At 46.3% G+C, this 576716-nt stretch overlaps 5 protein-coding genes, 2 long non-coding RNA genes and 2 pseudogenes across 15 annotated transcripts; 2 read left to right on the top strand and 7 right to left on the bottom strand.

Moving 5' to 3' along the window:
• Nucleotides 1–42691: 42691 nt before the first annotated feature.
• On the bottom strand, nt 42692–49468 carry LOC136398589 (synaptonemal complex protein 3 pseudogene; annotated as a pseudogene).
• Nucleotides 49469–152552: 103084 nt separating this feature from the next.
• On the bottom strand, nt 152553–154539 carry LOC136398588 (claudin domain-containing protein 1-like; annotated as a pseudogene).
• A 1994-nt stretch (nt 154540–156533) lies between these two features.
• TRIB1 (tribbles pseudokinase 1) lies at nt 156534–164777 on the bottom strand. Its single transcript, XM_066379475.1, has 3 exons — nt 163628–164777; nt 161343–161635; nt 156534–158968 (listed from the first exon to the last, which is right to left on the bottom strand). The coding sequence occupies exons 1-3, from the start codon at nt 163985–163987 to the stop codon at nt 158503–158505; spliced, it is 1119 nt and encodes a 372-aa protein (XP_066235572.1). The 5' UTR covers nt 163988–164777; the 3' UTR covers nt 156534–158502.
• An 8818-nt stretch (nt 164778–173595) lies between these two features.
• Nucleotides 173596–177101, bottom strand: LOC136398081 (uncharacterized). Its single transcript, XR_010749981.1, has 3 exons — nt 176974–177101; nt 176239–176837; nt 173596–174837 (listed from the first exon to the last, which is right to left on the bottom strand). It is a non-coding gene; the product is annotated as an uncharacterized lncRNA (long non-coding RNA).
• A 30599-nt stretch (nt 177102–207700) lies between these two features.
• Nucleotides 207701–440962, bottom strand: NSMCE2 (NSE2 (MMS21) homolog, SMC5-SMC6 complex SUMO ligase). Of its 8 annotated transcripts, XM_066379484.1 has the most exons (7): nt 440839–440962; nt 429253–429423; nt 377561–377667; nt 347244–347397; nt 215846–215943; nt 215304–215410; nt 207701–208043 (listed from the first exon to the last, which is right to left on the bottom strand). In XM_066379484.1, exons 2-7 carry the CDS (start codon nt 429407–429409, stop codon nt 207929–207931), a joined length of 738 nt encoding a protein of 245 aa, XP_066235581.1. In that variant the 5' UTR covers nt 429410–429423; nt 440839–440962; the 3' UTR covers nt 207701–207928. The 8 variants fall into 8 exon arrangements, 7 of the variants coding, with proteins under 7 accessions (XP_066235581.1, XP_066235582.1, XP_066235583.1 ...); XM_066379485.1 differs by lacking the exons at nt 429253–429423; nt 440839–440962 and adding an exon at nt 400992–401344; XM_066379486.1 differs by lacking the exons at nt 429253–429423; nt 440839–440962 and adding an exon at nt 400778–400885.
• On the top strand, nt 389507–416954 carry LOC136401367 (uncharacterized). The gene is made up of 3 exons (XR_010750504.1): nt 389507–389609; nt 415914–416084; nt 416828–416954. It is a non-coding gene; the product is annotated as an uncharacterized lncRNA (long non-coding RNA).
• A 59-nt stretch (nt 440963–441021) lies between the features above and the next one.
• Nucleotides 441022–506465, top strand: WASHC5 (WASH complex subunit 5). The gene is made up of 29 exons (XM_066379476.1): nt 441022–441179; nt 446395–446709; nt 447170–447315; nt 447969–448053; nt 449038–449138; nt 451903–452095; nt 455358–455510; nt 458960–459073; nt 460498–460669; nt 465842–465969; nt 468600–468729; nt 472078–472190; nt 475106–475272; nt 475347–475422; nt 476463–476573; nt 478552–478692; nt 479712–479792; nt 483650–483751; nt 486111–486290; nt 487794–487918; nt 490735–490897; nt 491503–491605; nt 491694–491773; nt 494832–494935; nt 496215–496344; nt 498004–498100; nt 499405–499558; nt 502972–503059; nt 506068–506465. The coding sequence occupies exons 2-29, from the start codon at nt 446524–446526 to the stop codon at nt 506122–506124; spliced, it is 3480 nt and encodes a 1159-aa protein (XP_066235573.1). The 5' UTR covers nt 441022–441179; nt 446395–446523; the 3' UTR covers nt 506125–506465.
• Nucleotides 506466–507431: 966 nt separating this feature from the next.
• Nucleotides 507432–522645, bottom strand: SQLE (squalene epoxidase). Its single transcript, XM_066379474.1, has 12 exons — nt 522442–522645; nt 521498–522179; nt 518131–518383; nt 517256–517436; nt 515539–515635; nt 514514–514627; nt 514260–514431; nt 512378–512473; nt 511231–511373; nt 510701–510797; nt 509229–509316; nt 507432–507944 (listed from the first exon to the last, which is right to left on the bottom strand). Exons 2-12 carry the CDS (start codon nt 521786–521788, stop codon nt 507752–507754), a joined length of 1725 nt encoding a protein of 574 aa, XP_066235571.1. The 5' UTR covers nt 521789–522179; nt 522442–522645; the 3' UTR covers nt 507432–507751.
• Nucleotides 522646–552961: 30316 nt separating this feature from the next.
• On the bottom strand, nt 552962–560332 carry ZNF572 (zinc finger protein 572). 2 transcript variants are annotated; one of them, XM_066379471.1, is made up of 3 exons: nt 559962–560332; nt 557857–557970; nt 552962–556825 (listed from the first exon to the last, which is right to left on the bottom strand). In XM_066379471.1, exons 2-3 carry the CDS (start codon nt 557933–557935, stop codon nt 555378–555380), a joined length of 1527 nt encoding a protein of 508 aa, XP_066235568.1. In that variant the 5' UTR covers nt 557936–557970; nt 559962–560332; the 3' UTR covers nt 552962–555377. The 2 variants fall into 2 exon arrangements, with proteins under 2 accessions (XP_066235568.1, XP_066235570.1); XM_066379473.1 differs by having other exon boundaries at nt 560238–560323.
• Nucleotides 560333–576716: the final 16384 nt, after the last annotated feature.

Below are 576716 nucleotides of genomic sequence, written 5' to 3'. Positions count from 1 at the left end.
TGTCCCAGGCAAAAGGACCAGCAAGTTCAAAGACACAACCCATCCCGTCCAACCCCCACCCCGCCCCTTACAGAAGGATCCGCATCCCGAAGCCCTGACCCCTGAGCGCCGTCCTCCTTGTTCACACCTGTACAGCAGGTGTCCTCTGCCCATGTTATACATTGTATGGGCCCGGTCATGTCTCTCAGAGGACCAGAAGAGCACTTCATTCATCTCTGTCTCCCCAAAGCCAGGCGAACCAATGCCTTACAGAATAAATGAGCCAATGAAAGTGCCACATCGGCATTCGTTCGGCCTCTCTGGTCACCTCTATATGTAGGCATCCGGTTCACTGCTGCCCGTCTTTGCATAGCTGTGACTTGGTACTCGCTGGGTGCTCAGTAAGTGCTTATTCTGTGGGAAGTGAATTGCCTTGCTTGAGCCCCTGCTCTGTGCGAGGGGCTGCAGGGAGCCCTGGAGATGCAAAGATGCATGGGAACCCCCAGGGGTACTTCTGTGGCATGTACGTCCCTCTCGTGGCCAGGTACTCTGTGTGTGGTCTTTTACTTAACCCTCCCGAAAACCCTGCGGCATAGGTGCCACCACCGTTTCTCAGACGGGGAAACTGAGGCTCGGCGGGGATACCTGCACATGGAGGAGGCAGAGCCAGGCTGAGAGTCAGGCGTCTGGCACTAAAGCCCTGGCCATTCACCGCTTTGTCACGAGCACACACACGTGTGTGTATAAATAACCCAGGTGTGTGTTCAGTGTAGGAGAGCTGGGGGGGCAGTGGGGGGGTTCGCAGAGGAGTCTGGGGGGGCAGCGGGGGGGGTTCGCAGAGGAGTCTGGGGGGGCAGCGGGGGGGGGTTCGCAGAGGAGTCTCAGTGTGCGATGGACCGTGGAGGACAGAGGACTTTTCCCATGGGGTCATGGTGGCAGTGGGGAAGGAGCAGAGAGAGGGGAGGAACATTCCAGACAGGGGGGAGGGAAGAGGTCCAGCAGCCTGCAGGGACAGTGACAATGAGGGGGTGGCACAGAGCCGTCTGGGGGACACAGGCTGCTGCACCTCTGGAAGGTCAAGTGCTCGGTCCAGGGCAGACCAACTCAGGAAAGGACACACCAGACAGGAGACTCGAAGACATTGTTTTAGAGATAACTTTAACCGATAAAAAACTTCTAACGTCTTTAGTAGCTGATCTGTGTGACTTGCCTACTTTTAGTCTGGGCAATCAAACCACACAAAGACCCCAAACTCTTATTCAACATTCACTGAACACCAACTCTGTGCCAGGTACTCCTCACTGGACACCTGTTCTGCTATGGAACAGCTGAGGTTTGAACCTCCCCTGGTTTGAATCTCAAGTTGCCAGGGACAGGTAACCTTGCACAAATGATTCTCCCCTCTGTGCCTCAGTTTCCTCATCTGTCAGATGAAAAGGCTGAAAGTATCTATTAAGTAAGACCATGGTATTGAGTGTGTTAACTCATGGAAACACTTTACCACAGGCTGGGTGATAGTAAGCACTCAGTCACTGTCGGACACTGAGCGGGGGTGCCGCTCTTGAGTGTACATCCTTTACTAGACACCTACTAAGTGCAGGCACGGGGCTAAAGCAGAAGGGTTAGTGATGTGTAGGACTGGGGCCCTGCTCTCTAGTAAGAATGAGGCTTATAAAAAAAAGTGACTATAACAGAGGAAAATAAATGCTATATTAATAATAATAATGGAGTGAGCAAAAAAGGACCAAAAGAAAAAAACCACTCATGGACACAGACACAGTGTGGTGATTACAGGGGAGGTGGAGGAGGGTGTGGGGGCATAAGTGGTGATGGACAAGGACTTGATTTGGGGGTGAACACACAGCACGGTGCACAGAGATGTGCTGTAGAATTGGGCACTGAAATCCGCATAATTATGTTAACCGAGTCACCCCAATGCATTCAGCTAAAATCTACTACTAATAATAAAGGAGTGGCATCGCTGGTGTGTTTCACAGATGCAGGCACTGTATAAAGCTGGGGCACACTCTATCCTCCTCACACAGTTTGAGGGGACACCATTACTGTCCCCCATGCTACCTGAGGAGACACAAGGTCCCAGCCAGGGGTGGAGCTGGGGTCTGGATTCAGAGTGGAGGACGGGTTCCCAGGTAGGATGCATGGAGCCATGGGGGCCCCGGGAAGGCACAAGCTCACCCCCCAGTGGGTGAGAGGGGAGGCCACACAGAGGAGGTTACTTGTGAGCTGTGACTTACAGGATGCCGAGAGAGAGGGTCCTAGGTAGGGCAGAGGGCCCAAGCTGCAGACATCTGGAGGTGGGAACGGTGCAGGGAACAGCAGAAAGCCACGCCTGGAGCAGAGAGCCGGGGTGGGCACCGTGTGTGGAAGAGCCCCGGACGCTGAGTTATGGAGTTTTGACTGTTCCAAGAGAAGACAGGGGTTCCCTGCAGGCTTCTACAGGAGGATGCTGAGCAAAAGGAAGAAGCCCCCTCCACTCCCCTTTACCCTCCTCACCCCCCCCCCAGTCCCCAGGAATCTGGGCCAAGGCAGGACCGTCAGGCTTCTAATTAATGCGCCCTGTCAGGGAGCATCCAGCTTCCATATGGCGCGTAAATAATTTACAGTGACGGAGCGTGTTTATGTGGGATGGCAGCCAGCCGCCTGGCTCCTTCGGCCTCAGTGCTTCCTCTCGCTCGGCCGGCCAGCGAGGTCCCCGCGGGTAAGCAGTCCGAGGCTCAGGAGTACCCAGACTCCCTCCAGCACAGATGTCCCCGGGGAGGCAGGGATTTCACAGTCCAGCAGGCTGCAGGGCCCCTCGGGCCTGGTTCCCAGGGAAGTCTCCTCCCCTTCCAACCCTGGGAAGGCCTGGTGGGGCCTTTCCTATGCTCAGTCCTTTCTTCAGAAACAAGCCAGGAAGGTTTCACGTGACCCAGGGGGTGGGGCCCAAGGCTGGGCCCAGACTAAGGAGCAGGGTGGTGAAGGCCTGTCAGCAGGGCCCCCAGCTTTGGCCCGCAGGGGCTCAGGCCTAGCCAGCCATGACCTGGCTGCCTCGGTTTTCCTGCCCACAGATCGAGGTCCCAAAGGAAATCTGCTCACGTCTATGTACCACCTTTCCCTCCAAGGCAAAAAGTAAATCAGTCTACCAAATGCAGAAGAAATACATATTTGGTCTTTATCCCCAGTTTGGCACCAAGCTTTCAGAGATTCTTTTTATTTTATTTATTTATTTATTTGGTATTTTTCCCAAGTTAGAAGAGGGGAGGCAGTCAGACAGACTCCTGCATGCACTCGACCAGGATCCACCCGGCATGCTCACCAGGGGGCAGTGTTCTGCCCATCTTGTGCCGTTGCTCCGCTGTGGACAGAGCCATTCTAGTGCCAGAGGTGGAGGCCATGGAGCCATCCTAAGCGCCCGGGCAAATTCTGCTCCAATGGAGCCTTTGCTACGGGAGGGGAAGAGAGAGACAGAGAGGAAGGAGAAGGGGAGGGTGGAGAAGCAGATGGGCACGTCTCCTGTGTGCTCTGACCGATGCTCCTCCACAGGCCTGGCCGATGCTCTACCACTGAGCCAACCGGCCAGGGCCCTTTTGGAGATTCTTAAGTGATGAGAGCAATTAAGGTGTCTTTTGTTCTATTAATGAGGTAATTTTTGGAAAACTCCTGTCACCTGAAGAAAGGGGCTGGTTGCCAGGGGAACCAACAGTGTGATAAGAAGATTCAAACTTTTATCCCCACCCTCAGACCTCAAGGAGGGGAATGGGGCTAGAGGTGTGATCTTCACCAAGCATGTCTGTGTGATGACGCTTCCGTTCCCCTCCTCCTCCCAATAAAGGACTTCCAGAGCTCTTCTGGGTTGGTGAATCAGGCCCCAAACTCTGTGGGGTCAGAAGCTCCTACGTTCAGAACCTTACCTTTTGTATCTCTTCATCGGACTGTTGATTTGTATCTTTTAAAATCCTTTGAAATAAATCGGTAATCTAGTGAGTAAACTGGTTTTTCTGAGTTCTGTGAGCCAGTCCAGCAAATTAATCAAACCGGAGGAGTGGGTCGTAGGAACCTCCGATTTCCCGACTCATTGTCAGAAGTACAGGTAACAACCTGGGTTTGTCATTGTCATCTCAAGTGCTGGCAGTCTCGAGAGACAGAGCCCTCAGCCTGTGGGATCTGAAGCTATCTCCAGGTAGAAAATGTCAGAATTTGGTTAAACTGTAGAACACTCACACACACACACACACACACACACACACACACACACACACACACACATCAGAATTGGAGTCAGAATCCTAATGGCAAAGCCAAAATCATCCCCAATTTGAAATTGTGCTGTGATCGGTATTGAAGCCTCATTCGGCTCCGTTGTGACACTAATGTCTGTTCCATGCAGATTTGTATTTAAACCAAGTTGCTGATATATTGTCAATTCAAAGTGGGCCTGGACGCTCAGGAAAATTTCAGGACGAGCAGAGAGAAGAGTTTTGCTCAAATCTAGGCAGAAAATGGGATCACAAAATTGCCACCAGTTAGGCTGAGTAAGAAAGCTTCCAAAGTTTACCTAGATGTTTGGATTTCATAAAACTGTTGCTGCAATTGTGAATTATCTTGTTAAATATACTAATGTATAATGCTGAGCAAGAGAAATATTCAGCAGTAACCTAATGATAGACACACACACGCACGCACGCCAATTCTCATCATCCCTGGTAATTATGTTTTCCTAAGTTGCCATGAATGGTGAATTAGCGGATGGTGCACCCTTGCTCCTAGGGGAAAGAGAAGGCTAGGTTCCTATGAGCCTCTGGTTGCTAAACTAAAAATTAAACAACCTTTCAAAGGGAGAGGCAACAAGCCTTTATTTGAGATCCATAAGAATAACTATTCAGAAATTATTAATTCAGGAAGAAGTCCAAACAGTGTTTCGATTAGGAGACCAAGGCAAAGGTTATGTATGAGAAAAGGAAGAGGAGCAATTACATTGACAGAAGAAAGGCGTTTCCATCGGGGCGGATAAACTAACACAGTGACGCTAATCCTAAAGCATGTTTCTAATTTTCAGTCGGGCAGTCACAACATCTGCTTTCTTGTTATACCTGCAAACAGTTCTTTGGGGCACAACGTTGCCTTAAGCCCAGTCCAAGGGTTATTTTGCCCTGTTTTGCATTCCAAGGTTTTAGGCAGGTCCTCTGAGGAGACAACACCAGCTCCATTTGGAAGTGGCTCCATTTATTAACTTTTTTTTGACATTTTCATCAACCAATCAATGCATAGCCTTGTTTCATGTGCATTTTTGCTTTAAAACACCTTATTTTATTTATCTTTATATTGTTGATTGATTGCCACTGAGCTCACAGCTCACAGCACTGTAACTCACGCTTGCACAGAGCTGGGCTAACACCTGTTTTCCCCACGAGGCACATCTCAGTAGTCCGAGCTTAGGAATTGGACAGTACCGGGGCATTACTCTTGGAGGCAATTTTAAACAACTAAATTATCCTCTCCTTCCCCCAAAAAACACACAAAAATCCTCAAAGCACCACACTAATAGACCACAAAAAGGACTCTTATTTACAGTACAAGAAGAAGAGAGAGCATTGTTTGGCTCTTGGGAACGTGAGTACTGGGTGAGTCGAAATTCTTCACTGCTCTGCCCAGGTCGTGAATGACTATGAAGGGGCCATAAGTATTGATTTGAGGGTTACATGCAAATATTAACAATCAGGCAAATTCCCGAATACGGGATCCCCAAGTAATGAGGATCAACTCTGTGTGTGTGTACACAGGTACATATTGTCTGTGCATACGATATATTTATAGACATCTATGTATATACATGGTCCCCAGGGATGTTCCGTCAGGAGGTCACTCTGCATTAACACCAGACCTTATGCACGAGCACGCAGGCGAAGCTTTCTCTGTGGACCATTCAAAACAGCTTGCACTGCCCTCTGCCCAGAAGTTTTCCCCTATAATTTCCACCTGGTTAGTGACGAGGTAAACACTGAGGATCACCCAGCACTTTCCTTAAAGCCCTACCTGACCCCCCACAGGCCACGGACCGCTCCCACCTCTGCATGTCCCTTTTGGACAGTGTGTGATCGTGGGATTGCGTGTCCTGTCTGTTCCTCACCTACACTGCTAGACCCAAAGCGCGGAAACCATATCTTGTTTGCATTCCCCACACTCGGCACACCTCTCTATGACCCGATGACCAGCAGCTGTAGAGGTTTTTTTTTTAATCATGGAACAGCAGAAATGGCGAGGGCCATTCAAGATCACCCAGCCTGAGGATACTCAAAGTGGGATCAGTGACCAATGGGCAGTAGCAGCCTCTTCTGGGAGTTCATGACAAATGCAGATTCCCTGGCCTCTCCCCAGGCCTTCTGAATAAGAGTTTCTGGAGCGGGGCCCAGCAATCTGCATTGTAACGGGTTCTCCAGAACCTTTGTGTGCCTACTGAGTTTTATAGAAGCTCAGTGTATTCGTCCCCTTCACCCCCATGCCTGAACGGGTGGAAAGTGGAGACTTGGGGAAGGGACCTGTTTCCCCAAAGTCGCCCGTCCAGCTGAGGGCAGAGATAAAGTGACAACTCGCCTCCTAGCTTCTGATCTTATGCTCTCCTGAGCCTCCCCCAACCCTCCTCCTGCACCCACCCCGACCCCGCACGGCCAGCCCTTCCCAGGACAAGCTTCTCCATAAGACAAGCACGGTTCTCCTTCCTGGGACTTCTCTTCTTCCTCCTTCCTTCTTCCTCCTTCCTTCTCTTTTCTGCTCTCTCTTCTTGTTTCTCTCTCCTTCCCTCCTTACTTCCCTACTCGCCCCTCCACTTGGGGGAAATAGCCTAAGCCCTCTAGCTACCGTTGTTCTTTTGCACGACACCAGAAATAATCTTGCCCACCTGGTCATCTCAGGTTAATCCAAGAACACGTTTTCTCCAAGGTGCCACCCAAGACGCCCCCAGGTCTGAATCTGACTCCTGCACTTTCTGGCTTCCCAAGGGCTGTACTCATGATGGGCTGACTGGGAACATTCAGGAGAAAGGACTTGCCAAATTAAAACAGTTGACTCACAGGGCAGGAGCTGCCATTAAACTCTTCCCCCATCAAATCATCCCTACTCCCCCCACCTGCCTTGACTGCCCCCACCAGCCCCTCCCTCGGCTGTGCCAATAGGGGTTGTTTTTCTCTGCAGTGGGCTCGGGGTCGTACACACAGGCAACGAGGTGAACGTTCTGTGAGGTCGTTAGGGTTTCTCAGAATGAGTCATTTTTTCAAAAATAACAAAGCCTCTCGACATCACTTGATTTCAGCATTCTCGGCAGGCTCTTGTAACCTCTTTTGCAATTGCATTCCTTCTTTCTCAGGCCCGATGGCACGCCCCCCCCTCCCAGCAGGGCTTTGCTGATAGACAGAGACAGCAAGCCCGGGCTCTGCAGGGCCTGGTCCAGAAAATACTTAGGTTTCAGACGATGGCAGGGAGGTGTTGGGAGGCTCGCTCGGGAGGGCAGCAGGTGAGAGGTGTCCAAGGTCGCAGAGGCTGCTCTGGCTGCTGGCCGGCGGTTCCTCGCTGGGCTGGGACACACCACCCTGCTGCACTGCCTTCTCTGTCCCCACTGGGCTGCCTGAGAGCCCTAAGAACAATGACTGACATTCGCTTGGCACAGTTCCACAGAGTGCATTTCAGTTCCACCACCTCGTGTGCAGATGAGAACATTTGAAGCCCCTGGGGCCGGCGGAGTGGAGTGTCCTGCCCAGGTCCTTAGAGTTGACGACGATGACCGTCCTGCTCCTCGAGCCGGGCGCTTCACCAAAGGTATCTCTTCACTCACCAATACCGAGAGGGAGGTCGTTATTCTCCCCATTTTGTAGATAGAGAAACTGAGGCTCAGAGTGGTTAGGTAACCTGTCCAAGGTCACACAATGAGGGGCAAAACTGGAATTGACACCCAGGGGTGCCTGCCTTCAAAGCCTGTGTCTTCCCCAAAGCATCACATGCAAACACTGCTCTCTAAGCACTTTGCATGTGACCCTACGGGCACTTGGCATCATGGATGTCAGTTGGCATTTTACATCTCTTTGTCCTATGAGTGCGTTAAATTTAAAGCGAGGAGTGGGTTGATCTCTGTGTCCTGAGCACACAGATCACTAGGTGACACAGACACACAGCAGCCATTGCTGCGTGGAGTCGGAAACGGGCTTGACAGCTGGCCCTGAGGCTGCAGACCCGGGCATGCCCCCTGTACGCACGGCCACTCCCATTGGAGAGCCCTCAGAGCCTGCGGCACCCAGGGGCACCCCAGAGTCAAAGCTGACCGCCCTGCCTCCCGGCCTCGGGGAAGACAGCTTGCCTCTCTGGGTTCCAGCTCCCCTCTAAAGTGGGACAGGGGACACTCCGAGGACCCTCATAGTGTGTTGACTTTTCTCAAGAGGTCTGGGCCTGGCTCATTTGTCAGTTGAATATTTTTGTCTATCAAAAGGTTGGAGGAAAACTCATTAGCAGAGTTTGTAACATTGGTCCAATAGTATTCTTTGTATTTACTCCTTTTTATTGGTTTTTTAATTAAAGTATAGCTGGCATACAATATTTTATTAGTTGCATGTGTACAATATAGTAATTTAACAGTTATGTATCTTACAATGTGATCACCCTGATAAGTCAACTAATCATCTGTCACCATGCAAAGTTATCACACTATTATTGACTACATTCCCCTTTGCTTTTTTCACCTATCTCCTGGCAACCATCAATTTGTTTTTTCTTCTATGAATCTGCTGTTGTTTGGTTTGGTTTGTTCATTTGTTTTGATTTTGATATTTTTTTTGAGAGAGAGACAGGAACATCCAGATGCTCCTGTGTGTGCCCTGACTGGGGATCGAACCAGCAACCTCCGCACTCCGACATGATGCTCTCATCAACCGAGCTATCTGGCCAGGGCTTAATTTTTATTAATCTTTAGAGAGACAGAGAGAGAGAGAAAGGGAGAGAGTAGGGAAGAAGGAAAGGAAGCATTTATTGTTCCATTCAGTCATGCATTTTTTTTTATTTTTTTTTTGGTTGTTTCCCGTCAGCGCCCTGACCAGGGATTGATCCTGCAACCTAGTTGTTTTAGAGCAATGCTCTTAACCAACTGAGGTAACTGGCCAGGGCCTTGTTTTGAAATTTTTTAAACTCCACATATAAGTGAAATAATGCAGTATTTGTCTTTTTCTCTCTAATTTATTTCATTTAGCATAATACCCTCTAGGTCCATTTATGTTGTCACACATGGCAAAATTTTATTCTTTTTTATGGCTGAGTAATATGCCACTGTGTGTTTGTATACGTGTGTGTGTGTGTGTGTGTGTGTGTGTGTGTGTGTGTGTGTGTACCACATCTTCCTTACTTCTTTATCTAGTCATCACTGGACACCTAGATTGCACCCATACCTTGGCTATTGTAAATAACGTTGTATTGAACATAAAAGTGCATATATCCTTTGAATTAGTGTTTTTGTTTTCTTCAGAGAAATACACAGAAGTGCCATTTACTTTTGTCTCTGTAAGACCCTGGCACAAAAGAGGAAGTGGAACCTCAGAAGCCTTAAGTCTGTGTGACTCAAATCCTGTGTGAATGAAATACACATGCACCTAGTATCACTATTGTTTTTTGCTTCCGCTTTAAGAATCCTGCTAGATGTCACTTTCCTACCACCTCCACCCCCTTCCTGCCACCTCCTCCTCAACCCGGGTTAGCTGACCCTCCGCCATGCTTACCCCAGGGCACACATTGCTTTCACCGTGAAACCGCCTACGCTTTTATCTGCCTCCCAGGAGACTGGGCACCCAGGTTTGTTTATCTATTTCCTACTATGCTCTGTGCCCGGTGGCTCTTTGTATCTCTAGCACTTAGCCAGAGCGCAGCCCGGAGCTGCCATTCAAGAAATGTTTGACGATTGCGCAACTTCGCCCAATCCCTTCCTCCTGCAGATGCTTTGTTCTTCTCGGGCATGTTCCCGCCTCCTCCACACACACAGCCCGGAGACCTGGGTAGCCCTTCTCGCTTTCTGCCCATGGTGAAGACGCCGCAGCTCAGAATGCTGACTGATTCAACCAGCACCACCCAGCCTCAGGAAGGGGTGTAGTTCCCACACTCGGATGACAAGATCGCAGTCTAGGAGATGTGAGGGAGCCTCCAGGTCCCCCTAAAACAAAGCTCCTCAAACCTGTTTCAGCAAAGGAATCTCTGTTCATTCGTTTGTTTTCTCTGATGAAGTCTTACTCAGAATCACAATAGAAAAAGGTTGGAGGAGGACCTGCTTTGATGTTCAATAGAAAAATTGAACACCCTCCGCCTGCCCTCAGAAGGGGGAAGAAGGGCCCAGCACCCCACTGGGAAACCACTGATCCCAATAAACGCGCTAGAACACTTAGGAGCATGTGTGTTTTTATGGTTATCGTAACTTTTAAAATTTTCTTTTTAATTATAGTCCACATACATTATCATATTCGTTTCATATGTACAACACATAATTCCACACTTATATACCTTACAAAGTGCTCATCACAGAAGTATATAACCATCGGTCACCGTGCAGAGCGGTGACGGTATTATTGACTCTATTTCCCACTGCTGTACTTGACAGCCCCGTGGTGTATTTCTCTATCTATGTTCTCCTTCAGCTGTAGCCCCCCAATTCCCCGAGGTTGTCTTTCTCATTCAGAAACTCCCTCCTGCTCACCTCTGTGTCGAGCACCATACCACATGCTTTTGAGGATACCGAGTATGTTGGGCCTGGCGTCCACAGGTCCACTTTGGCCCCCAACCCGACCATTTCCGGTCTCGAAACCTTGGGAAGGCTGCTCCCTGTCTCTGTGAGCCTTGAGTGTCTCATGTGCAAAATGGCCCCAAGGTTTGGCTTGAACCAAAGTCGATGGCCTCACACAGGTAACACAGTGGACAGGACGCGTCTGAACGGTCGTGGCGTCTACTGTTTCCCGGCTCTCCAAAATGCCACACAGAAACCACTGGAAAGACCTGAAATCAATTCTGGGAGCACACACTTTTTTACTATAATAATTAAATATTTAGATTTGCAGCAACGCGTCTTGTAAGTGAGTTTGGGCTTACATTTGTGACAGCGATGTTATTGTTAAATATATTGATATAAGAAGCTTGACCGGGCAGTGGCACAGTGGATAGAGTGTTGAACTGGGATGCAGAGGACCCAGGTTTGAAACCCCAAGGTCACTGGCTTAAGCGCAGTCTCACCAGCTTGAGCCCAAAGTTGCTGGCTTGAGCAAGGGATCACCCACCACCCACTCTGCTGTAGCCCCCCCCCCCCCCCCCCCCCCCCCCCCGTCAAGGCACATATGAGAAAGCAATCAATGAATAAGAAGACTAAAGGAGCCGCAATGAAGAATTGATGCTTCTCATCACTCTCCCTTCCTGTCTGTCCATATCTGTCCCTCTCTCTGTCCCTCTCTCTGTCTCTGTCACACACACAAAAAAGATATTGATATAAGAATGGCCAACACCAAGAAGCATTGTTTCAGATGGGAAACAATATGGCCACAGAACGGCCCAGCCCCTGAATGGCAGGGACTTGGGACACTCAGAAGCAGAGTCAGAGAGAGTGAAGGGGGAGGAGGAATACAGGGAAGGGCAGGAGTGGCAGAGAGCATCCCTCCGCGTGAGGCCGGTGGCCCCACCCACCTGCCGCCTCTCTGGAGGTGAAGACAGCTGCGTGTGGAGCAGGACAAATTACTCCGCCAGGTAGCAGCGCCTAAGCTGGATGCCTCCCAGATGCCCTGCAGGTCTCGGAGGGAAGGAGAGGAAGTGGTCTCAGGAAGAAGCCTCCAGGAGCCACGTTCTCTCTCCCTGCCTCTGTATCTCCCTCTCAATCTGAGAGGCGACAGCTTGCTGGCAGCAGCTGGGCTCTGCAGGAGCCTCTGGCTGTCACCTGTGGAGCCTTCTATCGTTTTCAACAACAACAATAATCCTCTAACATGTGGATTGTGGGGCCCCTCCTTTCATGACATGGTTCCACTGCCTTTTACATCCCCGTGGCCCAGGGATAAAGAAGGCTGGGAAGGGGCCATCGGCCCTCCTTTGCGGATGAGGAAACTGAGGCTTGCCGTGGCTGGGGTCACAGAGCGCGGTGGGAGCAAGACCTGGACAGGAACCTCGAGATCTTCGCTCCTACTCCAGTCCTCCTTCTAGAACCCTTTTCTTCCAGAAACACCCAGTAACCTGAGCCCCATAAGGGCGGTGGTGGAGAACAGAGATGCACTGCCCCCTGCCTCACAGACTCCCCTGGTCAGCCACGGGCTCCGGCACGTGTGCAGCCTCATTGCATGATGGCATTGCCAAGGGCGTCAGAATAGCTACGCTTGGCCAGTGGCACCCTTGCAAATTCTTGGCCTAGCGCTCTGGGCTGTTGCCAGCATGCCCAGGTCTCTCGTCTTCCTTCTGTGGTTGGGTCACAGAAGGCAGACTCCCCTGGGGCATTCATTACCTTTCCTGTTCCCTCAGCCCTGGAGCCTGCACGCCGAGGTCAAGTTCAGAGGGCTCAGGGACAGAGGGGAAGGTACATGGCGGTATGTTTTCAAAGTGATGGGAGGCTAGGATTTAAACAGTGTCTCTATCTGGATACAAACAAACAAACAAAAAATCACATAACTAAAGAAGTCTTGGCAGCCATCTTGCAGCCAAAAAATAAATAAAAAAAGGAGCTAGCTTTACATATAATTGACACCATTGAAGGCAGAGTGAAGACATAAAAAAAAAAAGAAAGAAAAGAAAGAAAAAGAAAAACCTGGTCCTCTGAGGATTCTTTGAACTGCCGGATCAAGCCTCACCTGAAGCCCATGCTCTGGACTTTTTACTTACATAAGACAATAAAGTTTCTTAGTTATATAGGTCAGCGTGAACTGGGTTTTGTTACTTGTAATCAAAATATTCCTGATGCTGGCCCTCTAGCTTTAAAACATAATATAATAGTTGAGGTTTTTGTAATAAACATGGTATATTTGAACGCCATCACAAGCAGTGTTTCAGATGTGAGGTCAGCGAGGTAAGGTCAATACAAAATAGAAATGAGACTCACCCCGCCCTCTCAGACCTCTAGGATTTGTGGTTCCTTCTTCAGCTAGGAATGCCCTTCCCTCTGTCTTCTCCATTGAACACAAGTCTGTCCATCTTTCAAACCCTAGTGCAAAGCCATACCTTTCATGAAGCCTTCCGTTTTCCCAGTTAAACATAATCACTTCCTTTTCTTCACTTCTGTAGTGCCCACACTGGGAGATGTCTTTATTTCTAAGATACATATAATAAGTCTTATTTTAAAGGGTGGCTGAGAGAGTCAAAGGAAACAATTTGTGAGAAAACTCTTAGAAAAATGTACAGACTTCATCAGCTTGAACTTGTGACAGTTTTCCCCTCCAGGAGAGCAAACTGAATTCTGGCTGATGTTGTGGTTTGCTGTGTACTTCCCTCCTCTCCTTGTGTCAATTAGGGTGTTTGGGGTTGTATAAAGAAACTCCCTATTTTTTAAAAAAAATGCAATGAGATATACAGATTGCATATCAGTTAAGAGGCACATTTGGCTGCAAGTAACAGAATGCCCAAATACAATGGTTTAAAAGAGAAAAGAGTTCTAAGAACCCCAAAGGGGAGTTGTTGCCTGATATCACCAAGTAGGGCTGGGCAATCTTCTTAACCATTTCCTCATACTCAGAAGATATCTGCCACAGCTCCGGCCGTCATGCCCACATCCCAGTAGGAAGCAGGAGAGAAGGGAGAGACACCCCTAGCAGCTGTACACGTGCATCTCATTGGCTAAGTCGTGGGGCCCTCCCTCGCTGCAGGGAAGTCTGGGAAAGTTAGCTTCGAGCCTTCCACTTTCCAGAGTAGAGAAAACATAGCTTCAGGGAAGTTGGAATGTGTGCTGAGGGAATTAGCCTATAGTATGCGCCACAAGAAAGGTCCAAGAAAGAAGAAAAAGCCGAGTAGTCCGACCACAGAAATGAATGGGCAGCTATTTTCCAGGGGCTGCTAACATAGCCAATCAGCTCTAGTCATTCTTAGTTCATGGGTCATAATATACTTTCCCATCGTCTAATTTTCCAGTTTGGGACAAATGCCAACCCCTTGGCCAGCAGAGTGCAGGGCTGGCAAGACTCCAGGGTGGCATGCAATGAAAGAAGGGGAGACCAGCAAAAGAAAATGAGGGATACAGGCAGTTGACAAACAAGGAAGTCTTTACACCTCCCTTATTAGGACGGGAGCTCCCCAGAGACAAAATTCCTGACTTTCTCATCGGTGAATCTGCTGCTCCACCCAGCAAAGTGCCGCACTCAACAGATCCACTGTGACTGAACGATTTCATTCTTCATGTTTCCCCATTTGGATTGGCATCCATTGTCATTTTTATCCTCCTAGAGAGAACATGTGTCTTTGAAGTCAGGCAGACGAAAGGTGAAATTCCAGTTGCATGAACTTTCTCTCTGTGGCTTTGGTCAAGATACTTTATATCTCTACGCCTCAGTTTTTCAATCTGCAAAATTGGAAGCGTTGAACCAATCTCACGAGGTTGCTGTCAGAATTAAGCAATACACTGCCTATGAAGCACCCGGCCCCAGGCCTGGCACATAGTAGGCACTTTATCATCAATGGTCTTATTATTAACTTATGTGGGGATTTTAAGCAATGACAGTGCCGTGAATCATTCCCTACATTCACTCCTCTAACCATTCCTGTTTGGGTTCCTGCAAATGGCAGGTTCGATAGCCAAGGAGAGAGTAAAGTTCTAATCTTTCTAGTGCGTCCTAAAAATAGTTAGCTCATCTCTGTACATTGTCAGCTCAGCAAATCCCGTCTGGGGAACTGGGATTGTGAAAGGCGATCTTTCTAAACAGGGGTCAAATGTTCTTCCTACCCCAGAGTAACTCACAGAAGATGCGCATGAAGCCAGGCCGGTGGCCCCATGCTGGGAGCTCTTCCCTCTGGGCTGGGGGCTGGAGCTGCAAATATAAGAGGCACCTGGCACGTCCGAGGTCCTAGGGAGAGAAGGGGTATTTTCCTCATCTTTATGAATGCAATCATTCAAGTCACCTGAGAAACAGTTACTGAAAATTACCGGCTCAGAAACTGGTACGTGGGAAAGTGCCTGTGGACCTCACGGTCAAGCTATTTCCTGAAGTGGACCAGCATTCCATCAGTGTCGTCATTGACACAGGTGTTGAGCATTATAGGTGCCACCTGCAGTTCGCAAGCTTTCCGTACATCACTCACTCTTCATCTTTACCTTAACCTCACCAGTGCTCGATGCCCAGTGTGCTGATGGAGACTCCAGGGTCCCTAGAGGCTGAGTCACTTAGGGGGGCTCTTCAGAAGCTTCCTACCTGGAAGGCTTGCCATTGTTTCCCCAATGTGGGGAACTTTTAACGTAGGAAAAAGCCCCTCGTCGTCATAGAAACAGCATCAGAATTTAAACCTAGTGCCACTTTGCTGCTGAGAGGCTAATAACACCCTCGCACCCTCTGGACTTTCTCAATCCTTTTTCTTTGCTCTGGCTGTTCCCTCTCCCTGGGAGGTCTTTCCCACCAACCTCTCAGTGTAGCGACACTCTGCGCATCTTTCAAAGCCCAGCTCCCCCACCGCCACCCAGGCATAACCTCTCCAACCTCTGTTTGTCCGTCTCTGTTTGCCCTTACATTCTGCCAAAAGCTATGATCTGCTGTGCATCCGGCTCAGTGGTCTCTATTAAATAGAAGTTCTCCAAACCAGAAAGCATCCTTCAGTTCACTCTCCCGCTCCAGGGCCTGGCATGTATGTGTGGATTAAGTGGGCACTCAAGTCACAGTGCCTGGTTCACAGCAAGCCCGTGGTGGGTGCGTGGTAACCGTGTACAGGATGGGGTTGGATGTGGAAACTGACAGAATGAAACAACGCGAGGAGGAACTCATGCTTCCTGGAGTTAAAGCGTGCTGCGCTGTCAGCAGGTGCTGTGAGCAAGAAAGGCCGGCAGGTGAGACCACCAAGACTTTCTCGGCTCTGACAATTAGACCGCCCTCCAACTTAACCAACCCTGCCCCCTCAAGCAAGCTGCTGAATTTCCCAGTGGCCACCCAGAGGGGATGAAAAGCAGAAGTTGTATTATTATTTTTTGCAACTTTTGGGAAACACCACAGCATCTGGTCCTATGGCTCCCACACCCTCTTCTGCCATTCCCTCCCCATCTAACTTTCTCCTCCCATCCACAGGAGAAAATCTGGATTAAAAGCTTAGTTCGTGAAGTCCAGATTTAGGGAAAATATAGATCAGGTAGTCATAATGATTTGCTGTAAAAAAGAAGAAGAAGGAGGAGGAGGAAGAGGAGGAGGAGGAGGAGGAGGAGGAGGGAGGAGGAAGAGAAGAAGGAGAAGGAGAAAGAGAAGGAGAAAAAGGAGGAAGAGGAGAAAGAGGAGGAGGAGGAGGAGGAGGAGGAGAAAGAAGAAGAGGAGGGGGAGCAAGGAAAAAGTTTCTTTAAATGGCTAATTACCAACCTGGTGCACTAAAAGTGCTCCTTAATTTTCAGAGACTCAATATATTTATATGTTTGTTTTTTCATAAGCACATAGCAGGTGCACCGAGGGTCAGCAGAGTCAGAGGTAGAGTGATGGGGGAATCTTTGGGGGAGAGCTAGAACAGGGGGTGGGGTGGGGACTAGTGAGAATCTGGAATTTGCCTCCTCCCCCTGAAAGACTTCTCACCCACAAGTGACTCTACAGTTGATTTTCACAAAATATGTGCCTTGAGCCAATGCTTCAGATGTAAAGAGTCCCCACCATCAAATGAGTTTAACGAGTGTGCCAGCTCTGTCCCACTGTTAAAGATCCTGATCGCCATCTGGTTATTCAGAACTCTGAGGAATGCAAAAGGAAAGCAGCCTGTTTTCCTGTTTAACCCTCCTTTTAGAAGCCTCATGGACCACCACAGGACCCTTTCACTACAGAATTTCTAAAACCATTCCACAGAATTTCTTTGCAGAGGAGGCTATCTTGAGGAAGACAGGAAAATGAAGTGGCTCAGAGCCTGGTGTCTGTGGCCAGACAGCCTGGTTTGAGTCCCGGCATTGTCACTCACTCCCAGTGTGACACAGGCACGCTACTCTACCCATGCTCTGTGCTTTCGTTTCCTTGTCTGCAATGTGTGATGACAGGAAGACCTACCTCATCAGGCAGCCTGGATACAAGAGTTCAAAGGATTCCAGCACATCAAGTTCTTAGAATGGATCCTGCATACAGTAAGTGTTCGGTAAACATCAGCTTACATTTAATAAGAGGGCTCACATGTCATCTGACAACATCAAGGCAGAAGTATTAAACATCTCGATACAATTTCAGCTCAGCCCCAAATTTCTGGGAAACAGTAAAGTGTGTAATGTGACAACACCAGGAAAAGAAAGAGTTAAATCCAAGAACTGATGGGTGTGAGAAAGACACAACCAGCTCTTGGTGGTGACTCGTGATCACCCCCAAACAATGGAGAAGAGAGGTGTTCCAAGGTTCTTGGCCTGTGGAGGACAACTGCTGTGGGTAAAGCTTTGTCACGCTGCATGTATGCTGTGTGATCTGAGGCAAGAAACCTAACCTCTCTGTGCCTAGGAGTAAGAATAGCACTGACCTTTTAAAATTATTGTGAGGGTTAAATGAGTAATCAATGAACAGTGTCTGGCTCCTAAGAAGTAAAGGTAGCCCTGATTATCTGAGTCTGAAAGTGGTTATGTCATTGTTTTTGTTCTTAGTTTTGGTTTTGTCTTTTCCTTGGAAACATATAGACTTAGAGACTCTCCAACCAAGAAAGGATCTAAATGGCTATCCAATGCAACATCTTTATTTTGCTGACCAAAAAAACAACAACAAAAAAAACCAAGGCCCAGAAAGAGAAAGCCATTTCCACAGGTTGCGTGGCGAGTGAGAGGTGAAGAGAAGGAACAACCCTCCTTGGGTGACACACACCAGAAGTGGGCGGCCTTTCCTGGGGAGGAAGTGGGTCTTTAGAGAGACAGGAGAATGGCAGGTGGTGGGTGTGCATTCCAGGAGAGCCGAGGACAGCTTTCTAGAAGGGTGGTCCAGAATCAAAGGGTGTTCTAGTGGGCCATGTCGCCGCAGCAGTGCCAGCGTGCCTGACCATGACCGTGGGCAGAATAGCCGTGACTCGGCGTGTACCCTCCGTGCAGCCTCTGAAGAACGCTCGCAATGTGCACGTCACTTACTGTTGTTCTCCTAGCAAACTCCACGGTAGGGGTGTTACCTTTACTCTCTTAGATGTTCGGAGAAGTGAATGACCAGCTGGTAACCCGCTCGGGGAAGGGTTCAAACCCCCGCTGCCACGAGCCGCACTTGAACCTGGAGCCGTCCACCCACGCAGGTGGGATGGTGAACCTAATACTGGGATTTAACATAAACTTCGATTTCTTACAGTCACAAAATAATTCTCCCGTGATGAGAATTATTCTCGTAGCTCCAGTCCCACCTTCTTTTCTCTAACCAGCCCAATCCAACAAGCCCTCCCCTCTCCTCTTAACACCTCCAGGGCTTGCTGTCTATACCCTGATGGACCCTTGTCAATCACGGCATGGTTTTAAAGGAGAAAGGCTCAACCTCTTATTATTCCGATCCAAATTGCTCACAGTCCCTTTGCACCTACAATGTGCCAGGCTCCGTGTCAGAGAACATTCACTCCCAACCTTATGTGAGTCTTACAACCACCCAAGAATGCCCGTCTGGTCACCGTTACACCCTCATTGCTCAGACCAGGGCCGAGCCCCTAGTAGGGTCTCTGTGCACATCTGTTGCACAGGAGAATGAACTATTAGGCTCCTCTGGCATCCTGGGCAGGAGAAGGAAGACCTGCAGGAAGCAGAGGGCTGAGCAAAGGGCAGCGGGGGGCGGGGTGGAGTGGAGTGGGGATGGCAGCTCGGAAGGAGGAACTTCAGGCTGTCCAGCTGGGTGCAGATGCTGATCTTCCCTCTCCTGCTCCCCAAAGAGGGCACCCCACAACCACTCAGAGCTTAGCCTTGCCCCCGACCAGGCAGAGAACTGAAAACCAAACCCAGAACCTTCTGAGGTGAAGCAAACCTCGGAGTCTCCAGTCTGCTGATCCTCTGCTGTTTTTGAGACAAAGATGAAATAAAGGAGGGGGCTGGTAGATCTTCCTAAGAGAAGGAAACGCAAGCCTAATGGAGCACCGATAGTAACGAGAACGGTGAATAGATCTGTAAGGGTTCCAGCAGAAAACAAGACTTACTTCGGATGGTGCAAAAACAGAGCATTTCATGAAGGGAGCGTTTCCGACGTGGGCTGGAGTGGAGGCTCCGGGGCTGGCAGCAGGGTGAAGCCACGGCACCCCGAAGGAGCAGGGGGAGAAGGCGGGCTTCCAGGGGCTTGAAAGAGGGCCATGGAAACTGCCAGGGCGGAGGGACACAGCTGCCGCCAACAATGCGAACCTCTCTCTCCTCTGCCCTCTGGTCTGCTGCCAGGGCCCTGCATGGCCAAACTCAACCAGAGGACAGGGCACAGGAGAGCTGGGGTATCCAGCTGTCAGGGACAGCCTCCAGAGCACAGAACAGAGCAGGGGTCAGATCAGGATGGACCGCAGATGAGAACTGTCAGAGGGACTGTGTAATAACCACTCAGAGCTCCCCCACTGGTACAGAGCCCGGCACAGTCGGGACCCTCAGTGCTGAGTGACTGGATAAAAGATTGCCGGGCACCCCTAAGCACCAACTCCAGTGTCCCCTGCAAACCCTTTTCTCTACAGTACTCAGCAGGAGCTCCAAATGTACATAAAAGCTTTCATACACACACTGTCATTTACTTCCTATGAGGTCAGCTTTGGTGTGTCTATTATTCAGATGTGGAAATTGAGGCTCAAAAAGATTACTAGCTTTTCCAAGGTGACTCAGCTGCGAGGGGCGGGGCCAGGGCTCATCCAGGTGAGCGGAACTCAGAGGCTCATGCCCTCGGCCACCACGTTACAATCCCTGAGCCTGGAACAGGGCCCGCTAGGTGATGGGGTGGGTTAGCGAACCGTGGTCAAAGGGAACCCTCCCTCCAGTCTCCCAGTGGGTGGGAGAGGGTGAGCCCAGTCATCACATCGGCTGTCCGCGGCTGCAAAACGCAATTACTGTTGGCTGGTCTGAGATGGTCCCCACATGTCTGCTTGCGGACAGAAGGATGGAACCCAGGCCTTCCAAGGTCCTGGGTCACTCTGACAGCCGGACAACCAGGCAAGTGCTTGCCTCCTTCCTCAGTCCCTACAAAGCAATCATTGAGGACCCGTCCATGCCGGATGGGGGCCTGCAGAAGCCAATCAGCTGCAAGTCCCAACTACTGTGTGTGGCTAGAGTATCGGGGAAGGGGAGCTGGCGAGTGGGGGTGCAGGCCGAACGCTGCCTGTGGGGAAGGGGAGCTGGCGATTGGGGGTGCAGGCCGAATGCTGCCTGTGGGGAAGGGGAGCTGGCGAGTGGGGGTGCAGGCCGAACGCTGCCTCTGTAGAAACAGCCTACTCAGGACTCAGAAGATGAACCCAGAAAGGACTGTGTTGATGGTGCAACTCTTGTTTGCCTACCACTTGACTTCTCGCAGGAAGTATTTTTAAAGGGTATTTTTCTCCCTTGCTGGCCAGTTCCTCATTGAGAAATTTTCTTTGGTGGCACTGGGACCTCTCAGCTCCCAAAGTGATGATGGGAGTTGTTTTTTTTTTCTTTTTTCGATTTCCACTTCCAGGTTTGGGTTCACTTCTTCATTCATCTGGAAGAGCAGAAAGGATTTCCAAATGCTTACCAAACATCTCCTCCGTGCTGAGAGCCGGCCTCGTCCCAGACCCCGACTGTCGCCTCTGGAAACCAGGCCGCCTGGGACGGGATGCGTCTGCCCCGCTCCCGTCCTCTGCCCGGTCCCCAACTCACACTCTCGGCAGTTTGTCCTCCGCCGGCCTTGTCCCAGACCCCGACTGTCGCCTCTGGAAACCAGGCCGCCCGGGACGGGATGCGTCTGCCCCACTCCCGTCCTCTGCCCGGTCCCGGCTCACACTCTCGGCAGTTGTCATCAGCGCCCTCCATGTCCCACCAGACGTTATGAAGCAACGTGATAAGAGCTGTTAGGTTTGGTAAGAAAAAGAATGTAACCTGATGGTGAAACCAGCATGGGCTCCAGAGCTGATGGGCCCATGAAATTTCCTTACTTCTTGCCCTTCTGGGGGGGGGGGGCCAAGGATACAGAAACGGTCAGCCGCTCTGGTGGCCTGTGGACGGGGTCCCTCAGGTCCCTTACCCACTTTATCACCCGCCTGCCAGGCCTCTCTGGGTCCAGTCCTTGTGGGAACGATGGTTGTGAGCTCCTTCCCGCTCGGGTGGCCTCTCCTTACTTTTCCTCACTCAGACTCCACCCTGGCTACCCCGGGCTCCTGCCAGGCTCTGACAGCTGTGTTATTCATCACTCTGCCATGGCTCAGGCTGGTCCCTCTGCCTGGGAGGCTTTTCCTCCTCGGCCATCCTCCGGCAAGCTCATACTCACACTGAAACACTCAGCTCAGACTCACCTGAGCATCATCTCCTGAACCCCGAGCTACGGCTACACCCCACCTCAACACCCACCGCCATGTGTTGACAATGTCAGCTTTCTGGTCTACCAGCCACAGTGGACCCCGAGTTCTGGGGAAGCTGTTTCCGGCTCCTCCCTGATTCCCGGAGCCCAGCACAGGGCCTGATACACAGTGTGTGCTTGGAGGAGCACTTTCTGGAATCTGGCTCAACACCCTTCACTTGCCCTGACCTTCTAAGCGGGCATGTGTATTGGCTCAGCCCCTGCCCGGAGAAACAGGAAGTTAGAGACCAGCACGAAATGACTGAACCCCCCGCCCACAGGCTCTGCCAGCATTTGTGGTGGGTTGTGAAACAGAGAGTGGGAATCCCAGCGCTGGGGCCCCAGGAAGCTGTTGGTGGTGAGGATCCCCAGGGGGAGATGATTCCATCAGAGAAGCAAATGGCCCCCTGAAGTCTCATGGGTTCAGAGCCATCCATCCCACCAGAAATCTCAGCAGGAGAGCAACATCTCTTCAGCTGAAATCCCTCGCCCTGGTTGAAATGGAACATCCCAGGGCAAGGACTTGTAAGCTGTCTTTCTCTCTACGGCTGTGTTATAGTCATCAGGTGATAGACCAGAACCTATGCCAGCATCTCATTTAATTTCATACCAACTGTGCAAGATCAGCATTGTTTTCCCCATCTTATGGAAGAGCAAACTAAGGGGCAGAGACATTAAGTCGCCCACAATCACACATCTCAGAAATGGTAGCACTGAAATCCAAACACAGCTCGGTCTTGCCTCATGATCCTCTTACCCAAAAAAAAAGGATAAATTGCCTACTTGAACAAGGGGAACGTCCCTAAACAGGAACCAGGAGACCTACCACGTGACTCTGGACTGGTCACAATCATTCCGACCCTTAATTTTCCTCATCATTTCCCTCTGGACCCAAGGCCACACTTGGGTCAACACACATGTAGCATCACTTCCTCTACAGAGTCCCTCCGCACTATTCCATGTCACAGTCGGAGGAGAATTCATCAAACCTTCTTTTGGCTCCCACTGGCCCCTTTGTTCTAGCACCAATGTAGTAGAGTCGTTAGTTATCTCTGTGACAGATCACTCCCAAACTCAATGGCTTCAAACCAGAGTGAGAAAATATTTTCTTTTTTTTTTTTTTTTTAAGTCAGAGGACGAAAGATAGAGAAACAGACTCCCACATGTGCCCCAACTGGGATCCACTTGGCAAATCCCATCTGGAGCCAATGCTCGAATCAACTGAGCTATCCTCAGCACCTGGGGCTGACACACAAAGCAATTGAGCCACTGCTGCAAGAAAGGGAGAGAGAGAGAAGGGGGAGAGGGAGAAGAAGAAAAACAGATGGTTGCTTCTCATGTGTGCCCTGACTGGGGATCAAACCCAAGATGTCCACAAGCTGGGCTGACATTCTATCCACTGAGCCAGCTGACTAGGGCCAACATTTTCTTAAAAGATCAGATTGCAAGTATTTTAAGTTTTGCAAACCATACAGTCTCTATCGCAAGTACTCACCTCTGGCTTGTAGCTCAAAAGCTATTGTTTATAAACAATACCTAAATAAATGGGCACAACTGTATTCTAATAAAACTTTACTCATACAAGAAGGCAACTTGCTAGCCCACAGGACATAGTCTGCCAATCTCTGCTTTGAACAGTAAGCATTTATCGCTGCTCAGGAGTCTATGAGTTGGCTGAACCTATTGCTCATCTGGGCCGGGCTCTGCTGATCTTGGCTGACTCACTCATGCATCTGTGGTCAGCTGGCCAGATGCCTGAGGGATAGCTGGTCTAAGATGCTTCTTTGCATATTTGGTAGTTGTCGTGCTATCAGAGAAGGTGACATAGATTACTGGGCCATGTGTCTCTCGTCATCAAGGCGGTTTGCCTTTGTTCTACTAGAAGTTCTGTAAGGTTCCTAGAGGTGGTGGTAACACACAAAGCCAGTCAAAGTCTAGGTTCAAAGCTAGCACACCGTCACTTCCATCACATTTTATTGACAAAGCACATCACGAGACCAGCCCAAGGGGTATGAAAGTAGCCTGGTCTCTGGACAGAGGAGCTGAGATGTCACATCCTCAGCACAGGCCAGAGACCTGTAACCATCTCCACTCATTCTACCACTGTTTGTGAATATTTGTTACACGCATGCCTCCCTCTTTTCAGACTGTAAGCCCCTTGCAGGTGGGTTTTGATGTGTTGTCCATCTTTGTCTCTCCAGTACCTAACAGTAATGGGACAGTCTATTCGACCTCCTCAGGGCCCTCAGGTCCGTCCATCCCCATCACTGCCACCTCCACCCTGGTCCAAGGAATTGTCAGCTCTCACCTGGCCCTCCACTGTAGTCTCCCGGATGCTGAGGGGGTGGTTAATATGGTAAACAAGTTCACATCCATTGAGGCAGGAGTACAGGCTAGAGCAGAGAAACACTGAGCTCGTGGGAGGGGACGTCGGAGGCTTCTGCCAACATAGAGACTTGGGCAGAAAGGGAAGTCTGGAGACGCTGGTACCTGGTTCTGATTCTGCTCTGTGGCAGCCCTGGTGCAGGTCCTAATAAGGCAGCGGGGTCAACAAGGCAGGGAAGTCCAAGCACTCTGGTCTGGTGAACCAACGGGGCAGGCCAGGGGCGACGGAGGCTTAGCACCGAAAGCCCCGGAGCAGTCCCCAGCTGTGTCTTTACAAATAACCTCTCAACCCTGGCCGGTTGGCTCAGTGGTAGAGCGTCGGCCTGGCGTGCAGAAGTCCCGGGTTCTGCCAGGGCACAGATTCCCGGCCAGGGCACACATGAGAAGCACCCATCTGCTTCTCCACCCCTCCCCCTCTCCTTCCTCTCTGTCTCTCTCTTCTCCTCCCGCAGCGAGGCTCCATTGGAGCAAGGATGGCCCGGGCGCTGGGATTGGTTCCTTGGCCTCTGCCCCAGGCGAGCGACGCCCCGGAGGGGCAGAGCATCGCCCCCTGGTGGGCAGAGCATCGCCCCCTGGTGGGCAGAACGTCGCCCCCTGGTGGGTGTGCCGGGTGGATCCCGGTCAGGCTCATGCGGGAGTCTGTCTGACTGTCTCTCCCCGTTTCCAGCTTCAGAAAAATAAATAAATAAATAAATAAAAAATAAAAAACAAAAAAAACAAATAACCTCTCTGTGCCCGATTTCATCATCTGTAAAATGGAAATAAAAATAAATACCATATTTTTCACTCCATAAGACGCACTTTTTCTCCTCCAAAAGTGGAGGGGAAAGTGCCCATGCGTCTATGGAGCGAAAAATACGGCATTTTATTAAATATTTTAACACACCATTTGGTTCAGAATATTTTTTTTTCCTTATTTTCCTCCTTAAAACCCTAGGTGTGTCTTATGGTCAGGTGCATCTTACGGAGCAAAAAATATGTAACCCCTTCTCATCATAAAGCCCACAATGAAAGAGTTTAGGTTGGAGGATGTGGTAATACGAGCTAACAATGGCAATGGGCCAGGCGCAGCTGTTAACACTGCGCACACCGAGCTCATTTCACGGGTCAGGAAGTAGAAGCTCAGAAATGGTGAGTGACTCGCCCAGGGTCACACTGCTAATAGGATTCAGTGGGTCTGGATTTCAGTTCACGCTCTTCTGTTTCACATTCAACAAGCTCCAGGTGACATCACTGTCAAGGCTCCCTGTCCCCTTCAGGGTCAGACACGACTTCCTCTTTTCTTCCTCTCTGTACTAAGTGGGCCAAGTGGCAAAAAAAATTAATAATAATTAAAAAAAAAAAATGTCTGTGTCCTACACTTGCTTATGTGAGTTCTTCATCCCCTGACCTTGAGCAAGTGAGGTCACCTTTCTGAAATTCGGTGTTACCATGTCCGTACAATGGACCTAATGATCCGTGTCACCCCGGGAGGGTCACCACGAGGAATAACTGAGGCCAGAGGACAGCACATTGCATGTTACCCAGCAAGGCCTGAATTGAAGGGGGCACTTCAGAAAAGGGCACTTTCAGACCAGAAATCTGTAACCACCAAAAGGCCCAAATCCCAACTTAGGAGTGGCTCTCACAGAGCAGGCCGCCTCCGCCCAGCGGTCACCTTGAACAAAGTGACCGGCTGATGCTGAAATCCCGGAGGCCGCCACTGCCCTCAGAACAGGCCCACACTCTGTTTGCCTGTTGGCATCATTGGTTTCAGGTTGCCTTTTTTCTTTAAAAAAAAATAATCATCGTTTTTGGCAAGGGATATTGCCCCAAATTTTTCACGTGATTTGGTTTTCTTTCTTTTCCTGACTTTTTTCTTTGATTGCATGGAGTTCAAACAATGGCGTCGTTTATGGGCCCAGGCGGCCGCCTGCCACCACGGGGCCCAAGCTGAGCTCTGCTATTTAAGTCGTTGGCTGCTGTCACTCTGACCTGAAACCGCAGTTCTCCTTAGAGGTCGGGTCACGTGGCATCTGCAGGTTCCAGAACCTCGGAATTGGCCTGCAGGCTATGCAGGATTCTGATTTCTTATTTTAAACTCATCCGTTGTGATTCAGTGTCCAGTGCTACATTTTTCTCTCTCCTCCCAAAGCGTCTGTCCCCAAGGTCCTCAATATTAAGCTGCTTGGGTCTAACCCTCCCAATCCTTCTTTTCTTTTAATTGATTCTAGAGAGAGAAGAAAGGAGAGAGAACAAAAACATTGATTTGTTGTCCCACTTTTCCATGCACTCATTGGTTGACTTGTCTATACCCTGACCAGGGATCAAACCCACAGCCTTGGCATAGTTCTAACCGACTGAACTAACTAGGGAAGGCTAACCCTCCCAGTCTTGAATCTTCACTACGGGAGACTCAGTCTGCTGCACTCAGGTGTGCACAGCACGTATAACACGGGCTGTCTGCCCTCCTGGATTCCTAGAATCAGGACACTTCATGTTAAGACAGTAATTTTGTTGAAGAGGCACATGAAACCCCAATAGTCATTAACACTAGAGTATGAATTGGCCCTTTAGGAGACCTGAAAGCCATTGTTAGTTGGAGAAGGTAGAGAAGATAAGATCTCTGGGACTTATAAACAGAATGAGATACCACACAGGGTGAGAAGGGGGTGGCGGCAGAGGATTGGCACGTGCTGAAAATGAACTTTACTCCTGTCATGAATTGGCCTTCCAGTGGGATCATGCCAAATCTTTGCTCCAAGAGGAGGTTGTCATCCAAGAGACCTCCCCATTGTCTATGAGACTTATTCTTTATTTACTGTGTTTAACAAATTTTACACAGGATATCTATGTGTTGGGGGTTGTTCAAAGCTCTTTACCAACATAAACTGATCTCATCTTTACAGCAACCTCTCTAGAGCAGTATGACTATGTAGTGTCTCCATCTTATTGATGAGGAAACCGGGGCAAATAAAAATTAAGCAATTTGCCAGACATGACATCGTTTCTGAGAGGCAGAGCTGGAATTAAACCCAAGCTGTCTGGCTCTGAAGTCCATGTTCTTAACCTCTATGCTGTAAAAGCAAAAGAAACACAAAGACACCGGTTTTATCCTTTTGGGACAGTAAATAAATAAATGCTTGTGATGAGCAAGTCATTTCAACATTGAACTTTAAAGGCATCAAGATGGTCAGAACTAGTCATCAAAGACTGACTTCCGCATTTAATGATGACATTCATTAATTCACATTTTGACTCATTCAGCAAGTGCTACCCACCACCCTCTCTGCCTCTGGCCACTGAGCAGATGATCATTAATAAGACCTTTACTGCTCAGAGCTGCCAGTCTGGACAGCAGTCAGGGAGTCAGCTGGTAGTTGCAGTATAGATAGCAGGTGACAGGTGGCATACGTGGGCCAACTCATTGTGGGAATCCCAGGATGAGATGGGGCGGTTTTAGAGAAGTGACATCTAGACTGAGTCCTCACAAAAAAGTAGAAGTTGGCCAGATGACAAGGTAGGGCACAATGAACCAAGAAGTGGAAAGAGCACGTGCAAAGGCCCAGTGGTGACGGAGAGCTTGGCAGTTAGGAAAACAGAAAGTTGAGTGAGGCTGGTTGAAGGGTCAGGGGGAAAAGAAGGTGAGGGTGGGAGCTGAAGGTGGACAGGCAGCAGGGCCAGATGCCACAGAGCTATGTGGACCCTGATGCAGAGTGGGGTTTACCCTGAGGTCAGAGGGAGTGGACCAGAACAGGTTCTGAGAGGCTGTTACGCCAGGGAGGGCCGGGTAGAGATTTAAACAGGAGCAGATCTGGAGGCAGTGGTGGCTTGCACGGACTAGAGGGTGCAAAGGACACACCTCCTCCCCCCCCAAAGGGCCTCTAGATCTGTGGGTTGATTGAAGGAGACTGAGCCTGATTCCCTCGAGTGAAATGTAGCAGTTTGCCCCAGATGTCCAGGCCCACTTCTCCTTGAAACAACACAGGCTTGGCAGAGAAAAAAAATAATCCCTGTTGACAAAGGAAGCCAAACTCAGGGTCTTTAAAGTTACAGGCTAAAGATATTTGATTCTGGTTGACTTTCATTTCCCCCAGCCCCATCAGTGCCGAACAGAATGAAGACACAGGAGGACACGTAACAGACACTACGTAGCTAGTGCCTGTGGCTCGTCCCACCCCCGCCAGGGCTGTGCTGAAACCTCGGCCTCTGCTTGCAGATTCAAGGAGGCCCTGGGGTGTCTCCCGTGCACAAGGCTGCGCTTCCTTTAATCCAGTGACAACCACTCACCTTCGCCTGGCCGCTCACCCCGTGCTTCCTGTCCCTTCCCTGGTGGCGTGGTCATTCATGAAGGCCACTCGCCCTGCTGCTATTTCCCATGCTCGTGGCTCCTGACCATGCCATCTGTCACCTGGGAACCCCTTTGGTGAGGCCACAACGCCGAGCAAAAGCGCCGTCTTAGATCCTTGGAAAACTCTGGGCACGGCTCCTTCATTCCCCAACAGATTTACTCTGAGTGTTTGCCAAATGCCAGGCTCCGGGGACACAAAGATGAATAAAAGCCAGTCCCTGCCCTTGAAGAGGAGGAAAGGACTCTTACACTGGGCTAGCCCACTTGGAGGCATCGTAAAGCCTGACATCCAACTCGGGCACACAGGGAATGTCACCAGGTGGCGGGGGTCGGGGGGAGGCATCCAGGAAGAGAGCACATGCTAGGTTCATTCTCAGCCTCCCTGCCTTGAGGGCAGGTCTCCCCCTTCGACGCTGAAGACAGTGCTGGCATCCTGCTTTTCCTTGAGCTGAGAGACGGCAACAAGGACAGCAAGAACAGCAGGAATTTACCATGCTCTAGACCAGCGCTAAGAGCACTTTCTGCAATGAGGCAGAAGTCCCATATCTGTGTTGTCCAATATAGTAGCCACTGGCCCGTGTGACTACTGCACACTGGAGGCACTGGCACTACGACCAGTACAATCCATGAACTGAGTTTCTTGTTTCAGTTCATGTCAATAGCCACATGTGACCCGTGGCCACTGTATTAGCACAGCACGCGATATTATGCTAAGTGCTTTATGGATAGTGTATGGATAGTAACAGCAATGAGAAAAGCACGATTAGCATCCACATTTGACAGATGTAGAAACTGAGGCCCAACGAGGGTAAATCATTTGTCCAAGGCACTCCGTTTGTGAGTGTGGAGCCGAGATTCAAACCCCAGCAGACTGAGCCCAGAGAGCAGAAGTGGTCCCTTTGTCATTCACTGTAGAGTCGCACAGTCACTGTACCCATGGTGGGTCAAGCACTAAGCTATGGATGGAGTCACAGACATACGTGAAATGGGGTCTCTGGCCTCGGGGAGCAGACAACACATAGAGTGAGACAGACAAACTGAGGGAGACTCAGCACCACATGACAACTGCTATATTCAAGGTCAGGTCGCGGTGTTTGGGAGGCCTCATCTGGGGCCATTATCCAGCATGTTGGAGGGTGTTGGGGGAGTCCTCCTATGATGAGGAATGCCTGAGAGGCAGTCGCAGGGAGGGGGACTAAGTCACCTCTCTGCCATGCAGCTCATGGGACACTAAACAACTTGAAACCTCCCCCGACATGCCCTCAACTGTCCAACTTGACCATCGGCAAACCATTCAGACTGCGGCTTCCGGAACTTTCCAAGATTTGCACCACGAGAGCCTAACCTAGCACTCAGCTCATAGCAGGCCTTCAGCAGAGCTGCGGAGCTTTAGCGTCAGCTAGACCACAGTTCAAGTCCCAGCTCCACCACGCAGTGGTCCTGTGACCTTAAGAAAGCTCTTTTAACCTTTCTGAGCCTCGGTTTCCCCATCTAAAAGATTGGGGAAATCATATTTACTTTCAGTGTTGCTATGAGGATTATAGGGATGTGGAGCAGGTGAAAGCCAATCCAATGGCCGCCCTTTGGGCGTCGACAGGCCGGATTACAGTACTTCTCGGGGCCACCCCCCGCCCCGCCCTGATCACGAACGAGGATGCTGCCCCCAGGAGCCTGCAGCCCAGTGCCCCTCCACCCTGCTGCCCTCTTTGCCTGTTTCTGAGAAAACACGTCTTTCAGGTCCCTTTTTCGGTTCCTCCCCCCGTGTGTGTGTCACAAACCTATGAGGCCGCCGAGGGTGCCCATCGAGGGCCGGGCCTCCTGGAGCCTGCAGGCTGCATTCTGGCAAGTTCTCCTTGCGTTTCCAGGAGCCCCTCGGCCCTTCTCAGTTCCCGGTTCCAGTGTGTGACGAGTGATTTCCTACACCGGCCTCACCCTCCACGGCGCCAAGCGGAAAGGGCTGTGAAATCATCGTTTCCGCCCCAATGTGCGAGGGCAGGTAGGTGTGCAATGAGGCTGCGCTGGCAGCCGGGCAGTCGAGAGCCATCCACACGCCAGGCACCCACCGTTCAGGTCGTGACGTCAGTGTTCGATCTACTTAATCTTCACAGCAACCCTATCGGGCAAGTACGATTGCCCTCGTTTTCCTCCAAGAGAACACTGGGCTTCCAAGAGGTTGAGTAACCTGCCCAGGGGCCACCCAGATAGCAAGGAGCAATGCTGAGATGCAGGTGGTCCAGCTCCCGAGGCCCATGCTTATAAGCTGCATTCCCTCTGGTGCTGGAACGCATGGTCAGCCTCCTCCTAACCATCCACAGACTCCCCAGCCCAGCCAGGGTAAAGTCCAACCTCCCCAGAGGGGCCTGTCTGACCCAGCCCAGCCCTGCTTTCTAGCATCCTATGTCGTTCTTCTCCTGGAATTTCATGTGTGCCTCTGTGCCTTTGCACATGTTGATCCTTCTGTCTGAGATGCTTTTCCCTCCACTCTCAGATTGGTAGGCATCTTCTCTGTGACATCATCCTGGACTTCCTGGGTCTGCATGGTCTATCTGTTTCATCACTGCAGGGGCTCCCATTGGGCGAGCATGAGCTCCTTGTATGTATGTCTCCTCATGAGATTAGAAGCTTTCGGAGGGCAGGCCTGGGGCTCACTCCTACAGCCCTGACCACACAGCAGGCTCAACACACATCCAAGATGACCTAAAATGACTCCTGTCCTACCTGAACTCCCTTCCTGTTTAGTTTAACTTGACCTCATGGGGACCAAGGTATCACAGCTGGGGACCCTGCCACTGGGTCAGCCAGGGATGCCACCCTGTACCAGGTTGCTGGTGCTGTCACAGCTCAGGACTACAGACTGGGTTACATAAACAAGTCACACAATTCTGAAGGCTGGAAATCCAAGATCAAGGTATCAGCAGGTCGATTTCTTCTGAGACTTCTCTCCTTGGCTCGTAGTGTCTTTTGGTGTCTTCTTATGTTCATCCCTTTGTGTGTGTGGCTGTGTCCTAACCTCCTCTTCTTATGGTAGATTGGATGATGGCCTACCCCCAGGACCTCATTTATCTTTAAATACCTCTGCAAAGACCCTGTCTCCAAATACAGCCACATTCTGAGATATGGGGGGGGGGGGCTAAGACTTCAAACGTATGAATTTAGGGGGGCACAATTTACAATTCAGGCCATAACATACCCCAAACCCCCTCCTTCCTTTTGCTCCCCAGGGGAACCCAAATGTATTAGAATCATTAAAGATCAGGCTAGGGGGCTCATCATGAGCATCCAGCCCAGCTTTTGCATTTCACAAATGGAGAAACTGAGGCCCGTAGATGAGAAATAAATCATCACCAAAATCACCCAGCAAATTAAGTCACAGTTCCCAACTGCTAGTCCAAGGTTCTTCCTGTGGTCACCTCCCCCACCCCCATCCATTAGGGAACATCATCTTTGCTATTCTGAGCACCCACCCTCCTCCCTCCCTGAGGCAGAGCAGAAGGGAGGCTGGTGGAGCCAGGAGCAGATCTCCTGCCAGGATGTCTCCCCCCCCTCTCTGCTCAGTGATGGCAGGACCGACACCCGTGCTCACCCAAAGCCCAGGCCTCGAGAGCTGTTCCCAGCCACCTGCAGGGTTCCTGCAAGCTGCCTTGTCACCAGGTCTCAGTCTTGGAGTTCCCAGGAGAAGTAGATTGAAATACCAAGCATTTAACCATGGCTTTTCCAGTCCAGAGTGTCAATAAGAAAGGATCCCCTCGCTCTGCCCATGCTCTGCCTCGGTTGGTCAAAGGCCTTCCAGGAGCCGAGAGTCCTGGGGACCTGAGGAACAGCCCTCACATCCCCTGGTCCATCACCCCCACAGTCCAGTCCTCTCTAGAACCCCCCTCGTTCTGTCCACACTGCCAGAACTCAGAGCTCTTCTGTGGCTCCCCAAGCCTGCAGATGGAAATGCGTCTTCCTCAGCACAACAGCCAAAGCCGTTGCTGTTCTAGACAGAAGCGCACAGTCAAGAGGAAAGAAAGCCAGCTAGTTAGATGATTCAAGTGTGGTGTGAAATGAGAACGAGACCCTGGACAAGGGGCAGCTCCAGCTAAACTTGGGGGCGGGGGGGAAAGGGAGGGCTTCTCAGAAGAGGGGACATGTGAGCAGAACGGTATAAAGCGCCTGAGTCTTTGCCATGGGGGAAGGTGAGGGGTGTTCCGGTCTGTGAGAAGCCACCAGAGCGTGAAACTGCTGATGGCATGTCGCGGCTGGAGCAAAAGGCCCATGGGGCCAAGAGGTGAGGGGCACAGGGGTGCGAGGGAGAATGTGGCCAGAGCCTGCGGGGCCACGTGGGCAAGGGAATGGTATCATCATCCAGGGGGGTCACAGGCTCGAGAGATGGACTGGGGGAAGGGCAGGGAGGGCATAGAGCTCCATGTCAGACGCTGTGGGCTCCCCCAGCAGCAGAGCCTGAGACGAGAACAGAAAGGGAGGGGGCTTCCTTGTGAGGTGACCCCAGGAAACAGCAGGGACAGAGCAAGCCGAGTGAGCTGGGGGTTGGGGGAAAGACAACAGGGGTGTGCTGTTGAGCTGGTCACCACTGTGGGCAGCTAGACCGCAGTCTTGCTGGGGGACCCTTTAAGTCACTATTAAGGAACTTCATGTGGTCACCACTGGTCAGTTCCCATAGCCTGAGGGTTTCATTCAGGACCCGTTAACTGTAGCCCTTCCCATCGCTCCTCCAGATTGTGCCTGGGCAGGGACTTCCCGTCTGCTACGGCCTTGCAGGTTTAAAATAGGACACTCGCAGCGTGCATGAAACTGTCCTCAGTTTGTCTGAGGGAGGTGTGTGGGGCACAAAAACATCTGCGACAATCCCCCTGGGTCCAAGGTGCAGTGATGAGAGTTGTGTTCCGTTATAAATAAAAGAAAAACAAAAATAATAGTGACTTCCTCAAGTCAGACTCGTTTCACCATTGCATTGAAGAAGTCCAGGAATAGTGATTTATGGCTTCACTTTGTCAAGGACATTCTCTACTGGGCAAATGGACCAAGGTGACTGTTGCAGCTTCAGCCATCATATTCATGGTCCAGGGGGCAGAACAGAGCAGCAGAAAGAAGCGTGCACCCCCTTCATTGTAAGGAAACTTTCCAACACTTCCATGTGACACTTCCGCTGACAACTTCTTGGCCAGAATTTAGGCATGTGGTCATTAGCCACAAGAGAGATGGACAAATTGTCATTTAGATCCCTGGCTATGTACCTAATTAAAAAATGGGATTCTTTAACTGAGAGGGAAAAGAGAATGGACCTTAAGAGGCAACTAGCAGCTCCTGCAACAAAGATGTGGGATGGGAACCAGAAAGTTAATTAGGAAGCAAATTCCGCAATCCGGGAAGAGGTGAGAAGGACCGAAGCAAAGGGAGAGGAGCGGATGGCAAAGGGCCGTGTCCCTCAGATACCTGGGTATGGATTTGGCAGGACTTGGTGAGGGAGGGGCAAGGAGGGGCAGATGCAGGAATGCCCCTCACACAGCCAGGAAATGTGAACGATCACCAGTTCGGAGGAAGGCCATGACTCCCACTCCAGACATGCTGCGTTTGAGGACAGTCAGAGACACCCACTAAGCAGATAATTGGGGGTTCATGTGGTCAGGAAAGAAGTCTCAGCCCAAGAAAGCATTTTGGGGTGTCAGGAATTGGAACAGAGGAGAGTCCTGGTTGTGGGAGCATAGGGGAAGGGAGCAGGGGGCTCAGACAGAGCAGCGGGCCAACACCAGTGTCACTGGCATGGGAGCTGACCTTTGTGAAGTTCAGCTGAGGGCAGGGCACGGTCAGGGGTATTTATGCCCCTGGTTGGCTGTATCCCTCTGTTGAAGCAGCTAACAGGAAGTTCCCTTTTATAGCCTATGCTCTGGGTTTCAATAACCACTGGACCTTCAAGCCTAGGCTGATAGTGACTTTTGGAGATTATTTATGTTAAAGCAATGTGCTATTTCTTGTTGGATTCCCTTAATCCTTCACACTTTCACAAATGGTGCCTTCATGAAACTCTCCTTAATTTCAAAGATGAAAGATAGATGATAGATAGGTAGGGAGTTAGATGGATAGATAGATGATAGATAGATAGATAGATAGATAGATAGATGATAGATAGATAGATAGATAGATAGATAGATAGATAGATAGATAGATAGATAGATAGATAGAATAAATAGATGACTGGGAGGGTGGATGGATGGATGGATGGATGGATGGATGGATGGATGGATGGATGGATGATGGTGATGGATGGGTGGATGGATGGATGATGGGTGGATGGATGGATGGATGGAAGATATATAGGTAGCAGGGAAAGATGAGATCACGAGGGAAATTGAGAAGGGACAGTGAGGGGGAGAACTAGGAATCAGGGAGAAGTGAACTCAGTGTCGGATATGACCCCTAATTAGTTAAAGGGAAGGCAGTGACGCATTTATTGAATCTGCCACAAGAAGGTCGCCGATGACCTCAGTGCGAGCAGTTCCATGTGGTGGGAGAAGCCAGATTGCTGTGGGTGGAGGTGCAGAAGCGAGTGGGAGATGAAGAAGTGGGGACCGCTGCTTTCTCCCTCGTCTCCACCTAAACAGCCTGGCTCATATGTCACCTCCTCTGCAGACTTTCTCCGGGGCGCTTCTCTTCCTCTGTGCTCCCCGAGCACCCGTCGGCCACCTGCCACAAACCAAGGCCGAGCTTCCAGAGCAGGGGCCACGCCCTGGATCTACTCGATGTCACAGAAAGAACGCTGGACTTGGAATCTGGAAACATGGGCTCAGACCCTGAAAAATCATTCAGTCCACCCTTCCCAGTTCCTGCAAAGGAAGCACCTCTTGTCTGACGTGGCCAGGGACAGGCACTGGGCCCTGTGCAGTGCCCACTGTCCCACACCATGGAAGGGGCCCCTCCAGCTGCCATCCAACTGGGGCCTCCTCATTGGTCAGCATCCAGGAAAGCTCCGCAGCCCACCCTGCTACTGCCCTCATCTGCTTCCTTAGCCGTGAAAAGATGTAGGAGTACGTGATGGTGATGGACATCCTCTTTGTCCACCATCTCCATGACTGGTCAAGGCCAAAGGCAGTCGCTGGTACCTGTGGGTCCATCAAGAAGAAGATAGTGACAACTTTTACCTACAATATTTTACTACCCCTTCTGGATTGAACCCTTGAAACCAGAGAACCAGGGACTTTTGTACCATTTTATATTCAATCATCTGTTGCATTTGACAACAAGGAAGACCCGCAACATTAGAAGAGCTGGGGAGTTGTTTTAAAAGACAGATGGCCCCACCCCAGACCCCTGGGCTCAGAATTTCCCAGGGGGGTTCCAGGCATGTCTGTTCCTCAGAAGGGTGGTTCTGATGTGGAGCCAGAGCTGGGAATCACCAAATCTAAAATTAATCACAGGAAATGAAAACTGAGCGAGATCGACGCGGTGCCAAGCAGTGTCGCTGTGGTTAACCTCGCCACAACCCGCCAGCAGGAGTTTTCTTGGCTCTACTCTGTGATGAGGAAGGGGAATCTCTGAAGAGGTCAAGGGGCTTCCCGGGCCACCCAGCTATAAGGGCAGAACCAGGCTTGGAATCTGGGTCTTTCTCATTTCAACACCCAGCCTTGTCTGTTCGCCATTATGTGTACCCTTCTGGGTGACAGTCCTGGGCGAACAGACCTCAAGGACATGGGATGAGTCCAACTCATGCCCGGTCTAGGAGCTGACACCCGGATAAGGGTGGCTAACACGTGAGCAGTTAACTCTAACCAAAGCTTCCTGAGGGTAAACTGAGGCTCCGAGGACTGTGAGAGGCCAGCAGCAGTGTGGCAGGGGCACTGGGAGAAACAAAGAAAGCTTCTGAGAAGAGGTGATGTTTCAGTGATAACGTGGCACAAATTGTGCTCTGCCGTGCAACATGCCAAGCACTGTGCTTGGCCCAGGGGATAGACAGATGACCAGGACATGGTCCCTGCCCTCAGGGTACTGAGAGTCTAGCGTTCTGCCTTCTCTGCACCTCCCCTGTCTCTGTTCCTTCTCCTCCTCCTCCTTCTCCTCCTTCCCCTCCTTCTCCTCCTTCTTCTTCCCCTTCTTCCCCTGCTCCCATCCCTCTGCTTCCTGCGGTGCCTTGGCACCCTCATAGTGAGCCAGGCTTCTTAGTCACCCAGAAAATGAGGTGCTCCAGGTCCCGCGCTCAGGGAGGAGAGATGCACATGGGCCCCACCCAGGCTTGGGGGGGGGGGGGGACCGGGAGGCGCGCACCAGAGCGCAGAGTGAGTCATGGCATACAGACACCTGAGAAATGGGTGTAATAAGACTCGCTTCCCTGGGAAGCTGGGGAGAGAGATGAGATAGGAAGAGAAAGTGCTTTGAGCTCCTCAGAAGAAAGAGATCGTAAACAGAGCCGGGGTGTTATTACCACGGTCATTACCGCCTCAATTACAGGGACACCATCTGACTGCGGGAGGAATCCGTAAGTGGTCCTGCAGCCCACACATGGTTGCATTTTTAATATAATTTCATTTTTATGATTAACAGCTAAGCCCATGAAATATTCCTCAAGTCATCCCGGCGTGTTACTACTCCCCTTCAGACTGGGCGGGGTCTCCTCCCTCTCCTCCCTCCCACGGGGCTAGGAGAGGCTCCAGCCCAGGGAAGAGAGCCTGACCCCCCACCCCCACCCCCCGCCATGACAACTCAGCTCTCCAGCCCCGAGTCGTCGGCACAGAGGTCTGCCAGCATCTCTTGGCCCCTGATCCTATTGTCCAAATGTCCTGTTTCCTTGGCCCTTCATACCTGGCCCTGCTTCCTGTCTCTGCCTACACCTGCCTTATCTATCCTTCAATCAAGGGCGAGGAGAATTGCGTGAACTCCGTCTGGGTGCCAGACACCGGGGAACAAAGCTGAGCCAGACAGTCTTTGCCTTCGAGCAGATAGATGAGCGCGCCAGGCTGTTTCCCTCATTCATCCAGCTAGCTCTGCGCACTGCGCCACCACGTTCTTCTGGGCGCTGTGCTGAGCGCTCCGGGTGGGGAGGTGAATAGCACACAGTCCCGCCCACAGGAAGCACATCTGTGAGGGGAGGCTGCCCCCAGCGACCAAAGGAAAACACACTAACACTAACGTGCGTTATAGTAAAGCAATGCTCTCCCAGTGCTGGGGAGAGAGAAGGAAGGATTCGGTCTGCCTTCGAGTCCGGCTGGCCAGGAGCGTGAGGTCAACCGCGGAGGAAGGTTCCCGGCGTCACCAAGACCTGAGCTGGGCCTCAGGCTGCTGGGGGAAGGAAAGGCATTGCCGGCAGAGGGAACAGCATGAGTGAAGTGTTGAGAAGAAAGAAACGGGCGTGCTCCAGGCTTCGGGAGGCATCTGGGGAGATGGCAAGTTGGGAGGAGAGATAGAAATGAGGCTGGTAAGGAGTGTGGGGTGGGTGGCCAAGGGCTGTGTGGGCCGTGATGATAGTAACAGGCAGCCACGTTTACAGAGCGCCATGGGCCTGGGCGCGCTGAAGACACCCAGCTGCCCAGCTGGGAAGAGGACAAGCTGGCTCTTGATGCAAAAATAAGGGCGTTAAAAAAAAATGGCGTTGATGGAGGGCTGGAGTGGGGGGTTTAGGCAGAGGGAAAGGGAGTGGCAGGCTCCTTGGGATAACTGGGGGTCTACCCAGTTGGGCAGGGTAAAGAAGGGCACGGGCTACTGGCAGGGGGCCCTAGGGGAAAGGGGGTACAGTTGGTGAGTGGAGGGCCTCAGGAAGCTGGCAGGGTTCGTGGGGACAGCTTGGCCTCCGGCACGAGCACAAGCCCCGGGGTCAGCACAGAGTGCAGTCACCAAGGGGCAGAGCTGGAATGAACCATACAGAATATCTCGGGTGAGCAGGACGTCCCCTTTCTGAATAATTCATCAAGCTGCCTCGTTTTTACCCCACATAACCTGCACCTTAATTCAAGTCAATAGCATCTCTTGCTTAGACTATTTACATGAAGTCCAAAATCCTTACCATGGCCCAGAAGGTTCTGTGCGGACTCTTCCTGGCTCATCCCCCCCCCATCTCGTTCACTGCGCCCCACCCCCACCTTGCTCCCCCACCCTGGACTTCCTACCCTCCGCCACCCAGGACTCCTTCAAGTGTCTTGCAAAAGCCAGGCTCTTTCTGTCCCCGGAACTTCACACTTGAAACACTTCCTGTCATTCCTTCCGTCCTCCCCCGTCCCGTTTCCAGGCTGATCCCTTGTCCTCCAGGGTCCAGGCTTCACTGCCCCTCGTCCCACCCTCCCCCGTCTGTCCCTCACGCCCATGACACTCCGTTCTTGTGGGGCTCGCGCTCTCGTGCTGTGTTCATTATCTGGCTTCCATACAGCTTTATAAACCAGACTCTTTCACGGCTCTGCTCCCCACGGCTGGACAGGGCCTGGCTCAGAGCAAGGTCCGTGGGGTCTTTTTGGGGTGAATGAATGAGTAAACAAGAGGGACAAAATGAAGACATGCACGCATGCGCCAGCCCTGAGCTGGTCTTCAGCTGGCGCCATTCTTCCTGCCTGGGGCAGCCCTCGCTCTCCTCTCTCCCAAGCCCTGCTTCGTCTCACCTGCTCCAAGAAGCCTCCCTCTACCAGAAGGGGACACGATCTGGAACACAAGGGGACACTGCTCTCAACAGCCGCCACAGGCTGTGTTGTCTGAACATCACAACACTCCAGTAAACCCACTACAGCCCGGGGTGACCCCCTGCAGTGTGCCTGTAAACTTTGCCTCCTCGGCTAGAAGACAGCTTGTCAAGGCAACCCCGTCAGACACAAAAAGGGGCCCCAGATGAGGGCAGTGGGGGGGGTCACATACCTGAAAGTGAGCTCAGCCACCAGAAGGGCTGAGTCACTGTGAAGAGTTTTGAACATGACCCAGCATCCTATAAATGCAGCCTAGCCTCCCCTCCTTCCCTGCCCTGAAGGCACCTCTCTGCCCTGCCCGTAGGAGTCTGAGTTAGGTGACACAGGAGAGGGAAACTGAGCTTCAGCCCTGGTGCCTGCGTGCTCAGGGTTTTCAGTCTAGTTACAACGTGAGACCTGATCATAAGTAATCACCAGGTAAGACTATCAGCCAAGCACCCCAGAGAACCCCGCCTTTGGAATTCCATTTCTTTATCGTTAAACAATCCCAAAGTCTGGCCCACGCCCTTGAGGCACCTGGGTGCTGGGCTCCCTTTCTCATTGGGTGGTGTTCTCTTTCACAGGGCCACGCCGACTCGGTCTCCTATTTCCAGCTTCCCATTTCATCTTCTCCAGTGGGGTGTGCGTGCGCGCGCGCGCGCGCGCGTGTGTGTGTGTGTGTGTGTGTGTGTGTGCGCGCGTGTGTGTGTGTTACAGTGAGTGCCCCCAGGAAAAGCACATATTGCTAAAACCGTTCCTGGGCTGCCTGCACAACATGCTGTCCCCTAGGACAGCTATTGCTGGTGAATCGTTTAATGAGGCTTGGACTCAACAGCCTGCCTCCGGCAAACTCACCCAATTGGGCAACACGGCCATATGGTCACGGAGAGTACTAGTGCCAGAACCCGGACTCCAAAGGCTCCGAGGGATCCCCAAGCACACCTATGAGGGCATTTCGAGGCAAAGGGGTTTTGGAGATATATATAGAGAGAGAGAGAGAGATTGCTGGTACCGTAGGAAAATAGGTGAGTTGGGCAAGGTGACTCTCTTGGCACTTTTCTGGGATTGAGACACGGGAGTTGCCAGTTTCTCAAATTCTGCCACCCCACCTTCAGCTGCCTGGGTGATGAAATATTCTGAAGAGTTTGAATTTCCCACACTGATGAGCTGAGCTAAAGCCCAGTACCCCAGCCGACCTCCCGAGCGATCGCTGAGGATGAGTCAGATGCCCGATGCCCACCCCCCAACAACACTCTACAGACTGGAGCACAGTGCCCTCCTTGAATGCCACCAGCCATCAGGAGGAGTTAGCTCACTTATTAGCTGGCAAATGAGATGCCAGGTGGAAGCAAAGTGTTGAAACAAAAGTAGAGGCACCCCCACCCCCAGGCGTGATGAAACACTTGGAAGAGGCCTTCGCAGGCATTTGGCACACGTAGGAGAGAGCAGGAGAGATGGGATCTGGGCTCGGGGACACCCAGCTGCAAGGTCTTGACTTGAATTTGAGCATGCCACCCCTGCTGGCAGACAGGCAGAGGGCTGGTGGGAAGGGAATTTCAGGGGATTCAGGCAGCTGCATGGGAGAAAGCTTGATCGAGGTAGAATTTAGCACGTAGGGTCAGCCTTTGGTACCTGAGAGAGAGAGAATCTTTGCTTTCTGGCTGGGTCTTCCCACCTGAGCCCAGTAGTCCTCATAATTCTCCAAGACTTAGTGACTTAAAAAAGCAGGAAGAGAGGGCTGGTCACCAAATGGAGAGAGAGAGGGAGAGAAAAAAAAAGGAAGAGAGGAGGGAAGGGGAGAGGGAGAAAAGGAAACAAAAAGAATGACATCTTTGTGATAGTATCTGTAATATTACTGAACTGAAATAGAGATTCCAGCTGTTTGAAAAACTAACCACCAATGAATGGAATGTTGTATGCTAATTCATGTGCAATTATATATGTATCTGTGTTTGTGCACTCAAATTGTGTGTGAGTGCATGAGCGAGAACGTGTGCATTGCACCAGGGGTGAGTATGTATGCAGAATGGTGCATGTGAGTGTGGATGCATTTGTGTGTTTGTACATTTGTGTGCATATTTGTGCATCTGTGTCTGTGCAGCATCCTGGAAAGAAACAACTCTGAAATCAGCCTCAGGAAAGGTGGGATCCGATCTTGATCGGCCACGTACCAGCTGTGTGACCTTGAGCAAGTCGTGGCACCACGCTGGGTCTCAGTTTTCTCCTATGTTCTAGATCCTTGAGCAGCGATTTTTCAACCGGTGCGCCGCAAGAATTTTCAAAACATGCAGTACCTGATTATTTAGTCTAGGGCACTGACCTCTTTTCCCTTGGACTGTCAAATAAAAAATGACAACAGCCACACAATAATAGACGTCTGTTGTGAATGAATCAAAATTATACCTATTTTTTGTGTGTGTCAGACTGGCAAGAAACATATTTTTTGGTGTGTGGCAGAATTTTAGTAATTAGTGTGTGTGTCTCATGATGAAAAAGGTTGAAAATTGCTGTCCTGCTTGACCTGTGGTGATGCAGTGGATAAAGTGTCGACCTGGAATGCTGAGGTCACTGGTTCAAAACCCCGGGCTTGCCCGGTCAAGGCCCATATGAGAAGCAACTATGAGTTGATGATTCCTGCTCCCCCCACTTCCTCTCTTCTCTCTCTATCAATAAGTAAAATCTTTAAAAAAGAAAGAAAATTGCTGTCCTAGAGCAATGCGTAGAACATAATGATTGCTCAATAAATATTTATGAAATGAGTGATTGTTATTTGAGGAAAACACTGCCTTCTTCTTAGGGTTGAAGAGATGACAAAATGAGAATTATTTTTATGACTGGCACATAATAGAAACTCAATAATTGTTAGCTCTTTCTCTCCCTAATTTCTGTTTCCCACCCCCTTCCCTCCACCCCACCTCCCCTGCAGCAAGAGGTCAATGTAGGAAATGGTGCATAAGGTCACGTGCCCCCTGCAGCCCCCTTCCCCGGGCGGAGTGCTACGGACCATATTCCTGAGCCCACTGCCAGGGGTTCCCAGGTCTCCATGATGTTATACATTAGCCAGGCCTCTTCTTCCTGCTTTCAAAGACTGAGAGTAATTCATTTGCAAGAATTAAATGCAAGATTGAATTTTAATGACTCAGAAATCTGAGGTCAGCTTTGCTGTCGGTAACCTTTGGGGCAGGAAGCCTGGTGAGTGAGCTGGTACCCTGACCTTTCCTCTGGTGGTCTCTTTGTGGGTCGCAATTTTACAAGATAGGAATTATTACCCTCATTGTGCAGTTGAAGGAATGAGAGCCGGGAGAGGTCACATCACCGACCCGAGGCCACACCATTCACTCCAGGACACCAGAGTGGCCTCCAAGTCCAACAAGTGATAGTCAGAAGCTGCAGAAAGGTTAAAAAAAAAAAAATCTCTTCACTTGGACAGACAGAAATGAGGTCTCTTAAATTCTGAATCCACAAACATCTCAAGATCTCCGACCAGCCAGCCCCGGCGGAGCACTGGCAGATAGAGCAGGGCTGTGTGGCAATCAGAAAACTGGTCAGGTGGGACTGGAACGGTGCCTCTGAGGCATTTCACAAACACGGGGAACAAACACGTTCGGTGTCGCAATCCGGCCACCGGGAGCTGCCGCGTTGGCTGTTTTCTGAGAACGGACTGCGGATAAGGAGATGGAGGGCCGGTGGGCGGCCCTCCTGGAGACCGGGTGGGCCCTGGGGAGACACGGCTCTTTCGGCCCCCGAGGCCCTCCCAGTCATGGCGGCTCGACGCGCTCCTCCCAGGGTGCCAGGAGCGAGCCCAGACCCCCGAGAGAGGCACCCAAGGCCTCCGTGGTCCCGGGGGAGCCCGTTCTCAGGTCTTCGCCCGCTGCCGCCTTGGGCAGACTCTGTGACCCAGGCAGCCAGCCTTCTGCCTGGATCCCAAACACACCGTGCCCTCCACACCTCCACGCCCAGGAAGCAGGCTGTCCTCTGCCTCCCAAGAACGAGTCATCCCGGGATCCTAAACACAAAACTTAATCCGGACCGAATCTCTCTCAGCGTTTCACAATGCCCTCTGGGGTAATGTGTCCAGCGAGTGAGCGCTGCTCCAGGACTCAGAGCGCGAACACGGCCACGTTCCACTTCTTCTTCCCAATGACTCTCCTGAGCACGCGTCTACACGAGGAGCAGAAAGCCCCGCATCTCTCTGGAGGTCTCCTCCCTTCCCAGCAGACTCTCCCAAAGCCCCCGGGATGGGCCAAGGAAAAGCAGAATGAGTCCTCAAACACACCAGGTACAGAGGACCTGGAGTGTGCTCAGCCTACGACTAACTGCCTTGGAGCCTCTCGGCCACAGTCCTTACTGCCACAGAACGCCACTGCTAATGCGCGGGCGCACGGAGAACAGGCTGCCAGCTGTCACAGGGACGGCTTGGAGGGCTGGAGGAAGAGGTGAAGGGATAAAGCAAAGAAACAAAGAACCTCATAGACAGGAACAGTATGGGGATTACTACCAGAGGGACGGGAGGATGGTAGGGGGAGAGAGAAGAGGGCAAAGGGGTTTAGATGGTGATGGACGGAGACGTGACTTGACATGGTGAACACACGGTACAATATACAGATGCTGTATTAAAGGATTGTACACCTGAAACCGATATAATTTTATTAACCAGTGTCACCCCAATCAATTCAATAAAATGTTTGAAGACAGAAATAGGCCTAGGCAATTGCTTGGATACAGACCAATGCCAAAACCAAGCCCCTGACCCACAGCCAGGCCCCCTGCAGAGCTCTTAAAGTATCCTTTTCCTAACTCACTTCCTCGCACTCAGCTCTTTCCCAGGCTGTGAGAAAACAGCCGGAACACGCTTCTTCAGAACTGATTCTCCTTTCTGACCTCACAAATCCTTCTTTTCCTGCCCTGTGAGCACTGCAGGGGACATCTCTTCTCTCTTAAATACCCAGAAAGAGGGACATTTTTTTATATCCTTCTCTCAGGAGCCTGAGGGCTCTTTGCAGCTGCACTTCTCGGGGAGGTGCCCCCGGCGCCTGTCCCCTGGCATAGCTGGCACCTTCCTCACTGAGGGTGAGAACAAAAACCCAGGTGCAATTTGCAGCAGGGCACCTCCTGTTAGGATACCTGCCACATTTGCAGGACATTTCAGGGCCCCAAAGCTGTTCCCAGGCACGGGCAGAAAACAGTAATTATATTTGGGAAGGACGGCCTGTCTGCCAAGCACTTTGACATATATGCTCCTGTTTAACCCCAAAGACACTGAGAGCCGCAGGGTAAGATGCACAGCTTGGGGGGGGGGGGGTCAGAGCGCTGAGGGGCGAGAGCTACAGGACTCTGAGCTGCCTGTGCTCGTCCTCCCGCCCCCACCCCCAAGAGCTGCTACAAGTGAGGTGGAACTGAAAGAGAGAACGCAATTTCTGAGCAGCCTGGGAGAGCTAAAGGAGTCACCACGGGGCAGCCTGAAGGGTTGTGTGGAGCGAAGGAGGGGCTGTTACCTTGGAGGATGAGGAAGGAATGGGCTCATGTTGACCCCTCACACTTAGCCTAGCACATAGTAGGTGCTCTCTTAATATATGTATATATTACTAATATATGCGATAGTTGCAATGATTGTAAGGATGCCTGCCCTGCGCACCGCTTAAGTGCCTACTCTGTGCCCAGACCTGGGGTACACCAATGGAGCACAAGGGCTGATCCAGCACAAAACTGCATCTTCGAGCTTACCGTCAAGGAGAAGACTCACCTCTCAATTATTCTCATTCAGTTAGAAGAGAAACATGATATCAAAAAAACTAGAGAAGGGGTAAGAAGGAAGCCCAGGGGAAGAAAATGCCAACTTCCCTCTAGAGAAGCTCAGGAAGGCTTCCTGGAGGAGGAGCATTGTAGCTGGGCCTGGAATATGCATAATAGTAACAACAACTGTCCCTAGCTGGTTGGCTCAGTGGTAGAGTGTCGGCCCTGTGTGTGGAAGTCCCAGGTTTGATTCCCAGCCTGGGCACACAGGAGAAGCACCCATCTGCTTCTCCACCCCTCCCCCTCTTTTCTCTCTATCTTTCTCTTCCACTCCCACAGCCAAGGCTCCATTGGAGCAAAGTTGGCCCGGATGCTGAGTATGACTCCATGGCCTCCCCCTCAGGTGCTAGAATGGCTCTGGCTGTACCAAGAAATGCCCCAGATGGGAAGAACATCACTCCCTAGTGGGCATGCCGGGTGGATTCCGGTCGGGTACATGCGGGAGTCTGTCTGACTGCCTCCCCGCTTCTAACTTCAGAAAAATACAATAAATATAAATAAATAAATAAAATTATAAAATAATAATAATAATAACAACAACTATAACCCACTAACCCCTGGTGACTCACTATGTGCCAGGCACTATCTCATATACATCACTTCATTTCATTCTTCCAATAAGTCCATGAGGTAGGTACTGTTATTTTCGTGATACAGATGAGATAGATCACTGAGATACACTAATGGCAGACCAGTAATGGTCAAAGAAGGGATTGAATTCCAGGTGTTCTTGGAACTTATCTACTTAGTCAAAGGCAAGGCTGGGACAGTGAGGGAGAAAGAGGTACGCCCCCTCTGGTGGGAGGACTCCTTTGCAGTGGACTTACCACATAGAAGCAGGAAGTCAGTGCATGCAGGGAGGGGAGGAGGCCAAAGCCTGTTTGTGTCTGAGAGGCTCAGTCTCCCTGCCCCCTAGTAACCAGCCAACTCTGACGAGTGAGATGAGACACTCGTTGCTTGCAGAAGAACAATTAAAGAGAGAAATTGGGATTGCACGCTCCAAACTTCCCCAAATATGAGCATGTAAAACAAGCACCTTCCCACCCAGGATAGCCTTCACTTCCGATATATAAGGCATGTGCTAGGCTTTTGCAAACATTATCTCATTTTAATTTTCAAAGAAACACTGTACTGAGTATAGATAATATCGATGGGTTGTGAATTATGTTCCAGGTATTGTTCTAGATGCTTCTGTAACTTTAAACTCATTGGATCTTCACAACAATGCTAAACAATATTATTATTATTATCCCCTCTTTACAGGGGAGGAATCTGAGGCATGAGGCAATTAAATATTTATCCCAAGATAATACAGGTGGTAAAAGGAAGAACCGGGATTTGAACTCAGGTAGCCTAGCTCCAGAAAGCCTGCTTGTTAACCACTACATAGTCTGCCCTAGAAAGGAGGCATTAACTATCAGCGTTAAAGAAGTGAGGAAGTAGAGGTCAAGCAAGTTTATGCGACTTGTCCAGATTTTTTGGTGGCAAAGCCAACGTTTGAACCCAAAAGTCACTTGGAAACAGCAGCGCTCATCCTGACACTGACTTGTCACTTCTCTTTATTCCCCATTTCATCACCTGGAAGAGAAGAAAACACTTGATCGTTTCCAGGAGCCTGGTCCGTCAGACCTCCCAGGTCAGGGTGGAGAGCTTTCACACCCCAGGCTATCTTTCCGGCAGGCAAACCACAGCCTCACCCTTAACAGCCGCTCATTTACATGAGGATATTTGGGGGTTCCTGCCACCACTTCCAGCTTACCCCTGGGTAGAGTCTTCACTATGGCCGCCAACAGTTTCTCCCATTTCTGTACCTCCTGTGTTCTGCGCCTCACAGCAAGAGGTGGAATCTATTCTCCTTCCCCTTGAATCTGGTCTGGCCTTGTGATTTGCTTTGCACAACCAAATGTGGTAAAAATGACGGCCTGGGACCCCTGAGGCTGGCCTTAAGAGTTTGGAGAGCTCTGTCCCCCGCTTCTCACAAGCTAGCTCGGCAATGAATGATGGCGAGCCACATGGAGACGAGAGGGCCCAAGGATGAGAAGCCGTTGGATGCCAGAGCTCCAGAGAGGTCCCGGGTGAGTACAGACTCTTGACTAACCACACAGAGCAGAAACCTGGCCAACTATTGGGAGAAATAATAAATCGTTGTTGTTTTAAGCCAAACATTTTGGAATGGCTTATTATACAGTAACTAAAAGACTCCCATTTTTTCCACTTTATCTTTTTCACTGTAAAAGATTACTCCAGGCACTGGCTGGTTGGCTCAGTGATAGAGCATTGGCCTGGCATGTGGATGTCTTGGGTTCAATTCCCGGTCAGGACACACAGGAGAAGTGACCATCTGCTTCTCAGCCCCTGCCCCTTTTCTATCTCTCTCTCTCTCTCTCTCTCTCTCTCTCTCTCTTTCTTTCTCTCTCTCTCTCTTACTCTCCCACAGTCATGGCTTGATTGCTTTGAGTGCATCAGCCCCGGGAGCTGAGGATGGCTCCATGGCGCCTCTGACTCAGATACTAAAAATAGCTAGGTTGTGAGCATGGCCCCAGATGGGCAGAGCATCAGCCCCAGATAGGGTTGCCTGGTGGTTCCCAGTTGAGATGCATGTGGGAGTCTGTCTCTCTATTTTCCCTTCTCTCAACTTGGTAAAGAAGGGGGAAAAAAAGATTACTCCATAGCTCACAGGTGTCAATGTCCATTGCCTTATGACAGTTAACTGTGCTCGTGCCTTCATGACTAACAGGTGACTTCCGACCTCAGACAAAGGGCAGTAATGTGACTTCATTCACTCAGTATGAGCACCTGTCTGCTCCAGGAATGGAGATCCAGAGATAAAGAAGCCATGGCCTGTGCCTTCAGAAAGCCACGTGTGGGGAGGAACCGGGTCCCTCTCATCACAACACAGAGGGATGGGGTGAACTCACTCATTCATTCATTCGACGTTGATTAAGTGCCTGCGACATGTCAGAAGCTCTCTTACTCACTTGTGCAAGTAATCAATGACCAAAGAACATGCGCAAGCCCTCATCAGCTGCATTTTAAAGGGATTTCATTCCAATAATCACCAAGGTACAAGTGAGGCTCTGTGGGACTAAATCCTGGTATGGGCAGGGTGACAAGTTTTATGCCCATTTTACAGCTGACTAAGCTGAGACCCCAGAGAGCTCAGACTTACTCCACCACTGACTAACTGTATGATCTTGGGACGTCACTTGACATTTCTGTCCTTCACTTTCCTCAGTCATAAAATGAGTTTAAAAATTATACCTACATCATGGGAAATTATAGAAATGAAATGCATTAATATTTGTCAAGCACATAAAATAGTTCATTACACTTATTTAAACACTAGATTCATCTTTGGGTTTTTATTTTAATTAAGTCATCTTTATTGCTACGTTAGTTGACAAGTGTTAGAGAAAAAAATTCACAACTACTATTTAAACAGCAGAAAGCTTGCTACATACAAATTAAGAATGACTGCTACTCCCATAACTATTTAGATTTTATTTGGAGGTTAACAGAAAGAGGAGGCTTGTATGTAAGCTAATGATTAACACGATGTAATGTTTTAATTAGAATTTTTTTTTAGCAGGAGAAACAGAGACAGAGAGAGACAGAGGAAGGGACAAATAGGAACAGACAGACAGGAAGGGAGAGAGATGAGAAGCATCAATTCTTCATTGCAGCACCTTAGTTGTTCATTGATTGCTTTCTCATATGTGCCTTGATGGCAGGGGGCGGGGGGGGGGGGGGAGCTACAGCCAAGTCAGTGACTCCTTGCTCAAGCCAGCGACCTTGGGCTTCAAGCCAGTGATCTTTGGGCTCAAGCCAGCAACCATGGAGTCATTTCTACCCATGCTCAAGCCAGCAACCCTGCACTCAAGCTGGTGAGCCCATGCTCAAGCCGGATGAGCCTACACTCAAGCCGGCAACCTCAGGGTTTTGAGGATGCTGGGTCCTCAGCATCCCAGGCCAATGCTCTATCTACTGTGCCACCACCTGGTTAGGCAGCTAGAATTTTTAAACCATTCTAAAGACACATGCCTCTTAGCTAATGTTGTAATTGTATCATATTTCTTAGGTTCAAGTTCTTCCTTCACGGAGTCATCAGAATGCCTGGATTGGAGAGACTTTCCAATACTTGCCATCTCCTGCTGCTGAGTGTCCACCATAATTGGCTTTAGCAACATCGCTGTTCCTTTTGCAAGTTCATTTTGTGCGCCAGCCAGTGGAGTGTCATAACTCTTCTCCACGTCCATCCTCTTTGGGAGCTGCTCACATAACTGTTTAATTGTTTTCAGCCTCTGGCTCAGAGCAACTCCAGATTGTTGTTGCTGTCAAAACAAACCAGCTCATTTCTCTTCTTGTCCTTGGGCTTTCTGCACATCTATCTCCCACTGCTGAAACAAGGTCAGAAACTGCTGAGGATATTCTGGGTCCAGCTTCTGCCTTTGATCTCGTCGGGTTTTCCAAATATGCCCAATCTTCTGGCTAAGGTTTTGAGAGAAGCCTTGAGAGTCTTGTTCTCTTTGCAAGCAGAGTGTTGTCAATGTCCCCTCCCAATGTTTCCAGCATATTCTGTGCCTCAGCACCCCCCATATGTTCAACTGTTCCTGCGGAAGCCCTTTCCTTCCCAAGTGGATCAATCCCTGGAGCCTTCGCATCGGTAACACCCTCCTCTGATCCACTCCATCTTTCTCATCTTCTTTCTCATAGAGACAGACTCTTACCACCTGACCCTCCATCAATGTCTTCCTAGACATCCCCCTGTGCTTTCTTGCAGGGGGCTCCATATTTAGATGCACCCCACTTTGCTGCCCGACACTCCTCTCAATATTTGCTCAATGAATTCTAGAAACAAAACAAAATAAAATGAGGGGATCAGCTCAAGTTCACAGAGCTGGGTGGGCGTCCGTGGCACTGACCCCCGATTCTGTGCTCTTTCACACACTCCTCGGTTCTGCTTCTCAACTAAATGAGTGCTTCCATTTTCAGAGTGAGATTGAACTCCTCTGTGTGCTCCCTTTTATTACAGACACACACAGCACAGGGAGACCACGGCGGGCCCCCTATCGAAGGATCCAGCAGAAAGGACTCCTGAGGTTCAACTCTCAGGTTCCCTGGGGATCGTGGGCAGGGTGGGGATTGCTGAGATGACTCAAGTCCAGACTGATGTTCAAGTGCGTGTGCCAGAAATCATGCTTACACCCTAGGAGTGCTGAGTAGGTCTTAAAGGGTGGAAGTGCACCATCCCAAAGAGAGAGACAGCCTCCGACTGTGAATTCTTCACAAGGAGTCACTCCTTCTCGTCTCTGGCCATCCTACGGTCTACCCTCATGACCGTCATCTGGTGAAAGTTGGTCCAGCCCAGGCAGATAGTGCCCAGCCCTATCTCTTTTGCAGCTGGCATTGGAAAATGGCCTTGCCTCCCACCAGAGTGGAAAGCAAACTTGATGGGGAGACTGTGGTCTCACTTACAGCCTGGCTGCCTGCCACATACGCACAATGACACAGCTCCCTGCTCCGACCAGCGCTCTCCAATCTGCACCGAGATCTGCTGGATGAGGAGCTAGTTTCCATCCCAGCTGCGCACAGGCGCCGTGGGTGGGGACATGCATGTTGCTCCCTTCCACGCTGCGACCTGGGAAGACAGAACACATCTCCCCACCAGCCAGAGGCCCAGCCCAGCACAACAGGGCTGCTGCGAGGGGCCACGAGGAACCGGAGGAAATACGGCCCAACGATCAGGACCGCGGAAGCCACAGTAGTCAGAGCATGCTCGTCTGTCCCACTAATGGAATTGTCCCAAAAGGAAAGCTTTAACTTGTTTTAGGAACTAGTCACAGCCTGGCTTGGGCATGCTGCCCGTGTATTACGAGAACAGTCTCTGGGAAATGTGGAATAGAGTTATTGGCAAGCAGACCGTAGCCCTGGAGTGTGGTATTCAGTGGCCCCTGGTACCCAGCCAGCCCCTAATTCCTCAGGACCCTCCTGACCAGTGCCAATGCCAGACGAGCTGACCCGTGGTTCTCAGTCACTCAGCGTGCGCTGAGTCCCTATTACAGTCAGAAGCTGGAGCAAGAGGTACAATGACAAAGCCTCTGCCCTCGAGGACTCTCCGTCTGGAACCCACAAGTAATTACAACACCATATGACAGATGCCGCAACGCGTACCCGTTCCGTGAGCCCAGGGGGAGGAGTGGATCCTGAGTCCTGTCTGGGCAATCCCAGGAGGATTCAGAAGAGGCGAACCCCACGCCAGGCCTTGAAGGTGAGCTCCGCTCAGCCAGAGTTTGGGAAACACCTCCTCGGTGCCAGGCCGAATGCCAAGACTGGCCAGGAGGAGTGAGCCGGATGTAGGGGCTTCTGACAGAGCTCCGTTCCCGCCCTCTTCAGCAAACCCCGCCAGCCTTCCTTTCAGATGCCAGTTCAGAGGTTATCTCCTCAGCAAGAGTCATTTTCTGGTTTCAGCCAACCTCTACCTCACCATCCCTTCTCAGCCCATGAACTTGAAGGCTCTTTATGAACCAACCTGAAGACACTGACAGAGCCTATAGTAGCTGAGAGTAGCTCAGAGTCCTAAAAGACATCCCAGCTTCTGCTAGTCTCTAAGATGAGGACCAGTGTTTCTGTCCTCAACTGGGTGACAGATTGGATGGTCATATTCAGAAGTTCACTGAAAATTAGGGATAAACTAGGGGTGAAGAAAGCATTTGTTCTCCTTGAGAAAATGCTCTTGGACTATCTCAAGTGTGAGCAAGTGTTTGAACCCAGGGAAGCTCTAAGCCCCTTGAGAATAGCAGTTCGTGTTTTCTGTGTCTGGGTAGCCATGCCTCCCCACCCTCATACTTCCCTTCTTGGCAAGGACATCTGTAGTTTTAGTGCAGAATGTCCTTGCTATGGTCTGAATGTTTGTGTTCCCCCCAAACTTCATATGTTGAGCTCCTATCTCCCAGAGATAATGGTATTGGGAGGTGGGCGTTTGGAAGTGCTTAGGTCATGTGGGTGGAGCGCTCGTGAATGGGATTAGTGCCCTTATGAAGGAAGCTCCGGAGAGATCCCTAGCCCCTTCCCCCATGTGAGGACACAGTGAGCAGGTGCTTTCCATAAACCAGGAATAGAGCCTTCAACAGCCAGCCCTCTCATCAAATCTGCTGGCTCTGTGACCTTGGATTTCCCAGCCTCCAGAACTGTGAGAAATAAATTTCTTTTGTTAGTAAGCTACCCAATCTGTGGTGTTTTCTTATAGCAGACCGAACAGATTACGACAGTATTCAAACAAGCCACTCTGAACAGGAAAGTTAGACCCTCAGCTGCACTTCTCCTGGCCAGCGCAGGAGGTCCCCATGCTGGACCTGGGAGGCTCCTGAGTAATTGGAATCAGGAGGCTGAATGTGTATCTGCAGAAGCAGAAAGGAATCAGGCAAGCAAGGAAAGCAGGAAGGAAGGAAGGAAGGAGGGAGGGAGGGAGGGAGGGAGGGAGGAGGGAAGGAGGGAGGGAGGGAGGGAGGGAAGGAAGGAGGGAGGGAGGGAGGGAGGGAGGGAAGGAAGGAGGGAGGGAGGGAGGGAGGGAGGAGGGAAGGAGGGAGGGAGGGAGGGAAGGAAGGAAGGAAGGAGGGAGGGAGGGAGGGAGGGGAAAGGCAAAGTGGTTATTTTTTGAGCACCCACTGTGTGCCTGGCTCCAGGCTAAGTACTTTACATGCATTAGTCAATATTGTTATATTTTATTTCTGCTTCCAAACAACCCGTAAGAAAGGTTTCGACGGCTCTACTTTACCAATAAGAAACTGAGGCTCAGAGAATTTAAGTACCTTGCCAAAGGTCAAAGCCCTTGTAAACAGGGATTCAATCCAATATCCGAAGACTCGAAAGCCAGTGCTTTTTCTAGATGGCCTGGATAAAAATAACTGCCCTTTATCAAGAACTCGCTGCTCACCAAGTCCTCGGGGCACCCTCGACACACGCTGACTCTCCAGGCGCGCAGCCCCTGCCCCGTGTGTCCCCTGAGCAGGGGGCGGGGCACCCTCGACACACGACCTCTCCCTGGGCAGACTCTCTAGACGCTGCAGCCCCTGCCCCGCGCGTCTCCTGAGCAGGGGGCGGGGCACCCTCGACACACGCAGACTCTCCAGGCGCGCAGCCCCTGCCCCACGCGTCTCCTGAGCAGGGGGCGGTACCAGGGGACTGTGCCCGTTAGCACCCAAACCAGAGCAGTTTCGAGTACAACAGCACACTCTCCTGTGGTCACCCTAGTCGTAACCCGCCTGCCAGCCATCCTGCCATCCCCCTGAGCCATCCCCCTGAGCGAGTATGTTTGAAGGAGGCCTCCATCCAGTGCTCCTGTGTGACCCTTGAGTCTTCCTGACTGCCTCCAACAAGGGGTCATCTAGCCATTCTGTGGCTTTGGGAGCACTGACCACACAGTCCACCAAGGAACAGAAAAGAAACGAAAGCAATGTGCTTTACTACTTAGCATAGCTATACCATACTTTTCGCTCCATAAGACACACTTTTTTCCCCGAAAAATGGAGGGGAAAATGCCCGTGCATCTTATGGAGCGAAAAATATGGTATTTTATTAAATATTTTAACACACCATTTGGTTCAGAATATTTTGTTTCTTATTTTCCTCCTTAAAACCCTAGGTGTGTCTTATGGTCAGGTGCGTCTTATGGAGCGAAAAATATGGTAGCTTTTATATCTATAGCTTTTATATATGTATATATACAACTAATAGTGCCCCATTCAATGATTTATCGTGCACCTTGAGACACACTCTTTCTTGCTTTCTTGAGGTTTAAAAATATTCTGTCTTTGCATCCCATGGTGGTCATAACAAATTGTAGTTTGGTTTTTAATGCCTTCAATGGACAAAATTCAGAGTTAATTTTATATCAGTTTGCTTGTTTTAAATTCTTTTTTGCCATTTTTATGTGTCCAGTTCAGTGGCAGATAAGTACATTCACATTGCTCTGCCACCATCGCCGTCATCATTCTCCAGAACCTTCTCTTCCTCCCACACTGAAACTCTGAACCCGTTTCACTCCCATTCCACATTCGCCCCTCCCCCCAGCCCCTGGCAACCTCTGTTCTCCTTCCTGTCACAGTGCGTTTGCCTATTTCAGGTACCCGCTCTAACTGGACTCATACAGTATCTGTCCTTTTCTACCTGACTTATTTCACGTGGTGTCGTTCTCTCAAGAGTCGTTCATGTGGTAGCATGATGTCGAGTTTCCTTCCTTTTTAAGGCTGAGTAATATTTCACTAGGTGCATACATCACGTTTTGGTTATTATCCATTCATCCATGGTGAGGGGTTGAATATTCAAGTCAGCATAACCCCAAGGCCGGGGAACCAGTGACCCAGTCTGGGTGACGTGACAGGACACTTGCTCCCCACGCTACCCGGGACTTCTATTTGCGGTTGATATTTAAACCTGGATGAAGGGAAGCAACCTAACTGAGGAGGGAGAATGGCATCCCGGCTTCACAAGCCTCTCTACCCTTCAGGAGTCTATGGGCCTAGAGGCTCATTGTTCGGCTTCCCCAGAAAGGCTCAGACCCTAGAAAACGGGCTCCCGCCACCTTCATCTACAGCCACCTCACTCCCTGAGATGTGCCCTGAACTCAGGTACTCAGGCCAAAAACTAAGTAAATGAGGTCATGTGATTTTTCTAAAGTACAGCAGAAACTTGCCAGTTTAGCACAATAAAAATAATAAAGTCTTTTCAAAAGCATATTCCTTAATGAATGGTTAAGCTAGCAAAACAAAAATCTCCAAAAGATCAGATACAATTTTTTTTTAAAGCTTGAATCCATAGAGGTGACATGTGCCCAGAGTGCATGCGATTCCCCAAGAGCAAAGAGACGAGGTCTTAGTGGATCTTGCGCATTGAGGCAGAAAGGACTTGGGCAGGAAGCAGGAGACAAGACCTGGGGCCCTCGCAAGGGGCTTAGTCAGACTGAAAGTTCGCATAAAAAGTCAGAACCCCACAAAATGTCAGCCTCCCAGAATGAAACTTATCTGTCTAGTTTTGGCTGTTGGTGAAACAGAAACCAAGGAAAACTATTCCCTTGAGAATTCCTGAGCACAAGCACAAGTTCAGTGTTTGGGGCCATTATTCATGTCTCCGATATAGTCCATGCCAACCCAAGTAGACCTGCATAGCGAGCAGACACACATCACCAATAGTCCCCGGAGGTGTACACTTTAAAGCTCAGCCTCAGAGAACCACCACAGATATCGGCCCAAGGAACACAAGCTCACAGTCAGGAATCAGAAGCACACAAATAAATAAACCCACATAAGTGAGAGTCAGCAGAATCAAATTATGGCATCAGCCCCATAAAGACTACAGATGTTGCAATGAATAGATACACTGTATAAAGCAATCATGTAGATAATGAAATACAAGTGAGGACTGAGCACATAATGAGGGAATAAGAAAAAAAAAAAAAAACAAGCATGTTTGAAAAACAAATAAACAGAACTTCTAGAAATGAAAAAGTGTAATAATTAAAATTAGAAACCCAATGGATTTCTGCAACAATATATTAATACATCTGAAGAGAAAATTAGTAAAAAACAAACCTAAAAAATTATCTGCACTGCACTGCAGAGAGAAAAAAAAAAATACATGGTGGGTAGAATAAGAGGGTCTAACATATGTCTAATGGGAAGTCAGAAAAAGATACAGGAGATCATTTGAATTTAATGTGTTAATTCCTTGCTCAGTCTCCACTAGCTTCCCTCAGTCTTGGGGGAAATTTCAAAGTCCCTGTCATGGCCTACAGGGTCAAAGTCTGGCTTTGACCTACTTCTCCATCCTGGCTGTCTGTTCTGCAACGTGTCAAACACACTCCTACACCAGGGCTTCTTCCAGGAGACTTCTTCCCCTAGAGCCCAGCATGTCTTACTGTCCTTCTTCATTCAGATTTCTGCTTCAGCGTCTCCTCCAAAAGTCCGCCCTTGACCACCCAACTGAACATTGCCTCTCACCCCTACCCTTGCCCTGCTTTATTTTGCTTCTTAGCATGTGTCACTATCTAACATTATCTTATTCTTCTGTTTGTTTATTTCGCATTGTTTCTCTTCCCAACTAGACATATGCCTGCCCTGAGTAGGTATTCACTCTGTAATTTTTTTAAAAGATTGTTATAAAGAAGTAATGTTTGAATGAAACAGACACACGCCTACTGTGTGATCAGCACTTCTCGGGATAGAGAGGGGCAAGGCAGAGACTCTGGGTTGCCTGCCATTTTCCACCCTCGTTTTCTCCCTTAATAATACAGTTCTGATTTTGAAGGGAAAGCAATGGCACCAGCTGAAAACCACTATTCCCCAGGCACCCTTGTAGAGAAATGAGACCATTTGCTACATTTTGACCGAGGCATCCTTCGTTGTCTGGTGCTTCCTGGAAAACTCCTAAACAGAATGAGTAGACTCAGCTGGGGGACCTTATAGTTCTTCCTCCCTCCTCTTTCTTGCTACCTGAAATATGGACGTAAGGGCTGGGACTGCTGTGTCATTTTACAGCTGGAAGTCCGCCGTAAGGATGGAAGCCATGGGACCGAGGATGGTGAAGCAGACGGATTAAAGGAACCTGGGATATCAATGATGTCACGCAGCTGGCCTGTCCCCTTAACCCAAACATCTTTCAGAGGAAAGAAAAATAAACCCCTCTTTAATCAGTTACTACCAGCTGAAGATTCTTCTCAGCTAATACTATCAGATTCAGTCCCTGACTTCAGGAACTTACAACCAAACGGGACTCAGACGCGTTCGGTGACCCCACCCACACCCCACCCCAGGGCAGCGCTGGCTAGGAACGCAGCAGAGTCCAGTGTGTTGGCCAGCATGGGACTTGGTGGGCAGAAGGAGAGCACGGGCATCTCCCCAAGGAAGGATTGGGTCATCAGTTTAGCCTTTCACACTCCCAAATTGTTGGGTTAGGCAAGGACTGCCAGTGTGAGGGGTCAAACCACAGCAATTGCTGCTCCTCCTGGAGTGACCCAGTGGGGGAAATGTCACATAAGCTCATGAAGTGTCACAGGTCAATCGGCCAGCATTACCTCAGCACCATGTCTGTGCCTAGCATTGTGCTAGTGCTGTGGGAGAAGCATAGGGAAGAGAAAAGGGGGCCCCTTTCCCCGGTGAACTTACAGCCATGAGTACTAACGAACGCTTATGTCTGCGAAGAACCTTGGTGGGAACCTTGGTCTCCTGGCCTCACATTTCCACGTGGAGGGACCTTATCCAAGGTAACACTTCCTGCCTCGTTTTCCACTAGGCTCACTCGTCATGATTGATGAAGCCATTTATTTATCTGATCAATGAGTTTGAGAGAAGCAAGAGATAAGCCGTTCTGGGTTCTTTCTCTTTAGGATCTGCCAGTAGGATCATGTCCATGTGGGGGAAGCATGGCATGTCCTGAGTTTCCACTGATAGGGTGGACAGCTCTGTCTAACTGTAGGTGGTGGCGTCATGAAGCTCATTCACTGCAATGACACACTCATGCCACATCCTTCAGCCCAACTTTTCTCAGTTAAAGAGTCGATATTGTTCTCTCCATCTGTCTTTTTGGTTCTGACCTCAGGAAGGAATGGTTGTTAATTTTGTGTAATTAACACTGACAGCTGTTAGAAACAACCTCCAAATCTCCTCGTCTTAACACTCTGAAAGTTTTACTTCTGCCATTATCCACCCTCCCTTTCCACCGGGAAGCATCGACTCAGCACCGTCTCTGTGCTGAACTGAGGTGTATTTAGTCTCACAGCATCCCGTGCTGATGTTGCTGGTCTAGAGGCCCTGCTGTGAAAGGGATCCAGTTTGCCATCCTACTGTGTCTCCACCGTTATATGGCTTCCAAGTCAACCTGGAATCACACAGCCATGAGAGATGGTGAAAGCCTAGAAGACCAATCAGGCTCCTGGATAGTTTCTAGTACAAAACAGCCAGGAATAGAAATGTCACAGATCACTTGCACCTACACTCCTCTGGGCAAAGCAAGTCACGTGGCACCACTTAGATGCAAAGGATGCTGGGAAATGGGGCTTATTCATGTTCCCAGAGACAGAGGAGACTGGAGGGTGGTGAACTTGAGTATTCTCTTCTCCTTTTGTCATGAAAATTTGATTTTGAGAATCAAAGATGTAAACAAGTTGCCCAAAACACATGGCCATTTATCTACAGAGCTGAGAGGAAAACTGGACATCATAGAAACCAAATATTGACGGGATAGGGTGTAGGGGTTAAAGCGAAGGGCCTTGAACCCAGGGGAGGCATCTACCTTGCCTCAAACGGTGGTGAGTTTCCTGTCACTGAGAGAAGACAAAGAGAAGCTGAGCCCTTGGTGGAGATGTTCAGAGTCAAGCTTTCCACCAGATGACTAGCCTACCCCAGCAATTCCCACGCTTTTCACTCTCAAGGGGCCCTTTCATAATTGTTCCCTTTGGACTTCATGTTTTGAAAGATTTTTGTCTAACAAACAAATGACACTTATTGAGTAAGAACAAATACATTTCCTCACTTCTTACTAATCAAGGTTGCGTGTGTGTGTGTGTGCTTATGTGTGTGTGCACGTGTGTGTGTGTGTGTGTGTGTGTGACCCACAACCAGACATGTGCACCTTGGGCAGCATGTCTATCACGGTTTTGATCTGCTAATCATGTTTCCAAAGTTTCTAGAATGTCAACAACAGCCAATCAAAGGTTCTGACCAGCATGCAACTCTGAATCGATGATTTAATTCCAACCAAAGCAAAGAAACTAAGATGTTAATTACCTCTATCATAAGATAAGTGAACAATTTTAAGAGATTATTGAACAGCACTCTCAGACCCACAGCACTATGTAGAACTCTAGACAACTCACTTGTTTCTTCACTACGACCCCCACATCCTCCCCAACAGACTGTGTTGAGCTGCATTTCATTTTCCCACTGACTAGGAATCTTCCAGAAAACAGGGGCTCTGTCTCTGTATCCCCAGTGCCTCCCTGGGCACCGGGCGGTTGTTCAATAATTGTCAAAGAAAAATGACTTCTATGAAGAAATATGATGAACTCCATTTTTTTGCTTTAACATAAAGCTAACAGATCAGGGAGGGAAAAAAAAGCAGGCCCTCTGAACTTGACATTTGCCATGAGCAGAAAGGCCAAGTCAAGGGTGGGATATCTGGGTAGGGTCTTCCACCCCTCAGCAAAAGTCCTGACTGCATACACCACTAAACTGGACACCAGCTCTCTTTCATGCTCCGTTGTACAGTGCCCGCTGCCTAGACCCTGGATAAGAGGCCCTCTCTGCCAGGGATCAGCTTCTTTCTCCACGCCCACCTCGTTCTGCATCCCCTCCCTCCTTGACTTCCTGCCAGCGCTGCCACCCAACCCCGTGCTTATATCCAGGGCTGGCACAAATTCTCGGAACTGCCCTGCAGACGGAGTAACTGATTAAAGACATGCCTGTAATCACAGTCACTTTGGAGCGCACAAAATTCCCGAACTGGAGCTTAAAAATAGCTTTCTGGCAATGTGTCCTTGAATGTGTGTGCTGGATGAATTCTGTATGTTTTTTTATACCCGCCTTGTTCCACCCCAAGACTCCCAGTGGGGGGTAGTGTGAGCCGCCCCCCACCCACCCCCGGCCCTCTTCTGGGCTGGTGCGCAGGGTCTCGGCAGCAGTAAGTGGTCCCCACCCACAGAGCTTGGAGCGCAGGAACTGTTCAACGGAAGCGGCCCACGAAAGCGCAAGTGAATGATGACCGGAACTCCGCTCAGTCCCGAGGGATAACTTAGACCCTTTCCCCCTTTGCTCCAGGGAAGCTCATGATGCACTGGGCTAAATATCCTACCGGACGTGAAGAGACCCAGGCTTTATGGTCCAGCTAGGCCTTGTCGTGTGACCATGGGCAGGTCACCACCCTCAGCAAGCCACCCTTCCTCCCATGTACAAGAAAAGGGGTGAAGTAGGTTAGTAATTTGCAAACTGTACTTTCCAGAACCCCCAGGGTTCGAAGGCACCTTCCGAAACCCACTGCCCAGAGAAAGGAAGGCCAAGTGGGTGGAATTCAGGCCCCAAAAGCTGTGCTTTGTCCAGGAGCCAGCGATGAAGCTGGGGTTTGAACAACCCAGGTAGTCTGCCTTCGACACCCCAGCTAGTAACCACACAGTTCTGTGCAGCAGCAACAGAACCCAGAGGAAGGCATAATTCCAAGGCATCTCAGATAATACTTGGGATAAGGCAGCTGTAAAACAACTAATCTGTGTGCTGAATGAATGAAGTTAGGAATGAATGGTTCTGGTGGAAGTACAGGAAGGCTTCATGGAGGAGGTGATGATATTTAAAATAAGTGCAGAAAGGTGGTAGGAGCTCCCCTGGATGGAAAAATGGGCCCACCATTCCAGGCAAGGTCAAAACAAAGTCAGGAAAGGCTCCGTTGGAGCAAGGATGGCCCGGGCGCTGGGGATGGCTCCTTGGCCTCTGCCCCAGGCGCTAGAGTGGTTCTGGTCACAGGGGAGCGACGCCCCGGAGGGGCAGAGCATGGCCCCCTGGTGGGCAGAGCTTCGCCCCTGGTGGGCGTGCCGGGTGGATCCCGGTCGGGCGCATGCGGGAGTCTGTCTGGCTGTCTCTCCCCGTTTCCAGCTTCAGAAAAATACAAAAAAAAAAAAAAACCCACAAAGGCAGGAACTGGGAGGTCCAGGGAAGTCAGAGGGGTGCTGATTGGCTGGAGAAGAGTCTTCTCAGGATCCCATCTCCCTGAGAGTCACTTCTAAACATCCCTGCATCTTTATTCCACAACCCTCAGACCCTAAGCCCCCGAGTCCAACAGCTGCATCGTCGAGAGGTAGGGAGGGAGTACCAGCCCCTTCATCTTTTCTAGCTGGCCTGGCTCCCACCAAGCACCACATGACCCTTAAAATTTGAAAGTGGTTCAGACACAGGACAGCTGAAAGACCACACGTCCTCTGCCAAGGAGAAGTGGGAGAGTGAGCAATGGGGCTCAGCGTCAGCCCTCAGTGCTTTTCTGTTCCTCTGCCACCTTTGTATGGAGTTTTGTTCTCATTAAAAATAAATTTTAAAAAACATGAACTACTCCACTTCTAAGAATTTATCCCAGATGAATATAAAAGCAAAATTGAACACCCAAGAATGTTCACTGCAGCAAACATTGTAATAAAATCAACAAAAAAGTGACAAACAAAAAGCCCGTTTATAAAGGTCAACTGAACTAAATATGGTACAATTTCTACAGCTGAACCCTGTGGGCCCTTTTAAAAAGTAGACCAGTTCCATTGACGTGGAAACGCAGCCATGATAAATTAGAAGCAAAAGTCAAGGGCAGAACAATGTGACAGCATGCTACCGTTTGTGGTATTTTTAAGAAATGACCTATGTGTGGGTTGTAGATATAAAAAATTATAGTAATGACATAAAAACTGCTGAGGGTAACTACCCCTGGGAAGTAGAATTAGGGGTCTCAAATGGGAAAAAATATTTTTTCATTAGTATACCCTTTGCTTTTAAATGTTTACTATTCATATATCCATAATAAAAATTAGCTTACAGGTTTGTTCACCTATAAATTAGCTCTATTAATTGATTTTTTAATAGAAAACATGCCATGGATATAAAAGTTATTTATGATTTCATTCAATTTGCATTAAATAAGAGTTCATTTTACCCCAAGCAAGTGATAAGAGCTGAGATTATACATACATATATATATATATATATATATATATATATATATATATATATATATAGATCCACAAAGGAAAGTTAAATATAGACCCTGCCTTCTGGTAGCTCATTGTCAAGGGCAGAGGGAGTCAGCTAAATAAACATGTATAGCAGGGAGATCGCAGAGTCAATGCTGAGAAAATCCTGGAAACTGGGGGATCGTGACGGATGGCAGCTAAATACATGACAGACTGAAGAAGTCTTTCCTGATGAACAGAAATTAACTACAAAGAAAGGGAGGGGGGCGTATTTCAGGCAAAAAAGAACAAAATTCATCCAGCACAAGGGACAGTATGGAGAGGTCAGTCGTTTTAATCACAGCAAACACACACTTTGAATGTTTAAGATGTAGAAGTACTCTCGTAACGGAATACTATGCAACCACCAAAAAGGAAGAGGTTGCTCTACTGGAACCAAGAGTCAGTTGGACAAAGGGGTCAGGAACGTGGGCTTCGGAGCTAATTATTACATCTGGGTCAATATCGGGCTGCCGCACTTACTAGCTGGGTCTTGTTCCTTAACTTCTCTCTGCCTAATTTCCTCCCCGTAAAATGCAAATGGTGAAAGTACCTTCTTCCTAGGATGCCAGTGAGTATTAGAATGAAATCATGTGTCATGTGCCTATCCCAAAATAAGCATTCAATACCTGATATTTATACTCCCGTGGCTGATGGAGTAAGTGCGGAGGCGGGGAAGCAAATTTCTTTTTCCCTTGACGATATTATCTCATTTTAGCAGGGACTTTGCTATTTTGCTCTCTAATATGTACCCCTCAGTACAGAGGTGGCATCCACTAATTAACTCTCAAATAAATTGATTCTTGTAAAAGAAAATAATGTGTGTATAACTGGCTAATACCCACATAACGATATATACTAACTAACCTGTTAATAGGTGTTGGCCCAGGAATGGCAAGATTATGAAGTATTCAGCCTTCTTAAATCACATTTTCTGCTAACAGATATTTTAGGAAGAGTTTGACTGACATCTTAAAAATCAGCAAAAAGCAATAAAATTCAAAGTAAAACAAGAAGGAAAGGTAAACATTTTAATTGCTTATTTGTACCATCAGTCAATTTTTTTTTTTTTTTTTAGAATTTGTCCCCATTCTTCTGATAGAGAAAATAGAGTCCCTAACAATGTAACTAGATCTTTTCTTAGTTAATAATAGTGTGGAAGGTGGACCTCAGTCATCGCCCCCAAGTTGTTCAGCGCTCCTTGGATCTATGCCCTTTGGAAGTACTCCCTGAACACTGTCTCTGGACTCGGCCCTGTGACCTGTTTTGGTCAGTGGAAAAGTAGCAAACATTGCCGCCGGTGAAGAAGTCCAGGGCCAGACTGCTGAATGATACCACCCAGGCGGTTCGCTCCTACCAGCAGCCCACCGCCACCCACCCCCAGCCACGTGAGCCAGCCCCTCGGAGAGCAGACAGCCTTGTCAACCACAGACACAGGAGCCAGGGCAGCCAAGACCAGCCAAGCCCAAGCGAGGCCAGAGGGCCACCTGGCAGAATCACGAGCTAAAACAAAAGCTGTTATTTCAGGCCTCAGACTTAGGTCTTAGGATGGTTGGTGGTTTGTCACGCTAGGATAGATAACCGACGCACATGACTTTCGTCACATGGCTCCTAAGCAGAGCGCCCAGAGGTGTGTGATTGTTCAAGTGGAATTTTTGTTTTGAAAAGGAAAGATCCTCCAGCAAAGTCACCACTAACTATTTTAAAAGGCCTTTTTCTTTTTTAATGAAAGTATATCAAATTGAGGACTACTTTTTGAGAAAGACAATAGACCCAAGACTATTCTATTTTATATATTATGTAATGTTATACATGAACATAGTCTATCATAGTCATATACATTATTTTTATTTACTAGCTTTCTGACCACAGGAATAGACTACAGCTCAATAGCCACTGGACCCTGTCACCCTGGCAACAGCCGTCCTCTGTCCTCTGCAGTCCCCTCCACACTCATTGGGTATCCCAGGCACTGACCCCACCCTGTTGGACTCGTGTCTGCACTTGACTGGACATTGCATTTACTCCAGTGTGGGACCAGGCTCCACGGCCTCACCCTGATGCACCCAGGTTGAGCTCCTGCACCTCCGAATCCCCTGCGGCTCTGGAAGGTACCCCCAACACTCCTCCGAAGTTCTGGGAGCGAGCCCCAACAGCAGAATGTTTCAAAACTCCTCACGTACCAGTGTGCAGCCAAGTTTACACATTTCTCAAAACTTCCACGTGTGTGTGAGTCACCCGTTGGTCTTGTTAAAAGGCGGGTTCTAGTTCAGTGGGAGGGGCCTGAACTAGAAGGGGCCTGGGAGTCTGCATTTTTAACACGCTCCAAGGTGATGTTGAGGCTGCCTTGCTAGGGACCACACACAGGGAGGCAAGGGACCAAAAGACAGGGCCTCGCTAGCATGTGCTTCCCTACTGAGCCGGCTGGGCTCCACTGCGCCTGTCCCATCCGCGCTGTCAGCGGTGCAGGCCCAGAGAAGGGCACTGAGCAGCCCGCAGCCACACAGAGCTGCACAGGCACCCAGGTCTCTGCTGTGACCCACCACTCAGCGTTTCGCCCATCCGTCCAAATCACAGCACCTTCTAGCTCACTTTGCAAGGAGAAGCTAGGGAGAAATTTCCCAGGGAGGCATCAGCTCTTACAGAATCTGCTTCTGGACGGGGGATGGGTGGCAGTCCTCTGTGGAAAGGGGTCCCAGAGGCGTGCTGAGCACCCAACATGCATGTAGCATTGCCAGCAGATGGCCGGGGAGAGGCATGTAGCATTGCCAGCAGATGGCCAGGGAGAGGCATGTAGCATTGCCAGCAGATGGCCGGGGAGAGGCCGGCCGCGGGATGGAGGTTGAAGGGCCCAGGAAAGTCTTCTCTCTTGCCCCTGATGAGGACACCCCACTGAGTCAGACAGCCTGTGAGCTCAGCCCCAGGCCGCTGGGCAGGGAGGGTGACTCAGAGGGCGTGGAGTGAAGTGAACTTCTCCCTGCCCAAATATGGGCTCGGCTTTGCTCCGTCTTGCCATTCAGGCTGCTAGGGCCCAAAGGTTGTGTCTGCTTCTTGGGTCAGCAAGGTCCCAGGGGAGACGGGGAACTACTCCTTACGCGCTGATCCCTCTCCTCCTCCTAGCCAGGGAATGGCACTTGGCTTCACACTCTCCGAGTGACTTGTAAACTCCTGCATTGCACATCCGCCCTCCCCCCTCCCCACTGTACGTAGCACCAAATGGAGAAGTGACAACATATTCTGAAACAGTGGTTTTGTCATGACAGGGTCCTCCTTCCTTGTCATACGCCCACGGAACTGTAGGAAAGCTTTTCCCCTTATACCCCTCAGGGCCACACACAAAGCCTGGGGCAGAGCAGATAGGATTAACTATTTGTTAAATAGATGAATTACAGTGTGCATTTCGTGTGTGTGTGTGTGTGTGTGTGTGTCATTCTCTGCCACTAGACTTTTAATTCCTTGAGGAAACAATAATTTACATAGCACTCCCTATGTGCCAAGCATGGCTCTCAAAATCCTCTCCTATTAACTCATTTAATATGAGGATTAACTCATTTAATCCTCACAACAACCCTATGAGGAAAGTTCTATTATTATCTTCATTTTATAGATAGGAGCCTGAGGCCCAGAGAGGTTAAGTCATTTGCCAGATGCCAGCCAGCAGGCAAGTGATAGAATCAGAATCCTAACCCCAACAATGCAGCCTCAAACCCCATGCTTTATAGGGCATTTGATTCGTTTCTGTATCTCTGGTGCCCAGCACAGTGCCTGGCACACGGTAGGTAGTAATAATTCTGTGTTGACTACAAGAATAAAATAATTGCCCTGGCCGGTTGGCTCAGCGGTAGAGCATCGGCCTAGCGTGCGGAGGACCCGGGTTCGATTCCCGGCCAGGGCACATAGGAGAAGCGTCCATTTGCTTCTCCATCCCTCCGCCGCGCTTTCCTCTCTGTCTCTCTCTTCCCCTCCCGCAGCCAAGGCTCCATTGGAGCAAAGATGGCCCGGGCGCTGGGCATGGTTCTGTGGCCTCTGCCTCAGGCGCTCGAGTGGCTCTGGTCGCAATATGGCGACACCCAGGATGGGCAGAGCATCGCCCCCTGGGGGGCAGAGCACCGCCCCTGGTGGGCGTGCCGGGTGGATCCCGGTCGGGCGCATGCGGGAGTCTGTCTGACTGTCTCTCCCTGTTTCCAGCTTCAGAAAAATGAAAAAAAAGAAAAAAAAAGAAAAAAAAAAAAAAGAATAAAATAATTAAGCTATTAATCATTGTGTGTGTACATGTATCTTTGTCGCACAAGACGTTCGTTGACTTCCTCGGAGAAAGTATTGGTCTTATCAATGTCTCTGACTGCATTTAACAAATGATTTAAGAGAGAATCCATTAAAAACTGGGTGTTGTTCCCTGAGGCCTACATGTTTGGTGTGTGGTACCTGGACCGCTGATGGAGGTTTTCTGAGTTTATTCGGATGTCCAGGAAGGGACAGTCATGGCCAGCTGCATGGCTGGGTGACCTGTGCAGCTGCACACGGTTCCATGCTCAGAATGCAACCCCCACCCCACCTGTTCTACCACGGCCATCTTGAAATTCTTCGTAATTTTTGAACAGGAGAATTTCTGTTTGTTTTTTTCTCTTACACTGCGCCCCAGAAGTGATGTGGTCCGTCCTGCCAAGAGAGAATACGAGCCCTTGAAGACGCCTACAGGAAGGAGAGGGGAGAAGAAGGGCCCCAGCGACACTGTGTTCATGGCCTCCAGGATCAAAGTCCCGGGCCTGGCGACCATGCAGACTACGAGTCCCAGGCCCAGCAGTTCCAGCCCGAGTGTGACTCCTGAAGGTCCTTTGGGTCTCATGAGCCATCCTCAAGCACTGCCCCAGGGACACCCCAGTCCCCAGACTCTGACACCTTCAAATGACACCCAGGCTGGCTCCCCCCCCCCCCATTTCAAACACTACAGCACTGATGCCTGCAGGAGGGGGAACTCGGACCGCAGGCTGAGCTCCAGGCTGAGCGATCCCTTCCATTCATTTGACACAACCTCACTTTGTAAGAGCGCTGTCATCGGCCTCATCTTAGGCACCTGCGTATCCAAGTGGAGGAGACGCAAAATCAAAGGCGAATAAATGATCCCGAGAGCATGATTTTTAACTAATGGCTCCCACTGCCCCCTCCTCGTTTCAGGTCGGCCCTCGTTGTCTCTGCCTAGAACGCCCTCTCCCCCCTTCCCAAATCCTGCCTTCTCCCCCGACCTCTCCTCCGGTCGTGCAGCTGGGAAGCGGTGGAACTAGGATTCCAACCCGAGCAGTCGGCCGCGGATTACGGCTCTCACTCTCGCTTGACATGTCTGTTCTCCTTGCTGGGGCCGGGCTTGGCCGTCTTAACTCACAGCAACACGGACCTGGAAGGAGCTCGGCTTCTCTGTCTATGAAGTGAGAGCAATAAACAGACCCACATCACAGGCTTGCCTGGATTAAACGTAATGACAGATGTCAAAGTGCTTTTTAACAATCCACAGGTCTAAGCAGTTATTTCTGTTAATTATCGGTAGTGAAACTAAGGCTTGTTAAACCAGGTGCCAAGAAAACAAAGGGCATTAGCCCCCACCCCCTTCACTTTGGCTGAGGCCAGCCACACCCTGGCCAGTCACCGGTCAGTAAAGAATTGCACAAGATGAATCACCGGGACTTCTCCTGCAGGGACTTCACATCCTGATTCTGCCCCTTTGTAGCTGTGCCACTTCGGGCAAATCACTATGCCTCTCTGGGTGCTGGGCTTCTCTTCTGTGGGGTTGTTGGCGACAGTTGTGATGCATTGTGGTTGTAGGGTGCCTAGCACAGAAGCGATGAAGTGGTGGTTGGTGTTTTTAGAAAAACACACACGTACACGATTCCCTCTAAAGCAACAAGCCTGACCAGTCTTTTTATTTGTCAGCTTGCCCGGGCTCAGGGATGGCCACAGAGCTGGGCAAACCATTATTCTGGGTGTGTCTGTGTTTCTCGGATTAGCATTTAACTCTGTAGAAGGAGCAAAGACCACCCTCCCGAGTGCATGCGGGCATCATTGAGTGTGCTGAGGGCCCACCCAGAACAGGAAGGCAGAGGAAAGGTGAGTTTGCACCCTCTGTCTGAGCGGGGACCTCCATCTGCTGCCCTCGGACATCAGAGCTCCTGGTCCTCAAGCCTTCAGACTCAGCCCGTGACTGACACCACGGCTCCCCTGGTCCTCAGGCCTTCGAGCGAGCGAGCGAGCTCCAGCACCAGCTCTCCTCGGTCTCTAGCTTGCAGATCATGGGACTTCTCGGTCTCCTAATCACCTGAGCCAATCTCTCATAATAAATCTCTTCCTGTGTATCTACAAATGCCTTATCGGCTCCGGTTTCTGGAGAACCCCGACTGATACCTGGGCAGAGCATCTTCTGTCCGTGTTCTGTTCCCACCGAAGATGTTACCACATTCCCAGAACATGGGTGGGTACTCTACTGCTAAGTCCTAAACACGCCAGCTTTCTCTGTCTCTCAGCTGGCCCCAGTGTTGGTGAACCTGAGACATCCGCAATGACTCTTCTAATGTCCTGCTCTCCATCTGCCTCCCCTTCCCACGGGGCTGGCTAGCCCTTCCTGGGTGGAACAATGGGCTCTGCTCCAGCCCTGCCCCCACAGCCCTCACCCACACAGCCACGTTGGAACGTTCTCTTCTGGCTTTTTAACCTCTGCAGGAGATGAGGCAGAGACAGAGTGCAATGGGAGTCGCAGGATGTGGTGGAGAGTCCGTGTAGAGGCGGAGATTTCCTGTTCTTTGCCCTACTCTCTCCCCCAACCACATTTTTCAAAGGAAGAGAAAATTGTACCCATCAGAAACACACATACCAGTTCCACACGTGCTAACTCTGTGACCTTGGACAAGGTACAACCTAACGTCTCTAAACCCCAGCTAACTGGGGACAAAGTGCCCACTATTAGTTGGTCGATAGTGGGAACTAAATGAGATAATCCAAGCAAAGACATTAGTATAGAAACTGGCATTAGTAAATACCCAATAAATGTAACTATTTTATTATTGTTGTTGTTGTTGTTATGTAAAATTAGTTCTGAATTGTGAAATGTACATTTGTGTATGATCCATGAAGGTACTAACCTAATTTTTCATCACCATAGCAAATAAAGTCCAAGAGCGTATTCATACAAGTCAACTGACGGTGACATTTCAACAGGCAGAGGTGTTGTCCTGCCCACTGTCTCATCTGCTGCTTCTTCATTCCTGCCAGCACTCTGCAGTTCTAAGCAAAAATCTTTTAAAATTCATAAACTTAGCCCTAGAGATCCTTGATATTTTGGATGCGGTGAACTCTGGTTTCTTCCCCACCGCCTGTCATTATTTAAAAGCCTGTGTGATCATTCTTTGCAAAACTCGCTAGTCAAATGGGAGGGCAGATAACAGCAGCGCTGAGTAACATCAAATTTCATCACCACAGACAATGCATCGGGGGACATCTGGGACCAACATGGAGGCAGGACCCAGCGCTCTCTCAGGCGGAGATCCTGCACATGATTTGAAATGTATTATATAAGAAGCAGCTGCATCCTCTCAACCAAAATGTGCCTTCAAAGGACAGAGAGCTCCGGGCTAATTACAAAGTGCGAAGATTCCGGAGAACAGACTGGTGAAGGCTGGAGTTCAGTCACTTTCTGGTCCTCAGATTGATTGTGCGGCCAGGGAAATTTAGCAGTAGGAAAGGGAGCTTGCTATTTCTATTGGGGGAGCAGGGGATAAAAAATTTCAGAAAACATGTAAGAAATAATATTGCAATTACAGAGTGGGTATTGATTTGTGGTGAAACCATGGGAGGAGAGGGGGATATCACTTGCTCAACCCAAATAAGTTGAAGTGAAGGGAAAAGGTTTTTAAGAATTAGTGGTTTAAAACAATTGAAACCCAATCATGACCCATAGGTCAAATCTAGCCCTCCACCCGTGTTTGTAAATAAAACTTTATTGTCACACAACCACACTCAGTCATTTACATACCATTTCTAGTTGCCTTTGTGCTCTACTGACAGAGATGAATACTGGTGATAGAGCCTTTGTGTCCCACGAAGCCTAACATACTTACTCTCTGTCACGTTACAGAAAAACTGTGCCAACCCCTGGTTGAAAACATGAATCTATGTATCCGGAAAGAAAAACAATGTTTAGGAGCACATTTGAAATCAAAGTGAATCATGAAAGAAAAACTTCATTCCACAGATATTTACTAAGTACCTACTATGTACTAAATATGTCTAGCCATGAAAAAGAAAAACAGACAAAAGTCCTTGCCCTCATAGAACTTACCTGGACCGAGGTGTTTACTAGTTGATCTCTATAAAAGTACACTTTTTTTTTTTTATTTAGAAAATTAAATTTAACAGGGTGACATTGATCAACAAGTTGCACATACATTTCAGGTAAACATCACTACATCATTTGAATAGTCGATTATGTTGTATACCCATCACCCAACATCAAATAATTTTCCATCACCTTATATTTGTCCCTCTCTACACCTTTCCCCCACCCCATCCCCTCTCTCCCTCCCTCACATCTCCCTCCCCCTGGGAACCACTGCACTCTTATCTATGTCCATGAGTCTCAGTTTTATATCCCACCTATATGTGAGATCATATCATTTTTAGCTTTTTCTGAGAGCATTAGACTGAATGACATAAGTACACACATATTTTTTTAATGAACTCTTTAAAAGAGCAATGAAGCATGAAATGTTTCAGGGCATTAAGAATGAGATTAATGTTTCCTCGGCTTAGTTAATAGTACCTGCAGTGAAGGAACACTCCTCAACTGTGCCCAGAGACCCGGGGAGACCTCAAAGCCCAGCATGAACAAAGAGAGGCTGCCGTGCGCTCCCCCGGGTTGGAGGAACACAGGGACAAATGTGCACAGGGTTTGCAGCCTAGAGTGCATCAGAATAAAATTCTCGGCCAGGCTTACCATCACGTTGCTCACGGGAGCAGAGGAGTGAGTGGATTCGTAGCAACGCTGATGAAAAGAAAGCTAAGCATTTCCTACACACATGGTTATGCCGAGGTTGGGGGTTCGGCGCTATACGTTTTGATGTGTGAGCGAAGAAATAAAGGAGCTCCGCTTGATACTGCAAACCCACGCATCTGAGGGAAGGCTGATGACTTTTCCAAGCAGTGCCATGCGGAGCGAAGTCGCAGCATGCAGGAGGCCGTGTCACTCCTTGGACTTGTCTCTGGGCTACCCATTACGGTAGGCTGTGTTCGCTTGAGTTTAACTTCCTTTAAGAGATTATGAAATTTAGGAAACGGTCTAAAATGATTTTTCAAAGATCAAGGGTCTGATAAAATGAGCAGGGTACTGGGAATCATTTCCAACTCTCTGAATGTATCGTTGGTTTGAAATAGATCACATATTAAGTGTTTCAGGAATTCTTTCAAAGGATTGCAAAATGCAGTTATCTAAGATCCCTCCTTTTTTTTTTCTTTCTTCATTTATTTATCATCTGAGTCAAGCAATAAACATTTCGAAACTATTTAGGATGGAGTAGAGGACTCCTGCCAAAAAATAATCACAGAAGATTTCATAGTTAATAAATCATTCTTTCAAATGAGTACAAAAAAATCCTGGAAGGAAAGAGTTATTGGACTTTAGATTGACCTTTTGTGCTTCAGAAAATAATAGATAGTTTGTGATGTTTATTACTAACGGTTGGATTCTTAGTTATAAGTTTAAATGTGCATTATAAGAACTAGAAAACAAAAATATTTTAGCGATTTTGTATATGTATCTACATGGCTTTGTACATACAGGCAAAAGAGGTTTACCGTTGTGAGTACGTGGAACCTAGAGTTTGTTCTTGTATTATTATTTATTAATTATGATATTATTTTCCATACAAACAACTGTAAACCTACTTTCACCCACCCTGTGAGCAAAAATAAACCCTGTGGTTTATTGGAATAAACCACTAAATGGGACAAGAAGCAAAATTTTACAAGAATATAGATGCCTGTGTGATGTCCACATGGTTCCCTAACTTCATTTTCTTATGCAGGACGCGAAGTTTAGTCTCCCTTACCCCTGCTCGCTGTAGCCTGTACAGGTGGTCCACATGGCCTTCCCAGCAATGTCTCTGAGGCCTCGAGCCAGTGCATTTTGCTTCAATTCCTCCAATTGCTCCAGCAGGCAGGAATGCTTGTCCTTATCACTCTGTGTCTTAAAACCTCCCGTGAAGTGCACTGCCCTTGATGGTTAGAAAGAATGACTTGGTAACTCAGCTGATGGACTCGAGAGAAAGGAACCGGTGGTATCTGGAGAAGCTGACCACGCCAGAGAAGAGGACCTTGGCGTCTTACTGATTCATTCTCACCCATCAGACTCACCCACTCCAGTCGGATGATAGTCATGGTTAACATCCAATTTTGAACTCAAAAGTTTTAAGGCATGCTACCCTGGTAACAACCAGACACTGTTCCCGGGAGAAGATGGTGACATAATAGAACCAGTCGGGTTGCTTTTATTAGAATACGCAAAGATCTTTGAAAACCCCGTTGGAAAGCCCTTGCTGTAAAACCTGCCGCTTGGTGAGTGAGGATCCCCTCATCAGGAGAGCTGTTGAAAGCTAGGAGGCTGGGTCCCCCACAAACACCTTGCCAGGTACCACCCTGGCTGGGATTATTACAGAACCCCAGTTCAGAGATGATGAAACCAAAGTTTGGAAAGACGAAGTCGCTGCATCCTTGGTTTCTCAAGTCACCCTAAAGGAATGGCCTCGGTGGGTACCTTTGTCACTCAATGTGCAGGATTTATGCTGCAAGGGTGTGTTCATTCACACACAGGCCATTGACCCTCTGAGCGGCCCGTGTATGACTGGCACAGGGATGGGCACTGCAGCCTTGGGAACCCAGGGTACCACCAGCCAGAGGGAGATGCGATCAGCTCCTCTCAAACCATGGCCCTTGTCCATCTTCTCGCCCACCCCGGAGTCTCCCCACCTCCCTTCCAGCCGTAATGAGTTCCTCGTCGTCTTTCCGGCAGGCCGTACTTTCTATTACCAGCGTCTCCTTCTGGTTCTGTTCCCTGGTCTGGCACTTGCCCCCGACCTCTCTTCGGCCTCAGTGCCCCCACTCATTCTTCAGGCCTCCACATACGTTTCTTCCAGGAAGTCCTCTGCCTTCCCCCACCAGCTGGATTGGGGAGCTCTTCGTGGCGCTCTTGCAGCATTCTGTGTGGTCATCCTGCATGAAATAAACAAATGGCTTGGCTGTATGAACAGCAGGTGGTAGGACACAGTGGTTAAACACCTGGGCTCCGGGCCGGCGGCCTAGGTTTCAATCTTGACTCTGCCTCTTACTAGCCCTAGAACCTTGAGCAAGTCACTTAATCTCTCTTTCCAACCCCCACCCCCACCCCATCTCTTCCTCCAGAAAAGAAGAGTAATGAGCCAACCAGCCTGTTAGGAAGATTCTAAGAGTTAAAACTTGCAAGGCACTTTAAACAGTGCCTGGCAATCGGCGAGCTTTCCTTATTTATCGTTAGAGTAACTACTGCTTTGTGGTTCTTCCCTTCACTAGACTGAGTGTTTGTACCGTAGACACGGTGTTTTCATTATCTCTTAGCAGCGCCTCTGGGACATAGTAGGTACTCAGTAAATACTTGTGGAATGAGTAAGTGAGCAATGGAGGCCACGGGCTCTACCTGGCTGGCTTTCTCTAGTGCCCACCTTGGTCTCCACAGGCTGGGGCCCCCGTGGCTGAGCTGATGTGCTAAGAGGAGACAGTGGGGAGGCAGAGGAGCCCTGCCCGGTGCTGGGCGACCCCTCCAAACACAGCTGCTTCTCCCTTGAAGGTTGAGCAGCTCCTCGTGATGCAGCTTTGCAATGACCGCTCCTTATCTGCCTGGGGTGTAGACCTGTTTTCGGGTCATTGAGCTTTCCCCGCCGGGAGGTCCCAGGGGCTCAGACTTAGCCAACAGCCTCGCTGGCCGCTCTCCGAGCAGCTCAGCCTCCCCTCACCGCAGCTCTGGCTATGTTCCGAGGCCGGGAGCTGTCTGCGCCTGCTCTCCGCCTGCTGCGGGCCAGCTCTGCCCCGGTCTCAGCGCCTGCTCTCCGCCTGCTGCGGGCCAGCTCTGCCCCGGTCTCAGCGCCTGCTCTCCGCCTGCTGCGGGCCAGCTCTGCCCCGGTCTCAGCGCCTGCTCTCCGCCCGCTGCGGGCCAGCTCTGTCCCAGTCTCAGCGCCTGCTCTCCGCCCGCTGCGGGCCAGCTCTGTCCCGGTCTCAGCGCCTGCTCTCCGCCCGCTGCGGGCCAGCTCTGCCCCGGTCTCAGCGCCTGCTCTCCGCCCGCTGCGGGCCAGCTCTGCCCCGGTCTCAGCGCCTGCTCTCCGCCCGCTGCGGGCCAGCTCTGCCCCGGTCTCAGCGCCTGCTCTCCGCCCGCTGCGGGCCAGCTCTGCCCCGGTCTCAGCGCCTGCTCTCCGCCCGCTGCGGGCCAGCTCTGCCCCGGTCTCAGCGCCTGCTCTCCGCCCGCTGCGGGCCAGCTCTGCCCCGGTCTCAGCGCCTGCTCTCCGCCTGCTGCGGGCCAGCTCTGCCCCGGTCTCAGCGCCTGCTCTCCGCCCGCTGCGGGCCAGCTCTGCCCCGGTCTCAGCGCCTGCTCTCCGCCTGCTGCGGGCCAGCTCTGCCCCGGTCTCAGCGCCTGCTCTCCGCCCGCTGCGGGCCAGCTCTGCCCCGGTCTCAGCGCCTGCTCTCCGCCCGCTGCGGGCCAGCTCTGCCCCGGTCTCAGCGCCTGCTCTCCGCCCGCTGCGGGCCAGCTCTGCCCCGGTCTCAGCGCCTGCTCTCCGCCCGCTGCGGGCCAGCTCTGTCCCAGTCTCAGCGCCTGCTCTCTGCCCGCTGCGGGCCAGCTCTGCCCCGGTCTCAGCGCCTGCTCTCCGCCTGCTGCGGGCCAGCTCTGCCCCGGTCTCCGGTCTCAGCGCCTGCTCTCCGCCCGCTGCGGGCCAGCTCTGCCCCGGTCTCAGCGCCTGCTCTCTGCCCGCTGCGGGCCAGCTCTGCCCCGGTCTCCGGTCTCAGCGCCTGCTCTCCGCCTGCTGCGGGCCAGCTCTGCCCCGGTCTCAGCGCCTGCTCTCCGCCTGCTGCGGGCCAGCTCTGCCCCGGTCTCAGCGCCTGCTCTCCGCCCGCTGCGGGCCAGCTCTGTCCCAGTCTCAGCGCCTGCTCTCTGCCCGCTGCGGGCCAGCTCTGTCCCAGTCTCAGCGCCTGCTCTCTGCCCGCTGCGGGCCAGCTCTGCCCCGGTCTCCGGTCTCAGCGCCTGCTCTCCGCCTGCTGCGGGCCAGCTCTGCCCCGGTCTCCGGTCTCAGCGCCTGCTCTCCGCCCGCTGCGGGCCAGCTCTGCCCCGGTCTCAGCGCCTGCTCTCCGCCTGCTGCGGGCCAGCTCTGCCCCGGTCTCAGCGCCTGCTCTCCGCCCGCTGCGGGCCAGCTCTGCCCCGGTCTCAGCGCCTGCTCTCCGCCCGCTGCGGGCCAGCTCTGCCCCGGTCTCAGCGCCTGCTCTCCGCCCGCTGCGGGCCAGCTCTGCCCCGGTCTCAGCGCCTGCTCTCCGCCTGCTGCGGGCCAGCTCTGTCCCGGTCTCAGCGCCTGCTCTCTGCCTGCTGCGGGCCAGCTCTGTCCCGGTCTCAGCGCCTGCTCTCCGCCCGCTGCGGGCCAGCTCTGCCCCGGTCTCAGCGCCTGCTCTCCGCCCGCTGCGGGCCAGCTCTGCCCCGGTCTCAGCGCCTGCTCTCCGCCCGCTGCGGGCCAGCTCTGTCCCGGTCTCAGCGCCTGCTCTCTGCCCGCTGCGGGCCAGCTCTGCCCCGGTCTCAGCGCCTGCTCTCCGCCCGCTGCGGGCCAGCTCTGCCCCGGTCTCAGCGCCTGCTCTCCGCCCGCTGCGGGCCAGCTCTGCCCCGGGTCTCAGCGCCTGCTCTCCGCCCGCTGCGGGCCAGCTCTGTCCCGGTCTCAGCGCCTGCTCTCTGCCTGCTGCCGGCCAGCTCTGCCCCGGTCTCAGCGCCCAGAGGTCATCGCCTCCCAGACCACCGTTAAATGGAAATCCCTTCTCCCCCCTGCGAGCTCCCCTAGTCCTCTGTCCACACGTACTTGCTTCTTCGCCTCTTGGAGTCTCAGCTTCACTATCTGTAAAATAGATAACAATACCTACTTCAAAGGGAGGCTGTAAAGATCAAGTGACTCAAAAAAGAAAAATGTTTCATTTTGTAGGAATTTGCTTATTTACTACCTTGGAAGTTTCTCAAAGCCAGGGACCCTCTGTTTTATTACGATGTGCCCCTTATTCTTAGCACAACAACTGACTCATTCTGGGTAATCAATGTTTGCTCAATAGATGGATCAATCAGAAAGCCAATCCAGAAATACCTAAATCATAGCCATGTGGCCACATCCTAGAATGGTAACACAGAAAGGAATTACTTTTATGGGATTTCCTTTCTTTCTTCCTTCCTTTTCATTTCTTTTCTCTTCTATTGTTTTCAAATTAAAAATGGCCAAACTAGATCAACTATTCCTTTCCTGAGAGGTGAGTTCACAGTGAATGCTATGTTCAAAATAGCATTCATTAGGCAGAGAAGTCGGACTTGGGAGTAAAAGCGCAAACATATGTACTCACACCCTGGGAATGATTTTCGGAAAGGAGTGGGTGTTCATAACCCTCCCCCACGCACAATGTGGGCATTGGCTGCAGGCAGCCCCTCATTCACCCTCTTACCCCGTCCAGGCCCTTCCCTCCTTGACACCACGTTATCACCTGTACCTAATATCACCAAACTGAGTGATCGGCACCTACTCTTCTTGACAAATAACAATTCTTCTCCCCCACAGAACTCTCTGGAAACCAAACAGGAAAGCCTATTGCATTTCATGTTCGGGAGTGGGAAGCAGGGGTCGCTAATTGACTTCCTGTAAGCCCTGAGCACATGACAACAAGAAGACACCCCTACTTCTAAGACTGTGTCCCTCTTTTTTTTTTTTTTTTTTTTTTTTTGTATTTTTCTGAAGCTGGAAACGGGGAGAGACAGTCAGAGAGACTCCCGCATGCGCCCGACCGGGATCCACCCGGCATGCCCACCAGGGGGCGATGCTCTGCCCACCAGGGGGCGATGCTCTGCCCACCAGGGGCGTCGCTCTGTCGCTACCAGAGCCACTCTAGCGCCTGGGGCAGAGGCCAAGGAGCCATCCCCAGCGCCCGGGCCATCTTTGCTCCAGTGGAGCCTCAGCTGTGGGAGGGGAAGAGAGAGACAGAGAGGAAGGAGAGGGGGAGGGGTAGAGAAGCAAATGGGTACTTCTCCTGTGTGCCCTGGCCAGGAATCGAACCCGGGACCTCTGCACGCCAGGCCGACGCTCTACCACTGAGCCAACCAGCCAGGGCGACTGTGTCCCTCTTTCCTCTCTCTCTCTCTCTCTCTCTCTCTCTCTCTCTCTGATTACACAGAGGCCTGTCACTTTCACTGGCTACACATCCCCGCCCTGCTTTCCCTTGCCCCTGCCCCGAGCCCTGGAGGGAAAGCCCAGATTCCCTGCAAGGTGGTGCAGGCCAGAAATTGCCCCATCCTCCTTATCAGACCTACTTGCCTGCCCGACCCGACCTGTCCCTTGTGCAGTCACGGGACAGGCTTATCTCAGGCAGTCACAACTTGCTCAGGGGAAGCGAACGGACTTGCCTGCAAGCTGACAGCGAGCCAAGGCCAAGCAACCAGAGAGGAGCAGGTCAGTCTGGCAGCAAGAGGTTCGGCGGGAGAATAGGGAGACTGGGTTGCCCTGGCAACGCCCCAGTCCCAAGGAAGAACCATGGCCAGCCCCAGGCGGGACCTCAGCATCTGTTCCTCACCCTCCCACCTGGGACTCTCACACCTCAGCACTTGCTACAGCGGCTGGCTGCTCAGACCACACCGACCGGCACGTGCCACGACGCCTTCACCCAGGATGCCGGTGACCGTCAGAGGCACCAATATTTTATGTACCTCTAAGAAGGAAAGGAAAAATGCTACCTATCAAATTATGACACCACAGATCTTTTATGATTCCAAATGTAGCTTTTAGACTGACTGGAAGCTTTTTCGGGTTGATGCAAGATGAGCTTGTACTCTGTGGCCACCTCCCACAGGCACGGACAGCGAGCTATCAATGAAGCAAGCTGCTTACGGTCGCCTCAAAACTCGGACACGTTCAGAGGCCACGTCCTCTGAATCACCCTTCGAGGCACAGTCGTGTACGGCCACGGTCGTCTCCCCAATGTCACCCTCCACGCCATCTGGAACAGAGGAATAATCACAGGGACGGTGCAGCGTCTCTTCAGGGAGTGCCCCGCTATTGTCTCCTGGGGGCAATTCCAAGCTGCTGACACCACCCTGCAAAACTTAAAGTTCAGGCAATAAAAACTATGCCACAAATGCCTCCCTCCTCAAAGTGACTGACAGATGCATTCCATTTCCAGAGATGATAGAAAGAGAAAGAATGTGCACTTAAGTTGACAAAATATACGGTAATAATGACAATCAGCAGGCAGGTAGTGAACAGCTAGGGCATCCCAGCATGCACCTTACCTATGTTATCTCGTTCTCTTTGCTCTCCAAGGAAGGTAATAATATAAGCTAACCTTACATAGTGCTGACTGAGTGCCCGGCTCCACGCAAGTGCCTGAAATAGATCCCCTCGCTCAGTCCTCCCAGCAACCCCACGAGGGAAAGACTATTATTATCGCTACTTTGAAGATGAGGATAACAGATGACACAGCTTGTAAGCGGTATGACTGGGACGTGAATTCCGAAGTCCAGTTCTGGAGTCTACGCTGAACCACTCCACGAAATGCGGTTCTCTTAGCGTGACCGTAGAGCAGATAAGGGAACTAGGGTGACACGAACCCCTCGCCCACAGATGCACCATGCAAGGGCCGAAAGTCACACCCACCACACCCACCTCGAGAGCTTGTGCTGTTCATCATTTTGTGCAGGGAAGACAAAAGGGCAAAGGGCAAAACCACACACTGAAATCCCATCTTGTAATTCAGAATTCCATGAGGTGTCGCTTTGAGAAAATTTCCTTTGCTTCCCTTTCTCTCAAAAACATGGGCAAGACCATTTATCTGAAGTGATCGGAAGGGGGTCTCATTCATCCATTTGTTCCTTCACTAAATAATTATTTTTATAAACTGTCCATTATGGACAAGGCACTGAGCCAGGTGCTCCGAGGAGCTTGTAACGCAGCAAGAATAACAGACTTAGGACAAGCAAGTGTGCATGTGGCCACGAGAGGGGAAATACCGGGGACAACTGGAAGCGACAGGAACCTCACTGGCCACTGAGGAAGCAGAAATAGAGAAAGTGAGGGAGGATGGCTGTGGCCAGACCAGTTGGTGGGCAAAGAATCTGAAAGAACGGTGATGGCTAATTAACTGACAACTAATATATTTGCCTTCTCATTGTATAACTCTCTCCATCTCCGAAAATTTGGGGGAAAGTTTATTATGCATGCAAAGGACTTGGATGATGGCTTTTAGTGGGAATTGGGACAGGAAGTAGGGTTCCCCACTTTGAGTGAGTTTGGGGGACAGGGAAGACCATAGAAGAGAAGAACCAAACTTAATTTGGGGGTAGGGGGGTGAGCAGGAAACCTGCTACATCAGCACAAACACTCAAACTTCGCTGGCCTCTGACTCTTGCTTGTCACGCTTCTGAATTCCAAGAATGCGGACACCCTGTCTGTCCAGATGTAAAAGCCAGAACCATGAAGAACACAGACCACATCATAGTTGCTCGGTAAATATTTTTTCATTGAATGGCAAGAGAAAAGACCTGGGCAGCCCTTTAAAATCTCTCCCAGGTGTGTTTCCCCCCTTCCTGTTGCCTGATGTACTCTCGGGGCCCAGCACAGAGCTAGGGCTCAATAAAGAGTCCCTGACTGGCCACGCCTCCCGCCATGGTTTGGGTAATCCGCTCGCACTGTCTTCCAGGGACATTACTGGATCAAAGAGGGTGGAGCCAAGGAAGGCCTTGGATACACCGTACAAGCTCCTCTCCAAAAGAAGTGCAGAGTTTGGTCTGGTCAGAAGAGCCTGAGACGATTTTCAACACCTTCGCACCTGCCCTTCACAGAGAGATGAGGCGGCTAAGCCCCATCTCACCTCCAGCTCCCCTCTGAGGACAACACCTTGTTGTCGCCATCTCACCTGGACCTCTGCAAGGACCTCCAGGATGACCTCCCTGCATCCACTTCTGAGCCCCCCAAATGCATCCTCTCTTAGCATCCAAAGGTCTTTGTTTCTCCAATTTAAAGTTTTTCAATGGCTGTTTTCCCCTTCCCAAACCTCTCCCGTCAGCAGGCCTGGCGGTGGGTTGAGTGTGCCTCTGATTCATTCATTGCCTCTTCCCAGTTCATTCTACCATCCCCCTCCCCAATCAGCCCCCCACCGCACGCCTCGCTCTAATACTTCTAGCTCTGTCCTCCCCCAAAACCTACTGGCTACTAACCAACGGGAATAAACACTCTGTGCCCCATAAATTAAATCCTGGTTATGAGTTCCTGGATTAGTTTTATTGGACTACCATAGTGTCCTGGAGTTCCAGAATTCAGATGCCACAGATATTTTTCGAGCACACACTATGTGCCAGGCGTTGGCTGGACTAGTCACTTTCACATATTGTGACATTGACTCCTCACCACAACCCCGCAAGGCTGATAACAGCACAGAGGCTCAAAGGAGTAAAACAGGAGAAATGGCCCCAACGGGAATGGATGGCGGAGAAGGGCTTTTGACCCAGGTCTCCAGACCCCTAGTCCTCTGAGTTCCGTACACATTCAGTGAACACCTGTACACAGTGATGTTGCACCACTGACACAGGATAAAAGGCAGCTGCTCTATCTCCCTTTGACTTTATGGCATTGATGCTGGGAAGTTCTTCCAGGCGTCTCATCTAAATTCCTTTTGCCGCAACTCAATCCCATTCCCACCCCCTACCTCGCCCCCATCTCCAGATAAATACAAAAACAGTTGCTGATGAGATCACCAAGCTCCTCCCCCGTCCTAGCTTCTGGCTCCCGTTGCCACACAGGCCTGAGATAAGCCTCAGGAAGCTTCGTGTCTCTCCCTGCCGTTGCCATCACCTCCACCCTGCTAGTCACTCCTGAGCCCCGCCCCCAAGTCAGGGCAGGCCGAGAAAGAGCTGCAGGGCCGTCTCCTCTGAGAAAGGTGGAGAGACAGAAAGCTAGAAGCTGACAGCTTCTCCCAGCCGATCGCTTCTCAGGAGGTGGCAACAGGTGACCCTCGGCAAGAAGACAGCTGTCTTCACCGAGAGGCTCCGCAGCTTAGGAAACAATGCTGGCAGGCTGTCCTGGGCCCCCACAGCTCCCGGGGGCTCCCACCAGAGAGCTGCCTCCCGGTGGTATTCCTCTTCACCGGCTTCTTCTCAAAGGAGACAGGACAGCCGCGGCCTTCCTTCGGCACCTGTCAATTACTGTGTGTGGGGCCCCGGAACACAAAACAGAGCGAATAAGTGTTTGGTGACTAAATGATTAAAAAAAAGAAAAAAAAGAAGAATGGATATGAGAGGGAGTGAGTGAGTGAAATAAATTAGCATGTCTTTAAATGAATCAATGAAGGGAAAGAGAGAATAGAAGAATGAATCATAAAGAATAAATGAGTGAATAAAAGAATAAGCAATTGGAGAGGAAAGAGTAACAAAATAAAGGATTACATGATTAAGCATGTGAAGAAATGAATGCATAAATGTGTGAGTCAACTGAATGAATACATGGGTGACGGCTGGACAGATGGACGGGGGTAGGAGTAGATTGGTAATAAATCAGTGAGTAGATAAATCCACAACTTCTTAGAGAAAAAGTAGGGAGCTAAATTATGGAGTCCATGAGGCCAATGACCAGGCCTGTTTTAGTCCTTGCATTATTTAGACTCTTACAGTGTCCCACAGATCCTAAGAATTATAATAAGCACTTATTGAATGGATAAACAGGTGGGTAATTAGATATCCTCCAGCCTGCAACTCATGGTACTAAAATCTGCACCTGGTGGAGATCTTCAAATATCAAGTTTCTTCATGTGAAAAGAACTGTGACTCTTAAGCTAGATGGGTCTGGTCTTAAATCCCAGCTCTGCCTTTCCTAAAGCTGTCTAGCCAATCGAAAGGCACTTAAACTCTTGGGCCTTCAGTTTCTTCTTCTAGAAAGTGGAGACAATCATACCTATTTGATAGTGCTGTCATGGAGATTGGAGACTGTGTGTCCAAGCACCCATGAACGCGCCCGGCACATAGAGGATTCCTGATGAGTGAAAAGCTCTTTCTTTCTCTCCCAAGGCCATCTCCATCCCTCTGTCCATCCAAAGGCCACCAGCACCAGGGCCCTTTGAGGCCCTGGCCTCTGTGAGTCTTCAAGGGGACAGATACAGAGGACGGAACTCCACCAGGAAGTGGAATGACCAAAGGGGTCAGCTGGACTTCCTGAAATGGCCACAATTCAGCTCCTTGTGACCTCAAAAGCCAGCAAGCGAACACGTTTCAACTACAGTACCTAGAACTATGTGGGAAGATGAAGAAGGAGCAAAGGGTTTGTCTTGGGGGAGATCAGGGAGTGTCAGAGCTGAGAGGAATCTTCAAGGTCATCTGATCCACCCCCCTCATTTCTTAGAGAGGAAAAAGCTCTCTAAGAAATGAGGAGCGGAGTCCCGAAGAGGAGAAGCACCCGCTTGTCAATCACAGCAGAGCCAGCAGCCATGCAGCTGCTGGCAAGCGGACACGAGTTCGAATCCAGATCTCCCCGTGCAGTGCTGTGTGACTGCTGGACCGGCCTCACCTCTCCCGTCAGGAGCTTGCTCATCAGTAAGAGGAGAGCAAGGGATAGACACCACCTTCCTCTTGAAGGTCTTGTACGGGGCGGGGGGAGGGGAGCGGGACAAGACTGAGGACTTCAAGTGCTCCCCTTGCAACCTTACCCTGCTCTCGTTGCCAACAGAGTGAGCAGGAGGAGGCCAACCGACCTGGGCATCACCGCACGGTGGAAGTCACCTACTGAGCAGGCTCTCAGAGGAAAGGATGCCGTATCTGGCAGACCCCCGCCAGGGGTCCAGAGGCAGCTTCCACCTCTCAGAGCCAATCAGAGAGGATAGCCCATTCTCACCTCTACCTCGCTTCCTCCCCCTCCCCCCGCAAGTCTCCTTCCTTCACGGCAGTCCCGCCACCAATGGGCTGGGACTTCTGGGCTCACAAGGAAGGAAGACGGGTCCAGGCACAGAGCGCCAGGCCCTCTTCTCAGTGTTTTACAAGCACCATTCATTCAATCCTCATCCCACCTGGACCAGTGAGGGTAACACCTCCATATAACTGTGAGAACTGAGAGAGAGTTCTAGAAACCTGATCGAAATCGCAAAGTGAGGTGGTCGTGTAGCCGCAACATCTGTCCAGAGCCCCTAGGAAGAGGGGAACAGAGAGGGGTGAGGAGCTGCCCCATCTATACCTGGACCTTATGACCTTGGGCACGTTTTCTCAACTCCTAAACCTGATTTTCTCACATGTGAAAATGACATCAGTAACACGAGCCCTGCCTGGTGGGTAAAGAATCTTCACAGAATTCTCATACGAAAGGACCTGGCGCCTAGCAGGCATTGTCAGGAAATGACCGTTCCTCTTCCCTTCCCTCAGGGGTCACCCCACCCCCTCCCCACCTCCCAGCTCCTCTCATGTTTGTTGACACCATATCCGGGCCTGCATAGTGTTGTCACCCCACATTACGCCACCACACTTCACCAGTGACGTAACCCCCTCCACCCACCCAGGCCGTTGGAGCCCAGGCCCTGCTGACAAATCCTCAGTGAAATGCAAAACCAGACGTTGTGTGTTTGCTGGTCTTCGGAAGAGCAAAGCCAAGCTCAATCCCTTTCCTTCTATGCTTTTGCTCTCTCCTGGCCTCAAGGCCTGGGGAGGCTGAGTGGGCACTCATGGTAACAGAGCCAGGCCCAGCCCGGCCGGCACGTCTCCTCGGTTCCTGAGGCCAGGTGGCATGCACCACGGTGCAGCAACGTGGCAGCATGAGGACATGGGCCTGCCTGTGGAAACCCATTTCTCAGTGATGACAGACAGAGAGAGAGGAGAAGTAGAGAGGAGAGAGACAGAGCCAGCCTGAGTTCCCAGGAGCATGTCTCCACTCTCTCAGCCATTCAAAGGTCTTTTTTTTATTATTTATTCATTTTAGAGAGGAGAGGGAGAGACAGAGAGAAATAAGGGGGGGGAGGAGCTGGAAGCATCAACTCCCATATGTGCCTTGACCAGGCAAGCCCAGGGTTTCGAACCGGCGACCTCAGCATTTCCAGGTCAACACTTTATCCACTGCGCCACCACAGGTCAGGCCCAAAGATCATTTTTGAGCATTAGCTAGGGTCATTCGCTGAGGACGCTGTCATGAGGAAGGCCAGATCAGAGGTGCCAGTCTCACAGAGCTGTGCATCCCATTGGACGGCACAAACGGTAGCCAAGTGAATACATAATAGAACAAAACAAGAGAGCTTCCAACTGTGAAAAGTGCCTGCAAGGAAGCAGATGGGCTGGTGCAGCAGTAACTGAGTCAAGGCAGTGAGGACTAATGTAGTGGGGTGACTTGGGAAGGCTTCTCTGACCCAGAAGATGAGAAGGACTTAGTCATGCAAGGAGCTAGGGTGGAATGTTCCAGGAGAGGGAATCGGACATGCAAAGGGAATTGGGGAAATGGGAAAGGCTGGCTTGCTCAAAGACTAGGAAGGGACAGAGTGACAGGAGCAGGCAGGCTGCAGAGGGCGAGGTCTAAGGAGTCTCTGGACGCCAGGTCATAAGGGCGGGACTGCCTCAGCCGTGAGAGGAGATTTTAAACCCCCTGGAATTAGAGGGGAGATTTTAAACAGCCTGGAAGACTCTTCCACTCCTGAGGACTTGGGTCCTGAATGCCTGGGGGACCAACACAACTCCTCCTGCTCACGGGGACTTTGAGTTACGTGCAAGGAATCTCTCACCTGTCCTGATCAACGCTCTCCCACTCAGTGGATGTGGGGACAGCCCCGAGACAGGAAGGGATGTACCCAACATCACACCGTGTGGCCGTGGAGGAGAAGAGACTAGAACCCAGGGCAGCGGAAGGGAACGTAGAGCTCAGCATTTTATCACTACTATGTGTGACTTCCTTTCCCTTTTTACATCAACCCCGTCCTTTTACAGATAAGAAAGAAAAAGTGGGCCTCCCAGGGTTGCACCCTCAGAGGAGTTAGGGGGTCAGGCTCCGAACCCAGGTCCTCTTGATGTCAGCACTCACAGCCTTTCCACTGGGCTGTTTGGAATGTACGTCAGTGTTTCTAGACACCCAGGCTGCCAGAGCCCGGGTACTTCCTGAAAGCTGAGGGAACTTTGGGGAACACTTCAGCGCCCAGGCGGGTGAAACCAACCACTTGAAACCAACGAGCCAGTTGCCCTCATGCATCAGTCCACTGAGAAACACACAAACACATCCTTAAAAATAGATCAAGGACGTCGTGCATAAAGAGACACCACTATACACACACTTCCCACCCATCCAGTGGGCCTTTCCACGTGGAGGTTGGAACTGACCTCGAGCAGAAGGAATTTCCCCCACAGATGAGCCGCCAGCTCTCAGTCCTTCTAGTCCTGTGGAGCCTGAACTTCCGCGGCCTCAAGCCAACCGAGAAGGTTTGGGAAGACACGGGCTGCAGGATGTTATACCCAGAGTTTCCGAGTCAGCAGATATTGGGAGTGGCCTGGGGTCTCGTATTCTAACACGTTCCCAAGGGATGCTGATGCTGCCGGTTGAGGGACCCCACTATGAGAACCGCCGCTGATGTCTCTGGACGCTGTGGTCTCTGCCCATATCATCCTTTCAGACAGAGGCCCTCACTCTCCCGGGGGCTGTCCCTCCCCAGGAGTGGCTCTCCCCCAGAGTTCTCTCCCCTGGCTGTGAACAGCCCCACGACTGGTCAGCGCAGAAGTTCAGCTTTGGAGCACCCTGTGGGACCGCCTGAGGCTTCTGTTGTGACTGCGTCAGAGGTCACCTTCCGCCTCTGCCCAGTCCTACATTGCTTTCTTCCCTTGCAGGGGCCGTTCCCAAAAGTACTTCCCATTAAACAACTTGCATTCAGATTCTGCCCCGGAAACTATTCCCCAGCATGTCTGACTTTAATGAGTTGGTGCCCAAAGAGGGGTTGACTAAGGATGTGAATTGGAATGGGATTTTGGAGCTGGGTCACCCGTTTGCTGGCTGGGGACAATGACTGAGTACTCCTGCACTTAGGGGCCGGGGAGCAAGGGGACGCCTGGCGTACACATGGCCCAGGGATAGTATAGATGTGTGAATGTAGCCTTTTACTGGTGGCAAACTGGGATGGCTTTACCATGGGAGGGAATAGAATGGTGGGTGCAGCATCTCGGGCTCTTGAGAGGTATAAGATGTGGTACTATTTTTAATGTCACTAAAAGTGGCTGGCTCTCGCTGAATGCCATGAACGGACTGGAGAAAGATCAAGAAAATTGCCGCTTTGGGGCCCAGGGTCCAAGTCCAAAGGCGAAACCTCCTCGGCCATGGCAGGAGATTTTAAACCCCCTGGAATTTGAAGGGACTTCCTCGGAAGCGATCAGTCAGAGGATGGAGAGGCTGAGACTCAGGCCCAGGGCTCCATCAGAAGGGCAACAGAGCACCAAGAAAATGCCCAACACTGGCCATTCTGTGATGCCAAAGTCAGAGCGTTAATTGGGAAAATGGGGCCCCGAGTCTTGGCTCGGGACCTCGGTGTAGATGCACCCGAGAGCCTGGAAGCCCCCACACTTTGTGGGACCATCAGAGCCTGCAGAGGTAGCCCAGGACCCCTGGTAAATACTAGCACCCTCTCCTGGATTCACCGTGATGCAGGAAGTTATCTCCCCTCCTCCATGTGGCAAGGAAACATGCGCTCCATCCCACGCTCGGTTTATGCCCCCACCTCGTTGCCTGACGGCCAAACTCCTGACTAAAGCCAAGTGATCACATTTTTCCTTCCAGAAAATGCTGGGTCCCCTCAGCTTCCCTGATGGAAGTGGGAATGATGGCATCCCAGATGGCATGTGACCACCAGAAGCAAGATGAACGCAAATATCGTCATGAGCAGCCCAGTCACCAAGGCGGCTGGGGGCCCGACCCACAGACAGCCACAAAGATGGTTAATAGAACTCGACATTCCTAAAGGCGAGGTTGACAGGCAGCCAGCGGGGAAATTGCTCAATCCACACAATCAGAATAAATCAAGGATCGGGACCTCTCGCCAAGTTTTCAGACCTGAGCTCTTCCTCAGACATAGAGCCCATTGTCTGAAGAAAAGACCAAGCATCTTCGAGAAGAAAAACCCCCTTACCACCATGTCAAAGTGACCTGAAGGGTTTCATTCAGGAAAAGAAAATACCCAGAAATTTGGTGGACTAGTGCTTGGACAGAGTCTGAGTAGGTACCTGGGACCCAAACTATTATCTTGTCTCCTCTCAGTCTGAGGCTGTCGGGGGCCAGGTCATCAACGGAGTCCGGGCTGAGGCCTAGCTCACACCCTGCATGCAACACCGGAGAGAATGCAACTCCCTCCTCGGCAGTTTCCATGTTGTTTGCTCAGCTGGTGAGGTAAGAACTGTCATTGTGGAGAAAGGCAAGTAGAAACTTTGCAAACTGCCTCCACCCACCCCCACCCCCCTCCACAAGCTAAGATAGTAAATCAAAATCCACATTGCATCACAAGAGAGATTACTGACACCCTTAAAGATCTAAAAGATATAGGAATGGTAGTTCCACCCTATCTCCATTTAACTTGCCAATCTGGCCACTAAAAAAAAAAAAAGTCTGGAACGATCTAGAGGCTGACGCTGATGTCATGATGTCAACACAACCAAGTCATGGATTCAATGGGAACTGCCGTGCTGTGTGTGTGGCTTCCCTACGGGGCAAGTTAACACAGCCCGGGGTGGGACATGCCCACGGAGCGGTTGAAGCACACCTCTCTCAGGACAGAGGACCAGAAGCAGCTCATGTCCATGTGGCATGGACAACACTGTACATTTCCAGCCTACCGCCAGGGCTGGAGTGACTCTTCTATACCTTGTCATAATAGAGATGTGGCCCATCTGGACATTCCACGGAGCATCACATTGGTCAACTACATGAACGACTTCCTATTAACTGGTAAGTCTGAGTGCGAAGTGACAGGTGCCTCGGAGGGCTTGGAAAGGCACAGGGACAAATCATTGCAGCTCACCCCACAAAGACGAGAGCATACTCCTGGAAAGCCTCTCGGGTTCTGAGTGGAGCGTCGTCCACACGTGAGGATAATGCTCCAAGCCAAATGCCCAAGGGACCCAGAAGGTGACCTGCTTTGAATGGAGCCCCCGCCGCAGGTCCTGGTCTTGGTACAAACAGCCCCAGCTCTTGAGCCTTAAGCCCTGCGGACTCTATGGTATTAGAGGCACCTCTGAAGCGGAAAAGATAGTGCATGGGGTTTAGAGCAAGCCTTCGTAGGAGAACCGCCCTGTATATTCCTGCGGCCGATCTGTCCCAGTGCAGGGGGAATGGGAACCCCTTAGGTGCCACGGAACACAGTTTGGGAATCACTGAGTGAGATGTTCACAGTGTTCCCTCCACTCAGACACTCTGTGAATCCTACTTCCCCTGGGTTTCCTCAAGCCCAAGTCTACACGGTCTTGGTTATTTGGGGGCCAGTTTTGCCTGTGACTTATCCCTGCGCCTTGCCAACAGCTGCCTAGGAAAAAGCTCCCTGCCGTTCTCCCCCGTGGAGTCCTGGCTCGGGATGGGCTGTTTGAGAGTGCCAGCCAGAGGCGCTGCCAAAGTGTTTCTAGTCAGAATAAGATCTGGGGCTCTTTGCGGTGACTCTGCCCTTTGCTTCGGCTGCAAACGCCTAACTTGCTTTAGTCTGGAACGGCTGGTATTGTTCCTTCCTGCGTGGGGATATGGGGAGCATGCGTCCAGACTGCAGCGTAGAGCCCTGGTCTGGACCTTGCCTCCCCGGGGTGCGGGGCGAGGGGGGAAGGACGGAGAGATTCCGCCTGGGTCAGTCCTGGTGCGTGAGGAACGCCTGGTGTGAAGTCACCTTTAGTAGACAGCTCAACAGCCAGTGTGCCCGTCACTTGCCAACAGGACCCAGCTGCAGAGAATAACTTGTCTCGGCCCTCTTTGCCCCTCCTTTTCCCTCTCCTCCCCCACCTCTGTCTTCTCTGTTACAACCACCTGCCCCGCATCCAATTTTGAAAAACATGTCACTGTGTTTGTACTTCACATGTTAAAATAATGAGAGGCACCTGGGCCTCGAGAATGAAGCAATCTCCCAGCTAAGCAGGTGTGAAAGGAGGGTGGCCCCAACCCCAAGCGGCTCAGTGGTGTGTCCCCGTCACACAGCATCTGGCTATGGTGCACAGAGAGGGCTGTCGGGACAGGACATGTTCTGGAGAGGCAGCACTTTGAACTCAGCCCAATAATTTCTGCTGCCACCTCACTGGGAGCTGATGAGGCAGGTCCCTTACCACAGGCTGGGTCAGGGACAGCCAGGGATACCACCTCACTGGGGTGGGGAGGACAGCCCAGAAGGGCAGGGGCTTGTCTGTCAGAGTGACTTGGATTCCTCTCTGGAGAAAGAATGATTCACACTTTCAAGAGTAATTCCCGCCTGACCAGGCGGTGGCGCAGTGGATAGAGCGCCAGACTGGGACGCGGAAGGACCCAGGTTCGAGACCTCAAGGTCGCCAGCTTAAGCACAGGCTCATCTGGTTTGAGCAAAAAAAAAGCTCACCAGCTTGGACCCAAGGTCCAAGGTCACTGGATTGAGCAAGGTGTTACTCAGTCTGCTGAAGGCCCACGGTCAAGGCACATATGAGAAAGCAATCAATAAACAACGAAGGAGTCCCAATGAAAAAACCGATAATTGATTCTTCTCATGTCTCTCTGATCCTATCTTTCTGCCCCTATCTGTCCCTCTCTCTGACTCTCTCTCTGTCCCTGTTAAAAAAAAAAAAAGAGTAATTCCCAGCACATAATAGGTGCTCAATAAACTGTTATTATTATTGTTGTGTTTGGGGCAATACAGCCTACAGCAGTGGTCTTCAGATATTTTTAACCAAGAAATGCATGTTACATCATGACACAGAACACTTACCTCTGTGTGTGTGCGTGTGTGTGTGTGTGTGTGTGTATCTGAAACAAAATATTTAGAAACCAATTCTTAAGACTTACTAGAAGCAATATACTTATGGTTTCTCTTCTATTCCCTTTTTAAATACTAATCACAATCCACTAAATCAATTCCAAACCCTACTAATAGTTAATAATATTCAGTTTGAAAAAGACAGGCACAGAAATTCACCTGTTTTTAAGTTCATTTACAGCTACTTCCAAGCTGAGTGCCTCGGAGCAAAGCACTAGTACGCCCAACTTCTGACTCCCAGTCTACACCCTGAAAGTCTGAATATCACCTCCTGAAGAAGGTGGGTGTGAGGATTCAATGTATATACACAGCCCAAAGCGCCGTGTTGGGGTGTAGTGAACACGCAGTAAGTGGCAGGTGTCATTAGGACGTCACAGGAGGAACTGAGACTCTCAGCGGGAGGAATGACCACAGTCCTCCCACCCCCAATGTGACAGTGACCGGGAACTCACTACCTCACAAAGGCAGCTGGGGCAGGCGCTGAGCCACGTGCTTTAGGAGAGACATTCGCAGATCTGGGCACTAATCCTGCCCTAAAGGAGCTTAGATTCCAGAGATGAGTCACGAATCCTGTTATTACACTGAGGGGTGGTGTCTTACGCGGTCAAGACAACAGGCCCGGAGTTCAGGATGATAGCTGTTTCTTCCAAATAGGGAGATCAGAATGGCACCCCTGGGTGGGGTCCATGTGTACTTTGCTCAACAAGGGAGTCCCAGACCCCAGTGCAGCTCTTGGTGTGTAAGGAGTGCCTTATAAACATTTAATGTATTGAATTATTGAATGCATTTAAAGGAAGATGGCCCGGGGAGGATCCAGACATGCAGGGGTGGACAGAGAGAGGACCCTGAAGGCAAAGGGTTCCATGAGATCCAGACGCATCCCAGTGAAACTAGAACCAACCACCCTACCCATGCCCCGTAGCCCTGTGTTGGCCCAGAAAAATGAAGTCTGAGGGGAAGAGTCCAGAGGTGAGAAACTGGGTCCCAGTCCAGGGTCTCGCACACGTGATCCTGGTGACCCAGGCAAGTCACTTTCCCTGGCCTCTCAAATGAAGGTATTAGACAAGATAACCTCTAAAACTCATTTCCAAGTCTAGAAGCTCTTTCTTCTATAAACCCCTATTTGGTTTCTTCCCCTCTCTCCCTCTCCACTACTCTGGGGCAGCCGTTGTGTGCTGCTGTGGAGACTTTTCTGGACATGTGGCCCATAGACATGCAGCAGGTGGGAAAAGAAGATTAGAGTGTGTATGTTGAATGCTGCTGGGTTCTGTGGCCCACCGAGGCCCTGTATTCGGAGTAGATATCATCGAACGAAAAATCCACCTCTGGAAATACACATCCGGAAATACATCTGAGGTGACCGATTTCTAATTTCTCTCTAAACCTGCGCATGGTTTTAGCACGCGGTTGTCAGACGGATCAGCTACCCAGATTTGAGCTGAGCCGGATGAGACGGCACCATCTCCATCAGCAAGCCTCTGAATGAGCGTCTACCGTCATCGAGCAGCGTGAGCACCTGTTACCCAGTATTAGACGACGAACCCCAGTTGGTTACACCAAGTCCAAAGAAACCAGTTAGGACTGAACCTAATAAAATAGCAAGAGCCGGTGGAGGGCTGGGAGGGGGTGGGCGGTCAACAAAATGAAGAGATGTGATGTGTGCGGTGGGGACGAACCAGAGGGGACCGTGTCCTGCCCCACTCGCTCTCTTCCCGGGGGTTCAGAACTTCCTTCCTCCTTCTGGAAGAGTCTATCCCCACGTATCCTTATGATGGCTCCTCCACTTCATTCAGGGCTCTGCACGCGTCACCTTCTCTGACCGCCCGTCACGCCCACACCTTCCCTGACTTGTTGTTCCCTTCGCCACCTGTGAACATTCTCTCTTCATTGACTAATGGCCTGTCTTCCCCTTCTAATTCCAGGAGAGCAGGGACTCTGTCTTTTCCTGCTACCTGCCGCTGCCGGCGGCTCCTAGACCAGTATTCGGCGCCCGACTGGCCTTCAGTACGTGCTTTTTGAAAGATCGAATCTGAAAACCAATCAGTTACCTTGAGATGTATCCAAATAGAATGGGTCACAATAAAAAGAAGTGGAGTGAGGTGGGATGGGGCGGAGGAAGGGCAGGTAGTTCTTGATGAAAGGGAGGAGAAAAGAAAAGAATTCAGTGGCACAGTGGATAGAGCGTCAGACTGGGATGTGGAAGACCCAGGTTCGAGACCCCGAGGTTGCCACCTTGAGCGCGGGCTCAGGTTCAAGACCCCGAGGTTGGAGCTTGAGCACGGCTCATCTGGTTTGAGCAAAGCTCGCCAGCCTGGACCCAAGGTCGCTGGCTCGAGCATGGGGTTACTCGGTCTGCTAAACAAGGCCCGCAGTCAAGGCACGTATGAGAAAGCAATCAATGAACAACTAAGCTGTCGCAACGAAAAACAGATGATTGATGCTTCTCATCTCTCTCCGTTCCTGTCTGTCTGTCCCTATCTATCCCTCTCTCTGACTCTCACTGTCTCTGTAAAAAAAAAAAAAAAAAAAAAAGAACGGAATTCAGAGCGCAGGGTAGACAGCCCACCGTGGCTTTTCGCCCTTCCGCGCACACTAGGACCATCTGGGGAGATATCAAATCCCACACAGCCTGGTCGGCCTCTGGACATTCAAATTCAATTACTCTGGGGTGCGGCCCAAGCAGCATAATTTTTCAAGGCTTTCCATGTGATTCAAATGCACAGCCAGAGGGGAGAACCGCTCTATGAAGACAGCTGCTTCCTGAAAGTGGGTTAACCTCAAGCCCAGCTGTGAGGCTCATGCACAAAGAGCTGCCAGCTAGCCTCGCGAACCCCACGAACAGCCGGGCTGGAAGGAACCTCGTTCACCGGCACCAGCAGCCACAGAAAGGCACTCCAGTTTTCAGCTGTTGCCCAACCGAGCACATCGTTCTGACAAACATGAAAGGAAACTCTCACGTCAACCTCAGCAGCCCAGCTCTGCCACAAGGCCGGGTGGTCTGCTTCGTCAGGTGTGGGTTATTCCCGTCTGCGGTCATCAGTCTTCACAGAGAGCGGAACAGGGTCACCCTGGAGCTCCGGTCCTCGCCAAGGCAGCTGTGCCCCTTGTCTTTCTACTGGCCAACAAATCAGTCTCCTTCTGCTTTGGACCCAACAGCAGAATCACAAAGGAGGCCCAGCGTCTGGCTTCCACCGTCTTCATGACTTCAGATTCTGTTTTTCTTCTTCAGTGGGCCCTCAGGCCTCAGCTTTTATCCAGATACACTCCAGCTCTCCAAATAATAACAACAATGATGCTGAAGATGAGAACCATCCTTTCTTGAGCTCTGATTATAATGAATCTGTGATAACTAGCTATGATATTCACTTTTTAGGACCATAGCAAGCATTTATTGAGAATGCATTCTATACCGGAAGTCTGCCTTTCAATTTGACATATATTAGCCTCTTTATCAACTCCATGAGGAAGATGCCATTACAGCATCTCCATTTACAGACGAGGAAACTGGAACACAGAACAGTTAAGTGACCTGCTTAAGGACACACAGCTAACAAGTAGCCGAGCAAGACCTACACCCCGGCTGTAGAGTCTGTCATTGGCCTTGCTGACTCGGGCAGTCCTCGCGTGTCCTTACTGACGGCCTCAGCAGGCCGATCTCATTTCCTGCTTTTGCAGATGAGAGCTCTGAGGGTCAGCTGCATCCAGCCCTTTGATCCAAGACGCCTTATTGACTTTGGTCTCAAACCCAGTGTTGTCTAATTCCTAAGTCCGAGGGCTCCCGGCCACCTCTTGGCTGGTACATCTTAAGCTTGGAAGAGTAGAAAGACTGTGAAAGTCAGACTTTGGGCTTCCTTTGTGATTCTGCTGTTTGGTCCAAAGTAGAAGGAGACTTTGTCATTAGCTAGACAGTGGGAAGACAAGGGGGACAGTCTGCCTTAGGGGGGTTTGGGGTTCCAGGGGGACCCTATTTGTTTCTCTGTGAAGACTGAGGACCACAGATTACCCAATAATCCACGTCTTACGAAGACAACCCTGGACTCCCTAACAGAAGTGGTGTGAGCCTTGTCTTCCTGGTCAGGAAGTTCTCGCGTGGGCCACCCAGTCAAGGGGAGGCCTCTGCGCTTCCGGATTCGAGCCTATGTATCCCCATCAAGCAGCTCTACTGGGCCGCACCTCCTCAGACTTCCTTCAGTCAAGTCTCTGTTATGTGACCAGAGTCAAGTGTCCCCAAGGTTCCAGGTGGCTGGCCCAGGTGGGTGAGGGAGGCCCTTTGAGTCACTGAGGAAACCAAAGAGGTGGGTTCCTGCAGCCCCCGCTCCCAGAGCCCGGAGGCCGCAGCCCAATACCTTGGAAATGTGTAATTCGCACCCTCACCCTCCTCCCACGGGCCTGGGGCTCTGCCGCTGCTGATTCATCTTGAGAGACTCCACTTTCCACAGCAGCATGAGGAAGGATGGTCCCCCACAGGAGCCATGTGCGCTCACTATGATTCATCACATTGTCTGCAATCGCTTCAAAAATAGCCCTTACGCAATCCAGGAGCCACTAGGAGCCTCTCGGCCCGGGGGCTTCCCCTCTTAGTCACCCTCTGGGTCTCGGTCCACGTCCACGCAGCCACGGGAACGCGGAGGGACAGGCATATGCCCGAAAGAGGAACTTGAGAAATTAGCAGGCGGGGGTGAAGGTCACCTCTCACTGTTGGCAACGCGATGAGGCAAGATCGCAGCTGCGCAGCCCATGTAGAAGTGAATTGTGCACCGTAAACAAAACCTCCCAGAGCCACGGGGGCACTGCCCTGGGCCCTCTGGGCCTGGGGTCTGGGGACGGGAAGGGACAGGACTCATGCGCTCTTCCTGCAGAGTCCAGCGTGTGGTGGGGAGGCCGGCTGCTGGCCTCGGCCAAAGCTGGCTGAGATGTTCCTGTCAGAAAACCCTCCTCTGGCCCTGATGTCCTGCTGGTCCAGGGTACTTTGGATTCAGACTGCTCACAGAATCACCTGGGGTGGAGGGGCAGGTGATAAACATGGAGGCTCGGGCCTCCTGTCTAGAGATTCTGATTCAGTGGGCCGGGCATTGGTGCTTTGTGAAAGCAGACATTTTACAGCTGGAACCACTTGCCTAGCCCCACCCTTCGCTTTGCATATAAACAGAAGGGACATAGTCAAAGTAGCACCGCAGGTAGAGGCAAAGATGGACTTAAACTGTACCTTGGCCTACAAAGCCGGGCAGGATCTAGTCTCCCCATCGCCTCATTGGTTCCTGAATTCTCTGACTTCACTTCTTCTCTTTCTTTCCCTCTCTTTCTCTCTCTCCTCTCTCACCTCAGGGCCTTTGCACTGACTCTTACTTTGCCTTTACCCAAATCCCTCATGATTCCCTCTCTCGTGGCTGGCCAGTCTCTACTCTAATGTCAACTCCTCAAACCATCTTCCTTGGCCATTTTTTCTAAGACAGCAGCACTCTGTGACTCTCCATTTCCGCACCTGGCTATATTTTATTTATTTGTTGTTTTCACGACACAACTTGACCATACATCTGTATTTCTTTATCCTCTTTATTCCCCACTAGAACGTGGTCTCAGAAGAGCCAGGGCTTCCTGCTGCACCCCCGGCATTTACACAGTGACTGATACACAGCAGCTGCTCAGTAAATATTTGTCACATAGATGGAAGACCCCGGCACGGCACTCATACCAACACCAGCGCCCTGCACCTGCACCCACAGGGCCAGTTCATCAACTGCCTGCCAAGCCATGGGGTCGCGTGCTTCTCCTCACAGCCTAGCTCATGACTGCCCACAGAACAAGTTCACAAAGCAGAACATCTGTACAAACAGTATCTCAGGGATGCCCGTGGAGGCCCAAGGGTGCTTTGTGACCAGCTTCCCAGGGTGACCACAGCCAGAAAGCAGTTCTCTCTGCCCAATAGCCTTTTGGTGAGGTCCTTCTATAGATGCTCCCACGATCAGCTGTGCTCGACTCCCATGGGGAACGGCCCTCTCAGTGGACTGGCTCCCAACTCTTTACTTGGCAACTGCCATCTTGTTTTCAACCCATCATAACTCACATGTGTGTGTCTAGTTATTTATAATCACAGGTGATTTCACAAATACTCTCAAATCCTCTTGGCAAACCTGGGAGCAGAGTGCTGCTGTCCTGCATCTCACAAAGAAGTCCCTGGGGCAGGAAGAAGACCACACGGGCAAGGGCACAATCAAGCTCGGACTGCAGCCGAGTTTTGGCAAAGGCCAGCCCTCCACGTGGGTCCCACCCCGGCCGCCATTCCCCACGGAGTGGGATTTATCACCCACCCCACACCAGGCTTTGCTCTGGATCATGTTTGGCTCTTGCCAGAAATCACTCCCTTCTGGAAGACAAAAAGCTTGCTCTGTTTGAAAAGATGCGAAAGGTCAGGCCTCTGCTTCTGAAAGTTGGCCCTGAAAAGGGATTGATGATATCGTAAAGGATACCACCAATTTCGGCCTATGTTCCCCAAAAAGCAGAGCCTAAGACAAGGACTAGGGTTCACACAGTTTGCTAGGACATGACCCCAAGAAGCAGTAATGCACGGTGAGGGGAATGACTCAGAGAAGGGAGAAAAGTCAATATAATTGCTTGTTTTTGAAGTCACCCTAAAGGCACCCACCAGGCATAAGAGCCAGATTCCGTGGGGACCTCCGACTTCGGAGCTGCCCCTAAACAAAGCTGAGTGGACTCCCGCAATGAGGCCTGAGACAGAAAATCAGAGAGTCCTGCGCCCAGTGCCCGAGGTGGGAAGCTACAGCAGGAACTGCTCCACGTGAAACCATCCAGCCCCCTCAGGTGCAGCTAAAACCGGAGACAGCCTATGGGATGTGCCCGGAGCACCAAAGCATCTTCTGCAACGAATTTGTTGGAATATGTACACAGTCTTTCCTGGTGATGACTTTGAAAGTAGTCAAAGTGTTTATTTGAAAGAAAAAAACTGGTCAGGCCTCCCATCCAGTTCTGACCAGAGAAAATTAATGATTATATATGTCAACAATTTCTCAACAACTTCTTAGGCCAGCAATTTTCAACCGCTGTGCCACAAGAATTTTTAAAGCATGCAGTACCTGACTATTTAATCAGGGGCACTGACCTCTTTCCCCTCAGATTGTCAAATGAAAAAATGACAACAGCCAACACAACAATAGCCATCCAGTGTGAATGCCCTGTCTTGAACCATAAGTATCAATATATAGGTCATATAACAGAGTTTCATCTAAATGGTCATGTCACGTAATAAGGTTGCATCTGATTGGTTAATTCTTGGTACGGAAGTCCTTATATACAAGTATAGGCACCTGATTTTTTTTTAAGATTTTATTTATTGATTTTACAAAGGGGTGGGGAATGAGAAGTATCAACTCATAGTTGCTTCACTTTAGTTGTTCGTTGATTACTTGTTATATGTGCCTTGACCAGGCAAGCCCAGGGTTTTGAACCAGTGACCTCAGCATTCCAAGGTTGACATTCTATCCACTGCACCTCTGCCCATGAAGCTAGGCACCCAATTTTTTAAAAGGTCACTGGAAGCAAAAATGGTAGGTAATCGTTTTTGTTTTTGTTTTTGTCAGTCAATCAAAATTATATTTTTGTCAGATCAGCAAAAAATATAATACATTTTTTCATGTGCCATGGAATTTTAGTAATTAGTTTATGTGTGCCATGAGATGAAAAGGTTGAAAATCTCTGGTCTAGACTAACAGCTGGAGAAGTAGTAGCCTCTGCCACCACCACCACCACACTCACCACCACCACACCCATCACCATCAGTCTGCAGCAGCCCAGAGAACTCCTGTGCTCCCGTTCTTGGGTCTCTAGTACCTGTCAATCACTCTAAACCTCCACCAGGTACCAAGTCTCCCCAGGTTGAGCCCCAGGTTCTGTCTCCTTCCACATACTTCTGCCCACAAAAGAGGTCCTCACCAAGCTTGTGGTCCAGGCGCCATGAATACGATGTCAGTGAGACCTGGCCATTTCACCCAGGCTAATGGTGCAGATGGGGACCCTGAGCAAAAGTGACTTGTCCAAGGCCCTCTGCAAGTCTGAGGCATCTGGTCCCATGGCCTTTTGCACAGACACTCAGGACTAGCCACGTGATTTTCAGGATTCACTGTAAAATGAAAATGTAGGACTCCTTGTTCAAAAATTATTAAGAATTTAAAAGTAGTGACAGCAGAGCTAATTAAACCAATGGTGAGGTCCCCCTGAGTGAGGGCCCTGTGCATTTGCACAGGTCACATACTCATGGAGTTGACCCTGTATAAATCCCATCTCTCCCGAAGGAATTTGAGGAGTCAGGGTGGGTTACTTTCAAAAGAACAGCTTTGCAGCCAAATGAGCCTGGGTTGAAATCCCAACTTTGCTTCTCATCTGCTGTGCAGCTGTGATATGAGTTACATCACCCCTCTGGGTCTTATTTTCTTCATTGTAGAGTGAAAATGAGACGGCAATCTACATAAAAAGTATGTGTCACACAAATGGTGCTAAGCAAATGTGAGTCCTTTGTCCTTCTTCCCATCTCCCTTCTTTGTGTCAGTTTCTTCTCTTTTAGGTTAGAAGAACCAGGATACACACATCACCTCTACCACCACCATCACCACCATCACCACCATCACCACCACCATCACCATCACCACCATCACCACCATCACCACCACCATCACCATCACCACCATCACCATCACCACTACCACCACCATCACTATCATCACCATCACCATCATTATCACCATCACCACCATTATCACCATCACCACCACCATCATCATCATCACCACCACCACCATCACCACCACCACCATCACCATCATCATCACCATCACCACCACCACCATCACCATCACCACCACCATCATCATCATCACCATCACCATCACCACCACCACCATCACTATCATCATCACCATCACCACCACCACCATCACCATCACCACCACCACCACCACCATCACCATCATCACCATCATCACCACCACCATCATCACCATCACCACCACCACCACCACCATCACCATCTCCATCACCACCACCACCACCATCACCATCACCATCATCACCATCACCACCACCACCATCACCATCATCACCATCATCACCACCACCATCATCACCATCACCACCACCACCACCACCATCACCACCACCATCACCACCACCATCACCATCACCATCACCACCATCACCACCACCATCACCATCACCATCACCACCATCACCACCACCATCACCATCACCATCACCATCATCACCATCACCACCACCACCACCACCATCACCACCACCATCACCACCACCACCATCATCACCATCACCACCACCACCACCACCATCACCACCACCATCACCACCACCATCACCACCACCACCACCACCACCACCACCATCACCATCACCATCATCACCATCACCACCACCACCATCACCATCATCACCATCATCACCACCACCATCATCACCACCACCACCACCACCACCACCACCACCACCACCATCACCACCACCATCACCACCACCATCACCATCACCATCACCACCATCACCACCACCATCATATCACCATCACCACCATCACCACCACCACTACTACCATGGTGGTCTTAGCCTCAAAATAACAGCTGAAGAAAGTTGAGGGACAGTGTCCCAGTAACGCCACCTGGGGCTGGTAGCCAGAGAGGAAGGGAACTCTGGATTCCCCTGTCCTCCTTGGCTCCAGCCCTATCCAGGCAGGTTCTGCTAGGCTAGACCCCCAGGTATGGTGGTCCACCTTCCCTCTCCCAGGAAAGGCCAGCAGTTCTCAGGAGTTCAATTCTCCTTTCCCATCCTCTTCTTCTCAGGAGGGAAGGAGAACAGAGGGAGAGGAAGGCTGCATTGAGCCTCCCCTGACTCATCCTGGTGCCGTGGGCAGGTCAGCAATGATAATCCTGGCCTCGGCTTTCCCATCCCTCAAATGGGGCTAATGATGCTGCCCGGCCTCGGCGACAGGCTGTTTGGAGAGCAATCATTACGGCTGTGTGGCTACTGTCATTGCGCTCCAGCTAATAACACACTGCCCTGGTGCGGCCCCAGCGGCCTGGGAGCTTGAGGAAAACACCCTCTTACCCATCTTCAAAGTATCCCTGAGAAGCAGGTGGGAGGCGAGCTTCGGGTTATGGGGAGAGAGGAACACTGCAGTCCCCACTGGCCAGCGCCCTTGAGGCAGGAGAGGGGCAGTGAACACCTGGGGCCCCCAGTGGGGCTGGGCAGTGGAAGGTGTTACACCATAAGTGACAGACACACCTGGCTTCAAGTCTCTCCTCTGCTGAACAGAAGTTAGACAGCCCTAGGCGAGGCCACCTCTGCACGCTTTCTCACGGCCGAGCGGAGGGCCAGCTTTTTATGAAGTGCCTGCTCAGTCCTCCAGCACTGTGTGAACCCCTCGCACAGCTGCTCAGTCCTCCAGCACCATGTGAACACCTCACAGACCTGCTCAGCCCTCCGGCACCGTGTGAACACCTCTCAGAGCTGCTCAGTCCTCCGGCACTGTGTGAACACCTCACAGACCTGCTCAGTCCTCCGGCACCGTGTGAACACCTCACAGACCTGCTCAGCCCTCCGGCACTGTGTGAACACTTCACAGAGCTGCTCAGCCCTCCCGCACCATGTGACCACCTCTCAGAGCTGCTCAGCCCTCCCGCACCGTGTGAACACCCCACGGAGCTGCTCAGCCCTCCGGCACCGTGTGAACCCCTCACGGAGCCGCTCAGTCCTCCGGCACCGTGTGAACCCCTCACGGAGCCGCTCAGTCCTCCGGCACCGTGTGAACACCTCACGGAGCTGCTCAGCCCTCCCGCACCGTGTGAACACCCCACGGAGCCGCTCAGCCCTCCGGCACCGTGTGAACCCCTCACGGAGCCGCTCAGTCCTCCGGCACCGTGTGAACACCCCACGGAGCTGCTCAGCCCTCCGGCACCGTGTGAACACCTCACGGAGCTGCTCAGTCCTCCGGCACCGTGTGAACACCTCGCCGCTCAGCCCTCCGGCACCGTGTGAACCCCTCTCGGAGCCGCTCAGCCCTCCGGCACCGTGTGAACACCTCTCACAGAGCTGCTCAGTCCTCCGGCACCGTGTGAACACCTCACGGAGCTGCTCAGCCCTCCGGCACTGTGTGAACACCTCTCAGAGCTGCTCAGCCCTCCGGCACCGTGTGAACACCTTCCAGAGCTGCTCAGTCCTCCGGCACCGTGTGAACCCCTCTCGGAGCTGCTCAGTCCTCCGGCACCATGTGAACACCTCTCACAGAGCTGCTCAGTCCTCCGGCACCGTGTGAACACCTCTCACAGAGCTGCTCAGCCCTCCGGCACCGTGTGAACACCTCACGGAGCTGCTCAGCCCTCTGGCACCGTGTGAACACCTCACGGAGCTGCTCAGTCCTCCGGCACCGTGTGAACACCTCACGGAGCCGCTCAGTCCTCCGGCACCGTGTGAACACCTCACGGAGCCGCTCAGCCCTCCGGCACCATGTGAACACCTCTCACAGAGCCGCTCAGTCCTCCGGCACTGTGTGAACACCTCACGGAGCTGCTCAGCCCTCCGGCACCGTGTGAACACCTCTCAGAGCCGCTCAGCCCTCCGGCAACGTGTGAACACCTCTCAGAGCTGCTCAGTCCTCCGGCACCGTGTGAACCCCTCTCGGAGCTGCTCAGTCCTCCGGCACCGTGTGAACACCTCTCACAGAGCTGCTCAGTCCTCCGGCACCGTGTGAACACCTCACAGAGCTGCTCAGTCCTCCGGCAACGTGTGAACACCTCTCAGAGCTGCTCAGCCCTCCGGCCCCGTGTGAACACCCCACAGAGCTGCTCAGTCCTCCGGCACCGTGTGAACCCCTCTCGGAGCTGCTCAGCCCTCCGGCCCCGTGTGAACACCCCACAGAGCTGCTCAGTCCTCCGGCACCGTGTGAACCCCTCTCGGAGCTGCTCAGCCCTCCGGCACCGTGTGAACACCTCACAGAGGTGCTCAGTCCTCCGGCACCATGTGAACACCTCTCACAGAGCTGCTCAGCCCTCCGGCACCGTGTGAACACCTCTCAGAGCCGCTCAGCCCTCCGGCAACGTGTGAACACCTCTCAGAGCTGCTCAGTCCTCCGGCACCGTGTGAACCCCTCTCGGAGCTGCTCAGTCCTCCGGCACCGTGTGAACACCTCTCACAGAGCTGCTCAGTCCTCCGGCACCGTGTGAACACCTCACAGAGCTGCTCAGTCCTCCGGCAACGTGTGAACACCTCTCAGAGCTGCTCAGCCCTCCGGCCCCGTGTGAACACCCCACAGAGCTGCTCAGTCCTCCGGCACCGTGTGAACCCCTCTCGGAGCTGCTCAGCCCTCCGGCCCCGTGTGAACACCCCACAGAGCTGCTCAGTCCTCCGGCACCGTGTGAACCCCTCTCGGAGCTGCTCAGCCCTCCGGCACCGTGTGAACACCTCACAGAGGTGCTCAGTCCTCCGGCACCATGTGAACACCTCTCACAGAGCTGCTCAGCCCTCCGGCACCGTGTGAACCCCTCTCGGAGCCGCTCAGCCCTCCGGCACCGTGTGAACACCTCTCACAGAGCTGCTCAGTCCTCCGGCACCGTGTGAACACCTCTCACAGAGCTGCTCAGCCCTCCGGCACCATGTGAACACCTCTCAGAGCTGCTCAGCCCTCCGGCACCGTGTGAACCCCTCTCGGAGCTGCTCAGTCCTCCGGCACCATGTGAACACCTCACAGAGCTGCTCAGTCCTCCGGCACCGTGTGAACACCTCACGGAGCTGCTCAGCCCTCCGGCACCGTGTGAACACCTCACGGAGCTGCTCAGTCCTCCGGCACGTTGTGAACACCTCACAGAGCTGCTCAGTCCTCCGGCACCGTGTGAACACCTCACGGAGCTGCTCAGTCCTCCGGCACCGTGTGAACCCCTCTCGGAGCTGCTCAGTCCTCCGGCACCGTGTGAACACCTCTCAGAGCTGCTCAGTCCTCCGGCACCGTGTGAACCCCTCTCGGAGCTGCTCAGTCCTCCGGCACCATGTGAACACCTCTCACAGAGCTGCTCAGTCCTCCGGCACCATGTGAACACCTCTCACAGAGCTGCTCAGTCCTCCGGCACCGTGTGAACACCTCACAGAGCTGCTCAGTCCTCCGGCACCGTGTGAACACCTCACGGAGCTGCTCAGTCCTCCGGCACCGTGTGAACACCTCACTGAGCTGCTCAGTCCTCCGGCACCGTGTGAACACCTCACGGAGCTGCTCAGCCCTCCGGCACCGTGTGAACACCTCTCAGAGCCGCTCAGCCCTCCGGCACCGTGTGAACACCCCACAGAGCTGCTCAGTCCTCCGGCACCGTGTGAACCCCTCTCGGAGCTGCTCAGTCCTCCGGCACCGTGTGAACACCTCTCACAGAGCTGCTCAGTCCTCCGGCACCGTGTGAACACCTCACAGAGCTGCTCAGCCCTCCGGCACCATGTGAACACCTCACGGAGGCGCTCAGTCCTCCGGCACCGTGTGAACACCTCTCACAGAGCTGCTCAGCCCTCCGGCACCGTGTGAACACCTCACGGAGCCGCTCAGCCCTCCGGCACCGTGTGAACCCCTCTCGGAGCCGCTCAGCCCTCTGGCACCGTGTGAACACCTCTTACAGAGCTGCTCAGTCCTCCGGCACCGTGTGAACACCTCTCACAGAGCTGCTCAGCCCTCCGGCACCGTGTGAACACCTCACAGAGCTGCTCAGTCCTCCGGCACCGTGTGAACACCTCTTACAGAGCTGCTCAGTCCTCCGGCACCATGTGAACACCTCTCACAGAGCTGCTCAGCCCTCCGGCACCGTGTGAACACCTCACAGAGCTGCTCAGTCCTCCGGCACCGTGTGAACACCTCTCACAGAGCCGCTCAGCCCTCCGGCACCGTGTGAACACCCCACGGAGCTGCTCAGTCCTCCGGCACCATGTGAACACCCCACAGAGCTGCTCAGCCCTCCGGCACCGTGTGAACACCTCTCGGAGCCGCTCAGTCCTCTGGCACCGTGTGAACACCTCTCGGAGCTGCTCAGTCCTCTGGCACCGTGTGAACCCCTCTCACAGAGCTGCTCAGTCCTCCGGCACCGTGTGAACACCTCACAGAGCTGCTCAGTCCTCCAGCACCGTGTGAACAACTCTCGGAGCTGCTCAGTCCTCCGGCACCGTGTGAACACCCCTCACGGAGCCGCTCAGCCCTCCGGCACCGTGTGAACACCCCTCTCGGAGCCACTCAGCCCTCCGGCACCATGTGAACCCCTCTCGGAGCTGCTCAGCCCTCCGGCACCATGTGAACACCTCTCGGAGCTGCTCAGTCCTCCAGCACCGTGTGAACACCCCACAGAGTTGCTCAGTCCTCCGGCACCGTGTGAACACCCCTCACGGAGCCGCCCAGCCCTCCGGCACCGTGTGAACACCTCTCGGAGCTGCTCAGTCCTCCGGCACCGTGTGAACACCTCTCGGAGCTGCTCAGTCCTCCAGCACCGTGTGAACACCCCACAGAGCTGCTCAGCCCTCCGGCACTGTGTGAACACCCCTCACGGAGCCGCTCAGCCCTCCGGCACCGTGTGAACACCTCTCGGAGCCGCTCAGTCCTCCAGCACCGTGTGAACACCTCACAGAGCTGCTCAGTCCTCCGGCACCGTGTGAACACCTCACAGAGCTGCTCAGTCCTCCAGCACCGTGTGAACCCCTCACAGAGCAGCTCATTGACTCCTCTCCATGGTGCGTAAAGATTTCTCCATTGCTCGCATGAGAAATGGTGGCCTGGAGCAGGGAAGCGACCTGCCCGAGGTTACAGCAATACTTACAAGCCGAGCCAGAATCCAGACGTGGCTTTGGTGTCCCACAAGCCCATTACAACGTGTGGCCCCCAAGGCCAGAAACTCAGCTCGACTTGGCAACATGTCCATCTTGCCCAATCTCTCAGCTTGAGGCTGAAGAAACAGGTGCTCAGAGACGTCAGGGGAGCAGCTTGAAGCGGCAGGGATCAGGTCGGGGCCTGTGCCTGGCCTTGCTCTGGGTGGCCTGGGGGAGTGAGGGGGCGGGGCCTGGGGAGTGAGGGGGCGGGGCCTGGGGAGTGGAGGGGGCGGGGCCTGGGGGAGTGAGGGGGCGGGGGCCTGGGGGACACTGAGCACAGGCACACGGGCCGGGCTCAGGGACTGGGAATCCCATGAGTGTGAGCAGGGCCCGGAATGGCTTCAGTTGGTCACCACGCAACTAATCACCTAGTACGCACCCAGCCTGGGGGCACAGACTAAAACAACACAGGACTGTGCCCTTCGGTGGGTGGGTGACATTATCCACCCAGCCAGAGAAACAGAGACTCAAGGAGGCTACATATCCTCAGCTGTATTCTGCCTGGTGGCAGAGCTGGGACAAGAACCAAGGGCTAAGCCAGCATTCTTTCCTTTCCACAGGCTGCCATTGGCCGCAGGGAGAGAGACTCAGGCAACGAAGACAGTGGCTGTGTCTTTGTCCAAACCAGGACACTTCTGAGAGTGAAACAGATGTTGTTAATAATTGTACTAGGACGGCAAGCTCAAACAAGACTGTCACCCGCAACACAGAACACATGGTCTCCTGAACCGTGAGCCTGTGACATACCATCCACAGTAAGAGCGGCTTTCCATACCATGGACTGGTCATATCAACACTGAAAAGTGGCCAGACCAGGCCGTGGTGCAGTGGATAAAGTGTTGAACTGGGACGCAGAGGACCCAGGTTCAAAACCCCGAGGTCGCCGGCTTGAGTGCAGGCTCACCAGCTTGAGCATGGGACCTCTGGCTTGCGTGTGGGATCATAGACATGACCCCATGGTCGCTGACTTGAGCTCAGAGGTCACTGGCTTGAGCTCAAGGTCACTGGCTTGAGCAAAGGGTCACTTGCTCTGCTGCAGTCCCCTGGTCAAGGCACATATGAGAAAGCAATCAATGAACAACTAAGAAGCCACAACAAAGAATTGATGCTTCTCATCTCTCTCCCTTCCTATCTGTCTGTCCCTCTCTCTGTCTCTCTGTCTCTGTCTCTCTCTCTCTCTCTCTCTCTCTCTCTCTCTCTCTGTTCCTGTCAAAAAAAAAAAAAATCACTGAAAAGTGGATGTTAGAATTATACGTCCATTTGACAGGTTCCGAAACTGAGGCCGAGTCAGCTCAAGACCCCAGAGCCAACAGGCTACTCAGAAGAAGAATGAGTGGAGAGAATTTGGGTCCTGAGGGGAAGAAAAGCAAACGAGGCCTTGTCAGCTGGCCTGGTCACCTTGGGAAGGGCTGTGGCGAGTGCCTGTCCCCTGTGAGTAGGCAATGCTATGGCGAGCTGGTTATTACCTACGTTTACTATCCCCCCAGGGAGAGGAGCCGTGGGGGGCCCGCAGGGATGAGGATGGGGCAGGAAAGGGGTCCTGCAAAGCCAGCAAGGTTCCTCGTTCCTGGAGCGACAGGGGACCTAGAAGGAGCCACCGCATGTGGCCAAGCCTCCCTGGGCGGTGGCAGCTCTGAGAGGGAAACCCTCAGTTTCCTTCCTTTTTTTTTCTTTTTCTTTTTTTTTTTTTTAAGCAGATTTAAAAGCAGCCAGTCTGGGGTCTAAGAGCCAGGAGGGCGCTGAGAAGAACTGTGCTCTCAGTTAAGGTGGAAAGAGGACAGTGCCCCACACTGGACGGGGGCAGGGGAGGGACAGGTGAGAGGTCTGCAGGCCAGGCGGAGCAAAGCCAGCCACGGGGGCTCGTGCCAGGCCCTCCGCCTAGGAGACCGAGGAGGGCGAGGCCCCCACAGTCCCTTCGGTGTGGGCCCCAGGACACGGCACCCCACAGCCCCACCCCCAGCCCTCTGCTTTCTAACAGGAAGCGCCTTCCTCTTTCTATGTTTCCCCCCTTGGCCCGGACCCAGCTATCCCCAGCCCGGAGTCAGGGTGACTTTCAGGAAACTGTCGTTGTGAAAAACCCAAACCAAACCACTCCCAACTGGCTGCCTCTAACCACCTGGGGCGAGGTGCCTGTGATCGGAGCAGGCAGGCCACGAGCTGTCAGCATGGGCCCTGACCAGGGAGGAAGGAGAACCCAGGGTCATGATGGCCACCTCCCCACCCCCACCACACACACACACACACACACACACACACACACACACACACACACTACTGGAGAACGGAAGGAAGAAGGAAGACACACCAATGTGAGAGAGTTGAGTACCAATGACAGCTATCACTTATATACCTGTTGAGACTTGAGCCTAGACTAGAACTGGGACAAATAGGCAAAAGGAGCTGAGGGACCAGGAGAACGGATGCCAAGTCCCTGCTGCTTAGACCTAAAGATCTGAGCTCCATCATCCTGGGCCAGGAGAGGTCCTGGTACCCGGGGGGGGGGGGGTCCCCAAGGGGCCATAGAGGTTGGAAACTCACTAGGGTCCATGACATTCAAAACTTCTCTGTCCTCAGTCCTGTGGCCCCAAAGCCTTGCTTTCTGCTATCAAATAAATGAGGCCACCGTGAGGCATCGGCGGCCAGTGAGAAGTGGTTCTGGTGCTTAGACTTTGGAAGAGTTTTCTGGTAAACAAGAACCCTATCCCAAAGAAGAAATCTCATCTGGTAGAAATTTGGTACCAGGACAGGCCGACGAATAGGCCTCCAGCTGCCCAGGAGGGCATATGTGGGGGTGAAGCCCCACCTCCGCTGCCCTGGTCAAGACTAATGCCTGGTTCCCCCCTTGGCAGCTGGAGCCTCGGCGGGGCTCTGGACCTCTCCACAGCCAGTCCCAGGCCTCTGTGCCCAGCAGACAGGGCTGCCACCTCCCCGGAGGGACCCCAGCCAGGCCCAGCTCAGCTGCACTCTGAGAAGGCCTCTCTGTCCATTAAAAAAAAGAAGGGGAGAAGAACTGTAAGCAGATTTTACAAAACTTAAAAGGTTACAATCAAAATAATCAAAGGCAAAACAGGTTGCCTCCAATTCCCCTTTGAAGCGATTTCACAAACTGAATTCCTTTCCTTTGACCAACTTTCCCAATCCTCACATATTTACCTTGCGGAGGAGGCTGGTAACCCCCTCCCTGCTTCCTCTTGGCAATGTTCCACTCAACACCTCCCCCTTGAAGCCACCCCAGCTGCTCTCCAGAACCAGCAACACCCCCAACAGAACCTGGGTTCCAGCAAGTGAGCTGAGATTCTCACAGTCCCCCTACGAAGGGGTCATTAAAATCCCATTTTACAGATGTGAAAACTGAGGTTCAGAAAAGTTACAGAGTCTTACCTCAGGTTCACAACCAGCTAATCAAGGCTCGCTGGCCCACCACATCCGCAGTTCTCAAATTTTGGTCTCAGGTGCTCTTTAAGCTCTTAAAAAAGTATTGAGGGCCCCAGTGAGCTTTTATTCTTGTGTGTTATATCTATTGATATTTGCGGTATTAGAAAATAAAAATCAGAAAAATTTTATCTTCATGAATTCACTTAAAAAATACAAACCCACTACATATGTATTAAGATAATATGTTTTCGTGAAAAATAACCTTATTTTCCAAAACAAAACAAAGTTCGTGAGAAGGGAGACACTGTTTTACATTTTGCAAACCTTGTTAATCTTGAGTTTACAAGAAGAGAGCTGGGGCTCTGGTCAGGTAGCTCAGTAGGTTAGAGCATCATCCCAACTCCGAGGTTGCAGGTTCGATCCCTGGTCAGGGCACATATGGAAAGTGACCAATGAACGCACAACTAAGTGAAACAACAAATGAATGATTCCCTCTCTCTCTCCCTTCCTCTCTCTGTCTCTCTAAAAAACAATGAGTAAAAGAGAGAGAGAGAGAAGAAAGCTGTATATCTGTACTTGCTGCTGCATTCAATATGGTGCAATGTGCTGTTTGGGTTAGAGTACATGAAGAAAATTCTAGAATCTCACAGAGCCTCAGGACAGGCTCCTGAGCCAGACTTTGAGAATCACTGCATTATATCGTACTGCCTCATTTCTGATGCTCCCAACTCAAGTATTCAAAGTGTAGCTTGCACAACATTAGTACTTAATAGGTGTGTTGAGTGAGTCAATAAGCAAGCCCAGGGCAAAGCTAGGCGGAAACAAAAGCTGACTCTTGGGGGGAAAGTTGACTCCGTGGGCTCCCACAACCAGGCCCTGCCTTCCCATGGAGTGGAGGAGGAAAAAGAGGGTGAGCTATGTTTTCGAAGTTGGGGCTACCGTGAATGGCTGTACAGGTTGTGGACCCTACGAGGTCATCTGAGATGGTCCATGGAGGCAGAAATCCGGGTCTTGTTCTGCTCACCAAGCTTGGAGCCCTGGAACACGGCCGAGAAAGGGGTGCATTTTTCAAATTGGTGCAACACCACCAAGTGTACCAACAGCGGCCAAGGCCACACTCTATAGGTGTGAGTCCCCCAAACCCACCTGGGTGTAGCGAGGAACAGGTAAGCCTGAAATTCAGGGAGAGGGTGCAGGAGACGCTGTAACCGCCCCTGGGCTAAGCCAGGCAGGTAGGACTGCAAAGACTGGACAAGAATCCTCATCTCAGCGCTTCTTACACACCCTGGGCTACACCTGGCCCAGCACAAGCCCACACAGCCAGGGGCCCTGCAGGCAACCGCTCGGCCTGGCGCCTACGGTGTCTGCAGCCCTGACACTGGAAAAGGACACCCAAGACCGGGCAGTGCTTCTCAGCGCTGGTATTTATTTGCCGAGACCGGCAGTGCTTCTCAGCGCTGGCTATTTATGTGCCGAGACTTTTGTTGTCACAACACAGGGAGGGATGCTGCTGGACATCCTACAAGGCACAGGACAGCCCTCCGCCCAGCAAAGGATATTCAGCCCAAACCATGAACAGTACTGAGACAGGGAGCCCTGTCGCAATAAAGAGGATACAGTCTTCCAGCTCAGAGGAACCAGGTTCGGATCCCAGCCCTGCCACTGTCTAATTCTGTACCGATGGCAGATGGCTGGACCAGCTTCCTAGGGAACAGTACCTACCCTGCAAGATTGTTGAGGGGACCAAAGCGGGGGTGGGGGAGCACCTGCACTTGCCAGATGAAGGCAGTGGTCCCTCCGCACAGCTGAGCGAGCAGGTGTAGTGATGGCAACAGTGACCCTCGCAGCCGTGCCCACTGCTGGCTGGCAGTCTGCGGGCCGCCTGGGGAATGGCATCTCTGCTGCCGTCCGGGAAGCTCAGAGCTCAGTGGCCAAGTCCGAGTTCCCTGACTGCAGCTATTTAAGTCGCCACGCATGTGAACAGAGACTGGAATGTTCAAAAATAAGAGGGTTTATGGGTAGGAAGAATTTTTTTTTCCTCTTTTTTCCAAAAAAAGAAACCTTTAATGTTATTTTTATGTTGTTTTTCCTGTCAAAAGGAGAAAGGGGAGGAGGAGAGTGAATTCAACTTGTTTTAAAAAAAACAAAAACCATAGAAATGATTGAATACAAACACAAGGGCCCTTCGTCTCAGGCCTTAATGAGGGTCTGGGCATAAATCTAATTTCCACCCATCGGAACATTTTCTAGTGCGTGGTTGTCATTGTACAGAGGCAGGTGCTGGACCTTTCGTAGAGTGAGACTCTGTCCCTTTCCTGCACCTGCCCTGATCATCTGCACTGTAGCAATGGACCCACCTGCATAAGCCCTCTAAGGTTGGGCAGCGGCTGGGTGTGGTGAGTGGAGTCAATCAGGGAAGGCTTCCTGAAGGGGGAAGGCCTGTGCCACATTTGTGAAGCAGGTCTCAGTGGGGAGAAGGGAAGGCCAGCTGAGGGGCGGGATAAGACGTGCGAAAGCTCAGGGACAACATCCCCAAAGAGCCAGCCCCGGGGAGGCCGTGGAAAGACACTCTGAGTAGCCCCCACCCCCCAGGGCTGGAGCTTCAGGTGGAAAAGCCAGTGGGCCAGGTAGAAATGCGTCACAGAGATTTCATCACCCCAGGGCCCTTCAGGCTCCACAGGGCCCCATTACTGAGAAGCTGGGAGCCCTCCTCACACTCACACTCACACTCACACTCACACTCACATCACCCACGCTCACCCACACCAGGAGGCCCCAGCCCTGGCGGAGTCTCCGTCCCCAAGTCCCCAAGCCCAGCACGCCCGGGCTCTCCTCTTCCCTCCAGCACCCCACCTCTTTGCCCCAAGCTGGGGCATCCTGGGCAGCTAACTACCCCTCTCTCAGATCCTGTTCTCTGGTGCTTACGACGGGGTTGACGACGTTCACCTTCTAGGGTTGTTGGGAGGAACCCTGAGAAAAGTGCAGGACACCCGCTCCCTGAGGAAGGGTGCATACAGCCTCCCACCCCCACGCCTCAGCCCCCTCCAGCGGGCTCCCCCACGCTCAGCTGGGCCCCTGGCAGTGGCAACTACCTCTTCACTCACCCTCCCCGCGCCCCAAGTTCTGGAAACTGCCTCCACCACCTGCAGTTATTTTGGCGAGAGAACTGAATTTTCTCCAAGGCCAATGAGAGTTCAGTCAGAGCGAGGACAGCTTTCTCTATCTACCTGGGATCACGCACCCCTCCCGTGGAGCAGAATTCTGCTCTGTGAAAAACAAAACAAAGCAAAACAAAACCTTTTGCCTTCTCTTTAAGAACTTTATTTCAAAACACTGGACCATGTTGATCTTTTGACAAACATGGTGTTGGGCAATGCCTCCAGGGGCCAACAGAGACACCCAGGGAACATCCCTCAAAGCAGGGGTGAGCAATAACCCACATACGCAGGGCCCGGGAGGGGTGGAGCCTGGCTGGCGCGCTTTGATGGGGCGCAGAGGAACACCACAAAGAGGAGGAAGGGTCCAGACACGCGGACACAGCAGCCTGCTCTCTGAGGCCACCACACCCTGCAGGGAGCAGAAGCTGCTGCCACCATTGGGGCAAAAGGCGTGGTGCCAGCCCCGCCTGACCACGGGGTCTCACCATCACATACCCCGTCTTTTCGGACCCAGATCCCGAACCTCTACCCAACTACTGAGCAATCTTGTTACCCCACCTGCAGCGTTGCCTGCTGATGGAAAACTGGCCCTTGGACCCAGACTCAAGCCAGGAAGCCCTGAAGAGGGGGACGGAGACCAGACAGAACCGGGCCACCATCCCAGGGCTGTCGCCTCCGAGATGTGTGATCTTGAGCAACTTACTAACTTTTCTTTTCTCTGTGGTGTCTTTTACAAAACCCAGATGATGATAGTATCTACCTCATAAAGCTATTCTGAAAATTCAGTGAGATCATATAAAACACTGACAAGTCACCCGGTACATATAGGCATATAGGCAGTGACAGGGGACAGGCATTCCGCCCAGAAAGGTGTCACCTCCCCAGGAGACATCTGCCTTCACCCTCCTAAAAGCTGAGATAAGCAATTTGCTTTGGGCTTGGTGGTTCCAAGTCAAAACCTCTTGCCTTTTATCACCTGAATCCAGGGATTAAATACAGACAAGGTGTATTAAGAGTTACCACAAGATCTGGAAACAGCCCAAGTGTCCGTCAGTGGACGAGTGGATTAAAAAGCAATGGTACATATATACAATGGAATACTATGGGGCCATGAAAAAGAAGGAAATCTTCCCTTTTGCGACAACATGGATGGACCTGGAAACTATTATGTTGAGTGAAATAAGCCAGGCAGAGAAAGAAAAATATCATATGACCTCACTCGTTTAAGGAATCCAATGAACAATGTGAACTGAGGAACGGAATAGAGACAGAGGAGGGAACAAAGGGACCAGAGGAAAAGAGGACAGAGGGAAAGGGGATGATAGGATGGGATAAACCTGAAGGGAAGGGGAGAGGGCGCTGTAGGAAGGGGGGCAAGGGAGATGTTGAGGGGAATATGGGGGAGGGGGGATGCATTCGGGGAACACTAGAATCTATGTAAACACAATAAATTAAAATCAATAAAAAAATAAATTAAAAAAAAAGAGTTACCACAAGAAAAAAATAAGAAAGGGTTGCCACCAAGATTTCACCGAAGAAGAGACTGCTTTTGTTTAGCGTAAGGGGAGAAGGGGAATCATAATACCTCAGTGGGTACCTGGGAGGCAGGGTGAGACAGAGAGGGGGCGTGGGAGGGAGTCTCTGTCTCAAGAAAGGAAGAGACTTGGAAAGCGCAGAGGTGGGGGAGCAGCAGCGGTAGGGGGAGGAGCAGGGGTGGGAGGAGGAGCAGCAGTGGGGGGAGCAGCAGCAGTGGGGGGAGGAGCAACGGTGGGGGAGCAGCAGCAGTGGGGGGAGGAGGAGCAGTGGGAGGAGCAGCAGGGTTGGAAAGAGGAGGAACAGTGGGGGGAGCAGCAGCGGTGGGGGGAGCAGCAGTGGTAGGGGGAGGAGCAACAGTGGGGGAGGAGTAGCGGTGGGGGGAGGAGGAGCGGTAGGGGGAGCAGCAGGGTTGGAAAGAGGAGGAACGGTGGGGGGAGCAATCAGCGGTGGGGAGAGCAGCAGCGGTAGGGGGAGGAGCAACGGTGGGGGAGGAGCAGCGGTGGGAGGAGGAGCAGCGGTGGGGGGAGCAGCAGAGGTGGGGGGAGGAGCAATGGTGGGGGAGGAGCAGCAGTGGGAGGAGCAGCAGCGGTAGGGGGAGGAGCAATGGTGGGGGAGGAGCAGCAGTGGGAGGAGCAGCAGCGGTAGGGGGAGGAGCAATGGTGGGGGAGGAGCAGCAGTGGGAGGAGGAGCAGCGGTGGGGGAGCAGCAGCAGTGGGAGGAGGAGCAATGGTGGGGGAGGAGCAGCAGTGGGAGGACCAGCAGCGGTAGGGGGAGGAGCAATGGTGGGGGAGGAGCAGCAGTGGGAGGAGGAGCAGCCGTGGGGGAGCAGCAGCGGTGGGGGGAGCAGCAGCGGTGAGGGAGGAGCAACGGTGGGGGAGCAGCAGCAGTGGGGGGAGGAGGAGCAGTGGGAGGAGCAGCAGGGTTGGAAAGAGGAGGAACAGTGGGGGGAGCAGCAGCAGTGGGGGGAGGAGCAGCGATGGGGGAGGAGCAGCGGTGGGAGGAGGAGCAGCGGTGGGGGGAGCAGCAGAGGTGGGGGGAGGAGCAATGGTGGGGGAGGAGCAGTGGTAGGAGGAGCAGCAGCGGTAGGGGGAGGAGCAATGGTGGGGGAGGAGCAGCGGTGGGAGGAGCAGCAGCGGTAGGGGGAGGAGCAATGGTGGGGGAGGAGCAGCGGTGGGAGGAGCAGCAGCGGTGGGAGGAGCAGCAGCGGTGGGGGGAGGAGCAGCGGTGGGGGAGCAGCAGCGGTGGGGGAGGAGCAGCGGTGGGGGGAGGAGCAGCGGTGGGAGAGCAGCAGCGGTGGGGGAAGGAGGAGCGGTGGGGGGAGCAGCAGCGGTGGGGGGAGGAGCAGTGGTGGGGGGAGCAGCAGTGGTGGGGGGAGCAGCAGCGGTAGGAGGAGGAGCAGCGGTGGGGGGAGCAGCAGCAATGTAGGATAAGACGAGCCCCCACCATGAGCCCCAGAAGACCTCAGGAGCTTAGGGATTCGGGGTGGACAGAACAAAGGAAAGGCTAGCACTCACTCTGAGAGTGATGTGGTGCAGGACCAAGGCTCTGCCTGGAAGTAATCGAAGTCCTGAGGGAGCTTGGTACCCCCACCAGCAAAGGAAATGGCCATTTGTGAACCGAAAGACCAACAAAGTGGGGAACGCTGGTTGGCCCTGAGGAAAGGAAACAGCATTTGGAAGTTGGAGACATGGAGGCAGAATCCAAAATGAATGGGGAGATGATGGGGTTGGGTCGGGGCCATAAGGACCTCTTGTCGGCGGCTGTCAAACTTTGCTTAACACAGCCCGTGGTCTGAAGTACTTCTCACATGGTGACCCGGCATCCACAGGTAGAAAGTGATCTGTGTACACACGCACGTGCACACAGGGGGAAATGGAGATGGCTTTGGGAGTGTCCACGGCCATTTCATCCAGCTCTCAAGGGGCAGGACGGCCCAGTGACATCTGGTGCAAGGACACACTCAGCAGAGCCCATCCCCCACCCCCATCTCCTTCCACTGCCCTCGATGTCCCCGTGTTTGTCTTCGTCCCTGCGTGTCATGTCTCTGTGTCTGGGAGGCTGCGGTGCTCGTGTCTGTGTGTCTGCTTGTCGCTCTGTCGGTGGGTGTGTCACTGCGTGCCCCGGCAGGCCACGGCGGGAGACACCCAGCTGCCGGTGTGGTTTCAGAGCCATTCCCCCAGAGACCCTCTGGGTCGTGGGTCTAAGAGAAGCCAGGCGGGCATCTGGCTTCATTCTAGAATCAAAAAGCCTCAGAGCTGGAAAAGGCCTTGGTGTAAGCACCTCCTGTTAGAAAGGGGGGAACGGGTGCCCATCGTGAGGGTGGGGCGGAGAAGTGGGGGTGGGGGGAGAGGAGAAACAGCACAGGGTTGGAAGGTCCAGAATCGTGCCATTTGTACAACAGCTGCTGGTCGTGCGGCCTAGTAAGCACCGGACATGTAACGAGTCCAAGTTGAGAGGTGCTGCAAGTATAAAATACACCCAGGTTTCAAAGACTCCATAGAAAAAGAAAAGAATATAAAATGGCACAGTCATCTTCATATAGATTGTTTGTTGAAATGATTATGCTTTGGATACAGTGAATTAAACATGTTAAAGTTAATGGGACCTGTTTATGTCTTACTTTTCTTTAGTGAGATTACCAGGATCAGATTACGGTGCAGCTCCCATCTCTGACCCACTTTATATCTCTGTGGGGCACACTGACTTAGAACATGGCACCAGACATTTCACTTCCCTGAGCCTCAGTTTCCCCAGCTGTAAAATGGGTGTGATGATACCTATATCTCGGGGTTATTGTGAAGAGTAATTGGGAGCATGTGAAAGTGCCTTTAAATTTGGAAGAGCTGTTCAGATGAGGGTGGCCGTGGTGGCGGTGGTTGGAGGTCCGATTCAGCTAAGAGGAAAGGGCTAGAAAAAAGGAAGGATTTAAGTCTGGCCTGAAGGCAGACACCCCTAAGGGCATCACCAGGGTTTTGGTGCTAAAGAAAGAGTGTCACCCCCAACCCCCTAGACTCATCACTCAGACCAGTTCTTTCAAAAGCCCAAGTCACAGCGTTCTCGCTCGGCAACCAGCCTTTGAATCAAACCACGTCATCCTCACCGTCCATGAGTCCCAGCAACCCCGCCAGCCTCTTCTGATAGGGGGCTGGGTCCTCCCGGGACAGCATACGGCTTTCTTCCCCTGGACACCCATCCTTTAAAACCACTTGGTCCACAGCAAGGCTTTTTCTCTGCTTTTTGTAGAGAAAAAAAGAGACTCAGAGTCCCAAGGGTTCAAAAGAAGGAGAGGGCCCCAAATTCAGCCTGGGGGCAACAGCCCCTTCCTGGGACCATCACCCAGGGCAATCCCTGTTGCAATGGTGGTCTCGTAACAATCGCTTACAAACCCAGTTAAGCAAGCTGCTTTTGCGTGATGGGGCTATCTTGAGTAAACAGCATCCTATGTCCCCTGCCGGCCACTTGCTCAAGACATTGCTGGACATTGCATTAGAGTCACTGACACACGGGGTTTTGAAAATGAAAACAGGCCCTCTGGCTTATGATCAGATAGCATTTAACTCATTCATGATTGCACCAGGTTTTCCAAGGCCCCAGGGCCACACGGCCAATATTGCCACAGTCCTGACAGAGGATTTCAGGGACAGTTGGAGCCTCAGGCTTCCTATAGATGAGGCTTCCAAAGGTAAACAGGCCAGCTGGGGTCTGCCTTGGTCTCAGTGGTACTTGATCCCACATGGGCCTCTGGGGCTGTTTAGCTTATTGAGCCAAACCTGGGGCTCAGGTACAACCGCCAGGGTGCTGGGAAAATAGATAGTGTCCCATTCCACTGATTCTTTTTTTTCTCTCCCTTATCCTGGTAACCTTTCCTACTGATAAACACCCTGAGTGGAAAGAAGTAAATAAGATATATTTCAGGCATCTATTGCTCCATAACAAACCAGCCCAAATCATAAGTGGCTTGAAACAATAATGACTGATGATTTGTCACAGTTCTACTGGCTGCTTACACAAACTCTCTGCCGGTGTGTCCCGGCTAACTCACAGGGCCGCGTTCACTGGACCGGACCGGACCGGACCGGACCGGGTCAGCTGGGCCTCCCCCCTGAGTCTGGGAGGAGTTGGGGCTGCTGGTCTCAGGAGAGGTTTCCACGAGTTGAAAGAAAGCCACAGAGGACCTGGAGGCCCAGACTGCAGACCTCACATGGCCTCCCTTCCACCTCATTCTGCTGGACCCACGATCAGCTCAGGTCCAAGGGGGAGCAGAGTAGACTCAGACCTGATAGGACCTGCTGCAAAGTAATGTTTTCCATCTACCACCAGGCGAGTGGGAGAGAGCATCTACCACAAATAGAAAATGATTTGTCAAAGTTATATTTTCTGAATGAAAATTCAGACTCCCGCCCACCCCAGACTGACAAAGAGTCCTACCTGTGTCTCATGAGTGGATGTAGGAAGGTGAGCCGGTGGGATCTCACCAAACTGTACTTTGAGTGCAGTGATTCTTGGCCCCAGCTGACCAGTAATGTCACCTGAGATGCATTTCCAAATCTCAAGTTCCTGGGTCCCGCCCAAGCCCTGCTGAGTAAGAACTGAGGTAGGGGCGGATTTGTGTGTTGGGGTGGGGGGTAGGCCTAGTGATCTGCATTTTAAAAAATTCTCCCAATTGTTCTGATTCACAACCGGGGTTTGAAACTATTGGATTAGTAAACAAGCTTTATGGGCTACCTAGAAATAGGGGCGTGTGCCTGTCTTTATGGATGGGCTGCTGTTGGAGATACAGTCTAACACTGGGGTCTGGAACAGGATACAAGATGCGGTCCCTACACTCAAATTACTGCCGACATTCATTGTGGGCCACGCCCTGTTCGGAGGCTTTCCATGTAACTCAGTCTCCACAGCTCCATGAGACAGTTGCCATCGTGAACCCCATTTTATGAATAACCGCTTACCTTGACACCCCCCCCAAACAACAAACTCAATTCTTGGACATCAGCAGGGGTCCAAGAGATCAACTCAATTCTAACACTATCTACCAGGAGGTAGCATCAGATTTTACAGGTTAAAAGTTCGGCCCTACAAAACTACATACTCCCTCTCAAAACACACACACACACACACACACACACACACACACTTCAGATGTCAGCCATGAACCCAGGCTTTTCCCTATACCAATGGGCTATCGACTGGAGGTTCCAGTAACCCCCTCCAAGTCAGAATGTCAATCACAAGTTCAGGTTATTACCTGCCCTTCTGACAGACTGACCATATATCAGAGGTTCCTGTGACCCACTCCTTGAGTTCCTTTTTTTCTTTTTTTTTTTGCTTGAATGGCTCACAGAACTCAGGAAACCCATTTACTCACTAGATTACCACTTATTACAAAAAATATTAAGGTTATGAGTCAAGAGCCAGATATAGAGCTGCACAGGACACAGTCCCAAACGAAGCAGCTTGTGTCCTCGTGGAGTTTGGGGACCAGCACAGTGGCGAATGGAAGCATCTGGCCCCGCCACCTGGAAGCTCTCCAAAAACAGGTCAAGAAGTGTCCTCCTGTGTGCTTATGGAGGCTTCATTCCACAGTCCTGATCAACTAAGTCATCGGCCATTAGCAACTAAACTCAACCTCCAGTCCCTCTAACCCTGCGGATTGGGGTGGGGAGTGGGGAGGGGGGAGGGCGGTGAAAGTTTCAAATCATTAATCATGTGGTTGATTCTTGGGCCACCAGCCCCTACCTTTGGGGAGAACCCAAGAGTCACCTTTATTAACATAACAGAAGACATCTTTATCACTTTCTGCTTAGGACATTTCAAGGGTGTAAGGAGCAGTGAGGCAGGAACTGGGGATGAAGACCAAGTATCCTATAAATCACAGGATCACAATGTCACTGTCACAGTCACACAGCCATAAGGAGGCAGAGCTGGAACTGAAACCCAGGCCACCAGGCTCCAGAGTTCATATGCCCTTGACCTGTAGACCGCCTGCCTCTCCGAGCCCGCCACCCGGGGCCAGGAGGCTGGTGCTTGGCACCGGGCGTCTGGTCAGGGGGGAAAGGGTGTCTGCTTTCCCTGGCTCACCAGTTGCACCTGAGTCCTCCCCAGGATCTCGTTCATAACCGCTGGCTCTGGGAGGGAGGCCCGGCCACCGAGGACTGTTTAAAGCTCCCCAAGGCAATTGTACTGCACAGAGTTGAGAACATCGGTTCTGCAGCTGGGCAGGGGTCCCCATTCTGGCAAAGAGAATGTGGCCACAGTGACGGCGACACCTGTGACCACCGTACCTCACAAACTTCTTAAGACGCAAACAAGCTCAGACCAAAGGGGCCTTTGAAGCAGCTAGACAGATGTTCCCATCCGCAGTTACACACGGTCAGCAACTGGGTAGCTTGGAAATGATCCTGATATCCCCCTCCACCCAGGTGTTCTGATTGAGCTGGTCTGGGACAGGGTGGGGCATCTATGTCTCTTATATCCATTCCCCCCAAGTTGATTCTTGGGAACTACTGATCCAGCCCTAGACACTCAGTTTAAAGATAAATAAAACAAAGCCCAGAGAGGTGAAGTGACTTGCCCAAGGTCACACAGCACACTTGCTACAGAGGCAGGACGACAGCCCCTTGGCCAGTGCTATTACCAGTGCTGTTTGCAAAAGAATTTCACATGTCACCCAGTCGGTCTGTACCTTGCCACACTGTGTTGCTTCCTGAAACCATTCTCTCATTTCACAGGACATAAAGGAGAGTGACCTGCCTGAAGCCACACAGTGGCAGAAACCAGACAAGAACTCAGATCTCCCGACTACAGATTAGGGAGATGGCTGCACCCCTAGATGCCTTAGACCAGCCGTCTGCCTGCCAAGTTCCACCAGCATGGGAGGTTCTTCTAGGCCTTGACATCACATGCCAAAGGTCTGGCCAACCGCTGCAGGCAGGCTGTGCAGAATCTGACGGACAGCTCCCGGATACCCTGGAAGCTCTACTCAATGATAATTCCTTACCCACTTTTCAGAATGTGCTACAGTGTAGTCATGACAATCCCCATTTTACCAAAAGGCAGACAAGTTCAGACCACTTTCGGGACCTTGCCTTAGGAGCAAAGCTAGATCAGGACCCAAAACCAGCTCTGTAGCCTTTGAGTCCATTGCTCAGCTCCCCTCAGGCCAGACCCTGGGGCCTGGGCCAGGACCTCCTGCTTTGTGGAAGTTACCCCTGCTTGCAGAGATGGGCGTCCTCTCTTACAATCGGAGGTAAGGTGGGGAGACAGAGGGTCAGGCAGGTGCCCCAGTTTGACCAATTCTGGTTTCGAGTTACCTTTGTCAAAAGACAGATATTCCCCAAATATCTGTGAATGTTTAGGTGAAGCCCAAAGCAGGTGGGCTGTGTCTACCATCTTCCCTTCCCACCCAATCATTTGAGGATGGGGGGGGGGGGATTAAAGTCCTGCCCACACCTCTTGACAATGACCAAAAACACAGGGAGTTGGGTCTTCGGGAAGGGCCTGGGATGGCTGGTGAATTATTTTGCTCACAGGCCCTGACTAGCACTGCCCTGAGCTCTCTGAAACATGAACTCCTCTCAATTCCCACCGTAGGTGTACGAGCAGGGCTCCGCTGTTATTCCTTTTAGAGATCAGAAAATAAGGTACAGAGAGGTTAACTGACTGGCTCAAAGGCACACAGCTGGGAAGAGGCAGAGCCGGACTTGAACCCAGGACTTGGCTCCAGAATCCATCTCCGGGTACCCTGGTTTACCGTGCCATGTCCGCCTGGTCTCCTGGCACCGGTCAGTGTTTCCTGGGAAGGTTGTGAGCACAGTGCAAGACCAGACCTCACACCCCGCTGACTCTGAAACCTGCGTGGAGACAGCGTGAAGACTAGCCGCTTTCTGGTGTCATTGCGACACCGGTAAGTCCACGCGGACGTCCCCGTCAGGACCTAGCCCGTCTCGCCTCTTCCTTCCGGGGGCGCTGCTCTGATCGGAGTCGGCACACCGCCCACACCAACCCCACAGCTGGTCCGGTAACCTCCCACTGCTCAGAAAGGAACACTGAGGCTCGGAGAGGCCATGAGGGACTTGCTCAGAGCCAGAAAGTTAATAAATGGCAGAGCTTGAGGTTAAACTGTCAGCTCCTGCCTCTCATTTTATTTGATTCTGTCCAGGGTCCCTCAGAGGGAGTCAGCAGGAACTGGGGCCGCTGCTGCGGGAAAAGTGAGGTGCAAAGTCCGGCGACCGGTATGAGCTCCCCGGCCTCGCGGCTGCTCAGCGGGGCCTCCCCACTGGTCCGTGTCCGCCATCAGCCGTCTCAGCATCTCTGTTTCTGGAATCTGCTGAGACCTCAGCTTAAAGTCCAGAACCTGCAAATGGCCCTGTGGATGCTTGCCCCAAAGAGAAGAGGTCAGCAGCTCTTTTAGGGCCTAAGAGCCCCTCTTGCCCCTTTGGAGATGTCCAGAGATCGATTCGACCTCCCTGAGTGGAAGCTAGGACCAGTCACTGAGGGAGGAGACGGGGTGCGGATGGGGTCATGTTCCTATGGAGCCAGCACCAGCAACACCAGCCACAGAGTTCTCGGTGACAATGACAGGCCACGCGGGCTGAGTGCTCACTACGCCAGGCATCACGCTAGGTGCTGCGAGCCTGGTACCCCCGGGCATGAGGATCACCTGGCACTGAGACTGGCCCGGCCTGTGGCTGTGGCCCAGGGTCTGCTGGGGTCCAACCACAGCCCTGAGAGCCCAGACTCTGCCCCCCGACATCCCCTTTCCCAATCTACGTTTCGCAATCACTGAGCCTAACCCCGTCAATATCGGTGGCCCAGGAGGACCAGCTTTCCTGACTCTTTTCCGTGTGTTTCAAAAAAGAGCCTAAGGGTGTGGGGGTGGGGGACTCCGGCTATCGGAGGCAAGGCCGGAGGAGACCTGACCACCTGAGCATCAGCCGTGTTGCCAAAGCTTCCGAGCGGTCCCGAGCTCAGCGGAGAAAAGGAGATCACTGGAGAGGAAACTGGAGAGCTGTCTTATTGTCCACGATGTATTGGGGAAAGGAGGGAGGTTGTAGGTCAAAGTTCAGAGGAGTATTTCAAAATATCTTGCTGTGCAACCTCCAAGCAAGTCACTAAGCATCTCTGAATCATTTTCCCCTGCAGTAAGACAGTAAATAATCCTGGCACCCCTTTCTACTTCATAGGATTAACAGTGATACCTTACAAATAGTCACATGAGCTTCTGACCTCACTAAGAGGTCACACTCATCCCATTTTATGTCCATGAGACACCTGTGAGGTGTACAGGGTGCGTTTTATTTTCCTCGCAGTGCAGTTGAGGAATCTGAGGCACAGAAAGGCTCAGTCCCCCACCAAAGTCTTGAGAGGTACCTATTAGGGACGTACATAGGGCAGGGGAGAACTGGGGTGACCCCATAGAAGACCAAACCACAGGGGATCAACCCAGCTCTGAAACCACTGCCTTCCGACAGTGGTGAGCTCCCAGGCCAAAGAGAAGAGGCCCAAGCTGGGACAAAATCAGCCCGTCCCCGCCGCAGGCCCCTTGTCTATCCGAGCCCTTGGACCACTTTAGGATACATGATTCCGGCCTTTCATTGATGCCTAACAAAGGCTTCTCGTAGGATGTGAAAAGAGACAAGTTCTGGATGGTTCTGAGGTTTGGGGCTCGAGAAACTTGGTGAATGGGGATACCATTCATTGATGGGGAACACTGGGAAAGAAGGAGCTGGTGGAGGGAAACCCCAAGTTTAGTTTTGGATATGTTTTGTTTGAAGTGCCTCAACAGTGTTCAAGTGAAGAAGAAATAAAACAAATAATTCTATTAGGAAGTGGCCAGAGAACCTGAGTAGATGTCTTTCCAAAGAAGACACACAGATAGCCAACAGGTACCTGAAAAGGTGCTCATGAATCACCAGGAAAATGCAAATCAAAGCCATAAGGAGATACCACCTCATGCCTGTTAGAACAGCTGTCATTAAAAAGACAAGCGACAGCACGTGCTGATGAGGATGTGGAAGGAAGGGAACCCTGGTACATCGCTGCTGGGAATGTAAGCTGGTTTTCCGCTATGGAAAACAGTGTGGAGGTGCCTAAAAAATTAAAAGGAGAGCTGCCATATAATCCAGAAATTCCACTTGTGGGTATATTTTCAAAGGAAATGAAATCACTAATATGAGGAGATCTCAAGATAACGCCCCATGTTCACTGCAGCATTATTTATAATAGAAAAGACATAGAAATAACCTAAGTGTCCGTCTGTAGATGAAGGGATGAAGAAGACTAGATGATAGATAGATAGATAGATAGATAGATAGATAGATAGATAGATAGATAGATAGATAGATAGAGGAATAGTATTCAGCCATAAAAAATTATCCTGCCATTACAACATAGATAAAGCTTGATGGCATTATGCTAAGTGAAATGAGTCAGACAGAGAAGATAAATATTATATGATCTCACATATATGTGGAATCTAAAAAATACAAACTCATAAAGAGGAAAATAGTGGTTGGTAGGGGTCAAGGGCATGGGGGAAATGAGACATGTTGGACAAGGGTATAAATTCCCAGTTACACGTTCTGGGAATCTAAGATACAGCATGGTGACTATATTGTATTATATTGCAACAATAACAATAAAAAATTTTTTTGTGTTGTACACTTGGAAGTTTCTAAGAGAGTAGATCCTAAAAGTTCTTAACTAAAAAAAAAGAAAGGTAATTATGTGAGGTGAAGGATGTGTTAACTAACCTTGTTGTGGTAATCATTTCACAATACATACATGTATCAACTCATCACATTGTACATATTCAACTTACACAATGTTAGATGTCAATAATATCTGCATACAGCTGGGGAAACAATTTCTTGAGGAGAGAGAGAGAGCAAGGGGTGTGGGTTCTTTAAGTCAAGAGACCAAACCATCTCCAAATAACAGCTGTGACCAGCATTGTCAAATGCTGCCAGGCGCCTTGACCTGGGCCTCCTTTTTGGACCAGTGTGGACCCTGAGTCTGTTCAAATAAGCTACTGAATCCTCTCAATTCTAAGATTTGTGTTTTGTTTCCAAATTCTAATATTGTGGACATCAGGCCACCCCTTGCGGTCAAATTTGCCCCCGTGACACACTCCAAGCTTGCCAGTAAATAAATAAAGGCTATTAGTAAATCAATAGAGCATCTTATAATCAATCGGGGGTGGGAGGAGGGATATGTTGTCACAATGAGAAGGAAAAGGCACCAAAATTGATTAGGCATTTACTGCAGAATTGTGCAGTGTCACATTTTGTCTCATCAAACAGCAGGAAAAGGGAAGAATTTACAAGGGAATGAGACCGTTTTCCAGAGTAGCTTGATTAAGGATCTGATCTTTATTCCAGAAAAGCGACAAAGGAAAAGCCAAGTTCACGCTGGTTTGCAAATTGCCCTCACTCTCACCCCTCCCCCAAAACATCACCAAAGAAATGACAGTCCGACCAGATTCAGTGTGTTCTCAGAATGTGTGGAAAGCTTTTTTAACGTTTATAAACACGGTAAGTTTCCCAAAGTCATAGATGTTCACAAAAATCAGAAAACAAGTTTAAAAATAGGTAGGAGGCACGCCTGTTGGTTTTCTGAGAGCTGTGCTTGAGACTCTTCCCAAAGTCTTGGCTCATCTCTGCTTCACTGACTAATCCACCCTGACCTGTGCTTGGGCTGGGGTTGCCCATATCTCCAATCTGCTGTCTGTGGCTGAGAGACCCTCTGGGCTTCCAGCACCTGCGATGAGGGCAGAGATACAGGAAAATGGACGCCTGGTTTTTGCTACTTTGTAGTTGCTAAGTCACTGTAAAGTGAAATCAGTAGCTTTGTGAATGACACCGATCTTTGGTTTTTATCTTTTTCTTTAAAAAAAAAAAAAAAGAAAGAAAGAAAGAAAGAAAGAAAAAGAAACTCCAACCTAAGATAAGTGTGGCCAATTTTAGCCAGAGGAAACAGAAAATAGAGCCTAAACCTTTATCCCCTTCAGAGACAGCATAAGGTCAAGGCAAGACGACAGTGAAACCGGACCTGCCCTTTTCTGGGATCAGATACCCTGCGAGGACATGTCCTTGGCCGTTTTCTTCTCGTTTCTCTGCTTCCAGGGGGCGGCGTTTCCCTCCTTACCTGGGAGGCGAATTTTTGGAAGATTATCAAGCTGTTTCAGCACCTCTGCTCTGAGCCCTAGAGTTTTCCTACCCGGAGGGCCCAGCTCTCCCTCTGCAGCCCTGCCAAGGTCAGCAGGGGAGGCACACTGTGGCAGGGAGCCGCTGTGAGGGACCGGCCACCTCAGGAACGGGCTGGGGCACCTCGGTTTTCCCAGACAGCACCGAGGGCTGGGTCCCCTGGGACTCGCAGCCTGATCCTATCTCCCGTCGCCCCGTGAAGCAATCGCATCATTAGCCGCATTAATACCCAGGCCATCAGAGGCCTCCTGTCTCTCCTGTCTCAACCTGGGGCCGAGGACCTGTCGCAATGAGCGCTTACATGATTATTCAGCTCTCTTCCAACCAGCTGAGTGGAGAAAATTGGGTCTCGATATAGACCAGCCGAGTAGCGCTTTGCTCCCTGGGACCAAGCTCTGTCTCCAGGAATGGTTTATCTAGAAAACGAACCCCTCGGGGCCACGGGGCACCATTTAGACATGGCAACTAAAGTACCAGGGGTTCTGGACCTGGCTTTGGCTCTGGACAACTTCTGGAAGTCTCTTTGGTTAACTAACATCTTTTGAGGTTTTTTTCTTCTCTCTCTCTCTCTCTCTCTTTTTTTTTTTTAACAGGCAAGGTCCTATAGAGGTTAATGAAATAGTATAAGGAAGATCCTTTGACCTCCAATTTCCTATCATTTCATAAAAGAAGACATACATAATATCTGAAGAGACAAGTGGGCTGGGTGGGGAGCAGGGCTAATATCTAGATTGATTGAGCAAGGAGGGAAATCCTGCCCCCGAAAGGTCACACTATCCCCATTTTAAAGGCTCAGATTTAGTTCAGCAGAACCTGGAAAACAGTGCTCTAAGAATACGGTGTGGCCTGGGGAGATCTGCTTTACCTGCCTGAACCTTCCATCCTGGTGAAGTCCTGAACTAGCTGGGTCAGTATCTTAATGCCTATAGCAGGTTGGTTTGCCTCCAGAGACCAGACCGCACCCAGGCTAAGCAGGCCCTTCAAGAACGGTGCAGGTGATGGTGCCACCAGTGCTCGGCATTGGGGAGGGCAGGAGGGCATAGAACTGTCAAGGCAGTTAGGGACCTTGAGACACAGACAGGGGCTGGAGGGGCAGGTGGAGAAATCGGCAGGGTAAATTTAGAGAAGAGGGAGAAAACAGGGGGGACCCTCTCAACCGGGGCTGTGCCTCCCCAAACCCCCAGAACCTTCCTTTTCAGAATTTTCGGTTCCCTGAGAGGCGAGGCTGCATTGCTCATCTCTCCTGCTCAGTTAGTTTCTCTGGGTGTTCCAGGCCCTTTCCCACAGGTGACAGCAGACATGGGTCAGGATCACCACGTGAACTGAATCCACAGGAACGGTTTGCTGAATACCCTCTCCCTGGGTGTTTCTCCCAGCTGCACCCCTCTCCCCTTGGTCTTCTCTCTTTCAAAGCCCGTCCTAAATGCTACCTTTGGCTTTGTTACACTCTGCAAAGCCACTTGGTGTAGCGGCTCTGTGTTCAAATCCGGGCTCCACCATTTAGAAACCATGTGCCCTTGTGCCAGCTATTAACCTCAGTTTTCTAATCTGCAAAATGGATAGTAATCCCAGTACCTATCAGAAGGATCACTGAGAGAATTAAATAAATCTGATGCAAGTACCATCTCTAGATTAGCACCCAACGCAGAGTAAGCACCGCACCAGTGTTCACGACGGCCGATCATGGTGTGTAGGAGTCCTGTATTCCCTCCCCTGGGGATCCCCGACTCTCTGCGTTAGCACAATGCCTCGCCCAGGGAGTTCCCGGGAAAGACGTGGTAAGCCAGTGATGTGACTTGCATTGGAAAGCCTGAGCTTGGATTCCAGCCCTGCTGCTCAGAGTGTGATTATGGCAAGTTAGGAAACCTAAGCTCAGTTTCTTCATCCGTCAAATGTAATTTCAAAGACTTCCCACCCAAAAGGGTTTCTGTGCAGGTAAACAAGTGATGCCATGAGCAGTTTATTGGAACACAGGGGCTGGGGCAGAGTGGGGACGAGTATTGCTCTTAGGAGCACGTGAACTTGCTCTCTGAGGGTTCACCAACAGGAGCCACAGAGAACAAAATCAAGAAGGGGGTGGGTCTTGGTGCCTCCTTTCTCCTCTCTCCCTCCCACACCAGAACGACATAGCTCTTTCCCTTAGCCCACCGGGTGGATGTGGTAACCTTTGAGCACAGAAGTCCTTGTTCTGACATATACCATCTGTGTGGCCTTGGGCAGGTCACTACATATCTGCAAACCGCTGTTGCTGATCAAACACTACATCAATTAGTCATTCACATAATTAGCCTACCTGGACCTTTCCTGAAGAAGACAGCCAGAGAGGTTTCTAAGCATTGGTCCCTACACAAACATTCATTGATCACAACCGTGCCCCGCCCTGGGCTCTGTGCTGGCGATAAAGTGCTACGTGGGGCTTTCTAGTAGTTTCCAATCTCCTGCAGGAGGCAGAGGCTTAACCCTTTGAGTAGCATGAACAGTCATTTATGTCCTCGTGCCTCCTAACCAGCCAGGGTACGATTGTACAAAAATTTTTATTTTAAAAATGTGTAAGGCAACATTTAAAAAAAAGGCAAATGTATATTCTTCTTGTTTACATAAATTGGTTATCAAACAGACAGGATTTTAAGTTAATAAAACTGTAACTGGCCTGACCTGTGGTGGCGCAGTGGATAAAGCATCGACCTGGAAATGCTGAGATCGCCGGTTCGAAACCCTGGGCTTGCCTGGTCAAGGCACATATGGGAGTTGATGCTTTCAGCTCCTCCCCCCCTTCTCTCTCTCTGTCTCTCCTCTCTCTCTCTCCCTCTCCTCTCTAAAATGAATGAATAAAAAAAATAAAATAAAAATAAAAAACATAAAATATTTAAAAAAAACTGTAACTGGAACTAATTTCATTTTTTGAAAATAAAACCCATACCCAGGGGTCAGCGAGCATGAAAAGAACTTACTATTCAAAGGGTTAAACAGAGAACTACACTAGGGGTCCAAAGAAAGTACAGTGAGTACTTACTCGAGCAAGGCAACCATGAAAAGAGCTCTCCAGAGATGATAACTTTCTACTACCCGGCTATAACTCTATATTGTTAAGTATAATTATTATCATAGCCATTTTATAGCTATGCAGACAGAGGCTCAACTAGGTTACATGATGTTCACTGGGTCACACACTGTGCTCCAAGACTGGGGAGCACAAAGCAGGAACATATAATTCAGCAAGAACAGAGGGTCTGTCAGGAGAGAGGGCTTCCTGGAGGAGGTGATGTCTGCACCTTACAACATGAAGGAGGCGTCTGCAAAGGGATGTCCCCAAGGGCAGGAGACAAGGGGACAAAGAGAATATGAACAGTACAAGAGAGATATGATGACAAGTGACACTAAAACTTCAAGGTCAGGTGACTAAAGACATTACTGCCAAGCTATTAAGAATTGGGGGTTTTATCTGAAAGATTGGAAACGAGAAAGAGTTACAAGTTTGGAAGCTCAGGCCATTTGCTCTCATAAAGTTCAGGTCTCCTCAGACTTCTATCTCCAAATGGGAGTCTGCAGAAGGCCATGGGCACCTCTCGGCCAGTGCAAGGCCCGTGGCCTCTACATCACCATGGTCTGAGCCCGTGACTCTCCACTACGTGCTGGCCAAGCAGCTCTATCTCTCTGAACCACAGTTTCTTCATTTGCCGTGTAAAGTAACAGCAGTTCTGTGGTTGGACTCTCATGAGAACACACCTGGGATCGCAGCTCTAAGTGCCCTATCCAGGGTCGAGCGCACCAGACCCTCTCGGTACAAGAGCTTCCTTCCTGTCTCCTTTTCCTGGGAAGGTTCTCCTGGTTCTGAAGATGAAAATAAACAATTTGTATACATGGTCTTTGATTGACCACATGATTGGTGGGACCTTCGTTATTTTCCACAGTCAGAAGTTTTGACTATTCGCGAGCAGCCCTGAAGGCCTCTGACACAGAGGGACTTTGAGTTGAGCGGAGGCCTGGATTCGAACTGCAGAAGCAATAAAGCCGGTGAGAGGGGCAAGTCGGCAAGTGAGAGAGTCGGAGCGCATCAGTCAGGTGAAGACTGAGGAGCTATAACAGAGGAGTCCAAATTTTAGTTTTTTCTTTAAAGGAACAGTCTCAAGCCTGACCTGTGGTGGTGCAATGGATAAAGCACCAACCTGGAATGCTGAGGTTGCCAGTTCAAAACCCTGAGCTTGCCTGGTCAAGGCATATACAACAAGCAAGCAATGAATGACTAAAATGAAGCAACAATGAGTCGATACTTCTCGTTCCACATTCCCTTCTATCTCCCATCTCTATAAAATCAATAAATAAAATCTTTAAAAACAAATAAACAAAAGAAACAATCTTAAGATAAGCTGTATAAATTAGCAATGAGGCTGTGCTCCACATGGACATTCAGGGATCCAGGTTCCCACTTCTTGTTTCTCCATCATCCTCTGGATTAGAACATTATCACTGCCTGCATGGCCAAGATTGAGTCACCATCTCCCCTGGTCTCCAGTTGTCAGAGCAAGAGAGAGGTTTGCCCAGGACTCCAGTCTCAGACCCACAAGTGGCACATAGAACTTCCCTGGCAGGAACTCAGGCACATGGCCACACCTGACCTCTGAGATTGCTGGGAAATGCAGTCTAACTGTCCATCCATGTGCCCAGCTACAGTTCTAATAATAGGGGAAAGGATGAGTGGATTTTGATAGACAACTCACAAATAGAATTGCCTGACCAGGCAGTGGTGTAGTAGATAGAGCATCAAACTGGCACTCAGAGGACCCAGGTTAGAAACCTCGAGGTCACTGGCTTGAGTGTGGGCTCATCCAGCTTAAGCGTGGGCTCATCAGCTGGAGCTCAGGGTTGCTGGCTTGAGCATGAGATCATAGACATGACCCCATGGTTGCTGGCTTATAGCCCAAGGTTTCTGGCTTGAGCCCAAGGTCACTGGCTTGAGCAAGGGGTCACTAACTCTGCTGTAACCTCCTGGTCTCAGTACATATGAAGAAGCAATCAATGAACAACTAAGGAGCTGCAGCAAAGAATTGATGCTTCTCATCTTTCTCCCTTCCTGTCTACCTGTTCCTGTCTGTCCCTCTCTCTGTCTCTCTCTCTCTGTCTGTCTGTCTGTCTGTCTCTCTCTCTCTCTCTCTCACACACACACACACACACACACACACACACACACACACACACAAAGAATCAACCTCACTGGCTTGCCATCAACATCCACAGGATACAAGACTTTGTTGTAAGACACCATAGGTGATTCACAGATGCATTTTGTTCACCTAACATGGGGAATTACAGTTGGGGAGAATTGATAGACCATTAGGCAGGACATGTCCTCTCCAGTTAGACCTCACTATTCCCTGTTTTGATAACCCAGGACAAGTTCACACAGCTATGTCATATTCTTAGCCCCTGCAAGCATTTGAGTCTGGGGCCCCTAGTCTATAATATTAATTATAATAATAATTATTGAGGTTGAGATAATATTGAGATGTTATGACTGCAATTTATAGCAATCACCTTGTCTCTTATCTTACTCTACTATGTGCCATATCCTTTTCTCCCCATTGTTAATCACCAAAACCTATGTTCTTCTCTTCATCCTGCACACACAGCTAGACTACATTTCCCAGCCTCCTCTGCAGCTGGGTGTGGCTATGTGGCTGAGTTCTCTCCAGTGCAATATGAATGGAAGTAGTACTTGGGCCTGGCCCATAAAGACCTCCATGGAGTCTTTAATTTCTGGTTGATTGGATAGCTGAAATGATCCCCAAGGTGACCTTGGAAGCTATATAATTAAGATGACAAAACTATGGGGAGCCAGCATCCACAAACAACTGTGTGCACACAGCCACCTCTAACTTGGAACCACCTTAGACTCTTAGGCAAACAAAAAAAAAAAACCCTTCTCAAATTATGATATGTTTGAGACCTATTTGTTACAGCAGTTAGCCTGCCCTGACCAATACACTCCATTTCACAAATGTAGGAATGGACACACAGAAAAATCAAGACATTTGCTCCACATCACAAAGACAATATGTAGGAACTCAGGGGATTTAAACCCAGACCCACTAATTCCAAAGCCAGGGCTCAAAATAACCTCTTAGGACTTATGTTTTAGTCATAAGACTAAATGTTTTTTTGTTTTTGTTTTTGTTTTTGAGGTCTTATTTATGTACAATAAAACTGATCCTTTTTAAAAGTAGAGTTACATGAGTTTTTGGAAATGCAGTCATGTACCCATTGGCACAAGAAATAGCACATTTCTGTCCCCAAAAGGTTCCGTGTGCTTTTCAATAGTCAACCCCCTTCTCTTCTCCTTTCTCCAGCCTCTGATGACCAGGGGACCGATCTCTGTCACTGTATTTTTGGAATCATATAGCATGCGGCTTTCAAGTCTGGTTGCTTTCACTAAGCGTAAGGATTTGAAGAAGCACCCGGGTTGTTGCATATCAACAGTTGATTCCTTTACTGAGTAGTCTGCAGTGCATGGAGGAACCGCCGTCTGTGTTTCCGGTTACCAGCTGATGATGCTTCCAGGCTGGCGCTGTCACAAGGAAAACTGCTGTAAACGTTCACATACACGTGTGTGTGTGTGTGTGTGTGTGTGTGTGTGTGTGTGTGTGTGTGTGTGTACATGTATTTTCATTTCTCTGGGAACGAATGGGTCACACAGAAAGCATATGTTTAACCTCACAAGAAACTGCCACACTGTTTCCCAAGGTGATTTCCAGATTTGCAGGCAGATGGCACCAAGAGTGGAAAAGAAAGCCCTCTCTCTAACAAGAAATCTAGTTTAAAGCAAAGGCTTCCAAGACTAAGAAAAAAGTGCAGAAAGGTGTCCAAAGCCACCAAAACAATGGAGAGCCACATGTCACCTACTTCCTGCAGCCCAAGGTGCCATGGCCATGGAGTCCGCACAAGTCACCTCGGAAGAGCACCCCCAGGAGACGCAAGCTCGACCAGACGCCATCATCAAATCCCCCCCCCCCCCCCCGCCCGTGAAGATCAAGGTCACATTGGTGTTCATCGCGGATATCCAGGCCAACCGGCACCAAATCAAACAGGATGTGAAGACGCTCTAAGACTTGACTGGTCCGAGCCAACACGCTGCCGGTCCCACGGCCAGCGGAAGGCGGGCATTCGATCCCTGACTACAGTCCTTTGGAGTGTAGTCAAAAAAGCTGAGATCATCTAAACTGAGTCCAGTTGGCTAATCTAAATATAATAAACTTTTTTTTATCATATTAAAAAACAAAACACAGTCATCATATGGTGTCTTCCCACCAGCGGAGTGTGAGAATGCCAGTGACTCCAAATTGCCACTGGTAGCTGGCCGGTCAGTCTTTCTCATTGCAGTCATTACGGCGGCTGCGTATTGGTATCTCATTGTGGTTTTATTTTTACATTTCCCTGATGACTAATAATACCGAACATCTTTTCACCAACTTATTGGTCATCCGTATGTATTCTTTGGTAAAGCATTTATTAAAAAAAAAAAATCTTTTGGCCATTTCTTAATTGAACTGTTTGTCTTGTAAATATTTTCTCCCTGTCTGTGGCTTGTCATCTCATTTCTTTAATAGAGTCTTTCAAAGAGCCCAAGCTTTCGTTTTGATCAAATAGAATTTATCATGTTTCCTTTTTTTTTCTTTTGTGGTTTGTGCTTACTGTGCTATCATTTGTTGTTAAATGATTTAAAATTGTGTTTCTGCCTCATCCAGGGAGCTTTCTCTGCGAGAAGGAACTGGCTGATGTTAGAAGATTAAAATGACACAGCCAAGTTACTTTTCTGGAGCCAGAGGGGGCTTGGGTTTCCCTTTGGTGTGTTATGACTTCTTGAAATCTCTGTTTATGGCAGTGGCCACCGGGGAAGGAAGAAAAATCAGGGCGACTTGAAAAGGCAGTTCAGAGGTTTTGTGAGCACAGACTCTGGGCAGAAACCTGAGGAGGTAACAGAGAAGGGAGTCTTTGCTAAATGACCAGAAGACTGTGGCACACAAGACCCACAGGCCTGGCACCAGCCACCTTGGGCCTGTGGGCAGGCCTCCAACCCCCACCCTGTGCTTGACCAAGAGAAAAACATTTCAGCTGCTCAACGAGGTGCCCAGAAGGGCCCATTTATTCCCTCCCACGTTGAGCAGACTTTTAATAACCAAAGCAGGAGGCTTCTTGCAAAAGAGCCAGCCAGGAGGATTAACCACTTCCTTCCCGTGTAGTCATAACCAGCCAGGTAATTCCGGAACAATCCGAGTCCCAGCTACCCAGGAAGGGACCGTGGTGAAGAGCAGATTGTCCGTGGCTTTCTCAGAGTCCAGCTGGCCCTGCGTCCCACTGGAGCCAGCCCAAGGTATTTCAGGGTTGACGTTGCATGACATTCCGCGGCTGCTAACACCCAAGCCTGCTACTGCTGACCCGGTCTAATTCGAGACAGCGTCCGTGCCTGTTGCCCGGTTATGGGCCCATGCTGCAACTCTTCCCATCAGGGCCCTGGCCCAAGAAAATGGCATAAAAGCTCACATGGTCGAGACTAATTGGTCTTTAAAGGCCATCTGTCTAAATCCGGATTTTTAAAGAAGGAGATGCAGAGGTGGAATGAGTGTCCTAACGTTGGTGTCAGAAGGCCTGAACTTCAAGCCCCACTGAACCACTTACTGACCAAGGGCAGTTTGTTACACGCCCCCCCACCCCACCCCTGGTCCTCAGTTTCCTCATCTATAAAACGTATAAAACGGTGATAACTGAAATAACAAAGACACACCTGGGATGACACCAAAGGGCCCAGCACCCTTAGCTCCTGGGACACAGCGAGCTCCCTAACAAACGTCAGGCCCTGTAGTACACCCTTCCTCTCTGTTCCCCTACAGACAGTATGAGAGCAAGCCAGGGACTTGAGCAGCCGGGGAGCATGGCCATGTTACTAAACCGCTGTGTGCTTCGGCTTGCTATTGGTAAGGAATATTCTGGAGAGAGAGAGGGAGAGACCTGTGCCGGAAACATTGATCTGGGCACCATCCAGCGGCTGTGGGAGCCCCTGTCTCAGTGGAGTGTGTTTTGAGAAAGGAAACAGGATGAGGTCAGAAGAGTGGGCACACCAGCCTTCGGGGACCAGCTGGAGGGGGACAGTTGGAAAAGACCAGAAAGGACGGCTAAAGGACGTGTCCCCGAGAGCGCGGACGCCACAAAGAGCACCAGGAAGGGCAGGCCCCACATGTGCCCGGCAGTTTGGCATTTGGAATCATTTCTTTCAGGGAAGTGAGGGGAAACGAAGGTGTGGGAACTGTCGCGGTGAGTGGAATGAGTTGAGAAGGAGGGGAAAGGAAAGGAACTATCATTAAAAAGCTAATGTCAGTGGGGTCAAGTGACAATATCAAAACAGGGACAGTCAAGTGTGCAGGGAAGGGAGAATGAGGGTGGAGAGTGACAAAGAGAAGCCAGGGGTCTTGTTGGGACAACGTGCAGAAGAAAATGTCTAGGCTACAGCTCAGTGAAACCCTTCCCAGGGGGCCGTGGGATGAACTTGCCCAACTTTGACCCATGACTGACCGAGAGCAAGGTCAGGGAAGTAAACAGCCCTGGTAACCCCGTGACACAGTGCCGGCCCAGACAGGAGCGGTATAGACGCGGAAGGCCGGGAGGCGGGATTCCACCTGAAGCTCCCGGCTCGGCGGGGGCGGGGGCGGGGGGGGGGGGGGCGCTGGGGGGGGGGGCGGGGGCGGGGGGGGCGCTGGGGGGGGGGCGGGGGCGGGGGGGGCGCGGGGGGGGGCGGGGGCGGGGGGGGGGGTGGAGACTCACAGCATCTGGCTGCCGGGCCCAGGAGGAAGTGAGGACGAGGAGCAGTCAGGAGGGTGGACACTCGCAATTCTGCCCTGGCACCTGGGGAACCCGCTGGCTAGCAGAGACGGAGGAGGAGCAGAGAAGTCGAGATTTGAGAGAAGAGCTCGATCTTTTCGGGGTTCATGGCAATAGTGGTTTTCGCTGATATCTGTCTCAGTCCTTGCAAGTGCTTCCCTGACATTACCCTAGTGTGGGGAGAATTGGTTCCAGTTTGCAGAATTGGGAAACTGAGTTTCTGAGAAGTTCAGTGACTTGTCAAGATCATACAGCCAGGAGTGGTGGGGCTGGGACAGAGACCCCTATTTCTCTGATTCATGGTCTCACTCTGTCTCTTCACCTGGGGAGCTCTGAAATCAGCCCAACCAAACACACATTCTTAAGCACCCCTGTGTGCTAAGCACCATGCTAAGGCTTTAACAATGAGTTGCGTGAGCAGCAGATGTGGGGGTAGCTACTGCCCAGCACCCACTCCACACTCTCCTTTGCTGCAGCACTCTGATTTCACTTGGGGTAACAACATGCCCTCGACTGGACTAAACCAGATGCAACAATCCTACTCCCCAGTTTCCTAACAACACAAGGAGGGTAACATGACCCAGTTCCGGCCGATGAGATAGAAGGAGAAATCAACCAGCTGTGGTTTCTGGGAAGATTCAGCTTTATGGATAAAAAGGAACAGACTTAGCTGTCTCCCTCAGTCCTTTCGGTTCCCTGTGCCTCTCTCCCTAGCTTCAGTTGTGGCCTGAGACCTGGAGATGGTGACCGTGCATCCTGCAATCATGAGGCCCCTGCACCAGGACGTGGAAGATGAGAAAGAGAGAGAGCTCAGGTCTCTGGCGGTGCCGCTGGGAAGCTGAACCAGTGCGCTGCTTGCCATGTGAGTAGCAGAAACATCTATTTGCTTCAGCTATTGGTATTGGATTTTCTATTCCCTACAAATGAATGCATTCCTAATTGATAAAAAGGCATGCTCAGTAAGGAAGGCAAGCCCCGAAGCCAAACTCATCAAATTAGATTATATTCTTATTTGTGTAGAGACTGATACCAGATGTGATGGTTAATTCTATTATTCGTCAGCTTGATTGGGCCACAGTTATTTGGTCAAATGTCATTCTGGTTGTTTCTGTGGGGATGTTTTTGGATAAGATGGACATTTAAATCAGTAGACTGAGCAAAGGAGATTGTTCTCCTTAGTGTGGGTGGGTCTCATCTAATTAGTTGAAAGTCCGAGTAGAACAAAAAGTCTGACTGCCCCCTCCCCAATAAGAGGGAATTCTTCCTGCCTGACCGCCTTCAATCTGGGACAGCAACATTGTTCAGACTCAAACTCAAACAGGAGCTCTTCCTGGGTCTTGAGCCCGCCGGCCTTTGGACAGGGAGCTGCCCCATCAGTACTCCTGGGTGTTGGAACTTGTCAGCCTCCATAATCACATCAGCCGATGCTTTATAATGAATGAATGAATGAATGAATGAATCCTATTGGTTCTATTTCTCTGGAGAACCCCAATGAATATATCAGCTGTCTTTTCTTTTTGTACACTCAAATCTATACATAAAATATTGAGACCAGCTTTATTCATAGTAGTCCAGACATAAAAATAGTCCATGTGTCCATCAACAGGGGAATAAAGAAACAAACTGTGATATAGCCACACAGTGGCACACTACTAAGCAATAGTGAGGAAGCATTGCTTGTATACACAAAAACATGGGTGATCTCAAAAGCATTATGCCAAGTGAACAAAGCCAGACACAAAGACCACTATACAGTGATCACCACTATCATACTACGGGGGTTCCGTTCATATGAAAGTCCAGGAAAAAAGGCGAACCTAATTTGCTGTGGCTGAAAGCAGATCATTGGTAACTGGGGCAAGGGTGGGATGGCAAATGGAGGAGAGAAGGGGACAAGGGAACTTTGGGGTCATAGACATGTGATCCATGTCGCTATTATGATGGTGGTTACACGTCAAACTCATCAACTGTGCTTAAAATGGATGCATTGTATTTATGTAAATTAGGCCTCATTGAAGTTGAATACTGCAAAAAGAAATATTTTCATTTGACGTGGGATACAAAGATGAATGTACTACAGATATATACCAAAGTAAAGAAATGGAGGGGAGAAAGGTTAAGGGAAGATAAAGCCAGGGAGAAAGTTAACTCACAAAACGCACATCAGTCACTTGATCTTGGGCTCCAAGCTTCCCAGAAGCCAATGTGATAAAAAGAAAAAGCAACAGTCACAAGCTTTCATATGTCCATCAGGGAAAGATCTCAGTGTTCATTTAAAAAAAAAAAAAAACGATCACAGAGACACGATGGCTTCTAAGTTTATGGGAACACAGAGAAGGAAGTGACTAATTCTGTTTGGGAAAACCAGGAAATGCTGCAGAGATGAGGGCAGAGGGGAACAAAACCAGCTAACACTGACTGTTCCGAGCGTGGACGGGAGAGGGGTGGGGTGGGAAATGATCGGTTTAACTCATTTCCTAGATGTCCTTCAAATCCACAGAGCGGGATCAGAGGTCGAATTCTGAGGAAACAGGAAGAAGGGGGCGGCCTGCTCCCAGGTCTCTGCCTGAGCAAGGACCTGTCGCCTCCCAGCCAGGAGTGGCATGTAATTTATTTACCCACCACCTTGCCACGGACCCATCCTGGGGGGTCAGGCCCCAGCTGGACCTTGTCTGGAAGGCTTTGCCAGGTCAGCACGAACCCTCTGGCTGCTGGGTTCGGGAAGGAGGGTGGGAACTGTTGGGGGAGTGAAGGGGACTCCTAGCCCATACAGAGCACATTAGTATGTTAGCAACCGCTCGGCGGACTGTGCTCAGTTATCAACTGTGGCGTCCCTGCCCACACGGATGACCTCCCCTCCCAGCTGCCTTCCGCCGCCAGAGTCATGCCTGATTCTTGCCGGCTAATGAGAATTCCTGGTCTTGGTCCACTGCCCACACTCAGGAATTTGCTATTCATGAGAAATGTCAGCTTTATGAAAACGAGCCCTGAATGTCAGCTCTTTTTCCCACATCAGGGTTTACAGCTGACAGGAGTCAGTTTCACACGATTTGCTGATGGGGGAAGAGGCCGTAATCCAGGAAACGGCCCTGGCGGACCATCCCTGGGTCAGCAGAGCATTCTGGAACATTCTTTTCACGTTGCCCCTTAGAAAGCATCTGGAGAGGGAAGCGCTGGAATTTCAACAAGACTAGAGTGGAGGACGCTGGGCCTGAAGGGAGACTCGAGCAGGACTAGGAGGAGGCCACACCCCAAGTTCACTTCTTCCCAGGGGACACAGCAAAAGGCCATGGGACTGAGACAGAGGTAATGGGTGTCATTCAGGAGGATGACGTGTCGTGGTATGACATTGTTTTACACTCAGTCATAGGATAGGAACCCTAATGTCAACTCTGTGGGGGAGGGTAATATGCAGGCTTTCGGGCCCTGGGTAAACACAAGGACTCATTCAGCACAGCACCCTCCCCCCAGAGAGCTCACCTGTCCCATGTCCGGTCACTCGACTTTCTTTTTCCCTCCTAGTCTGATATCTGGACCAGCAGCTAACCAATTTCATAAATGATCCCAGAGCCATCCTCTGGGACGCCAGCAGGGCCTGCCCAGAGGATGCATGTCCTAGGCCACCAGCCTGGGAGGGGTATTTCAGAAGATGAACTTCCTCAAATGCAGAGACCCCCGATTGCAGGTGTTTGACCTGGTGACCTCTGGACGGAGCTAAGCACAGGAAGTACGAACACTCTATGAACACTCAGAGAGGAGAGCAGCTGGCGCCCCTGGCTCTGACCCCCACCCCCACTCACAAGCAGTGACAGCTCTCTTCAAGGGCCTGTCCAGCCCCTGCCACAGTCCCAAAGAACCATGTCCTCATCGAGTCCACTGAATCTTAATGACAGTGTTCGCACGGCACCCCAAGGTTTACGAGGGCTCTCGACCAAGCCTCCCACAGAAGGCTTTACTGAGACTGGGAAACTGAGGCTCAGAAAGGCCTCAAGTCCCACATCTAATCAAGGGGAGGATGGCATGGTGGTAAACAGCTTGGGCTTTGCAGGCAGGAGTCTCGCCGAAGTCCTGGCTGGCTAACTTCCGCTCGTCACCTCACTCACTGCAGCCCATTCCCTCCTCTGCAGTGTGGCACCCTCTCCGGGAACAGGGTTCCAGGACCTCACTGCCAGGTTCACTGCTCAGCCACTCACCAGGTGACTGATCACGAGCAGCTTGTTTAATCAGTCTGTGCCTCAGTTTCTGCATCTGTGAAATGGGGATGATGTTGGTATCCGCTGGACATACCACACGGCTAACTCTCGCCAATGTCTGTCGGGAGAAAGAAAGAGATCAGACCCAGAAGGACACACGCTGCCTGACTCATTTCTCTGAACGGCCAACTGCTCAGTTAGCATGGGGTTCCTTTGGGGGTGATGAAAATGTTCTGAAACTAGATTGGGGAGATGCTTGTACAATACTATGAATGTAGTAAACCACTGGATTGTTCACATTAAAATGGTCAATTCTGGCCCTGGCTGGATAGCTCGGTTGGTTGAGCATCCTCCCCATGAGCAGAGATTGCTGCTTTGACCCCGGGTCAGGACACATACAGGAACACATGTTCCTGGCTCTCTCCTGCTCTCTCCCTTCCTCTCTCTACAATCAATAAGATAAACGTTTTTAAAAATGGTTAATTTTGTTATGTGAAGTCCACCTGCATAGAAATTATTAATCTTTTTAATGAGCCAAACTTACCCACAGTGCTAAGAGTAGTTACTTTGGGGGGGAGTCATTAAGAGAGGGGCCTGAGAGAACTTGCTGGGGGGGTGGTCCATATCTGAAGCTACATGGTGGGTGGTTGCGGAGGTCAAAACTGCGCAAGCCCCATGCTCAAGCCGTATGTACTAAGAGGGGTTATTGTGAAAATTCAGTGAGGTAATCCTCATCGCACTCTTTAAACAGCCGTGGCATGTAATAAATGCTCAATAATTAGCAACTCTCATTCATATGATTATTATCTCATTCTATCTGGAGGATGAGATGAGACACTACACATGAGGCATTTAGCATAAAAGCTGGCTTTTTGTATACTTCCCCCCAAGTATAGGTGACTTCCGTTCATCTTAAAGTGAACCCAGACTTTCTGGCTGGAGATTCAGAGCCCTTTGCAAAAAGCACCCTCCTGCCCTCTCCTAGGGGTTGGTGTGGCATAAACCTTGTGTAAAAAGAGCCAGGGATTTAAGGATTGGGGGTCAGCACAACAGGGCACGGCCTCTGGCTAAGCGGGTCACCTCCCGGGGCCAGCCTGGGGGCAAAGCAGACAGTTTGCCAGCACACAGCGAGGGAGGGGAGAAGACCTCTCACTCACCGGAAGGCAGATGGTGTCTGAAAAAAAGACCTTCCTTGCTAAATGCTGCTGCCACTGGCCCCAGACAGGTGGGTCCCACTTGTTACTATGCTCATTTGATTGGCACCCTACTGCCCATTCTGTTTGGCTGGCAAGCTTCATACAAACTCAAAAGAATGACCTCCCCTTGAAAGACCTGTGACGAGTGACAGCTTTCTTTCATTGTGGGTCTCTCCTTCTAGACCTCGGCTCCTTGGAGCAGCAAACGTGCTCAGTCATCTTCTCATTGCAAGCACAGCTCCTGGAGTTTAACAAACACATGAGAGAGTAGGGGGGGGTGCACCCTGGTTGGGACGACTCTTAGGAACAGAATGACATCCCTACCTTCTGAGCCCAAGAAGATTTGTTTGGGAAGAAAAGAAAACTGGAGCAGAAAGAGGTATGGGGAAGAGGCAGGGGGGTGTACCAGCTTTCTGGCTCCTTCTGAGTCCGTTTATTTCTATTAGAAAGAGTGATTGATTGATTGATTGATTGAGATCCAGAAATGGCAATATTGTTGGTTTGAGGGAGGGGGTGGGGAAGAATAAAGTCAGGTGTAAAAAAAAAAAATAATAATAATAATAATAAATAAGTTCGACAGAAGTGTTCACTCTTATTAATTTCTCAAGATCAGGGTGTGGGTGTCAGGGGAACCAAAATCTGAATGCCAATTCTAATCACAACCAGGAAATTTAACATCTCTGAGCTGAAAGTTCCTTACCTAAAAAATGGGGATAGTAAATCCTACCTTACAGAGTTATTGGAAGGAGTAAATGAGCACAAGACTTCAAGTGGAAACCATCAGAGACCTCTCTCCACAGAGTTAATCCTTGTTCCCTCCTCTCCTCTTCTGTGTTCCTGTGGAACACTGTTCATTTTTTCCCCTGGCACTTTCCTTACTGTTATGGTGAACTGTATTAGTCAGTAAGGGCTAGGTAATGCTGCAGTAACAAACATCCCCCAATTTTCAGTGGTATTCAACAGAAAAGTTTCTTTCTCACTCTACGCATCCAGCACAGATTGGCTGCCCCTCTATTTAGCATTATCTTCACTCTGGAACCAGTTGGACAACGCAAAGTGTTCCAGGAACACTTTTGGTTGTTGTAAGAGAGGGAAAAGACAAAATATGTCAAACACAGTGTTGGCTGTTAAGGCTCTGACCCAAAAGTAACACGTATTCATTCTTATATTTCATTGTTCTACACAAATGAACTGACCACAAGGGTAGTGACGGGCAATATGCTTAAAAGGAGGATGGTAATATTCTATCACGACTGGGCTACATCTGCCACTAAACTGACAGCCTCTGGAAGGCAGGGATGGGCGTTAGTCACAACCACACCCCCGTGCCTGGCATTGTGCCCTCAAGGTCTGGTGAATTAAGCAAGACTGTGTGTTCTTCAATTTGGCCTGAAGCATCTAGGTTTCCTGTGCTCCGTGGTGGGAAGCCCCCCCCCCCTCCTAAAGAAGGCAAAGCAGTGCCCCTGCAGGTCACCAGAGAGCAGGTGAGGAAACTCCCGCAGGTGCCAGCTGCCCCAGTGAGCCACGCCCCTTTTGTACATGGGCACAAGAATAATAATTCACCAAATGCTTTACAAGCATTGTTTCAGTTGGCCTTCAAAACGTGCTTGTGGCCTGGCTGGGTAGTTCGGCTGGTTAGAGAGTGTCATCCCCATTTGCCAAGGGTTCGATCCCCAGTCAAGGCACATAAAAGAATCAGCCAATGAATGCATGAATAAGTGGAACAACAAATCAATATTTCTCTCTCTCTCTCTCTACCTTCTTCTCTGAAATCAATAAATACATTTTTAAAGAAAGACATGGCTGTGAACCCTGTGCTGCCACAGAGGGAGAACAAGGCCGCCAGGGCAGCCGAAAGCCTTCTCATCTCTACTGGAAATAGAAGATGGCGCGGCCACTGTGGAAAACAGAATGGTGGTTCCTCAGAAAAATCACACATGGAACTGCCATGTGACCCAGCAATTCCACTCTAGGTATTGACCCAAAAGAGATTAAAGCAGGGACGTGATGTTTCTACACCGATGTCCATAACAGTGCTGTTCACAATGGCCCAAGTGTAGAAGCCACCCAAGGGTCCCTCACTGGATGAATGGACACACAAAATGTGTGTATACGTCTAACAGAAACATCTATTCAGTCTTAGGAAAGAGGGAAATTCTGACAGATGCTACCACGTAGATGAACCTTGAAGTCATTATGCTAAGTGCAATCAACTAGTCACTAAAGGAGGAATACAGTACTGCGTGATCCCACTTAGGTGAGGTCCCTGGAGCAAACTCGTCCCGATGAACAGAGGGTGATGGTTGCCAGGGGCTAGGGGCAGGGGCCATGGGAAGTTCGTGTTTAATGGGGACCGTTTCAGGTTGAAAAGATGGAAAAAAAAGTGTCCTGGAGGTGGGTGGTGGTGTTTGTACAACAATGTGAAAGTGCTAATGCCACTGAGCTGTGCACCTGAAAGCGCTTAAGCTCGTACGTTTCCTGGTGTGTACATTGTGCCACCCTTGCAAACACAGGCACAGACAAAGCGAAGTGACCTGTGCAAGGGCACTCAGGCAGGAAGAGGACGTGCCAGGGCTTGGGAACAGAGCCCAGAGCTTGTCCTTCAACGGCATGTGGCTTCTCGCTGTTACCAGCTCCATCTCTGCACCCGCCTGCCTCCTTCACCCACAGTTCCTGCACCACAGTCACCTGCCCAAACACAGGTCGGCTGACATCACTTCTTACCCAAAGCCTCCCAGAGCTCACGAGCCCCCCAGGCCTGGCACACAGACTCCTCAGCCTGGCACACGCTGAGCTAGCCCCAGCCTTCCTTTTCCACTTGACCCTCCACTCTGCTGCCTCCCTCACAAACATATCTCCCCTGGGTTTGACCCCTGGCTCTCTGATCCACCAGCCGTGTCATCATAATCAAGTTATTTAGCCTTTCTGTGCCTCAGTGAAATAAAGATGATAATAGTACCTACCGCTTAGGGCTGATGTATGGGTTAAAGGAGTTAATATTCACAAAGCACATCACAGCTTGGCATATAAAATGCCGGCTGTGCTTTTGTGATTCCCACCATTGTCTCTGCCTCTCGGGTCTGCTTCTCCAGCCCCGGTATCTGCAAAATGTGGGCCTCTGTCCTGCAAGGCCGCGCTCCTGTGCCACCTCCACAGATGCTGCCCAGACACCCTGGGGGCTCATGGCACTGTCTGCACTGTCTCAGCCTCACAGTTATTTCTGTTCTCCCCTCACCAGACATCACAGTCCTTCTGTGAGCCACTGTGGCTCGCTGCCCCCATCTCGCAGCCTCCAGCAGCGCTGTTGGTATGGAGCATAGCTACATCCTTAGGGAAAGCCCCCTCGCTCTGGAGTCTGACAGCCCTGAGTTCACACCTTGGCTCTGATACTTCCTAGCTGTGCAACCTTGGGTAAGTTATTTAACCTCTCTGAGCCCCAATGTCCACATTAAGAACAAAGATGACCACCTCTCTCTCACAGAGTTGCTATGGGAATGTAACACTGTCAGATGACAGTGTCCAGAGACTCCTGACAGAGGGTCTGGTCCAGAGGAGCCTCAGCGAAGGTGAGTGTCCTTTTCACCCTTAACACGTGTGAAGTCACATCTTCCAAAGTCTGAGTGTGAACCCCGAGAGGGCAGGGATCATGTCTGAGGGCTTATGAATGAGCGAATTTGTGAGCTCATAGTAAATGCTCACCCACTATTTTAGCCACGACAGCATTGCTCTTGAAAGAAGCCGCTTTCTGTGAGGTAGGTCCCTGGGTGAGGACAGTGGCAATCAAATATCTAAGTGGTCCTGGGAGAGGGCTGGCCATGAGGGGGCCGAGGAGGCAGTGGGGCTGGGATGATTTTTTATTTGTTGCTAGCATTCCTCTGAGCAAAGCCTCAGCCACACGCCCCTCCTTAAAATGCGTTCTGATACACAGGTGCCCGGGCTCTCGGCCTTCTGTCCACCTTCACGGGCCGTGGGACTCGATGGAGGCTCCCGAGGCCAGCCGAGCCGGCAGGATCTCCCTTCTGGCTGCAGGAGGGAGAGAGGAAGCCGTCGCTGTCCTGGTTCCAGCGATGTCTGACTTGCTCGGCACGGCAATCCCCGCAGGCCGCATTCCGTGGCCCCGCGCCAGGCTGCTGTGTAATCCGCTCAGGTCACCCTCTCGTTACCTAATGCTTTCCTAATCTTCACTTTACGCAAGACCAGTACAAAACTCTGAGAACAGCAAGAGAAACACCCCACCAGGCACCTCCCGGGTGGCCTGCACCCTGCTTTCCGGCCGCTGGTTTCCCTGTGGGGGTCCTTGGGGTGCTTCACTAGGAGGGCCACCTGCTGGGTCCCTTGGAGCCCCCCTACTCCCACAGGGCTTCCCCACAGCTGGACCTTTGCCTCATCTCTGCCATCACTCCCACTGGTCTAGAAATTCTGTTCTACACAGAACAGCGGGCAAAGCCATGCATCTTTCTGTCTTGCTATCTGTAAAGCAGAGCTTGGAACAATTGGTCAATGAAAAAAAAAACAAAAAAAACTTGACTCTCATTTTACATCATATAAAAAAGTTAAAGTCTCAAAATGGGTCATTGACCCAAGTAAGTGTAAAACCTATAACTATAAAACTTCTGGAAGAAAATAAGTGTAAGGTGGCTACCCCTTACCTACGTTTATTTTCTTCATGGAGCTTAGGACCACCTGCTATTGTATTGTATGTTGTTTGTTTATACCTCTCCACAGAAAGTCATTCTTTCATTCACTCACTCTTTCCATTCAGCCGAAACCTGCTGAGTGCCTACCTTGGGGCAGGCGTGGGCAAAAACAAAGCTCTAAGCACCAGAAATTTGCCAGAAGGCTGAGGAATTGATGACCAGCCCACCTCCCCCCCATCACCCCCTCTTAGAACCTGGTGGGGGCCTCTCAAAGGGGCTCGCTGCCTGTGCTTCAAGTCACAGAAGCCACAACAGAGAAGGAGCACTGCCCTCAGTGTGAGGACACCTTTACCCTTTGCCTTTGCAACATCCCCCTTGAGACTCTGAGCCAGGCACCTCACCTAACAAGGCCTCAGTTTCCCCACTTGTAAAATGACAAGCCACGTGTTTATCAAACGTTAGCGTGAATAGAAATCCCCAACGAAATGGGTTCAAAACGCAACCTGGTTCAGTAGGGCATAGACAGGTCAGGGAAGCAGCTCTCTCACCCCTCACCCAGGGCAATCTCGGGTCCAGGAACCAAATTCTGGATATTAATGATTTTCCAACTATTCTCCAAACTGTAAAAAAAAAAATCTTCCTCCAAATAAAACTTTACCCAGAGAGCCACATACCTAGCATATAACTCAGAGAGGCGCTAGGCCGGGGAAGGGACTAGAATAATGCTGACTCAAGTGTTTCTCCCCACACTCCCTCCACGAGGTGACCCCAGGCACCGTGAGGTTCCTTGGAACACAGTGTGAACTAAAGTACCACCCTCCAGGCTCCTTGATTCAGTCATTGCACAACTCTCTGTGTTCACCGTGTGCCAGACACTGTTTTGGGTACCCAACAATAAACAACCCAGAGAAGTCCCTGCCCTGACAGATTCCACATTTACCGGCAGGGCTGACGTGTATATTCAGTGCTCCCCACGTGCCAGGCACTGTCCTGAGGGCTTTCCGTGTATTGTCTCATTTAATTCTCACCGCAACCATAACCTGACAACTACGACCATGAGCCCCTTTGTATAGAAGTAAACACTGAGGTCCAGGGAGATTAAATCACCGGCCCTAAGTCATACTCTCAGAAGTGGCAGAGCTGGAATTTGAACCCAGAGATGTCAGCTGTGGTCAATACGCTCTTCTGAAACCCTGCCTGGTTCTCAGGGCCTCTGGTCGGCAAGGCCAAGACGTACGGGGAGCCCACCTGCCTGCCTCTCCACCTCGTGGGTTCACACCCACCCCCTCAGCACTCGGGCCCTGTGGGGTTAAGACTCCAAGACCGGGCTTCAGGTGACACCGATCCCTCATGACTCCAAGTTGACGCAAGTGGCCTTCTCTACCTGCAGGGACGCTGAAAGGCTCCTCTCTGGGGAGTGGAAGAATGTTCTCTCTGGCCCGAGTGCCGAGTTTATTCTGGTCACCACTACACCGCTCGGTCTGCTTTTGGGAAGATGACCGTGTCCAGCAGTTCTGCTAGTGTTCCTAACTTGACAGGGTGACATTCATATGTCTGCCACCAGGACGTCAGCACCAAATTAGGAAATGGAGTGGGGAGGCAGCCAAGGTAATGCTGAGTAAGAGTAGAGAGCACGTGGCCGACAAACTCTTCCGACAGGAGGGTGGAGAGGGAGCTTACGGGTCATCTGTACTCAGGCCACTCAATTTGCCCACAGGGAAACTGAGGTCCAGGGGCAGGAGGTGGCTTGTTTGGATCGTCTGAGCTGTGTTCTCGGGCTCCTGCCGTGCCTGGGAGGTACAGAGGAAGGTGCAGGGATTGGAGAAAAGAAGACCCAAGTCCATACCCCAGTCCCTGCCTTTACTACCCTTGTGACCTTGAACACTTACCCTCTGAGGCTCAGTTCCTCATCTGGACAGTGGGGTGGCTGAGAGGATGCCAAGAGGTCATTCATTCAACATACCTTATGCCAAACCGCTACTCAATAATATTAGACTCCCTTCTCCTAGATTTAAACACTATGTATATGTCTGTTTTCAGGAATTGGGCTCATTTTAATTGAGACTTAACAGGTCCCTGTTTGGAAATGGGTTTCAACCCCATGCAGCTTTCATTGTGGTTGAGGGGCCAGCAGCATCTAATCGCCCAGGAAACAGTTGGAAGTGCAGGTTCTCAGGCCCTACCTCCTGCCCCAGTGAATAGAATCTACTTCTCTGCAGGACCCCTCGCCACACACATTTGTGAGACACATGGTCTAGCTTTCTTTTTTGGGTGGGAGGGAGATAGTGAAGCAGACTCTCACATGTGCCCCAACTGGGATCCCCCTGGAAACCGCATCTTGGGCCAGTGCTCGGATACCGAGCTACTTTTAGTACCTGAGGCTGACACGCTCAGACCAACCGAGCTATCCTCAGCTCAAACCAATTGAGCCACTGGCTATGGTAGGGGAAGAGGAAGAGAAAGGGAAGAGGGAGGGGGAGAGAAGCAAATTGGTACTTCTCCTGTGTGCCCTGACTGGGAATTGAACCCAGGACGTCTATATGCTGGGCCAATCCTCTATCCACGGAGTCACTGGCCAGGGTTGGTTTAGCATTTTTTAAATGGACTGAGTGCTTTTGACCATTGTTGGCCCTAGTTATTGGTAGCCCGCATCTATGGAGCATTTTGCACATGGTATGCATGTGCAAACTGTTTTTGCAGGTATTTATTTAAACTGCACAATCTCAGGAGGTGAGAGTCCTTACTAACCCCATTTCACAAAGAAGGCAACTGAGGCAGAGGCGGGTGAGTTTCCTCGCTGGTAAGTACTAGCGCCAGTCTTCCCGGCCCTGGCCCTGGTGACTCCCGGCTCCTCCTCGGTCACCCCGCGGGCAGGAACTAAGCTACCGCCCCCTCCACAGAAACTGTGGGTTCGTTTTCTAAATCCCTGCTCTCCTTGTGGGACCCCAGGGAGACCTCTGCTTCGGGACTCAAGTGGTATCGGAGACACGGTGATTTCAAGTCTCCTGCCCCACAGGGTGTTTCTGAGACATCGGAGGAGGTAGCCAACTGGACAAGGCCTGAGATGCCGACCGCTGGTTGCTCAGCTGGACTGGCTAAGATCAAGGTCGGCAGCCCCCCAACCCCCACCACAACCCCCACAAAGCAGGTGATGGGACGCTGACTGCCGCTGAATAATGCCACTGGCCCTCCCCTAAGCTGTCCCCCAGAACAGTGGGCTCTCACCTCAGCAAGCCTGTAAGCAAGAAGGGGAAGGACAGGGCAGACTACGGCCGGAGGTGGAAGTGCATCAACGACAACAGGAACACTAACCCCGCTGCCAGCTCAGACCCGGCCCTTTGCCTGTTTTCTCGCCGGTCCTGCCCGCAGCCCCGCTGCTCGGCAAGCGCTGCAATCCCACAGCTCTGCAGCCCTGCAAAACTCTGCTCGTTCTGTACCCATTTCATGGATGGACACATCAGCGGGCAGATCTGCATCTTGCCCAAGGTCACAGAGCACGTAAGGACCAAGACTGGGCTCTGAATTCGGGTTCGTCTGACTTCACAGCCTGGGTCCTTTCCACTCGAAAGAATTTGCCTGAATGTTGATGGTGCTCATGGCACCTTGGGCGAGGCCTGGGGCACGCGTCACTTCCCGTGACCCTCACAATGGCAGCCCTAGGGTAGGTGGTTTCACTGCCTTTTTCAGTTATCATTGAACTGAGGGGGAGCCGTCACCTGACTCCTCTGGGTCCTACAGCTTGTTAGCTACAGAGCTGGGATTTGAAACCAGGTCTCTCGGCTCCGCAAAGGGGCAACATAAAGTGCCTTCCCCACAGAGAGGTCAGGGTATACGGACATGCTAGGACTTTCGTTGTGGTAATAAAGTATAAAAGGTGAATACATGCCAAAATGGACAGCAGGTCGCTCACATGGTAAGAGCAAATTCTTCAGAGTGAGACTCCCCATGTTCAGATCCTACCTATTAGCTGTGTGGCCTTGAGCAAGTTACTTAACCTCTCTGGGCTTTCATATACTCACCTGTAACATGGGACAAATGAGAATATCTTCTTACAGACTCGTAAGAATGGAAAGATACACTATGGGTGAACACACAATATGGAGTACAGAGATGTGTTGTAGAATTGGCCACCTGAAACCTGGATAATTATGTTAACCAGTGTTGCCCCAATAAATTTGATTAAAAAGGAAAGATCGTGCATGCAAAGTTCTAATGTAGTGTCGGGCAAAATCTAAATACTCAACACCTGAGGGTTCCCGTCATCATTGTTATTCTAATTATTTCTTTTCTGGCCTTATGGTAGGCACAGGCCATCCAGCAGTGTCTAAGACATACTGTGTGCTCAGGGTGAAACCCCGACTGTGAAATGTCAACCACAAATGCACATCCCCAGTGAAGAAGTGAGAAGATGCTGACCAGCAGGAGAGCGCCTCTCACTCACTCCAGCTGTGGGGAGAGAAAGCCGCAAATACAAAATGAGCGTCGGCTGCTGGGGCTGGCTGTTCTGAGCCCTCTCTCAGGTGTGGCTCCCCCTCTGCAACCTGGGGAGCGTGGACTTACCTGCTTCCCGGCCACTGAGGCACAGACAAAGGCGAGAAGCCGTCCTGCAGACCCCAGGGAGCAGACGAGGCGCTTCTCCACCTCCCAGAGACCAGCAACCTCTTCCTGACCTAGAACTTGATGAGAAACCTGTGTGGCGTGCACTGGAGCCCTGCCCCCACCCCGCATGCCTCCCCCTTCAAACTGAGGCCAGGCCCCCTCGCAGGGATACCTTCCTCGGCCTGCTTCCGCCTCCTTCCAGCTAATGAGGCATAGATCTCAAATTCACGGCTGAATGGCACTGTCCCCAGAAGGACTCACCGGGAGGTGGCTGACCAACAGCGATGACCGGAGCCGGAAACTGATAGAGACACTCACAGAGTCACTGATCTAAAGGTCAGACCTCTTAACTCGTTTTTCAAAATGCCACATCCTAGGTCAAGAAAGGGCTCTGACACATGCCCTGGGAGCACCCCCATTCACCTCATTCCCCTCTAGACACACTCCAGAAGGCCACCCATAACACAGCAGCCAGCACCCAGGACGCCGGAGCTGCAGGGAGCAGGCCTGGGGGTGCTGGGTCAGGAGTGGCCTGGCCACTGTTTGGCTGTGACCTCCTCGGCCTTGGCCTCGGGTCCTCCTGGCTGACAGTGAGGCAGGTGTGGACTAAACCTTTCACTGTCGTCAACTTTTTGTCTTGGAGTAATTGTAGATACACAGAAAGGTTGTGACGATAGCACAGACGGTTCCCACATATCCCTCATTCAGTTCCCTCCAGTGTCACCATTTTACCTTCCGTGGTACATTCGTCACAACTAATACTAATAATAGAACATGATTATTAATTAAATCCCATACTTTATTTGAATTTCTCTCGTATTTCCCACTAATGTCACTTTTCCTGTTCCAGGATACCACATTGCATTTAGGACCAAATTGTTTATAAAGCCCCCTCCCGGTTCTAAAAACAAAGGGGTAGTAAGCCTTCATGGTGAAGGGCTCTGAGTATGTTAACTAGCAAGTGAATTCTGTGCTGTGTGACTTTAAGCAAATCCCTTACCCTTTCTGAACCTCAGTCTCATCCAAAAAAAAAAGGGGATGATTCCAACACTGCTTTGTAGTAATCATTTGCTGATTCACGTGAAGCACTTAGCATGGCCCTTAGTACACCGTGAGCATGCCTTTGATCAGTCTCAGCTAGTAGGAATCATAGACTGAATCAACCAACCCAGCATGTTATCCGCTTCTTGGTTCAAGATCTCCCGGCAAAATGGTTGCTCCAAAAAGAAGACGGCGTGTTGCTGGTCAAGCACGTCTGACCCAAGGTGTACAGCACAGGACTGGAAGGGGCAAAGATCTGGAGTCACAAAGGCCTAGGTTGGAGTCCTACCCACCTACTCACCAGCTGCGTGACATTGGCGAAGCTAGTCAGCCTCTGGGTCTCAGCATCCACCGCTACTAAACGGGGACGAATCCCCTACCTCACGGGGTTGCTAGAAAATAACAAGGGACGTATCTGGTAGGATGGAGGTGAAATACTTGGCTGCCTTTCTCGTCTCCTATCTCTTCTGGGATCCACTAAGTCGCTGACTATAACTGGGATCATTAAAGAATCCACTAAAATCCGACATGGGCAAACCGTAGGCGTGGGCATGGAGACCCTGCCTCTCTCTCTCTCTCTTCCTCTCTTTCTTCTTTTAGAGGGGAGGGGGATGATTAACTAGACACGTGCCCTCCTTTTCTCAGCCAAGGTCACACTCCAAAATCTTCATTCCTATGATGGCTTTTCTCATCCAGAACGAAGTTAGACCAGCAACCCAATCATGCTGCCTGGACCTCATTTCAAAAGGAAGCACGAAGCCATTCCCATGGCCGCTCAGACAAAGGCCATCCGCGGGCCTGTCTTCACGGAAACCCCAGACCCCTCCTGCTTTCACAGAATGGCTGCTGAAGGAACCAAAGCAATCAGAGCATCGCACCTGTTTGAAGACGAACACCTGAGAAGCTGAGCGGCAGGTCTGCTCATTCAAGGTCACAGAGCAGAAGGACTTCCCAGTGCAGATAAGCAGCTGCCATATTTCATCCCAATGAAGCTATATGCCAACCTTTGAGATAAAGGGTCTTAGATAATTTCCCTGTTTTATATGGCTTACGCCTTTGAAAATAGCACTAATACCTCTCATTGACTGGCTGTCTAAAACAGCAAAGTGAACATAAGTTGCTGGTTTTTTTAAATTGATTTTAGGAAGAGAGGAAGGAGAAAGGAAGAAATAGAAACACTGATTTGTTGTTCCACCTGTTTATGCGTTCATTGGTTGATTCTTGCATGTGCCCTGACTGGAGATGGGACCCACAACCTTGGCGTATTGGGACGATGCTAGAAGCAATTGAGCTACGCTGCCAGGGACAATGACGAGGTTTCCCAATAAAAAGAAAATTTCCAGTTGAGGGGAATACAATTACTTTCCTGAAAAGTCTAACGGACATCAGCAGAACTTGCCATGGGTCAATTTCCCACTATCAGTGATTGTTCACAAAGTTGTATCTACCCTTTTCTCTCCGTCTGGACTCTGGCCCTAGATTAGTTTGTCTGAAATATGAAATCACTCAGACTAATGCATATAAATAGTAGTGCCATTAAAAAAATAACTGTGTGAAAAAGTAAATGGATTTTCAAGATAAAATTGTGTATCTTCAAAAAGAGTTAAATTAAAGACAACTAGGGCCTGACAGGTGATAGAGCAGGGGATAGAGTGTCGACCCAGAATTCCGAGGTCATCAGTTTGAAACCCAAGGTCACTGGCTTGAGCCCACGGCCACCAGCTTGAGCCTGAGGTCACTAGTTCAATCCCCATTCAAGGCACATATGAGGCCTGACCTGTGGTGGCACAGTGGATAGAGCGCTGACCTGGAATGCTGAGGTCACCAGTTCAAAACCCTGGGCTTGCCCGGTCAAGGCAGATACAACAAGCAAACAATGAACAACTAAAGTGTAGCAACTATGAGTCAATACTTTTCATCACCCCCTCCATATCTTCTCTCTGTAAAATCAATAAATAATTTTTTTAAATGGCACATATGATAAGCAATCAATGCACAACTAGGTGTAGCAATGAGTTGATGCTTCTCTCTCTTCTCTAAAATAAAACAAAACAAAATAAAAAAAATAACAACTGGGGGGAGAGACAAGGGAAAATATGATTCTTAAAAAATGATAAAAATGGCAATTGTAAAGTAGCTAGCCTCCCAGTCGTGCCACACGATGCGTCTTCTTTAAGGTGTGCTCTTTCCCATTGGTATGAGCTGCCCAGAAGCTGGGGCAGAAGCCATGAGCTGTAAGGAAGCTGAGACACAAGGACCATCCAGAGTCACCGGACACGCTCTCAGGCGCCTCTCGCTTCTGGTGAAGTAGTTCCATTCCAGCAACACAGCACCTCGCTGAGCGCCGGGGCACAGACCTGCAAGGAGATGCAGAATGTCTGCGGCCACGGTGGGACACGAGCTTCGGCAGACACAAGCACAAAGTCCCATTGAGGCCCCGAAGTACATCAAACCGAGACCAACAAGGGGTAAAAGGAGCTGGCAACGCCAAAGGTGGGTCCAGAGGAGATCAGTTCCCACTACTGCGGTTTCCGGGGTCAACAATCTCTCCACAAACGGCTGCTCATTTAGCGTGGAACGCGTGCATCTTGTGACCACATCAATCGATTCTGCCCTTTCCCAGTTATACCAATACATGTTTGGGGGTATAGTGATTCACACTCTCCATAACCCCGCTGTGCCATTATATATATATATATATATATATATTTTTTTTTTTTTTTTTTTTTTTTTCATTTTTCTGAAGCTGGAAACGGGGAGAGACAGTCAGACAGACTCCCGCATGCGCCCGACCGGGATCCACCCGGCACGCCCACCTTGGGGCGACGCTCTGCCCACCAGGGGGCGATGCTCTGCCCATCCTGGGCGTCGCCATATTGCGACCAGAGCCACTCTAGCGCCTGGGGCAGAGGCCACAGAGCCATCCCCAGCGCCCGGGCCATCTTTGCTCCAATGGAGCCTTGGCTGCGGGAGGGGAAGAGAGAGACAGAGAGGAAAGTGCGGCGGAGGGGTGGAGAAGCAAATGGGCGCTTCTCCTGTGTGCCCTGGCCGGGAATCGAACCCGGGTCCTCCGCACGCTAGGCCGACGCTCTACTGCTGAGCCAACCGGCCAGGGCCATATATATATTTTAAAATGCACCGTTATAAGTCTTTTAATCTGCCTCATCACTAGCCAAGTCGTTCCAGACGCTTTTGTTCAAATCACTGGAATTTCCTTGAACTGGACCTTGATATTCATACAGGAGGTCTATGCCGATTGAGGCTGCCGTGTGGATGGTTGTTGCAGTAATACAATGTTATAGTAATTAAATATATAGAAATATGGAAAAACAGGGAAGATATGTAGAAGTGATTAGGATATAATATTAAAAGCAGTTATAGAAATTAATAAAGTTATGCCATCTGGATAGGAATTAATCTAGTGTGTACAGATATGATAAACAGATTCTGCCTTTCGTGCAGGGCCCAGTTAGTGTGTGTGTGAAGTTATATATAGATAAGAAGCGGCTTGATGTCATAACTGGAGGTTAATATAAACAAGCTTCCCTAGGAACACCTGAAAAGTGGCTTGATGTGACATTTCGGTAGATTAACATAAAAAGGGCTCCCTTTGAGAAACTCCCAAAAAGATGGTTTGAGGTGATAATCCTGTAGATTGACACCTGTTAGAAGGCGTTGGCCAGAAAAGGTACTAAAGCTGAGGGGCCCCCTGCTGTGGTAGTCGCCCAGACTCCAACATTGATGTAGACTGTCTCCACGCCGCTCTGACCAAGGACAGCAGAGAGGAGCAGGCCGATGGGGCCCCCTTAAGCTGTACCCAGGCACACCCAAAGGATTTGTGAGTAATAAACTGCCTATGATTCTTGCAACTAACTTGTGTGTCAGTCGTGTCTTTCCTCCAGTGGCAGGTGGTCTCGGCACTGAGAAGTAGAATCCTCATAGCCACCTCAAGAGTAGTCTCAAAGAGGCTGCCGGCCCTGCTGATAAGCAGAAATGTCCCACTGTGCTGGGAAGTCGAATGGGGGATGCCTGATCCACGTAGCGCTTAGGCCCTACTGGGACGATGGTGGCGATGAGGCTAGCACATGAGCGATTTCAAACGCTACAGCAGACCAGTTATCCATCCTGGCACCCAGACGGCTCACCCATCCTCCTGTTCGGCCCTCCCAACATCAATCTTACCAGAAGGCTCTCTGTCGGGGTGTGCGGAGATAGAAACAACATCGGGCAGCAAGTCCAAAGACCCAAGTTCATGCCCCAGTTCTGAGCTGTTTACTCCTGAGTGGCCACTGGAAAACACTCCAGCCTCCATCTTCTCATCTATACAATGGAGCAAATGATATTTGACTTGCCTGTTTCACTCGACTGTCGTAAAGGTGAGGGTAGTGGGGAAGGAAACTTCTAGGAAGTACAATGTGAATAAAAGGTTGAGATAATACTTGCATAATTTACTCTAACAACCAGTAGATTGAGGACAGATAGGAAAATGAAAGTGACCCGCTTTTTAGACCATGTTCACCACTTTCATCCCAGCCTCCTGAAATGTAAGTCGTGGTGATCGCCCTAGATTTATTCCAATCTTCCAAGAGATTAAATTTATGGATTTGTGGCATCACATGTCATTCCAGCCAATCATGACCCATATTTCTCTCCATTAGGTGCATGTAACAACAGCACAAAGAGGTGTTGTAACCTTAATTGCTTGCAAAGTATTTTGAAATCCTCAGATTAAAAAGCTCCATAAAGTCCAAAGTATTAGCCGGCTGTATGCCCAAGGACTCATGCTGAGCCTCACCCGGGCTCCTGCGAGCAGGGAGACCCTGTAATGTGTGATCTGAGGCTGCGCTTTGGGGTTTGAGAGCCCTGTTCATGGACTGGCCCTCGACCAACCCCCCAGCTTCTTTGTGTCTGAGCCACGCAGGCATTGGACCATTTCCCCCGTTCCTCTGATGTGCCCTCTCCTTTTCTTTTCTTAAGTCCCTGAGTCATGAGGCCCGAGCTGTGCCTACTTCAGTGTCATAGGGCTGCTTTCCTGGGTGATCTCAGCCCGAGTCCTACAACAGGGTGGCGAGTTGTGTCACCCGCAACTTCAGTGTGGGGTTGGTGACCTAGCCCTTATTCTAATCTGGACAGCTAAAACCTCACAGTAACAATTCTGTCCCGTGGTGTAACCCTCGGAAGGGGTGTCAGGCAGCGGCTACAAGGGGAGAAGGGGTCCTGGGGTCCTGGCACTGTTGTGTTTTCATGGCCTGGGCCCTGGGCGTACCGGGGTGCTCAGTTTGTGAAGATTCAGAGCTATATACACACACACGTGCACTTGTTTTTTCTGTATATAGATCACATTTTACAATGTAAAGTCTTTTTTTTAAGTCACCCTGGATGCTAACTGACATCATTTAGAATAGCTTCTGATGAAAAAAAATCTGATGTAATAGTGAAGCTATAAGCCCAATGAAATAAAAATCCTTTCTCTACCTTTGTAATTAAAAATGTCTTTTGAGTTTTGTTTTGTTTTTCCATTATTATACTTAGAGGAAAAAACAAAAAGGAATGTCTCAATTAGCCATTTTAATTAAGTCCAACAGGGGAATGTGGAGAAGGCAGTTCTCAACAGGAGGCCTTCGGATGCCGTCAGGGTTATCTGTGGACATTGGAAATGTTAGCAAAATTATGTCGGATACACATATATACATTTTTTTCTGAGAAGCGTCCAAAGCTTTCATCAAATTCTCCAGGGCCCCTGACCTAAAAAAAAACAACCAAAAGCTAGAGGGACTCTTACAACGCCAGGCTTCTTTACATCCGCTTCTCTTTCAGTGCTCCTCGACTCCCAAGTCAGCCCGCCGCCCCCGTCAACCTGATTTCACCAAATTGGCTTCACCCATCAAAATGAATTTGCCCCACTCCAGTGCAAACAGTGAATGAGTTCTGTCCAAAGTCACATCCAATCATCCTATATCATCATCATCATCATCCGAGTACATCTGTCTCCCCCATGCGATTCCCCAAGCCCTGAGGCCAGACCTCGGCCTCCGCCCGCCCCCCCCCAACCCCCACCTCCCGGCAAGATTCCTGCGCAAGGCAAAAGGCAGACTGGACTGAAAAGAAATGCACTGCGCCTATTTACGAAACCAGATTTATTAAAATTTCTCTACAAGTCAAAAACGGCCGTCTCACTGTCCACATATCTACACATGTACAGGAGGGGTCTAGTGTTTCCAGCTTTCCCGGCGGGAGCCCCAGCCAGCCCCGCCCGAGTCCCGAGCCGGGTAATGTATCACAGATACAACAGTCCAGCAACCACGAGAGCGTTAGTGCGCCAGAGGCCTCCGTCCTCCCTCTTCTCCGAGTCCCATGATTCTGTCAAGGTAAGATCGCCAACGATCATTCACATTTCACGTGGTTTTAGACACGCAGGTTATTCAGACAGACACAGACAACAAAACAAGCCTCAGAGCCACAACAACAACAACAACAACAAAAAATCTCGAACGTTATGTATAAAAGGTAAAATATATGTACAAAGTACACAGTACGTGAGGTATACACGGCATTCTTAACGATGCAGGTTAGTAGTTTGCCTAGGCATAGCCCTTAAAGATGACTGCCTGATTCTGTGCCATTTCTCAAAATACAGTATGTTTGGTTTACCCGTTTCGCCACCTACTTTCAGTCCTGTCTGAGACAGGACTGGTATTTCATCTGTACTGGTTTTTGGGTTTTGTTTTTTTTTTAATTTAATGCAAGTCGCAGTTTCTCTGTTAAGTTCTATCTTCTGTCGGGAGTGAGCTCCTGTCTCTGGAAGCATTCAAACGGGACTGGGTTCCCAGATGTAAAAGAAGTAAAGGGGGGGAGGGGGACTCCTGCATGGGCAGGGGGCAGACAGAGAGAAGAAGTTGGACGACATGACTTTTAAAGTCCCTTCTGGCTGCAAAGATTTGGGGTCTCCTATTTCTTCCAGAGGCTGATTATACAGACGTATTCATAAACCACCGCACATTTGAAATATTAACAACCCATCATGCAAAACTGCAGACACACACACAATGCCAAGGGCGGATGGGGGGGGGGTTAAAGTCTAATTCTGGCACTCGGTCTGAGAACCACCCAAAATTCTCTTTCTCTTAAGTTTACCATTTGCTCTTGGGAGAGGGGAGTTGAGAGACTCCGTATCTTTCTCCTCTTAGACAAAACACTCCGCCCTGAGATGGTCTTGGGAAGAAAAGAAAAGGAGAAATGCTAACATATTTGAGAGGAACCAGAAAAGCTAAGTTTCCAAGTGCTCGAATTATTTTTAAAAATCTGCAGTCTCTGTCTGAGCTCAGAGCTTGGAATAGCCAGGAGTTCGAGTCATTTGTGACACTTTTCCGCAGTTAGCTGGTAAGTGCTTTCGGAGCAGGTGGGTGGTTGGGAGGTGGAGGAGTGAGGGGTGCGTTTCAAGGTCAGAAAGAAGGCATTAGTGCAAATGAGGTCTTGGCAGGAAACAGAGGAGAGTCTGGGTTCATGGTGCAGGCAGGCTCCTATACTCCAAAAACGATCTGCCCCAAAATGAAGCAGTCATCGGTAAATGTGTGTGAAAAAAATAAAAATAAAAATAAAAACTCTCCGCTCAGAGAGGCTGGGGTAGCGAAAGTCTAGCTACCAAAGACAAGTTCAAAGATGGCAGGTTTATTGGCCTGACTTATCTGTCACCCTGTAAGAATAGGTTATTGCCCCAAATGCCATTGTGTGATTCACTTCCTCTCCCCTTCAGAATGTTCGCTTCACTTGACCACACGCCGTAGGGTATCCATACCCTTTGCCACCTCTACAAGGTGCAGACCCCCACCCCCGAATCTGACAAAGGAAGAGTTGGCGACTTCTCCTTAAGGGAAACGGCTTTGCAGGGCAGCCGATCAGAGTGCACGCTTGCTCACACCAATCAAGTCATCCAGCACGGCCAGTCGGAGTGGGCGCCGTGTAGAGACCAGCAGCTACAGTCTTCACGCCATCGCCTATCTGGTGGGCACCACGTCAAATTGCCTGTCCATCTTTGGAAATGGAAATGCCATGTGTGAGAATTATGAGGTTTCTGAGGTTTTCTGGGATTAGCAGAAGAAGGAACTGACGTCACTGTCCTCCTGGTACTCTGGGACGATCTGATCTGAAGTTCCCGTTTCTGAGTCGACGTACCCAGGTTCCAAGACGGACTCAAACCAGGGATGGAGTAAGATCTCGGGAGCAGTGAGTCTCTCAGAGGGATCTCGCCTCAGGAGGCTGCGAATGAGGCACCTGGCTTTGGGGGAAATGTGATCCGGAATGCAGAACTGTCCACGGCGGATTTTGGAGAAAAGGGCACTGGGGTCCGAGTCATGGAAGGGGTATCGTCCCACCAACAGGGTGTAGAGCATCACCCCAAGGCTCCAAACATCGGCCGCCTTTCCGGAGTAGGTCCCCGTGGTGTTCAGAATCTCGGGGCTCACGTAGGCCGGGCAGCCGTGTTTGTCTGACAAGGCATCGTCTTCCCCCTTGATGATGTGTGTGTCTTCCAGACTTTCCAGTCGGAGCTGGGTTCTGCGGGAGAGAGAACGAGCCATTACTTTCAGAGCAGCTGCTATGAGAGCCTTCCCAAGCACAGCGCCCATAGGCATTCATCGCCAAGGCTCCAGGAACGCCATTTACCCTCATCCAGCAAGCAGTGCCCTGCAACCACGGGGACTCGGGGTGTCACAGACCAGTACGCGCTGTAATAAACCTCTGCAAAGTATGGAGAGCGCGCCCGGGACGGAGCTCTGATCCCGGAGCAGATGATGTAAAGCCCCACATACTATTCACGATGCTTAAGCTGAGAAGAAATCTCCTGATGGGGCTTACACAACTTCCAAAGGGCACGATGCAGAAGTGGGAACTGGTCTGCAGGGAGTGCTGACAGTTTTCTACAAAAGCTACCGGAGAAGAGCAGCCTAGTCTATTCACCAGGGAGGGCCAGAGCACCCTGCAAGCCGATCTGGTCCTTATCACCCCACTGATGGCCAGGGCTGCGGGAGCAACGCTCTGCATTTGAGAACGTGGAGCCCACATTCACTATTATTACGCACAGGCTGCCAATGCTCCTGCTTACACTGATATATATATACACGGAGGGAACTCTATCCAACCGGGTCCAGACCGTGATCACTGTGATGGGAAAGGTGCAAGGAAGGTCCATTATATTTATTGAGGCTTTTAATTGCAAAGAACAGTTAGCCTGGACAGAGAAGTTACATGAGCAAACAGACGTGGCTGGTGGATTTGAAGGGTGCAGGGGTCCTAAAACAACTACATGTGTGGTATACCCACACCTGAGCATATGTACCCTATAGGGGGGGGGGTGTGTTTATCTGCTCAGGTCACTAAAGTCTGGAAACCTTTAGTGAAAGACTCTTTTATGAAGCTAGAGGGGCTTCCTCGTCCACGTCCAGCCACCCAGGTCTCCTGGACCCACGTGGGGAACCTGTGATATCTGCTTCTCAGAAATTGCCCTGTTTCTGTAAGTCACTTGCGAAGTTAAAACACATTTGGTACTGGTTAATGGGTCAATTCCTTTTCCTCTCAAAGGTCTGGTTGGTTTCTTTTTTTTTTTTATCTTCCTGCCTTCCTGTTCCCTGGAGTGTAGTATGCATGTGCTAACTTCGGTATGTCCTCAGCCTGACCTCCCCGTCGTTATGTAAAATACCCATTGGTTCTGTAAACGGAAAATATGACTCAACCCACACTGTCTGCCTCTGATTGGCTGCTGTAGCACTAAAACCCTGCACCTGTGCTGGTTACACGCTAGCGTCAGCCTGCCATTGCTTAACCCTCGGGTTGCCAAACTCCATGCACATGACATTCGCCTGTGCAATGCGGATTTCAAAAGCTAGTAAGGAGGTGTGGAAGGCATGTTTCAGAAAATACATCACCGTCTCAAAGGAGCATGTGCCAGGAATTGGAAACTTCTCCATTGCAAACACTTTGCTTTTCTTTGCTAATCAGTATGTTCCAATAATTATTGCAAGGTCAGATACAACGCCATGCTTTCTGGCAACTCAACCCGGTACTTTTTCACAGGATTTGGAGTGAAAGGTGACAAAGCACAGGTGGGGGTCAGCCTTGCATGGACAGTTACAACCAAATACCACCCAGCCACCCCTACATGTCTATCACAACACTGCTGTTAATCTTTCTGCAAGGGATGTATGTGGCCCACCTCTTGTAATCAGGTAAAGTTTATCTCCTGCGGCTTCCTGAATTCTCTTGTCTGAAACCTCAATTCTGAATCTTACGGTCTCATTATTCTCTTATCAAGCGTATCTTGTCCTTTATGAGGTAAGCCGGGATCTATATTTAGCAACTGATTCTAGCCAACTTCCATTTATTATTCAGTGTGGCTATTTTCTGAAGAGGTGGCCAACAAAGATATCCAAAAAGTCACTGGAGAACGAGAAGAAAAACACTGGGGGCCGAGCCTGAGATGGAATAGGAATGTGGTACGGAGGAAGGCAGAATTCTGCAAATACGACACTCTAACTAGCTCTGCGATACCCTCGAGGTACACAAAAGCAACCCCACTTGGGGAAGACAAGGATTTGAAAACTTCCTTTAGGAGTCTAGGTTGTGAAGGGCAGGTTGACATTTGTACCCCAGAAGAACTGATCTATCTGACAACAATGGAGAATAACCCTGATCCTGAGGTGGGAGTGGGAAAGGTTTTCTGCTATCACATGACATCCCGCAAAAGCAGCAAGGTGTCCCAAGCCACATCCACTAGAGTGCAGAAAAAGCCAACCTTGGCCACAGCTCCTCAGGAGAGGACTTCTATAAACAAACTAACTGGGACAACTGAGCTCTCCGTGTGGTTCTGAACCAACACACTGCACCTCCGTGTTGGTTCCAGAAGGCCACGAGAGGGCCTGTGGAGGCTGCTCACCTCTCCTCCGTGGAGAAGACGAATTTCCTAAGCTTCAGGTCCCCCAGCACGATGGCCGACTGGTGACAGTGGGCAACGGCAGAGACAATCTGCTTGAAGAGCCGGGAAGCCTCCTCTTCCCGCAGCCTCTTCCGGCTCCGCACGTAGGAGTGCATGTCCCCAAAGTCCTTCTCAAAGAAGACATAGGCCTTGGTCTCCCCAAGGGTCACTTCCACGATGCCGGTGATGTTTCTGTGTGACGGCAGCTGGATGTAAGGCCTGATTTTGTCCTGGTAGTGTTTAATGGGAAACACCTGCAGAGAGAAGGTGACCCACTTAGGAGGCAAGAAAAGCAGAGGCCACCTCCAAAATTCCAGGCTGGGCTGCAGGTCTCAATCTTTGGGCTTTGCTTGACAGTAGGGTCCCTTCATTTACACACACCCTCTAATCTCTGCTGCCCCTAACACCCCAAACCAGAAACATCCCGGCCTCTAGGCTAGCAAATATCCAACAGGTTGCCACATGGAAGGTTTAAAGAAACTGTTTTCTATATATGTTCCTGCCTTCCATAAGGCTATCAGCTCCAGAGAGCTATGTCCCCAGGTCCCCACCTCTGTGGCCTTTCCTGGTTGGCAAGCAATCTGCACCAAGTGGCTGATAGAAGGTCCCCCATGAGACCTCCAGGAAGTGCAAAGCAAGGCCCTGGAAATGCACGGCCTCCCATAGACCCAAAGTGGCCGGCAGAGAAAGAGCGCCAACGGGTGCCTGCGGCCTCCGAGTGGGAGCCGGGACGGGAGAACTGGCAGACCCGTCATTAGTCAGAAGGAGCAGATGACTAGGAGAGAGAAGACTGGGACAACGCAGCCTTAAGCAACCTGCCTACAGTCTGGCTCAGGCAGAAGCAGCCTTGAGTGACAATTCTCCCAGGCGAGATCTGGGGATCCTCTCCGTAGTTTTGTCATTTGTTTGTTTATCTCCGCCCCCCACCCCTGCCCCCAGCTCCCACCTCCACCTTCACCCAGGAAATGGGGAATATCTCCGCCAAAAGACTGGCTGGTCCTTTAAGAGCCTTTTGTTTGGCCTGGTTACTCATATCCTAGGACTCAACTGGAAACGGTGACACACGGGCTGTCACCATCTGGATTCAGCTATTATCTGCTCAGAGGAACTGGAAGGGGTTGCACAATGGCCGGACCCACCCCACCTCTGAGGCCTGGCTGCTTTGGCACCAGCTAGAAAAACCTCTCCGCTGCTCCCCTCCTCCCGCCCGCCGCACCCCACTCCACCGCGCCCCACCGCACACACACACACTCTTCCCAAAACAGCTCTTAACCCGCCAGCCACCCAGAAGAAAAGATCCCCCCCACCCCTTTTAATTGGGCTTGATCATGAAATTTCACTCAGGTTGGACAGTAGGTGGCAGCAGCAAGCCCAGGAAAAATGGGGTGGGGGGGGGTCAGGTGAGTTGAGGAAAACTCATGAGCAACTTTAACAGGGGTGACCCTATCCTTCGGGTGAAAAGGAGACGCTCAGAGGGTTCTCAGGGATGTCAGACGAGGGTCTGAGGTTCGCAAAGGGCGAACTGTAGGAATGGTCTGCGTCTATGGGCATTGGAGGAGCACCTCAAGGATCCGGTTTCCTGGGTGGAATCCCTTAGGTTCAGGAGGTGATAAATCGCTGGCCCGAAAAGAAAGACAAGAATGGAAGCGAGGATTCCTAGCCGGTGCGGGCTTTCCAATATTTCTACTCTGGGCAAATTCCCCGCCCCGACTGGAAGACCCCTTCAGGCTGCTCTCTAGGGAAAACGGGGTTCTCATCCCACAGCAGGTTCAAGCTGGGATCCCCAAGACCAGAGACCCACACAGACAGCTGAGCCCGGGTGCCTTGAAACCCGGGCAGGGAGCTGCCGGTTACTCCAAGCTCCAAGGAGGCACCCACTGCAGGGCGTCCTTCCAGGACACGGGGCGGGGGGAGCGAGAATGAGAGAAGGGGAATGGCATGGCCCTGGAATCCATCTCAATTCCATAACTTATATGGAACGCCACGCTCTGCTCCAGACGCTAAGGAAATAATATAAAGTAATTGAACACTGTACTTCCTCTTGACCGCTGAGCCCCCATTCTATCAGTCCTTCGGCAACCCCTCAATCTCTAAAGGGGTGAACCTGATCAAACGCTGCCTCACCCAGCTCAAGTCACTTATCCGACATGCCCCAAAAGCACTGGTGGTACCTTCGACCCCCCGGGCGGGCGAGACTCTAAGCATGCTAGACTGCCACCGCGTCCCCCCAACCCTCGTGCACGTACCTTGCAGCGCAGCTCGCGGCCAGTGTGGATGCACAGCGCCCGGGACACATGCTCGCGTTCGGCCAGGGGCAGCAGCAGGTAGTCGGCGATACGGCTGGGCCCAGGCGCGCTCCCGGAGCCGCCTCCAGAACCCGGCGCGGCGGGAGGAGGCTGTGGGCTGCAGGGAGAGCCAGGGGGGCTGAGGTAGTCCGGTGGGCTCGAGCACTCGGAGAGGCGCGGGCACTTGGCCGCTACGGTCGCCTTGTCGTCCGTGTCCAGTAGGCGTTTGGCCGGGGCGCCCCGGGCGGCGGGGAGCAACAAGGTCGGGCCGCGGGGCTGCGAGACGCCGCTCATGGCAGAGCGCACGGGACCGACCCGCATCCCGTCCCAGGACCGGACGGCCCCGGCTTTGTACGTCCGCGGATCCGCGCGGGAAGGCGCTGCAGTCTCGGCGCCGGCGCCGCGACTTATTCCAGCCCACGAGATGGAGTTTGCAGACAGAGCTGGGCTCGGCCCCCACGGGGGGCGAAGCTGGAGCCGCTCTCGGGCGCTCCGGTTGCACGCGGGGACCACGGCTGGCCGCGCGTCTGAGGGGCGGAGGCCGACTCGGGTCCCCGGATCCCTGCGGACACCGACTCGGGGCTCCTCGTTGGGGGCGCCGCCGCTATTGTTGTCTAGGCTGCCGACAGTCTCGGCGGCAGAGGCGTCCGGTGTTCCCAAGATCCTGAGCCGCGAGGACAGGATTCCGCAGGCTCGGCACAAGGCAGGTCAAATGCACTTTGCAAAGCAAGAAGTCCGGAGTGCGAGCCGCAGCAACTTTTCGGTGGCGCTCGGGATCCTGCGCGCTCCTGGGCTCCCGGCGTGTGTGTGCGCGAACAAGACGCGCTTGGAGAGAGTGACTGAGTGTGAGTGTGTGCGCCGCACCGGTCCCGGCCAGTGCACTCCTCCTTCTCCTTTTCCTCCACCTCCTCCGCCTCCCAGTGACTCACGCTGTATACACACACACACTCACAGGCCAGGCTGTGTAAACAGTTGGGAAGCCGGGTTGTGCAATGAGGTGGCTACGACGACTCGGGCTTCGCCGCCAGAGAGCAATCACCAGAGCGGAGGGGGAGCCTGGGTGGGGGCAGAGGTGGAGCTGGATCCGCGGGGGCGCTGGGGGTGGCGCGAGCGCAGGGGGATGCTCTGGGCAGCGCGCGCTCTGGCGCAGGTGGAGCGTCCGGAGCCCGCTTGGGCGCGCGCACACGCCCCCGGGGCTGGGCTGGGCAGGAGGCGGCGCGCGCCCTGAGACAAGCCCAGAATGAGGCTTTAGAACCGGAGGAGGGGGCGGAGGAAAAGTTCCCGTGACGTCAGGGTCTCGGGGAAGTGGGCGGGAGGGGCGGGGCCTCAGGGGGCTAGGCGACCGCTGATTGGTGCGCGCTCTCCATTCACACCTAGCACAATGGTTTGCGGGTGCGCGCTCCACAGTTTTCTGCACAGCTGCTTGCAGTTGCAGTGCTGTTGTGCCTTTTGCCCCGGGGATCCCTCCCATCGCCCGGTGCCTAGGAACCTCCGGTTGGAGCGGTAGGCGCCGCCGAGGCCCGGGTGCAGCGGGAGGAAGAGAGGATAGGAAAGGTGATGAATTCCAGAACCAGTCATTCACCCCCACGCGGTAGTTCCGGGGAAGACCTGTGCGTGGTAGTGGATGTGGCTTTTTTTTTCCTTTTCCTGCCCCCCTCCCAGTTCTAATCCCCAGCGTCTGTTCGCTTCCACAAATAGAACCTTCTGTTGGATGAAATAAAAGCAAACACTGGGCCTTCTGCGCTTCCTCCACCTCCACGCCCCTGCCGCCTGCTCGGATTGCACGGAAATAGCTTCTCCAGGCTCCCTGGCCGCCCCTTCGCGGTGACTCGCAGAAAGAACTTCCTGAGCCGCGGCCGGTGGGAAACAAAGGATGTGGGGAGCGGGCGGAAGAGGCCCACGTGGCCGCCGCCGGATTCCTGCCCCCTCCCCAGCCTCCACAGCAGGGTCTGGGGCCGCGGTGCCAGTCCCGCTTCCGCGGTGGGCGGGTAGGGGAGTGGAAGTCGTTCTGACCACAGACAATGATACTGCCTACACAGGGGCGACCCTCCCAGGTCGTGTGCGTGCATTCGTGCAATGTGATTTGGATGAGCACAGAATGTGTGCCAGGCCCTGTGCAAAGCTCCGTGAAAAGCAAAACCAAAACAGTTTCTGTCATTTTCTTTCATGAGAGAACCAGGTCAATTTGGAGTCCTTGGACACCCAACATAGCATAATACCTAATAAGAGAGTCCCAGTGCTGCTGCTAAATACTTAATGTTCTAAAACCAGGTAGAGACCCAACGATAAATCCTTTTCCATAGTAAGTCTCCATTCATTCAACAAACACTAATTAAGCGTCTACTAAAGGCTAGACGCTTAGGATTAAGAGATGAAAATTAAGATCATGCTAATAACTAACATTAATTGAGGTCCATATGCATTAGGCGCTGTTCTTAGCACTTTACCCATATTACTTCACTTCGCTTGCTACAGCCACGATTGGGGGTTATTTTTTGCCCCATTTCACAAAGGAAGAAGGCTAGGAATATGAAGTTATTTGCTGTGGTCAAATCGCTAGTAAATCCTGGTGGGATTACCATTTCTAGGGAGAAAAGGGGAATTAGGAAGGACTCACTTAGAAAGCACTTGACCTTGGGGGGAGGGGCACTATGGTGAGGTGGTTGCTGGGGCAGGAGGTGGGGCGGTATGAACGTGGCTGGGTAGACCAGGTAGGGATGTGGAGAAGGGCAGAGTGGAGGAACCTACAAAGGTCCTTTGAGAAAATGTCCTGTTGAGGAGGCTGCAGTTGGTCCTGTGGCCAGGAGAGAGCCCCCCTGAGGTTTTAGGCTCCTCAAGTTTATCTTGTGCCAGTATTTAGAATCCACTGAGCTGCCAGCTTCGCATCTGCACTTAGACAGCAAACTCAGCATGGTCCAGCAGCATCTTCCTCCAGGTGTGCACCTCCCTCACTGCCTCTTCTGAGAGAGGCATCACCACCACAGACCTTCCCCTTCCCTGCCCCAGAATCCCTGACAGTCTTTTCCCCTTGAATCTGCTTTTTTCCTGTCCCTCACAGCCAGTGGTCACTGGGTCCATCATAGACCTGTTTGCGGTGAGCCATCCCCTGTCTTCCCCTGCTCAGCTACCTGGGGCTACCCCTTGCAAAATGTTTCCCATATTCCCTTACCCACTGGTTTCCAGCCTAGTTTGCCCAGCAGGAGACCCTGGAGGGAAATCGGAGGCTGGTGGATAGAACAGAGGATTTCAGCTCTCTTTCGTCCTTTCTCTGCTTTGGGCCTGGCTGCACCTCTGTGGCTCCAGCCCCCCTAGACAGCTATGGCTGTGGCCAAGTGCGGTGAGATCCCCCTCCAGAACTAAAGGACTTCGTTTTCTCCGACAGCTGGGGCGCCTTTGGGGAGCTTTTGTTGGAAATTGCCTTGACTGAGAAGAGCTGCCTTGTCCGTGGAGGCGGAGGTCTACCTCCCGGAGGTCTGTAGCCACTGACTGGTGATTGTGGGGTTACAAAGGTCTGGCTGCCTTGCCCCAACTTGGGCCACTTCTGAAGGGCGTCCAGCCTTCAGACTACTCATACGTAGGGTCAATGAGGACTTTCTTGAGATTGCCACCAGCCCAGTTCTCTCTGCCCATCCTATTTCTTCCCTAAACAAAACATTCCCTAATAATCCCTCTGCATGCTAATTTCCATCTCTGAGTCAGATCAGCTTCCTGGGAGATCCAACCATGGCAACCCTTCCCTCTCCACGGTCCTGGCCCACACTAGGTACTCGGACTCCTGGAATCAAATGATACCACCTTTGTCCCTCCAGCTCAAGGGTGACAGTGGCCTCTTCATGTTGCTTTTCTGGATGGCCTCCCTGGACCATGCTGCTTTGTTGTTTTGTTTCTGCTTTTCCAATACCTTTGAAACGAGGTTCCCACATTAAATTCTTTTCATTGAACCTCCTGGCCTGGGTTCCATTTTCCTGAAACAAGCCTCAGACGTTTCCTAGGTCCATCCACACCTCTCCACTCTTGTGATCTTAGGTTAGGACCTTCCGGATTTCTGCAGTAAGCTCCTAACTGGGTCACCCATTCATCCCTTCGGCATACACTGAGCGCTTGGTCATAACGGTACACAAAACAGAACGCGTCCTTTATCTCCTCAATCCATTCCTCACAAAGCTGCCAGAGCACTTTTTCTAAAATTTGAACCTGATTCCATCAGGCCCTGGCCTCAAACCTTGCAAGGACCTTCAGATAGAATCGAACCACCACAGTGGGGAGAAACAGGCCCTCTTTCTTGGCCCCACCTCCCTTCCCAGCCTCACTTTTCTTGACTTCTCTCCTTCGCTCTACTGAGGCCAGCTCCTGGTAGGTCCCCAAACACATCATGCCAATTCACACCTCTGCACTTCTGCCTGGGCTCTTCCCTCCCACTGGAATTCCCTCACCTCCTCCTGCCAATCTAATGAACTCCTATTCAGCCTTCAAAACACCACCCAGATTCCCCCAGCACAGAAGTCAGACTTAAATGTCCTCCCAGGGGCTGTTGAGTCCTCTTTCTGTCATGGCACTTTCTGCCCACCTGTGCTCACAGAGGGTGGGGGCCATGTCTCACTCAGCCGTGGATCTCCAGTCCCCAGCCCATGGTTCATTATAAAGGAGGGGCTTAGTAAGTGTCAACCAAATACATGTACTCAAGGGCAGAGTGTCATCCACAGGGAGGGCCTGAGATGGAGACTAGAGGAGGGACAGGCATTTGGGCGGAGGACCAGGGGGTGCTGGACAGCAGGGCACAGGTTTCGGAGTTGAATGTCCAGCTCTGGGAGGTAATAGGGTGAGCGTTGTTGGGGGGAATTGGGCTTAAGCTTTGGGGGCCTCCAGCCTGGATGTCTGGGAGGATGGACAGGTACCCTTGGCAGGGCCTGAGGTCAGGTCAGCCGAGGGGACCAGGTAGCAGAATTCTCTTGATTTCATTGCTGCGGCTTTCTCTGATGGCAAAGTCTGGATTGAACTTCCATCAGACTTTTCAGATACTGATTTGAAGAAGCTGAGTGTTGATGGGCTCCAGTTGTCTTACCTGTGAAGTGGGCAGAATAATATCCTGCTTTGCTTCCCCTTCGAGCTTCTCATGAAAGCAAAGAGGTGCAGAGACGTGAAAAGTGCTGTTGAGACACCTGTGACCACGCAGACGCAGTCCTCATATACAGCTATGCCTGGACTTTGAATTATGTTCACTTTGTCAAGAAATATTCATGGTAGGCTTGCCATATGCCAAGTTGAAAAAGACCTTTTCTATGAAAATCCAAGTTGACAAATGCAAATAAATATATAAATAAAATAGGATACTAATCAGAAAGTTAGTCTTCCCGTGTTAAGAAGGTTCTTTGCTTTATAAAAGCGCCTCCCATGTGATTCCATTAGCAAGCCCCTTTGTGCATTTATGACGTGGCTTGATAAAAGCGTAGAAACCTCGAAAGCCAGACTCGTGGCTGATTGTGCATGTGGATGTGTGCGCGTGCACGCGCGCATGCGTGTGTGTGTCCTTGGTAGCCTCAGCATAATGCTGAGCTCACACCTGATCCTCGATACATGTTGAACTGGGGAAAAAATTGATTTATCTCCAACTTTTCAGGAAATTATATATTGCGTAATGTGGGGAAACCTGTATTGATTTTTCTGGATACGGTTGGGTGACTGATGAGCTCGGGCTTGATTCATTTTCACTCACACCCAGGTAGGTGTGTGCTTCCCATTCGGAAGGTTCTCTGTTCCCCAAACAAATGAGCAACAACAACAACAGAAACTGGGACATAACTGAGAAAGACATTATTCATGTTTGAAACAAGGTTTCAAAATCTGGAGAAGAAATGAAAATTGACTAAAGTTCCTTCCATTGGCTAGACCCTTGCCTATTCTATTGTGTGTTTTTTGTTTGTTTGTTTTTGGGGGCTTTTTAAAGATTTTATTTATTCATTTTAGAGAAAGGGGGAGAAAGAGAAGGGAGAGAGAAGGGGGGAGGAGCAGGAAGCATCAACTCCCATATGTGCCTTGACCAGGCAAGCCCAGGGTTTCGAACCGGTGACCTCAGCGTTCCAGGTCGACACTTTATCCACTGCGCCACCACAGGTCAGTCTATTGTTTAATGTTCAAAATAGTCTCATAAAATAGTTATTATCATCCTTTTACATATTCACCAGAAAGCTCAGAGAAGTTGATTAGCTTGTCTAAGATCACACAGCTGGAAGGTGGCAGAGTTAGACCTGGAACCCTGGTCGGGCTGAGCCCAAACCTTGCTCTTTTACTTCCAATCTGCCAATGAAGAGACACTCTATTCCAACATTTCTCTTTATTTTAAGCTCACTCGCAAGAAGCCTTCGATCCTTCCAGGCCTCCCCCTAAGCTCTTTGGGGGCCTGGACAAGAGTACAGGATAGAGTCTGTGACCTGGTTCCTGTTCTCTCTCCCTGCGCCGGGTTTAGCCCTCACCTTGCAGATGCTCCAGAGCCTGTGCTAGGCACCCCAGCCAACATACCAAACTCCGTCCACACACACAGTGCTACCCTGGGGCCTCCCTGGACCACCCACAGGCCCAGAGGTGCACACAGCAGGGCCAGCAGGTCACCTTGGGAAAATGGGCCCAGGAAAGAGACTCCTGAGCCCTAGAAGCAGGTTCTTGGCATTGGGGTAGGGAATCCCCAGGTCTTGGGTACCTGGAATTTGGACTAGATGGACAGGTACAGCATCTATGTAGACATGCAATTAGCCATGTCAGAGGGATGTGATAGGGAGAGGGCGTAGGCAGGGCTGGATTGCCCGTGTCCGAGGGAGGTACTGGTCCCATGAAAGGTTCCTGGAGGCTTCCCTGCATCTGTCTCTCACCCCTTCCCATGCCCATTGCTGCCTCTTACCTTAAAAAAAAAATGCCATATTTGTAAACAGACTTTGTCATATGTGCAAAGCTTTGTATACACGTGAGGTATTCCTTCTACCACCAGCAGAGAGAGCACAGGTTTTCATTTCAGGAAAAGACCTGGGTTCAATGCTCACATCTGCTGTTTGTTCATGACGTGAATTTGGGTAGGTTACCTCCACTCTTTGGGTTTCACTTTTTCCCTTTTTTTTTTCATGAGGATGTTAAACTGGCAGTTTTCAAACTGGGTTCCGTGGACTATTGGGGCCTCGTGGTGGCACCCTGGGAAGAGAGCAGGGAGTCGATGTGGGATCCTGGGGTACTCATTTCAGGTTGTTATCAGGTAGTCTACATGATGCTTCTCTGTAAGAGCTTGTTTGAGAACAGGCTGCCACTGCCTTGGGAAAAATAGTTTGAAAACTACTGGCCTGGGTGATCCATCTCCGACAGATTCTTTACTTTAATGTGAGGAGTCACAAGACAGTAGTCACAAAACAGGCCAAATCCAATCTGCAGCCATGTTTTGTTAGTGCATCACAGTGATGCTAGCTCCTTCAGTACTGAGGCATGCCCTTTCTGGTTAACCACAGTCGCCACCACTCCCTATTGTCTAACGCCTGTTACCTCACATTTGCATTAGCAGCCTGGTTCCTGGAGACCTTTGAGTTGGCCTCCTCAGAGGGGTCCTCAGCCTGGAACAGATGTCCCCCAACCCTGAGTGAGTGGGTAGTCTAGGTATAAGGGCTTCCCCTCTCTTCCTGCCTACCCAGTCCAGCTGATCACTATAGCAGTTCTAAAAATATAGCTGCGGCCCTGGCCAGCTAGCTCAGCAGTAGAGCACTGGCCCGACGTGTGGAAGTCCCAGGTTCAATTCCCGGCCAGGGCACACAGGAGAAGTGCCCATTTGCTTCTTCCTCCTTCCCCCTCTACTTTCTCTCTGTCTCTTTCTTCCCCTCCCGCAGCCAAGGCTCCATTGGAGCAAAGTTGAACCGGGCACTGAGGATGGCTCCATGACCTCCATCTCAGGCACTAGAATGGCTCCAGTTGCAACTGAGCAATGCCCCAGATGGGCACAGCATCGCCCCCTAGTGGGCATGCCAGGTGGATCCTCGTTGGGCGCATGTGGGACTCTGTCTCTCTGCCTCCCCTCTTCTAACTTAAAAATATATTTTATATTTATATATATTAATATATATATTAATATATATATTTTATATTTATATATATATAATCTGCAATGTCTTCACCACTCTTCCTATCGAGAGGCAGCATCTCTGGAGTATGCACAGGCTCGTCACGGCTTTGACAGTGAGAATGCCACTCTGAGATGTCCAAGGCCGGGTCACACAAGACCACGCAGCTCCTTATTTACGGGGACACCTGCAACGAGAGCCCTGTGCAGCCAGGTCAGGACTTCGTCTACCCTGAGAACACCTTGCTGGAGAGGGCACAGGTAGGCCCTCCCGATGACAGACCCAGCAGAGATGGTCCCGCAGCTGTCTCAGCCCAGGCCCTGGTCAGGAGAGTGAGGAAGCCATCTCGGAAGTGAGTGCTCTAGCCCCAGCCCTCCACATCTGCCCCACTGGGGTACAGACATCACAGTGTAGACACGAGCCATCCCCATTGTGCCCCTCTGGACTCCTGACCCACAGGACTGTTTACCCCTCTACTTTGGGGTGATTTGTACCATAGCAATAGATGGCTAGAACATTCTGGAACATTCTAACAAGGCAGGGCCTTGCCAGCCCATAGGACACCTTTAGAGTCTAGAGAAGGGTGCTTCGTCCTTCGGACAGGCACCATCACACACCGGGGCAGAGGACTTGGCCAGCTGAGGGCAGGCTGATTTTACAACCATGTGCAAAGGGCCTTGCTGGCCAGAGACACGTTCTTCTGTTCTGCCGGGATCACTGTGAGCCAAGCTGACATAAGAGAAGGCTTTTGCTTTTCCTTTTTTTTTTCTTTTTTTTAACTTTTCTGAAGTGAGAAGCTGGGAGGCAGAAATACAGCCTCCCATATGCACCCAACCAGGAACCACCCGGCAAGCCCACCAGAGGGCGATGCTCTGCCCATCTGGGGTGTTGCTCTGTTGCAACCGGAGCCATTCCAGCACCTGAGGTGGAAGCCATGGAGCCATCCTCAGTGCCCGGGCCATCTTTGCTCCAATGGAGCCCTGGCTGCGGGAGGGGAAGAGAGAGATAGAGAGGAAGGAGAGGGGTAGGGGTGGAGAAGCAGATGGGTGCTTCTCCTGTATGTGCTGGCCGGGACTCGAACCCAGGACTTCCACACACTAGGCCAATGCTCTACCACTGAGCCAACCAGCCAGGACTCTTTTCCCTTTTTTAAACCTATTTTTCTAATATTTTTATTGAATTTATGGGGGTGACATTGGTGCAGCCATCGTGGAAAGCAGTATGGAGTTCACTCAGAAAATTAACAACGAAACTGTCTCATGACCCAGTGATCCCACTTCTGGGAATACACCCAAAGAATCCTGAAACACTAACTCGAAAGACTATCTGCACCTTTATGCTCACTGCAGTGTTATTTTTAATAGCCAAGATCTGGAAACAGCCCAAGTGCCCATTGGTAGAAGAGTGGATAAAAAAGCGGTGGTACATTTACACAATGGAATATTACTTGGCTGTAGAAAGGAAGGAAATCTTGCCTTTTGCGACAGCATGGCTGGACCTGGAGAAAGCATTCTCTAACAAGCATGTAATCTCCTTGAGCATCTCCAGGATTGGGGAGGCCCCTGTGCACGGCCCTTACTAGCTGTGCCTCATCAGTGAGTCATCTCAACACATCAGCATTCATTTAAATATATATATATATATATATATATATATACATACATGTCCTATAGGCTGCCTCTTCCCTTTTCTTATTAAGGAAAGGTCCCCGCCCCGCCCTCCCTTGAACTGATCTGAAGTCTGCAGGCTATTTTGAATTGATCCCTCTCGCCTCTTCAAACACTTAACCGTTCCCCCTCCCGGGGCCCAAACCAGGCTGCGGAGGCAGCCAGCCAAGGGCATCTCCCCTCATTCTCAAAGGAAGCCCGGCCTCCTGCGAGGGACTGTTTGGTTTCTGGGATTTCCATTTAAAAACAAAACAAAACTAAGCCCTAGGCCTGTGTTTCCCCACATTTCTGGGGAAGGCTGTGGACCCTGACCTGGACAATCAGGTGGGCTGGGGACAAATCACACTTGGGTCACCAGCTGTTTGTGGCATGTCTCCCTCCATATGTTCCTTCATGGAGTTGCAGGGCAGGGAAGGGACCAGCTCTGCTGTGCGGCAGGCAGGGAGGCCATGGCCGGAGATGGCTGCGGCCTCGCTGCTCCCCGCGTGGAGGGCGTGGCTCCTTCGGTCTGAGTAACTGGCAGCTGAACACCCACGCTGCGTTGCTTGCTGTGCTTCGCATCCTTTATCTCGTTTACCCCCGCATCAGCCCTACGAACCAAGATTATCTTCGTTTGCCAATTGAGGAAAGAGAGGCCCAGAGAAGCTTAGTAATTTGCCGAAAGTCACACAGCTAGAAAGACTGGGAGTCAGGATTCGAACTGCAGGATTGGCCCATCTCAAGCAACTTCCCTCGTTCCTTCTCTGCCTCCTTCCCAGACTTGCTCCCGCTTCCTCTCTCCCTCTCTCCCTCTCTCCTCTCCTCCTCTCTAGGAAACCACAGAATAAGTGTCTCTGCTTGACCTGTGGGGTGAGACTGCGTATGGCCCCACCTGGGAGTTGGAGAGAGGGCTTACCTAGCTCGTGTGAAAACGATTCCACTTTCCCCAACTTGCTTTAAGACCTTTGGGGAATGTTCCTGTTCTGTGCATTGGGATGCACCTGAGCTGGGGTTCCGGAAGGAATCCTGGTCCTTGGCCAGAGTCGCTGGTCACATCAGCGCGTATGTATTGAGCTCCTACTGTGTGCCCAGCAGCGCAGCGGACAGTGGAAGCAGAGAGCAGCCCTGTCGGCACGGAGCCCCAGCGGGTGGGGGGAAGGCGGCAGCACTGAGCTCTGGGCATGAGCAGAGTGAGGCGGGTCCTCGATGAGGGACACACCGGAAGGGGAGGTCGGTTCTGTCCGAAGGCCCCTCCTGGACCAGGCTCCGCAACCTGGCATTGTCCTTGTGAAGCGTGGAGACACGTCAGCGGCAGGTTTGCTGAAACTCGACATGTCATGAGAACCTCGCCAACCAAGGCCGTCATCAGGGTGAACGCATCAGCGGATCAATGCGAACAGTCCCTTTGCCTAGTCTAGGCTGCGTTTGGAGACAGGGCCTTTAAAGAGGTAATTAAGTTAAAATGAGGTCATGTGGGTGGGCCCTAGTCCAATATGACCGGTGTCTTTACAAAGGGAGATTGAGACACAGACAGCACACATTCCAAGGGATGGCCACGTGAGGACATGGTGGCCGCCCGCAGGCCAAGGAGAGAGGTCCCAGAAGAAACCAGCCCTGCCCACGCTTTGACCTCGGACTTGATCTGAGGTACCCACTCGAGGGCGCTGAGCACGGAACTGGGGAGAGGTGCACCCACTGGCCTCCAGACAGGGACGAAATAAGTTCCTGTTGTTTAACCCGCCCAGGCTGTGGCCTGTGTTACTGTGGCCCAAGCTAACCGATGCGATTGGCAATGGGACTAGGTCAGTCTGGCCCACTCCTGGGGTGCAGTCAGGGCTGCACACAGCTGTATGGGAGAGGGAAGTTGGGGCCTGGGGGAGGAAGTCGGCAGGAGGGCTACTGGGCAGTCAGGCGGCCGTGACAATGACTGGCACGGTCACCGTTCACCCCGTGGGGCTGCTTGATGCTTCTCCCCTTTCTTTACATGAGCCCTCTGGCTATCTTTCTCCAAACCACATCAGGATGATTGTTTCACTAGATGTCTGCTTCCCAAATCAACATCACTCTCCAGAGGTGACTCCAGTTCACCTTGCTGGGATTTCGGGGGCTCCTCCAGGTCTTCTTCACACCTGTGCGGTTGGCCCCCCTGGTCTGCTCCCCTGAAGGCCAATCCTACCATAATGCTGACAACCTCACTTCTAAGTTCACAGGGAATACTGGGGTGCCAGTAATTGTGCAACAATCCACTTGGGGTTGTGGTATTTGCCGATTCCCGTGGTGTAAATACTCCCACCGTGGCCCCCTCTAAAACACCCACGTGAGGTCACTGAACACGGCGTTGGGAAGAAACGCACACATTGGCAGCCCAGGACCCTGCTGCTTAGCAGGCACCTCCCTCTGCCTTCAGGATCTCAAGTCATCTGAGATTCCACGTCTGAATATTTGTAGGAAAATTGTTTATGGGGTAGGAGAGGGTTAACGATGTTTAGAAGCCCCTGGGTGGGAACCTGTGAGCAAAGAGCATGGGGAAATCCTGAGGGTGCCCTATCCTGGAAGGACCCACCCCTCCCTCACTGTTCCCAGGCTGCAAGGATGAATGCCACCCTAAGGAATACAGTGGACCTAGGACTCAGCCAGACCCAGAGGGGCGAGGACTCTCCCTGCCCGTCCCCAGGGAGGCTCCCTCCCCCGTTCACCTCGGGACAATCGCCTCCTCTGTTCCCTGCGCTCCGCTTCCCTCAGGGTCCCATCCAAGCAAGAGTGCCGATAAAGGCGGCCATTGATGAGTACTCCCCCTGTGCCAGGCACTGGACTGGGTCCCCCAGGCCCATTTTCTCACCAGATTCACACCACGGCCCATGGTGGTGGGTGCCGTTTCATCCCAAAGCTGAGGTTCACAGAGGGCACAGGGCCGACCGGTCTCAAGGTCATGGTGGCAGGGCTGTGGTGACTGAAACTGTGGACTTTCCGTGGTGCTTCTGGGGGCAGGCAGGCCCGACAGAGTCGCAGGGTAATGAAAACAGTGGTCATGGCGAGTGCTGACCGAGGGCTTGATTTTAAAAGCAAGGGCACATGTGCCCATTGACCTCCCTATGAGCCAGGGTCAGCGATGGGTCTCTGTGTGCAGGCGAGGAACATGGGTGTAGAGAGGGTATGCAACTTCTCCCACGTGACAGCTGATTCTAGCAGGGCTGTGAGCTCGTCGCGGCGCAGCTGGGGGTTGCTGGCCAATCCATTCCTACCCCCACCCCACTCCCCAGCCTGGTTTTGGCTTCTTGGTTCTCTTCAAGTCTCCCCAGAGGACTAGCACCTTCCTGGGGGTGTTTGGGATAGGTCCGCAGTCCACTGTCCCTGCCACAGGCTCGGTCTGGGCCGTGGGAGAGGAAGTGTCTGTATCCTTCCCCTTGGTGCCCTTCCTCCTGTTGGCTGAGCCAGCACCTGGGCGGGGAAGAGGGTAGAATAGGGCTATTCAGAGAGCTTTCCTGATGCAATCGCTGATTGCAAAACCCTCGCATCCCTGAACATTCTGTGGAGGGTGGTAATTCTGAACAGCAGCAGGAAACCCCAAACTTACCCAGCTGCCAGAACAGGGTCCTGCAGGTCAAATGCTAGTCCAGAGGAACAGCTACCCCGAGGCTGGGGCGCCAGACTAGAGAAAAACAGAAACACCAGCAGCAGCCCCAGAGCGGATCTAACTCTTCCACACCCCTAATCACGTCTGATCAACAAAGTCCTCTCGGGTGGGAGGGGCAAACCCAAGTCTCAGTTTACAGATGAGAATGTGGATTTGCCCAAGGTCACCAAATGAGTAGACAGCAAAACTGAGGCTGAAATCTGACTTGCACACTCTTGATCTGGTGCTCATTCCTCCACAATGGCGGGGCGGGGGGGGGGGGTCGTCTGAGCTGGGGGCAATGGGTAATGCTGTCAGGAGGGATCAGAGGTAAGCAGAGGGGTGGGGAGAGATCAAAACAAACAACCTATAGACAGATTGATCTAAGTACAAATCATGGCTCTGCAACATCAGGCAAATCACTTAACCTCTCTGTGCCTCACTTCCCTCCATTGCAGTGAGATATGGTTCTGGTTACCAGTTGGAGCTCTGGAGTCAGAATGCCCAGATCTAAATCCTAGCTGCACAACTTATAGTCTGTGTGACTTGGGACGAGTCACTTAACCTCTCTGTGTTCAGCTTCCTTGCCAGTCAAATGATAAAACCCACCGACAGGCTGGCTGTGACAATATTCTCAGCTCATGCAAGTAAGGTTCTAAGCACAAGCCTGAGTTACGGCAAGCCGTCAATAAATATTAGCCGTTGTTATCTGCAAAATGAAGCAGGGGAGAGCACACGCACATGTACACATTTGGGAGGAAGTGGGGGGGGGTGTTCTCCACAGATTGAAGTGGAACCTTCTAGAAAGAAGGAAAAAGCAGGAAAAACGGCCTCAGGCTGGCCTGAAACAACTACCTGGCCTTCACCTGTGTGCTCCCTGGCCTCTTCCCTATGAGTCAAGTGCTACTTCCTCTCGGCCTCTCCTCATTCCCAGCAGCAGTTCCCTTGAGAGAACGAGATTAAGCTGGAAACCTTCCTGACCGGGGTAGTGAAAGGACAGAAATGTAAATACACGGGGCCTCGCAGGGTTTCCTAACTGCCATGAGTCACTTCTCTGCATAGAAAACACGGCAGAGGGCCGAGAGCGCCCGCCCGTCTGATCAGCGCGGCGGGACCCAGGCGCCTTCGCGACCCTGCGCGCACTCCCGGGCCCTGTTGGAGCGCCCCCCACCCGCTCACCCCCCCTCTCACCCCCCACCCCCCCTCTCACCCCCCACCCCCTCCCCCACCCCCCACGGGAGAGGAGACGCTCGCTGGGGCTTCAGGCTGATGGCATGTCAAGGCTCCGAAGAGGAGACGGAACACGACGGGGACCCAGGTTTCAAGTTTTCCCCCTCAAACCTCATTTCTGTTTCCTTAATTCTCGTGATCTCAGCCTTCCCCAGCTGCCTCTGAGGCCCGGCGACTTGCCACGTGTCTGTTAGTTCTGTCGTGTGTCAGTTACTGAAATCACAGTATTCTAACGCATCGGCGCTTATTTATTTTCTCACATGAGAAGAAATTCAACACTGAGCAAGGACTGTCGTTTTGGGCAGTACCCACGGACGATGTGGGCTTGGAGGATGATGCCGCCAGCAGTCGCGGCCTGCGAGGAGCACTTCCTACGGGGTGGGAAAGGGAGCGGCCCTGGAGCCCAGAGAGTCAGAGACCTTTCACCCGCTTCCCAACCATCCACCGGGAGAGAGTTTCCAACTCCCGATGGTTCGTTCCGCTGCTTCTTCCAGAGGCTCCTTTGGGGAGGTAGGGACACCTAAGGACAACCTTGAAGGCCAAGGAGGACTTGCCAGGCTTGAGAGGAAATCCCAGGGAGAGGACAGCACAGAGTAAGTCCAGAGTCACGACAGCTTGAAATTTACCAGGACTCCCAAGGGGGCGGTTCCAACGATCACCAGCGGTTTTCTGTTTGTTTTTCCTGTCACCTCACTGAGATCTAAGCTAGAGCTCAAGTTGGCCACCAGACTAGGAGGAACCAGAGGGCAGCCCAAGTTCTGCCACTGGGACAGAGCCTTAACCCTAAAGCTGTGTCCTCTTCCATGCCATGGGCTTGTAGCAGAGGTGTCCAAATGACAAGATGAAAAACGGTCGTTAGGTTTCAATAAACATTTTTAATTGAACTGCTCAAAAAGGTACCTCACCCACCTTTTTGCCAACTCCTCTCTCCTTCCCAGCATCCTGAGCCTACTATTAGAAGCAGGGAACTCCAAGGTCGACAAAGGGCATCTCCCACCTCCCCCCCCCCAAATGCACATTCTGTAGTAAGTTCTGCTGTCATCGCCCAGGGATGGGGTCCCCAGAACAATAAGCGACACCAGCAGGACCGGCGGCTGGTGGGTGCTTCGGTGGGATTTGGGGGAGATTGTGGACAGCCTGGGCAGATGGTGGAGGGGCTCGCCCACCCCTGGTCTTTGGGGGCTGGAGCGGCAATTTGTCCTAGAAGGGGCCCTGATCCCTGGCCTGCTGACCAGCGCGTGGTGTCCATCTGCCAGGCCATTGCACACCCCTGGGCGGGTTCATCTCCAGCCAGGGCAGTGTCGGGAAGCCTAAGTCATCACCCAAAGCAGCCATTGTTCATTCTCACTGCGTCCCCTGAGCGTGGGCAGCAGCCCGATTTGAGGGGAGGCATTGAGGGCATTCACAGAAATCCCTGGGCCATCTGGTGGCAACCCATATCTGCAGATCACCTCTCTTCATCACTCTCATCATCACTATCACGCTCTCCATCGTCAGCAGAGCCTTCCTGTCACGAGCCCCCTCGGGCGGCACGCCTTCGGTGGGCAGGGGGGCACTCGGAGCTCACCGAGCAGCCCTGGAGGTGGGCTCACTGCTCTCTGTCTCTCCTGAGCGGTGTCCGAGTGGTTAAGCTAACCGGCCAAGGTCGCACAGCTGGTGAGCAACAGGGTTAGAACTTGCCCTGCGGTATCAGTATCCATCTGACTGGCTTTCAACCCTGCTGGTGACCGCGCCCTGTTGCCTAGAGCCAGGATGTGGGGTATGAACTGGCACTTCCCGGGAGGGGCGGAAGGGAGGCCGGGCCTTCTCTGGAACTGCCCTGCGGGTGACTCAGAGAGGCCTTTGCCATCTCTCTCTGGAAACACTGGGTCGATTGTGGACCATTGTCCTCCCTGCACATGAATACGTGTGAGTAACTGGAACAGAAAGGCTGGGAGAAGGGCAGGTCTTCAGTAGGGGCAGGGCAGGGGTGGTTCTTGGGAACAGGAGGTGTCCCTTTCCAGAGCCAGGAAGGCCCCTGCGAGGCCCACAGGGGTGCTCTGCCATGTGCCACCCCTGGGGGAGACAGTGCAAGAGCGGAACCGGGCAGAGGTGACGCCCAAGTCTGCAGGCACTGGGAGAAATTCGAGATCGCTTCTGTGGGTGGTGGGCAGGAGGCGGGGGGACTTGAGAAGGTGAGGAGGCTGCTGGGCAGGGCTGAGAAACAGGTGTGATGGAGGCCACAGACTTGGGGGGCCAAGGGGTGGGCGATGGGGCTCCCTTTAGGAAAGGGGAAAATGGTTCCATACTCACAGGGGCTGTCCCCACTCCGCCAGCCTGCACCCCCGAGGCGGCCCACGTGTGAGTGACCACGTGTGAATGACCACGTGTGAGTGACCACGTGTGAGTGACCACGTGTGAGTGGCCACGGGGATGAAACGAGGCCACTCGGGTTCCCGTGCAGGTGCTGCCACGTGCCGGGAGTGTGGAAACTTGAGCGAGTCGGGGCCCCCTCTCTGGGCACTGACATCGAGGGCAGCCCAGCTCAGAGGAAATCCTGGGGGGAGGGGGACAGCTCAGTGGGGTGGCCAAATGCCACTTCCCACAGCATTTGCCAAAGTGCTTTCGAGCCCTGGAAATGGGGCGCGCCCAACCCGAGTTGGACTAGATAATAAAATACACACTGGATTTCGAAGACTCGGTATGAATGAGAGAAAGTAAAACATCAGTAATGTTTTATGGATTAGGTACGGAAATACTGATGGTTTGGATCTATTGGGTTGAATAAGATATATTATTAAATTTCCCCTCTCTTCTGTTCTATAACCTGCCCCTTCCACTATTTGGTGGACATCTTTCCATTGGAATGAATATAGAGCAACATAATTTAAAAGTAAAAGAAAATAAAAACCAATAATAAAATGAATCTCCCCGGCTTCTTTGAATGTTTTAGCACTGTGGCTCCCAGGCCATTTAAAATGTGTGGTTCATGCTATACTCCCATCAAACGCGGGTTTGATTACTCCAGCTAGGATTGGAAGAGGAAATGACAGGTGGGCCGTCCTCATTCACAGGCCCCTCCCCAGGGCAGAGGGCAGCTGCGCAGCAGTCAGGCTTCCGCTGCATAACAAACCACCCCAAAACACAGTGACTTAAGACAGCAAGTATTCGATGGTGCTGATGATTCTGTGAGTCAGCAGTTTGAGCCAGGCTCAGCTGGGCTGTTCCTCTGCCTCAGCCGGTCACACTCAGTGACTACGGTCAGCCGGGCAGCTCTGATTCACAGGATTGGCTGGCAGCGGCCAGAGGGACAGAGACACTGGGCCGGTGTCCCTCATCGTCCATCAGGGTAGCCCAGGAGCATTCCCTCGGCAGCCACAGGGTCCTGAAAGCAGGTGGATGGAGACGGCATGACTGCTGGAGGCCTGCGCTCAGAATTCACCCAATGTCACCTCCACCACATCGGGTGTCGAAGCAAGTGAGATCCGTGGGCAGGAGGAACAGACTCTGCCCTCCAGTGAGCAGCGCTGCAGAGCACTGTGGCGTTTCTGTGATCGACTTGTACCAGCTGAGTGGCCCCAAAGAAAGAAAGAAAAATATGACTTGCTCCCTAGGTCCCGCCCTTTGTCCAGGCCTGAGTATGACAGTTTTGCCTGCATGGGCCCCTTCCTCCATACAATAAATAAATAAAATGAAAGTTGTCCCTAGGTCCCGGCGGCTCAGAGTCCCGGCCATTGCTCAGCCACCTGGGAGATAGTCACTCAGGGTGACAGAGGGTGGGGCAGGCGTCCTCTGAACTAGTTACATATTTCCCCAATTAACTGTGTTTGGAATGCCCTGTGGGGACAGCCGCACTTTGTCCTGCCTTATGTTCTGTGACGAGCCGTTGCCAGACTCCCAGGGAAACTCCTGGCCACCAGGTGAAACCAGGAAGCGAGTTCAGGGTTTCCAATGGTGGGAATGACATCACAGACCCTGCCCCTCCTCGTCCCGGTACAGGCCGCCCAGGGCTTTCCCATGGCGCCCCCTGCCTTTGCGCCCCACATCCACTCCCCGAGGGGAGCGAGGCGGGTGGCTCTACCCACCTCTTCGCAGGCAAAGAGGACGAGGCTCCGAGACGTGAAATGACTTGCCCGTGTAGTGGGAGGTCCCCCAGGGGCTCAGCACACTGGATTCTCTGATCCAGCACACTGGGCCGGGTCCCTGACACCACATCAATCCCCAAAGGCACGACCCCAGTGGTAACTTTGTATAACCAGCAGCCCTAATAACGGAAGCTTCCTGTGACAACCGAAAGAGGGCCGTCCCCAAGGACAGGCCTTCACCGAGTGACTTGTGACGAAAGGTTCCCTGAGGGCCGTGAGCATAGGCCCCGGGAACTCGTGGTGCTGGGGGGGGGGCGGGGGCTTCTCTCAGGTGTCTGAGGGAAGGTCTCACACAGCTCTTCAGAATCAGAGCCTGCTTGTGGCTTCTTCCCACACGTGCACGCTGCTCTGTTGTCGTGAACTATGTTGTGCTATCACTGTTTATTTGATGAGCGGATGGGAAAGAACTCAGCTTCAAAGCCCAAGAGCCCCGTCCTCTCTGCAACCTTTGAGCAAGGCAGCTGACTCCACCTCTCTGTGCCTCAGTTTCCTGCACCTGCAGTGAGCCTGGGGTCGCCCCGTCCCAGGGTTCCTCTGTGAGGATTAATGGAGGGAAAACGTGGCGAGTTTCTAGCCCTTTGTTCAAAGACATGCACTGGGCCTGGGGGTGCTCATGGTAAGGACCCCTTCTTGCTCATGTTTAATTTGCCCAAAGCCTCCGATCAAGCCAGCGTCGTGGGGGCCAAGCTGACCCCACCGCGGGGCGTTCTCAAAGCCCCTTCGCCCTGCCTTGTTGCTGGCCGTCCTCATGTAGTCTCTGTGGGGGAGGCGCCGGGTTCGTTACTCCAGACCAGAGTAGAACCACTATTCTAAGCCATGTGGACATTTTTCTGTGACAACATGAACAGTCGGGATTCTTGCCCCTAAGAAGCCTGCTGAGGAATGTGGGGTCCAGCCCTGCCCCCCACCCCCACCAGAGTTGGCACTGTGTAAGCTGAGACAGCAGGTGGGGGTGGGGCGCAGCCTGGAGCCTGCATACCAGTCACATTCCCCACATGCACCCAGAGCCATTTCCACTCACTGCTAAGGAGGAGAGGTCCCCCACCCTGGACACCACTCTCCTCCCGGCCAGCCCCAGTACCTCAGCTGTGGTCAAGACCTGTTTCCTGCCCTTACTTAAAGTCAGATCCCCAGGGGAACAGAGAGGTTTAGAGCATAGAGGGAAGCAGGGGACCATGGAGGAACAGAGCGGGACCACCTAATAGATGTATGTATTGAAATGTATGTAAGTGGGGTGAGATCCAGGAAGGCTTCCTGGAGGAGGTGGAGCTGAGCCGTGTTCTAGGTTCAGGACAGAGACGGAAAAGGGAGTTCAAAGCAAAGAGCTCAGAGACCCCGAGAGGCCCTGAGGAGCAAGAGGAGAAGGGTCAGTGCCTGGGGAGGAGAAGGTCTCCAATGGGGCAGGTGTGTCCGGTGGGACTGCTCACCTGATTCAAGGTGGTGCTTGATTCGAAGTGGTGGGTCGCTTCCATTTTAATATCTGCATTTGTTGTCACAGGGTGTTAGAAAAACAGAAAGAGAGAGAGAGCATTGTGGTTTTGAAAAGTCACCTTTTAGAATGTTTTAAGTAAAGCGGAAGGGTGAGTTAACACCATCAAGTGTTGATGAGGACGTGGGACTACGGGGACTCTCATCCTCTGCTGGAGGGAAGAGAAACAGGGCAGCCGCTTTGGGACACCACTTGGCAGCATCTACTGACCCAAGACCAGCTCTCAGCACGGGGCAGGTGCTCAGTGCAGAGCTGGGTACTGAAGGGAGAAGCAGGGACAACGACATTCCCGGGCAGGCAGAGGAGGAGTGGTTAGAACAGTGGGGGGAGGGGACGAGACACTGGACCAGGGGCTGCGTGCAGCAGGGGGCTCAGGGGGATACAGTTTAGACACCCACTGGGCAGATTACACCATTTGCATTCCTTCTTTTGATCCCCGTTTCTGTACTCACGCATTCTTTCTTCTATTCACAAATATTTCCGGAGCACCCGTGTGCCAGGCACTGTCCTGAGCACTGAGTCCTTGTTAGTGAACAAGAGAGGCCCGGCCCACGCCCTCGGGGAGCCTGGGCAGGGAGTCGGAGAAACAAGCAAACAGGTACACGGACCTGTCACACTCCTGCTTGGGATGTCTTCCTGGTGCTTCCCTGGGAAGTGGGGTCACATCAAAGACGGTACTTACCAGCTCTAAACCCTTTCATTCGGTCACCATCTCCCCAAGAGGTAGGGCAGCCACCATCACTCCCATTTTACAAACAAGAAAGTGGATGTTAGGGGAGGGAGGTGACTTGCCCACGGTCACACAGCCTTTCCATGACGGCCACCATAGCCCAACCCTGACCCCCTTATGCAGGCTGATTAAAACCATGGGGGGCAAGGGGAAGCATGCAAGGGAGCTTCAGGGGAGCCGGCCCTGGTGCACGGTCTTTTAAAACCCCGTGGACAAGCACTGGGCCAGGTCAGCCAGGGAGAAGGGAACCAGCTCGGCCACACAGCGACCGTGGCCTAGACTGAGCATGAGGATGGCCACAGTAAGAGACGAGGTCACTACGTCCTAAGTGTCCTCAATGCCCCCGGCAGCTGTCCCTGGGCGATGCCCATGGAAGTTGAAGCGGCCCTAGCATCCTTCTCTCTCCCTCAGCGGTTCGCATCACTACAGGGTGGTGGCATGGCGCAGGGGCCGGGCACCGGCTCAGAACCCACACGTCTGCTTCCTGAGAAGGTGCAGACCCACGCCCAGAACTGCGAGAGGGCCTCCCCTCCCTGCGAGCACACTGTGTCCCACACAAACCAAACACCCCTCTGTCCACACCCTGTCTAATCCCAGACACTGCACAGTGGGGTGACCATACCCCACGCTGGACCAGGGGCCCCTTCCTCGGCCAAGGGCTTTACGAGTCTCTTCTAATTTACCCTAAAACAGCTCTGGGCAGTCTCCAATTCAGAGGCAACACTGAAGGCCTGGAAAACACATTAATTTTCCCCAAGCTCGGATGACCAGTTAGTGGTAGAGCCAGGATTTAAACTCAGACCCATTAGAGGCCAGAAACGAGGTGCTGACCATTCTGCTGCATCACCACCGTTTGTGCTTTTTTCTTTTTTCAAGTAGCCTCTTTGAGATATAATTTGCATACCATACAGCACCCGTCAACATGTGTAACCCAAGGGTTCACTTCCCAGAGTGGTGCATCCAACCTCACAGTCAAAGCTGGGACATTTTCATCACTTCCGCAAGGAAACGCCATACCTTTCAGCTGCTACCCCTCAACCACGCTCCTCCATTACCTCCTAGTTCCGGCGATGCCCAATCTACATTCTGTCTCGATGGATTTGCCTACTCTGGACATTTCATAGGAATGTGGTCTTAGGTATGTGGTCTTCTGAGGCAGGTTTCTTTTCCTTGGCGTGTTTGCAAGGTTGGTCCATGTGGTCATATACATATCAGCATTGCATTCTTTTTCCTTGCCCAGTATTATTCCATTGTGTGGATGTGCCCATTTCGTTATTCCATTCGTCCACGGATGAATGATGCTGCTCTGAGCATTCATGTACAAGTTTCTGTGTGGATATACTTCTCTTGGGTATATACTGACGACTAGAATTGCAGGGCCAAATGGTACCTTCGTGTTTTCATTGCCTCTGTTTTGAGGGAGGCGAGATCAGTCCCAATCTTTAGATGAGGAAATAGAGACTCAAAAACAACAACAACAAATACCCAGAACTTGCCCAGGCTGAGGAGGTTTTGCCTACAGTTAGGACCAATTTCAAAAGCCAAGCTCTTTCAGCCTCACAGGAGAAAAATTGCATCATAGGAGCAAAATTCCCACAACTTTAAGACAAGCAATGAAAAAGAAAAAAAGATGCTGTAAGAATTAAACCAACAATTGAGCAGGGTGCTTACCATTACTAGACCACACACTCAATGAACTTTATTCAGCACCTATTATGTGCTAAAGTTTGTGCTGGGCAGGATGGGGGCCACGGAGTTAAAGTTCCCGGCCCCCAAGGAGTGCTAATCTTATTGAAGAAAGCCCTGGCCGTGTCAGTAGGTGACGCTGATGGGTGGGTGACAAATGCAGTGGCCGAGGGAGGTGATCGGGACACAGGGCCGGGCTGGAGGAGCCTCCCAGAGGTTCTGGCCAGTAAGCTGGGCACTGAACAATGAGGACAAGCAAAAGGCATTTCAAGATCAAAGGATGGCCCGTCCAAAGGCCTGACAGTGCTGGTGGGGCAGAGTGGAAGGTGTGGGCAGAGACCCGGACAAGAAGCTGAGCAGCAGGGCAAGGCCTCAACCCCACACCGAGGAGACTGGATTTGCTCGTCCCAAGTGTTTGAAGCAGGAATGCTACAGGGTAACCTGAGAGTTAGATAAATCCCTCTGGAGCAGCCAAGAGAACGAGAGGAGGAGATGAAAATGGGGATGGGGAGACTGAGGCAGGTTGGAGGACTACTGCACCAGTCCCAGCAAGAGAAGAGAGAGCCTGCACAGGACAGGTGGCTGTTGGGACAGTGAGCAAAGGACAAACGACAGAGGTATCTAGCAAGGAGGGAAGTGTCCGTCCTGCTGATTGGCTCTGACAGAGGCCACCTCTGGGGTGTAGTGGGTTGAATGGTGGCCACCCTCCAAAAAGAGTTGTCCCCTGGGAACCTGTGAATGTGAGCTTATTTGAAAAAGGGTCTCTGCAGATGTTATTAAGTTAAGGATCTCGGGATGAAAACCTCTGTAAGTATTCCAACAGGCTCTAAACCTGATGTTCTACGGTGTCCTATAGGAGACACAGCAAAGAAGGCCGTTTGAAGAGAGAAGTAGAGATTGGAGTTATGTAGCCCTGGCCTAAGTCAAGGAATGCCAGAGCTGGAAGAGCCAAGGAAAGACCCTCCTCAGAGCCCCGCAGACACCCCGATTTGGGACTTCTGGTCTCCTGAATTGTGGGAGAATCAATGTGCATTGTTTTAAGCCACCAAGACTGCAGTGACCTGTTTCAGCAACTAGCACACGGCGTGATGCACGTTCTCAGGGGTTCGGAACCCAGCTCTGCACCTTCCCATCGGGCATCCACATCTCTGGGCTCCAGACGGGGCAAGGCTGCCCGGAGAAGAGCTCACCCGGGCTCTGCCTGGCGCTAAACAAACAATCCTCAGTGTGTTGCCACATGAGGATTAGTCAAACAATTATGGGCTCTGACTTCCCCTGAGTAATTCACGGGGCTGGAGACCAGGCCTCCAGATGGATGAGTGGACCCGTCGCCGGGTCAGCGAGGAAAGGAGACGGCATCAGATCCCGCCCAGAAAAGGGCGCGCTCCGTGGGAACCGGCAAGAAACCCAACCAGGCGTGCAGGTGGCACGCCCCACACATGAACCAGCCGGGTGAACTTGAGGCCACCGGCTAGCCACCAGCCCTCCCCACCCCACTCCACTCCACAGAAACATTTCTGTCGTGCCAGAAAGATTCGGGGATTAGCCTGAGGTCAGAAGGCGTGAAGTGGCCCGGTCGGTGCTCAGACCCAGGGTTCGGACTCCCACCCTGCTTCCACCTGTGTTTCAGGCCCCGGGCTGTCTCTGAGGGTCCAGATGTGCAGGACTGGGCCAGCTCGAGGTCAATGTCCGCCTACCTGGAACACCACGGGCCAGAAGCCCTCAGGCCTCTACCTTGCGGCACTCTGGTCTCTTCCTCTCTTTGTAAGGGCACCAGTGCCAACACGGGGATCTAGCTTCATGACCTCTTCAGCCCTTGACTACCTCCCAGAGTCCATACCAGCCACTCTAATCTGTGTCCTGTTATCTCTAATAAGTAATGACATTGAGCATCTTTCAGTGTGCTCATTTGACCTCTGTTTATTCTCTTTGGCAAAGTGTTCAAATCTTTGGCATATATATACTTGTGTTGTTTGTTTTCTTATTATTGGGTTTTGAGAGTTCTTTATATATTCTGGGTACAAAACCTTTATTAGATATATGACTTGCAAATATTTTCTCCAAGTCTGTGGCTTAGCTTATTCTCTTAATAGTATCTTTTAAAAAGCAGAACTGTTGTTTGTTGTTTTTTTTTAATTTCAGTGAAGTTCAATCTATCCATTCATTTGATGGGTTATACTTTTTTTGTGTGACAGAGACAGAGAGAGTCAGAGAGAGGGAAAGATAGGGACAGACAGGAAGGAAGAGAGATGAGAAACATCAATTCTTAGTTGCAGCTCCATAGTTTGTTCATTAATTGATTTCTCATATGTGCCTTGACCGGGAGGGCTACAGCAGAGCAAGTGACCCCTTGCTCGAACCAGCGACCTTGGGTCCAAGCTAGTGAGCCTTGCTCAAACCAGGTGAGCCCGCACTCAAGCTGGCGACCTTGAGGTCTTGAACCTAGGTCCTCCACATCCCAGTCCGACACTCTATCCACTGCGCCACTGCCTAGTCAGGCGATGGGTTATACTTTTGAAGTCATCTCTAAGAAACCTTTGCCTGAGCCAAGATCACAGAGGGCTTCTATAGTTTTAGGTTTTGCATTTAGACTTATAATCTATTTTGAATTACATTTTATGAATGAGACAAGGTCGGGTCCAAGTTCATTTTTCAGTGTGTGGATATCCAATTGTCTCAGCATCATTTGTTGGAAAAAAAACAACTCAAAACAAACAAAAAAGCTCTTGCTCCACAAAACTGCTTTCGCAGCCTCGTGAAGAAAATAATTTTCCATAGAAACACAGGTCTGTGTCTGGACGCCGTCTTTTCCTGCATTGCTCTGTTCGTTACTCCAATACCACACTGTGCTGACTAGTGTAACTTTCTAATGGGGCTTGAAATCAGGTAGTGGCAGTCCTCTGACTTTGTTATTTTTCAAAATTGTTTGGCTTTTCTGGGTCCTTTGCATTTCCAAATGAATGTTAGTATCAGCCTGTCAAGTTTTCGAAAGAAAATGTGGCCGAGCTCTGTACCCAGGAGTTGCTCGCAGAATCGTGCTGGATTTCAGTCTCGAATATTCACATTACGACGAGGTCTTGTGATTTTCTGAGCTTCCTCATGTCCTCAACCTCGCTCTCGCTAACCTATGGTACCACAAGGGAAACGGAGGCTCCAAGGCAAAGCGCCTTCCACACGGTGACACCGCTAGCAGCGGCAGGAAGAGGATCTGAATGACAGCAGACTCCCAATTCCGGGCTCTTCCATGTCCCCTCGGAGTACGGGGTCCCCAGGATATTCTCACCACCCCAAAGCTCAGTGAACTGGACAGAAAGGAGCACTCACTGTCCTGGTTAACTTTAAAAAAAAAAAAAAAATCTATTTCAAACGTTGGCGTCGGGCCAATGTATTTCCGCTGCCCTTGTTTGAACACTATCCTCTGACTCGCCTAAAACACCAGCTTCCATCTTAATAAGAAAACCATATATCTTCACTCCCTTTTAACTTTCTTTCTTGGCAAGAAAGCAGCCCCGTGGAGGAAAAGGGAGAGGAAGCAGGATACATCACAGGAGCGGGGACTCCGGTCTGAAGCGAGGAAGAACTTCCAGATGGGGACTTCGGCCGGACACGGGAGAGAACTGCTGAAAGGAATGAGAACACCCTCAGCCTGGGAGCCCTGAGGGCCACAGGGCAGCTGACATACAGCACACACGGCCGGTTCTGAAACCTAGGTTTAGTTTTGTGTCAGGTCCCCCAGAACCAGTGCCTGAGCCGGAGATGTGCGTGTAGGTGTGCCGGGGGCAGTCTCCGAACGCCAGCTGTGGGAGGGTCAGGGAAGCAGGCTAGGCGACAGAGGCCTCTGCCCATTCCAACCCTGCAGCTGGGGCGGCCCCAAAGATCTGTCCCTTTCTACTCCCCTGTCAGCTGGTCCTTAGGTGTGAGCTGCCCCTGGGGGAGGGGGAGGGGGGAGGAGGAGGGGGAGGGGGAGGGCCGCAGCTGGGAGGTCCCAGCAGCCTGTACTCCAGGCAGCCTGAGACCTGAATGCCTTGGCCCTGGAGGGGGCCTGCAGGGGGTGCACCACACAAAGTCTAAGGTTGTCCTGTTGCTTCTTCACGGTGCCCTGGAACAAGTCCTCGGACGTCGTTCCAACTGAGAACACTGGGAAGGCACCTTCAGAAGCCCCTGCTGAGACCACCAGTCCACCATTGGCTCCCCAGGCAGGGCAGAGGGGAGGTGACATCCATGCAAAATGTCACCAGCTAGACACCCTCCTCTGGCCGCCCATCTGCAGGGGTCCCTCCTTGCGCCTCTCTGTGCCCAGGACCCGGCCAGCACGAGGCAGGCAGGCCCCGCACACTCTGATGAGAGGGTGAAGGAAGCAGCCAGCCCTCGGCTCCCGGCCACTCCCCACGTGTCAGTTCCTTTTCTCTTTCTCACTAGACTGCCTTCTAGCCTTGGCTTCCACTTACACTCACGCCAGGGCTCCTCTTGATATTAGCGAAAGACAAGATCATTCTAGAACTTCGTGGCGCACCCACACACCATAGGATTTCGAAATTGGGAGAATCCCTTGGGTGACTCAGGGAACTCCCAGGAAGGACTCCCTCCCATGACTCCCCCTTGAAGAAGGGGGTCCTTCCTCCACCCCAGTGCTTCTGGCAGAAAGAGGAAATGACCCCACTGTGTGCAGACCTGAGGGGCTGGGTATACCTGTGGCCTGTGGGGGGGGGGCAGGACAGGGATTTTCCTGCCTTCAAGTGCTCTGACAGACCCCCAGGGCACATCTCCTAGGACACGGGGCAGAGCTCCTTCCCAGGAGGGAACCTGCATTTGGTCCGGAATGGGGGCAGCCCAGGGACCTGGACAAAGGGCCTGACACAGACTGCGGGGGGTGGGGGGGTGGAGAAGCAGACGGCGAAGCCAAGACCCGAGGGGCAAGCAGGCCCGGCCCCCTGAGGACAGCAGTGGAGGCTGCAGGGGAGAGTCCTGACTACGCTGAGGGGCAAGCAGGCCCGGCCCCCTGAGGAGGACAGCAGTGGAGGCTGCAGGGGAGAGTCCCGACTACGCTGAGGGGCGAGCAGGCCCCCTGAGGAGGACAGCAGTGGGGGGTGCAGGGAGAGTCCCGACTATGCTGAGGGGCAAGCAGGCCCCCTGAGGACAGCAGTGGAGGGTGCAGGGAGAGTCCCGACTACGCTGAGGGGCGAGCAGGCCCCCTGAGGACAGCAGTGGAGGGTGCAGGGAGAGTCCCGACTACGCTGAGGGGCGAGCAGGCCCCCTGAGGACAGCAGTTGGGGTGCAGGGAGAGTCCCGACTACGCTGAGGGGCAAGCAGGCCCCCTGAGGAGGACAGCAGTGGAGGGTGCAGGGAGAGTCCCGACTACGCTGAGGGGCAAGCAGGCCCCCTGAGGACAGCAGTGGAGGGTGCAGGGAGAGTCCCGACTATGCTGAGGGGCAAGCAGGCCCCCTGAGGACAGCAGTGGGGAGTGCAGGGAGAGTCCCGACTATGCTGAGGGGCGAGCAGGCCCCCTGAGGACAGCAGTGGGGGGTGCAGGGAGAGTCCCGACTACACTGAGGGGCAAGCAGGCCCGGCCCCCTGAGGACAGCAGTGGAGGCTGCAGGGAGAGTCCCGACTACGCTGAGGGGCGAGCAGGCCCGGCCCCCTGAGGGGGACAGCAGTGGAGGGTGCAGGGGGAGTCCCGACTACGCTGAGGGGCGAGCAGGCCCCCTGAGGACAGCAGTGGAGGCTGCAGGGAAGTCCCGACTACGCTGAGGGGCAAGCAGGCCCCCTGAGGACAGCAGTGGAGGCTGCAGGGAGAGTCCCGACTACGCTGAGGGGTGAGCAGGCCCGGCCCCCTGAGGACAGCAGTGGAGGGTGCAGGGAGAGTCCCGACTACGCTGAGGGGCAAGCAGGCCCCCTGAGGACAGCAGTGGAGGGTGCAGGGAGAGTCCCGACTACGCTGAGGGGCGAGCAGGCCCCCTGAGGACAGCAGTGGAGGGTGCAGGGAGAGTCCCGACTACGCTGAGGGACAAGCAGGTCCGGCCCCCTGAGGACAGCAGTGGGGGTGCAGGGAGAGTCCCGACTACGCTGAGGGGCAAGCAGGCCCCCTGAGGAGGACAGCAGTGGAGGGTGCAGGGAGAGTCCCGACTACGCTGAGGGACAAGCAGGTCCGGCCCCCTGAGGACAGCAGTGGGGGTGCAGGGAGAGTCCCGACTACACTGAGGGGCAAGCAGGCCCCCTGAGGACAGCAGAGGAGGGTGCAGGGAGAGTCCTGACTACGCTGAGGGGCGAGCAGGCCCCCTGAGGACAGCAGTGGGGGGTGCAGGGAGAGTCCCGACTACGCTGAGGGACAAGCAGGTCCGGCCCCCTGAGGACAGCAGTGGGGGGTGCAGGGAGAGTCCCGACTACGCTGAGGGGCAAGCAGGCCCGGCCCCCTGAGGATAGCAGTGGAGGGTGCAGGGGGAGTCCCGACTACACTGAGGGGCAAGCAGGCCCGGCCCCCTGAGGACAGCAGTGGAGGGTGCAGGGGGAGTCCCGACTACGCTGAGGGGCAAGCAGGCCCCCTGAGGACAGCAGTGGAGGCTGCAGGGAGAGTCCTGACTACGAGGCTGGCACCTGCAAAGACCACAGGCAGACGAGGGCCTGAGAGCTTTGAGGGGTGAGGACCCTTTTGTCTGGCCCAAAGGTAAGGTGATGGAAAAAGGGGTGGGGACCGAGCAGACACAGCAAGTAGCAACCGAGAAGGGACTCGCAGGTGCTAGACCCAGGCCGGGGGCATCCTCAGGAAATGTCAGGGGTCCTGGGAGTGAGGGGAGGAAAGCACAGGCTGACACTAAGCGCCGTTGGGAAGAGTCCAGAACAGCACCCGGCCTCCCCGAGCCCCAGTGGGCACGGAGCCCAGAGCCAGCCGCTCCAGCACTGGGGACGTCCCCCTCCCCGACACACGCCTCCCCCCATGTCAGCGCCGCTGGGGCTCCCTGCCCCCTTTCTGGCCTTTGTCTAAATAGCAGGTTCTCAGGCAGCCCCTCCTCGTTACTCCCTTTGGAGCATCCACGTTTTCTTTCTGCCCGGGCTGTGTTTTTCTCCTTGGCCCTCGTCACTGCCACACCTGACGGAAGCACTTGACTCATCTGCCTGCTTATTGTCCCTCGCCACTCACTCCTTGTCTCTTTTGCTCACTGCTGTGTCCCCAGAGCCTAGTTGCTGGGTGCATCACAGATACTCAATAAACAGTTATGGAATGTTGCCCGTCCTGAGGTGGCGCAGTGGATGGGGCCTCCAACTGGAATGCGAAGGTTGCGGGTTCGAGGCCTGGGGCTTGCCCGGGTGGGGGCCACATGCAAGAGGGAGCTGCTGTGGATTGGTGCTTCCCACTCCCCACTCCTCCTCTCTCCTCTATCTAAAATCAGTAAATAAAACCTTTTTTAAAAGATTTATGGAATGACATGGCTAACCATAGCTCCTCCTACTGAGCACTTATCACGTGCCAGGCTGTGCCCGCCCATTTCACATGTGTTCTCTCACTTAACGACCTCCGGTTTTACAGACGAGCACCCTGAGGCCCAGGGCATAAAGACACTTGCTCCAAACGCACAGCTCGTCAGTGTCAGAGCTGGGGCTCGAACCCACAGACTCGGCTTCTGTAGCTGCAGCTGCCGAGCTCCCTCCGGGAAACTGCTTTAGCACTGGCAGGAGTGGATGACAGCAGGAAGGGCCAGTAGCACCAGGTACACAGGCACAGATTGGAAACGAAAACAAACTCCAACAACGGCCTGTTCAAATTCAGAGGACTGATTTACAAATGCAAAAACGATGGCGTATCTACTAAGTTATCACATAAATCTCCGTCTGCCCCACGTGGGTCACGGTGTGTAGGTAAGGATGGTGAAGTGGGGGTCCCCTTTTCCACAGCCCACGTGGGGACGGTTCCAGGCTGGAAGGAGAAGCCTGCTAACTCCTGCATCCCTCCCTGAGCTCAGGAGGCTGCTTGCGGGGGGGGGGGGGGGGTAAGGTGGGGGGTGACAGAGATAGCGTTCTTTCTCCCCAAGGCCAGCCTCACAGCCGTGGCCAAGTCCAAGGTTCTCATTCGCGCTGTGAACAGACAACGTGGGCAGGGAGCAGGACCCTGAGGAGGCTTGGTCTCCTTTCACCCTCCCAACCACACTCGAGGGTGGAAGGGGTCCTTGTCCTTCCGGCTCAGAGATGGGGGCCCGAGGCTAAGAGAGGTGCCGTCTGGCCCCGGGGTACCGTGGGCTGGCTGTCGTCGTGGCTCCCACCGCTTCCAACATCGGCTGAGCCCTGAGTGTGCAGCAGCAATTGGCTGGGTTCCCTGGGGGAGAAAAGGATGCTGTGGACGACTCTCGCTCACTTCCCAGCACCGCCCGGTGCACTTTGAAGATGCGGAAATTTTATTAAACCCCTGAGCGCAGCTTCTCTCTGCATTCTCTGTGATTTAACTCTCCCTGGGTCTTTTTGTTTACGGTGTTGGCTCTCCCCCCCCCCCCCCTTTAAACCTGAGGGTTTTCTTTCTTTGTTGTCTCCTTCTTTTTGTTCTTTCTTTTTTTTTGAGAGAGGCAGGGAGAGAGGGGACAGGAACGTGGAGCTGCTCAAGCACATGCCCTGACCGGGAACCGAACAGGCAACCTCCGCGCTCCAGGATGGCATTCCAACTGACCCAGCCGTCATCAGGCCAGGGAGTATTTACTTTTTTATTTTCAGAGAGACAAAGAGAGGAAGGGAGGGAGAGGGGAGAGGGGAGGGAAGTATTCGTTGGGTGTTCCAGTCAGTCGTGCGCTCACTGGCTTCCCCTGTGTGCCCTGACTCGGGCGTCCAACCTGCAACCTCGTTGTTTTGGGTCAACGCTCTTAACCGACTGAGCTAACCGGTCAGGGCCTCTTCGTTGTCTCTAAAATGAACCAAGTGCTGACATTTCCGGTATCTGCTAGACAGCTGATGCTCAGACAGTAAATGCAGTGACCTGGCATGCGACCAGTCCCTCTGCGTGCTCGGTCCCCAGTGTGAGCCTGGGTTCTCGTCTGCCTGGCCTCTCCTCTCCTGCACTCCTGCCCTCTGCGTTCCGCCTCTGGTGTTTGCTCATGCTGGTCCCCTGGGACAGCGCCTGTCCCTTCCTCATCGCCCACCTCAAGTCGCCGGGTGCAGAGTCTTGCCTGACCCCGAGGCTTTCTCCCTCCTTTCACCTCCAGAAGAAGGACCATGTGCGCCTCATTAGTCTGATCGCACAATTCAACCCTGTAATCATCTTCGAAAAGGACTCAGTGTATTGTAAAGACGTGAATATGTATTTTAGAAAAATTAACTCCCCCCTTCAAATCTGGTCCTTCCCCTGCCCCCCCTGCCCCCACCAAAGTAACCCATTGTGAGTGCAGCAGGAACCTTGCAGTATTTCACATTCATGGACCACGTGTGTTCTACAGCAGTGGTCCCCAACCCCCGGGCCGCGGACCGGTAGCGGTCTGTGGGCCATTTGGTACCGATCCGCAGAGAAAGAATAAATAACTTACATTATTTCCGTTTTATTTATATTTAAGTCTGAATGATGTTTTATTTTTTAAAAATGACGATTCCCTGTTACATCTGTCTAAGACTCACTCTTGACGCTTGTCTCGGTCACGTGATACATTTATCTGTCCCACCTTAAAGACCAGTCTGTGAAATATTTTCTGACATTAAACCGGTCCGTGGCCCAAAAAAGGTTGGGGACCACTGTTCTACAGCATACTGCCACTGTCCTGGAAGCTGGAACAGGGCCCAAGGCGTCCTGGGCTCACCTAGCGTCCAGCCAGGCTTCTGGCCATTGGTGCTCAGTTTCTCCTACAGGCCACATGGATCTGGACATGGGGGGGGGTAGGGGGGGTAATACCTCCTTGTCCCAGGCGAAGCCACCGAGGCACAGATGACTTAACGGAGTCACCTCGGGTCACAGAGCTAGTAAGAGAGTGAAATTGGAACTGGGGTCTCCTGACCTCCCCAGCTGTTCCGGGAAAATCGCTGAAGGACGCTTGAGTTCCCTAAACCTCACTCCCCAAGCGCCCAGCTCGGCTCTGCAGAGCTGAGGTTAGCTAAAAACGTGTTGCAATCCCTCATGGCTTGCCGGGCGGCCAAACCCGGGTTCTCAGCTGTGACTTGATATGTGCCCTGCACAGCAGCCCTTTCCACACCCGCGGGTCAGTGTCCACTAGGGTGAGTCATCAACGACCTGCCGTCTGTCGCCTCCCCTTCAGCCCCGAGCAGCCAGCAGTGTGAGGCCAGTATCTTTTGCTGGCATTATCGGGGCCTCTCTGACACGTGCTTAGATGCAGGGTCTTGCCTCAAAGGCAAACGCGGGCCCACAGGAACAATCGATCTGAGGAATACAAGTGCGTCAGCGTGCCAGGAGCTGGTTCTCTCTGTGCAGCGTCCATGGCTGGCAGGGACGTCACCGCCTCGAGGCGAGCTCACAGCTACTGACTCAGGAGAAATGGGAATGCCGGCTGAGCCCTGTGGGTGTGACCCCCGAGGCCCAGGAGGCCACGCTCCCCAGCTAACACTTCTCACGTGAAACTCAACTTCGAGGGGGAGCACCCCCCCCCGCCCCCTTCCCGAGCTTGTCCTTTCTGCCAGTCCCGCTGACACCCCAGCCACAGTGGGTGGACGGCTGTGGCCCGATGATTAATAGCCAAAGCTTCACGCTGGTATCAACCTACTCTCAAGGGACTGCTTTATTTCAGCGCCAGAGTGCGTGGAGGGAGGTGCTGGGGAGAACGTGGTGAGCGTGGGCAGGCTTTGGGCGCCTGGCCCTGCTCCCTGCCAGCGGTTCCCTCAGGGCCACCCAGGATGAGGGTAGGTGCTTCGTGACACCTCTTTCTTTTATTGTAAGACTCACGTACATTATTTACTTTAACATGGGTTACAATACACTTAGCACATCAAACCAGTGATTCCGTGTATATTTTTGCTTAGGACAGGGGTCCCCAAACTACGGCCCGCGGGCCACATGTGGCCCCCTGAGGCCATTTATCCGGCCCCGCCGCACTTCCAGAAGGGGCACCACCATCTCATTAGCCAAAAGCAGGCCCATAGTTCCCACTGAAATACTGGTCAGTCTGTTGATTTAAATTTACTTGTTCTTTATTTTAAATACTGTATTTGTTCCTGTTTTGTTTTTTTACTTTAAAATAAGATATGTGCAGTGTGCATAGGGATTTTTTCATAGTTTTTTTTTATAGTCCGGCCCTCCAACGGTCTGAGGGACAGTGAACTGGCCCCCTGTGTAAAAAGTTTGGGGACCCCTGGCTTAGGAGAAGGCTGAATGGTTTTAAAAGTGACTTGATATAAATTAAAAGAACAAAAAAAGGGCAAATATTAGTAGAGTTCACACACCAATATGGCAAAACCCTGATGGAGGAGCTCGAATAATTAGAGTTTGGGAAACACTCCTTTCTTGGAGAATCCAATTCCGACCTAGGCTAGATCCAGCCGAGGGGAGGGTTAGAGACGGCCGCCTCCGCCCACCCCCCACCCCGCCCCGGAAGCACGTTAACCTATTTCCAAGCCTTCACTGTGCATGGAATTTAGATTGATCAGGAATAGTAGAACGAAAGGTTTTTTGTTGTTGTTTCATTTTAATTGAGACTTGACCATGTTAGGGGCCCCGGGGAACAGAGATGAACAGCTGTCGCCAGTGGGGCAGTTAAACACCATCTGCAGAGTGAAGTCTAAAATGGCAGGAAGGGCAGGAGAGGTGACCCGAACTGGGATGGAGTGAGTCATCAGGCTTTCCCCTCATCAGAAGTTTGCTTTTTCAAGGAAAAGATGTACCCTTCTTGGAATTGACCTGTGGTCTTTTCGGAGCTTTCTGACATACGAACGTGGTGTTTTGAAACTAGACCGCTAGCGTTGACGTTGCTCCCGTTTGGCTTTCTTAACCCAACGTGAATTCATTTGGGCTTTTCCTCTCTGCCAGGTGCACCGTCCTTACGTGGAGGGTGAATCACAGGCAGCTGGTAAACTTGTCAAAATGCAGACTCCTGGGCCCGTCCCCCAAGATTCTGATCCAGTCTGTCTGGAGCGGGACCCGAGCATCTGCATTTTAACATGCTCTTCAGACCTTCTGATCAAGGGGTTTCTGGGCCCGACGTAGGGAATGCGTGGTTCAGATGTGAATTCACCCCTGGGACACAGCCAAGAGAGGGAGACGAGACACCCACCAGAGCTCGGGGTAGAAAGTGCCCGGTGCCGCAGGACAGCAGGGAACGAGGTGTGAGGGAGCTGTCACCACTGCCACCCCACCCAGAGGTCTGAAACTTGAACCCTGGATCCTGAAGCTTCCACACTTTGCTGTATTCTCTTCCAAACAACCCAGAATTATCTACGCATAGTATCACTCCTACTCCAGTAGAAGAATCATTTCAATGAGGTAGGATCTTTCGCTTTGGTGAGAAGTGGAAATTCGTCTTGGATATTAGAACTCAGATGGGGTCGCAGGAACTGGGGTATCTTTTGACATGTGACAATGAAGTGCGGCCTCCCGAGACCCCGCCTTCTGCTGCTTCTCAACAGCGTCAAGAAGGAAGCCCCGAGGGCGCTTTTGAAGGAGGTTAGAGGTGCCAGGCTGTGTGTGGCCATGGCAGGGCCAAGGGCTGTCTCTTCAGTTGCCCACCCACCACCTCTCCCCAGTGCCCGCATGAGTTCCCCCTTGATACAAAGGAACGAGACCCAAGGACTAGGACCTGGGGACTCCCTGGGAGGGGACAACAGCTGCCAAGGCTGGGGCTGCCCCAAGGAATTCACATGCTCCAGCTGTACGGTCTGGGCCTGGCCGTGAACAGCCTTCACCAGAAGTCCTTTCTTGCCAGGCCACAGCTCTGCCCCAGCTCTGCCACAGAGGGGACATGCCTCATGTGTTTCAGCCCTGGTCCCAGCACTCACAAGCTCAAGAGGACTGCAAGGTGGGGACTGGGCCTCAGTTTCCTTGTCTGTACCCAGGTCCGTTGGGAGGATTAATGAGAGAATGTGTGAGGAATGTCAGATGAACTCTGACAGACGGTAACCACCACTGCTTCACGTGTGTTGATTTATGCCTATTTTTTCTTGTTTAATCTTCCAAGGACATAGAGAACTTTTTTTTTTTATGCATTCTTTACCAAATAATCAGAGAACTACTGTGAGGTGCCAGGCTCTGCGCTGGGTGCTGGACACGTGTGAACCACAGCACATTCTGCAGAGAATGTCCCAGAACCACGGGAGAGGTCCCCGCCTGAGGGGGTACAAGTGCCGGCAGGGCTCCTGGCCTCCACGGTGCCCTGGACCCTTGGCAGCCAGTATATTGTTGCACCCTTTTCAGAACAGTGCTTTGAAAAGCTAAGGCTACAAAGGGAAACATATTGAAGATAGTTATTGAGAAACATGTTGAAGGATGAATGTGTGATCCAGTAGATCTGCCTCTTTGTGAGGCCTGCAGCTGGGTTAATCAGTGCTGCGTTCTGTCGCTTCCTTCGGGGGTCGCCAATCTACATGCACAGGCAGCGTGGTGCTGTCCCGCGGAGCACTGATGCGGTCTGTCCTGTCCTCTGTGTGTGTGTTTTTGGTGCCTTTTTAAAAATGTATTTTATTTGTTGATTTTAGAGAGAAGAGGGAGAGAGAGAGAGAGAGAAGGAGAGAGAGAGAGAGAGAGAGAGAGAAAGGTGGGAGGGAGGAGCAGGAAGCATCAACTTGTAGTTGTTTCCCGTATGTGCCTTGACCTGGCAAACCCGGGGTTTTAAACCAGCAACCTCAGCATTCCAGGTCAACTTTCTATCTTCTGCACCACCACCAGTCGGTCAGGCTCTCTTAAGTATTTTCGAGCGTTATTCTGGGACACAGTTAATTAGAGATAGTTTCATCTTTTCAATCAGAGGTCAGTGAATTACGGCCCAGGGGTCAAATCTGACTCCCTATTTTTGTATGCTCATGAGCTAAGAATGGTTTTTACATTTTTAAACAGTTGAAAAAATCAAAACAATACTATTTTGTGATGTGTGAGAATTATATTAACTTTAAAGCTCAGTGTCTCTAAATAAAGTTTTATTGGCACATGGCCCCTGTCGATTGATCGTTCCATATTGCCCATGGCTGCCTTCATGCCCCCACAGTGGAGTGGACCGCTCGTGACAGTGACCATATGTCCTGCAGAACTGAGGATATTCGCTGTCTGGCCCTTTGCACAAAAATTTGCCTATCCTTGCTTTGGCGGCTTCTTTCCGGCAGTTAAACAGGAGGAGCGCACCCTTAGCCTCTGTGCTCTGCTCTGGCCGAGGGGAGAAGGAACATTGCAGGCCTGTGGCGGTTCTGGTTTCTGGTCCCTCCGATGTTCTAGGAAGTTCTTTCCTGACCTCAGGTAGTTAGTTCCCTCAGACAGGAGCTGAAGACCCGGGGGATGGGGAGGGACCCTCTGCACCTCTCCAGGGCGTGCTGTCTGAGCAGCTCTGTGCTTTCTAAATTCTAGCTGCTCGGCCTCCTGGAATCTCAGCTCCTCCACTCAGACAGACTGACGTCCCCGTCTCTCCAGGTGGCTTGGGAGCTCTCCAGGCAGCAAGCAGAGGGCTGTCGTCCAATGTACCACTTCATATATATTGCCTGGATCTTTTAGTTGTGAAAGGTGAAAGGGTAAGTGCAATTTCCATTAGGTCATCGTGGCCAGAAGCGCACTAGGAACTGTATTTTAAAACAAGAAGTGGGTGTAAATTTATCCTTACAGCGACAGGAATGCATATGAAAATACTGATCATTTTTTCTGGGTGATAAAGTCAACAGGTCCTGCTCATTCTGCAGGAATCCATTGCCTACACTCGTAACTGTAGGAAATGCTAAGTTCCAATTACAGGTTAGTAAAAGTAAAGATGTAATTTTTCCACCCCCATACTAATTCATAATTTCACCCACAGATCCCGGGGGAATCCATGGTGTCCCAGAGAAGAGGTGTCGCACTGAGATGTTCACAGTAATTTTTTCTCCTGAGTATCAAAGAACCTTTAGTTGGTCCTCTCCTGGCACATGTTAATGGCCTTGTAGCATGCTCCTCCTGTAGTCCCATGTTTTATATAAAAGAAAAGTCTGGGTTTTTTCTCTGTGGCCAAAAGCATCCCGACTCCTTTAACATGGCATCTAAGTTTCATCATCCTCAGCCTTGTTTTCACTGCTCTCTGGATGAGCCTGAACTGCAGTGAACAGGACCGATCCGAAAACAACCTGGGCCCCGCACCCCTGATGGCCAGGTCTCCTGTTCGGAATGACAGCCCTTCCCACACAGCGCCCGGCGGTGCTCTGACTTCTCTGCTGACAGCTCCGCGCTGCGCTCAGGGTGCACATTGTTGGTGACAGAATGGCCCTGGCCCTGCTTCCTTTCATAATTGTAGCTTGCTTTTTCTTCTTGTTTGCAAACCAGTTTTGTATTTGCTCATCAAATAAATAAATAAATAAATAAATAAATAAATAAATAAATAAATAAATAAATAAAATCCCCACGACATGTTTCTCTCTGCGGTCATACACGTTGACAATCTTGTTTTAGGTTTGGGTTGTTCTGCCATCCCGAGGCTGGGTCATCTTTAGGAACCGAATTTTCATCCTTCCCAGAGGCAGGGTGAGCAAAGAAAAGAACTGACCAGGGTTTTCACTCCGCTGTACTTAAAAAAATACATACATAAAACCAGCTGATAATTGCTGTTAGGAATCACTGTATAGAAAAGGAATATGCAATCAGGAGGTAAAGAAATACAAATAGGTAATATTAAGTTCCTTATTGTTAAGTCACTAATCTTATCTCCTCATTAACTTTTAATTCTTTTTTTAAAGTAATTGCTTCTTTTCACCGCGGATGTCTTAAAGCTGGAATAGAATTCGTATGTCAGTCTAATGTATACGATTAAGAGTCGAAAGCTCTTCTCCAAAGATCGATAGAGATCTGCTTACCAGTTGAATTCGGGGCACCGAGAGCTCTTACAGCTGTCACTCTCGAAGAAAGCTCTCCCCTCCTTGTCCTCAAAACGGGCAGTCCCCTCTCAGCTCAGTCCTTTGTATCGTCCACAGACCATCACATTTGCCCGTTTCAAGTGCTGCAGTCTGACTTTCAGGAAATACAGAGCCGTGGAGCCTTCACCACAATCCAGTTCTAGAACGTTCCCTTCACCCCAAAGCAATCCCTTGAGCAAGGGGTTCTCCCATTCTCGCCTCCAGCCCCAGGCCCCCCCACTCATCTACTCTCTGTACCCACAGGTTTGTCTTTGCTGGACATCTCATGCACGTGCATAATGTTCAACCTCGTTACAGCATGTATTAATGAGTACCTCCCTCCTTTTCACTGCTGAGTAGCATTCCGCTGGATGGTCCGCCTCTCTGGCTTACCCATTCTCCAGCTGGACATACGAATTGTCCCTACTGTTTTGCTATTCTAAATCATGCTACTTGCCCTGGTCAGATAGCTCAGTTGGTTAGAGTATGTAAAGCCAGTAGCCACGGCCACCATCACAGCTGCCTGGCCCGTGCAGGTTCGCATTGGATTTGGACAGACGGTAATAAAACAATGGAGCCAAAAACTGGTGAGCCATCATCTTTAATCCTAGCTTGCACCCAGCGGACAAGTAAAAATACACACTGGGCTCCAAAACCCACTCATTCAGTGCTCACAAAGCCACTGACTTATCTGAGTTTCCTAGAATCAAAGCTTTCTAACCTTACCAGCGTTATTCACCTCTGTTCCCCATCTCCTTCTCTCTGCACAAACTGGCTTCTCCTTCAGCAGTCCGCCATCTTGGCCGCTCTCCTCCCTGCTTTCTCAGAACGTAATCACTCTTCTCCCTAACAATGTGATCTCTCCTTTTTAAAACCTTTTGGCGTGAAAGCCCTCCCCCAACACACATTAATACAATCACGCCCATCCCAAGCAAGGGCAATTAATACTATCCCCTGGGCGACGGGCTTCTACGTGGGCAGTGCCATCTTTAACAAAGTGAGCATAATATATTTTATCTGCCCAACAGAGCATTATCCAGATATACAAAGGTGTGGGTTTGATCCCTGGCCAGGGCACATGCAGGAACAGATCGATGTTTCTGTCTATCTCTCTATCCGAAATCAATAAATAAAAATTTTTAATAATCATGCTACTTAAGAACATTCATATACAAGTCTGGTGTGAACTTGGTTTTCACTTCTCTTGGGTAGATACCTAGGAGTCGCATTGCTGGGTTGTGTGGTAAATTTGTTTAACTTTTTTTTTAAGTTAAACTTTTCCAAGTGGCTGCAGATTTGTATTTCCATAAGCAATGTATGAGAGTTCCTGCTCCCCCTCCGTTTTAATGCCTTCTTTTCTGAAAATCCCCTTCCACAAAGTTTGCTACAAGCTAGAAGGTAGTTTATTTTGGATATAGCTGGATAATCCACCCTCAGGACTTACCTCCTTCTCCCAGTGTGAAGGTTTCGAGACTTTTCAACTTGGTTTCACTTTTTCTTTTTAAGAGAGAGGCAGAGAGAAAGAACGAGAGAAACAGGAAGAGAGAGAGATAAGATGTATCAACTTGTAGTTGTCGCAACCTAGTTGTTCCTTGATTGCTCCTCATACGTGCCTTGACCGGGGGCTCCAGCGGGATCAGTGACCGCTTGCTCCAGCCGGTGACCTTGGGCTCATGTTGATGATCCCACACTCAAGCTGGTGAGTCTATGCTAAAGCCAGTGACCTTGGGGTTTCAAACCTGGGACCTCGGCATCCCAGGTGGATGCTCTACCCACTGAGCCACAACCCACCAGGCTTATTTTTAATATTCTTACCTGATTTACTAAAATACCATTTGTTTACTCAATACTTTTTCTGTTTCTTTTGTGTTACTGTCCTTTCTATGTGGCACTCATACAACCTTCTGTGGCACTAGTTTTTTTTACATATCTGTCTGCCCTAACGAGATAAGAATCCTTTCAGAGGGGAGATTTTTGTATCCAAAGAGACTAGCACAAAATATATAAAGTGGGCCTTAAAAAGTATTCATTGAATAAATAGTTGAAGATGCAATGTACACATTTGGTTCAAATATAGATACTGATTTCCTCATCAGCCTGTTTTCCTTTCAAAGGGCCATACACTCCCCCAAGGTCCTAGTCATTGAAAATATGACATGGCATCCTAGGGTTTAAAGACACCTTGGGGAGAGGTCCCAGTCTTTGAATTTATAGGAAAAATCTCAGGCCTGGAGCAGTGAAGTGACCTGCCCAAGGTCATCTGTATGTGCTGGTCCGGGGTACTAAGGGTTAACTGCCGTCATAGAAGAAACTTGTCAAATAAACAGGAGGGGACCGAGGTGTTGGGGACACAAGGAGTGTTGGGAGAAGCGAGTGGGGTCGTCTGCGGTGGAATCGGCGTGTCAGGCCTGGACTTCCTTCTACAGGAAAGGAAGGTTTTTGAGTCAGATGCGGAACTACCCCGTCAGTATCCTAGGAGATTCATCTGTGAGGGGGAGACGAGAGGTCAGGGACCAGACGGCAGGCTGGCGGATCATCTAAGTCTGACGCCAGGAAGCAGAGGACCTGGCGGGGTGTTTGCAGAGGGAACTAGGGGAGAGAGAAGCACTGGGCAGTTACTGTGTGGTCGACGGGGGCCTGGGACATGGTGGTCTCGGGAACAGAATAAGGAAATGGGGTGGAAGGGCAGGCCGGCTGGTCCCTGGGGTCCCTGTGGTCCTGGGACAAACAGCCTGGCGGGTCAGATCGCTAGTGCGCGCTCACTGGCCCGTTCAGGCACGGGCTCCCCCACCACACCAGCGAGGGCCCTTGGGCAGATGACTCGACGCCTCTGAGCCTCGGTTTCCTCTTCGGTAAAATGGGCTAGCAACCCTGCCTTCTAAGGTTGGGAAAAGGATTCACCGAGGTGAGGCATTTAAGGCGCTTAGACCTGAGCCTGGTGTGCAGCCAACCATTGGATCACGGCGGCCTCGGTTCCTCTTAGCCCCACAACTCATCTCTCTCCCCACAGTAACACCCGGTCAGCTTCAGCACTCACACGGCACGCACCGCCAGGGCTGCTCCGAGCTGGGCACGCCGTGTTCGAAGTTCATCAGGTGAGAAATAAATGATCTCATCCTTGGGAGTTTGTGGTCATGTTTTAAACTAACCCCATTGAAAGTTTCTTAAAGGAACTAGCACATAAAAAAATGCCAAGTTCACACAACTGTCCAAGTCTTAAATCAGTCATATCTAAAAAAAAAAAAAAAAAAAAAAAAAAAAAATGATTTAGCTCCAATGTCAGCTGCGGTTTTTAAATGTCACTCATGGGGCCTTGGGTAATCTCGGACGGGGCCGGCCACTCTGGGGCGGCTCTGGCAGGACGGGGCTGGGACTCCGGCCTCACCTTGACCAGAAAGACTCCCCTTCAGTAGTCTCATATGATTGGGGTTCCCAGTAAGATAAGTACGACGTCATCTGAAGGAAAGTTTTCACATTTTAAGAAAATGTCTGTCAGAATTGAATGCATATGCCAGGTTGACAGTCACAACCGAATATTTGCATTGTCAAAGATGCAGAGAAATGTTACATAAAACGTCAAATTCTTTCACTGGCTAGACAAACACACAAAACATGGTTCTTGAAGACTGAAACCGGACAGAGCTCCACAGGGCACAAACACGACACTTTTCCCTGCAGTGGAACGTGTCCTCTTTGCATTTTTCTAACTGATACTGGTATCCAGGCTAATAGCTTGCATTTTCTTTGGAAAGAGTTGGGGAAAAATGCAACCGGAACCTTGGGCAAGCATTTCATGCTGGTCTCTATCTGTTTAGGAAACAAAGTATTTCACAAAAGAGCCACATTCCATGAAAAGTATGTTTGTTCTGGCTTAAACATAATCATTTCCTCAGGAAGTCTGATTCAGATAAAGAATCTTAAGAAATTCAAAATCACTTGGTTTGTAGCAACTGGATGTCATAGCGCTGCTGGCTTCCACGAAAATGCTTTCAAAATTAATCCTGCCAGGCCCAGGCTTTTAAACGGAAGTATGCTGTTATTTCGTGGCTCCTCAATGTCAGGTGCAGTTACTCCCTGCATTTTAACCAACACCTTTTGCACACGCACACACACACACGCTTGTGTATTTGCACAGGTTCAGTTTTAAAATATGGCTTTGAATGTGGTTTAAGATTCTGCAGAACCAATGGGGGGAGGAGAAGATGGAATTAAGAATGCCGACGGGACAACCCGCCTCCCCTCCCCCTCAGCCTTGTGCCAGCTCTATGACTTCCCGGGGTCGCGTCACCTCTCTGCCCTCGCTCTACTTCTCTGGAGAGTGGGCGTGATAACCGTCGCGTTCTCATCGGGCGATGGCAGGAGCTGGTACGTCTGTGACTTGGAAAAGCACCTGGTACACAGTAAGTGCTCAATGACCGCTAGCCGTTGTGAGCTCTTCTTGGTTTCCTAGTGTAGTCAGGTTTGGTTTCACTGAATAGCCTAGTGGTAAAAGGTTTCTGCGGGGACTACTAACAGATTGGCACTCTTCACACAATTAGAATATAATCAGTAATACTCAAAGACCCTGCTGGTCGTATGCCCACCGACTTCTGGGGCTAAAGGGGCATTAGAGCGTGACCGGCGCAGCCCCTGGCTGACACCCCCAGGCCCCGGGGAGGAGGCCACGTGCTGAGAGCCACCGAGCAAGGTGGAGACCAGCCCCGATGAGGTGGCTTTCCACAGAGGACACTCAGACCCTGGGGTGGGGTGCGGGGAGGGGCTGCGGCAACCATGACCACAGACTACGAGCGTCCTCTGCGGTCAGATGACAACAGAAAGCTTCTCCATGTTTGCACCTGTCAGTATACAAAGTACATCTCCACTGGGAAGTGAGCTGGTGTTGCTTTATCACCTCCTGTGATTGCTTGCAGCACTGATAAATGCTTGCAGTCAGGTGTTTCCATTTCAAATACCCTTGAAAGACATTGTTTAGTTAACACTATAATAAAAAAAGTCTGGCCCTGGCTGGTTGGCTCAGTGGTAGATTGTCGGCCTGGAGTGTGGATGTCCCAGGTTCAAGTCCTGGTCAGGGCACATAGGAGAGGTGACCATCTGCTTCTCCAGCAACTCCTCTCCCCCTTCTCTCTCTCTCTCTCCTTCTCCCCCTCCTGCAACCATGGCTTGATTGGTTTGAGCACACAGGCCCTGGGCACTGAGGATGGTTCCATGGAGCCTCTGCCTCAGGCACTAAAAATGGCTCAGTTGCGAGCATCGGCCCCAGATGGGGTTGCTGGGTGGATCCCAGTCAGGGTGCGTACGGGAGTCTGTCTATCTGCCCTCCTCTCACTTGGAAAAACAAACAAACAAACAAAATAACAACAACAAAACAAGCCAGGCTACATGCTGAGAAGCAGACAGGCCTGGCGCCCCGCCCGCACCATTGGAATGGCTTACGTCTCGGGCAGTGCACAGACAGGACACACTACAGAGAATCAAAGTTTTATTTAAAATTATATAATACTTAAAAATAAACAATATAATTTCCTGGACCTTTTATAGTAACATAGAAAAACGCTCTCAATTACATTTAGAACCTGCAGGTTGTACCCCAAACAAGCATGCGGTGCAGCCGGTCGGTGTGCACGGGCAAGCACCCCTCCATGACGGCTGGGGCCAGAGGTAGGCTGCGGCTGTCCCTGCAGCAGGTGGCTGTTCCTACTCGGACTGACGGTGCTTTTTCTTATGGCTCTCGATTGCCCTTCTCAGGGCCTCGTCCTGGATGAGGTCACACAACCTCACGTCAGTGTGGCTACAGCCAATTTTCGGGCAACTGCGAGGAATTAGAAAGTTAAGTCAGGTCACTTAGCTTGAACACCTTCCAAATAAACTTCTCTCCCAGACAAGAACTTAAATGAGGACATTTTACCAAAAAGAAGCACATTTTACAAATCAGGAGTGATGTGCACTCATTCATGCATTCACTGATGCCCACCTGCACCAGGCCGTGGGCCATGGAGGGGGCACAGGCAACGCCCACCCAGTACCTACTCCCCAGTGTGGGACACAGGCAGTCACTAAGTCACCAGCTGGATGCAGACTGGACGTTCTGTGCATTAAGTGCTACGAAGGCAAGGAAGGTGGTCTAGGGAGAGAGAGAGGGTGGGCGAGGTTTCCCAGCAGGGGTCCGGGCAAGCCTCGCTAAGGGCCCCTGTAGAAAAGCACCCTGTGCGGCCCAGGCTGGGGCAGCAGCACGGAGCCCCGGAGAAAGAACGAGGTCAGGGCCACTGAAACACCCAGGGCAAGAGGGAGGGCACTTGGAGGTGAGGTCAGAGGCTGACTGGGGCGCTGGGTCTTCTTTTAAATCTGAAAACAGTGGGGGGCTTGAATAAGGGAGGGTGTGATTTGGTTGACATCCTGAAAGCACAGCTCTGGCTGCTCAGAGGAGAACACAGGCAGGGGACACAGTGTCAACAGGGGACCCTGCAGCAGCTCGGGAGCAGGGCAGCGTGGGTGAGGGTGGAGGGCCAGGGCTGAATGGAGAGCCTCTAGGCCCTGCTGGTGGATCAGAGAGGAAAGGAAGAGAAGTGCTTCACTCAGACCTTGGCCGGAGCCCACGGGCGATGGTGCCCTCATCTCTAAGGGCAACAGCTGGAAACCAGGCTGGGGAGAAATCGGGGGCCCTAACAGGTGCACGTTCCCTCCGAAATGCCCACCAGTCCCTCAGTGGAGAGACTGAGTGAGTCGATGGGACTGCAGCTGTGGCCGAAGACATCAGTGTGTGACTCATCCACCAGGAGGTGGGAGGGACGTACGCCCATGGCTCTGCTTAGATGTGGTCTCTGAAGCCAGTGAGTTGGATGAAGTCACCTGATTTCTTCTCAACATGAGCCAGATTTGGTAGAGTAAAGCGCCCAACGTTTGGAGTCAAGCTGACCTAGGTCTGAATTCTGTCTCCACTGGCTACTTGCTAGTTAGGAGACCACTTTACCTTTCTGGGCCTCTGTCGCCTCTAATTTAACCTGGGGGAGAAGCCCTATTTCATGGGGCTCGATGTCGTTGCTCCCCTTCACTGTCTCACATGACTATCACTTGCTCCTTGATCACCGTTCCTGTAAGGTGTTTTACAGCTGATGACCTCTCGATGTCGTCATGCATCCAGGACATACACACACACTTTCCCGCGTTCATTGGGCCCTTAGGGGTGACTGGTTCTATGCTAGGTCCTGGGCCTCCAACTGTGAGACATACATGGACGCTCCCACCCACACGCAGCTCTGGCCCACTGACCTGAGGAAACTCTCCAAATAGCACAGCTAAAGCAAGATAAAAAATAACACATACCAAACAAGATAAGAAATAACAGATGTAGTGCAGGAGGGGAAGGTAGTTGAACGTGGGAGCTCTAATTTGTCCAGTAGTAGGAAGCCCAACTGTCCAACACGCAAGAGAAATCCCCTGGGCCTTGACCTCTGGGTCACAGCGACTTTATATCCGAAGGACACCAATCGCTGTAATGAACAATATGCTTTTGGGCAGTATTTAATTTTAAAATACTGAGATGTGCCCCAGATGGTCAGGTCCATGTGTTTAAACACGATTCTAGAAAGGCAGCGTCTGAAAGGGGGTCGGGGGTATCGGGCCCCGCTAGGCCCCCTTCTGGTGACGTGGCTTTGGGTCAGGGTAAGGTCTGGGGGTGCCTGAGAAATGTTTCACACTGGTTCTGAACACCCGATGCCTCCTAGTGAGTCATTTCTTTGCTATGACAGTAAGTAGCTATGAACATGGAAAGGATAGGGACACCTTCGTGACTTCAGAAAAGGCATTTTCCATCATTTCAACTCCTGTGACATGGAAAGGCAACTTGAAGGGGGTGGCTGGGATGACCCTCGCTTAATATACCTCAGCCCACCGGACAGCCACCCTGACTGCGGCCAGCCTGGGTCTCTCCCCCTCCACAGAGATGGCCAGACAGTGAATAAGCGTGGACAGGGAAGTGGAGAGGGAGGTGGCGAGGACTTCCTGATGACATCAGCGCTTTTAGTCAGTACATGAGAGCATTCTGAGAACGTCTGACGGGGTTAACCACACCTCCGGCTGCAGAGCAAGCAGGCACACTCATCTGGAGGGGACGGAGCCCCAGTGACCTGTCTCACACAGGGGTCTGAGCTCACGTAGGGGATGACCTCTGGGAACAGAAGCGTTACCCAAAAGCCCTCCTGAGGGGAGCCACATGGCCCCATGACACACATACAGGCTCCAGAGTGGAAAAGACCTGGGCTCACGCCTCCTGGCTGTGACACTCTGGACAGTGACTTAATTCCCATGCCTCAGTTTCTTCCCCTATGAAGGTGAAGGGAGGGTGCAGGGTTTCGTGAGAAGGAAGGAACTCACTCAGGGGCTACAATACGCAGTTCCTGCTGTAGCCCACGGCTTCTGAACCCAGGAAGCCATGGAGAAGAGCCAGCCCCACAGGGACATGGCACCCAGGGGAGCACAGGGGAGGGCGCTGTGTCCAGTTTGAACGGGGGTTCACGGAAGGCTTCCTGGAGGAAGTGTTGATGCAGGAGCCTGAGGACAGTCTTCTTTCTCACTCTGTCTCAAGTAAACAAACACAAGTTTTTAAGCTACAAAGGTTGAGGTAAGGCCGTGATGGCACGGTACTGAATCAGCACACTCCTCCCTAGGGAGACAACCCTATACAAGCAATGGTGCGCTAATCCTCACAAGATCCTGGTGAGCAAGGTGGGTGTGGCAATACCCGATCTTAAGGTTTCAAGCTCTCTGTCACTGCTGTGCAGGAGTCAGACTTTCAGGCCTTGAAGGAGAGGCTGGGTCCTGAACTTGGTCACCGACAGGGCAGAACACTGCACTGCGGCAACCCGCCAGCAAGCACACGCCTCAACAAAGGAGCCAGGTCTCAGGGGTCCCAGAGCCTGCCGGGAACCTCGGCCTCGGCATCAGCTCAAAAGTAGAAGACTGTGAGTCTTATGAGCTCCGGGATATGGGTCCCAAGAATTCCAACGTCCAACCCAGCTCTAGAAAGTTCTAGAAAGAAGGTCTATAGCCCCCCTCTGGAAATCCAAGTGGGATGGATTCCTATCACACTCAAACACAGAGAGCAACTGTACCCCATATCCTGAGTCTAAAAGAAAGCGTCACTAAGTGGAGAGGTAAGGAAGAACAACACTAACAGTCCCAGCCTTGATAACCAGACTGCTACTTGTTTAGCGCGCTGTTGTCCAAAAAGAGCTCTCTCCTGAGAGGCCTGCTCCTCCAGTGCCAAGAAACCTGCTGGTGCAGAGCTAGGCTGGGATTCCCCACCATTTCCTTACTCCTGAATTCTGGGAGGTGTTATTTCCCTCACACAGGAAGGAACCGAGGCTCTGAAAAGTTAAATGACTTGTTGGTAGGTCATGAAATGCAACACAGTTCTATCCAACTCAAGTTTACTCTACACGCTCTTAAATGTGACTTAGTTAAATCCAGGGCAGGTTCTTAAACAGGAAAGGAAAGAGTGACTGGAAAACTGGAAATATCTTGTTAATATAAAAAATCATAAGACAGCTTTGTTAGTGAGATAATAAATAGCCTGATTATTCAGAGAGATATTTCAGGAAATCAGTCTAACGACTGCTTTTAGTTAGGGCTAATGTCTCAACAATCTCATTCTGACTCAGCCCGTGGAGAGAGGTCTTCCCAGAGACTGAAGCAGGGACAGTACACTTCAGTCAGTGCCCAGTGACACAGTGTACCTGGAAGTTCAGTCGAACAGTCACCATCAGAACAACCCAGAAGGAAGAACGGATTTCTCAAGCTGGATGTGTCACAGAGGTTTTTAAACAAAGGAAACCCAGAGCTGCTCCTCAGGTTAACGTGCATCGTGGGAAATGAGCCGACCTCGTGCGGCACAGGGAAGCTCTGAGGCCGGCTGTGCGAGGCCTGAGCTCCCACCTGCTGCCGAGGGCTCTTGTCCCCAGACCAGCCCACTCCCGCCACGGCTACCCCGACGCCCCACTCTGAGCTCTCTTCCTCTTTCCCTGTGATGTCTTAGCCGGCCCCACCGGGGTCTTCCTCCTCTGCCTGCCCTTTAGTTATGAGGGTCTGCCAGAGGCCCCCGGCCCGGTGCCAAGGGCCACGTGACAGTGGAGCCAAGCCCCGGCCCCAGTGCCACAGGCCCCACTGCGTGCAGGGCGGAGCCGAGCCCGGCCCGTCCTCGCTGGCTCTGCGTGTGATCACATCTGGTCCAGAGCTGCCGTGCTGGCAGATAGGGGGTTTGATGCCTCTGTGACGATAACCTCACAGTCAACATCTCGAGCTCAGAGCTTTCTTCAGAGTTCAAAAATCCACATTTACACGCCCCCAGGTTACTTCTGCACAGCAGTATTATCGACCTCAAACTTACCTCATACTTAACATGCTCTTAACTTGCCCTGCATGTGTCCCTCTCTTGTGCCCTTCTGTTGGCTAACCACATCTCCATCATTCCAGACACCTATGTGTAAATGTCAGTCCTCCTTCACTTCTGTTCAATGTTCTGTCACCAAATTCTGACAGTTTTCCTCCACAGTCACTTTGTTTGCACTCCCTTCTCAGTCCCTGTGACTTTTATATTTTAAGAGACAGAGCGAGAGGAAGGGAGAGACAGAGAGAAACACTGATTTGCTGTTCCACTTATCTATCATTCACTGGTTGATTCTTGGCCTGACCAGGGATGGAACCCACAACCCTGGTGTATTGAGACGACACTGCAGCCAACTGAGCTATCAGGCCAGGGCCGTCTCTACGACTCTTGCTTCAGTCCAAGCTCTTGTTATTTATAACTTAATATATTTCAAAAGCATCCTAATTGACATTTCACCATGTCTTTTTAATCCATCCCATCAAAACTGCTATGGAAGCAACTTCTTAACCTCCAGGTTGGCCTACCTGACCCCCTCAAAACAACGCTCTCTCATGCCTGTCGAGTGCTGGTGCTGAAAATGATGACAATGAAGACGGGACAATAATGATGAGGGGACAATGTGTACTGAGTCTTACATGTGCCACATACTTTAAACACCTTCTATATCTCTTATTCAAATTCCAAACATGCCAATGAGGCAATTACAACTACAGGGGGTCCTCGGGTTATGACACAGTTCTGTTCCTATGACAGTGACGTAACCCAAATTTTGGTGTAAGTCGAAACACACCCTAGCCTAACACAAATGGAACCCTTGCACTTCTAACAGTCCAAAATGAGGTAGGTAAGTGTACAAAGGGACGCCAACTCCCTCACTCATATGCCGTTACTGCGTGTTCTTCCGCTGCGTGCAACCAAACTAGTTCACCCACGTAGACCGTAAGTACGATGCTAACGGCGTAGGCCGAAACATTCACGTATCAATTTTTAAAAGTTTTTAGGGGAGTGAGCATCATAAACTTGAAACGTCGTATGTCAAGACTTGTAACCCGAGGACTCCCTGTATTAGCATCAATTTATAGATGCAAAAACTAACAAAATCATGACATTTAACACCCTCTGTAAAGAAACTTTACACCACCCCCTAACTATTATTGTCCATCATCCTTCCATTCTCTGTCCAGCACACAGTAACTCAAACAGCACCTACTTTCCACCGAGCGGTCAGGCTGAGTGAGGGAGCCTCTGGCCAGAAAGATTCTTCTTCACCATTCTCTGAAATCGCTCTCAGTTTTTAAAAGCCCAGGAAAACTGTGACTTCCTCTGTAAATCTCTCAGACTTCTGCCACTCGGACTTAGTAGTTATTATTAAGCAATGAGAATCTGAAGTTTGTAGAATCTATACCTAAGTTATGAAAATATGAGAAAACCACTTTTTTTTAAATGGCAAGTGCTCTTCAACTGCTTCCAAATTGCATGTACAATTCAAAAGAGACCAAGGACACTAGAAAGTCAAAGTATGTGAAGCCTGTTCTGGGAATCGCCTCACCCACCCCGGGACTTGGGAGAAATATGAGAACTATGCTTTGTGTCAGTGGCTGCCCTTTGCAAACCTGAGTCCAGGAGCATTTCACAAACTTGAAGAAAGAAGAGTTGTGAGACAGAACTCTGGGAATACCTAATCTTAGCCATTTTGCTACAAAAATGAACAGTTTGCTTTTCAGAGGGTGAGCAGAGAAAAAAGTTAGAAAAGAAAGGCCGAGAAGTTCAGAAATGAAGACAATGATATTCACAGGATGAAAAGGGAGGTTCGCTCGGGAAATACGACATCTTCAGCTGTCAGCTGGAAAACCAAAGCAGATACAAACGTACTCAAGCGATCTCCATTTTGCAACCAGCAGGAGCTCTTCTAGAATAAACAGGGTAAATCACTTGACTGAATGACCATCAAGGTATCAGTGGTCTCAAATACCCTAGCTCTAAGTCACACCCAGATGAGGAGTGGTGGGGAATTCCAATTCTAGGCCTGGACCGGCAAATTTCTGGGCCCCGCAGAAGCAAAGCACACATCAAAGGGACTGTTATCAGAAGTCCATTGAGAACTGGGCACACCTGCAATTCCATTCCTTGTGATAATTCCAAATCTGCGATAAGAGCATAATACTGAGAAGAAGAAGAAAAAAATGTCTGTCTAGCCAGCTCAGGCTCCTACGTTATTACAGGACGAGAGCCATGTCCTACACAGTCACAGAGTAAGGGGGTAGAAATATCCATATAAAAGATGCTCCCAACAGTCCAATGGAAAAAACAATTTCTCACTGATCAATTACCCACAAATTGACTTAAACCACTGGGGGAGTGACTGACATAATGAGAGACAAGAAATATTTTCCATCCTTTTCTTAGTATCACAGGCTCAGTATTTCGGCTACCGCACAAATTCACAAACATTCCTGTTATCTAATGACTGAACATCAATCCAAGTTCTTTCCTCCTACTTTAAAAAGGTGTGGCTGAAGTCCCACCAGCTTCTTCCCAAGGAGATTACTAAATTCTCCCTCAGATACTGTTTTCCCAGAACACGGCGTCCATGTTTACACTCGCTGGGGGTGAGGTGAGTGGCTGGACAGGAGGCCCCTTCCCTCTGGCCTGGCCCTCGGACGCCTGGCCCTTCCTGCAGCAACTCACCAGGCCTTTTTCTTCCGTCCATGTTTGGACTCAATCATTCGAACAATGGCTTCCTCTTCGTAGGTGTGGCCACACACTTTATTTTTCACTGGCTTCTTCATTTCCAACTGCAATCAAGGAGACATTAGGCTTTCAGGAATGCTAATCACCAACTTCCAGTAACTTCTCTAAGTCGCCAATTACTTGGCGCTGTTTTTTCCTAGTCCCTGGGGCTTCCTACATTTAACCACCCAATCTCCTGGCTTTGAATGATAATTGGGACAGATGACACAGAAGAAATGGCTGGGAGACCAGAGGCAGCAATGTCACTTGGTCCAGGGGCCAGGAATTTATTCCTAAATGGGCATGATTGATTGAAAACTCCGTCCAGCCCAAGGACCCCTTCTGTATTTCCTCTCTGACCCTCATCACTTCTCTCCCCTCCCTCCTTAACTCCGGACGTGAAACCGAGTCTGCGAAATCAAGTCCGGAAGCAGACAGGAATCCTGGCCTCTGTGAAGCGGACTGCACTTTCCTCTGGGGGAGAAAGGAGGAAACGGTACCTGCGTAATGGGGCAGATGAAGTTTGTCTGACTTTGGGTCACGATCATATCTTCATCAACTCCTGTTCCATCAGCCTCTCTGTCTGCTTGAAGACCATCTAGAGGGAAAAAGGGAAGTGGCTGAGCCTCCTGGTCGTACGTGCGGGACAGGAAGGGACGGAAGGAAGGAGGCTCACAGCAGCGCGGGGTCGATTTGCTCAGCACGTGGGTGCAGGTCAACCCTTCTGCTCTCGAAAGACTCCCACAGGGTAGGTAGGATGCTGCCCGTTTTGGGTGAGGAAACTGAGACTCAGAGCAGTCAAATCACTGTCTCAAAGTTACAGAGAAGAACTCTGCAAAGGAGTGTGGTCCAGTAACCAAGGGTGTGGCGCTGGTGTCCGAGGGCCCTGCTTCTCTCTGCCACTTCCAGTGGTGACACTTGGGGCCAGCAAGGGCTTTCTTTTTAAGCTCTACTTTCCAGCTTTATCGCAAACATGAAAAGAGATAAAGAACATCGTGTGCTCTGAACAGCTCTCGGCGCAAGGAAATGTCTGATAAACGGTGATGCCTGTCAGGAGCGCAGGGGCCCCGCTATGTGTTAACATAAGTGACATTTAAAGAAATTAAAAGCAACTATGTTTTCCAGAAGAAAAATAAGTTAGTGATATGAGTGGCAATGCTTCATATTTTTTAAAATATCTTTTATGTTTGGCTTCATAAAAGACAGATTTTGATATCTGTGTATATGTTTAATCTGCTGGGATACTACATACATCACATCGGGAAAAATTCACTTATAAAAAGACGAGAAAAGGCACCCGGCAGCTTACCAGTATGAAGACAGTTTTGACCCCAAGGGCACCCTGCCGGGCTCTCTGAGAACCCTAGGGGGTCCTGGGTCACACGCTGAGAACGGCTGAGCAGTAGGACTAACTTGAATCTAGCTTATTTGACTAAAAATCTATATTCTTTTCACTACGTCACACTCGCCTCTCACAGGAAAAGAGATGACAGGTGACATTTGATGGGACAATGAGGGTGTCTCGTAGGAAAGCCTTCCTGGAAAAGGTAGACTTGTCACCTGCACAGACATCAAAGACCAGTCGGTGGCTTTTTAGCTGTGGACAGGGCAATCCTTCCGCCTTCCTATCCCTTTCCTTTCCTCACTCTCGTCTTTCTTCCCTCCCTTCTTTCATTTGGCAAAATAATATGGACGTTAAAAACTGCTTTGCTTTTAATAAGGCGAGAGGGGAACCATGTCTCAGGTTCGGATGGCTCTGTGCACCCTCTGGGTCCCGGAACCAGGGCCCCACCCTGGCCACATGGAGAGTCTGTTTTGAAAGGACAACCGGGGGTAAGAAAGGGCCCCAGGGCGTCTGCTCGTCACCCAGTGAACTGAGGGCTTGAAGCCAGGGGGTCTGCCCCAATGACTCTGATCTGTATAGGGTTTCACTGTGCTTAGTAGGACTAGTGGTCTTTGTATGTCAGCTTGTATTTTCTGAGAGACATGTCCCGCAGAGTAGCCCTCGCTCTGTGAAGAAGGCAAGAGGCACTTAGGCCTAGAACTTCCCAGGCAGAGCGGTCTAACCACTGGCCAGTAGGGGACGTGCCTGGGGCCTGCCAGCTTCTCAAAGGCCTAGAAAAACATCTGAGGCCTTAAAAGCCATTTATTGGCTTCAAACAGAATAATTACCAAATCAAATTAATAAATGTTAAGGGTCAAAACAAAATGTAATAATGCTAGGGTTAACTCTGTTAATTGTTGACTTGGTCATCAAAAACATTTCATTTGGAAGCAATATGTGGGCTGGATTTAGGTTTTAACTTAGTAATTCCCAAGTAGGCTAAGATAACTGCTGATAAATTAATAGCCAGTTATAAGTTAAACCAGATACTTGTCGCCAACCTATTTCCAAAGCAAAATTGTAAAAACACTTTCAAAACCTTCTGTCAGCAATAACATTATATCTCCTGTGGAGGTGGCCATATTTTAGTATGTTTGTTATGGGGGTGGGGGGCTCTAACGATGCTCCTCAGACCTACGAAGGGTGCTTGCGCCTCCCAGGACCTGTCTTTGGTATTCACAGAGCAAGTCAGGCTCTTCAAAGAGTCCGTCAGCCCAGTGGTTCTCAGGGGCTCAGGAAAGCTGAGCAGGGAAGGGCGAGGGAGCATCAAGGAGCAGAGCTGGGGGAGTTCTCTCTGACCTTCCACAGCCTCCACCCGGGGCTGCCACTGCCCATCTCTGACCATGTGTCTGACAATCAAAATAAGAGCGCCTCTTCAGCCATTACTCACAGGGCTTATTCCGAACCAGTGGCAGATTTCTGACTGTATATGTTACACTGTGGAATTCACCGGAGAATCTGTTATGAATAACCGAGTTCAGCCCATGTGAAAGAACTGTGGGTTTGCTCTGTTATTTTCTATTTTTAAATTTCAAAAGGTAGAAGAAGCAAGACAGCACAAGTCAAATGCAATGGCCACCAGGCGGGAAGGCAGAGTGGGGAACTGACACTGTAGGACTCCAGCTACCTCGAGGGTCACGGAAGAGGGAGATTTGGCACAAGTAAGACTGAGGAAGAATGCCAACAGTGAGTTAAGAGCCCACAGGCCAAGAGTCTAAAAAGAGAAAGATTCTCCGTAGCTAAACTTCCCTCGAGATAGAACATTTCCTCACCCGAAATCTGTATTTATAGAAAGTGGTATTAATGTTGGGATGCTACAATGTGCTAACAAAAGGTCACGTCTGGCAATAAATGTCACTTATGTGAATTTAGCTGACCCAAAAATAGAACTTTTTAATAAGCCTGATAAAAGGAAATTGGAGAAAAAAGCCAATAGATCAAATCCCACAAGAATTTAGCCCATTGATGTACCGGTCTATTTTCTTGTCCTGGTTACTGAAACTATGGGATTCGTTTGGGGAGCCACCCTCCCCCTCCCCCAAGTTATTATTTTAGTAATAATAGCAGCTAAAATTTGCTGAATGCTTCATAGCAGCTATTGCGCTAAGCATTTTATATACATTATTTCATTTAATCCTCATAAAATGCCGGTGAAAAACAACTCTAATGTTATTCCCATTGTATAGACAAGCAAACTGAAGCCCCCACAATATTTTTAAGGCAAAATTAGAAAAGTATCAGTGTTATCACAAAGAAATAAGTGGACTGAATTAGTCTGTTATTAAAGAGATCTCAAAATTCCCCTGATTATAAAGAGAAAAAGAAGAAAATTAGTCACATTGCTTGCCATAAGGCATGTTGTTAGAAGTTTACGTCAGCTGCAAACTTGTGAGCAGACAGACCGACCTGACATCCACGTGTGGGCCCAGGGCACACAAGACACATGTGAGGAGGGAAGCACGGACACCCCCCGAAATCCACAGAACACCAGGAGGAAGGTTAGTAACAAGAAGGTAATTTATCTGATATCATAAAATGAACATCAAAAAGAAGGCAAAACCATGGAAATGCTTGAAGTAGTATTAAGTGAACAGTTAAGGATCCCAAAAGTCTATGAATATTTCCCAGCGATGTAAAGTTTGGGGGAGTGAGGGAATTTACTGGGCCCCAAGACGTGGTTTGTGGTTAGGCAGTCACGACTGTTAACGAAGAGCTGGACAGCTCTGCCTTCAGTGGACGGCTCTGCCTTCAGTGGACGGCTCTGCCTTCAGTGGACAGCTCTGCCTTCAGTGGACGGCTCTGCCTTCAGTGGACGGCTCTGCCTTCAGTGGACGGCTCTGCCTTCAGCCCCTCTCCTCCCGGCCATCACCTTCCTCACTGCTCCAGCCAAACCCTTGGGCATCATTCCCGACCATTCCTTTTCCTTCATTCTTCTCATCCAAACCATCAGCAAGTTCTGTTGACTGGTTCTAAGCTCCGTTCTCTAATCTAAATCTAGCCCCTTCCCTGAGGTCCACTCCACCCTGGTACAAACTACGTGGTCTCCTGAGCAGACCTGGGCGGGGCTCCTGACTTGGAGCACACACTCTCTGCTGCCCTCCTGACTTGGAGCACACACTCTCTGCTGCCCTCCTGACTTGGAGCACACACTCTCTGCTGCCCTCCTGACTTGGAGTACACACTCTCTGCTGCCCTCCTGACTTGGAGCACACACTCTGCACAGCCAGCCTCCCCGCCAGCCCTCCCCTCAGGCACCACGCTCAAGTCGCACTTTGCTCTTTCTGGAACGTGCCAAGCTCTCCCGTATTCGGGCCTTTACACTAACCTGTCTGGGATGCTCTTCCTCCTGATCTTTGCTTGTCCTATTCCTTGTAATTTTTAAATGTCAGTTTAAATGTCACTGTTTTAGAGCGGGCGTCTTTAATGCCCCGAGCTGAAGAGGTCACCAGGGCATTCTCTGTCACGTCACTCTGTGGTGACACTGTGCGGCACCCATCCGTGAGAGCTAGTCACTCGTTTGTCCCCTGCCCTTCTTTCTCCCTTCCCCTCCCCTCGTTCCCTTCCGGGGTCTTTGTTGTCTTGGTCACTGATGTTTGCAAGAGTCTAAGATATCTTTGGTATATAGGATTAGGTGTTCAATAAACATCTGTTTTAGTCAAGGCTTTCCCAACAAGTCAGGAGTAGGCATATTTTTCATAAGGATATACTTAACATATTTAACAGATGTGGCAACACAAACACACACACCCTCTCACACAATCATGATTTTATAGGTTTTAGGCAAATAACAGAGGGTTTCACTCTAGCCTGGGGTACAGCCTTGGACCCTGAATTACATGTCAAAGGCAGGAAGTAACTATAAGTTTTACAATTACAGTGGGCCGTGTGGTAATTACAAAGGAGACTCCAGACATGGTCTTGTGGTCAGAAAATACATTTGGTCCCGGCCACACACAGCCCTAGTATTAGTCACTTGTCTGTCTTCAAGCATCCCAAGTTTGGCCACCCGTTAGACAGTTTCATGCCAGGAATAAAAGTTGATTGCTATGTGCTTTTTCAATTAAGCCTGGGCATTTTTCTAAAAGCACCTTTCTCTTAGCATTAGTAGCACCTAAGAGCATACTTTACAAATATTTGTTGCCTGCTTGAGATGCTTACTGGGCTGTCCAGATTACTGTGCTGTGCTATTCTAGGACAGCCTGTTCGGAGGCTGAGCTGTACACCGGAGGTGTGGGGGCCTCCCTCGTGTGCAAAGGACACTGATTCCAAGTTTGAAATGCTATAGTTACTGTGTCTGCACATGTGTCTGTGCCAATTCCTGTTTCTCCTCCCCGGGGACCTACAGATGGGGCTCCGAGGGGTCCCACCTGTCAACTTAGACATATCTCAGACTCTTAGTGGGAAAAGAATTAAGAGCAGTGTGTGTGTGTGTGTGTGTGTGTGTGTGTGTGTGTGTGTGGCTTTGAGGTCACTCTATGGTACTGCTGGGTGTCCAGCTTTGTATCACAGTTTCTTCCTTGGGACTGGTGGCCTGTCCTGAATGCTAGCTCTTTGGCTGGGTCACGTTCCATTGAGAGAACTGAGCCCTAGTTCCCAAGACTCCATGGCACCTGAGACTCTGCTGTGTTGGGGCGGCTTCCGGAGAATTAAGATGCAGATCACGCCCAGACACAGCCTACAGAGTTCAACATTTCTTACATGATACAACCTTTGTAGGATGGCAGACATCAAGAAATCAATTTTCAACAAAGATGTTCAACAAACATAGAATAAGTTGCTATGATTCAATCAGAACAATGGCTGGGAGGATCCAATAAATGTTATTTATCATATACAGTATACTTTATAAGAATCCATGTTATATATTTATAATATTGTTACTACTACCACTACTACTATTATTATTTTTACCACTATTGAGTACCCCAGGCACCATTCTTGGTATTGGTGACAAAGAGTCCTTGCCCCGAGGGAGCTCAGTCACATGGGACAGTTAGGCAGGCTGCTTCCAGAGCCCATGGTCCAGAACGCTGTGATCCTCACGGCGGAATGCCCCCCTACCCCGCCCGGCTCAGTCATACAATGCACAGCAGTCTTGTGAGGGCTGTGCATACACACAAGATACTAAGAAAAGGGCAGTGTTGGACTCGCTAAAGAGCTGATATCTGATCTGCATCAAAAAGAAGGGCTTTTGGCCAGACCTGTGGTGGCGCGATGGATAAAGCGTCCACCTGGAATGCTGAGGTCACCGGTTCGAAACCCTGGGCTTGCCTGATCAAGGCAGCTTTGGGAGTTCCTGCTCCTCCCCCCCCTTCTCTCTCTCTTTCTCTAAAAAATTGAGTAAATAAATAAGAGAGAAAATAAATAAATAAGGGCTTTTCTGATGTAACTTTGCTGCCCCCTTAATGTGAGCATTTCAGTCTTAGCCATCTGAGGTCAATCAACATGCTGATCAATGTTCTTCCTTCTCCTCTTAGCTACAGTCTAAACTCATCTCAGATTCTATGTACCTGGAGAAGATAGCTCTATCCAATCCAACTCCGTGCCGTCCAACCCAATGCAATCCCTACAGCTAATCTCCCTTCTTGGAAACCCCACACCTGCTGCCTATACCATCCTCTTTCAGCTTTAATTAACTTCCTCTTCAGGAAGTTCAGCTGTTTCATGTGGGCGGAGCTTCTTTTCCAGGTAGGTGGAAAAGTTCTTCAAGGACAAGCACTGTGTGAGTGCCGTCAAGCCAGCCCGACTCAAGCTGTGTTTGCTGAACATCTGCTCTGTGCTGAGCACTGTACAAGTGCCAGGCTTGTGACTACAAAGAGGACTACGACTGGGCCTGGTGGGGCAGATAAACACGAACACTTCTATTCTGCGCAGTGAGCGAAATAACGTCTGTGCTTCGTACAAAAGGAACCCAGAGGATCTGTGTAGGTGGGGCAAGGAAGCCAGGTGAGCCTCCAGGAGAGAGTGATGAGAGTGATGCCTCAGTCCCCCCCCCCCCCTTCCCCTGGAGGTGTGATAAGCGGGAAGGACATCCAGGCCATATTCCAGTATTCCGGAACGGGGGTGAGCTCTAAAAACAGCCTGCCCGGGTGGAATCCTAGTTCCGTCACTTTTATCAGATACTTTTGGGCTAACTACTTTACCTTTCCTGTCTCAATCTTCTCAGCTGTAGAAATGAAGCTAATAACTACTTCATAGAGCTGTGTGAGGAATGAGTTATAGTGTACGAAAGAGTCTTAGACTAGTGCCTGGCAAATAGAAATTGATCCATACGTACCGTTATAGTTATTGACATGATTACTTGGAATACCCACAGACCTAGAGTATTGTGGGTCCCTGTCATCCGCAGGCTTAATTAACTAAAGATGATGCGGTAAGGAATCAGCCGAAAGGAAACTACGAGATAATCCGACCCAAGATTCTAACCGGGACAAGCTCTTTCATGCCCCAGGGCACAGAGAGGCTAAATCAGCCCCGTGGTATTTAGCTGACACAGCACCATGGACATCTTCAATTCCTGTCCGCTTTCACTTCCACGGCTCTTTCGACACACTCCACTAAAGATCTTGAAAGTAAACTGGATGAAGAGTTTCAAAATATTTCCTCCAAATGAGCTGACATTGATAATAAGATGTACCCTTTCACATTATCATGTACTCCTACTGTTGTTTTAGACATGTTTTTTTGTCCTCAGCTGACACCACATAATAATTTGCTTCCACCGATTAAAATACTGTCAAACTATGTCATATGTCAAAACATGAGGGCTGTGAAATAATCACAACGCACTGCATTCGACTGGTGGGATAATCCCCAATCAGTTCTTGCTGGTCACACACTATCCATTTCAAGACAACAGATACCGAAAATATCCCCAAACTCATTACATGCATTTAATAGTTCTTGTAAGAGAAGGTTTAATGACCATCTCTATGTTAACCAAGCAAAAGCGGGAAAGCTAATGCACACATTCTATTTCCTTGTTCTCGGCAATTAACTAGACACGCACATGACAGGCACACTGAGGAGCCAGCACTGAGGTCTATAACTCGCGATTATTTAGATCCACTGCAGAGTATGAAGTGAGTGAAGATCAGAACATGAGAGATGCCACTGGAGTTAGTCTGAGGTTTTATTTTAGAGGGTGTGTGTACCACCCAGCCAGGTAGTGAAGACAGTCCGTGCAATCTCTATCTTTAATTTTTTTAATTATTATTCATTTTTAGAAAGAAAGAAAAAAAAAGGTGGGGAGGAGCAGGAAGCATCAACTCCCATATGTGCCTTGACCAGGCAAGCCCAGGGTTTCAAACTGGCGACCTCAGCTTTTCCAGGTCAACACTTTATCTGCTGTGCCACCACAGGTTAGGCCATGCAATCTCTATCTTTAAACTCTCTTGACTCTGTTTTTTCCTCTTCATTCTCGCTGCTGCTGTCCTAACTCAAGTCCCCAGAATTTCCTATTTAGAATATTGCAAAAGGTTCTTTATTCACCTCCCCACCCCAGTCTCTCCCTAATTTATTCTTCCTACTCCGAGTCATCTTCCTAAGGCCGTGGCCTCCTAAGCCCGACAAGACTTGCCATTAGTTGGCCCAGAGCATCTTCGTCTCCTGCTGCTTCTCTCCTCACTCCCCTCCCCCAGTGCCACCCTAAACTATTGTGCCCCTGCCCACACTGCCACGCTCTCCTGCACCTCCGCTCGCCCCTCACCTAGCCCTCTCTGACCACCTGTAGACTCCCAATTCCCTCTAACGTCCCGAAGCAGTGGTGATTCCTCCTTCGCCTCCAGTGTATCTTTTGCACAAGCTATAATCAATCGTGTGTTCACCTCCTTACTTCCCCTACTAGACTGTGAATCCCTTAAGGGAAGCAGGTCCATCTTACTCATCTTCAGATTCTCGGTGAGCCAGGCCAGGTGCAAGAACTTAATGCATGTTCTCTGCGTAAATGATTGCGGAAACAAGACAGTGCTCTGAATATCACTAGATATAAATGGACCGTGATCGTAAGATGAAAACAGTGAAGAAGACTTTTCTGAAGGCAAGTGTTTTAGAATAAGACAGTTTGGTCCTTGATCTAATTGCTAATTTTCTAGAAAGGGAGCCATGTCACACTGCCTAGGTCATTCCACTCTACACCCTCTGCTCTACTTCTGAGCAAAAGCAATTCATCAAAGAGCAAGAGGAAAAAGGTCCCATTCCAAAGAAACAAACTGCACCACACTGTCTTTCGATCAATTCTGTCTCTGCTTCCTTTCCCCAAACCACCAGTGTTCATAGGAAAGCACAATAAACAATCAGTTATCAAAAGTGTGCAGATAAGTTTAAGTTTGTTGAGGCCACCAGGGAGGGCTGAGGGTACGTGCGGTGATATCCAGGAACAAGAGTGTTCAGAACGGAGGAACAGTGTGGAGACCATGCTACCGGCCAGACTGACACCTGAACAGAACTGCGCAGCGCTGCTCACAAGCTCTGACAGTTATTAAAGCCAGGCTGTAACCCTGGCGATGCCTGTTACAACGCCAGGTGAAAAACAAAATTGCAACTGCATAGGTAGAGTGATGAATTCATCTTAAAAGTGGCATGTAGAAAAAAGACTGGGCCTGACTGGTGGTGGCGCAGTGGATCAAGCATCAACCTGGAACACTGAGGTCGCTGGTTCAAAACCCTGGCCTTGCCCGGTCAAGGCACATATGGGAGTTGACACTTCTTGCCCCCCCCATCTCTAAAATGAATAAATAAATAAAAATAATAAAAAAAAAGACTGAAAGAAAATCTGATAGAACATTTCAGCCCACTGCGTCCCAGTGACATCATCATCGGTGTATGTGTGAACTGGGGTAGAGGAAGCAAGGAAAATTTCTAAGACTTTTGCAAAAACAATTATTTAGCTTCACATTTTATAGCTAGTACTGTTCAAGAGACCAAGTAATATTTATGGGGTAAGCAGGTCTGCTGGCGAGGAGGACGGATGGATTTGTTTATTCACTTTGTCAAACTGAAACAAATTATGAAATCAAGTCCAGGGACCATTCTATTAAAAAAGGAACTTTAAAAATGATCATTGCTCAACTTTAAAACTGCAACGCTTCAGTTTTGGGTTAAGACAGGCGCTATGACACCATTTCCATACCCGATATTTTCCAGCCATATTATCCTAACGACAGTTAAAATATTTCCAACTTCTCTGCCCACCGACAAGGCCACATATCACAGTGTAACTTATACAATACCTTCTCTTCCATCTCCTCCGATTTCCAAGCTCTAGATAAAACAATGACGAAATGCCTTAGAGAATGCAGGACTTCAGTAACAGAATGAAGCCAGCCCTGATGTCATACTAGGTTTCGTGAAGCTTTTTAAAAATCAGTGATGAATTTGATGCTCACATGATAAATTTTGATCCTCAAAGGATAAAGTGCAGTGAAGGGGGGGCTGAGGCGGTGGCAGACTGGTCACACTTGCTAGCTAGCCCCCTTTGCTGCCCACAGACGGTAGTGACTGTCACACTCCCCTCCCACAGACCCCCAGTTTAATCGGATATGTTACTGAGTAGGAGTGATTACAAAATGCCACTGAATGTAGGAATCTGTAAATAGGCTTATTTTTCCACGTGCATGTTACGAGTGTCAAGATTTATTCTTGGTTCGTGTAAAAACTCTTCTTTATGGTGTCATGCTGTAGTCATACTAAAAAGGAAAAAAAAAAACAAAAAGAAAAAGAGAACAATTCCCAAAGTGTCTTCAATATGGAAGAAATTAAAAAAGGTCAAAACCAGGGTCCAAATCCAGTGAGGCTTAACAACCCTGTCAGCAACAATGTCAGCAAAGCCACCCAGACGGCGGCTCTGTTCCCAGCCAGCGCAGCGCCCGCGGCCCACCCGCCAGGGTTGCCCGGACCTGCAGGGCTCGGGGCTCCACGGGCGTGCTGCTTGGCCTGGACATCTGCTTCCAGTTTTCAGGGTCTCGTCTGAAGTTTGCGTAACAGAAAACAACCAAAAATCCCCCCTTCCAACTGGAAGGAATAAACAAAATGAGAGAAAGAGAAAGGGAATAAAAATGAGAGAAAGAGAAAGAGAGAGGATGGGGGGGGGGGGGGAGAAGAGAGAGAGAAAGAGAGAAGAAAGGAAGTGAGAAGCCGGCGTTGTGGGACGTCTTCAACACCGCACGGAAAGGCCCCGCCGCTGACGGATACCCCAGAACCAAGCCCTGGCCTCTAAGCCTTCCTTCCTTCCTTCCTTCCTCTCTAAACCTCCCTCCTCCTCCACTTTCCCCTCTTTAAACCTCCCCACATGCAAAGGACGACACATGACTTCAAAATCAGGATCAGCTTGGGACACAGCTCTTGTGAATGTGTACAATAGATCTGAGTCATTTGTTCATTTTGTAAACATGAAGAAATCACACTTTTAAAACTTCCTTCTTCATGCCATTCACAGCACTTGACAATATGCTTAGCCTGAAACATTCAGTCTTTTCCTTATCCACACCTGAAAATGTTGAGAGGGACAGACTTGCCTTCTCGCTGAAAGCTCACAGCTCTCAGGGCCGGGGGTAACGAAGAGGCAGCAGGATGAGGCGGGCGGAGGCGGGAGTGAGTGGCTGGGGAGTCTCAGGCCTCCAGCGGGCGGGCCGCACAGAGAGGCGGAGGACGGAGGGGCAGCCCAGGGCAGCAGTCTGCCCAGGCCACTGACTTCCTCCGGGAAACCTTCCCACTTGGGGCTACCCCGCCCCCACCCAGGTACCCGACACACCATCAGTCATTGTTTGTGCCACTGTCCCCCTTGCTCATCTGGGTGTGACTCAAGGACAGGGACCATTTTTGCTCACCTCCATATTCCTAGTGCACGGCTCATGCTAGAGGCTCAGGGTCAGGGCAGGGGAACCAATCTTCAGCCGTCCTAGGCGACTTAAAAATGGTTCTGTCCACTCCCTGGCTCTTCTTCGGAAAGGGGGTTCTGTCAGACCCAGAGAAGAGTTCCGTGGGCATGGACGTCAGGAAGGTGGGTCAGGTCTAGACTTAGGTACCACTGGGCTGCCCCATAACTCAGGTGGTAAATTTCCTGCAGGCCATCGGTCTTTGTTCCCGTCTATTTCATTAGGGTACTGTGAAGACCGAGATAAATGTTTTGTCCTCATCAGAGGAACAAACCCAATATAAATACATCGAGGCAGTAACAAAAACATCACGAGCAAGCTCCCCGGGAGCTCGGGGGACAGTTTCTGAAAGGGCAAGGCAGGTGACCGGGTGATCTTGTTTTTGTTTTCACAGCCTATGGGGGTCCAGGTGCCAGCACTCCAGTGTACAATCTGCAACACTCATAAGCTCAGAGACAGCCGTAATGGAAGTGATAAAACAGACTGTTAAGTGGGGACAAAACTAAGGAAGGAAGAAAAAGACAGAAGGAAAAAGGCTCTCAGAATATGCTGTATAGCCTGACCAGGCGGTGGCACAGTGCATAGAGCGTCGGACTGGGATGCAGAGGACCCAGTTTTAAACCTTGAGGTCACCGGCTTGAGCATGGGCTCAGAGACATGACCCCATGGCCACTGGCTTGAGCCGAAAGGTTGCTTGAGCTCAAGGTTGCTGGTTTGAGCCCAAGGTTGCTGGCTTGAGCCCAAGGTCGCTGGCTTAAGCAAGGGATCACTCGCTCTGCTGTAGCCCCCAGATCAAGGCACGTATGAGAAATCAATGAACAACTAAGGCGTCACAACGAAGAATTGATGCTTCTCATCTCTCTCCCTTCCTGTCTGTCTGTCCCTATCTGCCCTTCTCTCTATCTCTGTCAAAGAAAGAAAGAAAGAAAGAAAGAGAGAGAGAGAGAGAGAGAGAGAGAAAGGAAGGAAGGAAGGAAGGAAGGAAGGAAGGAAGGAAGGAAGGAAGGAAGGAAGGAAGTTAGGAAGGAAGGAAGGAAGAAAGAACTTGCTGTACAAGCTCCGTAGGAAAAGTAAAAGATCTCAACTGACTTCCTTTCTGAGCATACGTTGGGGATGCCACTGCTGGGGTTGGAACCACAGCCTCCAGTCTAGAGTGTGGACGTGATCAGGATGTGGTAAGAGGCGAGGAGGCACCAAATCATTAGCATGCATCCCCCGACATCGACATCGCAGGGCCAGCTTCACTGCAGCGGCCAAACAATACGGTGAAGCTGAAGCGACCGTTAGGCTACCGGGTGGTGGGGACAGGCTCCCCTGTCTCTCGCTCTGAGACCCTCAGCCATGAGCACTAGGAGGGAAAAGGCAGCTGGGAGCTCGGGAGCCCAGAGAGGAGGCAAATGTCGGGGAGGTGGGGAAACTTTGCAGGGGAGGTAATTAGCACACTAATTACAGGGGTCGTAATTTGAAGCATTGGAATGAAATTAAGAAAAGGAAAACTGTAATTGTCAGGAAAAACTCTGTTGGGCCCGTTGTGAGGGAAAAAGACCGAAGACCATTCATCCTAACAAAGCTAGTTCAGAATGAGCTCTAGAAATAATTCTCTATAGAGAGAATTTCATGTTTGCTGCCAGAAGTAGACTAGCTTTTTGATGACACCGAGAAGCCTTACATATCTAATTTTATCATTCTGTCCTTTATTCTAAATTAAGTTGTAAAGCAGCTAATGATAACAAAGCCTCTGACTATTTAGCTCTAAAACTATGATTCAGCATCTGAGCTCAGGAGCGGCGGAGGACAAGCGGGGAAAACGGGCCACGATCAGGCACCCTGCAGCCTACAACAGACCTGAGACGAGAACTAACGAAAACGGAATGTGCAACACAGGGCCGGCTTCTCCCATGTTTCAGAACTGGTTCGGTTACATCATTTTTTCAGAATTAATATACAGACGACAATGAAACTGAATCATTGTCAGCAGAAGGCAAACAGCGTTAGTGTTCCAATCTTAACCCAGTTTCAGAATGACGGTCTGGCAGCATTCTCACAGCTGCCAAGGAGCCCGAAACATGGTTCAGCTGCACGTCATATTAAAAGACGACCGTGTTGAAGGCTTATGGTTTCTTAGGATCAGGAGGAAAACTTAGAAAATTTAATTGTTTCTTCCTCATTCAGGGGCCCGAGGTAGGGTTCTTGCCACTTCTATTTAGTGGATGCCAGCCGAGCACCACTAGGCACAGGGGCTGCGAAGTCCCAGGGCTGAAATAGACAAGCTCACCCCCGACCACAGCCTGGCCTGCCCAGCACCAAGGTAGCCGGGAGCTGGGAAACTGTGGGTGCTCACAGCGAGGCTTCTACACATGACTGCCGGAGGGACAATCAGGCTGGGAGGAGCCCTGAAGGTAAAGGAAGCAGGATGAGCAAAGGCACACTTGAGAGAAAGCCCCCCCCTCCTACTCTCAGGAGAGGGGTTTAAGAGCAGCCGCTCGCTCAATAACACGTACAAATGCCCTAATGTCCACCCCAATCAGTGAAGCAACAAGAGCGTTTGAAAGTCAGGTTTTCTGCTAATACTTGCTATTTTCCCAGCATTCTTATTTAAATGCCTCCTAAAATGTCTGCTCCACAGGAGCCTGTCTGCTAGCTTCCTGTTCAGCCCCCCACCCCCATCCCCCCGCACTGTTAACTGAGGGCCCATCACACATGTTGGACCCTGCATACACCAAGTCGGTGAGACAGGGCCCCTGACCTAAAGGACTCCCTGTCCAGAGCTGGGATAAAGCCTTCGAGCTTCAACGGTGGGCTCCAGCGGAGACAGGCCATTCCAGGCCGGGGAGCAGGGGGCTCCTGATGGGCCTCCAGCCAGAGACAGCCAGGTGCAGCTGGGGCAGGAACAGCGGGGGAGAGGAAGCAGGGAGGGGAAGAGATACAAGGCAGGCCAGGATGACACGCGATACTGCTGGGCAGAGACCCTTCCGTAGCCACAAGGCGTCGGGGCGCTTTTACAGATGTGTTCCTGTGTGAATTAAACACGAAACGTTTCTGACCGGATTTCTCAGGGTCTGTCGCCTACCGTGAACAGGTACTGTGCTCTCCCCAGCTGACGGGCCTCCCCATGCCCTTGGTGCCAACTGTAAATTCAGGGCTAGAGCTATAAATAAATTTTCAGAGAATCCTTTCAAAACCTTTGGCCTGATTTCAGATCCTAAGATATCTTAAGCACTGGAATGGCCTGATTCAGTCCCTTATCAAAAAACCTATTCCAGAAACACCCAATTTCATCACACATGCTATATTTATTACTCCGGTAATGTTCCATTTAAAATCCTGCTCCTGACACAGGCACTGTACTTGGAAAAGAGAGGCAGCCCGCAGGCAGATTCAAAAGCAGGCAGGATTTTATAATGCTGGCTTTCATCTCCTCCGATATTAACTATGTAATTGCTAACTTGATTTCTCTTTCTTCTCCGTATTGCTTCTGGGGTTCTGATGAAATGTTTGCTGCCGTTGCTAATGAAATTCAGAAAGGGACCATTGGTTTTTAACTCCGCTTGGGGCTTTTGATGCAATAGATGTTTGCACACTGCTGTCAGAACAAATAAGACTGGTTATTCCTAAGTGCAAAAGGAACATGGCTTTTCAAAGGAAAAATGAGAAGAAAATCCAAGCAAAGGGGGCTTTGGGAGATCTGGCCGGACGACACTTTGTGTTCTGTTGATCTGACAGTAGGAGAGACATTTTCAAGAGCTTTTATATAAAAGGCATTTCTTATTCAACCCATATTCAAACTATACAAACACAGTGACTTCAAGTCAACCATTTGCCAATTACAAGAAAAGAGTATGTTGGTGGGAAGGGCACAGAAGGACCGTAAGTTCCTGGCTCTGTCACCAAAGGTACAGGCCACACTGCTGCTACTGTTCTTGACCTTGCTGTTTCTCCCACCTGAAAAACAGTGTTGCAAACAGGAAGGGGTTAGACTCTATAGATTCAAATCCCCATGCCGGTTTTAAATCCTCTATCCTTCCAACCACTGACAAAGTTTTACACCGAGAGGAATCAGACTGCGTTAAAAACAAACAAATAAGGTTTTTTATGACTATTTAGGGAGTCAACTCAAATGACTCCTCTCGCTGATCTCAAAGCAAACTGCTGCCTTCAAGAGTCAACCTATTTGCAAACCAAACTTGCATAACCTCCTAGTTTATGTTACAGAAATAAATGGCCCTAAGTAGCTCAGCAAATAAAATTTGAATTTCAAGTGATGAAAACATGTTTCACTATGACCAATATTAAGTATAAATTGAGCAAGAGAGATGGTTATCCAAGTAGAGCAGGTAGGTGCAATGTGGTTATTAGCAACACTTTGAAAGTTGTACTGAGGAGACCTTATAATCGCAGCATTATTTAACAAAAGTCAAAAGACGACAACCCAGAATTATTTCTAAACCTGTCAGATACTTCGGACGGCTCTGAGGATAAAGGCACATTAGGTAAAATGTTAAACACGAGGCTTGGCACGTGAGAGCCATCAAGAAACAGGAAAGAGACTTTTCTTAACCTTCCAGAGCTGCTCCCCGCCACCCAAGCAGCTCATCACGCCCCATCCCGGTCCTTCTACTGGCAGCAGTTTTGAGGGTTTGGCTTCAAAAGTGGGGATCCTACCTTGACTTCCCACTGCAGGATAAAACATCCCTAAGAGCCTCATCTGCCACTTTAAGACTTTTTTCTAGGTTGCTTCAAGATACTTTGTAACCTTTCCTTGATAAAAATCCTCCTCAAACACCCTACACAGCACCCCCGAGATCTGAAGGCCTCCTCTCAAGATGCCCTGGGAATGCCAACTCCCGGGGAAAGCTTTTCCTGATTAAACATAGTGGACACTGCTACATTGTAATCCTGGAGGAAAGCAATCCTGCTTCGGGGTGGGAAGCGGGGCGGAACTCTGGTCCAGCTTGTTATGTGGCCTGGGCTAAAGCACTTCACCTCCCCAGGCCGGGAATGCAGGCTGCTGTCTCTGAGCTCCTTCTGGACTGGGGGACTAGATTATCTGCATTCAATACACTGGACCCCCTGTCCTCTCTGCCTACTAGTGCTGTTTTGTTGCTGTGTGAACGACCTTGAAGCCCCTAAGCTTCCGAGGCTGTTCTCAAGGGCAGAGAGCATTATCCGGGTCACTCACTCAGCGCAGCCGGCGCTGGGCTGCAGGTTGGACTTCACGCATGCGTGTAGGTGACAGTGATCAAAGCACCTCCAGGGAAGCACAGACAGCTGCCACCAGATGACTCAGACCTCTCTGCAAAGTGGCTTAATTTAGCACCCTTTCGGTTGTCTAAAAGAACAGAACGAGGCGAACTGAACGCTGTTTAATTAACCTAACCTCACCACAGCTCTTTAGGGTCAGAAATTTTTATCGCTACGACACCGCTGAGAAGGTCCAGACACAGAGAGCTTCAGCGGCTTCTCCGGAGTCAGCAGCGGACCCCGAGGCCGGGGGCAGGAGTGGAAACAACCCCACATTGACCGGGAAGGGGTCTGAGTTCCAGGCCAGCCTCTGCCATTAAGCGAGTGCGGGATCGATCATGCCGGAAGCACTTTTCGGGCCTTCTTCTCCCTTCATCTGGAAAATGGTCTTGAGCCAGGGTTTCCAAGCCCAGCCAGGTGTAAGAACCACAGGGAAAACACTATCAAAAATAAATCTCGAATCCCAGGCCTGCACTTGGAGGTTCACTCTGCAGGTCTGGTGTGAGGCCTTGGACACTTGATTTCTGTGTGTGCTCCCCACATGGGAACAGAGGTCGCTGGCAGCAATAAATGCTTCTGACATCGGAGTCCCAGTTTAGTGTTCCATTCAGACAGCTTTTCCAAGTTCCAAAACCCATGAGCTCATCCCCCCCGCCCCCGGAACCCAAACGTGGAGCCGTTCCAGCAGACTGCGTGGCAGCTTACTTTTCTAAGAGCCCAGAAAATGTTGAAATCTTAAGTTGGTTCATAAGACTCACGGGGCAAGGAAAGAGGTAGCCTTGTTTTGACAGGAGTCTCCTCCCTGAGCAAGCTTCCCGTAACCACCATGGAAGGCCGGAGAGGAGAGGCGGAGGGCAGCCGGCCTGCCATTGGCAATGCACACGGCGTCTTTTCAGAGAGAACCTGTCATGTTTCTGGACTTGCTCGACCAAAGCAGAACAACTCAGGGAAAGTTGTATGAACACGGGAATAACTAACCCGAGAGCCATCTGCTTTGCCACACAAGCCCTCTTATCTACTGAAGGCTGACTGTGTGAGCCAGGCTCTATGCAAGCGTGTTACACACACACAGCCCCACACCACGGACACGGCTCTGAGGCAAGTACTAGGATCCGTTTCACTGAACACGGAAGTTCATGGAGCAAGCCGAACACAGACATATTTGACTCCATAGGTTATTATGCAATAGTACAAACATGACCTTAAGAGCGAAGGCAGCTGAGGTCAAGTTTTCTAGATATCTACCACTGAATGGGAAGGCTCAGCAAATCTGCCGATTTCCAAAGAATCTGTGAATGGAGACAAAAGTAGGCCCTTTACAGAATTCTCGACTTCGCTTTACTTAGGGGCATTTGGACAAAGAGAAAGAGAATAATGAATACAAGTTAGAAAACTGGAATGCAACTCTCCTCTCTCCACACTGGTTTGCTTGTGCCTGTGTCCTCGAAGAGCTAGTTCTCAGATCCGGCTGTAGGTTCCGAGTCCGCAGGCTGAGGACGGCAGAGCTGTGTCCACGGCATGGACGTGGTGAGAATTACATAGATTAAGTCCACAAAGCAGCTTTGATCTCTGTAGGGAAACGTGCCAATGAATGAAATATGAAAGTATTATCTGCCCTTGCAAAGTCCCTGCTATCCAGACCTCCGCCTGTATTCTCCAAGCTGTCCCAAATTTACCTCTGCAAATAAACGTGTGGTTGCAAGACACGGCCATGCTTTGCGATGCAAGTTTACTGCTGACTAGAATGTGAAATGCAGTAAGCCTGTCTTCAATTTCTGGCGAGGGGACCTGGGTTCTGAAACAGTGAAGTATCTTCTTACAGCCTGGTCAGATTTGGAAGGGAGCCCCTCAAACTTGCTACGATAAAGCACGAATAGAGAAAAGTATGAAATAAAGAACCTGGTTGTTTTCTGTTACAAAGTAAAGAAGACAATGCATATTTTTTTAAACTTCAAGAAGGACAGCTCGTTCTCACCTCTCACGGCCCAAGCTTTCCTGCTCTCTTTGAGGTCACTTGTTCCCATCACATGGCGCTTGACATTTACACAGTGTTTTACAATCTTTTTATTATCTAATGTTCACAGGTGCCCTAGGAGGGAGGGCCCTGCGTCCTGATAACCATTGTAAAGGTGAGGAAACAGTCATCGGAGTCTAAGGACTCGTTCAAAATTATGAGATACCTTTCTGCCTTACTATACGACGTATCACTACCTCTTTCGGCGTGTCTGTACACAAACACAAACCTCCTGAGTAAAGGGAACAAGGTTCGGGTTTTCCTTTTAGTGGACTCAGTATTACATTAAAACTGAAAGAGGTCTGTGGTCATATAGTCTAAACCCAGCACCTCACAGACAGGACCGAGAGAGAGGTGCGCGCTCAGGGCCTCACAGCCGTTAGGGACAATGTCAGGGTGACCACTGCCCATCTAAATCTGAGACGCAGAGGTTTTCCACTGTCCCTTCTGGCTGGGATGTGAAACTCTAAGGGTTAAGATCTAAATTCTGTTTTCTTTAGCACCAAGCATACACTCAGGGTTAGGAAATGAATGTTGTTAGACATGGAAGTAAAACTAGATTCCTTCAGGTGCAAGTTTATCATACGGTCCACAAATGCCTCGAACCTTCGGAGCAGGGTCCGTGAGCCTCTGAGCCTAGCCTTCCTCCCTGAGGTCTGATCCCCACACTTCTTCATGGTGGGCTGAAAGGCCACTCTGTTTCCCCCGAGGGAGCGAGCAGCTTTATTCCCTACCCCTGGAAGACATGTGCTCGAACACTTGATGACACCCATGGCCGGCCCTTCCTACGTCACTGTCCCTCCCCCACCAGCTCGCCCACTATTGGCTCTAACTCCCAACCTTGCTGGCCCAAAGGTCAACAGTTCTGTAGTGCTGGTTCTGTTGAAGGGGCCTGGAGAGGTGGGAATAACCTCTCTTATTATTAGTATCACCATCACCCCCCCACCACCACCACCATTATACTGAGCACTCACCGTGCTCCAGGGCTTGTGCTCAGCGAGCAGTCTGCGTGACTGAACCAATTCACGACGTGTTTCACCACAACACGGCAGCTTACCAACATTATTCCCATTTTACAGACTTGGAAATTGAGGTACAGAGAGAGAAATTTGCCTGACATCCCACCGCTAATAAGTCTGGTCCCAGAGGCCACACTGGTTACCACTCTCTGTATTGTGACGGGGCCACAGGACAAAGAAAGACCTTCCGAAGCCCAGTTTGTCTGGTGGCACTGGAACAAGGGAGACAGGCGTGCTGCTGGAGAATTAGAGTGTGATCATCTGGTAATGAGATCGTCTATACGCAAAGGCCCACGTGGAACCCAAGTAGAAATTAACCTAAACACCAAACTCTGAACGTAAACAAGGCACGCTATTTATTCAAACGGAAGTGTTCTTGTTAACTAAAACGAAAGGAAACAGGATATCAAAACACAATGGCAATTCAAAAGTTTGGTGGCAGTTTTGAAGGACGAGCCGGGCTGACATTGCCAGCCGGCTCAGGGCGGAGGGCGCCCGCAGTGGGAGTGGCTGCTGTCCCTCACACTGAGTGAGCCCAGCACACAGCGGCCGGCAGCACCAGGTTTCTAAACACTCCCAAGAACATCTTAGTTAGTGTCTTCCCGAGATAACTCCTGCCAAGAAAGGATGCCCTGCTGTGGACTGAGGTCGGGCAGCCTTCCTTGATGTTGCTGTGACATGATTCAAGAGTGGTTTTCTCTGGGTCCAAACTCACAGCTCAGTCTTGGGTGAGTTTGGACAACGCCCCTCGCATCTGTTAGGTCTGCGGGCTGCAGGCACAGGGACCGCACAGGGAGTGGGCAAGGCAAGGGGCCAGGGTCAGGAGACCCAACTTCGGGGCCCACCAGAGCGGTGACCCGACATTTCCTCATCTACAAGAGGGCTGAGGACTAGCTGGCCTGGGATATTATTTTTAACTATAACATTTTAAAATTCTAACTGCCCCGCCACTAAAAAGAAAAAGAAAAAAACAAAACAGCAAAACACCCCCAGAAAGTGGCGAGCCAGCCCCCTGGATGAGTGGAGAGGCTGAGACTGTTTCTGATGAAACTAACGAAGGCTATGCGATCAGTGAATCACGCCAGAAACCAAGCAGCCAGGCTCGGACTTTGTGCACCAGCCTCTGAATCACACGGAGGATCCTCCAGACCACAGTTCGAAAATCCCTGAGTTGGGCTCTCATGAGAGAACTACTCATCACCCACCTGTGGCTTGGCAGCCCACCAAGTTCCCAAACCAGCAGGGCTCAGAGTCCAGATTTCCTCCCCTGAGAACACGGACTGAAACGCTCCTTGTGCCTGTCACAAAACACAGTCCCGGGTCTCAAGACGCTCAGTCATTTTTACACGTTCATAGCTCTCCACATGCTTTCCTACACAGTTATTTCATTTCCACTAGCAGCGGATGCGACAGGCATGGCCATTGACCCTCAGTGGGGAACACAGTCCTCATAGTTAGCTCCACCGCACCTTGCACTAATGCATGTCTTGTAACTAATTTAGGAATCTCTTCTGTAAACAGATGCATCATAAAGGTTTGTACAGCCGGGTTTAGAAAATGCTATTTGAGGACATGATTCTAACAATCAGTTTCAATGTGATAATTAAAGAGAAAAAAAAAAAAAAAAAACGGTCAAAAGAATCTGTAGAAAAGGGCCAGTGAGGGCTGTCTGGGTGATGTTTGCCTCTAAACTGACTCTCCAACGTGGAAAACTGGCCCGCGCTATTTCCTCAACAGTCAGTCTCACTAAAGCAAACAGTTTTACAAAGTGTATTTCCTTGTGCAGGAAAAACCTCACCCATCATTATGACAGTTCTGGAATATGGCAACATTTTATTGAGGAGCTCTTTAATCCACACTGATCTCAAAAGATTCAAAGGGCGTTCCCAGATTACCTATTCATTAATGGAGTCAGACCCATTTAGAGCTAGTAGAATCTAGGTAAATGCACCCATGATCATTCTTACAGTAACTGATTATTAATAGGTTTTGCCTTTAAATCTTTCAACGATTATTTGATATGGGAGAAATGGGGTCTTTCAGGTCAAATATTTGAGTCTATAATATTCCTCAAGAAATCTTACTTTTAGGCCCTGGCCGGTTGGCTCAGCGGTAGAGCGTCGGCCTGGCGTGCAGGGGACCCGGGTTCGATTCCCGGCCAGGGCACATAGGAGAAGCGCCCATTTGCTTCTCCACCCCTCCCCCTCTCCTTCCTCTCTGTCTCTCTCTTCCCCTCCCGCAGCCAAGGCTCCATTGGAGCAAAGATGGCCCGGGCGCTGGGGATGGCTCCTTGGCCTCTGCCCCAGGCACTAGAGTGGCTCTGGTTGCGGCAGAGCGACACCCCAGAGGGGCAGAGCATCGCCCCCTGGTGGGCAGAGCGTCACCCCTGGTGGGCGTGCCGGGTGGATCCCGGTCGGGCACATCCGGGAGTCTGTCTGACTGTCTCTCCCCGTTTCCAGCTTCAGAAAAATACAAAAAAAAAAAAAAAAAAAGAAATCTTACTTTTAATATCTTGCATGTCCTTACAGTCTATGTCCAGTACTTGCATGGAAAATGCTCCTAACCTTCTCATATCTGTACTTGTTTTTTTTAACAAGACTGTAGCTCTTACATACTACTAAAAAGTTTTTTTAGCTCAATTTAAAAGGCCTTTTGAAAAATAATACTCTTAATTCAATCTGATCAAGAAATGAGGCATAACATATTTTAGTTAGTTGGGACAAACTCCCCAAAATCAATTTATTAACCCAGAATAATCTTTAAAGTCTCCTATAAAGGTGACATTCTATGACAATTCAAAAAAATAAAAAACTGACTTCGGGTGATGGGTACACATAACATAATCAACAGTTCAAATGCTATTGAGATGTTTACCTGAAGCCTATGTACTCTTATTGATCAATGTCACCCCGCTCCATTTAATTTTCTAAAGAAAGAATAAAAAACAAACTGGATTATATATTAACGATATTATATCTCTCAATTGGCAATTACATTCAATTGGCAATTATAGTTCAATTGACAATTCCCAATTTTTGTTTCTGTCTTTCTGTTTCGTTTTTTTCTCTTTCAAACTGAGTTTTTTTTTTCAAAGTTAAGAGAACTATGCATGCATATGGTTAAAATATTTCAACACCAGTAAAATGAGAAGTTTAAGCTTCCCTCCCTTGTACACAAAGCCGCAATCCTAATCCTCAGAAATAAGAACTGCTCGGTTTTTTTGTATGCTTCAAGAAATCACACTCACACCCCGAGATGGATGTATCTGTATAGACATACTATATATAGATACACACATATACAAACAATATATAATGCTTATTTTCACTCAAAGAAGGATCATATGTTAATATATATTGTTTTGCAACTTTATTTGCCTCTACAATATTTTGGGGTATCATTTAATATCGACATGTATAAATCTTCATTTTTAAAAAGTAGCTGTTTAATATTCTGTTTTATAGGCATCAAGAATTCATTTAGGTAATCTCCTAATAACAAACATTTAAGTAGCTTCCCATCCCCCTCTTTTACTGAGGTATAACTGACATACAATGAACTAAAATGCTAAGTGTCTAATTTGGTAAGTTTGACATGTATGCCACCATGAAACCATGACCACAATCAAGATAGTGAGCATATCGACTTTCTCAAAAGTTTTCTTGAGCCCTAAGTAAAGTAATCCCTCCCTTCCATACCTTCCCACCCCCCCACCCCAACTTCAGACAGTAAGTTATCTGTTTTCTGTTGCCTCAGGTCAATCTGAAATGTAAACTTGTATAAAGAACCCTAGAGTGTGTGCTCTTTTTGTTTAGCTCCTTGCTGCATGTATGAACAGTTTGTTTCTGCTTGTGTTGCTGCGCAGCATTCCAGTCCATGGACATACTATAGAATATAACTTTCAAAAGTACAGACATTTCAATGTGCACATAACTCCTTTCTGTACAGTTTATTGGGGTGACACTGGTTAACACAGCCACACAGGTTTCAGGTGCCCAATTCTACAACACATCTCTGTACACTGTACAGTGAGTTCACCCCTCCCCCCAGTCAGGTCTTCATCCACCACCATTTATCACCCCTATTCCCTTCTCTACCTCTTGGCCACCATTCTGGAAATCTCCACACTGTTTTTCCATGTCCATGAGTGGCTTTTTTTGTTTTATTTTTGGTCCTTTTTCATTCTATCTCTCCACCTCTCTCACCCAATGCCCTGACCCGATAGCTGTTAGCCTGCTCTCTCTCTATGAATCTGTCTCTATTTTGCTTGTTAGTTCATTTGGTTCATTAGATTCCACATATGTGTGAAACCAGATGGCACTCTTCTCCCTCTGATTGGCTTATCTCACTTAATGAAATGCTCTCCAAGTCCATCCATACTGTAGCAAAAGGTAAGACTTCCTCCTTTTTTATGGCTGAGTAATATTCCACTATGTGAATGCATCACAGCTTTTTTGTCTACTAAAATAGCCTCAGCAATCGTAAGAACAAAGTTGGAGGTATCATAGTACCTGATAACAAACTATATTAAAAGATCATAGTAATCAAAACAGCATGGTACTGGCATAGAAAAACAGATTTGTAGATCAGTGGAACAGAATAGAGAATCCATAAATAAATCCACATTTTTATGGTTAATTAATATTTGATAAAGGAGGCAAAACCATACAATGTGGTAAAGACAGTCTCTTCAATAAATGATATTGGAAAAACTGGATACACACACACACACACACACACACGTACACACACAGGAACTAGACCACCACCTTACATCATACATAATAAACTCAAAATGGATTAAAGACTTAAGTGTAAGTTATGAAACCATTAACATCCTAGAAGAAAACATAGGCAGTAAAATCTCAGACATTTCTTGTAGCAATATTTTTCTGATATCTTTCCAATCTGGATGCTTTAAACATTATTTTTCTTGCCTTATTGCACTTGTTAGAATCCCCAGAACAAAGATGAATAGAACTGGTAAGAGCTGACATTCCTGGTTGTTTCCTTAAGAGAATAAACTTTCATTTTTTAAATCATGAAGTACATTACCCATAGGTTTTTCATAGACACACATTATTATGTTTAAGAAGATCCCTTCTATTCTTTGTTTGCTGAGTTTTTATCAAGAATCAATATTGGATTTTTGTCAAATGCTTTTTCTAGATCTACTGAAATGATCACATGGCCTTTTTCTTTTTGATCTGTTAATATGGTGAATTACACTGATCAATTTTTTTTACACTGATCAATTTTCAAATATTAAACCATCCTTGCATCCATAAAATAAACCCAACTTGGTCATGATGTATTATATATTGTATATATATTTGGGTTCCATTTACTAAGAATTCTTTTAAGAATTTACATCTATGTTTATGAGGAATGCTAGTCTGTGGTTTTGGTATCAGAGTATTACTGGCCTCATAGAATGTGTTCAGTAGTATTTTCTTCAATTTTGTTAGAGTAAACTTGTGTAAAATTGGTATTATTTCTTACTTAAATATTTGGTAGACTTCATCACGAAACCATCTGGACCTGAAGTTTTCTTTGTGGATTTTTTTTTTTTTTTACTACAATTCAATTTTTTAAAAATAGATATAGAATTATTTAGGTTATCCATTTCTTCTTAAGTGAGCATTGGCAGTTTGAGGCTTTAAAGACATTTGTCCATTTCACTTATGCCCTTGATTTACCTGGAACAAAGTCGTTAATAATTTTAACTTATTACACTTTTAATACATGTAGTGACTGTGCTGATTTAACATCTCTCATTCCAGTTGGTTAAGGTCTGGCTAGAGCCTTTACCAACTGTATTGAACTTCTCAAACAATGTGCTTTTACTTTGTTTTTCTACTAATTTTCTGATCTCTATTTGATTAATTTCCACTCTGATTTTTATTTTTCCTTTCATATGCTTACTTTAAATCTCGCTTGCCTGGAACCTGAGATGATTTCTTTGAGACCTTCCTTCTTTTTCAGTATGGGCAGGTGTTGAAATCCATTTTCCTCCATTGCATTAGCTGCACTCCATACAGTGCTCCTCTCCTGGCCTCTGTGCTGGCAGATATTTTACCTCTGCATATGATATAAACATTATTACCTCTACTTTAAAAAGTCCATGCTCATCTAAAAATGGTTAAAATAACAAAGAAAGTAATTTCATCTATAGCTACACAATTATAATTTATAGCACTCTTTACCTCTTTGTGTGGATCCAACTTTACCTATAATTTTCTTTAACATTTTTTATAATGCAGGTTTGCTTTGCTGGTGATGAACTTTTCTACATTATATATGTCTCAAAGGGTCTTTATCTCATCTTTTTTAAAAAAGATACTTCTTCTGAGTATAGAATTCTAGATCGACACATGTTTTTCCTTGCAGGACTAAATTTTTTGCTCCACTGTTTCACTATTTATGAGAAATGTGCTTTCATCTTTGCGTTTACTTTGTAGGTAAAATGTCCTTTCCCCACCAGTTGCTTTAACATTTTTCTCTTTATCACTTCTTTTAAGCAATTTGATTATAATACGCCTTGGTGTATTTTTCTTCATGTTTCTTGTGCTTAGATTTCTTGAATTTGGATCTGTGGGCTCACAATGTTCATCAAACTTGGAAAAATTTCAGTCATTATTTCTCAATATTTTTTCAGCCCCTCCCTTTGAGAACTTCAATGACATACATAAATTGCCCCACAGTTCACTGATGCTCTGTTCATTTTTAAAGTCTTTTCTGTAAGGTGATTACTAGAGGGAAGGGGCAGGGTAGAAGAGAGTAAAGAGGGGATAAATGGTGAGGAAAAGAGACTTGACTTAGGGTGGTGGGCACATAATACAATATACAGATGATGTGTCATAGAATTGTACCTCTGAAGCCTATATAATTTTATTAACAAATGTTACCCCAATAAATTCAATTTAAAAAATTAAGTCTTTTTTTCCTTTGTGTTTCATTATGGATAGGTTTTACTGCTGTGTCATCCAGTTCATTAATCTTGTCTTATGTAATGTCTGGGCTGTTCCTGATATCCAGTTTTCCTATTTTTTACATAATCTCAGCCATTGTAGATTTCATCTCTAGAAGTTTAATTCAGATGTATGTATCTTCCATGTCTCTACTTAACATGGGCAACCTTACCTGTAGCTTTTTGAACATACGGAATGCAGTCATAACAATTATTTTAATGTTCTTGCTTATTTATTTTATTTATTTTTTGTATTTTTCTGAAGTGAGAAGCAGGGAGGCAGAGAGACAGACTCCCACATGAGCCCAACCGGGATCCACCTGGCATGATCACTAGCGGGCGATGATCTGCCCGTCTGGGCCATTGCTCTGTTGCAACTGGAGCCATTCTAGCGTCTGAGGTGGAGGCCATGGAGCCATCCGCAGTGCCCAGGCCAACTTTGCTCCAACAGAGCCTTGGCTGCAGGAGGGGAAGAGAGAGACAGAGAAAAAGGAGAGGGGGAAGGGTGGAGAAGCAGACGGGCACTTCTCCTGAGTGCCCCAGCTGGAAATCAAAGTCAGGACTTCCACACGCAGGGCCAACACTCTACTGCTGAGCCAACTGGCCAGGGCCTCTTGCTTACTTATTTTTTATTTATTTATTTTTATTTTATTTATTTTTCTGAAGCTGGAAACGGGGAGAGACAGTCAGACAGACTCCCGCATGCGCCCGACTGGGATCCACCCGGCACACCCACCAGGGGCGATGCTCTGACCACCAGGGGGCGATGCTCTGCCCCTCCAGGGTGTCGCTCTGCCGAGACCAGAGCCACTCTAGCGCCTGGGGCAGAGGCCAAGGAGCCATCCCCAGCGCCCGGGCCATCTCTGCTCCAATGGAGCCTTGGCTGCGGGAGGGGAAGAGAGAGACAGAGAGGAAGGGGGGGGGTGGAGAAGCAAATGGGCGCTTCTCCTATGTGCCCTGGCCGGGAATCGAACCCGGGTCCCCCGCACGCCAGGCCGACGCTCTACCGCTGAGCCAACCGGCCAGGGCCTACTTATTTTTATATCAGTATCATTTCAACATTTCAGGGTCAGTCCAATAGATTTACCCCCCCACCCCACCCCCACCCCCAATCATGGGTTGTCTTTTCTTGCTACTATGCTTGCCTGGTAATTTTTTATTAGTGAGGTAATGTTTACTTTTGCTTTCTTATAAACATTCTTTTGTTCTGGGATGCTGTTAAAATTAACTGGGAACAGTTTGATCCTTTTGGGTCTTGCTTTTAAGATTTGTTCAGGGTGACCAGAGCTGTATTTATTCTATAGTTAATTTCCCCCCACTGCTGAGGTAAGACGTTAATGCCCCTACACTGTGAAATTATTTTTCTGTTCGGGTTATCGAGAAGAGACACTAACTACTGCTATTCTTCTGTGAGTTCCAGGCACTGTTCTCTCTAACCCTTTAGATTGTTCTTTCTCTGCCCTTGGGTTGTGTTCCCACATGCATATGCCCGACACTCGGAGATATCCTCAGCTCTCTGGGTTTGTCTCCGTGCAGCGCCCGTTCTAGCCTAGCCATTTGGCTTCCCTGGACTACTAACTACATCTCCTCCAATCAGGGAGACCACTATGTTCACCTTCCTGTACTGTGGCCTGGAGACTCTAGGCAGCAAGCTGAGGCAATCATTGGGCTTTTTTTGTTTTCTGTCTTCAAAGATCATTGCCTTCCAACAGGTGGTATCCAATGCTCTAAGTGCTACCGTTTCATATATTCTGTCATTTTTTTCCCCTTTGTTTTAAAAGTTTTAGGTGGAGCCCTGGCCGGATAGTTCAGTTGGTTAGAGCATTGTCCGGAAGTGCAGAGGTTGTAGCTTGATCCCCAGTCAGGGCACATGGCAGGAACGGATCGATGTTCCTGTCTCTCTCTCTTCCTCTCAAGTCAATTAATTAATTAATTAAATGAATGAATGAATAAATGTTTCAAGTGGAGGTTAAATATAGTCCACATTGCTTCATCTTGATCAGAAGCTGAAGCCTTGCTTCTAGTTTCTAGCTGATATAACAGATGCTGCAATTAACATTATTGCATACATACCTTTGGTTAAACATGTAGATCTATCTGTTGAATAAATTACTCACAGTGTCATTGTTAAAGGGTAGGTGCACTTTAAACAAGTGACTTTTTTACACTTTTATCACTTTGATAGGTAAAAAAGTTTCTTTAATTTCATTTCTTTTGTAAGGTTAAATATCATATTTGCTTACTGGTAACTGGTATTTCTTTTTCTGGAACTGCCTATTTATGTCCTTTGAATTTTTAGAAAATTCATTTGTCATTTTCCTATTGATTTGTACAACTTGTACAGGAAATTAAGCCTCTACCATATGAATTACAATTTCCCGCTTCCGTTAATGGCTTTTCTTTAGTCTTTCCTCAAGAGGTGTTTTGTGCCATAAAAAACCTAAATTTTTTTATTAGTCTGAGTTATCAATCCTTTCCTGTGTGGCTTCCAGGTTTTGCTCTTTCCTCGATACACATATGTACACAATAGTAACAGGAGTTTATATCCTAACTTCATAATTAATGAGACAGTTTAGTTTCTTCTTTTTTCTTTTCTATAAACTGAAATTAGGTAAGTGTTGCTATACTGAGTCTGTGTAACTTATGCTCATTAAAATTTCTGCTAGGCAACTGTCCTTGATTACTAAAACATGCAGGATATGAATTATATGTAAATGCACCTGCCCATTACAATGGAGGAGAGTAGAGGTATACAAAGGGAACAACGGGCTTGAAATCAGTGTCTCATTCTCCCTGGGATGGACTCATCCTTAGCTTAGGGTCTGCTGGGAAGATGGAGGGGTGACATGAAACCCAAAGCTATGACTATTCTAAGACATCCGGGTCAGCCATAAGATAGTTCCTAAAGCCTAGACCCTCCCCTGATGACTCTGGAAGTTTCTCCCTCCCCTGGGTGACCAATGTACTGACTGCCCGTATCATAAACATATTTAGAATAGACTTTGTACCTTGTCCTATACTCTATAATGTTGTGTAACTGTTTTCGGTAAGGTCTATTTTCCCAATAAGACACTTAGTCATTTGAGTGCAGGGTCTTAGGCAATATGCTTTTCACAATATCGAGCTTAGATATATATCATTAAATTGAATTGTACTGAGCTTATGCGTGTGCTGTTTATGGCAGAAACACTGTAGAAACTACGTCAAATTGGGTGGATCGATTTTAAGAGGAGGGTATGATATGTGTTTAAAATGCCAGGCTCCTTGAAGGAAACCAGAAACCTAGAAAAGCGCGATTCTAGTCTACACGCTCCGTGTGAGCGTGTAACGGCAGCGAGGCGTGAGCCTGCTGCTTCCACACCCACTTAGGCAGCAAAGACTTTGCTGCTAGTTATTAAATTATTTTGAACACACTGTCTCAGACATCCGTCCACCTCAAATCTCTGCATCTTTGCTACCGTATTTTATTACTGGTCCTTGAATACTTCATGCCCATCCCCTTCACCTTCCATGATTCTAAAGGACTATTCTGGAAATGATGTATAGCCGGATATGGTCACACAGGGTGTCCAGAAGGTCCTCGCTGGTTGGAGGACGAGAGTAAGAGCATCAGCGGCTTCCTGCCACTAGCTTGTTGTAACAGCTGGTAGACCGAATCGTGTCTCTGCCCTTTGACTCCACTGACTTTTCCTTTGGTCCTGCAAAACCAATTTCTCTTACCTGTTTAGAGAAGGAAAGTAAAATTGTGTGTTTTTACTTCCTTTCTTTGTCACCGGACTGAGCAGTGTCACATTTGTCCACCAAGTAACATGGGGCATTAAGGAACAATGGGGCACGTGTAATGTATATACCGGGGTTGAGGGTGGAGAGAGAGGGGCAGTCACGAGATAACCAGTTTTAAGGATTTGCTTCAGTCTCCTTAGTTCAGGTGGAAGCTGACAAGAGACGTGTGGCTAGGAGGGCATGAGGTCCTGCTCTTTACCGCGAAGAGTACAGCCTATCTGCTGTGGAATACAAATTTGGAGCTTGCAGCTGGCTCAGACTTAAGCATACAGGCCCTTACTATTTCTTTAAAGTGTTTTTCACATGGCGTTTTTAGAATTGGGATGATTCCGAAAGGAGAAATGAGCTTGCGTAAAATGAATGTAATTGCTGACATTTTTCTCCCTGTAACAGGTGGAATAAGACTTTCAGGTCTTATTCCACCACCCCTGCTTTATACTCCACCTTCATCTGCCTTCTCATTCTTGAACATAAATATATTCCAGCCCCAGGACCTTTGCACATGCTATTTTCTTTCCTTTCTGCTTGCTGAGCTCTTCCCATTTATCCCTATGATCCCTTCTGGTTCAGCTCAAATGTCACCTTCACTCAGAGGGTTTCTCTCTGACCACTTTTCTCAAACAGGCCCACTGTCTGTATCACACCAACCAGCTGTCCCCTGCTCACCCCAGCCCACACTGCCATTGGGTAGAAAGCTCATTATGTAACCCTTGCACCTAAAATAGATCTTTTGCCTTTGGTCCTGTCCAGGACGCTTTCTACCCCATGTGCCCTCTGTGTTCTAGTGGCACTATGGACACAACATGGAAGGATACTTAAGGTTTTCTAACAATGTTTTAAAACAAAAAAGGTTTCTGTTAACTCTGAGGAAGTCAGGAAATTAAATTAAGAAACCAATTTCCAAGCATCTGAAATTTTAATGTTTCTATTTCAGTTTTAGCTCCTAAACTATCACAAGTACATCAAAGCTTATTAAATATTTTAAAGGCTCTACAATACCTAAAGTTTTTCTTATTCCTTCCCTGGCTGTTATTATCTTCATTTCAAGAAAAACAACCATCTCTGATTCTATTTCACCATTTAGAATGACAGAAAGTATTCCAAATTTCTTCATTTCCAAGCAACACATTAAATTCTTCAGATTTCTTTCAAAACAGCACAGGGGAAATCCCTGATGATTTCAGCTGACAATTCCTTAATCAGGAAAAGGTTTCAAATGCTAATCACCAGAAAAGTTACAGTTTACAGGAAAGAAAGGGGAAATGCTGACATGTTGCACACCACACCATGAATAAAGCACGGTTTATTATTTGAATGGCATACTCATGCTGACAATTTTAACAAGAATCTCCAGTGACATCATAAACTATGTTGGAGCAAATGAACTATTTCTATTCTCCATGTTTCTGAGAGTTCAAAGTGAAAATGAGCTTACTTCTTTGGAGATTTTATGGGAAAAATGAAACATCAAACAATCCTGTGTATACCCCTGCCCAACCCCCACCCTGGACTTCTACAAAGATTATGGATTTCAAATGAAGCAAAGAACTGAGCTGAAGGGAATTTTTATTTGGTGTCTAATTCCATCCAGAGCTTTTGAGTGCTTTTCTTCACGGTGTCTGTCACCTGGTAGAAGGAAGGAGCGGTCTGCTTCTGCTTCTAGCTGTGGGTGTGCAGGTCAGCGTCCTCTGCGGGTGGGCAGCAAGGACAAATGCCACAGTCAGGTCTCCAGAACAAAACCCTCCCTCCAAGTTAAAACAGGGAGACGCGCTGAAGGTAGGAACTACCAGGATGTAACTGTGACCCCAAATCAAGCTGGTAAAATCAGTCAGGTTTCAGCTGTAGCAATTATGTAACATACCAAGAGTGACATCATCGTGAGCACTGGGTTTCCCCTTGCTGCCTGCATAAATTCATCAATCCACTATTTTCTTTATTAATGCTTTATTATAAGTGATTACAAACAAGGCATTTAACCAACATATCTTGTCCATCATTACACTGTAATTCAGCAGTAGGGATGATGCAAAATGTATCATCTTCAGTAAATGGACAGGAAACAGAAAAGAGAGCTCCGGAAGCCTGAAATAGATGCCCATGACTCAGCCCACAGTCAGCCTAAGCCTCTCTTCCGATGGGGCGTCAGGCCTTTATTCATTAGAGTGGCTAATCCAGGCGTTAGATCGTTCATTAGATTGGCCGGGAAAGTAAAAGATTACCGGAGGATGAAGGAGATACAGCATACAGGCCAGGGAAAGGGACGGAAAGCAACGGGACTTTAACGTAATTACAGAAAACTTAGAAATAAAAACTAAGATGCTGGTCTTTATTTTAAAAACCATGTGAACCAGCTGAAACACAAGCAATTGCGGATTTCCATTTAACCTTCCAGCAATTGCTGTCATTTACTGGGTACTTGTCATGTGCTCGGTGCTGCTCCGAGCATCCTCCACGCATTACCTCTTTTTGTCTCCGCGACGGTTCTATCATGTCCCAATTCCCATTTTAGGGATAAAGAAACTGAGGAGCAAAAAGGTTACATAACTGGCCCCGCAGCTCAGTTGGAGGGCTAGGAAAGGAACTCTCACTCTTCCGACTCCAGGCTGATGAGTTATTAACCGATGATGAATCTTCTCTATTTGGGCATTTTTGGAGCTAGTCTCCCAAGTAACCTTCAGAGCCCTAGCAAAACATTTCCAGCATTTTCTGATGTCTCATCCTGCTAACTACACAAACGATTAGCGTTTCCCAATAGAGAGATACCATCTATTGTGCTTACTTAATTGCACCTCATTCTATTCCAAGGGTTTCTGTTCCAATGTCTCACCTATCACCATAGAAATTAGACAGAAACCGGTTCCCAACCTAACATGTTTTATTATCTTTCTGAGGTTCTCACAGCAGAGTTTTAACATTTCCTCCTCAAAACCCTTGTAACCACAGACTGGACTGGTGCTTCTTGTTTTGACAGTCCAATCTCATTAGATCACGTCCTAGCTCAGCGGGCCTTGCTCAATGCTCTGAAATTTCAGACTAACTGAAGCTGCGAAGAAAACGTTTCAAAGAAGGAATCCATAACCTGGTGTGAAATTGGAGTTGTGGGAATTTGCACAAACTAATAAAACACCTCTACAGTAAGCTGAGACAATGATGACAATGGACTGAAGCACTAATGTTGTTCACTTATGGATTTTTATGCAAAGCCAATAAAGTGTTTCACAGTTTTGCAAACTGATTAAACTTCTATGCAGTAATAATTTCGCCGCCTTGTACTCTCGTTGATACAATTCTTTCATGGACTGCTGGCCTGGCCTCATGTTGTCATGCTCTGAATGCCCTCAGGGCTGGCAGGTAGTTCCAGAAATGCACCTGTTCTATCTACAGAGTAAAGAAACTTGGGGAAGAATTGGAGCTGGGGCAGATTTTAGCAACTGATGGATGCATGCTTGTCGGAACCGTGGAGAGCGAGGGGCCCTGCAGGAACTTGGGGGAGGGGTTGGCCATGCAGCTCAAAAGAGAGAGAAGCAAATGGCTTCCCAGGGAAAGTAACTTAGAAATAAATACTGTGCACGCATTACCTTTGTATTCTGGGGCCCACAGCTGTTTTCAGCTCTGTGGAAGTGAAACATTTCCCCTCCAGATCTGCATGCTCCCTTCCCCAGATAGAGCCTATAACCTCAACCGTCTCAGCAGCCTTTTAAAAGCAGATGACTAAGGACAAGGCCAGAGGGTGCAACTTTGGGTTGCTGTTTAGCCTGTATTACTGGTAGCAACCAGAAAAGCATAAAATGCCACCATGAAAGAGGTAAAAAAAAAAAGAGAGAGAGAGAGAGAGAGAGGGAGACTGTTCTCTGACTCAGGGAACACATCAGGCGAGGAGAATTTTTACTGTGTGATTTTTAAATAAATGACACAACCAATGTTTTACTTCGGAGTTTTCCATCTTAAAGCAGAGGGCAGAGGCCTGAGATTCAGTATTTAGCATCCTGTCACATTTAAATCATGAGAGCAACGAGAAGAATTTTCACTTTTCACTTGGGATTATACTGTAAAAAAAAAGTGGCACCAGGCCCTAAGAAAATTATAAACCGCAATGCCCCAGGGACTAGGGAAGGAGCAGCAGGTGGGGAACCATGGCACAGTGGGGGCCGACCGTGTGCTGCTCCCCCACCTGGCAGGCTGTTCCACGTGGGAGAGAGGGAAGACCCAGTGTTGTCAGGTTTGGGATTTTTAAAAATCCCAAGAAGTTGGAAATGCAGACTGTTATGTAAAATCTCTCAATTTTTGTTATGTTGCAACTAACTGACATATGCATGTACAAGTGTGTGGGCCAAACCAAACACATCTGTGGGCTGGATCCAGTGCACGGACTCGGGTGTCTGACCTCAGTGACCACAGCGATGGTTTTTAACCCTTAAGCAGTTAACAGGGAACAAGATCTAACACACCCTCCAGGGGGAAAATTGTAATACACTGTTGTTGGTCAAAAGGCCATCTATCTATATCTATATCTATATCTATCTCTATCTCTATCTCTATCTCTATCTCTATCTCTATCTCTATCTATATCTATATCTATCTATATCTATATCTATATCTATATCTATATCTATATTATCTACTGTGTGGGGTTTTAGAAATAAGTCCAAGAAGTTAATGGGTTTATTCTTCTTGAAAGCCAAGTTTTCAACTTTGCAGCTTCCCATTGGAAGGAGGTCAGTGTCGGGGGGCCTATCGGCAAGTCAGGGAAGGTGTTCAGGGAGGGAGATGTTCCGAGGCATCACAACATGAGGTCTGGACAACTGGCTCCAAGCTGGGGCTCCTACCACCGACTCACACATCGAGGGTGTGTTCTCTGCTGCTGCTCGAGACAAAGGAGCCCACGAGATATGAACCAGGGTCTTCCAGTTGGCAGCTCGAGGGGGCTGATGGAAAAGCTCAGCTAGAGAGAGAAGAACCATCATCCTCTTCCGATCTGACAGCACGTTACAGAACGGAGACCACACGCTGGCTGGCTGCCTATCTTCCTTATCCCGCACGAGGCACCACGCCACACACCAGGCTCTCGGCTCCCCTCCCACACTGCTCCTGGAGGACTCTAGACATAGCCACTGCAAGTGCATTTGGAAGGAAGGGGGTTTCTATTTTAAAGAAGAGAGGGAGTTCCTTGTCTCTGGCTATGCGGCTTGTAACTGACAACCCACTAAGTTCTATCAGGGACCAGTCATCCCCAGTGTTAAAAGAGAGGAAGACGGGACAAGTTTGGGACTCTTCCCTCCACATGAAGTGACTGAGTGACAGTGGGCTGGGGGAAATCTGTCCTCACTAGCCTGGCTACCATCTTACCATGCATAATATAGTCATAGCACTAACACTTCACCTTCATAGTTCGCTGATTACAGAGTTGCCAGGCACAATTCTAAGTGCTTTACGTGGACTAACTTACTTATTCCTCTTACACCCCCAAGAATGTGGGTACTATCATCTTCCTCACTTTACAGACGTGGAAATTGCAGCACAGAGGGGCAGTATTTTGCCTAAGGTCACACAGTTAGTGATGGCTGGAGCAGAAATTCACACCTAGACAGGCTGACTCCAGTGCTGTGTTCTTAACCATTTAGTTAGATAACCTCTCAAAATGAACCCTGGATATCAAGGTAACAGCCATCATGTTAGACTGGGATCTCACTGTATAATATGAAGGCTCAGGAACTTTCTGTTCTAATGGAAATGAAATTTGCTCCTTTCACCTTTCACGCAAGTCTCAGAGCAATCACGCACATAGGAAAACAAAAAAACCTAAGAAATTTCAATATGCACATTTGACTCGAATATTTATGCAGTGGAGCTGCACTATATCATTTTATACACACGCACGGACACACACACACTTCTGTACTCAAGCATACTCATGGGGAGGAGAGAGACAGAGCGAGGGCAGGGGTGGACAGCGCAGTGGTCCCAGCTCCCTGCACACCTCCCTCACTGTGCAGGTCTTATGTGAAGTGCTGGTTTGTGATTTAAAGACAGAGTTTTTTTGTGTAACATGGCTCCTCCAGGCAAGCCAACTGCTTCATCTGGTGCTCGACTGAAAAGAAAAGTTACAACACGAGAAAAAACGTGTCTGTGTGGGGCTGACTCAGAGACAGTGGCTCAGCCTCAGACAACTTGCATAAGTAATCTCTGGCATAATTTCTGCCCTACACACTTCAAAAACCCAGCTTCCTGCAAAAACTGAAACCAAATTAATTATATATCTATATCTATTTTTTTTTTAGAGATAGAGAAAGGGAGAGCGAAGCATTAACTCATAGTTGCAGCACTTGAGTTGTTCATTGATTGCTTCTCATACGTGCTTTGACCACGGAGGGTGGGGGGAAGGGGGGTTCTAGCTGAGCCAGTGACCCCTTGCTCAAGCCAGCGACCTTGGGATCAAGCCAGGGACCATGGGGTCATGGCTATGATCCCATGCTCAAGTCACAGACCCTGCACTCAAAGCAGTGAGCCTGTGCTCAAGCCGGCAACCTCGGGTTTTGAACGTGGGACCCGAGCGTCCCAGATAGATGCTCTATCCACTGCGCCACCACCAGTCTGGCAATTTCAGTGTATATTATCACAGTTTTTAAACATTCTCAAGCGCTTCTCTAAAGAAATAATCTACATTTAGTTTTAGGCCTGGTAGTTGTTTTGTTCAAATATAATCTTATTCCCTATTATGACCTGTGACTTTAATTCCGGAGTCTGGCTTTGGAGCCAGTCTTACATAGGACCCTAAAAGAGCACCTGGCAATAACACTGAAGCCTGCAGTATAACTAACTGATGACGCTTGTTGTTGTTTAATTGCTTCTTATTTAAGGCTCTCCACTAGATCACAAGCTCTGTGAAGGCAGGAATCAACCTCTAAGAATGACTGACACAGCCAAGACTCAATACCTAGCCAATGAAATATGAACACTGTGCAAATTTATAAACCAAAGCACAATGCTATACTTTGGTCAGAAAAACTACATTGCACCTAGGTGTGTGTTTCTAAACTCCTAGACTAGGCGAACATCCCCCTTCTAGCTTCCATTTACTTGGAGTCTGTTTCTCTTTAACTCTACATCCCTTGCTGGGTGATCTCATTCACTCCCCCACATCAACCATATGCCAACAACGCCCAAATTTTTATATCTCACTCCAACCCCTTCCCTGAGCCACAGGTCTGATTTTCCAGCTGCCCCCAAGATATCTCTGCCTTACATGAGCAACTCAAGGTCAACGTTTCCCGAACTGAGTTTTAGCTTCACCTTCCCAACCTTACTCCATTTCCCCTTCTCCAGAGTGGGGGCTCATTTACTGCTGCTGCATTAACGCGAGACTACTGCTGTATTAACGCGAGACTTCGGTGTCAGGCAATCTGAATCCACGTTCAGATTCTCAGGAGACACTGACTAGTTGTGTAACACTGGGCTTATCTGAGTTTAGATTTCTACAACTATAAGATGGCCATGGTGTTTCTTAATCCACAGAGCTGTCATGAAGACGACATCAAATAATCTATTCAATTCCTTAGCTCAGTGCCAGGTACATAGATAGTTTCAGTCTTCAGTGAAACAGCACCTCTTAGTATTCCTATCTCCATGCCGGTTCATTTGATCTCTGGGTCCAGCCTCCTGAGCTAGAAAACTCAAAGCCATTCTTCACTTCTGATGATCCCTCCACCGCCTCTCAAATCAAGCAGTCTGTAGGTTTGTCCACTCGGCTCTGCAAGCTCCCAAACCTGGCTCCGTCCTTCCCGTCTGCCTTCCTTCAGGCCCCCGTTTTATCTAAACCATGTCAGCACTGGCTGGTTTGTTTCCTGGCTTCAGGTCTCTCTCCCCTAAGCCCCGACATCAGAGTGACACACCAAAGCCGTCTTTGTTAAGACCTCCTCGATCCTGTCAGCCTATGCCTGGACACTCCCACAGGTAAGTCTACATCCACATTGCTAAGAAATGGGGTGGGAACTCTCACTTACTATGTGAAGAACTTGTCAGAATCGTTCTTTATGTTCTTTACTTAATCATCTCACCAATGCCAATGAAATAAATATAATTATCCTTGTCTTACAGATGAAAAAAATAAGGCTAATCATTATCCAAAGATGGAAGTCAAATAATTTGTCCACTCACAATCAGGTTTGACTACGGCCTATAGAGTATCTGTTAGAACAATGAATTCTCATCTTCCTATAGAAATAAGCTCAAAAAGTCAAGGCACACAGTGAAAATATCACATAGAGCAAAGACAACCTAACACTCTCTTAGAAAGGCTGAACACAGTCAATGTTTCGTGTAACGTTGGAAGGAGAGCACTGTTTCTTTGGCTGAGACAAGATGAAGGCGCTGACTTGCATCCTCTGTGCTCTTTAACTAGTTTTATCCTCTCCGTTTCTGCTGAGGATGAACAGTTGAGTTTGTGTACCACGACTGGAATATATGGGTAAAGCACTTGGAGTGCACCACGAGTACTTGCAAATGGTCTGTCCTCTCCAAACAGCTAGAGGGGGCAGAGACCCCTTATCTTTGTCTTACCCAGCATTGTACTTTGCACATAATGGGCAGCTAATTTATACACTTGTGTAAAAAAAATGAATACCCTCTCTTCTTTATCTGGTACTTCAGCCCCTGCAATAGTCATCACAAACTTCAAATTAGTTGATTATGAATTAAGAGGATCAGGTAGGTCTTCATTTGATCCTGGAAAACCAATCATCTCACGGTCAACCAGACTTGGCTGTCTTCACGTTCTGCACTGCGGCTCGGTGCTGCACACCCAGCCCGACTGCGGGTGTCCATTCAGTTGAGAGCAACATCCTGCCAAGTAAGGAGTCTGACAGTTCCCACGGGCTCCTCTGAGTCAAAGCTGAAGTGCAGGTCCACGGGTGGAGACAGCTGCTCTGAAAGCTGCCTTGTATTCTGGTCTAATGTGGTCAGGAACAGGAAGCTGAACCTTTGGTATTTTGGGCTTTGAGTCTACCCTGACCTGAAAAAGCACACAGTGACAGTGGGGTCTTTACATGTGGAAAGAGTGAGTTCATTCCAAGCGTCCATTGGAAAAACAAGATGTCGGAAGCATGAGGCTGGAGCTTAGACACTGTGTCCGCCTACTTGATGTCCCCAGGGAAACATGTGCATGTCATGAGCACTGTGCACACAGATTCTTTGTCCCTACTTCCAGAGCTCTTTGGAAGCACTGGCACCGAGTTCCCACTCAGTTCCCCAGCCATGGGCTGGTGCAGTCAGTAGTCGAGTGGAATTTGAACAGTCTTGCTACAATCAATCTAGTGGGGCAAACACATTCCTAGACTCACTAAATTCTAGTACGATATCGTGAAGTCACACAGAGCTGGACTGGACTACTGTCCCACGCAAGCTCTCTAACCCTCTTGTCTCCGTTTCTTCTCTGCGGACACCATTTGTCTTACATCATTGTTCTAATCTGCTTTTTCTATCTGATTAAATCAAACAACATGGGTGAAGCATTTAGAACAGTGCCTGCTATATTCTATGAGCTCATTAGTCAATTAGAATTCCTCTCTCAATTCTTACCCCATATTGACCTCAAAGTACCGTATTTCCTCATGTATTCAATATAAGATGCAACCCTTTTAGAAAAATTTGGGGTCTAAAAACTGGGCATGTCTTATACAGTAGTTGAAGATATTTTTACTTGCATTTCCCGCTTTTTCGCACAGATGAGGAGTTGTCTGAATTTTATGATGAATAAAACTTCAGTTCAATAACTTTATGTAAAAGTCTTTTTTTTCCCCCTCAAATCTCCGCCCCCAAAATTAGCGTACATCTTATACATGGGAGTGCCTTATACATGGGGAAATAAGGTAAAAGCCAAAGTCTTTCCAATGGTTTGTGGTCCTTCAGGATCTGCCCCTCATTACTTTGCTGTTCTCAGCTCCTGCTTTTTGTCCCCTCACTCATGCCACGTGGACATTCCTGTCATTCCTGCACCCTGCCAGGCCTCCTCATACCCCAGGACGCTCGCATACTCTGACTCCTCTAATTTCCTTCCCGGTGCTTAGAACAGTGTCTGGCTCTGAGGAGACATCCACTAAATCTGCCTTGAATGGATAAACTGGCCGGGATGGGAAACTAATAACACCTTGTGGAGAACTGTAACTCTGGACTACGTGCCTCACTAATAACAGAGGTCTAGACAGGTCTGGCTCTCCTCCTGAGGGAACTGAGACTCTGTCCCCTAGCTGCAAATGAGAAACTATTCCAAGTGCTTCCACGGATTAGTTCATTTAATCCTCACCCCATGCTTCACCCCGTGGAGTGAGGCATGAAAGCGTAATTTGCTGAAGGTCACAAAGCTAGTAAGTGATGTCATGTGCCATTGCCCCTGTTACCTTCGGGGCCGATGACTATTTCGAATGCTATTTACTGCCTGACCCCTGCTGACTTGACAGTCCCCTCTGAGCCAGCCATCAGGGCGGTGCCTCCTCTCCGAGGCCCCTGCTGCTGGGGCTTGGCACACCCGTAGCTCGCCCAGCTCAGGATATGGCGAGCAGGTCAGAGCAAGTGCGTGAGGCACACTGTTCACTTCAGGGACAGAAAGGCCCAAATGTTCTGCTTTGTTTTTCTTACAACTCACACTTCATAAAACCAGTCAATCACTGAGACAGAAAAATGAATTTTTTTCTTCAAGAGCCCAATAATGACAGGAAGTGAAGTCAGTGGGTCAGACAGGGCACAACTGGGAGCCGATGTTGCTGGTCAGGCAGGATGAGGAGGGACCGCTCAGCAGGACGCGGAGGGCGGCTGGAATGTCGTTCCATCGCTCCTTCGCCCTCTGGTGCCAGTCCGCCCTGTAAGAGCCACGTCAGCACTCTGCCCCCGCTGAAGCCTTCTCAGACCAGCCCCTTCCTCACCCTGCTCCCCCACCAGGCTAAGCAGCCCGGACTCCGCTGGGACACTTGCTGAACTGTGCTGGACCGACCTGTCCTCCCCTGCCTCGCGGACTGCACTCCAGTGTAGGGACAATGTCTGTCACATGTCCGAATAAGAGGTGTTCCATAAATGACTGCTGAATGGAACGGTACCACCCTACTGAGATACCACAACCTCCTTGTCTCCGAATCTGCCTTGTCATCTTTGGTCTCAGGCTGCAATACAAACAGCACAGTCCTTGACGTGACCCAGTTCCAGTTCACGAAAGCCAAAATTATGTGGTCAGGGCCACAGTCTTCAAACATACACCATGCTCTCGCCACCCACTCGAAATTTTTCCAGCTAGTCTCAAGGACATGAATTACTACCCCTCATTCTCATCATATATATGTATTAAAGGAGTCACTTAGTTTTCCTTAGGGGTCTTCCGCTCCCTTCCAGAAGGCAGCAGAGTAATAAACTATCCCCTCTCAATTCAGCCAACACACTCGCTGTTATCTACCAGAATAGTTATAAGCTCTTGAGTTCTGTGTACAGACTTTAAAACACAAAATGTTTGTAGGTGATGCTAATAATATTTTCAAGAGTTTACATTCAGACTGGTTTATTGGGTCACTGCAGAGGAGCCATCAAACGCAGGAAAACAGCAACACATTCCTTTTCACTAACATCAGGCTGTTTATGAAACGTGGGGCCTTGAGCATGCGTGCGGATAAATAGTTCAGCAGTCAATGGGGCTAGGAAGTATATTTTAAGTATCTGAGGAACAGTCCCTTTGGGATTATGAAGTGACACTCTTTAATATCACCCCAAACTTAATTCTATCCATGCCGACTAAAGTTGTGCTGAATTCTGAAGTTACAATCAAGAACATTAATCAAAAAAAGAAATATCCTGCTTATTCTGAAGCAATGTTGAAACGAGTCTTAAACTGGTGACAACAAACCACATACCACAAAGTACTTAAATGAATCAGAAGTTTCAGGTGGGACCTTAAAAAAAAACAAAAACAAAAAACCCCCCTAAAAAACCCAGATTTAAAAAAAACAAAAAAACAAACAAACAAAAAAACAACTCAGAAAAAAATCCCCCAAACTAAACCAATAGATATTAAGCACCACTGGTCATGTTCAATGGTATTCCATTTAATTCCTATAACAACCTGGCCCATTTCTCCAGATGAGGAAACTAAAGTGAAAGCAGTGTCAGGAAACTCCCTGTATCACCCACTGGTGAGGTAGTCTCGTGGGATTTGAAGTGCTGGCTGACAGTCAGTGTAGCCAAGGGGTTGAGAGGAGGGTCTCCAAGGCCAGACTGCCTGATTTCAAATGCTGGCTATGCCACTTACTGGCCGGTGAATTTGAGCAAGCTTCCTAACTCTGTGTCTCAGTCTTCTCATCTGTAAAATGGAGTTCATGCTGCAGAGGGCTGTGGTCAGGACTCAGGGCTGACTCTCATAACTGCCCGCTGCTTGTGCGATGCTCGGCCAGCATCCTTCTTGCTCTTCCCTGACTCCAAAGCTGTGCTTTTTCTTCCGCATCAAGGGTTCATGTTCTGAAACATACTGATTAAACCTCGGAAACATTTCATAACTGCTCTGCACGTTGTAAGTAACAAACAAAAGTTAATTAAGATACTCCAATCCGGTTTTCGCTGTTCCCTTCCAGAAGGAAGACCTAATGTTGTGAAGCCTGCATCGCAGGACACAGAACTTGGCTTGACCAAGGACACCATTTCTACCACTTCGGACTACCTGAACATGAACGAGCAGCTTGTGCCGGGAGGGGGCCTCCGTCAGAGGGGACCACTCAGCGGAGACCGTGCCGGGCAGATCAGAACTGCCACCCTTGTGGTGGAGGGGAGGACCGGCCGGGGCGACACGCTCCAGGGTTTAGCTATGATTCCACATTTGACACGAGAAGATTACTGGCTTAAAGTGCTGCTTTTTGCCAGGCACTTTTATAGGAATGTAACTTGAGTTACATCATACTCAAACACTCACCTTGACTTAAAAAGCATGAAAGGTATGAAATAAAAGCTGTTCCAGATGGGTGTGTAGGGGTGTGTCCATGTCTGAGTGAATGCGAGATGCTAATTAATTCATTGATCTTAGGATCTCTTCCAGTAAAATGGCCCAGCGAAGTGACTGGAGTAATTTAATTGAATTTAACAGTATTTGATTAACTGTGAATAACTTTGTGCTTACAATAAGAAAGCAAATGCTTCCTGAATTTCTAAATATACTCTATTTTCTATGCAATATAAGGTTAGCAGAGGTCCTTGGTTTTCTGAGGGAAAACTGGCATAAGTAATGTTCCTTTTCATTCTAATTTCTTCAGAGAAAAAGAAGTAAAATCAACGATCCATTTCTGTTCCAGGAAAGACAAAACATGGCCGTTTTTCTGCAGGAATGACCAGCCCTGACTTGGCTTCTCTTTAGCCACTGTCACCTCACGTTTGGATGCAAGAATATGGAAAAGGGGAGGAAATCTCAGAAGCTTTGATAGAAACTACATGACAAACCCTCCTCCCGAAAACAACAAAACTCGACTACAGCAAAACTCTTCATTTTGCTTCCATATTCAAGGTATGCTCTCTCTCTCTTTCTCATTCATTCATTCATTTGTATTCTCTTCCACTGCCCTCCCCATTTCTACTATGTGCTGTGGTACAGGAAAGGAGGGCTATTGTGTTCATTAAATATGCCAGGTATACCAGGGAAACCGTTGGAAAGCTAAGGGTGCAAGCTCCAAATAAGGCAAACATAAAATGTCGTTAAACCTCACTTTGTAAAATGGGGATAATCCCTGTCTGTACCTATTTCAGAAGGTCCTGAAAAGAATGAAATGAGCTCAGCAATGCAAAGCTATTACTACAACACCTAACACACAGCCAATGCTTGGTAAGCACTAGTTATTACTGTTATTTTTTATTATCACTCAAGGACTAATCAGTTGCAAAAATAAGACTCTAAACTGTGATTCCTACCAATACTTTAATAGCATTTAGTTCTTTGACAGTTCAAAAGGCACATGGGTCAGGGTTCTACAGTAGTTTAGGATCTTCACTAGAGGCAACATTATCATTGGGTCACAATAAGCTTAAGTTTTAGCTAAAAAATGTTTTATTTAGTTAACAGAAGGTTCAAAACAGAATTTATTAAAGCGAACACACAAAACAAACCCAGCTCCTTAAATATATAGTTACTGCTTCCCTTTACTTTAAGAAGACAAAATTCAAGCTCTGCCCATAAACCTAGCTGATACCCCCCCCCCCCCCACTAAGCTACATTAATGCACATACAAAGTTAAGGAACAAGTAAGGCAGCACATATTTTCTACCCTACAAAGGGATCAACTGCCCACTCTTAGTGCTTCCTCCTTTCCCCCGCTGTCCCTCCCAGACTGTCCCCGAGCAGCGGGGACTGCAGACGGGGGTGCCGGAGCCCAGAGAGGACAGCCTAGATCTGGGAGGTCTTCTCTCTACAGGTCAGGGAGGCTGCTCAGTCCACCTTCAGGGTTCCTTCCCCCCGCTGTCCCTCCCAGACTGTCCCCGAGCAGCGGGGACTGCAGACGGGGGTGCCGGAGCCCAGAGAGGATGACCTAGATCTGGGAGGTCTTCTCTCTACAGGTCAGGGAAGCTGCTCAGTCCACCTTCAGGGTTTTCTTCCCCCGCTGTCCCTCCCAGACTGTCCCCGAGGAGTGGGGACTGCAGACGGGGGTCCCAGAGCCTAACGAGGACGACCTAGATCTGGGAGGTCTTCTCTCTACGGGTCAGGGAGGCTGCTCGGTCCACCTTCAGGGTTTTCTTCCCCCGCTGTCCCTCCCAGACTGTCCCCGAGCAGTGGGGACTGCAGACGGGGGTCCCAGAGCCTAACGAGGACGACCTAGATCTGGGAGGTCTTCTCTCTGCAGGTCAGGGAGGCTGCTCGGTCTACCTTCAGGGTTTCCTTCTTAGGGGTGCTTTCTGAGAGATACTGAGGCCTTTTCTGAAGAAAGCACCCTCTGAATTCTGACCAACTTTGGTGGTGTATTTTCTTACCAAATGGCTTTTGCGGAGGCTCTTTTTACACATCTGCTAGCTGGAGAAATGAAGATGGTGGAATGCTGACACTTTCTTCTTCTTCTTCTTTCTAAGTTAAGAGAAATGGACCCGTGGAGACAGGTTCAGGGGGTGAGCCCCGGACGATCTGCCGCTGCCCACTGCTCCCCTGGGTGCAAGTCTTGTGGGGTCCCTTAGAGCTTAGGAGCAAGAGAGGGGCAAGGACTGTGTGTCTGGGGGCGGGGGAAGAGGAAGCGGAGGAGAAGGGGGAGGGAGAGGCGCGGGTGGGCCCCAGAAGGGAGAGCGCCTCTGACGTCTTCTGAGCCCCACGTCTTCCCTTTCTCGGACAGACACACAAAAACCACCACCCTAGGAGCTCCCACAAAGTGAAGAGATGCAAGGTACACGTGGTACACACTCAAGTCTAAGGCGTGTAAGCCCAGGGCTAAAAATCACAGTGCTTGTACCAGGAACGAGGAATATGGAGGCAAACCAAAGTCATAAAAAGGTGCTTTCCCTTCTTCTGTAGCCAAACGCGATGTCATCGCAGCCAAACAGCATTCAAGAAAGTCCAACCTATTTTAAGTGGTTTCAGGTGACAGATTATTGGCCCACAATGAGACACAGACTGATGGGTAGCGGAGGAGAAAAAGTTCACTGTGCTGTGAACCACTGCTAATCTTGACTGATAAAACTAGAAGAGACATGCATCTCCACTTTCAAGTGTTTACTAGATGACATCACACTGTGGATTTCATCAAAGTGCTATGTGGATTATCTGGTAAATGTCACATAATAGTACTTGAGTACCTTAGATAAAGGCCTTGGAACACTATCAATGAATTCATACTGCAGAACAAATTTCCCAGATGAGGGCATAATCTTAACTCCACCCCCTTTTTCTTTGTCGAGTTTCAGGTATAATTCCAACACCATAAGTGACATTTGTCTTGAATAGAATTATGGTTTTGTTTTAGAAAGTAATCAATCCTGTAATGTAAGACAGTTTCCATTATGCATACAAGAAAGTATCAGATTGAAGCTTTTGACTTAAGTTAGAAAAATAAATATCACAGCATCAATTCATCAGGGAAATGCACATCAAAACAATGAGATACCATTTCACACCCACTAGGATGCTACAATCAAAGAGACAGATAATAACAAGTGTTGGTGAGGACGTGGAGAAATTGGAACCCTCACACACTGCTGCTGGGAATGTAAAATGGTGCTGTCGCTTTGGAAAACAGTCTGGCAGTTCCTAAAAAGGATAAACATAGAGTTACCATAGGACCCAGCAATTGCACTCCCAGACAAATACCACAAGAAATCAAAATGAAAACATATGGCCACTTGTACACGAATGTTGATAGCAGCATTACTCTCAACAGCCAAAAGAAGACACAACTCAATGACCATCGCTAACGAATGAATAAATAAAACGTAGTAGAACCACATGATGGAATGTTGTTTAGCACTAAAAAGAATGAAGTTCTGATACATGCTACAACGTAGATGAATCTTGAAAGCATGACGCTAAGTGAAAGAAGCCAGTCACAAAAGGCTGCATATGCACATTTATAAGAAATGTCCAGAACAGGCAAATCTATAGAGATAGAAAGTAGATTAATGGTTGTCTAGAGCTGGGGGGCGGGGGGCCCTTTGGAGTAAAATGGAAAGGGAATACTAACGGACATAGGCTTTCTTTTTGAAAATAGGGAATTTGAGAATATACTAAAAACCACCTCAGCCTGACCTGTGGTGGCGCAGTGGATAAAGCGTCAACCTGGAAACACTGAGGTTGCCGGTTCAAAACCCTGGCTTGCCTGGTCAAGGCACATATGGGAGTTGATGCTTCCTGCTCCTCCCCCTTCTCTCTCTTTCTCTCTCTCTCTCCCTCCCCCCCCTCCTCTCTAAAATGAATAAATAAATAAATAAAAAAATAACTTAAAAAGGTAGAAAACGCACACCTTTTAAAAAAAAAACAAAAACAAACCACCTCATTGTACAGTTTAAGTGGGTCAACTGTGAATTATATCTCTTAGCTGTTATAAAAAGGCATATTAGCACATCAGCTAGAAGGAAATATGGTCGACCACAGCAGCAAGATTTGTTTCTTTAAGGATTCTAATGCCACCGTCTCTCACAACACCTGGTGAGTCACCTATCAGCTAGGAGGTCAGCACCTAAAGAATGGCTTTCAAAAGTTCTAGCGACCTCACTAATGTTTAAGGCAATCCTGCTACTTCTATTAGTCAGTGTCGTTGAGGATTAAGGTTTTCTCCTGTTTGTATTATTACATTCGTCAGCATGGACCTTTCCACATAGTAGTAGATGCTCAGTTATCAACGAATTCAATATATTTCAAATATATTTTAAAAAATAACCAACTGGGATCCACAAATAAAAATCAAACCAAGACTCTTTTGCTGTGTTAGAGGAAAGCTGATTAGAACAATCACAGCGATTTACCAAACTAAATCCGGGGCATCTGACATGCAGCTCAGTCCCTCAAATATTAAAAGCCCTGGTCATAACCATACAAGTCATGCCCTTCAACTGCCTGGTGTGTATCTCCCTTGATAAAATCTGAAACTTCCTGGACAGGGGTTACTTCCAAAGTGCACGAACAGAATAGACACTCTGCTTCTCTGATATTAATGTCAGGAAATCCCAGGCAGTCTATTGTGGTTTCTGTTGTTTGCTTTGCTTTTTCCTATATTGCAGCTGGATGTTCAAGAGGATGAGCTTTGTAGCCAGTCAGCTTGGGTTTAAATTCGAGCTCTGCCACTTATTACTGCCATTTAACGTTGGTGCAAGTTACTTGACATCTGCATACCTCAGCTGCACCGTTTGTAACATGAGAACAACAGACACGGGCACGGGATTTCTGTGGAACACAGATTACCTAGAAGGGTGCCTGGAACATAGCACGTGCCCAACTGTGTAAGCTAGCACTGGAGTAGAACTTAAATGTGCAGAATCTGGGAAAGGGAACTCGGGCACAGCTACCGTTACCACAGAGAGGAACATATGGTGTTGGATACAAGACGGGCCCACTGGGGCAGGTCAAAGTCAAACTATGGAATTACACTCTTCTCTAAATTCCTGGTTGGGAAATGCTATTCCAGACTAAAGGTGGTGTTTCTGTTTGTTTTATTTTTTGTAAAAAATAGCTTGTGTGAATTCTCTCAACAAAATTCTTTTGACAATACAAAGCGCTTTTGGCACTATTTCCCTTTCCATACCTTCTCCAATCTACATATTGCTAGTGTGGCAGACAGACACAGAATATTCACCAATATTAACATTCTCCTCTTCCACCTGGGTTGCTAACTATCCACTTTTCTAGCTTTCCCTGTAGGTAGGTGTGGTACACATGACTCAGTCCTGGCCAAACAAGTGTGAGTGTAAGTGATGTGCATTCCTGGTCTAAACCTGGCCCAACCTCACTCTTTCCCCATGGACCAGCTTGGATGGAGGGGACTCAGGAGGGCAGAGCCACAAGATGGAAGGAGACTGGGTCCTTGCATAACTCTGGGTCAGACTGCCCCGGCTCTCTCAATCTGCACTGAACTTTACAGAGGGAAAAATACGTAGTAATAAGCCACTGGGGTTCTGCAGTTGTTTATACAGAAGCAGTGTTAGTTACTCTAATGAACACAGCTAGGTAAAGCTTTGTTAATTACTGTTTAGTGGATCGGGCTTGCTTCCAGTGTAGTTCTTTCTCTGGCAGATACTGGCGACAAGTATGCTGATAAGACTTATTTCACAGACCCCTTCTGCTCCGCGTTTTCTACCATCACCACGATCACGGGATGCAATCTTTCAGTCATCCCACAAACAGCCAGCTGGATCATCTGATCTTGCCCAAATCCTCCTGAAAGGACATGTCTGGTGCATTGTGTTATTTGTAATCTGAATACAGATCTCTTTGCGGAGTGGGCCAAAGTATATCTCTTCGTGTGCACTTAATTAATCATTCACCATCTCAGGGAAATTTTATAATTGCATCAAGCTCCGAATAGTTGACCAATTTAAAACTGTCATGTAAAAATTAAAAGCCCTCAGCAAACACTGATGACATTTATTTATAATTTTTGTATAGCTCTTTATGAGCAATCTTTGAGTAACCCATGTATTTAATGTATACACATTTTTAAAATTAAAAAGTTACAAATGCAAGGAAATGTAAATGAAATAGTTTATGATTACTGTCTCCAGCCAAAGTCCGTATAGCTATGCTGGGTTTTAACACCAACAACAACCTTCTGAAAGTTTCTATTCTTGCTTGGTAACTCCTTCTTCCTCTCTCCCCTTCTTTCAGGGTCTTAGGGTTCACTACAAGTACAGCTTTTTGTTTGCTTGTTCGTTTATTACCTGATTTCATTACCAGAATGTAATTCCCATGAAGGCAGCTCATACCTGTTTTTGTTCATCCAATAAATAGTCACTGAGTGCCTACAGTCAGGCACTATTCCCGGAACAACAGAATTCAACATAATTAAGATACGGTACCTGGCCTCAAGGTGCACACAGTTTCATGGCAGAAACAGTCAAAAAGCCTGTGAATAACATATACTAGGATGAGTGCTACTACGTGTACTTATCCTTTCATGTTCCTTGTTTTTTGGTAGTAGGGGTTGTCTATCCATTTCATGATGGCCCATCCTATCTGAGAACTGCCTCTTGTTTTCATATGGGTTTCAAAGTGACAGTATTTGTTTCACATGGCTCTGTCCCCTTGACCACAGTCGCCTGGATTACAGTAGTAGACTTTTTGACCTATGCCGTATCAACCAACTTCTCTCTTCTGAGAGGCTGGAATTGGAACCGAGATTCCAATTCAGTCTGAGCTCATTAGTCGAGCTGAAAGAGGATCTATAACCTAGAGAGCTATGTGGTAGCTGTCCTCTGCCAGGTGGCCAGTGATACTGAGAAAGCTAGTCAGAGAGAGAAAAAAGAAGCAAGTCATGGGAAGAGGTAGAGATGAGAGAATTTATAGACTGAGGAAGACCTAAAGAGCCCACTTTACATTCCAGTTCTAGTCCCTTTGCCTATGAGACACCCCTTCTTCTTTACGGCTGTTTGTTGTTATTGCTAAGCCTATCTTGTGTTAGTTTCTTCTGATTTTGACCATGTTTTAACTGAGAGATTTCTACTTAATATGAAATATTAACAGATTCTATTTAATCTCATTCACCTTCGTAGAATAAGGCATGGTTTACTACCAAAAAACATGTAGCCTTTTCTCTTATGTTATAAACAATGCCTCTGTTGGATTTGAATACTTAGGAATTCTAACAATGTTTCTCAGGTGCTCGCCTTGAAGCTTCCTATTCTCCTCACTGGTGACTTTTTAATGCAGCCCCATTTCCATTCCAAGGCAGAACATCAAAGCTCAAACATTCTTTAAACTCCTGTGAAAAACACTATCACATGTGTACTCCAGCTTCTGTGGCTAGTTAACATTCAGGGGAGAGAATAACTCTTCTTATGAACATCAATGGTGTATTTGTACTCATAAACAAAGAGGCTTTGATAATGAATGCTTTGATTTCAGCTCAGTAGTTGATCAGCTAGCCTGATTAACAACTGTTAACTGGCGACACCAGAATTTGAACACACCTAAAGAACATGGTTTTAAGGTCCTATCAAGAAAAGAAACTTAAGCTTTATACTTGGGGGGGGGGGGGGTTGAGGGCAGGATATACTCTAGAGATTTCAATATTAGCACACTCACAAACATCTACTTTTAAAGCGTGTTCTTTTCATTATTCATGAGATAGGCCAGGCACTGAATGTAAGGAGAGTAAGCTCTGTCCTAAATCAGCTCACAGTTCACTGGGAAAGACAGACAAGGAAACAGGAAACCATAATGCCCTCTGCTAGGTGCCACGCTAGAGATACCCGCATGGAGGAGAGGCATCTAATCCATCCTGAGCTGGGCCTCTGAGCCGAGTCCGAGACTAAGTTGGAGTTCGGCAGCCTCAGAGCAGAGGCAGAGGCAGGTTTGCTAAGAGGAAGGAGCACGTGGTGCTCATGGACAAGGCAAAGACGCTCAGGGCGGGTCACACGTTAACCTGCAAGAGTCCTGGGGAAGCTTCACCAACAAGATGCTCTGCCAAATCGCCCGTATTTTCCACCAGAGCTGCAGTCCTCAGTGCTCCATGTGTTCTGATTACTCTAGAGAAAGACAGGGAGATTCAGCTCAACAACCATCATGGAGGATTTAGGAGGCTGTACGTACTGCCATGGGTCCTGGGAGCACAAAGAAGAGTGAGCCTGGGAAACAGAGCCTGTCCTGAAGTCACTCAGCCCAGTGGGGAGGACAGAGACATGGTGTCTGGAGAGCGTTAAGTAAAACACACACGTGGAAGTAAAGGGGCAAAAAAGCCTGAAAAGAGTCCTTAAGAGTAAATAAGAACACACTAGCCAGCTCAGCAACAATAGCAACAGCGAGAGAAGTGACTCAGGACCAGGGAGGAACAGAAAGACGACCGCCAGGCAGAACACTGTAAAAACTGTGGTGCCCGTTGGGACTGAACTGATGGGGGGGGGGAGTGTCACTCTGTAAGTTATATGAAACATATACTATTGAATGTCAACTGTAATTGAAAAATAAAAGCAAATAATAAAAACAAAGGCAATGGCGAGGGAAAAGGGGCCAGGGCATGGGGAGAGAGCCCCGAGAAATATCTAGGAGCGAAATAACTGAACTGTGCTGACTGGGACGGAAGGAGGACGCCGGTCTGTCACCACCGACTGCAGGTTTGGGGTCCGAGTGGGTGACCCACCACCGAGGCGGGGACTGCAGAGGGCACGGCTGCTTTGGGAGAAAGGAAGGCCATGCTGAAGTTGAAGCTGCCGGGCCCCACATCCAAGTGGAAAGAGGAGAATTAAGGACAAGATGATGGCAGGGGTCTTGCTCAGCAGCACAAAGTAGGGGTGGGTTCGGAAGCCATGATCACAATTGAAATGACACAAGGGATGGTCCATACGAGGAGGGCAACTGGCCAGAAGCAGAATCCTAAAAAAATCCTATTTTAGGTGCGGGCAGGGGATCAGAAAGGTCACAGAGGAGATGAAGGAGGGAGCAATGAGTTTCTAGGAGGATTAAGTAAAAACAATTTTCAGTAAAGCAAAGAGACCCAGTTCGATAGGGACTGCAGGTTGCTGGAGGCATTTCCCAGAGAGGTGTCACTGGATTGCTGGCGAGACCAGGTTGCCCTGGGGCCGGAGGGGTGGGGGAGAGGAAGTGGGCCCTGGGTATTCAGACCAGTCTTAAGGAGCCTGCTTGAGAAGGGGAAGCGAGAGAAGGGACATCTGCTAGATGCAAGACCTCCTCGGTCTCTCTCTCTCTCTCTCTCACTTATCAATCACTTGAAAGGAAAAGACCAAAAGACGGGAGTGGGTTTCTAGGCTGAGAGGAAAGGGGCAGGGATGGAGACTAATGGTGTCGGGAAGAAGACAAAGCTGAAGAAAAAGGTCTTGGAGGAGAAAACTGTCCTAATTACATACTCCATGTGAACAAATGGCAGCTTTTATCTCTGAAGCAATACATGTCTCAAGGCCCGGCATCTGTGCAAAGCAGCAGCAGCAGGCACGTAACCGACACAGGGCATGGAGCACAAATTCTGGACCCTATTCTCTGAGGCTTCTTACGTGCTGGGTACAACCCTACAAAGGAGCACACAGGTGATGAGATGAGACAAGCTCATCCCCATCAGCGTCCCTGGCAGCCCTGGGAGAACACGGAATACACGGAATACACACGGAGAACACCTCCCAGTCCAGCGGATTACAGGCAACACACAAACCTGATTTTCTTAGGTGGAAAAGGAGTTACATCTGGGTTTCAGTCACAGCTTTGCTTGAAATTAACCATTGGCTTTGGGCAATTACTTTGCTCTCAGCCTCAGTTTCTTCATCTATACCAGGGGTAGTCAACCTTTTTATACCTACCGCCCATTTTTCTATCTCTGTTAGTAGTAAAATTTTCTAGCCGCCCACCGGTTCCACAGTAATGGTGATTTATAAAGTAGGAACGTAACTTTACTTTATAAAATTTATAAAGCAGAGTTACAGCAAGTTAAAGCGTATAATAATAATTACTTACCAAGTACTTTCGGATTTTCGCTAAGTTTGGCAGAATGAATCTTAATAAACAACTTACTATAGTTAAATATATCTTTTTATTTATACTTCGGTTGCTCTGCTACCGCCCACCATAAAAGCTGGAACGCCTACTAGTGGGCGGTAGGGACCAGGTTGACCACCACTGATCTATACAATGGAGGGAAGTGATGCTACAACCCAGATGGCAAAACATGTTCACAGGCATGGAAGTGCTTTGTAAAATACAATGCTCTATGCAAATATATGCTGTAGATGCACATATAAAGATGTTGTTTAATGTCTCGGAAAATTGGGCAAATCTGGAAGAGATTGCTCCTTGAACAGTTTTTGCTGTTACCATTGTGAAGACATATCAACACAAAGGAAAGTGTTAAAGCAAAGACCATCAGCTTTCACTGATGATTAACTCCTTTCAATTTTGCGGTGGACTTGTGAGCCTAAGGAGCCAGGGATGAGTACAAATTAGTTACCCAGGCACTGGGGGATGGGGCAACAAGCTCGGCCAGTGGCATGGTCCCTGGGGGTACCGTGCACAACAGGCAATGGAGACTGTGTAAATAAGAATCCAACGTACAACCTAATAGTTAAGGACTCCATTTGCAGTAAAGGCAAACCTGAGGCCCTTACTAGGAAGCTCGGCTGGGCACAGCATTGTCCTGATACACTGAGGTTGCTAGTTCAATCCTCGGTCAGGGCACATATTAGAATCAACTGATGACAGCATGAATAAGTGAAGCAACTCAATGATATTTCTCTCTGTCTCTATCTTTTCCTCTCTCTCTAAAAATCAATTAAAAAAAAAAAGACAAACCTGAGTTCGAGTCCTGACTCAGTCACCACTAGTCATGACCCTTTGAGCAATTCAATGCCAATGAGCTTTAGTTTTCTCATCTGTAAACTAGGGTAACAACCTCAAACCTTAGAATGCTGTCATGTTTAAACACAACAATGCGGTATGTGTGTGTGTGCATGTGTGTGAAATTCCTGGCATACTGAAAGTGCTCAGAAAAAGGAGCTATTATATTGGGGCTTCTGCTATAGGCTTCACAGAACCTTGTATCATTTTTCCATATAGCTGTTACTTATTGACACTAAGAGCTTTTTAGGTGCACTGTTATCTAAACATACATGTTTGAAGTATAAAATCTATTATGTCACTTAAACTTCAAAACTCTGTCAGAGTAAAAATTGTATCTATTTTTTTTTTCTGAAGTTGGAAATGGGAGGCAGTCAGACAGACTCCTGCATGTGCCCGACCGGGATCCACCCGGCATGCCCACCAGGGGGCGATGCTCTGCCCATCTGGGGCGTTGCTCTGTTGCAACCAGAGCCGTTCTAGCACCTGAGGCAGAGGCCACAGAGCCATCCTCAGTGCCCGGGCCAACCCTGCTCCAATGGAGCCTTGGCTGCGGGAAGGAAAGAGAGAGACAAAGAGGAAGGAGAGGGGGAGGGGTGGAGAAGCAGATGGGCGCTTCTCCTGTGTGCCCTGGCCGGGAATCGAACCCGGGACTCCTGCACGCCAAGCCGACACTCTACCACTGAGCCAACCGGCCAGGGCCAAATTGTATCTATTTTTATATGGATCCCTGGGGTATAATAAAGTACATGGCACTGAGCAGGTACTTAAAAAAGAAAAAAGAAAGGGAGGGAGAGAAAAAAAGAGGGAAGGAGGGATGGATGTCGAAATCTGCTAACTCAGGCGATAGGAAATTCAAGATAGAAAAATGGGAACAAGGCATCCCTGAGCTAGTGAATGTGATGAGGATATCCTTGCAAAAAGCCACCTTCTTGTGCTGATGTGACTTATTTTTTACTCCTCTACACTCTGAAATCACCTTTCTCTCCATTTGGCAAGTGGGAAGGGAGCGTTATATATCGTTTGTTAACAAAAATTGCCCAAGGTAAATATTTGTTGCTTTCCGGAGCAAACTAGGCCCTGGAATCATTTAAGTTTGAGGTGATTTTCCTCAGTGTGTTCCACTGACACTTTGACACGTACAGCATGGAAGTATGGTTGACTCAGTTCAGCTATATTTAGAATCTTTTTCACACTGCATCACTCAAGCAGATGTGGGGACAGCTGTCGCTATTCTTTCCTAGAATCTCACCGAGAGGAAGATTTTAGTAAGATTTTTAAAAATAAATCACACAGGTGTTGTCTTGGAGGCAATTAGTGCATTAGCTATAAAAAGAACATGTACAAATTAGCACTCTTTCCACGAGCTCCAAGATGGGAACAGGGTTTTCACTGCTGTGATCAATCTATTTTCATTTGGTTTTATTAAGTCATTTTCCCCCACAAAACAAGTAAATAAAGTTCTCCCTGGACTGTGGCACTACACTTTTGCTGCTGTTGTTGTTAGTAGTTGTTCTAGTATGATCACAGGATAAAGTGATGCCCAAAAGGCCTTTCCTTAGATTCAGAGTCAAGTAATGCTGCCTGACCCAGGGTAGAAACTCTGCAAAATGTTTCCAAATCCACGACCTCATTTCCCCCAAGAGATTTAAAGGTAACTGAAGCAAACTTAAATGATAGGCCTCCAAAAATGTGACAAGTCAGAGACGGCTGAGAATCCCAGAAACAACCGAAGCTAAGTATCTAGGGGCGGCACGAAGATCACGGGTCGACAGTCCTGTATGGGGACGAAAGCTCTCCAGCTCCGCTTCCTCCGCTCGAAACAAGGACCGACGGCTCCCAGCCCCCTCGGCTGCCGCCGCTCACGCCATGGCACGGCTGACCGCCGCAGCTCGGCACCTGCCTGTCATGCTGGATTCTTAGCCAGTTTGGACTCCTTGAACAAAAGTTGACAAGGAGCAGTGAGAGGTGAGAAAATATCCTGCATTTAGGGGGTATATTTTTAACAAAGGAGGAGGACCCAAAAGTAAAATTTTTACTTTAGTGAGTTTAAAGCCAGTAACATTCCAGTGTTGTGTTGTGGATCAGGGCGCCTGCGTTGAAACTGAGAGAGGGGCAAGCTCGGCCGAATCAAGGCCCCATGTTGGGTTCTCCTGCAGTCTCCACGTTGACAGTGCTGTGTCTCGAAAGCCACGGCCCCTCCCCACCAGTAAGCAGTACTTTCATATTGTCCTATCTTACTGATATTCACAGAGGTTAATTAAGCAATTTCCTGCTGGTCACAGCTACTAAGAGAATTAGAATGGGTGCCTAAACCCATTTCTCTTGATTCCAAGTTCAGCCCTTTAAAACACGACAGGAGCAGCGGTGGTTAATAATTGCTATGGGTTTACTGAGTCAAGCACGGTGCCAACAGCTCTATATAGGAGGTTGTCTCATTTCATCATCCGAATAACTCAAGGATGCAGCTATTATTAGTATTCCCATTTACAGATGTGGAACGTGAGACCAGAGGGGTTACTCAATATGTCCAAGGTCAGACAGCTGTTAAGAAGCACCATCAGGATTCTAAATCAGGCAGTCTGCTTTAAGACTTGCTAGACAACAATTATGCTAGATGGCCTTCTTACAATAGCATAGCATAACTATGATGGAAACCATCACAGTTTCCATCCACAGTTTAGGTGACAGTATTTTCAGGAAGAGCCCAGGGCTGCCTAATACGGCTCTACACTGGAGCTCCCAGTCAAGTGCAGCACAGGCCACCGGTGTAGGGCACGCTGCTCTTGCACAGCCAATGCAGACACCGAGGGCGCAGCTGTACTGCACAGCCCTGTGCCCAAGCACAGTGAGGTACACACAGCGCACAGCAGTTGTGTGCTGAACGGAACTTGGTGGGAATGACGGAGTCTGCACTGAGGTGGGCTGAGGTACTGATTTTCTCAGGGTTATACCTTTGTGTTACAACTAGGCAACAAAGCCGGAAATCAAAAGTTATGTTGTGACTCTTAAAATCAAGGGAACCAGTGGGGTGGAGGTAAACATACATCCACCAACCACTTGTAGCCTGCAGACAGTTTTCACTCCACTCCACATGGCTCTTATATTTTCAACCAATAGCCAGTATGGGGGGTCCTAAGGTTACGACATCGTTCTGTTCCTAAGATAGTGATGTAACCCGAATTTTGGTGTAAGTTGAAACACACCCTAGTCTAAGTCACTTACCTATCCTAACACAGTTGTAAAATCATAATCTAGAACATGAAAACACAACTAAGCACAGAAAAATTAAAAGGACATAAATATACTGTACTGCACACTGTACTGCGTATTCTTCCACTGCGTGCAACCAAACGAGTCTGTAAGTACCACGCAGCCTGTAAGTACCACAGTCTGTAAGTACCACGCGGTCTGTAAGTACCACGGTCTGTAAGTACCATGCGGTCTGTAAGTACCGCGGTCTGTAAGTACCACGCAGTCTGTAAGTACCACGCAGCCTGTAAGTACCACAGTCTGTAAGTACCACGGTCTGTAAGTACCATGCGGTCTGTAAGTACCACAGTCTGTAAGTACCACGCGGTCTGTAAGTACCACGGTCTGTAAGTACCATGCGGTCTGTAAGTACCACAGTCTGTAAGTACCACGCGGTCTGTAAGTACCACGGTCTGTAAGTACCACGCGGTCTGTAAGTACCACGGTCTGTAAGTACCATGCGGTCTGTAAGTACCACAGTCTGTAAGTACCACGCGGTCTGTAAGTACCACGCAGCCTGTAAGTACCACGCGGTCTGTAAGTACCACAGTCTGTAAGTACCACAGTCTGTAAGTACCACGCAGTCTGTAAGTACCACGCAGCCTGTAAGTACCACGCGGTCTGTAAGTACCACAGTCTGTAAGTACCACAGTCTGTAAGTACCACGCAGTCTGTAAGTACCACAGTCTGTAAGTACCACGGTCTGTAAGTACCATGGTCTGTAAGTACCACGCGGTCTGTAAGTACCACAGTCTGTAAGTACCACGCGGTCTGTAAGTACCACGGTCTGTAAGTACCACGCGGTCTGTAAGTACCATGGTCTGTAAGTACCACGCAGCCTGTAAGTACCACGCGGTCTGTAAGTACCACAGTCTGTAAGTACCATGGTCTGTAAGTACCACAGTCTGTAAGTACCACGCAGTCTGTAAGTACCACAGTCTGTAAGTACCACGCGGTCTGTAAGTACCACGCAGCCTGTAAGTACCACGCGGTCTGTAAGTACCACAGTCTGTAAGTACCACAGTCTGTAAGTACCACGCAGTCTGTAAGTACCACGCAGCCTGTAAGTACCACGCGGTCTGTAAGTACCACAGTCTGTAAGTACCACAGTCTGTAAGTACCACGCAGTCTGTAAGTACCACAGTCTGTAAGTACCACGGTCTGTAAGTACCATGGTCTGTAAGTACCACGCGGTCTGTAAGTACCACAGTCTGTAAGTACCACGCGGTCTGTAAGTACCACGGTCTGTAAGTACCACGCGGTCTGTAAGTACCATGGTCTGTAAGTACCACGCAGCCTGTAAGTACCACGCGGTCTGTAAGTACCACAGTCTGTAAGTACCATGGTCTGTAAGTACCACAGTCTGTAAGTACCACGCAGTCTGTAAGTACCACAGTCTGTAAGTACCACGGTCTGTAAGTACCATGGTCTGTAAGTACCACGCGGTCTGTAAGTACCACAGTCTGTAAGTACCACGCGGTCTGTAAGTACCACGGTCTGTAAGTACCATGCGGTCTGTAAGTACCACAGTCTGTAAGTACCACGCGGTCTGTAAGTACCACGGTCTGTAAGTACCACGGTCTGTAAGTACCACGCGGTCTGTAAGTACCACGCAGTCTGTAAGTACCGCGGTCTGTAAGTACCGCGGTCTGTAAGTACCACGTTGTCTGTAAGTACCGCGGTCTGTAAGTACCACGGTCTGTAAGTACCGCGGTCTGTAAGTACCGCGGTCTGTAAGTACCACGGTCTGTAAGTACCACGCGGTCTGTAAGTACCACGCAGTCTGTAAGTACCACAGTCTGTAAGTACCACGCGGTCTGTAAGTACCACGCGGTCTGTAAGTACCACGCGGTCTGTAAGTACCATGCGGTCTGTAAGTACCACAGTCTGTAAGTACCACGCGGTCTGTAAGTACCACGGTCTGTAAGTACCACGCAGCCTGTAAGTACCACGGTCTGTAAGTACCACGCGGTCTGTAAGTACCACGGTCTGTAAGTACCACGGTCTGTAAGTACCACGCAGTCTGTAAGTACCGCGGTCTGTAAGTACCGCGGTCTGTAAGTACCACACAGTCTGTAAGTACCACGTTGTCTGTAAGTATGATGCTAACGACATAAGCAGGAGCACTCATGTCTCAATTTTTTAAAGTTTTTATAGGAGTGAGCATCATAAACTCAAAATGTCGTATGTCGAGACTGTTGTAACCCGAGGACCCCCTGTATATAAAAATGAAGACATTTCATTGAAAAAGCCAAAGTTTCCATTTCTCTAAGGAAAACTAGAAGATGCGGTACCAGACAGGCACCTGCTCTCCAGCCCAACGATTTTGGCTGAACCAGTTTTGCCACCTCCTTTCCTCTGTGGCCCCTGCAGGGCTGAGTTTGCAAGCTGCAAGCTAGCGAGCAGGGGGAAGCTATGCAAGGCGAGGACCAGAGCCTTCTAAGACCCCTGACTCCCCATCTCAGCGCGTCCGACAGTGACCCTGACAGCCTGCTACCAGGACACCAACATCTCAGTCTTCCAGCAGTGAAGCTTTCCTTTTTGCCTCAGGTGACAAAATGAACCGACAGCTCGCTCTCAACACTGCTTAGCCATCTCAGAATCTAGGCTCCAGCATTACAGCACCACCACAAGAATGCCCCAGGGGGCCAGTGACCTCTTCCCTGGCTCTGGGTCCAATGACCTGGGCTGCTGGTTGTAGTGCTCTGTATGCTTTGGGCAAACGGCTAACTGGATCTCACCCACATGTTTTAAGGAAAAAAGGCTGTCATTCGCAAAAAAAACCCTCCATCTTTTGTAAAGCCATCCTAATCTGTTTATAATTGTCACGGGAGTTGTAGGCAAAAAGTTGACATCTGCATTCATGGACCCCTTCTGGGCAGGTGGGCAGGACTTTCTTCCTGAGAGTTCTGAGGTTGGGGCAGCTGCGCTTCTACTCGGGGACGGGAGGTCTGCGGGGAGGCAAGCATCCATTTGAGAAAATCTTAAATTACTAAATTAAGTAGGTTTATTCAACCCAGATATGGCTCCAGATGAATGACACCAGTATAAAACAGATTTCCCTTACTAAATTTTGGATTTTATAGCATAATAAAAATATTTCTTCGATTAGTCAGTGAATTGCTATTGAAGTTTCTCTTCCTTAAATAAAAAATCTATACACATTTAACGGCTTTCTCCTGTCTGGGTCCCAGACAAAAACTAAAAAACATATAAGGGATCAAAGGCATTGCTAGAATTACACATTTGGTATCATTTTATATTATTTCAGCTAGACTTCAAATAGAGATTTTTTTAAAAAAAAATGAAGTTAATAGGCTCATTTCTGAACAGGATTTATTTTATTTTAATACTATGTATGATGATAGGGAGTATGCAGTTTCTTTTACTGTTAATAAAACTCCTACTTGTTAGAAAGTCTGCAGTCAAATCAGCTTTATTGCTTCAAATAAGCAGTTTGCACACAGAACAATAAAACTGTTTAATGAAAGACCATAATAGGCTCAGCAGATGTTGCAATCATAGAACATTTTAGGTAAATGGTTTTAAAAGGACATTTCATCAGTTTAGAAACAGCCTAGGAAAACCAAATTCAGTTGCTGAATTTCTGCAGGCTCTCTCTGAGGGAATATTTGGGCCTATTTATCTCCCGTAGGAACACAAGACCAAGTTTACAATGAACCAGTTTCCAGCAAAGGTGGCTGCAGGGAGTGTCGCTCTTTAACTAGGTCACATTACCCATGTTCCTGCTTTGGGTTGCTAATAAAGACACCGTGATGTGTTCTTCAAAAAAGTCACCTTTACCATTTGCTGACAGCTTTTGGGGTGTTAAAGAAAACTGTTGTTGTGGATAAAGCGATGACCTGGAACGCTGAGATCTCCGGTTCAAAACCCTGCACTTGTCTGGTCAAGGCACATATGGGAGTTGATGCTTCCTGCTCCTCCCCCCTTTCTCTCTCTCTCTCTCCTCTCTAAAATGAATTAAAAAAAACACACAAAAAAACAAAAAACACCCATTTTCTTAGCAAAGAGTCCTTCAGCATTAACTCAACAACCATGACATGAGGTCAGAAAGATGGTGTGTGCCCTCAAGGAGCTTGGACTTCATCAAGAAAACAACAAAGGACAAAATACATGCTCATTGACATACAGTTCAAACCATTTCTGCTCACTGGTGGATAGTGCAACAGACTGCACTGCGTTCATGACATTTTTCTGCTAATCAACAATGCCACCTTCAGAAGGACGAACTTTTTTTTTTTTTAGAGAGGAGGGGGGAGAGAGAGTGAGAGAGAGAGAGAAGGGGGGAGGAGCAGGAAGCATCAACTCCCATATATGCCTTGACCAGGCAAGCCAGGGTTTTGAACCAGCAACCTCAGTGTTTCCAGGTTGACGCTTTATCCACTGCGCCACCACAGGTCAGGCAGAAGGACGAACTTTTTAAGGCTGAAAAAGGGTGTTACAATTTTGAAATATCACTTAACGAACCCTAACTACAGAGAAGGCCAGCAAACACGCCAAGAAGCTGCTGTTTTAAACGTGCACGCTTCCTTCTTAACAATAAAGCTGGATGGTGTACCTGATTATTTTAATAAATGATACGTCATAACTTAAATCTGCTTAGTTTCAACTCTTAGTTTCAAAAAAAAAGAGAAAAAAATTAAAGTAGCAATCTTCTCAGCTTAATGCATCAGAAAGATGCCTTATGACCAGTGAGTGAAATGCCCTCACCATAAACATGTTGTAAACAAGTTTAAGCAGACTTTATTACTCCAGTCTACTGATTTGATTCTAATTAGTAATCTGACTTAACACAATGCTTGTATCATAACACACTCCGTTACAAATTTATTTGTGAAGTAAGTTTTAGCATGGTCATCACCATCCTTGAATAACGAGGCCATGTTTCCCCGAGGAAGCTCCTCTTCCGACAGGGGCACAGAACACGTTAACGGCCCCGGGTGCCGCAGATCAACCATTTGCTGAACATATGGGGGTAAAAAACAGCCGGATATATCTTATGCTCCATCTGTGCTAACTGCCTGGGGCTCCCGTGGCTCTCTCAGCTCCCAGGTGCACCCAACCACATCTATCAAAATATTTACCCCAAAAATAGCTTTGTAATAAGAGTGGAATGTCATTTTTGATGATCTCTTTTGAAAAATACCTCCATATTTAAACTGGCAAGGCTAAACTTTTGGAGATAGTAGATCACATGAATCCACTTATTAAAAAAAAAAAGCTGCCCACCCCCTCAATTCCCTCTCGCTCTGCGGTGGTTCTGGTTGATTGATACCCTCTGATCACTCTGCAAACGCACAGGGTACTATATGCTTTACATTTCCACCTCTGACTGTGCTTCTGACCTCCTGCCGACTGCCTCCATCCCCACCCCATCCTGGTTCTCAGTTTGAGTCGAACTTGCTAGATGGTTAGTAGGGGGATAATATTAGGCATGAACCTTTAGTAGCAACCACACACCAACATTACACACAGCTAGTAAAAACTATGAAGGTCGCTGGCAGTTTTTGAACAGGTTAAAGCTAATATTCGCTTCTGGGACTGCAATTTAAATTACAGGGTGAAAAACAAAAGAACAAAGAACATACAAAGGGGGGGGACCTTCGGTTTGAAGCAAAAGCATCCCAAAACTCTCCCTCGTAATTATTCAATACTCATGGCGGAGTAAACGCCTCCACCACACTGTCCACGTGGTCACTGCGTAACCAGCTCCTACGACAGTGGTTCGGCACTCTGTCACCCCGAATGTGACAGGGGTCAGTTCGGGCGAGCTGGCAAAGCAAACAGTGTGAGCGCTCCCGGGGCTGCCACGGCACCCCTCTGCTTCATTTGCTCCAGCATTCTGCCCTCAGGGCTTCCGTGTCACCCCCAACTTCCTACCCTGGGAAGAAACCAGACAGGGCAGGGCAGAGCTTAGGAGGCCCTAATGGTAAAGATGGCTTAATATCGGCAGCAATGTGTGCACCCATTCTGCGTACGTGGGGAGAATTCCCTTAACTCTTTTCCTCTTATCAGTTAAATTAAATTTTAAAAAAGACAGCGACATATCCATGCTTCCTCCCCTCCATAACAACAAAGACCATGATTGTTTAATTACAATCAGTTAAAATGGCATTGTGAGGCCACGCAACTTATTTTTAAGATCTCTAGTAGGCTTCTTTTCGGGAGGGCCCCTCTCTGACGTCACATCAAACATGTTAAAAGCTGTATTCAGAACCCACATTAAGAATCATTTTATGGCCACCACATTTTTGAAAGAATTTTTGTATTTTTGTTTTTGAACTTGTTTGGCTCCCGGTTACTCATTATAATTTGTAGTTTGCTATGATGTCTCAGTAATCATTGCTAAATTTAACATTTAATGAAGATGACAAAATATTTGGTTTTGTATTTGTTTGCTTAACATTTATTTTTGATCCTGCATTTCTCTGTGTTTTGGAGCCAATAATTTTTCTTTTGAGATCAACATTTTGGAGGTTCTTGAAAAGTACAATGTGCTTCAGTCATTGGGTCCCTGGTGCCTGATGAGGCCCACGATGGCCCTGACTGTCACAGCCAGAGAGAGGCCATCAGAGAAGCGACGGCTTCCTCGGGAGCTGGCAGGAAAGGCCCAGGGAACGCACAGAGGGAGGGAGGGCGGGCAGCCCAGGGGGAGGGAGAGGAGGCTGGCGGGACCCGTGTCACCGAGACTCGCGCTCAGGAGAACAGACAGGACATCTGACCATTCAACAACCACTTTGTCCAACAGGGGACACAGACGAAGAGGGCACTTTCCCTCCCCCAGGGCGTTCATAACCTAGTAGGGGAAACAGGACTTCCTCTAGGACCCGAGGCAGAGTGTAAAAACTATTGTCAGAAAGACCTTGGGTACCATCAAAACATACAGCTGCCACCAGGGCCACCAAACTCTACAACTCTGGGGGGCGTCATTTACACAGTCATCTATGAGGATGGTACCCCGAGTAGTGCAGTGCCATCCATGGTCATGGATGAAGGGATAATGGGATTTCTAGAAAAGACGTCATCTGAGCAAGTCTGTGAAAGACGGGTCAGTCCTGCCATTTAAAGGCTGGGAAACCTCTGTGAGCTTCCACATGCTCATCTGTAACAGGAATAACAACACTGACTACTCTGGGTTACTAGAAGGAAACAAAAGGACACAGGCTCAGTGTGCTCCCTGGGCCAAGTCCATCTGTCCTTCTCCTGTTATAGAAATGCTCAGAGCCTCTACCTTGTGCCAGATACTCTACTGGCCACTGTAGATTCACTAAGGAACAATACACTCAGGTTTGCCTTCATGACACAATAAAATGAGAAGATTCGATGATTACTTATTCCATAGACAGTGATAGGAAGACAGTAGGCCAAGTAGAATTAGTGTTAGCAAAAGCCAAGAAAAGGTGTGTCCAGAAAAGAGTTGTCCAGTTTTTTGGGAAGAAGGTTTTAGGAGTTATTAGTATTTACTCTGTTAGAGTGGTAGTGCTCACAGGGAACAATGAGAAAGCTGCTCAGTCACAGACAGGGGCTAGAACAGAGGGGCAAACAGGGTTTTCTCCGATCTCCGTTCTCATCAATGGGCAATGGCTTTCCGAAAGACTGAATTGAGAATGAACTCACACTGTTTGTCAGTGTTGGCCCTGGGCACTGAAGGGCTGGGGGAAGGGGGGAGTGAGGCGTGAGTAATGGGCCGAGCATTCTTTGTCTAAATGACACTGAGCAGCCTCCTTTGTAGAAAGTGAGTCGGGAAGAATCTGTCCTTCCTTCAGCAGAGACCTGGAGCACTAGTGCAGAACAGAAACCCAGAGGGGAGGCAGCCCTCTGGCTGACGGGTGCACAGCACATGGCCAGCAGATCAAAGGAACAGAGGCTGCTGCTGACTGCTCTAATGAAATGGCTTAGCTCAGAACTCATGTTGGGCTGAGTCACCAAACTGAAGCCAATGAAGTGGAAAAAGTGAGAGGCTGGATTTTGGAGGCAGAGAGTCCGGTGTTCAAATTCCAGCTCTTTCAATTATCAGTTTCATGCGCCACTGAATCTTTCTGAACCTTAGTGTCTCTTGAGAAAAAAAATGTGGGGGGGGAATGTGGATATTAATATTCATCTCATTGAGTTGTGGGCATGACGAAAACCACTGCATAGCACCTAAAACACGATGGGTACCCAATACATAGCACTGTCCCTCCTGCTTTCCTGAAACAACTGAGAATCCATACACAGACGACTTTGTAGGCCTACAGAATGGAGTATGAAATGTGAGGAGTTCAAGAGTAAATGCCCAGTGTGGCTGGACCTGGCAGCAAAAGAGAAACACAAATGGTGGGAGCTTAGGGGTCAGGGCTTGCCGAGAGGGGGAGGAGTCGCTGGTTGGTTGGTGGCCCACAGACACGGCCTCAGATGCTGGGTACCACGGGAGAGGCGACCAACGCTCTGCTGGTGGAGTTCATAGCTCACGGGGGAGATCATTTTCAACCAAGTTATAACGTATGATGAAAAGTGGGTTCCAAAATCAGGTACAGATGACATGGGGGAGTTAGGCAACAGGGGACAGGATGGAAGAGAAACTGGGGAACATTTCACAGAAGCTGTGATGAGAGCTGTATCAAAGGACATCAATTTTTTTTTTCTAAATGGAGCGAAAGAAAAGACATTATTTTATGAAGAAGGAAGAATTACGTGGAAGAGAAGACAGGTAGGAAGAGTTTTAGGGGCCTTTTCAGCTGAGGATAAAAGCGGAAATGGGGAAGATGGGAAAAAAGAATGAGTCAAGTGCTGAAGCTACCTAGGGTAACCTATTATTCTATTGTTGTTATTTTTTAATTATCTTCAGATTAGCCAAAAAAAAAAAAAAAAAAATAAGACCAATCAAGAACAAACGAATCTTTATCATGAGAATTCTAACCTTAGTCAGTGAAACGAAAGATGCATGCATCCTACGTGGAAGTCAATCTAATTAAGCAAATTCTGCATAAATATGCACAGAGATGAAAATATGACTGCTCTAAAAGAGTTGCCTAACTAAAAAAAAGAGCTTGACACACAACTCAGAAAGCAACTAGCTTTTAAAAGCCTTTAAAAAATTGAGTGAACTAAAATTAAAATCACTACATTGACAAGAATGAAAATAAAATGAATACAAGAAAACTGTCACTAAATTTTTAAAAATCTTGTTTTGGTAATTTACTTTAGACCCTCTCTATTTTTTCATCAATAAGTCAAAACTTGGCCCTGGCCGGTTAGCTCAGTGGTAGACCATCAGCCTGCCGTGTGGGAGTCCCAGGTTTAATTTCCGGCCAGGGCACACAGGAGAAGCGCCCATCTGCTTCTCCACCCCTCCCCCTCTCCTTCCTCTCTGTCTCTCTCTTCCCCTCCCCCAGCCAAGGCTCCATTGGAGCAAGGATGGCCCGGGCACTGAGGATGGCTCCTCGGCCTCTGCCCCAGGCGCTAGAATGGCTCTGGTCACAACAGAGCGATGCCCCAGATGGGCAGAGCATCGCCCCCTGTGGGCATGCCAGGTGGATCCCGGTCGGATGCATGTGGGAGTCTGTCTGACTGCCTCCCCATTTCCCGCTTCTGGAAAATGAAAAGAAAAAAAAAAAAAGTAAAAACTTTTTGTTTCATTTTCTTTATTTGTCTTGTCTGAAATCTTGAATGTGCAAAGCTCTCCTTTGCATGTAGGAGCTCCAATCTATCAAACAGTATGGGATTGAGCTTCCCCTGTATAATGGAGGGAAGTGGGGAGTGGGGTGCAGGGCAAGTGTGCCTTTTTTTTTTGAGGGAGAGAGATGAAAAGTATCAACTCATAGTTGTTCACTGATTGCTTCTCATATGTGCCTTTACGGGGAAGGGGCTCCAGCCTAATCAGTGACCCCTTGCTCAAGCCAGCGGCCATGGGGTCATGTCGACGATCCCATGCTCAAGCCGGTGACCCCGCATTGACGTTGGGAACCTTGAGATTTCGAACCTGGGATCAGTGTCCCAGGCCAACTCTCTACCCACTGTGCCACCACCGGTCAGGCCAGATATGCCTTTCTTAAACACAGCTTGAGAGCCCTTGTCTCAAGAGCTCTGGAAGCCCTCTGAGAATGACATCATCATGGAGGTGAATCACCAGCAGTACATTCCGCCTTGCCCCAGGAGAGGCACCTGAACACAGTATGAGTTATGCTGAACAGCGAGGAAGAGGCACATGGTAGGGGTGCTGCAGAAAACCTGGCACCTGACTAGCTCCGGGTCCCATTGGGAGTCATGTTCTCCCGAATCCCATTCATGAGACCTCTGGATTCTGACACAGAAGACAGCAACCACTCTCCCAGGTACAGAAGCTCAGTCACGGCGGGGTACCAGCTGACCCCCACCTGCATTCCGAGCTGGCGCGGGGCCAGGACTAAGAAACTGATATCCAATTCGCCCTTCCTGTCTGAGCCCACTCTATCAACTGGAAGACACACTTCAGAGGATAAGGTGATGAATCACCATCAGACTATGACATAAAAAGAGAATTAAATAAAAACCAGTTGCAACCTCAGATATGTCCATAAACTGTATGTTGGAAAGGTAGTTTTAAAATACACTTTCCAATTCTTTTGAACTAAAATCAAATTCAGGACACCGAAGGAAGGCAGTTCAAACAAAAGCTAAATTTGTTTAATGAACTAACCAGGAAGGCATTGTGAAAGTATTGTGCAACCAAATGCTTAGCTAATTACTGTGAGATCAAATAACTGTTACCATGGTTACCTCACCCTGTTTTCCATAATAACTTTTATCACTTCAATAAATCTCTGTGACGCAACAAATATAAAAAGTTTACTGTAACATGACTATAATGTTTTGGAAGGCCCACACTGATGACTGCTTCACTGAAATGACCTCTGTTTTTGTCAGTGAGTAAGGGGGTCAGACTCTATCTAGTTGACTCACTATCAAAATTTATCACTGGTTTCTTTCACAGACAATAATTCCTCACAAGCTGAATTTACCTGGTCCTGTTACTCAACTAAAAAAAAAAAATAAACCAAAGGGCCCTTTCAGCATGATATCCTGTCCTTGAGAATAAAAATAACAGACACCACTGGTAAAGCAGTAATTGTCAGGTTCTGTTCTGGGCACCTGGCACTCCCAACCCCCTAATCCCTTGGTCGGCAAACTGCAGCTCACGAGCCACATGTGGCTCTTTGGCCCCTTGAGTGTGGCTCTTCCACAAAATACCATGTACAGGCGCTACCTTGATAAGGAATGTACCTACCTATATAGTTTAAGTTTAAAAAATTTGGCTCTCAAAAGAAATTTCAATCGTTGTACTGTTGATATTTGGCTCTGTTGACTAATGAGTTTGCCGACCACTGCCTTAATCCTTCCCGCAACGCTGGAGGACCAGCCTCGGCCCAGTGTCACCTGGCTCCCTTCTGGGAGGGGTCTCAACTCAGGAGTGCCTCGCTCCCAAGTCAGTTCTCTTTCCTCGCCGCATAACCGTATACAAATGGAAAAACAGACAATTCTGTAATAACTGTCTTCTTGCTGCCGTGCAGTGTTCAAGTTGCTCTGTTGTGACATACAAGAGGCCCGTACACTTAGCTGAAATGATGTCCTCGTGCCACTGGATATGGTCCCCCTCTCCTCGGATATACTGGAGTGGAGAAGCAGTTACATCACTATTCTCGTCCCCCCCTCCCCGTGTCCCCACCGTATGCAGGGTCACTTTCACTCTCATTTGGTCACTCTCACCCTTCCCTGTATCCTGCTTGCCCTTTTCTAGGACTAAATGCTGAGATTTTTGAAGAAGCGACATAGCAAACCTGGTCATCAACTTGTATGGGTGTGATAAGATAAAGGAAACTGCAGATTCAAGAGTCAGTTCCGTCCCTGTGAAGTGTGTGGTCTTGGGCAAGTCATTTAGTATCTCTCTGAGTTTTCCCATCTGAAAAATGGGACAATACCCCCCACCTATTAACTCACAGGGATATTATGCAGACTAATTATTCAATGTTGTTGAGTTCTTAAAACATGCAAAGTGCTAAGTATAATAACCATTATCAAGGTGAAACATACATATGACGACAGAGTTATTAAAAACACAAGACTGAAAGCCACTATCAAAAGGGTACCTCGGTACAATAAAAGCAAGTGTGTGGCCTCCAGACCCTGATGTGGAAACCCGAGGGCTCTACCTATGAAACCTGATTCATACCTATTCAGCACTGTTCCAAAGGTTTTAAGAGGCCAAAAGCCATTTCATTCTTGGTTTCAGAGATGAACCAGGTAGGATTCCTGTCAAGAGACTGAATCAGCCTCGATGACTCAGCTGCTCTCATCTCCCTTGTGTTAGAGATAGCCAAAAGCTGACACCTCTTGTTTTTGTCCCCCATGGCCCGGACATTTAAGTTGCCGACTTCTCCTTGACTCTACCTCTTACTCCCTCTCATCTCTTCTTTTTTTTTCATTGATTGATTTTAGAGAGACAGAAGAAAGGGGGAGAGGGAGAGAGAGAGAGAGTAAGAGAGATAGAGAGAAGCATTCATTTGATGTTCTACTTAGTTATGCACTCATTGGTTGCTTCCTGTGTGTGCCCTGACCCAGGGATCCAACCCACAACCTTGGTGCTTCAAGAGACACTCTAACCTCCCATCTCTTCTATTTAACCCATTAGTGCTATGTCCCAAATATCTCTCAACTTCAATACCTCCTCTTCTCCACACCCACCTGGGTAGTGCCTTAAACAAGACCCTCCTCACCACAGTTACTATAATAGTCTTATAGTTCTTATCTGTTTGACCTCTTATCCAGAATGGAATACAATGCTGATCATAATCTGGTTCTGTTTAACACGATTCAATGTATGCCTCTGCTTTCAGGATAAAATTCAGGTTGTTTAGCAAGTGACATAAGGATTTGCATAAACTGTCTTCTACATACCGTGTCCAATTTCATTTTTTACCCCTCTTTATCATAATTTATTCATTCTCTCTCTTTTTATATTTCCCTCGGCTTACTGGTACAACATCTACAGACTGGGTTGAAATTCTCATTACTTGTAAAGCTACTACTGGTTTTGAAGAACCCTAGAGGCAGTGACTGATTTTTACTTCAGCCTGTCAGAAAGTATGTATGTACTCAATAAATGTTCAATGAATGAATAAATATATGGATAATGGCTTCCAGAGGACATGTTATATTAACTTATTTTGTTACAGTGTCAGCTTGGTAAAAGGCTCTTGGAAAATTAATTTGATTCATGTTTTTAACTACAGATGATGATGACTGATTCAGGATGTCTTATTATTAAGACTCAAGTGAACCACATTATCCTTGGCAATACAGACCTAAATGATTCATGTTTACCTTTTAAGCTTTTAGGTTGTCAGATTCTGTGAACTGTCACCAAGAAGCCAACACTCAAAGCACAAAACAAGAGTTTTAATAATTTTGTAGGAAGCTGTGACCACGGAATGTATACACCTATCACAACCCCTGCTGTAGAAATCTTTTCCTTCTCAAAGTCATGTCAGGGACAGAAAATAAATGAATCAATCAGTGAGTGGAATACAGAGGCATGTCTTTGCTTTTTTGTGACAGAGACAGAGAGAGAGAGGGACAGATAGGGACAGACAGGAAGGGAGAGAGGTGAGAAGCATCAATTCTTTGTGTGGCACCTTAGTTGTTCATTGATTACTTTCTTGTATGTGCTTTGAGCAGGGAGCTACAGCAGCCCAAGTGACTCCTTGCTCAAGCAAGCGACCTTGGGGCTCAAGCCAGCGACCATGGGGTCATGTCTATGATCTCACGCTCAAGCCAGCGACCATGGGGTCATGTCTATGATCTCAAGCCAGCAACCTTGCACTCAAGCTGGTGAGCCTGTGCACAAGCCGGCAACCTTGGGGTTTCGAACCTGGGTCCTCTGCATCCCAGTCTGATTCTCTATTCACTAAGCCATCACCTGGTCAGGTCAGACATATGTCATTTTAAAGTGGTATGGCTTTGTTTGCTCTACTCCATAGATATAAGAGAAAATGTGAAAAAAAACAACAGCAGCATTTTATATCTTTGCTCTGAATGCCATTGGACACATACAACCTAATCGGCCACATGTGAACCAACTTCCCTTACTCAAAGTAAAAGAGCCAAATCTTCGTTGATCTATTTTGGGAAGTGAGCAAAGACAGCCATGTAGAAGCAGTCCATATTTTGTGGAAATAAAAAAGAGAATTATGAAACTTAAAAATACATTAAACATAAGACACGATCTCTCCCCCAATATCTGTCAATTTAAAAAGACTTTGAAATAAATAGAACACAAGAGATTTACATGTCTACTAGTCACTTAGGAAAAACATCATTTACCAAGTTAACTTCATTTAAAGTTCACACAATGGTCATCCAATAGTCACCTCTTACGTTAGCTTCCTGCTTTTTGACACTCTTCCTCCTCCTGGATCTCAAGTTTTATTTTGTAAGCTCAAGACTACTCCTGCGATTACTCACTAGTTTTGAGCTGCTGGCTCTGGCACTGCTGGCTGCATCATTTTTCCTGAAATTACTTCCTCCCATACCCCCACATTTCTATGGGATCTTGCACCTCCTCCATCTCAGACCATTCCTCCTATGACATTTCTTCCTCTTTCTGGCCAATGGACATGTGTCTATCTCAGCGCCTTGTGATGCACCTGCTAAAACTTCAACCTTCTGTTGGGATATGTAACTTCTAAATAATTCATGCTTAGTCTTGATCTTTCTCCGGTTCCAGGTCTGCATCCACAACAACCTAAGGGACATTTAAATTGCTCATCACACCACAGCTTCAAAGAAAATGTGTGAACTTGAATAGACCACCTTCCCCTTCACTCCCCACACAATTCCTTTTGCCTTGCCCCCTTTTTTGTAATGGATTGATCATTCTCTAGGGCATTCATGACCAAACCTTGGGGTCCCTTTTTTTTTAACTTCTTTCTCCTTCTAATAATCAATATAAGTCCCAACAACGAATGCCCATGTCCTCTCCCACTTATCTCACAGCTGCACTTTCCCTGCATTTCTAACTTAACCAACCAAAACACTGCTCAAAGTACTCACTGGTTTGACCCAAAAATCAGTCCTCTCCTGGGTCCAGGTCTTTCTCTTTCCTTCATAATATCACCAAATTAAACTTTTTGAATATATAAACTTTTTTGAGTAGAGACTTTTGTTTTTTGTACAAAAGAACTTCTAAAAATACTAGTTTGATTAGCTACCCTCCCCCCAAAGTCTTCTATAGTTCAACATCACCTATACAAAAAAGTTTCATTTCTTAACCAAGCATTCAAGCACTTTAGTGCTGACCTTCTAGTCTCACTTCTCATAAACCACCATAAAAATGCCATATGAATGAAAGCCCCTATACATAATTGTACTCATTAAAGTAAAGCAATAAAAGAACACATACTTAGGAAAGGGACTATTTTCTGCTTCTCTGTCTGGTCCTTGAACCAAATGTTCAGTGCCATTATTTAAATCAGAGTTTTTACCCTATGATGTTCCCAGGGACACAGTAACTCCTAACATCTCTCCTCATCCTCCTTAATGAACAATTCCAAGGTCTGCCTCCTTGTCCTCAACTCCTCTTACCTCAGCTAAGAATTAACTGCAAAGAAAAACAAAAGCCTGCTACTGCTTTCTTTTATGTCCCATTCTATTTCTTACTCAAGCTCCCAGTATGCTTTATTTGTTCCCAACAAGAAGAGTAGACCTGAACTTCTTAAGGATGCCTGTCAATTATTCAGAAGTAAGGCCAAGTGTGGGAGAGTGATCAGTTGGACAGTTTTCTTTTCTTCCTAACATATAGCAGGGCCAACTGATGCACGCTTTAGATAAACAGAATCTCCCCAGATAAAGATCACTCACACCTCCATGTAGTCCTATGAACACTCCTCCCACAGAAGGTGAACATGGGTGGTGGTGCTGGTCCTGTTTTCCACAGACTATCACTATTCAAGAAACTTCACTGAGGAGAAAAATCTGCAGGAAGTCTGACTTTGTAAGACATGCTGCTGATTAAAAAAAAAAAAAGCTACATACTGTTAGATAAAATAAACAAACAAAGAAAGCCATGCTGCTGAATTCCTAGTGGCTGTTCTCATCACCAGTTCATCCTACAACTGGATGGTGCTTGAGAAGCAGACCTCCTCTGCCCAGCTCATGCAGAGTCAGCTACATTCATGGGTCCTAATATGAACCTATGAATTTCAGAATTTGGTTTGAAGCAAGGCAATAATTTTGTGGTGTGCCCATGAGATAAGTAAGATTCATCCGGAAATGCTTAGAAATCAACTACTTTAAAACAACAGAGGGTGCATAATATGCTTTTACCAAAACAAAACAAAACAACCCATGGGAAGATCATGAGGAAGTATTAAAGATCGTCTCAAAAAGTAGGACTTGAGAAAACTTGATGAACAACAAACAACAAAGACCAAGAGATGTTCAGAGACAAAGAAATGTAGGCCTCTGAGGTGGCCGTGTGGTGTCACAGAAAGAGACTATGATACGGAGTCAGAAAGCTGTGGTAAAATGCAGCCCCTGATCCTTACAAGCTGTAGGAGCGGGCCTACCCCCAAGACAGGGCTGGGATCAGGATGGCGTGAGGGAGGCACTGGCCTCAAGGGCTGAGTTTAAGAGGGTACAAAGAAACTCACTGATCAAGGTAATGAATATCTTAATGCAACATTCTAAAAATGAAAATTAATGCCCCCAAAATCCATGATGAACAAAATAAAATTTAAACAAAGGCAGGGTTTGACCCTACACTTCCTTGAACAATTCCCTTCCGTCACCTCGCCTTATTGAATCCAGGCTGTCGGACTCCGCATAGATTTTAATTCTCTCAAGGACGGCACGGAGTCATATTTATCTGGATTGCTGAGTGTTTTTTTTTGTTGTTGTTGTTTTTTTTGGGGTTTTTTTTGCATTTTTCAGAAGCTGGAAACAGGGAGAGACAGTCAGACAGACTCCCGCATGCGCCCGACCGGGATCCACCCGGCACGCCCACCATGGGGCGATGCTCTGCCCACCAGGGGGCAATGCTCTGCCCATCCTGGGCTTTGCCATGTTGCGACCAGAGCCACTCTAGCGCCTGAGGCAGAGGCCACAGAGCCATCCCCAGCGCCCGGGCCATTTTTGCTCCAATGGAGCCTTGGCTGCGGGAGGGGAAGAGAGAGACAGAGAGGAAGGCGCGGCGGAGGGGTGGAGAAGCAAATGGGCGCTTCTCCTGTGTGCCCTGGCCGGGAATCGAACCCGGGTCCTCCGTGCTGAGTGTTTTGACGCTCCTTGAACATCTGCGCCAGGGTCGAGTGCCTCCCGTTTCACCCTCATCCCAGCCTAGTCCTTGTTTGAGAGTTCCCCTTTGTGTGAATAATATTGAAACCAAAGAAACATCACTTTCTCAGAGCTGTTGTGAAGATCAAATGAAATATATGCATGTGTCAAGGTATTAATAGAGGGAAGTAAATGTTTAGTAGCAGTAGTAGTATTTTAGGAAGAGTCAGAAAAGTCAGTGAGGCTGCAAGATGGCATAATACAACTCCCAGCAAGTAAGTCTGGCCACCTGTCCAGCTTCTCTCCTATCCTGGGCCGATTCCCTCTGGGCCCGATGGTCTCTCACATGGTTCTGCACTGGCTTCGAGACTCGCCTGCCCTGTCCTGATCCCTGCTGCATGGACAAGCACCGCTGGCTGCTGCAGACTCCACAGGACACAGCAGAGAATATATACAACAGGGGTCCTCAAACTGTTTACAAAGGGGCCAGTTCACTGTCCCTCAGACTATTGGAGGGCCAGACTATAAAAAAAAACTATGAAAAAAAACCCCAAACAAAAAACAAAACTATGAACAAATCCCTATATATCTTATTTTAAAGTAAAAAAACAAAACGAAACAAATATAATATTTAAAATAAAGAACAAGTAAATTTAAATCAACAAACTGACCAGTATTTCAATGGGGACTATGCTCCTCTCACTGACCACCAATGAAAGAAGAGCTCCTTCTGGAAGTGCGGTGGGGGCCGGATAAATGGCCTCTGGGGGCCGCATGCGGCCTGCGGGCCGTAGTTTGGGGACCCCTGATATACAAGGTCTCTCCTTGGAATATCAATTTTATCCATCCTGCCGAGGGTTATTTTTTGAAAGGAACATGAATAGAGTAGAAAATCTAAAACAAACAGAAAAGCTATGATTAAAAAAAGACACTTCAGTGAAATTTCACATTTGTAGCAGGCCACTTTGGGCTATGTCCCAGACTTCCTGGGAGTTAAGTCCTTCTGTCGCTTTTAGAGCTTACTGGAGGGAGGGATGGAGAGGTCCTGACCCCGGGCATCCATCAGAGTCCTGGCAGTGCTTGTCCATGTGCTCATCTGACAAACATCCAGAACGCCTGCCATGTGCAGACACTGGAAATCTGGAGACCAACCCAGTACAGCCACTGTTTTCAAGAAGCCGTCTATCTGGGGATATAAAAGTATCAGGAGACTCTCTACAGTAGACTGAGACTTTCATTCATTCAGAACACTTTTAATGAGTGTTAGTTCCTACTGTTCTAAGCACTGGGGAAAGCAGAGAGTAAAACTCAAACCTCTCTGCACTGCAGAGCGGCTATCAGCAAGCGTCTTGAGTGGTCCAGGACTGGGACTGCTTTAGGCAAAATCAGCTCTTACCTCATCCCAGAGCATCAGCACGGCAGGCGAAACCTAGCAGGAGCCGGACGCAATTTCTTTACCTCTTCCTAAGATGATCCAGGTGGGATACGTGGGCATGCCAATGTCTAAGAGAGAGGGCCCCTAGAAACATTATAGAGCCAATGGACACCTCTGTCCAGGTCCTTTGGAAACTGCAATTAAGATAATAATTTCTATTTGACCACTTTGAATTTTCAAACTGAAGTCTGGGCTCCTTTAAGACAGATGTCATCTCTGCCCTTACCTCTCTCTCTGCCCACTTAGACTCATTATGAAGTCTCTGACTGTGGACAGGAAGTAGCAAAAGTGATAAGGTTGGTAAGTAAATAGGGTGGGCAATGCCACTTCAGAGATGAGGAGCTGGACCCAGCCGGCTCTCACCTAAAGTGACACAACTTACTAGGGAGCAGGAAATCCACCGGACCCCGTGTAATGCCCAGCCCACGATGCCTGACTGTAGAGCCGTAAGTAAGCAGAGTTCCCAGTTCAAAGTTCCTGACACGGGACCGGTTCAAAGTAAGCTCCAGCTGTCTTACTTGTCTCTGTTACCCCAGTGTCTAGAGCAGTATTCAGTGAATGGATGGGTGAACAATGAATGGATGAATAATAGTGAATGGATGAATGAGGGAGAGGCAAAATTAAGGCAGCTCTGACTCATTCTTCAGCTTTACAGATAGCCGCTTTCAGAAAATTACATAAAACTAATTTCACAAATGCTTTTCATAAGCCTCTAAATTGCTTTTTTTTACTCCCTTGCCTGATTAGCTGTAAATCAAAGTAGATGTTTTTCCCTGACCTATTTTCAAAGTTAATCTTTAAATCCCTTAGTTACTAAATCGTAAGGATTAAATATTTGTTCTGCGAAAATGTCTGATGGTTCAGGCAGGAACAAGTTAAAAAAATCTAAGTATACTGATTAAATTCCCAGAATTCAAGATATTAATGAAAGAGTTATATTAAAATGCCTTAGGTGTGATGAATCTCCAATGAGAGTTTAGCTGCCAAGGTTTCAAAAGCTTCGCAAGCCATAAACCCGAGCACGTGGGAACAGGAACAGCAGAGAAGCCAAACTGAAAAAGTAAAAGAACCAAAGAAGAGAAAACGATGCTTCTATAGACAATAAAGGCTCCAGGACAGTGGACTGAGACTCAGTTTGAACACCTAGGTGTTTTCTGAGAGAAAAGAAGTTCTGCGTTTCCAACCCTGTGAATTTGATCCCCTTCCGTTCTCTCCCTTGATTACCGGAGCGGGGAAAGCTCGCATCAACTTGCTCTGCACAGTATCCAACACAATAGTGATTGTCGATAAATGTTAAACAACAAATTTGGATGATTCCATAAAAAACTGCAGGTAAGGACATGATTCTGTAATGACTACAGAGTACTCTGGTTGACTCACAGCATAGTGATTTTTCTCGCCTTCTTCCCTGAAAGGTAAGCATCAGGGTTTTTGGTTGTTGATTTTTTAGCAAGAGCTAGTGAACACTTTCCTCTGTAGTCTTGTTCAACACACCGTGCTCCTTCATACACGGGCAATGAGACCACTTCTCTGTAGGATCATATATAGCCATGCTTTGTCTTTAACCTGTGCTGGAGGGCAGTGGTTTCTCACCACCACGACCGAGTGAACCACCCTGATGTCCTCTGAAGATTACAGTCTAAAAGCCACGCTGTGGGGTACATTGGGAGTTAAAGAATTAAGCTGTGAGAGAACATGACGGCGCTCACCTAGATCCAAATCCTCATCTCAGAGAGGAAACTCAAGCTGAGAAAGGGAATGAGAGAATGATCACTGTCAGTATTCACTGAGGGAGCCAAGTGGACGGGACTCTACCTGCTGGGGAGCACAAGCAGGCCTGGTGAAGATGCCCAGCAGTCAGGTCTATATGTACTGAATACACAGGGATGGCAAAGCAGGTTTACAGCTGTTCATATGGAAAATCGTATAACGATTAATAAATAATAAGAGCTGTTTCGTGTACGCACAACTGTAAACTTACTTTGCCACACACACATACATATGTATGTCTCCTCCATGACTCAGAGAAACCTGTCCCAAGCTGTAACCATCCCTCTGCACCAGTGCTGTGGTGGTGCAGTACTGCGACTCGGATGACTTCATCTTTAATTTTATCTTCTTGGTTCTATTCTGAAAAACACATTTTCACACGGGGCTGACACCACCAGTGACTTAGCCTAAGGACTCAGACTCTCCAGGGTAAAGTCACGTTCAGGGACCCACTCCCTTCCACCATACTCTGACTCACTGTAGGGATATCTCCTCCCATGTTCCTGGGTTTGAAACTCGAACCCAAGAGCAAAGTAAGCAGCATGTGTTTCAGCTCTGGCGTCGACTCTGACTTTGGCCTCTAGAAATTCACTCAACATTTCTGGAACATTTTTTAATGAAATATTTATTGAGCAACTTTTGTGGTAAATATTATGTATCTGGCACCGAAGTAGACATTTTACATGAGTATAACAACTAATTTTCTAAAAGTAGGTACTTTGGAAACTTTATGATCTCACCGGATCCTCTTAACAACCTTCCCAAAAGGATGGTACAATTATTCTTCCTGTTTCACAAATAAGGAAACCAAGACTCAGTTTTCAAATTGTTTTTCCTCTTTCCTAATAGAGAATCCTGAGGGGTAAAGACACCCTATCCAGAGTCTCCCTAACACTGCTCGCTTCCTGAATGGCTTCCTGAATGGCAGAGGCAGAACTAGCATAGAAACCCATTTCTAAGTAACTCCACAGTGCACGGTAGACACTGTGATGGGACTTCCAGATGGTTCTCAGGAAGGAAAGTGCTGGGAGTGCTGGTGGCAGATGTCCCCTGCTTACAGCCCTCTTTGGATACTGTTTTAGCTAAACAGAGTTTCCTTGCCCCAAATCATGGCCCTTCGGTGTGACCAGCATCCAACGGCAGGTCAGTGAGGTATAAAGGGCTGGTGGAAGCTTCTGCTGAGACTGTGCCATCACAGTGTGACTTCTCCCTCTTCTCAGTCCTGCCATCCGCTGACCTGCCACAGGTGCTGACCCCCAGACTGCGCCCCAACAGACTTCTGCATCCCAGTCTCCACCCTCCGAGTTAGTTCCCAGACCACCCACCCTGAGATGGCTGCATTCTTTCGCCTCATCAGTTGCTTCATCTATAAAAGGGGAGGTTGGGTTAGATGAGCCCAATCTAGCTTCAGCTCCAAAACTGTCATGTGGCACAACTGCAAACACTCAGGAGACAGAAGACCCGATTTCCATTCTCATCTTGGCCTCTTCCTCGCAGCCAGCATGACCGTGACTTCCGGGATTCACACTCTCTAGGCTGTAAACTGGAATACCATTCTCTCCCCTGGCTTCACCTCTCACCACACTGTTGTCCCTTCTGTCCAGAACACCTCAGCCTCCTTCCCTGCACCTGGCTAACGCTTACTCACTCAAGACTCAGCTCTCTACCACCTCAGTGAGGAAGTCTTCCTTGATACCTCGGGAAGGGTCAGGTGTCTGTTCTCTGTTGCTGTGATACCCACTACAGATCACTGTCACCATGATTCCACATTGCTTGTTTACGTGTCTACCTTCTTATTTTGGCAACAGACCGTAGTGGCTTAGCCAGCAGTCATTTATTTGCTCATGGATCTGCAGTCTGGGTAGGGCTCGGTGGGAATGTGTGTCTGCCCCACACAGGGCAGTGTCGGCTGGCTGCTCTCCCGGAACGGAGAAGCTCCTTCCACGCGGCTTGGTCGGACAGCTAACAAGGGGATGCTGGCTGACAGCCCCTCTCCACGTGGTCTTTCCAGAGGGCAATTTAGGCTTCATCACAGTATAGTAGTTGGGTGGTGGGAGTGAGTGTCCCCAAGAGACAGGAGGTGGAAACTGCTGGTTTCTTAAGGTCTGGGCTCAGATACTGAACAGACTTTGGCCATAGTCTACTGTCAGGTAGGCACTGAACCTAGACTGAAGGGGAGGAGGTGGAGCCCCACATTTTGTCAAAGAATTGGGGGAGTCACGTTGTAAAACCACTGCACTTCTCTACTCGATCATGAGTTCTGTTTGGACTCATGAACGTGGCACGTGTCTGCTGAATCACTGAACCCATCCTGCCCCAAACTGCCGACAGGCCTCACGGTGTCTTTCAGTCATTTGAGCCAACATGGTTCCAGAAAACTCAATCACATCAATTGGCAAAAGTAAGGCTCAAACAAAATTAGACTTAATGTCTTATAGCAGTTTAGAAATGGAAGGGGCTTATGAGATAAATTATAATCCTTTATTTTACCCAAGACACCCCCCTCACCAAACAAACAAAACCCCCGAGGTGTACAGATAAAATAACACAGCAGAGAATCTATGTGGGTCAGTTATATAAGAAGTAGCAGTGATTCACAATTTGCCGTGGATGGGAAGCATGTCCTATTTACTTGCTCAGTTTCTTCTGGCAAGTAAGAGAATTAAACCTCAGAATGTGAATGAAGAATATATTGCTAATTTTCTTTCTTTTAAAGGGGGCCACTACTTACTTTTGCAAATTGGGCCCCGTTTATAGCTGTTACGGTAAAGTGAAGATTTGATGATGCACTCCCGTCTCGGTAACATGTTCTGCGGCACACTGATGACTCAAATACTATGCACAGACATGCATCGAGCCATTCAACAGAATATGAAAGAATGCGTAAGACTTTATTTATCAGGCCTCTTTAAACATGACTGAGACACAAATGTGAGTGACAGAGGTATGTGAGTTTGAATTATTGAAGGTAATTATTAAGTAAAAACAAAATCATTTTACATCAATTAAGATCAAATACAAGCCTAACTCTAAAAGGTGAATTTTGACTAAATAAAAGAAATAATAAATTAGTTTGCTAATTTGCAAAGAGATATCTAATTATAGCTCTAGAAACACATACTTGAGACCTGAAAATATTTACTCTTTTCTAGGTTTTCTGAGGAGCTTCCAAAACACTAGCTGATCTTATAGGAGAAAGTATGACAATGACTACAAAAAGAAAGAAAAAGAAAACAAAGAATCAGTGGAAGTGACAATTAACTGAAGACACGGTTCCCTTTTATCAAGAAAATAATACCAGTTTTCCCCAAAGGAATGGACTTTTCTTCTCAGAATTCTTTTTGTGTGGCGTAACATTTAGAAAACGGAATTTCCTACATGTAATTATCTTGTAAATCAGACCGGCTGTATGACTTCCTCATAAGCTCTTTGGAGGGAAGGCTCCATACTAACTTGGCAATTCCACAATAAGTATTAGTGGCATGAGATGCTGGCTTTACAAGACAAACTAAGAGGTATCTTTATAACACAAGCGGCACTCCCTGCCCTCTGTTTATTAGGTACTTCTTACCTAGGGAAACGACTGAGAAACCACAAAATCCCCTGCAACTGATATCTGAGATAAAGCCGAAAGGAAAAAACCACCTCATGTGAGACATATCGCAGGAATTCCCCAAACATCCATCCACAAAGACTGCATCTTTTCTGTGTAGAGCCCCCAAAATGCCTGCCCCTTGGGGCTAATTGTGATCAATCAGTACTTTATGTATCTACTATAAGCAAGGCTTTGGGCTGGGCACAAAAAATTCAGAATCTATGTACACCTGCTAATTCAAATTTTCCGTTGGATAATACAAGTTAACTTTCTTCAGGGCAAAGTAACACGGAACTCACACAGCACAAACAAGCCCCTACACCTTTACCCTAGTGTAGATGTCACCCAGTTTGCCTTAGACATGGAGATACCCTGGAGTGGGAGAAGGACAGTGATCTCATCTAATCTGAGAAAGCAACCAAGAATAAATAATAATAGCTGAGTTTACCATTCTCCAGGCACAATGTTCAGCACTTTCTTTGTACTACTATCTCATTTAATCCTCATTTTACCGGTAGAAAAGGCTAGGTAGGCTTAAGGGGGTAAAGAGAGTCACCCAAGGAGCCCAGCTAGTCAGCAACGGAAGCTCTGAAGGCCCTGCTTCGCTCCAGAACGTAAGCCCTGAACCTCTGAACTGCCCACAACACATGTGACTACCCATTTAATCTAATCTATGAGCTAGCTGCTAAAACAGATGACAAAGTTAAGTGGGCGCTTCCATTATAGAAAAAATTAGAAATGGATAAATACAAACAATCGTTTTTTAAACCATTAATTACCAGATTAAAATACTACTTCAGTTATAAAATGCCCCATTATTTTACATATTACTAAGAAAGAAAGAAGCTGCCCATTTATAAGACCTCCTTGATAAAAAGACATGCCAATTTTAGAAATACCAAATATGAGAAAATGTCTGTATTGAAACTGATGAGATACAGTGTGTGTGTATCTTTCCTGCTTGAGAATGTTTACCACTCTTCCACGTCCCACACATTAGTTTCTCTTTATTTGCTTCCCAAAGGTTAGTGTTTTCAGAATTAGTTCTGTCCTCTTTTTGCTGATTACTACCCTCCGCCCACAACAAACTCATCTATTTCCAAGGATACAAGCACTTCCTGATGGTACCCCTAAGGACTTTTTTGGCTCTTTCCTAGGACTTCAGAACATATTTCCAATAGTTTACCTCCAAATTGATAGTGTATACTGGTTTTAACCTTTTAAATTCACTACGTTAAGAAGCCAGCCTCAACTGTCCCAACCCCAAGCCTGCTTCCCTGCTGGGATCCGTGTCCTGTGGTGGCATTATACCACAGTATAATGTCGAGAAAAAGGTCTTTAGACTACAGGTCCAAGTTCAGATCTCTGCTCTGACACTTAGCGCCTGTCAGAACTTGGGCAACTCATTTCACGTTGCTTTAAAAGCCTCAGTTTCTTTATCTAAAAAATGGGGTTAATAACAGTAACTTTCAGATGGTGGTAAAGTCAAATCAGATGATTTATGAAAATAATTACCACATTGTGTAATTATTAATAGGCTCTCAATAAATGGTTGCCAGTGTTGCTATTATTAGTTAATGAGATCCTCTTCTGCCCAGGAATTTAAGTTGGAAATTTGGAAATATTACTATCTCTTAGATCTTAATCTCCACATCTACTCAGGCACCCAAATGCTACTGATTCTACTTGAAGAAACAGCATTGCTTCCCCTTTCTGAAAATTTTAACATTCCTCTTTTTTTGTATTAGTATTTAATAAAGTGAACAATTGTCCTCCTTTAGGGAGGACAATCCTTCTTTTATAAGTTCTGTCCTCCCTCGAAAAGCGTCCTCCTACATGTCCTCCTTTTCGATATTGGAAGACTCATCTGTAAATGTCTGTATTCGATCGATGCAGAGTCGATCCATTGCGTGTGATGTGACGTATTTGTATCTGAATACTTTTTTCTTACAATTATTATTAAAAATTAATAGGCATGTACGCATAATTACAATATAAAATATTACAAATGTTTTTATTATGCATTTATCATATCATAGTGTATTATTGTTGCAATGAATAAAATGTTTCTTTTATTGGCCCTGGCTGGTTGGCTCAGCGGTAGAGCCTTGGCCTGGCGTGCGGGGGACCAGGGTTCGATTCCCGGCCAGGGCACATAGGAGAAGCGCCCATTTGCTTCTCCACGCCCCCCTCCTTCCTCTCTGTCTCTCTCTTCCCCTCCCGCAGCCAAGGCTCCATTGGAGCAAAGATGGCCCGAGCGTTGGGGATGGCTCCTTGGCCTCTGCCCCAGGCGCTAGAGTGGCTCTGGTCGCGGCAGAGCGACGCCCCGGAGGGGCAGAGCATCGCCCCCTGGTGGGCAGAGCATCGCCCCCTGGTGGGCGTGCCGGGTGGATCCCGGTTGGGCACATGCAGGAGTCTGTCTGACTGTCTCTCCCCGTTTCCAGCTTCAGAAAAATACAAAAAAAAAATGTTTCTTTTATTTACGATATTGTGTTCTTCAATTTATTTTTGTCCTCCTCTTCATTGTAAAAAAGTTGGTCACCTTATATTTAAACATATTCAAGTATCTCCCACGTAAAAAAAGAGTCACTGTGTCTTCCCACTGAGGCTGTGATATAATATTCTATTGTTTCAAGTATCTCTAAAAAAATTTGATTTTGGAAAAGATCTACACATTTCTTAAGTCCCTTTCTGGGCATTTTGTGTCTTATTACTGAGAATGGAATTGTTCGCTTATTTCACCCCCCCCCCCCCCCCGTCCTTCCTAATGGGTCCACACACCTAGTATATACTTAAGATAGTTACTGACATCTGTCTGCTTTGTCCTGTAGTTAACTATCTTGCTCCTTTTTTAATTACTTAAACTTTTTTGTTATGGAAATAATACATCTCTACTTTAAAAACTTTGAGTATACACATAAATAAAAATTTAAACAACTGGTAGTCCCATCATTAAAGATAACCAAACCACTATTAATAGCTGTGTATGCATCCTTTTAGATAATGTTCCATATGGCATATCATAGATTTAAATCTATTTTATAAAAAAAATGAATCACATTGTACATGCATGCGGCTTATTGTAACATACATATATCTAAACATTTACTATATGTAGGCTAATATTAGTGGTATAATTAATGTTATCAACTGCCAACATAAACCTCACTATTTAAAGATCAGGATTCAGATTGACTTAAAACATAAGAACTAAGAAATGGTTGGAAAAGACTTGCCAAAAATAAATGAGAATCAGAAGAAATTATACCTACAATAATTTCAGACAAATCGGCATTCAAGGGAATAGAAATGAGATGAGTAAAAGTAGGTTATTTTTAATTAATAAATGTTCACTCACAATAAGGAAATAATAGGCTTTTTAGGCTATAAGTATTTCAACAGCTATCTGTTAGTAGAGATACCCCAAACTCATCTTCAAAAACAGAAAGATAAACAGATAGAAATTCAATAGCACCATGAAACTGTAAGAGCATCTCAGTCCTTTTCAGTTTAATTAAAATGAAAATAAGAGGACTAGAAAAATCCAAGCAGATGGAGGATACGCTACTGTCTGAAATATATTTATATATTGTGAGCATCTCTACCTTTACAGTCAGCAAACATAGAAAGCAATGTTTCTCAATGTTTTATAAGTCCACGCCACCTTTAAATAAACTTTAAAAATCTCAAGCCTGACTTTAATGTTTGAAATAAAACTAAATATTGTGAACTTAAAATATTAGAACAATGACAAATTTGGGGGGAAGTTTGGGGGGGTGTTAAAAACTCGGATCAATACCAACACTGCGTGTTCTTGCTCCATGGACTCCTCAGCCTTCTAACCTATGTGGGCGGAGAACTCAGCAGGGGCCATGCTAATCCACCTGCTTTGCCATCAAAGTCACACATGGAGAAAATCCCATCTGTGCAGATGTAGGCTGATGACATGAGTGGCATTCAAAGCCCACCCATTTGTTTTGGAGTAAACAGTGAAATATTTTGCTCAAAAACACTTCAAAGTGATTTTTCTGGAAGTTATTTTGGCAACTGAATGAAATTTGAGTTCCAAACACTCCCGGGGATCTCCAGGCAAAGACAGATGTAGGTGACAAAAGGACGCCTCACCAACTTCAAATGGATTTTCCCACTGTGAGTTGAGAAGCTATCCTCTCAATTTCTTCTTTAGACAAACTAAGTTCAAAATTTCCTCTCCCTGAATTCATCTTCAGTAACCTGTTTGTTGAGAGCTTCAGCAGTAGTCAGAGAATTAGTAGCCATGTTTGGTGCAGTATAATGGGTATGAGAGCCCATTGGGCTTGAATCTTGGCTCCGCCTATTATCAGCTGTGTGCCCTCAGCTGTGTGCTTTCTGTACTCTGAATCTTTACCGGGAAAATATGTAAAATACTACCTGAACCCCCTTCAGATGACTGTTTTAAGCACTACACAAGGCAGTTATATGTATGTAAAGTATCAGAATAATATCTATGCTGCAGGCACCACCTGAATGTTCATAAATCTTTTTAAGTACAGTTGGACTTTGGCTGAAAAACTTGTTGTATCAAGTCATGATGGTGGGTTTTACCCCTTGAAGTTTCAGTTCTTTGTAACCTTCTAATACATCTTCCAAACATGTTATATGCTGCTGACTGTTGCAAATGTGAGCATTTGCTTTCCTCCTTACTAACTCAGAAACACAGCGACATTATCCTTTAGCTCAAAACTTTGCAAGAACTTCTCTTTCTGTCATGTATTGATAAGGTCTAACACAACATGAGGTAATACAATTTTTCCTTCATCGCTTTTCATATTTGGTTTCAACTATTGAAAATAAACCTTGAATTCATCTGGAATGTATTCTAAAGTATAAATTTTGGATTTAAGTGTTATTAAAACATTAGCCAATGGTTCCAAAAAAATTTCTTGAATAAACCAACTTTCCCTCTCTGATTCTTATGTGTGCTAAGTCCACTAGGTGTCTGTCTATTCTTACTGCCCTCCCATCGGAACTTAAGCTTCACAGAGAAAGGGACCCGGTTGCTCTCGTTCGCCACAGGATCACCAGTGCTCGGCTCATAATGCCTGGAAAAGGCTTTCTGCTTCTGATCTCTCAATGGGACGACCGTCTTATCGGGTTTCTAATGATAAACAAATGCTACCTTATTAAAGCAAATCTGAACAATCGATCACTTTTACGATTCTTCCAATATACTGCCAGACTTCATTTACTAGTATTCGGCTTAAGATTTCATAATGTAGTTTAAGGTAAAGTGTTCTTAACTTTTAAGAAAAAGAAAAACCATATAGATTTGATCATAGTCATCCTATCTTCATAGAATAAACTCAGAAATTTTCGTATTTTTTCACGATTTGAAATAGATTACATTGCACAATAAATACAATCTTTCTTTAAGATTTGACAACACTTAACAATTACTATGTCTAGAATTTGTGCTTTTGGGAAGAAAGAAATCTTCCTTTTAATTCTCTTTTTGTCAATGTTAGTCATTTTGAGTCAATTTTGATTATTTTTTAAAATTTATTTTTGGTCATTCATTTTACAGATTGACTATTATTATAGAGTTAAAATATTACTCTTTTGAAATATATATTTTTAACAATTACCTCTGCATCTGTAGTCATATACCTTTTTTTTTTTGTAAGGTATGCCTCTGGATTTTATTATGGTTGATTTTTAAAAAAAATCAATTTGAATCCTTGCCTTTTAACAGAACAGTGTAGTCACTATATTGTAATAAACATGTTCCATTTTAATTTTCAACTATGCAGCATTCTGTTTTTTAGCATCCAAACTGCCCCTCCCCAAAGCCTTATTGATTGAGAAGTTTCCTCCCACTCAGGGCCAATTGATCGGGAAATTGTTCATCCTATTTTTCTATTGCTTAACTTCACAACTACAAGCACATCCTGAAATCTCAGGAGGGGAGTTTATAGTTTCAATTCCTTTTGTGCAGGGTGTAGTCTGAGACACTCGTCTATTTCCCCTCTGGTAGACAGCACCCTCATCAACTGAGCTGACCACTCCAGAAACCTATAAGTTATTGTCACTAGACTTGAGGACAAAGATAGCGTCTTTCTAATTTACCACCATATCTAACAGAGTGTCTAACATACAGCAGCACAACAAATACTTGCTGAAGAAATGAATTCAGTCAATCCAATACATATCCTTCCAATTCGCCCTCTTCTTTCCAACCACACTGTCAGGATGTTAGTGAAAGTCACTAGTACTGTCACCAGGTTACTACCCGTCTTCTAGCCTCTAGTTCTGCTTCCTCCCCCAACGCCTTCTCCAGGCTGTAGTTATCTTTTTCAGTCACAGGTCAGTTCTTATTGTAACTCAGCTTCCGATCCTTTAATATCAAGTCCAGATTTCTCAACATAACACACAGGTCTGTTACTCTCTTAACTCTGTACATAGAACTCAGGTTTCATTCTGAAGAGAACTTCTTGACACCCCAAAGCTGAATTAATCACTCCTCTCCTGTGCTCTCCAAAGTATCCAGTTCTTCAGTCCATTCTGTAATTGTCTGCATTCTTGTCTGTCTCCTCGACTACCATGTAAATTTTGATGGGTGGGCCACTGTCCCTTTCAGTGTATCTCAGTGCCCTACGCAGTTCCTGGCACAGAGTAGGCATTTAATGAGTATCTGGTGAATGAATATATTTTCAAATGTCACTAGTGACCGTGAAAGTAGAGAACTTTGGAATTTCATCATGTGACTGGAATTCTGAACCCAGCCGAAATCCATAAGTAGGTACAAAGAGTGCCTGAACATCATGGAATTGTGCCCAACATTTCATGTGTAGAAATGTCTATTTTTGAGGTTAAAATTTCGATGGTCTCAAGAGTCCATAATCCAGTGGTTCTCAACCTGTGGGTCGCGACCCCGGCGGGGGTCGAACGACCAAAACACAGGAGTCGCCTAAAGCCATCGGAAATACATATTTATTATACAATACATTTTAAATAAAATATGTATTTCCGATGGCTTTAGGCGACCCCTGTGTTTTGGTCGTCTGACCCCGGCGACCCACAGGTTGAGAATCGCTGCCATAATCCTTAATGTTTAAGGAATATTACTGTACTGTGTGAGTTCATTTGGTTAGAAAGGAATATTCTAAAGTGTGTTACAAACTACTAAAAACAAAATGTAGATACGTCCACAGAATAGACAGACACACAGGGACTGACTTACTGGTATCAACCTTTATGGTACAGCTTTTACTGAAAAGGGGCACGAATCAGAGGAGGCGGAGGGCTGCAGGGAGACTGAAGGAGGACAGAGGGCGCAGGAAGAAGAATTCGGAAAGGCAGAGAAGACAGAGAAGAGGACCTGGGCTGCGCGCGGCCACCACCGGGTCCTCGCGCAGCCAGTATGTGGAAGGCCGGCTTCACCACGAAGGATCAGTGTCCGAGGATGTCTGCCATTCTGAGAACTGCAAAACTTCAGCTTGCCATAGGCTGCCGAAGCTCAGGACAGTTCGGTTCGACCAAAGTAGTTGTCCTTTTAGTTCTAGCAGTGAATCCGTCTAGACTCTGACCTTCAACAGAAGGCTAGAAAGAAAAAAGGAGGTGGGCTGGGCTTACGAGAAAGGAGGGGCAGGAGAGGAGTGGTCCAACACTCAGTGCTTCTAAGGGGACCATCTTTTTCTGGCCCATTCTACTCCTCTGTCTTTATTTAGGGTACAGTTTACCGACTTCCTTACTTGCAGGAATTTTGACAATATGACTTGTACTTTGGTAAAATGAGAAAATGCATGTAAGTTTTGAAAAATACAGGTAGTTTTGAGAGCTGTGGGTATTTTTAATAGATGGTGACCACATTTTATTCTCTCCCCATTAATCAAACATTTAATGAAGGGAGCAAATATGACTTTTCCATTTTGGTTATTGCTCATACCAGCATATAACATACTGAACTACCTGGTTTGCTTTAGGAAATGCTGACTTTTGTATCATAAGAGGCTGTTCCTAGTCCACTAAGCTAGGACAAGTATTTCAGAAATGGTAAAAGGCATGCTTTTGAGTGTTTTGATGCTCCTCAGCCTAACTTGTCCTCCTTCAGTCCCCCTGTAGCCTCCGCCTCACTGTAGAGGTCCGAGTGCAGCGCCTGATCTGACATCCAGGACAGACGTGGTCTTGTACCCTCGCTCACACAGGGATGGAGACAGGACCCTGTCCTCCTTCAGTCCCCCTGCAGCCTCCGCTTCACTGTAGAGGTCAGAGTGCAGCTCCTGACCTCACATCCAGGACAGACGTGGTCTTGTACCCTCGCTCACACAGGGATGGAGACAGGACCCTGTCCTCCTTCAGTCTCCCTGCAGCCTCCGCCTCACTGTAGAGGTCCGAGTGCAGCTCCTGACCTCACATCCAGGACAGACGTGGTCTTGTACCCTCGCTCACACAGGGGTGGAGACAGGACCCTGTCCTCCTTCAGTCCCCCTGCAGCCTCCGCCTCACTGTAGAGGTCACAGTGTAGCTCCTGATCTGACATCCAGGACAGACGTGGTCTTGTACCCTCGCTCACACAGGGGTGGACACAGGACCCTGTCTTCCTTCAGTCTCCCTGCAGCCTCCGCCTCACTGTAGAGGTCCGAGTGCAGCGCCTGATCTCACATCCAGGACAGACGTGGTCTTGTACCCTCGCTCACACAGGGGTGGACACAGGACCCTGTCCTCCTTCAGTCTCCCTGCAGCCTCCGCCTCACTGTAGAGGTCCGAGTGCAGCTCCTGACCTCACATCCAGGACAGACGTGGTCTTGTACCCTCGCTCACACAGGGGTGGACACAGGACCCTGTCCTCCTTCAGTCCCCCTGCAGCCTCACTGTAGAGGTCCGAGTGCAGCTCCTGACCTCACATCCAGGACAGACATGGTCTTGTACCCTCGCTCACACAGGGGTGGACAAAGGACCCTGTCCTCCTTAGCATCATCCTTCATCCGAAGAAAATGGCAGCTGAAGGACGGTGAATTTAGTCAAATGGCCTAAAGAATTCACTGACTTGTTCACCAGCATCTAAATAATGAAGAATGGTCCAAAACCATCATCTCTGTAGCAGCTCAGCCTCATATCACTGACCATCAATACAAGAGCATTCTGTAGTGACGTACAGGCCCAGAAGCCTCACAAGTTTAACACATGTACTACTGCCCAGCAGTGTCTTATTTTGCTGCAGAAGTCCACTTGTATAAATGGGCAAAATTGTGATTGTTTAAACAATAGTTTTTAGAAATCTGGTTTGTTAAAAAGATAGGCTATTCAAGATTTTATATTTACCTATCTTGAAATTTTGGTGATGACCTAACCTATGAATATAAGATATATTATTTTAAATCACAGTGATAACTGAGGATTGCTCTTATAAATTCCTGATAAATTTATGGTGATATTTACGAGTCAGTTATTCTGGCTGGAAGTTGGAGTGAATGGGGAGGAATAGAGGAGAAAGGGGGGAAGACTGCTGAGTAACAAAGTCCTACTGAAAAGTCTACTTATTCGATGCAACAGTTTTCTTTTTTTTTTAAATTCCAGTATTCACTTAAGCGTTGTACTGGGTTTTGCTCTGTTATCTACTTCAATGTCCTTTCCAACAAACTATTGTTAATGATTTCTTGAAATCTGGTGTAAGTGCGGTCGTATTCATAGACAAGCTGAACATATCATTGAGAACCTGTGCTTTATTATTTTCCATAGCAGTGTGTGAGATTTAAAACCCTTTCAAATGCAACTTGGACTGTTTTGAGGAAAGAGAGAAAGATGAGAATAGAAGAAAAATAAATTCTATAACCTCGTTCATTGCCTGCTCTACTTGCATCCTTATCCTTAATCTTGTCGAACTCACTGTGTCCGCCATCTTCTTTGGGTTTCCCTGCTGCAAGAGAGACCGGGTTAGGAAGAGATTGAAGATGACGCCAGAACCGATGCTGACAATGCGATGAGAGGCAGAAGCAAAGCCGGAAGAGGCTGAGAAGGCTGAGCTGGAAATGAGGTCCTATCAATATAATGGGGCGTCTACACTCTATTTCCCACTCCTCTGGACGGGTGTGAAACTGCAAATCCAGACAAGTGTCACTCAGCAGGGGAAAAGGCTCTGTGGTCGCTGAGATAACACTACTTGGTGCTCTCTACCTGAGATGTGCACAGTGGTAAGACGTTCTCAACGTATTACTTCTGGGAAGACTTACTCTCGTGAAGCGTGGGATGGACAGGAGATACTGAGCGTGACAACACAGATGGGCATCACCTGGAAGACCCAGCAGTCCACTCCCACCAGATGCCCACAGGCAGCACTGACCTTGATGAGCCTCGCAGGCTCTGACACCCAACCTCATTGACTGGACCCAGGAAAGCAGACACATGCTAACGAGACTCACAAGACACTGATTATATACATAAAAAAGAAGCGCTTTTATTATTTTCAGCAAATAACAGAAGAATCAGGCACACTGAAAGTCTATATCAGCATGAGTGTATCACCTCCTTGGGAAGGCAAGTCACCAGAGAAAAGCTCAGTGCGCAGAGGCAGAGTGCGTGGAGCCAATTACGGCAGCATTCCAGTGCAAAATGGCACAAGGCTCTGCAGCGCCCTCCAGCGGGGTTACCCACCTGCCAGGTGGCCTGGGACGCTGGCTTCGACCTGGCAGGGGCCACTGGTCAGACAGTGCTTTGGAAGATCTCAAGGCAATGACATTAATAGCTTTTCTTTTTCTCTGTTTTGGAGTCAGGTAAAATGCTCTTCTGAAAGAGATTTTATAGGTGTGTGTGTTTAAGGTTATCAATACCCTCAATTAGGTTACAGTCAAATCTTACTGCCCAAGGAGTCTTCATGTCCGTTAAAACCACATTGCCTCTCCTGGAGTTAATCTGTTAAGTGTTTTCTTAGTTCAGGTTTCAGAACATATTTTTATTTTCCCATTTTCTAGGATCCAGAGGGGCACTACATGTGGACTCCACACTTGCCTACAAGTTCCACAAAGTGTCGGTCAAATTCAAATCAACCTGTATTCATTGTGCCAAGTTGATGACCACTGCTGTGCCAGGTACAAAATAATTCTCAAAAAATACAACAAGAGCCTCTAAGGAAATGTTCCATCTATTGGATGCCTACAGCCCAAAGTTTTTCTTAAGATATATTTATTCATTCACTTTCTCTAGTATCCACAGACCCTCTACTATGTACCAGGATTCACTAGGTACAAGAACTACAGAGACACATGACATGACATGGTCTTGTTCCCTTTAAGAGCTTATAACCTAGCAAAGGAACACGGCATGTTTCTGTAAAAACTGTGCTGTGCCAAGTGGGATGGAGCATGGTAGGGGGGTGCTTTCCATCTAGAGGCAGAGACAGAGCCGTCTACTTCAAACCTGGTTTCTAAAAACATACTACATAAAAATGATGATTGTTTTAAACAATTTAACAACAGCAGTATGAAGCACAATGCAGAAGTTCCTTCCTCGCCCCTTTTCTACCTCTCCAGGTTGCCCTCAGTAGTTCGTGCGTCCGCTCCCAGACCTTTTCCTCTGTGTGTATAACACACAGACTTCTGCATTCCCCAGCACACGCATATTTATATATAAGCGTAGTTATATATTTATTATATCAACGTGTAAAATTTACATATTACACATCCATCTATACAGTACACACATACATATGCTCACATATAACATACATGTGTGTGGTATGATACTATATATATTGTCCCATAACTTGTTCTTTTAGTTTTAATTCTTTGTTGTAAATTATAACATGTATATAGAAAAATGTAGAAAATAAATATGCTCAATTTAGAAAATAAAGTACCCTGGATAGCTACCACTAGGTCATTAAACAGAAAATTCCGAGTACCCCAGAAAGTCTCTGCATCCACCTACCCCCTCCAAACACTTTATTCTGAACTTTATGTTGATCATTCCCTAGCTTTCTGTGGCGTTTTACTGCCTACGAGACAGACAAAGTTCAAATGTGCCTGGATTGCCAAGCGGCCTCAAGGCAAAAGCAGCTTCTGCTCTAAGCCTCTCTGAGCTCTCACTTTCCCTTAGATTTTGGCCTTTAATTCCTTATTTTTTTCAGCCTTTTGCTGCTCTGAGGATGTCTTCTTATACATATTCAACAGTTTCAATTATTTTCATCAAGGGGATTTTGTTCGAATAACCTAATAGGCCATATTTCCAGGAACAGAAATCTGTGTCATGCCTCAATTTCTTCCTTGTGTTAGTTACATGTATAAATGTAGGTTCTTATCCACTAGCTCCCAGCTCCTTGGGGGTTATGAGAGTCCAACATCTACAATTTCCTACAGCACACACATGAAATATGAGAAATATGCAGTAAATGCAGAAAGAATAAGAAATGAACGGGAAAGAGAATGAATATGTAAGTACTCCTGCCCTTGAAGAGTTTCTATTTCTATTTCCTTCTATTCTTTCCATTGATTTTAGAGAGAGAAAGAAGAAGGAAGAAAAGGTGGGAGAGGGAGATGGGGACAGGGAGGGAGGGAGGGAGGGAGGGAAGCATCAACTCTTTGTTCCCCTTAACTGTGCACTCACTGATTGCTTCTCATTTGTGCCCTAACAGGGGACTGAACTTGTGACCTCAGTGCACCAGGACAACGCTTTATCTATTGAACCACCTGGCCAGGGCCAAGTTTCCATTTTTTGTGTGTGAAGATAAGACATATATGCATAAAATAATTTGACATGAAACAATAAAGAGAGAATTTTAAATGAAATCTCATATTCACTGACATGAAAAAAATTTCAAGATATATTGTCAAATGAATAAAAAAAATTGTAGTAGGGTGTCTGTGTATAAAATATATCTACATTTATTTGCCATCTGAGTAAACACTATATCTAAGTATATGTGCCCATGAGCATCTTTATTTATGCAGAGAAATAGAGCTCGAAAGACAGAGATGACAGTAGGCACTTCTAGGAACTAATATTGGCAAGTCAGAAGTTTTCTTTCCACATTCAAATATCCTAGATGATATTTCACATGAAGCAAAGACTCCTTTTATAGTTAGGGGGAACCTTAAATTATATTCAAGGACAAACATATCTGACAAAGAAGATCAAGAAAGAAAAGCAGACAGGAAGACAGACATTATAGGGGAAGGCTTGACACGGGCACCGCGGGGCGGGAGAGCTGGAATGAGAGCAGGCGTGGGTGAGCTGGCTGAGGTTTGTTCTGAGTAGACATTATGGAAGAACTGAGAATGGTACCTGAAGAGGACCCTAAGGAAGTCCCCCTGGCTGAAGCTAACACCAGGTGACATCGAGATACTAAGTGGACAAAACAGAGCCATAGCATAAAATGTAGAAGGCCATCAATATTAAGAACTTATGATTGGTTTGATGGGAAACAAGTCATTCCAGGTTACTGTACAAGGGTCGTAATATCAGATAATATTAACCTCATGGAGCAGTCTGGACAGAATGAGTTCAAACATGAAAAATTCCCGGTAATCTATAATTCTAGATCAATGATTATACGTTTTATTAAGTAAGTTATCATATTAAAATTACAGTTTAGGGAGATTATCTTGGTTTTCTTGTATTAAAATGCATTACATGGAAAAAGATTCAGTGCAAGGAGATTTCCTTAGAAGTGTAACACACGTGAAAGAGCTTGACCAGTGTTCACAATCTGAAAAAGGCAGATCACTTCCTACCTGCAGGACTGCTGTGGGGACTAATGTACAGAAACACCACGGTCACAATGCACGAGTCCATCTCTTCTCAACTGCTATCCCAGCCCAGAGATGTGCTGCCCAAGACCAGACTGAGGCCCTGATCACGGGCATGGAGAACCTAAGACCAAGAGAGTCTTCTAAATAAACAATCAATAAAGATCTACTTATTAAATGGAGGGAATGAATGAGGAACAGATCAAGATTTCTAGCTTTCCAGTAGGGGAGACTTGTGGAAGGGTCCATGACATCTAGAAACTGACCCACATTCTGGGACCCACAACATTTCTGGAGTCATGATGTCCTGAGCATGTGAGTCTTACCTCCTCCATCTTTCTGTTACAACCCTCCCCATTTGGGTATGGGGCAATCTCCTTGTGTTAGTATAAATATGGCTTGAAATATTTAAAAATAAAAATGCATTTATATTCATTTTATTTTGGAAAAATATTTTCAGGAATGCATAAAAACCTCAAAAAATTTGAAACATGCAGAATTTCTATTTAATGGTTGCAGTGGGCAAAACTTAGCAATACCTAGTTAAAAAACAAACTCCACATGGGACTATATGGAAGAAAAATTCTACATAAACTATCTGACAGAATTAAACATCCTTAGGGTTTAAAATTATTTGTTTGTATTATATTAAAGCCAAGAGAGATCAATAAAAATTAATCACATAAGTAATTCTTATTTACTGTCTTAAATATTCTTTTAAGTGGATTCTGACTTCTGAGTTACATGTTACAACCTGGACTGTGGTCTTAAGCAGAGTTTATTACAGTTTTACAGCGTTCCAAAAGCCGCAGTTGGATATTCTATGTTGTCTAGCTAGAGGTCAAAATCTTGAGAGCTATTACATGATAGAAAACAAAAATTCAAAAAGCTTAAAAGAGACCTGTCTGCTTCAGACTTCTTACTGTCCTGTAAGGTCACATCTCTATAGAAGATGACAGTGACAATTGTGTAATTAAGCCTACAGAACTAGTTACAACTCTGGAATGTGACCACTGTTTTGCAATGTAGTTGGTAACCATCATATGAAAATCTTGGGAAATACAGTATCTTGGTTACCTGCTAGTTCCCGTGAAAGACTAACTCATTTGTGCAACACGACAATGGTACTTTAGTCTAAACTACCTACATTTCTTTGTACTTACGATTATATCTTAAAAGAATGTTAAGAATACATACTTACAAAGATACAAACAAAGAGGGGGAGAAGGAAAGGGCCGGGAAAAGATGAGGAAGAAGAGAAAGGAAATACATGTTCACAGTAATATGGGAAGGGGGAGGTGGGAAGGGATGCATATCAAACAAAACTGGCTGTGACTTGCTGTTTGTTGAAGGCGAGATATGTACACAGAAGTTCATTTTCTACTGCGCCTACTTTGTATGCTGAGATGTTCCACAATAAAACGTTTAAAAAAGGCACATATCTAATTCTTCAGTATTGTCACCTAACTCAATACCTAAAAAGGGACATATTGCGGTACTGTTAATAGTACTGCAAGAATATGCCATCTTCAGAACACCGAATTATAATTTCAGGTTTCTGAAGCTCACGAGCCCAACAACAACAAAAAGCACATTAGACAATACTCCTTGTTGTGCACACAGCACTATCCAAAGAGCTTTCACATCCACCATCTCAACTGATTTTCACAAAAATACCGGACATACTGTGGTAATATTCTAATTTATGAAAAAGAAATATGAAGTCCAGACAAGGAACTCTCTTTCCTCTGTGCCTTCACTCACTCATTCATTCCTCTACAAACATTTACTGAATACCTACTGTGAGTCAGTTCTGACCTAGGTATTCGGAATTAAGAGACAAAATGTAATTCCTTCTTTCAAGAGGTGTGTAGTCTAGCAGAGGGAACAGGTTTATAGACTGATAATTATGCAATATGCTACAATAAACTTTTTTTTTAATGTAACCATGACCTGTAGTAAGAAATATGTTTTGCATTACCACTCAATATGCACAAAAATATGTTTAAGTGAAACAAACCTTTTATAAAACAATCCTCTTCCTAGACACGATGCACACTGTGGTATTTTCTAATCTACCCCATTCGGTTAATCTTTTCCTTTTTAATAAAATGCTGGTAACAGCTTTTTACATTGTGCAAAAGTACTAGAATCGGTATGCTCAGACATCTGATCATGAAAAAACAAAAGCTCTGTTCCATGGCACAAGGAAGGCGTTAAAGAGGCTGGTCTCTGACTCCTTACTTGTCAATATTCCAGTGGCAGAACTAGAACAAAGGTCTTATGATGCTCTAATCACTTTCCTCTTGCAGTAGCTGTGCTATTGCACACCGGCCAAATACAAAACAGCAATAGACGGTGAACTCACTGAGAAGCTATGAAAACAAGTTGTTTTCTTGAAGGGATGTTAGTAATCATCTATTCACATGTCCTGAATCTGCATTATGTGGCATAGCGTTTCCTGTCTGTCAGATCATCCTGCTGTTACCTGTAAAACAACTATAAACATCCTGAGACTGTAAGGTTTATTCTATGACTCACAGTCCTAAATATTGGTCCTCTACGAGTAAAGACTTAAAAAGCAAGGGAACAAGATACTGTGTTAGATATAAAATTAGATATTGTAATTTTTATCAGCCACCAATCCACACCGTGATTTTGTTCGATGCTTTCTTTAATGTTCTGTCTCAACAATTTGCTGTCCATCCTGGGCAGTTGTACCTGCTATGCATAGACTCAGGGAAGGGATGAGCTAGCAAAAGCTGATGGCTGAATATTAATAGCTCATGCTGCTGCCCCCTGCTGCCTAAGAAAGACAGGGGAAAGATTAAGAAGATACCCATCCATTGCTTTGCCATTTCATTTCCTCCAATAAGGTTTCCATTTTTAGATACTTGTTTTGAGAATACATTTCACCCATTTGCACAAAAGATTCATTTTGTGAACTTGACCCTGTCTGGTAAGTTCTGTATGCCTTTATCCATTAAGCAATAAAAAATAATATATGCTTTTCCACATCAGCATGTGATCAGCTTACAATAGTACTATACTATTCATTGGGTATTCAATAAATATTCATCAAGGATACTAATATTGACACTGAATAGAAAATAGACAACAGGAAGAAAGTTAATTGAACTTCATGACATTTGAAGGAACTAGAGCTGTTTTTCATCCCTACTTTCCCAAAGGGAAACATGCTCTGAGTATCAGTGACAAAAGAATGTGTTGGCTGAAGGTTGAAAAAAATAGTAATCTTAATTAAAATCAAACCAAGCTGAACCAACTCCAAAACACCAACTAGTATTCGTGCCTTTCATCATATAATTGTAGGGTCTTAGTAAAATGAAAGTTTTCTGGGCTAGGCATTATAGGTCTCAATTCAGTAACAAAGGATTGGCCAGGAGGAAATGAGATTTATACTTTTGAGAAACTTACTAAAAAGCATAAGCCATTTATAAAGACATTCTGCTCTTTGGATGATAAATCTCTTTGTTTAGAAGACACATTTAAGGCTCGATACCTTTAAATATTCTAAATAAGTCTGAATAGGTCAATAAACTACAATCCACCAGGTCTTCAAAAAGATCTTCGTATATCAGACTACATAAAAATTTATTTTAAGAATATTCACTCTTTAATTTAGATCACCAAGTATAACATTTCCAAAATTCTGTAAATATTTAATTGAGAAGCAAATAATAAAACATTTAAAAAATCAACAAAAGATATGTAGCTAAAAATAATATAGAATAGACTCCTTTTAAATCCATAATTATTCTTACACAGAAAGTAGAACTGGGGGGAAAAATACTGAATTCTATTTTGAGGATAAAGCTGAATTCCACTAGAACATAAGCTTGTCTCACTTCTCTAATCTTGAACCCTCACTTGCAACTTTGGATGAGGTATCTTCAAATGACTGCGCTCCTTTAAGTCTCGGAAAACCAGTTATGTCCAAAGTCAAATTCTTACTGGCTTTTACCCTTTCCTCCTGCTAACCTCCCCATCCAGCTCATTCTTCTTCATTTGAGTGATCTCTAAAATGGGTATGCACAAGAAAATCCACTGGAAAGGGTGCTGAAATATTAAATCTTTTGTACTGGATACATAGTCAGATGTATTTAACTATTAAGGGTGTGTGATTATTTTTTTATAAAAATGTTAAGACAGCAGACCTAATCTAGGCTTCCCCACTGTCCTCAGACCATCAGTCTACTGGGTGTTTCCATTCTGCCTGAGTCTGTTATCACTTCTCTGCATGCCCACCACTGGTACAGTAGCTCATATTCTCCATGTATTTTTTGCACTTCTGTGGGATCTATCTTCTCTCGCTTCTTGCAATATCTTCTTACAACTCATCCCTTACCCTGCCACTAGAGGAATCTTCAGTAGTCAGATATCACTTGACAAAAAAGCAGCACCACTTACAAAATTTTCTGAATACCTTAAGAGTAGTTTACAGGGCTTTCTATACTCTCAGCTCAACCTAGGAAAGTAGTGGAGAAAAAAAGGCATGAACTTGAAGCTGAGGCTTGAGTTTGACAAGCTTTGTGACTTTGAGGGAAGTTACTTTGAGGGAAAGCTTTCTGAGCTTTCATATCCAGCTTTAAGTGGTGATATTAATAGCTCACAAAACTGTGTGTAAATTGTGTGAGCTTATATACAAGAAGGAACTCAGCACAAAGCCAGGCATACGTACGTGAATTGGTCACCAATTTTTTTTACCCCTTTTTGCTCTGCTACAAATGCCCTTTGCCTCGCTGCCCTTACACCTGCCCCACCACGATGCTGGCACATTACACACCAACCCCTCTGGAACATTCACTTTCCTCAAATGTGACAGGCACTCGCAACCCGCTGTGCTTCCGATGATACCACACCCTCCGCCCCACATGCCAGTACTGCCTTCTCCACGTGAAATCTGACCCACGCTTCAAGGCCCACCTCAAATGTCAGCTCTTCCAGGAAGTCTTCCCTTTATCCACTGATCAGAACGAACCACTTTTCCCTCTGTTCCCCCTGCACACTGCTTGTGGCTTCACGTTAGCATTTATTTTTTTTCTGTAAAAATATTACTGTATTTCTATTATTTATAGAATAGGTTTATATGTATGTTACCTGTGTAAATTATAAGCTTCTTGAAGGCAGAAAGCATGCTTTTCTTCTTTTTATTTTCAGCAGTTAACACCTCATACTGGAAGGGCTTGAATAAATGCCTGCTGATTGAGTAAATAAATGTATAAAGATATTTTCAAAAGGAGTACATTTTTACTGGAACAAAACACCAATGACTTGTTTCAGCGTTTAAAATAATTTTTAGAGAACAACTTCTACTGGCAAAATATACCATTATTAAATCTTTATAATATATAAATTAAAAATAACAAAGAAATGAACTAAAAATAGTGCGTTCTTGATATTTCAGAATGAGTGCACAAAACAAAATAGTATTTTTAATTTATTAAACTGATTATAAATTTTATGTCAATTGTTACCCACTGATAGACTACCAGTGAGTGAATATTAATAAATAGTGATTCAAAGAGGAAAACCATAGTACATACAAAAAATGGAATATTAGGCATCGATAATTTAATATCATGTTTCAAATACTTGATGAGCTCACACTGTACTACGTGAAATACTCAGGACACAAAGGGGATCCCAATTTTGCAAGCATACACTTAATAGGAAAAGTGACTCTGAAATACAGAGGACATTAACACATGGTTATTAGATAGGCAGTTAGATGAACAGGTTAGAGACAGAATTGTTAGTGATTTTTATTTTTTGTGTTGTCCTTGACATTATCTGAATTTTCTACAATACACACCTTTGTACAGCTAAAAAAAAGTAATTCCAAAGGATTGAGTATAAAGAGATTCTAATTAAAGTTTAATCATATTTGCAAAAGGTTTTATTAGCCCAGTAAAAGACTTCCTGACTTTTAATAGTAATCACAAGATATTTGTGTAGACATCATTAAATACCTAAATTTAATGTAGCTTAGAAAAAATATTCAGGAGTGTTTTCCTTAATTAGAAAGAGAAAGCAGAGGCAGCGAACATCTGGCCCATGATTTGATGGACAGCACAGCTCCCGTTCTGGGCGTCAAGAAGGACCCACTGCCCTTCCCCCTCAACTGCTGGGTGGCAGTATGACCTGCTCTCTCTGAGCCACCTGCTCTTCCCCCCCCCCAAATCCGGGAAAATGCCTCCACTTTTTCGCTGGCGCCCTGCAGAGCCGATGTGGTTCCCATTTAGGAAATGGCTATGGCCATGTCTAGGACACGGCGGGCATTCCATCTCACATCTCAGGTATCTGGAGATTGTCCGCCTGATTGGAAGATGGACAAGGAGGAGTGTGCAGGGGTCATTCTGACTTGAAGGGAACCTGGGAAGTCTGGTCAAGTGTATTGGGTACTAAAGGCCGCCTCTAAAACAGACACTGAGTGACCGCAGGTATTTCGGACCGTGCCAGCTGTGGCACCCGCTGGGGGGGGACCCCCTCTTCAAAAGTAGGATGGGGCCACTAAAGGAAAACGATGAAGGATAGAGAGTTGGGAACGACACCAAAAGCTGAGAGGGAAGGAGGAGAAAACAAAGTCTGAAGGGCAGCGCATGGAAGGGGAGAGGAAAGAGGAAGCCAGGAGAAAGCGGAAACGACCAGATGCCAAACAAGGAGAAGTAGGAGGACAGGGAAAGTGGTCTCTTCCTCTCCTTCGTCTTCCCCTAAATTTCTCCCCCACTCGTGCTTATTCCTGACTCTCCCTCTTTTCTACCTCTTCCAACTTCTTCATTTCCAAAACCACATTTTTATTCTCCAGAGTCCCTCCCACTCACCCTCTGACAAGTGGCACTCCTTCCTCAAGAGTTAAGAAGTGAAAACGTAGGAAAGCAATCATGTAGAATGGCCCGCAGGGCTCAAACCGGCTTGCCAAATGCCCGGCCGAGCATCAGGGATGAGATCTAGAGCTGATCCTGGCCACAGATACAGGGGCACAGAAGGGAGGGAGCAGCTGCTCACCTCTCTACTTTCTGTTCCGGCCATACCGTGTCCTCATTTGCACTGTCTTCAGTTACAAAGGATGCCCTGTCTTCTATTACAAACGACCCACGCGAATGTCCCATGATTAGAATTTACCATCTGATAACTGGATGGTCACCTTCCCTTTCTGGCCAATTTACAAAATGTGATTTTAAAATGTCAGGACTGAGCATGTTTAAAAGAAAGTCCACACAGAGAGTGAACCACGAGAATATTTAGTCAAAAGCCATAATGTCCTGGGGGGGGGGGGGGGAGAATGGATTTATTTCTGCAGTGCCTCCCAGTATATCTCAGTTTAATGTGCCGAGAAAAGCGTAAGGTAACTTCAGAGACTCCGGGATATACTTCGATTCAATTGTAACAAGGCTATTAATTCATCTTCTGAGATTATTACTTGAAACGTAAGAAAACGCTAATAGTATACCAGGAAATGCATTCATTCCCTCAAGTGGGTTATTTATAGCTCACTGAGCAGTAGGAGAATTTGTCTACAATCGCCAAGAGCTGTGGTGCCGAAGTGAACACTACAACGTCCTTGCGGACAACTGTGCTCAGCAAACAAGTATCATTTGCTCCCATGTTAAGAGAAGACACTTTCTCGTAAAAATACAAGAAGGAATAAATAAGAAGTACCTAGCTAAACACATGTACCCCAAGGCCCCATATGACCCAAAGGAGCTAGTGGGGACTTCCCCGAAAGCTTATTGGCTCACTGCACCTTTAACCCCTGCTTCTCGGGGGTGCTGGCAAGCTACAGCTCATGGGAGCAGGGGGCTGATTTTCGCCTCTTCCACTTGGTGCTCTCATGAACTTGGACAAAGCCAAGAGAGAAATGAGAGCTGCAGGGCTCTGGATGACTTGTACCAGTGCTGACTGTAAAAAAAAAAAAAAAAAAGGAGTTGTTGGATTTGAGGTGAATGGAGACAAAAGGACAGAAAGGGGTTGTCACAGAGCTTACAAGAGCCACAAGGTGCAAGAAGGCGGCCTGCCGTCCCCAGTCAGGAGAGCTCTCCGCTTCGGGCAAAGTCTTCCCGGGAGGGCTGTACTCGCGGGGCCTCTGAATGGCAGGGACCGACCCCGGTTTAAGAGCTGATTTTAGGCTCTGAGGTAATGTGTGAGAACATGAAGTTCTCAGACTCAGCTCATTTCAGGGATTAGCACACATGCCTAAGAAAGATATGCCGGAGATGTGGTAAACTGCTCTAAGAATAAGCCCACTGAGAAAGACACTTTGTTTCAGCAACCCAGATTTTAGCCAAGGTACTCCAAAATAATCACTCATTAAAAAAAATCAATCAAATGTCCCACAAAAGAGATCACATTGTCACTGGTGTACTGATTTTCCATTTTCTCCTACTTCTAAGAGTTCTTTCTTCTTCCTCCACTGAGCCAGCCAACAAGAGGCAGTTGACGTAATGGTTCCGGGCATGGACTCTACAGCCAGGTTTCCTGGGTTTGAATCATGAATATGAAGTTGGGCAAACTGCTCAACCTCTGTGAGCCTCAATGTCCTTCTCTGTGATTCCTCTCAGCACCTTGAATAGAACTGGTACACCGACCAAGTGTTCAAAGAAGGCCAACAGCTGTAATTGATTTTAAAAATAATAATACTAGTGCAAGATCATGATATCCTTGTACCTAGACTTTTTAAAAAAGTATCTGATTAATGTATTTAATAATCTTCACATCTGTGTCTCCAAGTTAGGAATGTACTTCTTGAGGGCTTAGTAATCTTTTTTTATCTCAAATATCTCACAGTTTCAGGCATATAAAAAGAACTCAATAAATGTTTGAAGGGAAAAAATGCAAGGAAAAGAACAAAGCATTGCAAACCAAATAAGGTGAGCAGTTGTAATATCTGTCATATAAATAAGTTCAGATTTCCTGAGCTCTGGTTGAGTGCCTGTTTTACGCTAGACCCCACATGAAGACTTGATGTTATCGTAATACATTTCTACGGACCAGGCACAGCTCTGTAACTGCAACAAGAACACAGTGACCACTGGCTATGCTGGGACTCATTTAGACTAGCGCCCTCGGTTCACAACCTGAAAAGGGTTGGTTACCTAAACCTTGTTGAGTTAATTTTTTAGGCCGTTCATATACCTCCCAAATGAACGAGCCAGGGCCCCAAATGACCACAGCACAGGGGGTGCTGCAGCAGGACTGGCATTCTCTCCCCTCGGTCCAGGGCTAGTGATGGTACCCTCTGGGATATAAAAAGCACCTTGGGGATATTTCTAGCACCCACAAGACCCAAGGCAGAAAGCCCAAATTTAAAGGATCTTTTTTAATCACAAAATAAGGAACTACATATTACATTCAAAACTTGGCCACAATTCAATTTCCAAATGTTAGTTCTTCATGAAATCATCATATATCTCAGGGAAAATTCATACCAAGCTCATCTCTGTTACTTTTTCCTTTATTGGTAAGAAAGTTCTGAGCCAGAGTAAATGAATAAGTGGATTTCAGTCTTCTGAAAGGGCTTGGGTGTGGTTGAGATAGCTAACTTTGAAAACTTAGCAACACAGGATACATTATGAGTAACTTCTTTACTTTTTTTTTTTAAATAATGATGCTAAGTCACCAGATCCTCTGAAAGAGTCCTTTTATTAATTTCAATGAAGTCAAGTAGAGAACAAGTTGTAATATGAAACACAATTTATGCAACTATGTTGAAATTCTCTGCCAGGGTTACATCTAATGTAAGAATTTTATGGTAAAACAATTTCAAAATAATATCAAGCATTGGGTTAGGCTCATTTGGGTTTTAGGCTGTCACAGAAAACTCTTTTTATATAAATCATTGAAATCTTAAAGCAAAATGATAGTGCCTTTAAATAAATTTGTTTAAAAATCATGTTCCCGACAGTTTATAATAAAAGAGCTGAAACTAAGCCTCAATTGAAATTATAGTGTTAGGCAACTCCAAAAACTAAACACAAAAACATGTTCAAATAAAGATTGCAACATCAAGGGAAAACCATCCTCACATATACAATTTTAGACTCTCAGCCATTTCTGACCCCAGCCCAGATGAGATCAACTGACCCAAGGTTTTTCCTAGTCAACCAAGGAGCTACTCAGTCCCTCCAGAGCCACACGGGTTACTCGGGGAAAGGCGTGCAATGCATTTAACAGGCCAATAAGAAATCTCGTGGGTGGGTTTGGTCTGACTTTCAAAACCAACGAACTTCTCATTATATAACCTTTACTAACAAGAGAGAAGTTTGCAAGTCATACAGCCAACTGTAAGGCAGGTGATGCTGCAAGTCTCACCATATTAAAAAAAGAAGAAGAAAGAAAAAGAAAAGGTTTTCTGAATGGCATGATCCACCCTGCCAGGTTTATGTCAGAAAATCAACAACTCCTGCTTGGTAGTATTACTAGGCTCGTTTTGACAATGATTTTTAAACTGTACGACCTTTTTGATTGGAAAAGCCCAAACCTCTAAAATAAAATCTCCGTGACATTTTATTATTTATTAAATAAAGAAAGTCTTTGAACCACAGAATTCTGAGAATCTAGCTCTCCCAGAAAGCCCAAGAAAAATACTTCAGTTTCACCATTCTCAAATTCATTTGACTTTGAAACAAAATAAACATATTACTCTATTTAATATCATTGCACAATCGAATTCACAAGAATGAAATGTGTTCAGAGTTCCTAGAAAAAATGTAGCAATACAGGCTGCCAACTTGTTCAATGTCAAGCTCTAAGCAGGATAGCAGCACTAGCAGTAAATGACTCAGAGTGAGTCACGCTTAAGCTATTTTTGCTTTTAAAGTACTGCCAGGCACTGTGTTAATATTCAACCCAGAGTAAATTTAGCCCAACAAGAAAACAAGTGTTTCCATGGTTGCTTCTTCCTGGTGTTTATGGTATATATGTAGCCATTAGGCACAGGAAGCCAGCCAGATAAATTAAGCAGAAATGCTCATCTTTCATTTATATCCAGGCTTTGGAACACTGGAAACACTAAACGCAGTTTTGGCCACCCTTCTGTCTCCTATTATCTACCCCTCCAGACCCAAATAGCAAGTATGTGGAGTATACTATTAATGACTCATTTAAAAGTCTGTACCATTCAAGTACCTTTGGTGGATTGCTGTTCATGGATTTTATGTGGCTGTGTAGTAACTCACATTCCTCTGCTAGTGAAGCCATGGGGGACTAAAATGCTTAAAAATTAGCTTGCAAAAAATATGTAGAAGCAAATGTGCACTGCAGATGCCAAATGGAATCTTTCTACAGTATCATGTACAGTTAATGGCCTGTCTGAAAATGTGGTAACGTGAACACTCAAAAGGTATTTGAAAAATATTGGTTATGAGAGGTGAATTGCTAGAATTGGATTGATTGGAAAAAAAATCTTACTTTTTTCAGAACATACTATTTCTGCTGCAAATGCACATGGAGTTCGTGTAATTGGGTAACACAGTGAATTTGGAATAGATGCTAGGACTTTTCCCTAATTAAAAACCACCTATCTGTTTACAGCTGTCAGAATCCTCAGCATTATCTACAGAATCTGTGTAACAGTTATATGCAGTGGTTGGGTATTTTGCTCAGTAAACAATATTAAAGCTAGATATTATGCTACAGGTGTTCCCAGTAGGATACATGCACCTAAGAGGTGTATGCAAAATCTTAGAACTTCTATTGGTAATATATTTTTATCAAAAAAAATTAAGTCTTCCCAATAATGCACATACCGACGCTATGAAGAAATGTACAAATACGAAGAAACAAAAGATTGAGAGGCGCATGCTCCCACTGTGGGGAAGACAGTCCAAGGTGCTTTAAGGAAAGAGCCGCCTGAAGGGCTGGGCTTCTCTTCAGGTTCTATCCCAGCACAGCGTGTTTCACATTTAAATGGTCACTGGCACACAGGAAGCGGAGTGGAAAAGGCTAGGTCAGCAAGCAATCGGAGGAGACAGAAATGGTAATCCGAGCAAGGCCACACTGGAAAACAGCCACCCAGCACCTCGGCACAGCTGTGACGACAGGACTGGGCACACCCACGGGCACACAGACCAGCCCAATCGAATGACCCATGCTCTGAACAAACATCTGACCACTTCTCTTCCCAAGATCCCTAGACCATCAGGACACCCTGAAAATGATCACGTGAGGCCCCGAAGCTATTTTCGATAAACTGGCAAAGCCCACCACAAGTGTGGTAATGGAACAGGAATCTTTCACAACACATGGCCCCTGGGGAACAACTCTGAAAGGGCTACCACGGTGGTGCAGAAGCTGACAGCTCCTAAGATAATCTTGAACTTGCTTGAAAGGAGTCTGTAATTCCATGAAAAGAATCTAGCACAGGACTTGGCATATATAGCAGGTGCTTAACCCTTCGACGAGTGAGTTTTTTTCATGCTCTTTGACCACTGGGAGTGTTTTTTTCCCCAAAAAACTGAAATTAGTTACAGTTACAGTTTTATTAACTTAAAATCATGTTTGTTTGATAACCAATTTATGTTAACAAGAAGAACATACATTTGCCTTTTTTTAATGTTGACTTACACATTTTTAAAATAACTCGATCATACTCCGGATGGTCAGAAGGCACAAGGATATACATGAACGTTTGTACTACCCAAAGGGCTAATAAATCTTTGTGGAATGAATGGATGAAATACATAACTTTACACCCACCAAGCAGCTTATCTAAAACCCATCATTCTAAAGCTCTGCATTTGTTATCTATATGTTTATTATATAGGTAATTTTCAGAATCTCAAAGTATAAGAGAAAATAAAAAATTTATCAGCATTTCTTCCTTTCTGACTGCCTGGGTTACTGATTTCACTAACTTTACATAGTTCGGGAATCCTACTCACCTTGATATGAAAATTTCAGCTTAGGGAGTATACACAGTAAATCTTTACAGAAGGAACATACAGAAATCTAAGCCGAGGCAAAGATAGGGAGGGATGAATTGTTAGAGCGTGAGTTTTTTTAGGGCAGTAAAACTATGCTCTGTATTATCACGGTGGATACATGACGTTATGTCTGGACCCTGAGCCCCCACTGCTCAGCTTCCTTTCCTGCAGATCTGACCTCATCTCTTTAATGTCCATGTGTGCCCTAATCCTAGAGCCTGGATTCTGGGTTCTCTGGGTCCCCTGGCACTGGAGGCTATTACCGCTCCCTAGTCTGTCTACCTCACTCTGACCTATGACTTGTCTTGACCTCACGGTTTGTGTATACTTGGGCTGGAATGGACTGGCCTACTACTGACCCTTGGTACTCTAAACCTTGATACAGTTCCCTAATTCTGTCTACCAACCTTGTATTTATCTGGCTGTAAGGCCCAGCTCAGTCTAATGGTAATTACATATGAAGAGAGCTTGAGGAAATGATATAGGCACAAAATTATAGTATGCAAAAAGACTTCTTAAAACTAGAAATAGAAGTTCCTTATTCGATGTATATTCAGTGTCTTCCAAGAGAAAATTGTAGGCAGAGAATAAAAGCTTAAAAAGAACACCAATGTTCAAAATTTCTTTTTTATAAAGGAGGGAGATCTATTTTGTCAAAGCCAAATAAGTATTTTTTTCTGTCCTATTCTCACTTTAGAGCAGGAAATTGAATTGTGATCAGTTATCATTTACTGCTAAATGCAACTTTTAGATTAGAAAATATTGCACATTGATTTTATGATTCTTTAAGCAGTGGAAGTGCAGACAGGGACAGACAGACAAGAAGGGAGAGAGATGAGAAGCATCAAAGTGTAAGCTCATAGTAGAGGTACCTTAGTTGTATATTGACTGCTTTTTCATATGTGCCTTGACCAGGGGGCTCCAGCTGAGCCAGTGACCTCTTGCTTAAGCTAGTGACCTTGGGCTCTAGCCAGTGACCTTGGGCTCAAGTCAGTGACTTTGGGCTTAAGCCAGCGCGCTCAAGCCAGCAACCCCGCACTCAAGCTGACAACCCCGTGCTCAAGTTGGTGAGCCCATGCTCAAGAGGGCAAGCTAGGGGTTTCGAATCTGAGTCCTCAGAGTCCCAGGTCAACACTCTATCCACTGCACCACGACCTGGTCAGGCATGATTTTAAGGTTTGTTTTTTTTAAACAGATTAGAGAATGTTCTTCACATTAAGTCTGTGACACGAGGTAAATGGAACAAAGCCTCCGCTGCCTACCTTCTAAGCACTGGAATTAGCAGATGAATGAGAAGAGGGCACCCTCTCCTCCAGGCACACTAGGTAGGGACATGCCCTGGTGACAAGAACAAAGGCTGGCACTGAGTCAGCTCTTGCTTCCTCAGCCCGGTGCTATGTAGTGTATAATAAGCTGTTAGGCCTCTCCTATCCCACAGCTGGAAATAAGTTACTTTAATGAAGAAATTCTTTAGATTCAGGGAGGCCGTACTGTCTAGCCCACGATGTCTCTTCACCTGATCGACCATCCCAAATTTACAAACTATCTAAGATGTCAAAATAATTCATATCTTGGCAATGCTTTTCAGTGGTTAATATCGAACCAATTACCTGAATCCCAGCCCTCCAACTTCAGCGTGGCTAACCACTTCCTGCCCGCTTCACTCTTCTCACCTTGCTGTCTGGTGGACAGGTGGACACGATAACCTGGTTATGCGCTAGGGCTAGGCCGCTCTGCACAGCTCCCTGGTCTCACTGCCTCAGCCTGGTGGGGGCACCCTGCCAGCTCGACCAAGTCCCCGAGCCTTTTCCATACCCAAGAATGACATCTTTTAGGGGACTGTCTCACCTGACTCAGCCAGCTCTGCAGAGCAGACCCAGAAGGCTCTATCTAGGGCTACCAGGAAACAAGTCATAGAATCTTATAGGTCTCTTTAAGTGAATTTGTGTTAGCATCCCTAGCAAGGTCAAAGTCAGCAGCAAATAGGCTGAGTTTGAGCTGTGAGAATGATTCATATATATAGCAACAGATACCAATAATGTTAATTAAAATATTTAACACAAAGTCAGAAACCAGTATAAAATATTTAGAAAGTGACAACCTTCCCTTTTTCAAAATCACATATAGAGATTGATTCAGCCCACTTACGACAATCAAACCATAAACGTTCACTGAGCACTATGACATGTATGACATGTATATCACTAAGGGGAAAATCAACACAAAATGCATGAGAATGACTATATGTTTCATGTCAAAACTTGGGCTACGTGGTCTGACAAGCACATGCCAATGGGCTAGAACATCAGAAACTAGAGCTCTTTATAAAGTTAAGGAATAAAAAGTCAATAAAAATCTCAGATTATCCAAAACTGCAAAGACTTGACAACATAAGGGAGATGGACGGTAATATTCTAAAGGACAATGAACAACACGACACAGAGACGGAGCGGCTTGTCTGGGACGTGTATGTAGGAACTGGGCTCTCCTGCACCTTCGTGATGGGCATTTAAAAGAACATAAGCTTTATAGAGGGTGATTTGTCCACCACAGTACAATTAAAAAAGTCAATACGCTTTGACTCAGCACCTTCACCATCACTTATCTTATAGATATAGACCTCCCTGTGTGGAATTTTGAATGTACAAGAATATTTATTGCCGCAATGTTGATAAAAGTCAAAGAACAATTACCTCCATCATCAGGGGACTGGTTAAAAATGATGAGCTTCTAAGGAGCATTAAGAAGAATAAGGAAGCCCTATAGGCAATGCTGTAAAGATTATCTTGAGCAGGAGTGGTTAAGGAAGGTTTCCCACAAAAGGCACCCTGGAGTGAAATCCGCCTGGGGGAGGCCGGGCCCTGCTGGTGAGGAGGAAAGGAACAGAAGCCCTTTCTGTCCACAAAGACCAGGTGGACTGGAAGGAGAGAGAACACTACGGCGGAGACTGGGTGCTACTGCCTCTCCACATTTCTCTGACAGGACTTCTCTCTCAGTAAGCCATGTGTCTAAATATCCAATGCAACCCATTCACTTATGAAATGTCTATGATGAGCCAGGAACTATGCTAGAGGCTGAGGGCATACAACAAAGAGACCCAGTCCTCATCCTCAACAAGCTCTCTCTCTGTGGAAAATGCAGGAGCGACTAACCATTCTACCTGACGCAGTGGTAATGATGGTGTTGATGACAACGATAACTAACACTTATATAACATTTACCGAGTGCCAAGACAGGGTTCTAAGTCACTTTCATATACTAATTCACTTAATCTTCACAACCTTATAAAGTAGGTATATTATTATCATACCATTTTAGTAGGTGGAGAAACTGAGGGACAGAGATATTTCTTTTTATTTTAAAACTTAGAATCCATAGTTACCCAGCTAGAAGGGTCTGGACCCAGACCTGAACCTGAAGTGTGACTCTAGAACTAAAATATGACCTACTAGTGACCCTTAGAGAATAAGAGCCAATCTCAGAATAATGATACCCTCTCACGTTTATTTGCATAGGACTTTGCAAAATACTTGCACATGTTACATCATTTTCAATTTACAATAGCCATGTGATCCATTCTCTATGAAACAAACATGGATTCCAGCTAATAAAATAAATGAAATAATAAAAGTGATTAAAATTCACAAAATTCTGATCATGGAAAATAACCAAAACAGTAGAAAAGTTTCTCTCAAAGAATTCTATAAAAATTCATCACTTGGTAGAACTCAGACAATATAAGTCAAGCATCACTGCTTTTACAGGAAAGGCAATGAGATAAATTAGATAATGGAGTTCACAATGTATTGTAAATGCCATTTAAACAGTGAAATACTGTCTTTGATTTATTAAAATAAAAATTATGGTTCTTTTATTTTTAATTATATAGTTATGTTGAGTGATCTGACAGTTAGTATATGTTAAAATATTGCGCTAATCAATTAGCACTCAATAAATTTTATTTTAATCAGTCCTCTGCAAAATAGTTTAAATTGTTAAAACAATAAACGAGAGCAGAAAGTCTGAAAAGCAAATTTAGGAAAGGAAATCCCCCAACCTCTTTCCATAAGCTTAGCTCAGAAATAGATCCAGATATACTTGTAGAAAGTACCAGTTGACATTACTCAATGGGGGTTTCCTTACTTTTGTTAATTCTGGATTTCCTTGTCAGCACAGACACACAATATTTGTTTCCGTTTTTTTATTTTCATCAATACATGACTACAGAGAACACTACCCAATGAAAGTGAAATGTGCACTTCCTTTCTAAAGTAAAATAAATATTCTTGACTCCCATCTTCCAACCAAAGTACACAAATAAAGATAAAAGAAAATTAAGTCGTGGCACCATTGGAGAGGAAATAATTTGACAGACATCTTCCCAGCATAATGTTTTCTACCGATTCTTTCTACAGTATTAGCTCATCTCTTTAATATTTTCACTTTAATTAGCTTCTAGGAAAAACACACTCCTAATTCAGTAGGATTCTAACCTCTCCACTTAAATTCTACCACTTCTTCAAAGTCCAGTTCAAAACGCACTTTCTCTATGAAGCCACCACCCTCTGGTTTCAGGGACCTCTCCCTTGTCAGGTGTTAATTACACAAATCACACATCCTGGCAGTTATCATTTCCTCCTCCTATTCGTTTTCTCATTCAATAGTACACAGTTTATATTTATTCCCTTGTGGCACTTATTATTTTGCTCTGAATTAGTTATTTTAAATATATGTTTCTCTGCTCCACTCAGAAGTCTAGGGCATGTCCATCTGTGGACTACCTTTCAAGCCTAGTCCTTAGCACATTAATAATAAACACTTGTTGGATTAAATAGAAATACATTTTGCCTACCCTATAAAAACACAAACTTCTTGAGAAAAAAGAATATGCCGCATTTCTTTCTTCTCTAGTCTTGAATACCTAGCCCAGTGCCGCCCACACCACAGCCACTCAAAGATATTCAGCAGATACTGTACAGGTAAACCAGCTGTAGTTTAGTTATGTTAAATTATCTCTTTCGTTGCTTTGGTATCTGAATAAACATGTCTCTGATCAAATGGATGACTCAAAAAAAAAGATTATTTCAAATACTTCTTGCTTTTAAGACTTGAATAATGAGAGTTAATAACACGTGTATACACACCGCCAGTGTTGTCTCAGTAGTTACAAACTGGTAATGTGGGAGACTGAAAACCTAGCCTCAGACAGTCCTTTCTATCTCCCCCCATCAAGAGGCAGAGTCCATTCGCCCTCCCCTTAAATCTGGGCTGCTTTGCGATGGCTTTGATCAATACAGTCCGGCAAAAGTTACATGGAGTAATTTCAAGCTGAGACCTCAAGAGATCTTCTGTTCCTGCTTTGTAGGGGGTCTTATCTCCCTTCTGCCATCATGTGAACAGACTGGAACCAGACAGCATGGATTGGGAAAAAGATGTCCACACTGAGGGTGCCCTAGACCAGGGGTCCCCAAACTTTTTACACAGGGGGCCAGTTCACTGTCCCTCAGACCGTTGGAGGGTCGCCACATACAGTGCTCCTCTCACTGACCACCAAATGAAGAGGTGCCCCTTCTCGAAGTGCGGTGGGGGGCTGGATAAATGGCCTCAGGGGGCCGCATGTGGCCCGCGGGCCATAGTTTGGGGATGCCTGCCTAGACCAAGAAGCCTCAAACCAATCAGGAAGCTGATGGCAAGTGTGTGTGTGAGCCAGGCTGGGTCAGCAGAAGAACCACCCAGCTAAACCCAACCCAAGTGGTCAATCCACAGAAATACAGTTGTTGTTTTTAAGTCACTAATGTTTTGGGGTGGTTTGTTCTAGCACAAAAGCTAACTGAAACAGCTGGAAACTCATCACTACTTAAATTTAAAACAGAACACTTACATGATGTCACATTACTAATTTCTATTCCACAGCAGTTTTTGACTTTACAGCCCACGAAATCACTGTCAAATGTTTAACACTTATTTTTTTAAAATCTTAAAATTCTAGTTATGATTAAAGGACAATTTCTAAATAAAAAGTAACTGCTAGCTTTCTGATTGATTTTTAAAAACCTGTTATTTAATAAATGAGTACACCTCATCTCTATCCCCTTATGCAACATGAAAATATTTTTTACCTATACAATGTGTTTCTTGCTTGAAGTCGGGTATGACTTTTTGATATCAATTTAATTATCAGCAGACATCATCTCTCCCTTGTTTCTGAATATGATAAATTCCTAAATTTCCATTCAAAGCCACAGAATACGGTATTACTATGATTGTGAAGGTGTTGGCAAAAAAGGTCCCAACAACTTTCTAAACATTTTTTTAAAGTTGTGATATAGTATAGACCAACTTTCAAGCAGTTAAGACAGACTTTTCAAGTTGATAAGTAAATTACCTACTTTAAATTTAAATTGTCCCTTTGAACAACCCAAGGCATGTACAAAACATGAATCTATAAATACTGTATATTAACATGTCATATTAAATCTGATAATAATTCCAATCAGTTTACATCATTAATCTCAACTACTATCTCTTTCTTTTTTAACACAATTATACAGGTGTCAGGTGGGCAGTTCTACAACACAAGTCAGGTCTGACTTCTGTTCTTCACTGCTTTAAATACACTTACCTGAGAGTCAAAATAAGCAGTGAAGCTCGCTTGAATCAATACGAACAAGGAGTAGAACGCCCCCCCCCCCAAATAAAACAATGGCTAATTCCACCTCCTCCAAATCTTATTTAGGTTATGAAATTTAGTTTATGAATTTTAAAATATGAAAAATATGAATAAATTTCAGCTTATGACTGAAAAGTGTGTGCATCCTCAGTAACAGAGAATTTAATTATAAGAAGAAAATGATACTCAGACAAACTCTCCCTTTAATGTTGTTGGCCCAAAGCCCCTCGGGGCCCCTTCCAGCCACCTGCCTTCCCTAGTGGCCCTCCTCTTCCTCCTCTCCTTAGTACTCTCGGACTCGTCCTCTTGCCCGGCCACCCACTGCCCCAGCCCCAGCTATCGGCTGGGAGCACATAAAGAACTTCTCTCCCTCTCATAGGCCATGGTCTCATATGAAGCTTCCCTCATGTCCAACCACTTACTGAAGATCTATGCCAAAACCTAGCCCATAAACTCAACATACTTGACGTTACAGTCACCTCCCCACCTAAAGACCTGCTCTTTCATGAGACATGTTACTTCTTTTAATGGTATCACTTTTTCCTATTTACTCAAACGGAAAACCTCAGAGCCATCTTCAACTCCTTATTCTCTTATTGTTTTTTATTTTCTTAAATATTTTATTTTTTGATTTTACAGAAAGAGGAGGAGGGTAGTAAGATGTATCAACACACAGTTGCTTCACTTTAGTTGTTCACTGATTGCTTGTTGTATGTGCCTTAACGGGCCAAGCCCACTGTTTTGAACTGGCGACCTCAGCGTTCCAAGTTGAAGTTTATCCACTGCGCCACCGCAGGCTGGGCTCTCCTATTTTAAATGAATTGACAAGTCCTACAGATTTAAACCTCCACAGTACCTCCTGCATTCAATCTCTCTTTTCCAATTTCTCCATCTAATTCAGGATACCATCTGTAACTGATTGAACCACTTCAACAAGACCGCTTTCATCCCAATTTGTCATATATACAACTAGATCTATCTCTTAAAGTTCAAATCCAATAAGATGGCTCACCTAATGAAAAATGCAATGCTCCCATAACTTATTAATTAAACTGTCCTATTATTCAAGGCAACAAACAACTCCATAAACCAGTCCCCTTTACCTGTGTGATCTTATCTGCCATGTACGTAGGATCTAACTGGATTACTTGCTGGTCCTCATTTCCTGAGTCTGTTTCTACTTCTGTTCATGGCTTATAATATTTCCTTACTCATTAATGATGATCAGAATACACGCAATATTTTCACTGCTTTAAAATTTTAACATTATGCATAAAGCAATTTCTAAACATTTCAGCTTTTTTTGATAAATCATTTTCAGAAATTTCTTGATTGTTTCCAAATTTTCCTATTGAATATCATTGAGAAATACCTTTGTACTTGCAGTTTGGATTATTTTATTAGAATTTATTCCCAAAAGTACAACTACCAGGAAAACATATAAAGAGTCATGGCACACATTCTGTACCTGTAATAGTCAGCTGATTACAGGCATCCTCAGTTATCATTGCCGTACGGAAGCTTCAGCTAGACCCTCAGATAGAGTTGGTGTATTTTATTAACTACAACGCCAGCATTGATCACCTGTAATGCTACCGTGCTGCTCTCAACCTCTGCTCCTTCAAGGCCTCTTCTCCTCCTCCCCCAACTGGGACCTCAGCCTCCAGCCCGTGCAATTCATTACAACTCAGCTGCAGGCCCCTGGCCATCGCAGCAAGAATGGAGAATAGCTCACTGCTTCTCAAAGCCTGGAATTCTGAAAACATCATACTACACTTTCTATTTTCAGAGGTGGGGTCATGGGGGAACTTGCTATTCGAGTCAAATGAGTCAGTTAAGATGAGAAAGTTAATATATTTCAGACAGTGTGTCTGTGCTGGCAAGGATTCCCACAGAAATCAGAGACACAGAATATTTTCTTTTAAAGGCCAGTCTTAGGCCACGTTCAGATTCAGATTACACACCGGATGCAGCGGTACTGGTTTCCATTTTGCACACTACTGAAACAAAATAATCACATATTTCAAAGCTACCATGAATGTTGCCTCAGATCCCTCCTTTCCTGCCAAACCATCTAGCATGCTACTAGAAATGCCTCTCCAAATTTAAACTTCTTTAAAGGTCCACTTATAGGTGTGCACATGCTCCACCTTGGGCAGGGCTCCCAGACGTCAGTGACATCTGTGTTAAGGCAGAAGGAGAACTTGCCTAACCAAGTGGAGCAAGCGAGGGGGCAAGTAGAATATTCCACGAAGAGATCAGCAAGTGTGAATGCCTGGAAGTGAGAGGGACACAGGACTTCCAGGGAATTGCAGGTGTCTGGATCAAAGGGAGGAGAGTGGGGAGAAAGTGGAGAAGAAGCCCAGAGAACGGCCTTTGCTCCAGGAGGGCTGGTGCACTCTGAGGGGCCACACGGGGGACAAGAGGACCAGACCTGTGCATGAGAAAGATCACTCACTCAGGTAGAAACTGGCAAGACTGGAGTAGGTATATATCAGGCCAGCCTGGAGCAGGTGTACACCAGGCCGGTCTGGAGCAGGCGCACACCAGGCCGGCCTGGAGCAGGCGTGCACCAGGCCAGTCTGAAGCAGGCGTACACTAGGCCAGTCTGGAGCAGGCGCACACCAGGCCAGTCAGGAGCAGGTGCACACCAGGCCAGTCTGGAGCAGGTGCACACCAGGCAAGTCTGGAGCAGGTGTACACCAGGCAAGTCTGGAGCAGGTGTGCACCAGGCCAGTCTGGAGCAGGTGCGCACCAGGCAAGTCTGGAGCAGGTGCGCACCAGGCAAGTCTGGAGCAGGTGCGCACCAGGCAAGTCTGGAGCAGGTGTACACTAGGCAAGTCTGGAGCAGGAAGCAGCAGACTGGGGGCTGAGGGTAAAATCGCAAATCGAGCAGGAGTAGTAGAAAACAATGGGGCTGGTAGAGGTTTTTAGGTACGGGATTAGACAGCACATCTTGTTAACTGGCTGACAATTCTTCCTTATCTCTTTGTAAGAATACATTTTTTACTTTTGCTAGATGTAAAATGAAGCTCCAATGCAGAAGGAAAATATACCTAAATAAGCTACTACTGTATTTTCATGACTCGAACTCTATCAAATGTAAGAAGCACTGTCAACTTACTACTTTGGGTGGGGATGAAAGCTACCACATAAGAGGAGAGATGGAGGTTGATGGCTGGGGGCAGGGATGAAAAGTTCTGGACTTGCCTTATAAATTTCTTGCTTTATACAACTGAAATGAAGTCAAAGAATAGTGTTCCCTAGGGCAGTGATTTTCAACCTTTGTTTCTCACGTAATCATAAACTAATTACTAAAGAAAAAGGGGCCCTGACCTCTTCTTCCTTAGTAATTAATTTATTTGTGCCATGAGATGAAAATGGTTGTATTTAGTCAGGGGCACTGACCTTAGTAATTAGTGTGTGTTTGTGCCATGAAAAAAAAAAAGGTTGAAAATCACTGCCCTAGGGAAACAGAAAGCAAGGACTTTCCACCAGTAAGCACCCAACAATCAAACTGGTCAAGGAAGGTTGTCAGAAAGTCTGGGAATACCTCCAGCCAATTGGTAACCACACCTGTGCTCAGGGACGGAAGGCTTTACCCAGTCCTCTCATTCCCAGGACATATGTGTGTCAAAGTACCTGCCATGGAATATTTTTCGGATGATAGGACAAAAGTTCTATGAACTAGGTTTTAACCCCCTTTCGAAGTCTTTCATGCATTCCCCAAATACCTGCGAAGGCTGGTTCATGCCGCGGGCATTCTAGGCCCTGCAGAGGGGTGGGTCAAGGCAGACGAGTACTGCTCCCCCCGGCCTGACATTCTAACCAAATGCAAACTGCATAATAAAGGAGAGGAAACCCCACTGCAAAGAAAATTAATTTATCCAACTCTAACACTTTATTATTGACTGAACACCTTTCACCACCCGCCGCATGCTCTCATTCCTTCCCTAACTCTTGCGCAAGCTTGACGACTCAGGCGCAAGTGACCAGTCCCCTTTCTCTCTCACCCCCAAGGCATTAACAACTTGCCTATGTTCCTTGTGCCTAGCACAGTGCTATGCAGATAGGCCGTGTCCGTTCACTAAAAAAATATAGTTTTGAATAAATCATCAGCTGACTAGGAAAAAAAGCTAACTTAAATAACTGGGTTCAAACAGCAGAGCCGATTCTCTCCAATTAAAACCAGTGTATATCTTTAAGAGAATCCCTAGTATATTAAAGGCCCAAAGAGCACAGTGATAGATGCAGCTCCATTACATCTGCTATTATACTTGCTCATAATAAAGATGTTTCACCAGACATTGGACAGTCAGTCTGTGAACAGTACTGTTCCTGACACTCTATTCTCTGCTTCCCTATCAAGAAAAGGTTGCCAAAACCAATACTGTGTGGCAGAATGATTTGTTACCTTATCGACATTTTCTTGTTCACACCCTTGTCCATGACAGAACATTCTTTACCCACTGGACAGTCTAAAACCTCTACTGCTTTAATCTAATCACTCCAGCATTCTGAGCTTGTTCCTCGCACTACAGACTCTGTGTCAGCTGCTAATAACTTATAAAATGTATATTCATTGAAGTAAATGCCTTTAAGCAAGCTAAAAAAGATTAGGTAACAAAATATTTGGGAAATATACTAGTTTATAAAACACTTCCACTTTGTTTTTAAATATCTGATTTCATCTTTATACAACTCTGTGGATTCATTATTATTAATTATCAACTTTACGCACTTTACAGAAAAGTAAAATTCCACTGATTTGATAAAAAAAAACAACAACAACAACAAAAAAAAACCCACCACACAAACTATTACATGGTTGAGCCAGAACCTAAACTTACATTTTCTGAGGCTCTTTCCATGGCCTGGTCTCTACCCTTAAACCGTTATCAACGTAGCTGAGGCAATTAAATAAAGGAGTTTAAAAAGTTATCAAGAAAGTAGGATTTCATGACTAATATCAACTTTAACAGTATAAGGTGAAGAACTCTGAAGGACAGTACTTGAGTATAATGCACACCCAAAAACGGTCATTAGTGAGGCAATCAATTATGCGTATGAACAGACACCTTGCTTTAGAGCTATTAGAAATGTACCAGATTTCCACCCAAGTGAGATAAAGTGAGTAGACGTTAACGGGGTGCCAAAGATCAGAACGTGAGCGCCAGGAGCACAGGGACTTGCCTTGTCTATCTCGTTCACACCTGCATTCCCAGCGCGCTCAATAAGGACTTGAATGGATGAATGAATGAATGCTCAGTACAACATGGAGTACGAAATAGAGTTAACTTATATAGGGTGGAGCAAAATAGGTTTGCAGTGGTTTGTATGGAAAATAATACAAGAACTAATAAATAATAATACAAGAATAAACTCTGTATTTCACATGTTCACAACTGCAAACCTACTTTTGCCTCCCCCTTACTGAAACCCAGGACACCAAGGGTGTCGAAATTCTTTAGGTAATGACTGAATAACTGGCCAGTGCCTGTAACTGTACTGTGTATGTGTGACTCTTCCCTTTGACAAGAAACTGCACGGTCCGGAATGAGAAGTCAGATCTGTATCCTCCAGAATGCCTAGCTCACAGCCTTCAGTCGATTCGTTCTCTTCAACCTGGACTGTCCACAGCAGGACCTGAGGAACTTAACACAGCATCTGGGCCCATCACGCACCAACTAAATCTGAATCTCTGGAGGTGAGGATGGAGCCCTGGGTTCTGTTTCTCAGGCTCATGGTTGATGCTGACACCCAGTGATCCTCAGTGAGCGCCACTGCTGTTGTCAGTTTCTCAGACTCTGATGTCTGACAGTCAGCTGGCGGGCTGCTCCCATTCCGCCCGACCCCACAGTTTCAGATTCAGTCGGTCCGGGTGGCACCCGAAAACCTGCATTTTCAATAGGTTTCCAGGCAAAGCTGATGCTGTAGGAGTGGGAAGTGCACTTTGAGAACCCCTGCTACAGACCATCTAAACATTTGTTGAATTAATTAAATAATAAATGTAAAAGATACATAAATAGGGAAGCACGAATGTTTTATGAAAATTTTAAATATAAAAAAGAACTTCATGCTCAACATCAGGAAAACATAAACTAAAGCCATATGAGATACCAATGCACACTTAAGTAGAATGGCTAAAATGAAAACAAAACCACATACCCGAATGCCGGTGAGGGTGCACAGCGCCGGCCCCTCACACACTGCCGATGGGAATGCGGACGGTACACCGCGGCGGACAAGTCTGTCATTTCTTATAAATAAAACGTGTACTTACCGTATGAGCCAGCAGTCCCATGCCTGGATATTTATCCAAGAGAAATTAAAATTTATATTCGCATAAAAACCTGCACATGACTGTTTATAACAGCTTTATTCATGATGGCCCCAAGGTGGAAAGAACTGAAATGTCTTTCAAGGTCTGACTGGACAAATAAACTAGAGTACATCCATAGGATGAGATACTACTCAGCAACACAAAGCAACACACTGATATTAGCAAGACGATGGAGGAATCTCAAATGCATTCTGCTCAGTGAAAGAAGCCACTTATAAGTCTACATACTGTATGAATGAGTCCATGTATGCAGGATTCTGGAAAAGTTACAACTATGGAGGAAAAACCAAACCAAACACTGGTTGCCAGCAGCTGGAAGTAGGGGAATACCAACTACAAAGGGGTACCCATTATACACATCTAACAATTACGAAATGGAAATCCTTCCAAGCTCAGAAATTAGTAGCTTGTCAAGATAATTATTTCCTTAAGTATGAAGTACATTGTTCCCAGGACAGTTACGGTGTGGTCTTCCTATTCTAGGCTGCTTTCTGAGCATGGATGGCATCACACCCTCTCAAAATAAGCCACCATGAAACATCCCCAGCTCACAGTGTGTGTTGACACTTGCTGCTGACTCATTCCTCCCTTGATAGCTGAACCTTTCTTTCCTAATAACTTTAATTATAGCCATCTCTCATTCTAAAGCTTCCTCTTTCCTTGGGAATGTATTTGCTATCCTTGTGACCTCCTGACTATGAGACACAGGGTAAATATGTCACCTCCAGGTACAGTCTGCTAAAAACAGAACCTACATTTTTCATGCATTCCTCCCCTGTACATGGATATTGCAAAGATTAGGAGAGATGATGTATGTGTATGGGATTATTGTTGTTATGTACAAAATAAATTTCATGGAATTTGTTCTAGACTGGCAGCGCAATAAATGTCCTACTTCTGTCTGCCAAAACATCCCAACTATTCACACCGGAAGTGGCATTCTTAGGTACTACTTACTGAATTTTTTGGTAATGTCTAAACCATGAGATCTGGAAAAGAAGAACCCAGTTTTGAGTTTCTCTCAACTTACCTTGTGACCTTGCGCAAATCACTTACCTTTTTTACAACTACATGTTTTTCTAGGAGCTACTTTGAAGACAAGATGAAGCATACACAAATAACCTACTATGTGTCTGATATAATTCCTACCCCATGATCTCTGAATGGAAGTGACCAGGTAATAGAGTCTCTCATTGTCATTAGAGTACATCAATGCGGATCTAGGGGAGATCCAAACAAATTGTTCAGTACTCAAGAATCCTATGACCAATCAATTTTTCAAGAGATAAAAGAAATACTTGAATCAAGAGAAAAGAAGAGCAAGAGTTAGTGTAGCATACTGGGAAAATGAGCTCTGTTTCCCAAACCTGGCTTTGAGTATCAGCACTTTTAGTCTTAGGAAAGTTGTATTATTTCTCTGCATACTTATTTTCCAATCTGTAAAATGGGTATAGCTACCTTGCAGAGTTGTGAGAAATCAACAATAACATATATGAAGAATATAGGTGCCATACCCTGTGCACAGGTAGGCATTCAGACAAACAGGCCCTGTAGTCATTCATTAATTCAACAAGCACTCATCAAGTGCCCTACGTACCAGGCAGCAGACACAGCCTGGCTCTGACTTTCACTGTTACTACTTTTCAAAAGGACAAGGCAAAGCTAAGGTGAAGGCTGAGTGGACAGATGTCTTTATTACTCATTATAAAGGGCATGTAGAAAGGCTAATTTCTCACCACAAAAGACTTGGCTCCCTGACAGCTTGAGGCTTTGCCTAAATTTCCAACATGACAGAGTCAATCTAATTTGCATTAATTTTTTTCTTCACTTATGCAATTATTTATTTGGTACTGCAATCTGCTTTAACATGTAGATATTTCTGGAAACTAAAAGCTTAATAAAACAGAAGAAGGACAGTTACAACTGTCTTCTGGTTCCACTGTTTACTTGCTTCATAACCTTGGAAATAGCACTTACCGTCTCTGAAGCAGCTTCGGCATTAACAGGGAATGGTACCACTGAGCCTCCCTGATGTCAACAAAGACATGCGGGAAAGGGAACTGCACAGGATGGGAAACGCAGACACAGCAGAAGGAGGAAAGGCACAGAAAGAAGTCAGAGAGACACTGACTCAGAGAAGAGGAAGAAGAAGAGATGCAATGCACAAAGAATACAAAATTTGCATAGGACAGAAATCTCACTCAATGAGCCTAAGTCCTCAGGCCAGGGATGCAATATAGCCTGAAAAAAGCCAATCTCTGCTCTGAAATTTATGATTTTTAGCATTTCCCAATAATTAATGGTCATCCGACAAGTAAAGGTGATGGCTTCATCAACATCAAGGAATAAATGAAGACCAACTGAGAGCCACAGATGTGATAACACTATCTATACAATGACCAGCATACTTAATTTTTCATAAATTTGGTTAAATACTCTAAGCAGTCCCATTTAAAGTGAGCTATACTCAATTCCTGAGCATGATGCTACTGTTATCTAGGTAATAATTCTCTTATATAAGTATTGCCTGAACTCTGACTACGTGAGAAATAAAAAGGATATAAAGATGAATAAGAACTTATTCCTGCCCTAAAGTGTCCTGGGCTTTGGTTAAGTGCCAGCCAGTAACACAGTGTTTGGATAGACAGCTATACCACATGACAAAGAGATATTCAGAGGCGGAAGGCTGGATCAGAATGAAGTCAGGTTGGTCAATACTGCCCAGTTTAAATGCACTCAACATATTTGAAGGCACAGCCAAACATTTCCCCTCGTGCACTGCCTTTGTTTCCTCCTCATCTCTTTTCTTCCAGGTTTCAAAACCCACACATACCTTCCCCATCTGCAGAGGTGCTCATTTTCTCCATAACTGTCCCCACTGTCCACATGCATCTGGGTTAGGGGCCCCCACACCCTACTCCTCACCACAAAACCTCCATCTGCTCTTCCACAGAACCCACTAGGCTTCCACTCTACATTCCTAAATGACACAGAATACACACTAAGGCCTTCCTTTGAGGTATCTCAAAAGCAAAACCATCCCTTTCTCTGAAGAAATTATAATCTACTGTTAATTTGGCCAAACTAATGCTAACGTCCCTCATTAAATGTACAACAAAGAACTGGCTATGTATGGTATTCTGAGGAGGTAAAATCAATGGTCACAAACTGGTTGTTTTTGTTTGCAGTGTTTTTAAAATCTAGTAACAAATCAGCTAGATTTCTGGGTTTTCCAAAAGAACCTGAAGATCTGGCCACACTGGGTCCATGTTTGCTCAACAATAGACAGGCACCGGTGGCCGATGTCTCCCTTACATAGGGCGAGGCTCTTCTGAAAGTTCCTGTGACCATCAGGGACCCAAGCTATAGGTACTATGTGTCTAGACCTCATGAAGTTCAAGGAATCAGCAGTAAGCAAACAACAACGGTCCCGTCTTCATGGAACTCCGCTGTGGTTTTGAATAGATGCTGAAGGAAAGGGAAAGCAGCCCAGGAGGAACAGCAAAGGGAAGGTACTCGTGTTCCCAAGGGACTCCCTATTTAGGGGGACCCTTGAGGGAAGTGAATTGCCACTCCCTATTTAGTCAGTTTTGAGATCTAGATTGAGCATGCTTAAAGGAGAAGGTACACAGTTAATTTGTGAACCCTATAATTATACGATTATAGTGTAAATTCCTATGACTGTGTGTGTGTGTACCTAATAGAAATGTTACTGGAACTGAAACTAATTTCTAAGTTTTACTCATGGATTCAAATAAATCTATATCTAATTTTCTGCATATCTCACATGTGACCTTACTGCAGGTGGGGCAAAAGTAAGTTTGCAGTTGTGAGTACACAAAACAGTTTATTCTTGCATATTAATTATTGTATTATTTTCCATACAAACAGCTATAAACCTACTTTGCCCACTCTGTTTACTGCTAAATATGTGAACATCTTCATATTGGCAAATTTGCATTTACAAAATGCTCTCCTTTACTCTTAACATTTAAAAGTATCATCAAAATTACAAATTTTTTTCTCAGAAAATAAATTTAATCAAGTGATACTGATCCATAAGAACACATAAATCTCAGGTAAACATATTAGGTAAGATTGTTTTAATATTAAAGATCTCAGATTCACAGTCAATTCTATACTGCTTACAAAAATTAGGGGATATTTCAAAAATTAATATGAAGCTATAAAATATCCCCTAATTTTTGTGAGCAGTATATTTTTTACCAAAATGAGCCCTTATATTTTGAAGGTTTCTAAGAACCAGTTCTTGTTTAATGTCCTCAATTTCTGCCTTGCTCACCTGCACTAAAACTTCTGATGCTTGCTAATCATACAATAGGAAAACGAATCAAGGATGAAAGTAAGTTTGATGACCTGAGATATACAGAGGTGTCTGAACATTCTACTTAAATTTTCCTGATGTTAACACTGCAGGAAATCGTAAGTTGAAGTAGTGGAGATAGTTTAAGTAACTTAAAATGCAAGGAAGAGCAAACATTACCTAAACACATCGTTTAGATAAATAAAAATAATTTCATCCACAAAAGTCTGGTTAACGTCTGCCTTAAATCAAATCATACTGATTATTTCACAAGTTGGGTTAGCAAGAACATGATTATCATTTAGTAAAATAGAATTCTTTCCTGTGAAATTGTTCCCTAACTCAGTTATCATAACCATTACCTCGTAGTCATCTTGTCTAGAATCTGTATGACTCAAAGAATTAGAACTAAAAAAAGGGGGTGACATCAGTAAAAAGAGCAGGCTATATATTAAGTGACTCAAATCCAGGTCTTCTGGTTGCTAAGCTCATATTCTTTCCACTATGCTGTCCTAGCTTTTTCTCAATAACTTAAATCTAGAGTAAGCCTTTAGAGTCTGCCGATATCCACTCTCTCATTAGATCTTGATAATAATCCTGAGAAGTAAGCTGGGCAGACATAATAATATCTTTAATATACAGGACAATTGGTATCCATGGATGAAATGATTTGAAAACAAGTTAGATCTAATGCCTAGTGATTTCTACAAGACATAAGTAACTCTTAAAAAAATACTGTGCGATTACTGAAGATGTTACCTTAGAGTAATTATAGCTTCAAATGAGTACAGTATATCTGTAAAGCCTCATTCCCATAATCCTCCACACACTCTTTCCTAGTGGGCCTGCACCCAGCCTCAGAAGCTTCCTCCTGAACATACAGTTCCAGGCAGCTTCTATCAACTGACTGGCAATATAAGCCATCCGGATAAAAATCTGTCTTCCTATCCTGCCTCTCTTCATTTAGGTCCCACATTTGTTTCTGACATCCTTCCTTTGCTTTTGATTTGACATTTGTTATAAATGTTTGCATAAATTGTCTTCTCCAGGTCCTGGCCGGTTGGCTCAGTGGTAGAGCATTGGCCTGGCGTGCAGGAGTCCCGGGTTTGATTCCCAGCCAGGGCACACAGGAGAAGCGCCCATCTGCTTCTCCACCCCTCCCCCTCTCCTTCCTCTCTGTCTCTCTCTTCCCCTCCCACAGCCAAGGCTCCATTGGAGTAAAGTTGGCCTGGGCGCTGAGGATGGCTCTATGGCCTCTGCCTCAGGTGCTAGAATGGCTCTGGATGCAACAGAGCAGCGCCCCAGATGGGCAGAGCATCGCCCCCTGGTGGGCATGCTGAGTGGATCCTGGTTAGGCGCATGCGGGAGTGAGTCTGACTGCCTCCCCATTTCCAACTTCAGAAAAATATAAAAAAAAAATTATCTTCTCCAAGTACCGGGATTCTGCCTTTTATTATTATTATTTATTATTTATCTCAGACCATCAGCAGTAATTATTCACATAGAATAGGCAAAGTGTTACGAGCATACCTGAGACAAATGATATTTATGGAAAACCTCAAGATAAAAAATCCAAAACAAAACAAAAAAAACCCTGCCCTTGTTTCCAATTATGCTTTATTCTGGGCGTAAGCAAACTTTTTCTGAAAGGGGCCAGATAATGAATACCATAAGCTTTGAGGGTCAGTCTCTGACACCTGCTCCACTCAACTCAGCCATTACTGTGTGAAGCAATCACAGACAATATGCAAATAAATGTGTCTATATTCCAATAAAACTCTACTTATGGGCACTAAAATGTGAATTTTAAACAATTTTCACATATCACAAAAAGTTATTCTTCTCTTGATTCCCCTGCCTCCAACCATTAAAAAAATAAAAGGCATTCTTATTCTTCGCTTGCAGACCACAGAAAAACAGGAGGCAGGCTGGATTTGGCCCACAAGCCACAGTGTACTGAGCCCTGGCCTAGCTCTGAGGCTTCCAGAGTGAGAATTTCTGGTGCTCTGCAAGATCCCTTCAACGAGTCCAGCTACCTATGTGCCGGGCCAGATTTCCTTCGTGTTATGTATTATAGGAAACTGAACACAGAAGTAAATATGAAGATCCAGCTGCCTTCAATAAAGCCAGAAACTGAGATTTGCAAAAATGTATAACCATGGCACTTTTCTCACTCATTCTTTATGTTCAGAAAATAAATTCTTATATTTCAGATATTTCATAATGCTGCTTATGCTCTCATGTAATGGGCTTATTATTGATTTTTATAATGGATGACTATTTTTTGAATTCCCGTTTTGATTTCTAACATGATAAATGTCCTAAGTGATAACCCACGTAAACCAGAGCTCTCCGGGGCCCTCGGTGATTGTAAGAACGTAAAGGGATCCTGAGAGCAGACAGTCTGAGAAGGAACTGCTGACGGCAGCTGGCTGACTCATTCCTGCCAGCACAGTGCACCCGGCGGGCGGCGGGCACTTCCCTACGTCCACCCCCCAGACACACCGCCTCACTGCAGTTCCATTTTGACTTCTTCCCACCTAAGAGCTTTCTGGTATTTCTTTGATTAGATCCTGATTTGGTAAAATTTAACCCCATGCAACTTATGTTCTTGCATAATAAAACTGGTGAGGACATGGTGGTTCTCTTCATGAACGAACCCTTCAGAAATGAGCAGAACATAAAAAAAACGCTTTGGCCTTGACTTGCCGAAATGGACAACCTGACGCAAGTATCTCTCCTTGGCTTGTACTTTCAAATCTTAAACAAAGAAAAAATTATTGTAATTCCTTGCCTCCATGAGAACATAGCTCAAAACAAACAGATTTCTCTGGCTCCTTTTTAAGTCACAGCCCTCTGACTTGGCTCTGCAAAAATTGAGGAGCCCGATGGTAATCAGCACCCTCAGAGGCATGGAGTCTAAGGGAATAAACCCACCAGCCTGGTGCCAACGATAACGCACTGTCGATTATACTTTGCAACTAAGGGATACACATCGTTCAGAGAGGATTAATATTTTGCTTGTACTGTTATCTGAGATTGAAAAACTTTTTAAAACAATATTTTAGGAGAAATAAAAGGGAAAATTTTCTTATTTCCAGTGTTATCATTTATAGGGAAACCTTACATAAGGAAGCATTTCTTTCTGTATAAATTTACTTTGTCATAGGTTTAACTGTCTATCCAAATGATATGTACTGCTGGCCTGGGGACTCCTATATCTGCCCCCCCCTCCAATTTTAGAGAGAAATAAAAATAACTGTGATTTCCAACATTTATCATTTTGTTGAGTTATATGTCATTAACTAGAAAGTGTTTCCCCACAAGTATGTAATTTGAAAATTATTCCATAGTTTTCTCTTATGGAATAGTAACTTTGCAAATAATAAAGGAAAAAGAAATTCATATTTTCGGACATTTCTCCTTCAACCTGTATTGTAAAAGACGTAATTTTTCTGGAATTACGATAAAATAGTAAATCCTCCATAATTTGTGGTTTTGGCTCCAAGTAGTAAAATAAAACACCAAACTGAAATTCTTAACACCAGAACTGAAATTCACTAGCATCTTTAAGATCAGGAAACCACTAACAAATTATTATCTGTTTGGGGGATTACTACCCATTTGGGGCAACAGTGCAAGTTATATTAGAAAGATTTTGGTAGCTGTGATGTTCAGTGAAGAACAGACAATAGACTTAAAATGTGGGGAAAATGCTTACTGCTTAAATCTACAGTAAAAGCAAAAGTCTCACCAGGATTGCAAAACATTTCAAATTGTGAAACTTAATTTGTAAAATAGACAAAAGTAAAAGAGCTTCCTCAGTTCATTTTTGAGATCTCAGCATCAGTTTAAAGAAAATGCTTATTTTTAAAAGAAAGCCTATTTCAAAATATGAATCCCTCTACTAAGTAGAAATAAGGACATGGAGTTCTGTCATATCATAAACTGCTCTTATTCTGTGTATATGCAAATGAAGGTGATGGGAAAATTAAGTTTAATAAAAAGTTATTTCCTTCGCTATTCAATTCTTTAGGCAATAAAAAAGGCGCAAGCAGAAAAGAAAAGACAACTGATGTTAAGGTGAAAACAATCAAAGTACCTAAAACTGTTATGTGAATTACATGGGAAATAAAAAAAAGAAAAAGAGGATATGTATATTTCACTGTGTAGAAAAGATATGTTATTTCTGGCAAATACTGTCTACAAGATTTTTTAATACAGTAAATAATTTTCCTCATTCTCATTTTTATTTTTTAATTGAATTTATTGGGGTGACATTGGTTAATAAAATTATGTAGGTTTCAGGTGTACAATCTATAACACAGCATCTGTATATAGTACTGTGTGTTCACCACCCCAAGTCACATCTCCTTCCATCACCATTTATTCCCTTTGATCCTCTACCTACCCTGCCTCCCTTCCCTTGGTTATCACCATACTATTGTCTGTGTCTGTGAGATTCTTTCTTTTTGCTACTTAATCCCTTTATATTTTCCCCCCAGCCCCCAACCCCTGTTCCTCTGACAGCTGTCAGTCTATTTTCTGTGAGTCTGCTTCTAATGTTTGTTTATTTTGTTCATTAGATTCCACATATAAGTGAGATCACATGGTACTTATCTTTCTCTGACTGGCTTATTTCACTTAGCATAATACCCTCAGGTCCACCCATGTTGCTGGAAAAAATGAGATATCCTTCTTTTTTTATGGCCGAGTTGTATTTCACTTATTCTCGTTTTAAGTCAAAATTATGTTAATTTAAAAACCATAGTATAATAAGGTTGATTAGGAAGGCAAATTTCAAAATCACATGGAATTTATACTACCACAAAGCTAGAAGGGATCCAGAGAATTTTGGTCCGTATTTGAGTAAACACTGTTTCTACCATTCCAAAGCAACCAAACTAGAATCGAAGAATAGTTATTTTAAAACTTGGCACAGCAGTTTAAGATTGGAAAAACACCCTTGTTATTTTAATAAAATAGTTTTCAGTTTTATTTTTCCCCCCAATTCCCCTCCCCAGCAGGGAGACAACACAGTGTAAGTTTCTATAGCTGGTGGAGGATTCTCCCCGCACTTTGTGGAAACTGTTGGCTTTCAGAAACAGACAGGCTGATTTGAACCAAAAGTTAGACACAACACAGAATTGCCACGACAATAAAAAAGCCATTTAGAAAGAGGATCAAGCCAAGCAGATAAGCAAACTGGATAAAATCAGCTCTCTGGGATTGTTCACCAAGTCAGTTCCCTATTTCAAAAACCAAAGCAGAGCGAAGCATGCTGACTTACATTGCTTCTTCAGTTCTCTCAGCTGTTGTTTAAACTGCACAAATTTTTCATTATTTTGAAAGTCTGCATCAGAATTCTTATTCTGTAGAGTCAAAAATGTCTTCTCCACTAACAATTTTAGATCTGGTATATTTTCCGGACGTTCTTCTTTTACCTGACCAAACACAATAAAATGATCTTAGTTAAATATCAACATAGTTTTGTAACATTATTTTCATCTCATTTAATTCAAATACAAATATAATGAGGTAGAAAACAGAATCCCCCTAGTAGAGAACCAAGGAGGTGGGACTAGTTCTAGAACAGATGGCTGGGGAAAATGGAGGGAATCATTCATCCCTTTTACTTATCACTTTCTTCCTTTCTTTTCTATTAAATTTATTGGAGTGACATTGGTTACTAAAATTATATAAGCTTAATGTGTACAGTTCTATAATACATCCTCTGTGTATTTCATTGTGTCATCATCCTAAGTTCAGTCTCCTTCCGGCACCGGATATTTGGGCCCCCTTTACCCTCCCCTCACCCCCTTCTGCCCGGGAAACCACCTTAGTGTTGCCTGTGTCAACGAGTTGTTTGTTTTGCTTGTTCCTTTATTGCTTTTATATCCCACATGAATGAAATCATATGGTTCTTGTCCTTTTCTGTCTGACTTACTTTACTTAACGTAATATCCTCAAGATCCATCCATTTTGTCACAAACGGCAGTATTTCATATTTGCTTACAGGTGAGCAGTACCCATTGTGCTCTGCTAACTTGCCATCTCCTGGCAACTACCGGAGAAAAATGACCCACCAGCTCACATCTGTGTCCCCCACTTCACCGGAACCTGGGCATCAGTTCCTCCGTTAGCTCAGGTCTGTGCGGTTCCCCCCGACTCCCCAGGTGGTCATCACCCCCTCTGTTCTCATCCCCCCCCAGCTCCAGCCCTTCGCCTCAGCAGTTGAGAACGCTCCAATTTCACAAAAGAAACTGAGACGTGAACCTTGAACTTCACCAGTTGCCCAACAAGGAATAAATGAGCCCTATGCTGTTCAAAGTAGACTCTCAATACATGCTCTTGTTTCTCCTCCCAATGTTTTATTATACATTTTTTAAACATGTGGAAAAGCTGAAAGAATTTAATTTACCAATCACTTACTTCCTAGATGCCACAACTAGTGCTTTGCTATGATTGCTTAACCCCACATCTTTTCCTCTATGAGTCCCTCTGTCTATCCTCAGCCTTGTTTTTAAGTTCATTCTGAATTACATCGTCTTAATCTCCTTCAGAGTAAACTCCCCCAACCTTGACCTTGGCTCTCCACACCCATGTTTAATAACCCCCTCTTTAATTCCTGCTCACGCCCCTCGGTTACTTTCTATTTATGTCCAGCTCCTTGAAAACAAATCGCTTGTCCCCACTGTCTCTCATCTGTCCCCACTGTCTCTCACTTGTCCCCATTGTCTCTACGTCCCCATCCTCAAACCTTATCGAATGCAGCCAAGCTGCTGGCCCTCCACTTCTCAGCAATGCCTCTCCTTCAGGCCTTCATCATTGGTCCCTGAATCACTGGGCTTTTCTGGTGCTCCCACCACCGAGCTAAATCCACCAAACCCTTCCATGTGCCCTGCTATGCTCTAGAAGATTTCTTTTTCAGCCCTAGTAATATTCAATCTTTCCCCTAATAAAATGTAAACTCTTTGAAAAATGTCTGAGTGCTCACGGTGTTGTCAGCGCCTGGAAGAGAGTAGGTGGTACTCTATGTGGACTCAATGTGCGCCTGAGAAACGAAGCTGGTTTTATCCCAATATACTTACCTACCAGAACCCCGTAATTTATCAACTGTTAATAACTATCAGCAGGGTATAAAACACAATTTCTGAGCTGGAAGACAACTTAGAGATCACCTAATCCTGATATCTACCCTCCCCAATTTCATAAATAAAAAATGATATAGAAAGAAGTTTAATGACTTAGCTACTATCATCCAGTTAGTCAGAGGCAATGCTAAGACTGTAAGATAGATATAAAAAATTCCGGTATTGATTCTAGTCAGTGGGATGGGTACACTTCTGCTGTCTCTGAATGTGAGCGCATGCTAAGTTAAAAGATTACCTGCAATTAATCTACTTAGATTACCCTCTGTCATGAAGAAAAATATTATGTAATCTTTTATTTGCTATGCATTTTAATTAGCTACATCAAAAATGAAAATAAAGCATAAAACCAAAACTGCCTACATTTATATTTACAGTAGAGCGAAGGAACTGATTGTGTTCTCACTGCACTGACACAACTCAACCAGCACGGAGCCAGCATCAGTGCGAGCCGTGAAAACACAGAGAGGCTTCAACGACAGGCCTTGTACAGGATTTTAAACAAGCCCTGGAAGGCTAAAGAGCCACTAAAGCTGTTTGGAAAAGAGAAGGTAGAAAGGCAATTTAATAATGCCTTATGTCTCAAGAAGAGCCATTCCACATGAGGGTAGCGATCCCTGACCCACACACTAGACAGAACGAGATGAAGCAAGTTCAAGATTGGAGCATGAAGAGTTCACTATACAAAAAATTAAAGTATAAGTTCTTAGAAAGGAATGATAGTCTCTTTTGCTGGATTTATAAAATAAAATCAACTCGCATCCACCTGAGATGGTAACAGTAACATTATAGCCAGGCATACAGATGAACCTTTTTGGATCTTTAATGAGTATGAAATTATTACTTAATCTGGGGTGATCAGAGCAACGCTCAGCGAACGCAAATACTCTTTACCAACAGAGTCTCTAACCCACTCAACATACTTAATTTTACTAGTTCAGCTACAACCACTTCTGAGAAGTTGGATGGGGGGGAGGAGATGGAGGGAAAGGCATTTAAGGTTTACAACTTGGCAACCTGAAATACGACTAGGAAAACCTGAATAAACCGAATTTAGTGATTCAGAGTACTTTTCCCCCACAGCCAGAACCTCAAGGGAACTGCTGTAAAGTACATAATTCACAGCAGCAAGTATCTTCTCTGGAAATCTGATGCTACAGCCAGCACAGCTTGCCCACCGCAAAGAGAACTTACTGTACTCCAGTTATTAAACCAGAGCCTGGAAAACATCATTTCATTATCTGTCTAAATCAATGCAGTAAGTGGGGATTAACTGTATTCTTAATGGTTTCTTGCTTTGTTTGTATCTGCAAGAGAAATAAATACATAACCCCAAAAAGGGAAATGAAAAAGCTATTAGTTGGTAGCTGATCATAAGTGTTACCTAGTCTAAAAATGGGAAGGATGGCCCTCTTTTCCCAGGACAAACTGAAACTACCTCCAAGATCAATGAGATGGAAGGACAGGGTCTATTAGATCCCTGCCCATCCTTTTCCTAAGGATGAATGAAGTCTGGAGATACAGGACTTAAACCCTCAGTGAATTTTAGAAGGCACTGTGTGTATTAGTTTGCCAAGGTTGTTAGTAAACCACAGGCTCGGTGGCTTTAACAACAGAAATTATTTTCTCACAGATCTGGAGGCTAAATGTCTGACACCAAGGTGACAGCCGGGTTGGATTCTTCCGAGGCCTCTCCCTTTAGCTTGAAGATGCCGTCTTCATCTTGTGTTATCACATGGTCTTCCTCTTGTGTGTGTCTGTGTTCAAATTCCCTCTTCTTGTAAGGTCACCAATCATATTGGATCAGGGCTCCATCCCAATGACTTTATGAAACAATTACCTTTTTAAAAGCTCTCTTGGAAGATTAGGATTTCTATATAAGAATTTGGGGAGGATCAAAATTCAGCACATACGCTGGGTTAATGAATTTTTGAAACGGAATACTAAAACAGCTTACAGATTCTCAATCATTCTACCATTATAATTAAAAAATACAGAATCAATGAGAAGTAAACTTACAGATAAAACACACAAGGAGAATTTCATACTGCCCTTGGGAGAGAAAAAGTGGAGTTTTTTACCCACCACCCACTTATCCGTCCAGTGCTCAGTGAGCCTCTATGCACTAAGCCCCAAACCTGAGCAGGAGAGAAGACCAGAAAAGTCGAGCAGGAGCAGATGGTGAACAGCTCTGGGAGCCAGGCCATGGAAGTGAGACTTGACGTGACAGGTTGCAGATGAGACACTAAGAGATTTAAAGGAGTGAAGCAACAATAACATGAGAACTTGAAGAACAAAATGATTACTCTGGTTAAAGTATACGAGATGCACTACAGACAGAGATCAAGAAGTTAATAATGTGCATGTTAACTAATGGCAGAGGGGCTGAAACATGGCCGAATTATAAATGCTATTTTGAAGCAGAATGGCTGAGTCCTTTTGTGAAAGGAAGACTGGGACTGATGACAGCTCCAAAATATTCAATATTTAATACAGGCAACTAGTTAAATAGTATTTTCCTGGGAAAGAAGGGGCAGTCCTGAATGTCCGTTTCACATCTAAGTGGAGAGATGTAGTAAGCTGCTGGAAAGATATTTAAAATGAGAACATGGGGAGGAAAAGAAGGGATGTAAAAGGAGCTCTAAAACAAGCCACAAAGACCCTGGCCAGGGGTCAGTGGGTAAAGTGTTGGCCCAGTGTATAGACATCCTAGGTTCGATTTCGGTCAGGGCACACAGGAGAAGTGACCACCTGCTTCCCTGTCTCCCTCTCTCCCTTCTCTCCCTATTCCCCTCCCGCAGCCCGTAGCTCAATTGGTTCAAGTGTGGCCCTGGGAGCTGAGGATAACTTGGTCGGTCCCAGCGCATCAGCCTCAGGTGCTAAATATAGCTCGGTTGATTGCAGCACCAGTCCAACTGGGTTGCCAGGTAGATCATGGCTGGGGTGCATGTGGAGTCAACCTAAGTATCTCCCCTCCTCTCACCCAAAATAAATAAATAAATACATACATAAATAAATAAAAAACAATCCAAGAAACCAGGAGTGAGGAATGCCTCAGAAGAAAGGAAAAGAGAAATTTCCTTAAGAGTAATGCTTGTCTATTGGGAAAAATGATACAGGAGAGTTCAAGTAAGAGAAGGCCTAGCCAGAGACCATTGGATTTCAACGCCAGGAGTCAGTACGGGGCATGGCAACCGTCTCCCTGTCTCGGTGTAGCACCTGGGACGCTGCTCGCAGGCAAGGATCACTCCAATGGTGTCTCTAGTCTGCTGCCCGTGGTATACAGCAGGTGCTCACAGGATGCTGACAGAGTGAATCTCGGGGAAGCCAAACTAGGCTGCAGAGTTGAGGAAACGATGAAGGGAGTTCTGTGTGAACAAATGAATAGATTTTGGTGGCAAAGGAAGATGAGAGAGACAGGAAGTAGATCACGGGCAAGAGAGAGCTAAAGAGGCTATCTGCATAGCGGGCAACGAGCCTGAAGTGAAGCTGACGTGGAAGGGAAGACCACGGACCTCGGATCAGACAGATCTCGGTCCACCTGACACAGGATCTCAGCACAGTCCTCCCAGGCCTCCGATCGCTCTCGCCTCCCGATTAGGCGTCAGCAATGCCCACTTTAGTGCAGTGAAGACTCAAGTCATGTTTGTGCTTCATTTGGGCACATAGTAATGTTAAGAGAAGTTTCTTCTTTTCCTTCCAACTCTAGCACAGAGCCTTTTACATGTTTGCAAGTAAGAAGGAGCCAATGGAAAAAAAAATCCAAAACTGTAAGAGAAGGCAAAACAGATTTCAGTTGAGAAAATCATTCAAGTACTAGGGCAAAAACTATAGAAGGAAGGAGGCGACGCGCTGGGACCCGTTGTCACAGTGCCTCAGGGCTGGGCAGGCAGGCCCTGAGAAAGCCCCCGATGGAGGACAACAGGAAGTGGTGAGGGCCATGCTGGGTAGAGCGCAGCCCCAGGTGAGAGGAAGCGGCCACTGGGCTCCCGCTCTGCAGGACTGCTGCCTCGGGAGAGAGCAGCCTGTTTTTAAACAAATGTTAGAAATCTAGATTGTTGTGGAGACATTTCCTGGTTTTTAAAACAATGTATAGTCCAAACAATACATCAGACTACAGGGCATAAATTTGAAACCTCTGTTTATCGCAAACAACATGTTTTGGACATAAAAATAAAAGTACTCTTGTGACCCACAATATTTAGGGGCGATCTAGGGCAATTCCCAGCCTACTTTCTACTTTAGGAATGAAATGTGGTCCTTTCAAGCAAGACAGAGAAGAATGGGAAAGGATGGATGTGGAGGAGAGGGGCGCATCAAGGGTTTCACTTTGACATGCTGTTCCAGAGTGTTCATTCATTATTAAAAACCTGGGCTTTGGACTTGAGATGAAAAATAAGACTGCTAATGCCTGACCTGTGGTGGTACACTGGATAAAACGTCAACCGAGAACGTTGAGGTCGCTGGTTTGAAACCCTGGGCTTGCTTGGTCAAGGCACATTGGGGAGTTGATGCTTCCTGCTCCTTCCTTCTTTCCTCTCTCTGTCTCTCTCTCTAAAATGAATAAAGTCTTTAAATATATATATATATATATATATTAAAAAACAAAAAGACTACTACTAACTGAGTGACTATAGAAACATGACTAAATGCATCTAAGCTTAGTTTCCTCTCTTGTACGTAGAAAACTCACTCCACTCACCTCAGTGTTGCGGAGAAAAGAGATGAGATAGAGCACGAGGCAGTGAGCTGCCCGTCCCAGAGAACATCACTAACGAGCAGCTGCATTATCATTTTATGTATCTCTAGAGTACGGGATACATAGGTCTGCAGCTCAGTGGACTGACACGGAAACATCCACATGGAGGAAATCAGTTTGGACTTTAATGCAAACTATGGAACTACCAAGGGGACTAAATACACAGAAACTAAAAAGGAACCAGGAATAGAGCTCTGGAGAACACCACATTTATGAAACAGCTAGAAGAGTCTAAAAAGAAAAAGTACAAGGAAAAAGACAACCAAAATACAGTGTCCACAAGTCTAGGAAAAAACTTCAAGATCTGTCAAACGCAGCAAAGTGAAGCCAAATAAGGACTGAGAAGTGCCCACTGGGCTCAGTGACTGAGTCCCTGGGGACCTTAGCAAGAGCAGAGGTATGCCCAGACTGCTGACTAAAATCTGCAGGTCTTTGTTTAAGGAATTGTTTCAGAAAGATGGAGCAGTGACTGGAAAAAAAACACACAGAAAACCCCAAAAGTGCCACAAATTCTCCAACTGCTCAATTTCAGCTCAAAGTCACTTGTTAATGTTCGGCTTCATTTAATGGGAACCCAACACTCCTGGGACTGCAATATTTCTCTCCTGTCAGCAAGGGGAATGTAATCCATGCGCTGACTGTCAACAACTAAGTCAGGCCGCCGGGGCTCTGTCTCTATCAACAGAGCCTGGGCATTTTACAGGAAAGGAAGATAATGGTAGAACCGAAAGGCAGAATTCAGTCCTTACCCATGGTGAACCTACATATTATTTTTAACATGCTTTAACCTAAAATTTTCAATATTTACGGGTGATAACAGACCTTATTTCTTTCAAACAAGATAGTGTACATATGCAATTACTCAAACTGTGTCATTTTACTGCCATAGGGCAAAGTCAAGATCTCCTCCTCCAATTATCAATATTGCCTATAGCCACCATCTCACTGGGAGGGGAGATCACAGGAGCTACGGATATTAAGGGGCTGACTCATTCACAGACTTTTGAGTCCTGTGAGAATCTAGTATAAAATCAGTCCTTCTCATAACTGAACCAAGGCTCAGATGAATTTACTCTCTCCTCGGGAGCCAGTGTTAGATGTTTGGCTCCCCAAATAACATACCCAGTGATTTACATTTTGGAAGTAACACAGCCTTTAGAAGTTTATGGGTACGTAATGGTGATAAGCAATTTGCTTTGTATTCTGCTCGGCACATTAAGTATGTCAAGTTCTAAGTCACAGTCAGCTTGATCTAAGGCTATGGGACCAGCTTTCATGCTGGGAATCCAGGAGAAACTGCCTCAGTTAGTCCTACAACATTCACTCAACAAATATTTACTGAGTCCCAGTTAGATACCAGGCATTACACTAAGCACTGAGACATTTATGGAAGCTGGCCCAGACTTATGACACACTACCAACCCAACTGGTCATGCACAGGGCAAACTTACATAGGCCAACAATGTCTCCACCTTTATAAAGCAAAAAAGCTTGGTAAAGTTTTTATAGAAAGGCTTGCCCAGGCTACGGATCATTATGCTTTCACTGGCTATATACCTAACTACATGTGCATAGGGAGACATGTTATATTTTCTTTGAGTTTACTATATTGCCTTTGCCCGTTTAAAAAAAAAAAAATCACACACACTAACGAGGGCCAGCAGGACTCACCCCTTCATCTCACGCCAGTTTCTGCTTTCCACTGCACAGCCCGCACTGAGCTCTTTGGGGCCCAATTACTTATGGATGAGTGAGTTTCCCAGCGCCATTACTTAGTCTGACTTCTGACAAAACACTTCAGAGAGAATGCTTCCTTGTTGAGCATTATTACACATCAGCTGGACTTCAGTTTGCCCAGGTGTCGTATCACACCATTAGTGAGCAGCGGCCTCCAGACTTGGAAACACCTTTCCTCCTTCAAGTCGTTCAGGAAAATGTTGAAAATGAATAAAGGTAAACACATGTGTGAGTGCCACTGGTCTAGCTGTAAAGGACCAATCCTGGGGAACAGGCCATTGTCTGACAGATGGCAGTTGAATGAGGCCACCTGCCATCTATGGGCGTCTGTTACCAAACACTTACGCTGTTGTGAACTGCTCCAGTAAATTTCTCATGGCACCACCCCCTATAAGATCATGACAAACAGGAGTCATAGGAATCACCTATTTACAGTGAAACAGCCTCAGGATTCCCATACTGAGGGCTGGAGAAGAAGGTGTGGGGGCAACAAACTTGATGTTGCCTCATTTTCTTCTTTTTTGTTTTGGGAGGATTTATAGATGCGTGCGTTATTTATTTATTCGTCCATTTAATAAATATTCACCAAATGCCCACCACACGCAGCACTGTGCTAGGCACTGGAGACACAGTATGAAGACTAACCTGGCCCCTGTTCTCAGGGGGTTTGGGATATGGTGGAGGAAGCCGATACTATTCAAATAGTCAAACAAACACACTACCACCAACTGTGGGGAGTGCTGGGAAAGAAACGTATCAGATGCTAGGAGAGCATGTCACAACATAAACACTGAGGACACCATTTCACAGGCAATCTTTTAAGCACTGTTCAATTAAACACAGGTCACGCTGGGGGGGAGGGTGAGCGAGGCTGAGTGTTGTTATAACAAACACTTTACACTTGCACCGCACCTTTCATCTGAGTGGTTCAAAGCCTTCCACACACACACAAATCATTATCCCAATTTTACAGATATGAGGAACCGGCAGCTCACAGCAGTTAAGCGTCTCGCCCAAGGTCATACTGAGTCAGTGACAGATGGTTTCAACTCATTCAAACCCCCTTTCAACTTCATTTTGCTTTGCATGTGCTTCCAAATAACAACTCAGAATGAACTTTCATACTCCATCTTAATTTTATGAATGCACACCTGATTTCAGGCATATATTCCCAAACTTCCGTGGTCATTTGTCAGTTCTTCGATGAAAAGATCTCTATGCTGAATTTGAAACTGCCTTTCCTGTCCACCATGCCTCTGTCATTCACAGAATTATTTAATGCCTTACTTTATCATTATAGTATCTCAGTCAAGATTTTGTAGTAAAAAAACAAGTACAGCAATAGGTTAATGCCAGGGGGATTTACTGGTCTTACCAAGTACCCCACTGGTCAGAGATGATCATTCAGAATACTAAGCCATCTACAGAAGATTCAGTTCCGGTGCTACCTGGGAGACACAACCTCGTCAGGTTACAGCAGCGCTTTTCAACCTTCCTCATCTCATGGCACACAGAAACTAATAACTAAAATTCTGCAGCACATCAAAAAGTGTATTTTTTACTGACCTGACAGAAAAAACCACACAGGTATAATTTGGATTCATTCACACTAGCTGGTTAATGGTGTGTTGGCTGTTGTCATTTCTTTAATTTGACGGTCTAAGGCAGGGGTCTCAAACTCAACTCAGCATGTGGGCCGCAGAGCAAGATCACAGCTGTTCGGCGGGCCGCACTAGGTCTACAAAAGGCAACTGTTACACAACACTTTTCTCACTGCAGTTGAAAACAAAAAAAAAATCAGTACAAAATTGTTCGGCAGGCCGCATGCGGCCCGCAGGCCGCAAGTTTGAGACCCCTGGTCTAAGGGATTGTTCAGCACCAGTGGAAAATCGCCAGTTAGAGTGATGGCCCTCAGGTTGCCTGTAACCTGAGAATAATACATGCTGTTGTTTCCTCCCACAGCCAGAACACATGGGACTAGGAACCAAGGGCAAAAGTAGAATTAGCTACACATCTCCTCCCCCTCGTCACACCTAATGACCAACTTGCATTTTCGCCATGACTGCAACTCTAGTTCTGCTGGTTTAACAGACTCGGTACCCAAGAGAAGAACGATTTCACTAAGGAACTCAACAAAGCTTCCACTGATACGAACCTTAAACTACAACCTAGCAATTTTGAGCTCATGACACTCAACAGACATAAAGTGAGGTTACAGAACTGGTTAGGACAATGAATCTTCATTATCAAGGGTAAATAGGGTTGTTGCTACAGAGTGAGAAAAGGGAGTGTGTGCCTGGATGGTGTTTGCCATGTCTACTGGCAAAAGATAATGGCAGTCAGAAACAACTCCCTCCAGACTGGACCATCAAGAACATAGATATCTCAGGAAGGAAGACCTAGGTGTTAGTCAGATGAAAATCTACATTGGCTAAGAGTTGGCCAAGAGCAAAGAGAACACGAAATGGGTAGTGGAGAACGGAAGTTAAAGATACCAACTACGTGTTTACAACCAACAGCAAAAGCTAAGACTGGCCTGACCAGGGTGTGGTGCAGTGGATAGACTGTTGGTCTAGGACGCTGAGGACCCAGGTTTGAAACCCTAAAGTCCATGCCTGCAGTGCGGGCTCACCAGCTTGGGCGCAAGGGTTACTGGCCTGAGTGTGGGATCATAGACATGACCCCATGGTCGCTGGCTTGTGCAAGGGTCACTCACTCTGCTGTAGCCCCCCCACCCCCCTATCCCCCCCCACCCCCGTCAAGGCACATTTGAGAATGCAATCAATGAACAACTAAAGTGCCACAAGGAAGATTTGATGCTTATCTCTCTCCCTTCCTGTCTGTCTGTTTCCCTCTCTCTTGCTAAAAACAAAACAAAACAAAAAAACAGATCAGTTTCTCTCTCTCTCAAATCAATAAATAAAATTTAAAAAACTTAAAAAAAAAAAAGAAAGCTAAGACTGAAATATGCACTATTCTTCCTTGGTTTGACATGTATGTGTTTACACTTTTAACTTATTTCTCCCTTCCTCTTTCTCCTAATATTTTATGAAAAGTGACGTGGTGGCCCCTTGGTTACAGAAGGCCATTACAGAACAGAAGAAGAGTAATAAGCGTGGCCCCAAATCCTCGACTTGGAAACGCAGCTGATAAGATGTTATTTCTCCCCCCTTTTGCGGAGAGAGCATGTTTTCCACTTTTACGAGAGCAAGCTGCAACATTAGTAAGGGAGCCTTTTGTTGGTTGTCACCATTTGCAAATTTAAGTCTGTAAGAACAATGGAGGCTACTGAGGTTGAGCAGCCGAGCTCACTGGCGGAGAATCTCTGGAACACTTTCCCAGAGTTTGGGAATTTCCTGCCTTATGAGTGACACCACGCTGGCACAGGAACCGGAAATCCGCTTTTGCAGCCTCCCGTACAGCAAGAACACAGCCGTGTCACCTTGGCCCTATGCCTGTGGGATGCAGTGTGGAAGGTGCCAGGCCAGCCCCTGAAGCTAGATTACCAAGGGACTTAACCTTTAAATCCCAATTCTACCTCATACTAGCTGTGTAATCTTGGGCAAGTCACTTGACCTCTCAGAAACTTGATTCCTCATCTATACCTCAACCCAAGTCAGAGGGTTGTCATGAATGTTAAAGAAATTAGTGCATTGAAAGAATTTAGAGCTTCGAAAGCCAAATACAGTAGCTATTAGACACAGGTGGTTATAAATCTAAATTAAATGAAAAAAAATTAGTCTCTCTGTTACACTATTTCAAGTGCTCAACGGGCCTATGAACTGGTGGCTACCTTGTTACTTGTGTAGATACAGAACAGTCCCTTACCATAGACAGTTCTACTGGAAAGTAATGACTTATAGAATACTTCCTGGTAAGTCCTCAGATGGTAACTGCTGCTATCTTTATTACTAGTATTGTTATCATTATCATTATTTCACATCATACCCTCAGAACTTACTTACCTTCTATCTAGAAGTTTGTACCTTTGATCACCTGCTCATCTGCATCCAATTCCTCCCCATCCCCACCACTCACCTCTGGCAACTACATTCTCACCATTATTACTACAATAGCAAGTTGAAGATAGAGCCAAATTAAAAACATCTGGTGGAGGAGACAGACAAGTAAAAAGCAATTGAATGGAGTCTGATAAGAATTAGCAGCAATATCAATAGCAACAGCTGCTCTCAAGGTGTTCAATTTATCATGGGCAAGTTAGTGAGCTGAGCACTTCACAGGGGTTATTTTATTTCCTTTTCCCCACACAAACAACCAACCACCTAGGACACAAGAACTAAAAATCCCTGTATTACAGATTAGGAAATCAAGGCTGGAAGTGGTCTAACTGCAAATAGTCAATGTGCTCCCCAGCGCTGGAGCTGGGACTTGCATTGGCAAGGACTGTTCAACTGCTAAGTCCATGTCTTAAGTATGACTTAGAAGTCACCAAGTATATTCTGCTTAGGCGCTGGGAATACAGTAGTAGACAAGAGACCAAGCCTTTGCCCACACGGAGCTTACACTGTAACTGAAAGAACAATAAAATATATAATTAGTGAGATAAGTGTAATGGACAACAATAAAATGGGGGAGGGGGAGCTCTTCTATGATGGACAGCCAGATAAGGCTTCATCGAGATGACATCTGAACAAAGACCTGAAAATAATTACAACGGGCAGAGGAGTGGCAGGAGAGGTCAGAATTAACGATGGAGTGAGGGTGGACAGAGCACGGGCCTGTGTGGCCTCTAGCCTCTACTCTGAGAGAGACGGGAAGGGTTTGAGCAGAGTAGTGAGATCTGATTTTCTTCTTTAAAGGATCACCAACTATTACAAGAATAGATTAGGAGAGAAAGGGCGAAAGCAAGGAACCAGTTCGAGGTGGAAAGCCAGTTAACAGGCTCCAGCAGTCATCCGGGCACAAGGTGAGGACGGCATGCACTTAAGTTGACAGCAGAAGGAGCAAGAGGTGGTCAGGTTTCAAACAGACTTCGAAGGAAGCAGCAGAATTTACTGCTGGACTGGATATGGGCTGTGAACAGTTAGGGACTGAGGACAACTCCGGTTTGGCCTGACTGAATAAACTAGTCCAGCTGCCATTTTCTGAGGGGGGGGGGGGGGTCTGCAGAAACAGTACGTTGGTAGGGGAAGAAATCCAGAGTTGAGTTTTGGAAGGTTAAATGTGAGAGTCCTGTGGGAATGACATAAAGTAGAAACGAAAAGAAGACAGCTGTAGATCTGAGGCTTGGAGAGAAGATACGGTTGGTGACCAATGTGATGAAAAATGATCAGGTACGTGGTATTATAAGAGCGCATGGAGTAATACACTTGGCAGACAGACATGGTGAGGTCAAGAAGGGCGACTGAAGAGAGGCTGTTCTAAGCCTGTGGTGGGGAAGAAAGAGGAGCTGCAGTATTTGAAAGTGAAAGAGCACTCCCAGGAGAAGGAATCATGTGTGCTAAGGCCAGAGGCAAGAGAACATCCCAAGAACTGGCACAAAAGAGTGGTATAAAGTGAGACTGCAGAATTAAGCAGGGAACGTTTGAAGTTATCCCTTACTGGAGGGGAAAGTTGTGAAACAGGCGGACACAGTAACCAAATTTTCAACTCAGAAAGATCTCGTGGGCTACTAGAGAGGAAACATACCAGACGAGAGCAAAACTGCATGCAGCAAACTTGCCACAGGAGACTTAAGACTGAAAACAGCAGTCAGGGAGGCGCACTGATTTGAGGATCAGTAAAATTTGGTGACAGAATGCGAGACTTGAGGAGCGAGGGGGAGGAAGGACAGGAACTGAGCTTCTGCGGTGGGAGAACTGTGGCTGGTATCACCGCTCACAAAGTAATAGGGTCCCAGAAGACAATCAGAGGAAGTCTCTCAGGAACATGTTGAATTTAAAGAGCACACTAGGGTAAAGATGTCAAACAAATGACTGAATTCATGTGCGTGATTCTCAGACTAGTAACTGGGAATGGAAGTAAGGACTGGGACCCAGCAACAGAGACAGGAAGCCAAGTTCTGAGCGTGGACGCCATCGCTCAGGAAGAGAGCGTGGTGTGAGAAAACAGTCAAAGCACAGGTAGGAAGACCAAAATTTAACAGCTGGAAGGATGAAGTGGGTCCACCAAGGAGCTGCAGAGAGTGGCCAGAAGCTAAAAGGAAAATTCCCAGCCTGTGTTAGACACACTAGGCACAAACACAGTGCTCTATTTTTATTACCACAAATCTTATCCGTGTCAGACAGGCAGTCCAGGTAACAAAGAGAATGGGTTGACAGCATGAACTACATGGAACCATGGAGGGAACTTGTAGTCTGAAAAAGGGCAACTGGGAGAAAGAACTAGCATCGTTTTCCTTTTCTTCCACCTCTCTCCCAACGTTCCCTTCCTCCCTCCTAAATGCAGCTTATTGGGCAGACCCTGTCAAAGGGGCCTTTTAAGTGTACCTTAGTATTGGCACTGAGAACTCCACCTGTGTGGACATTTACTGCCATCACCACAAGTCTGTGATCACGATGGCACGCCTTAAGAAGGGCAGCTTCAATTCATGAGCAGCCCGCAAATAAGTAAGAAATTAATCTATCAACAGCGATTTCAAAAGTTTCTTCCAATAGTTTTTGAAATGATAAGCCAGGTAATATTTATCAAATGAAAATAACTATCTGATTAAGGAGACCTTTGGACAACCAAACTGACTATCAGGTTAGTTTCGACACTGGCAAAAGCAGTCACATAGAAGTTCTTTCAACCCAACTTTCAACACACGAAGCCTGTATTATAACCCCTTCCCTACCTGCATATTCTGGGTTACCTCTGTCAAAGTCAAGGCTCCTAGAAAAGTCTTTGCTCATGAGGGTCTCAATTTTCTTACACTCCTGTAGATAAACTGCTTTGTCCCATATAATTCAAGCAGTGGGTGGTGATACTGAAGCATAGATGGTGGTGAAGTCTCTAAATCATGAGAGATGCATTTGCTGCTCCCGTCTTTGTGTGAATGTGTGTGGAAGAGGAGGGTGTGCCCATTCAGTGCTATCTAGCCCAAGGAAAGCAGAGCCTTGGTGGCAGGCTGGGGCAGTGCTATGTTCCACCAAAGCCCTTTCTATCAGAGCATTCTGGTCCCGGGAGACGAGACTCCTGCACCTGGGTGACTGGGAAGCCCCCAGCCACTATAAGAGAGCTGGGAGGAGGGCTGGGAGAGCTTCTTGCCCACCGTCCCTGTCTTCCCTGGGGCCTCCAGGCACACCCTCCACAAACCAGAAGATCCTAATAGCCAGAAGAACAAATCCAGCATTCCTGTTGTAACCAAACAGAAAACCTGTTTAATGTGACTACAGAAACTGAAAAAATAGAAGCAAGGTATCTACTCTGGGGATACTACATTTTTCTCTCAATCCCTAAGTTAACTTCTAACACTCACGGGTGCCTTGAGGATTCTGGCAAATGCCAAGTCAAATCCCTGGTGTTTACAGCACACCCCATATCTACAACACGAAGTGAGGGCGATCGAGCATCCAAGGTGAGATCTTTTCCTCAGCGATCCTATCGCACCCGACACAATACTGTGGAATGACTAATACTCCAGCAGTTGGCTGTGCTCTATCCTTCACCTGCTCTATTTCCTCCTGCCCAGCAGCCTATCAAATTCTCTGATGCTGCCTTCTCTATAATTAATATGGCTTCCTCCTATTTGAAATTACTTCCCACAAATAAAGCTATAGAATTGCCTCTAGCTTTCCAATTTGTTTCCTATGAGAAAGAGTCCCTGACTAAACGAGAATGAATTCTACCCATTAATCTAATCAAAATTCCAATGTGCCACAGGAAAATTAAAACAATAAACAAAACAAAAACCGATTAAGTGCTTAACAGTTTATACAGCCCTTTTTAGAATAATTTATACAGTTTGACTCTCATTGCTCAGAGATTAGGTAACTTCCTTGCACCAAACACCAAATAGGTTACAGAGCCCCAAGGTGGCCACCGAGTCTGAAAGCATAGATAATACTATTTCATAAGGCACTGTAATCTGATAGCATTAAGCCAGCTATTATGTATTCACCTACCTTTCCAAACTTGGTGACCACCCTGTAAACTGACCTTCAAGCCATAACCTACCTCCCTGATTCTCCCGTATGGTTTACTTTAAAGAGCTAAAGAAGGTGGCAGTCAACAGAAAATATCATCTTAAATTAGGATATTTAAAAAATTCTGTAAACCAACTTTTATATTCTGTTCAATTTAATTTCAAAACTACCTTGTGCATGGAGATTAAAAGAAGCAATTAACCTTTTCTTCATATCTGTTCTGTCAAGTCTCACTCTCTATGAGGTCACGAAGAACTTGCTTACATCATCTCATTGACTACATGCAACAGCCCCATGCAATTTCTATAGATACATAAACTGAGGACTCTAAGAGGACAAGTCACTAGCCCAATTGTCACAGTTAGGCTAGGTCCTGTGATTCCAAATGCTATGTTCTACTACTCCACATACTGACCATATCGCTCCCTTCTTCCATGGAGAGATTTTTCTAAAAACTGATCATGAACAAATATGGAGGCTATCGTGGCAAGACAAAGAAAGCCACTCAACTTGAGGTAACTGAGTTAACTTAGAATATTGCCTGGCACAGAGCAAGCGCTAGAGAATTGTTAGTGAGGCTGCCTTTCACTATGGAAAGGACTAAATAGTTTCACAAACAGAAACACAAAGCATTGCATTAAACCTAGAAAACCAACCCCTTCATATTCACACCACTGCCACTTTTAAAACATACCACAAAAAGTTCTCAAAGGGTCGATGATACTGGCCCCGCTAAAGTTTTTCCTCTTTCCAATATAACAGTCCCACATAACAACATTCATTTCCTCAAGCAGTTCTTTAATACTAACAGACTCTCATCCTCATGCATGTCAAATCAGCATTAAGTAGTCACTTTCCACTTAGACTAAATGTCCCAAACCTTTACCTTTGGGAAAATTACAGTAAGCTATGTAAAAGATCAAAACTAGACAAAAGTATTCTTACTCTCAACTGAAAACAAATTCAACAAACTACGTATGTCTTGAGGCACGAAACTGTCATGAAAAAAGCCTTGAATTTCATGTCAAGAAGCCTCCTGAGGTCATGGCTAGTTTGCTCAATGGATAGAGTGTAGGCCTGGCGTGTGGACGTCCTGAGTTCAATCCCAGGTCAGGGCACACCTGAGAAGTGACCCTCCTTCTCCTCCTTCTCTCTCTCTTTCCCTCTCGCAGCCAGTGGCTTAAATGGTCCAAGTGTTGGCCCCAGGCGCTGAGGATAGCTCAAATGATTCAAGCATCAGCCCCAGAGGCACTGCCAAGTTGATCCCGGTAGGGATACATGTAGGAGTCTATCTCCCCTCCTCTCACTGAAAAAAAAAAACAGTCTCTTGAGATTAAGCAAGTAAGTCCCTGAGCCTTCCCAAGGCTCAGAGTCCACCATATCTATCTTACCTAACTTGGAAGGTTTCTGTGGTCGTTACAGAGGTCATGGATCCAAGAGGGTTCCTCTCCCATTACTGGGCACAAAGAAAGTTGGTTTCGGACTCTTATTTAAAGGGCCAAGAAACTGGAGTAAAAACTAACAACATTTCTAAATCTGGTTTAATCAAACAATCAATGATCCTCTGCAAATATCAAATCACTGGAGAAGCCAGTAGATAAGTGAATTCACTAACATCCAGAACTAGACTAATTCCTCTAGAACATTTTAAACACCAAAATTATACCTCGACAACAAATGGGCTTTATTACAGTTATAGAAATTAGATTACAATAAACTATTTTAGATTAACTCATTTTTAAAATAGATTTTTTAATTTAGCCTGGAAACCTAGTCACTAAGCATTATTTCAATGGGAAACTGTAGTCCAGGGGTCTCCAAACTTTTTACACAGGGGGCCAGTTCACTGTCCCTCAGACCATTGGAGGGCTGCCAAATACAGTGGTCCTCTCACTGACCACCAATGAAAGAGGTGCTCCTTCTAGAAGTGCAGTGGGGGCTGGATAAATGGCCTCAGGGGGCCGCGTTGAGGCCCGCGGGCCATAGTTTGGGGATGCCTGCAGTGTAGTCCATGGTTCCATTCAGAAATCCAAGCACTGGGAAAGTATCTTTTCTCCTTCCAGGTAGGTCCACCAGCTCCGAGACTTCCTCCCAATCCTCTGGCAGTTTCAGGTCACTGTCACGCTTCAGTGCTGTGACCCTTCAGATATGTCACGTGAGGACTATGGGGATACAGTAACTATATAACCATCTTTCACTGTTTTTTTGGGGGGAGGGTCACAGTCCTATTTATCATCTCATTTTATCTACAACTGCCCAGTGAAGTATGTAGAAAGCACAAATACTATTATTACTCCCACTTCAGAAATGAGGAAACTGAGGTACAAAAGTTAAGGGACTAGTCCAAGGTCACAGCCTGGCAACATGAGGACCAGAAGCCACATCTTTATTTCACAGTCTTATCGCTCAAACAACAGTGGCTTAGAAAAGGGGGAGAAGGAAGTAAAGGGGATTGTGATTCATGCAGACTTTGTTGATAAACTCATTTTGTCCGGCTTTGTGAATTTTCATTAATTTCCTTCTTCTCTGTTGCCTGAGTTAGTCACTTAAACCGTCAGATCAGAAAGTATAAATTGTTTTAAATTATTTCCTCATTGTTATATATACATGTTCAACTTTTATGTGTTTCATAATAAAATGACTCAGGGACTAAGCAAGTCCAATCTACATTAGTCACTTGTTGAACGGTTACATGAGATTTATGCAAAACCCTTGAGAGGTGGGCGGGAGACAGAAATAAGCATTTACCAAAAAGATGACTAAATTAAAGACAAAAAGTGAATGTAAAATTCACACATTTTTCCTGCTAGTTTAAGCTGTGGATGGGAGAGCAAATGTGAAGAAACATGACACAAGTCACCTGTCGTCACTTTTTCCAAGTTCAGGTGGCGCACAAGTTTACTCATTTAAATTAGCACAGGGACATTTTGTGGGAAGGGAGAAAAGTTAAAAGTGAACAGGGCAGAGCACGAAGACCTTGCCTGTACACAGCACTTTTACTTCGTGAGTGCTTTCATATCCGGTATCTCACTTTTTAATCAACAAATCACTGAGAGAGACGGGCAGATATAACTAAGTTCAGTTTGCAAACCTGCTTAAGGTCAACAGCCATTTGGTAGACAGGTGTGGAAGACAGCGCAGTAATTAAACTGAACACTGACACCAATTTACTACTGTAATGGGACCATACACACTTCACATTACAAAGGCAAAGCACTTTAATTTCATCACCTGGCAAAGAAATGCCATTACTATCACAGAAAAGGTGGTAGGGCATAGTCTAACTATATCTGTATTATTTATAGGTGCTTTAAGTCATGTCTTATAAATTTCTTCTAAAAAAAAAACTGAGCACACAATGTTTGTGCTGTGAGACTTCTAAAAACACAGTGTAACCTTATGCATCAAATTTAATGTCTGAATTTGCAAGAGGAAGGCTCTAAGCACACCCAAGATTTAGTTCATTCAGAGTTTCTAGTTAGTATTTCATGTGGCATTTTTGGCTTCTGTTTCAGGTTGGGGGTGAAAATAAACCTCAGGGTGACAGAGAGTAACCTGATGGGTAGAGAGGGTTTTCTTCTCAGGATCACAAATAGCTGAGGCAGCTGGAAGGCAGGCGGTGAAGAACGCGAGACCTCTGGAAGGTGAAAGGCCAGGGAGTCAGGACGCCTGGAAGTCAATCATGTGACGTAATCATGTTAATCATGTTAAACTGGTTATTGTTTCCAATTTTAAGTAACACTTAACTTGGTCTTTTAAAATATCACTTTCTATTAGAAGATAATTGAGTGATTATTTTAAAATGAAATGAAGGATAGAAGAAATAATTAAATTAAAAACTGTTCATAAGCCTGGCCAGTGGTGGCGCAGTGGATAGAACATTGACCTGGAACGCTGAGGTTGCAGGTTCGAAACCCTGGGTTTGCCCAGTCAAGGCACATAGGTCAAGCAACAAACAACTAAACTGAAGCAACTATAAGTTAATACTTCTCGCTCTCCACCCCCACTCCTCTCTCTGTAAAATCAATAAACAAAATCTTAAGGAAAAAAAACCCAGTTTTTTAAAAATAAACTGTTCATAAGAACAAACTGTATTACTCTAGCCTGTGAGCAATGAACATGAGGATTTTCACTATTTTAAAGAGTGCTGTATTGTGTGACATAATTTTCCTTGGGAAAAAGGGGGGAAAAAAGCCCCAAGAGAAATGAAATTTAAAAAACTCCAGTGGTTAAAGTACCAGGTTGGCTATGACACAAAACAATAAAAGATAAAGTGTCGTTGTTACTGGAAGCCTGGTGCTTTGAAAGAAACAGAATAGAAAGCTCTCCATTCTCTAAATGACGGGTCCCTTCAGAATGAAAGAGTTTTTCCACCAGCACAACTGCCGACTCACACAGGGCTCGAGAGAATAAAACCCACTGGTATTCTCCCCATTTATAGTCTTTCCATTCTTTCACTTGTCCACAACTCAGAGGCCACATACATAAAACAGCTAACAACTTGCATGACACATCAGAGGAATAAATCCAATACATTTTTTTCTCTCCTAATATTTTTCAAAGGAGTGCAACTAATAATGTGAACAAAAATTAAAGATGGAAATGTAGCTCAAGAAATATTTTTGTGCATATGAGTGTATGCTATCTATTAAACTATCTTGCTCACATCTTTTAAGTAACTTTTGTTTACTTTATCTAAGAAAACCTCAAAAGTTATTCCTGAATTACCAAAGTTTTCACTTAGTCGTCTGATTCTTAACTTTAAGGTGACCCCCTACCCCTTACCACCATTAATTAGTCTGAGTTAAAGGGTATAATCTCTTTCTCAATGCCATGCTGCTCAGTGGCCCCTGCACTGGCCTGGTCCCCAGATTCCGCCCAGCCCTTGCTGGGTAACAGCGCTATTAGTAGTACTGAGTCCCCACCAACACAGCCTGCCCCTGTTCCCAGATGACTCCTTCTAAGGAAAGAGGACCTTCCTTCAATCTCTCAAGAACCAGCCTCTGACCTTTCCCAATTATTTCCTGCTGCCAACTCTACTTTCCAAATTTCAACTCAAAATTCCCTTTCAGATGCTATTTAAATTTGATCATAGAAAACGACTTCTCCTTTACAGAATTCTCTGGGAAAGTTTACAAATCAGTAAGACAGAACTGTTTTAGGTGCTTTTATGCTATCACTTTCCATTGTTACCAGAACTCTTATGACCTAAACTAGGATCCCCACATTAAGAAGAAATTGAGGATCAGAGTAAGTGTAGGAAAGCCAGAATTTAACCAAAGGTTCTTTTTCCTTATTCTGAATGTCTTAAGCATGTTTTTATTGTCTCTGTCAATCTATTTCACTCTTCATCTTCTTCTGCAGCTATTTTGTGCACACACGCCCTGAGGCTTTTGTGTCTCCATTACACTTAGCATGCTCTTAGCACTGAGAAATTTAGTTGTGAGATTAATAAACCAGCAATGGCTTTCACCTCCAAACTTCAACAACGCATTCATTTTCCAGTGACCTTTACCAGCTAGTGATCCATTCTTCTATTCAATCTATTTCCTCATCTCCTTTCTACTCCCAGATGGTGGGGAAAAGGCCTGAATCTCAAGGTCTTTAATACCTATCAACTGTGGTGCAAAGTGTAAGAAGGAAGGAGGCTAACATGACTGCCTAAAGTAATGGTTTGATGCTATATAGGCACTGTGCTCAATGCCTGAAATGAGCAGGAGTTGGCTGTATTCAACAACATTCACATCATTTAAGTAACTTGAATAATTAGCTGCCAGGGCTGCCTGGTGCCACAGAGGTCAAGGTGTTTCATAATATTGGCACCCCAGTGGCCAGCTGGAGTGCTGTGCTGAACCAGGCCTCTCAGGGGTGTGGATGCTTTTCCTGCCCACGTGCTGCTGTGTCCCCTTCTGCCTCTTCTGTAATGCCCTCTCTTCATCTCCTCGAAAACATTTCCTTCTCGCTGTTCTCCACACAGGGGTCTTGTTTGCTTCAAACACAGACATAGCCAAGCAATGACGGCATATTTTTTAAACTTTTCCTTCCTCTTTTTCACTGTTGGAATAATGAGTAGTCTTTTCAGAGGCCTGGCCCTTACCAGATCTCTACACAGAAACACTTCATAGGTCATTTCTTGTAGGGAGTTTGACACACTCCTCAGTTCCCTGGATGCAAAGAAAAGTACACAAATAGCTGAACCCGCCCTTAGCCTCCTCTGTAAGATAAAGGGGGAGGGGGACACATTTCCCAAACCGGGTTCTGCAGAGTATCAGTCCTCCCAAAGAGAGAGGTTTTCTAGTTGCATAAGTTTAGGAAACGACTAAATCACTTACCTTCCTTTCAAGAATCAGAATGCATAAAAGCACTCTAAAGGCTTTAGAATTTCTAAGGACACACTTTCTATCAAGCATTCCCCAAACTTAATTGACCACAAAATCCTTTCTTCCTAATATACTTATTCACATCCTGATTAATTAGCATTAGGAAGCAAAGTTTTGAAAATGCTGCACTAGAAGCACATTAAAGCCTCTTGATGTGCAAAAGTTTTATAATTCTGAATAAAAAAAATACAAAGATGAATTTCTATAAACCACTCATGAAAATCAGCCTCAATACAGCATAGACCAAAACAAAATGGTCACCTATGAGCAGCTACATTGATAACCTGATATATATATCTCCAGATTCTTTCCTACAGAGGCAACTCAATGTACTATATCCAGACCTAACTCTCTCTGCATATTTGACAAAATGCTACCAAACACTACCTTAATTTGGAAGTAACTACAGAGGGAGCTCTAAAGTACAGGAATAGAAATTAACTAAGTTATCACCAAAACAGACATATCCTGGGGCCAAGTAGCTGAACAATGAATACCTACCTAATCCTGGTTCATTTCCACATGTGGGCAATATTCCTACAGATGAAAAGGCTATTCTATAGAAGACCCGGAAACTTTTGACAAGAAAGGTGTTAAGGGGCAGCACGCTGCGTGGAGTGTCAAAGGCGTGTGATGGAGTGGAGAAGAGGGCATTCTCCGGTCCTTCCCAATCAGGCTCCAAGAGATTTTCCACTAACACCACTGTCATCTCTCACCCGCTTGCTATTCTGCTGACAACAGTAATGTCTCTGATGCTCGGGAATCTTCTGTCCTCAAATTTTATAACCCCCTATCTAATTTCCTCTCCTTCCCCATTTGTCAATGATTCACAGTGTGGGTGCATTTCACATTCGGGTGGTAGAGGATCATAGCCAATAAATTGTATCTTCTGGCCTGGAACTTTCTTCAGTGTTTGTTTCCTAAGTGAGAAATGCTCCCCAAATCTGGTTTAACTAAAATGGTAACTCCCAACTTGCCAGACACGCCATAAGAGCAGATGTTAAAGATGTGATGTTAAGGTGATTTTAAAGTAAAATTTACAAAAGGCTATGCTTACCAGTGGAGGGTGAAGGGTAAGGAGGCACAGGGAAGTGACATGTCAAAAACATTTTAAACTGGTTGCACAATGACAAGGCTGAAGTAAGCTATACCTTTGACCCACCTTGTTCTTTTATTATATCTAAGATTGTGCTCGTTTCAACAGCTTGCATGAGGTATATTTCCACTCTTCTAACTCTCAACACACTCGTTTTTAAAAGGCAGATTAAATGTTCGGGTTAGCTTAGCAAGTAAACACCACAGCTCACGGGGTACATCCATGAACAGATTTGTAAGAAATAAAAGTTAGCCTTTAATTGCTCCTGTTAGACTAAGAAGAAAAATACTCTTTTACCCCAGGCTTTTTGGTGGGAATTGTTATAAAATACTGACTTAAAAAAAAATGTGGCAACAACCCAATTTCAATGCTTTCAAATCTTACCTAATCTATACGACAGATGTAGCACCAAAGAGAACAGGAGAGGAAAGTGGAGAAAATACAAACACTCTGAAGTTTCCGATAAGTTAACATGCTGAAATAGCACATTCAAAAGAAAAAAATATATACAAGTAAAATCTGACAATTCTTTTGAGCTTTAAAGTTTGTTAAAGTAAAATTACACAATTAAGTGCCATGATAAAAAAATAATAATAAATGCCCAAGTATAATGGGAATCTCAAGCTTTAGTTACTAGGCTGCTCACCAGAAAGCAGAGAAGATGTGTATATTATTACCGATGTGTACATTACTGCTGACCTGGATGACAAGTGAAACTAATCTGAATCTGGTCTGGAGGGCATTCATCACTTAGCTTCACGGCACTCATCCTTTCTCTCGAACAGACTAAGTTTATAAAAAAGTTGCAAGGACCACACCCCTGTGAGCGGCCAGACTCTTTATATCATCTCTTATTCAAAAAAAACACACACCTGAAAAAGGACTTGGAGATTCACAAAGGTTTCCACCCTCTGAGATCTGAAGCCCACAGGATAGATCTACAGGTTTGGTAACAAACAATCACATAAACATAGAATCAGAAACACACAGTCTTACCACTGTCTATTCAATACATGATAAAACGTCTCATTTCTTTTTTTTTTTTTTGTATTTTTCTGAAGCTGGAAACGGGGAGAGACAGTCAGACAGACTCCCGCATGCACCCGACCGGGATCCACCCGGCACGCCCACCAGGGGCGACACTCTGCCCACCAGGGGGCGATGCTCTGCCCCTCCGGGCGTCGCTCTGCCGCGACCAGAGCCACTCTAGCGCCTGGGGCAGAGGCCAAGGAGCCATCCCCAGCGCCTGGGCCATCTTTGCTCCAATGGAGCCTTGGCTGCGGGAGGGGAAGAGAGAGACAGAGAGGAAGGAGGGGGGGTGGAGAAGCAAATGGGCGCTTCTCCTGTGTGCCCTGGTCGGGAATCGAACCCGGGTCCCCCGCATGCCAGGCCGACACTCTACCGCTGAGCCAACCGGCCAGGGCCAAAACGTCTCATTTCAAGAGGGCTAAACCCGTTTGATTAGTGAAGTGGTTTGAGAAGCAGAAGGTCAGTAATGACATGATTTTTAAATCAACTACTGACATGACTTGCATGACTAAGCACAATTTCTGGTACATAGTAAGCACTGATATCTGCGAATGAATGAACCATTGACCAAACTCAGGCGAGTTATTCAACTATATGGCTCACAAAAAATTAGGGGATCAGGGAACATGCAGATACTCCAGTACTTTCAGCCTTGTGTATAATGCATTTTCACCAATAAAAGTTGGTTTTGCATCTCATTTGCATAATCAAACTTTGACTTGTCATTTGCTTTTCTGATGTTTTTGTTTAATAAAAAAAAAAGCTTCTTTTTTTATCGCTTCATATTCATTTTGAAATATCCCCTAAATTTTGTGAGCAGTATACTTTCTCTCTATCTATAAAAGTAGGCTTTCTTTGGCATAATTCTCTCAGATTAAGTCTTTGGATTGATCAAGGCCCTCTGAAACTCTGACATAGAAAATGGGAAAAGAGATCTTCCATTTCATGCAAAAGGCACATAAACAGTGAAGTCATATGTCACAGTCCCTATGCTGAAGCGCACTGACTTTCATCTTAGATTACACGTCACTTCCTCAGGATGGACTCCCCTAACCCCAGTCCTGAAAAGATTATGCCTTTGAGTTACTAACTCTCCTTGAATGCCCTGTTTTCCCTTTGTAGCACACGCCACGATAGTCATTAAGTAACGTCTGTATTGTTCTGTTGTAACCATTTGTCTCCCTCTCTAGACTTTGGGCATCCAGAGGGTGGCAGTCATGCAGGCCTTGCTGACTGGCCTCCTATGTCTTGTACCTAGAAGTACCTGGCACACAGAGGTGTTAATCAACCAAGCTGCCCATTCAATATACCCAAATAATGAAAGCTTAGAAATCAAATAAGGGAGCAGTAGGTCAAGTCTGATGTCCAGAACTTCACTCTGTTCCCAACATGAAACTGAGAACAGCTTTTCCCTGGCAGTGACAGTGATAAAAGTGACTGTACCATAGTTAATCTGTGTGCCACTGTACAGCTTCAAAACACTTCCATCACACATGTGGTCTCATGACAGAAAGTCTCCTAAGAATTCATACAAAACTCCGCACTTCCAAGTGCATGTTTTAAAGAGTGTGACAGGTGTGTAGCCCATTTACCCTGAAAGTTTTCATAGATGACTTATCGACTACCTGGGATGTTTATCATTCTCAGAGCACTGAGATACTGACTCCAAATGAAATCTTGAGGCATTGAGAATATACAGCGGCTCTACTTTCTCAAAGGACAAAGGCAATCCGAGAGCTGCTGCAGAAAGGGGTTTCCCAGGGACTGGTGGTAAACTGACCTACACGTTTAAGGTTCCAACATACACTTCTACAACCTTTTCAGAGGTATGCAACTTCCAGAACACTATGAAGGTAAGAGTAAGAGAGAGACACTTATGTTCATAATAAGCTCGAAAGCTCTTTGAGGATTAAATCTATTAGGTGTACTATGACTTGATGAAAATTCATAAACAGAAAGACCATAGGATGGCTCAGAATCCAGCAAAAGGGCACTGTGACAGGCGCACTGCAGCTCGTAGTCTATGACAGGGCAGAGGTCAAACGGGGACTCGCGGCAGGTTCCTATTATCTTTCATCTTTCTTAGTAATCTGACTTAAAACAATTTCTTTGTTTTAGAGATCATGAACACTTCCTACTGTAACTTAACTAGTTTATAGCTAATCCCATGATTCCTGAATTCAATTCTAGACTAGGAGAGGTCAAAGCCAATAGAAGTTTTATTTCAAAGCCTTGAAATAAAGTGAGCAAAGTATTTGTTTTTGAGAAAGATTTTGTTCCATCTTCTTCCTAAGGAATATGTTTGGAAATCTGGGTTTGCAGTAACAATAATACCTTTTATCTTCATCCAATTTTTATGAATGTCAGTGTCTGGTACGCACACAGAATTCTAATCTGACTCGCATAATAATCTTGTGAAATAGGAAGACCAAGAATTTTACAGATGCAGAACACGTGTCCCAAAATGTTGCCCTTCTTGACCCAGGATCATAACATAGAAAACGGAAGAACTAGGGTTGGGAGGGTTTCTGATCCCAAGATCACTGCTATTTCTCAAGAGCTGCACCATTCTGGCCCCATGGAGCAACTATTCATTTTTTATCCTTTAGCAAAACAAGCAACAAGACAGCAACGTCCATAACGTCAAGTACATAGAGACTACGTAGTATACTAAGTGGTGTAAAATATGTATTTCCCTCAAAATACTGGTCATGTCCCCACACAGTTTCAGGTTTTAGAAACCTTCTAAAACCATGGTTTACTATTCTTGGTCTTGGGTTAAGCTGATAGAGAACACAACTTTGCATCAGAAAAGAACAATAAATGTTTTTTCTTCTTATGAAAGACCAGGGACCTTCCTGACAAGCACAGGAATCACTAAATCCAGTTGATCCACAGTCTAGAGCCGAATTTCCAACCTTCTTCATCTCGTGGCACACACAAATTCATTACTGAGATTCTGCAGCACACCAAAAATATATTTTTATCTCGTGGCACACACAAATTAATTACTAAGATTCTGCAGCACACCAAAAATATATTTTTTGAAGCTCTGACAAAAAATAGGTATAATTTTTTATTCATTCATACCGGACGGCTATTGTTGTGTTGCCTGTTGTCATTTCTTTATCTGCCCATCAAAGGGAAAAGAGGTCAACGGCCCTGACCAAATAGGCAGTGCATGTTTTAAAAAGTCTTGCAGCACACCAGCTGAAAATCACTGGTCTAATGTGAAGTTAGCACCAAAAAGTGGGATAAAACTCAAAGCACATTCTTTCCTGTACAATAGGGCGGGGGTAACAGGATGAGGCCTCAAGATGAAAGAAATGTTGTTGACTACTCAATGTGTGAGGGGTAAGGTGAGGGTTTCTTTGTCTGACTTTTTTTTTTTTTTTGTATTTTTCTGAAACTGGAAATGGGGAGAGACAGTTTTACTAAGATTAGTAAGACAGACTCCCGCATGCGTCCGACCGGGATCCACCCAGCACGCCCACCAGGGGGCGACACTCTGCCCACCAGGGGGCGATGCTCTGCCCCTCCGGGGCGTCGCTCTATTGCGACCAGAGCCACTCTAGCGCCCGGGGCAGAGGCCAAGGAGCCATTCCCAGTGCCCGGACCATCTTTGCTTCAATGGAGCCTTGCTGCAGGAGGGGAAGAGAGAGACAGAGAGGAAGGAGAGGGGGAGGGGTGGAGAAGCAGATGGGCGCTTCTCCTGTGTGCCCTGGCCAGGAATCGAACCCAGGACTCCTGCACGCCAGGCCGATGCTCTACCACTGAGCCAACCGACCAGGGCTGTCTTTTTTTTTTGAGTGGCTCAGTGTTTTGAAGAGGGAAGAGTTTAATTCTTTATGTAAAAATACCTAAAGTATCTATGAATCCTAGAGTTGAATAGGAAAAAGAAAAATCCACATTAAGTTCTTGAACTTCCCAAATCTGACTTTCTTATCTATAATGTACACTGTGCGTTTGCACAAGTTCAAAGTTAAAGATAGAAAAGCCTATCAAATAACCTCTGTAGAAAGGTCAAAGTAGGACCGAGAGCTCTGTAATAGGGCTGACTCTCATCTTTGGTAGCAAACACACTTTATTCTAGAAAGTCAGCCTTGCTCTTTTAAGTCAGTGGTTTTTAACCCAGGAAACATATTAGAATGAGTTTTTTAAAATACCAGTTCCTCTATCCTGCTCCAAATCAATGAAATCAAAATCTCTTTAGAGTGAAAACTGACTAGTTTTAGAGGTCAGCTGGAACTGAAAACCTCTGGGCTAACTGCTTTGTTACCCAGCTTCAAATGCCCCAACATGATGTCATTTTCACATTTTCCTATGGAAGAAATATTCACAGCATAAAGAACAACCACCACCATGCTTAGCAACATCAGAATTTGATAAGCTGAATGAGTTTATTACTTGGATATAAGCAGATATTCTTAAATTAGTCACAAATAATACACTCAACAAATACTAACAACAGAAAATAAAAATATTTAAACCAGAAAATAACTTTTAAAAAGTTTTTATAGTTTCATATGACTAGGTAATGCCCATTTAAGCACAGCTTAAGTATTAAACCATATTAAAAAATTTATCACCCACTGACTAGTAGCCAAACTTGTAAAATATTTGATTTTTGGAATTTTCCCATAGATATAACTTAGAAAAGGCAAATAAAGAAACCAGAAGTACAAGACATACTATTACACAGGTGTATGAAATAAGTTCAAAGGGGAGTTCCCACTGCTCAGAGGACAAAGGACTTCTCAGAAACCTGACTGCAATCGTATTGCTCATTTCTTACTCAACCCGGTACTGCTGAAAAGGAGGTTGCTCTGTTCCCACCTTAACTGCCTATCTGTTGTTCCTGTGACAGCTGGAGTCAACAAAGATAAGTTTGGCTTCTGGAAAAACCGAAATGCCAAGCTTCTTTATTTTTAAACTGGCTCTGAAACTCTTCCATAGTATCTGATTCTACAAATTTTGCAATAGCTGCATATTAGCTAAAGCTGGAGAATGAGTCACTAAACCTGGCCTAAACTGTATGCTTAAGCAAACAGAAAAATAAAAACAAGTGCCATGAAATTTTAGCATTTTATAGAAAGCTTACAATTCTAGGGAGACTTAAGTCTAAAAAGTTAGAGACCAAAAGATGCAGGAAAATCTAAAATAGATGTGATATCCTGCTAGAACAGGCCTCACTGGGAAAGTATTTAAGATTCCTAGTCTATGAACTTCCTGATTAAGTAGAAATTAATGGCTGCTATAGTAAGACTAAGAAAATAATTAAAGTTTAGAGAAGAATTTTTATTTTTTGTTCTATTTCTAGGTCAGAAAGCTGTAACCAAGTAGAAGCAGGTGAGTGGTATAAACTTACATGATTTATCATGGACTGAACAGCCTTTACATAATGATTTAGTTCGCGGTCCATCATAGCAAATTCAACCATCGCCTTATCCATACTGTATTCACTACTCACTTCAGCTGAAAGAAAGAAAAAGTAATTATTTTTCATTTAAAATGCCATATTTGGATTAAACTGCACCAATATAATGTATATCAGTTAATATTCTAAATGATTTTGTAAAGGTATTGCATGTGTTTTAAAAACTTCCTCAACATATGCATGCTTCATTCAAAATTCTAAGACGCTCCTCAAAGGCAGAAAGGCGGACTGGGACTCAGCAGTTCCAGGCTCTGCCATTCACTTGGACGCCCGCAGGTCAGTCCCTACGCCTCTCCCGGACGCCCGCAGGTCAGTCCCTACGCCTCTCCCGGACGCCCGCAGGTCAGTCCCTACGCCTCTCCCGGACGCCCGCAGGTCAGTCCCTACGCCTCTATGGACGCCCGCAGGTCAGTCCCTACGCCTCTCCCGGACGCCCGCAGGTCAGTCCCTACACCTCTATGGACGCCCGCAGGTCAGTCCCTACGCCTCTCCCGGACGCCCGCAGGTCAGTCCCTACGCCTCTCCCGGACGCCGGCAGGTCAGTCCCTACGCCTCTCCCGGACGCCCGCAGGTCAGTCCCTACGCCTCTCCCGGACGCCCGCAGGTCAGTCCCTACGCCTCTCCCGGACGCCCGCAGGTCAGTCCCTACGCCTCTCCCGGACGCCCGCAGGTCAGTCCCTACACCTCTATGGACGCCCGCAGGTCAGTCCCTACACCTCTCCTGGATGCCCGGAGGTCAGTCACTACACCTCTCCCGGACGCCCGCAGGTCAGTCCCTACACCTCTATGGACGCCCGCAGGTCAGTCCCTACACCTCTCCCGGACGCCCGCAGGTCAGTCCCTATACCTCTATGGACGCCCGCAGGTCAGTCCCTACACCTCTCCCGGACGCCCGCAGGTCAGTCCCTACACCTCTATGGACGCCCGCAGGTCAGTCCCTACACCTCTCCCAGCCCCAGTTCCCCCATCTGCTGAAGAACGCAGTCCTCTACCCACACAGAAACCTCACAGGATGTTCAAGACCAAGAAAAAAGATTCCCATTTCTGGTAACAGTAGCTTGGGTTATGTGGCCCAATCCTCCTATTGAAGCTAAACGATTAGGGGAGAAAAAGACATCTTAAAAATAAAAGACCCATAAGATAGTAAGAAACAACCAGTACAAAATCTAGAGAAAAATGAAAACCAAACAAAAAGTAACCAGCAGAGCACCAAACAAAGTCACACAGTGGCTGGGCTCAGAAGAAAGCCGAAGGGGAAGTGATCCCACCCTGTCCCCGGTTCCCGGGTCGCGGAGAGGCGGCCCTGGGCCACTGAGCAAACACAGGGGACGGGCAGAGGAACCACCTGTGTCTGAAAAACTGGCACAAGCCAGCACCCTGGATTTGCAGCCTGGGTTCCCCTCACCTCAAAGGAAAAGAAAGAGAGAACACAGGCTAATAAACATTTTAACATTAAAAAAGCTGAAGGAAAGGAAAATAAAGATGACTTAGTTAAATCAGATTTGGAAACAGATAAAGACTCCATTCAAATCTCGGTATTTCTTGTCTACTCTGAAGATCAATATAATAGGTCATGCCAAAGTCATGAAACAATATAAAATCCACTTACATTTATTTGGCTTTTAAAAATTATTTTCCTAGACTTTAAAATTAGTCTTTAGTATCACAACAGTTAATTATAAACACATTCCATAAACTATCTCCTGAATTAACCTGCTTCTGGGAGCCTATGTCTCGGCTTATAACACCTTTGATATAATGTTGACAATCTCCCACTGGGATCGCAGGAGTTAATGTTTGAAAGCACTTAGAAAAGTGCCTTTAACATGAAAAATGCTTTGAAAAGTTTTGCAGAATAAAATGCATATGATGATGGTTCTCATTACTGAAGTCTCCGGGATTGACAGCCATACTTGAATCAGACAGTGATTTCAAATGCAAGGCCAAGGGGACCCCCCTTGTAAAGGAGAGAGGGAGCTCCGGCCAGGGGCCAGGTCGGTGTGTGACTGCGGGAAGCCTAAGGGAAGATTCTGGAGGCTAGCAGCGGCTTGCAGGCGGCCTCAGCTAAAGCTCCAGGGCCCAGAATGTTGGGACAAGCCAAAGAACATATTGGTGAATGGTGCAGCCTGAGGCAACAAAGGGAAAACACTGGAAGAGAACTGAAAGCTAGTCCTAAAAATAACTGGGAATCACGCCACACCTGGAAGTGATACTCAGTCCGATAACTCCAGGCAAAAGTCAGCGTCTCAGTCTGTTGCAGAAGCCAGAGACTGAGGACAAGAACTAGCAGGGATACCAACCACTACAACAGAGGTCGGGAACCTATGGCTTGCGAGCCAGATGTGGCTCTTTTGATGGCTGCATCTGGCTCGCAGACAAATCTTTAATAAGAAAAAAAAATAACGTTAAAAATATAAAACATTCTCATGTATTACAATCCATTCATTTTCTACCGCTCATGTTCATGGCTGCGAGTGGCTGGAGCCAATCACAGCTATCCTTGGGGACAACACCAAATTTTTATTGGATAATGCATAATGTACACAGATCGTTGTGAGGTCAGGAAGTAAACTTCCCTCCTTTTAATCAAGTAGTCAGCCAGCTAATTGCAGAAACCCTTTTGACGAAGAAGATGGCTAAAATAAAAAAAGATGAGGAGTATTGTACTTTACAGCAGGAATGGATAGAGGAATTCGCCTTTATGGAGAGAGCAGGTTCTGCAGTGTATCTAATACTCATGATAAAATTGCATTGATGAAACGGTCAAATATAAAGTGGCACTTCAACACTCGCCATACTACATTTGCATGGAAATATCCAGCGGGGGACAGCAGGAAGAAAGCATGTCAAGAGCTACTCAGCAACTCTGTGTTTGGACCCAACAAGGTGACTGGAATTCAGCTAGCTTTGCTGGTGCTTTAGCAATTGTGAGAAACGGAAAGCCATTCAAAGATGGGGAGTATGCCAAAACATTTATGCTTGATGTTGTCAATGAACTTTTTGAGTTCACTGACATTCATCAAACGAATAAAAGACATGCTTCTGTCGGCAAGAACTGTTCACGATCGTACCATCATGATGGCATCATGCAGCACCATTCTTTTCTCTCACTTTGGATGAGTCAACAGACATAAGCCATTTATCCCAGTTCAGCGTGATTGCAAGGTATGCTGTAGGTCAGTGGTCCCCAACCTTTTTTGGGCCACGGACCGGTTTAATGTCAGAAAATATTTTCACGGACCAGCCTTTAGGGTGGGATGGATAAATGTATCGTGTGACCGAGACAAGCGTCAAGAGCAAGTCTTAGACGGATGTAACAGAGGGAATCTGGTCATTTTTTAAAAATAAAACATTGTTCAGATTTAAATATAAATAAAATGGAAATAATTTAAGTTAATTATTCTTTCTCTATGGACCGGTACCAAATGGCACACGGACCGGTACCGGTCCACAACCCGGGGGTTGGGGACCACTGCTATAGTGACACATTACATGAGGAAAGTCTTGCTGTTTTCCCTATGAAAGAGACAACAAGAGGGGAGGATTTATTCAAGTCTTTCACTGAGTTCACTAAAGAAAAAAATCTACCGATGGATAAACTTATTTCGGTGTGTACTGATGGTGCTCTGTGCATGGTGGGGAAAAACAGAGGATTTGTAGTGCTTCTTTGTGAACATGAAAAGAGACCCATCCTAAGTTTTCACTGCATCCTACATCAGGAGGCGCTTTGTGCTCAGATGTGTGGCGAGCAGCTTGGTGAGGTGATGTCGCTGCTCATTCGGGTGGCCAACTTGATTGTTACCTGAGCTTTAAATGATCGCCAGTTTAAAACACTGTTGGATGAAGTTGGGAATAATTATCCTGTTCTGCTTCTACGCAGCAATGTGTGTTGGTTGTCAAGAAGGAAGGTGCTCAGCCATTTCGCGGCTTGTCTGAGTGAAATCTGGACTTTTCTTGAAATGAAAAACGTCGAGCATCCTGAGTTAGCTAACACTGAGTGGCTCCTGAAGTTCTACTGTCTCGTGGACATGACTGAACATCTGAACCAGCTCAATGTGAAAATGCAAGGCGTTAGAAATACAGTCTTATCCCTTCAACAAGCAGTGTTTGCATTTGAAAACAAGCTGGAACTCTTCATCGCTGACATTGAAACAGATCGTTACTACACTTTGAAAAGCTGGGAGAGTTTAAAGATGCATGCACAGCAAGTGACATTTTGATCTCCAGCAGCTAGCAGGCTTCACATCTAATCTCCTGCAGTCATTCAAAGCGCGCTTTGGAAAATTTCGTGAGCGCACTCGTCTTTTTAAGTTCATCACCCATCCACATGAGTGTGCAATGGACAGCGCCAACCTGAGTTACATCCCCGGTGTCTCTGTCAGAGATTTTGAGCTACAAGCTGCTGACCTGAAGGCCTCAGACATGTGGGTGAATAAGTTCAAGTCACTGACTGAAGATTTGGAAAGTATTGCACGACAGCAAGCAGAGTTGGTGAGCAAACACAAGTGGGGAGAAATGAAAAAACTTCAACCTGCAGACCAGCTGATTGTCAAAACTTGGAACACGCTTCCCGTCACATACCACACCCTGCAGCGTGTGAGTATTGCTGTACTGACAATGTTTGGCTCTATGTATCCATATGAGCAGTCTTTCTCACATCTAAAGAACGTTAAGACCAACCTATGATCACATTTAATGGATGTAAGTCTCAATGCCTGCATGAAGCTTAACCTCACCACATATCAACCAGACTACAAAGCCATCAGCAAAACCATGCAGCACCAGAAGTCGCATTAATGGTAAGAAGTACTTTATTCATCATTGGTTAGCAACAGCATAACATTATTAAAAAGAATTCAGAGACTTATTGTACTTTAAAAGTGTTGGTCTTACATAAAATGCACACATTTACTTGTATTTAGTGTTAAACATATTGTATGGCTCTCACGGAATTACATTTTAAAATATGTGGCGTTCATGGCTCTCTCAGCCAAAAAGGTTCCCAACCCCTGCACTACGGCACCCTGAAGAGAGGCCATAAGAATGTCAAGATGCAATCTACCTCTGCTGTTTTAAGATTATTTTTGTGATTCTTTTCATTCTTCTTGTCAACCCTTGTTTCCCTTATTATTGCAATAATAACTTCTTTTATAAATGTTATTTGGGTTTGTGTTTCAGAAACACTAGGCTAGGGAAGACAGATAATCTGTGTCTTTTTCTACTAAACAATTAAGGTAGTAGGAAAAGAAAAGCATAGTGTTACATAAAAAGGCCAACAAGCCAAATAAATCCCCAAACAATTCAAAAATTCAGGAGGAAAAAAAAAGGACAAACCAATAAACAGGGAGTGGCCAGGCAATGGATGGGTGTGGAGGGCCTGGCCAGCCAGAGGATCCCTGCTCCTTTACTGCACAGGGCACAGCCCCACTATCCTAAACCTTCGCTCCTACAGGGAAAGCACTTCCTGAAGATCCACACACCAAATCATCCACTGCAATCCTTCCAGGCTGAGCGCAAGCCCTACCTGCTTTTAAACTATTCAGTCCAGAAGGCTCTCAATTTACCACAACTATACTTCATACTGGCACTTTTAACCATAAACAATCTCATTTTTTATATGCATTATCTCATGTCTCCAAAGAGATTTTAATTCATTTATGGGCAAGAATGATGCCTAGTGTTATTGGGTTCCAACAAAGAATTACAGCAGTTCTTTCTTCAGTATTCTTATGTGGCCCATATCTAAAAAATTTGAAAATTAAACTTTTACCAACTGTAAATTATCCTGCCTCAGATATTCGACTGAATTAGAATATAAAGAAGATGCATAAATGCTTTTGCCTATTATATTTTCATTGTGATTTTTCCATAGGAAAGAAGTTGGCACCAGTAAAGTAGGGACCGGGGCAGAAAGGAAAAAGAGAATCACACAAAAGATGTTAAAATTCATGGAATGACAGTCCCAGAGAGGAAAGTAGTTCTGTGCCACTCCTCTGTAGACCTAGTATTAGAGAAAATTGATGCAGATGATAAAGCAAGGAAAGTAATGACAATGATAAAAAAGTATATAACAACAGTAGCTGAAGCTACCAATTAGTAAACACTTTATTATGTGCCAGGACTGTACTGAGCACACCATATACAGTACATTAAAATGTACGGCAACATTAAGATAGGTAGTTTTATCTCCGCCTTATATACAGGACACTAAAGTACCAAGCAATTGTAGTAACTTGCCAAGGCAAAGCTGGCCTCAACTCAGGCTTCCCTACTGCAAAGTTTGTACACCTGCCCACCTATGCTAACAGTGCTTAAGCACAAGGACAAGCACTTCTAACTCCTACGTGAATGTTCAGGGAACAAACCCTCAGTGGGGAGAAAGTCATGGCCTTGAGCTTCATTTTAGTTCCTCAGTGATCCTTTCCAAGTAGGGCACTAGGTAATGCATTTAAAGGCTATCAGACCTAGTCCTGGAAAAGTTTTTCCAAATTCCTTAGAGGAAACTGATAATAATAATAAAAAAATCTTCCCTTGGCCCCGGCCAGTTGGCTCAGTGGTAGAGCATTGGCCTGGCGTGCAGGAGTCCCGGGTTCGATTCCCGGCCAGGGCACACAGAAGAAGCGCCCATCTGCTTCTCCACCCCTCCCCCTCTCCTTCCTCTCTGTCTCTCTCTTCCCCTCCCACAGCCAAGGCTCCATTAGAGCAAAAAGTTGGCCCGGACCTTGAGGATGGCTCCATGGCCTCTGCCTCAGGCACTAGAATGGCTCTGGTTGCAACAAAGCAACGCCCCAGATGCGTGGAGCATCGCCCCCTGGTGGGTATGCCGGGTGGATCCCAGTCGGGCGCATGCAGGAGTCTGTCTGACTGCCTCCCCGTTTCCAACTTTAGAAAAATACCAAAAAAAACCCCAAAAAACTTCCCTTTTTAGAAGATTACAGCTGACTGTTTAACAACATGGGTTTGAACTGCACATGTCCATTTCTATGCAGTTTTTTTAATGATTAGTGCAAATGTATTTTCTTTTCCTTATGATTTTCTTGTGTGTGTGTGTGTGACAGAGACAGAGAGAGAGACAGATAGAGGAACAGGTAGGGACAGACAGGAAGGAAGAGAGATGAGAAGCATCAATTCTTCACTGCGGCACCTTAGTTGTTCATTGATTGCTTTCTCATATGTGCCTTGACCAGGGAGCTCCAGTAGAGCAAATGAACCCTTGCTCAAGCCAGTGACCTTGGGCTCAAGCCAGTGACCTTGGGATTCAAACCATCAACCTTTGGGCTCAAGCCAGTGACCAAAGGATCATGCTTGTGATCCCACGCTCAAGCCAGCAACCCTGCACTCAAGCTGTTGAGCCCACCACGCTCAAGCCAGATGAGCTCCCACTCAAGCTGGCGACCTTGGGGTTCCAAACCTGGATCCTCTGCATCCTAGTCAGATGCTCTGTCCACTGCGCCACCACCTGGTCAGGCCTTCCTTATGATTTTCTTTCCACTGCGCCACCACCTGGTCAGGCCAATGATTTCCTTAATATTTTTTTCTCTAGCTTACTTTACTACTCTATATAATACATATAACGTATAAAATTGGTGTTGTTTGTTATCAGTAAGGCTCCAGGTCAATGGTAGGCTAACAGTAGTTATGTTTTGGGAAGTCAAAAAGTTATGCGGATCTTCAACTGCATGAAGGTCAGCAACCCTAACACCCACGTTGCTCAAGAGTCAACTGTACTGTTTATTAAAGTGAATTTATTGGGGTGACATTAGTTAACACATTATACAGGTTTCACATACAATTCTATAATCCGTCAGCTGGACACTGTACTGTGTATTCACAACCCCAGTCACTTACTCCCCCTTCCCCCTCTCCTACCTCCCCCCTCGCCCGGTTCCCTCTGACAATCACCACACTATTATTGTCTGTGTCTACGAGTTTTGTTTGGTTTTTTTCTTTTTCACTTAATCTTTTCATCTTTTTTACCCCCTGGCCCTTGCTCAGCTGTCAGTCTGTTCTCTGTATCTATGAGTCTGTTTCTATTTTTTGTTGTTGTTAGTTTATTTCGTAGAAGTGAGATCACATGGTGCTTGTCTTTCTCTGACTGGCTTACTCCACTTAGCACAATACTCTCCAGGTCCATCCATGCTGTCACAAAAATGTAAGATTTCTTTTTTTTATTTATTTATATTGTTATGGCCAAGTGATATTTCATCGTGTAAACGTACCACAGCTTATCTATCTACTCATATACCGGGCACTTGGGCTGCTTCCACTCCTGGCTATTGTAAATAACACTGCAATGAACATAGGTGTGCATAGATTCTGCTCACAAAAGTTAGGGGATATTTTATTGCTTCATATTCATTTTGAAATATAATTTTTTTGAGCAGTAAATATTCAACTGTACTAAGTTTTAACCCTGGTGAAAAGAGTGACCTTCCACAACAGCAAGGCTACCTAGAGGTGCTATGAAAGCAAGCAAGTCTCCCACTGAATGCTAGGAGAATAACTCAGGCAACTGTAGCTATGAGAAGCCAATCCCGCCGTAGGCCTTGAGCAGGGCAGCAACGGAGATGCAGGCAGCAGCCGAGACTGACGGATCGTCAGACAGCACACCGAGGGCGGCAGGAGGGGCACGTCCACAAGGAGGGAGAGTCCTGGATACACTGAGGGACTGGTCGTCAGACAGCACACTGAGGGCGGCAGGAGGGCACGTCCACAAGGAGGGAGAGTCCTGGATACACTGAGGGACTGACAGTCAGACAGCACACCGAGGGCGGCAGGAGGGGCCGTCCACAAGGAGGGAGAGTCCTGGATACACTGAGGGACTGACCGTCAGACAGCACACCGAGGGCGGCAGGAGAGGCACGTCCACAAGGAGGGAGAGTCCTGGATACACTGAGGGACTGGTCGTCAGACAGCACACCGAGGGCGGCAGGAGGGGTGAGGGACTGATTGTCAGAGAGCACACCGAGGGCGGCAGGAGAGGCACGTCCACAAGGAGGGAGAGTCCTGGATACACTGAGGGACTGGTCGTCAGACAGCACACCGAGGGCGGCAGGAGGGGCACGTCCACAAGGAGGGAGAGTCCTGGATACACTGAGGGACTGACCGTCAGACAGCACACCGAGGGCGGCAGGAGGGGCACGTCCACAAGGAGGGAGAGTCCTGGATACACTGAGGGACTGGTCGTCAGACAGCACACCGAGGGCGGCAGGAGGGGCCGTCCACAAGGAGGGAGAGTCCTGGATACACTGAGGGACTGGTCGTCAGACAGCACACCGAGGGCGGCAGGAGGGGCACGTCCACAAGGAGGGAGAGTCCTGGATACACTGAGGGACTGACCGTCAGACAGCACACCGAGGGCGGCAGGAGAGGCACGTCCACAAGGAGGGAGAGTCCTGGATACACTGAGGGACTAACCGTCAGACAGCACACCGAGGGCGGCAGGAGGGGCACGTCCACAAGGAGGGAGAGTCCTGGATACACTGAGGGACTGGTCGTCAGACAGCACACCGAGGGCGGCAGGAGAGGCACGTCCACAAGGAGGGAGAGTCCTGGATACACTGAGGGACTGACCGTCAGACAGCACACCGAGGGCGGCAGGAGAGGCACGTCCACAAGGAGGGAGAGTCCTGGATACACTGAGGGACTGGTCGTCAGACAGCACACCGAGGGCGGCAGGAGGGGCACGTCCACAAGGAGGGAGAGTCCTGGATACACTGAGGGACTGGTCGTCAGACAGCACACCGAGGGCGGCAGGAGGGGCACGTCCACAAGGAGGGAGAGTCCTGGATACACTGAGGGACTGACCGTCAGACAGCACACCGAGGGCGGCAGGAGGGGCACGTCCACAAGGAGGGAGAGTCCTGGATACACTGAGGGACTGACCGTCAGACAGCACACTGAGGGCGGCAGGAGGGGCCGTCCACAAGGAGGGAGAGTCCTGGATACACTGAGGGACTGATCGTCAGACAGCACACCGAGGGCGGCAGGAGAGGCACGTCCACAAGGAGGGAGAGTCCTGGATACACTGAGGGACTGGTCGTCAGACAGCACACTGAGGGCGGCAGGAGGGGCACGTCCACAAGGAGGGAGAGTCCTGGATACACTGAGGGACTGGTCGTCAGACAGCACACCGAGGGCGGCAGGAGGGGCACGTCCACAAGGAGGGAGAGTCCTGGATACACTGAGGGAAGCCCAATGTCAAAACCATTTCTATTTTTCAAGGCTTTCATTGCCTTTCTCAGCCAAGCAGGGTCTGGAGAGTGCAGGGATTTTTCTATTTTTTAGCTCTGCTGTTCTGTGAGCATGTATTTATTAGTCAACACTTGTTTATGTTAATCATATGTGCCTAAGTGATACACCTGAACATTCATTTACAAGCCAGTAAGTACATGCATGGGCAAGGCTCGTGCTGAGAGCTCAGTGACTGGGAGACCTGCGGAACCCATCTGGTACACTAATTAGGAAACTGTTAAGAAGTCAGTACAGTAACTAGCTGAAATATGTCCCCCTACCCCAACTAACCAAGCCCAGAGAGCACAGATAAACCTTGATGAACATGATACAATTCCGTTTCTGTTAGCATGCTAGTACCAGGGCTGCCTCCCACAAATCTGCTGTCTCTAGCCAGGGACCCTGGTCAGCACTACCCCAAATACTATGAACTGCTAAAAGTATTCCAAGAGCTTTTAAAGCGTTATTTAGACCAGGAAGCGCCATAACATTAAACCCATTCTTAAAAGATAGTTTTTGTTTTATTTTGTTTTTCCCTGGTCAGTGGTAAACCTTAGAAAAATAATGATAATCACTAAAGGAAAGCTTCTTTTTAGACCAAAGCACCCTGATATCTATATAATATTTTAAAAGTATCTGAATGAATGAAGTTGGCCTGCATGTAATTCTCCTAAAATCAAACAAACCTATAATTATGTAAGCTAAGCAGCCACACTATTCATTAGACACGTCATCTGTTATTCAATGTCAAAATGCACTAACAGCAATTTTATAACTATTACTCTTTCTGAAGTGTTGAATAGGCATTCAAATTACATGATCAGTAGAACATTAAACAGAAATGGGTGAGTTGGTGTTGCAATCAAATTCAACTGAAAACAAAATTCATGAGAATCCAGTGTGAGCAAGACGATGGCAGAGGCAGGAACGGGTATGAAAGCCAAGTGGGAACAGTCAATGCTGGCTGTCCTGAACATGGAAGATGGGGGCAAAAGGAGGGAGAGAAGATAGGTCTGAGAAAGGAAAGGAGAGGAAGGAAGGAGACAAACCAGCTATTCTGACGGGAGTACACTCAAGAAAGACAAACTCCAGGTCCTCTGTCTACAGCAGGGGTCCCCAAACTTTTTACACAGGGGGCCAGTTCACTATCCCTCAGACCGTTGGAGGGCTGGACTATAAAAAAAAAACTATGAACAAATCCCTATGCACACTGCACATATCTTATTTTAAAGTAAAAAAAAAACAAAACGGGAACAAATACAATATTTAAAATAAAGAACAAGTAAATTTAAATCAACAAACTGACCAATATTTCAATGAGAACTATGGGCCTGCTTTTGGCTAATGAGATGGTCAATGTGCTCCTCTCACTGACCACCAATGAAAGAGGTGCCCCTTCTGGAAGTGCGGCAGGGGCCAGATAAATGGCCTCAGGGGGCCGCATGTGGCCCGCGGGCCGTAGTTTGGGGCCCCCTGGTCTACAGGGTGTAGGTACCACGCTGGAGCAGTGTGGCCATTCCTGTGTGGCACAGCGTGTACCTGAGAGTTTATCCAGGGCGCATTCCAACGCTGTCTGTGGTCTATTCCCACCTTATTTGTCCAATATAACGGCCTTTTCTAGGCCACAGGTTAAAAATGGGGAAACAGCACATTCTTTACCTTGGCTTCCCCAAGTTCAAGTGGGCATGGTCACCAGAACAATCAAGCTGGAGTTCCAGACCAGTGACCAGTTCAGCATGAACAGAAGGTAAGTGATGCAGCTAAGAGATGTAGCTTTGAGATCAACTAGTCCAAACAAGACCCCTCCCTAGCCTATAGCTGCAGCCTAAGGCATGTATTACAGAGAAATAAACCATTCTGAGGCCCAGCCCTGAGGTTTGGACTGAGGTTCAGCGGGGCTGAACCAGGTCCCAGAGCCAAGGAAGTTCCCTATCCCCCAGGGAGTCAGCAGAAGTGCCTTCAGTGAAATGGACATGAAAACAACACTTCCCCCTTCCCCCCAGCCTGTTCCCCAGCTACCTCTCCATACTGTCAGGTGTCTTTTTTGATCTGCTCTGCTGCTCCCTATATCTCAGCCACAGGTCCTTTTCCAGAATTCTCTGTAATCTCCAGATAGAACCAAATGCTTTGGGCTTTATAAATCCATAAAACCTTTACCTTTACAACTGGGACACCTGTGCATGTGTGTTAGGGAGGCACACCCTCATTTGAAATGACAAATTTCATTCACCTACATATCTTTTCCAACTTTTGGTCCCTGATTTAATTGTAAGGTTTTGCCCGTGGTGAAGATGTTTGCTGAAATTTTGTCCCAAACAAGTAACTGTAGAATCAGGTGTTTTTGAATTCTACAAAGTCATGTACAAGTAGATCTGAACAGGAACAATATCAATTATATGTAGCTGATTAAATTCAACTCTGCATTCTACTAGTAAAATACCAGACTAACACAAAGCAGCTAGTTAGTGTTCTCATGGATTGCTGATTCCAATTCGACATGAATCATACACTCAGAAGGATCTGATAAACATTCAACATTAACAAGTACATATCATTCTAGCGAGGAAAAAGGAAGAAAAGGAGGCAAGGTACCATCTGATTTATTACAAATTTCCTAGAGTAGATGGGACATACATATATATCTATACATATTGTAGGGCAATTTTATTTTCTGAAACAGAGAATAAGTATTTCCTAATCCCTTCAAATTAAAACTTGATTCTTCTATATTTTGTAAACAAGAAATTTCTTCTTTTTGGATAACCTCAAATAAATGGCAGCATAAATCATACCATCTTTCCCTTCCTCTATAAAACGAACAAACAAACAAACAAAAAACCCATTCCTCTGAAAAGATAGCTCCAACTATCTCTAACAACATAGATCTACACACACACCTACCTCTATGAGTGGCTGTGTGTGTTTTCTGGCCGCCTGGTATTAAGCAATCGTTATATACTCATCAGGAGTCAAGTTTAATGACTTACTCACTGCTTGAGCAATATTTAATAGAAACTTGGTTACTTCTCACTACACTATACTTTAGTCATAATTATTCCTCCACACAGATATTAGTGTGGTAAAATTAAAACAATCCACATTTTATAACTGCTTCCCACCAGAAACGACAGTGAAGAGTGAAGAGTGTAACAGTGTATGGCACAAACTAATCAGCAGGTGATCCTTTTATAAACAATGAATATGAGGACAATCTTCAAGAAATGTTGACCTTTAAAAAAAAAAGAAATGTTGACCTTTATAATCATCTTTACCCACCTCCACAATTTGCTGATAGTAACACAGAAGCGGGAAACCGTACAAGATAGCAACTCAAAACACCAGCTCTGGAGTCAGATTACATCCAAATCTAGACTATGTTGCTTTTAACTATGTAATCTTTGGCAAGTCACTTTACTAGAGTCTCAGTTTCCTGTGCTACGTAATGGGTAAAGTAACAGTATCTAACTCATAAAACTGATATGAAGACTAAATGATAAAATAAAGGTAAAAGATCTTACTTACCTTCAGTAAGTACTAATAAACTATTATCTGTCATTAAAATCATTACAGAATTGCTAACTGGTCTGCAAATTAATTAATCTTAATTCTAAAAGCATTTCGCCCTTAGGACCAAAAAGAATCAAGTGAACATCACTTCCATAACTCTTCGTTAATTTTACTAACTTGAGCCCAAAGCGTTGAGCTGAACTCACAAGACTGCAGTGCTCAATGAGAAGCTTTATAAACACCCCTGTACCCACACTAATGTCCAAAAACTCATCTACCTAGCAAGTGTTTATTGAGCACTTAATACATGACAGGCAGAGGGTGACAATGCTTTGAAGACAGGCGTGGCTAACACTGTCCACAGACAGGAAAAACTGAACAGGAGAGGGCAAACGTGCAGCTGTCTTTGAAGGGTAAGTAAGTGCGTGTCAGACCTTCCCCAGACAGGGGCAGAGGCTAAACAAATGTCCTCATGCCTCTTCTCAGAGGGTGACTGACAGTGCTCAAACAAAAACACTGGGCATGAACTGAGGGGGGAGACGTAGATTAAATCTTCACAGAGCACTGACTACACGCCAGACACTTTGAACACACTGCTCATCCTAGCCTTTGTTACAACAATGTGAATTAGGTATCATTAAACATAATTTCAAGATAAGAAAACTGAGGCTCAAAGAGGCTAAATCATTTGCCCCAGGTCAGACAGTTAATAAACGGTGGAGTTTGGACTAAGCTTACGTGTGACTTAGCACGGAAAGCATGTGCTATAGTGTCTGAACTACTACCCAGAGATAAATAAAATACACTTCACGCAAAAGTCATGGAATAAGGAATAACTGCGTCTCTAGCTAAAGAAATTCTCTTAAACATGAACTTTTAAAAGAGAGAAAGAGAAAGTGAAAAAGAAAGACTGACTGACTGAACAGTTCTATCTCAGATGAAAGATCATCTTTTATTAGATAGACAGACATTCCCTCACAGCAAAGTTAATATTCTATAAACTACTATGGTAAAGTTATAACCCAAAGTGTTGCTTAAAATAAATTCTATGAAGACCTGACTTCATAAAATCATAGAAATCAATCTTGGGTATAATCTAATCTCTACCAGTCATCGAAAGCACTATTGAATCTTAGGTCAAGGGCATCTATCATTTTAAAACATATCTACAGAGGTCTCTTGGCTACCTGTTAAAAGGTCCCTGAATCTTAAAGGTCAAGTCTGTCTTTTTTTGACTAAAATTCTTTTACTATACCCTTCTTGCCTATTTCTTTCTATCTAATCCCTAGTAGACTAAAAAGAAATTCAAGGCAGCAAGCAAAATTCACAATAGCATTCCCCAGTCAACATAATTTCAATGGCTGCCATTTCTCTCTGGTCTTCAAGTTCTTGGCTGCGTCCAAGTTCTAGCTACAGAGTAAGGCTTAAAAGAAGGCCCAGGAGGAGGCTTAAAGTACAGAACGTGGCTTTGATTTTAGGTCAACACCAAAGTGTCAGCATGAATTTGCAGCAGCAAAGATCAAAAGAACTAAGGCTTAAACCTCATGTGATTATTAAGAAAACTAAATAAAAACGTAAAGTAAAGCACTCAACATGATGTCTTAAATGCAGTAGACTCAAGAAATGGAGTCTATTTTGCTGTTTAACTAAGTGTACTTGTCTACTATCGAATCACAGTCATCTCACCCATTTTTTGTTAATTTTAAGTGAGAACAGGGAAGGCAGAGAGATAGACTCCCACATGCGCTCTGACTACGATCCACTCAGCAAGCCCCCTATGGGGCATTGCTCCATTGCTTGGCACCCAAGCTATTTTTAGCACTTGAGGCGGAGGCCACAGAGCCATCAGCACTGGGTGCCAATGGAGCCATGGTTATGGGAGGGGAGAGAGAGAGAGAGAGAGAAAAATAAAGAGAGGGAGAGGAAGAGGGAAGGGTGGAGAAGCAGATGGTCACTTCTCCCATGTGCCCTGACAAGGAACTGAACCAGGGACATACACATGCCAGGCTGACACTCTACCACTAAGCCAACTGGCCAGGGCCTCACCCACTTTTAAAATTAACAAAGCATATGGCTACGAAATTGGTTAAACACATGGTTGAAAAATCCAAATAGTTCAATAATGTGGTGTCTCCAATTCCCAAACTCCCTCTTCAGAGACAACTATTGTTATGACGGCCTTGGAAATATAATCTCTTGGAGATATTCTACGTATAAGACATCTTCTTTTTAAAAGGACTACAGAAATTCAAATACTTATAGAAGTAGAATAAATAAGAAATATAAAACACTATTCTCAGAATGCCTCACCTTGAAAATCATGTGCCCTAGTGTTCAGTAAGTAAACCTGAATAGAAAGTTTGGAGTTAAAATGTCCATTCTAAAATAAAACAAAAAAAGGCAAAAAAAATATAACTGGGAAAACAGTGTGAACATATTAACAAGAAAGGAGTGAGGCGACACAAAGAGCAGAGTATGGAGGTTCGAGGGGGAACTTCCATCCACTCATTTACAAATATTTACCAAGTACAACCCACTGTGCTTACAGCCCTAAAGAGAGCCATAAACAAGGGAAACATTGTACCTTCCCTTAAAGAGCTTTTATAAATGTCCACTCCATGCAAAAATTTCTAAAACATCCTAATATGACCATCTGGCCTTTATTTAACTCTTGGTGTGATGGGAAAGTTGTTTTGCCACAGAACAGCTAATTATTAGATTCCTTCCAAAGAGAGCGCTGATTCAGCACCTTCCTAGAACAATTCCAGGCAATGACAATCAAGTTGAATGGCTCTTTCACACACATTAACTTATTTGCACCTAATAATGTGCACATACAGTGATTTCACTCTGCTTTATATGGTGAAGAAAACTGAAGCTCAGAGAGGTTAAATGATTCCACTGAAGTCATGCCTCAATATCTGAAGTAGGACTTGAACCCTGATCATTATCCCTAGATCTACAGCTACCCGCTGGTCCACAGAGAGTCAACTCTTCCAGATCATAGTCTTTCAAAGATCTGAATGTGGCTATTAAATATCTCTTACCCTGTGAGTCTTTGCTTCTCCAGGATAAATAATGATCATCAAGTTCTTTGGCTGACCTGCTTTCAAGATGGACTCCAAGATAAAAAAACAATAATTTCGGCCACGAAGACCATGATACTACTATTATTACATGTATACCACTGAAATCATGGACTGACCTTGTTGATAAAACTCAACAGAAACTGCTATTAACCCTTTGAATAGTTAGGTTTTTTTTTCATGCTTGCTGACCCCCCAGGAGTGAGATTTTTTTCAAAAAATGAAATTAGTTCCAGTTCCAGTTTTATTAACTTAAAATCATGTTTATTTGATAACCAATTTATAGAAACAAAAAGAACATACATTTGCCTTTTTTTTTTTTTTTTCTGAAGCTGGAAACGGGGAGAGACAGTCAGACAGACTCCCGCATGCGCCCGACCAGGATCCACCCGGCACGCCCACCAGGGGCGAAGCTCTGCCCACCAGGGGGCGATGTCTGCCCCTCCGGGGCGTCGCTCTGCCGCGACCAGAGCCACTCTAGCGCCTGGGGCAGAGGCCAAGGAGCCATCCCCAGCGCCAGGGCCATCCTTGCTCCAATGGAGCCTTGGCTGCAGGAGGGGAAGAGAGAAACAGAGAGGAAGGAGGGGAGGGGGGTGGAGAAGCAAATGGGCGCTTCTCCTGTGTGCCCTGGCCGGGAATCGAACCCGGGTCCCCCGCACGCCAGGCCGACGCTCTACCGCTGAGCCAACCGGCCAGGGCATATTTGCCTTTTTTTAATGTTGCCTTACTTACTCACAATTTTTAAAATAAATCAATCATACTCTGGATGGTCAGGAGGACGTACATGAACATTTGTACTATTCAAAGGGTTAAGCCAGACTTCTTCCATCCTATGTTAGTTCCACTGAGTTTTTCAATCTAAAATTCAGAACATAAGACTGTTAAGATTTCTATGTTCCAGCCCTGGCCAGTGGCTCAGTGGACAGAGCAATGGCTCGGCAGATGGATGTCCCAGGTTTGATTCCCAGAGAGGGCACACATGAGAAGCAACCATCTGCCTTCTCCCCTCTTCCTCTCCCCTTCTCTCCATCTTCCCCTCCTGTAGCCAGTGGCTTGATTGGTTCAAGTGTGGACCCAGACACTGAGGACAGCTCAGTTGAAGCTCATCAGCCTCAGGTGCTAAAAATAGGTTGGTACTCGAGCACTAGCCCCTGATGGGGTTGCCAGGTGGATCCCAGTTGGGGCGCATGTGGTAGTCTGCTTCACTGTCTCCCCTCCTTGCACCTCAAAAAAAAGATTTCTATGTTCCTAAACTCTGGTGTTCCATTTCATTCTGGAGGTGAAGGTCTTTCTGAATATCATCATGTCATCCAACTATCAGCTAATTTCCCCTATTTCCTATGATCCATAAGTTTAACAACCTTGCCTCTTTTAATTTTCTTTCAATTACTTAAATAATAGCTAACATTTATTGAGCACTTATATGTGCCAGACACTATGCTAAACAGTTTACATGCATCATTTCATTTAATCCTTATAATAACACTGAAAAAGACACTATCATTACTCCAAGTTTATGGAAGGCAAAAAACAGGCTCAGAGAGATTCATTACTTTGAACTGAATTCAAACAGCTAATGAGCTATCAGGGAAGACTCCAATCAGGGTCTAACACATAATAAAAGTCCAGTCTCTTAACTGCTTTAATAATCACCACCCTTTGGGAAAACTCATTTCCATGTCATATGACCCTACCAAATGGCTTTCTGAAATCTATGCAAAGTCGATTAGCAATCATCCTGATTTTACTAGGGCAGTCCCTCTAGTTCAGGGGTCAGGAACATATGGCTCGCGATCCAGATGTGGCTCTTTTGATGGCTGCATCTGGAGAGCAGACAAATCTTTAATAAAAAAAAATGTTAAAAATATAAAACATTCTCATGTAGTATAATCCATTCATTTCCTACTGCTCATGTTCATGGTTGCGGGTGGCTGGAGCCAATCACAGCTGTCCTCAGGGATAACACCAAATTTTTATTGAATAATGCGTAATGTACATGGGTCGTTGTATGGCTCTCACAGAATTACATTTTAAAATATGTGGTGTTCATGGCTCTCTCAGCCAAAAAGGTTCCTGACTCCTACTCTAGTTACAATTTTAAATATCTAAAAAATAATAATAATAAAAGAATGAAGAAAAACTAAAATAATCAAGAACAAATATAACAAGTAAGTTCAAAAATGAGAAATGAGAGAGCTACTCATGAAACGGTTAATGATCTCTCACCTGTACAATGAGGGCAACTACCTTAGACCAAAACATCTCTGTACTCTTTAAATAAATTTATACCAAGGAAGAAATCACAAATCGGGTCAGTCCACTTTGAAATAGGAAGCTAATAAAGGGAAATTTTAATTAAACAGATATTAAGTCCTCAAAAACTATAAATATAAGTTTGAAGAGATTTGACAAGAAGCCTTATTAGATTATAAGACTTATGACGACAGGGGCTGTAATCTCTGTTATTTACCTAACTCTCAAATGTTGGTATAAATGACAAGCATGTTGTTCTGAGAAGCATTTCTTTAAGGAAAGAGTGGAAGGGCCACAATCACGAAATAAGGGGACAGCTGTAGATCATATTCCTTTCTGGTGGAGGATATTTTCTATGCTTATTATTTTCGGAAAGTAAAATAAATCTGATTTCATGAAAACAACGGCAAATCAATCTGCTAAAATGTAGATCACTACAGCACCAAAAAAGAACTTTATCATAATTTACTGCAAACATTATAACTGTCCCATCTGACACAGCATAGTTCCTTATAGTTGTAGTTCCACATAGCACAAGTTTCTGAAAAGGTATCTCAGAATTTTATAAAGTAATTCTTATTTTCTCATTACTTATCTTATCGTTTTGTAAATGTTTTATTTTCATGTTAAGTGATTTAAATAGTCGGGACCCCCAATACTGTTTCTGTTTTGTCTTCTTTAAAAGCCTCTTTATCCATAAATAACAATCCATAACTCATAAATCTACTAGAAACTGCTCAGAGAACTCTTTGTTGGATAGTAACAGGTAGTATACTTGTTTCTGGATGACAATTATAATAAGCTGCAAAGTAAAAGTAAAGAACTGTTAGTACTCCATAAGTAACTAGTTCTATAACACTGCAGTAGTATTTACAAAATGGGAGGTTCAAATCAATTACATCCCACATACAGCACCCAAGCGTCTGCAGCCAAACAGAAACAAGCCACATACATGACCTAACCTTGAAGTCATCCTAGCCTCCTCCCTCTTAGTATCCTCCATATCTACCTAGTCACCAGGTTCTATCAGTTCAGTCTGCTCAAGTCAACTAGCACCTCCTTTCGGACTATAGGTGCCCACTGTCAGTCTTAATTGTCTCTTCCTCAGATTAGTGATTTGCTTCCTTCCTGATTTCCTTTTCCAATATATTTTTCTCCGAACCCTTCTTCCACATCATTACCAATTCTCTTTTTCAAGAACAAGTCTGGCGTACCCTCTTATTTATCAAAAACCTACCATAGTATTTCTACTTCTGGCCAAGAGAGAATCCAAGAAGCAAATTTATCCTCCTGCCTTAAGCAATAAAAAAAATTCAAAATAAAAATACAAATAAATAATGGTTTGCAAGACATGAGACATCATACAAGGAAGAGGAAAGAAAATGACTGGAAACATTTGAGGTAAGACCTATAATTGCTCCGTCTTACTCTCTTGAGCGAGTTTCCAGATTACCCGACACAAATGTCAAAATCTTAGTGGATTTTTTGCATACATTGACAAAGTGATTCTAAAATTCATAGGGAAGTACAAAGGAGCTACAACAGCCAAAATAACCTTGAAAAAGAAAAAGTTGGATGACACTACCCAACTTTAAGACTTATTATTATAAAGCTTCAGTCATCAAAAAGTTTGGTATTAAGGTAAAAATAAACAAATAGATCAACAGACCAGAAATGTCTTCAAGACAAACATACATATATGGACAACTGATTTGAGAGAAAAAGCAAAGGCAATTCAGTGTAGAAAGGACAGTCTTTTCAACAAACAGTGCTGGGACAACTGGCTATCATATGCAAAAATAAAAACAAAAACTATGATCTACCATACCTTGAACCATATACTATACAAAAATTTAGTCAGGATGGATCACAGACATAAATGTAAACCCTAAAACTATAAAGCTTTGAGAGAAAATGACAAGGAACTCAGGTTAAGCAAAGACAAAGACTTTGTAGATGTAACACCAAAAGTACCACCACCACCATGAGAGAAGAAACGGATAAACTGGATGTAATCAAAATTAAAAATTTCTAATTCTTCAATATAATCTGTTAAGAGTACAGATTGGCTGCAAAACTCACAAATCATACATCTGATAAAGAATTGTATTCAGAATGCACAAAGAACTCTCAAAATTCAATAAAAGTTTAAAAAAATAGTCCAATAACAAAGGGAAACAAGATTTGGATGGACACTTCACCAAATTAGTGAGTGATAAATAAACACATGTAAAGACTATTGGTCATTGGGAAATTCAATTAAAACACTATAAGATACTACTGAGTAATTATTAGGATGGCTAAAATTAAGAAGACTGCCCATATCAAGTGTTGACAAGGATGTACAGTGCCTCGTGAGTTACCTTGATGTATTCCACACAGAGACTCCTAATTTTCAGACAGCTATATATCATATTACTAAAAAAGTGTACCTAGCCATATAATTTAATCACATTTAATATAATTTAACTTATCAATCTGATTCAGAAGGGACTTTAAATATTATAGCTCTCCGTGTCAACACTATGGTTCAACTAGCAAAGGTATGGAAATGTGCATTAACAGGAAGTTTTTAATGTAACAAATATCAAAGAAACCAGTGTTTAGTCTATAATGACCTCATGAGAGTATGACTGCTTTTTATTATAATGTTTTCTCCCATTCAGTAGTTTCCCACGCCTGGTCACCAGACCATCAGCATCAGCACTACCTGGGAACTTGTTAGAAATGCAGACTCTCAGGCCCCACACCAGACCACTGATTCTGAAACTCTGGGGTGGGGACCAGAGACATGTATTTACCAAGTCCTCTGGGTCATTCTGATGCCTGGTAAAATTTGAGATCCTCTGCTCTGCTGTATGTTTTAAAGTTAAAAGCACAAATCGTCTTTTCTCTAAGGTTTTTTCTAAATTCACAGAATTTTAAGACAAGGAACTGTTACTTAAAATCCATGTTTTCAACAAACCTTGAACTCAACCAGCTGCCTCCCTATTTTTATACTATTGAATTACTTTAGGCCTCTTATTAAGTTAGAACACCAAAACTGAATGTAAGATCATGTAAACAATGCATTCTACAAAAGCCTTTGCTTGAAAACCAACTTTTCTACTTAAATATCCTAAGCCATTTACTCACATTTATTTTTGCAACTGCACCAACACTCCTTCTAAATTTACTAGATTTGCTTCTACTTCCCGCTACAAATTTTCATCCTCTAGAGAACATCTGTGCAACTTTTAATCAGGCTCATCTAAATGGAATGGATTTTAAAAATAACTCATTATAAATTTTTAATTGTTTCATAAAGATACTTAAGATAGAAGCAGAATGAACGTGGAAATGATATTGTACTGAATCAGGATGTCTGGGGCTGTCAGTAATTTGCTCAGAGACCTGGATTTAATAAATTAATCTTCCTGGGGCTCAGTTCCCTCCTGTGTAAGAGGGAGCTGAGGTAGGTGCCCCGTGCAGTCCATTTCAGGTCTAGAAGTCTAGACATCTGTGATCATATTGTTATGCTCCATAACATTGTACATTTACATTAACATGATGTTGCCAACTTATTTTCTTGTATTGTATCTATTTCTAATAATTTAAAAATTGTTTTAAGACACATGCTTCTTCTTAGGGTTCAAGAACATCACTATAACACCTTCCTAGAAAGCTGAATTCAACAAATTATAAACACACATCAACTTTCCATCGCTGAAGCACCAAAAGGACAGTGTGATTTCAACAGTCTCTATTTATTCTTTCTTGGATTGCTTGAATTTACCTCTGAAATTATGGGGATGTGTGGCATGAACTCCCAAAGCCTTCACAATGTCACAAACCCAGGGGCTCTGGTGGCAACTGCCTGTACTTGAATTCTGAATCTCCCATGTAAGAACTTTTTGTGATCTTGGGCAAGTTATTTAAACCTTTTAAACCTTCATAAGCATCAGAGTTTGTTTTTTTTACATTATTATTGCTTCCAAAGTCAACTCTCTAATCAAGGTTTCGAAGCTGACCTGCAATTCAATCAGTAAACATAAGGGTAAACTACACCGCTTTGTGCAAGGCACCTCACCATTCCCTCTAGGGACAGGGGTTCTCCAGCCTCAGGGTGCATCGGAATGATCTGGGACGGTTCGGATTCCGGGGCTCCGCGTCCAGATGCTCCAACTCGGCAATTTTTAAAAACCGTCGTGGGTGTTCCTAAAGCAGGCTGTTGAGGGCTGCAGTCTGAGAAACATTTCTGTAAGGGTTTAAAAGAGATAGAATCCCTTCCTTTCAATACTTACAATCTCCAATCCTCCTTTCCATTTCAGAGCTCACTGCAGCCACCACAGTGCTGCTCCTGTTGGCTGTGTGCCACGTACACCTAATAGGGTCCCTTCGTCCAGATCCATTTGTTATCACTTTAAGTTCCAATAGCTATGTCCTGATGCAATGATAAAATTCAATTCTTTCTATTTGAGATCTACCTGATCCTCTAAACCCCAACACATCCAAACCCGTGACTACTGCAAGTTCCTGCCAGTCCTACCCTCTGAACAGAGGTTCATTAACCCTGACTGCTGACCAATAAACCTGACCGTGGCCCCATTCACAGTCCTGGTCTCAAAACACTATCAAATCTGCTGTCAGCAAACACCCAGCAAGTATTTTCAAAAAGAGATGGCAACGTATCAAAACCCATATAAATTTAACTCACAAATCTTTTAATATATATACACAAAACAAGAACAACAACAAAGCATCGATAAGGGGTCCCCAGGAGAGAATGTAGACTATGACAAAGGAATTTAACTGTACTACAAATGTTTGACATAATCTCACTGAAGGGAGTTGGGGGCAAAAGGAACTGACCTAAGTAATCCTTGAACTGTGTTTTGACTCAAAACTGTAGGACTAAAGACAGAAAGAACTGTACATAGAAACACTGTACGCTAGCTGATAATGTTTGTCATGGAGGTATGAGTTAATAATTCTGAGACTGCTTTACATTGTACAGATGTCAAATGAATAAACGGATGATGATGGATAGTGTGGGCCAGGTTTCTTAACACTAGAGAGTAAGTTACGGACAAACTAGGAAGACTAGAATTTATCCATGTGGTACTACTAGTTCGAGTTGAAAACATCAGTATGAATGTTCCCCTTAATACAGAAACAAATGCATAGGTACAAAAATAATGGCAGGTAGGTATACGCACATGTTAGTACATATATGCACCCTAACCCTGCCCACTGAAAGGGCCGAGGCGCAGTGAGATTCTCGTAGCAACAAGCACACCCAGAGCTCAGATCTTAGGTTCTTTTTTTTTTTTTTTTAGAGAGAGAGAAAGATGGAAGAACAGACAGGAAGGGAGAGAGATGAGAAGCATCAACTCGTAGTTGCAGCACTTTAGTTGTTCATTGATTGCTTTCTCATATGTGCCTTGACCAGGGGGCTCTAGAAGAGCCAGTGACCCCTTGTTCAGGCCAATGACCTTTGGGCTCAAGCCAGAGACCATGGGGTCATGTCTATGATCCCAAGCTCAAGCTGGCAACACCACTCTCAAGCTGGATGAGTCCATGTTCAAGCCGATAACCTCGGGGTTTTGAACCTGGGTCCTCAGCATCCCAGGCCAACACTCTATCCATTGTGCCACTGCCTGGTCAGGCAGATCTTAGTTTCTAAACCCCATTTTCCGATAAAGGAAACAAGACCCCCTTGGAGAAATAGCCAGTTCCAGGGCTAGGGCAGGGAAAATAAAATTCTGTACACAAGAATCCAAAAAATGCATGTAGATATGTATCCCTTCAGAAGATGGAGCTTAATTCTTCTCCCTTGTGTGTGGGTGGAGTTAGTCACTTGCTTCCAAAAAACAGCATGTAGAGGGGAAAAAAATAAAAGCACCTTTTTAGTAAAGAAACCTGACAAACACAGCTGGGGCCAGTGATCAAGGTCAACACCACTGGTAAGTCATGTTGATGACATGTACTTCCTGGTATGATGTGTATGATCTCTTTCAAAAAAGAACGTAACTCCAGTCTAACTCTGACAAACCCAAATTGAGGGACATTCTACAGAATACCTAGCCAAGATGCCTCAAAACAATCCAGGTTGCAAAAAAGCTTTTTTAATTAAAAGAACAAAACAAAACAAAACTGAAACAGACCCTGAAGCACCGGAGGAGGTGACTAACTGCAGTGCGGCACCCTGGACTGTTATCGCGGACAACGTCACAAAAACGGACGTTAGTGAAACCCAAATAAAGTCTGGAATTTACTATTATGTTTAGTCACTAGTAATGTATCAATGTTGTCTCCCAGTTTTGACAAGCGTACCAAGGAAATGTTAAGATCTTAAAAATGTGGGGGCCTGGGGGAGGGTTGTGGGAACTCTCTGCACTATCTGCAACTTTTGTCAATCTAAAACTATTTCAAAATAAAATGTTTATTTTAAAAAAAGGAGAAGACATACAAAGAAAATGAAGTGGAAAAAAAAACTGCAAAAGGAAGTAAGTGAGACTGTACTTAGAAAAGTCTACACAATTAAAAAAATAAATCTTAACTGTTCTTTGGTACGAAGGACTTGGCTTGCACAGAACTGAGGCACTAGTTAGCCATCATTCCATCAACTTTCTCTCTGCGAGGTCAGAAAGCCAAGAAAATATATACACACAGAGCCAAACTCTTTCCTCAATAGCATCTTCCAAGTGAAAAGATTCAACAGGCTCAGGCTGAAGCAGGAAGCAAGGTGCACATCTAGTAGCTGGTCGTACAGCCTCAAACCCGTCATTTCCCACCTCTCTGGGCCTGTTTCCTGAGCTGTCGCAGCAGTAGGTTTAAAAGAAGCTTGAAGATCCCTTCAGGTCAGAGACAGAATAGTCAGCAAAGGTGAGTACCAACATCCTTGAAACCAAATTCTTCCAAATGTCCTCCTACCCTCCAATAGCTCCTTCTCAATCCCTTGTCTGCAACTTTACCCAAGCCCTCTGGATGCTGGCCCAAGCCCTCTTCCCCATTCACAGACCCTCCCTAAGAAACAAGACTCATCTCTTGGCTTCCATTCCCATGCACAGGCTATTTCCAAACCCATACCTTTATCCTGAGCTCAAAGACCAACTGCCTATGAGTCATCCCTCTTGGAAACATGAAAATTGAATTCACTCCCCGCAAAAACATATTCCAGTCCTCAGGTTCCCATCTGTGGTAGGCAAAATAATGGCCCCTAAAGATGACCATGGCCTCATCCCCAGACCTGTTACCTTACAAGGAAAGAGGGAATTAAGGTTGCAGTTGGAAACAAGGTTGCTAATCAGCTGGCTTTGAGATGGGAGATAAACTATCCTGAATTATCTGGGTGCAGGTACTGTAATCGGAGGGGTCTGTGCTAGTGAGGGAAAAGCAGGAGAGCCCTGCTGTTCAGAGATGCAGGGTAACAAGACCTGACCAGCCTTTGCTAGTATGGGAAAAGGTAGGAGAATGCTTCTCCGGTAGAGTCTCCGCAAGGAAACACAGCCATACTGACACCCTGGTTTTAACTCAGTGTGACCTAGGTCAGATTTCTTTTTTTTTTTTTTTTAATATTTTATTTATTGATTTTTAGAGAGAGGGGATAGAGAGAGAGAGAGAGGAGGGGGAGGAGCAGGAAGCATCAACTCCCATATGTGCCTTGACCAGGCAAGCCCAGGGTTTTGAACGGGCAACCTCAGTGTTCCAGGTCGATGCTTTATCTAGGTCAGATTTCTAACCGCAAATTCTCTAAGAGAGTAAGTCTGTGTTGTTATAAGCCGTTTACTTTGTAATAATTACTATGGCAATAGCACAGTGGTACACCATGTTAGGACATGGGACCTAATGTGGATGGCTCAAGTTATCATTGATGTCTGCCTTTCCTTAATTTGCATATTTAATAAATCATCAAGTTTCATCAATTATTCCTCCATTGTCTCTAGGAATCTGTCTACTTCTCACCAACGCCATAGCACTTTCTGAGTCCAAGTCACTACTGTCTAATACTGGGGACTATTGCAACAGCCTCCCAACTGGTTGGCCGACCTCCAGGTTCATTCCTACATAATCATTTCCCACATTGTAGCCAGACTATTAATGAAAAATGCAAATTATCTTATTCCTCTTTTAAGAACTTTTAATAGATTCTCACTGCCCTAAAGATAAAGCCCCAAGTCTCTGACTTACAAGGGCCTGCCACCCTGTTCCGGCCCTTTCCTACGCGCCCCGGCCGCCTCTCTGAGGGCACAGCGGCCATGTTGACTTAAGTCACTGTTCTAGTTCCAAAATCCAGCACAGTTAGGAAATAGTTTTTCAACATTCACACCATCAATTCTTCCAATCCGTATATGACCGTTGCTCCCTCACTGAGAAACAGTTTATGTTCTTATCCAGGGAGTGAGGCTGCCTTGCGACACTCTGAATAGGATACAGTAAGACGGATGTCCTGTAACTTTGCAGTCCAGGTCTTAACAGGTCTGGCAGCTCTGCTTCCTTCCTCCTGGAACAGCTAACCCGCTGGGAGAAATCCGAACCACACAGAGGCCACATGAAAGGGAACCCTGAGGCTCTGGTCAATAAGTCCAGCTGACGTCTGGTCAATAGGCAGCACCAACTGCCAGCCATGTAAGGGAGCCATCTTGCACCCTAGCCGAGCCCCCAAATGGCTGAGATCTTTACTGACATCACTTGGAGTAAAAGAACCTCCCAGCCAGATCAGTCAATGCACTGAATCATGAGACATTAGGACACACACACAAAAGTTGTTTATGGTTTTAAAACATTAAGTTTTAAGGTAGTTTGTTTCACAGCAGAATGGACATATGCCAATATGGGTTCAAATCCTGCTCCCGGTACCACTGATTTCACCTATTGCTACTACTGCCAAGTTGGGGTAACAAGTTACCCCAATAAGCCCCATCTCCTCACAGAAGGAAGGTAACGCAGCATAGTGAAGGGGGCACAGCTGGGGCCCACTGGTGGAGGGTAGTTATTACGACACATGGTCAACACTCCGGACCTCTCATAAATGTACTTGTCTTAGTGTTAAACCTCACTTCTTTCCAGATCTCAATTTAATTCTTAATGAAAACAAAGAGTTAAATCAGTCCCCTGTTAAACTAGCAAATAAAATCAAATTCTGGAAAATATATTTTCCCCTTCTGAGAAATCTAATCTCCTGGTCCTCAATCAAGGCCAACCAAAACCACTAAATTAAAAAAAAATGTATATCAAAATACCTGGTCACATGGCAGTCATTCATTTGCTCTGCTTGGGCTGTAACTATGTTACAATGTGAGGGGCAGATTATGGAAAAGATTTTGCTTATGTTTTGAGAGGTCCCCCACTGGTGGTATGGCCAAGACCGACAAGGATGAGAAGCAAACTGGTATCATTGGGGTGAAGATGCAAATATTTGTTAAATACAAGAATGAAAAATAAGTTACTGGAACATCCAATCAGTCAACTAAAAAATAAAAAGAGGAAAGGAAAGCGGCGGATTCACAGCGGAGCACCTGAAACACCTGTGAGCCCTGTGTGGCCGTCCCTGACGTCCCTCTAGGTCTGAGACGTTTCTGGGCATGACAGGGACTTGATATATGAATCTGATAGGGTTTGTAAGAGCAACTACTGTTTGTATTTTGCTTCCCAATTATTAAGTACCTAAACACAGGTGCATGGTGCACTTTGAAAATTATAAAATGAGAAACAAGTTGCAGATAACAACACCACTCACTTCAATATTTCTAAGTTCCAACCAAGATCCAAATGAACTCATAACCTTAGCATTGAGAGAAGGAGGAGAAGGCAGATACAGGGTGATTCCTTCAAACTCAACAGACTCCAAAACAACCCAAGAAACTCTGGAAGGTACGTTTCAAGAGAATAGAGAACACTAACAAAAGCTGCATCTTCTCAATAACACATTACGTAACCTTTCTTTTTACCTGGTTTAAAGGTCTATTTTAGTCTGTCCCACAGGAGCTCTGATCCTTTTTGCTTGAAATTAAATCCCACACTAATTTTTCTGAAACTAGAACACATTTCAGCTTCTTAGACCTTTTCACAAATGCCCTTCCTTTTTCCTCCACAGACGATAATGTCCACCTTCCCCCCCACACAGACACACTGACCCTCAATGCACAAACTGGTGCAACTCTCCAGAAAGGTATATACTCTAAAGTTGTCTTCCCACTAATTCTTCTTTTTTAAAATTTATTGATTGATTTTAGAGAGATGGGGAGGGAGAAAGAGAAAATAACATTGATTTATTGTCCACTTATTTATGCGTTCACTGGTTGATTCATGTGTGTGTCCTGACCGAGGATTGAACCCGCAACCCTGTCTTATCAGGACGACGCTCTAAGCAACTGAGCTACCCAGCCAGGGCGTTTTCCCACTAATTCTTATAACCAAAGCAAACGTTTACACTCTGACCAGCCAACGAGAAGTAAACCCTGTACACCAAGGCATATAAGCCAGTTTAACGTAGGAACACCATGAAAAAGAGATGCTGTCCTTACTTTACATGTAAGGAAACGGAAGCGCAAATAAGTGAAGTGAATTGGTTCAAACTCGCAGAGCTCGCAGATGGCATAATTTGCATGTTAACCTGTAGCTATCTGTACAATATTAAATTTGTGCACTACTAATTCTGTACATTACTAATTCTGAGCCAAAACTACAAAGGATCCATCTCTTAACCTATGAAGGGCCCAAATAATTATTAATAAAAACACTATGCCAAGCACAGTGAGGAGCACACATTATTTAATTCTTATATCAATCCTAAGTAAGGTAGAAATAAGGAAGGTATTTGTGGGCACAGTTAAAAAATACTCATTAGGTATTAGTTGCTATTTTACAATTTCACAGATGAGAAAATCAAACTTACTTAAAGTCACAATGCTATTAACTGGCAGAGCTGAGTTTGAACCCAGATTACTTGATCCAGAATGCTTAAAGTCTTAAGTTATTCTGCTGCCCAAAGTATTGTGCTGCCCTATTTGGCAAAAGGGAAAGAAGAAAGGAACCCAGCAGCAACCATGACCTTCCTACATTAAGAGATATGTTACATCTTCCTTATGTAAGTGCTGAGGCTGTAAATGTGGTAGTAAAAACCTCAGAAAGGCCCAAACTGAAGTTAATCTTCAATTTGAAGTACTTGCAGTTCCCTGAATCTGCCAGGTATTGTGAAACAATTCTTAATAGTCTCACACATCCCTGAACATTTTGCAAGCAGGGGCATTAAGGGCCCTTTTGTTCCAGACTATCTTTTCAAGAATGTTTGTATAATGAACAAAGCTTTGGAAGACTGGGAAGAGTTTCCTTCCAAAGCAGAGAGTAGTAGAGTAAGGATAATAATGTCTTCCTCCAGGGCAAAAGTCAGGCAGGTTTACTGCCCATTGTAGAAATCTGGGTCCCTTAAACTCAAGGTTCCCCAGCTGTGACACAAACTCACCACAAAATCAGCCTAGACCCTTTCATACACCCCCCAGTAAGGACTTGGGGGAGCAGCAAGGCAAACCTATGGGAACGTGATACGCACACTGCTCAATGTGCATCGGTACTAAAGGCCTCTGTCTCTGAACCAGAAGTCTCCTGTCCTCTACTAGCACCCATGAAACTGGCAGCTAACCTGGCCGATTCCAAGTAGAGTACAACCTTAGACCCTCCCCAGAGCCTGACACCAAGGCCTTCCTTCACACCTCTTCTCACCTTTGCTTCCCTCAGAAGTCATCTCTCCCACGCAACACCCATCCATCTTTTTGTCATCACCTCCTGTACGAAATCTGTCCCAAGACCCTTAGCTAGAATTGCCTACGGAGCCCCACTGTTTCCTGAAATAGGTTTCTGTCACACACTCAGGCTTTATTCCGCTTCCTTATTTGTATGCTGTGCCACTTAATCAATTTATTGCCTCTCGGCTCAAAATTTATCTTTTAATACACTCACTGGGATGAAGCATCTCCTCTTACAGTGAGCGTGCTAAGCTTTCTCAACACAGGGTGCTAGAAGGTCACAGCAGGAGGGAGGCCTGCAGCTAACTTTATACAGGACTCAGTGATGAAAGGATGGATGCTTCTGCCCTGAGATTAGGAACAAGCTAACAATGTCAGTTCTCACCATTCCTATTAAACATTGGACTCCAGTTCTAGTCAGGGCAATGAGGCAAGAAAAATAAATAAAAAGCAACCAGATTGGAAAAGAAATAATAAAACTATCTCTGTTTGTAGATGACATGCTCTTGTGTATAAAAAATAATAAGAAATCCACTAACAAAACAAGTTCAGTAAAGTTGCAGGCTATAAAACCAGCATAAAAAAATCAGGTATATTTTTATACAATTGCAATGAATAACTGGAAAATGAAATTAAGAAAACAATTCCATTTACAATAGCAACAAAAAAGAGTAAAATATTTTACAACAAATTAACAAAAAATGAGTAAAACTGCCTGACCAGGTGGTGGCGCAGTGGATAGAGTGTCGGACTGGGATGCAGAGGACCCAGGTTCGAGACCCTGAGGTTGCCAGCTTGAGCACGGGCTCATCTGGTTTGAGCAAGGCTCACCAGCTTGAGCCCAAGGTTGCTGGCTCGAGCAAGGGGTCACTCGGTCTGCTAAAGGTCCACGGTCAAGGCACATATGAGAAATCAATCAATGAACAACTAAGGATCCGCAACAAAGAATTGATGTTTCTCATCTCTCTCCCTTCCAGCCTGTCTGTCCCTCTCTCTGGCTCCCTCTGGCTCTGCCACAAAAGAAAAAAAAATGTGTAAAACTAATAGTCTGAAAACATTGTTGAAAGAAATTTTAAAAATCTAAATAAATGTAAAAATAACCCTCCATAGAAATGTAAGGCTTACTATTGTTAAGATGGTAATACTCCCCAAATTAATCTACAGAGTCATACAATCCCATAAGAATGTCAGTCGACCTGACCAGGCGGTGGCACAGTGGATAGAGCATCAGACTGGGATGCAGAGGACCCAGGTTCGAGACCCCAAGGTCGCCAGCTTAAGCGCGGGCTCATCTGGTTTGAGCAAAAAGCTCACCAGCTTGGACCCAAGGTCGCTGGCTCCAGCAAGGGGTCACTCGGTCTGCTGAGGGCCCGCGGTCAAGGCACATATGAGAAAGCAATCAGTGAACAACTAAGGTGTTGCAACGCGCAATGAAAAACTAATGACTGATGCTTCTCATCTCTCTCTGTTCCTATCTGTCTGTCCCTGTCTATCCCTCTCTCTGACTCTCTCTCTGTCTCTGTAAAAAAAAAAAAAGAATGTCAGTCGGCTTCTTAGTGGAAAAGAATAGCTGATCCTAAAATTCATACAGAATTACAAGGGATCCCAAACAACCAAAACAATCTTGAAGAAGAAGAACAAAAGTGAAGGACTTTCCAATTTCAAAATTTGCTACAAAGCCAACAGCAACAAGGCAGTGTGGTACAGACACAATGACAGGCATACAGAATTCCATCAGTGCAACAAAAATCAGAGTCCAAAAATAAACTTGTATCGTCAACTTACATTCAGCAAGGCACCAAGACCGTTCAGTGGGGAAAGAATAGTACTGGACAACTTGGCAGCCACAGGCAGAGAAATGAAGCCTGACTCTTAATTCAGACATACACAAACATTAACTCAAAATTACTCTAAATGGAACGGCTGTAACTAGACAATTCTTAGAATAAAATAAGATTAAGATTTCTTTTTTAAAGATTTATTGATTTTAAAGAGAGCATAGATCGAGAGAGAAAGGCAGTGGGGGGTAGATGAGGAGAGAACCGGGAAGCATCACCTTGTAGCAGTTGTTTCCGGTATGTGCCTTGATGGGGCAAACCCGGGGTTTCGAACCAGTGACCTCAGCATTTCAGGTCAACGCTTTATCCACTGCGCCACCACAGGTCAGGCGGATTGTTTTTATAACCTTAGATTTAGCAATGGATTAGATATGATACCAAATGCACAAGCAACAAAAGAAAAATAAATAATTGGATTTCATCAAAATTAAAAATTTCTATGGTTCAAAGAACACTATCAAGAAAGTAAAAGGTAGGGCCTGGCCAGTGGGTCAATGTATAGAGCGCTGGCCCAGAGTATGGACGTCTGGGCATGATTCCCAGTCAGGGTACACAGGAGAAGCGACCATCTGCTTTTCTCCCCCATTCCTCTCCCTGTTCCCTAGCCAGTGGCTTGATTGAGTGATGGCCCCGGGCACTGAGGATAGCTCGGTTGGTCCCAGCGTTGGCCTCAGGTGCTAAAACTAGTACTAGAATCGGCCCAAGAGGGGGTTGCTAGGTGAATCTCGGTCAGGGTGCATGCAGAAGTCTGCCTCACTATCTCCCCTCCTCTAAAAGACAGGGAGGAAAGCAAGAAAGAGAGAGAGAGAGAGAGAGAAAGAGAGAGGAAGAAAGAAAAGAATACAATGCAAAAAAACAGAAAAATTTACTTGCAAATCATATATAGGGGGGTTCTTGGGTTACAACACAGTTCCATTCCCATGACAGTGACGAAACCCAAATTTTGGTGTAAGTAAAAACACACCCTACCCTAACACAAATGGAACACTTGCACTTTTAACGGTCTGAAAGGACGTGGGTAAGCGTGCTGGGAGATGCCCACTCCCTCCCTCATACGCTGCATTATTGCGGGTTCTTCCACCGTGCACAACCAAACTAGTTCGCCTACATCTTCTGTAATATGATGCTAACAGCGTAAGCTGAAACATTCACGTCTCCTTTTTTTAAAGTTTTTATGGGAGTGAGCATCAGAAACTCAAAACATCGTATATCAAGACTGTCATAACCCAAGGAACCCCTGTACTTGATAATGGTCTTGTATTTAGAATAGTGTATCAAGAGCTCTTACAACTCAAAAATGTAAACTCAATTTTGAAGTAACTCAATTTGAAAATGGGTAAAGGATGTGAATACACATTTCTCCAAAGATACACACAATGGCCAGTAAGCACATGAGAAGATGCTTCACATCACTAGTCACCAGGGAAATGCAAACCAAAACCACTATGGGATACCAACTTGTACACAAATGTTTCTAGCAGGATCTCTTAATATCTAAATAATAATTTATTAATATCAACAACCCTATGTCCATTGACTGAAGAATGCAAATACAAAATGTGGTCTCTACCCATGTAGCAGATTATTATTCAGTCATAAAAAGTAAGGAAGCACTACTGATCTATACTGCAACATAAATGAACCATAAAGCATCATGCTAAGTGACAGAAGCCAGTCACAAAAGACCACATATTACGTGATTCCATTTGCATTAAGTGTCCAGAATAGGCAAATCTATATGCGGAGAAAGGAGATGGGAAGGGGACAGCTAAAGGTACAGGGCTTCTTTTTTTGAGGTAATGAAAACATCTGAATGTTGTGATAGTTGCAAGTACCTGTGAATATACGAAACCACCAAATTGTACTTTAAATACTTGAATTACATGGCATGTAAATTATATCTCAATAAAGCTGTTATTATTTTTTTAAGGCACTAAATAAAATAAAAGGTAATGGAATTCAGAGGTAGTGATTAACTGGCAGGGAGTAAAGAAAACGAGGTTACTGTAAGTAAAATTCCATTGAGGTAAATTTAACATGATAAACCCTAAATCACTGAAATTTCAATACAGCAAAACTGCATTGTATAATGAGGAAGTCTTTCTTCAGTGCACCAAAGTTAATAGCTACAGCAATTAGGCCTGACGGAGTGTGCAGTGACGTACACAAAAACAGTGAGCATGTGTGCCCATGTGCAGCTTAGCATGGCAGAGCGCTCTGGACTTGAGTACCATCCTATCCAACTAAATTCTGCGACTTCAGGCAAATCCCTCAATCCCCCTCCCCCCACATTCAGCTCTCTCAACTGTCAAATGCTAACTTCGTTTTCATTAGGATTAAGAGAAACAATTCTGTAACAAGATCTATAAAGTTACTAAGGGTATCTTCCTGTCTTCATATTTCCAGAATAGTGCTTGCCGGGTAATAGGTACTGATACTCGTGGAACTAGCTTCAGAAAATGCAAAGGGCTTTAGACAGGAGGAAATCAAAGGACCTTCAATATGGACATGCCCAGATATAGAAGAAATTTCAAGTAAGAGTTATTATAAATCCGTGATATAGAGGCTGTCAAGGCTTAATTATATACTTACGTGAAATTAAAAATTATTTTCTAGGCCTGACCTGTAGTGGCGCAGTGGATAAAGCGTCGACCTGGAATGCTGAGGTCACTGACTCAAAACCCTGGGCTTGCCTGGTCAAGGCACATATGGGAGTTGATGCTTCCTACTCCTCCCCCTGTTCTCTCTCTCTCTCCCTCTCTCTCTCTCTCTAATAAAAATGAATAAATAAAAAACATCTAAAAAAGTAAATAAATTAAAAAAAAACATTAAAAAAATTATTTTCTACCAGCACTTTTAAAGATTGGCCAGGAAAAACAAACTTATTTACAAGAACATTTCTGTAATTTTCTCCATAATCCCATTTCAGGTTATCACTTTATATTTTGATTTTACAAGATTTAACCCATCTTTATCCTTATACATATGAAGAAAATGGCTTTTACCTAGACCAGGGGTCAGTCAAGTACAGCCCACTACTGGCTAAACAGACCCATTCTCCATACACTGCTTATGGCACAGTGGGGTAGTTGCAACAGAGACAGCACTTGGTTGGGAAACAGGATATTAACTGGCCTTTCCAAATTACAATAGCACCTAGCAGTGGGAAGGTAGATTTATAAAGAATTAAATGCAAAGAAGTGCTGTATTGTTTTCATGAATGAGTGCACAATCACCACAGAGGAGCCAAAGAGAGCCACCTGGTCCCGGTGGGAGAAGAATGTCTGTAAAATGATGAGTCTCAGGCTCTGCCTGCAAAGACAAGTGCCCTCCGAGCAGTCAACAGGGAGAGCCTTCCAGGGAGAGCAAGTGATGTGAGCAAAGGCAAGGAGGCTTCCTGGAGCACATGGCAGAGCCCGCACGGTCCACAACTGGAGTACACGGCGTAAGGGGGTGTGGCCGGTTGACACCGTGAACATTTTTGTAAACTGCGCTCAATGGTATAAGTGGGTACAGAAATTAAATTTTTTTTTAATTTATTCATTTTAGAGAGGAGAGGGAGAGACAGAGAGAGAGAAGGGGGGAGGAGCTGGAAGCATCAACTCCCATATGTGCCTTGACCAGGCAAGCCCAGGGTTTTGAACCGGCGACCTCAGCATTTCCAAGTCGATGCTTTATCCACTGTGCCAACACAGGTCAGGCATGGGTACAGAAATTAATAGCTACCATTTTTCAGAGAGTAAACGCCAGATGCTTTGTTCATGGCCAGAGACACTATCAAACAATGATGATCTAAACAGCAGAAACAATTCATGGCAATTAAGATTTTTAAATGCAGTCCTTCCTAGTTCAAAGCCTTTTGTTTTGTTTTAAGCCCGGCAAAAGAACCTTCTAAATCAATAATGAGCGTTAGCACAGAATGAACTCTTCAAATTGTTTTCATGAGGCTCTCTCATCTGGGCACAATGGTGACAGAGCTCAACAAAAGGGACGTCTCTACAATGAGCACAGGCATCATCAATACAGAGTAGGAAAGACGGCTGATCTCAGAGTTTACTGTGACCAGAAGAGAAAAGTCACACTTATAAGGTCAATGGATTGAGAAAGGCACAGTGTACTCCTATGGAAGACAGTAAGTATGCTACCTACCTGCCTTACACCATTGTTGTAGGATTAAATGAATAAATATCCTTCAGGTATCTAGAACATGGCAGGTAAATACACAAAAAGCACCGTGTTTGCTATTGTTAGGTTGCCTAGTAAGTACCATCTACAAAGGATGTGTACAAAAAAAAATATGTGTACCAACCAGGTATAAAATAAGGTTGTTCGATCATAATGTACAAAGTCATAAATGGGCCTGACTGGTGGTGGCACAGTGGATAGAGCGTTGTCCAGGTCCCAGGTTCAAACAAGATCGTAGGCTCACCAAATTGAGCACAGGGTCACCAGCTTGAGCATGGGATCATCAACACGATACCATGGTTGCTAGCTTGAGCCCAGGGATGTTGGTTTGAGCCCAAGGTCACTGGCTTGAACAAGGGGTCACTAGCTTGGCTCAAGCCCCCCAATCAAGGCACATATGAGAAAGCAATCAATGAACAATTAAAAGTACTGAAACTATGAGTTGATGCTTCTCATCTCTCTCTCTTCCCCAACCCCCACTTTCTCTAAAATAAAAAGTCATATATGAAACAAAAAGACCCATAATCTCATTTGAAACATATTATTTACTACTATATAGCTCTCCATATATATATATATATATGAATATACTAAACCACCAAATTGTACTTTAAATACTTGAATTACATGGCATGTAAATTATATCTCAATAAAGCTGTTATTATTTTTTAAGGCACTAAATAAAAGATAATGGAATTCAGAGGTAGTGATTAACTGGCAGAGAGTAAAGAAAACGAGGTTATTATAAGTAAAATTCCATTGAGGTAAATATATATATATATATATATATATATATATATATACGTGTCTTATCTGCTAACTAAATTATTAGTTTTTGAGGGCTTGGTCCAATAAATAATAATTGGTTGAGACAAAGTATTTGCGCCTGACCAGGTGGTGGCACAGTGGATGGAGTGTCGGACTGGGATGTGGAGGGCCCAAAGTTGCTGGCTTGAGCATGGGGTCACTCACTCTGCTGTAGCCCCCTGGTCAAGGGACATATAAGAAATCAATCAATGAACAACTAAGGAGCCGCAACGAAGAATTGATGCTTTTCATCTCTCTCCCTTCCTGTCTGTCTGTCCCTATCTGTCCCTCTCTCTGTCTCTGTCTTTCTCTCTCTCTCTCTCTCTCTCTCTCTCACACACACACACACACACACACAAAAGTATTAGCAATTATCTAAGAATAGTGAACACTAACCAAACCCAAATACCTGTTTTGAATCAGTATTACCCAGTGAGGGGAGAAAACTACCTTGCCCAAGCACTCCCCAAAGAAAAGGAAACCTAAATCTTTGTCTGGGAGGCAAAGCCACCACTGCTGCCACCACCAGTTCAGAGAGAGCAACTAAATTTTATACATATTCTCTCCTGCCCTCTGTCTACTGAGCATTGCCTATAACCTCCCTGTGCGAACTGTTCCAATTAACATTTCCTTCTCTTCGCTTCCTCAGCTAGCTTCTTCTGGATCCGACCCTACACGGTGGTAATAAATACATGAAAGGTGCCTTTTGAGTCCTCTTTCAGTAAATTTAAGAACTATAATAAGATGTGACGAAATCATTTTTAATCTACCATCATTATTGCCGATGGCTCTGGATGGAAGGGGAAAGGAAGACCTAAAGGTAAATGAAGCTTCCTCTCAACTTTTGGCAGAAGAGTCTGATTCTACAAGGCGTTCAAAGAAATTCAGGCAAGAAACATGCCTCTTGCAACTTGGTCACATGCAAAAATGAAGCAAGAAGCACATCTATTTGGAGCCTGCCACGAGTGCCTCTAATGCTTCTCCAAACTGGGTTCATAACTCCCACCCACAGAGAAAGTCAGTGCCTGAGGCAGCGCCCAGGGACAAGCAAATTAGAACATTTCCAAGGGCAACTGCTGACAGGCGTAATTGTTCACAGCAGCTCCAGTATACTCTGGCTGCTGAAGAGGCTTAACCTCTCTGCTTTGCCCAATAGCATAAGAAACTACTTAAGCACATCAGCTACAAAATATGAAAGTTCTATAGGTATCCGTTCAAATAGCACGTGATGTTTCAAATAGAAGTGAATATAAAGTAGATCCCCTGAAGTAAATAATTTTAAGCAGGTTGAACAATTTTGGGGAAAAACTAAAATAGCAAGCATACCAGTGGCACAGGAGTAACTAGTGCAAAAAAAAATTATATTATATAATATATATATAATAAATCATTCAATAGATAAGTCTTTATCTTGTTTTACCAACTGGTTCGATTTGAATCCTCATCAAAACTTCTTAAAAGTTGCAAAACTAATTGATTTAACTACCCTTATCATTTCTTGCCTTACTCTGACAGAGTCACTGAAAAGTGAAATACCTCTGTCCTAGCTGCTATCTATTACAGTAGCTGTTTGCGACATGTGGCTGTTCACCATATGAAATGTGGCTGGTCCAGAGATGCACTGCAAGATTTTGAACTTCATGCAAAAAAAATAAAGGAATGTAAAAATAGCTCATCAGTAATTTTTATATTGTTACATGTTAAAAAATACTTTAGACATTGGATTAAGTAAAACATTGCTATAGTTAATTCTGCCTCTTTCTTCTCATGTTTTTTTTTTTTTTTTTTTTTTTTTTTTTTTTTTTTTTTTTTTTCTTTTTCATTTTTCTGAAGCTGGAAACAGGGAGAGACAGTCAGACAGACTCCCGCATGCGCCCGACCGGGATCCACCCGGCACGCCCACCAGGGGCGATGCTCTGCCCACCAGGGGGGCGATGCTCTGCCCATCCTGGGCGTCGCCATATTGCGACCAGAGCCACTCTAGCGCCTGAGGCAGAGGCCACAGAGCCATCCCCAGCGCCCGGGCCATCTTTGCTCCAATGGAGCCTTGGCTGCGGGAGGGGAAGAGAGAGACAGAGAGGAAAGCGCGGCGGAGGGGTGGAGAAGCAAATGGGCGCTTCTCCTGTGTGCCCTGGCCGGGAATCGAACCCGGGTCCTCCGCACGCTAGGCCGACGCTCTATCTTCTCATGTTTTGTAATGAGCATAATTGAAAATTTTAAATTACACAGCTGGCTCACACCATATCATTATTATTGGGCAGTGTTGCTATATATAATAATGCTTCCCATTTATATAGAATACAAGTATATCATTTCAGTTCTAAGTATAGAAGAGGGAGGAATAGGTCTGGATAATAAACTAAGTTCTCTATATTAATCACATGGGTTTGAACTGTTCATCACCAACCTAATAAAAGCTCCTTTCTGATTATCACAAGACAAAATTTTATTACTTTTAAAAAGGAGCCTAATGTTTCCAAGATGATCCTTCGGTCTGTTCTACATCTGCCATGACTTGCCATCTTTGCCTAACATTTACCTAGTCTCAATTCTTCCCAATGACCAAAGATATATGACAATGTGCTTGTCTAATTTTAAAATCTGATTGACTGACTGATTCAGCTTTTTCTGTAATAGTCATTTCATACAGTATTAGGTCACAGACACCCAATCTCTGTGTCTCTGCTCCAAAGATAAAACCTGGAACCAATGCAAAGATTATTCTCAAGAAATCTCAAAAAACCCCAGGCGGTATTCAGAATCTATCCATCTTCTGTTTTAAAACATAAAATATGACTCAGTTACTATGTATTTCAAAAAGTGGCAACCCAGTGTTAGTTCACAGGAAAGCAGAGCAAGCAGTTATTTGCCCACATTCCCTCGCGTGGAGCAGACACGCCAGCCTTCAGGTTGGGACACTCGTGGGAGAAAGACAAGCTGGAGGTGTTGGAAGGGCTGCAAATTTATGGAGTGAGACCACATGGAAACATGAGGCAAAGAGCCGCCAGAACTTGCCCCTAGAGCTCTTAAAAAGAAAACGACTCAACTTTCTGATCAAGGTAGCCAATAGGAAAAGAAAGCTCATCTCAGAACTGTCCCCTACACAACTGACCAGTTGGTAGGAGGACAAAATGACATAATATTTATGTGAACAGTAGAGGTAAATCTCTTTTAAAGTGGTTTTGAAATGTCATCAACAACAAAATCAAGATACATTAACTTAGAATAATGTGTGTGTGTGTGTGTGTGTGTGTGTGTAGGGCCTATATCTCCGGTAAATGCAACTGAGTAACCTGGACATGAAAGGTATATCATTGTTGAAAGAGTTAGTTCATCTTAAAATGTACTTTTAATAGTCCTACAGTTCCTCTAATCTGATATGGTTGACATATTTTTATTTGTTTGTTTGTTTTTTAGCTATGTGGGATAATTCAGGCTCCAACCTACTAAATTTCAGTAGTTCAGTGATAGTACCCTTGTTTTGACACAACCCTGAACCCTGCCACAATCAACAAACTGGTCAACAAGGCCTACGGCGACCTCATAAGAAGTGTTCTAGTGCCACCTAGTGGCGTATGTTTCCTTTCAAAGGGTAAATCAGCGGTCCCCAAACTTTTTACACAGGGGGCCAGTTCACGGTCCCTCAGACTGTTGGAAGGCCAGACTATAAAAAAAACTATGAACAAATCCCTATGCACACTGCACATATATTATTTTAAAGTAAAAAAACAAAACGGGAACAAATACAATATTTAAAATAAAGAACAAGTAAATTTAAATCAACAAACTGACCAGTATTTCAATGGGAACTATGCTCCTCTCACTGATCACCAATGGAAGAGGTGCCCCTTCCGGAAGTGTGGGGGCGGGAGCAGATAAATGGTCTCAGGGGGCCGCATGCGGCTGTAGTTTGGGGACCCCCTGGGGTAAATAAATAGTTACTCCAGGATTCTCAGTGTGTCCTTGGACAAAGAGCTTCATCAGTATCACCTGGCAACTTGTTAGACATGAACGTTCCTGAGGCCATTCCAGACCTACTGAAATTCCAGTGGTCAAGTCCAGTGATCTGTGTTTTAACAAGCCCTCTAAGTGATTCTAATGCACTCTTAAATCGAGAACCACTGGATTAACCAGCCCTTATATAAAAATTAAGTACAAAGGCTTAAAATTAGGTTCATAAATTAGCAAAAGTGTTGAATTTCTAATTTTGGTAAGCAACATTTTTCCTACACTCTGGATTAGAAAACAGTCTGAAAAGCCACGTTTACATACCTTCAACTCCAAACGGGCCTCAAATGAGTCCTAGCTTCTGAAATCAGATGAGTTCTCTGAAGTCTCTGCCCAAGCAAACCCAGTTAAAAGGCAGGACCAAACACATTAACAAAAAAAAATCGGATATAAATGCAGAAAGCCCCATTGCCCCAGTACAGCCCACGCTCTACGTCGACTTCTCCGTGCAGTGGGACACTCCTGCTTATCAGCAGGGCTGGCAGCCTCTTCGAGACTATTCTTGAGGCGGCTATGAGGATGCTACTGTTAAATGCCACCAGAGGAAAGACACGACCAACACACAAATTAGTTGCAATAATCACACAGGCTATTTATTATTATTTTTTATTCATTTTAGAAAGGAGAGAGAGAGAGAGAGAGAGAGAAGGGGGGAGGAGCAGGAAGCATCAACTCCCATATGTGCCTTGACCAGGCAAGCTCAGGGTTTCAAACCGGCGACCTCAGCATTTCCAGGTCGACGCTTTATCCACTGCACCACCACAGGTCAGGCTCCACACAGGCAATTTATTACTCACAAATCCTTTTGGTGTGCCTGGGTACAGCTTAAGGGGGCCCCGTCGGCGTGCTCCTCTCGGCTGTCCTTGGTCAGAGCTCAGAGCGGCGTGGAGACAGTCCATATCAACGTTGGAGTCTGGGTGACTACTGCAGCACGGAGGCCCCTCAGCTTTAGTACCCTTTCTGGCCAACTCCTTCTAACAGGTGTCAATCTACAGGATTATCACCTCAAAACACCTTTTTGGGAGTTCCTCGCAGGGAACCCCCTTTATGTCAATCTACTGAAATGTTTACATTAAACCACTTTTTAAGATGTTCTTATTTTCATTAATTTACAAAGTTAATGTAAATAACACCAAGCCACTTTTTATCTATGTATAACTTCACACACACATACTAACTGGGCTCTGCTTGAAAGTCAGAGTCTGTTTATCACATTACAGAGTTATGGCACTAAGCCACTATATTAATTCCTACCCAATTGGCATAACTTTACTTAATTTTAATAATTATTTTTAATATTCTTTTAATTACTTTTATATATCTACCATATTTTTATATTTCTATATATTTAATTACTATAACCTTATATTAATACAACACCCATAAAACAAAGAAAAAGTCCAGCTGGTATTAAGATATCAGAAACAGGCCCTGGCTGGTTGCCTCAGTGGTAGAACTCCAGCCTGGTGTCTGGACGTCCCAGGTTTGATTCTCAGTCACAGCACACAGGAGAGGTAACCATCTGCTTCTCTGTGCCTCCCCCACTCCTCCTCTCCTCCCACAGCCATGGCTTGGTTGGTTCAAGAGCATGGGCCTCTAAGCTGAGAATGGTTCCATGAAGCCTCTGCATCAGGCACTAAAAATAGCTCAGTTGAGAGCATGGCCCCAGATGGGCAGAGCATTGGCCCCAGACAGGGGGTTGCCAGGTGGATCCCAGTCCGTGAATGCAGGAGTCTGTCTCTCTATCTATCATTCTCTCATTTGGAAAAGAAGGGAAAAAACAAACAAAAAACAAACGGCAGATTACATATCTTGGGGCAGGGGCTCACCTGAAAACTTGTAAAAAGCTAAGGAGGTAAAAACAGCTGATTTTTTAAATTAAAAGTCATCTACTCTAATGCTAATAGACACCACCAAAATGTCCACTGTATATACATCTGCTCTGTGCAAATATGTTATGAAGTTATCAAGAGAAGCAGGTATAATGAAGTCTTGTAAAATTGTTTATTTTCTATTTAGGTCTTAGAGAGGAATTTTCCCAGGAGTGTCAGAAGTATGAACAGTAGAGTAGAAATAAAATAGTAGCGTTTTTTCTTATATTTATACATGGGAAACACAGTATCAGCAAAATAACAGTTTTCCTAGAGAGCTTGATTTTTTATATTCTGTAGCAAAGCCTTTATACTTTTAGCACTATAAATACAATTAAGTATATACTTTCGATTGCCTTAAGTAACTATAATGTTTTGCTTTTATGATTGGCTCTCACTATAAAAGCTATACAAGAAATGCAAACACAGGCTTCTTCTGGTTATTGCTTCTTTTTATGTCATTGTGACCACCACCACCTCTATAATCACCTACTTCTAATTACTGCTTCTAGTCAATAATATAATTATGAAATAAGGAACAGAAGCAAAGCCAAAAACAACCCTTCCCAATTAACTAGAGCCCTGTCTACAAGGAACAGTAGTCTAGATGGAAAAATATATCACAACATAATGAAAACCCAGAATGTGGCTCTTCCTAAGAAAGTGTCTTAAGTTCATAAGGCTGGTAATATGCTGGCCTACCCAATGATTAATTTTCAAAAACAACTTTAACCTAAAAGATTTAGGTAAAATAATGACTCCTTTTATAAAATAAGGTGATAGGTAATAGGGTGATATGAGTAATCATAATTTTATTTTTGTCTATGTTCATTAAATTTTTTGAATGCCTTATATATCAGTAGTAAAACTAGAATATTATCTCCAAATCACCCAGAAACAGAACTATTCACTCAGCTAAATGCTTAACACTTGCAAATTTGAAAGTTCAGTTACTCAAGAGGACCCCAAACGTCCATGGCCTTGTCATTTTTAACTGGATGGCCGTGCTTTGTTCCTCGTTAACTCTGAAGTAACTGTTACAAGTGAAGACTGCGTCCTGCCTGTGTGGAGACTAAGCTGAGATGAAAAGGAACCGGGTTTACAAAGTGAGTATTCTTAGCCAGAATATGAGTTCCGGACACATGAAAGAGCAGATCATCATTCAGGCAACTCACTATATCACTTCTTTTTCCTGCTATTATGAGCTCAGAAACAGACAAAGTAGGGTGGGTACAACGGTCCCAACTTCTTCCCTCCATGACCGATTCACCTCTGCCTTTACAAACAGAAGAGGCCAGGGCCGAGAGAGGGCAAGCTCTGGCTTCAGAGGGCGAGACTGTCCAAGGGAAGCTGAGAACGTCGTTAGCAGAAAAGACAAAAGCTGACAGGCTGTTTCAGAAAAGACATGCAACCTTATTGTGGTATTAAGGAGAGAAGAGAAGACAAGACAAGAGGGGAGGGAAGGGGAGGGGAGGGGAGGGGAGGGGAGGGGAGGGCAGGGGAGGGCAGGGGAGGGAAGGGGAGGGGAGGGGAGGGGAGGGGAGGGCAGGGGAGGGCAGGGAGACAGAACAGAGAAGGAAAATCATGTAATATTATTTACCTTCAATAAAATAACTAAAATTTTCTGAACTAAATGTTATTTCAATGTTATCTGACTGCTGCAAATACCACTGGACGGACACAATGAATATTCCACAAAGTATAAGAGTGAAGGGCAGAAACTTTGGAACAAGACTATTTAGGTTCAAATCTCAACTCTTCCGCTTACTAATTCTGTGACCCTAGGAAAGTACTCAGTTTTGCCAAGCCCGTATGCTCCTGTATGCAGCGAGATAACAATAGTCCCTACGTCACAGGATGACTATTAGGACCAAAGGAGATAGCGTATGTGACAAAGCACAGTCCCTACACACATCGAAAGTGTGTAACAGACTCAGCTACAGGTATCATTAGGACCATCGTCTGCATCACTTTACTTTGGCACAGTGCAGCCAACATCCAATTACCTGCCAGGCCATAATAACTGAAGTCTTTCTGCCCTGTGGCTCCATAAAGCCACAGGAAGAAAATCAATACATAGAGAAAAATCGAGAAGCCTTTGACAAGGTTTCTTACCTACTGGACCCTTGAGCAATTGAAACTGTACCCCCTTCTTCCAAATGGTCCTCACTCATTTTTAGCAAGAATCTGATCAAATGTTCAATCCTTACCTTTATTATATGTGGCTTAAGTGTCTGTTTGTCGCCGATAGCTTATTGGTTGCTTGCGTAACTATACTAGCCAATGGGGTGAAGTTGCCACGGCATTCAAATAGTCCCGCCTTCTGGCATGCCACCTCACAAACTGAGGTTAAAGATTGGAGCAATTATTATGCTGTTAAGAAATCTTAACACCAGAAGTGGTCTTTGCAATGGTACAAGACTAGAGGTTCTCCAATTGAAAAATAATGTCATAATAGCTAAGTCTTTGACTGGCTCCTCCAAAGGTGAAATACATGTCATTGCAAAAATTGATTTGGCTCCATCTCAAACAGGGTTGCCGTTTCAATTGAGACGTAGACAATTTCCTGTAAAACTTGCCTTTGCTATGACCATCAATAAGTCTCAGGGCCAAATGCTTAAGCATGTTTGTTGGCATTTTTTTACCTGAGCCTGCATTTGGACACGGTCAACTTTATGTTGCCTGTTCAAGAGTTCGTGAAAGAACGGATGTAAAATTAAAAATAATTGATGGTCCTCTGCAAGGCGAGCTTAAAAATGATGGAAAGATCTACAACAAGAAATGTTGTGTACAAAGAGATCTTTGACATGTGAATTAACATTTTATTATTTAAATCACCTTTATTTATTGAGCTAGCTGTGGCTCTTAAGAAATGTACCGCCAGTGGTTTCCTTCATTGCACTCTACTTTAAGCAATTAAGCAAGTAGAAGGGGGAAACCCCATGGGGCAGTAAGCAAAGGGGCGTCCTCGCCGCCTGCCCTGGGTAATTCAGTTTGAATTAGCAGACACCTTTGCACAAATCATTTTAATTACAATTTATAATATCTAGAACAGCGGTCATTTCGTATGACCGCTGGGCTTTCTAGTATATACATATACATCTTCCACAGAAGAGCATTAAGGAAACCTCTGAAGTCCATCCATGAACAGGCCCTGGCAGAGAGGCACAGAGAGAAAGGACACAACTCTGAGGGACAGTAACAGTTTAGGGAAAGGGCCATTCCTCAAATTCACATCACTTAAAGGGCTTACGAAATTCAATTGCTCAAGGTTAATGTTAATAATAATTCTGGTAAATCAGGTCAGTACCTTCCGATTAAGAAAGCAGTAAAGTACATAATGAATTTAAAACTCTGAAAAATAGGCTCTGGTTTTCTGAAAAATCTCCTAATGTAACCAATTTCACTTTCCAATTCAATCAAATATGCTATTACTAGAAAAATCAACAATTTAAAGAAAAACTAATAGACATGGTAGTAAGAGTCCAACTGCCTAGACACCATATGCTGTAACACAGGCATTGGGAACCTTTTTGGGTGAGAGCATCAACATCACACATTTTAAAATGTAATTCTGTGAGAGCCACACAACAACCCATGTACGTTAGGCATTATCCAATAAAAATTTGGTGTTGTCCCAAGGACAGCTGTGATTGGCTCCAGCCACCCGCAACCATGAACATGAGCAGTAGGAAATGAATGGATTTTAACACGAGAATGTTTTATATTTTTAACATTATTTTTTTTTTTATTAAAGATTTGTCTGTGAGCCAGATGAAGCCATCAAAAGAGCCACATCTGGCTCACGAGCCATAGGTTCCCAACCCCTGCTGTAACATAACAGGTAAAAGCAATCATTTCACAGCTAGACAATGAGCAGGGACAATCCCCTGGTTACAAGAACATGCAGCAGAACAGAACACATCCACAGCCCTCAAGCTCTTGGGAGCAAGAACACCCTTCACCAATAACTGAACTATACAGTGACAAGAGAACTGCAGTGCCAAGGGAGAAAAATCACACCTAAGTGACCACTACCACCTATTTTAACAAAGCTTATTCGTTCTACTTTGAGATGAAGTTGGGCTACCTAAAAGGTCACCAGAAAGTGTACCTAATCTTGTAAGACTATGAGGAAAAGGGAGTTTTTCTGCTTTGAAGATAGAACTTTCCCTGGTGTTCCTCTGCACTTTAATTTCTCCCAACAAAACAGTCAACTCAAATGCAAAGCAAATGACTAAAATAATAATAAAGCTGACACTTACCGAGCAGTTAAGTGTCAAGTACTGCTCTACATAGTTTGTATCATCTCATTTCATCCCTACAGTAATGCCTTTTACAGATGAGAAATCTAAAACAAACAGAGGTTAGAGACCTTGGCCCGAGGTCACAAAACTAGTAAGTGATGGAGCTGGAATAAGAACAGGTATTCAGTATGCAAAGCCCTGCACTGACCTGCCTCTATGACAGTGTGGGTGCAAGATACAGAGCACACAAATCAAATCCTTTCAGCACAACTAGAATATCTTAGTTCAACTCGCTTTCTTTTTCACCTGAGCTACTGAAATCATCTCACTGGCCACCTGAGGGAGCTCCTTCCTATACAGCATCCTCAGGATGGCCATGAGGGTCATCTTTCTAAAACTGACCTTATCACTTTCCCCCTCTCCTTTACATGATAAAGCCCTAACTCCCTGGAAAAGAATCACCCTTAGGCACTAACAGTCACTTAATGGGTTAATAACATGTACATATCTTTCTTCCCAGGTAGATTATAAACAACTTGAAGAAAACCTTTATTAATATTTGTAGTTCTGACAAACATGTTTGATGAATTACTGATTACACTAAACTCAACCCTAAAGCCTTAAGACTTCCACACTCATCCCCTTATTCCCTCTTCACATCACAGGCCTTGGTTCCAAGTTCTGACACTTCCATGTGCTGACAGCACATGTGCTAATAGCTGGCTATCATTTATAATAGCTATTGAATAGACACTATGCTAAAAGCATATATCATCCTATTTAATTCCAACAATCTTATGGAGTGGGCATTTTTATCCCTAGCTCACAGATAAGACATTAGGAGTCCAGAGAAGTTACCTAACTTTAAGCAAGTTACAGAACTAAGGCTGGATGATCCTAATACCTTGAAACTGAGTGTTAACATTGGCTCTATCTCCTACAAGTCTTTTAACTACTGTTACAGGCTAATTACCTTCAAATGTCCCTATATACCAAGTGTTTTGCTACTCTCTGGGTCCTTGGACAACACATTAGTGTGGTGTCACATTAAATATGCTCTTCTAATAAGGTCTTGCTGAACTACTCCAGTGGGGGCATCATCACAGGTATTCTCTCTGTAGGGAATTTCTCATGTCATCTACTGCCTGCTCATAGAAGTCTATGCACTTGCATAACCAATGGTTCTCAGGCTATGGTCACCGAGAACCTTTTATGAGGTCCATAGAATCAAAATTATTTTCATAATAAGTGTAAGAGATGTAACAGACCATGTGGTACACAAAGCTGAAAACATGTGCTATCTAATCCCTTACCGAAAAACTGTGCTGGCCTGACCAGGCAGTGGCGCAGTGGATAGAGCGTAGGACTGGGATGCAGAAGGACCCAGGTTCGAGACCCTGAGGTCGCCAGCTTGAGCGCGGGCTCATCTGGCTTGAGCAAAAAGCTCACCAGCTTGGACCCAAGGTCGCTGGCTCAAGCAAGGGGTTACTCGGTCTGCTGAAGGCCCATGGTCAAGGTACATATGAGAAAGCAATCAATGAACAACTAAGGTGTCGCAACAAAAAACTGATGATTGATGCTTCTCATCTCTCTGTGTTCCTGTCTGTCTGTCCCTATCTATCCCTCTCTTTGACTCTCTCTCTGTCCCTGTAAAAATAAATAAATAAATAAATAAATAAGAAAAAAAAAGAAAAACTGTGCCAATATCTACTTTAGAGCATGAACCTTTCAAAAAACAATGCGTACAGTTCTTTTCAGATTACATAGAGCACGTTGTATTTTGCATTAAAATATACTGCAAAAAAAAAAGAAACTCTATAGTGAAAACACTAAGAATTCAAAGCAAATCCTGAAAATAAACAGATACACTCCTACAGACAGATTACATTCCACCTCTTCCCTCTTATGGTTTAAGATTTTATTACCACTTTTATCCAGAGCTACCTACCGACGTCAAATATCCACAACTACACTATAAACCAGGCTAGGCAGGGGTAAGACCGTTAGAGGCTACCCACTAAAGATACTGGGTGACTTCTGCTACCAGCCATGAATGAATAACTGGTATGGAACTAGATTTCCAGCCATGAACGACTAGAAAGCTGAACAGAATATACGGAACAAATGCTTTCAGACAGTGGGACAATAGGCAGAACTATGACTCCTGAAAAAGAGAAACAAGTGAGCTAAGCCCTGCTAGGCCCTCTTCCCTGCAGTAGGGAGGAGGAAGCCCAGGAGAGCACAGAAGCCTCGAAGGACTGAGGAGCCAGAGAGGAGTTCGGGAAGGCTGAGGCAGCAGGGTTTTGTAAGACAGAGCCCTGGGAGAGCCATGCAGAGAAAGCAGAATCAAGGGGATCCTCTTGGGCCTGATGCTGAAGCCCAAACTGCTGAGGAGCACTGCTGGGAGATGTGAAGTGAACAACTCCCAGAATTCACACAGTCCTGGGAGAAACTCAAATTCCAACCTGGGAGACATTCACATTCCAACCAGCCGCACAGAGCTCTCCCAGAACCTTCAGGGCAGTCAACAGAGACTCCAGAAAGGCCAAGCTTAGTAACAAGGCTAAATGTCCCTAAAGCAAAACGACAGGCTGCCCACCCTTACAAGAAGCCTGGAAAGGAACTGCGTATCCACAAATAACTGCCTGCCAAAACAAAGTTCAAAACTCTTTAAAGGAAGACAACAAAATCCAAACGCTCAACAACGTAATATATACAGTGTCCGTGTTAAGCAGCAGCAGTGGAGATGACAGAATTAGCAGACAAGGATATTAAAATAGCTATATAAATATGCTCCACATGTTGAAGACTACAAAAGAAAACATGAACATAATGAAGAAATGCAAGATAGAAGATTCCATTGCATTCTTTATGTCTTCTACAGCTGAAAAATCTACCATCTGAAGTTAAAAAATTCACTGCATAGACTCAACAGCAGATTAGACACTACAGAAAACAAGACTAGTGAAACTGAAGACACAGCAACGGAAACTATTCAAAGTAAGACAGAAAAAAGACTGGTAAAAAAAGAACTGAGCCTCACTGACTTACGGGACATAATGAAGCAGTACAACAAACATGTAATTCGAGTCCCAGGAGGAGAGGAGGAAGGAATGAACAGAAAAATTATTTGAAGAAACAGTAGCAGAAAATTTCCCAAATTTGATCAGAACTATAAGCCCACAAATCCATAAACTCCAAGAACATCAGACAGAATAAACAAAGAAAATCACACGAAGGCACATGGCAATAAAATTAGAAAAACCAATGATCTTAAAAAGAAAATAAACATAATGTTGTTCCTCTGCCTCCATATATAAGATAAAAACAACTCTAATCCAAAAAAAGCAAATAACATCTTTTTTAGATATTCTAATTCAAAAATCTGGGTCAAGTGAAAGCTGAACTTGTCACCTTTGTAGAGGCCTTCTCTTGGCAGTAGTAGCCCTCGCATAAGCTTAGTCTGCCTATAAGGTAATCAGTATGAACAAAATATAGTTAAATTACTGGAAAACAAATTTATTGAATGAATTTCTATACTGTAAAGTTCACTAATGCCACTGCTTTTAATTGTATGTTCCTTGAGGTCAGGAACCTCCATGTTTCAGCCCACAAATTTCTAGTGCAGTGTCTAGTCACAAATAACTGTTTGAACACACATGAATGAGTCAGTCTCATTTCATCCTCAGTACTTCGCTGTATGATATAGAACAAGATGAAAAAAAAACAGATGCCCAGAGGGATTAATTGATTGTCCCAAGGACACACATCAGGTGAACAGTATATCGCATTCCTAGAGTAATGCTGCCACACAAGTACCCTCAAAGCAGACACAAAATAAATTATTTTAAATATTACTTACTCTGAGTTTCCACAAGATCCAAAGCAACACTAGAAGCTGTGTCCATGCCAGAGTTGATGCAGTTTTGGAAGTTTTTTAAGGAAGAGAGAGCAGATTCTATACCACTGAAGGATATAAAACCAGTTGAACCTGAGTTTGAACTGGAACGCCCAGGCATCTTGAAATTATTACCTAAGTTTTCAAACACAATGAAACAAAATTTATGAGTCAGAATAGAAAAATAAAACTGCTGTCAATATCCATATGAATGTATCCATATCCCACAAGGGCCACAATTTATGCACATTCTATATCCCTTGAGAGGATACTGAAGTATTGTGCCATCATCTGGGCCACCAAACACAATACACTCAATATACGGGAAGGTGACTATCTTCATTTTTTAAAGGAGAAAGAATAATCTCTTTGAACAGGTTCTTAAAAAACAGTTCTTAAAAACTTAAAACAACTGGGTTACAGGCCTGACCTGTGGTGGCGCAGTGGATAAAGCGTCGACCTGGAAATGCCGAGGTTGCCGGTTCGAAACCCTGGGCTTGTCTGGTCAAGGCACATATGGGAGTTGATGCTTCCAGCTCCTCCCCCCCTTCTCACTCTCTGTCTCTCCCTCTCCTCTCTAAAATGAATAAATAAATAAATAAATAATTTAAAAAAAAAACTGGGTTACAAAAGGTAGACTACTCATTTGATGCATTTTTTCTAAACAATAGCAATATAATGGTTTTAAAATCTGTAATTTTTAAGTTATCTAACATATATGCAGATTGCATACTGAAAAATCAAAAATATATATTCCTGAAAGCTCCTGTGGGTTCTAACAGAGTTACAGATTTGGTGAGATCGCATTCTGTTTTAGTAAAAGTGGAATTTCTCTATAAACTCTTATTTTCTGACAGCTCATCACTATAATAGTTTCAGTTATTACTTTCATATTAAATGCTCCTTAATCTATATCTTCGGCCACCAGTTCTTTAAGCTTTGGACCGCTTATGTACAGCTGTCTACAAAAAGACATCTTTGCTTAATTCCAAAACCACCTGAAATTCAATCCACTGAAATCAACTAGAAAAGCAGAGAGAAAATTCACACAGGCTTAGAAGGGGGAGGCTGTCTGGTAGCAGAATAAAGGGTATTTGCTTAGAATCATACATGAATTCTGGCTCTGCTACTTTACTACTGGGTGACTGGGACAGATTGCTTAAAGCTTTCTGAACCTAAGGTTTATCATCTCGAAAATGGGAAGGGCTATCACAATGTGGTCTAGCACACAGTACACTTAATTAGCATGAGAACCTGTCCTCATGCCTTTCCTTCCTTACCTAGGAAATGACATTTCCATCTTCTCTATTGTTACCACCTTTATCTCTCACATCTGACTACAGTATTTTTTTATTATTGGTCTTTTTAATTAGATTCATTCATTCCTTCAATAGGTAGTGAGTGAGTGCTTTACTGGGTCAATTATTAAAAATTATAAAAGACACAAAGTATTCAAAGGGAAGGGCACAGAGAAGATGTCTAAGATTCTTATTTATAGTTTTGAAATGTTAATCTACTACAAAAAATATCCCCAATAGAACTCATCAATTCAAATCACTTAGTTAACAAATATTTAGTATATATTTTGAGTAGAGGGTTATCAACCCCCCGAGAAAAAAGAAAGTTACCAAGAAGAGCTCCTGGTGGCCAACAGGGCTTAAATTTAAAAACAACCAAGCAGCTATTTCAAAACAGAGGCCTCTCATGCAAATTGTGCTTCAAGGAGAAGCCTGCAGTTTAAGCTGCATGCCTCCAGCACTGAACTTCCTACCTGCCCTGTGTTCCTGCCAGCTAAGCCAGCCCTCATGGAGTTCCCAGAATTGTATTTCAACCAATAGGACTGAGATTTTCCCTGTCCGATTGAAGCCATGCAACTATATCTTCATTAACATCTTTACCAATCAGTCAGAGCAGCTCCATTCTCACCAATCAGTGCTTTTCGGACCAAACTGTGAATCTGAAACCCTCGTTTGCCTGAGAATGAACCAATCAGGGCCAGGGGTGGGGACTTCTCCAATGCAAGTCAGCTCCCTTCCAGCTGGGAGAGCACTACTTTTCACACAAGACTAAGGCAGCTTTCCCCAGCTAGAGCCAAAACACCAAAGACACCTTGCTGAAGCAGACCTGAGCAGAGTAGGCAGAGTGGAACAGACTGAGCCAGAGCAGAGCTATCTGGTCAGAGAGGGGCCCCACCCCCGGGTCAACTCGGCCCATAGCTGCCTCCCAGCCATGCTGCTCCCCAGCCATGCTACTTCATAATGAGCTGCAACACCACTGAGCTGTCCCACAGCCATACTCGTCGCACAGCTTTGCTGGCTCACAATTGAGCTGTTTGCACTAAAGTGTCCTTCCTCACTGAACCCCAAATTGGGAATTTCTGTTTGCATTGAATTGGCGCCAAAACCCATCGGTGGACAGGGTCTTACTACAGAATACAGACTCAATCCAGAGGGACTGGGGCGGTCAAAAGGACTGTTATCTGTTTTTAAAAAATTTATCTTAAAAATCAACACCTGAGGCCCTGGCTGGTTGGTTCAATGGTAGAGCGTCGGCCTGGCGTGCAGGAGTCCTGGGTTCGATTCCCAGCCAGGGCACACAGGAGAGGCGCCCATCTGCTTCTCCACCCCTCCCCCCCTCCTTCCTCTCTATCTCTCTCTTCCCCTCCCACAGCCAAGGCTCCATTGGAGCAAAGTTGGCCCGGGCGCTGAGGATGGCTCCATGCCCTCTGCCTCAGGCGCTAGAATGGCTCTAGTGGCAACAGAGTGATGCCCCAGATGGGCAGAGCATCGCTCCCTGGTGGGCATGCTGGGTGGATCCCTGTCGGGCGCATGCAGGAGTCTGTCTGACTGCCTCCCTGTTTCCAACTTCAGAAAAATACAAAAAAAAATCAAGACCTGAAGCAAATAGGGAAAAATGTTACAAATGTTAAAATCCAAATGATGAAAAAATTCTTGTTATGTCATTTTCTGTAACTTTCTAAGGTGTTAATATTTTATACCAAAAGAAAGAGAAAACATGACTATGAATAACCAATGATGATTTCTGAATATTTGCATTTTGGTGAAAGAGAGTGTTATTTACAACCTCACTTTATTACACAAACATGTTGAGACAGCTTATACAATATAAATACAAGCACATGCAATAAGATGGGAAAACATAAATTCATAAAATTCAGAATAAAAAACAGATTAAAAGGAAAATCAAGTACATAAGAAAATTATAATGTAATCATATAAGCTTATGGATTCTACAGTGTTATACTTGTAATACAGATTTGGATATAAGCACCTTGACAATCATACAAATGGCTAATAAATATATGAAAATATACAGAACTTCACCAACTATTAGTGAAATACAAATCAAACCCACAATGAGATAGCTCAGTTGATTAGCGTGTCATCCTGATATGCAAAGGTTGCAAGTTGGATCTTAGGTCAGGGCACATACAAGAATCAACGAATGGCCCTGGCCAGTTGGCTCAGTGGTAGAGCGTCGGCCTGGCATGCAGGAGTCCTGGGTTCGATTCCTGGTCAGGGCACACAGGAGAAGCGCCCATCTGCTTCTCCACCCCTCCCCTTCTCCTTCCTCTCTGTCTCTCTCTTCCCCTCCCGCAGCCAAGGCTCCATTGGAGCAAAGTTGGCCCAGGCGCTGAGGATGGCTCCATGCCTTCTGCCTCAGGCGCTAGAATGGCTCTGGATGCAACAGAGCGATGCCCCAGATGGGCAGAGCATCGCCCCCCGGTGGGCATGCCGGGTGGATCCTGGTCGGGTGCATGCGGGAGTCTGTCTCACTGCCTCCCTGTTCCTTTTTTTTTTTTTTTAATTTTTATTTATTTATTTATTTATTTTTTACAGAGACAGAGAGTGAGTCAGAGAGAGGGATAGACAGGGACAGACAGACAGGAACGGAGAGAGATGAGAAGCATCAATCATTAGTTTTCCACTGCGCGTTGCAACACCTTAGTTGTTCATGGATTGCTTTCTCATATGTGCCTTGACCGTGGGCCTTCAGCAGACCGAGTAGCCCCTTGCTGGAGCCAGCGACCTTGGGTTCAAGCTGGTGGGCTTTTTCCTCAAACCAGATGAGCCCGTGCTCAAGCTGGCGACCTCGGGGTCTCAAACCCGGGTCCTCTGCATCCCAGTCCGACGCTCTATCCACTGCGCCACCGCCTGGTCAGGCACCTCCCTGTTTCCAACTTCAGAAAATACAAAAAAAAAAGAATCAACCAATGGCCTGACCAGGTGGTGGTGCAACAGATAGAGCATTGACCTGGGATGCTGAAGACCCAGGTTCAATACCTCGAGGTCACATCCAGCTTGAGCACAGGCTCACCAGCTTGAGTGTGGGGTTGCCAGCTTGAGCTGGCTTGGCTGTACCCCACCCCACCCCTGTCAAGGCATATATGATAAAGCTATCTATGAACAACTATGAGTACCACAACTACATGGTTGATACTTCTCATCTCCCTTTTTGTCTGTCTCTCCGCGTTTCTCTGAAGGAGGGAAGGAAGGAAGGGGGAAGGGAGGGAGGGAAGGAAGGAAAGAGGGAGGGAGGGAGAGAGGGATGGAGGGAGGGAGGAAAAAAAATAAGTATCAGAGAGGCTGTGAAGCAAAAGGAACCCTCATTCACTCACTGCTGGTGGGAATATAAATTGATATAAGCACTATGGAAAACAGTATGGAGGTAACTCTAAATTAAGCATAGAGTTACCATATGACCCAGAAAGCTCTCATCTGGATATGTACCCCAGAATTTTGCAAACATTTATTTGTAAAGACATACGTACCCCTATGTTCATGGTGGCATTATTCATAGTGGTCAAGATATAGAAACTGGCCCTGGCCGGTTGGCTCAGTGGTAGAGTGTCGGCCTGGCGTGCGGGGTACCCGGGTTCGATTCCCGGCCAGGGCACGTAGGAGAAGCGCCCATTTGCTTCTCCACCCCCGCCTCCTTCCTCTCTGTCTCTCTCTTCCCCTCCCGCAGCCAAGGCTCCATTGGAGCAAAGATGGCCTGGGCGCTGGGGATGGCTCCTTGGCCACTGCCCCAGGTGCTAGAGTGGCTCTGGTCGTGGTGGAGCGACGCCCCGGAGGGGCAGAGCATCGCCCCCTGGTGGGCAGAGCATCGCCCCTGGTGGGCATGCCGGGTGGATCCCGGTCGGGCGCATGCGGGAGTCTGTCTGACTGTCTCTCCCCGTTTCCAGCTTCAGAAAAAAAAAAAAGGATATAGAAACTACTGAACTGTCCCTCGATAGATGACTGGGCAAAGAAAATGTGGTATATATATACAATGGACTACTACTCAACCATAAGAAAAGATGAAATACTGCTATTTATGTCAACATGGATGGAATCTGAGAACATCATGCTAAGTGAAGTAAGTCACAAAAAGTCAAGAACCAAATGATTCACTCATATGTGTCATATAAAACTGAAAGTAACAAGTGAACAAATAAGACAAACAAAAACTCAGACACAGTATGGTGGACACCAGAGGCAACTGGGGGTGGGGGGAGAACAGGGCACAGTGGGTCAAATATATGATGACAGAAGACGACTTTGGGAGGCGAATGCATAATACACAGATGATATATTATAGAACTGTACACTTGAAACCTATATAATTCTATTAACCAATGTAACTCCAATGAACTGAATAACTTTTTTAACAGTGAGAGTTACAGGATTCCCTTTCTCTAGAAAGAAAAAGTACACCAGGAATTCAGGAAAATAAGGCTGTCCATGGCGATCAAGGCAGCATGGGTCATTTTATATGAGATAATAAGGATCGTACTGAAAAATACCCTCAATAATACCCTTACAATAAATGCAAGTGTAAGCTTCCTGGATTGCCTCTTAGATTATTCCTCAGGGTAACTAAGGACGGACACTTGAGGCAGATACGGCTCGGCTTGGTGCCCACCAAATCCACTTCCTCTTCAACCTGGTCATACAGCTTGACTACAGTTTGCAGCCTTCCTTGCAATTAGGTGTGGCCATATGACTGAATTCAAGGCAATAATACACGAGCCATTTGCAGGCCCAGTCCACAAAAACCACATGCTTTCTTCATACTCCTTCCCAATTTGATAGCTTGAAACAGACAAGCAGTGACCTTAGAAGCTATGTAGTGAAGACGGAGAATCATCACTAAGTAGAAGCCTAGCATCGATCCTACATCACTATTTGTAGGAAAACTGCTCACTAATCAGGCTCAATGCATGAAAGAAACAAAAACTTCAATTGTGTAAAGCCACTTAGATTCTGGGGTTCAACTGTTAGAACACCAACTCTTACTTAAAAAATACAAATCTGCAAGGATCAAATGATATGGTTCAATAATTCAGTTTTCTGGTTAGTGTGGATTCTTGTAAAAGTCTAGATCAGAGCATCACTGTCCAAGGAAACTTTCAGCCATGACAAAAATGTTCTATAGTCTGCTTTGTCCAATATGGTAGTCACTAGGCAGCTATGGCTTATTCATCATCTGAAATGTGATTAATGTAACTGAGGAGGTGAATGTTTAATTTTGTTTAATTTTAATCAATTTAACTTTAAACATCCACATGTGCCCAGTGGATGCTGCATTGGACAGCATGTTGTACAGACAAAATTATCAAAGTGTACTACATATATGAACCAGGGTGTAAAGCCACAGTATAAACAGGCCAGACTTCCTGGAATATCAATTTTACTTAAAGATAATATGATGAAACATGTTTACACTAAAACAAACATTAGCTGCATTATGGAGGACAATATGGAAGCAATAGAGTAGAGGTGAAGCATGTATCCTCAGGAGCCAGACTACCGCAGTTCAAAGCCTGATTTTGCTTCCTAAGTAGCTGGAATGACTTTAAGCAAATTATTTAACCTCTCAATGCTTCATTCTTCCTTTCTGTGAAATAGGGATGACCCAGTGCCTACCCTCAAGGATTACTGCAAGGATTGAATGAGTTAACATATGTAATAAAACATTCGGGTTAACTCCTAGCACATAAATCTTTTAAAACAGCAACAAATATTACCATCAAATTCATCATCATAACACTACAAGGGACAATATAGGTAGTGCTTAAAAGAATGGACACTAGCCTGACCAGGCAGTGGTGCAGTGGACAGAGTGTCAGTCTGGGACGCAGAGGACCCAGGTTTGAAACCCGAGGTCGCCGGCTTGAGCACGGGCTCACCAGCTTGAGCGCAGGGTCACTGGCTTGAGCGTGGGATGATAGACATGACCCCATGGTCACTGGCTTGGTCCAAAGGTTGCTGGCTTGAGCAAGAGGTCACTCACACTGCTGTAGCCTCCCAGTCAAGGCACATATGAGAAAGCAATCAATGAATAAGTAGGGTGCTGCATCGAAGAACTGATGCTTCTCATCTCTCTCCCTTCTTGTCTGTCTGTCCCTATCTGTCTCTCTCGCAAAAAAATAAGAGAGAGAGAGAGAGAGAGAGAGCAAGAATGGACACTAGACGCAAAATCCTAGAAAGTACCTCCTGTCCCTGCCACTTAAAACTGCACAGCCTTCCAGTCTACCTGAATCATTACCAGCTAGAAGCAGCAGTAATGGGGACTTGGACGTGAGCTGCAAAGTATAGAATGGTGACAACAATTCCAGTGCCATGCGGACTTTTCCTGGATGTAGACTTTTCCTGGACTCCTGCTCCTTGTGACAGCTCCTAACAGACTGAACTGGGGTTGGGTTGCATTTTTCAGGGATTTGGCATGGTGTTGGGGCCAACTTAGACTTGGTGAACATGTCAAGGACACTACTCTTTTATGGATTCTTGCTGTATTGGCCAAGAGTTTGCTTAAAGGCTTTAATCACTATAAAAAAAAATAGAAGACTAGATAAAGAAGATGTGGCACATATACACCATGGTATACTATTCATCCATAAAAAATGATGACATCGAATCACTTACAACAAAATGGTGGGATCTTGATAACATTATACGGAGTGAAATAAGTAAATCAGAAAAAAACAAGAACTGCAGGATTCCATACAATGGTGGGACATAAAAACGAGACTAAGAGACATGGACAAGAGTGTGGTGGTTACGGGGGGGGCGGGGGGAGGGAAAGAGGGAGAAGTGGAGGGGGAGGGGAAGGGGTACAAAGAAAACTAGATAGAAGGTGACGGAGGACAATCTCTCTTTGGGTGAGGGGTATGCAACAGAATTAAATGACAAGATAACCTGGACATGTTTTCTTTGAATATATGTACCCTGATTTATTGATGTCACCCCATTAAAATAAAATTTTATTTATATAAAAAAAGGAATTAATTAGATCTGTACCAGTAAACTTGGAGGGATTTCACTGTTGGGTAAGAAAAGCAAGAGGCAAAAAAAGTATATAACATGATACTTTAAAAAAAAGATGTACAAAGGTTTTTAAACCCCTATTTGTATATATGTCTATTTAATTTATCACAGTTATAGGTATATGAACCTGAAGAAAGAGATACTGGTTATGCAGTAACGGGTAACAAGCAAACTAAGAACTGTAAAATTGCATGTTTGTGTTAACAGATACAAAAGATGAATAAAGGGATGATAACCAACATATTAATGGTGGTTATCTCAAGGTGGTAAAATTCCAGGTGATGTCTTACTATATTCTGTATATTTTTACTGTATTTTATTTTTGCACTTTTAACAAAAACGTGTTAGTTATCTAATCAGGAAAAAAGTAAACCTACTTTCATTGAATAAAAAGAAGAAGAAAAAAAAACTGCACAGCCACCTGACCGGGCAGTCGTGCAGTGGATAGAGCATCGGATTGGGATGTGGAGGACCCAGGTTCGAGACCGAGGTCGCCAGTTTGAGCGCGGGCTCATCTGGTTTGAGCAAAAACTCTCCAGCTTGGGCCCAAGGTTGCTGGCTCGAGCAAGGGGTTACTCGGTCTGCTGAAGGCCCATGGTCAAGGCACGTATGAGAAAGCAATCAATGAACAATTAAGGTGTTGCAACATGCAACAAAAAACTGATGATTGATGCTTCTCATCTCTCTGTTCCTGTCTGTCTGTCCCTCTCTATCCCTCTCTCTGACTCTCTGTCTCTGAAAAAAACAAAACAAAACAAAAAAACCAAAACTGCACAGCCCTGGTGAAGTTGCTTATCTCCTCTACCTGTAAAAAGCAGATAAGCACATCAATCTAATAGCATTATTATGGATATATCAGATTTTGTAGTTCTCTCAAACTTCTCTGATCTTAATCAGTTCAAATAAAAAAGAATTATTTGAAATACTAAAATTGCAGATTTTGCAGATACTGTCTAAGACCTACTGAATCAGTCTCTAGTAGACACACTGAAGAAACTGTATTTTTCTGAGGCCCCCACAGATGATTCTTAGGATCAAACACGAATGGAGAACACTGAGATAATTGTGTCTCCCCACAATCCACATGTTGAGTTTCTAACACTCAATGTAATGGTATTTGGAGATGAGGCCTTTGAGAGGTAATCAGGGTTAGATGAGGCCGTGAGGGCAGAGCCCTCATAAGATTAGTGTCCTTATTAGAAGAGGAAGAGACACTAGGGCATTCTCATTCTCTCTCCCTCCCTCCCAACCTACTCCCATCTCTCTTTCCATCTCTCCCCTCCCTCCACATAAGGACACAGTGAGAAGAAGAAAGGGGACCGGCCAGAAATAGAGCTCTTACCAGTATCCAACCATGCTAGTACCTTATCTCCAAAAGCTTACAGAAAGAATTTTCTGTTGTTTAAGCCATCACTCTATGGTATTTTTTAAATAACAGCCCGAGCCGACTAAAACACAATGTATATAAGGATTAGTGCTCAGGATAAGTGGAAAGCATCCACCACGGACATGGTGGCTATCCTTTACTGGGAATGCAAAACTGACATGCCCCCAACAAAACTTGACACTTGCAGAGAGCTAGGGAAAACTTTCTTCTGTGATTCTGGAGTACAGAAAAAGATTCAGATTGGGAAGCAAAGAGAATGGACAGACAGTAAAATGGAGTAGTAGACACCTTGTTCCTTCCATGAAGAACAGATAAGGACGTAAGTCACAGGACAGCCCCCAAAACAAAGATTTATTTATCTGACTCCAATATCAACATTGTAGTGGTCGAGAAACCCTTGTTTAAATCAATCTCCTCCTGAGCCTTCCCCAGATAACAATCATTTTGGTCCCTATACCTGTGGTCTCCATGACAGTTCACAACAAGGTTCACACATTACCTGTGTTTCTCCCCAGCACGTTACTGCCTCCCCTAACAGGCCTTGTCAGGCCATTAGGGCTGCTCTGAGAAAACACCAGACGGGGTAGCTTATGAACAACAGAAATTTATTTCTTACAGTTCTGGAGACTCGAAAGTCCACAATGAAGGAGACAGGATGGTCAAGTTCTGGTGAAGGCCCGCTTCCTGGTTCACACCCATACCTTCTAGCTCTTTGTCACCATAGATGGGAGCAGAGAGGTCTCTGGAGCCCCTTTTAAAAATAGTATTTTTTAATTTACTGATTTCAGTGAGAGAGGAAGGGAGGAAAGAGAGACAGGAACATCGAACTGTTCTGTATGTGCCCTGACCAGGGATCAAACCGGCAACCTATGCACTTTGGGAAGACGCTCCAACCAACCAAGCTCTCTGGCCAACCATCTATGAGCTCCACCCTTCTGGCCTAAGCAGCTCCCAAAGGCCCCACCTAATAACATCACACTGGCATTAGGACCTCAATATATGATACGAATGAGGAAAGGGACACAGACATTCAAATCCTAGCAGGTCTGAAAGATTCTCTGCAGGCAGAACCAATTACTAGCCAATATAAAAATACTTCTCTACTGTTCCCTCCTCTCATCTTTCTGTACAGCTCAGGGGTAGGCACAGAAAAAACAATTTATAGACAGGGTGCTGGCCTTTAAATCCACAGGGGCCTGCCTGTACAGTATAACCAGAGCTATACCTCAAGATGCACAGACACATCTTTTGCCTTCCCTCATCCGTTCAGGCAACTGTATTTTCCCTCCCTCACGTTACCACCGTCCCTATCACACACACACTCGATATAATTCATCACAACTATTTGCTCACACGTCCACCACTCCTTCTCCCTGGGAGCAACTTAAACTAGCACTCTGACATACAGAATATGAAACAGCTCACACAAAACAGGCGATGAGTCAAGGCTTGCAGACAGTAGTAACAGCAACCACCATTCCCAACAGTGTGACATGAACTGGTGGCCCGGGACTCCATTCCCATGATCTCTAATCCTCACAAACATTTACAGAGAGGCCCAGAGAGTTCATCTAAACGACCTGCCCAAGGCCCCGGTTTAAAAACAGTTCAAAGCAAACACGGTTATATCGAGAACGCGTGATCTTTTCCGCATACACTTCGGGTTGAAGGACGGAGAGGTGGGGTCCCGGAGAAGGAGGTAAACTGCCACAGCCTCGTTGCTGTGGCGTGAAGAGAACCAGGACCCGCCATCAGGAGACCCGTGCTGTGCCCCTACAGGGAGGCGACACCTCCCGCCACCCTCCCCATCGCCGTCCCCCGCGTCAGCCTTACCTGCCGTCCGACCCAGTTCCGTCCGGCAGCACCCTGACTTTCTACACCCAGACCCCAACCCCTTCCTTCCCTCGCTTCCCTATCGCTGAAACTGCGAGCGCGGGCTCCTACGTCATCAGCCGTCGCCCGCCCGTGGTCACATGACGCCCCGCCCTGCTCTCCGCCCCTTTGGGTTCTGCGACCGTCTGGGAAACCTGGGGCGGAAGCCGGGGTTCCGCCGGCTGTTGGTCCCGGGCGGAGGGTAGGGAGGTCCCCTGCGGAGAGGCAGGGGTGGGGACCGGGCGCCGGCTCCCTGCGCGATCGGCGGCCCCGCTCTGCGCCCCGGCGCGGCCCGGATGACAGTAAGTGGGGCGGGGTGCGCGCGCCCCTCGGTTCACGTCCCCCTGCCCCCTGTTGGGCCGCGCTGGCCGGAGGGGACGGCAGTGGCGCGGGGTGGGTCTGGCCGGGGCGAGGGAGCGGCGCGGAGGACTGAGGGGCTTCCCGGGGCTGGGGCTGCAGTCCCAGCTCTTCGTCTCCCTGGAAACGGGGACAGTTTCCACGCCGCTCCGGGGCTTGAGGGAGTGATGCTCAGCTGCCTGGCCCGCATCCGTATCCTCCCAAGTTCCCGGGAGCCGGGCTGTGTGGACGTCGTTATTCCTCCGTTTCCCGTCGGGAAAACTGCGTGGGTAGTGAGCGTGTGTACAGTCTGACCCACCCAGGTGTGAATTCCGGACCTGCCATGGCTGTGAGTTAGGGCCATTGTTCCTCTCTGCCGCTCAGTTCTCCCTCACCTGTGACATGCTGATACCCAGCCCTTGCATTTCGGAAAAAATGTTCTGAGGATCCTGGTTTGTGGATGGTCTTAGAGTAAAAAACAAATGAAGGAAAACGTACAGAGCTCATAAAGGAACCGGGTCTCCTGGTTCCGAATGCACGGAGGTCCATGATACGTGATGAGGTCAGGATGGTGTGGGGAGAGAGGTTTTACTGCCTCTGCCCACAGTCAGAAACACCTCGTTTTCCTTCTCCTGTCTTCCCCAGGATTTATGAATCAGACTAGAGGGGTCAGGCTCATTTCAGAATTTTTTCTGGAGAGAGATTCCACTTTTATCTTGATCAGCAACCTTTATAATATCTCCTGATCATGGATTGGTAGAGGCCAGCACTTCCTTCTCTGTGGAACTGAGGTTTTATGACAGGATAAAAATAGACCTCTCTTTTCTTGTCCTCTGAGTAGGGTCCACAGTGGTTTGTCCCAAGACAATTTAAAGTCTTTCAAAGTTCAGTTCTGTGCTCACTGGGAAATTGATGGGATGATATCATGCTTCATTCTTGAAAGCAGATTGTCTTTTGTGACTTTCCAACCGGAGAAACACATTTTCATACCAAATTCTTAAAGATAAAGTAACAACCACTTTTCCGGGAGCCTTGTAAAAGACAATTAGGAAATTAAGTGGGATCTCTGGTTTCATTCCATGCCAAAGAGTAATAATAATGCAGCCTGTACTGGAATTTTCTTCGTTCCTAGCGCCAATAGAACCAAATGGAAGATTGTGTGTGTGTGTGTGTGTGTGTGTGTGTTTCTGAAGTTGGAAACGGAGACAGTCAGACAGACTCCCACATGTGCCCGACAGGGATCCACCCGGCAGGCCCACCAGGGGGCGATGTTCTGCCCATCTTGGGGCGTAGCTCTGTTGCAACCAGAGCCATTCTAGCACCTGAGGCAGAGGCCATGGAGCCATCCTCAGCGCCCAGGCCAACTTTGCTCCAATGGAGCCTTGGCTGCGGGAGGGGAAGAGAGAGACAGAGGAAGGAGAGGGGGAGGGGTGGAGAAGCAAATGGGCGCTTCTCCTGTGTACCCTGGCCAGGAATCGAACCTGGGACGCCTGCACGCCAGGCCGACGTTCTACCACTGAGCCAACCGGCCAGGGCTGGAAGATTTAATACAGCTTCTGCTCTACGTTTATTTGCTCCTCATTCTAGAGTGATTTTTTTTTTTAAAGCTCAACTAAGTTTGAACTCCTATAAAGTTACCTAGCTCTAAGATTGCTGCAACCTGGTTAGGCATCTTTAACGATAGTCTTAAATTCTGTTCTTCAGGGCCAGTTTTTCAGCCAACAATGGGATTACTCCAGCCAAATAAATATTTAAATGTTGCCTACAGTGTAACTCTTGAGTAAAGATTCAAAGATTAAAATAAGAGATACACACACAGAAGTCTTGACTTAATCATTACCCCAGATCTAAGCCAACCTGACTACGTGCATGCAGGTGCTGAGTGTATCTGTCCATCTTTGGGGAAGGGGGAGAGGGGGGCTGTAAAAGAAGGCAGGAAATGCTGTTTCCTCCATGGCCCCATTATCTGTCCTATATTAGTATCCAAAATCTGTTAATCATAGTTTGCCCTCCTCTCAGTTGAATCTAAAGTTTTATGCCTTTGTGTGTATCATAGGATGCCCTCATGAGAGAGCGTTCTAGATAACTTCAGTGACTTCTCAGCTACTATCTGACCAACCCCAACTACCTCCCTCCCCTGATCTCTGCTTCTATCCCTTGCTCACTCTGCAGTACCCACCACAGCCAGTTTGCTATTACTTAAATTTATCTAGCGCAGTCCTACCCCGGGACCTTTGCACTTCTTTATAACCTCTACCTGAAATGCCTTTCTCCCAGATCATTGTCTGTTGTAAAATAACAAACTACTCCAAAAATCTAGTGGCTTAAAACAATAAATATCTATTATTTTATAGTAGTTTCTGTGGTCAGGAATCAGGTAGAATGGCTCCCCTGGGTGCCTTTAGCTCAGGGTCTATAGCAGGGGTCGGGAACCTTTTTGGCTGAGAGAACCATGAACGCCACATATTTTAAAATGTAATTCCGTGAGAGCCATACAACGACCCATGTATGTTACGGGTCCATACATGTTATCCAATAAAAATTTGGTGTTGTCCTGGAAGACAGCTGTGATTGGCTCCAGCCACCCGCAACCATAAACATGAGTGGTAGTAAATGAATGGATTGTAATACATGAGAATGTTCTATATTTTTAACATTATTTTTTTAATTAAAGATTTATCTGGGAGCCAGATGCAGCCATCAAAAGAGCCACATCTGGCTCGCAAGCCATAGGTTCCCGACCCCTTGTCTATAGGCAGGTTATAGTCAAGCTGTGAATAGGAGCTATTCTCCCATCTGAAGGCTCAACTGGAGTTGGGATCCATTTTCAAGCTCACTGGCAGGATTCTCAATTCCTTGTCACATGAGTTCCTCCGTGGGGCTCTCACAACATGACAACCTCCTTCCCAAGACAAACAAGCCAGAGAGGTTCTCAAGCTAGAAGTTACGGTCTTTCTGCAGTCTAATCTCAGCAGTGGTATGTTTCAGTCTGCCATCCTCTGTTCTTTAGAAGGGAGTCAGTCACACTCTAAGTAAGAGACCAACACAGGGCATGAATAAAGAGGTGGAGGTCATTGGGGACCCTCCTAAAGGCTGCTGACCACACTCAGATACCCTACTGTTTGCTCCCTTATTTCCTTCTGATCCCTGCTCAAATATCGTCTTATCGGGGAGGCTTTCACAAATCACTATATGTAAAATAAAATAGCTCACGCAGCATCCCTTTATTGTATGTATATGTGTATTTTTCTGTTAACCCTTTCCTACTCCCAATAGTATATAGACTTCATGAGAGCAGAAACTTAGTTTTGTTCACTGAACTATCTTAAGGTCCTAAAATAGTGTGTGGCGTATAGTAGGCACTGACTGGATAAGTAGGTATTTGTTTAATGAATGAGTCTGTATCATTAGGAATTCTTTCACCTGCAAATAATCCAGAACTCAACAGTAGATATACCATAAAAAGCAGTTCATTAACAAGGATTACGGAGGTAGGTTGTGCCACAGTTGAATCAATGAGTCAATAACATCAACAAGAATTCAGATTCTTTCTTTTCTTCCACACCACGGTGTTGGCTTTTTCTCTTAGGCTTGTCATCTCATGGTCTCAAGATGGCTACTGGGCTTCAGGAGTCAAATGTTCATTGGGCCAGATTTAAAGGCAGGGATAGCCAGAGCAGAAAAGGAAATTTCTCTCCGCATGCCCTTCTCCTTGTAGTGGAAGGAATAAGGAGTCCCACCATAGACTCCCTCTTATGTCTCATTGGTCAGAGTCACATGTCTAACCTAGCTTCAGAAAGGAAGTGAAACTGCAAATGTTGGGAAAGACATAGGCATTCATGACTTGGAAAAGTTTAAGTCTGGCTTCCATGAAAATGACAAATGTTGACCTAGCCAATTAACACAAAGAGGAGAGAAATGCAACAAAGATAATGACACAAATGACCACTTCAGAAGATAATGATTTGATAAAGAATTGGGAGAGGCCTTTGGGAAAAGGAATGATACCTTGAAACTGTTTTGTAAAAATGACCTCTTTAAAGATCCTGCTATGAAGTCAACAATGAAGTCTAAGATACTATATTACCAAAATCACCATTTGATAAAATAAACTTGTGACTCATTCTCGGTTTGTCCATTGAATTAGTACATAGTTTTGGCAATTTTACTCTAAATTTTATTAAATATAAAATGCACTTTTATCAGTTTTAGTTATAATGTTTTAAGATACATTCCTAATCAAACTTTTCTACTGTTTAGTATGAAATTTGTTCCTGCTTTAGAGTCACTGTGTAGCCTTTCTCAGGCTTGTATTATCCTTGGTAACAAGGCTTCCTATACCTAATATATGAGCAAAATTTTTGTAAAAGGCCCTGGCCGGTTGGCTCAGTGGTAGAGCGTCGGCCTGGCGTGCGGGGGACCCAGGTTCGATTCCCGGCCAGGGCACATAGGAGAAGCGCCCATTTGCTTCTCCACCCCCCCCCTCCTTCCTCTCTGTCTCTCTCTTCCCCTCCCGCAGCCAAGCCTCCATTGGAGCAAAGATGGCCCGGGCGCTGGGGATGGCTCCTTGGCCGCTGCCCCAGGCGCTAGAGTGGCTCTGGTCGTGGCAGAGCGACGCCCCAGAGGGGCAGAGCATCGCCCCCTGGTGGGCAGAGCGTTGCCCCTGGTGGGCGTGCCGGGTGGATCCCGGTTCGGGCGCATGCGGGAGTCTGTCTGACTGTCTCTCCCCATTTCCAGCTTCAGAAAAATACAAAAAAAAAAAAATTTTTTGTAAAAAAACTAATTCTAGTAAATTTTAGGACATACCTTTTCCCAAAGCAAAAACAAGTGACGCAATTCCTGTAAGGAGAATTTAACAAAAAATTAGCACCCAGTTGAGGGTACATTGGAGTCACGCATGCTCAGCGGGTCCTTCTCCCAAGCTCAGCGTTAGCTACATTGGGTCCTTCCTTAGGGGAAAAGTGAAGAAAGGGTTTAGAAAGAGGCCAAGAGTGTTAATTTATCAAAGCCCTCCAACATGGAAAACATGAAGAGTGGAGAGTAAATATCCTCAACTATATCAGAACTCATTTTTGTTTATTTTTTAGGGAGTTTGGGAGAAAAATATTAATGTATGTGTTTCTCCATGCTTCCTTAAAAAAATTGGTTATTTTATTTATTTATTTATTTTTTTGGATACAGTGTCTCAAATGGAGCAAACATCTGTCCGCAGACCTGGTTTCATCTAATGATTCCCAGACCCCCAGCTCTGAAGCTGGTCCAGCATTCCCACCGGCCAGGTCAGGCACGGACTAGTTGACGAGCCTCAGGATGTTGGACTTTCTAGCTGAGAACAACCTCTGTGGCCAGGCAATCCTAAGGATCGTTTCCTGTGGCAATGCCATCATTGCTGAACTTTTGAGGCTCTCTGAGTTTATTCCTGCTGTATTCAGGTTAAAAGACCGAGCTGATCAACAGAAATACGGAGATATCATATTTGATTTCAGCTATTTTAAGGTAATCTTCCCCAATAGCCTCTTTATCACTGTCTTTTCTACAAAAGCATGCTTTCTCTGGGAACCACGAGACTCTGAAAAGTTAAGTCATTATGGAGAAAGAGTTAAAGAGGAGAGATTTTAAACCAAATTAAATATCAGCTAACTAACTTCAAAATAACCTAAAGATATTGTGTGAAGCCCTAATACAACATAATCAAATTTTAAAAGGATAGCTTTGGTATAATATATTTCACATTAAAGCATCTAACTGTAGTTGCAATTCAAATTTGTTTCTTTCAAAGGGACTTTATATCCAGGTATCTGTTATCTTCTTTCAACGTATCTGCTTTCTGTTGCTCTACTTTCAACATTGACATCCCTTTTAAGGCATAAGAACAAATTTTTAAAAGACCGCTTAGAAATTGTTACCAACGAGTATGTTTTTATTGACATCTCCATAAATCTGTTTTTCTACTTAGGGTCCGGAATTATGGGAAAGCAAACTGGAAGCTAAGCCAGAGCTACAGGATTTAGATGAAGAATTTCGTGAAAACAACATAGAAATTGTAACCAGATTTTATTTAGCATTTCAAAGTGTGCATAAGTATATTGTAGACTTAAACAGGTAATGATTAATTTAGTAATAGTTTATTCTGTAATAGTAAATAGTGGAGAGGGAAAAGGGACACCCTAGAACATGTAAATCTGAGTGACTACAAAATGTACTAGATTATACCACGCATAACTGTTGGGTCCTCCTTGTGGCACTACTCATCTTAAGTATTTTAGAGTTTTATTATAATTGCCTGAGCTTGTGGAGTATTATAATAATCTTGGTCTATACTAAGTCATATGGCTTTCAATCCTGTGAAAAAAGGTAACATTTTTGTAGCATTAGTAGCCATAACCTTCCTTCTAATCCCTAACCAAATAGTATTCTCTTTCTTCCAGCCCTTAGAATTAATTATTCATTAGCTTTTAAACTAACTATTCCATCTTCTTATGCCTTTACTTTCTAAGATATTTGCAGTTCATAAATTGGGACTAGGGAATATTCCTTTTCCTTGTAATACCCATAAATGTCAACACTTGCCCTACTCACAAGTGTCAGTTCATAAGTCAACTCTTAAGATCGTGAAGGACCACAAACTATGATATCTGAAGGCCGGAATGCCAAGTATCTTGCCTATGTTTTAGAAATCTTTCATTTGCTTCATAAAAGATGTTGTTAAAGTTTTCATTATCAATGAATAACTTGCTCTGGGGTTTCATTCCTAGATACCTGGATGATCTCAATGAAGGTGTTTATATTCAGCAAACCATAGAAAGTGTGCTTCTCAATGAAGATGGGAAACAACTTTTAGTAAGTACAAGTGACCATTTGAAATAGAAATTCATGAATGTCAAGCTTAGCATTACTTTTTTTTTCTATATATGTCACAAATACATACAGAGTACCCTTCTTTAAAGAGAAATAGAATAAACTGATACTTCTCTTCCAACTAACAGATCTGTATCTGAACTTAGAACATAGTTGACTTTGAACAAAATTACAAGTGAATAAAGGTTGTGTATAGTTTCTGAGCTCCCTTAGTGTAACAATTTTCTTCTCTTTATCTTATTTTAAGTGGGAGACTGAGACAGAGAGAGGGACAGATAGGGACAGACACATAGGAAGGGAGAGAGATGAGAAGCATCAGTTCTTTATTGTGTCACCTTTGTGTCTCATATGTGCCTTGATTGGGGGGTTCCAGCTGAGCTAGTGACTGACCCCTTGCTCAAGCCAGCAATCTTGGGCTTCAGGTCAGCGATTCTTGGGTTCAAGCCAGTGACTATGGGGTCATGTTGATGATCCCACGCTCAAGCCAGCGACCCCACACTCAAACTGGTGAGCCCTTGCTCAAGCCGGATGAGCCTGCGCTCAAGCTGGCAACCTCAGGGTTTGGAACCTGGGTCCTCTGCATCCCACTCCGACACTCTAGCTACTGTGCCACCACCTAGTCAGGCTCTCCTCTTTATCTTTTGCATCTCAGACATTTAGCCCAGAACGTGGTACATAGGAATCACTTAAAAAATGTTTGTTAAGGAAATGGATGACTTAGAGGCAGTCATAATATTGGGATTCCATTTTGATATCAAAACCAAGCCAACTGAAAGATAATCACTGTTAATTAAAATTTATTTTTCATAACACTTTCCAAAGCTCATTCTGTACAGAAGGTGAGAACTCTTTGGGAAGCCTGCATTCTTATACTATAAAGCTTTTAGGAGAAATGGAAGCAAAGATCTTTGTAATCATTATCAACATCACTCCATGAGAATGTATACTCTTATCTTTTTTTCCTAGTGTGAAGCTCTGTATCTATATGGAGTTATGCTGCTGGTCGTTGACCAAAAGATTGAAGGAGAAGTCAGAGAGAGAATGCTGGTTTCTTACTATCGCTACAGGTACCCCTGGGCGGGGCTGCACACGCCGGAAGCACTGCGTTGGTGAAGGGCAGTGCTGGTTTCCATGCTGCTCTCATTGTGACCTAGGATGCAAAAACAGAAGATGCTTTATCTCTTCTGAACATAATATAGAAATATAGCAGTTACTCTGTATTTTATATCTTCATCATAATAGGTTAGATATATATAAACTATGGATTCTATAGAAAATAATCTGCATATTATATCATAGATTGTTAGAGATATACTGTATAGATTATCGTTACCATGATAGAATCTCAGTTGTTGTTTTTTTAAAGGTATCTTAATTTTCTTAAAGATAAATTTGGGAATTTGGAAGTCTAATGAATGTTCTTTTTGGGGGGCTTCGAGGGGGTTGTTTGTTTTTAAGTTTCAAATGTTGCTCTTTGGCAGATGTAAGGAAATGAATGAATTTTCTATTGTCATTTTCAGGTTGATGATTTTGAAAAGTTATCATTAAAGGGTCAGGTTAAAAGAGAATTCTCACCCACATGTATGTAAAACAAACACAAAACATGCGCACATTATGATCATGTGTTAGGTATGTCTGACAGAGCTGTGACTTCAAGAAGTAGTGTCCTAACCAAATCTGTAATTCCAGTACCTGGCACACAGGTTTCAGTTGTTGTATTAATGAGTCAAAATCTGGATACAAAGTCAATGTCAGAAATAGTCAAAATTCATTTAATAAACAGTCAATAAGCAGGAGTCAGGGACTTGAGCTAAAGAGGTGTAGACTAGACTTAACATTTTCAAACGTACAAATCAGGACAACATAAATAGGGCAGAGAGGGAGATCCTCAACGGAGAGGGGGTGTTTGGGGACAGTATATTTTCAGCCACACCTGGGACCGCTGCCTCCTCAGCGGGAATCTTCAGCTGCTCAATTCACCTGCTTCCTTCCAGCTTTACCGGGGGGGGGGGGGACTGCCCCCCACGTGCACGATGCATTCTCATCAGTGTGACCTGCAACTGTTTTAACACCCCTTTGTTTAAAAATGAACTTCCAATCACCTTACCTGTATATTTGAAAATACTTGGAAAAACAAAAACGATAAATAACATAAAAAAGAAAAAAGTCTGCTTCTCAAGCCCAGCTTTGACAATCTGGCTTTGTCCCTTTGGGTACAACAGCTGATTCATTGGAATGTGAGGAGCCATTATTCAAGTGACACTGAAAAATCGCAAGTCACAGTTGTGGTAAAGGAGATTCTACGTCCAGTACGAGGTCATCTTCAAATCAAAGATTCTCTAAGTCTCTTTGAGGGATGACTGCTCCAACCACCCTGAAAATCACAGACGTTTTGACTAAATCTCCATAGAAAAGTGCACCTTACCAGGAAACAACAATTTTTTATGTATCACACTTTAAATTGTCATAATTTTGTAAATTGTCTTCTAATTTATGAAATATTGCAGCAGGTTCACATTTTTTATGCACAATTCTGAAATCCAAAGAGCTGCGGAAATACACACACACAAGCACACAGAATAACTCCTTTGGCAGCAAAACCTGATCCAAGCTGAAATCATATGGAATCAAAACCTGATCAGGGCAAATATGAGGCTATAGATAGTCTTTATTTATCTCACTTGTGTGAATATACTTACTATAGAAATATTAACATGTGTTGATCATGGAATGCCAACTGAGACCCTACTGAAGTATTATATCATGTATAGCCTACATACAATATTACATTCTTTTTTTTTTTTTGAATTTTAGACAGAGGGAGGGAGAGAGGAGGGAAGCATTTGTTGTTTCACCCAGCTGTGCATTCATTGGTTACTTCCCATGTGTATCCTATTCTAGGATCGAACTGTATGCAACCTTGTCGTTTCGGGACAAGCTCTTAACCCACTGAGCAACCGGCCGGGGCACATCACTTTTTTTTTTTTTTGTATTTTTCTTAAGTTGGAAACGGGGAGGCAGTCAGACAGACTCCCGCATGCACCCGACCGGGATCCACCCGGCATGCCCATCAGGGGGCGATACTCCCGAGCCTTGGCTGCGGAAGGGGAAGAGAGAGACAGAGAGGAAGGAGAGGGGGAGGGGTGGAGAAGCAGATGGGCGCTTCTCCTGTGTGCCCTGGCCGGGAATCGAACCTGGGACTCCTGCACGCCAGGCCAATGCTCTACCACTGAGCCAACCGGCCAGGGCTCGATATTACATTCTTTTATATGAAAAATGCTATATTCTGGGCCTGACCTATGGTGGCGCAATGAATCAAGTGTCAACCTGAAATGCTGAGGTCACAGGTTCAAAACCCTGGGCTTGCCTGGTCAAGGCACATGTAGGAGTTAAAGCTTCCTGCTCCTCCCCCTTCTCTCTCTCTCTCTCTCTCTCTCTACTTCTCTCTCTCTCTATCTCTCCTTCATCTTTCTTCTCTAAAATGAATGAATAAAAATAATTAATAATAAATAAATAAAATAAAAAAAATTTTAAAAATTGCTACTTAAAAAAAATTAAAATGCTATATTCTGAAACAAATTCAGACCCAAAGATATTGGAAAAAGGATTGTGAACCTTAACATAGAACTGTACTTACATACAGGAACCCATCTTATAAGTTTTCTATATTATAACAGGCTTTTTGAAAATATAATTTTGAATCTTAAGGCTATAAATTAGCCCACCGTCATATCTAAAACTAGATCAAGTCAAGAAGTTGTGCTTCGTTGGACTTCTGAGTTTCTCATGTGCGTTTGCTTGGCCCTCCTTTCCCACTGTGACCTTCCTCAGTGCTGCTCGATCTTCTGCGGACTCCAATATGGATGACATCTGTAAGCTGCTCCGAAGTACGGGTTACTCCAGCCACGCAGGAGCCAAACGGCCGCCCAACTATCCGGAGAGTTACTTCCAGAGAGTGCCCATCAATGACTCCTTCATCAGCATGGTCATCGGTCGACTGAGATCCGACGATATTTACAACCAGGTGGGGATTAAGACCTTTAAGATCTTAGTAATTTAAAAGACTGCACATTCCTCCTCAATTACTCCTGCCCTTTGTTCTTCCTCGGAAGAGTAAAAGCTGCTGAAAATGATGTAAGACCTTTGAGCTATGCTGTGGGATGGTAGAGGCAAGAGGGATATTCATTCGGGCAGAATTAGCGTTGTCAGGAAAGAGTGGAGATTTGAACTATGTTTGGAAAGAAGTAGTTACTGTGTGTGTTACATGCCTGTCCATGGACTGGGGATACATCGCTGACGAAGGGAGGCCATGGTCCCTGTGTATAATGAGCTTGTAGCTAAGGAAAGAGGACAGACAGCTAAAGGAATTACAGTACAGCACAGTGAGTCTTTCCGAGGGGGAAGCGCAGGGTGCCAGGGAGCGTGTCACGGGCTGCAGCTTACAGCAGGTCGGAGGGGTGTAGGAGCAGTCCAGGCAAGGAGGGCAGCATGAACACGCATGAACACGCATGTACACCCACAGCGTTCGGAGCGTGTCTCACTTTCCTCTCCAGGATGTGTCTCTCTAACTTAAAAAGAAACCAAAGAAAACTGCCATTGACTTCATTTCCCTGAAGGAATCATACCGTATTCCCCCATGGATAAGACTCACCTTCTCCCAAAAAAGTTTGGGGTCTGAAACCTGGGTATGTCTTAGACGATGGTTGTAGATTTTTTACTTGCATTTCCCTTTTTTGCGCAGACGAGGAGTCGTATGAATTTTATGATGAATAAAACGAGTTCAATAACTTTATGTAATAAATTGTTTTTCAAATTTTGGGCCTCAAAATTAAGGTGTGTCTTATACATGGGGAAATATGGTAAATTTATGTATTACTGTATACACATTTTTCTTTCTAGAAGGGAATGGGACCTATGAGAACTAGGTATCAGTTATCACAGAGCACACCTGTGCAGTTTTTTGGTTAGTTTTTGGTGCAAATATGTTAAGTGTAAATAGAAAAGATTTTTTTTAAAAAACAATTCAAAATTAGAGCCACCTGCAGATACTAGCCCTTCATAATATTTGTCGTCATTTATTGCAAATTCAGTAGAAGCAGACTCATGAGGCTCTTTCATGTGCCGCTTCTCTGTTCCTCACAGGAGTTGTGCAGAGTAGGCAGCAGAGTCCTCGTGTCGCTGTTGAAAAGAGGAAGGCTTAGGGAGCTACAGAACTTCCACGTGGTCCCGTAACTGGGGAGCAGAACCGTAGTTCAGTTCAGATCTGGATGACATCAGAACCCGTTCTGGTTATTTTGCTCCCCGTCCTCGCCCCTCTGTCTCTCAGGCGGTCCATTTTGTCATGTCTCAAGGCAGGGTTTCTGTTTCCTCCTTGCCCCGTGACCTTCGCTCACGCAGGGGTCAGGCTGGGGTTGTGCTGTGTGTCTGCCCCACTCTGCCCTGCTCGTCCCCTGCGCTGTGTGTCTGCCCCACTCTCTGCCCTGCTCGCCCCCTGTGCTGTGTGTCTGCCCCACTCTCTGCCCTGCTCGTCCCCTGTGCTGTGTGTCTGCCCCACTCTCTGCCTGCTCGTCCCCTGTGCTGTGTGTCTGCCCCACTCTCTGCCCTGCTCGTCCCCTGTGCTGTGTCTGTGCTGTGTGTCTGCCCCACTCTCTGCCCTGCTCGTCCCCTGTGCTGTGTGTCTGCCCCACTCTCTGCCCTGCTCGTCCCCTGTGCTGTGTGTCTGCCCCACTCTCTGCCTGCTCGTCCCCTGTGCTGTGTGTCTGCCCCACTCTCTGCCCTGCTCGTCCCCTGTGCTGTGTGTCTGCCCCACTCTCTGCCCTGCTCGTCCCCTGTGCTGTGTGTCTGCCCCACTCTCTGCCCTGCTCGTCCCCTGTGCTGTGTGTCTGCCCCACTCTCTGCCCTGCTCGCCCCCTGTGCTGTGTGTCTGCCCCACTCTACCCTGCTCGTCCCCTGTGCTGTGTGTCTGCCCCACTCTCTGCCCTGCTCGTCCCCTGTGCTGTGTGTCTGCCCCACTCTCTGCCCTGCTCGTCCCCTGTGCTGTGTGTCTGCCCCACTCTCTGCCCTGCTCGTCCCCTGTGCTGTGTGTCTGCCCCACTCTCTGCCCTGCTCGTCCCCTGTGCTGTGTGTCTGCCCCACTCTCTGCCCTGCTCGCCCCCTGTGCTGTGTGTCTGCCCCACTCTCTGCCCTGCTCGCCCCCTGTGCTGTGTGTCTGCCCCACTCTCTGCCCTGCTCGCCCCCTGTGCTGTGTGTCTGCCCCACTCTCTGCCTGCTCGTCCCCTGTGCTGTGTGTCTGCCCCACTCTCTGCCCTGCTCGTCCCCTGTCCTTGGCTGATTGGAGCAGGGGCAGTCACTTGACCCAAGGTGGAAAAGATTCCCTGTCTGCAGGTAATTTGAAATTGGGCCCAACAGTTTCCGAACATGGGTTTACTACTATTTTGTACAACATACAAAATTTGGTGTTAGGGCAACCTCATTCTGCCATGTTATGGAACTCAGTCTGGAGAAACGGAAAAGTTAGACAAGCACATCACAGGGAGAAACAGTGAAGGCTTTCTGATTCACTGTTCCCGTCCCTTGCAGACCTGGCCAGGTTCCACGTGACATCACTCTGCTGTCCTTATAATAATTTCCTCCCTTTGCGCTTAGTTCTCAGGGTGGTATATATACTATGTGTAGCCAGAGACTCCTAAGACGTGAGCTGGTGGACAGGGACGCCCCAGTATCGGAGAGGCAGGCAGAACACCCAGCGAAGCAGATAAGAAGAGTGGTGTCTGGGAAACCAGGGGAGGAGAGAATTTCATTCCTGGGAGAATTTAAGTGAGAGTGCAGAGAAGAGGCCACTGAATTGGGTGATCGTGAGGTCTGAGTAAGCTTAGGCCATTCCGCTGATGTGATGGTGGAGGTCAGACTTCAGTGAGTGGACGAACAGACAGGAAGTGAGAAAATAGCCATAGTGAGAGTGGATTCTGTCCGTTCTGGGAGATTGTGAAGGGAAGGACACACAGTGGGCAACTAAAGGGAGACCTGGGGTTACAACTTTTTTTTTGTAAAGAAAAGACTTTGACTTGCAGCAGAGTTGAGGGCTGGAAGAAGAGATTAATACTGCGTGGTTAGGGATAAGAAGGAGGGCCCTGGTGAGCAATGCCAGGAGAGGTGCTTCCCCTGTCCAGCGTTCTGCGGGGAGACTTGTAGAGGCTGATCTGTCCTAGAACGCGGTCATATGTTTGGCGCAGGTAAGTTCAGTTGTTACCAGCAGCCGCCTCTTGTGGGTCTCGTCTGTGTTGCAGGTCTCAGCGTACCCGCTGCCGGAGCACCGCAGCACGGCCCTGGCAAACCAGGCTGCCATGCTCTACGTCATTCTCTACTTCGAACCTTCCATTCTTCATACGCATCAAGCAAAAATGAGGGAGATAGTGGATAAATACTTTCCAGATAATTGGGCAAGTATTTCTATTATTTTTTTCTCTGTAATAAGCTTGTTAGAGAACTGGTTTTTTCATTCTTTTGGCCAGAGATCATGATATAAATAGTGAGACATAAAATCACTTAGTTAAAATTACTTTATGTGTGTTGAGAATTTTAGAAAACATAACATGAATAAATCAGCCAGTAAAATTTCCTGAACCAATTGTTTTTTTTTCTTAAATGGATAGTCTCCAGGTAAAGTCATGTTATCATAACCTATCTTGCTTTAGCTACAGAGATTGCAGCTAAGTTACACAAGCCTTTCTGTGCTCTTTTCTATTTTATGAATCTAAGCTAGCAGAATTTCTCTAATTTGTTGTGTTACGAACAGAGATTTCACTTCTATAATAAGTTGTATCTATAAGCTAACATTGATGGAGCTATGAAGGTTTAGATTACTGCAGGGGTTTGCTTGTAACTTTTTAATGTTTCACTTAAAAATATTAATTCTTAAAGGAATAAAATGGACTTAACATAATAGTACATATGAAATGCTTTCTTTGCTCATAGAACCTTTTAACAAAGAACAGTGAATTGTATCATGTTCTTGGGCAGCGGATTGTATTTCATTTCTTGCCATCTATTGAATCGCAAGCTCTGTGATGAGGGACCTGTATAAGGAGCGTTCCTGGTGCAAAGAGCAGACTGCATGCAATTAAGAGGCAATGCTTCCTGCTCACAAATGATCATTCTCAGGAGCTAGAGTTAAACCACCAAGAAGAAAGCTCTGATAGTCTGGCTGTGTTTGCCTGAGCTTAATAAAGAGGTGTTGACCATAGTTCTGAGCTCAGAAACACTTTTAGTATGAAGGAAGGTCAAAATCCAGTTACGTGATACTTATCTTCCTAAAAAAGCACCCTGGCACACTGAAAATAAAGGAATGAAAAAGACCTGCCAGGCAAATGCCAACCAATTAAAAGCTAGTGAGAAAATACTAATATTTCACCAAGAGAATTTTAACCCTTTGAGTAGTGAATTTTTTGTTAACCCTTTGAGTGAGGACATACATGAACATTCATACTACTCGAGGGGTTAAAGAAAAACATTAATAAGGATAAAGAGGGCTTGCATGTATAGATATATAGATATATATAGATATAGATATAGATATATATCTTTTTAATTCAATGAGAGGAGGGTAGGCAGCGAGACTGACTCCCACATGCACCCTGACTGGGATCCATCCGGCAAGCCCTCTAGGGCAATGGTCCCCAACCCCTGGACCGCGGACCGGTACCAGTCTATGGGCCATTTGGTACCGGTCCGCAGAGAAAGAATAAATAACTTACATTATTTCCATTTTATTTATATTTAAGTCTGAACGATGTTTTATTTTTAAAAAATGACCAGATTCCCTCTGTTAAATCCATCTAAGACTCATTCTTGATGCTTGTCTTGGTCACGTGATACATTTATCCATCCCACCCTAAAGGCTGGTTCGTGAAAATATTTTCTGACATTAAACCGGTCCGTGGCCCAAAAAAGGTTGGGGACCACTGCTTTAGGGGGCAGTGCTCTGCCCATCCAGGGAGAGGGGGCGTTGCTCTGTTGCTCAGCAACTGAGCTCTTCTTGGAGCCTGAGGCAGAGGCCATGGAGCCATCCTCAGTACCAGGGGCCAACTTCATCCAATCGAGCCATGGCTGCAGGAGGAAAAGAGAGAGAGAAGCGAGACGGGGAGGGGTAGAGAAGCAGATGGGTGCTTCTCCTGTGTGGCCCAACCAGAAATCAAACCCGGGACTTCCACACACCGGGCCGACGCTCTACCATTAAGCCAACCGGCTGGGGCTGGGATTGAATACATTTCTTAAGATAAATGTAAAACAATGCCATTCTCATAGATTTTGGGGGCAAAACTTTAATTTGATTTTTTATTACAAAAATAATGTTAGCATATAGTGTGTTTATTGTTATTTTAAATAAATTAAATATTTTTTAAATTTCTCAGTTTTAATGTGTGTAATATGATAAATATGAATCGATATGATAGATATAATGGATATAATATAATCCAATTTATTTTATTTCTTTGATGTCCTCAGTACCTTTTAGGAATGTAAAGACTGGGAGGAAAACGTTTGAGAACATTCTTTAGTCAAAGTCAAAGTCTACTCTAAGTCTGCTTCTCATTCCCCTATCATTTCTCTTCCTCCAGGAGTCTAACACACAACAGTTCAGAAGGGAAACCTTGTCCATAAATAGCGCCATTGTCACTTTTGTTCCAAAGCACTCATAGGAAGAACACTTCCCTACATGTCTGGAAAATCTTGTTTTCTCATTGATTTTTATTGGAATGGCATTTAAAGTGGGAGTGGGTGATGTCTTCTCTAACTTTGTGTTTCCTTAGACCCGTGGTTCTCAAAGTGTGTGCCCTAGAAGATCTCCAGGTGCGCCCCATGGTATTCTAGAGAAATATGTGCCTGTTGGGGACCAGAAAACCAACAGGGTTTTTGGAGTTTAGATATTTGGGGGACAGAGGTGTGGGGAATTGGCTGTAAGCTAACAGTCTGCCCAACCCCCCACCTCACTTGCCTGATTAGGTTGCAAAAGGCTGTTAAGCTGTGGTGCTGGATTGTTTACACTACCCCCCATGTTCCCCAGAAAGACTGGAGGCAAGTTTCTTCTATCCTTTGTTTGGTGTAAAGTTAAGATGTATGGTGGGGGTTTTGGATTGATGATTAAACAAGGAATTATCTCTTGAAGCCTTTTGGGTTTCTATAAAATAAGAATATGTGGCAATATCTAAAAAAGCTAAAAAAATAAATAAAAATAAAAAATAAAAAAGCTTAGAACATTTACTATAATTTTCAACATTCTATTTATGTGAATTAGGATTTTCTACCCTCAACACAATTAAGAGTAAAAAGAGAGGAATTCTTCAATGTATTGATGAGGAAATGAGAGTTTGCCTTTCAGATATATGCTCAAATGTTGAAGAAATCGCTAGGACACATCAGGCTCATGTTTCTCATAAACACAAGAATGAAAAAACTTAACACACTTGTGCACAGACCTTCCGAATTTACTAAATCTTACTAAGAATGTATATGTATATATATATATGTATATATATATAACTTTTTTGTCTTTTTACATTTTTTAACCCCTCTTTTTTATGAATTCTAAAAAGCATAACTCAAAAAAATGTAACATAAAAATGTTTTTTAATGTCAGAATAAATTTAATTTTGTCGTATTTATTTCATTTAATTACCATAAAAGCATGCTTGGACTTTATATTTTTTCTTTGATATTTGACTTAATTATTATAACATATTTCTCAGAAATTTGTATATAGTGCGCCTACAATTATTTGTAGGATTTTAAATGCGCCCCGACTTCAAAAAGTTTGAGAACCACTGCTGTAGACCTTTGCCCTGAAGTGGGTGGGTATTTAGCCAGTAACAATGAATGTCTCCTCTTTCAGGTAATTAGCATTTACATGGGGATCACAGTTAACCTAGCTGATGCTTGGGAACCTTACAAAGCTGCAAAAACGGCTTTAAACAATACCCTGGACCTTACAAATGTCAGAGAGCAGGTAAGTTCTGGCCAGTTGGGGAGGATTCTCAAACAACCTCCAACCTGCCTTGAGGGGTAGGAAACGTGCCAAGTAGATTTCCAGAGGCATTTAGAAGATGTCCACAAAAACATGAATGAAATGATTAATGAAAGCTGAATTTTGCAGAATAGGATAGTTAATTGTAGACTTTTAACATGTATGGTACATATAAATGGGAAGCTGGGGTCCTGAGGAAGAGTTAGCACTAAGATGAATCCCAGGGACACGTGGCTCCCACTGACTTCGTTTACTCTTGCTTAGAGACTGTGTCCTTATGGATGGAGCTACTCTTACCAGTCACCAGAATTTTAATGTTTTCATCAGCGGGAAGAGGGCCGAAGACAGTGACTGAATGTACACATATGCCCTATCACTGTAATTTAAAGTCATCATTTCTGATATTCAAGATAAGCTACAAGACTAAACGTTTTCAGCTTCTTAAAGTTTAAATGGTTACACTGTGTCTTTTTGATATAGAACAGAAGGTGGAAGGAAACACCTGAGTAAACAGAGGAATAAAAATAAAATCTTTTTATTGGGGAGCATACTTGGCATTTCTAAATATTCCCTCAGCCTGGCTGGCTGAGTGTTTGAGTTTCCAGTGTGGATAGAATAATATTGATTCAAAGAACTTCAGCATGTTTTATTCAGATGCATTGCATTCCATAAATAATGCACAAAATAATTTCAATTTTGGAATGTCTCCTAGAAATGTATTCGAGAAAGTAGAGCTTCCGTACTGACGGCATCGGCGCATTCATTTCTTATTACCAGAATCTCCTTCCAAAATTGCGTTTTCTCATTTGTGACACTGTAAGAAGTTCTTCAGAGTCTCCTGATGACACATCTAGTATTAAAAACCTGACTGGGCTAATGATGTGTAACATTTAACTCTTGCTTTTGGTAAAGCAGGATGACCAGATTTCCAAAAGGTCTGCAGGCTGACTGTTGATGCACAGAGGTGTGTTTTTTGCTAAGCTTTCTTATGTCTGTAGAAGTCTCACCTTTTGAGTGCTTCTGCTCTGCTCTGCCTCCTTTGTTGATACTAACAGGAAGGACAGGAAATTTAGCTTCTGCTTTTGTGTTTCTTTTCCACCCAAGAATAGAAGAGAACCACCTGGGCCCCTTCTCAAGTTGACAGTTGAAGAAGCAGATCCACAGAGGCGAAACCCAGTCACAGCAATGTGCAATCACAGCCAGGACTAGCTTTTAGTCTCTTCATTCTAAGTCCAGTACTCTTTCAAAACAGACAGTAAAACACTTGCCTTTGAGCCTTACCGACTGAGTCATCTTCTATAGAAATGTTATCATCCGTCCAGGGATTCATTTGAATATGATTCTCTTTCAAGACAAATAATTGTCCCTTTTTTAAAAAATGTAATTCAAGTTTTTTATTTGCAAAGGCAAGCAGATATGCTACTGTCAGTGAAAGAGTGCACGCTCAGGTGCAGCAGTTTCTGAAAGAAGGTTATTTACGGGAGGAGATGGTTCTGGACAACATCCCAAGGCTTCTGAACTGCCTGCGAGACTGCAATGTGGCCATCCGGTGGCTAATGCTTCATACCGCCGACTCAGGTAGGCGCCACAGCTGTGGCCGTCTGCATCACTCCACATGGGGGCTTCCAGAGCGAAGACCTGCTGCAGGGTGGCCATCCGGTGGCTAATGCTTCATACCGCCGACTCAGGTAGGCGCCACAGGTGTGGCTGTCTGCATCACTCCACATGAGGCTTCCAGAGCGAAGACCTGCTGCAGGGTGCAAACGGTTTAGCCCTTGGATGAGAACCAAGCTACTTTCTAACCTGGTCATTTCTGTGCCTACTTGGACAAGTCAGTGCCCACCTGCACAGCCCCTTTGTCAGGTACTGTGAGGTGCTTGGAATCCGAGGACATTTACCTCCCATGTTCAGTGAGCCTGTCACTGGTCAGGTGGGGGAGATCAGATATAGCTGTGGGAGGCGGAATAATGTCTCCCTACTCGACCCTTCCAGGGACATTTGTGGCCTAATCCTTAGAACCCGTGGGTGTGTTATAGTATGTGGCCAGGGGGTTACGTTTGCAGACCGAATCAGTGGTTCTAATCAGTTGATCTTAAAGAAAAGAGATTATCCTAGTGGGTCCAGTGCAATCACAAGGGTCCTTAACTCAGGAAAATGGAGGCAGAAGAGTCAGAACTAGAAAAGTGGCATCATGAGAGAGGCTTGAGCAGCCGTTGCCGCTTTAATTGTGGAGGGGGCCACAGGCCAAGGAACATGGGCAGCCTCTGAATGCTAAAGAAGACAAGACGTGGGTTTTCCCTGGAGCCTCCAGACAGAGCACAGCTCTGCTGACATCTTGGTTTTAGTCCAGTAAGACCCATTTCAGAGTTCTCACCTCTGGAGCTTTTTTTTTTTTTTTTTTTTTTTTTTTTTGTATTTTTTTGAAGCTGGAAATGGGGAGAGACAGTCAGACAGACTCCCGCATGCGCCCGACTGGGATCCACCCGGCACGCCCACCAGGGGCGATGCGCTGCCCCTCCGGGGCGTCGCTCTGTTGCGACCAGAGCCACTGTAGTGCCTGGGGCAGAGGCCAAGGAGCCATCCCCAGCGCCCAGGCCATCTTTGCTCCAATGGAGGCTCGGCTGCGGGAGGGGAAGAGAGAGAGAGAGAGAGGAAGGGGGGGGTGGAGAAGCAAATGGGCGCTTCTCCTATGTGCCCTGGCCGGGAATCGAACCTGGGTCCCCCACACGCCAGGCCGACGCTCCACCACTGAGCCAACCGGCCAGGGCATCTGGAGCTTTTTAAGCCACTAAGTCTGTGGTAATTCGGTATAGCAGCCATAGGAAAGTAACACAAGGGCTGAGCCAGTATCCAGGAGCCAGATGTGTACAATGGACGGGTGTTAGGATTTGAGTCCAGAGCAAGAGAGGGGCATTGCTTGGGATGGACAGGCGGGGGTGGTCAGGGAGGGCTCCATTCTGGAGGCAGGTGCTGACCGCCTTTGGTAAGATTTCAAAGTAAAATGAACTCAAAGCAGAAGAAATTCTAGACTGAAGAAATGATAGAAGAAAAGGTATGATTTTGGAAGTACAGAAAATAATGGGCCAACCAAGTTGAGAAACTGTCTAGACAAGAGTACTTAATTAAGGTAGATTAGGTTTTAACCTTTTCTGGGTCAAGGCCTTTGAGACCCTATTGGCCATCAAGGTCAGAAGCTTCACAGATTGAAACACGTCCTCAGGGTCCACGAGCCTATGGCTTTAAACTCCTGGTTTAATGGTAGAAAAATAAATAAGCTGGACTAATACCTGAGCTTGTTCACTGCTAACCTGCTAGCACGGTTCCTTATGCATTGAATCCTCACTTAACGCCATCAACAGGTTTTGTGACTATAACTGAAAAGCGCTATAACCAAAACCAACTTAACACAGGCCAACTGATTAAAAAAAAGAGTTAAGTTCCTATGGCATCTCATCAACATTATAACGAGCCCTGGCCAGATAATTCAACTGGTTAGAGCATCGTCCTGAGCCCAGAGGTTGCCAGTTCAATCCCCGGTCAGGACACATACAAGAGCAAATCCATGTTCCTGTCTCTCTCTAAAATCAATAAAATAAACATCTTTAAAAACCATCATAATAAAACAATGTTATTGGAGGACCTACTGTACTTAGTAAATACTTGATAATATTACTCAGTGGGTTCACTCATCCAGAGCTGCGTGCCCCTTCCCCTAAGAGCTGTGTCATTCAGCAGCCTTCTGCTTTTTGTTTTTCACTCAGCAAACTTTTCCCGAGAGCCTGCCCTGAGACAGGTCCCAGTTTCAGCACCCCCTTGTTACTTCAGAGGAGGCTGTGTCTCTATAAACCTGCCCCGCCCCAGGTCACTCTGCAGCCTGCCTCGGTGACACAGTGGCCCCACCTCAGCCCTTCCAGGCAAGATGTCCCGCTAGCGACCATCTGTTTCCACTTCCTGTGTGTGCCCAGCAGTGACAACAGCACTTGGACTTCCTCATTCTTCATATCTTTGAAAAAGTGAAGTTTCCCCTCAGCATCTCTTCACATTAGAAATCTCCAGCTTCTTACATCTTTCTCACAACAGCTGCTTGCCCCATCATTTTGCTTCTTGGCCTAGACCTCTCTTCAGTTTATAGTTGACTCACTCCATGAGTACCGTGGCTAAAGTTTTTAATCCTGTAATGAATCTGTCTATAATAAGCTGAGTTAGTCTTAAATACACTCCAGTTCTATTTGAGTGTTTTACTTCATTGACTCAGTTTGTAATCTTCTTTACCAAGTCTCACCTTCTGAAGCCTGTGAACTCAAGCCCTCACTTTATCCGACCATGAAACCAGCAAGGGTTTTCTAGTGACAGCCTCGTCCCCACCCTCCGACGAGGGCTCCTGCCAGCTGAGCTTGCGTCCGGGAGCCAGCGGCCTCCAGGACCTGCGCCCTGCCAGGGACAACCTCAGCTGGCCGGAGGCCTCTGCTTTTCTCCTCAGCCACATCTGTTTTCCATTTCTGTGCCTGGCAGTTGTCTGACCTGATCGCACAAGGTCATAATTTACCAGAAACAAATGATTTATCTCTCCGGTTGTGAGTCACATGCGGGACCAGTAACTGCTTACTTAGCTCTTATGGTGTTTCAGTCCTGGTGTGCAGAAAGGAAGGCGAGTTCTCCATAGCCCCTCGGGTGAGCTGGCCCAAGGCACCTCTCCAAGCTTAGCAGGCAGGCCCTGCAGCCCCTTGCAGCTGCAGAAGAAACACGCTAGCCAGCAGGGGTCCGGCAGGGCTGGCTGGCTGCTGCAGTCTGACTCCAGCGTTTTCATGGTTCTCAGATCAGAGGGTCAGCTCTTAGAGAAGGATCAGGCTCAGCAAATGGGCCCAAACCTGGTTTACACTGACAAATTCATTGGTAATGCACAATGATGTCCCCTACCCAAAAATGAAAGCAAATCGGTATCAGTTTTCTTGTTGAATTAGAATGAATATAAAGACAGGCTGAAATCCTCATACAAATTTAGTGTGGGTTTTTTGTTGCTGTCATTGTTAAGCAAATATGAAGCTGAAAAAACTGTGTCTGTGTGATCAGTGTTACCCGTTCCAAGGCAGATATGGAGATGCATGATGACTCAGAACTCTGCAGGTTGCCGTGAACACTGAGCCCTTTTCCAGGTGGCCACGAGTCTCCTCCTAATGGGGAACTTAGAAATCAGCATGTACAATGGCCCTCTGCAGGCTTGACCAAAAAGACCCCTGCGTTTGCTCATCTAACACGATCGTTCTGTACACGGCAGACTGTGGGATACTGATGGGAACAGGGATGTGCACACGGGATGCCGGAGTGACCCGGGGACTTTGAACCTTATCAGCTGTGACCTTGACCATGTTTCTTTCCTGAAAGTTTTTATTTTGACTTGATTTGCTGTTCAGGTAGTTTTTACTTGTAAATAGTTTTGCCTTACCTTATTTTCTTCTGCTTTCTTAGGTAGTAATTGGCTCCATAAACCAATATCAGCAAATACTAGTATTTTTTATTCTATATACTTTTTTTTTAATCTATATTATTTATTTTAAACTGTTTAGCTTGTCAGCTGATAGGCTGAACAGGAAGCTGGGACCTCTGGTGTTTTATCCCTGGCTCAGTCACTGCCTAATTTTGTGACCTTGGCCAAGTTGCTATAATCTCTGGCTCTAGATAGTGGGTAATCCAGAAAGCTTTGTGCCAGTTTTGTCCTTGGGTCTTTACAAGGAGCACAATAGCTCCAAGTCTGGTTCTTTCCATATGGAGGTACCACATTTGTATATGGATAATCTTGTTTCCCTGTTGTGTCAGGGGTCCCCAAGGCTAACCCAGGTCCAATGGCTTACTAGAAAACTCATCGTATAGTAGAATTCATGGCTATGATTTATTACAGCAACAGGATAGGAAGCAAAATCGGCACAGGGAAGAGGCGCACGAGCAAGTGTGGAGGCCAGCAGAGACAGCTTCCGAGGGGCCGCTCCCAGAGGAGCCGTGTAGATGCGTTCAGTTCCCACAACAATGAGTGTGACAGCATGTGACAGATGCTGCCAACCGGGAAGCTCAGGAGAAACTCAGCGCCCAGGCTCTCTGTCGGGGGCTGATCACATCAGCCTCTGCTTGGCACATGCCAGAATTCCAGGCTCCCCGAAGGAGAGCAGGTGCTCGTCCTAAAGCACTGTTTGGATAAGGCATAGAGGGCCGTTGTTACCAGTTTTCAAAATGGTGAGAACCCTTCCAAAATCCAAGGTCCCAGATGCCAACCAAGGCCAACCTTGTGAACAGGCCTTTCTGAAGATAGCAGTCTCAGACCTACTGTGTTAACTCTTCTGTATACTTTCCCTGATTGGCAGAGCTCAATGCCCTAAATCAAAAGAAACTCCTAACAGGGAAGACAGAAGGAGGCCACCCACTGAGGAAACAGTGTCAGAAGGCTTTGCCTATCCGTATGGGACAGTCAATAATAAATCCCACAATGCTTACGAAATCTGAAAATGCTGTTCTGTACCTTGATTTTTTTATTCAGCAATGTGTCACGGATGACGTTCCATGTCAAATGCAGTGTCCTTGAAGTTCAGTTACACTTCCTCCCATTGCACACATGATTGTACTTGCTTTCACCATCTGGTATTGATAGACCTTTTGCCATTTACCTTTTAAAGACTTAAAATGAGGGAAAATATTTAAGAATTCATATTCTATAGACATTTCCTATACATTTACTAGATGGAAACCTTTTTCCTATTCTAGCTTATGACCCAAACAGCAAACGCCTTCGTCAAATCAAGGACCAGATCCTAACAGACTCCAGGTACAATCCCAGGATCCTCTTTCAGTTGCTGCTGGATACTGCACAATTTGAGTTTATACTCAAAGAGGTAAAACTATTTAAATCAATAATCACCAAAGTCTTAGTGTTTTTATGTTTCAATGATTTTTGGAAAGATTGGAATTTAGTACAATATCTCTGATTCAAGCTATAGCTTGTAACTCTCTGAGATAATTCTGATAGAGAAAGGACATGATTAACACTGAGCAAGCATTTAGTGCCACCTGTCATTGAAGATACAGTGATGGGGAAAAGCACAGAGGATTGTGGGGGTTACGGTCCAGTGAGGAATGTGATGTGGCCCAGAGAATCACACTAATGAAGATGTAAGTATAAACGGAGAGGATGCATGCCATCAGGGAAGGGAACACAGTCCTAAAAGAAAGGATCCTGTCTCAGCTTTGATGACTTCCCTGCGAAGAGAAGCTTCCGAGGGACCTGAAGCAGGGACCTGCCAGCATTAGCTAAGACAAGGACAGGGAGCATGATGGAGAACATTGCAAAGAGAAGACAGATATACCTATGTCCTCTTGGGTGAGGAGCAGCGTGGCCAGCTCCAGGGCCTAAAAGACCAGTGGCTGGAGAGGAGAAAGTGCAGGAGAGAGGTGGTGTGAACTGAGCTGGAAAGGTGGGCGGGAGCCTGTGCTGGCCCTCATGGGACTTCAGTCTTCCTTTAAAAGCCACGATAACCAGGCCCTGGCCGGTTGGCTCAGCGGTAGAGCGTCGGCCTAGCATGCGGAGGACCCGGGTTCGATTCCCGGCTAGGGCACACAGGAGAAGCGCCCATTTGCTTCTCCACCCCTCCGCCGCGCCTTCCTCTCTGTCTCTCTCTTCCCCTCCCGCAGCCAAGGCTCCATTGGAGCAAAGATGGCCCAGGCGCTGGGGATGGCTCTGTGGCCTCTGCCCCAGGCGCTAGAGTGGCTATGGTCGCAACATGGCGATGCCCAGGATGGGCAGAGCATCGCCCCCTGGTGGCCAGAGCGTCGCCCCATGGTGGGCGTGCCGGGTGGATCCCGGTCGGGCGCATGCGGGAGTCTGTCTGACTGTCTCTCCCTGTTTCCAGCTTCAGAAAAAGTGCAAAAAAAAAAAAAAAGCCACGATAACCAATCGGAAAGGGCTTAAGTAGGGTGGATGGTTCGCCTTTGAACAAGGTCCTCTCTTATGGACTTTGAGGAGTTTGAGTTCACTGACAGAAATCCTGGGGTTAGTCTTATCCCTAAAGAAGCATCTCTGGGCATAATAAAAATGACAGATACCTGGGAATGCCCGGGTTCTATAGACAGTAACCTTGGGGGTTTGGACCAGGTGAGCCCAGGAACTAGCCCACGGCAATTAATGCCCATTCAGAACCAACACTTAGCCTTGCCTCAGTCTGGTTAGGAGTATAGTGGATGTTTCTCTAGCTTCTAGACATATGAGGATACTGTATTCTCCTTCTTGATAGCCCTGGAAAAGTAGATGCTGATTATTAATCTAATGTTAATGCATGTGCTGAGTGTTTTCCACGACTTGTCTCTGTATAACTTTATAAGATTGGAGAAGTGCCACAAAGGTTCAGGGGTTTATTTCCCTGGGCTCTTAAGAGGTAAATACTCATGACTACTGATATTCCTCTTGAGAAATTCTTTATTTTTTCATAATGAATATTGAAAAGATGAGCAAGGCAGTAGGGAGACTCAAACACTCATTCACATGTTGGACCCACAGGCTTCATGCATTGTAAGGTAGGATTTGGGAAAAGGGTGGTTCTTAAATCAGAAGGAGCACCTTCATGTAAAGATCAGAAGAAACACAGTTTCAATTAGTATGTTTTTAGGAGAATCAGAAAGTGATTCTAAAGCTCATTTTTCTTAAAGCTCTTTTTTTTTTTATACAGAGACACAGAGAGAGGGAGTCAGAGAAAAGGACAGATAGGGACAGAGACATGAGAAGCATCAATCATTAGTTTTTCATCGCGCGTTTTGACACTTTAGTTCATTGATTGCTTTCTCATATGTGCCTTGACCGCAGGCCTTCAGCAGACCGAGTAACCCCTTGCTCGAGCCAGCGACCTTGGGCTCAAGCTGGTGAGCCTTGCTCAAACCAGATGAGCCTGCGCTTAAGCTGGCGACCTTGGGGTCTCAAACCTGGGTCCTTCCACATCCCAGTCCAACGCTCTATCCACTGCACCACCACCTGGTCAGGCCAGAAAGTGATTCTAGAAACAAGGTTAGGGTGAGAGGTAGGAGAAATGAAAATACAGGTTCAATAACCAAGCTGAAATGTCAGAAATTCATATTTATCACTGTTTTGCTCTACTTGTGTTGGACATCACAGAAATTGCTACCTCAAAAGGACCTCATAGCTGGAGTCACCAAATTTAACTTCACATTAAAATAGCTGGTTCCTAGGCCTACCCAAGACCTTCTGAACCAGAATCTTCAGGAGTGGGGCTTAGGGATCTGAACCGCTAAAGCCCAGCGGGGGTGCTCATGCGCAGTAGATCTGAGAAGCACGGCCTCAGGGATGGCCTAGCTCTGCCTGTCATTTGTATAAAGAAGTAAGGCTTACGAGGGGCATCAGGGTAATGTTCATGTTAGGCATTATATTTTTCTAATGAATTGATCACTCAGGCTTTCTCAGTCAACTGACCAATCTGGATTTTCTCTTAAGGGAATAAATCTCTTCCGTCCCTTTTAGATGTTCAAGCAAATGCTCTCAGAGAAGCAAGCCAAGTGGGAGCATTACAAGAAGGAGGGCTCAGAGCGGATGACGGAGCTTGCTGATGTCTTCTCGGGAGTGAAACCCCTAACCAGAGTGGAGAAAAATGGTAACTGCTGAAGAGGAAATGCGGGTGTGCTTGAAATGTGTGCACAGAGGATTGGAAATGGGCAGTGGAGTCCTTACAGTGCCATCCATTGTATACTAGAACATTGCTAAAGGAGATACCTTGGGCAGTCTTCATAGCCTCTCTGGACTTCAGGTTTCTTGTCTTTGAAGTATGAGATTAAGCTAAATCAAGGGTTCTTATTCTCTGGCTCATAGAGAATCTTTATAGAGTCCTAATCCATCCCCCCCACCCCCACCATAGTATGCAAAACTGCTGTGTCAGCTTATGTGCATCAGCTGCACATAAGGAAGGGGAAGGGGAAAGGAATCTATAACTGCCATGACCTTCTCAGAGGATATTTTCCCCAAGAACATCAATAACCACCAAGATAGAAGGTATGGAAGATGTTTGTCGCCTGACCAGGCGGTGGCGCAGTGAATAGAGCATCGGACGGGGATGCCAGGGACCCAGGTTCGAGACCCCAAGGTCGCCAGCTTGAACGCGGGCTCATCTGGTTTGAGCAGAGCTCACCAGCTTGAACCCAAGGTCGCTGGCTCGAGCAAGGGGTTACTCAGTCTGCTGTAGCCCCACGGTCAAGGCACATATGAGAAAGCAATAAATGAACAACTATGGTGTCGCAATGCACAACGAGAAACTAATAATTGATGCTTCTCATTTCTCCGTTCCTGTCTGTCTGTCCCTGTCTATCCTTCTGTCTGACTCTCTGTCTCTAAAAAAAAAAGAGGCTTGTCTTCTGATCTTGTTTCCTTTTCCCTGTTGCACCTGCCACCTAGTGGCGGAAGAGGGGCCCTGCAGAATGTTTTGAAACTAAACATATGGTAGTTTAAATTCAACTTTGATTTTAATCCTGCTTCTTTTAGAAAATTATATATGCAGGAAAATTGTGGTATTGCTTCATATTTTTATATAATTATGAACCTTTCAAGTTGCCTCCAAAGACCACTATGAATTTTAAGGTGGCCAATTATACTTTTTTTAATGGATAATGTTTGTTTTAACTATCAAATCCATTTCAATAGTTATACAGTAAAATGACATAATAGTATAGCTTTTAACTTAAAAACATTTAATCAATATGAACTTATGATTACTGTATTTGGCTTTTGTTGATTTATTTGATGCAGAATGGTTATCTAAAATATATTTCCAATTTACATTATTATTCCTATTGAAAAAAGTTGACCAGTTTTTAATGTTTTGATTTAAATTGGCAACGTGTTTTTCAGGTCATCATACTGTAACTGAAAAACAAAAAACCACCTGTAACCATCTAACCAGATTAGTAATCCAGAATCAGGCATGTTAATCTCTGTTCTAGTCTCTGTTTTAAGTCCTCATAAATACCAGCATTGTTTCGGAGGTCATTCAAAACAACATCTTATACTTTTTCTGGCTACATAGCATATTTCAGCTTAGGTAGCACTTTCACAAATATTTCTTATTTGATTCTTATAATCCTTTGAGATAAACATCTTTATCCTTATTTTATATGTAAGGAAACCAAAGCTTAAAAATGTAATCACTGGGCCCTGGCCAGTTGGCTCAGCGGTAGAGCGTCAGTCTGATGTGTGCAAGTCCTGGGTTTGATTCTCAGTCAGGGCACACAGGAGAGAAGCAACCATCTGCTTCTCCATCCCTCCTCTTCTCTCTTCCTCCTTCTCTCTCTCTCTCTCTCTCTCTCTCTCTCTCTCTCTCTCTCACACACACACACACACACCCTCTCCCACAACCATGGCTCAAATGGTTTGAGCCAGTTGGTCCTGGGCACTGAGAATGACTCCATTGCCTCACCTCAGGTACTAAAATAGCTCAGTTGCCAAGCAATGGAATGGCACTGAGAATGACTCCATTGCCTCACCTCAGGTACTAAAATAGCTCAGTTGCCAAGCAATGGAATGGCAGCCCCAGATGGGCAGAGCATCACCTGGTAAGGGGCTTGCCGGGTGGCTCCTGGTCAGGGCACATGTGGGAGTCTGTCTCTCTGCCTACCTGCCTCCCACTTAATAAAAATTAAAGTCTGACCTGTGGTGGTGCAGTGGATAAAGCGTCAACCTGGAAACGCTGAGGTTGCTGGTTCAAAACCCTGGGCTTGCCTGGTCAAGGCACATATGGAAGTTGATGCTTTCTGCTCCTCCCCCCTTCTCTCTCTCTCTCTCTCTCTCTCTCTCTCCTCTCTCCTCTCTATAATGAATAAATAAAATCTTTAAAAAATAAAAATAAAAAAAATAAATAAAAATTAAAAAAAAATTTAATGTAATCACTGACCTAAAGTAACAAAGGTTTACAGCCTGGATCTAACTCATTGCCTCAGACTCTAACTCTTATCCCCTTCCTACTGCTCCATAGCTCTCCCTCAGTCCTACAAAAACTCTTTGACATTACAAGTAGTGTTCCTCATGTCAATATAGTAACTTAGATTATAAGCCCTTAAGTGCTTTTATTAAAGTGAAATCATCCCAACTGATAAAAAACACTTGAGGGAATCAACTTGAGAGGCAAAAAGAGCACAGCCTTTGAATCAGGACAGACAGGTGCGAAAATCCTGGCTCTGGATTTAGTAACAATGGAGCCCTGCCTCCGATTCTTAATGTTTCTGGGCATCAGCTTCCTTATCCGAGGAATGGGTGCTAATTCCTACCTCCGTAGATAGGTGTGAAGATGAAATAAAACGAAGTTTAGAGTGTTGCCTGACACACTGAGGTACTGCGAGCATGTTAATGACCTTCCCTCTCTCTGCCCTGTGCAATGCCTGCTGGTTTGTGAATGCAGATAGCGCCCCCTAACCAGTGCAGATGTCACTACAACTCTCCTCTCAGACCTCACACTTCTGACATGTTGGTCTCCTCTTTCTGCCCAAGACACGCCGTTGCCATTTTTGCCGTGAAGTCTCTGTTCCAGTTTGTCCCTTCATCTAGGGATAAACCGTTCCTCTTTCTCTGCCTGTCCAGATCTGTACATGTCCCCACTTTTCCAGAGAATTCTTCCGTAACCCTAGTTCCCATCCTTCAGTTCTGTCCCAGCTCCTCCTGCCGCCACTGCAACCTTTGCACAAGTCAGTTTACAGCATATGCCTGGACCTGTAAGCCTTCCCTGCCATGTATAGCAGTCTGAGCTTCTCAGATACGAGGTTTCATCTTTTCTTCTAGGTCACATGCCTCAGCTGTTTTTATTGTTATTGTTTGGATAATTCCTGAAAGCAATGATAGGCACGTAGTAAAAGCTCTGTGAATAAGAACTAGATCTGTAAAGGAGAATTTAATGAAATTCAAAGCCACAGCAACCAGAGTTCTGGGATTCAGGAGTCTTTCCTTGTTTCTGTATTACTAGAAAATCTCCAAGCTTGGTTCAGAGAGATCTCCAAACAAATAACGTCTTTAAATTATGATGACTCAACGGCTGCAGGCAGAAAAACTGTGCAACTAATACAAGCTTTGGAGGAGGTAAGGAAACTTACCTTATTTTTTTTTTTGACACAAACAGAGAGAGGGACAGATGAAGACAGACAGACAGCAAGGGAGAGAGATGAGAAGCATCATTCTTCATTGCAGCACCTTAGTTGTTCATTGATTGCTTTCTTATATGTGCCTTGATGGGGGTGGGAGGATGGGGGGCTACAGCAGAGCGAGTGACCCCTTGCTCAAGCCAGCGACCTTGAGCTCAAGCCAGCGACCTTGGGCTTCAAGCCAGCAACCTTGGGCTTCAAGCCAGCGACCTTTGAGCTCAAGCCAGGTACCATGGGGTCATGTCTATGATGCCATGGTCAAGCCAGCGACCTTGTGCTCAAGCTGGTGACCTTGGGGTTTCAAACCTGGTTCCCCTGCGCCCTAGTCCGATGCTCTGTCCACTGCACCACCACCTGGTCAGGCAAGAAACTTTCTAAATGACAGTTCTTGGATCATGAATTATACCCTTTGAGCTGCCCCGTAATCTGCTCCTGGAAACATATCTAAGAAAATATTTTATCAAAAGCAATATGGCCCTGGCCGGTTGGCTCAGTGGTAGAGCGTCGGCCTGGCGTGCGGGGGACCCGGGTTCGATTCCCGGCCAGGGCACATAGGAGAAGCGCCCATTTGCTTCTCCACCCCCCCCCCTCCTTCCTCTCTGTTTCTCTCTTCCCCTCCCGCAGCCAAGGCTCCATTGGAGCAAAGATGGCCCGGGCGCTGGGGATGGCTCCTTAGCCTCTGCCCCAGGCACTAGAGTGGCTCTGGTCGCAACAGAGCGACGCCCCGGAGGGGCAGAGCATCGCCCCCTGGTGGGCAGAGCGTCACCCCTGGTGGGCGTGCCGGGTGGATCCCGGTTGGGCGCATGCGGGAGTCTGTCTGACTGTCTCTCCCCGTTTCCAGCTTCAGAAAAATACAAAAAACAACAACAAAAAAAGCAATATGAACTAATGTACTCACTGTAACATTATTTTCAGTGTTCTAAAAGTAGGAAAATAATTAAATGACCAGCATGAAGAGAATGGTAGGAAAAACTATGATATTTCAACTGGAAACATAGTCTCAGGAAAAAGATTATGAAAACAATATAGAAACATTAGGAAAATTGTGGTAAAGAAGTAAAAGCAAAAAAAATTGCATTCTATATGTCATTTTTAGGTTTATAATAAAAAGTATATGCTTTAAAAAAGCTAGAAGGCATCCAGAAAATAAAAACAGTTATATGATAATGATATGCTTATAAATGGTAACTTTTGTAAAAATGTTTATTGGTTTTTATTTCCTCAAAAATTATTCTACCAAGCTCTGGCCGGTTGGCTCAGCGGTAGAGCGTCGGCCTGGCGTGCGGGGGACCCGGGTTCGATTCCCGGCCAGGGCACATAGGAGAAGCGCCCATTTGCTTCTCCACCCCCCCCCCTTCCTCTCTGTCTCTCTCTTCCCCTCCCGTAGCCAAGGCTCCATTGGAGCAAAGATGGCCCGGACGCTGGGAATGGCTCCTTGGCCTCTGCCCCAGGCGCTAGAGTGGCTCTGGTTGTGGCAGAGCGACGCCCCTGAGGGGCAGAGCATCGCCCCTGGTGGGCGTGCCGGGTGGATCCCGGTCGGGCGCATGCGGGAGTCTGTCTGACTGTCTCCCCGTTTCCAGCTTCAGAAAAATACAAAAAAAAAAAATTATTCTACCAAAAAGAATTATTGTACCTTCACACTCTTAAAATGTTTAAGTGTGTGTTTAATGAGGTTTAAAATGGAAAATAAAAACATCAGAGCAATAGCCAGAAACCTGTTATTTTAAAAATATCACCTCTAGTCATCTGTAACCCTGTCCAGCTGATATAATTGGACATTTTAAAGATATAATTAATACTTTTTTCATTTGGCAGACTTTCTTATAGGCTTGTCCTTAATGTTGCAAGGTTTTTAGGATGGTAACTACTAATGACCACAAAGTATAATAGTCCATTGTTAGCGTTCCAGGTTCCTTAAACATTCCAGAACCATTGCTCGCTTGTGCTATTTCTGTTTTGGTTGATTTTGGATTTTCTAGTCCATGCTATAACTATAAACAACTTAGTAAATCTTGAGATGTCTTTTTATCTTTTGCATTATTTATTTTGGCATGTAGCCCAGGTCCCTTGAATTACATACATTAAAATTTCAAGACACAGCAGAATCATTTTATTTATTTATTTATTTATTTATTTTAGATGAGAGGAAGGGACCACATTGAGCCCTGACCAGGATTCACCTGGCAACTCCATCTTGGGCTGATGCTAGAATACCAACCTGTTTTTAGTGCCTGAGGCTGATGTATTCCAACTGAGCTATCCTCAGCACCTGGGGCTATACTGGAACCAATCCAGCCAGTGTTTGCAGGAGGGGAAGGAGGGGAGAATGGAGATAGGGAGCTGGGGAAAAGCAGATGGTCGCTTCTCCTGTGTGCCCTATACGGGAATTAAACCCAGGACATCCATATGCTGGGCCAATGCTCTATCCACTGAGACACTGGCCAGGGTGGAATCATTTTGTTTTAAAGAGTACAACAAAAGAACTTAATAAAGTACAAGTGCCAGCACCTTGGTTGTGATGGAACTTGTTTTGTTTTTTACCAATCCTGCAAATATTCAGAATTAAGAGGATTTTCCAATATGTGTCTGTTGGTGCTGAAATGGAAGTTGGGAGTATTCCCTCGTTAGGTCATGTGTTTACAGGATAAGAAGTACTGCTCAGTTTCTAACCCTAGACATTTGGGCATGGTTTTATGAATTGGCTTACACATTTCTGAAATTATAATTTGAAATATAAATTTTGCCAAGAAATTCTTAGTAAGTAGTATGCTTTATTTGGAGTGTTTTCAAGGAAAAATGCACACCATAGAGGCCATTCAGGACTTTAAAATAAAATGTATTTATGTAACACAGGTTCAAGAATTCCACCAGTTGGAATCCAATCTGCAAGTGTGCCAGTTTCTGGCTGACACTCGCAAGTTCCTCCACCAGATGATCCGAACCATTAACATTAAAGAGGAAGTTTTGATCACAATGCAGATTGTGGGGGACCTTTCTTTCGCTTGGCAGTTGATTGACAGGTAATGGGGATGACCTGACATTTGCCCTTGATAAAACCACTGTGAATGTCTTCTTACCACTTATTTCTTTACAGTTTCACATCTATTATGCAAGAGAGCATAAGGGTCAACCCATCCATGGTTACTAAACTCAGAGCTACATTCCTTAAGGTAAGAAAAGAACAGTGAGATCACCTTCTCAATCATTAGGAAAGAGTTGGCCATTGATATTACCTCATTCATTAATTCAGCCCAAGGGTTCATCCTGTCAGAAAGTTGGATAGTTTAAATATTATTATAGATTGAATATTGTTGGCAATATTTCTATGAAAGCATAGTTTCAAAAAATGTCAGAAATACTTAAAGTATGAATTAATAAGTTAGAGTATCTTCCAAAAAATCATTTTTAAATGAAGAAATAGGTTATTTTAAAGTTTTACCAGTATACTAAAGATGTGAATCCTATGGGTTTTTTATTCTCTGGACATGAATTAAATCCTTTTGAATATTCATTTAAAACAATTCTGCATGGGCCTTGCTCTCAAGGTGATTTTAGATCATGATAAATGGACAAATAATTTACTGAATGACTTCTGATGGAATTACCAGGTTTATGAATTCCGAGATGCGCTTTCTTTTCTACTTTAACAGCTCTGTCACTGGGGGCACTGGGGGTGGGTTTTTTACATGATGGCACATCTTAGTTTAGCTGTCAGCGTGTTTCCTCTTTCTGAGCGGGACATAAATAATGGCACGTCCTGCTTGCCCTGCCATCTTTGATTGGACTCAGTACAGTAGTCTGTCAGTCAGAATGTTTGGTTTCCACAGAGGACTGGCTCTCTCCCGTGGCACAGTGACTCTCAAACTTGATGCCGAGGATCCCTGAGGGGCTTGTCACAACACAGGTCGCTGGACCGCACCCCCCAAATGTCTGTTCAAGTCAGTCTGGGATGGGGCCGGGGGACTGGCCTCTCGAGCAAGTTCCCAGGTGTCACTGATGCTACTGGACCACTGACCACAATCTGAGAACCACTGCTATCGCAAAAGACTTTCGTTTTTCACAAATAATCTCAGTGTCAGAAACTATTAATGACATGGATGAAGGTCAGTGGTAAAGCCCAGGAGTTTTGTTATACGTTACCATTTCTGGAAAGGGAGATATTTCTAGGCCTTCTCGAAACAGAGAATCAGATGCGTCTTTTTCCTTCTAGCTTGCGTCTGCCCTTGACCTGCCCCTTCTTCGTATTAACCAAGCAAACAGCCCTGACCTTCTCAGTGTGTCCCAGTACTATTCTGGCGAACTGGTGTCCTATGTGAGAAAGGTAAGAAGTGCGTCATAGTGGTATTTACTTTCCTAGCAAAATAACTGCTACAGTATTTTAAATACAAAAGGAATGCTGAACCCTTACGGAAACTACATGTGTTGCTTTCCCTGGTTATTATCTTTATTCCAGAAAATTGCAAAACCTGAAAACAACCGTGTTCTTACTGGTACTGCCTGTGTGCCAGTGTGTCTGCGTTCAAAGAAGTTGTGCTCCTGTTTTCTACATGCAGATGGTTTTATCCCCGATTTGTAGATGTAGAAACTGAGGAAGAGACTCAGTGGCTTCTTCAGAGTCCCAGAGCTGCCTGGTAAAGAGAGCTGGCTCCGGATCTCCCGTATCCTAGGCCACTTGGAAAGAGAGCTGGCTCCGGATCTCCCGTATCCTAGGCCGCTTGGTAACGAGAGCTGGCTCCGGATCTCCCGTATCCTAGGCCGCTTGGAAAGAGAGCTGGCCCCGGATCTCTCATATCCTAGGCCGTTTGGAAAGAGAGCTGGCTCCGGATCTCCCATATCCTAGGCCTCTTGGAAAGAGAGCTGGCCCCGGATCTCTCATATCCTAGGCCGCTTGGAAAGAGAGCTGGCTCCGGATCTCCCGTATCCTAGGCCGCTTGGAAAGAGAGCTGGCCCCGGATCTCTCATATCCTAGGCCGCTTGGAAAGAGAGCTGGCTCCGGATCTCCCGTATCCTAGGCCGCTTGGAAAGAGAGCTGGCCCCGGATCTCTCATATCCTAGGCCGCTTGGAAAGAGAGCTGGCTCCGGATCTCCCGTATCCTAGGCCGCTTGGAAAGAGAGCTGGCTCCGGATCTCCCGTATCCTAGGCTGCTTAGAAAGAGAGCTGGCTCCGGATCTCCCGTATCCTAGGCCGCTTGGAAAAAGAGCTGGCCCCGGATCTCCCGTATCCTAGGCCGCTTGGTAACGAGAGCTGACTCCGGATCTCCCGTATCCTAGGCCGCTTGGAAAGAGAGCTGCCTCCGGATCTCCCGTATCCTAGGCTGCTTGGTAACGAGAGCTGGCTCCGGATCTCCCGTATCCTAGGCCGCTTGGAAAGAGAGCTGGCTCCGGATCTCCCGTATCCTAGGCCGCTTGGAAAGAGAGCTGGCCCCAGATCTCCCGTATCCTAGGCCACTTGGTAACGAGAGCTGGCTCTGGATCTCCCGTATCCTAGGCCGCTTGGAAAGAGAGCTGTCTCCGGATCTCCCATATCCTAGGCCACTTGGAAAGAGAGCTGTCTCCGGATCTCCCGTATCCTAGGCCGCTTGGTAAAGAGAGCTGGCTCCGGATCTCCCGTATCCTAGGCCGCTTGGTAAAGAGAGCTGGCTCCGGATCTCCCATATTCTAGGCCGAACTTCATGTTTTTAGGAAAATAAGACATTACGGTGCCACATGCAATAACACAGGCCTGGACTCAGAACTTGCCTGCATCATGTCCTAGCTGAGCACTGTCCGCCCAGGTTGCTTAACATCTCTGAGCCTCAATATTTTGAAAGTTTGTGACGGTACAGCACAGGGGATATAGTCAGTGATGTGTAATAACTGAATGTGCCAGGTGGGGACTAGAATTATCAGGGGGACCACCGTGGGAGTTACTAGATATCTAACTATGCGTCCACCTAAAACTAGTGTAATAATGAATGTCAACTGTAGTTGGTAAATAATAATTAGTTAATTAAAAGAATCCACCTGTCTATGAATAAATAAATAAACAAGTAAAAGTCTGTGATGTGGAAAAGACCCCTTGTTCTGCGGCAGTTCTCTGAGGACTCACTTGAATCCTGTCAGCAATTCGTGTTGTGGGGACGCCGCCCCCTGCCAGAGAGGGTTGTTGAACGAGCTCTTTCAAGTCCCTCAGCGTCCCTTCCTGTGGACAGCTGGCTTTGTACACACGGGTACCCTTCTTCCTGTCATCCTAGCCTCTGTCAGCTAAGACAAAAATAAAAGTTGTTAAACTGTTTTTTGTCTTTTTTCTTCCCTTAAAGGTTTTGCAGATCATTCCAGAAAGCATGTTTACTTCCCTTCTAAAGATCATAAAGCTTCAGACCCACGACATCATTGAAGTGCCTACCCGCCTGGACAAGGACAAGCTGAGGGACTATGCCCAGCTGGGCCCACGATATGAGGTGGCTTGTCCCTTTGGCTCATGCCTTTTGATATTTAAAACCGAAACCGTGCAGTATCACAGGTCTGTGTCACTGGCTGTATCCCCGGGACCGCCAGCCCAACTCTGGTCTACCCTCGGTGATAACTACATTTGCTAGTTTAGTGCAGTCATACCTTTATTGGTTGCATTGTCCTGGAGTCGGTTAAGGCCTTGTCTGTCTGAGTATTGTCAGAGGAAGTGGAGACCTGCTCGTCCCTTCGCTCTTGAACAGTCCTGGGGAGGCCAGCCTTATTCTGCTTGGATTGCCGAGACCTTTCCCATTCTGGTTTCTGCTTTGTACATCAGACTAGTGGCTCAGAGTAACTTGTGGTCCATTAACCATTTCCTATAGCCAGACTTTGAAGTCCTCTCAGGGGCTAAGCAGCCTCAGAGGTCATTATTCCCCCAAACCTCTGCTTTTCTTTCTCCCTAAACTTGCAGACATGAGAACTGAAATCTAGTGGAGACTTATTTGTGATGTCCAGTGTTCTCACATTTCACCCCAGTACTCATTTCACCCCCTTTGACACAGCACCAAGAATTACATCGGGAATTTAGATTTTTCAAGCATAGAATTTTCACATTTATTCTAACTCAAATATAGCGTCTGTCTACCTCATCAGTGTCTCCTGGTGTTCCTTGAAAAACACATAAGGAGAAGAGTCTCAATGAGCCCTTTCTACTTGGAAGGGACCATCCACATCATTGAGGCCTGCCCTCATTTTTTTACAAAAAAACTGAGGCCCAAAGAAAGGAAAGCGATTGGTCAAAGTTTAAAGAACTATTTAATGTCTTCTGATTCAGTTTCCCAAGTTGCCTTGCAGTGGTCTCTCAGTGACACCACAAAGCCTCATGTCTGACCACGTCATGTGTACACAGGGGTCCTACAGCTACCCGCTCATTCCTGTTGTCTTGGCCCCTTCCGGGACCGTTAGCCAATGATTGGAGCTTCCCCTGCCATTGAGGAGTACTTCACTAACCCCTTTTCCTTTGCTAAAGGTTGCCAAGCTGACGCACGCGATTTCCATTTTTACTGAAGGCATCTTAATGATGAAAACGACTCTGGTTGGCATCATCAAGGTAACAGCTTTGATGCTTGTGTCCGTGGCCTCGAGTAAGACTCTTAGTTTGAATGGTTGTGGTCTTTATCCCTCCGAGAACTGGGAGAGACTTGATCATCTTGTGTCCCTACTGTTTCACATTCACCTTTTGAGCTTAATATTACTCCCGTATTGATGGAGGAAGAGAGAGCAGTATAATCCTATTCTTCATAATATCCCGAGTTATTTAGATCTAAGCAAAATCTATTGTGTTGAATTTTTATAACAAAGAAAAATGGCTCAATGCCCTTAGACAAAATAGCTGGCTGGACCTCTCCCTCTTTCTGCCATTCTTTTTCCTTTTTATTATTTTTTTATGGCACCCCAGTGCAGAGAGCGGGGACAAGTGTATGTCACTGTTATTGTCAGGTCATCGTCATCACTGATGCGTGTGAGCTCCTCTCTTCTCTTATTTTTTCTTATTTCCCTGATAGCCATGCCCATCTCCCACAGCACCCACTCTTTGTGTGTGATTTCTGGCCCTGAATATGCAAGTACCCTCATTTTTAGCATGTGGTGTTATTTTACGTGTGCATGTGTTTTTGATTTCCCTAAATGATTGTGCTCTGTCTGTCCTTCTTCAGCTTTTCTCACTAGGTATTGCTTTTGAAAAATATTCATGTTGCTATGGGCCAGGTAGTCAGTTACTTCTTATGACTGTATAGAATCTCACCGTTTACTTAACCATTGCCCTATGGACAGACGCCTGTGTTGCCCAATATCTCACCTGTGCTCCCCTTTATCATAAATAGTGTCAAGATGAGCACCTCCCACGTGCTCGCTGCAGACTGGACACGAATTTCTGAAATCTACATCCCCATAATGGGTCACTGGGTCATAGGGCACATTATACTTAGCTTGTCTCACTACCACCAGGTTGCCCTCGTAAATGACCACTTCCTGTGTATCTACCCATATTTTTCCTGGTCATTTTCTACTTTCTAAGTTTTGCTCTCCTAAGGAATATGACGTCGGTCTCACTGCTGTTTAATTTACAGTCCTGTGATTAGTGATGTACCCATTCACATGGCTCGTGTTGATTGTATTTACTTCTCCATTTATCTGCTATCAGTAGAATCTGAACATTTCTGATTTTAAAAAATATATAAAGCTATTGATATGCCAGATTAACAATTATGTTAATAAGATCCAAGAAAATATAGAACATGAACCAAAATAGATGGGAAACTTTAGTGTCTGTTTTCTGAAAGTACTTTAAAAGAAATACTGTTTACCCCTGGAATATTAATAGAATCCATTAAACATGCTTTAGCCCAATGCCAGTTGAATTCAGTTGATACGCAGAAATTATACATGGGTATTGTCACTTCTGACTAATCCATAGTGATAAAGCCTCAGACGAGAGTAAGCATCTTATATGCAAAGCGACCCTTATAAGAAGGGTGTGGTAAAACCTAACAATTAGCAATAATTACCAAAGGAAAGACTGTTTAAGAAAAATGTAAATCCTTTGCCACTCACTTCCAGATAATAAGAGCAGAGAGGGTACCACACGGGCCCCATCCCACCCGGGAGACTGCCTTTGCCAGTCTGGCAGCTCAGGGCCCTTAGCATCTTTTTTTTTTTTTTTTTTTCTTCATTTTTCCGAAGCTGGAAACGGGGAGGCAGTCAGACAGACTCCCGCATGCGCCCGACTGGGATCCACCCAGCATGCCCACCAGGGGGCGATGCTTTGCCCCTCTGAGGCGTCGCTCTGTTGCGTCCAGAGCCATTCTAGTGCCTGAGGCACAGGCCACAGAGCCATTCCCAGCGCCTGGGCCATCTTTGCTCCAGTGGAGCCTCGCTGCGGGAGGGGAAGAGAGAGACAGAGAGGAAGGAGAGGGGGAGGGGTGGAGAAGCAAATGGGCGCCTCTCCTGTGTGCCCTGGCTGGGAATCGAACCTGGGACTCCTGCACGCCAGGCTGACGCTCTACCGCTGAGCCAATCGGCCAGAGCCCCCTTAGCATCTTGAACCTCCCAGTGTGATGGATGTATTTCAAACACCTGTAAAAAGTGTAAGTTCACTTTAGTCAGTATGACTTAAAGCAAGTAAGATATACACAGAGGTATGTATTCATTATTAGAGGTAGCCGAAAAAGTAGTAATAATCTAAGTATTTGTCAGCAAGAGATTGTACATCATGGTGCCCTCATGTCATGAACTGCTCACTGCTGCCCTTCAGAAAGAATGGCTACTAGATTTCTAAAGTGAAAAAAGTAAATTGCAGAACTGTGTGTGTGTGTGAACATTATCACATTTAGTTTTTGAAATTATATATGTATATAAGGATAAATATTTATGTATGTAAATAAACAAAGAAATTCTGGAGGATCCATATGACAGTGGTTAACTGTTGCTAAATTGAGGCAGGGGATAGAAATGTGAGAAAGGGGGTGTGTGAGGGGAGCTTCCTCTTTGCTGTGAACACCCCATAGATTAGCAGAAGTCTAGGAAAAATCGGAAAGTCCATTGGAGACCTTCAGATTCATGAAAACATTGAACTCTTTTGTTAAATCTGTTCATATAAGGAATATTTCTTTGAAAACTTCATGTTACTTCTTTGATTTTATTCTCATTGATTGTATTTATTTTTAATTTACCTCTTTATTATAAAATAGAGCATAGATGATAAAAGCTTTTTATTGAAACAGTTTTTATCAGAACAATTTTTTTCAAAACAATTTTTATCAAAACAATTATGTAGCTTTTATGGGTTATTTAAGGTAAATACATTTTTTTTCATCAGCACTCAAGTCAAGAGACATAATTTAGCCAAATCCTCTTCCTCATGTGCCCTGATCTCATTTCAGTCTCTCTGTTTATAGTTTCATCATCCAAAAGTAAATCTCTCTGCACTTTAGTTTATACTTGCCCATTTTTAAAATGGGCATATGTCATGTCTTTTAATCTGTAGATGTCTTTATCCTTCTCCTTCTTATGATTCATCTGTTGAAGAACCCAAGCCTTTGACCTGGAGTTTCTCCCCGGCCTGGATTTTGCTGATTGCATGACTATGATGTCATTCATTCAACATGTTTTTCTGGATTTCATCATTTCTGCAACTTTGATTGCATTTATCTTCCTTGAAGTGTAGATATGATCAAACGCAGGTGGAACCCATCAATTCCATCAATTCCCTTTATGACTTTTTGAAATACTATCTTTTTTTTTTTTTACCAATTTTAAAAAGAGACAAGTTCCCAGGAGTTCAAAGGAGTGCCTTAGCGCTGTTTGATGTTTTCTGGATCTGATAGGAGAGACGTCTTTTGTGAAGTGACAAAAGCTTTCTCATTACAGAAAAAAGAATCAACAAAATCAGCTTAGATAACAGATTAGCTCTGATATTTTATCTCCCTAATTATAAACACTATTCCAAGAGGGCTGATGGAAAAGAGGATTGTCAAATCTGCAGAGCCAAAACCGGAATCTGCCCACATGGCTACGGATGCCCTGAGGTGACATCTGGAGGAAAGACACGCTCCACTCCAGTGCAGGCCTCCGTCTCACCCCTCCTGGGGATGTGGACCTCTTTTACTTTTAATGAAGTGATTAAAATGTGGGGCAACTTAAGACTTCCCATACCCACCATCTTCAAAAGATCATGTAACATTATCCTCACGTGTTTTGCTGAGATAAACCAAGTCCTAAAGAGGTGACGGGCTTACTGATCCCATCCCGGCTGCCGCAGATCGCAGAGGGCAGGAGAGGACAACAGCCCCAGCCCGGTGGAAAGTGGTGGAGAGGTGCTCCCCTGTGGGTGCTGGACACCCCTTCCCCAGAGGCCTCAGCACAGGGCTCTTCCTCACTGCCATTGATTCCCCTTTGATTTGCACCCAGGTGGACCCCAAACAGCTGCTGGAAGACGGAATAAGGAAGGAGCTCGTCAAACGGGTCGCTTTCGCTCTTCATAGGGGATTGATCTTCAACCCTCGAGCCAAGGTACCAGAGGACCGAAATGAATGTCCTTTCTCTTTCTGTCTGTTCAGTTTGAGAAAATGGACCATTTTTAACAAGATCTTTCCTCCAACATATATCTAATATATGGCTTTCAGTACAATTAACAGATGTACTTTTTGATCCTATATTGTAATCTGTTCATATTTTAAGAAAATCCTTTTTAAAATTAGTACTGTTTTCCTTCACCTGTTGATCCCTTAATTTAAGAATTGAGGCCTGACCTGTGGTGGCGCAGTGGATGGAGCGTTGACCTGGAATGCTGAGGTTGCCGGTTCAAAACCCTGGGCTTGCCCGGTCAGGGCACATGTGGGAGTTGGGGCTTCCTGCTCCTCCCCCTAAAATGAATAAATAAATAAAAATAATTAAAAAAAAAAAAAGAATTGAAACTGATGTTTGTAATTCAGAGTTACTTCTTGTGGTTAAAAGAATTTGTTAACCCTAAATCAGACAGGAACTACAAAAGCTGTGTTTTTATTTTGTTTAATATGTTAAGGTATATGGTGTTTTGGTTTTTTGTTTTACAGACTTCTATCCCTTCTCTGTCTCCCGCCCTACTCCTCATAGTGCTTCCTGAAATCACCAAGAAACTAAGCTATTTGGGCCCAAATGTTTCTCTAGGGCAGTGTTTTTCAACCAATGTGCCATGGCACACTAGTGTGCCGTGAGACATGGTCAGGTGTGCCGTGGGGAAGTTAAACATGGGTCCCCAAACTACAGCCCGCGGAGGCTATTTATCCAGCCTGCTGCCAGCTGCCTCCATCCGAACATAAACATTCCCCTCACAATCCCTCCAGCTATCAGCGACAGGAAGAGTGGAGGCACAGGGAACGCTCACTGACCAATCACCTTCTAGGATTCATCCCGACCACTAGCGATGAACCAATCGTAGGCCGCCTCTCATCCACACCCAGGAAGGTCCCTGCTCGGGCTGCCGCGCACTTGTCATCATTGTGTGGCCACAGCGAGTAGTTGAAGCTGCTACTCCTCCCCATGGTCCTGATTTCTAATCCTGGTCAGGACTGGAGGTAAATGTTGCCACCCCTAGATGAAGCCTCAGCCTCAGCTGGTTATGTCTATCCTGATGGTATATATAGATATTTGACCTTTTTCTTTTTAAAAGAGGCCCCCGCAGAGGGTGATATACAATGCATCACAATGTTATCTATATTGTATATGGCCTCCTGAAGGGTCATCTTCTTAAAGAGCTCAAATTTCTATATACACCATCAAAACAGACAGAACCAAGGCCCCTGCACCCAGCTGACCATGGGATTTGAACCCACAACCTCAGGGGAGAACTCTAGTATTTATCAGAATCCTTACCTAGAAAGCAAACTTCTCAATCTGACAGTAGAGATGCTCTGAGGACTTATGAGGTTACACAAGTACCCAACATTTTCTAAAATTGATTTTTTCCAGTCTCTATATAGAGAGAGTATTTGCCAAATTGATTTGAACCCACAACCTTGATGAAAGCTCCAGTATCTATTAGCGGGACTGTATATATGAGGAGATACATGGGACTGTATATATGAGGGGTTACATGGGACTGTATATGAGGGGATACATGGGACTGTATATGAGGGGATACATGGGACTGTATATATGAGGAGATACATGGGACTGTATATGAGGGGATACATGGGACTGTATATGAGGGGATACATGGGACTGTATATATGAGGAGATACATGGGACTGTATATATGAGGGGTTACATGGGACTGTATATATGAGGGATGTTACATGGGACTGTATATATGAGGGATGTTACATGGGACTGTATATATGAGGAGGTTATCCTTTTTTATTTAACTTTTTTTTTAATAAATGTAATTTATTTAAACTTTAAATAAATTCTAACAGTTAAGAGTGTCATTTTGTGTCATTTTGGTAGGTGGTGTGCCCCAGGATTTTGTAAATGTAAAAAATGTGCCACGGCTCAAAAAAGGTTGAAAATCACTGCTCTAGGGTCAGGAATATGGTAATTTTTCTCAGAAAAAAATTTAGGCCTGAAATTTATCTGTAGGGTACTTTTCATCTCAGTAAATTCAATTTAAAATAGTTAAAGTATTTAAGATAGATATATTCATCAAATGACATAGATAAATCAGCATTCACTTTTTGTGTGAGGCTTCCTTCCCGAATGAATGAAATCGATTTTTTGCTGAATTTCAGACATCAGTTATCAGTCATCCTAGATGGGCAGGAAACAGGTATTTCCACAGCTAGCTAGTACTATCATTATGGTCTCTTAGGGTATCAGTTAAAGTCTAATGTAGATATTAGTGATTGGCAGTCTACTGCAGTATAACAGAATTTATGTTTCCCTGTTTGCACAGCCAAGTGAACTGATGCCTAAGCTGAAAGAGTTGGGAGCTACCATGGATGGATTTCACCGTTCTTTTGAATACATACAGGACTACGTCAACATCTATGCTTTGAAGATTTGGCAGGAAGAAGTATCTCGTATTATAAATTATAATGTGGAGCAGGAGTGTAATAACTTCTTAAGAACAAAGGTATCTAAATGCATTTTTAAGCTCTTGACTAGATTTGTTATTTCTGACTTTTAAACTACATACCCCAGACTTCAGAAATGCCAGCGAGAAAGTTTGTTTAAGCAGTTACTAAAAATCAGTAAGCACTAGAAAGTCACGAATACCTTTGGTGTACCATGAGGAGGAGCTGTGAAGATTTCAGAAAAGTTTATATGACACCTGACCCCTAGGCATTCATTGTCCTAAGGAGAAACCAGACATGATTATATGGCTACAGAATGCATCTGTTTGTTGTCATTGTTGTAACTCAAGTGATAGAGAGTTCAGAAGACTTAAGAGTCAGTTGGGTTTGATTGGAGGGTGTTCCTAAGAGCAGAATTGCTGGGTCATATGGTAATTCTGTGTGTAACTTATTGATGAACCCCCAAGCTGTTTCCCACAGTGTCTGCACCATGTTTTTTTCACCAGCAATATCTTAGGGTTCTAATTTCCTAATTTCTCCACACTCTCACCGCACTTGGTATTTTCCTTTAAAAAAAAAAGAAGCCCTGGCCGGTTGGCTCAGTGGTAGAGCATCGGCCTGGCGTGCAGGAGTCCCGGGTTCGATTCCCGGCCAGGGCACACAGGAGAAGCGCCCATCTGCTTCTCCACCCCTCCCCCTCTCCTTCCTCTCTGTCTCTCTCTTCCCCTCCTGCAGCCAAGGCTCCATTGGAGCAAAGTTTGCCCGGGTGCTGAGGATGGCTCCATGGCCTCTGCCTCAGGTGCTAGAATGGCTCTGGTTGCAACAGAGCAACGCCCCAGATGGGCAGAGCATCGCCCCCTGGTGGGCATGCAGGGTGGATCCTGGTCGGGCGCATGCAGGAGTCTGTCTGACTGCCTCCCCTTTTCCAACTTCAGAAAAATACAAAAAAAAAAAAAAGAATGTAGCCATCCTAATAGGTGTGAAGTGGTATTTCATAGTGGCTTTGACTTGCATTGTCCTAATGACTAGTGATGTTGAACATCCTTCCCTGTGCTCTTCTCCATTTCTGTATCTTCCCCAGAGAAATATCTACTTAGTCCTTTCCCTACTTTTTAACTGGGTTATTTGAGCATCAGATTCTTAGGTAGCACGGCTGAGAAGTTAGATTTTAGTCAGTAGTTAACAAGGGTCCGCTCTGTATGCTTTTAATTAGGAAATTAATGATTCAGGTGTTGAAAGGTTAAGTATCTTCCAACCTTATGATAATTTGGATTTTTATTATTACACTGATACACATTACCTTATGAGCCAAAAAGCCAGAATTTCTTTTGTCTCTTCTTATCCTCATTCATCTTACTCTTTCATAAATGTTTCTTTTTTAATAAATGTTTTTATTTGGCATTTTAGAATGACTATTGATACAGTTTTAAAAGTTCCCTATTTGAAACCAAGGAGTATTCACTGTCACTCTTTATACAACATTATCCTTGTAAAACTACGTGGGAAAAGCATCACTAGGTTACCTTGTCAAAGATATCCTAAATATTTGTTATTTCTCCTAGATTCAAGACTGGCAAAGTATGTATCAGTCCACTCATATTCCGATACCAAAGTTTACCCCTGTGGATGAGTCTGTCACATTTATTGGTCGACTCTGCAGAGAAATCCTGCGGATCACAGACCCAAAGTAGGTGCATCTGAATTCCCCTGGGCCGCGAACACCACGGACAATCCAAGTCTAAACGCACATTGCACGCACTCAGGTCCCGCCTGTTCCGGCCGTGGCTGGATCCCTTCCGCTGGGTGGATTGAAATGCACTTTTTGAGCCTGCTTATTTTCCGCAGTGTGACTGAGGTGACCTCAGTCCAAAGAAATATAGATGGAAGCACCCCAAGTTCTGTGGCCACCTTCAGTCTTTGCTTCTCTTGCTCTCCAGTGAACATGCTACTTGCTCGGATCTGTGCACATCCAACATACCAAATTTTTTTAAAAATTTAAAGTCGCTCATCTGTATCCAGTATCCTTGACATGCTTCCCCATTCTAGTCTCTGGGTCTTGCACTTCTCAGTTTGTATCCCGACCCTTTAAGACTACCTCGTTTCCTAGCCCGACACCCCAGCCCCTTCGATAGTAAGAACTAACATTTGGTTGAGCGTGTATCTTGTGCTCTCTTCCCAGAACACAACCACATTCTTTCATTTACTCATTACAAGAATCTTATGAGCTCAGCATTATTCTTTCCATTTGAAAGATGCAGTAACTGAGGCAAGAGAAGCAAAAGCACTTGCCCAGGATCACAGAGTTAAGGAATGGTGGACCCCGAATAAACATCAGGCCCTCTGACTCTGGAGCCCAGCTCTGAGGTCCTGTGGCTTCAAAGGCAGACTCCATAGCTTTGCAGGCAGTGAGTCACAGTGTATGTGTAGTCACAAAAATCTCATAGGCTCAAAACTGCCCTTGACAATATGTAAACTTCTTCCCAAAATCCCGGCGGAAATGAGTTTTGTCTAAAGGAGTAATTGATCCAAAATGTTTTGTAGCGCCTCCTTTCTTGGTGCCCATGAGTTAATCACTGAATCCTTCTGGAAAACTCCCCACCTAATGCCATGCTAATACTTGCAGAAAGGATCAGGCATGACTGGGGATTTTGTGTCATATATCAATTTCCCCCTCAGTGTTGACAGCCTCCTAAGAGACGCACTCAAAGTTCCGGACCTGGACAATGGAAGGACACCGAGCCTGAGAGAAGTCATAATGTGCTTCTGGAACTCACCTTGTTCTTCTGATTTACTTCCAATGAAGTCTCCCTACCTCTGAGGCTCTTCTAACTCCCTCCCAAACCCCATTTCAGCGATGTTACACACTGGGTCTTAGCATAGGAGCCGGTCATCTCCCTCCCAAACCCCATTTCAGCGATGTTACACACTGGGTCTTAGCATAGGAGCCGGGTCATCTCCCTCCCACACCCCATTTCAGCGATGTTACACACTGGGTCTTAGCATAGGAGCCGGTCATCTCCCTCCCACACCCCATTTCAGCGATGTTACACACTGGGTCTTAGCATAGGAGCCGGTCATCTCCCTCCCACACCCCATTTCAGCGATGTTACACACTGGGTCTTAGCATAGGAGCCGGTCATCTCCCTCCCACACCCCATTTCAGCGATGTTACACACTGGGTCTTAGCATAGGAGCCGGTCATCTCCCTCCCACACCCCATTTCAGCGATGTTACACACTGGGTCTTAGCATAGGAGCCGGTCATCTCCCTCCCACACCCCATTTCAGCGATGTTACACACTGGGTCTTAGCATAGGAGCCGGTCATCTCCCTGCCACACCCCATTTCAGCGATGTTACACACTGGGTCTTAGCATAGGAGCCGGTCATCTCCCTCCCACACCCCATTTCAGCGATGTTACACACTGGGTCTTAGCATAGGAGCGGGTCATCTGTGCAATCTGGGCAGTTGCAGAGGCTGGGACTCTGCCAGACCTGCTGAATCAGACTCTCCAAGAGTGGACTGGCCACCTGCTTTATAATATGTTGTTCCGGTGATTTAAGGTGTCTACCCCAACATCAGAGAACCATTAAAATGGTAGCTAAGGCCTGACCTGTGGTGGCGCAGTGGGATAAAGCGTCGACCTGGAACACTGAGGTTGCCGGTTTGAAACCTTGGGCTTGCCTGGTCAAGGCATATATGGGAGTTGATACTTCCTGCTCCTCCCCCTTCTCTCTCTCTCTCCCCTCTCTCTAAAAATCAATAAAAAAAATTTAAAAATTAAAAAATGGTGGCTAAGCATGTGGTGTTGGAATCAGGCCTCTCTAAGCCTTGGGTAGCTCACCTGTAAACTGAGTGTCAAATGGCTTGTATTTCACAGAGCTATTACGAGGAAGGAAAAGGATAGCACTCAGAAGGCACTTAGCCCAGCACCTGCCACCTAAGAAGTGTCTGTAAATACTGTTGGCTGTTGTCATCATCGTCACACTCCTGAGTCTAAAAGGAATCATTAGTTGATGACCAAAACTGGGAGGAGAAAGGAAGTGGCTTTGTCATCATACTCTCAAATGTTAGGGCACTAGGATTCAGAGTTTCTCTCTTACCAGAATGGAAATGACATCTGACTATCTTGACCACAGTCTCTGGAAATTTACATGGAGAGAGACGCCTGCATTCTAACATCCTCCAGCCTGACGCCCAGCTCCAACCTTGTCCTCTTGACATGACTCTAAACAATAGCTCAACTCAATAGAAATGAGTCAGTTAAACCAGTGACATAGCACAGGGCAGGGAAAGATGTTGTAACTGAGTTTTACCTTCCTGGTCAATCAGGCGTCACTGTGAAAATATCTTCTTGGGAGCCTAGAAACAGAGGTTATTCAACACAGATCGTGTCACGGTTGCTATTCATGTCTGATGCCCTAAATCCTGTTGAGCCCCACATCTCTTAAGGATGACTCTTCCGCGGCTTTTCGGTGTGAGGTGTGTTTTGCTTTTGTTTTAGAGTGACATGTTACATTGACCAGCTGAACACTTGGTATGATATGAAAACTCATCAAGAAGTGACCAGCAGCCGCCTCTTCGCAGAAATCCAGACCACGTTGGGAACTTTCGGGCTGAACGGGCTCGACAGGCTCCTGTGCTTTATGATAGTAAAGGAGTTACAGGTGAGCCTCCCGGCTTCCGTGCATGTTTCCTGCTAGCCTGGGAGAGGAGACAGTAGATCATTTGAGTTTTCTTTCATTCTTTCCCATACTGAGATGTGTATGTAAGAACAAGAATCAACTAGAATTTCTTGGCCAGCAGAGTATTTTTATGTTTAGATTTGTGTGAATTTCATCTTGGGAAGATAAGACAATTTTTCTGTTTAAAGCCAGCAAGTATGTCCTCCTTCAAAAGGGATGTTTCTAATTGGAACCAGAAGTTGCTGCTTCCTATCACCCTAGGCAGTGGTCAGCAAACTCATCAGTCAGCAGAGCCAAATATCAACAGTACAATGATTGAAATTTCTTTTGAGAGCCAAATTTTTTAAACTTAAACTATATAGGTAGGTACATTCCCTATCGAGGTAGCGCCCGCACGTGGTATTTTGTGGAAGAGCCACACTCAAGGGGCCAAGGAGCCGCATGTGGCTCGCGAGCTACAGTTTGCCGACGAGGGCAGTGTGCTGTGATTAGGCCGGTCTTTCTATGTTGTCCCTAATGTTCAGTTAACTGGAGTGCTTGCCCATTTAATTCATTGTGTTTTGTTCTTTGATTTTGACTTCTTCTAGAATTTCCTCAGTATGTTTCAGAAAATTATCATGAGGGACAAAACGGTTCAGGATACTTTGAAAACCCTCATGAGTGCTGTCAGCCCCCTCAAAGGCATTGTGGGTAAGTGTTCTGAAACTAGCCGGAAGTGGAGATAACACTGTAACCTTTCCAAATTCACTAAATGGAAAATTATATTTTAACCTTTCAGCAAATTCGAATAAAATTTATTTTTCCGCCATTGCCAAAACACAGAAGATTTGGACAGCTTATCTCGAGGCCATAATGAAGGTACGTTGTGGAGGAAAGGGTGATAATCAATGCTATTGATACATTTCTTAAATTATTCACTTCTTATAACGCTGTTGCCCGAAGAAAAACACTTGTTTTTTTTTTTATTTGTCCTTTTTCTTCTTTATTTTGTCATTAAAACATGAAATACAATACTTCAGTTTGTCATTGTTTCTATAATTCATTTGTTTCTTTGTCTTCCTCTCTGGGGCTGTTCTTGGCTATGCTTTTTATTGGTCTCTTGTTTTCCTTTTGTTCAGGGAATGTGTTTCTCTTTGAAATGCCTTTTGGCAGGAGGTGCCTTCACACAGGAAATGGAAAATGTCCTCCCTCGGTAATAATCCGTCCTCACAAAGCACGTTCCTTCAGTGATCTGTCCATCTACAGACTGTCTGTCTCTCTCCCCTCTGTGTTCACATCGGTGTTAAGAGCCAGGCTCTCTGGGGCATGACTTGTCCGTACACCATAGACATAACCCTGTGTCTTTGGAAATGAACAAGAAAGTGAAATGAGAGATGAATCTGCTGGATGGGAATCAACTTATTGTAGAACCTGCTCCTGTGCTCTCACCCTTGACAATGACAGTGGCTCCCAAGGGCCCTCTGACTCCTCTGTGTGTCCTTCTCTTATCACTCAATGTCCTAAGACATCTGACAGCCCTTTGTTGAGCACTTGTTATGTACAAAGCACTGTCAGTTGTTGGGTGACACACAATTAAAGGAATCACTACCTGTCTCCTCAGAAAATCTAACCGTCTGCTAGATTTCCTGGTGGGAAACTGATTCATGGGTAAAGTATCACATAGCAAAGGAAAAGTCTAGAATGCCTTAGGAACAAAAGTTCCGTTCCCTTGTTCCCAATTACAGAAGTTGCTCATTGAGGCAGGACTCATTGTTGATTGGCCAAATTCACAATGTATTTTCCATAATTTCAGTAAGTTGTTTATGGTTTTGTATGTGTGTATGCGTGTTTAATTTGGAAATGTCAACAGAATAGGTAACACGGGAGCCTTTGGCTGTTAGGTAGGTGTCCTTCGTTACATAGCTCTGACATTCCCTCTCCAAGTGGTGTTCAGATACTGAGAGCCACTCAGGCCAAGTTTTCTAATTGCTGCAAAACCTTCTGGGCGGACTGAGGTTGGACAGGCCTCACTCTTATCTCTGTAGGAGGCCGGGGAGATGATGGGTTCTTGGGTTCTTGGAAGAGGCTTGGAAGTTGTCGGCTTGGTTGCCAGGTGTTCGGAGTCCAGTGGCTATTCCAGACCGCTGTTCATTGTGATTGCTGGTAATTCAACAGTAGCCAAGTCAGTGATCCAGATCTAAGGCCCCCCGAGGACAAATTTGTCATTTTGGAAATACTCTGTGCTTTTCAATAGTAACAGTAGCCACTAGCCATGGGTTGATACTGAGTACTTGAAATGTGACTTAGGGGCCCAGGAACTGAACCTTTACTTTTTATATCATTGTATTCATTGTATTCATTTTAAATAAATGGCCACATGTGGCTAGTAGCTGCTGTATTGGTCAGTGCAACACTAGGGAAATCATGGAGAAAGTGATAATCCAAACAGCTCGAAATAAGCAAATAGATGGGTAGGATGAGCTCCCTGGCGCCCTGGCCTCCAGCATTGTACAGAAGGCTTGGAGTGAGCACCACAGAGAGAGAGCGTCAGTCACGGGTATGTTTCCATTTCTAGATTGATGCTTTTAAGGGACTCCTTGACATAGAGTATCTAGAATTAAGTAAGGAAGTATATGAGCCAATTCAAGGTGGAGGTAGCCTGAGAGAACCCACTATTTTTGTGGCCTTGCCCTATTTTGATTTCTAAATGATAATGTCTTTTCTATTAAAAAAAGATTTCTTACTTATAAACAACACTTTTTACATTGACTTTTATTTTCCTCACATAAGTAAAATGGTATTCTATTAAGACATTTGAAGTCACTTAACACTAACCATTACAAGCTCCATTTATCTAAATAATAACTTTTCTTTGTTCTTAGAGAACTATGCTCTTTTAATGTTTTCTCTGCTCCCAACAACTCGAGAAATATATCCGTTTGCACCTTATTGTGCTGGCATTATAAAACAGCCTCCCCTCCAATTCCTCCTCTCCCCATTGCTAATCTTTTAGGGATACTTCTTCTAAAATGGAAAATAAGAAGTGTATTGGCCCAGGAGAAGTGCACTGCTGTCTCTGTGCTGCTGACAATGTGTGGGAGCAAGCTGAGATCTCTCTGGAACTCGGTCCCGAAGGGTTTGCTGTCACCTGACATAGACATTCAATAGCATTTATGCTCATTGCTACTTGGGAGTTACAGTGATTGCTTCGCCTTGTTAACATAACTTTGTATCACCAATCTGCTCTTTTAATAGTCTGATAGTTATATTTCATTACAGTTGGCTCCTATGATCCTAATTTTATTTCATACACATAAAATAATTATTCTGAGACAATGCCCATATGCTTCACCAGCTTCCAGATGGGTACAAGGTACAAACACAAGGCTAAGGACTCCTGGACTAGGAGTTAGTGTTTTTAGAGGGGCCTCCTTGGTAGAATTTATGTGGATTATTTTTTAACCCAGAGTATTACATGATTTTTATTCCAGAGTGATGTAGAACACTTATATTCACCAAATTTTAGAATTTTTTGAGGGAAATGGCATCCTTAGGATGTGAGAAAGTTCAGTTTAGGACAAGTAAAGGTGTTAGGGCTTCTTCCAGCAGCTGCTAAACTTGGAGAACTTGTTCCGGAAGATTAAAAATAGAGCTCCGAAACAGACACATGCAACACTGAACATTAAAGGGTCGCTCTGTAAAATATTAGGCTTGGGGATATTTGAGGTTGGCATTCTGAAGTCCATGCAAGGGGTGCTTGAATGGTCCCTGCTCCTCCAGCAGGGAGGATGGTGCCCTTAGCCACGAGCCAGTCCAAACAGTGCTTACGTTTTTCTGCAGAACGTTGTGATCCTCCAATGAAAACCTGTCATGTTGGTGTTTGCCTCCTTTGCAATGTTGACCTCTTCTACCTGGTCTTGCTCTTGCTTGTTCACAGGTGGGGCAGATGCAGATTCTGAGACAACAGATTGCCAATGAATTAAATTACTCTTGTCGATTTGACTCCAAACATCTGGCAGCAGCCCTGGAGAATCTCAATAAGTAAGTGCCAGCATTTGAAAGGGCCATCTGTGGGCCTGCATTGTTCATTAGCAGTTAGCAGCCCAGGGTCCTCAACACCTACTCTTTCAAGTTATGGGTAAGGAGGCTCTCTGGATTAATGAGCTTCCTTCCTGTGGAAATCAAATCTGTATTTCCTCAGTATTGTCCCTTGTTGTGTGTGGATGGGTGTATGTGTGTCTCTCTTTTTTTTTTTTTTTTTTTTTGATGGATTCACTTATTCAGCCAACATATACTGATCACTTTATACACATCAGACACTGCTAGGTACTTGCACAGAGGGAGAAAGCGATTACAGTTGACCTTTCAACACGTGGGTTTGAAAGGTCTGCGAGGGTCCACTAATATGCAGATTTTTTTCAGTAAGTACTATAAATGTTTTTTCTCTTATGATTTTCTTATCACTTTCTCTCTCTAGCTTACTTTAAGAATATAGTATATAATATGTGCAACATACGAAATACGTGCTAATTGTGTCATTGGAAAGGCTTCTGGTCAACAGTAGGCTATTAATATTTAAGTTTTAGGGAACAAAGAGTTATATATGAATTTTTGACTGCTCAGGGGGTCAGTGTGTTTAACTCTCGTGTTTTTCAAGGGTCGACCGTATTACCAAAATCTACACTTGATGTTCCACAGCACTGAGTCACTAATTGTCCTGTGGGCCATTAGAAGTGTTTCAGTTACTAGGAGTGGCTCTGGGCACACATCCGGGAGTGTAGTCATATCTTCCACCTCCCCAGCAACTTACTCTCATTTCAAGCCTTCTACTCTTTTTTTTAATTTATTGATTTTTAGCAGAGAGGAAGGTGGGCGGGGAGAGACAGGATCATCGATCTGCTCCTGTATGTGCCCTGACCGGGGATTGAACCGGCAACCTCTGTGCTTCGGATGTGCTCCAACCAACTGAGCTGTCCAGCCAGGGCTCAAGCCTTCTACTTAAAGATACATAATTCATGCTGCTTGGTTGCTAAATTAGTGCTTTTGACATAGTAGGTATTGAAACAGTTCAGTGAATTCGTAAAACTTGAGTAGTGAAAACCTTTGATCTGGGTTAACTCCAGAAGAGAAAGTCATTCGAGGTTGAATTTTACTTATTCCCCATCACAGGCATGACAATTGAGAATTGGAAGGACCAGCCCTTATTTTCCAGATGAGGAGACTAAGGCCCTAAAAGATGACATCAGACGCTGTATTAATTGTTGATAAATTCAGCCAATCTCTAACACTTAGCACGGTTTTGTTTTTTCCTCCCACTTAGGGCTCTCCTAGCAGACATCGAAGCACACTACCAGGACCCTTCCCTTCCGTACCCCAAGGAGGATAACACGCTCCTATACGAAATCACAGCCTACCTGGAGGCGGCTGGCATTCACAACCCACTGAACAAGGTTGCTGATTAAAATACATAATGGTGTGGTGGGGGACAGTGGGGTCCAAAATGGTGATCTGGCCCAGGTGGCCGGTCACTGTGCTAAGCTGGGAGAACCTGGATTCAGACCCCAGAGCCTCCATTCCCCAAGCGTCCCCTTTTTGAGCTCCTGGTTCCCAAGTGTGACAGGATGATGTGTTCACGCCTGCCCTGCCTGACTCTGGCTGTGGGACCCAGGGATTTTACAGTCTGTCGGAGCTCCGTAAAAAGCCCAAAGTGCTCTGTCTGTAAGAGATTCCTTGTAGGTTTGTCAGGTATGATCCTTCCTGCCCGAAGGTGTTCCCTTTGTAATCTCACTTACGACCTGGCCGGCTGCAGACTCTTTCCTCCGAGCCTGGGAGCTTTTCACAAGTTGGTGTCAGATCTCATGGGGCGGCAAAGCCTATTCCCGAATGTTCACGTTTTAATGACTGCTTGTAGGGTGTTCATCTAGACCAGGGGTAGTCAACCTTTTTATATCTACCGCCCACTTTTGTATCTCTGTTAGTAGTAAAATCCAACCACCCACCGGTTCCCCAGTAATGGTGATTTATAAAGTAGGGAAGTAACTTTACTTTATAAAATTTATAAAACAGAGTTACAGCAAGTTAAAGCATATAATAATAATTACTTACCAAGTACTTTATGTCAGGTTTTCACTGAGTTTGGCAGAATAAATCTTTATAATACAACTTACTATAGTTAAATCTATCTTTTTATTTATACTTTGGTTGCTCCGCTACTGCCCACCATGAAAGCTGGAACGCCCCCTAGTGGGTGGGAGGGACTAGGTTGACCAGCACTGCTCTAGACCCTATATTACCTTTGTAAAAACTATAAGGGGTGAAATTTTGATATCTGTATGATGCCCTGGGCTTTTGGTTAAAAGATTGTGACCCACAATAGCAGCTCACATTTTCTGAGTACTTACTACGAGCCGAGCACTGTGTATCGACCGTGGGTGAGATTAGGGAGAGTTGCTGGGATGTGCCCTTGCTGGGTGAGCAGCAGGAGGGTCGGAGGCGGGCCGCTCCCCCAGGGCCCCTCACCAGCGAGGGTGCCAGGGTGGAGCTGGGCAGTCAGAGCTGCTCACCAGAATGCAGCCTGTACCCGGGCCGGTGGGGAGGAGGGATTCTGCCAGGTGAACTGGGAGGGTGGCTGCTCTGGGACGTGGCCCAGGGGAAAGCAGATGGCAGAGGGGACGTCCACTTGCTTTCTGCCTGTGGACTGCCGCTGCTGCCACATGGAGCTCCTTCTTTCCCTCCATGCCCCTCCCTCCCCTTTGCCGTGGCCGCTGTATGTGCTCTCTGTCCCAGGCTTGCTCACCACCTTGTTTTCCTCCCTTTTTAATGACATTCAGAGGCTTGGGGGGGGGGGGTAACTGCTCATCTCTAAGCAAAAGTGTTCCTTTCCCAGGAGGCCTAACTGTTACATGGGTATTTATTTGTGGGGGTGCAGGGGACCCAGTGCTGTTAAATAAAATGCTGAAGGCAGTGAATTCATGGAACCATCCTTGTTTTAGGTAGTCAGAGCAACAAATTGAAATAAAACGGAAACTTTCTCTTTGTAATGTGTATATTCACTGTGGTATTGTGCACTGTCAAGAAACCGTGCGTTTTTCTCACCTTTCTCTTTCCAGATCTACATCACGACCAAGCGCTTATCCTATTTCCCAATTGTCAACTTTCTATTCTTGATCGCTCAGTTGCCAAAACTTCAGTACAACAAAAACCTAGGTATGGTCTGACATTTATTCTTTGCAGTAAGAACCAATATCACCAGGTTAATAACTAATAAAACAGCTCTTTGTATAGAATGCTGTGTCACATAAGAGATCTTTTCTTAATTAAATGTGTGTTTATAAAGTCCATGTCTTTGGGCCTCTGAAATTTAATGCCCCCTAATGAAATGTAGACAGTGGATTTCATATCAACGAACTATAGTCCTTTAATTTCTAATGTTTAGTTACTGACTTTGTTGTGCACATTTTTATAATCACTCTTTTAATTGATTCCCAAGTACTTCCTCTGTTTCCAAACCTTTTTCTAAGTAGAGTTTTTAAAAATTCACTATAGAGGTTAATTTGCTTTGAAAGTATTATAAGACCTTTTTAATAAACAGAACCATATTATTTTTTAATCAGCAAGTGAAGTATTTCCCTTCCTATTTCATAAGCTTTTTTAGGGTAAAGCTGTAGAGTCCATTAGATGTTTATTTTCTCATTCAAAAATATTTCATGATTCCAGACACACCTCCCATAACCAGCCTGTTACTGCCACATAGCACAGAGAGGGTGGCACTGGAGGGGGCCTGACCGTAGGAGGGAGGGAACACCTGCGTGTTCGGATTCTGGTTTCACCACCCTCCACCTGTGTGACGACTGTGGCCAAGTTACTTAACCTCTCAGGCCAATCAGATTTTTAAAATACTTGATATTGTACTCGGCACAGAGCCAGCCCTCAACTGAGGCTCACTCTGTTTTCTGTACGTTGGTCAAAACCAATGTCAAGAAATATTCCAAGCGGATTTAAGGGTTCATCTCACGAGTCAGAGCCTCCTGTTCTCCGTGTTACTACTACTGATGGGTTGTCAGTGCATAAAGACACCTTGTTTACATTAAATACTTTATCCAGCATTTTATTTGTTTTCATTTAAGAGTGTAGTTCAAGGTCTCTTATGTGTCATGCCACTCTTAATAGAAGTTGCTTATAGTTCGTTTTTATTTTCTCGTTTACATTTTTATATCTTGAAGTTTTTGTACAATCACATTCCTTAATTATATAATCCAAAAGAGAACGTGGCAGTAATAAAAATGAGAAATCATTTTGTTGTGTTGAATCTGTCAAATCCCTAGAAACTCTGCCAACCCCAGGCCTAGTTCAAAGTGCAGTCCAAGTTGTCATTCCTTCCAGATGGTCACATGCCAGGGACGATGTGGGCCCAAAGCGTGCGGACATTCACAAACGTTCACACTGAGTGGTGGTGCCGAAGGCCAGCACTTGGCCTGGTGGCGTAACTGGTGATTTGTGGTTCCTCGCAGGAATGGTCTGCCGGAAGCCTGCCGACCCCGTGGACTGGCCTCCGCTCGTCCTGGGACTGCTCACCCTGATGAAGCAGTTCCACTCCCGCTACATGGAGCAGTTCCTGGCACTGGTCGGCCAGTTCATCCGCTCCACAATGGAGCAGTGTACCAGGTGCGTGCGGCCCGCCAGGGAAACGGGATTACTGTGAACCTTGTACGCCAAACTCCTCTGAGTGTCTCCTGGTGGAGACAGGGATGGGCTGCTTACCTTGCTCTGTGCAGCAAGTCAGGGCACATCTTCTTGTTCGGAGGAAATCGGGGTGGGCCCCTCTTAGTCACCCGCCTGGGAGCCCCCGGCGCACTCAGTGATAATTGCATGAATGAGTCACGACCAGAATTAGTGCGGGGAAGACAGTGCAGGCCTGTTCCTCTGTCGGCAGGGATGCCATGCTCAGAACCTAGTGAGCCTGTGTGGCCTGTGGGTACAGCCAGGGGACAGCTCCACCCCTTCCATGGGAGGCAGGGAGCACGTCTGTGGCAGACCTGGGACACAGCTTGAGCTCCTGGTGTCCACCAAAGTTCCTATTTAATACAAAGCTTGTAAACCTCTCTTCTTTTCCCTCCCCAAATGTGGCTGTGCTGGGCTCTGAGCCTCCTTCTCTGTACCCCAAAGGTTGAGCCCAGCTAACTATAATTCTCTGCATGTTACACATTCAAAATCTGGAAGATTACCACCGGTCACTTTTGTCCATATAACTTAAAGACATCAGGGATGGTCTTCCAAGTCCTGTGCTGATGGGACACGATTTCAGAGGCCATTTCATTTTCCTCCACCAAGGGCCTGAGTCAGCTCTTGGGTGTTCCTGGCGGGTCGTTGTCCAGTGTCTGCTGGGACACTCCCACTGATGGGGCTCCCATTACCTCTCAACACAGCACAGCACACTGGTAGAGTCCTTCTTGTAGTTAGAAGTTCCTGAATATCAGCCTGGAATGTCGTGTGGAAATTCCAGTTCGATTCCCAGTCAGGACACACAGGAGAAGCGATCATCTGCTTCTCCACCCCTCCCCCCCCCTCTCTCTATCCCTCTCTCTTCCCTCCTGTGGCCATGGCTTGAATGGTTCAAGCAAGTTGGCCCTGAGCTCTGAGGATGGCTCCATGGCATTACCTCAGGTGCTAAAATAGCTTAGTTGCTGAGCAACGGAGCAGCAGCCCCAGATGGGCAGAGCATCACTTGTTAGGGGTCTTGCCTGGTGGATCCTGGTCGGGGTGCATACAGGAGTCTGTCCGTATACCTGCCTCTCACCCTCTCACTTAATCAAAAATAGATGATAGATAGATACATACATACATACATAAAAGAAATCCTGATTATGATAAATAAAAAATGTCATCCATCTCTCTGAAGATGTCACACACTGAGCCTTCTTCTACCCTTTGACGTTAGATGGAATAAATACAGTGTCCCCCCTTTGTAGTGTCACTTCAGTTGTTAATGTCCCCTGCTGCCTCAGGTCTTCTCTTTCTTTGGGTGAGAGCCTCCACTTGCCCCTGGCGTGCTGTGGAGACCTCCCGTGGGTGCTCTAGTTTGTCACTGGCCACTGTAAAATGTGTTTTCCCAACCCGGTACACGGATTACAGTTACAGCCCTCCTCTTAGGGTGGAGGGTTATCACTCTCCTTCATCCTGCACCCTCTGCTGAGCACAGTGCCCTGAAACTGCAGTCCTAGGTCCTTGACATCCATTGCATATCGGCAGCTAATAGTGATTTGATCTTCTTTTCAAATCCTGGCATCTTTTTCCCATGAGCCTCAGTCAGGCCAGTCCTTCCCTACCTTAGTTAATGGTTACAACACCAAACACTGGGTATTTTTCTAGGACCTATGATCAGCCATGCATCAAAGAGCAGATGTTTTAACAATCGAAAAATAGAAGAGAGCCTGGAAGGATGGGAAGTCTCAATAATGAAGTTGTAACAATCACAAAGTAAGGCCAGTAGCGAGGGAAAGCAGCAGGTTCCAAACATGTGACGCATCTCGCCAGGACCACGGGGGTCAGGTGGCACAAGGGCGGTTGTTTCCAGTCCCCTCCCCGCCGGGCCACCCTCAGCCGCAGTTCAGCATCTGTCAGGAGTGGGCAGGTCCTCCGCCCTCTGCTGCCGCCTTGCTGCTGACTGCCCAGGACGAAGCCTGGCTCTGGTCCGCGTGCTCCTGGCCGCCTGGAGAGAGGTCCTCAGGACCCAGGGGTCGGACTGCAGCTCAGGGTTCCGGCGCCTTGCTGCTGACTGCCCAGGACGAAGCCCGGGTCCGGTCCGCGTGCTCCTGGCCGCCTGGAGAGAGGTCCTCAGGACACAGGGGTCAGACTGCAGCTCAGGGTTCCGGCGCCTTGCTGCTGACTGCCCAGGACGAAGCCCGGGTCCGGTCCGCGTGCTCCTGGCCGCCTGGAGAGAGGTCCTCAGGACACAGGGGTCAGACTGCAGCTCAGGGTTCCGGCGCCTTGCTGCTGACTGCCCAGGACGCAGCCTGGCCCCGGTCCGGCGTGCTACTGGCCGCCTGGAGTTGGACTGCAGCTCAGGGTTCCTGCTTGGGCTGAGTGAGGTGACACAGGAGCTGGAGATGTATGGAGACCTCCCTTCTCTGGTCCCTGCAGGGCAAACGGAAGGTAGCCTGGTCACACACCGAAAGACTAAGCAGTGGGAACCTTTCTGGGGGCAGTCATCAGAAGCATTCTTCTCAAAAGCCAGAATATCACCAGAGAAATCCATTGGTAGTCCAGTGCCACAAAACCCTTGTTATTTAGAAAATGCCAGTCTACATATACCCTGGAAGTAGCTTTCACACCTAAAAACTCATTTTAATAAGAAGAAGGTGGTAAGCTCCACAAGAAGACTGTCCGGCACTTGGCTGCATTCCCCACTGTAGAGAGTGGTGGCGGTATAGTTGTGTGAATGGATACATGACTAGGACCCATGTGGAAGTGTTAGATGCCATACTGAGTTGACCCCCGCCAATATAAGTAGTGGTTCAGGCACAATCCGGGTACTGGGGATAGGGCAAGGGAGACATGACCCAGGCCCTCAAGGAAGCCCCACACAATGGAAAATTTAAGAGGCTGGTAGAAGACACCAAGTATACTGAGAGCATAAGAGAAAAGCCATCTGTCTACAGGTGCCAGGGAGGACTTCCTGGAGGAGGGAGTACCAGGCTGGGCCTGGAAAGACGTCCAGAGGTTTACTTTCAAATGAGCATGCAGAGACTGGAGGGCTTGGGAAAGGTTTCCCTGTTGAGGGGCCTGCCCGTCTTTGAACCACGAAGTGCTGAAGGGTCCAGAGAGAGCTGAGCCAGACAGAGGGCTGGGGCCATATTGCAAAGGCCCACGTAATCCACGGAGAACTTGGGGTCTATCTTCACCGTGCTCTGAAGATGGGCAAGCAGGATAATGATAGAAATCAAGAGGATGTCCTACAGCTCTGTTTCTTCTTTGACTTCACTTAGTAATCTGTCAGCGATTGATTCACTATTTCCGTGTCGTGACTGAGGGGCTCCTGTGTGCAGAGCAGTTCATGGACCCAGACTGTTCTCTTGCAGCCAGAAGGTGCCTGAGATGCCTGCAGACGTGGTGGGTGCCCTCCTGTTCCTGGAGGACTATGTGCGGTACACACAGCTGCCCAGGAGGGTAAGTGATACATACAGAACAATAGTGCCCGTGTGTGGAAGAGTGGCGCTGGCTCATCAGGAGTGAAGGCTAGCCGCTCATGCACCTGCAGGGAGGCCTGTCCCTCACCCCTGCTCTGCCCAGCTCCGCAGTGTCCCCTCCTCCACCATGTGAAGTGCTTTGCAAGAAGACAGAGTTGAAGGCAGCTCCCCTCCCCTCTCATTGTTTGCCGTACTTCCTGCGGACAGCCACTCCCCAGTTCCGGTGAGATGTGCCGTCCAGCGGAGTTCTCGAGGTGTCCAGGCTGGAGAAGCACCGAGCGTGGCGTGTTCGTTCCTTCCTCTCCACAGTAACCTGGCCGAGTTCACACCACGGCTGACATTACCTGTGACAACTCTTTCCAAAATGACACACTACTTTGTACCTTTTAAGAAGTTCTTTTTCTCTCTTACTAGTCATTTCACTTTTGGTAGGTTTTAGCTCAAATTGGGGAGCTTGATGTTAAAATATAAAAGACTTTCAGTAGATGCTGAAAAGCCTGATTTTGAAAAACTTGTAGGTTAGGAATCAAAGATCTTTTTTGATAGCAAAAGCAAAAGATGCTTTAAAAATGAACTGGGAATGCCACCCTGAGCAGTGAGACACCAGTGACCCTCACGGAAGACGGGACCGTAGCTGCTGTGCAGGTGCCAGACGGTAAAGTAAACGCAACAAAAATATGCACAGCGGGGAGAAGACAATTGTACTTATTGAAGATGTCATTCTCTTCCTTGAGTGTCCAGGAGAATCATGGGAAAAACAACTCGGAGTACAGAAAAGCTGGTTATAGAATAATGTATAAAATAAATATTCTAATGACCCAATTCAAAGATATAATGTACAAAAGCTTCTACTCACAGAATTAGCAAGGACATAATATAGCCAAAACTAACCTCTTGAAGAAATATGAAAGAACAATTTAGATAAAGCTATATAATCTTAAAATATAAAATGTGTCCAAGTAGAATTCTGAACGAGATATCAGTTCTTTCTAGTTTATAGCTTTACTTGCAGTTATGATTAAATTTCCAGATAATGTTTTTAACTTGGGGGAAAATAATTTAGACATTTCATAGGATTTGGGTTAAAATAGGATTTGATAAAAAGATGAAAACGTATTATGCCAAGTATGAAAATATATTGTAAGACTACAAAAATCAAAATTGTTTGCTCCTGTTGTGAAAACAGATGGGTCAGTAACCTAAAATGTGTAGCCTAGAAACAAACCGAGCATCTGCAGTCATAGAGAAGGAACAAGAGCGCCTCAAATTAGGGCACAGATTAGAGTCCATTTGAAAAGTGGAATAAATTAGCAGATATTTGACTAAAATTAATATATCAGGTCTCTGAACTTGCTACATAAAGCACCAAGGGAGGAAACCATAAAAAGATTTAGAGATATGATCTCTTATAAATGCTAAATGTAATTCAACAATTCTGTCAAATGTCTCTTAAATTAAAAAGTAGAGAAAGTATTAACAGAGGACCAGTTTTCTTGACTTATAGTGGGCTCTTGACACCAGCAAGAAAAACATAACCCAATCCCAATAGGGAAAAAAAATGGGTGAAGGATACAAACAGGCCATTTCCAGGAAAAGAAATATAAATGGCCAATAGACATCTGTAAAGATGCTCACCCTGACTTCGATTCAAGGAACATGGATCAAAATAATGGTAAATGGCTGTTTCCATCCCCATCAAATCGGTAGAAAGTGAAATGTTGGGTCCCTCCCTATGCTTAGATTAGAAGGTTTGGGGAAGTAGTCCTCAGTCCTGTCAGTGGGAGTGTAAATTGCCTTCTCCTTTTGGGAGAGAAATTTGGCTTTATCTACCTAAAATAGAGGCTTGTAAGCTTACTTACCTGATCCCAGCAATACCACTGCTAGGAATATGTACACAAGGTCACCAAGATGTGTGTGCAGGGATGTTCATAAAATCAGATTTAGCAGAGGTAAAGGACACAAGATTATGTATTTCTAATTGTGTGTGTGTGTGTGTGTGTGTGTGTGTGTGTGTGTGTGTAACCTGAAAGAATTCAATACAAAATAATTATCAGTTTTAGTTTCCTCTAAGGCAGGGGTCTCAAACTCGCGGCCCGCCGAACAATTTTGTGCGGCCCGCAGACTAATCCACGAAGTTCAAAATATTTTGGATAAAATTAAGTAAGCCTAGGGGCCTACTTGTATTTTTCATTTCTCTAGCATCCTATCTAGATATTAGCTTAGTTAACAGCAGTTGTGATGCGAACTACAGTTTCTGGTCGTTTTGTGACACTGAGTAAACTGCATGTACGATTGTGCTTGTTGTACTGATTTTTTTTTGTTTTCAACTGCAGCGAGAAAAGTGTTGCGTAACAGTTGCCTTTTGTAGACCTAGTGCGGCCCGCCTAACGGCTGTGATCTTGCTCTGCAGCCCACATGCTGAGTTGAGTTTGAGACCCCTGCTCTAAGGGATTAAGATTAGATTTCTTTTTTATATTCCTGCATTTGCTAAACTTCCTCTAATTAGCAACTGATACTTTTATAATCAGAAAAAAATTGAACACTGCTTTTAAAAAATACCAATCTCCAGCCTTTGGGGAGTACCTAGCTCTCCACTCGCCGGGTCCACCCCTCAGGGCTTCCCCAGAGAACAGCTAAGAACGGATGCCTCTATGGGCCTTCCTCCTCTCCCCCATCCTGCTGGGTCCCTGTCCTGCTGGGTCCCTTGCCGTTCTTCCTGTCTTCCTAGAGGTACTGCCTCTAGTACTTCCTGACAGATCCAAGTGCCTTTGGGAGCTCAGGTCTGGGGCCAGGGAAGCTGGGCGACATCCTCTGAGATGTTACAGTGCCAGGAAATTAGACAGCAGGACGAGGACCCTGCTGTGAGTCCAAGGCTTCCCTGTGGTTCCCCTTGGTCTAAAAGATATCTTCATTTCTTCATATGGAAAATTTTGGATTTGTTCTGAATGATACCATGAATTATTTAACTCCTTTGTTTTATTCTTTTAGGTTGCTGAAGCTCACGTGCCTAATTTCATTTTTGATGAGTTCAGAACAGTCCTGTAACTTTTTCTTCTTCTACTTCTTTGATGTAAGGATTGTCTCTAAATCCTCCCACCATCACTAAACTGAATTAAGAGGATAAACTCAACTGATCATATAACGACGTTTCCCCTTTATTGTGGGAAACATCAGACATTCGGAGTAAGCTGTATCTCATGGAGCTAGACAATAGAATATTGTTGAAATCATGGTATTATATGCAATTTATATCATGTAGAAGCAGAACACATTTTTGTACTGCCTCTTGCAAATGCTCAATGTAATTAAGTAGATATTAATTTAGTTTTATGATCTAAAGAACTATTTGTGCAACTCCGATTTTCAGTAAAATAATATTACCAGTACCCAGTCATCCTTCTGCTTATTCAAAAATGATGTATTTACTGTGCAAAAGTCCTTCTCTGGAAGGCCCTGTGGTCACACCCACAAAGGCTGGCAGGGGTGTGGGTGATAGACTGTGAGCAAATGTAGTGACCAAGTCTCTGTGAACCTCAGACCACAGAGTATCTTGGTGTCTGAGGCTCACTGTCCTCAGCAACCCCAGGTACCCTCTGGGCTCCAGCATCCCTCCTGTGGGACTCCCTGCCTTCCACCACTCCTTCTACCCGTTCCTTCCTCAGCAACCCCAGAGCCTGCCCGCCCCCAAGTCCCCACATCGTGCTAGCCAGAAGCCTTTTTCTTTGGTCACCATTTTCTTCCAGCTGAACCATTGATTCCCTGCCCCCTGTAATGCCAGTGGCCAAGGCCAGGCAGGTCCACGCTGGATCCGGGCAGACAGTAGAGAAACTGCAGAGCCGGAAAGTGGTGGGCCATTCCCATTGAATAGTCTCACAACGGCGGACAAGCACACGGGCAGGGGAACCTCTTCTCACTACAGCAGGCGAACAGACAGCAAAACGGCCCCTCACAATAACAGGCAATCTGTCATCTGCCCTCTGCATCCACACTGAGCCAAGCACCCATAGCCTTACATAGGCTATGCACACGTGCCTGTGCCACGTGCTCACACTCATCAGGCAAGTGATTGCAGCCGGTGAACTAGAGGCTTCACTTTCCTGAAGCAGTTCTAGCCTGGCTGATTAATGATCCGCAGTGGGCCTTAGCAAGCCCTCGACTGCTTTCCTGTAGGAACGTGTGATATCCTCAGAAAGCAAACGGCCTCCCTGGAGAGAGGAAAATCAGGTCCAGAGACTGGAGTCAACTTCCCCAGCGCCAGTCCGAACAGGTTTCCCTGAGTGTGGCCTCCCGCTGTGCTTTTCTGCCCACCCTCCTGAGCTACATAAGGAAGTCCAAACAAGAAACAACAGACATGAGGGTTCAGTCTTCATTTTATTTGTTATGTCCCATGAGAACTCATTCCAAATACTGAATTCAAAAGAAAACCTGTTCAGTATTAGTACTAATTTATGGTAGCAATCATTTCTTTTAAACTATCTTATTTGACCCTTCATTTTAAATTGCAAATTAAAGTATATATTTACATATTTATAAACAAATAACTTCAAAACAAATTAATCCCATCTTGGTCCAAGAAGCTCCACTTTAGAAGTGACACAGTACTATGCTGCATAAATCTTCTTCCGGAAGGTGGGTTCCAAATATATCCATTCACAAATGGTCCCCTTTAAGCTTAATGAACCAAGTACTTCATTTCTGAGTAAATGAGAGGAAATATCACAGAACACGCTTTGTACAATACAGCACCACTACGGAAAATGGCTCGGGGTTTTGTAATCCAAGGTTCCGATTTAAAGCAAAAATATGTGGCGTAGACTGCAACAGCAAAGAAGTGTCCAATTAAACACAGAGGGTTAGGGGACAGCCTGTAACAGAAGAAAACACAAAACCTAGATGTTAGTAAGACCCAGGAATCAAATTGACTATAACATGTTTCAATTACTTGTATTATCTATAAAGCTGAACACATTCTACATTTTAGTGGGATTTATAAGCTTCTGTCTCTGCCTGTAAGTTTGATAGCAGGGACAAACTTTTGTAAAAATGTTTTTACAAGCAATTACTTGGAATATACCCCTGTCAGAGAATTCAGTAATTTCTCTGTCTAGTTTATTTACTTAAGTCTATGTTTTGAGCTGGGTTTTTGTTGTTGTTGTTGTTGTTGTGTGTGTGGTTGTGTGTGTGTGTTTGTGTGTGTGTGTGTCAGGAGTGGGATTGAGCTGTTTTTTCTCAATAATCCTGGGTTTTTGTTGGTGGTGGTGGTGGTGGTGGTGTGTGTGTGTGTGTGTGTGTGTGTGTGTGTGGAGTGGAGTGGGATTGAGCTGTTTTTTCTCAATAATCCTGGGTTTTTGTTGTTGGTGTGTGTGTGTGTATGTGTGTGATGAGTGGGATTGAGCTGTTTTTTCTCAATAATCCTGAGATGCCAATGTGAAGTTCTTGCATGGCCTGGCCACCTAGAGCCTAGGTTTCTAAAGATACACAACAGTACTAACATTCAGATTATAGAGAAATGAAAAGAAGACTTCACATCTGCACCATCAAAATTATTACTGAGTTTCTGGAGTCCCTGCACTTCAATCCAATTAGTTTTTAAATACATTAGTACCTTGAGATGCGAATCTAATTTGTTCTGTAATCGAGCTCGTAAGTCAGTCAACTCGTATATCAAACTGCCCATACTGGACCCACGCGCCAACTAGCGGCAGCTTCCCAAATCACGACTCCTGTCTCGGAATTTCCTTCAGATCTCAAACAAAAATACAGACCGAGTCACAGCTTGTATCTTAAAAAAAAAATCGTATGTTGGTCTGTTCGTATCTCAAGGTACCACTGTACAAGTTTCTCAGTCATCAACAGCTCCCAGAGATCAGATCATGTGGATTAACTCACAGGCAAAAACCAAGCTTCTACTTTAATCAAGGGTTTTAGCCTCATCTACTGACAATACCTAATCAATGCCACTTCCCGGGCATGCAACACAGGAAATGTCGCCTTTTTCATTCCTCTGGGCTACCTTTCTCATCTGCGTATTAATGAATAATAAAATGACAAAATACAGAAGAAAAACTTGCAGTAATTCACAAACTGAATAATCCTAAGAAAATCTAAAACATCTGTTTCCTTTGAGTCATTATTATTAAACAACTTACACAGAAAGCAGCCCAACTGGACCAGCAACACACTCTCCACCAAGTTTGAAATATAAAAAACAGGCTTTTCTTAGTTGATGTAGGGAATCTAAAATAAAATTTAAAAATTACTCAACCAAAATCATTTACACATTTATGTTAGGGTGCTAATGATGTGTCAGACAAAAATGAAAATGTAACAAATATCAAACCTGGAACTTCAACAACCCAAGATTTCTTCTACCACAGTCCACGTTATGGATAGTGATATATATAAATCCTTTACAACCAATAAAACGAAATGCGATAGGCAAACTTATCCTCCAATAAAGCTCTTTTCTCCTCCAATCTTTCATAACTTTTTTATGTTGTTTTATTGACAGATTCAAACTCATAACATAAGAAACTCAAGAGCTTAGCAAAGCTTTAAAGACCTTAGAAAAACTCAAAACTAAGTCCTTTTCTTTTCACTTGCCATTTACTTCCTAACCAGTGAGCAAGACAGATTTGTTGGGCAAATCACGATCAACGAGTTTCTTCCCTTTTAACAGAACACTGCTTATTATCCTCTGAAATCAGGTGACCAAACCACATGCACTACGGCCTCGGCCAGGTGAACATCTGAAGCACTGGGATGTGAGTTATATTTGCTCTTGAAACCCACAAGGTCTAGGTTCTTGACCACATTTGTACATGCATGGCTGGGAGGCAGCACCAGTGTCCTCCCTCCATGTCTAACGCCGCCTCCGCTGAGTCACGGACTGACCGCCACCCCTCCATGTCTAACGCCGCCTCCGCTGAGCCACGGACTGACCGCCACCCCTCCATGTCTAACGCCGCCTCCGCTGAGCCACGGACTGACCGCCACCCCTCCATGTCTAACGCCGCCTCTGCTGAGCCACGGACTGACCGCCACCCCTCCATGTCTAACGCCGCCTCCGCTGAGCCACGGACTGACCGCCACCCCTACCATGGATATGGAAACAAAAACAAGGGCATGGGAAGAGTTCAAATGAGCAAAAGGTGGATACATTCTGCTACTTGTGCATTTTACTGAGACAATAATCTAAACGTTACCTGAAGCGCACATTCATTTCATAAAATACTACTTTGAGAAGAAACTGAAACTGGTGTTCGGGAAGAAAATAATGAACTATATTCATGGCCAGAAAGATCCTCCATCACAATCTCATGCATCTGGGGATATTCGGGATCTGGTCTGGACCAAAGGAATTAAAAATAGTAAGACATTATGGAGGTATTGCTTTGAAGGTTATAGAGAAAGACAATGGCCATGTCAAACAGATACAGGATAACGGTGCCCAAGGGCGGAGTTAAAGATGACTACAACCTGAGAGTCAGCAAACTCAGGCAACATGTCTGTTTCCAGCTCAATTACTCATTTCTTTTGCAATTAAATTCTATTCCTATGCCATTCCTATGCTGAAAATCTGCAGCTTGACAATATTTATTTTTTAAAAACCCACACTTACCATCTGTTGCAGAAAATAATTCATAAAGAGCCTGAGCAAGTATATTCACAACAAAGGAATGAGATATTTTTCTTGTCCAATAGAATGATTTTTTGGCCTAAAAAAGAAAAAGGTCACTTACTATATGGGAAAGAGGGGGGGGAAAAGCACCAACTGATGTTTATAATCTCTTCAAAGTGATATTTATCCTGAGGTCCATGTATAAGGAACTATGCCTTGTCATTTACCAAAGACAGGAAATCTTCAGAGCAATGAGTTAAGAAGCATTCAGTGACTCTGAAGCTAAACTGATAAACACCACGAGCAAAGTGGCCCGTGCAATCAGCGCCACCTAATACTGCATCGAAAACAGACCGGGAAACTCGAAGATTCCCAGGCGGCAAGTCAGATCTTTAAGCCTGCACAGGGTCGCCTAAGAACCACTGGGCATCAGGCCCTGAGTGCTCATCTCCCCATCAAGGCCCCATTCCTCTTAGGCCCCTCAAGGAAATCTATTTTGAGACATTTCTTGTCAAAAATAAGTATCTTACCTGGAAAACGGCTGCATCGTCATAAAGGTCAGGGATACTCTTCAGCAACTTTCTCCATAGTTTTATATCCTTAAAAACAACGGTCATCCCTCCCCCAGTAAGAGGATGCCTGATATTGTATGCATCTCCCAAAAGAAGAACACCTATAAAGAAATGATTTAGATTATGACACCATCCTGGAGCATTACTTGAGACCAAAAAAAAAAAAAAAAAGGCTACATTAATCAATATTATTGAAGTTGAGTAAATAATAATGTGAAAATACAAGAGAAAAGATCTGGACTAAAATTTGTTAAGGCAAAAATTCAAGAGTTGATTCAATCAACAGCTCTTCGGCACCTAGTAACATGCGCCAGAGTCTAGGGATACAGTGAGAAAAAGAATAAGGTCCATGTGCCCTAAGGAAACCCACAGGCGAGTCTAAGATTGAGTCAAACAATGTCAAAACATTTATAAGGCCTCTTTCATTAAAATAAATCAAAAGAATCTAGGCATAAAAAGCAAGTCTTTAATAAGGGGGAAAAGTCCAGAGGTCACTGACATTTCTCAGCAACCTCACTGCCAGCACACTAGTCGGGCCTCGGAAGTTTATACCCAGCCACACTGTAGTTCAAGCTGAAAGGCACTGAGCAGATATTCTCAAAACTATCAACATTTAATTTAGGAGAATAAACCTTGATTGAATCTGATCTGAAAAGCAGCCCTGTGAATCCCAGCTGCAGATGCAGGGAACTCCACAATACGACTGGAGGAGCCTCCCGAGCGCTGGCTGGTTCTAAGGCTCCTGCTCCCGTCGGCCTGCCTGCCCTCAGACTTCTAACTTTGTGGGAGTGAAGGACAAACACAGAGTGTAAGGTGGTCTGAAATTACGTCTCTATTCCTAACTAGAAACTGCCTTCTCTAGATCAAGAACTGTATTTAACTACTTTATCCCCAGTAACTAGCTAAAGACTTAGAGACCCTCAATATTAAACAATAACTAAGACATCCTAAAACTAATTTTGGTATTAGTAATATTAGTTCATGATAACCAGTTCTCTGTCTCACGTGTTATTCCCAGCACCATAAATTTAACCACATATATGTCATTAGGAATACTGAATCTAAATATTTGGAATACCCTAACAAAGTAAGTCCAATATTATACCTCGTTTGTTTACTGGCGAAGGAGGAAGGAAACTTGCTGGCATAGACCTCAAACGAGAATTCTGAGTGGCTTCTAGGAATGGTTCTTTCAAATGATCTGTAATAAATCCCACCCCACCAAATAAATGGTTTATTACATTTCAATTTCCAGTTACCACATTTCTTATCAAGTATAAACAAATACCTACTATACAACTGTTATAGTTGTTACACATATCATTTGTGATAGATCAAGAGCTAATTATTTTATTAATGAAATTGTTTATAAAGCACCTATTCATGCTAAGGAATGACTAAGGAATCAAAGAGGAAATTAATGTAAAAAGATACACAGCTAAATAAATAAAAAACCTGATGAAGAGTGAAGCAAAATCGAATATGACAGGGAAAAAAAGGCCTGCCTCTCCTGAGAGTTAACTGCAGCTGTTGTATTTAACAATTTATCTTCACCCCCATATTCTGGTACTATTGGATGAAATACACGAACACTTCACAAACAGCGGAAGGTTATATACACTGGAAAAAGGATAAGACATAAAGTTCCACCTTTCTGAGCTTTAGCTTTATCATCTAAAATAAAATGGTTATTAGTTTATCTCTAAGGTAGGTGCTTTGTGCTTCTTACTCATGGAAAATGAACTTGCTTTTCACAGAGTTCCCAGTCTACTCCGGGAATATAGGGGCAGAATGTCTATGCTGAAACCATTCTATTCCTACAAGGAACAGAATTTCAGTAACCTAATATTAATATAAACCTACAAATCGTTTCCCTCCATGATCTCAGGGTAAAATGCTCCAATTAACACCTGGACTAGAAAAAATAATCTAGTTTAAAAAAAAAAAGCTAAAAATATCAGGTAATTGACACTCCTCTTCCTAAATACATGTAACTCATTTCTCCATTGGAAAGCTTTTAAAATGGCTAAACCGAATGAAAGTGTAAAAAAATTGAAAATATCACTATTAAAAATCTAAGTTGTTCCATGTATAACTTCATTTCATTTCTGTTAATACTCTATTTATTAAAATATTTTTTCTTAATTTGAAAATAACTTGGAAAATTTAAACAAAATGAACTCAAAGACAGTTTCCTATTATTATAATGACAACTGGCAAACAGAGTTTACTTGCCATTTTACCTATATTCTTAAGTGGTTTTTTTATACTTTTTACTTACACCTTCCCATTCAAAAAAATCTAAAAGCCCAGAGAGTCATTTTTATGTTTTTACAAAGATGCCTAAAATCTCATGAAGCTTCTCTGTATTCAACTCAAAACTAAAGTGATCTCTGGCTCCTACAGCCCTCGCGCTGAGGGCAGTAAGCGGGGCCACAGAGCTGGGGTCAGCCTTGCTCGGCCACCAAGTCTGTGCTTGGAGAAGCTCAGGAACCTCTGAATCGTCATGCCCTCACCTACAAAACAGGGATAATGATAATGCCTACGTCACATTTGTGTAGATGCAATAAAATTGTTTGTAAAGCACCTCTTATATAGCACACATTCAATAAATGGTAGCTATCATTACCACAAAACCAAGCTTAAAGCGATTACGAGATATTTCACAGACTTAAGATTGCTATCCAGACTAATTTTAAAGATATTAAAATGTTGTCAATATTGATAATTATTTTGAAAACTATGCTTTACTGATATGAAAAAATATATTGAAACTAATTTTTTTTGTAATTTGGAGATTTTCTTCCGTGCTGGTCTAAGTAAGTATTTCGGCTGCAGTGTATCTGATGGGAGGCCCCTTTCACCTGCCAGTCTGGCCTCTGGCCTAGTTTAGACAGAGCGTCAGTGAGACCTGGAGATGAAGAGCCTTCTGTGCGATCTGCTTCCAGGCTCAGGTTACAGTGGCGCAGTGAAACCCCATTTCTCACCAGGTAATTGTGGGTAAATGTTCTCAGTCATGTATTCTCTTAAATTCCTTGGCAATTCTCCTCGAACGTCAACAAGTACTCGAGTTTCATTAGATGAAATCTGGTAGATGAGAACTGGACTTGGATTAACTAAAAGAAGTTCAGCATGATTTGCTTTAAATTGTGGTGCATTCTAGAAAAAGAAGATAAAACATTTTAATAATTTTCAAATTTCAAGTTGTCGTTATTTTTCCACAATTACATTCCTATAGTACCTCCATAAGAAAGCCAACGAAATGAGATGAAACGGAAACTTTATTGGAGATTAGGTTTTTCCTGAACTTGGAAAAAATTCCATCTGCAACAACAGTCAGTGGAGCATGGAGTTCCTACAACAAAGAAAGAATACTCAGTTAAATGGTTAGAAATACACGGGAAAAGGACTATTCCTTTAAAATATGCATGAACGGATTTAAACATATTACCGGATGACATTACAGAGGGTATTTGAAGATAATGCTATTGAAGAAGCAGGTAAGGGGGCTTAAGTTAATGCAGGCCCAATCTTGAGAGACACTTCCTCTGAGTCCCTGAGGATCACCTTCCTCCTAAGCTCTGCCATCCAAACTGCCTGGGATGAGCTACACTTTGATAACCAATGGAGAACACTACAAAGCAAGCACAGCCCACAGAAGACTGAATCTCATTGCAAATTCCAAGGACTAGCCGAATCCCTTTATTCCAGAATTTCATCACTTCATAGAGCACTTCAATCGGTGCCCAGGACTTCAAACAATTCTGGCACACATGGATGTATGTGCGCACTGCATTTCTGTTCCTTTGCAATCACCCACATCAGAGTACAATTTCTAGGAGGTGGAGACCTATGGAGCAGCCCAGAAGAATCCAGATTAGCCTTGTCTCCCTCTTCTTTTACTAGGCCAACATGAGCAGAGGCTGGAAACTGTTTCCTTCTATTTCTTGAGACTCTCTTTTTGCCTTTCTTATTTAAACAATTGTTTACTTTATCGTAATCATTTCCTTTCTGTTGAACTCTTCCTTTTTTACCTTCCAGTTCCCGTTTCATTCATATATATTTCTCACTCAGTTTGTTAATACAGCTGCACTTCTTGTTTCCAAAGTTATTGTGTAGCATTCTGAGGTGCGCCCTATTGCACAAGGCTTAGATAGAACTCAGTGCATTTGCTGAACAATAATTTGGTGAGCCTACCTTTTTAAGGAGTAGGAGAAAAAGGAAGAGAAAAATCTTAGGAGAAGTTTACCATTTGATATATCTCACCTTGAGGTCTCCGGTTTCTTTATCCCTGTACTGAACTCCAATCACAGCATCGTCTTCCTCTAATAACTGCAGCACAGCACCCTCAATAAACTTTGTACTAAAAGATAAGTAAGCAGAAATAAACTCTACAGTAGTACACCTAAGCAAGTTAAAGAAGGAATCATCAATTCCTCATCTCTTATCTCCAGTTTACCTAAGTAAACTGGACATGCATGTGAGTGTCCACACATGTCCATAGAAAAAGGGCTGGAATACAAGAAGGCAAAAACATCATTAATGGTGTTTAGAATTACGTGTGGTTTTATGTTCTACTTTTTTACAATTGACTGTTGTAATCGACAATATTACTAATGTAATGATTTTAAAAGTATTTTTAAAACTAACCTTACATTTTTTTATCTCAATTTATTAAAAAATAAAGACATGCAGAGTGCCTGACCAGGAGGTGGTGCTGTGGATAGAGCACCAGTCAGCCTGGGACGCGTAAGACCCAGGTTCAAAACCGGGAGGTTGCTGGCTTGAGTGTGGGCTCACCAGCTTAAGCCCAGAGGTTGCTGGCTTGAGTGTGGGCTCACCAGCTTAAGCCCAGAGGTTGCTGGCTTGAGTGTGGGCTCACCAGCTTAAGCCCAAAGGTTGCTGGCTTGAGTGTGGGTTCACCAGCTTAAGCCCAGAGGTTGCTGGCTTGAGTGTGGGCTCACCAGCTTAAGCCCAAAGGTTGCTGGCTTGAGTGTGGGTTCACCAGCTTAAGCCCAAGGTCTCTGGCTTGAAGCTCAAGGTCGCTGACTTGAACAAGGGGTCATTCGTCTGCTGTAGCCACCCCCAATCCAGTCCTGTATTACCCCCCCCATCAAGGCACATATGAGAAAGCAATCAATGCACAACTAAGGTGCCGCAGTGAAGAACTGATGCTTCTCATCTCCCTCCCTTCCTGTCTGTCCTTCAGTGTCCCTCGCTCTGTCAAAAAAAAGAAAGAAAAAGACATGCACAAAAACTTAACATAACCTCAACCAATTCATACACAGATGGAAAAACAGAATTGAAGTTTACCCAGCAAGTGTTTCAGAGTGGTTAATTCTAGTCAGGGTCCTGGGTAATTTTTAAAATCTTTATATCTTGAGGTATTTTTCTACAATAAACATACTCTACTTCCATAGATATCAAATCCTTTCAGTCCTAAGGATAAGTCCACTAACTTTTTCAACACTTAAGTCTCTGTCAATTACATGAGGGTTCTCATATTTAAAAGTTCCTCCATTATAGCATTTAAAGGCTAGTGGTAAATAGGATTTAATAAATAAGAGAAGAAGCCAGTCCTATCGGTCTAGGTCCTTCATAAGATGGAAGAGGATTTTCCCCTGAAGGCCTCTGTTCTGACTTTTAATAGGAAGTGTCACAGCCACAAGCCCCAACTCCCCAATGGGCACACACGGACTTACACCTTAGTTACAACTATATCCTCTAAGTTCCAACCACATAAAAATCACACAACTTATTTAGTCTAAGGAAAATTCTCAATAGTTCCATGTCATTCCAAAAAAAAGTCTCTAGATGATATTCTTAATAAAGGTATTGTTCTAACTTATGGCTTATTTTACCTTACGACCTAGGGTCTATCCTGTATCCAAACACTTATGAAAACTTATAAAATAGCATTTGTACCAAGGCCAAGCTTAAATGTATTGCTTCTTTAACATGATACATTTGCAGCCAGTCTTACTTGGGCTCTGCCATCGCTGCTTTCCGGAGACTCATGATGAATCTTCCATGATGGAAGGCTCTTCCACTCTGCACCTGATTGTCTTCTAACAGAGGGTAAGGAATCTGAACATCTGATTTGCTTTCCCGGTCATGAATTATGTAGCCATTTACAGGCTGGGCATCGATACCTTCCACTGTATCTGCAAAACAGTTCCATTCAAAAAAAGCCACTTTATTAATACGCCCAGAGTTCCAGTAAGCACGGAAAGGACAGGGAGGCATGGAAAGCGTCTCTGTCTTGAAAACGGTATGACACCATTAGAGAACCAGACATTAATATAACTTTCAGAAATGTTAATGCTTCTGGAAGATGATAATCTTAGCACATTTATAATATCACAAAAATTAATATTTCTATATAAAACTTATACATTAAAATCCAAAGGAAAAATATTAAGACCCCAATAGTGGGCAGAAGACATACAGATGATTCACATTAAACAATATAAAACATTGAAACAATCAGGAAAAATGTTCAAAACTTAACTTTATTATTATTTTTTTATTTATTCATTTTTAGAGGAGAGAGAGGGAGAGAGACAGGGAGAGACAGAGAGAAGGGGGGAGGAGCTGAAAGCATCAACTCCCATAATGTGCCTTGACCAGGCAAGCCCAGGGTTTCGAACCAATGACCTCAGCATTTCCAGGTCTACGCTTTATCCACTGCGCCACCAAAGGTCAGGCCCAAAACTTGACTTTAAAAAACAAATTTAATAAAACTAAAACAATAAGACACCAAATCTATCAAAATCAACAGGAATAATAGGAATAGGAGAGTGTAAAGTGGCAGTGCTTGCTTACACACGCAACTCCTAGAAACCAGCAAGAACCTACCTTCAAGACCAAGGTCTTTAAGGACATGATAACCACCCGGCTGCAGATATTCACCAACTATCCTGTCAGGCTCTTGTAAATCTCTCTCAATTACTGTCACCTTTCTTCCATCCCTGGAGAGCACCGCTGCCAAAGCGGAGCCAAGGACCCCGGAGCCCACGATGATAACTTCCGGATCATTCTGAGAAGATACCGATGCAGAAGCCGCTGCTCCTATTAAGGTAGTTTCTGAAATACTGGTTCCTTTTCTGCACTGTTTTAAAAAAAAAGTAAATTATGTATCTACATTTATTATCCTTGAATCATACTACTACTATATAGACACACTGGATTTTTGCATCTTGGGCAAAAGCTACACCCTGAACATAACCAAACCAGATGAACCACTGTGTTTTTAAATCTTGATCATATGCGAAAACTAACAATATCAAAATGCTAGAGAAATAAAAATATGTAAAATAAGTATATATTCCTTTTCCAAATATAGTATTTAGAAAATGCTGTGATACAGACATCATTTGAAATTCACACCAGTCCAAATATAAAAAAATGCTTATAAGGAGTTTCAAAGACTTATTATAGGAAAAATTCTATCATTAATTACCAATTCTTCAAACATATACCAGCATCTACGAAATGCAAATCGTATACAACTTCTAAATTGATTTCACCTTGCAAACTATTTAGTACCTTTCATGTATTTCCACTATTCATCTTTATATTCTTTTTTTTTTTAGATTTTTATGTTTATTCATTTTTATTAGAGAAATAGAGAGCAGAGGGGGGGAGAAAGGAAAGAGAGAACGAGGAGGAGCAGGAAGCATCAACTCCCATATGTGCCTTGACCTGGCAAGCCAGGGGTTTCAAACTGGTGACCTCAGCATTTCAGGTTGAAGCTTTGTCCACTTGGCCACCACAAGTCAGTCTACTCACCTTTATTTTCTATTTCTGGACTGTCATCTGAAAAATCTACCTTAATCCAAAGTCACTTTTATAAAATTCTGGCTATTATATTCATTGACTAATTGAGAATTATTTAACTCCACAAATTCCAAAGAACAAAATAACTCATTGTCCCTTGGAACTTGACCTGGTCACAATTTTAATCTTTAACATATAGGAACATATTTTATTTACCCCCTTTGTTCCCCCATTCTGATACATACCCTAGAGAGCTGGTCAATGATGTCAAATTGGTCCTTCAATTTACAAATAAGAACAAACATCAAACCTATTGCTAATTGGGCTGACAGTAAAAACACAAATTTTAACATGAAGAGAATGTAAAAGTCCTGATTGGAGAGATTTATGCCCACTGAGAATAACATGAATGTTCTGATTTTTTTTAAATGAACAATTCAGGGTTGTAATCGGTATTTTTTTATTTATTTTTTGGTATGTAGGTTCATTTCAGATATAAGATTTTTTTTTTTTATTTATTCATTTTAGAGAGGAGAGGGAGAGAGAGAGGAGAGAAGGGGGGGAGGAGCTGGAAGCATCAACTCCCATATGTGCCTTGACCAGGCAAGCCCAGGGTTCCGAACCGGCGACCTCAGCATTTCCAGGTCGACGCTTTATCCGCTGCGCCACCACAGGTCAGGCCAGATATAAGATTTTAAGAAATGATTTTTTTAGTTCTCTTACCTTAAGGATTAAGACTAAATGTCATTTTGAAGTGGTTTTAATAAAAGAGACCTCATGCAGAAAGGAGATAACCCCTAAAAGCCTTTAGAACTTTGATTCTCGTGATTCTAATATTTACCCAGTCTTCCTATATTTCCATAACAGACTGGGGCTTTGTCCATTCCATTTTTTAATAACTGTGTTAGAGAAATAACCTTTTTGTCCTTTACTAAGAATAAACAATAGTCTAGTCTTTCCATCAGAATAGCATTTCTTTCTTTTTTTTTTTTTTCTGTATTTTTCTGAAGCCGGAAACGGGGAGAAACAGACAGACCGGGATCCACCTGGCATGCCCACCAGGGGGCAACGCTCTGCCCACCAAGGGGCGATGCTCTGCCCCTCCGGAGCGTCGCTCTGTTGCGACCAGAGCCACTCTAGCGCCTGGGGCAGAGGCCGAGGAGCCATCCCCAGCGCCCGGGCCATCTTTGCTCCAGTGGAGCCTCGGCTGCGGTAGGGGAAGAGAGAGACAGAGAGGAAGGAGGGGAGAAGGGTGGAGAAGCAGATGGGCGCTTCTCCTGTGTGCCCTGGCCGGGAATCGAACCCAGGACTTCTGCACTCCAGGCCGACGCTCTACCACTGAGCCCACCGGCCAGGGTCCAGAATAGGACAGAATAACTATATTTAAAGTATTGTTCTGAGAGCAAGATAAGCTCCTTTCATCGTCTTAGATATTTATTAGTTTTTTTTCGGAGGCTTCCCTGTTAAATAAGCACACACATGCACATACAACCACACAATCTTGGAAGGAGACTCTAGATGAAGTCAGAACCTGGTCGCCAGAGGAGGCACTAATGGAAACTTAGCACTCAACACAAAGCAGAAAGTCTGAGGCATTCGCAGAGTGGAACCAATGTTGACCTCTGCTAACCCAATGGTCCTGCCCCATGATTTGTCTACACAGCATGATGTAATGTCATTCCAGCACCTGGAAAACTGGTCAGGGACCCTGAGGGAAGTTATCTCAGACAACAATATCAAAGATTTCAAACTGGAAATCAGTTTCCCCCACCCTCCTTGCCCATTCCTCCAGCCCACACCCACTATACCACTGAACTCAGCACTATTCAAAAGGCTCCTAACAGATGTATCCCACCTTTAGACTAACACCAATAGCTACTATGTGTTAGTTACCAACCAAGCATTAAATCGTTTTGTTCCCTAACTACCAATAAAGCTGCTTTTGTCCCCATCTAAGAGAAGAGATAACTGATTCTTACAGAAGCTAAGCCATTTGCCAAAGGACTCACAGCCAGAAGGGGTGTAACAAAACTCCTGAAAGCAAGTCCCTCTCTTCTGTAAGCCTTGTCTTTCTTCCCAGGGACAAGTACCTTCCTTACCCAAGGTTCTAAATAAAACATTTTTCCCCATCCCAGAAAGTGATTCTGTCCTCCTTCAAAATCAAAGTCTAACATTTCATGTCACTTTTCATCATCTCATCAATACTCACAATCAGATCAATCCCCTTTGGTCTTGTTTCAACCAAGGCGAAATACAACGTTTTCAAATCATTCCCAAGAGTGCCCGGGCACAGTCAAAACCCCAGAAAAACCAACTAAGACGAGAATTCACACCCGAGTCTCCGCTGCTGCCTTCTGCCGTTTCCAGGAGCACTTTCACACGAGGAGGGACCTCAACCCTAACTTTAAAATAGGACATTCATTGGGCCGCTCTGAAATCAACCCACCTTCCTGGAGCGGAGCTGCTCTTTCCTGTCGGCCCCGGAGGGGGCCTTGGCCCAGAAGAAGCCGATGAACGGCAAGGCGGACAGAACGCCCGAGAAGGCGGCCAGCTGGGGCCCACTCCGCGGGCGCTTCAGGTGGGCCCCGTGGCCGTAGCGACAGCGGTAGGACAGCACCAGGCCCAGCGACAGGAACACGAGCACGCACAGCAGGAGCTCCTTGTTGGCCAGAGTGACGAAGTCCCCGCATTTCTTATAAAAATACGTGAAAGTGGCGAGGCCGAGAAAAGTCCACATGGTTGGAAGGCTCCTTCGGCGGCACCGGTCGGCGCTGAGACCTTTCTGTGATGTCCCTGGAGGGTCTGGCTGGAGATCGCAGATCCCCCCCGAAACGTGTTCCCAGAAGGCGCCCCGGGCCCGGCCCGACCCGCGTTCACGCCGTCAAGGGCTCCCTTTCACGTCGGCCCGAGGGAGCACGCTGGAGAGTTAGCGTGGAAGTCTCCGCGCGGGCTCGGGGAGGGCTGAGGACGCGGTCTGCAGAACCGCCCGCTCCAGCAGCCCCGGGACCGGCTCCTCTCCCGCGAACTTCATTGAGTTTTCATTCTTACTTGTTCCCCAAATGGTTTCCCCGGAGGTGGCTGGGGGTGACTGAACTCGAGGCAGGCTCCTCGTGCCGTAAAACTGCTCCCTTTCAGAAGAGAATGGGGGGGTCACAGAGACGTCCCCTGTCCCCTGGCGCCGCAAGAAGCGCGGCCTCGCCCCTCCGCCGGCGCGGGCCGGGCGGCGCCGAGTCGGGGTGCGCCCCTCCCCGGGAGGCACGGGAGAGAACGGCCCACCCGGGCTGCCGCCCCCCGCCCACGGACGGACTGGGTCCCCGGCAGCGGCTCCCGGACAGACACGCTCAGCCCCCCACCTCCGGACTGGCTTCTCCGCAGCGGCTCCCCACTCACCGGCCCCCTAATCTTCCGCCCGCGCGTGAATGGAGGTCTCAGCCTCATCAGAGGGCGGCGGCGGCGGCGGCGGCGGCCCCCCACGGCGTCTTCACCAGCATCCTTCGCGCGGCGCTAACGCAGTAACCAGAGTAACCGCCGCGCGCCCTCCTCCCGCCGCCAGCCCGCGCGCCTCAGCGGCCGGTGATCTCGACAGAGGCGAGGGACCAGGGGGCGGGGCTCCAAGGAGCCATCCCGCCCCGCCCCGAGCACCGCCCAATGCGGGACCCGCCCACCTCTGTCGCGGCCAATGAGGGCGCGCAAGCGCGGTAGGCCGAGATGGCGCTATGTCACGTTTGGCCAATCGCGGGCGGCGTGGCCCTCGCGGTGACGCCTGAATAGGCGCTAGTGCGATGTTGCGTGGTGTGGGGTGGGGGCGTGGGGATCGGGCTGGCAGCTCGGTGGGCGGCTGGGAACGCGCCGGCTGGCTCCGGAGGAAGTGCAGCTGTGCCGTGGATCCCACGGTCAGTTTACTCCCCGCAACCCCAGCCGTTGGGGTCCGATCCAGGGAAAGGTGGAGTCGGTTCCAAGGAAACCCCTGCTTGGAGATATCCCGCTTAAAGCCCGAATGTTTCCATTCATAACGCGAGCATTTATTGAGCACTTACTGCCTGCCGCCCGGGGTAGGGTGGGAGGTTACAGAGACGAATCAGATACAACTTTCTGCCCTGTGCCAAGTGTATGTAGGCCATAGAAAGGGCTGTGGAGGGTTTGACTTTCGAGCTGAATATGAAAGAACGAGTAGGCAGGCATTTGCCGGAAGGATATATCAGGTGTTCTCTTCCATCTCTCAAAATCATTGAGACATGTCACTGTGCTCACGCTAGAGATACACTGATGCGCCAGCCTCTATTCTCTCAAAATCAAAAGCGTTAGAACAAGGGCACTAGGTGTTTCGTTTGGAGCAAGTTATGTTAAGAGACTGAAACTGCCTTTTCCAGATATTTAACAAGGTTCATTGTGGGAATTAAAACTTATAACAGTAATATTTCACAAGCCAACAGCATATAAGATAATGTCTCTTAATAAATTGATAACATTGCAAACCAATAATAGATTACTTACACTGTTGTTCCAGGCAAAGGGGAGATTCAAGTCCAAATATGGTGAAGTATAACTTTCTACAACTTTGTCCTTAGTAGTCATTCCAACTAAAAGCCAGTTATCAGCTGCCAGCTTAGGCCCCTCTTGTTATAAAGTACTGCACCCCAGCTTCTGAAAGGCACTGTACCTCACTTCATTGAGTCCACGTAGAGACACCCAGTCCAGATAAATTTTGAAGAGTTGTAAAGCCAGCAGGCAAGGCCAGGGCCACTATCACAGCCGCCTGGCCCATGCTCATGCAGGTTCGCATTTGATTCGGACAGTCGGTAAAGAAACCATGGAGCCAAAAACTGGTGGGCCATAGCCTTTAATCCTACCTTGCACCCGGCGGGCAAGTAAAAACATACACTGGGCTCCAAAACCCAGTCACACTCAGTGCTCACAAAGCCACTGACTTATCCGAGTTTCCTAGAATCAAAGGTTTCTAGCTCACCAGCCTTCTTCTCCTCAGTTCCCCATCTCCAGCCTTATCCCAGATACAAACTCTGTACAAACTGGCATCTCACTCAGCACTCCACCATCTTGGCTGCTTTTCCTGGCCTCCTCCACGTGGCCGCCTTCCGCTGCTGGCTCTACTTTCTCTGCTCTCTCATGCTAATCTCAGGAACCAAGAGCCCAAACTCTCGTTCTGTCCCCATTTTATAGTGTAGAAATCCAATATACATAACAGGGAAGTCTCTAATACAAAGTCACTTCTCTGAGGCATGATTGGATTGTACCACCCCACATCAAGACGGGTGGGAGAGGCTTAATCCCAAAACCAAGCCCCAGGCTACAATGATCCTGTCTGCCTCCAACACACATTAATATCACCTGGGCGATGGCATCTTTAACAAAGTGAGCATAATACATTTTATCCGCCCAACAAGAGTCTTATTAAAGGAGGAAGTTTATTAATATGCCAACTGCATTTGGCTGACACGGGGCATCAGGCCCAAATCGTGCAGCCCCAAAAATAGTTCAGGGGCTGCTTATATACCCTTGACCACACACGGGTGGGGGGGAGCATGACATTATGGTGCAATTATTAACAAGATTATAACATTTGTCTAGGGGATACACAGAAACATTAAGACTCTCAAGGTAACACAATCAAAGACATTTACAAATCTTTCAGGGTTCTTCTTCCCTCACTAGCCTAGAGGTATTTTACTCTCAAGATTCCAGGAAAGGGAGGAACTACAATCAATGCAAGGTGGTATATAAATTCTGCCTCCTAATGAAAGAGAAGAAGTTTCTCAGTTAACCTTAATCCTTTCAGAGAACTTAAAACCAAATGACCCTAGTCGTCCTTGTAAATCAGGAGACCTTTACATTCCTTTTCCTCCATTTTCCAAGGAAAGGACAGGAAAGCCTGAGCTTTTCTTCCTAGAATATCACTATTAATTTGCAGCTTTTTGGTACCTTAAAACACTCTCAAGTGCTGGGACAAATAGCTAGCCAGCTGTAAAGCCAGTAGCTACGGCCACCATCACTGCCGCCTGGCCCATGCAGGTTTGAATTTGATTTGGACAGATAGTAATGAAACAAGGGAGCCAAGAACTGGTGGGCCATTAGCTTTAATCCTAGCTCGCACCCAGCGGGCAAGAAATACACACAGTGGGAAAACACTTCCCTTTTGTTGGGCAGATAAAATATATTATGCTCACTTTGTTAAAGATGGCGCTGCCCTCGTGGAGGCCGTCACCCAGGTGATATTAATGTGTGTTGGGGGCGGGCTGTGGGCAGGTAGAATCCTTGTAGCCTGGGGCTTGGTTTTGGGATTAAGCCTTTCCCACCTGTTTTGATGTGGGTTGGTACAATCCCATCATGTCTCTGATAAGTGACTTTGTATTAGAGTCTTCCCTATTTCATATATTAGATTGGAGGTCTGGATTTCTACACTATAAAATGGGGGCAGAACGGGATCTTGCTCTCTTGGTTCCTGAGATTAACATTAGAGGGGAGAGCAGACAGGAGAGCAGAAAGAGGCCATATGGAGTAGGCCAGGAGAAGCAGCCAAGATGGTGGAGTGTTGAGTGAGAAGCCAGTCGTGCAGAGTTTGTGCAGGGAGAAGGAAGGAGATGGGGAACAGAGGTGAATAAGTCTGGTGAGCTAGAAACCTTTGATTCTAGGAAACTCGGATAAGTCAGTAGCTTTGTGAGCACTGAAGGTGAGTGGGTTTTGGAGCCAGTGTGTGTTTTTACTTGCCTGCTGGGTGCAAGCTAGGATTAAAGCTAATGGCCCACCAGTTTTTGGCTCCGTTGTTTCTTTACCAACTGTCCGAATCCAATGCGAATCTGCATGGGCAAGGCGGCTGTGATGGTAGCCATGACTTCTGGCCATACACCTTTCCATTCAGGGTTCCCAAAGCCACTGACTTATCCAAGTTTCCCAGAATCAAAGGTTTCTAGCTCACCTGCCTTATTCACCTCTGTTCCCCATCCCCTTCTCTCTGCACAAACTCTGCACAAGCTGGCTTCTCCTTCGGCACTCTGCCACTTTGGCTGCTTCTCCTCTCCTCCACGTGGCCTTTCTCTGCTCTCCTCTCTAATGCTAATCTCAAAAACCAAGAGAGAGCAAGCTCTGGGTCTGCCCCACTTTATAGTATAGAAATCAAAACCTTTAATCCAATATGCAACAAGGAAGTCTCTGATACAAAGTCACTTATGTGAGGCATAATGGGATTCCTCATGAGAGTGCACCACCCCACAACAAAAAGGGTGAAAAAGTCTTAGTCTTAAAACTAAGCCTTAGGCCCGTGAAGGCGAACCTTTTTATAAAAACTGCCCACTTTTGCAGTGCTGGTCAACCTGGTCCCTCCTGCCCACTAGTGGGCGTTCCAGCTTTCATGGTGGGCTAATCGCAGCACCGTTTGGTTGCTCCGCTAACACCCACCATGAAAGCTGGAATGCCCACTAGTAGGCATTAGGGACCAGGTTGACCAGCACTGCAAAAGTGGGCAGTTTTTATAAAAAGGTTTGCCATCATGGCCTTAGGCTATAAGGATCCTGCCTCCTTACAGCCTGTCCCCTCACATCCAATGCAAACTATAAGCGAACAAGTATACATCATATTTAAAAATTTATTTGACACCAGCCATGGCACTGGTGTTGGCAGGCAACGTGGGCTGCTCCTAAGGTTATTATTCCAGGAACCTGGACATTGGTATGCACTCTTGCCCACAAAGGAACCCATGTTCCTTCTCTTCCTAATGCTGCTACAAGGTTTAACACCACTGCCACTGCCAACCAAGGGTCCTGTGACCACGGCCCAGAGCAAGTGTCTCAAGATCTTTGGAGAGCTAATGTTGTAAAGTACTATACCCCAGATTCTGCAAAGTACCGTACCTCACTTCAGCATGTTTATGTAGAGACACCAAGTCCAGATGAATTTTGAAGGGTTTTATTAAAGGAAGAAATTTATTAAATATGCCGGCCTCATATGGCCGACACGGGGCAATTGCAGACCCAAATCACGCGCCCCAACTACATCTCAGAGTTTTGTTATATACCCTTAGACTACATACAGGTTGGGGGGGGGGGCATGACAGCATGACACAATCATTAACAAGATTAACATTTGTCTAGCAGGGGTAGTCAACCTTTTTATACCTACCACCCACTTTTGTATCTCTGTTAGTAGTAAAATTTTCTAACCGCCCACCGGTTCGACAGTAATGGTAATTTATAAAGTAGGGAAGTAACTTTACTTTATAAAATTTATAAAGCAAAGTGTAAAGCCAGAAGGCAGGGTCAGGGCCACCATCAAAGCAGCCCGGCCCATGCAGGTTCGCATTGGATTCGGACAGTCGGTAAAGAAACAGCGGAGCCAAAAACTGATGGGCCATAGCCTTTAATCCTACCTTGCACCCGGCGGGCAAGTAAAAATACACACTGGGCTCCAAAACCCAGTCACACTCAGTGCTCACAAAGCCACTGACTTATCCGAGTTTCCTAGAATCAAGGGTTTCTAGCTCACCAGCCTTCTTCTCCTCAGTTCCCCATCTCCTCCCTTATCCCAGATACAAACTCTACACAAACTGGCATCTCACTCAGCACTCCGCCATCTTGGCTGCTTCTCCTGGCCTCCTCCACGTGGCCTCCTTTAGCTGCTGGCTCTACTCTCTCCGCTCTCTCATGCTAACCTCAGGAACCAAGAGCACAAACTCTCATTCCGTCCCCATTTTATAGTGTAGAAATCCAAACCCTTAATCCAATATACAAAACAGGGAAGTCTCTAATACAAAGTCACCCTCTGAGGCATGATAGGATTGTACCGCCCTACATCAAAAAGGGTAGGAAAGGCTTAATCCCAAAACCAAGCCCTAGGCTAAAGGATTCTGTCTGCCTTTAGCCCACCCCAACACACATTAATATCACCTGGGCGACGGCCTCCTCGTGTTATCTTTAACAAAGTGAGCATAATACATTTTAGCTGCCCAACAATCCACCCCTATGCTCACTTTACTACCCACAATCTATACCACCGGCATCCCTGTGCAAGGAAATTAGAACATTACACAAATTACAACAGCAAAAATAATAGTTTCAACAATTACAAAGGTACACTTCACCAGTCTCTGAGCACTTTGCCCAAAGTGCAAAATGTCCTCGGCCTATGGGAAAAGTTTCCCGGGGCAGGGGAGTGCTTCCAGCAAAGCCACCCCCACCCCCATCAGGGTATTTCACATTGTCCAAAATCCGTAATCCATAAGTCCATCCAACAAAGGAGCCAATGCCCACTCCGGTCGTAGTCCAGGAAATCAGTCCACGCACGTGGGTCATCAGCCACCTCCCTCATTCCTGCCGTCCTGGCAGGTTTTACACTGTCCCAAAGAGGGGCACTTGGCGTCCAGCCCTATGTCCCAAAATCGCAGACCTACCAGGGCCACAGTAGGTGCTCCTTCCAGCTGGGCTTCCATCTTCTGGAGACTGCGAATCACAACTCCAGCCCAATTCTCATCCTCCAAAGAGGAACTGAAAATACCAGCTCCCGCTGCCAGACTCAAGCCCCGGGCTGCCGCCACCTTCTGCTCTGCAGACGTTGCAACTCCAGACCCAGCCTCAGCCTCAGCCTCAGCCCCGGCTTCCTGCCGCTGCTGGCTCTCCACAACATCCAGGGCAAGCTGCAACTCACGAACTTGTGAATCCTCCTCCAGCAGCTGCTCCATTTCCATGCGAATCTCGCAAACCTGGTCGGCCTCCTCCTCCAGCATTTCCTCCAGCTCCAGGGTCAGCATCGGTTTCTCCTGCGTTTGCTCCAGCTTCTTCCGCTGCTCGGTTTGCAGGTCCCGGGCAGCCTCTTCCACAGAGCTCTCGGTTTCCTCACGCATGGCTGTAAAAGTCAGCCAGCCTACGATCCCCAAGAGGACAGCCATGGGGAACCCTAACACTAGCCAGTCCTCTACTCCACCGCTCAAAGGCTCCTTGCCAATCTGTATCGAATCCTGCCGACTACGCCAAATGTAAAGCCAGAAGGCAGGGTCAGGGCCACCATCAAAGCAGCCCGGCCCATGCAGGTTCGCATTGGATTCGGACAGTCGGTAAAGAAACAGCGGAGCCAAAAACTGATGGGCCATAGCCTTTAATCCTACCTTGCACCCGGCGGGCAAGTAAAAATACACACTGGGCTCCAAAACCCAGTCACACTCAGTGCTCACAAAGCCACTGACTTATCCGAGTTTCCTAGAATCAAGGGTTTCTAGCTCACCAGCCTTCTTCTCCTCAGTTCCCCATCTCCTCCCTTATCCCAGATACAAACTCTACACAAACTGGCATCTCACTCAGCACTCCGCCATCTTGGCTGCTTCTCCTGGCCTCCTCCACGTGGCCTCCTTTAGCTGCTGGCTCTACTCTCTCCGCTCTCTCATGCTAACCTCAGGAACCAAGAGCACAAACTCTCATTCCGTCCCCATTTTATAGTGTAGAAATCCAAACCCTTAATCCAATATACAAAACAGGGAAGTCTCTAATACAAAGTCACCCTCTGAGGCATGATAGGATTGTACCGCCCTACATCAAAAAGGGTAGGAAAGGCTTAATCCCAAAACCAAGCCCTAGGCTAAAGGATTCTGTCTGCCTTTAGCCCACCCCAACACACATTAATATCACCTGGGCGACGGCCTCCTCGTGTTATCTTTAACAAAGTGAGCATAATACATTTTAGCTGCCCAACACAAAGTTAAAGCATATAATAATAATTACTTACCAAGTACTTTATGTCGGATTTTCGCTAAGTTTGGCAGAATAAATCTTTATAAAACAACTTACTATAGTTAAATCTATCTTTTTATTTATACTTTGGTTGCTCTGCTACCGCCCACCATGAAAGCTGGAACGCCACTAGTGGGCAGTAGGGACCAGGTTGACTACCACTGGTCTAGGGGATTTACAAAGAACATAATACAATCAAAGACATTCACAAATCCTTTTAGTATCTATCTCTCCTCCTTTGCCTAGAGCAGGGGTTGGGAACCTATGGCTCGCGAGCCAGATGTGGCTCTTTTGATGGCTGCATCTGGCTACAGACAAATCTTTAATAAAAAAATAATAACATTAAAAATATAAAACATTGCCTGGCCAGGCGGTGGCGCAGTGGATAGAGCATCGGACTGGGATGCAGAAGGACCCAGGTTTGAGACCCCGAGGTTGCCAACTTGAGCGCGGGCTCATCTGGCTTGAACAAAAAAATAAATTAAAAAAAGCTCACCAGCTTGGACCCAAGGTCGCTGGCTCGAGCAAGGGGTTACTCAGTCTGTTGAAGGCCTGTGGTCAAGGCACATGTGAGAAAGCAATCAATGAACAACTAAGATGTTGCAATGAAAAACTGATGATTGATGCTTCTCATCTCTCTCTGTTCCTATCTATCACTCTCTCTGACTCTCTCTCTGTCCCTGTAAAAATATAAATAAATAAAAATTAAATTAAATTAAAAATTAAAAAATATATAAAACATTCTCATGTATTACAATCCATTCATTTCCTACCACTCATGTTCATAGTTGCGGGTGGCTAGAGCCGAGCCAATCACAGCTGTCCTCCGGGACAACACCAAATTTTTATTGGATAATGCGTAATGAACATGAGTTGTTGTATGGCTCTCATGGAATTACATTTTTAAAATATGTGGCGTTTATGGCTCTCTCAGCCAAAAAGGTTCCCGACCCCTGGCCTAGAGGTACACATTAATCTCAGATTCCAGGAAGGGAGGGAGAGCTAAGATCAGTGTAGGGTGGTATGTAAATTTTCCCTCTAATTGAAAGGGAAAGGGAGTTCTTCAGATAACCTTAATCTTTTCAGAGAACTTAAAACTGAATGACCCTAGTCATCCTTGTAAGTCAGGAGACTTCTATATTCTTTTTCCTCCATTTTCCAAAGAAAGGACAAGACAGAAAGCCTGACTTTTCCTTTTAGAATGGCATTGCCAATACTAAGTTTTACAGTTCTCTGGCACCTTACCACACACTATTTAGTTAGAGCAGCAAAGAGTAGCTTTGCCCAGACCACACTGTCAGTAAGTTCTCGTAAATTATTGGTATTTAAAGTTTAATTATCACATTTGGAGTATCTGAGTGGCCCAGTGTAACTTTATAGAAGGGTCCTTACACGTGGAAAAAGGGGAAGAGTGAGAAGCAGGAGAGATGGCCCCAGGAGAAGGATTTGGCCTGATAATGCTAGTTTTGTAGTTACAGGAGGAGAGCCAGGAGCCCAGGAATGTAGCAGGACTGTACAAGCTGGAAAAGGCTCCCATAGAGACTCCAAAAGAATGAAGCTCTGTTGACACCTTAATTTTAGCCCAGTGAGGCCCATTTTGTACTTTTGAACCTCTAAAACTGTAAGATAATAAGTGTATATTCTTTTAAACCACAAAAAAAATAGTATTGCATGATGTCTTTCTTATGCATGTTCTTCCAGATCAGGCCCCAGTGGTGCCAGTCAACAGATGTCAATGTCATCTTGTTGTGTGGTATTGTACCCCAGATTCTGAAAGGCACCATACCTCACTTCAGTGGATTTATGTCGAGACACCAAGTCCAGATGAATTTGAAAGGTTTTATTAAAGGAGATTTATTAAATTTGCCAACCGCATATGGCTGACACGGGGCATAGCGAACCCAAATCTTGTGCGCCAAGTATATTTCAAAGGCTGGTTATATACCCTTTGACTACATACAGGTTGGGGGAGCATGACAGCATGACACAATTATTAACAAGATTATATGTTGGGCAGATAAAATGTATTATGCTCACTTTGTTAAAGATGGCGCTGCCCACGTGAGGCCGTCACCCAGGTGACATTACTGTGTGTTGGGGATCGTTGTAGCCTGGGGCTTGGTTTTGGGATTAAGCCTTTCCCATCCTTTTTGATGTGGGGTGGTAAAATCCCATCATGCCCCAGATAAGTGGCTTTGTATTAGAGACTTCCCTATTTTGTATATTGGATTAAAGGTTTGGATTTCTACACTATAAAATAGGGCAGAACGGGAGCTTGTGTTCTTGGTTCCTGAGATTATCATTAGAGGAGAGAGCAGAGCAGAGAGCAGAAGAAGGCCACGTGGAGGAGGCCAGGAGAAGCAGCCAAGATGGCGGAGTGTTGAGTGAGAAGCCAGTTTATACAGAGTTTGTGCGGGGAGAAGGAAGGAGATGGGGAACAGAGGTGAATAAGTCTGGTGAGCTAGAAACCTTTGATTCTAGGAAACTCGGATAAGTCAGTAGCTTTGTGAGCACTGAATGTGACTGGGTTTTGGAGCCCAGTGTGTGTTTTTTACTTGCTCGCTGGGTGCAAGCTAGAATTAAAGACTATGGCCCACCAGTTTTTGGCTCCGTTGTTTCTTTACCAACTGTCCGAATTCAATGCGAACCTGCATGGACAAGGCTGCTGTGTTGGCGGCCCTGGCTGCTGGCTTTACATTATAACATTTGTCTAGGGGGATTTACAAAGAACGTTAAAACTTTCAAGGTAATACAATCAAAGACATTCACAAATCCTTTTAGTATCGATGTCTCCTCCTTTGCCTAGAGCAGTGGTAGTCAACCTGGTCCCTACCGCCCATGAGTGGGCATTCCAGCTTTCATGGTGGGTGGTAGCAGAGCAACCAAAGTATAAATAAAAAGATAGATTTAACTGTAGTAAATTGTTTTATAAAGATTTATTCTGCCAAACTTAGTGAAAATCCAACATAAAGTACTTGGTAAGTAATTATTAGTATATGCTTTAACTTGCTGTAACTTTGCTTTATAAATTTTATAAAGTAAAGTTACTTCCCTACTTTATAAATCACCATTACTGTGGAACCGGTGGGCAGTTAGAAAATTTTACTACTAATAGAGATACAAAAGTGGGTGGTAGGTATAAAAAGGTTGACTACTCCTGGCCTAGAGGTACACGTTAATCTCAGATTCCAGGAAGGAGGGAGAGCTAAAATCAGTGTAGGGTGGTATGTAAATTTTTCCTCTTATTAAAAGCAAAAGGGAGTTCCTCAGATAACCTTAATCCTTTCAGAGAACTTAAAACCAAATGACCCTAGTCTTCCTTGTAAGTCAGGAGACCTCCACATTCTTTTTCCTCCATTTTCCAAAGAAAGGACAGGAAAGCCTGACCTTTTTTTTTTTTTTTTAAGCCTGACCTTTTCCTCCTAGAATGTCAATATTAATTTTGCAGCTTTTTGGTACCTTACAACAATCTTGGCACAGCTTCCTTAATTTCAACAAAATTCACCCTCAGGCCAAAGCAACTTCACTTAAGTCAAGTTTATTTGAAGTCACAACAAACCAATACACAACAGAGGCAAAGAAGTAAAACAGAGGTGTGTCATAAGTGTCCCAAGAGAGAGGGTAATAGGAACCATGGAAACAGGACAGGCCTTCACTGGCCTGGAGGGAGTCAAATAAGATCTCTGGGCAAGTGAAACATTAGTTGTGTTCAAGATAAACATTCTAATGAGAACAACAAAAGTGTGCAAGAGTCAGGGTGAGAGATGGCCCTTGTTATGAAACAATGAAACTTGCCTAGAATTTAGTGAGGTCTAAGGTAAGTGCCTTTGCTCACCCATTGTGTTGGTCAAATAAGTTTGTAAATTGATATACATGTTTGCTCGCTTATAGCTTACATTGTGTGTGGGGGGGGGACAGGCTATAAGCAGGCCGGGTCGTTATAGCCTGAGGCTTAGTTTTAAGACTAAGCTTTTCCCCACACCCTTGACTGTTGCATGATGTCAGTGGTGCACTCTTATGAGGAATCCCATTATGCCTCAGATAAGTGATTTTGTATCAGAGACTTCCTTGTTTTGTATATTGGATTAAAGGTTTTGATTTCTATACTATAAAGGGCAGACTGGGAGCTTGTTCTTTCTCAGTTCCTGCTATCACCATTGTAGGGTCCTCCCTGATCCCCTGCCCTTCATGGTTTTCTGCTTTTCCCTTGTCTTCTCTGGTGGCTTGCCTGTCTTGGTGAGACACCAATAAACAGAATGGCCCACCATCCTCCGACTCTGCCATTTCTTTCCCATCTGCGCAAATCCAATAGGAACCTGCATGTGAATGGCCACGATGGCAGCCCCTGGCCATATATGATACATTGTTAACCCTGGCCCACCTACTTTAAACCCTATGACTTATGTACAAATCCTTTCTGCAATTTAGAGCACAGCTAAATTGTCACCTTTTCCACCATCTCCACTGACCCTTATCAAGTCACATAATATACTGCTCACAAAAATTAGGGGATATTTCAAAATAAATATGAAGCTTAAAAATATCCCCTAATTTTTGTGAGCAGTACAGTTTATTCATACCTTATTGTTCCAATCTCTGACTATAAACTTACAGTTAAGTCTAACCATCTTACTAGTCCCCTATGTTCTTGAAGGAAGGACCTGTGTCTGTGTAAAGCCAGAAGCCACGGCCAGGGCCACCATCAGAGCAGCCCAGCCCATGCAGGTTCACATTGGATTCGGACAGTCGGTAAAGAAACAACGGAGCCAAGAACTGATGGGCTGTCATCTTTAATCCTAGCTTGCACCTGGCGGGCAAGTAAAAACACACACTGGGCTCCAAAACCCACTCACATTCAGTGTTCACAAAGCCACTGACTTATCCGAGTTTCCTAGAATCAAAAGTTTCTAGCTCACCAGCCTTATTCTCCTCAGTTCCCCATCTCTTTCCTTATCCCAGATACAAACTCTGCACAAACTGGCTTCTCACTCAACACTCCGCCATCTTGGCTGCTTCTCCTGGCCACATGACCTCTTTCTGCTCTCCTTTCTGCTCTCTCCTCTAATGATAATCTCAAGAACCAAGAGAGTAAGCTCCTATTCTGCCCCTATTTTATAGTGTAGCTTCACAACCTTTAATCCAATATACAAAATAGGGAAGTCTCTAATACAGTCACTCCTCTAAGGCATGATGGGATTGTACCACCCCACATCAAAAAGGGTGGGAAAGGCTTAATCCCAAAACCAAGCCCCAGGCTACAAGGATTCTGCCTGCCCACCGCCTGTCCCCAACACACATTAATATCACCTGGGCAACGGCCTCTACGTGGGCAGTGGCGCCATCTTTAACAAAGTGAGCATAATACATATTTTATCTGCGCAACAGTTTGATAAATCAGAATCACCCATGGCACCTACCACAATGCTTTGCACTTTATTTATCCTCCATAGAAATGTATTGAATGAATGAATGGTGAATGACAGGGGTGTAGTAGGAAGATTGGGTGACTAGAATCAGGAGACCTAAATCCTGCTGCCACTAACCAGCTCTGTGATCTTGGACAAGTCAAAAGTCAGTCACCCTCCAGGGGAGAGGCATATGTCTTCATGAAATCTAAAGTTTCTTGCAATCCTGTACTAGACACTTAGCTGAGTTTAAGAAAATATGGTACCAGTCATAATTTTCACCCCCAATATTATGTTTGATCTGCTAGTAAAATAATTATGTCAAAATACTGCCCTGGATATCATATGACTCCCAAAACAACCTTGATTTTAAAAATAGCAAAGGTGAAACTTGAGGTTAAGTGACTGTGCCAAATCACAGATTATAAGTGATGAAACCTGTTGGGCAGATAAAATATATTATGCTCACTTTGTTAAAGATGGCACTGCCCACGTGGAAGCCCGTTGCCCTGGTGGTTGCTTGGAATGGGCATAATTATATTAATGTGTGTTGGGGGTGGGCTGTGAGCAGGCAGGATCCTTGTAGCCTGGGGCTTGGTTTTAGGACTAAGCCTTTCCCACCCTTTTTGATGTGGGGCAGTATAATCCCATCATGCCCCAGATAAGTGACTTTGTATCGGAGACTTCCTTGTTTGTATATTGGATTAAAGGTTTGGATTTCTACACTATAAAGTGGGGCAGAACCAGAGCTTGCTCTCTCTTAGTTCCTGAGAATATCATTAGAGAAGAGAGCAGAGAAAGGCCACGTGCAGGAGGCCAGGAGAAGCAGCCAAAATGGTGGAGTGCTGAATGAGAAGCCAGTTTGTGCAGAGTTGGTGCAGGGAGAAGGAAGGAGATGGGGAACAGAGGTGAATAAGGCTGGTGAGCTAGAAACCTTTGATTCTAGGAAACTCGGATAAGTCAGTAGCTCTGTGAGCACTGAATGAGTGGGTTTTGGAGCCCAGTGTGTGTTTTTACTTGCCCACCAGGTGCAAGCTAGGATTAAAGGTGATGGCCCACCAGTTCTTGGCTCTGTTGTTTCATTACCATCTGTCCGAATATAATGTGAACCTGCATGGGCCAGGAGGCTGTGATAGTGGCCGTGGCTACTGGCTTTACAAAACCCAAAGTTAAACTCCTGGTCTCCAAATCTTGTGTTCCCCAACATTTTTTTTTTTTTAAGCAAAATTGGTTTATTCGAATTTGGGATTATTGAGTTAACGTGGTTTCAAGTGTCCCACTCAATATAACACCCTCAACCGCCCACATCGTGACCCCCATGCCCCATGCAAAGTCTCTTTCCATCTCATTTCCCTGCCTTTTTCCCCCTCCCTCTCCTTCTACCCCTTTTCTCCTGCTGGCGATTGCTACCCGGTTGTCTGTATTTATGTGTTACTTATAAATAATTTTGGCTAATCCCTTCACCTTTGATCCTATCCCCTCTTCCTCCTTCCCTCTGACAGCCTCTATTTCTTGTGACCTTGCCTCATTTCTATTTTGTTCCTCAGATTATTGTGTTCATTAGATCCCACATATAAGTGAGAGCATATGATATTTGTCTTTCTCTGCTTGGCTTATTTCTCTTAGCATAATAGTCTCCAGGTCCATCCATGCTGTCACAAAAGGTAAAATTTTCTTCTTTTTCATTGCTGCGTAGTATTCCATCGTGTATATGTACCAAAGCTTTTTAATCAATGTCGGGAGCCGATCAATGACTGCTGGCTGACAAGGTCACAGCAGCAGAAGACCCACAACTGCTGGCTGACAAGGTCACAGCAGGAGAAGACCCACAACTGCTGGCTGACAAGGTCACAGCAGAAGAAGATCAAAAACTGCTGATTGACAAAGTCACAGCAGTGAAGACCAATGGCTGCGGGGTGACAAAGTCACTGCAGTGAAGACCAATGGCTGTGGGGTGACAAAGTCACCGCAAGGAAAGGCACGATACTTCCCCCTTTAATCTTTTGAATTAATCTGGCCTTATATCCCCCCTTTTTCTGGGTGTGTGCTATTATTTGTGGCACAGGGATAATAGTACCGTGCTTTCCCTGTAGATTTGTAGTAATTTCTTTGGAAATGAGACAGAAGGTGTAAGTTCCACAGAAAAGCCTGTAAGCCCCTTGAACTGGGCTCATAAACATAAGAGGCTGGCTATGATATCCCTCATAAAGGGTTAAGTTTGTAGGAGAATTTCTTCTTATTAATCATGTTAAAAAGAATATAGTTAGAACTTAGCTAGTGTGTGAATATAGTAAATAAATAAAGTTTGACTAGACAATAGAATCTTAGGTAAGGTGTTATGGAATGGCCCGTTGCGTGGCCTGGGATGGGAATGCAGTCAGCAAGAAAAGAATGTTTTGCTAAGAGAATTGTTTTATGACTGAAGGCAGTTGCTGGGCTTTCTCAGTGAGACACTCATGAGATTTATAAACTTTCCCAAAAATTCTTTCTTCTGATAATGAGAGGTATGGGGGGCATCCATAGAAGCAATAGCAATTAATGTCTTCTGAAATTATGTTGCTACTAAGCTATCTTGCGAGTGCACTCTATATATCTTTAAGTAAAAGTTACTCTTAATGTTATGTCAATTTTTTAATGGGCAAGCCTTTTGTTATCTTGTGAGAAAAGTCAGGACACTGCATAAACTCAAGGCCATTTGCCTGAGCAAGCGGTGGTCCTTTGCTACTCCCTAATGATTTTGTCTGTTCATCTCTCTCTGCCCCTTGACTCACAACAACAATAAAGTTGAGTTATTAGTTAGTACTAATCCTTTAAAAGCTTTTACCGATGTTATCGCTATTCAAGTTATTTTTTAATTGTACTTTGAATGATTTGCCACCTGATTTGTAGTTTATAGATATAAATTAACTGTTATCTGGAAACATGTAAACATAGTGAAACAGAAGCAATGATTAATACCATGTAATTGTAACTTGGTGTGTGTGTATAAAAAAGGAGCTGTACTAGCATTTGAGAGAGATGCCTGGCAGTAAATGCTAACAAGAGAATAAAGAGAAAGAAAAGAATTCGGCTCTCGCACTCGATTTCGCCGACGCCGTCTCCTCCTGTGGGACCCCTGGATCCCCCCCGGGGCTGGACCCCGGCAAATCAATTCGTCTACTAATGGACACTTGGGCTGTTTCTAGATCTTGGCTATTGTAGTAAAAAATGATGCAATAAACATGGGGGTCCATGTCTTCTTTTGAATTAGTGTTTTGGGACTCTTAGGATATATTCCTAGAGATGAGATAGCTGGGTCATAAGGGAGTTCTATTTTTAATTGTTTGAGGAAACATACTGTTTTCCACAGTGGCTGCACCAGTCTGCATTCCCACCAGCAGTGCAGGAGGTTCCCTTTTCTCCACACCCTCTCCAGCACTTGCTGTTGATTTATTAATGAGTGCCTTCTGACAGGTGTGAGGTGGTATCTCATTGTGGTTTCAATTTGCATTTCTCTGATGATTAGTGACATTGAGCATTTTTCATATGCCGTTTAGCCATCTGTATGTTCTCTTTGGAAAAGTGTCTATTCGGGTCCTTTGCCCTTTTTTATTTTTATTTATTTATGTATTTATTTATTTTTTTTTTTACAGAGACAGAGAGAGTCAGAGAGAGGGATAGACAGGGACAGACAAACAGGAATGGAGAGATGAGAAGCATCAATCCTTAGTTTTTCGTTGCGCATTGCGACACCTTAGTTGTTCATTGATTGCTTTCTCATATGTGCCTTGACTGTGGGCCTTCAGCAGACCGAGTAACTCCTCGCTTGAGCCAGGGACCTTGGGTCCAAGCTGGTGAGCTTTTTGCTCAAACCAGATGAGCCCGCACTCAAGCTGGCGACCTCGGGGTCTCAAACCTGGGTCCTCGACATCCCAGTCCGACGCTCTATCCACTGCGCCACTGCCTGGTCAGGCACCTTTGCCCTTTTTTTTTTTTTCTCTGTATTTTTCTGAAGCCGGAAACGGGGAGAGACAGTCAGACAGACTCCCGCATGTGCCCGACCAGGATCCACCCGGCACGCCCGCCAGGGAGCGACGCTCTGCCCACCAGGGGGCGATGCTCTGCCCCTCCGGGGCGTTGCTCTGTTGCGACCAGAGCCACTCTAGCGCCTGGGGCAGAGGCCAAGGAGCCATCCCCAGTGCCCGGGCCATCTTTGCTCCAGTGGAGCCTCAGCTGCGGGAGGGGAAGAGAGAGACAGAGAGGAAGGAGAGGGGGAGGGGTGGAGAAGCAGATGGGCGCTTCTCCTGTGTGCCCTGGCCTAGAATCGAACCCGGGACTTCTGCACGCCAGGCCGACGCTCTACCACTGAGCCAACCGGCCAGACATTTGCCCATTTTTTAATTGGATTGTTTACCTTCCTGGCATTGAGTTTTAGAAGTTCTTTATAAATTTTGGTTATTAAGCCCTTATTAGAGATATCAGCGAATATGTTCTCCCACTGAGTGGGTTGTCTTTTTATTTTGTTAATAGTGTCTTTTGCTGTGTTAAAGCTCTTTAGTTTGATATAGTCCCATTTGTTTCTTTTATCCTTTATTTCACTTGCCCACAGAGATATATTGGCAAAAATATTGCTATGAATTGACAGGAGAGTCAACTGCCTGTGTTTTCTTTCAAGATTTTTATGGTTTTGTGACTTATATTTAAGTCTTCTATCCATTTTAAGTTTGTTTTTGTGAATGATGTAAGTGGTAGTCTAATATTTTTGCATGTACCTGTCCAATTTTCCCAATACCATTTATTAAAGACACTGTCTTTATTCCATTGTATACTCTTGCCTCCTTTGTCAAATATTAATTGACCATAAAGGCATGGGTGTATTTCTGAGTTCTCTGTTTTGTTGTATGCCTGTTCTTATGCCAGTAGCAAGCTATTTTGATTACAATGGCCTTGTAGTATAGCCTTATATCAGGAAGTGTGATACCTCCCACTTTGTTCTTCATTTTTCAAGACCTCTGAGGCTATTCAGGTTCTTTTTTGGTTCCATATAAATTTTTGGAATATTTGTGCTAGATCTGTGAAATGTGCCACTGGTATTTTAATAGAAATTTCATTGAATCTATCAATTTCTCTGGGTAATATGGACATTTTAATGATGTTAATTGTTCCTATCCATGAAAGCAGTATATGCTTCCACTTGTTCATATCTTCCTCCATTTCTTTTTTTCAATGTTTTATAATTTTCCAAGTACAAGTCTTTTTTACCTCCCTGGTTAAATTTATTCATAACTACTTTATTTCTTTTTGTTGCAATAGTGAAGGGGATTGTTTCCTTAATTTCTCTGACAGTTTATTGTTGGTGTATAAAAATGCCACTGATCTCTGAATATTAATTTTATATCCTGCCATCTTGCAAAATTCATTTATCAGGTCTAGTACTGTTTTGGCTGAAACTTTAGGGTTTTCTATATACAGTATCATGTCTTCAGCAAATAATGAGTATTTTACTTCTTTTACAAGTTGGATGTCTTTTATTTTTTCTTCTTGTCCAATTGCTGTGGCTAGGACTTCCAGACTATGTTGAATAAGAGTAGTGAAAGGGGGCACCCTGTCTTGTTCCTGATCTTAAGGGGATTGCTTTTAATTTTTTCCCATTGAGTATGATGCTGGCTGTCAGTTTGTCACATAGGGCCTTTATTATGTTGAGGTATGTTCCCTGTATTCCCACTTTGCTCAGAGTTTTGATCTTAAATAGGTTCTGTATTTTATCAAATGCTTTTTCTGCATATGTTGATATGATCATGTGATTTTTATCCTTCATTTTGTTTATGTGATGAATCAGGTTTATTGATTTGAAAATATCATGACACCATTGCCTCCCTGGAATAAATCCCACTTGATCATGATGTATGATCTTTTTAATGTATTGCTGGGTCTGGTTTGCTAATAATTTGTTAAGAATTTCAGCATCTGTGTTCATCAGGGATATTGTCCTATAGTTTTATTTCTTTATAGTGTCTTTACCTGGTTTTAAAATAATGTAAAGAGCTTGCCTCATAGAATGAGCTTCAAAGTCTTCCTCATAGAATGAGCTTCGAAGTCTTCCTTCCTCTTAAATTTTTTGGAATAGCTTGAGAAGGATAGGTGTTAACTCTTTGAATATTTGGTAAAATTCACCTGTGAAGCCATCTGGTCTAGGACTTTTGCTGGGAGTTTTTGATAACTGTTTCAATTTCATTTGTTGTAATTGGTCTGCTTAGGTTTTATTTATTTATTTATTTATTCATTTTTTTTTAGAGAGGAGAGGGAGAGACAGAGAGAGAGAGAGAGAGAGAGGAGAGAGAGAGAGAGAGAAGGGGGGAGGAGCTGGAAGCATCAACTCCCATATGTGCCTTGACCAGGCAAGCCCAGGGTTTTGAACCGGCGACCTCAGCATTTCCAGGTCGATGCTTTATCCACTGTGCCACCACAGGTCAGGCTGCTTAGGTTTTCTGATTCTTCCATATTTAGTTTTGAAAGTTGTATGTTTCTAGGAATTTATCCATTTCACCTAGGTTGTCCAATTTTTTGGCATACAGTTCTTCATAGTATTTCCTTACAATCCTTTGTATTTGTGATGTCAGTTGTTACTTCTCTTTCATTTCTAATTGTATTTATTTTAATCCTCTCTCTTATTCTTGATGAGTCTGATTAAAGGTTCATCAATCTTGTTTACCTTTTCAAAGAACGAGCTCTTAGTTTTATTGATCTGTATTTTTTTTAGCCTCTATGTCATTCATTTCTGCTCTGATCTCTATTATTTCCTTCCTTCTACTTCCTCTGGGCTTTATTTATTGTTCTTTCTCTAGTTCTTTTATGTGCAGGGTTAGATTTTTTATTTGGGCCTTTTCTTGCTTCTTAAGGTATGCTTATAATGCTATAAACTTCCTTCTCAGGACTGCCTTTGCTGTGGCCCATAGATTTTGGGTTGTGGTATGTTCTTTTTCTATTTATTTATTTATTTGCATTTATTCATTTTTACTGAGGAGGGAGGAAAAAAGGGGTGGGGAGAAGATGGGGAGGAACAGGAAGCATCAACTCCTATATGTGCCTTGACCAGGCAAGCCTAGGGTTTTGAACCGGCGACCACAGCATTCCAGGTCAACACTTGATCTACTGCACCACCACAGGTCAGGCAGTTGTTTTATGTTCATTTTTATTTGTTTCAAGGAAATTTTTTGTTTCTTCCTTGATCTCATTGTTAACTTAATTGTTATTCAATAATACGCTATTTAGCCTCCAAGTGTCTGGATATTTTTCAGTTTTTCTATTGTAGTTGATTTCTAGTTTCATGCTATTGTGGTCAGAGAAGATGCTTGATATGTCAATCTTTTTAAATTTATTGAGACTTGCTTTCTGTCCTAACATGTGGTCTATCCTAGAAAATGTACCATGAGCACTTGAAAAGAATGTATATTCTGCTGCTTTGTGGTGAAATATTCTGACAATATTAATTGCATCCTGTTGATCTAGTGTGTCTTTTTTTTTTTTCCTGAAGTTGGAAACGGGGAGGCAGTCAGACAGACTCCCGCATGCACCTGACCGGGATCCACCTGGCATGCCCACCAGGGGGCGATGCTCTGCCCATCTGGGGCATTGCTCTGTTGCAACCAGAGCCATTCCAGTGCAGTGCCTGAGGCAGAGGCCATGGAGCCATCCTCAGCGCCCGGGCCAACCTTGCTCCAATGGAGCCTTAGCTGCAGGAGGGGAAGAGAGAGACAGAGAGGAAGGAGAGGGGGAGGGGTGGAGAAGCAGATGGGTGCTTCTCCTGTGTGCCTTGGCCTGGATCTAGTGTGTTGTTGTTTTTTCCTAGCTTTTTATTTTATTTTTTTAGATTTTATTTATTCATTTTAGAGAGAGGAGAGAGAGACAGAGACAAAGAGAGAAGGGAGGGAGGAGCAGAAAGCATCAACTCCCATATGTGCCTTGACCAGGGAAGCCCGGGGTTTCAAACCCATGACCTCAGCATTCCAGGTTGATGCTTTTACCCACTGCACCACCACAGGTCAGGCTAGTGTGTCTTTTAAGGCCACTGTTTCTTTGTTGATTTTTTTTCTAGAGGATCTATCCATTAATGTTAGTGGGGTATTAAAATCCGCTACTATTTTTGTATTGCTGTCCATTTCACCCATTATGTCTATCAAAATCTGCTTTATATATTTAGGTCCTCCTATATTGGGTGCATAAATATTTACAATGGTTATATCCTCTTGTTGGATGCTCCCTTTATCATTATGTACTTACTGTCTTTGTCCCTTACTATAGTCTTTGTTTTAAAGGCTATTTTGTCAGATATAAGAATTGCTATTCCAGCTTTTTTTTTTCATTTCCATTTCCATGAAATATTTTTTTCCATCCCTTTACTTTCAGTCTATGTGTATCTTTTGTTCTGAAATGGCTCTCTTGTAGACAGCATATATACAGGTTTTGTTTTTTTATCCATGCAGCTACCCTGTGTCTTTTGATTGGAGCATTTAATCCATTTACATTTAAGGCTATTATTGATATGTATTTATTTATTGCCATTTTATTCTTTAAACCTATAATTCTTGTTTCTCTAATTTTTCTTCCTTTCCCTTTCTTATAGCAGGCACTTTACCATTTCTTGCAGTACTTCTTTCGTGGTAATGAACTCCTTGAGCCTTTTTTTCTTGTCTGGAAAGCTCTTTATTTCCTTCAATTTTAAATGATATCTTTGCTGGGTATGAGTATTCTTGGTTATAGGTTCTTGTTTTGCATCACTTTGAGTATTTCTTGCCAATTTCCTTCTGGTGTGAAGTGTTGAGAATCAGATGTCAGTTTTATGGGGGCTCCTTTGTAGGTAATTAATTGCTTTTCTCTTGTGGCTTTTTGTATTCTTTGTCTCTTAACTTTGGCATTTTAATTATGATGTGTCTTGGTGTGAGCCTCTTTGAGTTAATCTTTAATGGGACTCTCTGTACTTCTTGAATTTGTATGACTTTTTTCTTTGTTGATTTAGGGAAGTTTTCAGCTATGATTTCTTCAAACAGGTTCTCTATCCCTTGTTCATTCTCTTCTCCTTCAGGAACCCCTATGAAGCAGATGTTGTTTCTCTTCATATTGTCACAGAGGTCCCTTAGAGTCTCCTCAGTCTTTTTTTTTTTTTTTTCATCTTTCCGAAGCTGGAAACAGGGAGGCAGTCAGACAGACTCCCACATGCGCCCGACCGGGATCCACCTGGCATGCCCACCAGGGGGCGATCTCTGCCCCTCTGGGGTGTCGCTCTGTTGCATCCAGAGCCAGTCTAGTGCCTGAGGCAGAGGCCACAGAGCCATCCCCAGCGCCCGGGCCATCTTTGCTCCAATGGAGCCTCGATGCGGGAGGGGAAGAGAGAGAGAGGAAGGAGAGGGGGAGGGGTGGAGAAGCAAATGGGCGCCTCTCCTGTGTGCCCTGGCCGGGAATCGAACCTGGGACTTCTGCACGCCAGGCCGACGCTCTACCGCTGAGCCAACCGGCCAGGGCCTCCTCAGTCTTTTTGAGCCTCTTTTTTTTCTTAAATGAGATGCGGGGAGCCAGAGAGACAGAGTTCTGCATGCACCCGACTGAGATCCACCTAGCAAGCTCACTAGGGGGCGATGCTCTGCCCATCTGGGGCTGTTGCTCTGTTGCAACCAGAGCCATTCTAGTGCCTGAGGCAAGGCCATGGTGCCATCCTCAGATCTTGGGCCAATTTGCTCAAGTGGAGCCTTGGCTGTGGGAGGGGAAGAGAGAGATAGAGAGAAGGGGAAGGGTGGAGAAGCAGATGGTCGCTTCTCCTGTGTGCCCTGACTGGGAATCAAACCCGAGATATCCACACGCCGGCCCAATGCTCTACCACTAAGTCAACTGGCCAGGGCATGAGCCTCTTTTCGTTTTGCTGCTCTGCTTCTGTGCTTTCATTTAGCTTGTCCTCTAAATCACTGATACAATCCTCTGCTTTATCCAGTTTGCTGTTGATTCCTTCTAAGTCAGTCTTCATTTCTGATATTGTATTTGTCATATCTAATGGTTATTTTTTTATGATTTCAATGTTTTTTTGTTTGTTGTTTTTTTTTTACAGAGACAGAGAGAGAGTCAGGGAGAGGGACAGATGGGGACAGACAGGAACGGAAAAAGATGAGAAGCATCAATCATCAGTTTTTCACTGCACGTTGCGACATCTTAGTTTAGTTGTTCATTGATTGCTTTCTCATATGTGCCTTGACCGTGGGCCTTCAGCAGACCGAGTAACCCCTTGCTTAAGCCAGCGACCTTGGGTCCAAGCTGGTGAGCTTTGCTCAAGCCAGATGAGCCTGCGCTCAAGCTGGCAACCTCAGGGTCTTGAACCTGGGTCCTCCACATCCCAGTCCAACGCTCTATCTACTGCGCCACCGCCTGGTCAGGCAATGTTGTTTTTAATGCTTACTATCTCTGTTTAAGTTCTCGTTGTGATCATCCATTCTTACTCTAAGATCCTTGAGCATCCTATAATCATTAATTTAAACTGGTAGTTTGGTAACTTCTATTTTCTTGAGTTCTTTTTCTGGGGATTTCTCTTCTTGATTCATTTGGGTCATATTTCTTTGCCCATTTTGTCTATGTATTAGGTAGCTCTGTTCGACTTTCAAATTTGTTGTGGCAATCTTATGAGGAAGATGAGCTCAGTAGTACTGACCTCCAGGCCACCTGAGTTCCTTTCTCTTGGAATGCTTCTTGAGGGTAATATTTATCTTCCTGTTGTATGTGAGTCTTGAATGCAGCTGGCCCTTTCATGGGTGGGGTTGTCCCTTCAGGCTGGCTGGCTCTAAGAGTCAACTTTGACCATGTGTATTCGATGCTGTACAGTGTCTGTCCTGTTGGGTGTATTTATAACTCACAGTGTCCAGTGCCTGCTGGATTCCTCCTTTGGATGTGCCACTTGTGTAGTTATGAGTCTAACATTGGTGCGGTCTGTCACCCACTACTGGTTGTGTTGGTTCTGGGTCCTCTTGGGTGGTGTTCAGGTATGGGTTGGTGTCTGTTGTTTGTTACCCACCGTGGGCTACCTGTCTGAAACTACTGCTCTGTTCACTGTTTATGTCTGCATTTTCTGTGCCTAGGTAGTGTGTGAGGGGCCAACCTGTGTATAAAGATCAGCTTCCTCCTGCTTAGAGCTGACAAAAGCTCCATAAAAGGGCCCAAACTCCATTAAGATTTGCCTTCACTTTTCAGCTGTTCAACCTCTCCTTGCAGCTGCCTGGTCTTCCAGAGTCTTCTGTAGAAAGACTGTAGTATGGGCTTGACTGGCCTCATTCCACCAGCTCCTCTACAGATTATAAACTTGGTGGGTTAGGGCAGCTGAGGTTGGAATACAACATTAGTGAGACCCCCTATTTCAGGGGTATCTTGGTCAGGAGCTTAGTACAGGAAAGGTGGCTCCTACTCCAGAGCCTAATCCCTCAATCCTATTTCTTCCCAGCAAGGTGAGCAGCATGTTCAGGTTGGGTGGGGCTAACAGTCCCCTCTGCAGAGGTTCTTCCAGCTGGGGAGCCCCTGGTCTCAGGGAGGAAGACTAACAGAGTCCTCCCCTGGGGCTGAGTGTGACCCCCTCCAGAAAGTGGCTAAGCCCCTTGACCTGTCCCAACAATAGGCTCCGGGGAACCCACACCTTGAATGACCATGCTCCAAGCCTCTCCCCCTTCTCCCTGTGGAACCAGCCCAGCAGGGCAGGATATCTAGAACCCAGGCCGGCTGACTGCGAAGCTCCACCCTGTCCAATGTGCATGAGCCGCTGTGCTGGTACTGATCACAGAGAGTGGAACTCACCTCAGCTGGGCTGGTTGTCAGATGAGCCCTCCCTTAGGACACGCCACCAGCAAGGGTAGTTGGGTCCTGCCCCAATGCTCTCCGCAGCTGGCCACTGATGTGCCAGCTCTGGGCCTCCCTGGAGGGAACGTGGTGCAGACCAGTGGGAACACTGTCCATGGCTGGCTATAAAGCCAGTAGCCAGGGATGCTATCACAGCCGCCTCCTGGCCCATGCAGGTTCGCATTGGATTCGGACAGTCGGTAAAGAAACAACGGAGCCAGTAACTGATGGGCTGTCATCTTTAATCCTAGCTTGCACCCGGCGGGCAAGTAAAACACACACTGGGCTCCAAAACCCACTCACATTCAGTGCTCACAGAGCTACTGACTTATTCGAGTTTCCTAGAATCAAAGGTTTCTAGCTCACCAGACTTATTCACCTCTGTTCCCCATCTCCTTCCTTCTCCCTACATAAACTGCACAAACTGGCCTCTCACTCAACACTCCGCCATCTTGGCTGCTTCTCCTGGCCTCCTCCATGTGGCCTCCTTCTGCTCTCTGCTCTGCTCTCTCCTCTAATGATAATCTCAAAAACCAAGCGCGCAAGCTCCCGTTCTGCCCCTATTTTATAGTGTAGAAATCCAAACCTTTAATCCAATATACAAAATAGGGAAGTCTCTACTACAAAGTCACTTATCTGGGGCATGATGGGATTGTACCACCCCACATCAAAAAGGGTGGGAAAGGCTTAATCCCAAAACCAAGCCCCAGGATACAAGGATTCTGCTTGCCCACAGAGACACACATTAATATCACCTGGGCAACGGCCTACACGTGGGCAGCGCCATCTTTAACAAAGTGAGCATAATATATTTTATCTGCCTAACACTGGCCCTCAGCAACCTTCTTGGAGCTATAATCAAATCAGAGGTTATGGCTGCCTCTGCTGGGCCCAGGTACTCATGGAAATACCGAACCGCACACCTAGGCTGGATTTTACCCACTTTGGGCCTGGGGGCAAGTCAGGAAAAGTCCCAAGCTTCTCTGAGAAGCTCCTGCAGCCTCTGGCTGCTTGTTGGGCTTGGCCACTGAAATAAAACTTCTGGTAGTTTAGACTCTAAATTGCTGGGGCAGTTCAAGGATTAGGAAGGGTGGTGGATGTGGCTGCCCCCAGGCCCTAGGTGTCAGTTCAGACTTTTTTTTTTTTTTTTTACAGGGACATAGAGAGTCAGATAGAGGGATAGACAGGAACAGACAGATCGGAACAAAGAGAGATGAGAAGCATCAATCATCAGTTTTTCACTGAGACACCCCAGCTGTTCATTGATTGCTTTCTCATATGTGCCATGACCACGGGCCTTCATCAGACCGAGTAACCGCTTGCTTGAGCCAGCGACCCTGGGTCCAAGCTGGTGAGCTTTTTGCTCAAGCCATATGAGCCCACGCTCAAGCCGGCAACCTCGGGGTCTCGAACCTGGGTCCTTCCGCATCCCAGTTGGACACTCTATCCACTGTGCCACTGCCTGGTCAGGCAGCCCAGACTTTTATCACAGACCTCAGTAGGGTCAACAGGAGCCCAGTGGGTGTGGCCTCTGAGACCGAAAGGTGCGGTCAGCCAGCAGTTCGGACAGTTTCTACCTACTCTCCCCTGAGGCGGAAGCACCAGTCATAGACTCGGGGAAGTAGAGGTAAGGCTCCAGCCTCAACGCCCGCCTGGTTCTTCCTGGCTGACTTCTCAGAACGGCCTGGTATCCATAGAGTGGGGCAGCTGCGTCCCCCCAGGCTGATGCTACATGGAGGGGATGTTCCATCCAAGAAATACGGCGACTGCGGTATTGAAGAATGACTTAACACAGGGGTTCCAGTGGCCATGCCCACAGTGTCTCTCCCTGGGCCTCCAACTTCACACTCTCCTCATGCAACTCTAGTCCTCTCAGCCCTCCCTCCACTGGAGCCCTGGTAAGTGGTTGTGAATGAGATTTTCTGTGTTGACCCTTGAAAACGGTGACTGTGGGCCCTGGCCAGTTTGCTCAGTGGGTAGTGCACCGGCCTGGTATGTGGATGTCCTTGGTTTGATTTCTGGTCAGGGCACACAGGAGAAGTGACCATCTGCTTCTATCCCCTTCCCTCTCCCCCTTCTCTCTCTCTTCCTCTTCCACAGCCAGTGGCTTGATTGGTTCTAGTGTTGGCGCAGGTACTGAAGATAGCTCATCTAGTGTTGGCGCAGGTACTAGCACTTGGTATACGGTAAGCATTTTTCAATGTATAGCTCAGTTGATTTGAGCATCAGCCCCAGACAAGGATTGCCAGGGGGTCCAATCAGGTGCATGCGGGAGTCTATATCCTCCTCTCACTTAAATAAATAAATAAATAAATAAATGGCGGTGTCCGCCTCAGAACTCCCATCTCTTTCTCACAGACGGAAACTGCACCTATTTTCCCCGCCAGATGCTCTGTGGGTGCCTCTTCTAGGCTCTGGGCTAGGGCATTTGGCCCAGGGCTTAGGACCCTCCCCTCTCGGAGAATCTCCCTGCAGTGAAAGTCCCTCCGGACCCTCAGCCACCACTCACTCCTGGGAGCGGGGCAGCCCTGTCTGTGTCTCCACCCTTCCTACCAGTCTCAGTGTGGGTTCTGTGATCCTTGGTTCTAGACTCTTCATTTAGTTTGAAGTTGGTTTCTCAAGATGATTAGTCTTAAATTTAGTTGTAACTCCAATTTGGACTTGGGAGGTGGCATTTAGGACATCTACCTACTCTATTGACATCTTGGAATCTCTCTCCAATAGTCTGAATTATCAATCACTGCTTTACCCTTCTTCCATTATAAAACCAAGACGTTGGTCCTTTCCTCACAACATACCTCACTGGTATCAACAAGTCTGGCTGTTTGAAATATATGTCAAATTAAAATGGACTCAAGAAAAGAAAATTTAATGTGTGAAAAATTGTTTTCCTGACAATTCTTTAATAAACTGCCTGTTGGTATCACTGAGTCCCTATATTGCTAAAATGGTAATAGATGAGAATATAATACCACCAGGATGATTGTTACTTGATTACCCTGTACTGCAGATTATCATAAAAGGATTTTTTTAATTGAGTAGGTAATTTTTAAATCTTTTCAGAACTACTTTCTTCATGTGCTTATAGTCCAAGATCCACTTCCAAATTTGGGGCAAAAAAAGCATTTGTGATACCTAGCATAGGACACACTCTGAATGCCTATGATTTCTAACTGAATTTAAGTGCTACATAACCATCCCTTAAGTGTAACTCAATCTTGGCATGTATCCATTTATTCAAAAACAAAAATGTGTCACTCCCAAAGCAAAGGCAATGAAATATGACACAAAACACAGCCACTTACTGGTAGAAAGTAACAAACGACAGAGTATGTTCATGAGAAATACTTTCTAATAATGACATAAGCTAATGCTTTTATAGTATAGGCAATGTTCTAAATGCTTTTTCCCTATATTAGCTCATTTTGTCTTCACAACCACAGGATCAGGCAGGTACTACTTTTAGCTCCATCTTACAGACAAAAAAACTACATGTACAGAGAAGTGGTCACACAGCTACTAAGGAACAGCCTGAATCCAAGCCCAGGAAATCTGGCTCAGGAATCTGGGCCTGTTTGACTAGAATGCATTTTTTTTCTCCCCAAAGATCCAGTTACCCTAAAACAAAATCACATTTGATCTTTTCATTCTGTTACTTAAACACCTCTGTTGTCTTCAGGAGCCTAATTTTACTTCTGCCTTATCATGTGGCATTCTTTTTTTTTTTTTTTTTTTTTTTTACAGAGACAGAGTCAGAAAGAGGGATAGACAGGGACAGACAGACAGGAACAGAGAGATGAGAAGCATCAATCATTAGTTTTTCGTTGCGCATTGCGACACCTTAGTTGTTCACTGTTTTCTCATATGTGCCTTGACCGCAGGCCTTCAGCAGACCAAGTAACCCCTTGCTTGAGCCAGCGACCTTGGGTCCAAGCTGGTGAGCTTTTTGCTCAAACCAGATGAGCCTGTGCTCAAGCTGGCTACCTTGGGTGTCTCGAACCTGGATCTCGGCATCCCAGTCCGATGTTCTATCCACTGCGCCACCGCCTGGTCAGGCTCATGTGGCATTCTTAAAGCAGGAAAAGGCACTGCCCTCTTTTCTTCAACTATCCAATTCTGTAAGACCCAGATTAATCATCATAACCCCATGTCTTTGTCAAAGCAGTTATCAATTTGCATTATGATTATCAACTTACATCTAACTTTTCCAAGAGATTTAACTCCTTAAGGCAAGGACCACATCTTCTTCATAGCACTTGGTATACGGTGAGCATTTTTCAATGTATTTAATACAAACTTTGCTTTCTTCATTTTATCCCCCTTCCCTTTTCCTTTACCAAACCGAGCAACTCCTTTTCACTAGTATTTTATTTGTAACACATTTGATCAGTACCCTGAAAACTTTCTTGCTTGCCTCATCCATAAAAAGACTTGTAATGCCAGTTGCTTAATTGTCCTACATCTTCTCAGCACTCATATAATCTTTTGCAACTCACACTTGCAAGTGATGTAGCCAATTACATTAATTTGGAATTTTGTTTTCATTTTCCATTTCTCCTGGAATACTGTTCATAAAGCCATAATTAGAATATACAGCAGTGCATTTCAATTTGATTATACGTATTGAGTGTCTGCTTTGTGTCAGGCACTGTGACACAACTGACACAGTACCTGTCATTTGGGAGTTTATAGAGTTTAGTGGAGAAGACAGTGCAAACAGGTCATTAAAAAATGTCACGTGGCCTGACCTGTGGTAGTACAGTGGATAAAGCGTCGACCTGCAATGCTAAGGTCGCTGGTTCGAAACCCTGGGCTTGCCTGGTCAAAGCACATATGGGAGTTGATGCTTCCTGCTCCTCCCCCCTGTCTCTCTCTCTCTCTCCTCTCTAAAATGAATAAAGTCTAAAAAAAAATGTCACATGTGTCCAAAAAAGAACAAGTGCATATTGCTCAATGGAGAAAAGACCTAGACCAACCTAGGGGTAAAGGAGAGCCTGTCAGAGGAACAGAAGCTGAGTTTGAAAGGTCAGTAGGAGTAACCTCCTATAACCTCTGACAATGGCAAGGACCACACCTTCCATGTTTTCCCCCTTTCCCAGTGTGTTTTTCCCTAAGTAAAACAATAATGCCTATAATACAGTTTTTTACTGAACTGTTGTTGGCAGGATAGGAAATGGGAGGATTCTCTTCTTCTGAGCAGTCTAAATTGGTACCTTCGGAAGCATCCATTCTTTTACCTCCGCGTCAGTTTTAAAAACAAAGAGATACTCATCAATTTGCCAAACCTGAATGCACCTCATTCTCCTGGATTTGGGGTGCCCTTCCTTTTCTGAATCAGGTGGCGGTTGTTATTGAACTGACCTAGCCAGCCCTTCCCTCAACCGTTCTTCCACTTAGTACTTCGGGGCTTTGGCCTCGTACCACTTTGTCTAATTCTTAGTGAAGCTTCTGGGGACATTTACTGGAATTGTGCCCGAAGCCACACAAAGAAAACTCCCACTAACTCTTACAATGATTCAACCTAAGGTGTCTCTCGGCTGACTCTAACCAAAGGGAGGGAAAGATTATGCAAACAAGCTGTCTTAAAAGAAGTTTTTTTATCATTTAAAGGTATGGGCCTCGAATTACATGTTTTTCTACCCTAACCTTCCAAAAGCTGTTCCACAAAACTATTTCACTGGGATCATTTAAATAGAGAAACATTTCTGCAAAGTGAGTTAAGTAATATGCCTTAAAAACATTTATGCCTTCTGATGCAATGACCTCATTTCTAGGAATTCACTCTACAGAAATAATTAGAAATGTACACTAAGACTTGTGTACAAACATAAAGCAAAAAAGCAAATCCAAAGAATCACAACCACAATACCAAAACAAAACAACCAAAATAAAAACCCTGTTCACAGTAGTGTTATTTTTAATAGCAAGCAACTGGAAACAACATAAACATCCAACATCAAAACAATTAAATTGTATGGTAAATCAAATGCAGTATTATGAAGACATTAAAAACCTTACAATAATTTAAAACAACTGACAGATGATGTAATTTAGGAAAAGAATACTATAGACAAAATGATTGTATGTGCATAATGTACAATAATATATTAGAAAACTGGTTATTAGGAAACATCCCAGAACTTTCATGGTGAGTGATCTCAGGAAAAAATGATTATGGGTGATTTTTATTTTGGTCTTCATACTTTTATGTATTTTCTACTTTATACTTCTTTGTATATTTTAGCAAGTCTTATTTTCATGATCAGAAAGTAAGCTATTTTAAGGGGGAAACTCACCTGTGTATGTCTAATCAACTAATACTTTCTTTAATCTGACTATTCATGGCTCAAATTTACATCCATCCATCCATCCTTCCTTCCTTTCATTCATTCATTCAATTTTTGCGAGAGAGGGATAGACCGACAGAAAGGGAGAGATAAGCAGCATCAATTCTTCATTGCGGTACCTTAGTTGTTCATTGATTGCTTTCTCATATGTACCTTGACCAGGGGGCTCCAGCAGAGCGAGTGACCCCTTGCCCAAGCCAGCGACCTTTGGGCTCAAGCCAGCGACCTTGGGGCTCAAGCCAGAGACCATGGGGTCATGTCTATGATCCCATGCTCATGCCAGTAACACTGGGCTCAAGCCAGTGAGCCCGTGCTCAAGTCAGCGACCTTGGGGTTCTGAACCTGGGTCACCTGAGTCACAAGCCGACGCTCTATCCACTGCACCAGGCTCATGGCTCAAAATTAATCATGATCTTTTTTCAACCAAAGCTCCCACTTCATCCCTCACGGTGTCAAATTCCTAGGCTATCTACTGATTTTACTGGTCAACAATGTTAGACCAGCAGCTTAGCTGTCTTAGCAGTACCTCTGCTTGTAAGCAGCCGCACGCTCATGATGTCGTGACTGCCAGGCATCCTGTTTCCATCTCTTTTATTACCAAGCATTTGGACCATCTTTAGCCTTGATTGGATTCCTACTTCACTGGGAGGGGACAGAGGGAGAAGGCAAGAAAGGAAACAAAATAAAGGGTGAAGAAAAACTAAGTTTGGGTTAAAATATGGATGAACAAAGCAGAGGAGGTTAAGGCCAGAGACAAGTAAAAGAAAATAAACATGAAATAAGAGTAGAAAAAGGTTAATTTTCCAACCGAAAAGGCAGCAATTGCCCAAATGCCTGCCATATTATGGTAATGATGTGCTATATCTTTAGCCTACACTCTCCTAGTCATCCCCTTTATGTTCACAGGGTAAACAATAACAAAAGGACTGTACCACTTCATCAGTCTCTGAGGCCACTTCAAAGATGACCCAAGTAGCTAGTGTGACTAAGGAACTAGATTTTAAACTTCACTTAATCTTATAGAAATTTAAATAGCTACATGTGGCTAGTGGCTATTGTATTAGTGCTGTTCTAATACTACAAAAGTTAACGTTCAGCAATTGAACATGCATTAAAAAAAAAAAAAGGAACCTTTTACTAGCTCAGTGGTAGAGCGTCGGCCTGGCGTGTGGAAGTCCCAGATTTGATTCCTGGACAGGGCACACAGGAAAAGCGCCCATCTGCTTCTCCACCCTCCCTCTCTCCTTTCTGTCTCTCTCTTCCCCTCCCACAGCCAAGGCTCCATTGGAGCAAAGTTGGCCCGAGTGCTGACGATTGCTCCATGGCCTCTGCCTCAGGCACTAGAATGGCTCTGGTTGTATAGAAGCAACGGCCCAGATGGGCAGAGCATCACCCCCCTGGTGGGCATGCCAGGTGGATCCCGGTCGGGTGCATGCGGGAGTCTGTCTCTCTACCTCCCCTCTTCTCACTTCAGAAAAATAAAAAATAAAATAAAATAAAAAATGAATCTTTTCTTCTCTAAGACCCAGCAAAACAGCCAGAAAATCAGGTTATTCATTCAAAAAGAATATTTCTCTGAGTAAATCCCTGAGACCAGTAATGATTTATTGCCACCCAATCAGGAAAGATAAAATAAGGCACTTCAAAGGCAAATCTCAGCACCAAGCTTTCAGGTATCGTTTTGCTTCCTCCCAGGGTTACGATTTAGATTTTCCTTGGAAGCTCTTCCTATCTTACCTTGGACCAAAACAAACTTCCTCTTTTTCTCCATCCTAGGCCAGTGACCTGGTGATCTGGGTCTTCCCATCCTCTAAGCTAAGAGGTTGACATTTTCTAGATGTTTTGACGAACAAACCAAGAAACTTTGAAGCACAATGATCAGAGTTATCTTAACTGTAATGGTCCTAAAAGAAAAGAAATGAAAAAATGAGCTCTGGGACTTAAGAGGAAGATGAGTTTGGGACTGAAAATGAAGAGATGAGGGCCAGTTCTCCAGAACAGTGTTTTCAAGTCCATTCATGAGGAAAATCTTCAACTTTGGGAGACTCAAAAGACTTTTCTATGTGAACTTTCCTGTGGTGACTGAGGTAGGCACTTCTGCTGAAGCATTTCTCACATTCGGTACATTTGTAAGGTTTTTCTCCTATGTGGGTCCTCCGGTGTCTGATAAGATTAAAGCTTTGACTGAAGCACTCACCACAATCGGGACATTTATAAGGTTTCTCTCCTGTGTGCGTCCTTTGGTGAATCACCAGGGTGGAGCTCTGACTAAAAGTTTTCCAGCACTCAGAACATCTATAAGGTTTTTCTCCTGTATGTGTCCTCTGATGTCTAATGAGATGGGAGCTAAGGCTAAAACTCTTTCCACATTCACAGCATTTATATGGTTTCTCTCCTGGCTGGATAATGCATTCTTCCATCCCACTGCAGCTCTGACTCAAATTTTCTTCACATTCAGAACTTTCATAGGGTTTTTCTCCTGTGTGTGTTTTCTGGTGTGCAATAAGGTTTGAACTTCGACTAAAATTCTTCCCACATTCTGTACATTGGTACGGTTTTTCTCCTGAATGTATTCTCTGATGCTTTATTAGAGTAGAATTACAACCAAAGCTTTTTCCACATTCAATACATTTGTAGGGTTTCTCACCTGTGTGTGTCCGCTGGTGGCGAATCAGGCTGGAACTCTGACTAAAACCCTTCCCACAATCAGGGCATTTATAAGGTTTTTCTCCGGTGTGAGTCCTCTGATGTTCTATTAGGACATAACTGTGGCTGAAGCATTTCCCACAAACAGGACATTCGTATGGTTTTTCACCAGTGTGTGATCTGTGATGCTGAATAAGGTGAGAACTGCTGCTGAAACTCTTCCCACACTCGGGACATTTATAGGGTTTCTCTCCTGTGTGAGTCCTCTCGTGGATAATAAGATGGGAAGTATTGCTGAAGCTTTTCCCACATTCACCACACTGGTAGGGCTTCTCTCCTGTGTGTGTTCTCAGATGCTGGATCAGGTGGGAACTGTTACTGAAGCATTTCCCACACTCAGAGCATTTATAAGGTTTTTCTCCAGAGTGGGTTCGCTGGTGGGCACGTAAATGAGAACTATTATTGAAGCTTTTCCAACATTCAGAACACTTGTAGGGTTTGTCTCTGAAGGATGAATTCTGTTGGACAGAAGCACTGGCATGTTCTCCTGGGTCCCATCTCCAGTCATTAGGTTTTTCTTCCTCTTTTTCTGTAGAACTTTCCCGATTCTCTGCCTTGCCATCTTTCTCATAGAAACCATCAGACCAAATTTCATCTCCTTGGGACCATGTCAATGGTTTTTCTTTTGTATCCTCATGCTTACAATTTTGTGGGGCATCTCTTTTTAACCATTTTGAGGCTCTCTCTTTAAGTTTATCTGCCTTAAGGTTGTGTTGAACAGTTTCTAAATTATTCTTACTTTCATCTCCTGCAAAGATAAACAAATATTCTAAACATAGTCCCTAATCTCTGCCAAAGGGATTCTGATTTACAGTGGAAGAGAGAAAATAACAAAGTAAAACCTTATAAATTATTATGTATGACAGTATTTTTAAAAGTAGTTTTACTTCTTTAATATCAGAAGCAGGGGAGTCTTTTGTATTTAGTAACAACACTTACCAAGTATTTGAACAGTTGTCAGCAAATGCGAAGGAAGATATTTATTAAAGGGAATAAATTCACTGGCTTTATTCAAGAAGACTTAAAAGAAAAATGGGGACATGAATAAGGGAGACATTCAAAAGGATATCATCTGAGGTAAGAATTAGACAATACCTGAGCACATATTGAAATAATGGCAGCCACTCCTGGCATACCTCATTTTACTGTCTAGCTTTATTGTTTCATAGATGCTACAGTTTTTACAAATTGACAAGCACCTGTACCAGCAAAAATGAATATGACTAATTTTATTGAGATAATGCTTTATTGTGACCTGGAACTAAACCTACAGTATTTCTGAGGTATGCCTGAATTTATTAAGAGCAGTAGCTTTGCATATAGTATCTCACTAACCCCCCAAAAATATGTGAGACAGATATTATCACTTATTTATTTTTCTTTCTTTTTTTTTTTTTTAATTTAATTTAATTTTTTTAATTTTTTATTTATTCATTTTAGAGAGGAGAGAGAGAGACAGAGAGGAGAAACAGAGAGAGACAAGTGGGGGAGGAGCTGGAAGCATCAACTCCCATATGTGCCTTGACCAGGCAAGCCCAGGGTTTCGAACCGGCGACCTCAGCATTTCCAGGTTGACGCTTTATCCACTGCGCCACCACAGGTCAGGCATTTATTTTTCTTAAAGAGAAAACTAAGGCTGTAAGAGTTAACACAATTTGTGAGTTATAGAGCAGAGAATTAAAGTTTGTCTCATTCTAATGCCCTGTTCTTTCTACACAGTCTATAGCACATCTTGTAATAAATTTCCAAAGTATTCAGATCATTTTCTTGATCCCTCACCTGTAAAAGAGCTTTTCAAACTCTCCCTCTCCGTGAAGCCATTAGAATCTGAGACCAACAATTTTTTCTCTTGCTCCATCACAATGATCACAACCAGGTTAGGGGTCAAAACTCCTGTGGAAGGAAACAGGTCATGTTTGGAGGCATTTGTTAAAATTTACTCTTCCTCCTTCCTTCCCAACCATTGTATAAAATGTTCTGTTAATAATACTAAAAATGGCCCTGGCCGGTTGGCTCTGCGGTAGAGCGTCAGCCTAGCGTGCGGAGGACCCGGGTTCGATTCCCGGCCAGGGCACACAGGAGAAGCGTCCATTTGCTTCTCCACCCCTCCGCCGCGCCTTCCTCTCTCTCTCTTCCCCTCCCGCAGCCAAGGCTCCATTGGAGCAAAGATGGCCCGGGCGCTGGGGATGGCTCTGTGGCCTCTGCCCCAGGCGCTGGAGTGGCTCTGGTCACAACATGGCGACGCCCAGGATGGGCAGAGCATCGCCCCCTGGTGGGCAGAGCATCGCCCCTGGTGGGCGTGCCGGGTGGATCCCGGTCGGGCGCATGCGGGAGTCTGTCTGACTGTCTCTCCCCGTTTCCAGCTTCAGAAAAATACAAAAATAATAATAATAATAATAATACTAAAAATAAGAAATATGGTCTTTAGAAGTCCTTTTAGAAAATCCTTTCTCAGATACAAGTGTTTAAAATGAAGGGTTAACCTGATTTACCTCTTCCAACAAAATAACTTTTAAAATTATATTTTCACATTAAAGTCTGAGGATCAGGCTTCAAAAATAAAATGAATACTAACTGTCCCTCAGAGCTTAGAAACACTTTTAATTGAAAAGGCAAAGTGTTTTCTTTTTGGAGAAGGCACCAATAATATTCAAGGGATCAATAGCAGGTATAAGAAGGAGTCAAAGCACCCTGTTTAGTTTAGAAAGAATAACTTGGTCCTTGACAGATGATGAAAACTTTAAGGCCAATTTCAAAAGAAAGTTGGGGTCTCTATAATCAGTAACAAGAAATTAGTACAAAGAAGGGCTCAAATAATTATAAACAATAACCCCTAAATATAAAATAAAGCTGACAAGGAACCTCTTGCTTGCCTCTAAGTCTATCATAATCCCAAAATTCATTTAGGTCACAAAAAGCCTAACTTTATCTTCTGCAGCCAAATACAATCCCTGACCTACTTTAAGATACTAGAAAATTTGATCTATCATTGTAAAGCAGTTATATATAAACATGGCATCCAAGTGAAGATATAAAGACTATATAATTTGGGGAAAAAATGAAAGCCTAAAAGGATACACAAAGGTGTGCATATGAAAAACAAACAAACAAAATGATGTACTTATAAGTCTGACCCCATTACTGCCTATTATGTGCCAGGCAGTGAACTGAATAATTTAAACAAAATATTTCTCATTTAATTCTCACAAGTCCTTTGAGGTTTATAAGCAACTACCAGCATTTTATAGATGAGCTGTAAGACATTAAGAAACTCTTCCAAGGCCAAACAACCAGAGAGGTAAAGCAGGATTCAGTCCCAAGTCTGTTTGGACACGGACTTTCACATTCTCAGCAATTAAAGTAAATTAGCAGGAAGCAGAGCGCTGGGCATGACCCCAAGTTGCAAATATCCTCAAAGATGAGCTTTATTTAGAATATATTGACTAGATTTTTAGAGAACAGATTTACATCCCTGGACCTTACACCAAAAGGAGCTGGCATTCCCTAAGCATCCTCAGCAATTAGGGACTTGTTATAAGAAAAAACTAGTCTCAATTATAAATATCCTATGTTTGAGTGGGGGTAAAATACGATACCTGAATTGCGGGGGGGGGGGGGGGGGTTGTTCAAATGGAGTAAAATGTTTTGCTTTCTAAGTTACGTATTTCTATCAAAGTCCTTACAAGGGAAGGGAGAGCCTGGGTAACAGATACCCATGCCAGCTATTTCCCTAAGAAATTAATTTTGGTAGTAACGACAGCAAACTCAAGGCCCTAAGTGATATTAAGAGACTATCCTTCAAGTGTCACTCTATAGAGCAGGCCAGTTTTCACTGCCAGTGCGCGCGCAACCAGGGGATTAGGATGGGGCCTGAATGCACTGACCGAGGCTGAGCTAAGAACCCCTGGCAGGGACCGTCGGTTGGGGTGCCCTGCGAAGTGAAGTTCCAGGAGACCAGCTCTTCACCAGGTGACACGATCGTTTAAGGGGCTCCCCAGGCGAGGGAGGGGGGGCGCAGTGGCCAGGGCGGCGGGAGAGGCTGGGTCTTCGCCGCTCGCAGCAGCGGGGTCCCCCTCCCGAACGTACTTGGCCGCCTGGACGGTGCAGCCTCCACTCCTGCCCACAGCCCTCTGTTCCCTTCCCTCCGAAAAGGAACTCACTGTTCCGGGGGCTACACACAAGGCGCCCTGCACCCCTAGCAGGCCCAGATGTCCGGGAGGAAGGAAGCCCTACTCCTTTGGGCCCCACCAACCCAGAGTCCTGAACTCTCAAACCGCTACCGGAACCGGAAGCTGTCCTAGCTTCCCCCGCCGGCTTTGCCGGAACCTCTCTAGGAAACAGGTACAGCCGCCTCTCGTTGGTCTTAACCCTTAGGACCGGGGACGGCAAGGAGCGAGCTGGTGGATTTCCTTCCCTTGGGCTGTCATTCGCCCGCTGTGATTCTCTTTCCTCACGCTTGCCAGGCGCCTTGTAACAGGGGCCTGATTAGAGCTTATACTTTTCCTTGACGTCAGGGAATCATCAGCTTTATCATCATCAGAACAATTAGAATAAAAATAAATCAAATATTTATTAAGCATCTACTATTTCCATTCTCACCGCTGTGGACATGGATATATGTTATATTTAGCTATCTGTGAAACAGTTGGAGAGCTAAGGCATTCATCCACGTGTAAAACAAGTAGTTTACAAAGCACCATATTACTAACATTCAGATGTACAGTTAACCTTTCCTGTTACAGAGAATATAAAAGCCAATCTTCATACCAAACGTGCAAATCTACTTAAGTCTGCACGCCTGGCACTCTCTTTTACAACAGAGGATTGGATCTTCACATTTAAAACAAGCCCTTAACTGCTACTCAACCTTCCTTCCCACCTTCTTGAATTCCATATGCTATCAACTAATCGCTTAATGCGCCTGATAATGTTTCTGTTTTATCACTTCCCACTCACCTTTTAACCCATTTCTTCTGCAGCAAAAACACTAAATCACTAAGATTACCAATGACCTCCATGTTGTTTTCACAATTGGTGTTTTTTTTCAGTTCTCTATTCCTTTTTTCCGTTTTAACACTCCTTTTAGAAACTTTGAAGCAATAGCATACTGTCCTCCTTTTTCTCCATAATATCTAGTCCATCCTGTTAGTCTCTTTTACAAACCTGGTCTTCATTAATTGTTGAGGCTCTTCAAGGCCACCTAGGTTGTCTCTCCTCTTATCCCCAAATGTTCCTTATCTAGACAATCTCATTCACTTACACATCTTTTATTTTTAGCGAAAGAGAGAGAGAGAGACAGACAGACAGACAGGAAGGAGAAAAATGAGAAGCATCAATTCTTCATTGCAGCACCTTAGTTGTTCATTGCTTGCTTTCTCATATGTGCCTTGACCAGGGGGCTCCAGCAGAGTGAGTGACCTCTTGTTCTAACCAGCAACCTTGGACTCAAGCCAGCGACTATGGGGTCATGTCTATGATCTCACACTCAAGGCAGCGATCCTGTGCTCAAGCTGGTGAGCCTGCACTCAAGCTAGTAAGCCCATGCTCAAGCTGGCGACCTTGGGGTTTTGAACCTGGATCCTCAGCATCACAGTCTGACGCTCTATCCACTGCACCACCGCCTGGTCAGGCTCACTCACACATTTTTAAATACCAGCTACACAGGCAACTCAAAAATATTTATATCCAGCCAGGGCTACATTTCTGAGCCCTTCACTCTTATACCAATGGTCCACTTGACATCTCATATTAGAGGTCTCAACAATGCTTCAAAACCAAAGTGTCAGAAATCAAAATCTTCTTTTCTCTTTCTTGACTCAGAGTTCTAGTTTAACTCTAAGGGAGTGCAAGAATATGAGTGGATTTAAACTTTACTCCAACCCTGTTAGTGTAGTACATTAAGGCAAACCAAGACAAACTTATTTTGATTTTGAAAAGTAGAGAAATATGACATTTTTTATAGATAAGTAGCTGGGTTTGTAGTAGGCATATCCCAAGATGGTCACCACAGTGTCTCCTATGCTACATGTTATTCTTCCAGTGTGATGTTGGCATTCCTCCCATCCACTGATGGCTTATATGTCTGTGCTCCTTGAACCCGAGTGACCTTTCATAACTGCCTCAAACAACAGAGTACAGGAGAAGGGATGATATGTGACTTCTGAGGGTAGGTCATAAAAATGACGTGCAGTTCTTTCTTATTTGCTTGTTGAGATGTTTGCTGTTGGGACCATGTTGCAAGGAAGCCAAGATCACCTGGAAGAGCCGTGTAAAGTTATTCTGGCTTGAGTGAAAGCCTTCACATGACTTTATCTCCAACCACATCATCCTGCAAATACACACGATCCCAAGTGGGAACCACTTAGCAGAGTCCAGTCTACTCTCGTAACTATGACAGGAGATTATAAAATATTCTTTTTGTTCTAAGCTACTAAGCTTTTGAATGAGTTTGTTTTGTAGTCAAGACAACCAGAATATATTTAGTACATTGAAGTGTGGTGTCACCTTAACAAAAACCTAAAATGTGTGGCTTTGCCCGTGGGGGGTGGCAGGCAGAAAAAGGGAGGTCCTTACATAGAGTGTTAGTGAAAACCTAAACATCTTGAAGACGTGGACAGTGAGAGATGAAAGGAAAGTGGAAAAAAGTGAAGATGGAGGAAAGCGGCCCTTGTTACGCAGAGGCAGGAATTTGGCAATACTGTCATCTGTGCTAACATGAACTAAATGATCTTGGTCAGGAGTTGTTCAGCTTGTTCTGTAGAGGGCCCTTTAGTACATATTTGTGTATCTGAGCCATACCATATTGCTGTAATGAATCCTGTCTGACATAATTGCTTAAAAGCAGCCACTGCAAAATTAGCAAATAGTCATGGATGTGTGCCAATCAGATTTCATTTACAAAATAGGGCAACCTGCTCATTAGCAGTGCTTTACTGACCCTTGTTCTAGCTAAGATCAAGGTAGAATATTAACAATGCCATCTGGTTTCTTCTCATTTGCCTTTGATGAAATGCAAAAAATAAAAGATGATAAATTAAAGAACCAACCCTGAATATATAGGATCTAGAAATTGCTGCATTTGAAAAAAAAATTTAATTTTCATCCCAGCCTCTCTAGATGGTAAACAATGTTAAGACATGGCTTCTGGTAAAAGACCCACTAGTAAGCTCAAAACACAGAGTCTAAACACAGGTCACCAAATTACAAAATGCCTTTTACAGGTCTTACAGATGTGTCTTAAAGAACTTCCCTGTTGAACCACAGGATACCAAAGAATCTCAAGGGTCTTGTCTCACAGCAACCACACAAAGAAGTCACGGCAGAAAAGGGCTTATCTCATGAAAATTTCAGGAGTGCAGCTTTTCTCTAATAGAGTGAATTAATTAATTAATTAATTTAAAGATTTTATTTCTTGATTTTAGAGAGGAGAGAGAGAAGGAGGGAGGAGCAGGAAGCATCAACTTGTAATAGTTGCAAGTATGCACCTTGACCTGGCAAGCCTGGGGTTTTGGACCAGAACGTCAGCATGCTTTGTGTACTGTGCCACTACACGTCAGGAGTGAGTTACATACTGACACACCAGAAGCCTCAAGGTTTCTACAAGTATCATGTCAGCTGGAACCCAAGGGCACAGAGACAGCACAATATGATAAGAGGTCTTTGTTCCCTCAAATTCTACTGGCAGGAAGAAGGCTGTGAAAAGTACTCAGCCACAGACATGGATGGGTTACTGTTGAAGTAAATCAGATAACATCACTCTAACTATGCCTCTTTGACACAGAAATTATTGAATTGAGGGCAATTAAGAAGCAACAAATGGAGGCAAAGCTTTATTTATCCTTTCCTTTTTATGCCTAAAGGAAAGATATAAATTCTCATTCACTGGAGATGATTCTAGACCAGGCATGGCCAACATAGGGCCCGCGGGCCGGATTCAACCCGTGTAATGAGTTTATGCGGCCCGCAATTAAATTTTTAATATACTCTGCTACTTTAAAATCTCAGCTACTCAAAAGTAGAAACGTCTTTGATTATTGAAAATCAAGATATTTAAGAAGATAGTGATACGCAGAAAAGAATTCCACTTGTGACTAATCTAGGGTTAACTTCCAATAATTGGTTGAATGGATTCGCGATACTTCTTTTTATTTATTTATTATTTTTTTTATTTATTCATTTTAGAGAGGAGAGAGAGAGACAGAAGGGGGAAGGAGCAGGAAGCATCAACTCCCATATGTGCCTTGACCAGGCAAGCCCAGGGTCTCGAACCGGCAACCTCAGTGTTCTAGGTTGATGCTTTATCCACTGCACCACCACAGGCCAGGCAACTTCTTTATTTTTAAAAAAATTTTCATTATAAAGATTTACAACTTTTGTACTCGTCTGTACTCAATATGAACTGTTTGACGATTAGCAGCGATGTGAAACTCACATTCTTTTAGGCGGAGTTTGCCAGTGCCCAGCCAAGGTCAGGGGTCCCCAAACTTCGGCCCGCAGGCCGCATGCGGCCCCCTGAGGCCATTTATCCAGCCCCCGCCTCACTTCTGGAAGGGGCACCTCTTTCATTAGTGGTCAGTGAGAGGAGCATAGTTCCCATTGAAATACTGGTCAGTTTGTTGATTTAAATTTACTTGTTCTTTATTTTAAATATTGTATTTATTTCAGTTTTGTCTTTTTACTTTAAAATAAGATATGTGCAGTGTGCATAGGGATTTGTTCATAGTTTTTTTTATAGTCCGGCCCTCCAACGGTCTGAGGCACAGTGAACTGGCCCCCTGTGAAAAAAGTTTGGGGACCCCTGGCCAAGGTCAAACAATTTGTTATTTTTGTGGTCAGTGTGCTGAATCAAGTGGCATTGTAGCATAGACAATAGCTGCAGTTGATAACTGATAATGTGTCCAGGCTGTTTGTAAAATGAAATAATTATTTTATTTGCAATATAACCCCTTCAAGCTAATTCTATTAATTAAATATTGTTTTGATTGATTGTGATACAGTTTGGATATTTATACAGTTTGTAATTATATTTTTATTAAAATAATATTGTATATTAAAATTTTTTTCACTCACATTTATTCATAAACAAATTACATAATAAAATTTTGTTCACTTAAACAAATCAGTTTTGTATTTAACATTTTTTAATTTTAATATTTCCTCTGGCCTGTGATAAAAGTTTTTTTTCTAATCTGGCCTGGTGGCAAAAACTGTTGGCCACGCCTGTTCTAGACTCTAATCAGCACTAGAGGAATCTGAAGACAAATGTTACTTCATTAGTTTCCCCCTCCATGTATTTACTTTATTTACCACAGTTTACCTCCCTTGGAAGGCTAAAAGTGCTTTACTTTGTATTGTCATCTCTTTATAGATGTATTATTCTTTGTTGAAGATGTTGTATAAGACAGAGTTCTTTGTTGTTGTTTTTTTTACAGAGACAGAGAAAGAGTCAGACAGAGGGATTGATAGAGACAGACAGACAGGAACAGAGAGAGATGAGAAGCATCAATCATCAGTTTTTCATTGCGACACCTTAGTTGTTCATTGATTGCTTTCTTATATGTGCCTTAACTGGGGGACTGAGTAACTTCTTGCTCAAGCCAGCATCCTTGGGTCCAAGCTGCTGAGCTTTTTGCTCAAACCAGATGAGCCCACGCTCAAGCTGGCAACCTCGGAGTCTCGAACCTGGGTCCTCTGCATCCCAGTCTGATGCTCTACCCACTGAGCCACTGCCTGGTCAGGCTAAGCCAGAGTTCTTAACTATCTCTATGAGTTATTCTTTCTCTGAGTCTCTCCCATGTATATAGGGTCTGGCAAAAGTAGGTTTACAGTTTTTCATATGGAACAAATAATACAATAATTAATAAATAATAATAAAAGACTAAACTCTGTGTTTCATGTACTCACAACTGTAGACTGACTTTTGCTCCACCTTGTATATGAGATATACATATTAATAAACTTATTTGTTTTTCTTTTGTTAATCTGTTTTTTGTTGTTGTTACAGATGCTCAAAGCTGAGAACTTAGAAGGTAGAAGAAAAAGGATTTTTTTCCTTTTAGCCACTCGCAATAAGATAATATCTAAATTTGAGGATCTTTCTGTTAAGCCTCATTCTGACACCTGTACCCCTCCCACTGGGTGCCACACTGCTTGCGACTTAGAACACAGCTTGCTCTTTCACACCTCTGTGCCGTACTCTCTATCACAATGTCCCTGCTCCTGGCACACCTACCCTTCTCCCTCTGCCTAACTCTGGCTATGTAGAAAATGTCCACTTCTCATTTCAGTTCCAGTATTATCTCCCTAGTTTAGTCTCTTTTTACTTTCACAGGAAGACTTAGACCCTTTCCTCCCCAAATTGTATTATCTTTATCATATTGTGTTCTATAGGTTCTGAACCAATGGAGAAATATACAAGGGTATCAGGTAAGTATCAAAAGCAACAGCTTTGTGACAGGTAAAGCTGATTTGGAGAGTTGGCATTGCGTTCAAGGCTTCCTACACCTCTCCGTGTGTTAGACTGGCTTATCCTTTCAGTTGTAGGACAGAGAATTCCTGCCCCAGAAATGTTATTGACCACATGCACCAGAAGCAGAGCACAGGTAATGTTCAACGGGCAGAAGGACCTTAAAGAGCCCAAGGAGGGATGAATCACTGTTCCAGTAGAGCCCAAGCTCTATGTTGATCAGGCGTCCCTGATTCGACTTCACCGTGCAGTGGGACACTCCTGCTTATCAGCAGGGCTGGCAGCCTCTTCGAGACTACTCTTGAGGTGGCTGTGAGGATTCTACTTATCAGTGCCGACACTAACTGCCACTGGAGGAAAGACACGAGACTGACACACAAAGTTAGTTGCAAGAATCACACCGGCAATGTATTACTCACAAATCCTTTTGGTGTGCCTGGGTACAGCTTAAGGGGGCCCGTCAGCATGCTCTTCTCAGCTGTCTTTGGTCAGAGCTCAGAGTGGAGTAGAGACAGTCCATATTCACATTGGAGTCTGTGCAACTACCACAGCAGGGGCCCCCTAAATTTTAGTACCTTTTCTGGCCAGCGCCTTCTGACAGGTGTCAATCTACAGGATTGTCAACTCAAACCACCTTTTTGGGAGTTCCTCACAGGGAGCCCTTTTTATGTTAATCTACTGAAATGTTACATCAAGCCACTTTTAAGGTGTTCCTAGGGAAGCTTCTTGTTTATGTCAACTTATAGAGTTATGACATCAAGCCACTTCTTGTCTATGTATAACTTCACACACACACTAACTGGGCCCAGTCAGAGTCTGTTTATCATATTTGTACACACTAGATTAATTCCTATCTAGATGGCATAACTTTATTTAATTTCTTTAATTAATTTTAATATAATATCTTAATTACTTTTATATATCTTCCATATTTTTTTATATTTCTATATATTTAATTACTATAACATTATATTACTACAACAATCACACAGGCACTCAATTTTTTCTACCCCATCTCATTGATTAAATAAGTTGCTGTTTCTGACCCCATAAATGAGTATCAAGTAAAGTTTGAGGCAGTGGAATGAAGGGCAGAAGATGCCTTCTAATATTTTCTCAAAAATGACAGTTCTTATTTCATAAGGCTGCAGACATGTGGAGATCAGGAAAGAATGGCTCTTGACAGCTATGATTTTCTTGAAGGTGACTTTCAATAAACATCTTAGACTGGGTTCAAGAATAAATAAATGAGTAAACTTGTTTACCAGATTGTCTTATATTATTGTAAACTGTGTGGAAATCTGTTAACCAGGTTAGCAAGAGAGATCTCTGAACACAGGAATCCTGGGCATTTTTGTGGTTTTTTTGTTTTGTTTTGTTTTGTTTTGACCTGAGCCATTCTAGCACCTGAGGCGGAGGCCATGGAGCCATCCTCAGCGCCCTGGCTAACCCCACTGTGGTTTTTTTTTTTTTTAAGAAATCCAGTTTTATTCTTACCTTATAAGCATACAGCACATAGTAAGATGCAAAGGATATTGAATGGTTAAATAAACTCCTAGGATACAAGATGTGAGAGGCATTGATGGTATATCCTATTGTGAAACATTGAAAATTCAAGTCCCTTTATTTCTCCTTTTGTTTTCCTTGTTTCATATGTACTTTCACTCATTTATTCAACAGGTGTTTAATGGCACCTGCTGTTGACTCCTACAGAGTCAATCTAAACAGGAGTTTATGTAGATTCTCCTCACCCCTAACAGTGGTGAGATTCAAATAATTTAATAACTGCTTCTCTGTCCTAATGACCATTTTAAGTATAAAAACACGATATACTGAAAGGTAGTTTATTATTTAAATGAGAACAATAAAAGAGGTACACAAAACTATTGATAGATTATGTTATAAGAAAGACTTTTAAAGTATTAATGAAAAAATCTAAATAATACCTGACAAAAAAACCCCAATAAAACTATTATTTAAGATATTTTCATATTGCTTCTTGATTGGCATCCTCACTTGCAACTTTTTTCACCTATGGACAGAATGAACATTACTATGGGTGCTTAGAATACGCTGTTGCACAGATGAACGTTAAAAAAGAGTAAGGAAAAAAAAAGAGTAAGGAATGTAAATGTGTGATTTCCACATTGGGCAGCTGCCCAGGCACCCACCTTAGAGAGAACTCTGATTACAGGTGTCATTTTAACAACTGGTTCACCAAACTCAACAAAAAGTTAGGTACCGGTTCTGCCGAACCGATGCGAAGCGGCTGAATCTCACCACTGCCCCTAGCTGACTGGTACAAGGGAGTGGTTGGGTGAACTCTGGCCTTTCCCAAGCCCTGGCTGTTTTCAGGCGTTGGTGGCAATGAGAAAGCAGTTGAATCTGTCTCATATGGGTCTTCTAGCGGTGTTTTCAGCTTCAAGTTACAGACTACCTGACAGTGGTGTAAGCCCTAAGGATATTATTCACTTAGGAAATGTCTATGACAAGCAGTCTTGGGATGGATTAAGCAATTTAGTAATTTTTTTCAAGGACCCAAGCCATTTCCTCTCTTACCCTCCATCATCCTCAGCATTTTGATGACATCTCTCCCTCAGGCTTCTCACTTCATGGCTACAAAATGGCTGCATCAACTCCACCCATCACATTGTAGCACCATAGGATCCAAAGCAAGAAAAAGGGGAACGGGACCAAAAATTGTTTATTTTTATGTGGTTTTCTTTTACTAAGAAAAAAACCCAAATATATATTTAACACCCCCCCCCCCCGACTTCCCTTCTGTCTCATTGGCCAAAAATTGATTGCATGTCCTCTGACAAGACCAATCATTGCCATAGTGAAATAAAACTTTTTTAAAAATTTTATTTATTCATTTTTTATTTTTATTTATTTATTTTTTTGTATTTTTCTGAAGCTGGAAACAGGGAGAGACAGTCAGACAGACTCCCGCATGCGCCCGACCGGGATCCACCTGGCACGCCCACCAGGGGCGACGCTCTGCCCCTCCGGGGCGTCGCTCTGTCGCGACCAGAGCCACTCTAGCGCCTGGGGCAGAGGCCAAGGAGCCATCCCCAGCGCCCGGGCCATCTTTGCTCCAATGGAGCCTTGGCTGCGGGAGGGGAAGAGAGAGACAGAGAGGAAGGAGGGGGTAGGGGTGGAGAAGCAAATGGGCGCTTCTCCTGTGTGCCCTGGCTGGGAATCGAACCCGGGTCCCCCGCACGCCAGGCCGATGCTCTACCGCTGAGCCAACCGGCCAGGGCCTATTTATTCATTTTTTAGAGAGGAGAGAGAGAGGGAGAGAGAGAGACAGAGAGAGAGAGAGAGAGAGAGAAGGGGGGAGGAGCTGGAAGCATCAACTCCTATATGTGCCTTGACCAGGCAAGCCCAGGGTTTCGAACCGGCGACCTCAGCATTTCCAAGTCGACACTTTATCCACTGTGCCACCACAGGTCAGGCGCCATGGTGAAATAAGATTGTTGTGATTAGGGGCCCTGGCCGGTTGGCTCAGTGGTAGAGCGTCGGCCTAGCGTGCGGAGGACCCGGGTTCAATTCCCGGCCAGGGCACACAGGAGAAGCGCCCATCTGCTTCTCCACCCCCCCACCCTCCTTCCTCTCTGTCTCTCTCTTCCCCTCCCGCAGCCAAGGCTCCATTGGAGCAAAGATGGCCCGGGCGCTGGGGATGGCTCCTTGGCCTCTGCCCCAGGCGCTAGAGTGGCTCTGGTCGCAACATGGCGACGCCCAGGATGGGCAGAGCATCGCCCCCTGGTGGGCAGAGCATCGCCCCCTGGTGGGCAGAGCGTCGCCCCCTGGTGGGCGTGCCGGGTGGATCCCGGTCGGGCGCATGCGGGAGTCTGTCTGACTGTCTCTCCCTGTTTCCAGCTTCAGAAAAATGCAAAAAAAAAAAAGATTGTTGTGATTGGCTGAAGCCAACATGATTTGTCCTCTTTAACTGAACATATTGCTGCCCAAACCAGATCAGTAAAAAGGGGATGACTGACGGTAACAAACTGTCTGCCACAACAAACATGAACACAAACAAAAGAAGCTTCTAGACAGCCATGTCCACAAGCTTTTTTAAAGGCAGGGGTCTAAGATAACACCTTAAGTATAACTCTGATACCTTCCAAACTGTGACCCCATCCATTAACAGACCCTTAGGTGTCCCCAGTGCCTGGCTATTATAACACTGGAACGGACATGGAAGCGCGGATATCTCTTCAGGATAGTGATTGTATCTCTTTTGGATGAAATGGGATTGCTGGGCCATATGATGGTTCTATTCTTAATTCCTTGAGAAACTTCCGTACTGTGTTTTATAGTGGCTGCACCGGTTTACATTCCCACCAATAGTGCTTGTTCTCTTGCCAGCATGTGTTATCTCTTGTCTTTCGGTTGTAGACATCGCAACAAGCTGTGAGGTAATATCTCATTGTGGTTTTGATTTGCATTTCACTGCTGATGAATGATGCCCAGCTCCTTTTTTCTGTGCTTGGCCATTTGTTTGTCTTGGAAAAAATGTCTATCCAGGTCTATTAACCCTTTATTAGATATGTGGTTTGCAAATATTTTCTCCTGTTCCTTAAGTTGCTTTTATACTTTGCTATTCAGAAACATCTTCCATTTGATCTAATTTTAATTGTTTATTTTTGCTTTTGGTGTCCAATCCATGCTTGCTCTCGACCATGTGAGGACACAATCAGAAGGCAGCCATGCGCAAGCCAGACACCCAGCCATGCCGGCATCTCGAGCTCCCACTTCCAGCCTCCAGGGCTGGGAGAGAATGCATTTCTATTGTGAAAGCCACCCAGTCCGTGGTATTTTGTTATGGCAGTTTGAACTGATCAGTATAGTACTGATCTGATTATATGATCAGAGCAGTTCACACTAAATTGTCAATTGCCAGGTAATATTGTTTGCAGGAACATTTGCATTTTAAAAGAGAAGGTGGTTAAAATGATGGATTCACAAACTAGCAGGTATTGGGAAGCCATCTGGTGAGGGGCAATGTGATGTTATCATAATCAGCAAATTCTTCACCACCCGTATAAGATTTGTGACCCTTTCCCATGAAATTGAACTTTCCAAAGCCTCAGAAACTTGGGTGCAGTGGTACTTACACTCCAGAGCTATGGGGGTTGTTCTGATTCCTTTTAGGGGTGGGATTTCCGGTGCTTTCAGAGATGCCTGGTTTCCTTTTCTTCTCTCCCTCAACCCCCCTCCCACTGTTTCCTGCCTTGTTTGGCCTGGAAATAGACACAGAGAATGGCTGCTGAAACGATCACTGCTCCAAGTACATTTCGCTTGCCTGTTGGGTCCAGGGCAGAGTAAAGCAGAGCAGAGACCTGCTTAGGGAGCGAAGCTAGGCTGGCACAGAGAACCAAAGACATCGGAAGCCCAAGAACCATAGATCCCCAATGCAGAGAGGAGTGCCTGTGTTGAAACAGATACCAGAAGAGATTGCTACATCTTTTTTGAAGGTGGGCGGGAGGGTGGGTGTGGAGTTTGGGAGGGGAAGGATATGTTCAGGACGATTTGATTCTGATGCCGTTGGCAAGTCAAGGGGATCAACAGAGCAGAGTCTAGTGCTTCTCTCGTGTTTGCTGGGGATGGTACTTTCCTTATTCATATTCACTGCTTGATATTCTAAACTGTGTCAGTAGGGGGCTCCAGAGGCAGCTATTTGGTGAGATTGCAGCAAAATGTAAATTATGCTGCAGAGAAACCCAACCTTGTATACTGATTCAAAGGAATCTTGATGCACACATAAAGTGGTATCGTCCCAATTAGATTTAACAGAAATAAACATGGGTATAATGGGGATTATGAGCATGGATATGCTGTAATGTGAACCACTTGGAATTAATTACTAGAGAAATAGAAACAGAGACAATTGTTTGTGCCACCCCACTTTTCAGAATGTTAAGTGTCATTTTTCCTCCTTGGCCACAGTTTATTTCTAAGGTTAGTTGTCTTCAAATGTTCTCATCTTGGTATCCATCCAACTGCAAGTCAATCTTCCTTCGGAAGACAAAAGGTCAAGATTAGGCAGGCTTCATTTCTAGCTATACTATGGGAGAATTCCAGTTCTTGGGATCACGGAGCTGTAGAAACCTGCAAAACTGGTTGAGAAACCTAGAAGAGACGTACCTGTCATGAAGCGTGACATGTTATGAACCAAGCTAAGGACACTTGATTCATTTGTAAATCCACCAACTGCTGGAAAGAAGAGTGGTTATTAGTCAAAACTGAAAATAGCAAGATGCCTCCAGGACATCGTTCCACTTCCTCTCTCTGATTGCAGCCCCCTACCTCCACGGCTGCACCTGCCCTCCAATTTCAGATTGACCTCCCATCGGTGAGCCCCTGCCAGTGGGTACCTCTTTCAGCTCCTGCATTTTATCCTTTGTCTCTTACCCCATCCTTGTAGATGCTGGTATTTTCAAGGGTCAGGTTGAACAACACCTGTGGAATCACAGACCACGAATTGGAAGGAGGAAAGAAGGTGAAGAAGGATAGTATTCAGTCAGTGCCTTTCATGGCCTGGACACCTTCATACGTCCTCTGACCTCATCCTCACAACCGTCCAATAGGATATAGAAATCGGTGTTCCGGGGAGGGGGGAGAGGGAGAGGGGAAGGGGGAGGGGGAGGGGCACAAAGAAAACTAGATAGAAGGTGACAGAGGACAATCTGACTTTGTGTGATGGGTCTGCAACATAATTGAACGACAAGATAACCTGGGCATGTTATCTTTGAATATATGTATCCTGATTTATTGATGTCGCCCCATTAAAAAAATAAAATTATTAAAAATTAAAAAAAAAAAAAGAAATCGGTGTTCCAATTTCTCACATATTGTGGAAACTGGCCTCAAAGTGCTTAGGGGTAATTATAACACCTTTAGGGGGTGGAGGGAATGAAGGCTCTCAACAAAAACCTTTCCTGCTTCGCAACAACCGTACAGATCTCTGCTGCATCCACGACCCACTTCTGTAGTCTGTACTGGAGCGCACACTATTCCCCAGAATAGTTGCCCACCCCCCATGTTCTGGACACCACCTTTGACTCTAATTTTCCCCTTACCTATAACCACCACTCGCCACATTCTATTGTCCCACCTCTTAAATAACTCTCCCACGTGTCCACCACTCAGCCAGCTCTCTCCCAGGGTCCCTTTCTGAGGTCAGTCCACCATCATTTGTCACTCACGTGTGTCTCTGTCTCTCGGTTGGATCGACAAGTGTGTGTCTGGAGTAGGGAGGAGGCTGAGGAACAGGGACGTGCTGCAGGAATATCCTGATACTTCTATCACCTCTTTGATCATATTAAATCAAGACTCTACTTCCAGGGGTCATTTTTTTTTTTTTTTTTTTTTTTTTTCATTTTTCTGAAGTTGGAAACAGGGAGAGACAGTCAGACAGACTCCCGTATGCGCCCGACCGGGATCCACCCAGCACGCCCACCAGGGGCGACGCTCTGCCCACCAGGGGGCGATGCTCTGCCCATCCTGGGCGTCGCCATATTGCGACCAGAGCCACTCTAGCGCCTGAGGCAGAGGCCACAGAGCCATCCCCAGCGCCCGGGCCATCTTTGCTCCGATGGAGCCTTGGCTGCGGGAGGGCAAGAGAGAGACAGAGAGGAAAGCGCGGCGGAAGGGTGGAGAAGCAAATGGACGCTTCTCCTGTGTGCCCTGGCCGGGAATCGAACCCGGGTCCTCCGCACGCTAGGCCTACTCTCTACCGCTGAGCCAACCGGCCAGGGCCCAGAGGTCATTTCTATTGTTCATTTATAACATGAAACCAAACGATGGCATATGTGTGAGGTTCGGTTCATATTACTGTGCTTGGCACTGTAACCGCTCAGTACATGGGGCTGGTACTAATATGGAAATCCCATGCGAAAGGCTTCCTGGTTAATGTATTTAATATCTGAACGCGGCTTGGCTAGCAGGTCCTGCTTTCTCTTCTTCTACGCAGAACTCCTCTTTGAGCTCCCCTGAGCCTCTTCTCCCTCTAAGTTTCTCATTAAGTCGTCTTTATTTTAGATATCAGGACAGAATGTTATTGATTTTTATGATATTCATTTGTCAAAAAAATTGCATTCAATCCAGGGAGGTAATCTGTCAATAAAAATGTTAAGTCTATCTGCCTGTGCTTGATTGGTCCTTGCTTTAGGGCCAGCAGGCTCTGGAAGAGAGATGATAACAGCTTTATCTAATGAGACCGGATTTCCATGAGTCAGTTAAGGAAGCATTTTTCTCGGAGAACCATCTCACCTGTAATTAGAGAACGATAGCCAAATAGGCATGTGTAAATATTTAAATTAAATATAGTTCTCAGCCTTACAGAACATCAGAACAGGAACTTCTCTTGGAATTCTAGGAACCATCTGAGAATGTTGGGGGGAGTAGATTTTGTTCTCCTTGGTTGGTGTCACCAGCAGTTAGTGGGCAAGTGTTACGGACGGAATCATGTCCCTCCGAAATGCATATGTTGAAGTCCTACCCCCCCACCCCCCACCCCTGTCACTTTATTTGAAGACAGGGACTCCAAGGAAGGAAGTACGGTTAAATGAGTTCATCAGGTGGGGCTCTCATTCAATATTCCTGGTGTCATTACTAGAAGAGGAAGAGACACCAGGGACATACACAATAGAGGCCACATGCAAGACAAGGAGAAAACCAAACCCAATGACATCTGGCCTTGGACTTGTAGCCTCCAGAACTGTGAGATTGCATTTCTGAACTTTAAGCCCCCCAGCCTGTGGTCTTCGGTTAGAGCAGCCCGACCAGACCGAGACAGTAGGGAGTAGGGTTACTCAATGCCCTACAAAGTACAGGATGCCAGATTATACACACTGAAAAATTGTCCTGATCCCAAATGCAAATAACATCCTCTTGAGAAACACCTCTCTGGTCTCAACTCTTCATCTGATAGACGACCCAGTTACACTTGTCTTTGAGGGAAGGCACCATATCTTACTTACCCTTGTTCTGCCAGGAAATAGGGTGTCTGGCACTCCATAGGAGCTTAGGAATTGTGAGGGTGAGATATCTTTAAAATTACTCATGTGCCTGTTATGTGCTTCGCCTTTTGTCTCAGTTCACCTGACCTATCCATCCGCTGGGGGGGGGGTATATTACAGAGGGACTGTCTCAGTTCACCTGACCCATCCATCCGCTGGGGGGGGGGTATATTACAGAGGGACTGTCTCAGTTCACCTGACCTATCCATCCTCTGGGGGGGGGTATATTACAGAGGGACTGTCTCAGTTCACCTGACCCATCCATCCGCTGGGGGGGGGGTATATTACAGAGGGACTGTCTCAGTTCACCTGACCCATCCATCCGCTGGGGGGGGGTATATTACAGAGGGACTGTCTCAGTTCACCTGACCCATCCATCCACTGGGGGGAGGGGTATATTACAGAGGGACTGTCTCAGTTCACCTGACCTATCCATCCACTTGGGGGGGGGGGAGGATATATTACAGAGGGACTGTCTCAGTTCACCTGACCTATCCATCCACTTGGGGGGGGAGGATATATTACAGAGGGACTGTCTCAGTTCACCTGACCTATCCATCCACTTGGGGGGGAGGGTATATTACAGAGGGACTGTCTCAGTTCACCTGACCCATCCATCTGCTGGGGGGGGTATATTACAGAGGGACTGTCTCAGTTCACCTGACCCATCCATCCGCTGGGGGGGGTATATTACAGAGGGACTGTCTCAGTTCACCTGACCCATCCATCCGCTGGGGGGGGGTATATTACAGAGGGACTGTCTCAGTTCACCTGACCCATCCATCCGCTGGGGGGGGGTATATTACAGAGGGACTGTCTCAGTTCACCTGACCCATCCATCTGCTGGGGGGGGGTATATTACAGAGGGACTGTCTCAGTTCACCTGACCCATCCATCCGCTGGGGGGGGTATATTACAGAGGGACTGTCTCAGTTCACCTGACCCATCCATCCGCTGGGGGGGGGTATATTACAGAGGGACTGTCTCAGTTCACCTGACCCATCCATCTGCTGGGGGGGGGTATATTACAGAGGGACTGTCTCAGTTCACCTGACCCATCCATCTGCTGGGGGGGGGTATATTACAGAGGGACTGTCTCAGTTCACCTGACCCATCCATCCACTGGGGGGGGGGTATATTACAGAGGG

The sequence above is a fragment of the Saccopteryx leptura genome, chromosome 3 (genome assembly GCF_036850995.1).
Source record: "Saccopteryx leptura isolate mSacLep1 chromosome 3, mSacLep1_pri_phased_curated, whole genome shotgun sequence".
Taxonomy (NCBI): Eukaryota; Metazoa; Chordata; class Mammalia; order Chiroptera; family Emballonuridae; genus Saccopteryx; species Saccopteryx leptura.
This window is presented reverse-complemented; position numbering and strand designations above follow the sequence as displayed.

Bases quoted from the DNA above. Each gene is read 5' to 3' on its own strand.
- SQLE (XM_066379474.1), bottom strand. From the start codon at position 521,788: ATGTGGACTTTTCTCGGCCTCGCCACTTTCACGTATTTTTATAAGAAA. The intron at 514,432-514,513 runs GTACTATAGGAA...TTCTTTTTCTAG, and splicing joins TCGTTGGCTTTCTTATGGAG to AATGCACCACAATTTAAAGC. The intron at 509,317-510,700 runs GTAAGTGTGGGT...ATTTTATTTTAG, and splicing joins ATTATTTTCTGCAACAGATG to ATTCCCTACATCAACTAAGA.
- WASHC5 (XM_066379476.1), top strand. From the start codon at position 446,524: ATGTTGGACTTTCTAGCTGAGAACAACCTCTGTGGCCAGGCAATCCTA. The intron at 479,793-483,649 runs GTAACAGCTTTG...ATTTGCACCCAG, and splicing joins CTCTGGTTGGCATCATCAAG to GTGGACCCCAAACAGCTGCT. The intron at 487,919-490,734 runs GTAGGTGCATCT...CTTTTGTTTTAG, and splicing joins CTGCGGATCACAGACCCAAA to AGTGACATGTTACATTGACC.
- TRIB1 (XM_066379475.1), bottom strand. From the start codon at position 163,987: ATGCGGGTCGGTCCCGTGCGCTCTGCCATGAGCGGCGTCTCGCAGCCC. The intron at 161,636-163,627 runs GTACGTGCACGA...TTCTCTCTGCAG, and splicing joins GCCGCGAGCTGCGCTGCAAG to GTGTTTCCCATTAAACACTA. The intron at 158,969-161,342 runs GTGAGCAGCCTC...TCTCTCCCGCAG, and splicing joins GTCTTCTCCACGGAGGAGAG to AACCCAGCTCCGACTGGAAA.
- NSMCE2 (XM_066379484.1), bottom strand. From the start codon at position 429,409: ATGCCTGGGCGTTCCAGTTCAAACTCAGGTTCAACTGGTTTTATATCC. The intron at 347,398-377,560 runs GTAAGTTTATAC...GTGTTTGGTCAG, and splicing joins TTCAGTCCATGATAAATCAT to GTAAAAGAAGAACGTCCGGA. The intron at 208,044-215,303 runs GTGAGTTGCTGC...AATTCCTCGCAG, and splicing joins GGACGGAAGAAAAAGGCCTG to TTGCCCGAAAATTGGCTGTA.
- ZNF572 (XM_066379471.1), bottom strand. From the start codon at position 557,935: ATGGAGCAAGAGAAAAAATTGTTGGTCTCAGATTCTAATGGCTTCACG. The intron at 556,826-557,856 runs GTGAGGGATCAA...TTATCTTTGCAG, and splicing joins TTTGAAAAGCTCTTTTACAG to GAGATGAAAGTAAGAATAAT.